Here is a 549,122-nt window from a genome sequence, read left to right on the forward strand (position 1 = left end):
GCGCTGCAACTCTCCAGTGTAGCCAAGCCCTTAGTTGCTGAAAAAAGTCAAGGGGTTTTTACAGTAAGCACAGCAGACACAACTGCTTTAGAGAAACAACATAATTTGCATTTCAGCCACTATAGGAGCATAGGATTAGCAAGCACTCCATTATGTGAAAGACAGCTTTTGAAAACAGGCACTTAGCAACTACTTCTACATGTCATACCTTGAAAAGCAGAATGTAAAGTTTGCTTGTTCAAATGAGATCACTTATTAACTGAATCTGGGTGCACAAACAAAAGCATATTCCACATAGTGATTGATTTCCACCCCCACTGCCCGCCCCTTCCAAAAGTTACAGGACAATTAGCTAAAAACATAGAATCATAGACTTTAAAGTCAGAAGGGACCATTATGATCATCTAGTCTGACCTCCTGCACAAAGCAGGCCACAGAATCTCACCCACCCACTCCTGTATTTGTTTTACATTAGGGGAATTCATTGCAAAGTGAAATACATATACTAATCACAACCATTCAAACAAATGTATATGGATATACATATATTAGTTATTATTTATATATTACCTGCATATCTTAAAACATCCCCAAGTGTTCATATACACTCATGAAGCCATCCGCACCACAAATTAGCATCTAGTCCATGGACATTTTTGGTACTGCATCATAATGTTTTCAGCTATATTAATATTATCTTTGCAAAACTGTCACAAAAATTCACCAGCTCATGCACAAAATTTACTTCCCACCCTTTGATCGTATTAATCGACAATACAGTACTTTCACAGCTCCTGGGGGCTCAAATATACATTATCAATTTAAAAAAGGCACCAGTGACCCAGTCCAAGGAATATGGAATTTAATAAAAGTTTTCTAGGTTTTTTTTTTTTTTTAAGTTTTTATCTATACTGATAAAGCTAAAGTAGTACAACTGCCCTAGTATGTACAAAATTATTCTCATATGGGAAAGGGAAATAAGCTGCGTGTGACCTTTGTGTAATTACAAGCACACTATGGCGTATACTGGTGTAACTCAGTATATTGGTAAAAACGAACAAAATACCGCACAGTCTAGCCTCATTTAAAAAAGGAAGTAGAAACGGAATTTCTCACAGATCATCATCCCAGGAGCTGAAACGTTACTGAGAGATACTGGCAACCAAACCTGACTGACAGGAGGCTACTTTAATAAGAAGGCTGGAGGCAAGACTATAGGTTAGAGATGGACTACCTGGGGGAAAAGAATCCAGTGATCCGCACTCCTCTGCAGTGCACAAGAAGAACTAAAGCACATAGGTTGAAGGCAAGGGAGGAAGCTATGACAAGAACAGACAAACCTGAAATATTTTCAGAGTTCCTGCTTTAATCAGCAAGCTAGAGTTTGGGACAGGACAGCAAGTCCTCCACCACAGGCAGCCAGCACTGGGCTAAGTACAAACCCCCCATTTTATTTTTATCCTGGCAGGATTTACTTTGTTGTGTCTTTCTTATTTTAAAATGGGACACACTGAAACAGTGTTGTTTAAAGATTAAGTACACACCAGGTACAGCTTTCCATTATGCACACTTCATATCCATTAGCTACTGTTATCCTAACCCATTCCATAATTAGGTAAACCTAATTAGAAACTGTTTAAAAGCCCTCTCTGTGTTCCCTCCAGTTTAATAGGAACGTGTGATAGTTGCATGTGTTTAAATCTCTTAGTAGACTAAGATACTGTATTTAAAGAATATCCCAAACTTTGTGGAATGGCCAAGGCCTGTGGCTGGTTTAAGATGCATCTCTGCCCTATTTCATATTCTAAGACTATTTCAGGGTGGTGACCTATTATTCACAGCCAAAGATTTCTACAACCCCCTTCCATTTCCTACGAGAGAGGGAGAAAAAAAAAAGATCAATATTACAACAAATAAACCTGTGTAATTTGTGTGTATCGAGAAGCTTAAAGAACAGTTGACGTTGAAGGGTAAAGGTGTACAGGGAGTGAGATTTTCTTTGCTTTAGATTGTATGGTAGTTTTACAATGCTTCACAGCCCCCAATTGCCATCCACCAGTTGAAAAATACTGTTCTAAGAGATTTAAAGTAAGATGTTAATCTCTGAAAAGCGATATTGGAAATTTGTTAAACAGTCCATCGTCAGCTTACTCTGGGGGAACTTAAGCATTGTTTGACTACTTACACTAAAAAAGTTTTTGTTCAGCCCTTGATTTAAATATTGTGGCAATTTTCAGTTGAAGTAGTTTTCATTTGCAACTAAAGAGAAATCCATTCATTACAATCCTTTTTATACACTCTACAGCAGCACAGTGCTTTCCTGCCAAAGATGCATCACTTTACAAGTGAAGTTTACAAACGCACATGTGATGTGCTAGCCCCATTTCAGTGCTAGGTAAAGCAAGGTGCAGGCATGTCACTTAATTTTTCCAAGTCAGTGAGAGGCAGGAACCCATAACTTCTGACTCCTATATCTTAACCACAAGACCATGTTTTCCTCCCACAACATGAAAAAAAGCTGCAGATTACAGGAAACTTGATAAACTTCCATGAATACTTTCCAAACCAGTGGGTGCAGAGTACATATTAACTGTAGTCCCAAAGTATACTCTGGATTGATGTTTTGCATTTATATACCATCTATGTGAAGTTTGATCCGTCAGGATTCCATTTCTGCTTCTGGACTTTTGCTGCTACTGCTGGCAAAGGAGCTGCTAGTTGCAGAGTTTGTATTGGCAGCTACCAACCTCTCTCTGCTTCCAAAAACTTCATTCACTGCAATGCAAGAGATTACATAAATGCTAGTATCCTGGAGAGAAGATCACTACAGTAGCTAGAACATGGTTTACAGTAATGAAATGCAGCAAAGAATCCTGTGGCACCTTATAGACTAACAGACGTTTTGCAGCATGAGCTTTCGTGGGTAAATCCAACATCACTACCATTTATTACAGATGATAAAACAATAAAATTGGGCATGCGGCCAATACCAGTTCACACTGTTGCAAACCACAGCCAAAAGTTTTTTTTGTATATTAAAAGCCGGTGGTTCTAGAGACAAAATATAAAAAGTAACTGTGAAGATCCTCAACCTCAGCCATGCAGCCAGCATTAAAAACAGTACATCAGACTGAAACGAAAAGAATAAGCTATACCAATGTCACCTTTGTATACACACTGAAAGAAAATACGTCATTTTTTAACAAACACCAGAGGCATCACTTCAAAAAAGTTCATTTTGGTTAAGAATTTGAAGATGCACCTTTTTTTGTTTTTTAAAGCAGGATTCCAACACTTTCATTGTGAGAGTGCAATGCCATATTTCAAAGCATGAGATCAAGGTATCTATTCCACTTAGACTGAAACCTCATCAGAGAAGGGACTAATCTACCCAAAGTACGTGGCACAGTGTTAGCAGCAGAACAACGTAACAGGATGCTGGACACACCTCATTACCCACCGGAAGCCTGCAGTTCTCTCACAAGTGCCTTGCTGCCTCATTTGATGTATTACTGAACATGCAGTATATTAGGGAGAAAAAATGGAATCCTGAAACTCTAAATCATGAGATGATGTTACCTGCAGAAATACTGCTTATATCCCAGACTCGAAGCCCTTCTCTCTCCCCTCCAAAGGCATAGACAAATGGCAAATCAGGGCAACAAGCTGCACAAAAGAGAACACCCTAGAGGAAAAAATATTGTTTTAATGTCAAAAAACAGTCACCTTAACACACCTTGACAGAACAAGTTAAACAAATGTAAGGCCCTCCTATGCCTCTTCAAAACTGATTGTGTAAAAATAATTGGCTATTCCGGTCCAAGGCTTTAAAGCAGAGCCTGCCAGTCGTGTGTTGAATAGTGTGATGTAAACAGCACCCAGGACAAGATGCCCAATTCATCTGACGTGTTAAGGAGAACAAGACAATGAAGCCTGGTTAAAATCGTGGTTTATATGTAAACTGTCTTAGAAGTGATGTGTAAGTTACTTACCATTTTCATATCCCTGGAATGGATCAGACTTGGTTTGCCTCCCAGTATATCCCAAATTTTCACATATTTGTCAGCAGATGATGTCACAAGGCACCCTTTGATCTGACTGCTTAATTGGAGTCCTGAAAAGTTAGAATAGACCAGTTTAAAAATCACCATTTAATTGTTACATATTTTTCTTCCCTGTGTAACATTTTAAAGGGACGTCGAAAGAACCTCATATTCTCCGTGTGCCTTAAAGGAAGCAGCGTGGAGACTAATAGAAACATTGTCCCCCCCACCCCCCGCACTTAATGGGAGAAGCAGGGATCCTTCTGGGTGTGAAAAACCTTCAGTGTTCCTTTCTCCTCTGGCAGTAACCAGGACCTCTCAGACTGCAATCATGGCTCAATCCTCTCCTTACAACTGCTAATTCCTTACTTCATGGCTTCTCTGACAACTGTCCAGCCTCATGGCCTCCTCTTTCAACTATCAGTGAGAGACTTCTTTTTGTTATCCCAGACTATGTGCTCATTTTTGAGGCAGTTGCAGAGTGTGTACGTATTAGTATTAATAATCACTGATCCAGAGTGTGAGAGAGAGAGATTATTAATCTAAAAAAACCTAAAATATAAAAAAGATCAATGGTGTTTTGGGTTTTTTTGTTTTTTGCAGAATCCTCTTCATGCAGGAATAATTTTGTGCAAACTACTTAATTCAAGAATGTGACTCAAACCAGTGAGATCTGCTTTGCCATTTTTATTGACGTAATTCTATGAGAAAAATGCATTATGGTCAAAACATACATCCCTTAAAATACAACTCGACCAAGAGGCCATTTAAATGGCCAGCTAACATGATTAGTACTAAAGGTTTTTGCTAAACAAAAGACTGCCTCTCTCAAACAAGTTCATATTTACATAATTATTTAAAAGACTTATTCCAACTACATATTAATGGCCATGTTTTACATATAAAAGGAAGATATAAAATTTACCAGATACTTCCTCATTATGAGCCTTCAGAGTAAAAAGTGGCTTATCGGAACGAGCATCTAGACAGTACACAAAGCCATCTTCTGTGCTAGCCTGGGGAAAACATTACATCGTCAAAAGAAATTGCCATATCAATTCACAAGAAACAGCCCAAGAATTAAGCATCCAATCTAAAGTTTGTAAAATCCAATAAAATTCAGATTTTATATTACAGTATCCTGAACAAGATGAACACACATTTCTTAAACAAGAAATTACGCTTGATTAAGCTTGCACTTAAATACCTTGCACATCTGACATGCCAGATGACTCAAACACTAGGTAATGGGGTATGTGATGGAAAACACCCGTGTTCACACCCTATGCACTATTGTAATAATCTTTGTATAAGGTATGCCTTGTGATGTATCATTTGAAAACTCAACTTGCTGAGCAGTAATATCAAGCAACATTATACGTAAAGTTATGAACATAAGCTAAAATCATGACTAAAGTACATTTCCCAGACAAGTCTTTGACAAGGAAGGGAACAAGGACCAAGAGATCTGCATCTCAACAAAGAAACAGCATTGAGTCTCCTCCTTTCAGCAGACTGCCTGTCTCCTGGTTCTCAGCTGGAAATGCTTTTCAAAGAGGAACTATAAAAAAGGAGGGCAAACACCCCAAGACTCCACTCTCTTTTTCCCTGCCCACCTTATCCTCTGCACCTGAGAAGACACAGGAGACAGCCATGGAACTGTGGGGGAGAGGTTCTGATTGGAAGAGTTTGGTCAGTAATGCTGCTAGAAGCATGTGGTGAGATATTTTACTTGAATCTAATATAGTCTGTGAAGTTAGTTACAAGAAAAATGAAACATTTTCTAGTGCCTATTTCTGACTTTTATTCCTCAGTACTTGTACTCACTTAAAACAATAAAACAAATTCATTAACTAAAAAGAAATAGATTTTATCTAATCCAGTGTGTTTAAGTTGAAGTGCCTGGGTAACTATTTAAGATAACAGGCTAGTGTATATTATCTGTTAAAGGAATAATGGACTTAATATAGTTGGGACTGCTCAGGAGAGGGCTGGGCAGTACAAGACATGCATTTCTGGGGGAAAATCTGGAAAAAGAAGTGCGTTGAAGTCACCCTGCAGTATAACCAAGGCTAGTGAGAGCCAGGGTGTGACTGGCAGGCTGCAGTTACACAAACACATCTAGGAGTGACCTTCATGCTGGAAGGCTGTTTGTGAGCAGTCTGGATTGGACACTACAGTGACAAGGCATTGTAAGGCAACACAAGTTACAGGGCAGGGGTGACACAGCCCCTCAATGGTCTGGACTGTTCCCCAGTATGTCAGAGGATATGGAGCCTTTCACTCTCTTGGCTACCAGTTCAAATCTATCCCTGGTCAATAGTATCTGATGTCTGGTCTATGTAAAATGAGTTGGTCTTAGCAAAAAGGTGATTACTTCACAAATGTAATGAAATGCAAGTCACTTTTGGTGATTGTAAGCAAAGAAGTGAACGGATGTGGAGACTGAATCCTGGTCTAACCCTGTTTTTTCATTAAAATTACAATATTTTTTGCCCAGCTACACTTGTGAGACAGTGCCTTCTACTGCTTAAGCAAGGAATTAAATTAAAGTTGTCTCATCTACACTTAAAATGTTGGAAATAAAAATTCTGAGGAAGTAACATATCAGTAGAGGGCAACAGTGAGATGTAACAGGGCTGCAGCAGAGGAAAATCTGCTTCAACCACCAGAAATTAATGAAACATGGCTAAGAAATAAGTCTCCAGGGTGATAAGGAAACAGAACAAATTGGCTTAGTGATGGTGTAACTGCATTCATGTGAAAAAGATACCAAATTCATAAGTAATCAGTATTCTTAATTGTTAGTGGGTTATCAATCAAGGTGGAAAATGCTGGTAGCTCAACTCAGTCCATGAAATAGCAGTGACAGCAGCTGAACAGATTAACAGGTAAAGTGCAACAATGATAGCCATAAGTGTATGGTGAAAGAATATACAATATATACTCACTAAGAAGTTACAAGGTGAAAAATGATTCCAAGTCACTCTCTCAACCTGTCCACTAAACCGCCAGATTCGATGGTTATCCTGTGGACTTCTACAATCATACAGGACAGCAGACCTAGTAGAAATCACATCAGAACATTTCATGAAATTTGTTTTATCATCATTTATCACCTAGCAATGTTCTCACTAATTTATTCATGAATTTTAATGGAAGCAGCTTCAAAACACAGGAAATATTTAGGTTTTCAGATTCACTTTTGAAAAAGCAAATAAAAGATGATGCTAAAGGCATAGAAAGGATTTACATTATGGACCAAGGTGTTTCTTGTGGCTACAAGAGCCGTTCTGTTGAGACTAAATGAGGCAGATGAATTCCAATACAATCACTACACTACACAGGAAATACTATCGCTTGGGGCCAGAATTATACACCAACATATCACTTCAATATGAACATACATCATTTCATTTTACTAGTTTCAAATAACCAGTTTGTTAGAAAATAAAATATTAGTTAGGAAATCAATTTATGAAAAATGCACCTTGTGTGTATTTTCAAATACGCTTTAAACAGGAAATTAAGCTTTAGAAGTGGCTGGGGAGAGCCTATATTTAAAATGAGCAAGAGCAGATGAGAATGAGTGGCTCATGCGGGATTGATAATTCTTGTGTTGAGCCCAATGGGGCAGAAACTCTTCAAGTGGCAGCAAGCATGCCAAAGTTGTCTGATGTTAATGAAAGGAGACAGGGATGAAAGTAAAGCCGAAGACTTACCAGTACGGGGGCTGGCTCCAGCCTCCAGAAGGGGCGGGGCTTGAGGTCAGCGTCCCCCAGCCAGCCCTTCCACGCTGCCTGGCCCGTGCCGCCCAGGGCTCCAGCGGCGATTTAAAGGGCCCAGGACTCCAGCTGCTGCCGCAGCACCCAGAGCCCCAGGCCCTTTTAAATCGGCGGCCCCGGGGCAGTTGCTCCCCCCTCCCGCCCCATTGGCAGCCAGAGGGGTGCAGCGGCAAAAGGGGCAGCGCTTTAAGCAGGGTCCTTTGCTGCGGCAGTGCTTTAAGGGACCTGGCAGGGCCACCGACGGGGGGCGCAAAAGGGCCAGCGACGTTAAAGCGCTGCCGCGGCAAAGAACCCTGCTTTAAAGTCAGCTGGGTAAGGGCCGGTATTGGCGAACATTTTTTACCGGCCCGTACCGGCTTACTTTCACCCCTGAAAGGAGGAAAGACACCATAGCTTTAGAAACCTCTTCAACTCAGTTAATACCTACAATATAACCGGTTCCTACACTATCTTGTAGTTTAAAAACAAAAACATAAAAAAGCCCAACAAACATTGATCTGAAAGCCTCACGTCTTCCGTCACACAGTAGAAAAGCACAATTTTGCTATAGCATAGCTTTTAATAGAATTCCTTGACGTTTATGTCATGAAAGCACATTTCAACAAACACCCTCCAGAAGCCTTCAACTACTTCTAGGTCACAAGATACTTTAAGGAAATCAGTAAATGCTTTACAGGTGCTTATGGCATTGGAGGACTGGCTGCAGATGACTTGGTGAAGTCTGCCCCAGTAAAAAAAGGGAGCCTGGGCATAGGAGTAGACTCAAAACCATCCCAGAGGCCAGCTAAATATTTTAAGAGAACGGACCCTAAATGCAGCAAATGAAAAGGAGTGACTGCCTTGGATACATTTTTAAGTGTGGTAATGTAAAGAGAAAGCATTAAAAACTAGAACAGAAATTTGACAGGAAATAGCAGTTACAGTGAACGAATGAAATTACAGTGGGTACCATAAATCAGATAAAATTACTCCCCTCTCAGACAAATATGAGGACAGGTAGTATATCCTTCTGAAGTAGTCAAATGCAAGCTTTGGAAATAAAGACCTGCTAAGAGAATACCTAAATACATTAATAACTGAAACAGGATGACTGGTATTTTAGCAGAGAACATACACCCAGGAAGTATAGCTAAGAAACAGCGAAGTGACTATACACCAAAGCGGGAACCTCTGTATTCCCCTATGAACACTTTCTGTCCCTTTATATATTACACACACACACAAAAAATACATTAAAAGAACATTAGTAAGGTCACAAAGTCAAGCACTCAAGAGTTAGGAAATTAGGAAATGTTAGGAAATGGCAGAATGCCTGTGCAACCTTAATTCAGCCCTCCTGTGAGCACACATCAGGAGAGAGTCTTTAATGACATGATCACATCCGATTTTTTCCCACAGGACCCCTGTGCCTTATGCAGTGCACAAAATGGATGAGCAGCTACTCAATATTTTGTCGTCTTACTGTGCAGCACACTATTCAACCCCTGCTCCAAAGAGAGAATCTCCTCATTGGCTTTTCTATAGTGCTCATCACTATAGTATTTGAGTACCTCACAAACATTAATTTATCTTCACATCATCTCTGAGAGGAACAGAGAAATGAATATCGAAAGTATCTAACTCTGGGTACTCTATTTGAGACATATAGAACCTGATTTTTTAGAGTAGTTAACATGATATAGCACTTAATATGTTCAAAGCACAGCTTTGACTGACTATAATTGCAGCTATGAGTGCTCAGCACTTCTGCAAATCAGACCCCAGGGTCTCTAGTCTGGCATCCAGGAAATGAGGAATATAGTTAGTGGCAATCTGTGAAAAATTGGGCTTAAGTTACTTGCCCAAGATCACACAGGAACTCACACAGGGATAGAATCCCTATCACACAGGGATAGAATCCCATTCTCCAGGGCACTATTCGACCTGAGACCATCTTTTCTCTTCATGCAGTTCCCTGCTTCATTTACTACACACCTCTCAATTTCTGCAAGAAATGAAACAGGCATCCTACAGACCAAAGTCTCTTTCACTACACAAAACCCCAATTAATTCCCAGATCAGGTCCATCCCATGTACCAAGTCAGGCAGGCATCCTGTGGAAAAAATAGTATGTGATCATATAATTGAAGACTGTACCATAATGCAAAACACACAGGGGAGCCAAACTCAGGCTGCACAGGCAACCTTCATTCTAGCATTTCTGAACTTCTGAGTGCTTTACTTTTCAACTTTAATAAAGGCCTTTTTATGCAGTTCTGTGTAATTTCCTATGTTTAAAAAAAAAAAAAGCAAACTAAACACACCCAATTTCCATCTTGTGGTACCGCACTGACAGACATGGCTCATCCATCGTCAGGGTTGGAACCCTTAGCTCCACTGCAGAGACATTTGCCACTTGAGCTAACAGTAACTGCTAATAGTAGGTTATCATCCTCTACATGGACCAACACTAGAGGGGGATGGGACACTTTGCCAGTGTATTTGCTGACAGATGAGGAATGTTGACACTCAGGAATCTTGGGTTCCATTCCAAGCTCTGGGAAAAAAAAGTCTGCTCTGGGGCACAGACTTCTGCCCATTCCCCCCCAACATGACCCCTTTTGCCCCATCCTCTCTAACTTGTCCCTATTCCAATTCTGTCTCTGTCCCAGTTACTATCTCTGCTTCTCATCCTAGTCCCAGTCACCTTGGCCAGCAAGTCCTATCCTCACTATTCCATATACCCCATCCCAGCCACTGTCCGCACCCATTCCCAATTCCACTCCTCCTGGCTCCTTAGTCAATCTGTCACTCTCATGCCTCCTGTCACCTCCCCCAACCCACATTCCTCATCCCCACGAGCCCCTATCTGTCTCTCCTGGCTACCTGTCCCAGTCCCTTTGTCCAGCCAGTCCCAGTTCTCCTTTTGCACCCCAGGTCCCCATCAGATCTGTTCTCCCCTCACCACACCTTCTTCCCTCCAACCCACTAGCTCCAAGTTTGCTTGTCCAGATAGTCCCCCGACTCAGTTCTCTCCCCCCAGCCTCCCATAGGTCTCATGAACCTAATCTACACCTCCCATAGGTCTGGTTTGTGTCCCTTCTTCATTCAAATCAGCCTACTTCCTCATCTGTGCTACCTACACCCAGTGGAGAGAGGAACAGTAAGAGCACAGAAGTCTCTACTGAGCATGTGTGAACTGCAATTGTTCAAAGGCTTATAAATTGTCCAAATTTAGGTTGTTTTTCATGGATATGAAGAAACTGTAGATTATTAGGGTTGGAAGGGACTTCAGGAGGTCATCTAGTCCAACCCCCTGCTCAAAGCAGGACCAATCCCCAAATGGCCCCCTCAAGGATTGAACTCACAACCCTGGGTTTAGCAGGCCAATGCTCAAACCACTGAGCTATCCCTCCCCCACCTTCCTGGGACAAAGGCCACCCCTTACTGCCAAACTTCAAGTACCTGATCCAAAGCATGGGATCGCTAGAGCTTTACAAAGAAAATGTAGCCAGGATTTTTACTTATTTATTTTACAGGGGAAAATTTTTTTGGAAGCAGCCAAATCATTCTGGCTGAATTAATTAAAAATTAGCAGGAGGCAGATAACTGGCACATCCCAAACAGTTAAAATTTGGCAAAGTTATAAGCTACAGAACATGAAGTTTTATAATAGGAAGTATCCAGCAACCTGAATAAAAAGTGGTGCTACCAGACCCACCTACAACAGTGCGAAAAGCAAATATTTCCCCACTTACTTATCATAAGATCCAGAAACAAGGGTCTGTGTTTCAAATGGATGAAACTGTAGTGTCTGGACCTAATAAGGACATTGAAAGTTTTAGAAACACACATTGGGATTTAAAATACATACAGGACATCTGTTTCAGTCAGTGTCATGCAGTATAAGGTGCAGCACTATTCCATACAACTCTGTTATACTTGTTGGTACTCAAGACCTTTTCATAAAGCAGAGTATGCATCTAGCAATACAGAAGATGTATATTTTAGACTTCCAAGAGGACCTCACCAGAGGTGAAACTAGAAATACAGGATTTGCCAAAAATCTTCAAAAAATAAGCCGGGGTGGGTAAAAAAAAAATCTGCTTCCAGTTGGACAAACACAACTGTATAACTATGCATGCAGTAGCGAAAAAAAGTACATGAGAAGTTTGCCAAGAGCAGTGATCTACGTTGACTAGATGATTGGGATTATATTAAAATTTTTCACATTTTAATTACAAAATGAGCTAAGTATTTCTAAAGCACCTGTCATCATAATATCTAGGTGCCATATATTAAAACTAGGGTTGCCAAGCGATTAAAAAGATTAATCACGCTGTTAAACAATAATAGAATACCACCTATTTAAATATTTTGGGATGTCTTCTACATTTTCAAATATATTGATTTCAATTACAACACAGAATACAAAGTGTACAGTGCTCACTTTGTATTTATTTTTATTACAAATATTTGCACTGTAAAAAAACAAAAGAAATTGTATTTTTCATACAAGTAGTGCAGTGGTTTTCAAACTTTTTTTCTGGCGACCCAGCTGAAGAAAATTGTTGATGCGCGTGACCCAACGGAGCTGGGGATGAGGGGTTTGGGGTGTGGGAGGGGCTCAGGGCTGGGGCAGAGGGTTGGGCTGCAGGGAGGGGGTCACGGCTCTGGGCTGGGGGATGAAGGGTTTGGGGTGCAGGAATGGGCTCTGGATTTGGGAGGGGGCTCAGGTCTAGGGCAGGGGATTGGGGCATGGGCTTACCTCAGGCAGCTCCCAGTCAGCAGCACAGGGGGGGTGCTAAGGCAGGCTTCCTGCCTGTCCTGGCACTGTGGACTGCGCTACACCCCGGAAGTGGCCAGCACTGCCCCACTCCCAGCTCCCATTGGCTGGGAGCTGGTGCTTGGGGTGCAGGCAGTGCACGGAGCTCTGTGGCTCCCCAGCCTAGGAACCGAACCTGCTGCTGACCGCTTCCGGGGTGCAGCGCGGTGTCAGAACAGGTAGGGACTAGCCTGCCTTAGCCGGGCAGCATTGCCGACGGGACTTTTAACGGCCCAATCGGCGGTGCTGACCAGAGCCGTTGCGACCCAGTGCCTGACATTCCACGACCCATAGTTTGAAAACCACTGCTGCAGTGCAATCTCTTTATCATGAAAGCTGAACTTACAAACAGAAATTTGTACAAAAAAAACTGCATTCAAAACAATTTAAATCTTTAGAGCCTAAATGTCCATTGTCACACTTCAGCCAATCGCTCAGACAAACAAGTTTGGTTAAAATTTTCAGGAGATAATGCTGCCGCTTCTTGTTTACAATGTCACCTGAACGTGAGAACAGGCGTTCACATGGCACAGTTGTAGCCGGTGTTGCAAGATATTTATGTTCCAGAGGCGCTAAAGACTCCTATCTCCCTTAATGCTTCAACCACCATTCCAGAGGACGTGTGTCCATGCTGATGACAGATTCTGCTCAATAACAATCCGAAGCAGAGTGGACCAACACATGTTCATTTTCATCATCTGAGGTCTTGGCTACACTTACAAATTTGCAGCGCTGCAGCAGGGTGTGAAAACACACCCTCTCCAGCGCTGCAAATTGCGGCGCTGCGAAGCGCCAGTGTAGTCAAAGCCCCAGCGCTGGGAGCGCGGCTCCCAGCGCTGTCCGTTATTCCCCACAGGGAGGTGGAGTACGGACAGCGCTGGGAGAGCTTTCTCCCAGCGCTGGTGCTTTGACTACACTTAGCGCTTTGAAGCGCTGCCGCGGCAGCGCTTTGAAGTGTAAGTGTAACCAAAGCCTGAGTCAGATGCCACAAGCAAAATGTTGATTTTCTTTTTTGGTGGTTTGAGTTCTGTAGTTTTTGCATCTGAATGTTGGTCTTTTAAGACTTCTGAAAGCATGCTGCACACTTCATTCCTCTCAGGATTTTGGAAGGCACTTTAGATTCTTAAACCTTGGGTTGAGTGCTGTAGCTATCTTTAGAAATCTCACATTGGTACCTTCTTTGCATTTTGTCAAATCTGCTATGAAAGTGTTCTTAAAATGAACAACATGTGCTGGGTCATCATCCGAGACTGTTATAATATGAAATATATGGCAGAATGCAGGCAAAATAGAACAGGAGACATACAATTCTCCCTCAAGGAGTTCTGGTCACAAATTTAATTAAAGCATTATTTTTTTTTAAAATGAGCATCATCAGCATAGAAGCATGTCCTCTGGAATGGTGGCCAAAGCATGAAGGGGCATACAAATGTTTAGCATATCTGGCACGTAAATACCTTGCGACACCAGCTACAACAGTGCCATGCGAACACCTGTTCTCACTTTCAGGTGTCACTGTAAACAAGAAGCAGGCAGCATTATCTCTCGTAAATGTAAACATTTGTTTGTCTTAGCGATTGGTTGAACAAGAAGTAGGACTGAGTGGACTTGTAAGCGCTAAAGTTTTACATTATTTTGTTTTTGAGTGCAGTTATCTAACCAAAAAAAAATCTACATTACACTCTCAATAACGAACTTGCACTACTGTACTTGTATGAGGTGAATTGAAAAATACTATTTCTTTTGTTTATCATTTTTACAGTGCAAATATTTGTATTAAAATATAAAGTGAGCACTGTATACTTTGTATTCTGTGTTGTACAAATCAATATATTAAAAATGTAGAAAAACATGCAAAATATTTAATAAATTTCAATTGATATTCTATTGTTTAACAGTGCGATTCATCGAGATTAATTTTTTTTGTAGTTAATCGCATGAGTTAACAGCGATTAATCGACAGCCCTAATTAAAACGTACCTGTGTTAGAAACATTGTTACCATTACTCATTGTCCTATAAAGGAACTACTGACAATCTAGCCCATTCTTGCGGGTCTAGTCTTCTGTCACTTATGCCAGCACTTTTAGGCTTCTCCTTGTCTTAAAACAGCCAGGGGGTTACATTTAGATGAAAAGCATTTTAAGATGCCCTAAAAATCTGAGTCAAATATTCCCTCCAACTTTCCAAAGGATAAAATAAATCTGATTTTGACAGAGACCAAATAGTGTAATCCACAAAAGTGATTCACTCAGAAAATTATGAACGTTTGACACGGTGGTTATAACCAAAGCAGTTTTGCAACATTAGTGTTTGCCACTAAGCTTTCAATGTAATAAGTTGCAGTTTGGTTATTATTATTATTTTTTTTTTAAACAGAAGAAATATAACAATATCCACATACCTTGTCCATATGTAAAGTAAGGTTTGCTGCCGGTTTACCCATGGACATATCCCACAGAATTACAGTGTTGTCAGCTGAAGCACTTGCTAACACATTTCTAACAACATACAAAAGCAAAAGCTTTAGACATTTACATACATGTGAACAGTGGCCCTAAATCATAAATACACAGCCTGATTCTGATTTCAAGTAAGCCCAGATCTACAGCCTACAATCTTCAAGCATAAAAGATAATCTGCCAGAAGAATATAACATTCAGTATTTAATAGCAGTATGTTACATATTTCTGAAGAGAAAATCCAGGTTTGTACTGAAGGGATATACTTTTAGTGACTGCTCATACAGTTCTGTCCCGTCCCCTCCCCCACCTAAAAATATTCTCCCGTCAATTATATGGTACCAGTGATATAACTAAGAAATTTGAGGACTTATTCCTTTCTGTACATTTAAAGATAATGGAGTTTTTGAATATGAGCTACACAGTATAGATTTGAATATTGTATTGACATAGCTAAGAGACAAACAAACCCATTTTTTGGCAAGTATTTTCCTCTTGGGACTCTCCACTAACTAACTAATTAACGGCCCGAACCTGCAGCTCTCCTCACGGAGTATCTTATTCTGACAAGTCACCCTACTGAAGTTGAAGGAGCTACTTGCATTTGGGCCCTCATTTCATATTTAAACATTAATGGTGGTAAGGGCTGTAAATACAGAGATAAGAACTTGAATCAGACAAAGCCCAAACAGCAACGTCAGAAACTAATTAAATGCACAACAAAAATCACCCTTATTTGTCTAAAGGTGTTAAATTATAAAATCTAAACACACTGTTTGAAGCCTTCCCCCCCATTTTCCATAGTAGAATGAAGTTCTTGAGTGAAAGACATCTGACATTCCTCCAAAACACTGTTCCCCCAAAGCCACGCCACAGAGGGGAAATTTACAAAAGGCACAGTGCAGATTACAAGGACATTTGACAAATAATGCCCGTGAGGCCCTTCAGCCAGAAAGCAATTTGTAGGCAGCTGTCATAGCTTGTCTTACTTTTTAAAATGCAATTAAAAATGCTGCACTAAGATTGCTCTTTGAGTTTTTGACTTGCACCCAACCTTTGCGTTTCAGGATTAGTTTTTCTTGCAACATCCACTGGTGTCAACAAGGTTATATTACACGGTACACTACAGAACCAGGAATGCCAATCACTTATTCAGCTTCGTACAGGGGTTTAATATTATACAAGGTCACTGAAATTACTCCTACAAAGATCAGCTGCTTTTAGTCATCATGAAAGTGACTTTCTAGTTACACGCTGCTGGTGTTAGCCATGATAAAGGCTGAACGATTGCAGACCAACTGAGTACCATTGACTGAGCCATCACTAAATCATTTCTTACATTCACCTTAGTCATCTGACTCATTCTTTTTGCAGTAGACAACACATGGCCAATTAACATCTAATAATTTCTTGTACGTTCAGGAGAATGTTTTCATCTGTAATATCTGGATAAAAAAGACGGTTACTCACCTGTAGTAACTGTTGTTCTTCGAGATGTGTTGCTCCAATCCATTCCAGTTAGGTGTGCGCGCCGCGCGTGCACGGCTCTTCGGAAGATTTTTACCCTAGCAACTCCGGCGGGCCGGCTGGGCGCCCCCTGGAGTGGCGCCGCTATAGCGCAGAATATATACCCCAGCCGGCCCGTCCGCTCCTCAGTTCCTTCTTGCCGGCTACTCCGACAGTGGGGAAGGAGGGCGGGTCTGGAATGGATTGGTGTGGACCGAAGACCATGTGGCCGCTCGACAGATGTCCTGGATGGGGACATGGCTCAGGAAGGCGGCAGACGAGGCTTGCGCCCTCGTGGAATGAGCGGTGAAGCGGCCCGGGGGCACGCGAGCCAGCTCGTAGCATGCTCTGATGCACTGAGTTACCCAGGAGGAGATGCGCTGGGAAGAGACCGGCTCGCCTTTCATGCGATCGGCGACTGCTATGAAGAGCTGTGTAGAACGCCGAAAAGGTTTCGTCCGCTCGATGTAAAAAGCGAGCGCTCTACGGACGTCGAGGGTGTGTAGCTGCTGTTCCCGAGGCGAGGCATGGGGCTTCGGGAAGAAGACCGGGAGAAAGATGTCCTGATTGAGGTGGAAAGCCGAGACCACTTTTGGCAGGAAGGCCAGATGCGGACGAAGCTGCACCTTGTCTGCGTGGAAGACGGTGTATGGCGGACCTACCGTCAGCGCCCGGAGCTCCGAGACTCGTCTGGCCGATGTTATGGCGACGAGGAAGGCCGTCTTCCAGGAGAGGTAAAGAAGAGAACATGTGGCCATAGGTTCGAATGGTGGACCCATGAGTTTGGACAGGACGAGGTTCAAATCCCAGGTTGGGGCCGGACGCCGCACCGGCGGGTACAATCGGTCTAGGCCTTTTAGGAAGCGGGAGACCATCGGATTGGAAAAGATGGAGCGACCTTCCAGAGAAGGACGAAAAGCGGACACCGCTGCCAGGTGTACCCGCAAGGAGGAGACCGCCAGACCTTGCTCCTTAAGGTACCAGAGGTAGTCCAGGATGGTAGGGACGGGGACGACGAAAGGGTTGAGTCCTCGTTGGTCACACCAGAGCGCGAACCTCTTCCATTTCGCCAGGTAGGTGGAGCGAGTGGAAGGCTTTCTGCTCTCAAGCAGGACTTGCTGCACGGCCGCCGAACAGTCCCTCTCTGCGTGGGTCAACCATGCAGGTACCAGGCTGTAAGATGGAGGGACTGCAGGTTCGGATGGTGGAGTCTGCCGAAGTCCTGCGTGATGAGGTCCGGCCATAGCGGGAGGGGGATGGGATCCCGAACGGAGAGCTCGAGCAGCAGGGTGTACCAATGCTGTCTCGGCCAGGCCGGAGCCACGAGTATGACGGTGGCTCGATCCCTCCGCAGCTTCTGGAGCACTCTGTGCACGAGCGGGAAAGGAGGGAAGGCATAGAGGAGGTGAGTCTGCCAGGGATACAGGAAGGCGTCCGACAGAGAGCCCGGCGAGTGACCCTGGAACGAGCAAAACTGGAGACACTTCCTGTTCGCCTTGGAGGCGAAGAGGTCGACCCGGGGAAACCCCCACCTCTGGAAAATCGTATGTGCAACGTCGGGACGAAGGGACCACTCGTGGGAGAGAAACGACCTGCTGAGATGGTCGGCCAGCGTGTTCTGCACTCCCGGAAGAAAAGACGCTTCTAGGTGAATGGAGTGGGTCACGCAGAAGTCCCACAGGAGGATCGCTTCCTCGCAGAGGGGGGAAGAGCGGGCTCCGCCCTGCTTGTTTACATAGTACATCGCAGCGGTGTTGTCCGTGAGTACTGTTACACAACGGCGTTGTAGGTGGGAGCAGAAGGTTCGGCAGGCGAGGCGGATGGCACGGAGCTCGCGGACATTGATGTGTAGCGCGAGCTCCTGGGGCGACCAAAGGCCTTGTGTGTGAAGCTCGCCCAGGTGGGCCCCCCCAACCGAGCGCTGAGGCATCTGTGGTCAGCGTGACGGATGGGCGAGGAGGATGGAACGGGACTCCCGCACACACGACCTCCGGGGTGAGCCACCAGCGGAGGGAGTCGAGGGCCGTCCTGTTGACCGTGACCACCATGTCGATGGGGTCTCGATGAGGCCGGTACACCGTCGCGAGCCAGGACTGGAAGGGGCGAAGATGGAGCCGCGCATATGCGGTGACATATGTGCAGGAGGCCATGTGACCCAGAAGGCGCAGGCAGGAGCGCACTGTTGTGGTCGGGAAGGCGACGAGATCCCGGATGATGGAAGCCATCGTCTGGTGCCGGGCGCGAGGAAGAGAGGCCCTGGCAACCGTGGAGTCGAGAACCGCTCCGATGAACTCCAGCCTCTGCGTTGGGAACAGGGTGGACTTCTCGGTGTTGATGAGAAGACCAAGGCGCTGAAAGAGAGACAGAATTTCCGCCATCTGTTCTATCACGAGCTGACGGGACTGAGCTCGGACCAGCCAGTCGTCGAGATACGGGTAGACGTGCATCTGACGACGGCGGAGAGCTGCTGCTATGACTGCCATGCATTTTGTAAATACCCTCGGTGCCGTGGAGAGTCCGAATGGCAACACGGCGAACTGGTAGTGGGCGTTGTTGACCACAAACCGAAGGTAACGCCGATGAGGAGGATAGATCACGACATGGAAGTAGGCGTCCTTCATGTCGAGGGCGGCAAACCAGTCTCCCGGATCCAGGGAGGGAATAATGGTCCCCAGGGTGACCATACGAAACTTGGGCTTGAGCAGGTATTTGTTCAGCTCGCGAAGGTCCAGGATAGGACGTAGCCCGCCTTTCGCCTTGGGGATGAGAAAATAACGGGAGTAGAATCCCCTGCCCCGCCTGTCTTGAGGCACAGCTTCTATGGCCCCCACGCTCAACAGAGTCTGAACCTCTTGCAAGAGGACTTGCTCGTGAGAGGGGTCCCTGAAGAGGGACAGGGAGGGTGGGTGGGAAGGCGGGGGTGAAACAAATTGAAGGCGGTATCCCGACTGGACTGTTTGAAGCACCCAGTTGTCCGATGTTAAGCGGGACCACGCCGAAAAGAAATGGGAAAGGCGGTTGTAAAATAAAGGGGAAGGATCCGGTAGGGAGAGTGATGGGCCGTCCTCGACCGCCCCATCAAAAGGCCTGCTTAGCCCCCTGAGGGGCCTTGGAAGCGGCCTGGCCCTGGTTGCGGCGGTTGCCGGACGGACGACGGCGATTTTGGGCCGGTCGTCGCCTGACATAGGGGCGATAGCGCTGTTGGTAGCGGGAGGGCTGCGGCCGGAAGGGCCTGCGCTGCGTCGCCGGCGTATGCATGCCTAGCGTGCGGATGGCAATGCGCCCGTCCTTCAGGGTCTGGATCCGAGAATCTGTCTTTTCGGAAAACAGACCCTGGGTGTCGAAGGGAAAGTCCTGGAGGGTATACTGCACCTCCGGCGGCAGGGTGGAGGACTGCAGCCAGGAGATGCGCCTCATTGTCACGCCGGATGCCAAGGTCCGCGCCCCGGAGTCCGCGGCGTCGAGGGCGGCCGTAATAGATGACCGGGAGGACTTCTTTCCCTCGTCCAGTAAGGCGGAGAACTCCTGGCGTGATGTGGAAGGCAGGATGTCAAAGACGTACCTGGCGAGGACCATGATGTTTGCGATCCTAAGCTGCAAACCCCCTGCGGAGTAGATCTTACGGCCGAGCAAGTCCATGCGCTTGGCGTCCTTGGACTTAGGCGCAGCGGCAGGCTGGCCGTGCCTCTCGCGGTCGTTAACAGATTGGACTACGAGGGAGTCCGGGGTTGGGTGGGAATAAAGGTACTCATAGCCTGATGGTGGGGCTGAGTACTTCCGCTCGACCCCGCGTGCTGTGGGTGGAATGGAAGCGGGGGTCTGCCAGAGCGTAGTGGCGTTTTTTTGAATGGTCCGGACAAAGGGTAACGCCACGCGGACGGGAGCGTCCGCACCCACCACGTTGGTGATTGGATCCTCGTCCTCTTGGACCTCCTCGACGGGAAGATTCATGGACGCCGCCACCCTGCGAAGCAGGTCTTGGAAGGCCCGGAGGTCAATGGGCGGGGGTTCGCTGGCCGCAGCACCTGCCACCGCCTCGTCCGGCGAGGATGACGAAGATGCACCCTGCAGAACCGGCTCAGGCTCTATGGCCGGTGGCTGAGCCTCCTCCGAATCGTGGGGCACGGGTGATTGGCGGGCCGGATGAGCAGAGGGCTCGTGCGGAGGCGAGGGAGGCGGCCGGCTAATAGTCGCTTCAGGGACCCTGGTGCCGGTGGTCACATCCCTCCTGGGAAACGGGATACCCTGCCCTTCATGCTGCCCCCATGGGACCCAGTAGCCCCACTGCTCGTGAGGGAGTCCTTGTGGGGTCGGCCACCGGTGGGTAGCATCATCGGCACCGGAGGCCACGGACGCTGTGCGGGATGGCCAAGGTGGTGCTGTGGTGCCGACGGACTGAACCGCTGAAGGTGGGAGGCCCTGCACCGACGGTACCGAGGGTCGATACGCAGAGCGCCGACGGGACGGTGACCAGGAGCGTGGGCTTCGGCGGTGCCGGGAGCTCGACCGGCGCCGGGAGCTCGACCGGGAGCGGGATCCGCGGTGCCGGGAGTGACTCCGAGAGTCGCGGTGCCGAGACGACCTCCGACGGTACCGACGGTACGGTGACCTGGATCGGTGCCGGGAGTGCGACCGGTACCGAGATCGAGAGCGGTACCGGGACTCAGACCGGCGTCGGGATGGCGCTCGGTGCCGTGAAGAGGAGCGGCGACGAGATCCCGAACGGCGGGACGGGGACCTGCGCCGGGACCGCGACCGTCTTCCATGCCGCTCGTCGATAGAGGGCGGTCTTGTCATCCTGGCTGGCTTGCCCAGAGAGACAACAGCCCGCACCGGCGGTGCCGGGGGCCGGAGGCTCGGAGCCTCTATGAGCCTGATGAGGTCTCTCGCGGAGGAGAAAGTCTCCGGCGTCGAAGGCAGCCTTGGCTCAACCTCGGTCGGTGCCGGGGAGCGGGGCGGTGCCAGACTCGACGGCGCTTGCGGAGCCGGAGTCGAGGGCTCAGGGCCCGCTTTACGCACTGCCTCAGCCACTCTCGTGGCGGTCTCTGTGCGTGCCTTCGCTACAGCCTTCGCCAGTCTCTGCTTGCGTGAAGGCGAGAGCGAGCGGTGCCGGGTCGTCTTAGGCGGCGGTTTGGGTACCGTGGCCACGGTGCCGGAGCCGGTCGGTGCCGCGGGTGCACTCTGCACCGAAGAAGCCCTCGGCGCCGGCGCTGACGGTGCCGCGGGCTGGAGGGACGCTTCCATAAGGAGCTGTTTGAGGCGACTGTCTCTGTCCTTACGGGTTCGCGGCTTAAAAGCCGAACAAATGGCACACTTGTCTGTGCGGTGTGCCTCGCCCAGGCAACGGAGGCAGGAGCCGTGAGGGTCACCCACTGGCATAGGCCTCTGGCATGCTGCATAGGGCTTAAAGCCCGGTGCCTTGGGCATAAGCCCGCACCGGGGAGGGGAAGGGAGGAAATACTCCCCCTATCCTTATCTAAAACGCTAACTAACTACTAAAACTAACTATACTAACAGTGAAGAACTATATACAACAACAAGTAGAGAGAGCTAGGGATGTGGAGGACTACTGAGCACTCCACAGTTCCGACTGCCGTCACGGGCGGGAAGAAGGAACTGAGGAGCGGACGGGCCGGCTGGGGTATATATTCTGCGCTATAGCGGCGCCACTCCAGGGGGCGCCCAGCCGGCCCGCCGGAGTTGCTAGGGTAAAAATCTTCCGAAGAGCCGTGCACGCGCGGCGCGCACACCTAACTGGAATGCATTGGAGCAATCACTCGAAGAAGAACCAGGAGTTTTCAGAGGAGATTGCTGACAGCTGCTGAAAATGATTATGCAGAACTGACAAGTGTATCCTCAGAGAGAGTTAGCAGCAGTAGGAAAAGATTATACTGTATCTAATTGGAAAAGCCATTTACATGAGCCTGGCTGAGGATCCTGTACTAATTGTGTTATTGAAAACCAACCCAGGTGACAGAAAGAAGGGGTTAATCACCTTGCGCAGTAACTGCGGTTCTTTGAGATGTGGGTGCCTATGGGTGCTCCACTTCACGTGCACATGTGCCTCTTGTGCCCTTGATTAGAGATTTTCAGCTAGCAGTGCCCGTTTGGCCTGTGCACATGCCCTATGTTCTCCTCATGCTGGATACCAAGGCTATATAGCATTGAATCTGACAGTTTGGACCAGGGCGTAATGTTTTGAAAACATATGCATTGAAGTCCATGTAGCAGCCCTACATACTTCAGATACTGGTACATTCTTTGGTAATGCCATAGATATTTATTGCCTGTGATCTGGTTGAATATACTATCACCCTCCCCACCCAAAAAAAGGGGGTGGGGGGGAGAAGGGGGGGTTGAGGATGAACGCTTGCAGCATCATAACAAGTGATAATACATCCAGATAGCCACCTCAACAGTCTGAGTAGAAATCGAGAACCCTGTGGATCTATTTGTGAAAGAAATGAAGAGCTTAGGTGACTTGCTATATTGCTGGGTCCTATCTAAGTAGAAGGCTAATGCCCTTCTAACATCCAGAATGTGTAAACAGGATTCCTGTAGCGAACCACATGGCTTCAGCAAAAATACTGGTAGAGGAATGGACTGATTAAGGCAGAGCTCTGATAGAATCTTAGGTAAGAATTTAGGGTATGGATGTAAAGAGACCTTGTCCTTAAAGAAGACCGTAAGGGGTGGGGATAGGGGGGTGATCTGCCATTAGGGCTCCAATATCCATGACACTACGGGCTGACAGGATAGCTACTAAAAAAATCCATCTTTATAGATAAATGCAACAGACAACAGGTTGTCATTGGTTCGAATGGAGGTCTCATGGAGGTAACTGAGTATCAGGTTGAGGTCCCAAGTTGGGATAGGGTTTCTAATCTGCGGATAGAGAGTCTCTAAACCCTTACTAAACCTAGACAATACTGGATGAGCAAATATGGAGCATCCTTCTTCCGGAGGATGAAAGGTTGATATTGCAGTCAAATGGAACTTAAATCGAACTAATTGGTAATCCCAATTTCTTTAGATCCAACATGTAAACCAGGATGACAAAGTGGCACCAAATCAGGCTGGAGGCAGCAATGCCAATGCCAATAGACGAATCTCTTCCATTTCTGCAGGTAAGTAATGTGGGTTGATCTCTTTCAGTAAGAGCTGCTGTACTTCTATAGTGCAGGAGAATTCTAATGCCGTAAACCATCCAGAAGCCACACCATCAGGTGGAGAACCAGTAGAGTGGGATGAAGCACACAACCCACATCCTGTGATAGGAAATGCAGAACAGTCAGGAGCTTCAATGACGGTTGGACACACAGGTGAAGCAGGTAACGGTACAAAGCTTGTCTCAGTCTGGTTGCCACTATAAGGATAAATCTGGCTCTGTCCTATCTTTTTCATCACTCTTAGTATCAGTAGTGCTAGAGGAAACACAAGATAGAAGAACGGCGTCTCCCAAGGAGTGGTTGCCCAAACCCTCTTGAGCAGAAACGAGGACACTTCCTGTTCCTGGAACTCTTGCAGCCCCCATCTTTGGAATGTACTATGCAGAACTTTGGTGTGATCTTGTGAGAAGTGTCTGCTGAAGATATCGGGTGTGGTGTTCTGAATACCTGTGAGGTAGACTGCTGAAATTTGCATCTGATGAGCTATGCACAAATCCCATAGTTTCATAGCTTCAGTATACAGAGAGGAGAATCTCGCTCCTCCCTACCTGTTGATAAAAAACATGCAGGCTACATTGTCCTTCGTGACCCTAGATTGATTTGCCCCAATAAGGGGTAAGAAATGAAGGCAACTGTTCCTGACAGCCCTGAGCTCCAACATATTGATGTGGAGACTGGTTTCTTGAGTTGTCCATCTGTCCTAAGTTGTGATGGTACTAAGCTGTGCTCCCCAACCTACAAGGATGCTGTTAAAGTCATTGCTGGGGCTGGGTGACAGAAAGGAACACCTGCACAGATGCTGAGTTGATCCTTCCACCAGTCTAAGGAGTTCCTCACTTGTAGCTTGTCTGTCCAAGGTGCATCTGACTGGAGAACAGGTTGTTCCGAGCAAACCCTGAAAGCAGCAGAAATGTAACCTTGTGTGATTGGTCACAAAGATGCAAACTGCCATGTATCCCAGGAGCTGAAGACAGTTCCTTATTGGGGTTCAAGGGCTCCCCCGAATTGCCCATACCAAACCTGACATGGTTACAAATCTGTCTAAAGGAAGATAGGCTCTGGTTGCCAACAAGTCCAAATAGGCCCCTATAAACTGTCTTCTGTACTGGGGTTAATGTGGATTTTTTTACATTCAGCTGCAGACCCAACTTCTGGAACAGAGCAAGGGCTGTCTGGGAGGAAGATAACACTGCTTCATAAGAACGGCCCTTGAGTAGCTAGTCATTAAGGTACAGGAAGACTAGGATTGCTTCTTGTCAGAGGTAAGCAGTGACTACTGCCAGGACTTTGGAGAACACTCTGGGGGACAAGGAAAGACTGAAGTGAAACACTTGGTATTGGAAATGATCCTGTCCAATAATGAAGCACAGATATTTCTTGTGCGATGAGTATATTGTTATATGGAAATAAGCATCTTGTAGTTTGAGGGCCAGAAACCAAACCCCTTTCTCTAATGAAGGAATTACAGCTGCCCGAGCCACCATCCTGAACTTCTTTAGAAGTTTTAGATCTAAGATTGGTCTCCACCCTCCATTCTCCTTTGGCACAAGGAAATACTTTGAGTAAAATCCCTTGTCTTGTGAGGAGGAGGAGGAACTAGCTCTACTCTGCCATTCGAAGGAGAAAGTTCACTTCTTGTCTCAATAAAAGCTCATGAGCGGGATCACTGAAGAGGGACAGGGAAGGGGCGTGGAAGGGAGGGAGTGACGTAAAATGGATGGTATAGCCCAATGTTATGACCTCTACAATTCAAATGTCTGTAGTGACCTGCCTCCAAGCATGTTGGAATTGGGCAAGGTGGTCTCCAGACAGGGAGGTGGCCTAACAGGCACAGCAATAAATTTAGTTGGAGGATCTGAACTCTTGACCAACCCAACAAAACTATTGATTTGAAACTGTCTGGGTGGTCATGGAGAGTGGCTGGGCAGCCCTCTCTCTCTGAAATCTGTGTCTTTCTGGGGGGTTTGGTGGATCTCTGGAACCCAAAAAACTAAGCGTGGACACAACCTCTGGGCAGTCTGTGACCTACTAAACCTTATCTTATACATGTATATATGTGCCCAGTGATCATAAAGTAGCCCTAGAGTCCTTTAGAGAGTGCAAAGACTCATGCGTGGTTTCAGAGAACAGTTTACAAGCATCAAAGGGGAAGCTCTCCACAGTGTTCTGGAGTCTCTCAGAAACCCAGAGAGATGGAACCATGATGCCTTGTGCATAACCATCACTATGGAGATGGACCTGGCAGCAGTGTCCACAGCATCAAAGGATACTTGAAGAACAGTTCTGGCCACCAACTGGCCCTCTGAGATGATGGACTGAAATTGCTCCCTATATTCTTGTGGCGGATGTTCAATAAAAGCCATGAATCTGTTATAGTTTGTAAAATTATATTTGGCCATGACAACCTGATAATTTGCAATCCTGAATTGCAGGGTTGCCAACGAATAGGCTTTTCATTCAAAGAGATCCAGTCTTTTCTGGTCCTTGTCATACATGGTAGACTTAGATAGGTACATCTTTATGGAAACCTTCCCTGAATCCTCCAAAGTCTTCCCTTTCTTAGAGAAAGCTTGTGCCGAGGTAGAAGGGGCACTGGATTGGTCCAGAGACCTGACTCAGAAGCTGGCCAAAGACAGTGTTCCATCATTAACAGTATGAGTTTTATCTCTCTGTTTTCCCTTGTCCTGGACTTGAGGGTCAAGCAGACATTGCACTTCTAGAAGATGTGGGACTCTCCCAAGCAATGGACACATTTATAGTGGCTGTGGCTCATAGCGACATATAGCCTCTCAGCATTTGAAACCTAGCAAGCCAGGCATGCCTACTAGGGTTGGGGGAAAAAAAAAAAGAAAAAAGTCTCTTAAGAAAAAGAAGAGTGTAAAAATCCTCTCACTACTTATCTAAATAACTCACTATAAAAACTCTCTCAATCACTAGAGAAATAGTGCAAAAGCAGAGGCATGCTCGATGTGGACATGCTAAGACTTCCTCTCAGGCCAAGGCAGTTGAGAAGGAATGGAGGGTCGTTTAACCATGCACCCTTAACATAGCCTCAGTATTGGGCACAAAGAGGCCGAATTGATACAGTTAACTGAAAATCTTCAATCAAGGGCTCACGAGGTGCATGTGCACCTGAAGTGGAGCCCCAAGAGGGACACTACTCAAAGAACTAATGAAGAAGCTGTTCTTAACTTTAGCATGAAGGTCTGACTGCTCCCCTTTTGACAGGGTAACTGCATGTTGCTCTGGCAGTGGGAAGCAAACCCTAAAGCTGGTGTAGCCAAGCAACAGAGGACTCCACCTGCCTATCACAGGGAGACAGAGACAATTCTATATCTGTGCTATAGAAGCTCCTTCAACACCTCTCCCTGCTTTCTGACTTCAGCACAGGGTGAAGAGCCAGGGAAAAAGAGGGCATGGCCTGGGCTTCCCTGCACATCAGCCACCCTGTCCATTGGAATTTGGCACAATTCAGAGCCACTTTTGGACAATTCTGATTTGCCCCATGGACCAAATCATGCCAGGACAACAGGCGCACCGAGATGGCTAAAAGCCACCTTTGTTTGACATTCAAATTTAAAAAATACAAGTCACAAAAAAAACAAAAACAACAAAAACCACTTTTAAAAAAAAACAACAACTGTGAGACGGTCTCAATTTTCACTAGTGTAGAATTCAAGTACTTTTCAGCTGGATTAACTTCTGCACTACATTAAGTTGATCTTTAAGCAATAAAGTTATAGGTATGTATACATACTTCATACAAAACCATGTACACTAATTTATAATTATCTGTATGTAAACATTCAATCATTTACCTGTTTTGCTTATTCCATGAAAGGTCAAGAACTGCATCAGTATGCCCATCCTGATTCCCTTCTGTAGATGAATTCTGTATACAGATACATTTTAAAGAGGTTTAAAAAAGTTACACCTTCCAGGAAAAATCAAGTATTTATTGTTCATTAATGTACTGTTATATGCACAGATTAGGAACCAGGGGCCGCTCCAGGCCCCAGCACGCCAAGCACATGCTTGGGGTGGCACGCTGCAGGGGGCACTCTGCCGGTCGCCGGGAGGGTGGCAGGCGGCTCCGGTGGATCTCCCGCAGTCCACCGGAGCCGCGGGACCGGCGACCGACAGAGCGCCCCCCGCTGCGTGCCGCTGTGCTTGGGGCGGCAAAATTGCTAGAGCCGCCCGTTAGGAACAGCCTGATAATTCAACATATTCCCACCTACTGAAATCCTCTCTGTACAGAGCTACCTCTGCAGCACCTCCGCTCAGCTTGCCTCTTCTCCCCTTATCTGGTCAGCATGCAGCAATAGCTACTCCCTTTCGCCAGCTGGCACAAATTCAAATATTCACCAGTTGTCCTGGAGCATCTTTGGGTCCCTACATTCTCCCTGCTTACTCCTATTGTTCTGGTTCCCACTCTGGCCCCCTTCTCCTCAAACATTGACTCACTACCTCCTAATGACTACCCTTTTTCTTTTTTAAATTAAAAAATGAAAGGGTTAAGCTACAAAGAACATTGTTCTGAGTAAATGGGAGTCCTCCAGGATCCTTCCTCCTCCTATTTTTCCCTCCCTAACTCACTAACCTGGAAGTGAGAGAGATCCTCTAGATTTTTAAATTAATGAAATGCTACTGCAAACATTAGTCGTATATGTCCAAACTTTGCAGCAACGAGTTACATAGAATCATTACCCTTCTCCATTGGGCCCTTCTACGACCTAAAGGACTGAGGGGGTAAAAAAGTAAATCCTTTTCTCAATTACTCAGAAGAGTGGGCTCTTGAGCTGGATGATGTAAAGATTAGCAGCTACTTGGATAGAGCCATGTTTATAGTTTCTGTGAATTGCCCAAATAGTATCTTTCAGATGCAGTGTCTCCGGCAGAGGTAACTAACCCAGACCTTATACTTTAATTAAAAAAAAAAAAAAGATGCGCGTATCTGTGTGCATTACTGGGCTCGTAACTTTACTAACCAAAGACAAAGACATGGTCCCTGCCTGCAGCTTTTGCAATCTAAACAGATCAGCAGACATGCATTATTTTACCTTCTTTCCCTTTTTCTTCTTCTTCTTTTCTTTTTTACTTCCAAGAGAAAAGACTGGCTCTAGAGAATCCACTATATCAAGGTCCCAGACCTCAATAACAGGGGTCATGTTACCCACTGCAGCATAATTTCCTGCAGAAAGAAAAGCAAATGCCAGCGATAGTGTTCATTTAGATTAACATACGCAAAGAGTGCAGGATGATACAACCATTTCATTACTTATTTTAAATTAATGCCTATGTGTCCAGAGTCTTTCAATGGCATATTTTTACCAGTTGTACATGGTTAGTGTCCATTTAAAGATACACCTGCAGAAATTGCCTGCAAAAAGGTATGTCAGAGTTCTAGAATTTAAGGCCAGAAGGGACCATTAGATTATCTTGTATGACCTCCTGTATAGCACACGCCGCTGCCACCACCCCACCCAGCACCCACACACCAAACCCAACATCCAAAACGAGGCCAAAGTATTACTGTCCAGGGAGAAAAGACTATTATGTGCCACAGGCACAGAATAGGATGGACCAAGGTGCACCAGTGCACAATGCCCTTGCAGTGGCAGGGAAATGATTAAGTGAGATATACCAGATAATCCTGAGAAGTGACCTGCATCCAGGCATTGCAAAGGAAGGTGAAAATCCCCCAACATTACTGCCAATCTGACTTGAGGGAAAATTCCTTCCTGACCCCATATATGGTGATCTATTAGATCCTGAGCTTGTCAGCAAGAACTAGCCAGCCAAACACCTTTGAGAGAGAGAGAGAGTGCTCAGAGCCACCTCAGAGCCCTAGCCCAGGCCATGCAATGTCTCTTCTCTAGCCATGGTCATTCGAGGCTTCAGAGGAAAAAAAGATTAAAAAAACCCCAAACCTTCCAGAACACGTTGGGGGCGAAAAATCCCTTCATGACCCTGCCATGAGCAGTGGCTGGCTGAAACCCTGAAGCATGAGCTTTAAGAACATAGAACATAAACCAGAAGTGAGCCCCAGGGCTGTTGAGCCCTGCCTCTTACCATCACAAGCAATCCTGTCATACAATTACACTCAGAGCCAACTTTATGTACGTATCCTCCCTTTAGTACAATTAATGATAAAAATGCAAAGAAAAATATGTACAGCCCCCAAAATTATAAAATATAATTTTTAGTGTGTTATTTTAAAATAAATTTGATTGACTATTGGTTTTGTTCAGAGAAGACATGGCCAAACACATCTGCAAACAAGAAGTCTAAAGAAAAGTTTTCCATTAGCCTGCCTAGTAGATTTGGTTTGCCATTGGTATTAGTATTGGTGTTTTAGTTTAGTCATTTGGTATAATGACATTACTAAAAGAACCCTCCAGATATATACGTAAGCATTTACAGCTCTAAAAAAAAATAAATTATTCACTGTGATGGGCTGTACCCGGCCCTTTGTGGCCCCCTGCTGGAGGCACTGAGGTCCTACTACACCCTGCTCCAGGAAGGAGCAGTGAAGGTGGGTCCTCCAGGCCGCCCTAGAAAAACCAAAAGAAAGCAGCCATCAAGAGCCCAGCAGGCTCAGATAAAAGGAGATGCAGGATCTTAGCAGGTCAGTTCCCGGCTGGGACCAGAGAGATGAGGAAGGGTGCTCCTCTTTGGAGAAAGGAGCTTGAAGGGCTCCATTTACTGGACTGGGAGAGAGAAAATACCTGAGAACTTTAACCCTAAGGTAAAAGGACCAGGTAGGAAGAGCCCCAGGGAATGCAGCAGCAACTAAGTGAAGGAAGCAATATGTGACTGCTGTTTATAGGACGCCTGGGCTGGAACCTGGAGTAGCGGGCTGGCCAAGGTTCCCCCATTGGCAAAGGGGCCTAAGCCCAAGAGGGGGACAAGGCTCCTTCAGAAGCCTGAGCCAAGGGCCACATTTAAAGGGCCCAGAAACAGGGCTGAAGACCCTGTTGAGAGGAGATAGTTTGGTGAACTATTTGCTACCCCAGAAGGGGTTCATTTTTCAACAGTGTGACTTGGCTGGAAGGCTGAGCCACTGAAGACCTGTCTTTCAAGGTCGGCCACCTACAGGGGGGGCCATGAGTGGGACAAAGATTGCAGTATCACACCCTACCACTAGGAGGCACTCCGGAGGTGAGCACCCCCAGTTACAGTTACATGTTTAATTTTTCCTCCCATGCCTTGGCTTTGCTTCTGTGTTAATATTGCTGCAGGAGACCATTATTTAGTCACAGCATTTTAAGTTAATTATGCAGTTCATATTCAAAAATTGCTATTGTTAGACAGCTATGATCTCTTTTGGCACCCTAAAGACATTTATTACCTGGAGATTCATCAGGATTAGGATCAAAATTAAGCCACTCCACACTTAGAGGGTATGCAGGTAAGAGGATATCATGGTGTACATAAAATGAGTCCTCTTCATGATTATAAACTGAAAGAGAGAATTTGAAAAACATTTATGTCAGTGGAGAGAAAAATAAGCCACTCTATGTAGTGCATCCCCACACAGCCAGATGGAGCAAATATTAATATTCTCAGTGTAGAGATAATGTCTGGAAGCTACATTTGTGATATTGTCAGTTTCTAGCAGAGAGCCACAGCCTCTCTATATGATGTTAGGCACCACAGAACATTTATTTTAGGTGACAAATTCAACAGCCCGCAGAATGACGTACTTATCTACATCAAGTACAGACTGATTCAGTTTATGCCTTGCACACGCTACATCATCTTCATTTGTGTTTGTGCGACTATTTTAAAACATCTGGTATATAAGAGACACTTGCTGCTTATGTGTATTTATAAAATAAGAATGATAAAGTATTACTGACAGGCTGATGTTTCACTGTACAGGTTCGCAGTATATTTATATAGGTCAGGGTTCATTAGCGTTTGTTAAGCAGTTATTTTACAGAGGTAAGAGCACAAGAAATGTAGTTGTGCCAGATGCCAACATCTATTCAAAAACCAGGATAAATGGAGAACAACAGAGGGAGCAGTCCTGCAAAGCCACAGGGATCAGACTGGATAAGCAGAGTATTTTCTAGGCCTGCTTTTATGACCAAATATTGTTTACTCACGGTGAACCTCTAGACTGCAGTGGTCCTTATCAACTCTTCCACAAATGATCAGATTGTCACTGGGCTTAATCAAAAAATCTTCCTGTTCATATTGCTCCTAAGGGCCAAGGAAAGAAGAAAACTTAAGGAGTTAAAAAAATAGAAATTTTCTGAAGCACAGAATATTAATTCATAGAATCATAGACTTTAAGGTCAGAAGGGACCATTATGATCATCTAGTGACCTCCTGCACAACGAAGGCCACAGAATCTCACCCACCCACCCACTCCTGTATCAAACCTGTGTCTGAGCCACTGAAGTCCTCAAATCATGGTTTAAAGACTTCAAGACGCAGAGAATCTTCCAGCAAATGACCCATGCCCCACGCTGCAGAGGAAGGCGAAAAACCTCCAGGGCCTCTGCCAATCTGCCCTGGAGGAAAATTCCTTCCCAACCCCAAATATGGCGATCAGCTAAACCCTGAGCATGTGGGCAATACTCACCAGCCAGACACCCAGGAAAGAATTCTCTGTAATAACTCAGATCCCACCCTATCTAACATCCCATCACAAGCCATTGGGCATATTTACCGGTAATAGTCAAAGACCAATTAATTGCCAAAATTAGGCTACCCCATTATACCATCCTCTCCACAGACTTATCAAGCTTGTCTTTAAGCCAGATATGTCTTTTGCCCCCACTACTCCCCTTGGAAGGCTGTTCCAGAACTTCACTCCTCTGATGGTTAGAAACCTGCATCTAATTTCAAGTCTAAACTTCCTGATGGTCAGTTTATATCCATTTGTTCTTGTGTACACATTGGTACTGAGCTTAAATAATTCCTCTCCCTCCCTGGTATTTATCCCTCTGATATATTTAGAGAGAGCAATCATATCTCCCCTTAGCCTTCTTTTGTTTAGGCTAAACAAGCCAAGCTCTCGAGTCTCCTTTCATAAGACAGGTTTTCCATTCCTCTGATCATCCTAGTAGCCCTTCTCTGTACTGTTCCAGTTTGAATTCATCCTTCTTAAACATGGGAGACCAGAACTGCACACAGTATTCCAGATGAGGTCTCACCAGTGCCTTGTACTAACACCTCTATCTCTTCTGGAAATACCTCGCCTGATGCATCCCAAGACCACATTAGCTTTTATCACAGCCATATCACATTGGCGGCTCATAGTCATCCTGTGATCAAACCAATACTCCAAGGTCCTTCTCCTCCCCTCTGTTACTTCCAACTGATGTGTCCCTAGCTTATAACAATAGTTCTTGTTATTAATTCCTAAATGCATAACCTTGCATTTTTCACTATTAAATTTCATCCTATTACTATTATTCCAGTTTACAAGATCATCCAGATCTTCCTGTAGGATATCCCAGTCCTTCTCTGTGTTAGCAATACCTCCCAGCTTTGTGTCATCTGCAAACTTTATTAGCACATTCCCATTTTTTGTGCCAAGGTCAGTAATAAAAAGATTAAGTAAGATTGGTCCCAAAACCGATCCCTGAGGAACTCCACTAGTAACCTCCCTCCAGCCTGACAGTTCACCTTTCAGTACAACCCGTTGTAGTCTCTCCTTTAACCAGTTCCTTATCCACCCTTCAAATTTTCATATTGATCCTCATCTTTTCCAATTTAGCTAATAATTCCCCATGTGGAACCATATCAAATGCCTTACTGAAATCGAGGTAAATTAGATCCACTGCGTTTCCTTTGTTAAAAAATCTGTTACCTTCTTTGAGAAGGAGATCAGGTTGGTTTGACACGATCTACCTTTTGTAAAACCAGGTTGTATTTTGTCCCAATTACCACTGACCTCAATGTTCCTAACTACTTTCTCTTTCAAATTTTTTTCCCCAAGACATTGCATACTACAGATGTCAAGCTAACAAGCTTGTAGTTGCCAGGATCACTTTTTTTCCCCTTTCCTAAAGATAGAAACTATGGGAAGGTCTATACTCACCGTCCGGGTCAACGCGGTGAGTTCGACTTCTCGGAGTTCGAACTATTGCGTCTAATCAAGACGCGATAGTTCGAACTCCCCGCGCGCTCTGGTCGACTCCGGAACTCCACCACCGCGAACGGCGGTGGCGGAGTCGACCTTGGAGCCGCGGAGTTCGACCCCGCCGCGTCTGGACGAGTAAGTCAGTCGAACTAGGGTACTTCGAGTTCAGCTACGCTATTCACGTAGCTGAACTTGCGTACCCTAGTTCGACCGCCCCCCCCTTAGTGTAGACCAGGCCTATGTTAGCAATTCTCCAGTCGTACAGTAGAACCCCAGAGTTTACAGATTCATTAAAAATTCTTGCTAATGGGCTTGCAATTTCATGTGCCAGTTCCTTTAATATTCTTGGATGAAGATGATCTGGGCCCCTCGATTTAGTCCCATTAAGCTGTTCTAGTTTGGCTTCTACCTCAGATGCTGTAATATCTACCTCCATATCCTCATTCCCATTTGTCATCCTACCATTAACCCTAAACTCCTCATTGGCCTCATTAAAGACTGAGGTAAAGTATTTGTTTAGATATTGGGCCATGCCTAGATTATCCTTAACCTCCACTTCATCCTCTGTGTTTAGCGGTCCCACTTCTTTCTTGGTTTTCTTCTTATTTATATGGCTATAGAACCTTTTACTATTGGTTTTAATTCCTCAAACTCTACATGGCTTTTGGCCTGCCTCACTTTATCCCTACATGTTCTGACCTCAATAAGGTAGCTTTCCTTGGTGATCACTCATCTTCCACTCCTCATAGGCTTTCTGCTTTTTCTTAATCCTCTCTCTGAGATGCTTGCTCATCCAGCTTGTCTACAACTCCTGCCTATAAATTTTTTCCCCTTTCTTGGGATGCAGGCTTCTGATACTTCCTGCAACTTTGACTTGAAGTAATTCCAGGCCTCCTCTGCCTTTAGATCCCCAAGTTCTTCAGTCCAATCCACTTCCCTAACTAATTTCCTTTATTTTTTAAAATTAGCCTTTTGAAATAAAAAACCCTAGTCACAGATCTATTTTTGTTTATCCTCCCATTTAGTTTAAACTGAATTAGCTCATGATCGCTCGAACCAAGGTTGTCCCCTACAACCATTTCTTCTATGAGGTCCTCACTACTCACCAAAACCAAATCTAAAATGGCATCCCCTCTTGTTGGTTCAGCAACTACTTGGAGAAGAAATCCATTAGCTGTTGCTTCTAGGAAAATGTGAGCCCTATTACTAGCACTTGTCCTCCAGTCTATATCTGGGAAGTTAAAGTCTCCCATGATCACACAATTCCCATTAGTATTTTCTTCATTAAAAACATTAAAAAGGTCTTTATCCATATTCAAATCGGATCCTGGCGGTCTGTAGCACACCCCAAGCATTATCTCAGGGGAGACTCTAGTAGCTTTCTTCCCCAATGTGATTTTTGCCCAGACTGTCTTATCCATTCCATCCCTTCTTATTTCTTTACCGTCTACCTCATCACTGATATACAATGCTACTCCACCATCTTTGCCTTTATTTCTGTCCTTCCTAAACAGCACATACCCTTCAATACCTGTACTCCAGTCATGACTACTATTCCACCATGTTTCTGCTATCCCTATAAAGTCTGGTTTCTGCACCAGTAGCTCTAGTTCCTCCATTTTGTTACCTAGGCTCCTCGCATTGATGTACAAACATCTTAATTCTTGCTGTTTGGCTTTGCTCACGCTCTTTACCCAATTAGGCCCAGACATTCTACCACCAGCATCACCTATTAGAATGGTATCTACACTACCCTTCCTCCGTATGCCTGTTCTCCTACCCACGGCTGTGTCCTCTCTTACTTCATTTTCTTCCCTCTCAATATTAAAATCCGGCGTGGAGATTACCTGGACATCTCCCAACCATCTCCCCCTCCCCCCCAATTCCTAGTTTAAAGCTCTCTTAATCAATTGTGCCAGCCTCCATCCTAGAAATTTATTTCCCTCCCTCTCAGGTGAAGTCCATCCCGAGAGAACAGTCCTCTGTCCATGAATGCCTCCCAGTGGCCATACATCCCAAAGCCCTCCTTATAGCACCACTGCCTGAGCCATCTGTTGATCATCATAATCTTGTCACACCTTTGTTGCCCTTCTCTAGGAACAGGCAAAATCCCACTGAAGATCACCTGAGCCTCGATTTCCTTAAGTGTCTTCCCCAGCCTGGCATAGTCTCCCTTGATACGTTCCAGTGAGAATCTAGCCGTATCATCTGTTCCCACATGAAAGACAATCAGTGGATTCTTTCCCGCTCCCGTTAGGATCCTCTTCAGCCTCAGGTCCACATCCTGTATCTTAGCACCCGGCAGACAGCACACCCTTCTGTTCTCTAGATCAGCTCTGGTTACAGGCCTGTCTATTCTTCCCAGTAAGGAGTCCCCAATCACATGGACTTGCCTTTTCCTGGTGACGGTGCAATTCTCCAGTCTATCCCCTGTTCCCTCTGGCTGCAAGTCCTCTCGATTCCTGTTCGCCCTTGCCATCCTCCTGGGGCTCATATTTGGTGTTATCTCCATTGACTCTTCCCCTCTTCCTATAGGACTAGCTGCTCTTCTCCTCTTCCTTGCCCTCACCTTCAGCGACCACCTGCTGTGCCCCTTCTTCATTTTCCAACTCCACAAACCTGTTCCTGAGCTCTATTTGTCCTTCACTAGCCCGTCTTTTCCTCTGCCTGGTTCTTAGTCACATGCTTCCACTGTCCACTTTCCTCATCCAGCAGTCTCCCCTCAGAGTTCTTTGGTCCTGCTTCCAGCTGCAAGTCTGAGCTTTTCCATTCAGACTCCTCATGTCTTTACTCCATCATCTGCTCGAACCCCCTTCTAAACTCAACCAGAGTTTCCACCTGCAACTCCAGTCCTCGGATCTTTTTTTTCCCCCATCAGCTCTATCAGGCGGCACTTCATGCAGATTAAACTTTTATCAGGTACCCCTCCAGGATCATGTACATGCTGCCGCTTCCACATCCAGTCATCCTCATTGTGTCTTCCACTGCTTGGGTCACTACAACTGCTGCCTCTGTGTCTGTATTAGGCTTCCCACCTAACTCCTGTAAATCTGGGAAACACAAACCAAAACGCCACCACTCACAGGAAAACAAACTCCCAACAAGCACCAAGACACCGCTAGAACACCGCACACTCCCTTCAGTAGTCTGTTCCTCTGCCTGCCTCTTAGTCTTCCCCCAAACTCCCCCTGTAAACTCCCACTCAAACTCCCCTGTTTACAGCTCTGTTTGCTGGCTCCTGTCATTACCACTAACTGAAAAAGGTCAGGTAACCAAGCCCTTGAGGCCATCCTACAAGGTAAAGGGGAGAGGGGAAGTACCACAGCAGTGAGACCAGACAATCAAATGAGTTGAGGGAATGTTTATGTGGGCCTAGATGGATTCAGTAGACTGTTGGTATTGAAAATGAAACCTTCTCCTGAGAAGTACCCCTAACACAATACAACCTGCTGCCCAAAATCTTTCCAGACCCTCCCCACCCCCATCACCAGCTCTTCAGTTCCTATTCCCTCAAACATCGTTATCATTCCCACATGGCTGACACACACTGAACTTCTATATAATTTAACAAGCCCTCTTTAAATTATTAGCCTGCTCTAGCTGCTTTTCCAGAATTTTTGTAACTACATGCCTACACAGAATACTCAGAAGAAAGTTAAGTTGAATTAATTAAAGGTGTGAAATGAAAGCACATTAGTTAAATCCTTTTAGGATTCAGCTACAGAAAACTATGGCCACTTTACTTCTGAATGAGAGTATACACAAAGGGGTTTAATGCCCTTTAATGTATTTTTACTTCATACCTTTAATTAATTCAACTTAACTTTCCTGAGTGTCTCTATGTAGAAAAGCCCTAAATCAGCCATGTTCCTTTCAGTGTTATGTTAAAAAAATACAGTCACGTGCATATTTTCAAACTGAATGACTTCCCAAAATTTTGCTGTTACAACTAGTAAACTACGGAGGAAACTAAATTAACAGGCCAGCAATAAGAGTGATCAAACTGATCACAGACACAACAACCTAAGTTCCTGCTGAGCTGTGTGGCCGCGCAGCTGCCTATTCCACGCAGGTGCTCAGGGCTGCGGCAGAAAGAGATGCTCCCCCAGCCCAGCTAGCCCTGCCCAGGTGCTGCTGCGGGAAGAGAGAGCTGGGGGAGGCAGGGGAAGTCCTCTCTCCCCACTGTAGCCTCGGGGAGCCCCACCACACCCCAAACCTCTCATCCCCAGCCCCAACCTAGAGTCTGCCCCTCCAGCATAGACCTCACCACCCTGCAACCCAACCCTCTGGCCCAGCCCTGAGCTCTTCATCCGCAGCCCCACCCCAGAGCCCGCACCCCCAGCCAGAGCCCTCCCCCCCCCACAACCCTTTGGCCCAGCCCTGAGCCCCCTCCCACACTCCAAACCCCTCAGCCCCACCCCACCACCTGAATTTTGTTGTGTCACACATCACCTCCATATTGGTGCACATAACAAAATTCATTCCACACATGGGTGGGAAAAATTAGAGGGAACACTGACAACAACTGGTAAAATTTTCAAAAATTCCTAAGTGACTTAGGCGTTTAAGTCCTATTTTCAAATGTAACTAAAGACCTGGTCTACACTACAAAGTTAGGTCAATGTAAGTCATCTTGTGTCAACCTATTTGTGTGTGCGTCTACACTTAAATTTGTCCCCAGGTGACGTAAGCGAACCATTAAGGTGATGCAGTAGAACCACTTCCCTGGATGGCGTTGAGCTGCAGAGGTCGACGCGGAGCAAATGCAAACGCTGTGTGACCTATGTCAATCCTAACAGATCTCCAGCAGCTGTCCCACAATGCCAGACAATGACTGCTCCAGGCACAATTGTTAACTCCACTCTACAGAGACCAGAAGCCAACTCCCTTCTTAAAAACACCACATTTTTAAAATGCCTTTTCCTGATTTCCGAGCTTACCAAGAACACGTAGCAGTATCCCTTGTCTGCAACTAACCAAGCCATCTGCATGCTCTAGACCAGAGGTGGGCAAACTACGGCCCTCGGGACCATTCTGCCCGGCCCTTGAGCAGGGGGGATTGGATGGGTTTGGGATTCTGAGGGGGCAGTCAGGGGGCGGAGGCCAGGTTGTTTGGGGAGGTACAGCCTTCCCTATCTAGCCCTCCATACAGTTTCACAACCCCGATGTGACCCTCGGGCCAAAAAGTTTGCCCACCCCTGCTCTAGACACATGCCTGTCTGGAGTAGACAGAAGTATTGGATCTCCTGGGCCTGTGAGAGAAGATGCTGTGCAAGCACAGCTATGGACCAGCGGTAGAAACATGGACACCCATGAAACGATTGCACAGGGTTTTAGGTGAAGGGGTGTGATGGGGATCAGCGGCAGTGCCACGTGAAAGCAAAGGAACTGCAGCAAGCACACCACAAGGACAGGGAGGCCAACAATCAATCTGGTGCTGAGCTACAGCCCTGCAGCTTTTACAAGCTGCATGCCACACTTTGCAGAGACCCCCACCGCCCCAGGCACTGTACAGACCAAGACAGAGAACCCTGCTGTGAACAGAGAGAAGGAGGGGAGTTCAGCTAGTCATGCCAACCAAGGACGGATGAGCCCGATGAAGGGGAAGGAACCTTGCTTAAGTGCATTCATGTATTTTCCTTTAGCGTTTAAATGTAAAGATGACACTCGTCCCATTCCCAAGTTAACAAGAAATAGGTTTAGACTTTTCATTGTTTTACTCATACAAGTAAAGGTAGTAGTAAAACAGAGGTAGAGTTGCTATCAGCTTTTCATTCCCTTGTAGGATTTGGTGAGGGGAAGGCATGTGGAGCAGGTTATTTGTCTACAGCAGGGGTCGGCAACCTTTCAGAAGTGGTGTGACGAGTCTTCATTTATTCACTCTAATTTAAGGTTTCGCATGCCAGTAATACATTTTAACGGTTTTAGACGGTCTCTTTCTATAAGTCTATAATATATAACTAAACTATTCTTGTATGTAAAGTAAATAAGGTTTTTAAAATGTTTAAGAAGCTTCATTTAAAATTAAATTAAAATGCAGAGACTCCCTCCCCCCCAGACCGGTGGCCAGGACTTGGGCAGTGAGAGTGCCGCTGAAAATCTGCTTGCGTGCCACCTTCGGCACATGTGCCATAGGTTGCCTACCCCGGTCTACAGGGATGTCACTTATATCTTCCTGAACAATCTCAATGAAACTTTTATGGAGGTCCTCTGCAATCCACTTCTGAAGGTTTCTAGAGCAGCAGCCTTATTTCTTCCTCTGCGATTGGACACTTTCCCATGCCATTCCGTGATGAGCTTGCCTGGCACCATTGCAGTTAACAAGCTAGTGGCATACGAGCCCAGGCAGCTTCAGGATGCCAGCAGCAGCTGTGCTCTCTGTGCCTTTGTTACCTTCAGGAGTGAGATATCAGCTAAAATCACCACTGCCTGGGGAAAACAGTGCCAATCTTCAGTGCCACTGATCTATATTCATGGAAATAAGGACCGAAATATTGTTTCATGCAACCAAAAAAATCTTAATGCCTTCCTCCATTCCCATCCTCGCCCTGGCAGGCCATACACACTATGGCTGGGGCTAAAGAGCAGTGCTGTGCAGAGGCTCTCCAAAGCTGAAGTGTCAATAAGCATGTCTTGTTAAAAAGATTTATGAAAATAAGGGAAGGAAGTTTTGAAACTTATCCTGCACTTTCCACTGTGGCTGTAAATCCAATGATACATCTGTCTGTTTTATTGGTAGTGGCTGCTGTTGCAGCCTTGAAGGGTGCCCCCTCTACATTCATGGAATGCCTGACCCTGATGAAGAGGAGAAAGAGTACTAGGGAAGATATCCAGGACACAGCAGGCAGCTACAACCATTGAGATGATTTTCTCACTAAGATCCAGTCTTGTGAGTAAACACTGAGAGCATCTCTTCAATCTACCACAAGCACAGTCAATTGTCATTCTGCGCCTGCTGAGGTGGTAGCTGAATCTTTCCTCGGTGCTGTTGAGTTAGCCGCCGTATGGCCTCATAAGTCAGAAAGAAAAGGGTAGGCTGGGTCCCTCAGGATCTCTACAGTATTTCAATATCACCAATGATAATCCACTGTTGGAAAAGAATATTCCTGCTTGCAGCTTTCTGAACAGTCCTGTGTTCTTAAAGATATGAGCCTCATGCACCTTCCCTGACCAGCCCACATTGATACTGGTGAAGCATCCTATTGCCCCATGGCAATTAAAGAACTCCATTACTGCAGAGATATCCACTATGTATTGCATATTGCCAAGAATCACAGTCCTGAATAGAAGCAGACGATTAATGGTCCGACACACTTGCATGACAATGGCCCCTACCATGGATTTTTCCGATTCCAAAATGATTTCCCACTGACTGGTAGCAATCTGGTATTGCAAGCTTCAAGAGTGTGATCACCACTTGTTTTTCAAGTATCAGTGCAGTTCTCATTTTGGTGTCCATGTGCTGGAGGGCTGGGCTGAGCATCGGATGCAGATCCGGAGCGTCACCTTTCATGTTTAAAAGTTCTGCAGACACCGCTCGTCATCCCAAACCTGCATTATGATGTGATCCCACCAGTCAGTGCTTGTTTCCCAGGCCCAGAAGCGGGGCTCTGGAGTCTGCAGCTGCTCTGTGAACACCATCAACAACCCTGAGTTGTTTTTTGCTGTCCTTAACAATATGTCCTCAAAGAAATAGTCATATCCCCCATCGCTGTGGTTCTTCCTATGGGTCTGTAAATACTGGAGAATAATGCATCCTGTATTTGCAATGTTCATGAGACCGGTGCAGAGCTGTGCAGGCTTATTGCTTCTGTCAGAGATGACAGACAGCAAAAAGTGCTATGCAGGTTTGTGGAATTTTTAAACAGATGCAAAAATTATGACATATGGATGAAGGAAGTTGCATACTGGCATAAGGCCATTCAGGTTATTATATTGCTTGTATGCATGACCCCTAGTTTCCAGAGATCTCTGGGCAAGTCATTTTATCTCACTACTGTACACACTGCAAAAACTTTCCAGAAGGCATTGCGCTGGACAGCAGCACGTTGGGATTGCAAAGTGTGATGCACCTCGCTTCGCATCGACACAAGCACTCCTGTTGAGTATGCATAGCGCTGATGCAAGCAGCCAAGTATACACGTACACAAGCATTATCATAATATGGGGGGGGTCTGTGAAAATGTAATTTGTGTCAACCAAAATCTGTAGTGTTGGCATGGCCTTAGGCATCTAGGAGCCTAAGACCCAGAGGCACTTTTGAAAATTGTATGTAATATTTAGTTTATGCTATTTAAGATGCCTAAACCTTGAAAGAGAGCACAAGATTTTAAAAAAAAATACTTACAGTATCTTTAATAGTAACATAAGGATCACATTCGTTATTCCCATACACCGTAAGACCGGCTAAGGTGTCTCCAAGGCTCACAGCATCTATATATTTCAGTATATCACAAAAAACAATAATTATGGGGCACTAAATATCAAACAAAAAAATCAAATAAAAAAAACTGCACAGTAGTGAACTTTTGGCAAGTGACTGGGGAGAAGGAGAATTTATATTACACATACACTTAAATATTTCTTCTTCTGTATTTTATATATAAAAAAAATAAAATGATGGCCCAGTTAGTGGAAGCCACTTTCCTTCTCAAGCCAATAAGGCAACAAAAATATTTGGACCAAACATACCATTGATTAGTTAAAACACAACAGTGGCTTTTTTCAGAGGAAGGGGAGAAAAGATTTTGTTTTTAAAAGGAATAAATCAGGGGTGGCCAACCTGTGGCTCCGGAGCCACATGCAGCTCTTCAGAAGTTAATATGCAGCTCCTTGTACAGCCACCGACTCTGGGGCTGGAGCTACAGGCGCCAGCTTTCCAATGTGCCGGGGGGTGCTCACTACACAACCGCCAGCTCTGCCCCAGGCCCTGCCCCCACTCTACCCCTTCCCAGCTCCTCCCCTGAGCCTGACATGCCCTCGCCCCCCCTTCCCCCTGCACCCCACGAAACAGCTGATTAAGAGGTGCAGGGAGGGAGGAAGAGGTGCTGATCGTCGGGGCTGCCAGCAGGTGGGAGGCGCTGGGAGCAGGGGGGTGAGATGAGATGACGTGGGGGTCTGCTGACATTACGGTGGCTCTTTGGCAATGTACATTGGTAAATTCTGACTCCTTCTCAGGCTCAGGTTGGCCACCCCTGGATAAATGGAGTTGTGATCACTGAATATATGAGACAATACAACTCTTTTTTCCATGCTTGTGATAGAGCTATCAGACTAGAAACTCCTGCACCTGTGGCTATAATGAAGCCTTCCTTTCAATATAAGAGCAGCACATTGTTTCAAAAACTTAAAAATGAACTAGATAGAAGTACAGGTTCCAAACCTAAACAGAAACTCCCTAGTAAACCTGCATTGTTGGAAGAAACACACTCAAAGACACTGCAGCAGCTCTGTACCAGAACTGCAGTAAGGGGAGCTGCTGTTCCAAATCAGGGTATGTCTACATAGCCTGCAGCAGCCAGCTTCTCAGCCTGGTCAACAGACTTGGGGGTAGCGGGGCTCACACTAGCACTCTAAAAATAGTTGTATAGAGAATGCTTTGAAGTTGTGGCTTGGGTTCTGAAACCCACCCCGCTCCCTAGGCATCAGAGCCTGAGCTCCAGCCAGAGCCACAATTTCAAAGCACGGTCTACACAGCTATTTTTAAAACAATAGCAAAAGCCTTTCCAGACTGAATCTGTTGACCCAGATTGAGAGGCTTGCTGCCATGGGCTGTGTAGACATATCTTAAGAGAGCTACAGTCTTACCAACACAGCTCTCTGCCTTGTTCCCTTCCCTCATGGAAAGGGCCAATAGCTCCAGCTACTCCATTCCTTGGCCCCTCAGTTCACTCTGAACTTGTATTTGAATCTGGGCAGGTGGGCCTTTCAAACCTTGAATTTAAAGGCACTTGTTGAGGAAACCTGTAAAGCTATATGACGGTTTCATGATCAGTGCATTAACCTAACCTAAAAGAGAAACACATGGTTCTTCATTTACACTGCACTTTTGACAGGAGAAAGACTGACATTACCTGTATTCTCCTCTTCATCATATTTATCCAAACCATACTCTGCCAGCTCATCATCATTCAGCTTTTCAGTGTCTTCTTCCTGGTCTCCATCTTCTTGAGGAGGCTCAACTGTCTCACCACTAGCAACATCCATGATGTCTTCTGCTGCCTGTCCATGTTCTTCTTCATCACTACCATCTGCTTCTTCTCTGTATAAGGAAAAAACACTCACTGAGTTATCGGTGTGAGTCGGTTAAGAGTTTGGGACATTTTCACTAAATTGCTCGGGGGACTGGTAATGAGGCATTGGAATATTAACTTCCCTGCTCACAGGATTTCAACTATTGCTTCTATGCTAATGACTCTGAAATCTATTTTTCCACTCCTTCCCTGTCTCTTTCTAGCCAGACCTGCATTTCAGCCTATCAAAGATATTTTCTCTAGAATGCCTTCCTGGCAGAATACAACACTACAGATTTTGGTTGACACAAATTACATTTAAATGGCTAAAACTGAGTGCCCCAACCCCTGTTCATTTACCCTTTCCAATACTGTGACACCACTATCATCCTCCCTCGTACACATAGGTGTGTTTGATCTTTGATTCCTCCTCTTTCTTCTCCACACAACCCTAGACCAGTGGTTCTCAAACTTCTTTTTTTTCCACGGACCACTTGAAAATTGCTCAGCGTCTTGGCGGACCATTTAATGATCTTTCCAAATGCTGTTTGTAATGTTACTTTGTAATGTGCTTTGGATAAAAGCACTATATAAAAAAACCCTTAATAAACTTTTTTTGTTCTAGAAATAAAAGCACACAACTCATATTTTAATATCAGTAGTCTTACCTTTCCAATGTGATGGATGTGACCTCTCTCCCCTACTGCAGCAGCCCTCGAGCTGGAGATGGGAAGGGGTGTGTGTATCTCTCCCTCTCTCCCCCATTATGGCAGCTCCCAAGCTGGGGCTGGGAAGGAGGGGATTCTCTCCTCCATCACAGCAGCCACAGGGCTGAGGCTGGGGAGGAGGGCCTGTGCGGCTCCACTAATTACGTGGGTGGCCCTCCATTCTCTCGTGTGCCACCCAGGCGTGCATCTTAGAGGGAACTATCCACGGACCACCTGAATGGAGCTCGCAGACCACTGGTGATCCACGGACCACAGTCTGAGAACCTCTGCCCTAGACTATATCCAAATCTTGCTCTTTCTTCCATCACATTTGAAGATCTGATTTTCCCTCTATATCCTGTAAGCTGAAATTCTCATTTATGCCTTCATTATCGCCTGTTTTCTTTACAGTAACCTCTCCGATATCCCCAACACCAAAATCACATCCCCTCATTCATCCACCCAAAATGCAGCTGCTAAAAATGTCTTCCTACCTGATGTGACCACTCCCACCCACTCTTTGAAAGACTCCAGTGGCTCCAACAATTCTTTTTGCTTCCTTCCAAAAGAAGCACATGCTTCATTAGCTAAGTATCTGTAGCAGATTTACCTGCTTCACAACACATTCGCTACAGGAAAAAAAAACTATCCCAAATACCCTAAACTTTCACAAAGCTTCCTTCCCTAAGGCAATGATTCAGATTCTGCCAACATATAAGATATAGAGGTCTGAACAGCAGCAGGTTGAGCAATGTAACAATTCTTGAAGGTTTATTTTTAATACATCACTTTGCAGGAGGACATCCAACTGCTAACACTGGAGAGAACTCCACAAGAAACTGCTCCCAAGTGGGCATATTTACTACGCCTGCATTCAAAACTCCCACTGACATCAATGCACAAAGATCAAGGGTAGAACACAATCTTGTGTCTATAAGAGAATAATATCTAATGCAAAGGTCTTTCAGTTTTGAAAGAGCTTGCTGAAGAGCTATTTTTGTCACTTGTTTTATAAAACAACACTTGCCCTCCATCTGACATTTAACCCATAAGAAGAGTAAAAATTGGTAGCAGGATCATTAAATAGTCTAAATTTAAACCTGACTTGTGATCTTTGTACAGAAATAAAATGACTGGAGTACTAATGAATGCTACAAAGTACAAGATGGTATGAAGAGGTCGTAACATTTTTAGTTGTTAGATGTGATTCTCTAAGCTTCCACACTGAATTTTAACAAAATGCATAATTACCAACAGACGGCTCCTCAAATCTTGCATTGCATATTGTTCAAATGGTAATGGGGGAAAGAATCCATAAGAAAAGGTTGCATGCAGTTTATAGTTATATGTGCAAAGCTACTGGTAACAGCAAAAGAATTATAAAGTCAATGAGAAAAAATAAAAAGGCAACCGTTAAAGGTTAAGTTTCTAAAAAACCAAAAATTCAGAAATAACATGTGCGATTTTTAGAGACAGCCATTAGAACTTACCATACCAAAATATTAAGTAATTGCTTAATATTTTGAAAGCTCTCTTTGTAAAGAAAAGAGTAGACTTTTAAAAAATGAAAGCTGAGATCAGGTGGAGGGGAGCTGACAATATTCACCAGAATGCACCATGGAATTCAGGGTACTCAGGCCCTGACACTGCAATCAGATCTGTCCTGGCCGACCACTGCACCAATGCAGAGCCCCAGTAGGATTGGGGACCAGAAGATCATTTCTAACAAATAAACACTGTTACCTTCCACCTAGGTAAAATGAGTCTTGTGACCCCCTAAATAAAGAATATCTTCACTGAGAAATAGCACATTTTCAAGCTTTGCTCCACAATCAGCAGGGCTAGAAACTCACTCTTTTTTAACATGAAAGTTGAGAGACTTGTGTAATTGCGAGAGCTGACAACACACCTTACCAGTGAGCAAGTACAGATGAGTAATCTCCTCATTTCCCAGTCTCATAACTCACACAACACACAGCCTGTTCAAGGCCATGCCTACACTACACAGTTAAACTGGGGGACTGACACCCAGATCTCACCCATGTATGTCGGGGGGGTGGGGGCAATACCCTGCTGCTGTTGTGCTGAGATGCTCTAGGATTCTTTCCCAATGAACTACGGGACAATGTGTTTGTTGCTCAAGGAGACTTATGGGCAGGTGCTGGAAGGCTGTCAGGACTCAATGGGTTTTGCCTGAGTCCTCACTGCCAGCGGGCAGGGTCGAGCCCCAACCACTTGGGGCAGCCCCTGGGCGCCAATCCCTTTTCCCCAACCAGCCCGCGGTTAAAGCACCTCTAGGCCAGGCGGGGTTCAGGGTGGACGGCGGCGGGGCTGGGCCCGTGCGGCTGCGCAGCGAAACGTATCCCGGGCACCCTGATCCGCCACTGCCCGGCAGGGCAGGCCCTGCCCCGGGGCACACGGAGGGATCTGCGTGCTCGGAGGCGGACACTCACCGCAGCGTCTCCGCGGCCTCCCCGATGAGCCGCTTCAGCTCCTCCGCGCTGAGCCGCACCTAGAAGGGGAAACGCGCTGAGATCGAGCGGCCGGGGAGCGGCCGGGGAGCCCCGGCCCCGCTCCCCCCTCCCGGCCGGCCCCCGGCCCCCCCTCCCGGCCGGCCCCCGGCCCCCCCTCCCGGCCGGCCCCGCTCCCCCCTCCCGGCCGGGCCCCGGCCCCGCTCCCCCCTCAGCCCCGGGCGGGTCCGCCCAGCCCGACGCATCGCGGTGACGGACCGTGGCCCTGCCCCAGGGGCGCCCCGCGGGCACCACCGAGGCGGCCGCCGGCCCGCGCGCTGGGGGGGGAGGGGGAGGAGGGAAGAGGCGCGTTCCCCGGCTCGGGGGGTTCTCACCTTGTCGGGCGTTTCCCTGGCGACCCCCCTGCGCACCCAGGCGGCGCAAGTCACGGGGCAGCTCATGGCTCCGGCTCCGGCTCCGGCTCCGGCCCCGGCACGTGCGGGCAGCTCTGACACGCGCCACGCTCCTACTAGCACCGCCCCACAAACTGTCGCGTTCCTGATGACGTAACCTCATGCTGACAACTCCTCGGCAGGAAGAGGGGGAGAAGGCCTGAGTGAGGTCATCACCAAGCGCCGGGGAGGGGCCAGAGACCCCGCCCCAATAGGAGGAGGAGCGAACTCAGCCACTGGCAGGGAGATACGTGGGCGGGGCCAGAGGGAAGGGAAGGGGCTGGGAGTAAGTAGGCGGGGCCAAGGGGTGAGCCGGGGACCGGGGTGGGGGCGGGACCAAGGGGCTGGGAAGTGCCGGGGGCGGGAGGGGGGAGGAGCCGGGACATGGGCTGGGGGAGGTGCCAGGGGCGGAGCGGGACTGTGGGAGCAGCGGGAGCTGCACTGCTGGGGGTGGGGGTCATGGTGCTAGTGGAGAGCCCCAGGCTGACAGCTGCGTGGGGCTGGCTCTTGGCGCTGGTGCCTTTTGGCCGGAGCAGTAGCCGTTGGCTAGTACACCCACTCCCCAGGTTACGCAAGACCCAACTTACGCAAATTTGCATTTATGGAAAAAGTTCCATAAGCCAGAAATAGGATTTTTTGAGTTGCAGAAATTTTTCCATAACGTGTGGGTATACATTTCCGACTTACACAAAATTAGAGTTATGCGAGACTTTCCGGAACAAAACAATTGGTGTAAGTCAGGGGGCATCTGTATTCAGGGTCTTGCCAGTTCGGTTCCGTGGGGAGGAGAAATGCATGATACAAGCACAATCCTATTTACAAAGCGTGTACACAAAGTCCTGTTTCTCTGAATGCAGTAGGAGCAAGCTGCAGCAGGCAGTTTCCTTGCTCGCAGTTTCCAAGACTGCCCCCTAGCCAGTCCTGTGCGCCTAGGAGTTCTGTCCCTCTGCTTCTTAAGGGCCACTCACAGAGCTGTGTTTCTCCCAGTCTGCTGCTCATAACACAGCTTGCCAAACTACCACCTAGCCTCAGGGTTTGTGATCAGGGAACCCACACGTGGCTTTGCTTCTGATCAAGCTTTGCCATATGGTCCTATTGCTTTTGGTAGTAGCTTCTATCATCTCCAGCTCTCTCACTCACTTAATTGCACCTTCCATTTACCCTGTAAGAAGGGTGCTTAAAATAGCTTTCAGCTCTAACCAGGTCTGCTATTGTCTATAGAGCAAAACCCCACTTGATGATATTAGCATCTTCCACCATAACAGGCTGCTGCTTCCAGCTCCTCCTGGCAGCTCAGCTCAGCCCATTCCAGGCTACTAGCAAAAAGGTAGTTTCTAAAATCATCTCCCTCACTAGTCACTGTGACCAGATCACTCACCTCATCAAATCCCTTACCTTCTGCACTGAACTACAGCTCCCCATCCATACCTGGCAGGGAAGTTCATCACTCTGGCCTCCTCATGCCTTTGGACTTCTCATACTTTTGTTCTGGAGCTTTTCAACACCAATCCACCAAAATTGGGGGATAAACAAATAAACATAAACAAAAACCACCACCTAGCACTGCTTCAAAATAAGAAGATCAGCTTATGTATCATTGTATGTGTCTGGACTATACTGCCTGTGTCTGATCTAGGTTATAAACTGCTTTGGAAGGTACCATGTTATCTTCTCTCTTTGAACATCACCGAGTACATTACACTATGCTCAGTAAGTAATAAAGGTGTCTTCAAGGTATGTCCTCTCTAAAAATCCTTCCACAGGAACAGAAATTAACACACTGGATCTGTACAGTGGCCTGTATCAGATGCTTCAGAGGACGGTGCAGGAAATAAAACTCCATAATTGTATAAATAGCTCAGAGGAATTTTTTTTCCTTTTCCCCTTTTGAATGCTGGTATCTTACACACCATATCTAACTAAATCGTCATAGGATGGGGAAATGTCCATTGTAACAAGTAGGATTATGGTCTTTTTAACAGGCAGAAATCATTGCTATTTGCATCACTTAAACTTTTGTTTCAGAGGTTAACTGGGAACTACAAGTATTGGAAAATGTTTAAATGAGGTTAAGGTAAGGAATAGTTCACATAATAAAACAAGTGTTTGACAGCAAAATTTAAAACTTGGCAGACAGCATGACTACAGTACTTTAGCCATATGTCAAGCAGACAGTGCTGTGGGGCATTTTCCATTTTTTATTGTGAGCCTTCTGTGGTGCTGGAGTGAGAAGGAAGTACATTAATATCTATCAAAATACAGTACTTTGTAATGAGCTTCTGGCATCTCCCATGCCTTGTTTGCTGCATCCATTTGTTGTGTCTCATCTTGTATTTGTAAAGTGCTAGCACAATGAGGCCCCAAGCCTAACTGGGGCCTCTGGGGTAATTGCAATGTAAGTAATTTCCATCCTGGTGTTCTGCTGTACTTTATATTACTAGTCACTTTACTGAACCTCCTCCCTCCCTACTGCAAAAAGTATTTCTCCCCTATACCACTTGGTCACATGATGCTCCTCTGCTGGGACACAGGAAAGTCTGTGTAAACACAGAGCCTCCAGGACATCATTTAATCCCCACATAATGGGGAGAGGGTAGTGGAATGTGGGACTGAGCCAGGAAGAAGAATGGTGTTGGGTGGTTGTCTGAGGGCTGCACAACTGCCTGAGGGGCGTCCTCTACTCATCAAAGCAATTGTAGGGCCTCACAACACTGGCTGCTCTTCACCATAGAAGCTGATAGGGTTAGGCTTTAGCTCAATAGCAGTTATTTCCATCTCTTTTGTGTATTGTTCAATACTAGTTCCTTTAAATGTTCAGTATTTCAGGAATAGACTCCAGTTCTTTGATGCATAGAACATTATCATTTATACAGTTACCCCTGGCACGTTACAGTAGGGTTCAGACGAAGCCAGTACAATGCATACTCATACACCACACCAGCACTTCTCAGAAGTTACTATCTTGTTCTCCAGAATCTTAGCTCTCATTAAAAAATAAAGTAAGCCCTGTCTACGTGGGAAAGTTTTACCAGTACTGTCATACCAGTATGATACCAGCATAAGTGAACACTGTTATCCTGGTCTATACTACAGAATTAGGTCAATATAAGGCAGCTGACATCAGCCTAACTCTGTAAGTGTCTATGCTAAAAGGAAGCTCCTACTGATGTAACTCACTCACTGTTGTGTATTTGGTTGTCATGGGTTTTGTTACTATGGCAACTGAGTTAGACTATTAAGGGATAGCTCAGCCAGTTTCAACCGGCTGAGTGAGCTCTCTGTTTCTGTAAATAAAATGGAGGTTTTGGTTAGCTGTCTGCTCTCTGGCCTCAAGTGATTGCTTCCTACACCGGCTGCCCCTAGGACATAACACTGGCGACGAGGGTGGGATCCTGGTGCTGCTCCAGTAACAGAAGGAAGTAGAAGTCAAGGTAAAGACCAAACAAAGAAAAAAAGCTGCTTGTTTGCACTGACTGTGAAAGTGAAACTAAAAATCATGGCTACTCTGACCAGGCCCCTGGAGCCTTTTGATGAGAATACAGAGCAGTGGCATGTGTATACTGAGCGTTTTGAGCTTTTTGGTATTGCAAATGACATTACAGAAGCGAAGAAGGTGCCAATATTCTTAACTGTTGTAGGGGCTAAAACCTACTCTCTGCTACGCAGCTTACTACACCCTGTTAAGCCTGAGACTAAATCTTACAGTGACATTGTGGAAATCCTGGGGTCTCATTTCTCCCCAAAACCACTGGTAATTGTTGAAAGATATAGGTTCCACAAAAGAGACCAAAAGGAAGATGAAACAGTTGTACAATTTGTAGCCATTTTAAAAAAGCTAGCAGAACACTGTGAATTTAAAGAGATGTTAAATGATGCCCTGCGTGACAGGTTAGTGTGTGCCCTCTGCAGTGAAGCTATACGGAAGCGCCTACTGACAGAGGCTCAGCTTACATTACACTCACTATGCCAGGCAACTTCATAACTTCTGCGAGAGGTGTAGTGCTTAAGTTGATGCAGTGTCAGTGTAAACACTGTGTTGCTTATATTGACTCTTGCTGCCTTTCAGAAGCTGTCCCACAATGCTCCCCACTGACAAATCGGTAGTGTGGACATGCAAAAGTAGTTTAATTACTGCAGTGGCTGTAAGTTGATGCAACTTAGGTCGATTTAATTTTGTAGTGTAGACTTGCCCTTATTCTGGTATATGGCTTTTTGCAGTTTAGCCTAAACCCTTTCTCCATAACCTAAACTGGAAAGGGCACTCACAATGGAATAAGAGTGACTACACTAGGGGCAAATCTACACTTAAAATGCTGCATTGGCATGCCGCTGTACAGCTTAATGAAGATGTTTTATGCTATCCTGGGGGGAGGGATAGCTCAGTGGTTCAAGCATTGGCCTGCTAAACCCAGGGTTGAGAGTTCAATCCTTGAGGGGGCCATTTAGGGAACTGGAGTTAAAAAAAAAAACTGTCTGGGGATTTGTCCTGCTTTGAGCAAGGGGTTGGACTAGGACCTCCTAAGGTCCCTTCCAACCCTGATATTCTATGTTGACAGAAGGCTCAAAGAGCTGAACAATTTGATGTCCCACTATGGCACCAGGCAGTGAGTGGGATGTGTGTGTGGGAAACGTGGTATCTCTCAGTCACAAAGGAGCCAATTCCAAGGTGCTTAGCAGAGCCCATAGGCACATTCAAGCACCTCTAAGGGGAAAATTAGCTCCTGGAGCCTAACAGCACACACACACACGCTCATCTTTTAAATATCTGCACAGTTTACTATGAGCAGATCTCATTGGGATGATTCACACATGCAGATCTTATTTTGCAGGTAGAGCATGAAAAAGTCCTACCACCTTTTTTCCTCCACTCAGCTCTACAATAAACAAAATGCAGATGAAGGGAACAGTCCTGCCATCACATATCCATATGGCTATTGTTGAAATCAAGGGAGTTTTAAGCAAGAATATAAGGGCAGTATTTGACTCTAAATCTCCCAAATTATACAAGATCTGAAACAGTTAAAAGTAGTATAAACTCAATAATAAAATCAACATGCTGATTCAAAAAACCTGAAATCAAAAGTTTAACACCTGCTTTAATTTCCATGGTGATGCTCTCATCCTTTTTAATATCTCTTCCCAAAGCATACTTCTTTTGTGACACCCATTAGTATTTAACTGCCACCTAGTTTATATACTTGCTGCAGCATTATATGATAACTCCAACTACTGATCACCCAGGTCTCTATGTATCCAAATTGTCTAGTTATGCCCAGATCCTACAAAGACATATTATGCACATGCTGAGTTTTAAGCACGAGTAGTCTCACTGAAGTCAAATTGAATGTGCAGAATAAGGGCTGTAGACGGAATGCTTCTTGGAGCAGGGGCCATGTCTTTTCCATGTTCTGTACAATGACAATTATAAGTGCTGAACTAAAAACCGTCAGCATTTCCAGCTGTAAAATCCATAGAATCATAAGATTCCTGGGACCCTGTTACTGGGCGAATCTCAACATTATTGGTGTTTGAATTATACAGAGAAATATCTGAACTGGAGAAGGAAAAACAAAAAACACTCACAGCACCATTTCCTAAGCTAGAAAAAATGAAATGTTTATTGAACAGGGATGGTTCATAAACACACTCAAAAGAGCTCCACCTGCTGTTCAGGAGTATTCATTGCAATCTGATAAACCTTCGGAGGGCACGGTATAAAATAGGATTAGAATATGAATCTGCTATATTTATTAATAACTTTGCCTCTCAAATACAGAACTGTCAGCTATTATTTAAAGTCTGAAAATATACTACAATTGTTATAATTTAAATCAAACCTTTGAAGTAACAAATGTACAAAAAAGGCAGTCAATGTATTAACTTTAAACATTTTAAATCAATAGAACACATTTCCCAGAAGTAAACATAGAGCAAACAGCTATTTATGGTGTTCACAAGCCACCTAAAAGTTATAAACGTCAAGTGCCAAATGACTAGTTGCTGCAGCTCTCATAAAGCCATATTAATATTTCACTTTCAACAGGTCCCTAAACTGAAAAATGTGCTGCATGAAAAGCTGAAAATAAAACATTTACTATCCAAAGGCAAGAGAAAACTGGATTTTTTTTAGAGCCTGATCCAGCAAAGCATTTAAGCAGATGCTTAACTTTAAGCATGTGAGTGGTCTCACTGAGGTTAAGGGGCCTACTCACGTGTTTTAAGCGAAGCACATGCTTTTCTGGATTGGGGCTTTAGTTCCATTTTTTAAAAAGGGGCTAACAGCATGATCTTTTCAAAGATGAAGTCAAGCATTGCTATAGCGAGCCTAAAAAAAATATAGGCCTGTCAATTGGAATGAATAAATAAGTTTGTAACTGGCATTAAAATGAATGTTATTTGCACGCCTGCTTGTTTAGTGAAAGTTGGTGATATTTTCACTGCATTGAAAATGGCCCATTCGGTAGTTGTGCTCACACCTGAATATGAAAGCCCATGTTACATACACCCAAAAATAATATGACAAATTTACTATCAATAAAAACATATTTTAATGCCAACAACTAATAAAAGTTCATATTCCAATATTGCTCACAACAGTAATATACAATTTGCACAAAACATGGCTGTCCAACAAGAATATTTTGCAGGCTATTTTATATATATATATATTTTTTTCCCCTTAAAGAATTATATGCCAGAGTTCATGCAAAGAAATTCAAAGCAGTAACACAACATGAGCAATCAGTTGGTCTTTTTACAAATTATCAAACCCATTCAAAGCAGAGATGTTAGGAAATAGGTATATACACAGTTTTGTTGTGGTCCTTTGTGTATTACATTAAATCATGGGTTCCTTCTTACCACACCAGCTCCCTATTAAAGACTGGTTCAAATAGGATTTTGAGTATTCTCCACCCACGTGGACCACCAAAAATTCAATAACTTCCCTTCTACTTTACATGACTATGAAGGAGGCACTTATTCACTGGCCAGGAGTGTGGGCAAGCAACTTTTTCCAAAGCCAACCTCTGTCCTGATCCATAGTCTTAACCACATTTGTAGTGGGTGGCGATCACTCCATCCCTCCTGTTTTTGACTGGCCCCAAGGATGATGTGCTTGGCCTCCAGCAACCTTTAGAGTTGGAAACCCAAGACTAGAGAACCTGGAGCTCCTAAACAGCAGTGCACAGCACTGCCACCTAAGTAACCAGATACCAGGGCCGCCCAGAGGGGGGGCAAGAGGGGCAATTTGCCCCAGGCGCCGAGCCCCACGGGGGCCCCCACCAGAGTTTTTCGGGGCCCCTGGAGCGGGGTCCCTCACTCGCTCCGGGGTGCCCGGCAAACTCTTGTGCGGCCGGGCGCAGGAGCTTCTGCCGCTCCTGGTCTTCGCCGGCGGGGGGTCCTTCCGCTCCGGGGCGGAAGGACCCCCCGCTGGCGAATTACCGCCAAAGACGGAGCGGGACCCGCCGCCGAAGTTCAGCCCGGTCTTCGGCGGTAATTCGGCGGCGGGGGGCCCTTCCGTTCCGGGACCCGCCGCCGAAGTGCCCCGAAGACCCGCGGCGGGGCCCCCCTCCGCCGAATTACCGCCGAAGACCGGGCTGCGCTTCGGCGGCGGGTCCCACTTCGGCGGTAATTCGGCGGCGGGGGGGGCCCCACCGCGGGTCTTCGGGGCACTTCGGCGGCGGGTCCAGGAACGGAAGGGCCCCCCGCTGCCGAAGACCCCGGGCCCCCGGAATCCTCTGGGCGGCCCTGCCAGATACGTACAGTGAACGACATGTATTCTGTGGTTTGACATTTACATATAATATACACTAATAAAACTATCCTATCAAGGTGCAAGTTTATTATTCTCTGGTGTGTTCCCATGAAGTTTGATTTTGTTTTGCTTTGTTTGGCCTTCACACAAAGTTACCAACAGCATTTACACAAGAATGGTCTGCCTGGCTGATAAATATAGTTCATTATGTGGCCCCAATTATGCAGTCCCTTCAAACGAAAAAACCTATTGACTTCACTGGGAGTTTTGCTTACATACTGGACTGCACCCAGCGAGCTAAATTCATTTCTGCTATAACTCCTTTGACTTCAGTTCATTTACAACCAGGGTGAACTGGCAGGATGTTTTTTTTCCCAGGAAGTCATCAGTCTTACTGAACTGAATTGGGACTTGTGTTCACACATCAGTAAATTTGTACAGTCCACGGGCTAAATCTTGCTCTCCATAATTTTGATGGGACTACTTCTGTTTGGGCAAGTTAGCAAGGTTTGGTGATATGGGCAAGTATTTGAAGTCCTTTGGCATTATTTCATACTTGCTGGACTCAGGTGCTACCTCAAAGAGAGTTTTAAAAAAAGGTGAAATGTAATTATAGTAAATATTACATATTAACCCTACCAGCTAAACGGATGTTCATGGAATGTCACTCTCCTGAAATTAAAATTGCCGTTGTTTTCTCAGGCAGGTCCAATTCATAAAAATGCTTCACACTCACACTTGAGCCTGATTCTGCAGCCTGTAAATGTGTGATGCTTCCAGCAAAATCACTGGAAGTTTGAAGGGCCTGAATCACCAGAACACTTAAGTACATGAGTAATCCCATCTCTGTTAAAAATGTTGCTGAAGTATGTGCTTAACTTTAATTTTAAACACATGCTTAAGTACCATTAAAACCAATAGATCTTAAGCACATGCTTAAGTATTTTGCTGGAAAGGGATGCTTAAAGTCACACACATTAAGCACATGCGTAATTAAGTGCCTTTGCTGAATTAGGGCCAATATGCACAAGGCCGATAGGATTGGGCCTTCAGGGCATATTCTCCCTTCAGTTCTTATGGGAGCCTCTCATTGATACCAACCACAGTTCTGCATATGGGGAGAGGGGAGAGTATACCCTTTAGTACAGTGTTTCTCAACGACAAGTCCATGGGCCAGTGCCAGTCCCTGGGATCTCCCTGACACAGTTTAGGAAGGCAGCAAGCTGGTCCTTGGTATCAAAAAGGCTAAGACACACTGCTTTAGCACACTTTTAAATATTATAGGCCTGATCCAACTCCCACTGAAGTCAATGGAAGATTCCCATTGCTGTGAGTGCGAGTGAGCTCAGGCCCTAAAGTAAGTGTACCTTTTGCACTACTGCAGTTAAATTTCTCTCTAAACCCAGTTTCCCCCATTTCTTAACTTGGTTATACCAATTCACTCAGAAGCTTTGCATACATAGTCTCAAACTAAAAGCAAATTATTTTACACTTGAAAAGAAGATCTGGCTAACCAGATTAAAGAAAAAAAATCCTTGCTGGTTTCAAATGCTGGTTTGTATTTGTACAATGTTAACACTGGATTTACAAAATGATATTTGGCAAGCCATGAATCCTAATCTCACTGGAGATTTTAAAAGACTTAACATCAGAGATTGGGGGTTAAAATATTCTAAGGTGCACTCAGTGAACATGTTTTCAGAAATTTTCCTAAGACATTTTAGCATTTATAATGTGCTAAGGATCTCATTATATGATTGAACATGTAAAGATCCAGCAGACTGAATACATTAGGCGGAAAGAAAACCTTTCTTTTTAAACTTAAAAAAAAAGAAAACAAGGAAATGAAATAAAAATGTGTTAAAGCAGAATTTAGGTTGTGACAGTTAGACAAAAGCTGCTACATTTAAAATTAAGGCTGGTATCTCATATTAAATACAGCATGAGTTAAAAGTAGATTATTCTCCTTAACTTTTAATTTCCTGAGTGTAGACAGCTTGCTCCATAACATTAACATCTGAACAGTTTTGATATTGGGGAAGATTTTTCAAAAGTGCTTAAGTCCTAATGACTTTCAATAAGATGTAGACTCCTAAGTCTCTTTTGAAAAAGGGCCTTCAGCTCCTAAATCACCCTTTCAAAAATTGTACCCATTGAGCTAAACTATTGCTTAATCTTTTAAATCATCCATAATTCCCCAATTTTCTGTGCAGTGGCTTTTACTATTGTGCAGTTTGTACAAGCTTAAATGGACAATGAGAAGGGCAAACAAATGTTCCAGATATATTGTTCATTTTAAAATAACTAGAACACTTATATAAACCCGAAAGCCAGTTCTTAAATGATGATTGCCTAAAGTAGGACATCACCTCCTTGTGCTCTGGATAGTATTATCTGGTTGTGTGATTTTTGTTTCCCAATAAAGAAACCTTTTCCATAGAAACCTCATTGAGAGATGGCATCTGAGAGCTTCCTGTGCTAGATACAGAAATAATACTAATACTGATAAAGCTCCAACAAGTAATCAAACCATCATTAGTTTTACAAGATGAAAGCGAAAAACTGTCTTTTTCTGCAGGAAGGGTTTGCTGCAGATTTTGTAATCTGAAGTCTTCATGCTACAGTTCTGTTTTATTCTCGGAAAGAATTTTTTCCATCATGGCTTTCTCTCTGGTTTTCATTTTTCCCTAATAACTTTATAAATATAACCTTTACTGAAATCTGAAAGAGGTAACTGATAGACTTGGACAAAGATGAAGGAAGCAAGCAAGCGTGTCTCATTTACAGTGTCAGCTCTTCTGTGTCACCAAAGCATTGGCGTTGGGATTCTTTCATCTGTTATTTTCTGAAGTAAACATAAGAACATGCCAGGTCTTCAGAGATGGAGAAGTATCTTTCCCTACTTAAGCACATAGACGCTGGTACCCCATTACATACATGCATTTTGCTTTTCTGCTTAAGTTCAACATGATCTACATTTCAGATTCACATGTAGCAGATTCATGGCAAATTGTTTAACGTCTGAATAAGAGCTAAAAAATGGGGCCCTATCTACTGGACTTCAACGGGTGTTGCACCAAGGCCTTTTGGTTTGTTTAATGAATGGCCCCACACTATACTTTGAATTGATTTTTTTTCTAGAATGCCCATTTCCCCCTCATCTAAATTACTTTCAATGATCTTATATCAAACATTAAAAAATGCTAACCTATGTGCAAAGGTAAGCCCTTTGGGGCAAGTGGCACTGGAGGTTTAGCTATTCAGTTCACTAATGCATATTGCTGAACCCTTAGCTTCAGGGAAGGTTGACTGACATTAACAAGAGATATCATTACAGACATGATTTCACATCTCATAAGATATACAGTAAATTTATTTACTGTCCATCTCTCTCTCTCTCACACACACACAAATAAAAAAACCAAAAACATTCCACATGTAAAAAACAGAAGACGCAGAACATGAACTGTTCAGATACAGAATATCTGATTTTATAAAGCATCTTTTGTCCCAGAGGGTCTTAAAATGCTTTACAGATTCAAAATCTTGCTCTGAGTAGACTCATTCTGTGCAGGTGGTATTACAAGGGGAAGACTTGCAGATGAGCTGGACTGAAGGATAGTCCAGTAGCCATCTCATTAGTGCAAAGAGGCTGAGGGAACTCTTTTCAGAACACCATAATGCTGCTCTAAAATGAGCAGGATCCAGCCCTCTCTATTGTGTGATGCAGGACACAGTATGGAGGGGTGCCTGGGTCCTGACCACATCACCTTGGGGCCGTAAAGTACTAGGAGACACATTAGCCAGGCCCTCCACATGGTGCTGAAAAGAGCACTAGAAAAGTATCATACTTCGTTGTGTAGTTGCACCCATGCAAGGTAGGGTGGGAGTTTGACTTATTTATTATATGCATAATTCTCTCTCACACACAAATTTCTTCATCTACCACTAACATACAAGCAAATGCTAGGGTGAAAGGCAGGTGCTTACAACAGCACACTGCAACGGTACACAGACATTTAGGACAGGAAGTGAATAACATACCTACTTGAAATACACAAGAGGAATTTTGGTAGGCACAATATAAATACTAAATTGGAGTTTGGCCAAGACCCTGAGGTTGACAGCTCTAACCTACTCTTGTGTAATGTGCCATCAGTTCTTTAATGACCACAAGGGGTCAGGACCTCAGCTTTATGACTCATCTGAAAGATGTCACCACCCATAGCACAGTGATCCCAAACACCAGGCTAGGGCATTGGTCCAGGGACTCAGAGGGGAAAAGCCACCTTCTGACCCACCAACACTGCCTTCTGAAGCATATGTTTTATTGGAGGTCTGGCCAGCCTTGACCCTACTTAGCTTGGGCTCTCTGATAAGATGAATGATTTTACTTTTATGTAGCACCGTTCATTCTGAAGACTCTCAGGTGCTTCATGATTTAGAGACCACAGCATCACTGAAATCCAGCCACCACGTGGGCACAGGGCAGCATCCAACTGGCAATTAAGGATAATGGGGCAAATTCCTACATGAAAGATGTACTAGAGATAGAGCAAGTGAAGTCCTCTGTTTAGCAGCAGAACAAATACTACAACGTCAGTGACACTTCATGCTTACCACAGCCCGTCCTATGCGTCTCAGTCCTAACCTAGAGAGCCAGTTCTCAGCGTGAGACAGGAGAGAAATCTCCCTTCCCCACCCAGTCTTTGATTATTTTTTTTGCTGACACTGCCAAAGAAAGTTACACCTACTGTGGTGGATTTCTGTGCTGGTGACATCAGTCTACATCAACATTCAATGAGTAACCCAGAGATATAGGGCTCTATATCCCATTACCAATGCCCTGGACCACTATTAATGTATGCCCTGAAGTCATTGCTACATAAGCAGTGGTTATCATCCTGTTAAGACACCAGATTGCCTAGCTGAATTTATACCTGTGCTTTTACTTCCCACAGAGAAAAATTCTGCTTGTGGATACATGTCTGCAATGCCTGATGGCTTTAGTGGGAGCTGTGTGTGTACCTGAGGGTAGAATTTGGCCTACTTGATAAAAATCTGGAGCATTATAATTTTATATTTAGAGAAGTTAACATTAAGCTGCTGGGTGAGATTTGTTTTTATTATGCAGATTGTTACCAATATGGAAAAATGGGTTTCAATGAGTGAGGAAGCACACCAAACTATAATATAAGCACCCCCAAGAGTTCCGATTGCATTTATCAGGTTCTTGCTTCTCTAGCATTGCAACATTCACAGAAAAGTAAGTCGCCAGTAGCTAAATGTTCTAGACAACATCTTATATGGCATATCATATGCAGAAACAAATAGTCTGATAAGTCATTGTTAGGCTGACATGCTGTGTCTCTGAGACATTAATGGTAGTTTAGACAATTTTGTAATTTGTTGCAGATACTGTATAGGCTTTAAAATGATCAAGCATACGGGAGGATTTACAGATCAGAACAATAAAACAGTTTCCTATCATGTTGATAACTAATGCAAAGACTGTGTTTTCTGAGCATTCCAAAAGCTATAAACAGGAAATAGCACTGGACATAAATACTCTAACAAAAGACCAAGAAGTTACCATGCACTGTCAAATTAAAGCTTCTAAAAATCTGTGAACCGGGCACAGTTTCAAAAAGCATGCTAGAAAAGAAATACATGTAATTTTGCCACTGAAAAGGTAGCGCCTTTCTCCTACTCTTTACTGAGGTCTTCCCTATGTTTTAAATCAACCGATTCATGAAAGGTATCATCAAGTACAAGATGTCCGGAAAATTGTGGCACTTAACAGATCTCTCTTGCTAACAGTATGCTGCAAAATAAATTGAGCCCTGACATTGAACATCTCCATTGTAGATAACCTATACATTCTGAGGATACAGTAAGAAATTATTCTATAGTACATATTTAATAACAATTTAAAAAAGTCTAACTTAGTCACAATCTCTGGCCAGTAGCGAAATATTGACATTTTACTAGACTAAAGGCTGATATTAACTCTTCCATGTAACAAACGGAAATCAGCATCTTCCAACAAGTCTCTGTGGGAATCATCTCACTACCATTTGCACCAAGAAAGAAAAGTAAATGTGCTAATTTCACAAATGGAGTTTGACAAGCAGTCTTGGCAAAACAAAGCACAAACATAACATTTCACAGGTACAGTTACCATGCAAATGCATGTTGAGTTTGTTATTGTTTTTAACCCAAATCACAATTAGCATGCAGATTTTTATTCCCCAACTACTGTGTTAGATATTGTCTTGGTAATGTACCTCTTTGGTGTAACCATAACCGTTTAGGCAAGATTATACCACCTTAGGAAAGAATACAAGCAAAACCTGCTCATATGTATACAGTATTTACACAGTGTGCCTTTAAAAAACAAAACATGTTACATAGATTCGCAAACACAACTCTGTCAAAAATGAATTTTTAAGCTTAAGAAATAGATTTTAAACTACAAGGCCACCCCATTTGTTATGAACAATTTTAAAAAGTTCCCACCCCTAAAAATTTGCCAGTATATTTCCTCATTTTTAACAGTCTTACCAACTCTCTAACACAGTTGACCCTTATGAAACAGCAACTAACAAATCTTACGTTTCTTAAATGCACAATAGAATGGACTCTGGGATAGGTACAGTACAGTTCTTAAATGTATAACTTGGTGGAGCAAAATAACCTTAAATAACCCATTTGTCAGTTTAAGTGGTCCATGGCATCTTTGTTCAGGCAGAGGCTTCTGCTGTTCATTGGTGAGTTCCGGTTTTTTGTTGGCATTAGCTCCAAGACCACACTTTTGCATTCAGAATCGAACATAACAGTAATTCACAGAATAATGCTATATCATTGTTTCTCAAAAATGGGTAGGAGCCATATGTACAGCATTCCCTCATCTAAGTGAGGCTGCAGCCTAAAAGCAGCACCTTTGGCCAACAAAAAAAATATATATATATTCCAATGTGAAGTAGAATTTTGTATGTTCATTTAAGCAACTGCAACAGGAGCCTGAACTCGCAGTGTCTTTTCTGAGCGCAATCTCCTTCCTGAACTTTATACAACGGAGCCCTTTGAAGACGACAAATGAATTGACTGAATCCGTGTCGCCAACGTCCTCTGTAAGTCTTGTAGTACATTCTGACCAGACGTGTCTCCATTCTTGTCATACAACAGCTGTTTGAAAGCTTCATTTTCAATGAGGACCATCATATTTTTTAGAAAGTAGCCTTCACAATAGGAGGATAGTTCTGTGACTCCGAGAAACTACAAAAAGTGGGGATTAAAGAAAGGTAACCACTCTGATAGGTATGGGTCAATAAATACTGTTCATGAGAAGTAAAGATTACAAACTGCACACAAACTATACAAGCTACGTTTTTCAGATGGGAACACTGACACCCACATATGTGTGTGTGACAAGTGATGTGTCACGTTGTTTGCTTCAAATGACAAATTCCAGACTTAAGACTACGTCAATAAATTAAGGTCACCCTGGAGGCAAAATTCCAAGGATGAAATTCAGGCCCCATACAAATCAATGGGATTTTTGTCATGGATCTCACTGGGGCCAGGATTTGGCCCCATAGTTTCCACCACCAAAACCAGTAGATTTGGGGAGATCTACTAGAGGCCAGGTCTATCAACACTGTCTCTCAACATTCCTGTCAAGCATGATACACCTGACCAGCACCACCATCAGAAATAACTACATAAAGACATGTACTCTTGGCTGGGGTGAAAGAGCTCCAGTTGGAAAATGGTGGCTATGTGTACAGCATGTGAAGTATGTTGGTTTTGGGACCACTACATTCCTTCACACTCAATGTATCCCATCTTGTTTGCGAGTAAGCAAGCGCTAAGTGATCCACTAGAGCACAGGAAGTAGCAGTTGTCTCATAAGAAGTAGGATCAGGCCATTTGCTCACTGAGTTCATGCAAGTAGTAGCCTTGAACATTCCAGTCAAGGACTAGGCCCTGAGTGTGTTCTGCAAAGTATACAGAAAAGTGCTCCATGGATCCACCAGCCTGGGCAAACTCCTGGTGTGCCTGAGCTCTGAGAACAAATGGAAAGCTTTGGACTTGCTAGTGGATGGAGGCCTATGCAACCCAGAACTGTAGCTGGCTTTTCCTATCTTTAGCCTTGGGATCTTTACTCTGTTTGCAGAGTCTAAAAAGTAGAGTCCATAGTACAGGCCCACCACTATATTAACATAATCTGTGGATGACACAAATGTTGACTACAAAAAATGGGACAATTCAGGGCAGGTTAGGAGCTTTCTAAAGGAGAGCGTTATTTTGGATTTGGAAGGTCTGATGCTCAGCTGGTGTAAACTGAAGTAGCTCCATTGAAGTCAGGGAGCTGTGTTAATTTACACCATCTGAGGATCTGGATCAGAGACTGGATTAATTTTCTTTGGTGGATTTATATTGTTCTCTTAAGATTTCACTCCATTCTTCTTTACTCCTCCTTCCATTCTCTTTACTCACTATTTCAATATGCAGTACATTGCAGTGAGGAAATAATATATTTTTCTTTTCTTTCTTATTGTTCATCTGATCCCCAGCCATATCTTGGGGAAGTGCTGAGTATTATTATGTGTACTCTCAAAACTCCTATTGACCTCACTAGAAGTTTGGGGTCTGCATGGAAAGCATGACTGGTACCTTGTAGAAACTAATCAACCAGTGTCACCAATGCAATTTGCCAAATCACATAGCTTTTCTCTGGAGAGAACACACAGTAAAGAGAACCTTGAGTAAAAATGAAAACTTTAAAGCTACGCTAATCAAATATCCATTTCTTCCTAGGGTCCTTTACAATTACAGGAATGGAAAGTCTTCAGCAACCATCTAAATGAACTGAATATCCAGAATATAATACTATCTCATGCCCAGGGGCGGCTCCAGGCACCAGCACACCAAGTGCATGCCTGGGGCGGCAAGCTGCGGGGGTTGGCCTGCCGGTCGCCATGAAGGCAGCAGTCAGGCTGCCTTCGGTGGCATGCCTGTGGGAGGTCCGCCAGTTCCGTGGCTTCGGAGGCAATTCAGCGGCGGGTACACCGAAGGCGCGGGACCGGCGGACCTCCCGCAGGCATGCCACTGAATCCGCGGGACCGGGGACCTCACACAGGCACGCCGCCGAAAGCTGCCTGACTGCTGTGCTTGGGGCGGCAAAATACATAGAGCCTCCCCTGCCCATGCCACAGAGTTAACTAATGCACTGTGATATGGGGACACTGTATGCCAGCAGAAGACAAGAAATGGAGGCTGCTTGTAAAACCTGCATTCTGAGTAGGGTGAGAAGAATTGAATAGAATGAAATGTGAACAATTTAACAATTTACAGATCATCAAGTCTGAAGAGAAGTTCCTTGGTCTCACAAGTCTGCCATGTAGATACACCTTCCACTACCAGAATTCAGTGACAGCTCCATGCATTGAGCACTTGCTGGATCTGGCCCACAGAAGTGAACTAGGGCCCAGATTCAGCATGTGCCTAACCTTGCCTTCAATGGGGTCACTCACATGCTTAAGAGCACTGCTGAATTGGGGCCTAGAAAGACAAAAAAAATCCAGTGTAGCTTATCTCACTTTAGAAGAAAAGGCCCAAGAGCTGAAATCAAAATTGAAATGATTCTTTTTATCTAGGATTAAAAACCCCTGCTAAATCCAGAAGTTGTCTCACAAGCTGGGAAATAAATCAGGTGCCTTTCAAAGTGGAGGATGCTTCTGTTCCTTCATTTGTTTCTATCATAAAAGAGAGGCCTCTAGATACACTTCATATATAACTCATTTTCAGGAATGAAATGTTTTCCTATTTCAAAAGCTGATGGCATACCTATGCACACCAGTGCATAGCAGTATATATAGGGAATACATGATTGTGAGAAATGAAGATTTGATCAGCAGGAGTTGGGAATGGCCTGTGGATCACCTCAAATGAGTGCTGATCAAATCCCCAGGTCATACCACACCATTAGATTTGTTGTACATGCCACATCGCAAGAAAAATAATTTTAGGAATGCTTGTTAACATATTTTTATTGGGACTATTTTTGTATCCCTCCACCTGCCAAGCCTTAGTTAATGTGAGTTCCACTATAAAATACACAAAAGGAGAGTAAAAAATAAATGGCCTAAGTTGTTTTTCTAAGTCTAAATGACCTAAAGTAGTTTTTCTAAGTCTAAAAATGTCATGCTTTAATGTCCTATAATTCAGGACCACTGGGAGGACTATGGAATACAGGATTCCATTGGGAAGCTGGGCATTTCCCCTCTCCAATGGTATAAAAGTCTCATTACTATCCCTGCAGGGTTGTAAGACATTAGACTTTGACAATGTGCCATTTTTAGATACAGAAAAACTGTCAGATACTAAGGCCGAGTATCACTCATCCTGAACCTCCAGTGAGGGTAATGTTAGTGGGAATATCCCCATTTGCCAGAGGAAGGAAGGCAAGTTTACTTTTTTTTAAAGGTAACTGTTTGAAATGGCTTAGGGCAGGGGTGGCCAACCTGTGGCTCCGGACCCACATGAGACTCCTCAGAAGTTAATATGCGGCTCCTTGCATAGGCACCGACTCCAGGGCTGGAGCTACAGGCGCCAACTTTCCAATGTGCTGGGAGGTGCTCACAGCTCAACCCTTGGCTCTGCCACAAGCCCTGCCCCCACTCCACCCCTTCCCAGCCCCTCCCCTGCTGTGCCCTCACTCCTTCCCCTCCCCCACCCAGAGCCTCCTGCACACCACAGAACAGCTTATTGGGAGGTGCGGGGGAGCTGCTGATCGGCGGGGCTGCCGTGGCCGGGAGGTGCTGGGAGCGGGGGAGCTGACATGGGGGCTGCTGACGTATCACTGTGGATCTTTGGCAATGTACATTGGTAAATTCTGGCTCCTTCTCAGGCTCAGGTTGGCCATTACTAGTTTAGGAGTATGGAATCTTACAGTAAGTCCCAAAGAGATGGCCTATTGGGACAGATGATGAGGTCACAGATTTGTGACAAATTGCACAAGCATGTGATACATATGAACTTCACACACTCGGGGTGTAGACAGACATGCATGCACACACATACAGTTGTTTTACCTTGGCATGATTATAAATATCCACACAATTTTCTGTGTTTATACTTTTTGCACAGATGATCTCACAGTGTCGTTGCAAAGCTTCAAGCTGGAAAAATTTAGCAGCAGAGAGAAGCTAAACAGAAGAGAAAAAAAAGTGTTAGAAGTGCTGAACAGAACAGTATTAAACAGTATCATTTCCTTGCTATTTTATTACATTTATACACAGACTTATAATTAAGTTTAATTTAATTTATCAGTCATTTAACTGCCATAATAAGAAAGTTCTTTTGCTGATTTTACCCTTTTCAGTGTTACAAAGGGAAATAACATAACTCAAACTATGATGAGCAGTTGTTGGTAAGTGATGAGTGGAAAACAGAACATTCAGATCCAGATGCTGCCATGTTTGGGGTGTGGGGACACAAGTGTATAAGTTCCCCTGATCTCTGGGCACTACCGAGGAAGCAGCATAACCATGAGAGCATACAGCCCTTCAAAAAATGTGACTCTGAATGGAAGAATCTGCACAGCTACACGTTAGAAACAAATAGCCAGGGTTCAACCCTGCTTTTTGCAATAGCACAAACAGAAGTTATGGGCTTGATGAAGGAATTAGAGGGTGAAAACCTATGGCAGGTGTTATGCAGGTGGTCAGTTTAGACAATTGGAATAGTCCCTTCTGGCTTTAAAATCTACAAAGCCAAGTAGGTTCAAACCTCTTATCTCAGCTGGTGGAAGAGGGTAGTGCAGGCGGAGCTCCACTCAATCCCTCTTCTGGCTGGTGGGAGACAACAAGCTCTGCTGGGTGAAATCCTGGTTCCACAGAAGTCCACAAGAGTTTTGCCACTGACTTTTATGGGGTCAGGATTTCACCTGTTGCCTCTTTTCCTTGCTGTCTGGCTGGTGAAAGAGCTCTGCTCCACTTTTTCTCCTTCCAAATGTGATCCCATTGGCTTTCCTCTCTTGCTTAGAAGGTAAGCAGGGGTTCTTCAGCACTACGCAGTTTGCTCTTATCAATACACATATATCAGGTTGAGCTGGGAGCTCTGTCTATCTTTAGGAATTTATTTACATAGCACTTATCACTGGGAATACCCAACGAAGTGCTGCTCAGTGGAACCCAACAGCGCCCTCACACTGCAAACCAGGGCCGTTGGGAAAGAAACTGTTAGAAAGTTGTTCTGGCCCTGTCCATCCACTCACCTCCAGCTGTATTCTAATCCCCTAAATAAATCCCAAATCTGGAAAATCTGCAATGCTGATGTGACAGCAGCCAGCTGGCCCCAATTATGAATTGCAGCAAAGATTTCAGTATTTCCTGTGCTTCTTGTTACCACATTTATAATAAAGCAAGTTGCTAAATATAATTTTAGAAAACTAGGGCCGTATCCGGGCTCCAGCTGCCACCGTGGCTCAAGGAGTCAGACCTGTGGTCTACAAGGGCTCTTAAACCACAGGAAACAAAGGGAATCCTGAGGGATTAGGAGCCTTCTCTTAGGCAGCTGCATAGTCTTTACAAGGCGGGTATGGGGTGTTACCTAGTTGATTATGTGTATAGATCTAGATCTGTAAAGCTGTTGTCCTATCTAGCTTGAGAAGACTTTTCGCAGGAAGGGTTAGGGTTTATAGGCCTCTTTGCAAAGTTGTGGGAATGAATTTGAAAAATAACAGCTGGTTTTAGTAAGAGAAAGGAAGTTAATTCAAGTGAGCTTAGTTAAAACTACACCACCGAACTGGAGAAGACTAATTCCAGTTTTGTCTACTTATACAAATACTCCCCCTCTAAAACTTCCTCAGCAGGATTATTATAAGGGTTACGATACCCACCAAAATAGACTCTCATTGGCCAATCATACCCAATTGCTGCCAGTTTCTGGTAGCGCTATCTCTGTCAAAAAACTCACCCTTGCTTGGGTGTCTCACACTGCACAATAACATATTGGCAGATTCTATATAATCTGTGCACTATGATTTTTACCAGCTGTATAAACATCAGTGATTTTAATATTTAGTGTCCCATATTAGTTTTACTGGATATAACCTGAATGCTGTGGATATGAACGCTTCCAGCTCAGACTGGCGAGGAAGTAGCCCAAACATGCCTTTACTTGTGTTTTATTGGGAGCCACTAGGTTGAACAATGGTTGATAATAACAATGCACAGGATATTGGAAGGAGACCACTTAAAATCCATACAGGTTATGCACATTTGGCTGGGGCGAGGATGAGGGGGAAGATGACAAAGTGTAACTGGACTCCTTGGACAGGAGGATAAGCTTTTCGGATAAAAAAGGATTCCCCTTCCCTCCATCTCAGGAGGCAGTTTAATGTCCAGTTCAGCAACACAGTTAAGCATATGGCTACTTGAAGCTGAACTTTTACTTCAGTGGAACTACTCACATGCTTCAAGTTAGGCATATGCTTTCATATCTTCCTGAATGAGGAACTACACATGAGATTATTCTAATTTTCTGGACATCTGACTCCTAGCTAACAACCCCAAAGACACATCTTGGAAAGGGGAATAGACTGATTTAGCGGCAAGAGACATCCTATTAAGACTAAGGGAATGAGGCTGTTGTACCATGGTGAGGGGAATATTTCCATATTTTGTAACACAAGCTTTTTGCTCTACTAGAAGAGTTTCTCAGAGTGTCTGGCCAGATGTTTAATTCAAATTATCTTTTGCTTTGGGATTTTTCTCTCTCTTTTCTGTCCTATGTCCAATAAAACCTACTTTTGTTTACAGTAACTGGAATTGGGGGTGGAGGCTGCAAGCTGGGTATTCACAGTGGTGGCACCTCAGTGAGGATCAACTATGAACTCAGGGAAGCAGGAAGAAGTGGTGGAGAGACAGTCTGTGACTGGAAGAAGAAATGAAAGCAGGTTTTCATTCCTTTCCTCAAAAAGTGCAGACAGATGCCACTGTAGACATGGGGAAAACTAAACGACCTGGTGAAGAGTTCTTTGCTGTTTGCCAACACTTGATGGAGACCATTTCCATGTGCAGCTATGTGAACACTGGAGAGATCACTTATAGTAACTCCCATTGGAATGAAGTAAAATACTTCTTACCTCCATTATTTCATTATTCTTAATCAGGAGTGATTCTGCACCGCCATAATAAAGATACTGCATAACCAGCTGAAACAAAACAAAGAGACTGTTTGCTTATGAAAAGTAATCCCAGACAACAAATGTTCACTACATACAGTAACTCCTCACTTACAGTCATCCCAGTTAATGTTGTTTTGTTGTTATGTTGCTGATCAATTAGAGACATGCTCGTTTAAATTGCGCAATGCTCCCTTATAACAGTGTTTGGCAGCCGCCTGTTTTGTCCACTGCTTGCAGAAAGTGCAGCCCGTTGCAGCTAGCTGGTGGGGGCTTGGAACCAGGGTGGACTGGCAGACCCCCTACCAGCTCCCCACTCCCCCATGTTCCCTGTGCCGCAAATGCCCAGCAGGCTTTCAGTTGCCAGCAGTTCAGCTGTCCCTCCCCCCACTGCCATGTGCTGTTCCTGCCCTCTGCCATGGAGCTGCTCCTGGGGGAGCCTCCTGCTTGCTGTGCGGGGGATGGGGGGAAGAGGGAGACTAATGTCAGCGTGTCTCCCTCCCCCCTGCTCCTGCCCCCCCACTTACCCCATCTCTATAGAGCGGGGGGGGGACACGACAGAGTTCAGGACGGAGGGAGCTTGTTGGCAGCAGCTGCTGTCTCAACTTGCTGATCTACTTAAAAAGGCAATGTACTTAGAATGGGGTCAGCTTACTTAAAGGGGCAATGCGCATCTCTCTCTCTCTGTCACACACATGGTGTGTCTCTGTCTGCCATGCTGTCTCCCCTCCCTCTATTTGTGCTGCCTTGTAGAGTGTGAGGCTACATTAACAATAATGTGTTAACTCTTGAGGGATCAGCTAGTTTATCATTTAGCAGTAAGGCATTCCCTGGGAAATATTCTTCCTTCTTCCATCCTCTGACTTCACCACCTCAACCAACCTTTACAATCATCATTGCTGTGTATAGTATTAAATTGTTTGTTTAAAACTTATACTGCGTGTGTGTGTGTGTGTGTCTCTGTATAAAATGTCTTTTGTCTGGTGAAAAAAATTTCCCTGCAACCTAACCCCGCCCATTTACATTAATTCTTATGGGGAAATAGGATTCACAACATCGTTTCGCTTAAAGTTGCATTTTTCAGGAACATAACTACAACGTTAAGTGAGGAGTTAGTCTATGTTACTGCCTTTCACTATCTTGCCTCCCTTTGCTTCAGTGGTCATTGTCATTAGTGTAACATGGTGAGGCTCACAGAACCATATCATTCCCGCTTGAGTAAAACACATGAAAGGGAAGGGGTTACTTTGAAAAATAAACCGCTTTGGAAAAGCCACTCATGAGCAGCATTTTTAACTTTGCATCATGAGAATGGTATGGTGGGAGAAGGCGTGAGGCTACCAAACAATGTGCAGGGCTACGGATTTGTCAGTCAAACCGGTCAAAAACCTGCAGGTGTCAGGCCATACATGGACATCTCCTCTGTCTCTGCACAGTTCTAGGCTTCTCTTCACGGGTAGCATGGCTTCTCTCCCAATCCCTATTAGCCACAGTGCTGTAACTGTCCAAAGAGGTAGCTCACAGGACAAGTTGATCCTGGTTCATTCATTTTCTGATACCATTTTTACACCATTTATTCAGGAGATCATGCCACATATAGTGTCTGTTCCCTGATTCCTTCCCTTTCTGGGAAACCACACCCCCTTCTTCACACACTTCTGTCGGCAAGCATGGTTGGTGAGAAGATTTGTGCTGGGGTTTTGCATTGTAACATGGGCCAAATAATATTTCTTCTCAGGAAACTGAGATTAAGTTTAAATGTTATTGCAGGCAGCTGTAAGTGACACTGAAAAATATCTGCAGCTCTAACAATCAGTAAATAGAACTTAATTGCTCTGGTTAAAATAAGCTTTTCTTAGGCATGCAAGTTCTTGAATACACTGCATCTAGCCCAATAGGCGAGACAGATAAGTTTGGCTCTACATTTTCACAGAAGGAATTACAAAATGTGAGTAAACAAATATTGCTAGGAAAAGAAAGGCCTCTACATCCTCCAAGCTTGTGTGTGCAAATGCAGGAATATCAAACATGAGGACACCCGCCCCCCCCCCCCCCGCAAAAAAAAAAAAAGTATATGCAAGTGTTCCACTGAAATGCCCTGCTCCGTCTTCAAAGACTATAGAAGTGAAATGTACATAGTTAAATCTAGTCATTCACGTTTTTTGACTATAAATCAGCACTATAATGCAGGTTACTATATAAAACGGAGTTGAGGGCTTTGCTTCTGAAACCACTACTCTAAGGTATAATATGACTCATTTACTAAATGTAATTGCATTGATTTGTGCAGGGTACATACAATTGTTGATGTCACACATTCCATTCGGATGCCATGTGTGCACAGACTTTACCTGAAATATGGGGTACTTCACATAGCTGATCTCAATACAAGTGTTCTCAGCTGAGGGTTTGCTAGATAGCAGCGCTTTAAACCTAAATAAAAACAAGCAAGATTGAAATACCACACTACAATGACCTTTCTGCTGAAATATAGCAAAGTGGACGGGAGGCGACCATCTATTACTGTGAAAATAGGATGTTAGAATGCAGAGAAACTTAGCGGGACTTATATCCTGAAATATCTGAAGGTTTATATAGCATAGAGGGTATGTCTACACCGTAATTGGAAGCATGATTGCAGCTCAGCATACAGCACTGCAGCACGACATACCCATGCTAGCTTTAATCGAGTTAGCACAACTCTCAAAATAGCAGTGAAGACATGGCAGCGTGGATCCCCGTGCAGGCTAGCAATGCGAGATCATACCCAGTTTGTGGGCAGGCTTGTACAGCCCAGGCTGAAGCCCATGCTGCTCCACCTGCATTGCTATTTTTAGCCAAGCTAGCTAAATGAAAGTGAGCAGGGGTATGCCGGCTTGAGCTACAATCACATCTTTGATTGCAGTGTAGACACCCCCTTAAAGGTATGTAATCAAATTCAAAGTGAAATTAGGAAACTTCTTTTATTAGGGCCATTTTTGAGTAAAACCTGCAACTTTTAAAAATTCAAAATTTCTTTTTGGATTGAGACCAGCTTGCATTTTAAATATTTGCAGCTTTCTTTCCCCTTTCACATCTCCATTGTGCTGGGTTGCAAGATGGCCAGGGCAAAATGTTGAAGATTCTACACAAAGAAGTGTAATACTTTAATGCAGGTTTAATATAATTGTTTGGGGATGGGGAGAGAAAGAATTGGATATACCACTGTTCTCAGAATGTTAAAATTCTCATTTCAACCATAGATTTGGACATAAAAGCAGAGTAGAATTCATTTAAGTTAATTGTAATTGTATGTGATATTATACAGATATCTAGGATTTTAGCTTTTAAAAATGTTTAAGTTACTAGATTGGGATTGACACCCTTAGAAACTGAAGACCTCTTTTTGGCCCTGATTCAGGAAAACATTTCTACTCAGGACAGCACATAAGCATTGGCCTACACAGGGGACAGACTTAAGCAAGGGTCTAAATGCGTTCCTGAATCAGGGCCTGAATGCACACCTTCATGCACAGGACAGCTAAGTAAGGACAGCAAATGTGCAATGTTCCCAATGTGTCATACTTTTGTTTTCAAAGGACTGCCTTTTCAACATACCTCTGCTAAATCTGGCAGCTTGTGCTGGTGCTTTTTGTTATCAGGGACATATCTCCACTTGAAACTAGTCTAAGACCACCACTCAAATCACAAGCAGCCAACAGATATTAAATGCTTTCATTCACAACCAGCACTGGCTGTATTCAAGCCAGTACCTTAAAGCTGAAAGGCCCTAGACTGCATTACCAGTTCTCTGTGTCACTAAGTCCTCTTGTTTGCTATGTTTTTTGCCTTTGCTGCATCTCACACTATTCAGGATCTCTGTTTAACTCTTGACATTTTATTTCATGACTCACAGCATTCTCTTATATGCCTATCTTCCTTCTCAATGCTAATCCATTGCAGACAATATAATTTCTTGATTGATTGCTGTATTAGGGCTGAAACAGCTTGTGTGTGTGTGTGTGTGTGTGTGTTGTGTGTGTGTGTGTGTGTGTGTGTGTGTATGTGAATGGAGTACACCACTACCCCAATATAACGCAACCTGATGTAACACAAATTCGGATATAACGCGGTAAAGCAGCGCTCCGGGGGAGCGGGGCTGCGCACTCTGGCAGATCAAAGCAAGTTCGATATAACACGGTTTCACCTATAACGCGGTAAGATTTTTTGGCTCCCGAGGACAGCTTTATATCGAGGTAGCGGTGTATTTTAATTAGGCGTTGACAGCCAAATAATTATCTTCGCCACATACAACAAAAGAAAGCTGAGAATCATGAAATGGCAGTCTACAAAATTTTGTCTGAGAAAGGTGATATACACAGATACCCTCTCAATTATATTTTCTTTGTAAATCCAGCTCCAGGTAAGTGTACCAGGTTCCTTATACTTGTTTTTAGGTATCTACATTTAAAGGTGCGTTTTCTAGATAGCAGGAAATTGTGTCCTAGGTTAATAATTCAATTTTTTTTTTTGGGAGGGGGAGAAGAGTGCCTTGCCCCAGCTCCTCCCTGCTCTCCAAGGGATACTTGCATATTTGGACTTCAAGTGCCACTATTTTTCTCTCAAGAGTTGGAAAGTATAATAGACAAGAAAAAAAAATTTCCCACTCTCTGAAGCTGTAACCCAAACCTTCCACCCAATGCGTGGTTAAGACAACGGGCTGGATTCATCATAGATACTAGCGATGAAATCCTGCCTCACTGAAGCCAATGGGAGTTTTACTATTGTCTTTAACAGGACTAGAATTTCATCCCCATTTCCCAAAAGTTAACCCATAGAATCTCCTTCCCTTTTCTCAAAAGAGACCTTCTCCCACTTAGCTCTTCCTTGTTCCCACAATTTCCATGCAAGAACCCAAACCCTCTGCAAGTGGGTGCTGAGTCTCCTGATACCCACATGACTTATACCCCTGCTGGACAGCTTTTCAGCATGGAACTGCTACAGGCTCCATGTCAGTTTTTCTCATGTGTGAAGCAAGGGGAGCAGGGGCGGCTCTAGGAATTTTGCCGCCCCAAGCACGGCAGCACGCCGTTGGGGGCGCTCTGGCGGTCGCCGGTCCCGCAGCTCTGGTGGACCTCCTGCAGACGTGCCTGCAGAGGGTCCGCTGGTCCCGCGGCTCTGGTGGAGCATCTGCAGGCATGCCTGTGGGAGGTCCACCGGAGCCGCCTGCCGCCCTCCCGGCGACAGGCAGAGCGCCCCCCGCGGCATGCCGCCCCAAGCACGCGGTTGGCACGCTGGGGTCTGGAGCCAGCCCTGAAGGGGAGGGATCTGGCAACGCAAGCCACCTATATAGACTGTGGAAGAAGGGGAGATTTCCAGAAGTGGGGCACATATGATGGGCATGGCTCCACCCAGGAATTCCAACCTGGAACTTCCTCTTCTTCCCAGAGATCCTCCCTCTACCCACAGGTTCCCCCAAGCCTTAAAAAAAATGGACATTCCTGAAAGTTTAACACATGTGTGTTTGTCTATGTATTTTGAATGTGTCCACCACCATACCGTCTACTGTAGGTGCCTCTGGAATGCCCAGCATCCTAAGGGTTAATGAACAAATGGCATTCCTAGTTGTTACATCCTTAACATCGATCAACAGCAATCAGTTCTGGGGGTAATTACAGAATTTCCATGTTCACAGAAAAGACTGAAGCCCATTACCTGAATCATTAGTGCCAACAAATCTCAACAGAAAACATCAAATTATCTGCATTTATTAAAAAAATACACCTGTACATTTACCTTGGGGATGCAGTAAATAGTAACACTCTATGTGCATAAAATGGTCTTCCTTCCACCAGAAATGTAACATCTGACATCTCTTTATTGTTAAGAAAATGGGGATCTGGAATCACAAAAGGAAAAGAAAAACTTTAGTCGGGAACAGGTGAAATGTATAGAAAGCATTTTCCTGTTTTTGTGAGAAAAGACAATGGCTTAAGGGGATATGTTTTTAAATGAGATAAGCCTGTGAAGCTGGTTTGAATAGTCCCAGGTGGAAGTTATGTACGTATTCTAGCAGAATCTATACAAAGTCAATTCAAAATCTCTGACAGTCATTTTTATCTCCTATAAGATAACAGCCATCCATCACATGCTGTTCATTCTAGACTTTGGGTGAACTTTGAAAAGCTCCCCAGTCCTGTTCTCCCTCTGCACCTAGTCACATCTGTACCTCAGCAGGCACAAGGGGCCCCGATTTTCATGTACATTAAGGCCTTTGACACCACTCTGGCTGTGTGGCCTGAGTGTAAAGGAATCAGACCCAAAAGTAACTTGCAAAACTACAGGCCCAATCCTGGGCATCCAAGACACCTGTCGATTTCAATGGAAATTTTAGATGAGTAAGAAATGCAGGATTGGGCCCCTAGACTAGTTTTTCCAATTCTGCATTTTACAGGTAGGTGTGCTCTGTCTTCTGGCCATAGCGACTGCCTGGTATATAGAAGAATGCAGTGGCTCCAGAGCATTCAAACTGAAATCACATTTCTAATGCCAGAGTTCTTGCAGCAATGCTTAGAAACCCAAAGACTGACTTTATTTCAATCATTTTAATTAACATTTGCCCTCTTTCCTTTCTTTTGCTCTCTCCAAATCCTAGGACAGCACGCTGTGAACATTGTGATCTGCACCTCACCTCAGACTTACCTAAACGAGAGGTCTGCTTTCGTTTGATTTCAACAAGCTTTGGAATAGGATACGGTCCATAGCAATGAGTGAAAATGACAGACAGTTGCTGGCTTATCACTTCATTCTAAACAAAAGAAATACAAGTATAAATTTGTGGATTAACAGGTACAAGCTCAAATAATTCCCGAGAGTTCCCTCAATAGTGCACAATTCTAAGGCAGACAAATTGTGGTCACCAAAAGCTCTATCAAAAGTTTTGATTTACAATTATTAATTCTTCTTAGCTAATCCCCCATTATCCACTTTTTTATTGTTTCTTCCTCCCAATATGCATCACTTAAATGAAAAACTCCGCTACCAGAAGCCTTTTTTTTATCCAGATAAATTCCATATCAACTGCTCCCTTCAGATAAACAGAGTTCTACTGAAATATGGATTTAATTTCATTATTAAAATTCATTCTTACTGTAAAATGAATATGTTTGCTTTTAAAAATGGTTTTTCTTTTTTTTTTTTTAGGAGAACAAAAAGTTACTAAATAAACATATTTGCAATGTGAAAATGCTCCTGAAAACGAACCCTGCTTTGTATGTTGATAGCTATTTTATAGCTTGTAATATATTCTCTTAATTTAATTCTAGTTATGTCTTTGATGTAATTTTGTATCCTTTACACTGGTATTTACCCTATTGGTGTTACTCTAGCTTCTGTAAACAAGGAAGGATTCTCTAATGCAGTGGTCCCCAACCTTTTTGTGGCCAGTAGCACATTCATGTTTTCAGAAGAGTGTGGGGGAGGGGGGCGCCAACAATTTTTCAAGGCTTATTTTGTATTTGTACATTAAATAATACGAAAAACATCATATTTAATATAACATCATATATCAATCCAGAGAGAAGAGAGAAGCCGGAGAGAAGCTGCAAGGACAGAGAACACTGGCGCCTGCAGCCCCGGAGTTCTCTGTCCCCGGAAGGCGTGGGGCTGCAGCTTCTCTCTGGCTTATGCCACGGCCCCACACCTGCCAGGGACCGAGAACACCGGCGCCCACAGCCTGCAGCCCCGGAGTTCTCTGTCTCTAGCAGGCGTGGGGCTGCGGCTTCTCTCTGGTTACGCCACGGCCCCGCACCTGCCAAGGACTGAGAACACTGGCGCCCACAGCCCCGGAGTTCTCTGTCCCCGGAAGGCGTGGGGGCTGCGGCTTCTCTCTGGTTACGCCACGGCCCCACACCTGCCAGGGACCGAGAACACCGGCGCCCACAGCCTGCAGTCCCGGAGTTCTCTGTCCCTGGCAGGTGCGGGGCAGCGGCTTGTCTCCCCTGCTGGGCACTAGGCGGGCCCCGCGCCTGCTGGGACAGAACACCATGCTCGCAGCCTGAGTTCTCTGTCCCCGTCAGGTGCTGGGCTGCAGCTTCTCTCCCCTGCTGGGCACTAGGCGGGAGCACATAAATGCCCCGCGGGCACCACATTGGGGACCACTGCTCTAATGATTCAGCCATTAACCTGAGTCTTGCAGCTCGGTTCAGTTCTTGGCTCTGCCACAAATTTCCTGCAATATCTGGCAAGTAATTTACAGGTAAATTTTCAAAAATGTCTAAGTGCCTTAGGAGTTTAAGTCCTATTTTCAAAGGTTTTTAGGTGCTTAAAGATGCAAATAGGCACCTAGTGGAATTTTCAAAAGTGCCTAGGTGACTAACAACCACCGGTTTCAATGGGAGTTAAGTACTTTGGAAAATCCCACTAGGCATCTTTAGGCACTTAAATACCTTTAAAGATCTGGTCCTTCGGCCTTTAGAAGCCTAAATCTCACTGAAAGTCAATGGGACTTTGGCTCCTAAGTGCATAAATTGCTTCTGAAAATGTCAGTTTCTGCTGGTGAAAACAGAGGCAGCTTCACTGAAGTTAATGGGCTACTAGGCCAATTAACATAAACAGAGACTATGGCTCTTAATCCCTCTGGGTCTCAGTTCCTACCTGTAAAATGGGGATAACTGTACTTCCTTGCCTCACAGGGATGTTGCAAGAATAAACGCATTAAAGATTGTGAGGAGCTCAGATACTACCGTGATGGAGGCCACAGAAATAGCCAGGTAGATATAAAATAAACATAACATTAAAAATGTGAGTTGTTTAAATTCTATATTTAAAATATCCGCATGGTGCATAGAACAGAAAGTGAAGCTTTAATTCCTAAGCACATTTTATTGAGCTCTGGAAATAGTCACTCGTTCCTTAACTTACATAAAATATTAGGTGATGTGGCAAAGATATTGGAACAACTGTTCTAAAGTATCAATTAGTATAAGAAAAATACATAGGGTCAAATTGTGCCCTCAGATGTGCGCATGCACCTCCCCATGACTTCAAAGGTAACTGCACACAAGCACCCAAGGACAGAACGTGTCTCCTGTTACTTCAGACTTAATGCTAAGAGAAACACCCAGAAGTAGATTGCAGTGGTACCAAGCAACTCAGATTGTCAAAAAGGGTGAAATGTGTTTTTCACTGAAAACCTGAGCAGGGAGTCTGGCAATACAGCTCAAGAGACAGGAAAAACACTGCTGTTTTGCTTAAAAAAATTGGTGACAAGGACATCCTTATACACTAGCAGCGTATCTGTATTTAGTGTTTTTCATACAGAGTTTAGTAAAGCACTTTACAAAGAGTGTGAATCAGACGCCTAAGAGAAAAGGAAGATTTAAGGCCAGATTTAAAGAGGAAAGCAACTGGGTGCCCTGCCTACGTTACTGGTACAACCATTGTTCTGAAATTGGTTCATGACACTCATCTGACCCAATTACAACACACAAGACTGAGCTGCATCCACAGAGCAGGGTTTTTTTTTTTGCAGCACTCTCATGTGTCAACCAAGATTAAGAATCCACATCTACCATGCTGTCGAAGGTTGTTTGTATCAGTGCCACATGGGGAAATCTGGGCAGCTATCCCCATGTCCCTCACCAGGGGATAGAGTGTTTGGAGGACATGCACAGCAGCGGCACCAGCAGCATGTGGAGCATTGCACTCTGGGATGTCCTACCACACAGAGAACCGAGAAGGAGGCAGGATGGCCAAGCTGGTTACACAGGCATTTAGGGGGTCCCATTTATACTGCAAAACATGGTGTGATAAATTGGTTACAGGAAGACTGTAACCAGCTTAGGACACTAACCCAGGCAAAGCACTGTCAGCTGCCACAGGTTATTAACCATATGGCCTACAGACACAAACCACATCATGATGCTGTCGTGTCACTGACTACAAACTCGGTTAAAAGCTGTAGTGTAGACTGGGCCTAAGTTACACTACCTGGCTGTGCAATAGATTGACACATTGTATACCAATTAAGAAAAGTGGAGCGGGGCCGGGGGCGTAAAGGGATAGGGAACAGAGGTAGGAGCAAAAGAGTTCTGACTCGTGGAGTTGTGTAGGCCAGGCTGGTGTGATGAAGAACGGCTTGTAGGTGATATAGATCACACAAGTAAGCCACACAGCTCCTCAAATAAATGACATGGGATGTACATATGAAAACAAATCACAGAGGTGCTTATGTGCCTGGTTTTGGAGTTTCTGATCTTTTCTGGGAACGCAGAGTTGTAGGAAAGAGATCTTATAGTTGGAAACTCCATCCCATCCTGACAGACGAAGACCTGATCTCAGTTATTCCTGCCTTCACCACCTCTCGGCTGGACTGCAGCAATGTGATATACCTGGGCATGAAGCAGTCAGCACTTAGGAAACTCCAACCAGTTCAGAATGCTGCAGAGCACCTCCTCAGCAACACCGGCTACCGTGAGCACATCAAACCTGGCTTCTGCTCTCTATACTGGCCTCCCATAGAATACTGAATTAAGTTCAAGGTCTCGGTCCTTAACTTCAAAGCTCTCCATGTCTTCCTGGGCCCAAGGTCTCCAAAAGATGGTCTAAGCTCTGGGATGAAGACCATGGTCAACAACTTCATTCCTTTGGCACAATGGAGCTTGCAACAATAAGAGTAAAGCTTGTCTGTGTAGGAGACACAGATTTCTCTGGGGGGGTGTTCCAAGACTATGGAATGAACTCCCCAGGGAAATAAGGACCTCCGCAAACCTCACCACTTTCCACGCCAAGTGCCAGGGTGCATTTTTTTGACCTTGCCTTCTCTTACATAAACACAGAGTAACAGGTGTGTGTGTGCGTGTATGTGTGTGTATATATATATATATAAACCCATACGCTACCAAAACAAGACACTCCATTGCACCCATTTCTCCCTCTGGGAGAGGCTGAGAGAACAAACAACACATGACAGATGCATAGTCACATGGCTGAATGCATTGCTGGAAGGCATTCAGATACTACACTGATGAATGCACCATAAAATTCTATATAAAGAGTAGAATACAAGAGAAAGCAAAAACCAAACGAATCATTCTATTTTACACAGTGTGGAACTTCATATTTGTAGTACTGTCAGTAGTTTTCATTTTGGGGGCAGTCCAGACGTATGGTTGGTGTTGACAAAGTCAGTAGTTCACAAGATCAACAGACACAGTTGAAAGGCCAAAACATTGCTAAGCTGAAAAGACGACAGGATGGTAAGTCACTGCTAGTTCAGATTCATGGTTCCCAAACAATAAGTTTTCACCAAGGATGTGGAGGGGAAAGGGGAAAGTCATAAGGTAATAATTGGAGATATACCAATCTCCTAGAACTGGAAGGGACCTTGAAAGGTCATCAAGTCCAGCCCCCTGCCTTCACTAGCAGGACCAATTTTTTGCCCCAGATCCCTAAGTGGCTCCCCCTCAAGGATTGAACTCACAACCCTGGGTTTAGCAGGCCAGTGCTCAAACCACTGAGCTATCCCTCCCCCTCCCCTGGGTAGCTCAGTGGTTTGAGGGATAGCTCAGACTCCTACACACATGCTGGCCTTTGAGGGATGTGGATACTGCATATGATCTCTGAAGCCTGCAGATTTTAACAATAAACTAGGCAGGAAGAAGCAGCAGAGAGGGTAGATAAAAGGGAGCCATTGTCAGAGATGGAAGTCTATGATCCTGGGCTGTTGAGTAATAAATAGCTTTCACAGAAGAACTTAAGGCCAAATTCTGCTCTTGGATGTGTGTGTGTGGGGCTCCCATTGAACTAATTGGGAGCCAAGCACAAGCAACGAAGAACGGAGCTTGGCCCATTAAAATTGCCATGCTGGAAGAGAGAAACAATCCAGTAAATCCAACATTCCTTCAGACCGTCATCTTAACTGGATAGTTCAGTGTCTGCCATGGTTACTAGGCCCACCCTGTGAAACACCTGCACAGTCATGCAACACTATGGGAGGAAATTCTTCTTTACACCATCGGATCAGCTTATCTCCTTCACCCCACCACTTGATAAGAAAGTAAAGGCTGCAGGAGCTTCTTTTGTCTAGGATGACATTGAAAGTGAAGGATGAAACAATTTGTTCTTTTTTTCTGCAGTCTGATGTTGGAAAGATTTTGCTGCCAGCATGTGTGATGCTGAGAACTGGACCGAGGCCAACCTCCTTTCATACATGGGTATTCAGTCGCTGGCGCGGAGAGTTGGATGTGTTTCTATATGGTATGAGAGGGAATACAATTTGACAGTGGATATAATGAGGATATTACCCAACCGAGAGGTACTTTACACAAAGGCAAGAGGGAACAACAGCTCATCCACTTAATGGAGATGGTATTTCTAGTAGGGAGGCAGTAAGAAACTTTGCTTTGTCGGGACTGTCATAAACAGATAGTTAAGGGTTAAGGTCTCTTTTACCTGTAAAGGGTTAACAAGCTCAGTGGACCTGGCAAACACCTGACCAGAGGACCAATCAGGGGACAAGATACTTTCAAATCTCTGTGGAGGGAAGCCTTTGTGTTCTTTGTTTTGGGGGGGTGTTCTCTCTTTGGATCTAAGAGGGGCCAGACGATATCCAGGCTCTCCAAGCTTCCTGAAATATTCTCTTCTATGCAGTATAGTGAGTATTAGAAAGGTGAATTAGTCTTTTGATTAATTTCTGTATTTGCAAATGTGTGTTTGCTGGACCAATAGTTTACCTCTTTGCTGTGCTTGTATTTATGCTAGAGTCCCTCTAGTTTTTATAAGCTGTACCCTGTAAACTTTCATCCTGATTTTACAGAGATAGTTTTTTACTTTTTCTTTCTTTAATTAAAAGCTTTTCTTTTTAAGAACCTGATTTATTTCCCCCCCCTTGTTTGAAACCTCAGGGGATTAGTTTGACTCACCAGGGACAGGTGGGGGAAAGAAAGGAGGGGGGGAGGTGAATCCCTCTTCGTTTTAGATTCAATGAGTTTGAATCAAGGTAGTCTTCCCTAACAACCAAGGGAGGGGAAGTCTGGGAGGGGGAATGGTTTATTTCCCTTTATGTTAAGATCCAAGGAGTTTGGATCTGTGTTCCCCAGGGAAAGGTTTGGGGGGACAAGGAGTGTGCCAAAACACTATAATTTTTGGCTGGTGGCAGCAGTACCAGATCTAAGCTAGGATTTAAGCGTAGAAGGATCCATGCAGGTCCCCATCTTTTGGACACTAAAGTTCAAAGTGGGGAATAAACCTATGACAGGGACAGAGGCAGTTTTCTGCCTTAACAGCATTCTTCAGAGGAGATCAAAAGCAATTTGCAAGATTTTGTGAATATGTTGCATTGAATTGGTTGGAGGGAAGAATGAGTTTCTCTGCCTAGGCACAGCTGAAACCTTTCAAGCTGCCTGAGCAGAGACCCTTTGCTCACTGTTCTGGAGCAGAAGAGGGAAGATAGAACCAGCCAGTGGGCTGTATGTATCAATGGTCTTTCAAAACCCCCTTTGCTAAAGGTCCGTGGCAGTGCTTAGCAAAGGCTACTCCAAATAATTTGCTCCTTAGAGTTCCCTGCCTCGACCCATCCCATTTTATGGCCCGATCGTGCAAGGTGCTGAACTCCCTTCACTCACATTTACTTCTGAGAGCTATTGAGGGCACTTAGCCCTTCTTAGGATCACAAACCCAAGAGAGAGAGAATCATAATAGGGGAAAAATTGGTTTATTGTGTCCAGTTTGGTTAAAATTAAACTTCTCTTTCTTTCTGACTTCTAAGACACTTGTCCATGCCCTGATCTTCTCCTACAGCTTCTTCCATTCCCATGTTCCTTTTCTCCAGTCTGTCCAAAACGCAGCCGCTAAGATGGTCGATTAGACCACATCACTCCTATAACTGCCTCCAGTGGCTTTGTAACAAATTATGCTTCTTGTCCTTTCCTTTGAAGCCCTGCACATCTCTGCCCCAGACTATGTTTTGGATCTAGTTTCTAATCACATCCCCTTCCCCCAAGCCCCATCTATGCCAGTCTCCCCATCACGTTGGCTCCTCCTCCTGCTATTGTTTCCTGCTAAACTCAATGTGCTAGGCCCTCAAATCCCTCCCAAAGACTCACTTTGACACCCGGCCCCCAAACACTAACTTACAGTCGTCACATACCTTCTAAACAGAAAAGTAATGTTCTAAGGTAACAATTATTCAGGGTCTCTCAGTCTCTGCCTTTTAGCAGAGACATGGCGCAGCTCAGGGGAATATGGCTGTATGCAAAGGTGCCTTTAAGCCACTTTTGCTTTCCTGGATCCTGGGACTGCTGGGAGCCTGACTATACCTGGCAAAACATACAGCAGCCTGAAGGCTGCTCTACACTATGCTGTTTCTCCATAGCCCCAGTGGATAATTCCAGCAGTGGGAGCTCACCAGGGTGTACCAATCCATTGAAAAACCAGTCCATGGCAGGCAGAAGGGCCCCTGAATAATTACTCTACCCAACACCCCTCACCACCATAAAAGGACAATATGGAGTTAAGTGGTGTAGAGGCTGTTGTGTGAGCCTCCCATGTCTGAATGAACATGCCCACTTTAGGAAAAGATTTTCTTTGCCATATCTCTATGAACCTTTTCATCTTTCCCTAGGTATTTTTGGTCAGGTTCTGCAGTAGAGTTCACTTTTATTAGCTGCATCAAAACTGGTTAAATGTCACTTCAGAGGGCTCCTCCTAGATGATTAAGTAGCATACACATTATTACAGTTAATCAACATCTGTAATGTAGCAAAGCCCTAGAAGTTGGATGTACAGTTAGAGGCAACAAACTGCATAACAAAATAGGTTTTATTAGCACTGGATGCAGGCCCTTGCATGTCAAAATGGAATTAATCACAGGTGATGCTCAGAAAACTGCCAAGATTCTGTTTCAAAGGTTCTTTATATCACAGCCATGCATTGTGTACAGACACCTCAGATCCAGGAGCTGAGTCTAATCCCTGGGTGATAAACCAGAAGAGGGCAGTCATATCATAGAAACAGTGCAACCAGACTCTGACAACACAGGTGTCACATACACAGCATTTTTTTAAAACTGTGAAACTTCTGCTCAAATATCCTGTGGGTGAAGTACAGGTAAGAATGTGAATAGAAGGCAGTAAAATCAAATCCAGCTTAGTATGAATATGAATCTATGCTACAAAAACATGACGACACTGAGTTAATAATCTATTATTAACATGTCACTTTGTACCTGATGTTCATGTCTCACATGGAGAATGCAAGATGTACATGTGTGGAGGACTTGGGTCCTGGTTATTCTGAACTGTTTAGACACAGAAGTACTGAAAATAATGACAGGCAACACTGCAATTACCAGAGTCTGGTGAAACCTGTTTTAAGAGACCATCCAAGGGCCCAGAAAAAAGATCCATCACCTACTTATCTGAAGTTCAGACAAAATTGCACTAGTCATCTTGGGGATTCTCTAAAATGGTCACTGTTGATGGCCATGGATCACTTAGAGGTGGTCCTTAGAGCAGGTTACACTGTATTTTTCTTCTTGCTAAACATTACATACTTTTACAATACAAAAAATAAAATGAAAATTGCGATCTCCTCCAGTCCCTACCTCCTGCCAGAAAGAGTTTGTCATTCTGCATGTGACTGATCCTAGAATACAACAGCATCCAGGCACTGCTAAGAGATTAAGGACCCTTGGGTGGATGCACAGGGAAACTGGGGATGAAAAGAGTATTCCTGCCCCACCCCATTATTTAGGATCAACCAAGCTGCAATCCTTGGACATCCTAGCACAAAGACAGCTTCGGGCTAGTGCCCCCACTGGAGCTAACCTCTACAAAGAAGGGAAAGGAGGGGCAGTGAGAAGATGGGGACCATGGCTTAGAGCTGGTTAGAAAATGTTGGCTTTTTTCCCCCCTCCCACAGAAAACTTTCATTTTTCAGAGTAAATTTGAAAACCAAAATATTTTGACTTGGAACTCCTTCTGCGGTGCCTCATGTTCCCATTCTCCTCTACAGGGTGGGCTCCTGTGGTTGGACTACAACTCCCATGATGCACCATGATCTCCTCTCTTGGACATGGGAGGTAGTGCATCATGGGAGTCTGTGACCATAAGGAATGTACCTCCAGCCAGGGAGCCCAACCCATAGAGGAGAATGGGCACATGAAGCAACCAAACTACAACTCCTACAAGACACAGTGGCAGCATTTCCAAATCAGAATATTATGGTTATCAGTCAAAATTCATCCATTTTCAAGAGCTTGGTTTTTTGAAAGAATTTCAAAATATTCTGTGGAAAGCAGAAACTTTTTGTGAAAAATTTTGTTTTTGTCAAAAAACCAAAGTTTCTGTTGAAACAGTTTCAATGGGAAAATTTCAACCAGCCTTGTAAGGCATGGTGCCTAGAACCTCAGGGAGATACACTGCCTCCTGGATCTTCCCCTAGGGCACTGGGGTTAACTCATCTTCACAAGCTGTGTTCTTCGGTTAGTCAATTTCAGCCCCTCACGCTGCTAGGGAAATTTTCTAAAGGAGACCCACTTGATTATACTCTGTTCAGTACAACATACAGTACATTCAGCTTTCTCATCCTCCAACCCAAAATCGTGGATTGTCCATGGCCTACTGGGGAACCTTAAGATTTCCAGAAGCTGTGACTGGCCCTTCACTTTAACTGAAATGGGAAGGGGAGAGAGGAGTGGAAGAAAAGAGATCAACAGCACCTGCTGAATTGGCCAAAACATTGGAATACTCTGAGCAACCTCCCCCAGAAATTTGTTTTAAAATACACTAAACTTGGCAGCACAGTAATAGGACACCCATCTCCTCCTCTTCCTCTCTTTGTTAAGTTTAAATTTATAATTATTCTCCTTCTTGATGTCAGATATTTCAGGCCTTTCCTATTGCTCCTGTTGCTTCCAGACATATGAAAATTGTTTTCCCAATAGTTAATGCTTCTTGCCAGAAGCTCATAAGTGCTGTTATTTCTGAAGGGATTATAGATATTATAGAAATGTAGAGCTGGAAGGGACCTCCAAAATTCAAGTCCAGCTCCCTGTGCTGAGGCAGGACTAACTAAATCTAGACCATCTTTGGGCAAAAATTTTAAAAGCACATAAGTGACTGAACAGCCTAAGTTCCATTGACTCTCAGTGAGATATAAGCTCCTGAGTCACTATTGAAAATGGGATTTAGGCACCTAAACCACTTAGACATTTTTGAAAATGTTGTCCTTCATCTCCCATTTCTGTTTGTTGCCTGTTTTCTCTTTTCTCCTCCACTCCTTCATCTTTGATCTCAACTTCTATTCTTTTTTTTTTACATGTTTCTACACCTACACCTCTCTTTGTCTTATCTTCTATTTTATCCACTGTCCTTGACATCTCCCTCCTCCTGTTATCTTGTTCATCAACCTAGCTGTAACTGTTCAGGCTTCAGTGTCCAGATTCTGATCCAGGGATGGATGGAATTAACTGTGATTCCTAGAAATACATTTATGTGCTTAAAATAAAGCTGATTATTGTTCAAAAATTGATTGTTACCCACTGTGTACAGAACAGAGCTGGTCAAACGTTTTTCAAATTTTCAACAAAATTCATTGCAAATTTGTACAAACCTTTTTTTGCTATTTTTTGACCAGCTTAGAAAGTTGTTGACATTTTTTGGAAAACTGAAATTCTGAGGAAATGGTTTTGTAAAACAAATCTGCATTTTTTAGCCAGCTCTCCTATAAAGCCTGGTTAATAACCTACTTAATGGACTATGCCCTGGATAGACCTTGAACATCACCAGTAGGAACAACAGGGAAGTTACCGAATGCTACTGGATTAGGTGAATGGGTGAAGGCCCTCCCAGAATATTTCAAATAGTTTTTGTCTGGTCAATGCACCACCAGGAAACTGGACATATGGAGAGTTCTCTAGTGTCAGGCCCTGATTCAGTAAAGCGTCTCTGTTCATGACAGTTATTAAGTACAGGCAATGGTGTGTAAACATGTGCTTAGGTGCTTTTCTGAATTTGGGCTTCAGATAGGATCCAATAGAGTGGTATATACCAGCCCCATGCCCACATTATGGAAGAGGCTAGGTGTAGGGGGCAGTGAGAAGGTGGCAGGGGACAATATTTGAAATTTTTAAAGATTCATATCTGAAAACTATCCCAAGACATCTAAAGACAATATGATATTAACATCCATGGACAAAGTATGCACTAGATGATGTCAGTTCTTTCTTTGATACTGCTGACAACTTCTCTTGCTGTACTGCATGGAACTCTGGTGATTTTAATTTGAATCTTAGTACAGAGCAAGCAGTATATTTGAGATCTGAGACCAAACATACTCAAAAGTTTGGGGGATGTTTAGATCTGGGGTTTTAGTTCAGGCTCATCTTTAGTTTAGGTTCTAGGCCAGGGGTAGGCAACTATGGCACGTGTGCCGAAGGCAGCACGCGAGCTGATTTTCAGTGGCACTCACACTGCCCAGGTCCTGGCCACCAGTCCCGGGGGCTCTGCATTTTAATTTAATTTTAAATGAAGCTTCTTAAACATTTTAAAAACCTTATTTACTTTACATACAACAATAGTTTAGTTATATATTATAGACTTATAGAAAGAGGTCTTCTAAAAATGGTAAAATGTATTACTGGCACGTGAAACCTTAAATTAGAGTAAATAAATGAAGACTCTGCACACCACTCTGAAAGGTTGCTGACCCCTGCTCAAGGCTGTAGCTTTCTTCTCTGCTCATTACCAGAAGCCATATTACAGTCAAACTCTGCTGGAACATCTCAGAGAGTTCACTTTTGTAAACAAGAAACAAAGAAAAGTCTCTTCATGGTGACATTTTTAGCACAGACTGGAGGAATGCACATACTCTGTAACAGGGCAGAATAATAATCCAAAGCCAGTTTTGCATTACATAAACACACATTTCTATTGGACAACAGAGGTTTCAATGAGAAGTTTTGTGAATTTTCTTTGGGTCTTGAACCACACAGCACAGATGTCGACATACAATAATTCAGTGGCATCTCTTTCTCTCTTCTTCTACTTTTGCAATAACAAGATCTGCAATATCTTGAGAGGGGTCAAAACGCTGCTTTCTGCTCTATATAGCATCTAAAGCTCATCTCAGGGCTGATAGCTCCTTACTGGAGTTATCTCCTTACTGTCTCCTACTTCTGTCTGTAAACTACTCTAGTGGCTGGACATGAGTTTGCATGGTTAGCAGCCTCATTTTTCCCAAAAATTGCAACATTTTTCCTCATCCAAAGGACCAAGTCCTCTGGCAGACCACTACTTTACTGATAGGTTTAGTGTTGCAAGCTTTGCTGGATCTCTCTTACAAATAATCCTTCAAACCGTGGTTGTTCTCTTTGAGTTCTCCTCATCCTTTTTAGTGATACTGCCTTCTCTAGTACATCTTGTTCCTGGCCTGGTGAAGGGTTCATGCTGACTACCAGCATTCCCCCTCAGGGCTGGACACATGAATGATCTGTGCATTCTGATATTTCTGTCTCAGAAGCATGGAAATATCACTGGATTATGCATTTGCTAAAAAGGGAGAGATACTTAGAACCATAAAGGGAAATTAGGAGATCAACTCCCATTGAAAGTCAACGGGAGCTGGGTGCCTAACTTCCATTTGTGCCATGGAAATCTTCCCCCAATTGTCTCAGTACATTTGCTAAAAATTTACTGACTGTTCTTCCCATGCTTTCACTTTCTGAGAGGTAATGTTATCTAGGACTTCCGCTCATCCACACACACCCATCTTGCCTGATTTACTAGTTTTTGTTTCCATACTTTGTTCCAAAGTTGGAGTTTCCAAAAATATGTTTTTCTTTCTGTGTTCAGCAGCAGCATTTCAGCATTTAAAGGGGAGCAGAGAATGCCAACTGCAACCAGTCAGCTAGCAAAACCCTGACAGCAGTTCTGCCTTGCTGCAAACTTTCCATAGGAATGTTTGCATCTGGATCCTAAAATCTGGATCCTGCTAGGGAGATGGGCCAGAGTCCCAGAGGGACGCAGGTCCAAGTTCTGACATTTTGCACTGTGGATGCAAGTCAAGCCGTAGACCCGAGTCTGCCTAGTGCAGTATGGATGTGTTAGCACAGCTGTGAGACCTAGGTCCAGCAATTGCAAATCCAGATTTACAATGCAGTGTGGGCACTTAAGGACAGGCTTTAAACACCAAGTTCACAAGCCCAGTTCCCACTGTCCCGGGCTTAGTGTGCAGTGTAGACAAACTCTAGGCAGCTTGGGAACTTCTAGGACTGTTTCCTCATGCAGAAGCTCAATTTGTGTGAGGGCAAGGAAGGTCTTGTGGCTAAAGTACAAGAATGGGAGTAACCAAACCCATTTCTTTTCATGGCTCTGTCCCCGTGATTCTGGGAAAGTCACTTAGGCCTCATTTTTAATAAGTGGCCACTGATCTTGGGTGCTTCAACTTCTAGGTGCCCAATTTTAGACAGCCTGGGCCTGACTTTCAGAGCTGTAGAGCACCCTGCAGCTCCCCAGGATGAAAATTTGGCTGCATGCCTCTCTGTGCCTCAGTTTCCCCATTTGTAAAACAAGGATAAGATTGACCTATTTCACAGGGGGATAATGAGGCTCAATTCATTGATGACTGAAATTACTGGATGGATGGAACTATTTATAGAAGTGCAAAGTGTGGCTACTCTTAAATATAAATTGTCACTCAAGAACAATACACCAAGAATCATATGCATCATATGGGACGTAATATTTTATATCAACCAAGAAATTTTTAGTGACTTCTGTCTCCTAGTTACTTATTTTACCTTTATTTTCCCCCACCACACTTGTTAAGGAAATGTTTGGGGCCAGCCTGTGGTATTTAGCAAAAGAGGCATAATCCCACTCTGAGCTCACAGCACACAAGGGAGGGCACATCCCTTTGGATAAATCATACTCCCCTCTCTGCAGCTGCCTGACTCTACAAATTGGGGGGCAGGATCTGAACCATAGGCCTGCTCCTTCCCCACCCCTCTATGTATGGATTTCCATCCCTGGGTGTGCACGGAGGGAACAGTCTCTGCTCTGGCCCTTGTATGGAGTATGCAAGTGGGGTGGGAGGCGCCTTGAACCAATACTTTCCCCACAGCTCTCCCACGCCATGACCAGGGACAACTTCGCTCTTTGTAGGATCTTTCTCCTGGAAAGCTTCTAAAGGTTCATTGTTTCCTTCCAATATTCTTATGTCCCTTTATTTTCTGTTTTACCGAAACAAAAGCCATTATTCAGTCTTTGCTGATTTTCACCCACATTTTGGAAATGCCAGAACTCTCCAGACCCAGCTCCCTTCTCCAGAAGGAGAGATGGTGGCTCGCCAGCCTGGACCACCCATCTCTCCTTCTGGAGTGGGAAGCCAGGGCAGAACTGCTGGAATGAGCTGCTGGTGTACATTCCGTTGTCCGTTCCATGCCCACCACATACACATTACTAGCTTTACAGACAGCACAGAGAGTTGTCAGCAATCAAAGCAAATGAAAGTTAGAGAACTACTTTTCTTGCTAAAATGGATTGAAAACGAAAAGCTGTATCTGAATACATTTCAGAACAAAAGGGGCTTTCCTGAAAGTTTAAAAAGACACAAAACAGAAGAGTGTGATATCTACCCTACCTGATATTTACTCTGAAAAACTCCAAAGATTTTGTTTTTGCACCGATTTTCACTGATTTTTTTAAACTTTTGTTACAAACACTAATAAATTCCCAAGAAATGTTAAACAAAATGAACACTGAAAACAAAGGGCCTTAGACATACTGTACATGTTCTAGCCTTCTTTCTGCAAAGGAGCTGTTCACAAGAGACCATTTGGACAAGGCCATGGCAATAATTCTTGCCATTGGCAGACATCTTGCAAGTCTTTGCAGTGCCACGCAATGATTCACTGTACAGTTAAGAATATGAAATGATATGTGTGTATATATCACAGAATCATAGAATATCAGGGTCGGAAGGGACCTCAGGAGGTCATCTAGTCCAACCCCCTGCTCAAAGCAGGACCAATCCCCAACATATAGTGTGAAGGCAAGTTGGATAGCATGGAATTTCTATCTTACTGCTTTTTTCTGCTATTTCAGTTTTTTCCCCTCTCCCCCGCAGCAGTTTGGCTTTAAAGTGAACCCAAAGCAGAACAAGCTGGCTCTGCTTTGCTACAATGCCTCCTACAAGACAGAGACTCCTGAAGACCTATTCTGATATGTCAGAGGGGTATAATTCTGTCTAAATAAATTATTTTAAAGCTGCCACGTGAAAACCACAGGCTTCGGCTGTAGTCACCCAAGAAAACAACAATTTATCGTATCCTTCATCCCAGATTAAAGTTCCTAAATAATCCCTGTAAAGGTTGCAGTCCAATTAGTTTTATTTCATCTTTCAAACAGAATAGCAATTTGCTGTCCGGTGTTGGATAAATATGCATTAGGCCCGTTGAGAGGTCCACACGTTCCAGGATTTAAAATAATTTCCTCAAAGCTATGTCCAGAATCCTCCACAGATACCTATCCAGCATAAACTAATTCTGAAGTTGAAATTCATAGGAGCTAGGGGCAGGATGATCTCAATAACAGGCCCTCGCCCTGGAATTCATTCCTACAGGAATATAAATTTGAGCCCAAGCCCTGGCCACTTTTGGAGTGGAATGTAAGAAACATCTGTGTCTAGGTCTCAGACTAACTGCTAGTTCCACAATCTTTTCGTATTCAGTGAGTAGGTCAAAACCTCAGCCTTTTAACATTAACTAAACTGCTGCTGCAGATTATATGCTGCCTACATTGGTGTTCAGGAGGTAGGTGGGAAATGTTATTCATTGTCATGCTAAACAAGCAACGGAGGCCTTATTAATGTGTATCCTAATACATCATTAAAATAATAAGCAAATAGTTTTGATATCAGACTCCTGCTGCTTCTCAATTTGGCCACTAAAATACTTGCTTCTTGTCAGTAATAGATTACGCTTGATTGGGGCTTTTTGGGAGAGGACTTGGTTGTGTTTTGAAGTCAATGGGAGCGGCAGGGGAGCTAATTTTGGCTGAATCAAGTTGGAAAAGAAAATATCCAGCCTTCATTGGGGGAAGATATTTCCACTTTCCCTGGACACCTGCCCCAGCTCTATTTTAGCTGAATACTTGTGTGTACCTCACTAAAAGCTCAGGTGTCTGGTCAGAAAAGGTCAGATTGAAGGAATGATATTGGAGGGGATGTGTGGCACTGGACATTAGGCCACCAAGATAGTGGAAGGTTTTTTTCCATTGGTTTTCAAAGGTAAAGAAATAGATATTCTCTGACCTAAATAGGTTGTGGGGTTGTGTAAGTCCCCACAAAGCTCTCACATGGGGGGCAAAAAAGCTTGTGAAAGGATAATATTTAGATCTGAAAACTAGCTCAAGAAATCCAAAGCAAATATGAATATTAGCCTTGCTGTATGGCCCTAGAAAGCAAACTAGAGAGAGAGATACTAACTGTGGTTGACTCAGCTATCAACATCTCTTGCTGTACTACAGTGGCCCTTGTGACTTTAATTTTACCACTAGGCTTTAGCTTCTGTTGTCTCTCCAGCTCACTGTTAGTGTCAGTATTAAGCTGTCCTAGCAATAGATGTATATAGCTGTCTTTTTTTTTTTAAACTCACACATCTGCACTTGCAAACCAGGAAACAAATAAAGAAAATCTCACACAGTGTAATGAGTTTCAGGAGAGCTGTGTAATATTGTAGAGATTTTGGGGGGTGTGTGGCGGTTGTGTTAATTTCTTCAAAATCCACAATTTCTCATACCTTACTTGCTTTCAGTATCTCAAACATCAAAGGCAACCCATGTGTGATGAGCTCCTCAGTGTACTCTTCCTCCTGAATGGATTTAAATTCCTTTAACAAGCATTGGATGAGAGGCCTTCTGTGCTGCTGAAAGGAAGTTCGCAACGACTCCAACCATGTATGTAGCGTCCATGGAACTCCTGTACAAAAAGATGAATTTTAAAGGTGTGTGTATATTCCAGACCATCACAGAATGAGGTGTAGTTAATTTATTCTTTAATTGTGTGACTTTAGGGCTTGTGAACGATGCCAAATTGAAAGCCCTAGAAATTGATCTCCTATTTACCCTACAAGTGCTGCCCATCAATATGCCTCAATCCTAATCTGCAGGGACACACCTCTGAGTATAAGAAGATAGTCCAGTCCCAGGTTCAATTCCCTGCTCTGCCACAGATTTCCTGTGTGACCTCAGGCAAGTCACTTAGTCTGTTTCTGTGCCTCAGTTCCCCATCTATAAAATGGGGATAAGAGCACTTCCCCACCTCACAGTGGGTGTTGGAAGGATAAATTTATTACAGAGTGTGAAGTACTTTGAGACCTACTAATCACAGGTGCTGACTTTTGGTTTTGCCAATGGGTGCTTTGTACCTTCTGGTTTCACTGTGCACCATGTAAGTACTCCTGCCACCGACTGGTGGCTCATGGGTGCTGAACACTCCCTATTTTTTTTTCCAGTGGGTGCTTGAACCCCAGAGCACCCTCGGAGTCAGCACCTATGCTACTGATGAAAAGTGCTATATAACAGCTAAGTAATGTTATTTAGCCTCGCTGCTGAGCCAATTAGTGTACACTGCCGTGGTGATTTGTGATGTGGACCTCATCTGGGAACTAGATTTATGCCACCACACTCATTTGCAGTGGGCTACCAAAGAGCCATGAGATAGTAAAAACATTTTGTCACTGCCAACTTTGGCTGGATTTGAACCAGTGACCTGGAAAGGAAAATGTTTATATCCCCCTCATCACTCCTCCAAGCTATGCATCCTCGCTTATGTGGATACAACATCAGGTGGGTAAGAAGGTCCCGTTTTTACAGTTACTTGTCAGAGCAGAAGTGCACTTTAAGAATGTAAAAGAAATTGCTACCACACAGTAAATAGTAAAACATGCAGTAGCAGAAGTCAGATAAATTAGTCCAAATCATAGTCATCAAGGAATGGATTGTAGACCAGCCTACGTGCTTGCGTGAGGGCCATTATCCTGGTTGACACGAGGGATTAAACTGGTGACTTCCAGAATTAAAAGAATAAACTGCTACAGCTTGAACTAAACAGTCAAGCCTCTTTAACAACTCGTACCCTCGGGGATCGGCACAGTGTGGGGCCTGTAACACACACTCACCAATGGGTTACATTTGCAGAAGAGTCCGAGAGGAAATGTACCCCCCATCCTCTCTCCTGTCCACACCCCGGACCTTGGGTCCTCATAGGTGCTGCATACCTACTACTCCCCTCCACCCCAACAAGAGGGCAGGCTCTCGAGTCCAACCCTCCCCTCTCCCACTGCCATGAGATCCTTTCACTTTCACTTAGTAGGAGGTGCTTTGCTAGACCAATTGCACAACCATTCCATCCCTTTGCATTTATGCAAACCTGTTATAGGTTGTAACTCAGAGTGGAAATCATGATCCATGTGACAGGATTCCAAGACTCAGTGTTCTTGGATATGGTGCTCAGAAGCATGTTTGGAAGCAGATGTCTTTTGGTCTCTCACTAAGCACTGATTAACACATGTGGTAAAACAGTCAACAACCAGAACAAAATGGTTTCCTTGAGCACTGACTGACTGGCCCTGGAGAGGGTGTTTGAAAGGGCCGTAGAGCTATGCAATTAGTGTGCTGAGCAAATTCACTGCCTTTCTCTCCTCGCAGGGTTGCAAGCAGTAAAAGGGGGAAGGTTCTGTGACAGTTGGGAGGTTGGTGCTGGGAGGAGCGTGGTGTTTGGAAGCAGATGGGTGGTTGTGAGAGCTGGCGCATGAAGAGCTGGAACAGCTGCCCCAGAGCTGATGTTTTAGATGGACACCTAACGAAGCAGAGGTGAAGAAGCCTGCTGGTGGGAGCCGGCCCTAGCAAATCATCCTTCCTTTTGAGCAAGTCATCAGAGTGCTTATTGGGAACCAACACGTGCCAGAGCCTACAAAGCTGAGCAACTGAAGCATTTTTAACGAATGAGTCAGTGTGCCTGGCATTCTACCAAGAACTGGGGCTGAAAAGGCCTGGTGTATCAGCTCTCCAGCACCTCCATGTGAGGGGGTGACTACAGCTGCAAGTAGGTCATGCTCTGTGACTTAGGGCTGGTCTATAGTGGGGGGGATCGATCTAAGATACGCAACTTCAGCTATGTGAATAGCGTAGCCCAAGTCAAAGTACCTTAGATCGAATTACCTACCGTCCTCACGGCGCGGTATCGACGTCCGCAGCTCCCCTTGTCGACTCCGCTACTGCCGTTCGCGTTGGTGGAGTTCCGGAGTCGACAGGAGCGCGTTCGGGGATCGATATATCGCGTCTAGATGAGACGCGATATATCGATCCCCGAGAAATAGATTGCTACCCGCCGATACAGCCGGTAGTGAAGACGTACCCTTACACCCAACTGCCTGATGTGCATCTGAAAAATGTTGTTTGAGTTTGTCAAATTGGAGTAGGTGGCTGACGCGCCGATTCCATTCATGACGGAACATAACAAAAAGAAACCTGTCTACATGTATATGAGATTTACCACATTTTGTGATGTGTGGCATACATGATTGTGAAGAAAAAAGCAACGCACGTGCCATGCAGGGAAGATTATCTTAGTCAGTCGTGGCTCCTTGGCATTAAAACAAAACGGACTCAATGGACCCTTCAAGAGTCACAGCTTTACACCCAGTTTGCACTGACTTACTCACCTCCCTCATTCTTCATTCCCACACATGTGAAAGTCCCCCAATTATTGCTTTCATAAAAACTCAGGAACATTCAAACGTGGTCAGTGTGAGTGACAGGCATCGCTCCCACCAAAACATACATGACAGTTGTCTCTCATGGGAGGTAAAGTGCAGACGACATCAAGACTGACCTATGCTCCTTATGTCAATAGTGACATCCACATATCCATGCTCGGCGCTGTGGTACATGGCTTCTTTAAGTGCTTTCAGTTTGGCCTTGCTGTTGCGGCTGGCGCACAAAGGAGCTGGTGCAGCATCTGCCAAGTCAGTTCCCTCAGCCAGTATTTCCTCCAGGGACAGAATATCACTTTTCTCTTTCTCTGGCTGAGCAAGCAGCTTACGAAACACATTCCTGTCAGCCACAAAGCAATAGAGAGAGAAAATCAGAGTTAGCTACTGTGTTTTCCTTCTGCCTGGGATATTTTCTGTAACATAGCAGGTTTGGAAACCTATTCAGAAGGCCAATCAGGAATTATTTTAAGAAATGTTAATTCACATAGTGCTCAGTTCCTGCAGCCCTCATGCAGGCAATACTCCTATCAGTTCAGGAGTTATGCCTGTATCACAGCTGCAGGACTGGTTCCATTGTTCTAACGAATGGCAGGAGCATCATACAAATGTCATGTGTACAGCAGAAACTTAAAACAGAAACTTATGATCAAGCAGTGACTGTTAAATGATTAAAAGCCTGTGTGGAAAACCTTGGCAGACTCTATCCCATACTACGGGGAAATGGAGTTGTCTTTAGAAACACTTTAGTGCCTTTCACAAAGGATGCATTTAGTAGCAAATAATTGATAGAGATGAAACTTGAAAAGGGAGCTGTCTAAAACCACTGAAAACACCATCACTCTCAATTAACAGTCAAAGCAGTCTCGGTAAAGCTGGAGCTACTAATCATTCAACTACATCAGGCAGGGCAGGTTCAAGCAAAGCTGGGACCCCAGCTGCAAAGCCATTTATTTGGGCCCTGAGCTGCAAGGCCCCAAACTCAGCAGTAGGCATGATACTCCATCCCACCGGGTTTGGAGCAGTGTAACTCCATTGACTTCAGCGGAGCTACTCCTGGTTTACGGTGTTGTGAGAGGAGAATCGAGCCCAGCATGCAATTTCTCCCCAACCTCCCACCTGCCTCATGCACTTATGATAGGGTAGCGGCATACATTCAGTTCCAGGGGTAGGGGTAGCGCTTAATTTGTAATGACAGAGGTGCCGAGGCTCAAACCATTTTTTTTTTTTTTACTTTTGTAACTGATGTGGCAAGTCCAGAGGTGCCAGGGTGGTGAACTGCAAGTCCTGGCACAAATTAAGCACTAAGTAGGGGTAGGTGGCAATGTGTGTGCGTGAGAGAGAATAAACAGGGTGTCCTGAATAACAGGGATGTCTAGCATGGACTGCAGGTATCGAAGGCCAGGGGAGGCTAAGCCTCCCCTAACCTAGGCTATGGCCCCGCCCATGCTCCGCCCTGAGGCCCCGCCCTTATTCCCCCTCTCCCCTGAAGCCGGCAAGGACTCAGCTCCATCTGGCAGCCTGGAGCTCGGGTCGGGGCTCGGGTCAGTGGCCAGGGGCAGCTTAGGCTGGTGCTTGGGCCAGCTGGCGGCCTGGGGCAGCTTGGGACAGCTTGGGGATCTGGCCAGCAAGCGCAGCTGGGGCAGCTCAGGTTAGCTGGCGTGGTTGGGGCGGGCCAGCCAAGGCTCTTCTGGCCAGAGTGGGAGGGCGCTCGGGGCTCCGTCGGGCGGGGGGCTAGCCTCCCTGAATGGGGGGGTTCACCTGCCGCCCATGATGTCTAGAGGTGTGTGTGGGTAGAGGAATAGTGGAGGGAGCTTTCCTGTAAAACTAGTTCGAGGAGTGGGGAGAGTATGAATCTGTGATGTGCCTCAGCTGGTGCATAATAAAGGGGAAAAAGCCTTGATTTCCACAGGGGACGCTGCTCTGCAGCGCTCTCTGACAGCACGACATATCTCCCACTCCACACCATTAGGCACTGCATGAACATTTTAACAAACTCCTCCCCTCTCACCCCGCCCCTGCAGGGGGCCGCTCTTTGGCTGCAGATGGGCAGCATTGTCTGAACCAGCCCTGACAGCTACATAGCATACCATTAGGCTGTTAGCTCTTTTCTCTAAGCAAACATAATGTAGATACTGTCTCTAACCTGCATCTACGTTCCTCTGGAAGGCTACAAGTAGAAAAGTATGAATGTGAAGGTCCTAATACTAATCCATAATATTGTAATTAGTACCTGGATTTTGTACAAATAACTATTCATACATATCAGTTTTTCATTTAATTTATTTTTTAATCTATAACATGCCCCCAACACGCTATCTCTGGACACATACATAACATTAACACAAACAAAAATATCAGCACTTACAAAAAAACCCACCTTTGTTTAATGACAGTTATGGCTGCTGCAGAAAACACACACCACATCCAAAACCTTTAGAAATATGTAAATACATTCAGGGAAGTCTCCAGCACTCACTGGCACTTCAGCATTGATGAAAACTTTGTAAACAACAAACTGCAACACTTCAGAAGGCATTCACTTCCATTTCCACATACCGAAAAAGCAATGTGCACCTCAAACTGATCAAACTCATACGCTAACAGAAATCCCTAAATCCAATCTCAAATCTCCTATACCAAAAGAGTGGCACATCTGACTGTCACACAGTCCACACGTGTGCAGCAGGATTCTACTTTAACACTGAGGATCATACATCGGTCCACCCACATCAGCCTCCCAGGCAAACCATAATCACTTGACCCATGCAACTAGACCCATTCCCACTCTACCTGTGTCCATGTGCAGCAGCCTGACTGAAAGAGTTCATGTCACCTTGTGGAGTCATGGAAATTCCATTTCTGTACATTGTTCCTATCATCGGGTCAGCCCCTCGCTCCAACAGCAAAGTCACCAGTTCAAAATTTCCTGTACGCCAAGAGAGATTTTAATTTTTTTAAAGTCCAATATTTTTGCAACTAAGTCACATTTCCCAATTGAAGAGTTTATTCCAGCAGGAGGAGAGTCCTTACCAGCAGCTGCTGCCAGTTGCAAAGGAGTTTCCGAGTAATTTTCCTCTCCATGCTCTAAAGAACCTTCTACCTTTGCTCCAGCATCCAGCAATAGCTATAAAGAAAATTGACCATTTATAGTTGTTGGTGACATTGCAGAATTCAGAGTTTATGAATAGTGAGGAACTGGAGTCTAATATTTCTCATTATTCACACATCAGATGCAGTGAAGACAAGTGACATGCACATTTTTCTTCTATTATTCAATTAGTTCTTCTTCACTCATTATACACTATCAGACTCCTAGAGTGTTAGTGAATATTCCAAAGCCAAACAAGTATTATCCAATGTTCCCAATCTGGGCATAAGATCAGCGGTGTGAAGTAATGAACTAGATTGAGGCACTCGAACTTGGCCCAGCCAACAGCCTCACTGACAACTTGCCTGGAGCCCCACAGAGACACGCACTTTTAATAAAATGGATGAGATTTCAGTTGTCTCCATCTTTAATAGAGAGATGTTTCCACAAGAGACAAGAGGGTTTCAGGAACACGTTGTAGCAATGCATGCTGGAACCTGCATTCTCCTGGGGTAAATTTCTATTTCACTATTATTATTAAAGATGACGGTGGCCATCGACAGCACTACAGAATCTGAGGGGACACATTCAACCTGCCTTTGGCCATCCCTACCCTAGATCTCCTTTGTCTGGTGATTCATGAATTGTGCCATGTCGACACAATTACTTTGAAAAATAATCTCTCTCAACTCTTGATATGCCATACCACAGAGCCAACATAGTCACGTTATTTCATGCCTGGATAAAGTGATTGAGCACTCCGACTATGGAACAGATCAGAGGTGGGGTTTTTTTACCCCCGAAAAAACAATATTTGCATTTATTAGAGTATTATAATACATGTGATAAGAAAGTGTAATGAATGAATAAACAAACAAACACATACAACAAATGGTCAGAAAGGAGTACGAGGAGTTGACAGACTTTCTTTGATGCAACTGTACTTTAAAACTGTCCTATTTAAACCTCATATTGGTTAAGATTTGGGTGCAGCGATCACTATACCGTATCAGTAAATGATAGAAGTAACCAATATGAATATGAGAGGGGTACCAGTCTTGAGATGGATGCAGATTATAACCCAACTGGATAAATAAAAAGTGAGATGCAGGTAGGGAAATACAGTAATACCTGAACTACAGGAATATGTCCATGCAACACAGCAAATGTCAGAGCTGTCCAATGGCGGGTCTCGGGGTGGACGGATGGATATTTATGAGCAGTACTGACAACCTATAAACAAATTAAAGTTATTTTCTTTTAAAATGGCCTTCAAAGAGCTTTAAATAATAAAACTCAACCTGCCTGAAAGATGGGCACATGGGTGTAAGTGATAGAAAAAAAATCAGAAAGAGCACTTTATAAAATGGCTGGTTCTATATATTTTTTCCAGCAGAGTTTTTACTAATGAAGAATTTACTTCCACTAGAATTTTTCATGCTGTTTACTGAGAGATTGATTAAAGCTCATAGCAAATAAAGTCCTTTTTCCAACTGCTGTTGCTCCCTCTAAATCACTGCCCCCAGCAACTTTTACAGAGTCAAAATTTGCATGAGTGCTTATACCAACGCTCACTGAGGAGGTGGAGATGGGAGGGGGGCTCTGTCAGGATGGCTACATTTAGGGACATTTCCTATTGACTTCAGTGGGCTTTGTATTATGCCCATTCATTCTTCCCTGCTACTGGGATTGCTTCACAGCATTCTGAGTTTCTCAAAAATCCTGGTGTGAAAACCTGAAATCAATGGGAGTTTTGCCACTGACTTCAGTGGGGCCAGGATTTCACCCCTGGTCTCAAGTTTAAAGACATGTAACCCATGGTGCTGCTCCTTGGCTGGAAGCAGACTGTTTAAAATGGATGGAGCATAGCACCAATTAGAAGATATTTAAAAAAAAATCTGTTTACTACTTTCTCCCCTTCTAGTTAAATCTAAAGGTGTGCTGGGCCCAAAATAACTAAAAACTGTTTTCTTTAAACAAAAAACCTTTAATTTTCACACCAGTCCTTCCTCCCACTAAGCATCAATATCTAAAGCCTCTAATCTTGACCTCGGGCAACTGATGTAATTGCTTTGTGCCTCAGTTTCCCCATCTTTAATATGATGTAACTCCCAGGGATAGTAACATTTAATGAAAGGTTAATGGAGCATGATACCGAAGTGCAAAGAATTAATTAATTAATATTATTAGTAGATAGCACTGGTAGAAGAACTGAAGCTGGACTGAACGAAGCATTGGCCAGCCACCCGGTGAAAGGCAGGGAGTTTTACGTTCACCATCTTACGTCCATAGGGTAGCAGGGCTCATTAGCGCAGCGTCAGATGCTTGGCTGCATTAGCAGCCAACACGGCCAAGCTTCTGACATAACATCCTGCTAGCCATCCCCAGGGTTAACATCAGGGGCGAGGGCAGAGAGGGAGTAGCTGATGTGGCAATCCTGGTTTGCCAGTTGAGAAGAGCTGCATGAGACAGTTGGCTGTGTCATCCACCCCTGCCAAAGAGAAACCTTGAGTTCCTGAAATCACTTTGCTCTGCTCTGCACACACAGAGCTCTAAGCCCAGAAGAAATGTGCTGAAGTCTAAACTTAGCCCTGTGACTTCTTGGAACCTGGGAGCATTGAATAATGAATGGGGTTCCAGCAGTAGAGGGAGTGAATGAATAGGCTTGGTTCAGGATAAACTAGTCCCCAAATGTAACCATGTATCAGCTAATTACGTCCCATCTCATGTGGATTGGTATTGGCACAGGAAAGCTCAGGGAACTCCCAGTGGCATACACTGAGGAAGCGCAAGTATTAACATTTTATTTTATTTCATTTTTCACATTTGAATTCTTTTTAGTTAATTTAGTGCTTGTGAATAGAGTGAGATTGACAACCCTGGAGACTGAAGTCCTCTAATTTTCTACAAAACAAGTACATCACAGGCAAGCACCCCTCTAGGGATTAGAGCAGGGGAGTCAAATTCATTCTGTGGACAGAGCCAAATTAAATCTTCAATTATGATCTGTTTGCTGTAGAATGAGGGTAGCACATGAGTCTAAATTTGTAGACAGAGCTGAGTTCTCACTGAAAAATAAGAGTAAAATATGCCCTTATGTAGACACTAAGGCCGAGATTTTCTAGAACATCCTCTACATTTGGGTACCTTTATTTATTTATTTATTTAAGATACCTAGGTTGGGCTTTTCAAAAGCACTTACCATTGGGTTAACTCTGCTCCCATTGACTTCAGTGAGAGTTTTACCACTGGGGGTTGAGTTAGGTCAACAATGAGTGCCCCTCTAAGGCCTGACATTGACATTTGGTAAATACAGCCACGCCTCTTACTGACTTCAATGTGAGTTTTAGGCACTCAGCATATCAGGAATCGGTCCCTGGAGTCTAAACTTGGGGGGGCATTCGAGAGCGGAAACATCCTGAATTAGAGGTCACTTTTGAAAATTTGGCCCAAAACTTCTATTTAGCAAAGCAAAGCGGGGAAAAAAATATACAGGGCAATTTCAAGAACACTTATTTCACCCTTTGTTTATTGGGCCTATCTTCATGTAATCACCCAATTTACACACACTACTGTGGAAATTGTATATACAAATTAGCTGTATAACTGCACAACTTAATTATTTGAATATCCTGCTACAGAAGTGTCATGATTTGATTTTAGGGAGAACTCTCCTTTGAGATCAACCAGGGAGGTTCACATCCCTCTGAAAGCTCTTGGTTCAGGTTGTCTTCAGACTCAGGAACACAATACTGCTTACATTTACATCTAGTCCAAGTTTAGAAGGTTAGTTACACAGCCACAAGGACTGAACTCCCTTTTTATTTGTAATGAAAGATTGCATTCTGCAGAATCTGAATTTGTTAACAGGGGCCAGAAAATAAGAGATCAACTCAGAAGGCCAGGTGTTTGACACCCTGGGTTGCAGGACAGGTGAGTCTCCATGCCTGTCAAATCTTTGGCCTCTTTACTGTGACTGCTATGAAGAGGGATAATTTTTGCCAACCGATGGTTGATTTTTTTGTTTTGTTTTTTTGTTCCACTAGGAACTGAACTGAGCTGAAATCAACAATTGATTTAACATAAGCCACCGAACAGCAATCAGATAGTAACGACTGTCAGTCACTATTGACCTGAGTGGATTCAAAGTGGTGACTTACAGCTGAAAAATTGTGTCCTGCCCCTAAGTCCCCAAACCATCCATTGTCCTTCCAATTACATTACAACAAACAAAGAAACAAACAAAAAGTAAAATGTCTCACTGAAAGTAGCAATTACACTTTAATGACAGCTTTCCTAAATCCAAACAGAACGGATGGAACACAGATAAGTGAATCAGGCAGTTTAATTTATTCATGACCTCAACAAACTGAAATGATAAGTATTTGAAAACAAACAATAATTCATGTATTTTAAATGGCTCTTTAAAAACTTACATACCCGTGTTGCATGGAGTGGCATAACAATCTATTTGGTGGACAGACTCTATGTTTGTTACATACATTCACCAAGAGATATTTACATGTTGGAAGCCCCCTTCGTCCACCAGCTTTCATCAAAGCCATCTTATAAAACACAACAATGTACCTTATACTACTTGTGTGCTGTTGGGCAGTAGATGGACATCTCAATGTATAAAAGTTCTCAAACTTGGGCAGAGGCATTTGAACAGTGTGCCGTCTCGACCTCTCCATTTTAACTCATCTGCGATTCAGGAAGTCCCATCCTTTTCATTAGAATTGTGACTCCTGAACCAGCAGCTTACAGTTAAAGTTCGGGGGCTACATTTTATGCTAATTTACACTGTGCAATTCCAGTGAAATCAATACTATTACATTGGGTTTAAATCACTGACAAACTGGCCCTTTAAGTGCAATGGATCCCAATACTGAGCTGCCCTGATAAGTACTGTGATCATTTAAATATTTATTTCAAATCTTAATGCCTTTGGTAACAGAATTTTATTTTTAAATGCCTTTGGGTTTTCCTCCTCTGCTATAATTGTAATGGGCTGTCTGAGATATAAACAAATAAATCAAAGTTGTAATCATAATAAAATGTCCTCACCTCAACATTCAAATCTGCTCCAGCATCTAGTAGCATCTGCACCATAGCCTCATCACCCCTGACACAAGCATACATCAGTGGAGTCATGCCCTATTCATTGTTTGGAATTAAAAAAAAAGAACAAACCAAAGGAATTGACAAATTTACAATAGAATCTTTTTAAAAAAAGAGTTAGTGCTTTAAATGTATATTGTCAAGATAAACACTAAATATTTAACAAAATCTTACCTCTGTTACAAACTCTTTAATATTATTAACAGCTAAACATTTTAAAAATCTATGTTACTGTCATCATGTATGTTGTTTCCTTTCTGCGTTTTACTCAGAACAATGAAATCAGATGTGTCAGTTTCATTTCCTAGTTCTGGTTTACTAAATAAAGAACAATGTTGTCTTTGAGTTCCCAATAGTATGGGAATGTTTAAATCCAAAGCAATAAGATTTCCAATGCAGTTAAAAAATAACAAATGAAAACATTTCCATTCATATTAAGGTTTTTGTAACTCTTGTTTTATAAAAAGTTGAGTCTATACTTCTTGACAATATCCCTTTAACAACATAATGAACTCCCTTTAGATAAGTTAGACTAGAGCTCTGTCTATTGACTGTCAGCATTGTTAGCAGTTGGAAACCTAGAAGCTTTGTACACAGTCCTAAACAATGACTTAATTTTAAATGAAATGCCAGACAGCATTGTTTAAAGTTGCTAGCTCTAGGGATATGCTGCCCTATGTTGATGAAAACTAGGTTAGCTGACCCTTCACTACAGAAACTCTAGACTGAATTTGTATTAGTCTGGAATACCCACTGCAGCTGATCAACATTTCCCTTAAGGTTAGTGTTATTTTGGCAATGGAAATAAGTCTAGATGAAATCACAATGGTATAATTAAATCTACCAAAATTACAACACAAAAAGCTATTTATTAAATAAAAGCAGGGAGGGTCAATCAAGAGTGTGTTTGTTCCATGGGAAGTTTACCATTGGACCATGGTACCTCTACTACATGTCTATTGTCTGTCTTATGGTCCCATGTCAATTTCCTGTCACATGATCAAACACTTTCTCCTTAACCTGTCCCTTGCTGTAGAGTGAAATTATTAACAGAGACAAATGAGGTGGACAGAATGAGCAGAAACTGAGCCACTGCACTGTTCTCTCTAGCAAGAGCCGAGCACCAGCATTTTTGCTGAATTAAATGTTATTCACATTTTCCTTGAGGGCAAAAAGCCTCTTTTTCCAGGCTAAGGTTTGGTGGGTTTTGGGGGCAGGTGTCTTTTAGTAAAAATAAAAATAAAATGTCGGGCCTGATGTGATGAGCATCTTCAGTGCCCACCGTAATCAGTGGGTATTAGCAGGATCAAGTCCCTGATTTGTTGTTGAGAAACATGTGCTTTTAAAAATATATAAAGTAGAAATGGGGGTCCTGACCCCATTACTCATGTGAATAACCCTGATTCTGTCTGGCAGCTGCACTAAAGTCAATGAGAGTACCTGGGTGAGTACAGATCACACTCAAATAGGACTTGATCTTGCTCCTATTGCAGACAATAGTAAAAGTCCCCTTGGACATCAGGGGTCTATGGTCAGGCCAATAGTAAGCTGTATAGGATCAGGCTCTATGTCTCACAAAAACTGTATGCAAGCGTTGAATTTTGGTAACTTGAGGATAATTTTTAGAACATAAGTTAAAAAAACAATTTAAGAAAATAAATACTTAACACAAGGAGCAAATCAAATTTAAAGTTAAAATTTTACAGAAAAAGGATTAACAAAACAAATGTGGACCAGATCCTGCAAGACATAGCGCGCACACAGACTGCTGCACCACTCTGCGGACTTGAATCAGGCTCTGTCTGAGCACAGCAGTCTGCCAGCACACTACAAGTGAAATCTGGACCCATTGATGCCAACTGGAGTTTTGCCACTGTTTAAAATGGGACCAACGTTTCACCCTACACATTGCAGGATGGGAGCCTAAAAGTTAATTTGAGATTCTGCTCAGCCCCGTTCTGCGGTTCTTCTCACTGCTGTTTTTACATATGCCCATCCTGGAGGTTTGCTCTGTGGCTCAAGCTTGATCTGCATCATTGCATGAGATCTCTCACTTCGTATGTGGGAGGAATGGATTTTTAATGAGCACATAATTAGTGCTCAACAAATAATGAACAACACATGCAATTAGCACACAGGGAATTTGTTTTTTGACAACATGAAAAAGTTGTTCTTTCAATATTCAAATCACTGGCGGCTCAGTCCTGCAAGATGCAGACTCATTTGGCCTGATCTGGCAAAGCACTGAAGCATATGTTTAAGTCAAATGGGACATAAGCATCACTTTAAAGTTAAGCACGTGATTCAGTGCTTTGATGGATCAGGCCATATGGAGCAGCACTTTGCAGGACTGACTCCTTGGAGCACAGCAATTTTTCTAGGAAAAGTTTCAAGGTGTAGAATTATTTATTTAAAACTACTATAACATACTAACCACGGAATGAACTCCATGATATCAAAATAACAGTAATACTTAGTACTTACAGAGTACTTCACACTTACAAAGCACTTTATTAACATTAACTAATTATTTTATAGGTCAGTATTCTATCAAACTAAAGCTATTAGAACTGTCACCCATCAGGGATCTTCTAGGTGTACCTAATCCTGCCTCAGGGTGAGGCAGTGGGCTAGATCATCTCTTGAGGTCCCTTCTAGCCTTACATGTCTCTGATTCTAATATTTTACATTCCTATAGCACCACTCATCCCAAAGCACGTTACAACTATATTCATACAGCACTGGTCAAGTGCAGCCATCTGTGGGGTGGAAGCTGGCTGCCCCCTGCCAAACAGTGTACTGCAGAAATGGAAGCAAAATGGGAACTTTTGGCTAAGGACACCAGGATCTTTAATATTTTTGCAGAGCAGATGAGAACCTCAATTTTTAAGGTCTTATAATAAAGATCCACCCACAGTAAACTACATGGAACTCTACTTCAAAAGGATGAAGCACTGTCCATGGCTGCTAAAGTGTCAACATTTCCTGCTTGGGAATTGGGAACAACCTCATGAGCTTCACAATCCAAAGTTTCCACTGGTGGGCAGTCATGGAGGCAAATTCACTTCTGGATAAAGCTGTACACTTTACAGACACTTCCCTTTTGTTGTAGTAATCCTCAGTACCCCTTTACCCTGATATAACGCGACCCGATATAACACGAATTTGGATATAACACTGTAAAGCAGTGCTCCAAGGGGGGCGGGGCTGCGCACTCCAGTGGATCAAAGCAAGTTCGATATAACGCGGTTTCACCTATAACACAGTAAGATTTTTTTGGCTCCCAGGGACAGTGTTATATCGGGGTAGAGGTATATTTCCCATGTTATGTGTAAGTCACCACCCAAAAGATAAGATGACTAAACAGTAATTAAATATGGAGATTTCTGTCTCCAGATCACCAGTTCAAACTGGGGCCTATTTCAGTATGCACATGAACATTATGAACACTCACTTGACAGAGGTTTGGTGGTCTATGTGAAATGCGTTGCGAACCTCAGACCAGTTTGTATTGGAAAGATGTCCACATCACAAAAACCAGCATCCTAATGCCCAAGCCAGGGTCAACTCTGTATTCAGATCAACTCCAGGCACTCCTATGACCTTTTGATAATTGCTACTGAATCACTATAACTTAAAAAGTTTAAGATAACTCATGTGCTATATCTACCTCAACACTAAAGAAAATAATCCATAATTCCTAAGGGCCCAGGCTTAGCCTGAATGTACACCTGATGGAGTCTCAGTTCAATATCAAGTAACAGAGAAAAAGGATTAAGTTAAGAGCCATCTGTTTATGAAGTTACAGTGTTGGAAGGTTGTTTTCTTTAATAAACAGTCACAACTCCTGGCTTTTAAAGTTAAATTTTGTACCTGTTCACTCATGCTGTTAATTCCATCTGGCCCCAGCAAAGAGATGGCCTGTTTAACTAGATCTGTTCGGCCGCAGTTCAGCATTCGGAATCCCAGATCCTGCTTGAATTTAGCTTCTGTGGCTACCGCGTCCAGTTTTCGAGAAGCACAGAAGCAGTCGTCGATTCTGTGAATTGTGAGAAATAGCTACATCAGAGGACAATCAGAGGACAGACATCATCATTTATGGCATCACTGTTTCACTTTACCGTTGAATGGCGCTGGTCCCCTCCCCCCCTCCCCCCGCACCACCACTCTCACACTGTCACCCTCTTGCCCTCTTGATATTCCTTTGAACCAGCTGCAGCACTGAAGTGCTGGATGTGAAATGCTAATGCAAGTTAATGCCTTTTATTGTTCATGTTATTTACAGGTACTTTAAGTTAATCATGGTGAAAAGTAGCTTTTAGTCCATCTTTTCTATTTTCTCCTACTTATGTTTGTTAGGAGAAACCAGGTATATTGTTCTCATTGCACATTAGTTCTCCTCAGAGAACTGGGGGGACAGTCCAAACCTTGTGATCCCTGCACAATTCCCATCGACTTCAGTGGGCTTTGGGTCTGGCCCCAATAGATGCTTAAACAAAAGGAATAAAATATCATTCCAAAGGCATCACAAATGATATGAATTCAGCTCTTCTAAAAGATAACCCCTTCCAGGGCAGAAGGTGGCAGCTCGAGGACAACCAGTGCTCAGCACACCACAAGAGGAGGACATAGTGTGACCAGATGTCCCGATTGTATAGGGACAATCCTGATTTTTGGGTCTTTTTCTTATATAGGCTCCTATTACCCTCCACCCCCGTCCCGATTTTTCACACTTGCTATCTGGTCACCCTAGGAGGACAGCAATTTTGGCCAGGTAACCAGGACAAACTTCCCACCCTTACAAGCAGTGCCATGGAATCTTCAGTGTTCACACTGAGTAGTTAAGACATCAGTTTCTACGGTCTTATTCAAAAGATCCTCAAGCAGCAAACTGTGGGGAGATCAATGTATCTACTACAGAAGGATGAAGGGCTGAGTCTATCCAGTCAGGATTTGAAGCTGCACATCCAGAGAGGACAGGCATTTCAAATCAGATTCTTACACAACTCAGCCTCATCTTGTTAAGGAACAGATGTATTTTTCTTTCACGCTGACACATGTTTGAGAAGGGGTGTGGTGTGGAGTCCAATTTCTCAGCACTCTGGCCTGTATTCTGCTGTATAGTTGTAAGGGACAGCACCACTTGAGCTCTAAAGCCTTCCACTAACAGCAAGTCAGTAAGGAATGGAGTAATTGGGAACAGAGAGTCTAAATAAGGATCAAAAGGGAAAATGCCAAATGTAGGTCTAGGAGTATTTTTATTCTAATAAATATCAAATAAAAGTGATAATAAATCTTTGGCATCTACATAACAATTTTCATCATACAGAATAATATAATAGAGAATGTATGCCTCTACATAATAAACACCAACACTCATCCTCCTTCCCCCCCAAAAAAATTAAATCAGTTTTTACAAAAAAAACCCCACCAACAACAACAGAAATGGTTGTATTTAAGGGCTCATCTACACAGAGCAGTAATGCTGACTATGGGGATGTGATTTCTAAAGCACACTAACGTGTTGCTCATTAATTGGTCTGTGTAGACCCTGCTGGTGCACAGTAAAGGTTCCCTAATGTGTTTTAACGTAGTGCTGTTTGAAACTGTACAACAGTAGAACACCCTAGAGAACATTACAAAGAGATTACTTGTTACAGTATGTACAAAGAGAAAGCCCCATAAAACCTCCGATTTTAGGACATCTACATAGAACTAAAAAAATGGATGCAGACAAAATAAGCACTGGACAGTTCCATCATTACTCAATGGCACAAGGATGAAACTTTGTCACAACAATGAATTTGTAAGATTACTTAAGATTACTGCACAGCACACAATCACAGAAAATATCAAGTAATGGCAATAACAGATTCTCCTGGAATAATGTGCCTACAACACAGGTTAAAAAGCAAATCCATAATAATACTGTCTTTGCACAATAGTTTGAGCCAATTTTAAAATGCACAAACATGCAGGACTCCGGTCAATGACACTGAGAGACCTGGGAGCAATCACTGCTTTACTAGTTCACACAGTATGCCACATGTTTGGCACCTAAACTACAGCTGCATTTGTTACTCCTAACAAAGGCCCTACCAAAATCACGATCCATTTTGGTCAATTTCACAGTCATAGGATTTTAAAAATTGCAAATTTCATGATTTCAGCTACACCGCTACCTCGATATAACGCCACCTGATATAACACGAATTTGGATATAACGCGGTAAAGCAGTGCTCCGGAGGGGCGGGGCTGCGCACTCCGGTGGATCAAAGCAAGTTCAATATAACACGTTTTCACGTATAACGCGATAAGATTTTTTTGGCTCCCAAGGACAGCGTTATATTGAGGTAGAGGTGTATTTAAATCTGAAATTTCAGGATGTTGTAATTGTAGGGGTCCTGACCCAAAAAGGAGTTGTAGGGTGGTCATGAGGTTATTGTAGGGGGGGGTGTCAGTACTGCTACCCTTACTTCTGTGCTGCTGCAGGTGGTGGCGCTGCCTTCAGAGCTGGAGAGCGGTGGCTGCTGGCTGGGAGCCCAGTTCTGAAGGCAGAGCCGCCACCAGCAGCAACGCAGAAGTAAGGATGGCGTGATATGGTATTGCCACCCTTACTTCTGCACTGCTGCCTTCAGAGCTGGGCCCTCAATCAGCAGCCGCCACTCTCCGGCCACCCAGCTCCGAAGGCAGCAGTAAGAGTTGCATGGTATGGTATTGCCACCCTTACTTCTGTGCTGCTGATGATGGGGTGTTATCTTCAAATCTAGGCACCTGGCCAACAGCCACTGCTCTCTGACTGTCCAGCTCTGAAGGCAGTGCAGAAGTAAGGGTGGAAATACTGCTCCCCTAAAATAACCTTGCAGCCCCCCTGCAACTCCCTTTTGGATCAGGACCCCAGTTTGAGAAATGCTGGTCTCCCCCATGAAATCTGGTCTTTCATGTGCTTTTACCCTATAGTATAGAGATTTCACAGGGGGAGATCACATTTCACGGTCTGTGATGCGTTTTTCATGGCCGTGAATTTAATAGGGCCCTACACATAATATCATAGCATAAAATGCTAGAGATTGCATGTGTAATAAATATAAACATAATATAATATTTATTATTAAGATACTGTGGGAGTTTGGGTGTTCAACATATTTGTAGGAGATTCTGAACTTCTGAATTTTAGTTGAACATTTCCAGATTTCTCAGGCCTAACAGAATATGGTCCAAATGACTGATAGACAGCCACAGAAAGAATTAGAAAATATCTGAAAACTGCAAAAGCATATGCCACCAGGAATTACTGTTTACATTAACTGTTTCTTCACCATTTACACATATAATAAGCAAACTAAATATACAACAGGCCAAATTCAAGGTGCTGGTATATGCAGGCACAGCACCACTGAAGTCAATTTAGTTTGGTGCATGCAAAGTACACCTCTACCTCAATATAACGCTGTCCTCGGGAGCCAAAAAAATCTTACCGCGTTATAGGTGAAACTGCATTATAATGATCCGCCAGAGTGTGCAGCCCCGCCCCTCCGGAGCGCTGTTTTACCATGTTATATCCGAATTTGTGTTTTATCAGGTCGCGTTATATTGAGGTAGAGGTGTATTACTAAATGGGCTTCTTCATAAAAGGCTTAGGTCTGAATTGCACAATACACTCACACAAGGCAATAAGGAGGACTACAAACTTCTCTTACATCCCTATGTGGGTTACAAGACCTGGAGTCTGGGGGAGTAGGAGTTAGTTATTCCTCCCTAGAATAGAAGATTGGAACCTGGGGTCCATCTCCCTAACAGCTGCCCAGTGCACTCGAGCCAGCACAAAGGTGGAGGTCAAAATTTACTCTTGATGTAGGTGATCAGCAAATTCTCACTGCTCTATAACAAGGAGGCAGACAGGAAAGAATAGGGTGTCTGTCCATGACTAGGGCTCTTTGGTACTACAGTAATATAAATAAAATAAAAAAATAAACAACAACAACAACAACAGTGACTGAGGTGTGTCTCTGAGCCATATTGACTCCTGGGTGGTGCATGTTATACACCATTCTTTGCTTGGGGCTGTCGCCTAAATCTAAAGGTCTATTGTTTCCCGTGACACAGTGACAAAACATTCCTGAAGGAAAACTGGAGAAATGTGAAATGTGAACTGCCAGAACTACCATAAGGTGAGTACAAAACTGATTAGAAAAAAAACAAGCTCAGTGTGATTATTGATGGTTCAATGCCTTGTGGTATCCTACAGAGGATCCATCACTGGTGCATTGCAGCATCCATGGCTAGTGGGGATTCTGGTTCCAGCTGCTGTAGCAGAGAGAAATATCTGCTAGAATCCCACAGACAGTATTTAATATTTTGACTCATGGCCTGGAGGAAAGAGTAGATAAATGGTCAAATTGGGGAGTGATTTTTAAAAAAGCAGGATGCGGGGAAGGGTAAATGCTTCTGAGGAGAAAATGTAACAAGATCTTGAAAAGTGAGAGTGATGAGTAGGTTGGAGAAAAATGAAATTCAATGAGGATAAACACAAAGTAGTCTTAGAGACAGAGCAAAAATTAGGAAACACAAGTACAGAATAGGAGAACATTGGTTCATAGGTAATACTGCAGAAAAATGACATATGGATGGTATAGTAGATGAAAATGGAAAGGGAAGTGTAATATTTTACAAAAAAACCCAACCCAAACCAAAACAAAACCAAAACCCCACAGGAACAAAAGCAAACAAAACAAACCCCAAGCAAACACAGTATTGAACCCAATCTTGCAGTTCTCACTCATACAAGTAGCTGTATAGTCCCATTGAAATCAGTGTGACTATTCACATGAATAAATGCAGCAGGACTGAGGTCAATATTATGTTATATAAACAGAAGTTTAACAGAGAAAGACACTATAGTAATGGACACAGCATAGGGACCAAAGAGAAGAGAATGTAAAATTAAGGCGGTAAGTGAGTCTGTACATGGCATACTACACAAGGTTTGCACACTGCTACAGGAAATATAGCGATGATTCAGAGAGGTGAGGAAAGGATGGCTAACATACTAAAAATCTTGAAAAATACAACTTACAAGGAATGGTTAAGAGAGCTAAACATATAGGGCTATATTTTCAAGAGTGCTTTTAAGGGTAATGACATGTGAAATTGTGTGTTCATAGAAATAGAAGTCTTTCCCTAAGTGTGATTGAAATGCCAATGCAAATAGAACAAAACAGCCCAACTGCATGGCCAATTTATGGCTCTTTCCCCCCAAGAAGTATTTATAGTCTTCCAAACTGCACAGGACACAGATGTTAGCTGCATGGCAGGACATCCTACTGAAAGGCAAGGTCAGTCTGTTGCAATGAACCAGCTGCCTCCAAATAAATCTACAGCTGCTTACACATAAAGGAGTTGCAAAACCCTAGCCACTTCTCTATCTTTCATCTGCCTCTTGTTCCTGCCCATCTCCTTCTGGGACTGTGGAGACCATGGGAGCAGGCGCCAGGGACGGAGTAACCTCCCTGTGTTGTTCAAGCCCTGATAAGTGACAAGTTCCTATGATTTTTCTTTTAATTAAAAGAAAATCCTTTCATTTGTTTGAATCATAGAATATCAGGGTTGGAAGGGACTTCAGGAGGTCATCTAGTCCAACCCCCTGCTCAAAGCAGCACCAGTCCCCAGACAGATTTTTGCCCCAGATCCCTAAATGGCCCCATCAAGGATTGAACTCTCAACCCTGGGTTTAGCAGGCCAATGCTCAAACCACTGAAATATCCATGAGGATTAGTGGACCGCTCATGCCACCACTCGTGAATGAAAACAAGGGTGTGGGGGAACTCCTGCCTTAAGTCACCACCCAGGATATAAAATCCCCATTGCTGTTTTACAGTGGCACTATGGATTTGGGAGGAGGTGGGAATCTTTGGCTGACCAGCAGATTCCTTCTCGTTTCTCTTGCAGATAGCTCTGTAATGGCTGCAATTCTGCAGCCCACCTGACATCTTTAGAATTTCTTCCTGGGCTGGCTGATTACTTACTAGTCAGGGAAGAACTTAACACAGGTGTTAGGATGTCACTCTTTGTACAACAACTATGTCATACAGATTCTAAGAGTCTATTCCTCGGAAGGAAGCAGGCTCAGAAGGTTGCCCAATGACAAAGTTAGCATTACGGAGAACCTTCCCAGTGGAGAGTACTCCCTCTGAATAAAATGCCACCTTCATATCTATAATGTAAGTGGTGGTGATCACCAATTTCCTATGGGTCAGCAGCCTCAAAGGATGTCCAGGCTGCTTGGAGCCCCCAATCTACATTCAAACCTAGCACCAGATTTTCTACAAATTTACACATTTGTGCTCTAAATTGCACTGACTTGACACTACAATGTTGTCACTCCAATTAACAATGTTGTGGCTCTGTATTGCAGGTACCATGGTAACAATTACTTGCAAGTAGCCACGGTCAAGGGTTTTTTTTTTGGTCAACATGGTAGTTTGTCATCCTCTGGAATATTCAAACTTCTGAAAGGGTTCAAAAGCTAACAGCCTGTCCTTATTTGCAGGGTAATGTGTCCTTATTTGCAGGGTAAATTCTTTCTCTTGTCCTGTTTTTTCCCGAATTCAGATATAAGCAGGGTCTGAAGAGCTCTCCCCTGACAGCTAGCTGGGATGGGGAGAGACTTCAGGAGCAAATTGTATTTATATGAACACACCTACTCTGCATAGGTATCCAGCAGACAGGAGCTGTGTTGCTCAAAAGTGATAAACTTTGGCTGATTTTGGGTTACAAAACACAAAAATGAGCTGGAGTGCCGATGAGAAGCAAAATTGGAAAGTACCGTATTTTCCGCACTATAAGGCGCACCTAAGAGCCTTAAATTTTCTCAAAAATTGGCTGTGCGTCTTATAATCCGGTGCGCCTTATGTGTGCACTGAGTTCCAAAATCTGTAAAAATGTTGTTGTGCGACTTTGGTAAGCGCTTTGCTTGATTGACTGTCGGACCATTTTTCGCTGACACAGGGACGTAATACGTAAACTACGTATGCTGGCAGCGATAAACCAATCAGAGAACATTACGTAATACGTACAGTACGTACGTTTACCTTCTCCACTCCTCCGGTAGGTATACTACCGGTATGCTGCAAAACAACATTTGTTTGTCTAAGGACCCCCGAAAATGGCACCAGTGAAGAGACATGCTTACGAGGCACAATTCAAACAACAGGCTATCAGTTACGCGGTTGTAAATGGGAATAGAGCAGCTGCGAAAGAATTCAACATCAATGACTTTGATGGATTTGTGGGAGAAGATTGATTAAAAAATAATGTGAGTGTATTGTTAAATAGTAGAATAAAGTTCAACTAAACTCACTGTTTTGCTTCCGTTACCTTTTTACTACACTATGAACACCGTTACCTTTTTTTGTAGACCGTATGTTTTAGCATGCGCCTTATAATACGGTGCGCCTTATGTATGGGTTAAGTACAGAAATAGATCCCGTAATTGAAACTGCGCCTTATAATCCGGTGCGCCTTATAGTGCGGAAAATACGGGTAACTGAAATACTTCTCTGATGGATTATATCCACTAAGGAACAACCTATCCCAAATGCTCAATTACTGAGGGACAATCTACACTCATTCCTATATTTACTTTCTACAACCAACTTTCTGTATAACTTTTCATGCGTGATGTACTGGAGTACTGGGATTCTAATATCTAAACTGTATCATTGAATTTATTCACCTAAATTTGGGTTATTGCAGGTTATGTACTATATATATATTATGATGTTTAAACCAGATTTTGTACTTTTGAATAATCTAAGCACTACATCCAGATGTACAGACACTATTTCATTAACCTGTGTGTTATATAATTTTAACATTAGCTTTAATAAAATTTTTAAATCTGAATGCAGGGGTAGTGAAATGTTATCTTTATTGCATGAGTAAAGGGGAGCAGAACTGTGCTGAACCTGTCCTGATTGAGGGGTCACTCAGTTGAAAGGAACTTGCTAACCATTGTGAAAGTAATGCTTTGGAAATGTAAAAAACCCATTGAAAACATATTCTAAATCTGTTCTCACTTTATGTATATTATATAATATAATATAAAATATATATGTGTGTGTGTATATATATGTAATTTTTTTCGAAGCAACAACTGATTTGTAAGAAATGGCGAGCAGAATATTATGCCGTGGTCAACTGAAGTCAATAATGTTGCATCGGTGTAACTAAGGCCAGAAACTTCTATCTAGGCTTTTTCTTTTCCCCCAGTGATCATCATGGTATCTGAGCACCTAAAACCCTTACTGCTCAAACTGAGAGGTAAGCCGCAAACCCTTCTCTGTCAATTAAGTTATCTGGGTGTTCTGGCTCTTTGAGACTGCTCACCGTGCCCTTTGTCTAAAGTACAAAACGAGGGTAACGAGTCAGTAGATGTTGTTTGCTTGATTATAACTTTGTAAAGTTGTGGTAGATTCCACAATGATTTGCATCCTAATATTTTAATTCATTATAATGATTCGTTTGGAATGTTTATGCTCTTTGGGGCAAAAACCATCTGTCTTGTTCTGTGTTTGTACAACACCTAGTGCATTGGGGTCCTGGTCCATGACTGGGGTTCATAGATGCTATCACAAAACAAATACTACTACTAATTAACTTGATTCAACTTTGTCACCACTCCTTTTCTCCGGTGTTTCCTGAATGGAAATATTATATTGATAACAGTAAGGAGAGAACAATGTAAATGCTATCCAGAAACTATTGTGTTTTCACTAACAGGGATGACAAAATTAGTCCAGTCACAACCACTTCACAAAGACTGAGATTAATTATTGCCAAAGGTGAAGGGGAGGGGGTCTCTTTTTAAAATTTTAAAATAAAAATATTTTAAATCAGGATCCATATTAAACAGTGAAATAAAAACATTCTGGATATATATCAATATACATGTCATTCTTGTCAAGGAGACAATGAGGATAATGGGTTACAGATACTGACAAACCTATTAAAGATGTGCTGAAACTACAAAATTTGGATCCAGATTCAAATTTCAAATTACTTTTAATATACTAGCCTCTTTATAAAGGCAGCAGTCATTTGTAAAATTTGGATAAGGCTTCTGATTTTGAATAATCCCAAAGTTTATGGGCAGGAGTTTGTTTCTGGCTCATCTCTAACAAGAATAATTAATTCAAACCTCTCATAACCACTATAATACTGTACTATATGTTGTCTGTATTGTAACAACTATTTCATTACAGAACTCGAGCATATGGAATATCACATCAAGTAAAATCAAAGTGTGTTCTGGCCCCGACACTGAAAAGGGCCTAGACTTAAATAATTCCTTATTATTATTGGCCTCAGATATCAAGTTGGCAAAATAGGTTGAGATTCACATCAGGAAACCTGCATGCTGCCTTTTAAGTATTCACATTCCCTTCATCTTCTGGCATAATCTGCACCAAGGGACTGCTGGATTTTGTCAAGGAGTTTGTTTGCAGCCACATACTGGGTTGGCATTTTTGTGCCTAATTATTGCAGCAGCCACCGCTGGTGTTAAAGGATTAGTCAAAATTTGTGGGAAGAACAAGGACACTCAAGGAGAGAGACATATAAACCAACTACCCCTATTTAAGGGGGACTGTTCCTAATTAGATAGAAAAATACCTTATTTTTCCACTCTGTCCCTCCAAAGAGCTCCCCCCTGTCCAATGTATATTAAGAGAGTTAAAACCAGTGGCAAATATTTTTCTCCCCCACAATCTCTATTTATTCCAATCTATTCAGATTCTTATGCTTCACCATCACCATGGGATCTGAGTGGCTTCCAGAATTAGAAAATTAAATAAGGAGACTAATGACTATCAAATGTAGTTGCTCTTCAATCGCCTCCAGGGGGAAATTGTTGTGTGTGCGCATGTGGGGTGTGGAGTAAATTAACATGCTACACTATATTAGAGAGACAAGGCGGGGGAGGTAATATCTTTTACTGGACTAACTTCTGTTGGTGAGAGAGCCAAGCTACACTATATGTTGGTTTTAAGGAAAGCAAGATCACAGCAGCACCCCTTGCGTTTGGACTGGCATATAGGTTTATGCTGGTACTTATTTCCCACAAGAGAGAGTTACACAGGGTGGGACTAGCCCCAAAGAAGGTCCTCATGTCTTCTGTCCTGATGAGCTTGAACCCTGAGGTAGACAATCCTATTGCTCCTGAGGAATAGAGCCATCAATGACAGCGATGGTCCCAGAGGGCAAGACAGTCTCTTAGGTATTCTGGGCCTAGGCCACTTTGAAAATAAGGACTGAGATCTTTAAACTTAATTCATTATTGTGGGCGGGACAGTGTAGTCAGCAGAGCACAGAGGTGAGGTGCTCTTGGTAATCTGTGGGGCTGATGAGGTATGCGGCTGCCTTCTGCACCAGTTGCAGTCTTCTCAGGGTTGATGCTTTGACCCGCAAATTGAGTTCATTGCTGTAATCCAGATAGAAGGGGATACACCATTTTCATGGCCAATTCATCATCAGCAAAGTTGGGACCTGATCTCTCAGCTGGTCATAGATTGTAGATGTTTTGTGTGGCTGTTGCTATAAGTGAGCATAGCATCAGCAAGAAATCCAGACAAACTCCCAATGACTGACTGTCTCGATGATCTGTGGGTATGCACCCTCAATTGGCAGGGGCTGTACCGTGGTGGCCAACTCTCTGAATCATTTCCCTCTGCTCACAGGTATAATAATTTCCGTCTTGCTAGGATTCAGCTTTTGCCAACTCTATCGTGTGTGCATGCTGATCTCAGTCCTGTGTTGGGATGACTGAATCATCCTGGAGTTATCATCCATGGCAAAAGTAGATTAAAACAGGAGGGAGAACTCTCACCACACCTATGCAGGAAAAGAAGCAGTTATTGGGAAGTACTGCTCCCTCAAGCCAGGGAGAGGGGAGATAGTTGAGCTATTGAGCACTCCCCGCTGCTTTAACCCTTAGGGCATGGCTACACGTGCAGATGTAGAGCCCTGTGAGTTAAACCTGCCTTCGTAGAGCGCAGTAGGGAAAGCGCTGCAGTCTGTCCACACTGACAGCTTCAAGTGCACTGCCATGCCCACATTTGCAGCACTTGCAGTGGCATTGGAAGCGGTGCAGTATGGGCAGCTATCCCAGCATGCAAGTGACTGCAACGTGCTTTTCAAATGGGGGTGGGTGGAGTGGAGTGACAGGGAGTGTGCTGTGTGTATGTATGGGGAGAGAGAGTGTTTTTTTCGGGTGCTGAGAGTGTGTCAGCATGCTGTCTTGTAAGTTCAGACCCCCCTCTGCCTCTCTCTCACTCATTCAAAGCAAACAGTAAATGTTTGCTTTTTCTTGGAGCTGATAAGCAGCTGGAGCTCTGAAAGGGCATTTCCGCATTCCTGCAGCAGATTTCACAACAATGACAAGAGTGGCCACTTGACATCAGGGGATTATGGGACGTTTCCGGAGGCTGATCACGGCGCAGTAATGCAACACCTCGTTCACACTGGCACCACAGCGCTCCAGCGGGGGCACAGCAAACCTTATTCCACTTGCCGAGGTGGAGTACCAGCAGCGCTGTAGCTGCAGAGTCAGAGCGCTCTACGTGCCTTGCCAGTGTGGACGGAGAGTGAGTAGGGTGCCCAGGGTTGCTTTATTGTGCTGTAACTTGCAAGTGTAGCCAAGGCCTTAGTTATGACAAACTGCAAATAGCAGAGATGTGTGTTATCTGTATATGGTTGACACTTTAGCTCAAGAAGTTTCATCATTTCTCCCAGTGGCTGCACATAAATATTTAATAGGACCAAGGAGAGACCTGAGCTCAAAACTCCACATGTGAAGGGTCTGAAGGCAGAAGTGTCATTTCCCATCACTACACTTAAGAAAAGATTTCAACTACTTCAGATTTCAGAGTGGTAGCCGTGTTAGTCTGTATCAGCAAAAACTACGAGGAGTCCTTGTGGCACCTTAGGGCTTGGCTACACTTGCAAGTTGCAGCGCTGGTAGAGGCTTTCCAGCGCTGCAATTAGTAACTGTCCACACCTGCAAGGCACATCCAGCGCTGCAACTCCCTGGCTGCAGCGCTGGCTGTACACCTGGCCAGGTTGGGGTGTAGCGATTGCAGCGCTGGTGATCCAGCGCTGCTCATCAAGTGTGGACACACACCAGCGCTTTTATTGGCCTCCAGGGAATAAGGAGATATCCCAGAATGCTTTTAACTAAATTACTCCCTTTGTTTTGTTATGCAGCCTGTCTTTGTTTTGTTGTGAACCTCCGGAGCTCCGAGCTCCGTTTCTACCGGAACTGCTTATCAGCTCCTGTTTGCTGTGATCAATCTGTGAACAATCAAATGAGATCCTCCTCCCTGTTGTGAACAGCTCTGTGGAGCTCCTCCCTTGCCGCTGCTGCTATCTAAAAAACAAACAGCTCCTGTTTGCTGTGATCATCTGTACCTGGCTGTAAACAATCAAATGAGAGGCAGGCAGGGAAACAGCGGGGAGTCGTGTTGCCTGCAGGCTGTTTGCAATTAAGAGTTAAGACTAAGGGGTCGGAAAAATGTTCTGATTTTTCAAGTCAGGAAGCTAACACACAGTGTTGGCTCCAAAAATCCACTCTCTCTCTCTCCCCCTGCTCCCTGTCACACTAGACCCCACTCCACCCCCCTCTTTTGAAAAGCACGTTGTGGCCACTTGAATGCTGGGATAGCTGCCCATAATGCATCACTCCCAACAGCGCTGGAAATGCTGCAAATATGGCCACACACCAGCGCTGGTAGCTGTGAGTGTGGCCACACACCAGCGCTGCTCCTACACAGCTGGATGACCAGCACTGCAAACTACCAGCGCTGCAAACCGTAAGTGTAGCCAAGCCCTCAGAGACTAATGTAGCGCAAGTAGAGTTAGAACAACGCTTCCTCAGCTCTCATCCCCTTACGCCCCTACTCTACTTGCGCTACACTGATGATATCTTCATCATCTGGACCCATGGGAAGGAGGCTCTTGAGGAATTCCACCAAGATTTCAATGATTTCCACCCTACTATCAACCTCAGCCTGGACCGGTCCGCACAAGATGTCCACTTCCTAATAAGTGCTAGTGCTAATAAGCCATGGTCACATAACCACCACCCTATACCGGAAACCTACTAACTGCTATACTTACCTACATGCCTCCAGCTTTCATCCAGACCACATCACACAATCCATTGTCTACAGCCAAGCCCTAAGATACAACAACATTTGCTCCGATCACTCAGACAGAGACAAACACCTACAGAATCTCTATCAAGCATTCTTAAAACTGCAATACCCACCTGGTGAAGTGAAGAAACAAATTGACAGAGCCAGAAGGGTACTGACAAGTCACCTATTACAAGACAGACCCAACAAAGAAAGTAACAGAATGCCACTAGCCGTCATCTTCAGCCCCCAACTAAAACCTCTCCAGTGCATCATCAAGGATCTACAACCTATCCTGAAGGACGGATCCATCTCTCTCACAGATCTTGGGAGACAGGGCAGTCCTTGCTTACAGACAACCCCCCAACCTGAAGCAAATACTCACCAGCAACCACAGACCACACAACAAAAAACACTAACCCAGGAACCTATCCTTGCAACAAAGCCCGTTGCCAACTCTGTCCACATATCTATTCAGGGGACACCATCATAGGACCTAATCACATCAGCCATGCCATCAGGGGCTCATTCACCTGCACATCTAACAATGTGATATATGCCATCATGTGCCAGCAATGCCCCTCTGCCATGTACATTGGCCAAACCGGACAGTCTCTACGTAAAAGAATAAATGGACACAAATCAGACATCAAGAATTATAACATTCAAAAACCAGTCAGAGAACACTTCAATCTCCCTGGCCACTCGATTACAGACCTAAAAGTTGCAATATTACAACAAAAAAACTTCAAAAACAGACTCCAACAAGAGACTGCTGAATTGGAATTAATTTGCAAATTGGGCACCATCAAACTAGGCTTGAATAAAGACTGGGAGTGGATGGACCATTACACAAAGTAAAACTATTTCCCCATGCTTATTTCCCCCCCCACCCCCCACTACAGTTCCTTACATCTCCTTGTCAATTGCTGGAAATAGGCCATTTTCATTACCACTACAAACAGTTCTTTTTCTCTCCTGCTGATAATAGCTCACCTTAACTGATCACTCTCCTTATACTGTGTATGGTAACACCCATTGTTTCATGTTCTCTGTGTATATATATTATATATATATCTCTTCCTACTGTATTTTCCACTACATGCATCCGATGAAGTGAGCTGTAGCCCACGAAAGCTTATGCTCAAAGGTTAGTCTCCAAGGTGCCACAAGTACTCCTGTTCTTTTTGCAGATAGACTAACACGGCTGCTACTCTGAAACAGGACTCTTTGTTGCTTTTAGCCTGTATGCAATTACTGCATACTATTTAGTACGTACCAGTGAGTGTGCCAAAAAACTCAGTGCAAATTAATCAACTCCACTCCACCCCACCCTGTGTGTACACAAGGTCAAAGAGTGTAATATGGCCCCATTCTGTGTCTGGGCTGTCATTTTAGGAGGTGCATCACTTTAGCCACTGCCATATAAAGAAAGATATGATGTGCTTGCAATGTAAGTGCTATCATATTAATTACCACTAGAGGTCTTCCCCCCACTTAAAACTGGAAATGGCATCATCTGTTATTAAAATAAATGAAATCTGTCAAGGAACATAAAAGTAAAAAGAAAACAAAATGTCTTGAGCTTTGCCTAGCATGACAAAGATGTGCTCTTGAAAGGAAAAGAGCATTCTAGAGTCAGCGTCACCAACCCACACATTCAACAATCATGAGTCAGCTCCCCAAAATCAAGAGATTGGCTTGAAAATGAGATTTTAAAATAAATTAATTGGATTCTTTGTATTTCCTTTCTGGTTTTTGAGCTTTTAGGAGTCACTTTTTCCAGCTTTACTCCAGAACCATGATGGTTAGAAACTTAACACTTCTCAAAAATGAAAACTGAGATTTTCACATAATCACATGACTCCTGGAACTGGGGTTTACCAAAAAAACCCACCCACTAAATATTGCAAGCCTGGTGATAAAATCACAGGAGTTAGCAGGACTGCAGAGCTATGGGCCCTTGAGATGGTGGGCCCCCTCTCTCATCTTCTTGAGATTACACCATGAGACAGCCAGTAACGTCCATGATAGGGCCCATTGGCTCTCATCTCGCACAAGGAGCTGCACAATCTTGGCAGCAATGCTTGTTGGATAGGAGGCAGACAGTGAAGGTAGGTTCTCATCTGCCCTTGGGCACAAAAACAATCCCTGAGCAGTTACACTGGAGCAGTCTGCCCTAGCTGCAATGTGTGAGCTGTTTCCAAAGGCAGCTATAAATAAAGCACATTACAATAATCCTAACTAAGGAATGGATCACTGCGGCGAGGTCTGCCTCCAGGAGAAAAAGTCACCAATATTGAATATTTCAGAGGTGAGAGAAACCACTCCGGACCATTGTCAAACCATGTTCAGCTCCTGCTCAGAAATGACTCCTACTTTCAGAACTTTGTTGACCTGGCTGGAGCCTGTCCCACCACTAAACACTACTTAATTCCAGTTAGTATTTAAGGAACCATCTCTTGAGGCAACTGATTTAGCTAATTACTGCCTCCTTTCTAATCTCCCTTTGCTGAGCAAGCTAACTGGGAAGTTCACAAAGATTTGTCTCCAATTCCATCTAGTGTCCTAAACCCCTCTCAGTCAGGATTCATACCAGGACATGGAACAGAGGGAGCACTGGCGGCAATGATGGACAAGGCCATATATCTGTACTGGTATCGCTCGGCCACTGCGCAGCATTTGATATGGCTGAACATGGAATCCTGCATGGGGGCCCCACCTCAGAAATATGGAAGGGACTAGTTGGACTGCACCAAAATACGGAACAAATGAAGCCAAGACCTCACTGTGGTGGTTGAGGCATTAACCCACAGAGGAAGAAAGGCAGAGATACCACAGCTTATCTTTCCCTTGTAGGGGGAAGCAGCTTTATTTTATAACTGCAGCTCTAGAGCAATCCTGCTAGTAGAGGGTCAACAGACTTCTGAATTAGTGCATCTGCTAGCCAGCCCCGCTCAGTGTGGGCTACGGCGGCCTGCTCTGGGATCCCCATTGGAACTGGGTTGCAGAAGGCTTGTGCTACCATGCTCCAGCGCCATGTGAACATATTACTACCAGGAGCCTGAAACCTGAGATCAGCTAGCACAGTGGTTCTCAACTCCCTGGGAGTACGCAGAGGTTTTCCAGGGGATACACAAACTCATCTAGATATTTGCCAAGTTTTACAACAGGCTACATAAAAAGCACTAGCGAAGCCAGTACAAATTAAATTTCATCCACACAATGACTTATTTATACTGCTCTATATACTATACAGTACACTGAAGTGTAAGTACAAAATTTATATTCCAATCAATTTATTTTATAGTTATATGGTAAAAATTAGAAAATGAGCCATTTTTCAGTAATAGTGGCTGTGACACTTTTGTATTTTTATGTCTGATTTTGTAAGCAAGTAGTTTTTAAGTGAGGTGAAACTTGGGAGTAAGCAAGACAAATCAGACTCTTGAAAGGGGTACAGTAGTCTGCAAAGGTTGAGAGCCACTGAGCTAGAAGAACCAAAAGAGTGAAGCTGGCCCCAAAATAGTGAGAAAATATCAAGATAGAATTGCCTTAGTAGGAAAGGACAGGGATATAGATCTTGATATCACCAGAATATTGATTCTTCAGACCATGTTATCATATTAATGCTCTGACTGGCTTCACGTACGCATTGGAAAATGACAAAACTGACCCCTTCAGGTCTCCATATGGGAAGCTGCAGATGATACTTGATGCAGATATGACACTTGCCATCATTGTGTACGAGATGAATAAACCAGTATATCACATTATCCTTTAACTCTCAGCGGAGTAGGTCCTCAGGCTGCTCACGACTCTCTGACTCAGATCACCTGCCCTGATCTTTTCCCAAATGGGAGAGCAGGTCAGGAGAATTGCTCCCCTCAATATGTCCTGACTGGTTTTCCATCCACTTTTTTCTACTGCTCTTGTGGGGGCAGGAGAAATAATGGTCTTGAACCCCATATTAAAGATTGGGAGTATGATTTGTTGAGTGGCAACTGGACAGGCCAGGGGGTGAGGATGTAAAACAGATCTGCAGGGGACATCTGAAAATGCTGAAGAAAGGAATCGGATGTTGCTGGAGATACTGGAATTTGGGTTGGTGAGGGATGAGATAATACTTACCAGCAATTCTTATTTGCTGAAGCAGACCCTAACTTTTTCCCTATGTCCCATAGAGCAGCAGGATTTTCCTTGACCATCAAGATTACAGTTTTGGCTGCAGATGCATCTCCTAGCTACAGGGCTGGCTCCAGCTTTTTTGCCTTCCCAAGCGGCTAAAAAACCCCAACCAATTGAGCTCCCCCCGAAGTGCCACCGAAGAGACCTGCTGCCGAATTGCCGCCTACTTCTAAAGCAGAGCGCTGAAACAGCCGCCGAAGTTCTGCCGAAGACCCAGACGTGCTGCCCCTTCCTACTGGCCGCCCCATGCACCTGCTTCCTTCACTGGTGCCTGGAGCTGGCCCTGCCTAGCTACCAGGCAGGCAATCATCTTACTCACTCCTTGACAGATTTCATTGCCTCCTTGTTGGTTCCCCTGCTCTGTGCAGAAGAGCACAGTAGACCAAGAAGGGGTGCTAGAAGGGAGATAGTGGGAGGAGGAAGGAAGGGAAATCTTGGGAGGAAGGAGAGAAATAAGGCTGAGATGATTTACAAACCCACATACTAGGTGCCTGACTATAGGTGTGTGTGATTGAGCTGGGCAGTGTCACAAAAATATGGTAGGAGATCTCTTCGCTGGAGGTTCAGATAGGACACTGAACAGTCGATTTTTTATCTGAACTCCAAGTCTTTTGAGATTCTTCCAAACTTCTTTTCTAGAATATGTATTGCAGTGTGGAAGCAGATTTTGTCTTACATTTTTTAACAATAGGCCATGAATCAACCTAGAGGAATAATGCAATGTCACAATGGTAGACACATGACAGAGAATGTAGCATATGGTGTATTATTTAGTTTTGGTTCTTTTTGTTTTGTTGGGGGGGGGTGGTGGTGGTGGTGTCTTTTTGGTTTTTGCCATCTGGACCAGTAAAGAGAAAAGATCCCTAAGAAAAAACTGATAACATTTCCAGGCTTAAGGCTCCCAGTAGTTAGGATATTTTTTTATAAAAAATAATCTAAAATGTCTCAGACTACATACAAAATCCTCCAGCTGTCCTCAGTCCCTCAGTTTATTTGAAAAATCGCCTCGTGAAAAAATTTCAAAGCCTTGGCAACTATAGAATTGATGCTTGATGAGGACTGGGGAGATGCAAGGCTGTTGCTGCTCATTGGGGAGAAATGAGAGGCTGGTACATCGAATGGGTGGAAATGAGGAGTGCTGAGGGTCTGTACTGAGCACAAATAAAACATTACAAGTAGCAAGATTTCAAATTAATGTCATGATGCTTTCCAACAAGTAGCAGCCTTTCCTTTGATCTCAATATTACAGACACACAGCGCCTGATTCTCAGTTACAGCAAGCACACTCTCCACCACTGTGACAGTGTAAAAGGCCTTTAAATGTCACATTAACACCCACTTGAAGGGCCCTTTACACTGGCAGAGCAGTATACAGTGACCTTAGTTTTGGGAAATGGGAATGGAAATCAAACCCTCATTAATTCTAGATCGTACTTTCCATTCTCATTCCAGAGTGTAAGACAGCTGAAAAGTGGCCATAGTTTATTTTTCTTTATAAACTGAATTCTGGATGGCTGCTTTAGTTGAGCACTGATTTCTTCTCAATAATCAGTCGATTATCTGGGACATAACTACAATTCACTCTAACATAACCTGGTTTTGAAACTTTAACTTCTGTTAAAATGGCAGAATGGGTAAAAACAGTCAATGTTTTTCTATACACATGCTAACTACAGAAAAACTGTATATTCTTATCATATCAAAACATGATTTTTGTTCTTTCAAGGGGCTAGAAGAAATAGTATTGACTTTTCTACAATTGTATCAACTAGTTCAATTGGAAAGATTTTTTTAGTTGTGCCTTTTTTAAATTAAGAGCTTCATTATCAAAGAAGCTGAGCACTGGCAGACCTCATAGACTTCAGCTGAAACAGTGAAATGTTAAGTCCTACTGACAATCAGGCCCAGGATATTTAGCTTCATATGAAACAGTTACAGTCAGTATTTGAAATATGAACCTCATGACTTAGCTTTAAATTCAACATATTTAATAAAATATTCGACCAAGAAAGCCTTATTCCAGTTGCAAAATAAAATATAATATTTAGTGAAAGAGCACTGGAAAACCAGAGTCAAAAAAATACATCTGTTATGATGCAGATTGTCATACCTACTCATGTATATAATTTCCATGCTTCTGTGTTGCAGGAAAGCATATATATATCACCTGAGTATGAGTGACAGGGTTCTGAAAAATATGAGCTTGGGTTTGAATTCACTAGACTCTAAGGCAGTGTCTGACGACTTGCAGCTATATTGTGTGCTGCAGCTATTAAGCAACTTTGATGAATAGTTCCGCTTTTGACACATTCATAAGAGCTTTTCATATAAACATCTAAAACAAATATAACCCAGAATCAAGTATGCACTAGGAAGCTGTTTTATACATGCATATATGAGTAAGAAAAGGCAGCGCATTAAAAACATATACTGAAAACATATACTTTAGGGCCTCATTAGAAGGTCACAGCTCACATATTTAAAAATAAATTATTGAATAATTCAGACCTGCAACATCTTTCAATTAAAATTTATTTCAGGATCAAAAATGTAATTTTATTACAAGAACTGGTTTTATCTGTAAATGTGCTGTATAAACCACTATTGCAGAAAACAATATAATATATTCAGTCCTATACATTACATCTCAGTATTTTGTAACAGCAACACAATGAAACAGACATAATTAGCTGAAGACTTCAGTCTCTCATTATAAAGCAGAATGTAATGGTAAAAGACAAACCAAGATTTAATGAACAGATTCAGAGCTTGATCCAGTTGTTGGGTATGCAGGCACATTACCATGCAGCCTGTGAAGCTGGCTCGTGCAGGCATGTGAACAAATACAGTAGCTGATTTTACAAGGTATACAGTGATGAGAATGAGCGTTCTGCACATCTAAGGACATAACAAAGCCCTTACTCTGCCTGTTAAATCACTGTTACTATGAAAGAGCTACAGGTTTTTCAAATCATTATTTCTTTGCATGGACTTACTTTAACTGTCGAGGTTCACAGTCAACTCCAGGTAGTAAGAGCCTTGCTGCTTGCCGTACATCATCACTGTCCACAGAGAAACTGCGACGGTGCCCTGCATGAGCCAAAGCAACCCTTATCCATTCCATCAGGGGTGGCAGCACTATGAATGGCCTAGAAAGAGCAAAACAGGACAGCTAGTGCTATTAATCTTTAAACATCAAAATTAGAGAGTGATCAAACTAGCTTAGCAAACTGCAGGCAGGTCTAACCCATGCAGCTGACTTGTACCGTTTCCAGGAAAGGGTGGGCTGCGTTTTTTGCCCATGAAATGCAAATCATAGCTCATGAACTTCTTATCTTTATGGCTCTGTAAGTGGTTGCTTTGAGGTCCACACATTTGCCTGGGAATCCACATGCTTCAAACTGGGTCTCAGGAAAAGCAAGCAGAACCCCACTCACAGGAACACACCACTGACCCTACCGTATTTTTGAGGTATCTGAGGGTTGCTTCACAGATCATATTTTTAAAAGTCTACTACTGTTCAAATTAAAACTATTATAAATACAGGGCATGAAAATTGGGGGAAATTACCTGCTACTGTGTCATTTGTCCCCCCACCCCACGCAGATTTTTCATAGGTCTATATGTTCCTATAGTGAGGCTGAGTGGCCTCCCTCTGAACTGGAGCGTGAGGGACCACTATGTTCCCCTGGCGGAGCCAAATTCACCCTGCCCCGCCCCCCTCACTGGAAGTATCAGGGTGGGACAGGATGTAGAAAAGGAGACAGAGCCCTGGAACTCAGTTGCTGCTGAGCCACAGGAGAGACACAAAGTCTCTTCTGGGGAGCAGATGCTAGGGTTGCCAACTGTATAATCGCACAAACCTAAACACCCTTGCCTGCCCTGCCCCTTCCCTCCATCACTCGCTCTCCCCCACCCTCACTCACTTTCACCGGGCTGGGGCAGGTGTGTGGGAGGGGATGCGGGGTGCAGGCTCTGGGAAGGAGTTTGGGTGTGGGAGGGTGCTCAGGGCTGAGGCAGGTGGTTAGGGTACGGGCACTGCCCCCGCAGCTTCCATTGGCCATGGATCCCTGTTCCCAGCCAATGGGACCTGCGGAGTTGGTGCTCGAGGCGGGGGCCGCACGCGGAGATCCCCTGGCCGTGCCTCCACCGAGGAGTCACTGCTGGACATGCTGGCTGCTTCTGGGAGCAGCGCAGAGCCAAGGCGAGTAGGGAGCCTGCCTTAGCCCTGTGCCGCTGGACTTTTAGCAGCCTAAAATCTCCCAGATTGCTTTCAATAGCCTCTGGGAGATCGAGCCTGAACCCAGGAGACTCCCGGCCAAACTGGGCGGGTTGGCAACCTAGCAGATGCCTCTGCAAGAGCCCAGCCCAGCCCCAGAGTGGACCGATGCCTTGCTGTCAGGGAGGAAGATGAGGACCCTGAAGAATTGCTGGAGCTATCCGCGGCCAAGTACCCCAAGGAGACAGGGGATCTTTGGACCACGGACCCTACACCCAGACTGTGGTAGGAAGTAGCCCAGGGGGACCAGACTCTAGTCCGGTCCTGCTGTCGGAGTGTGAGTTAGCATGTTGCGGCTGGAATCCCCGCTGACCCAGTGGCAGATCATCCTGCCACTGTTAGGGCCCTGGGCTGGGACGCTGTAGAGTTGAGTGGGCCTGCGTCCCCCTGATGCCCAACCTCTGGGATGGCAGCCTCCCCACCATAGGCCAGGAGGTGCTCATCCCCCTCCCCCTAGGCTGCTCTGGTGCTCACCCCTGCAAGAGTCCTAACTGTTTGCCACCTCGCCATGCTTTAGGGCCCGGGCTTATAGACTGCTACAGCTCTGCCTTGAATACAGGCCAGAGCCCTAACTGTGACTCTGCCCCACCCAGAGGGAGCCAAAGCCCCTCTACAGACTGTTTATAGCTGTCTGCCCCAGCCAGGTGACTATGGGCTAAAGACTGGTGTGCTTCACCCTGCCCGGGGGGCTGGAGCTCTCTCCTATGAGACTGTTACTTGCAGTCTGCCTGTAGTGAGGCAGAGTGGCCTCCCTCCCCCACTTGAGAGCGAGGGACCACTACAGCTCTTCCACGTCCCCACAGACTTTGCAGCATATAATATAATCACATATCATATTCTATATAGGTGACACACTTTTGCTCACAGCCCCCAACCCCCTGTCTTTTTTCTAAAGTGAAACCCTTAAGAACATAAGAACGGCCATACCGGGTCAGACCAAAGGTCCATCTAGCCCAGTATCTGTCTACCGACAGTGGCCAATGCCAGGTGCCCCAGAGGGAGTGAACCTAACAGCAATGATCAAGTGATCTCTCTCCTGCCATCCATCTCCATCCTCTGACGAACAGAGGCTAGGGACACCATTCTTACCCATCCATAGCCATTTATGGACTTAGCCACCATGAATTTATCCAGTTCTCTTTTAAATGCTGTTATAGTCCTAGCCTTCACAACCTCCTCAGGTAAGGAGTTCCACAAGTTGACTGCGCTGCGTGAAGAAGAACTTCCTTTTATTTGTTTTAAACCTGCTGCCTATTAATTTCATTTGGTGACCCCTAGTTCTTGTATTATGGGAATAAGTAAATAACTTTTCCTTATCCACTTTCTCAACATCACTCATGATTTTATATACCTCTATCATATCCCCCCTTAGTTTTCTTTTTTCCAAGCTGAAGAGTCCTAGCCTCTTTAATCTTTCCTCGTATGGGACCCTCTCTAAACCCCTAATCATTTTAGTTGCCCTTTTCTGAACCTTTTCTAGTGCTAGAAAATCTAGTTGAAGACCAACTTTCCAGAATAGGCAGGGAAGAATGACTACTCCTTGTTCCTCAAACCTTTGGGCCTAAGGAATTCTCTCCAGGAGAAGAGGACCTGGTAATGTTAAATAGTTGAGAACAGACAGATGGTAGGGGATTCCATCACTAACCAAACAGCAGAATGTGCAAAGATCAAGAGACTTTAACAGTCTGTGGCCTACTAGTTATAAGGGACTTTATCTACCTGCAATGTAAAATTGGCTTATTGGGGAGGAATTTATAGTTATGGGGCATACTGGAATCAATGGCAGAGAACTGCAAGAAAGATGTCCCTGAGGCTACATATCAAAGAATATTTAGAAAACTCATGTTGAGTGCCACAAAAGCTGCCTTTTCTGAAACACTACTAGCCTCTCATGCAATAACAGCAAGGCAAGGGGAGATTGGAACACTCCATGTGTGCTGGAGAAGATGAGACACGAGCAGGACTGAAGCTAATCAAGCACTTGGGAACTACTGAAGGAAATGAGAACCTAGAGTGAAGGGATGGTCATCACTTTCTCAGTGGGAACTAGACTGCTGCCTTTGAAAATGAGAATGTTTTGGGCAGATTGTTTAAACAAAGCTGGAAGTCGCTGAGGTCTTCTCCAATCAGTAGTGCCAATCATGCTAATAGTAACAACCAGGTAAATTTGAACACCCAGCTGAAAATAGAAAACTCACTGTAAGCTACTGGCAGTAATCCTGAGGAAACCAAGCAGGTTCAGCACCGTTATGAACAAAAATATTGTGTCAAAGAAAAGGAATAAAGGAGGGCCAGTTTATCAGAAAGCAGAGCTACATAAGTCAGTGGACAGTATCAGAAGCTTGTAAATTGCAATGGGTGCGTAATAACGCTCAGCATGGGTTGCAATCGCCAACATAATTACATCCAAAACATTCTGCAAAAATAAAATAATTAATAGGAAACTTAATTTTAGGCTACAACCCAGATGGGAAAAAATAGGCTGGGTCATAGAAGTAGGTATTTGCATTTAGCTAACCTTCCAATACAAATCACAAGACACAAAGAGGGCAGGGCAGTGCTTTCTAAAATGCATCATAAGCTTACTCTAAACTACAGCAGGATTGTTCATGCAATCAGGGAGATGTAACTGGCTTCCTTACTGCCCCACTCTGCTGCAACTAGAAAACATGGCAGCCAGCAGAAAACCTAGCCCATTATATTTATAAACAGACAACACTGTTTACAGGAGTGTTAACCATAATACTATAATATTTTACATTCTTTCTTGTACTTACATTTTGCAAATTTTATTAACAAATAAAATTAAAATGAGCATTGGCTATTTCATATAGTAAAACCCTACAGATGGCAGCATCAGTATTTTATAGAAGTTGGCAGAAGATTTTGTTTAAAGGGTGGTTCCACTACATGAACAGAGGCAAGAAATTTACTCATTATTTTTCATGAAGGGCACACATAACATGGCATACAGAAAGAGTCACCAGGATTTGGTTTTTTTAGGAGAAAATCTTATACAGTCCATTGAAATAGGCTAAAAATACCCTATTGGGGTTTATGCAGCATGTGAAGTTTTCTTTTAAAATTGTTTATGTACTGAGGGACAATGAGGAACACAAAGTTATAGGGAAGCTGTAGTCTACAAGGTAACATGACAATACTTCCTAATCACATCATGAGAAAAATACAATTATGCTCAGGTATTGCATTATTAATTGTACCTAACTGGTTTATCTTCACTATGCAAGGGAAGACTATAACGAAGAGAGTTTGATTGCTGCATTATTTTGCCTTTGTATTCAACAGTAGGCCTGTATCACATTAGTCACCTGGTTATTCTTTTGAAGTGTATATTTTAATTAAGTTATTATTATACCTAAAGCATACATATTCTGGGGCCTTAGTGATGAAAAGTAGATTGTGCCTTCAGATCTGCATGCGGAGGGGGCTCTCCAGGTGCAGATGCCTCCTCTCGTGTGCATGGAGGAGGGAGGGGGAGGTGCACAGGAGTCTCTGGTTCACTGCCCTCATCCCTTTACAAAGTGTACAGAGTGCTCAGCCTTGCATTGGGTGAGGGTGGGACTAATGGGGACAAACATCATCCCCCTCTAGTTTAGCTAAGATTGCCTAATACAGCCTGGGTTGTTCTACAGATGTCTGGCAACCCATCTCCCCAACAGAACAACTGGGGAGAAACTTTGTGGGAGGTGGTGATCCGGTGCCCTCCCCACACTGATTTACACCCTGTGCTATCCCACTGAAATGAAGTGAGTTGGCCAAGTCAGGTTCTACTACAGGTCATCATTTTATATGTTCATGAGGGCTCTGCAAACCTTCCAGAGCCAAGATTCATCCTTGCATTGGGGCCAGCACCAGGCCAATCTTGGACGTTCCTTTCCACACATGTAACTCCCCTTGTCCTCCTGAAGAGGCCTGATGCTAGACCTGGGCAAAAAAAAAAATGTTCACCAAAAAATGTGCAGATTCAGGTTGACAGAAACATTTCATGAATTCATGTCAAATTCGCCGTATTGTTACGGATAGAAAAACCCCAAAGACTAAACAAAGCATTTTGTTTTGGGTTGAACACAACAAGATTTTGTTCAAACCAAAACGGATGTTACTTTCTCTGTTTGCAGACAATTTTTCAAAATTTTTGTTTTGTATTGCTGCCAAATGATTTTTTTTTAATTCCATTTTTTCAGTTGGGCCACCAAACCAAAACACTGGTTATTTACACAGCTCTACTCAGTGCTCTCCATTTCATATATATATCCTCTGGGAGAGCTCAGTGACCTGCTAACTCTCTCCTTTCTGGACACCTGCAGGGACTAGTTAGTTGGCAATTCCCTCCTCCTCATGTGGCAACTGTCTGGCCTGCTCTCCTATTCTGTGTCACACCACTCCCCAAATCTCCCACAGATTTGGCAACACTGCACCACCACCACCCCTGTTTCTCTCCCCTGACACACTTTCTTCAGAGCAGAGACAGAGCAGGGACTCTACTCCTCTGCAGTGCTCCCACATATCAAGTCTCTTTCTTATTTCTGGGGGCTGAGACATTCCAGAATGGTAATATGGAATGGATAGAATTATAAAACAGTAAATCCCTAAAATAAATGTTAAAATGGGTCCTGGATATTACACAGGATCTCTTAATTATTCATAATAATGTTACTTTAGCTATATAAGGTGTTGTAGCAAATCCCTTTTCCTTGCAATATGCAATTTGCCTTGAAGATGCTCCTAAATAACTAACAGGCTATCAAGATGCACAGCGTTCTTGCCTCGTTGTTTCCTGGCATACTCAGAGATTTAAAACTCCCTTCTTACTTATATGTCGTCTCAAGCTTTCTTCTTTGTTTACTTTTAGCTGTGGCAGTATAAATGACATAAAAACAGGCGAAATGGATAGCTAGAGGAGAATGAAAAATGCGCATTCTAAAGTCTAATATGATACTTCATTATTTTTATGTGGGTCTAAAACTCAGTTTTTAAAGAAAAATTGAAGATACAAGTATCTTTCAGTCTTTGTATTTACAGGACTGTATTTAAAAGCTACTGTCCTTCAAATACCCAGCTACAGCATTACTGCATATATGTACTGATTATTATTAGACAAATTATTAGAGAAAGGGTAGAACTAGAGGTTTAAGTACAAGGCTGGGAATGAGAAATTCACAAATTCTAATCTCAGCTCAGATATGACTCCCATTGTGACCTTGGGCTAATTACATACCTGCCTTACTTTCGTAAGCTGTAAAATGGGGACATTAATATGTATTTACTTACTTTCCAGGGCTATCATGAGGTTTAATTAGATGATGGTCTACATTCAGCAGAGATGTGATGGGTTTTTGCAAAGGGGAACACTCATGGCGTATGCTATTGCTCAATGGGAGTACGGATGGCAGAATCTAAGTACAGGTCTGTCACATCTTACGTGCATTTAACATGCGCGATTTCAGCTTTATGCAGTCAGCAGAAACAAAAAGAAAAAAGAGAAAAATAACAATTTTAATACTATACCTGTAGTGCGGGCGATTGCGCCAGCCATTACACACAATGTAATTTTGCCTATATGCGATTTTCGCTTTACGCGCTGATTGTGGAACGTAAGATGCGACAGACCTGTACTGTTATTTAGTTACAACAGCAAAGCAATCAAAATAGTTATCAAGAGAATTGAAAAGAGAAAGATCATCATTAAGAAAGAAATTTTCTACCTATGCCATTAAAAGAAAAGTTATTTTTCATTACAGTCTTGTGCCAATAACTCTAAAGTTATGAATGAGAAGCCACTTTCATTTTAAGCCTTGATTCTTTGGGGGATAATGTTTCTTTCTTTCTTTTCAAAGGGTCCTTTTAATTGAAATCTTTCACATTTGTTCTCAACTCAAAAGGTTCATTTTAATTTAGAAAATTTGATAATATGCCAGTGGGCCACTGTTAGAGTTACCAGAGCATGGAAAAATGTTCTTCCAATTATTAATACATTTTCAGATGCCTTTTTGTGCTCAAAATGTTTCATATTTATATCTTCAGTTACAATGGTCCTAGTCTTCAGTGAGCACAGTACTTTTGACATGTGGGTCCTGATTCCGGACTGGGATCCAATAGTATGGATCCTTGTACCAATGAAGTTAATGGCATATGGCTCCACACTGGCACATAGGTCCATGCTAGTGGTGGATTCCAGTTATCAGAGCCGTAGTTAAGTTTAAATGTTTGAATATCGCATACTATCTACACACAACCTGGTATTTTTTATTTAAATTAAAGGATAAATCCTCCTGTCACTTATGCAGGCCAGTATAACTGATTTGACTAGAGTTGGAACTGTCTGAGGGGAGACTTTAGATTACATTTTTAACATATCAAGATTTCAATGCTCCAGTCTACACAGGTGAATGGGGAAAATATCAATATTTGAATGTGCAATCCCTCTTTTACCTTTTTGTTTTAAAAATACTGAAATTTTTTTAAAAGCCTACATTAATGCAATTAATGATTGATATTTTAAAAGCAAAGATCCAGAGTAATGGTTCTTATAGGAACTCTAACTCTGATACACTGCACAGATATTTTGGCATAACAATTGACACTATACAGTGATATGAATACACTGAAAGAAACCAGAGTTACAATTGCTTTGGGGAGTACAACTTTGAATGTTCTGCATTATGTGTTATGTCTGTTAATGTTGCATTAACAGAGTTTTCTGCATTTTAAAAAAATAGAGCAATCACAAGGACAGCTTAAGTCTAGCTTGATAAATTAGAGTTAGCGTACAGCACAAGCTCAGCAAGGATATACTATCTGACAGCTGAGCTACAAATACTGCCTAAGATATTTTCCATAACATGTGCAATCTAGCATATTGCTGGCAGCTGCCAATATCATTATTTTTGAAGAGATTAAAAAATTGGAAAGCTTGGTGTTTAGGATGGAAGGATAAAAAGAGATATAAAAGCTGAACTTAGGACTTTCTTTTTCCAGGCCCTGGGTGAAATCACTGAAGTTAACTGAGGTTTTACCACTGACTTCAACAGGGTCAGGATTTCACCATCAGCTAAACTATGAGGTAATTTAGTTGTTATTCATCTACATGTCTGATCATTTGCAATTGCTCCACTATTCTTGGCCTTTTCCCAGGCTTGGTCTACCAAAAAGATTTTGGACTGGTATCAGAACTTCAGTAAGGTGCATGACTTTTTTACCAAAATAGCTATATCTGTACAACCCCTACTGTGGATTCAATTAAACCAGTATAAAGGTGTCTAATACCTGTTCATTTCATTCCTACTCCACACTAGCCAAGGGGTTGTATTGCTTTAACTATACTGGTATAGCTTAAAGCCATACAACTTCTGTGTGTAGACAAAGCTTGGGATATTATTCAGATTGAGAATGGTTTGGGGACCATTCATCAAAATTAATGCACCACACACTACAATTCCAGTATGCATGGAAGGAAGGTGGAAATGCAATAAACCAAAGTGACCCAGAGGGCTTCGTAAGGGATTTCTCAATGTTTAAGGATTTAAAAAAAAAATCTGTATTGAAAAGAGGACAGGAACCAAACAAGTACCTGGCAAGTCAATTAAGGCTGGCAAGGAAGAGACAAAGGCAACCAAGCAGTACAACGAGTTAATGCTTGCCCACGGAAGAAGGAGAGAAGAAATACTAGAGAGGAAGCACTGTAAGTTGGTGAATAAAATTAATGACTGGTTCTAAAATGGCTGAGCTTCTGATCTGCCTTTTTCAATGAGTTGTTAATGAGGAAACAAATTCTATAGAGAGAGTTAGGGAGTAATGAGGACCTTGTCAATACAGCTGTGGATAAAAAGTGGGTAAGGGACTACTTAGGAAAAAGAAACATCGCACAATCTGCAAACACAGATACTGTGCCCCTCAGGTTCTTAAAGAACTACTAGCAATAATTTAGGAAGCATTAGAGACTTGAATAGGGATCACAGAAGCAAAACACAAATGAACAGATCTTTTTATTTAAAAAAAAAGAGAGAGAGAGAGAAAGAAAGATTTCCCCCCCCAATAATTATGTTCTGAGCCATCTTTCGCTCATCTATATTTAATCCCTGGTAAAATAATGGAACAAATTGACCAAAATAATCAGCAAGCATCTACAGGAGGAACAATAAAACACCAGCTTTAATAGAGGACAACTCATACCAAGACAAATGTGATTAAAATTACAAAGGGACTGATTCTACCATCCTTACTCCACAAGTATTGTCTGTGCTTTCAATGGGACTACTTGTAAAGTACTACTCAGTTCACCCTTGTGCAGAGGGTCAGCAAACGAGGTTTGATTCTCCACTCCATCCAAGCTCTGATTGGACAGAGTGGAGTGCGAGCCGCAGGCAGATGGCTGTGGCTCCCTGATTCAGAGACATCCAGTATCAGCACAAGTTGGGGCTGCAGAGAAACAGCCCTAATCTATACCAGTGTAGGATTGGGTTTAGTGGAGTGCCATTCCAGCAGGCCTCTTCCCCTCCCCTTCCCATCCCACCCCTGTCTCACCATGGAATACCCCAACACACCTCCTTCTCTCCCGTACATCAAGGGTGCAGGAAGAGCAGTGCCACTTTCAATAGATATCTGCCAGCAGCAAGCTCCCCTCATTCACTGACCTTCTCTGGGCTCCTATGCAGCACAAAGTGGCCTTAGTGGGCCAGAGAATCTGGCCCAAATCCTTTGCACCACTTAAATCCTACTTAACAATCAAGACTACAACCCAGATTCTCTGCTACATGCAGCTTCTGCAGCAGAGGGAGCAGGAAGAGCCATGAGGGAGCAGAGCTGCAGCTCCCTGAGTCCCTAGATCAGGGGTCGGAAACCTTTCAGAAGTGCTGTGCCAAGTCTTCATTTATTCACTCTAATTTAAGGTTTCACGTGCCAGTCATACAGTTTAACGTTTTTAAAAGGTCTCTTTCTAGAAGTCTATAATATATAACTAAACTATTGTTGTATATAAAGGAAATAAGGTTTTTAAAATGTTTAAGAAGCTTCATTTAAAATTAAATTAAAATGCAGAGCCCCCCGGACCAGTGGCCAGGACCCGGGCAATGTGAGTGCCACTGAAAATCAGCTCGCGTGCTGCCTTCGGCACGTGTGCCATAGGTTGCCTACCCCTGCCCTAGATTGTTCAATGCCAATACCTGTGTATTTTAGAGAAGCCTAGGAGCTTCTCTAAACTGAGCAGCCAGTAATAGCTTCCAAGAGGCTACCCATAAGATGAGCATGGCTAGAGCACAATGCACTCTGGCCGCATCTTCTTCCTATTCCTCTCTGCACTCAGCATGACCCTTATGTTGGGATGGGAAGAGAGTGGCATTGGCTTTGTGACACCTGAGGACTCCACCATGCCAGGGAAATTTTCCTATGTCCAGATCCACTCAGTTTCTGGCTCCTTTGCCCCACCAGAGTGACAACAAAGGGGCCAGAGAAGAGGCAGAAAATCTAGCCCTAAATTTTCTTCTTTTTATTGTTTGCCAACATAAAAGCAATTGAACAGCATTAGAAGAAGAGAGAATCTGGAACCTAGATAAATTAAAGCACAAGAATTAGGACTGTTAAATACAAAAATCTCATGTTTTAACAATCCTATTCCCTCCGAAGTCATAAAAACACATAATGAAAACTGAACATGCTAGAGATAAGTCACCAGCCATAAAGAGTGACTGCACAATAAGGAATACCACTGGTATTCTTCAGTGGCAAATTAAAAGGGAAGCTTTTCAAAGCACTAAATAGACGTCAGCTTAACCAATCTCTTCTGTGGGGCAGCACAAGATGGTTATATACAGCTGACACAGTATGTTATAGAACACACTTCAGTGCAAAATACTTGGGCATATGTTTTACTCTGTCTCACTTCCACTTGTGTTTTCTGGTACTAACTACTAAAGCATGTTTGATTAGGCAATAGAAGGAATCTCTGCTCTTTCCAAAATTAACCACGAGCTTCTGGCAACAACACAGAGTACTTACTCGGGCTCTAACCACAGTTGCTAAATGGGCCTTGCAAAGAAAGATAGTTTGACCAGAGTATTAAAAATACAAAATTGCCTTGGGTTTTATGTAATATTTATTTGAATTGCTAAAAAATATTATATCAGATCATTTTAGAAAAGGGAAAAAAACATGAAAACAAATGTTAAAAGAGAATTGTTCAAACATTCTGTCCTTTTGCATTTAACACTGAGAAGTCTTTAGAAATCTTACAAAACTGGGGCCTGATCCTGCAGTTCTTATTCACATGGGTACTCCCACTGAAATCAATGGTATTACTCATCTCAGTAAGGTCTGTCGAATCAGGCCCTTTTATAGTGGTAGGGAGATTCTTTAACTCTGTTCACTATAATACCTTTCCATGCAGTATCGCTAACCCCAAGCATTCAAAATGCATGTTAGCCCCCCTCTTCCAACCTCCCAAAAAATCATAAGACTGGCTGAAAAATCCTGAGATTTTAAAAAAATAAGTGTGGGGTTCTTTTTATTTCACTTCTGATTTTTTAGCATCTGGGGTCACATCTTCCAGCTCTTCTCTACAACCACGAGTGTTGGAATTTTACTTTCTCTTTATCCTGTAAATGAAAGTTGAAATTCTCATGACTTCAAGAGCTGGGGATGTAAGAAAAACTCCAAATATCTCAGCGCTTATAACAGGTCAAGAGTTGGCAACACTGAAAGTGGTCCCTGTTTAAATTTCTTGCATAGTCAAGAAAAATGTCCTAAGATTCCTCACTCCGCCCCACAGTTTAACCAAGGTACTATGGGTGAAATGCTGGTTCCGCTAAAGTCAGTGGCCTAAGTCCCATTGACTTCAGTAGGCCCAGAATTTCCACCTTATGCTGTTTTCTATAAATGAATACAAAATAGTTTCAGTCAGGACAGCATCACACACATCCTTTGCCTTTTTTGGCCACATTTTCAAAATTTGTTCTACGGTACGCAAACTCTACATTTTAATGTCCAATCAAGTAATTAGATGTGCAATTGTCCATTTGTGCGTGCAAATGAGTTTTCCCAAATACGTATTTTGAAATGCAATTGTGGAGGCCAGCCTGAAACTTTGGCTTAGCTGGCATGGTGACAAGCCCTACAGAAGTTAAGAAAATGTTAATAATTTACACCTTCAGGCACTTTACAAACATTAATTAATCCTCAAGTGACCCTTATGAGGTAGGCATAGATGAGGAAACTAAAGCAAGGAAGTTTCATGATTTGCCTAAGGCCACAAAAGGAGACAGAACTGGGACTTACAACTCAGGCGTTCCTGGTTCCTCAACAATAGATAATATTCCTTTCTTAATTGCATAATTGTTTCATTTCAATTTTGCAGTGGAATGATCTAGAGTTTACAGCAGTGTTTCTGTCTCCCCAACTTCTTAGGACACCAAGTTGACAACTAGCCTGTCATTCTCTTTCTACCTTTGTTTTCTCTAGTTTTCATCAAAAGCTGTATTAAAAGCAATATGGGCAGCGTCTCCATCCTCCCAAAAATCATGCGTCACCTACCAGCCTGGAGAATGGAAGCCTCCAGGTTACTCCTGAATGCAAGTATGAGTCATGCCTGTGCAATCAGTATAGCTGTTGCACAATATGTTTAACAGCCTGTCCTTTATACACAACATTCTATTCATTCTCCACTTTCCAAATTACCGTTGTCGAATCCCATTAATTTGTAGAAAAACACATTTAAACCCAAACCTGTTAGGTTAGAAATAGAACCTCTAATTTTCCTTTCCAAAATACAGAACAGCCAAGAGACAAAGAAAGAAAAAGGAAATCTCTACAAAATACACATCTGGAACCAATCTGCTGTATGTTGCCACTGGGTGTCACTTTTGATATATACTGGGTCAGCAGTGGAGCACTTCATTGCAGGAGAAATTTATTTCAAGGTGATCCTAACCAAAACGGATTGCAATGAAACATATTTGGCATAGCCTGTAATTATCAATTAGCCAGCAATGCTGATTAATGAGACATCTTTATAAATATATTAAATATTGCAAATAAGATCTTACCTTTCAATCTGCAGTGTGACTTTTGAAGGCTCAACATTAGGGTTTTCCCATTCCATCTGTGGACAATGCATAAAGTAACAGAGAGTGTACAAAGCCTCGGGTTCCCAGTATAGCGATCCCTGCTTGTGGTGCAGTGGAGTGCCGTTGCCGTGCTGCTTTGAGTTGAGTGGCTGGAGGTGATGCATTGCTCGAGACACCAGATCACCTGAGAAGGAAAAATCTGATGACTACTAAAACTGTAATTTTTATTTCTCCTCCTCTGATCCACTTTACTTCTCCCCCAGTAGTTTTCAAACAAAAGGATATGGCAAACTCTTTTTGCTTTCCAGTTAAAATATCATGAACAGAAAAGTGACAGAACGGGCTTGTGTTCATTATTCATTTTCAACATCAAGTTAGTTTGGCTGTTACAGTAGTTCATCTGCTGTGGAAGTTTATATGCTGTGGTGATGTATATGGGTTGCAGACAAGACCACAAGGGCCTAGGGGAGAATTCTTCTGGGGAAGGCACTTCAACTACCATAAACAATCCTATACTGGCCCCCTCACAGGTCCTGGTGCAGAGGGCATGGTCATAGTCAATGGCAGCCCCGAAAACCTGCCATAATCCCAGGGCTGTATAAATTTATGGTGGAGGCTATTTAGGTCCCCAGAGCAGTGCAAAATCTCAAGGGCAAAAACCTACCTTTGTCCCTTCTCCAAGGGCTGTTCCTTCATTAGCTACCCACACAAAGTAACACTGAAATCCAATTATTGATGGAGTACAAGATGACAACCAAAAGGCACAGAGAACAACATGAGTGCGTGTTGAGGGAAATTTTGGACACAGACATTGTGACAAAGGCCTGCTTTTACAAAACAATCCATATCATCTTTAAACGAGGTAAAGGGCTTTACACCACCGCTGGAAAAGCAAAACAAAAACAGAAAAACACCCTTCCAGGCCATCCCACAATTCTAGAATCACACATTTTAAATCCAGCATTTGGCCACATCATTCTGTGTATATCACTCTCCCTGACCACAAGCGTGGACTTCATTGCTGTACGGTATGTAGAGCATCAAAAACGTTTTTAAATATTCACTCTCTTACAGGAAACGTGGAACCCCATTCAGTGTATATTAAAAGTTCAGGGACAGGTGTGTCCTCATCAGTTTGAAAGCCGTCATTGCTAGCTTTCAACTGGTACTAAAAATGATAATATTAGACACAGAGCTTATGTCACACCCTAATAGGAAAACACAGATTCAGAATCAGATGGCTTATTTTGGTATTGTGAAAAGGAATCAGATGTATTCCGATGTGTTGCTTCTGGCAAACAATACATTCCAGTGCACAGTATTTGTTTTTCTTTTTACTGAACACATATGGCCAAATTCCACCCTCAGCTCCAGAGGCGTAACTCCCATTAACTTCACTGGGAATTGTGTCTGTGTAACAGAGCAGAGTAGGGCCCCAAGGCTCTGACAGACAATCGTTAAAATCCTATCAGAAATGTTTAACAGAAATATAACATATGCATCTGGACTAGGCCTTAAAAGATGTTAGCAAAAGAGAATACTGTGCAGTAGAATCACTCAAGCAATTTAGGTATCTAGAGAACAGAATATGGCCCATTAGAAGGCTTTCACTGTTTCTCTATGACTGTGTGGCTCTCCAAGTTTCTTCTGACAAGATATGGAAAGTAAATTATGATATGCAGAAAGTGATCTGATCTGCTTGCTTCATTGATTAGCAGATAGACAAGCAGGCTCACAGGAAACCTAGAAATGAAGTCTCTCTCCAAACATTGTACTGATATTAATTAAGTCTCACAACTCCTCTGTGAGGTAGGTAAATTTTATAGCATTTTTTTGGGTAGTGACCCCTGACTTGAAGGCAAAAAATCAGCTTTGGCTGTAACTCTGTTTTCACATGCTCAGATCATTCTGGAAAGTCTTCTTTTGGAATGAAACATTTTCAAAATTGATCTCTGTTCAAAAGGGCTTTTTTTTAAAATGAAAGTCTGAGCAAAATCCCTTCAGTTGTTTTTGAGTTCTACAGCAGAGAGAAAAAATGGTTTAAAAAGTATTGCCACACTTTGTCCCCCATGCAGGGGACTCAATTGCTGAACATTGAAACTTGGAAAGAAATACTCACTGATGTGTGAGTATATGACCAAGTTTGGGATGGGGTGTGGGGAGGGGAAAGGTTGGCTAAAAAATTTACAAGCAAACTAAAAAGATCAGTGGGGATCTATTAAGATTTTTTGCCCACTGAAGTTCCACCCCTTTTATGACATTAGAATGCACCACCTCTGAACAGCCTAGACTGGTACAGACTGCTGCTGCGGCTGAGATAATTTGCACAAGGGAGGATATAAATGTTTCACTGAAAAATGCACAGCACAATCCTCCAAAAAACACAGTCGTAAAACCAGGAACAGAAGAAAACTGCTGGCACGAAAAAATTGCAGAGTCCATGATTTTAGGGTTTTGACAATTTTTGCTGCACTCTGCAATATTCTTCTGATTCAAAGCTTTCATTTAAAAATAGTTTCTGTTTTTTCCCACTGCTACAACATTGTCATGACTGGGAATAAGCCTGGAGCTCTTACATAATTCCCCCTGAAGTCAAGAAATATTGTGTGTGAAAGGGCTGCAGGATCAGGCCCACAAGGAAAAAGACGTGCTTCTGAATAGATTATCCAGCCTTACATAAAATTTATCTGCAAACAAATAGCAACAGCAGTAAATTTTGGAATTCACCCTGCCCTCATTCCCTTCACCTACAGGAGATGTAAGTTTCAAAGTCTGAGACCAATTTAAATGGTACCAATATTACCGGGTGTCAAATTATTTTTCCTCCTCTTAAAAAAAAAAAATCCTGTTGAAGGCAACATTCAGGTTTAAGAATTAAAATCAGATCATCATCAGAAAAAGAAAGCGCTTAAGCCAAATTCTGTCCTCAGGTCCCAAATCAGCAAAGCACTTAAGTATGTGCTTAATTTAAGGACTTGATTAGTCCTATTAAAGTGGATCAGGGCCTTATATATCATACAACTCCACTGACTTCAATTGGGCTGAATGATAAATAAAGCAGGACAGAATTTAGCAGAAGGTTCAGAGAGCAACATTAATTCATCCGGGTGGCACATCCTGCACTTTAAAGGCTATATATTTTCTGACATATTCAGCACCAGATACTGAATGAAGGGAAAAAAAAACAAATTATAAGATACAACATTACAACACAGCCAGTTAATGTTGCTGAAGTAACTTAAGGTGAAATCCTGGCTCCATTGAAGTCAATGGCAAAACTCCTATTGATTTCAATGGGGCTAGGATTTCACCCTTTGGCGTCAGCATTTCCTATCTTCCATTTTATAAAATATATAAAATCACAACTTTAATGCTGAATTAATCTAGTTTTGTGTATTTAATTATGATTCAGTTATATTATACCAAGTACATATTGGACTAGAACTTGTTCTTCCCTTTCCTACCTGGTAAATATTTGGGCATATTAATAATAATTAAAATATTGATTCATCTATTGTGAAATTTAATTGATTGTTGCTTGTAAAGAACTGAGATCTTCAGGTGGAAGGCAATATGTAAATGCAAAATATTTTAATGAGATGCAGTGTTGCCCAATGGATAGAGCACCAGCCCAAGAGTCTGGAGCCCTGGGTTCTGTTCCTGGCTCTGCCACTGCCCTGTTGTATGACCTGGGGCAAGTCACTTTACTTCCCTGTGCCGCTGCTTCCCTGCCCAACCACATCTACTTAGGTTGTAAATTCTTCAGGGTGGAGACTGTTGCTTACTATGTGCATGTTTAGAGCCCAGAGGCGCCGACTTTCCACTTTCTCTGGGGGTGCTTGACCCCCACCCTGCCTCTTCCTACCCCCTCCCCTGAGTGCCCTGCCGTCGCTCTGCCCCTCCTCCCCAGCGCCTCGTGGATGCCGCTGAACAGCTGATCGCAGCAGGCAGGAGGCGCTGGGAGGGAGGGGAAGGCGCTGATTGGCGGGGCCACTGGCGGGTGGGAGGCGCTGATCGGCGGGGCTGCTGGTGGGTGCTGAGAACCCACTTATTTTTTTCCTGTGGGTGCTCCAGCCCGAGAGCACCCATGGGAGTCAGCACCTATGCTAGAGCCTAGCACAGTGGGGCCCCAGTCTTGGCTGGAGCATCTGTATGCTATTGTAATACAAATAATGAACACTACTACTAATAAATTATTAATGCTTCATTATAAAAGCAATAAATAGAAAATAATAATTTGTCAGTATTGTACATACCCCGTAGAGTACTGCTTTGGGTGCTACGTTTTCTTCTTCTTCTTCTATGTTTTCTTCCAGCAATAGATACACACATAAAAATAGAGTAGTGATTTTAGGCCCTGATCCTGGCCACTTCCTCTGCATGAACAGGCCCACTAGCCTTCCCCTGAAGTCCCTGGCAGTCCGTGCAGGCACATATGTCAGCCCATACAAAGCCAGTTGCAGGATGGGACTTGTCATCCTGTTCCCAATGGACAAGTTTGCATGTCACTATCACAACAGGCTTACTTGGCCTGAGTCTCAGCTGAGCTGTCAAGGATTCAGTCAGCCACAGAGTGAGAAATATTCTCCACTCCCCGAAGTGCTCCTTTTAGGGGGTGGTCTACAGTACAAATTGTATTGTGGCTGACCACGGTTGTGCAGAGCTGAGTTAGCGAACATGATGGCTACCCTGACTTTGCAGTCAAGGGTAGACCAGGATGAATCACGTGCATCATTGTGTCAGCTATCTCCATTCTTCACAACTGCGTTCAGTGGCGGTAACGATTTGGAACGGAGAGTAGCTCTATCGCAGTGGCACCAGCTCTTGCAATTTTATCCTTCTCGTGATAACTGGTGTTTCATGGAGAGCTCCAGCTCTTGCAGACAATGATTATGTGAATATCTCAGATTTCATTTAACAAAAAAGTAAGTTTCCACTCCTCATAATTGCAGAGAAAAGCTGGAAAACGTGACCCAAGTGCACCCAAGAAATCTCAATTTTTTAAGCCAATCTCATGATTTTTAGGGGCCTGACTCATGATTTTTGAACATTTTGGCATCTGTGCCAGGGAAAAGTATACTGCAGTGGGATGGAGTCTGTACTGCAGCTATCAGTGCTCTGCCCTTCCTGGGTATGTCTGCCCTGCAGCTGGCAGCATGCCTCCCAGCCCGGGTAGATGGATTCATCATGCTAGATGGCCTTGAGCTAGTGCACTACAAATAGCAGTGTAGATGTCCCGGCTCCAGTGTAAACTCAGGCTAGCCACCCAATCTCAGACCCGGGGTCAGGTGGGCTTGAAAGCCCAAGCTGCCACCCAAGCCACTATGTTCACACTGCTATTTTTAGTGTATTAGCTCAAGCCCATCTAGCTTGAGTCTGTCTACCCGGGCTGGGAGGCTCACTCCCAGCTGCAGTGTAGTCAAACTCTCTGTGGCTAAACAGAGGGCTTCAGTCTCTGAGGCTGTCCATCTGGCCCCTTTCATGAGCTCTAGAGTCACACACACACCATTTAAAAATTAAAATAGATTATGTAATGTCACAGGATGGGGGACAGTCCTGGTTTATGGCAATGCTGAATATTTAAAGGACATCATCACTGACTTTAGTCCAGAGATCTGATGTGACAGGGAATGTGAAGCAGCTCCCATGTATATGCTGGTGATGTTGCAGACTAGTGAACACAGCTGGAGCATGTGAGCTTTCTTTCCCCCGCCCCCATTACTTGTTTAGCAAAGGTTATTTTATATCTCAAATAAAAATATTTTAAACCAAAAAGAGGAAAGAAAAGAAGGCACTTGCCTGATCTCCCTAACCCCCTCAAGCTCCATGCAGGATTCTATGATGGTTATGACTAGTCCTGATCCTGAAAAGCATCAGTGCGACTAGTCACATGAGTGAAGTTGTTCAACTGTGTAAGTGTTTGCATGAGCAGCCCCCCTCAGTGCATATGATGTGCCGGATCCTGCCAAGGCAGCGTGTAGTGCTCTGCGATAGGGGGCGTGGAGGGCCACATGGCCCAGTGGTTAGCGCACCCAACTCTCACCCCCTTACCTCTCTGTCAGTGCAGCTGAAGTGACTGTTCCTGACCTTAAGCCAGGAATCTTCAGCTTTTCACCCACATCTGGACTTTGGCCCTTAAGGGGGTGCGGTAAAGGGACCCGGGCTTCCCTCCCCACGAGTCCCAGCCCAGGGCCCTGTGCGAAGCAACACAAGCAGGGTCCTCCCTGTAGAAAGTCCAAGTTTGCTTCCCTGGACTACTTCCTACCAATAGGTCCCTTCAGTTTGGGGTATGGGCTTTATAGTCCAGTCAGTCGCTCAATGAAAAAAAGTGCAAAGGAGCTGGGCCCTGCAGGTTCTCGAAGGGGGAGGGGGTGGGGGTGGTTGGAGAAGGCTCTGCCTGGGGGCCTTATCTGCTCTATGGTCCGTCCCCCCCACAGGCTCAACCTTCTGTCTGGCTTCCCAGAGAAGGATTCCTCTGTCCTGCAGCCCATTACCACCCTTTGCCTGGGCTTCTGAGCTCCTTTTATCCCGCTCCTCCAGTCAGCGCATGCTCAGAAGGCCCGGAAGGACAGGGCTACTTGAGTCCAGTATTGCCTTTTAACCTCTTTGGGCCCATTGTGGGGTTTGTATACCCCATCACATGCTCACTACTGTGAGCAGTTCTCAATATTGCCAGAACCAGGCATTACAAAATCATGAGCCAGACGCCAAAAATATCAGGAGATTGTTAAAAAGGTTATTGTTTTTAAGCCAATTAATTATAAACCACACGGGGTTTTTTTGTTTGTTTGTTTTGTCTGCCGTCTTATTTTCAAGCCTTTGGAAGCCGCCCAGCCCAGACTTGTGTGTGATCATTTCAGGGTCAGAATTTCACCATACATGTACACCCAGAAATGCCAGCCTGCCCCTTAACGCTTGGAGAGCGGACTCCATTTACTCCCTTTCCTAACCCGTGGGGTGTAGGAACTATCTCTCTCCCCTATTATTATCATGCCTCCCTCCCCATTCTTCCGGCCCCTCTTCTCTCCCTCTTCCGACCTCCCCCACCCAGTCTCCTGCCCCACTGTGGCCAGCTTGAACTCAAACCTGCTGGAAGTATTGGGAGAGACTATCCATTTTGAGGAAGAGCAAAACATGGGGCTATGGATAGGGGTGTCATTTCTCATGCACAGAAACCCCACCAGATTGGTAGGGGAAAACGTTTATACTAAGTGTTCAGCTAATATTTCAAACAATGAAAAGTAAAATGGAATTTTAAACTATACAAATGCTTTAAAATGAAACAACAACAACAACCACCATCCTATGGCAGGCAGAAACCAGGCAAGTACTTTGGAGGAGGAAGTAGATTCCTGTTTATAACTGAGAATGTTCTTACATGTAAATACCCAAAGATGTAAGAGAAGCTGTTAGAGGAAGTACTTGGATTTTGCACATCCTAGTCATATAATAAATTCCACTTCTGCCTTGAATCCCAGGTGTATTTTTCTTGCTCCACCTGCCTGTTGGAACCCTCATCCTATCAACACTAAACATTACTTTTGTAAGAACCATCAGTTTCTCAGTGGACCCATTCCAACTTCAGCTGTTAGCTCCTGCTTCCGTCATGCTCTTTATAATCACTGCCATCACTAGCTATTCTTGCCACTAGACCTATCTTTAGGGTAACCAATTATACAAATTATGGGGACCAAAGTCAACATGATCCCTACATTACCAGATAAAACGGTGGATGCAAATCAGGCCATGAGATACCCCTTACCTCTTCTTGGGTTCTTGCTGCCAGGAGGGTGAAGGTATTGCAGTGAGTTATTTCCTGTCTCCTGATCCCACTGATAAGGCTGGCCTGGGAACTGCAGAGCTCCCAGAAAAATAAGCCCCCACCACTCCCCCCAAGTTGCTTTGCTTGTGGCTTACCCTGCAACCCTACAATGCACAGTCCAAATCTCAGTCCTATATCACTGTATACTCTTGAGGGGTAGGGAAGGCAGGAGAGTTCCTTGTGCTGCTCCATCTATAAGGTACCATCCCATTCTCAGCATGAGTTAATTCTTTAAATCCTGCTTAAGCCTTTCTTTTTTTAAGTTGATGATGCACACTTTCTGGAAGGCTTTTTGTAGTAGTCCACATGGGGGATGAAACAGAGAAACACACTGAAATGTATTATATATATTTGCATATAAAATAAACAAAGAGCAAGTATGAATTACAAAAGGTACAAATAACCCCAGGGGTCTGGGTGACATCTTAATAAAACTGTGAAAGAGAAGCTCCAGTGGTTTAATTAAACCACCAGAACCACCAGAACTCTAGCAAGGGCGTGAGCCAAAGAAAGTGCTTCTCTAACTCACTCCCCGACCTGATGATCAGGGATCATGGCCCCGGGACACACTGCAGTCTTACCATGAAGATTTCTAGATCTCATGAGAACATGACTGTTTTTGAATGAGAGAAGAGACCCAGTTACCAGATGCTTTTCCATTGTTGTGGGTTCAACTACAGCTGTGCAAATAATAGATTTTTTTCAGTTGGTGGTCAAAATGAAACCTAAAAAATCCCCAAACAGTTTTCAAACTGAAAAAGTTATTCTTTTTTTTTAAAATTGCAGTCACATTCAAAACAAAGAGGACTTTTAATTGAAACTTTTCATTTAAAAAATGTCAAAATGAAATGCTTTGATCTTATTTCTTTTTTCTTCAACTGAAACAATTCAGTAAATTCAACCCGAATTCACACAAGGTTTCTGTTGCAGTGTGAGATGAGAGAAGTCCTAACCCTGCCATCATAACTGAGTGGGGGCCCGGTGCCAGATTCTGTGTTTTGCCTCTTGGGAGGCTTGGCACAAGGAGGGAGGACTTTGTACTTTTGGGATTCTGCGCTGGTGTGGGCCAGGTGTACAACAGAAGAAACCCCATGGACCAAGAGTGGTGGAAACTCCCTACAAGTGTGTGTGTGGGGGGGCACTGGCACCTAACCATGGCCCCACCCCCTGTGCTGTCCCTTCCCCCTGAGACTGCCCCCCGCCCTTACACTGCTCCTTCCCCTGTCCCCTGCTCGCACCTCTCCATCTCCTCCCCCCATTGCTCACCCTTATGGCCAGTAAAAAGTGGGAGGGCATAGCCCCCTAGCCCAGCCCTGTTCTGGTACCCCTGCCATGGGCTTACTGTAGCTTATGGTGCCTCCATACGGCTCAGAGTAGCTGAAGTGTAAAGTGCTCTGGCCATGCTCTCCCCTCTAGATCTTAAAGCATGAGCCTCTACTGCCTAAGCCTGTTAAAGCTCCAGCTCTGCTTGCCACAGCTCATGTTTTAAGATTCAAAGATTCCAGGTTTGATTCCCACTGCCAATGAGCCACCCGAGCTCCCCTACAATTCCAGAGTAGCTGCATGTTTCTAGGAAAATGATGAGCCATGAAGCATGCATGCAGTGTTGTTGAAGCTGTGTCGCTCCCAGGAGGCTAGAGAGACAAGGTGGGTGAGGTAATATCTGTTGTTTGACCAACTTCTGTTCGTGAGAGAAACAATGTTTTGGGCTACACAGAGCTCTTCTTCAGGTCTGGGAAAGGCACCCAGAGAGTCACAGCTAAATACAAGGTGGAACAGATTGTTTAGCATAAGGAGTTAACACATTTTGCAAGGGACCATGAAACAGTTAAGAGTTACTCAGCCCTGCATGGGGTCACTTTAGGAAGGTTTTCTTCACAACCCTGTCTGGACCCTGGTAGCAGAAGACATTTTCCAGGAAGAGCTGAGCCATCTGCCGTGCAGTAGAAACAGTATAGCATAGGATGAAGTGTGCCATCTTTGTAAGGAGGTCTATGGCAGCCAGGATTACTAAGCATCCGTAAGAGTGTGGCAATTCTACAGTGAAGTTTATTGATAGACAAAGGCTGTGGAGGCATGGGCAGATGCTGGAGGAGACCTAGGGGTTTTGATCATGGGTTTTTGGTACTTGCGCAGAGGTCACAAGATGTTATATAATCCTTGATGTAAGCTCATAGATCTAGCCACCAGAAATGCCTCAATACCAGATTCCAGGTCTTGAACTGGTTAAAATAGCCTGCAACAGGCAAATTGTGGCATAGTTTTAATACCTGAAGGTTAGGTTGTCCCTCTAGAAAATAAATGCAACCCCTGTGATACAGGAGGCCAATCTGAAATTGGAACACTGAGTTGGGTCACATTCCCCAATTGTTCAAGGTCTGGTGATTTGGGTTTTGAACGAGTCATCAGGGATCAAGGAGTAGATGGAGGACATCAGACTGCTGTCGATTGTTCTTTTGACAAAGTTGGACACCTTGAGTATGGTGGTAATGGGTTTTTTACCAGGTTTCAGATATTCATCTTTGGGATAGGGCACCCATCTTCCTGTTTCTTGTGCCTGGGTGATAGTTCACAAAGTTGAATCAAGTGAAGAACAAAAACCAGTGGAGTGGCATTGGTTAAGGTGTCTAGCAGTCCATAGGTACTCCAGGTTCTTGTGGTCCATCAGAGCTTGGACTAGGAATCTGGCTACTTCTAGGGGGTGGTGCCACTCCACAAAATCTGCCTTGATAGACAGTAGCTCCTTGTTCTACATGTTGTAATTTTCTTCCACCGGGGGTAGCTTCTGAGACTACAAGGCACAGGGGTGGAGTTGGTTATGGGGGACCACATGTTGAGATAATACTGCACCTATGGCAAAATTTGAGCTGCCAGTCTCGATCATACATAGTTTAGTGGGATCTGGCTAAATCATGATGGGTGCTTAAATGAATGCCCTCTTCTGTCATGCAAGAGCTGACTAAGCCTCCGTGCCCAGGTGGACCGGGCCCTCTTTTGCAGGAGTGCCACTATGGGTGCAATCAAGCTAAAGAATCCTTTAATAAATCACCTGTAGAAACTGGCAAATCCCAAGAATCCCTGAATCCCATGTATGTCCTTCAGTGCAGCCCAGTTGGATATTGCCACCACCTTGCGTGGCTCCATGGTACGTCCCTCAGGTTAGATGACATATCCCAAGAATTCCACTGTGTCTTTAATGGAACCTCGAGCTTTGTGAAGAGTTTGTTTTGGTGGAGTCTCTCCAAGACAATACACACATAATGATTGTGGAGGGCTTGACTTTCAGAGACAACAAGGATGTTGTCCAGGTAAATTATGACAAATTGGCCCAGCATGTTCCTAAAGATGTCATTTATGAAGTACTGGAAGGTCGCTGGGATGTTGCACAACCCAAACAGCATGACCAAATGGCCATACATGGTCCGAAAGGCAGTCCTTCCTTGTCTCCTTCCTGAAACCACACCAGGTTATAAGCTCCATGGAGGTCCAACTCTCTGAAGACCTTGACAGAGTGTGGCCTTTCAAACAGCTCATTAATAATTGGTAAAGGATACTGGTTTCAGATTGTTATCTTGTTCATGGCGCCGTAATCCAGACAAGGCCAGAGGAAGCTGTTTTTCTTTGCCACAAAGATGATTGGGGGGCCCACTGAGGACATGGAGGGGCAAATGAAACCCTTCTGCAGGTTTTCCTTGAGATCTCTCTAGAAGGCCTGAAGTTCAAATACAGAGAAGGAGTAAATGCACCCAAAGGGAACCTCTGTTCCTGACTGGAGGTCGATGGGACAGTCATAGCTGTGATGGGGCAGTAGGTTGTCAGGTTGTTTTTTGTCAAACATGTTCACATAGTGTTGATATTTAACAGGAACCCCTGGAGCTGTTGGGGAGGTCATGGGGGTTGCGGGGTCACCTTTGGATCATCTTTAATGGTTGCCGGTCTCAGGTCAGCTCTCAGGAAACAGGACTGTTGGTAAAACAGGGAGTCAAAGTGTACCATGCCTGACTGCCAGTGGAGGCGTGGGACATGGGTGATGAGTAAGGTGATGCCAAAGACAACTGATGAATGCAATGCATGAATTAGCCCAAACTGAAGGATTTCTTGGTGGCCTAGAAGGGTAGTTACCTCTAAGGGAGCCATCTGGTGGGTGACTGGTCTCAGTGAACAGCATGACCTGTCTATGGGCTGCACTAACTCGGCGGAGTCCTTGCGCCAGGTGGGGATTTGTTTGCTCAGGCAAACTTCAGATCCATGACATTTCCTGAGGCACCCGAGTTCGCCAGCACCAGTAGGTTGGTGTTGGGGATGGTACTGGAGAGGGAGTTGAAGATAAGTTAGACACAGATTGCCCATCACCAAGATATCAACAGACAAGCATTGGTCTGGGCTGCTGAGGGAAGAGGGGGGCTGGGGCCAGCAGGACTGGCTGGAGTCAGGAGGACCATCTTTTTGCTTAGCAGTGCTTGGTCAGGAAGTCATCCATCTTGATGCACAGGTCAACGAAAACACTCAGGTCGGATGGGGATTCCACCTGTGCCAGTTAATCTTTAATATCTTCGTTTAGGCCGAGCCAGAAATGATAACACTGCGCGTCCTCATTCCATTCAGTGTCTACTACCAAGCATCTGAACTCCACTGTAGATTTAGCAATGGGCCGGCATCCCTGCCTCACAACCTGAGTAATAGAATATCACCACCATAGCTTCAAAAAAGTCCTCAGATTGTCCCAGAAGTGGGCTTGACATTTTCCAGGAGCAGAGACACCTAAGCCAGGGCCTCCCAGGTAAGATGGCTGATAATCAATCCAACTTGGGCTTGGTCAGTGGGGTATGACAGGTAAGGGCATGAGACCTAACACCTTTCTGGTCTTTCTGAGTGGCCCCCTCAGGGCACAGCAGTGCATTTAACTCTGTAATCATGGCTCTACTCTTCTTAATTTTTTCCATCAATATCTGGAGAAGAATAGACACCCCATGAAAGTAACCAGCTGCTTTGATTTCTTTTTAAACAGAGAGGATAAAATGTGAACACCATGAAAAGAACCCCCCCAAACTCCAAGTTGGGAAAGAAATGGAAACGTGGAAGAAACGCTGTGATATGTGGGGTTTTAAAGTTTGATTAAAATACCTAACAAATGTTGCCTTCATGCTGACACTAAATAAACAACATTTACAACTACTCACTGTCAAGGAGAACACTGGAGAATCAGTCACCCCAAGGCAAACACTTTTCCCCTAGCTTTTGTTTCCATGTTTGGGTTTAACCTCTTGTTTACAGACTTGAGTCAATTTGTTGCACTGCTTCTACACTGCTCACTCCTCTTGACTGCAAAGGATTGAGACTAACTTAAAAGGCATGGGCGAGGATGCGGACTTTCATCATTTGCTTGGCTGTCACTGTGAGAAGAAATGAAACAGCATTGGCATATACAGCAACGTTCTTATTTACACTTGAGTGGTAACCTTTCCTTTCATCCTTAACAGTGTGGCAGATTCTCCTGGGGATTTGTTATTTCAGAAATATGTAGGTTCAGGATTGAAAAAGTAAAAACAAACAAACAAAAGGGGTGGGGTGGAGAACCTTCACAGGGTAAAAAGAAAAGCTTTTACTGAATGGGGAGGGGTGGAATGCTGTTCTGTATATAAATATGTCTGACACAGAAAATCAAATATTATTCAAGGCTAAAAAAGCTCCATCTTAGCTCTCTTGAGCTCCTATTAATTCCCAGCCATATTTTCATAATATCCCAGACTGAAATAAAAGTTTCAATTACTTGTGGTTAACACCCTGAATAATAATAATAATAATAATAATAATAATAAACTCCACGTACACAGCTTGGTGTGCCAAATGGCCCTGCATGGAACAATTTCCCCTCCTAGAAAATGAATGTAAACTGGCCAACTCTTGACTCAAAATAAGCCAGAAGTAGCTTTCTGCTCTAAATTTGAAGGGATGTAAACATCTAGGGCTAGATCTTGGCCCATACTTAGCCTCTTTGTGCTGCTTTGGTATTATCCAAGGGCCAGAAACCTGCCTTAGTATAGCAGTCACGAATTTCCCCAACATGGGATGGATTCTCCTAGCCTGGTTCTACCCCACCACTTCCCAATCCTCCCATCAAGAATTAGGGAACATGAGGGGGGCATTCCATAGTGCAACGAGACATAGCAGGAACACCCTGTGCTCCACTAATCCCAGTGATGCAACAGCCCCTATGGGGCAGTTAAAAGCTAGTGTTATTTAGATCAGCCCTGAGGCCCAGCTGTCCCAGGGACAGGGGAAGCACAAAGGTAGCGTACACGTTTGCCAGCCCCCTTGGGTTCGACAGCAAGTGCAGTCTGATGGATCTGAGATCACAGGGCCCCAGTCAGGGACACACAGATCTTTCCGTGTTTTGAGAGAGCCCTTGTGGGGCATTTTGTCTGCTTGGTCTAGCAACACCCTAGGGTGCAAGTCTCTAGTAAGCTTTTGTACTTCTAGCCATTAAATACACACCAGAAATTTGGGAGTGGAGTTTTTCAGTTATGTTATTCTATTATGCAGCAAAAATGTCGGTTCATTTATTGCAATTAAATATGTCTATTCCCATCCCTCTGGGACCATATACAAATAATATTAAAAACACAGCCATCCAGGGACCAATGTCCTAAACAGTAATAAACTCTCCCACACCCCAATGAGAAAGCTCATCTTAGTGAGCCACCCACCTACTCATTCCTTCCCACCCAAAAATCCCGGGGAGAACACACAGGTTTTATAACAGGACCTGAAGGTCAACAGAGAAAGGCTCGGACAATTGAGGGGGAAACAAACTGCACATCTGAAAGAGCCCCCAGTGAGAATGCTCTGTCTCCAGCCCCGAATGATTAAACCAGGGGGTGATGGTTCCAGCCCTTCTGTTAATTACTATTGCATAGGAAGTGAGGCTCTCTCTGGGTGTGTTTTCACTGCAGCTTTACCTTGAGTGATTGGCACCTGGGAGCCTAGCCCAGGTATGGGCAGTCATAGTGCAAAGCCCTACCTGATCTACTGTGTCTTCACCACTGCACTCCCCCGTGTGTGTTGCTACCATGGTTGCTGCCCCAGGACTGAGGAGCACATCCTATGGTTCTTTGGGCAGCACTAAGATGAGCCAACTCTTTGATTCTTTCCCAGTGAATTGTAGGAAAACTTTTTTGTCTTTCTGAGCACGTGCTGGGACTTATGGGAAGGCACTGAAGGACTACTGGCACTCGAGTGATTTAGCCTGCATTCTATAAGCATTGCCAAATTTGCTTAAAACAAGTGTTTTTGGCCAACTGGGCTGGCATTTTTAGGCAGTCAGGCCTGTGGGTTTTTCCCACTTGTCTTGTGGGATGCTTTTTTTTTGAACAATGCCCGGCATGTGTATTTTGACAGAAATCCCACCTAGCCTCATGACGCATATCCCCACCCAGCATCGTGATCTAATCCATGCCTGGCATCATAATAAGAAATTCAAACCCTGTCCTCTGCTTATATTTTTCTGGTTTTCGTGGGTTTTTCCTACTATTTAGGCTTGTTTTGGAGTGGTTTTCTGGCAAGGTACAGCCCAAGGGTATTGGATCATTCCAGCAACCTGAGCTCTAGCCCAGTGGTTCTCAAAGCTGCTTGTTCAGAGAAAGCCCCTGGAGGGCTGGGCCAGTTTATCTGCTGCGTCCACCGGTTCAGCCGATCGCAGCTCCCACTGGCCACGGTTCGCTGCTCCAGGCCAATGGGGGCTGCAGGAAGCGGCACAGGCTGAGGGATGTACTGGCCGCCCTTCCCACAGCCCCCATTGGCCTGGTGCGGTGAACCGCGGCCAGCAGGAGCCGTGATCAGCCGAACGTGCAGATGCAGCAAGTAAACAAACTGTCCTGGCCCGCCAGGGGCTTTCCCTGAGCAAGCGGCAGACTGGATTTGAGAACCACTGCTCTAACCTACACCTCAGCTAGTCCAGATGGAAAGAACCACAACAATCAGGGGAAAGATTTTTATACGTGGACAGGAGTCAAGTTTGAGACCACACTGAAGTAAGGGTCTGAGTTAGCTCTGCAGTAAAGATGTACCCTCTGAGGTAAATACAACCATGAGCTTAATCCATTTATGGTTTAAGACAACGCCTTACACTGCTGAATCAGCAGCAGCTGAAGAGTGGTTCTGATTTCAAGCCCAGGAGTACTTTACAAACAGATCCATCTGCAAAAGAAAACGAAGATCATGTGATCTTCATCAATTCCCCTCTCCAGCCATTTCCACCTCAAAAGCTCGCCTGTTTGAGCCAGGCGCTGAATCTGCTTGCACAAGCTACCGAGTGGTAGTCCTTTGTCACAGGAAAACCTGTTCATCATGCAAATTAACAAACAGGGAGCATGATGGGAACAGATGGTAGGTGGAAAGCCATCTATGCATAGTGTGATGGGGCAAGGCCAGATGGCTACTGTAAGTACTGGGGAACAGGTATGTTAGCCCCAGGCTAAACAAATCCCTAGTACCGTGGTAACCAAATGGCAGTTGCTCCAGGTTAATCAAGGCACCTGGGGCCAATTATGATCTTTCTAGAAGGCAGTGGAGATAGCTACATTGATTAGAACACCTGCAGCCAATCAAGGCAGGCTAATCAGGGCACTTGATTTAAAAAGGAGCTCACTCCAGTCAGGAGAGGAGGAGCCAGAGGAGAGAAGTGCATGTGAAGAGCTGGGAGCAAGAGGCACAAGGAGCTGAGACTGAGAGGGTGCGCTGCTGGAGGATTGAGGAATTATCATACAATCAAGCATTATCAGACACCAACAGGAAGGTCCTGTGGTGAGGATAAAGAAGGTGTTTGGAGGAGGCCATGGGGAAGTAGCCCAGGGAGTTGTAGCTGTCATGCAGCTGTTACAAGAGGCACTATAGACAGCTGCGAACCACAGGGCCCTGGGCTGGAACCCGGAGTAGAGGGTGGGCCCGGGTTCCCCCCAAACCTCCCAACTCCTGATCAGACACAGGAGGAGTTGACCCAGACTGTGGGGAAGATCACTGAGGTGAACAAATCTGGCAATAAGCGCAGGACCCACCAAAGTAGAGGAGGAACTTTGTCACAACAGGTACTCAGATACTACAGCGATGAGCACGGTAGAAATATCAAGCTAAAGATAACATTTGGGGAAACAGGTCAATGAACTTAATCTATTAATGGTGTAACCCATTAAAGTCAAAGAAGTTACATTTGGAATGAAGTTGGCCCATTGTCTCTACCTTTTTAAATATCAGTTTTTTCTCTTCTCCGTCCCTCGTGTTCTCCAATCCATCTTCCCCATTCCCTTCTTGCTCCCAACATCTACCTCCCCCATCCCTCTTGCTCTCTCCCATCCAGTGTTCTGCTACTCAGTTCATCCCTCCCTCCCCTCCTGCTGCCTGGTTCAGTGTCTCCTCCAAGCTCTCTCCCTGTCACCATGAGTGGTGCTGCACCACCTCTGCTCAATACTGCTTCTTGCTCTATCCTAAAGCACATGGACAAAGTGGAGAGATTGGAACGCTGGTCACAGGAGAGCTCCTCACTGACATGAGAGCTCTTTATCTGTTACCCACATATCACACAGAGTAGAGAGCGCACTTCTAATTCCTGCAACCGCCAGAGGAAGAAAAGCAGGAAGGCAAAATGGCAGGTGGAGACAGATTACCAAGCAGGATGTGGCAGCATTTTGGGGTGGGATTTTCAAAGAAAACTACAGCAGCAGGATCCTGACACAAGGAAGAAAGGAAAGCAGCAGAATATGGACCCTGGACTTCAGAAAAGCAGACTCTGACTCCCTCAGGGAACTGATGGGCAGGATCCCCTGGGAGAATAGCATGAGGGAGAAAGGAGTCCAGGAGAGCTGGCTGTATTTTAAAGAATCCTTATTGAGGTTGCAGGAAGAAAACATCCCAATGTGTAGAAAGAATAGCAAATACAGCAGGAGACCAGCTTAGCTTAACAGTGAAATCCTTGCTGGTCTTAAACGCAAAAAAGAAGCTTACAAGAAGTGGAAGATTGGACAAATGACCAGGGAGGAGTATAAAAATATTGCTCAGGCATGCAGGAGTGAAATCAGGAAGGCCAAATCACACTTGGAGTTGCCCCTAGCAAGAGATGTTAAGAGTAACAAGAAGGGTTTCTTCAGGTATGTTAGCAACAAGAAGAAAGTCAAGGAAAGTGTGGGCCCATTACTGAATGAGGGAGGCAACCTAGTGACAGAGGATGTGGAAAAAGCTAATGTACTCAATGCTTTTTTTTGCCTCTGTCTTCATGAACACGGTCAGCTCCCAGACTGCTGCACTGGGCAGCACAGTATGGGGAGGTGGTGATCAGCCCGCTGTGGAGAAAGAAATGGTTCGGGACTATTTAGAAAAACTGGATGAGCACAAGTCCATGGGGCTGGATGCACTGCATCCGAGGGTGTTAAAGGAGTTGGTGGATGTGATTGCAGAGCCATTGGCCATTATCTTCGAAAAATCATGGCGATTGGGGGAGGTCCCGGATGACTGGAAAAAGGCTAATGTAGTGCCCATCTTTAAAAAAGGGAAGGAGGAGGATCTGGGGAACTACAGGCCAGTCAGCCTCACCTCAGTCCCTGGAAAAATCATGGAGCAGGTCCTCAAGGAATTAATTCTGAAGCATTTAGAGGAGAGGAAAGTGATCAGGAACAGTCAGCATGGATTCACCAAGGGCAAGTCATGCCTGACTAACCTAATTGTCTTCTATGAGGAGATAACTGGCTCTGTGGATGAGGGGAAAGCAGTGGATGTGTTATTCCTTGACTTTAGCAAAGCTTTTGATACGGTCTCCCACAGTTTTGTTTTTTCTCCCACTGGAAGTGAGGGGAGAGAAAGTGGGGATGAAGGATCTTCTGAAATTCTAATGGAGTCATTTGTATGTTTGTGAGTATCATCTACACACTCACCCTCTTCTCTTCCAAGGCCTTGTACCACCCTTCAGCTTCCAAACTGACCAGTGGGATCGCTGTGGAGCAAACAAGGCCCTCCTTCTTCCCACTATTAAAGAAATCTCCCTTGACAGTACTCCTAGGCTCCAGCCTGTCTTTTATAGAAACATATAATACATTGGGTTTTTTGTTTTACTTTAAGAGGAAAAAAGAACATAATTTATGTTGCACTTACTGAGTTCGGCAATGCTTCCCACCCGGGTAGCGAGCAAGGATTGCTCTATGGTCCTTAACTCTGATTGGCTAAACATCTGTACTTCGCCTGGCTTATTTGATCTTTGCTGGTCTTTGTGAAGGTTCAGACTGTCTGGCAGGCAGAGAACACCTAGAGGTAATAAAAAGAGAGAGAAAAGAAAAGATCATGGTCATTTTAGTCACTATGGACAGTTGCTGTCACAGTCAGACCTTGCTGTGTATGTTTCAAGACCATGTGTTTGGAGCTCAAAAGATATCTATTTTTTTTATAAAACAAACACATATAATATAAATATAACACAATATTGCAGCTGAGTCAGATACTCAAAAATGTCCCTCATTAACTTTTCAGAATACCCTTAAGTCTCTCATGCTGTCATTGTCCATTCTGGGGATAACTTTTATAGGAAAGTCCAGTAGAATTTTATAGAGATGAAGTCAAGAGTGTTCCAGAAATATTAAGCAGAGCTCTATAGAAATTACTTTTAAAACAACTAAATTCAGTAGAAAATTCTATCTATAGACGTCTGTAGGTTAGTATAAAAATATTCACCCACGAAAGCTCATGCTCCAAAACGTCTGTTAGTCTATAAGGTGCCACAGGACTCTTTGCTGCTTCTATATAGAAAGGTTATTTTCTATAAAATATTATAGGACCTTTCTATAAGGAAAATTCCATTTCTAGCTGTCAAAACAATGGACAGTATCAAGATGTATGCAACGACATCTAGAAACTTATTGCATTTGTTCTGCAAATGTAACTCCTGGCTGTTGAACTGTTTTAAGTTTTGAACCTCTGCCTATAATGCAGAAGAAGCACAAGACTAGTTTAACTGTAATGCACTTTCTGTGGGGCGAATAAAGCCCCTGTACTGTCCTACCAAATGGACTAACTCACATATACATTCATTCAGACACAACAGTAACATTCTAAAAGCATATCTAATCACTCAAACACATATAAGAAACAAATGTTTATAATTTGAAAATCATTTTCATACTACAGAACAGAACTTATTAAATGCCTGAACACCCAATCTCAAACCATAGATATTAGTGACATCGAAGTGTAGTTAAGGCAGAAACAATTCTCCCTTTTTTGAGGTATGTGAACAGTGCACCATGTGCCTTGATGTCAACAGTCTTACATTCCATGAGGCAAATTCACCCTTGGCATAAGCAGACGCAGCTCCATTGAAGTCACCTCAACTAAAGTCAATGGAGTTGCACTTGCTTATGCCAAGGATAAATGTGGCCCTATATCTGCCTGTGCAATTTGCAAAGCTTTGATGCCTCTGTGGTAAAAAAGGCAGATGTTGAAAAATATGAACAAAAAATGGTGCTTGTGAAAGGTGAGGGACCGATAACCCTGCAGACCAACCAGACATTATAAAACAAGTACAGCAACAGGCACAGCCCCCCACCGGCCCACTAATGTACCCCAAGACTTTTCTTGAGGAAGAGGGAATAATGCAGTTTCCCTGTCCCATTAGATACTTGGCCTCTCTCTGATGCGAATGCTACTAATCTAGCCAATGAACATCAACTGAGGAGCTATTTGTAAAGTGGTTACCTCTGGGACTCTTAAACAACAAACTAATTTCACGAAGGCCACCAACCAGCCATCCGAGGGTAGTGATTTTTGGCCATTGCTGACCTGAGTGGGAGTCAAGCCAGTGACCTAGAACTGAAAGACGCCATGAAAAATATCCGTACAAACAAACAAACAAAATAAATATCTTTCTACCTCTCTAGACTCTCCCTTTTTCCCTGAGCAGAGCTAGAAGGACCTGCTGCAGAGATGTCTCATACAGACCATCATTCTAGCCACACCCCTGCACAATACTGCGATATTAATAAGCACCTAATTAAGCTCACACACACAAGATACCCAGGCACTTCAAGCTCAGTAAAAGTTAACTGAAAATGTCACCATTTCACTTTTTGACAAGTTGGTAATAATAAAAATGTCTAACATTTATATAGCACCTTTCCTCCCAAGCGGTCTGGAAAGTACTTCAGAAACAATATTTAGCTCTCTTGAAATGCAGCCGCCTGCATGGTGGAGAGTGGCCACAGATCAACACACAGCATGCTGCTGAGCTGTTTGGAGAGGGGTCATTTCGGAACAAAGTCCATACTTTTATGAAAAGTGCCCTGGGTTGTTAATGGCCATGCAAACCAGAACCTCTGTTTTTAAGTCTAGTCTGAAAATAAAAGGATGCCACACAATAAAAAAAAAAAAGAGGAGGGGGGCAGTTTCCGCTAAATTGGTATGCCACAAAATCATGAAATGAAGGGATGAAAAAGACTCTCTGAGTCAAGTATTCAGACATTACACATCATGCGAAACTTTTCTCTACTTCATTCCCACATGAGTTTTATCTAACCTCTTTCTGAATGCCTGCTCCAGTGACAGTGCCTCAGTTCCCTCCATTGGTCTATTCTAGTATTAATTGTTTTAGTGGCGACTCCAGAATGGTGCAGTCTCTGCCAAAATGTGGTTGCATCAATGCTATGTATAGCAGTTATTACTTTCCTAGCTTTACAAGAGAATCCTCTGTACAAGACGTATAGCCAGAGAATGTCTCTGGCTATTTTTGCAACAACATCTCATAGTACGCTTAGGACTTATTTAATATTCACTGTACCCTCTAAGTCTTTTCCCCACCTTCCCATTGCGATCTGTATTCTTTATGATAGTGGATTGTGATGATGATTTAAATATTTCAGCAGTGCACTAGATGCTTTACAGAGAAAATGAGAAAACGGACAGTCCCTGCACCAAAGAGCTTACCATCCAAGGAGACCACAAGAAAGGGGATAGGAAGCAAGAAATGCAGTGCAACTGAACAGTGAAGTTTTGCAAGTGTCTTGTTAGTTCCAAATTGTCTTGGATTTTTCACACCCCTCACCCCCAGCTTAGAATAGGTGAGGTTTGTTAAAAAAACCTATTGTAGAGTGGCCCTAAAATCCTGAATCAGGGAAGGGACAGACCTGACTGAAGGGGTTCAGGTTCATATCACATGGGTCTTCTTTTGTGGAAGGAAAGATGAGAGCATAGAATCTCCTTGATCAGCTGGGAACCAGTGTACTGGATTCTCAGCAAGAGGAACCTATGCAAGAAGGTTTTAAATGAGCCCAGAGTGGAACACAGTCCCAAGTAAGGAGGTAGGATGAAATCCTGGCTCCACTGAAGTCAATGCCAAAACTTCCACTGATTTGAATGGGGGCAGAATTTCACTCATAGTGCCCAGAAAGACAAATAAGGCATATTATGAGGGAAGGACACAGGAAAGAGATACGACATAATACCAAATTGGGATCTAGGAAGTACAGTCAGAACTGATAGCAAAAGTAAAGCAATTGAATGAGAGCAGGAGAAACCAAAAGAGGAGGGCAAAAGATTGGGGATACAATATTGGGATTGAAGGCTTTAAAACAGAGTTTAAATACATTTCAAACTCAGTTCCAGAGAAACCGTGTTCAAACAACATCAACCCACAACTGACACACACAAAAATATATGCTATGGTAGTCTGTTTAAAGATGATGATATCAAGTATGGCTCTCATTCTGGTTTTGTCCGTGCCATAATGAGACCATACTCAGGAGCAGACTGTCACTACAAAAGAGTATGACTTGTTTAGAAGAGCAAAGTGAAAGAGTGAGACATCTGGAGCGATAGTGGGGGAAACAGAGAGAATTAAAGAGTAATAAAGAAAGGAGACAAAGAAAAGAAACAACAAGATAAAATCAGGTTTAAAAATCCTTTTGTGACTGGCTTATTTAAATACTTGATGTACTACAGTACTCAATATTTATATTCTGTAGATGCAGAAGGCACTGAGAAGTACAGCTTTGCTTTTTAAAATGCAGAACTGCCTGCACATTTTAATAGGTATTCTCTCTAGTGAATCCTTTCCATTTATTGAGAATATACTCTGCAGTCTTAATGAAGATGTGTATAATTATAAAAGCAAATTTTGGAGAAAAATATCCTGCCTAAAAGAGATGTATAATTGGTCTGTTATTACAGGATAATATAGTCTATTAGCTTTTGAAAACACTAACTAGAGTGTAAACAATTCTTGTGGCATCATCAAAAAATCTTGTTACATTAAATAATGTATCATAACACTGTAGTCCTGCAAATAATCTTAAAGTGAAAATAATATCATACACTAATTCTTTTTCCTCAGTGAAAACATTCCTCAATTAAATTGGGTAGGAGAAGAAATTTAGGTAGAAGAAATGTTGGTTTAAATTAGCTATACAAAGAAGATTGAAATAGTTTTTAAAATATTATACATACAAGGGAGTATTGTTGAGCAATTAAACGCAAGAATTAGGAAACAGGGATTTTATTCTCAACTCTGTGTCTGGCTTGCTTTGTGACTTTAGTTAACCCATTTAACCTCTGGCTGTCATAATTTCCTTGTAAAATCCTATTCATTAATCAGTCTGATTCATTAATGCCTGGAAAACATTTTGAGATGCTTGGATGGAAGGTGCAATAGAAAAGCAAAATGTATTGTTGTTGAAAGATTTAGCAAACTGTAAGACATCTAGTGCCAGAAGGCTCTACTTCGGTTTGAGATTAGTCAAGATATGCAACAGCCAAATAGCTGATATTTGCACTGCCAGTTTAGAAACTGAAACTGACCACAGTGGGGAACATATGGAGTGGATGGTAGCTCACTGCACCTGGGGACCCACCAAACAGGCAGTAGAGAGAGAGCAGTGGAGGTAGAAAGGAGCAAGGCAACTTCCATACACTGCTATATGCTCTCCAGGGGTCCAAGCAGAAACAGGCCTTTGATGATGCACCACAAACACCCTTAGGGGAATTTTTATGCAGCCATTATGCACATCTGTGTACAGATGTGGTCTACTGTGTACAGATGTGGTCTCCTCACCTCAAAAAAGATATTCTAGCACTAGAAAAGGTTCAGAAAAGAGCAACTAAAATGATTAGGGGTTTAGAGAGGGTCCCATATGAGGAAAGATTAAAGAGGCTAGGACTCTTCAGTTTGGAAAAGAGGAGACTAAGGGGGGACATGATAGAGGTATATAAAATCATGAGTGATGTTGAGAAAGTGGATAAGGAAAAGTTATTTACTTATTCCCATAATACAAGAACTAGGGGTCATCAAATGAAATTAATAGGCAGCAGGTTTAAAACAAATAAAAGGAAGTTCTTCTTCACGCAGCACACAGTCAACTTGTGGAACTCCTTACCTGAGGAGGTTGTGAAGGCTAGGACTATAACAATGTTTAAAAGGGGACTGGATAAATTCATGGTGGCTAAGTCCATAAATGGCTATTAGCCAGGATGGGTAAGAATGGTGTCCCTAGCCTCTGTTCGTCAGAGGATGGAGATGGATGGCAGGAGAGAGATCACTTGATCATTGCCTGTTAGGTTCACTCCCTCAGGGGCACCTGGCATTGGCCACTGTCGGTAGACAGATACTGGACTAGATGGACCTTTGGTCTGACCCAGTACGGCCTTTCTTATGTTCTTATGTTCATTGCTGAGAGTGGAAACAATGTATATCTCCTGAGCTGTGATGTCTTGGAGAATGGGGGCGCCATACCCACGTCCTTCAGACAGATGCTTCTGCCTTTTCTGTGGGTATCCCAAGATAAATGTCAATGTCAGGACACCTGTGGAATATGGGGGCTAAATCCCCTGCTCTTTACTTAGGGAAGGGGGCTTCATTCCACATGTACCTTTCTACATTAATATCATAAAAGATCATATTTCCACAATCCCCTACCTATGAAAACTGAAGTTTCACTCCATTTTGTTAAGCATGTATCAGGAATTCAGAGACATCTTCAACAAAATTTCCACTCATCTCCTATACCCATGCAAGCATATCACAAGTGGAGCATTGGCAGATTGTATGCAGTGTAGTTGTAGCTGTGTCGGTCCCAGGATATTAGAGAGACGTGGTGGGTGAGGTCATATCTGTTATTGTACCAACTTCTGTTGGTGAGAGAGACAAGCTCTAAAGCTACACAGAGCCCTTCTGGGAGACTGTTCGTTTTATTGTTTAACATAATCCAGTACATATGCACAAAATGCATTTTGTAAACACTTATAATTTTACAAGATCAAATCTGTTTTTCACCAGATTATCGAAAGGCAAATCTATGACCTACACACTATGAATACACCAGCTTTCAAGTTTCAGTCATCTTCCCTAGGAGCTGTTTAAAAAAATGTGACATTATTTGACAGGAGGTGTCTGGTGCAGTGAAGCAAAGATTGGTATAATTTTCACTCTCTGTTAAATGGCACTAGACTAGGGAGACTGTGAATAGAAACTGCATGCAGTTCTTGGTATCACAGTACCAGAAAAACATTGATGAACTGAAGGGAATTTTGAGAAGGGGAACAAAGTGGTTAATAGGCTGTAGGCATTGGCTTATGCAGAAAGATTACAAGAACTAAGGCCTTCCAATATATAGTTTGGCTATGTGATGACTAAAGACAATCTGGTAACCTATCTACAAGTATTGGAAGAGCATAAACACCAAAGAGGGAAAGGAATATTTAGAATGGTCCTCATCAATATAACTATGAATAATAATATGAAACCACACAAGGACAATTTAAGTTAAACATCAGGAAATATTTCCTAACAATAAGGCCTAAGATACAGTGAGTTAGTAGAATTTCTGTTGCTTGAGTCATTCAAAATTACAAAGAACATGATGATTTGTTATTGTAGGGAACAGCCCTGTCAGCTGCTGTTCGGAGGACTAGATGATTTAATAGGTTTTTAAAAAATGTGTAATTTCATTCATTCATTACCATCAATCCCCTAGATCAGGGCGGGCAAACTTTTTGGCCTGAGGGCCACATCGGGTTTCGGAAATTGTATGGAGGGCCGGTTGGGGGGAGGGTCGTGGGCCGGCCCCCATCCCTACCTCTGCCCCATCCACACCCCCTGCTCCCTGTTCCCTGACCGCCCCAGGAACCCCCACCCCTGACTGGCCCCCGTTGTCCCATCCAACCCCTCCTCTCATTTCTGACTGCCCTCCCCCCGGGACCCGTGCTCCATCCACCCCCCCACTCCCTGTTCCCTGACTGCCCCCCTGCCACCTCATCCAACCCCCCCTCCTTCCTGACTACCCCCCCGGGACCCCTGCCCCCATTCAACCCCCCTGTTCCACGTTCTCTGACCGCCCTGACCCCTATCCACACCCACACCTCCTGACCACCACCCCAAATTCCCCCACCCTCTATCCAACCCCCTGCTCCCTGCCCCCTTACCGCACTGCCTGGAACACTGGTGGCGCTACAGCTGTGCCACCTGCTTGGAGCCAGCCACGCCACCGCGCAGCTCAGAGCACCGGGTCAGGCCAGGCTCTGCAGCTGCACTGCCCCAGGAGCTCGCAGCCCCGCCACCCAGAGCATAGCGCTGGCAGCAAAGCAAGCTGAGGCTGCGGGGGAGGGGGGACAGTGGGGGAGGGAGAAAGAGGGATAGCCTCCCGGGCCAGGAACTCAGGGGCTGGGCAGGAGAGTCCCGCGGGTTGGATGTGGCCCGCAGGCAGTAGTTTGCCCACCTCTGCACTAGAATGACCAACCATGACAGATGATTTCCTGTTTAGTGACTGTGATGTGTGTGAAGCAGAAAAACAACTATGCTGATAAGGCATATTTCCTAAACAAGTAAATATAAAATAAAGTCTGGTCTGTTTAACTAGCAACAGACTAAGCATGAGTTGGAAGGGACATGCTACACTCCCTTCCTTGTGAACTACTTAACCTCTGCTGCCAACATCGTTTTGGACTTTTTGAAACAAGCAGAGACTGAGTATTTTATTTACAAATGTATGACAGTGAAATAAACCCTGTATGTTGCAACCATCCCCCTTCTGTACATGCATACATAATGCATTTTTATTGGACTTTTAAAATATCTGCCAAGTACCTAGTGTCTGAAATGATCCTTTTAACAAGGTGCTGTAAATATATTTCCATACCTGTGAAATGCTCATCATAACAACATGATTTTTTCCATTATTTTCTGTGTTCCTTTATTCATCTGGGTGTATTTGGCTTTTTGGCATAGGCATTGTTCATGGGATCCCTCAACTCAACATGACCATAGTTTCAGTACTGCTGGGGTCTACTCAGCCTTTCTTTATCCCAAAGTAGCTACAAGGAATACCATGCTGTTTGCCAGGTGAAAGCGTTTCACCCTTTAAAAAAATTAAGGGTCTTTCTGCTCTGCATTATCATGAAAAGACTCTATAGCACTTTTCAAAAACAGGAGAAGTGGAGTCTTTGGCCAATTATTTTCCTTTGACTTTTGGGCATCTTCAACTGTTGTATGTCTGTGAGAAATACATAACAGAAGAAATACATGAGGCTCAGTTGAAATGTTGGCTACTTCCAAACTGCAACCAAATGCAGTCCGTACATTCCAAAGGTGTCCATCATGTGAGCAGATGAAATAGGATTGTGAAGAGTGTGATGGTAATTCTGTGGTCCACAGAACAGTCATGCCAGAAAAATAGATAATGCTCAGGTCAATCAATCTATCTATATATCTATATCTATATCTATATCTATCTATCTATATATATATGACACACTTATAGGTATTCAACACAACACATAAAATGTTTAAACTTACAAAGACAGGTGTAAATGATAGACTGGGAGGTGACAAGACAGTTGTGGAAAAGTAGATTCTTATTGTATGATTTATAAAGCACCTTTTATCTACACCAAGGTGCTGTACAAAGTACTGTAGGCACCACACAATGCAACAATAAATGTAAAAGAATTAAAGAAAACAAAATGCTTCCTTCATACTTTTAAAATACTGAATCATTGATACTGAAATTTTGTGGAAGGGACTTCCACACCAGCTTGAAGTCAGATGTGCAAGAGCCTTGTACCTGAACAATGCACAGTGCACTGACAGAAAAGCAATTTATAGATCCCAATGTAGGAAAACGTAGGGATTCAAGGAGGGCCCTTAAGCATGTGCTTAGCTTTAAGCATTGAAATCAATGGGAATTAAATACGTTTAATGTAAAGCATGTGCCTATGTGCTTTCCTGAATTGGGCAATAAATAGCATCCAGAACCTAAAAGACATGGAGACTTAAATATGAACAAAAAAAGTACAGCTGTTAAATAACATAATGCTTCAGAGGTAAAATGTTAGCCCTGCTGAAGTCAATGACAAAAATCTCATTTACTTCAATAGGGCCAGAATTTTACCCCCAATGCTGAGAATTCTAGGTGATGCTGAGTGTGCTGAGACCCCCGGATAAAAGGTAGGCTATTAATCAACAAAACGAACCAGAAGTTTCACCCAACTGTCTGAAAAGGTGAATATCAGCTGTTGCTTTGGTTAACTACTCCACCCTTTCCAAATGAGTCTGTAAAATTACGAAGGCCTGACTGTTAAGGCCCAGACTTACTGAAATTCAAGAAATATAACATTTGTAGAAACATACAGGGATATTTATTTGCCTTAGAGTGGTATTCCATTACCTCAGTTGTCTAGTATGCATTCACTTACCATCATGATGAGGTCACTATAAATATCTAGATAGGACAGATCTGGTTAATTCAACTGTTATAATCTATCTCTGGAAAGATTTCTGTAAAATTCTGGGATTCTCAAATCCCAGATCAACCCATTAGCAGCATGTCTACCAATAACTGCTGGTAGGTTGTGCATTACAAGTCCCTGCTTCAAGTTCAATGACGTTTCTCACTTGAAGAGGGGTGTTTTTAAATCCAATGGCAGTTTTCACTTGCAAATGATTTAGCTCAGGTCTGGATGGTTGCACTGACTACTGATATGCTGTCCTTGGGCCCCAATCCAGCCAACTAGTTAAGCATATAGTCATCTTAGTAAAGAGCATAGCCTGCCTAAAAAGTACTTAAAGAGCTAAATACTGTTAAAAAATTCTGATTGGCTTGAGCAGAAATCACTTGTTAATATCATGGATTTGTTGGTCCAAGCCTCTGATAGGGATAGCTAAAATTAATCAGTTCTGTCCCTACCAGTAAGTGTCAGAACATATCTGGTAGAATTCTTACAACTGAGAGTCATAGAGTTTAAGGCCAGAAGGGACCACCAGATCACCTAGTCTGACCTCCTGTATAACACAGGCCACCAACACCAGCCAGAATCCATACACTAACCTCAGCAACCAAAATTAGAACAAAATATTATAGTCCAGAGGAGACTAAACTACTGTGCCACAGGCAGAGAATAGCAGGGACCAAGGCACACTAATGCCAGAGGCCTCTGCAATGGCAGTGAATTGATTAAATTAGAGATATCCATATTCTCCTGGTGGGTGACACCCTCACCATCTGACTTGTGGGAAAATTTCTTCCCAGGCCCAGTTCCACATACAGTGATCAGTTACACGCCCTCAGCATGTGAGCAAGAACCAGACAGCCAAGCACCTTACATAACCACTGAATAAAAATGTATAAAGAGAGAGGTTTCATATCTCTAGGAGTATTGCAGACTTAGTGGTCAAAAAATGGTTAACCATAACCTCATTTTTACAGAATAATTTAAATGCAATGGAGCTGATTAAAAAAAATTTTGTAACAGTACAACAAAACATTACTGTACTATATATTTGCTAACTTAATGGCTACCAATGTAATTTATCAACTTTTTTTTTTTAAAAGAAGACATTTAACTTGTTCTCTTTGATCCTTGCAGCTTTCTTTGCAAAGTTCTCATTTCTAAGCTCTGGATTTTATAACATACAGAGCTGCAATTTTATTCTTCAAAAAAGCTAATTTATTTTCTGAAAATTATACTAGCAATTTTTTCCAGACAGTAAAAGTTGCACTTACCTATTTACTTTTGCAAAGGTAAAAGGTTAAATCTGGTTATATACAAAGTCAAATATATAACCAGATTTGACCTTCTACCTATATTGATAAAGCTAGATTGACCTTTTTATACTCCCCTCTCTCTCTCTCTCTATATATATATATATTACACTCAAAAAATGATGTCCAACGAACATTACAGTTGCAAAATCAAAAGTTAGGAAATGCCAGAATTAAGGCTGCCTGTGCACCCTTAATTCAACCCCCTTCTATGTACGTATCATGTTACAGTCTTTAATTACATGATAACACACTATTTTTTACATAGGACCCCTGTCTCATTCAGCGCACAGATGGCGCTCAAATAATGAACAGCTATTCAATATTATGTTTTCTCCTCACTCTTCAACGTGTGGTCCTGGGCCTTATTTACTGTACACTGTTCAAGCCTTGCTCTGAAGTCAGAATTACTAATTTCCTCCTGGGCTTTTCTATGGTTCTCATCACTATAGTATCTGAGTGCTTCACAAACATTAGTTAATTTTTTTTTCCACATCATCTCTGTGAGATGAGGTGTGGCATTATCCTCATTTTACAGATGGGGAACTGAGGCACAAAGTAATTAAGGTAAAAAGTTTCCACTAATTTTGAGTGCACCATTTCAGACCCCTAAGACTGATTTTTCAGAGTATTAAGCACTGCATAGCTCTGTGTGTTCATAGCACAGCCCCCACTATCTTCAGCTGCGAGCGCTCAGCACTTCTGCACATCAGACCTCAAGGTCTCAAGTTGGATGCCCAGGAAATGAGAAAACACACAATTGTGATCACTTGTGAAAAGTCTGGTTTGAGTGACTTGACTAGCATCACATAGGAGCTCTGTGGCAGATGCAGTGATAGAATCCAATTCCCAGAGCAGCATTCAACTACCTTACTGAATCACCTGCCTCAGTCACTACTAGGCAGGCCATGTGTCTGGTTTTAAGAGGGACAGTCCTGTTTTTGTTTAGTTTGTCCCCTGTCTGGTATTGATACAAAATCAGACATAGTTTTGTCCAGAATCACATGCAGCGGATGCCATGATTCACAGCATGCTGCTTTGCCCCCACTGGCATGAACTCACACACAGCGTGTGCGCAAGATCACTCTGGCAAGGGCAGGATGGCACGCTCTGCAAAATGGCACATGGTAAACGGACAGGGGCAGGGTCATACAGGTGGGGAGAGAGACAACCAATCAGATGTGTCCTGCATTCTGGGGATGCGTCAGTGGCCGACCTGTTCACTATACACCTTCTAACTTCTGCAACAAATGAAGCAGGGGTCGCACAGACAACAGTCTCCTTCACTATGCAACCACGATTCACCCCCAGAGTAGGTCCATCCTATGCACTGTATGAGGTAAGGGTTCTGTGGGGAAAAATTAGTATGTGATCATGCTGCTAAGGACTGCATCAGAATGCACACTCACAAAGGGGCCAAATTAAGATTGCACAGACACCTTAATTCTGGCATTTCCTAACTTTTCACTGCTTTACAGTAAAAAAACATAACGTGTGCAAAGTCAGGGGGTTTGTGTTTGTGTAATTCCCTAGGTTTTTAAAAAGGCAAACTGAAAAAGCCCAGAAATTCTATCATGTAGCATCACACTGACACCCACATGGTTCATCAGCAGGGTTGGAACCTTTAAATCCACTGCACACACCTCTGCCACTTGAGCTAACAGAGTAACTGATAGCCATTGAAGGTTGTTGTCCTCCATGTGAAACAGCAATAATGGGGGTAGAGACACTCACTTTGCCAGAGGGTTTCATAGACATTTGCTGACAGAAGAGGAATGGTGAAGATTCAGGAATCTTGGGTTCCATTCCAGGCTCTGGGCAGGAATGTGCTCTAGCTGACACAGATCCTTCTGCCCCCTCCCTGCCAACCTCTCTTCCCCCGGCTCCTCCCTGTCTCTTCCCCCAGTCCAATTCTCCGCACCTGCCTGTCCCAGTCTCCACTCCTAAGGCTTTTCTTCCCAGTCTCCTTGCCCAGTCAGTCCTACTCTCCCGCTCTGGGCTCTTAATCTGACCTGTCTCTTCTCTTCCTCCCAGCATCCAGTCATCCCCACTGCCTGTTTCCCTTCCTCATCCTCAGTCCCAGTCTCCCTCACTAGGATCCTCATCCAACCTCTGTCTTCACTGTCTCCCATCCCCCTCCCTGGCTCCTTGTCCTACTCTCTTTGTTGAGCCAATCCTAGATCCCCCCATATCCTGGCTTCTCATCAGCTCTATCTTCCCTTTGCCACAGCTTTTGCTCCCCTCCACTTGTTCCAAATCCCAGTCTCCAGCCTCTCCTTTCTCAAATCTCAGTCACAGTTTCTCACTCTCCTATTTCAGTCCCAATCTACTCTTTTTTCTCCCTGTCTGGCTCTTGTCTCCTCTGCATTCAAATTAGATGGCTTCCTCCTCTAGGCTGCCTGGATCCAGGAGGGAGGATTAGTGAAAGCACAGGAGAGACAAGCTCCCTGTCCTCAGCTCCAGGACCTGACCCACAGCATGGCCTAGAGTAGCCATTGCAGAGAAAGTCCAGCTTTGTCTCTATAGCCCTGGGCTGGAACATGCTCAGTTGCTCTTTAGGGATGCCCTATGCACATTCAAATCATATGCAGGAGTTGTGAGGGGATGGAGCATGTTCAGTTAGGGTGACCAGATGTCCCGATTTTATAGGGACAGTCCCAAGTTTTGGGTCTTTTTCTTATATAGGCTCCTACTACCCCCTCACCCCCACCCCTGTCCCGATTTTCCACATTTGCGGTCTGGTCACCCTATGTTCAGGATGCACAAAACCTTCAGGTATTTTAGTTACTGAGCTCTAAGAAGTCTCTACTGAGCATGTGCAAAGCCGAAGACTTATACTGAGGACAAACTTGGGCAGATTTTCACAGGAACAGCAAAAGGCACATCAGGGACACAAAGGCCACCCTCCTGCCCAAGCTCCAAACCATAGGGGGGGAGGGAGATGTGCTAGAATGTCTCAAAGAAAAGGTTGCCAGAATTTTTTTAATATTGCAAAACATATTTGTTCCCTAGCCTTGCTCTTGGAAATGGCTGCATCATGGAGGCAGACACCCAGTATGGAAAATGCCAGCCAAATTTTAACCATTTGGGATAAGTTATAAGAACTGCAAACAGGGTTTTATAATGGGAAGTGTCAGGCAACCTGAATAATAGATAGGGCTACCAGATCTGCCTACAGTACATATAGAAAAGATGTCACTGTATTTCACGTTGTTTTGTTAAGAATGGGAAAGGGTTGGTGAACCGCACTCTCTGAATCCAGTTCAAATGTAAGTTTATACTGTAATTCTAAAACGCTACTTCTATGAGGTAGTAATAAGAAATGGGCAAGTTGATTATTGAAATGAATACAGATTGATAAAGATTAGTTGTCATATTGAATAGAGATATTAGAGATGGACTAAAACAAAAACCGCAAATACAAAGATCTCCCAACTTTGGAAAGGTTTAAACAATAAGGGTCACCGCACAAGGTAAATTCACAGGAGATACATATCATCTGCTTCCTCCTTCTTGAGGGTCAAAACAGATCTTCAGGTTAGGGTCACCAGGCTCTTAGAGCCTTGTCAATGGTGGTATTCAATCTGTGATTCCTTTGCTGATTCATTCATGAGGGATACTTGGTCTCAGGAACTTGAGAAGCTCTAACTCATTGTTCAATGGCACGTCCACTGCCGTGATGGATAAACATCCAAACTTTTTGGTCTGAAAAATATCTTATGCCTCGAGCTAACCAAGCCTAAGACTTGGCCTGGAACTCTCTCCCTGATGTAGGCTATTAAAGTGGTTTCTATAATTAAAGCTGTACTTGTTCCAATTATATACTCTGCAATGGGCATAAGAAATTGGTATCTATTCTACATTTCTTAGTGGCAATAACTCTAAAGTATAGGGAACTATAAAAACTAGAAGAGTATGAAGGTTAGAGTATTTGAAAAGGACAAGGGTTCAAAGAGGATTAATTTTCTGTCAGTGTAAAACATCCAGTTGAAACCCTGCAGAAATCTTAATTGCAATGCATAACACTACAGGAGTGACAGGAATTCTGAGCAAGTTTTAATTGTGTCAGCTGAATGTCATGGGGAAAATGAATCAATTATGGGGTTCATTTTGACTTCTAAAATAAAACTAAGGCCTAAGTAATTATTATGAATTTCTTTCAGTGAAAATCCAGACTTCCCCAATCTAAATCAAGCTCACAAATTCATGGGCTCCAGTACTGGTAGTACACTTCTTTTGACCTTGGAGAAAAGCAGGCTAGCAACTATCTTTGAGCTTAATTAAGAAATTAACCCTTTAAAATTGTTCCAACAATACACTTTATTTTATTTGGAATTTAGTTTGAAATCAAACTAGTTTTTCTTCTGTTCAGCATTCCCCAGAATGTGCCTATTTTGGGGAGAGGTAACTTTCCTTTAATTTTTAAAATTTGCCCAGAAATACTGAATCTGGATTGTGTTACGTAACCTGCAATCCTATTGGGTTCACACAATTTGTGGCTGATGGTGTCACAGACTTATGGCTGCAGCATCACAGTGCACATAACATTGCATCCTGCAGAATGCTATGGTATGATGGTGATATACAGTATACAAATAATAAAACATAATGGTTGTCCCTCAGAATCACCAAAAGAACAGACTGTGGCTGTATTATGTGAACCCCTCCCCTTTTTATTTATTTTACACTTCAAGACTCCCCCAGTAACAGACGTAAATTCATCTCTGACTAACAGAGCTCTGTTTATGTGCCTTTCATTCAGCCGTTCATTTACAGTGAACTAAACTGTGCCACAGTGCTCCGGGAACATCCTTGATTGACATCCTTGATAGACAGGTCTCAAAGCTCCACCATGTGACCAATCGTACAGTACCAGATACACTGGTGATTAACTATCAAGTACATCAATACAATCCCCTTGGTTTTGTTCTTTTTAGACTTCATTTTATCATACTGAGGGACAGAAATATACTGCCACTCTGACTGAGGTATAATTAGTGAGAAGAAAAACTGTTCATTAGGCACAAGAACTGATACAATCTTCTCCTATATCATTATAAAAGTAATACAGAGATAATAAAATTCCACTTTGTATCTAGACCAGCCTCTTTGCCATAAGGTTTGCATAAGGTAGCAAAATATGTTTCTTCTGAGCCAAATTCGTAAAGTTAACTATGTACTTAGCTGAATAGGTATGAACTCAAACATGTGCTTAAAATGGTTTGCTTAAATGGTGGCTTGGAAAGCTCCTAACTTTTAAAGCACTAGAAATACTTTCCCCTACTTCCCACAGTTCTGCAATGGCATTACATCACACTACCATGGACACTATAATCCAGATTGAAATGCATCTCTCCCCGCTCCAATGTGACAACTAGGAGTCTGTACTTAATGGAGTGAACTGATCTTAGCTTGGACCTGGGAATTGATATTTCAGCTATCACTGAAACATAGCTATGGGCTGAATCTCTCAAACTTCTTACTGTACCTGGCTAGTAGCTTCCCCAGGTTATTTTCATCCTTGTCCAAAAATTACTGGCAAAGGTGGTGGTATTCATTGTTATTTTTAGATGCACCCTGAGCACATCTGGGGACTGACATATATCAGCAGGCTATTTTTACTTACTTGCTTTATATTTTCTTGACCTACTGTAGCATTTCAGAGAAAGCTAATATAGGTCCTGGACTTAAGCTTCCTTCCTAATAATCTATACTTAGTTTATGGAGACTGTCTCCTACAATTACTGCCCTAGGGCTTCAGTGCTGACATAAAGATGTGACCCTATACTGCTCTTTCCACCTCTGCATAAGGGATGACTACCTCAAACTGAGACTGAGGTTAGCATCAGCTGGATAATGTATATCACTTTCATCTCAAAATGATTCAAAGGGATATTGTATAAGAATCCTGGGGGCTAGGAGGACTATTTAATCTGGAGTTAGACATACTTCTGCCAAAAAAAACCCTGAGAACATTGTCGTTTTCTCACAAACACAAAAAATGGAAATTAAGGTTTTAACCTTATTTATATTCCCCATAGAAAATTAAAAGTTACACAAATCTACATGTAAGGTCCCTCCAGATCATCTAAACTCTGCTCCCATGGTGCTACCGTAAGGACAACTAGAAAATATGAAAGAACCTTATCCTTCAATTTGAGGCTAAGGAGGTGATTGAATACTGGGCTTTTCTGCTTTGCCTACAGGGGGATAATACTGCATCTCACAGAGTTCAAGGGGTAGGGAGAATGGAGTAAAAAAAAGTGTCGTGGGATGATCAGTTTTATGGTTTATATGAGAGATGGCAGCTCAAGCAGCACGGTGAGGGATTTAGTCCGCACCGACTCAGAAAAGAGGGCACTACCTACTGAACCTGCAAAACCACCTTCCTGCAGCACCTTGGAGAAAAAACTAATTTTTCAAGGTCCACACCAGTTATAACCATAAGCATGTACTTCACATGCATTAAAATATTTGATCTTCCAAGTCAGTTGCAAAGGAACAAGATTCTGGACTGAGTAAATCATGGGAAAAAGTAAAGGGAAAAATGTGACTAATAGAGGTAATGCTGAAGAATGAAGGAAAAATGCGGATAAAACATTTTGGGATGTTTTTAGAACATGGTAAATATACAGTATGAACTAGAGGTTTTCATGCATGAGTGCAGTTATGACTGAAATGGTATTATAGAGGCATATAACTGAAGTGCCAGCAGAGCAATATGATTTAGAAAGGAAAGATAAGGAGAGGGGTACTGCTTTCTATTAAAAGTAGATACACAATTAGCGTAAGCAGATGTGCACAGTGGAAATAGTGAAAACACATGGGGTAAGATGAAGGAGGAGAAATATTCCTTTCACACACCCATTCTCTGCACATTTAAGGAAAAAATGGGTTGGTGGGTGAGGATGCAATGGGGGCTAATGTGGTCTTCTTGTCGTCATTAGTGTTTGGTGGGTTTGTGTAGCAGTGTTGCATATGGGCACTTCTGTAAGATGAATGTTACAGTTTGATATAGAAATAATTCTGGTTTTAATTATGTACAGAGCCTTGAATTAAGCTAGGCACTACTCAAGATAAATAAATATGGAACCCGAGAGGGTGGGGGAGTTTTAGAGCACCCAATGCTGGAGCAGTGAAAGATGAGCTACTTATGGGACAGCTATTAAGAATGTCACAATATAAATAATTTACAAAAGAAAACTTTATGAAAATATTGTGCAAAAATCCATAAAGTAAGAAACGTGGTCAGAGAAGCATTTAGACTAAGTGGAGTTATGGACACTTTTGTCACCACTCAGTGGGACTACAGCACTGCAATATACCTGGGGCATGAAGCCTTCAGCGTCTAGGAAATTCCAGATGGTACAGAACCCTGCAGTGCATCTCCTCAGCAACAGAGGCTACTGCAAACTCATTACATCTGTCCTCCACTCTTCACACTGGCTTCCCATAGAATATCAAATCAAGTCCAAATTCTCTGCCTTTATATTTAAAGGACTGGGTCCAGGAGATCTAAAAGATTGCCTGTGGTTTTGGGATGAAGAGTGTGGTTGACAACTACCCTTCTTTGGCATAATGGAACTCTCTACAACAAGGGCAAAGCTTGTCTGTGAGAGATGGAACTTTCTCAGGGGCCAGTCTGTGACTGTGGAATGAATTTCCCCCGAAACTATGGACCACCACTTTCCACTCCATGTGCAAGGCACATTTCTTTGACCTTTCCTTCACTAACATAAATATACGGCAACAGGTTTATATTTAAAAAAAAAATCCCTCCCAAAACAAGACACTCCACTGCAAACTTCTCTCTCCTTGTGTTTCTTCTCTCATCCTTTCCCATGACAGATGTTAGTCATGTTGCTTAATGCACTGCCGGAAGGTGCCCAGATACCATGGTGATGAGAGTAGTATAAGAACCTATAGAGGATAATTCCTTTTTTTCCTATAGGACGGAGGAATTGACAAGAGGTTCTGCAAATGCAGATCAGAATACCAGGTGGAAATAAAGGTTACAGAGATACATAGCCACACCTGAGTCAGATCTTCAGATCTGGGGAACATGTGTGGTTCTTTAGCGGTGTGATGTGTTGGGGTTTGTAGTTTGTGGTAGCCAAGGTCCATTGTACCAACTGAGCCTGTTCACTTAGGTTCTTTTGTACATTGTGCTGGTGAGAGCAGCTGTGTATTTTGGTGATAGTACTTTGTTTTTGTTAGCCTGTTAATTTTAAATGGGTGCATTATTTGTGGTGGTTTGTTAAGTGCATTGGTGGTTCTGTTTTATTGCAAAGGGACTAAAATGTTATTGCGGATAACTGCCATATAATGAGATGTATTATTATAATAAAGGAAACCACTTACATAGCACTATACATCTTCAAAGCAATTAACAAATATTAAGTAATTAATCTCCACAATACCCCTGTGATGTAGGTAAGTAGTATGAGCCCCACACTTGGAGCCTGGGGATCTAAAACAGAGAGCTAATCATCTGTGGCCTTGAACAAGAGAGGGAATCAGTGTCAACACTGGGATCAGACCTCAGGATTTCCTTATTCCTAGTCCTGGTTTTTAACCACTAGACCCAACCTCCTCCCTCTATAACGGGAAGGAAATAATTGGCAATACAAACTGGGATCCTGCACTCCTTGGAAAATCAACAGAGAGGCAGCAGAGGAAATTAAAAAACACAATGCTGAGAGCCCAAAAGTTAATAGCAAAAAGATGCAGCCAATACACATTTAAAAACATAGATTAAGTGAGGGCTAGTGAAAACGTTGAGGCTTGATTCTGATCCCACACCTAGTGGTTTTACAACAGTGTAACTGAATTGACATCAGTGGAGTTACTCATGATTTTCACTGCATGAAATTAGAATCAGGCCTCAACACAACAATAGGGAATTGAGAGGAATAAGAAGTGTGGCAATAACTGATTTTTTTTTCTGATCCCCTTTAGAAATATGCTCCTTGTCTAGGTGTGGGCATTTTCTTTTCTACGTAATTATAGTCTTTTTCTAAAGCAGGAGGAAATGCAGCCTAGTAGTTAGAGCAGGGGACTGGAGACAGGACTGCCAACTTCTGTTCCCAGTTCTGTCAATACATTCCTCAAGCAAGTCATTTGACCTCTGAGAACTTCAGTTTATTCATATGTAAGATAGGGATGTCATGTGACTTACTTCATTAACATTAGGAAAATACCTTGAGAACCTCCCATGAAAAGTGCTATATGGTATGAACAGCACCCAAAGTAGTAGTAGTAGTAATAATAATAATAAACTAACTCTCAGAAGAATTATTGAAGGTGAAAGGTCTCAGCATGAGGTTGGCCTACTTAAACACAAGCAGGTGACCTGGACCGGGCAACAGAACGGCATACCCCCCTACTGGGTACTTTTCAAAGGCAGCTCTACTGAACAGAGGTGAAAATGAAGGACTCTTACAAAATATTTTCCCCAACAACAATAAAGACCTTAGTAAGTCCACATGTGTAATATTTCAATTCTTCCAACTGTGCCTTGTGTAAAAAAAGTTTTTAAAAATAAAATATTCATCAAAGCAAACATATAAAATGAAAATACATTTTTAGATCAATGTACAAGTTACTTATTGAAGAACTCAGAACAGACTGGGCTACCTGAAAAAAGCCAATAAAAAGCAAAGAGAAAAAAATTATAAAAGCAGAGTTGAGGCAGTATAGTGCAAATATTCAAACAGAGTGAAAAGTTATAAAGACACTTTAGTGGAACTGTTTAATAGAGTTAAGGGTACCTTAAAAACAAGAAGCAATTTCTTTAAGTTCTCCTTATTTCTTATTAGTTTCTTTTAAGTTTTCAATCATTCCAGACATTTGGGTTTCCTAGTGTTGAAAGAGAAGTACCTGCACCATCTGGTGACTCAAACACACCAAAGTATCAGCCAAACTGGAGGTAGTTTTAATTAGCATATGTTCACTGAAGTCAATTGAGCTATGCTGATTTCCATCAGCTGAGTATCTGGCCCTATGAGTGCAACACAGAGCATGTGAGGTACTGGCTGGCATAGAGGTGTGCTACTGCCTGCTCTTGGATAAAATATCAGACAGCTGTATGTGATCATGCTCCTCTCCAACTGCTGTAGAATACATACATTATGAATAGGGCTGTCGGTTAATCGCAGTTAACTCGCACTGTTAAACTATAAGAAACCAATTTAAATTTATTAAATATTTTGGATGTTTCTCTACATTTTAAAATATTGATTTTTATTACTACACAGAATACAAAATGTACAGTGCTCACTTTATATTATTATTACAAATATTTACACTTTAAAAATGATAAAAGAAACAGTATTTTTCAATTCACCTCATACAAGTACTGTAGTGTAATCTCTTTATAGTGAAAGTGTAACTTACAAATGTAGATTTTTTTTGTTATATAACTGCACTCAAAAACAAAATAATGTAAAACTTTAGAGCCTACAAGTCCACTCAGTCCTGCTCCTTGTTCAGCCAATCTCTAAGGTAAACAAGTTTGTTTACACTTACAGGAGATAATGCTGCCTGCTTCTTATTTACAATGTCACCTGAAAGTGAGAACAGGCGTTTGCATGGCACTTTTGTAGCTGGTGTAAGCGGGTGAATGGTCCCACTATTGTGGGGAACTTTCCTGGCTTCTGCACTACCCCGGTGAAATGGGCTAGCGGAAGGATCTGAGTCCTCGCTCCCACTTCCTTTACCCAGAGGCCTGCCTGACCTTGAAGACTCCCCTTGCACTCTCCTGTCTGGCAAGGGGAGTGTTTGTAACCCCAACAAAGCTGGGCCCAGGATTCCTGGGGGGCTCGACCCCCAACTTTGCTGTGGTCACCTAGGAGAGGAGCTAGGACCTTCACTGGGACCACTGCCCAGGGTCCCCCTCGCTCTCCCCAGCTGCACACCGCACCCGGCTTCGGACTGCTCCAGCCCCAGCCCCACTCTGCCTCAGAACAGCTGCTGCTGCTGCTGCTCTGCCTTAGCTCCCTGGGCTGCTTTTCTGGCCCCTCTGGCTGGCACAGCTCTGCTCCCCAGCTCAGTTTGGGCCCCTGCTTTCTCCTTACCTCAGCCCCACTCTGTCTGACCCAGGCAATTCCAGCTCACATGGAGGACGGGACCAGCTCTCCCAGCCTCCTGACTCCCTGTTTAGCCTGCCCGCCATCAATCAGGCTGACCTTGACCATTGGCCTCTCCCCATTATTCCTGGGGACTGAGTCTCAGGGTCCTAATTTCCCATTGATCCTTCTTCTTTCTTTTGGCACTGGGAGTTAGCCAACCAAAACACTCCCACTGAATGTTAGTAAGGGGACAAAAGTCCCCTTACATTGGCACTGCAAGGTATTTATGTGCGAGATATGCTAAGCATTCATATGCCCCTTCATGCTTTGGCCACCATTCCAGAGGACATGCTTCTGTGCTGATGGTGCTTGTTAAAAAAAAAAAAAGCGTTAATTAAATTTGTGACTGAACGCCTTCTGGGAGAATTGTATGTCTCCTGCTCTGTTTTACCCATATTCTGCCATATATTTCATGTTATAGCAGTCTCGGATTATGAACCAGCACATGTTCATTTCAAGAACACTTTCACAGCAGATTTCACAAAACGCAAAGACGCCAATGTGAGATTTCTAAAGATAGCTACAGCACTCAACCCAACGTTTAAGAATCTGATGTGCCGTCCAAAATCTGAGAGGGACGAGATGTGGAGCATGCTTTCAGAAGTCTTAAAAACAGCAGCGCTCCGATGAGGAAACTACAGAACCCTAAACCCAAAAGAAAATCAACCTTCTGCTGGTGGCATCTGACTCAAATGAAAATGAACATGCAGCAGTCTGCTGTGTTCTGGATCGTTATCGAGCAGAACCCATCATCGACATGGACGCATATCGTCTGGAATGGTGGTTGAAGCATGAAGAGACATATGAATCTTTAGCACATCTGGCACGTAAATATCTTGCGACACTGGCTACAAGAGTGTCATGTGAATGCCTGTTCTCACTTTCAGGTGATATTCTAAACAAGAAGCGGCAGCATTATCTCCTGCAAATTGTAACCAAACTTGTTTGTCTGAGTGATTGGCTGAAGTAGGACTGAGTGGACTTGTAGGCGCTAAAGTTTTGCACTGTTTTATTTGTGAATTCAGGTTTTTTTGTATATAATTCTACATTTGTAAATTCAACATTCATGATAAAGAGATTGCAGTACAGTACTTGTATTAGGTAAATTGAAAAAATACTAATAAAAAATAAATATGAAGTAAGCACTGTACACTTTTCCACGTTTTCAAATATATTGATTTCAATTACAACACAGAATGCAAACATCCAAAATATTTAAATAAATGGTATTCTACAGTGTGATTAATTTTTTTAATTGCAATTATTTTTAATTGTTTGACAGCCCTACAGCTAAGGGAATTTCCTTCAGGTTGAGAGATAGGAGCCTGATTTTATGAAACAGAAGGTCCTGCAGAAAGGCAAAACTCTGAAGTCCGTGTATGCAGAAGAATGAGGGGGGATTTGATAGCTGCTTTCAGCTACTTGAAAGGGGGCTCCAAAGAAGATCAATCTACACTGTTCTCAGTGGTACCAGATGACAGAACAAGGAGTAATAGTCTCAAGTTGCAGTGGGGGAGGTTTAGGCTGGATATTAGGAAAAGCTTTTTCACTAGGAGGGTGGTGAAGCACTGGAATGGGTTACCTAGGGAGCTGGTGGAATCTCCTTCCTTAGAGGTTTTTAAAGTCAGGCTTGACAAAGCCCTGGCTGGGATGATTTAGTTGGAGATTGGTCCTGCTTTGAGCAGGGGGTTGGACTAGATGACCTCCTGAGGTCCCTTCCAACCTTGATATTCTATGATTCTATCTGCAGAATTATGTGATTGCCAATGAAGTCTATGGGTATGTCTACACTGCAATTAGAAACTCGTGGCTGGCCTGTGCCAGCTGACTCAGACGCATGGGGCTTGGGCTAAGGGGCTGTTTAATTGCAGTGTAGATGTTCCGGCTTGGGCTGCAGCCCCAACTCTGGGACCCTCCCACCTCACAGGGTCCTAGAGCCCCGGCACCATCCCGATCCCAAATGACTACATCACAATTAAACAGCCCCTTAGCCCAAGCCCCACGTGCCCGAGTCAGCTGGCACAGGCCAGTTGTGGGTTTGTAACTGCAGTGCAGACACACTCTGAATAGCTATGGATTAATTACAGTGCCAAATGGATACTTTTCTCTCTTACCTTCTGAAAGATGGATTTTTGGATTCTGAAAAAGTCTTTAGAAGCCCAAGGGCCAGGGTGTAGAAACTTACACACTCTTCGTTCACACTGCTCTCTCTCTTATAAACATGACTGGAGCCAGTTGAAAAATCTTCCGATGAAACGTCTTTCCATCAGAAAATGGTGATTCATCGAAATTGAAATATTCCATAAGAATGTGTCTATTCTGACAGATATTCATTTCGATAAATATTTAAACAAAGCGTATGAAATGGTTAAAACAAAGCATTTTGGGGGCAGGTTTGAAATCACTTCATTTTGAAGTTTTCTTTTTTATTTTCTTTATATTTTTATATTTAAAATATGTTTTATTTTATATTAATTACAACACCTACAAATTACACTACTTACCAATTAGAATACTAGTTACAAGTGACTGGTTAGAATTTCAATTACCAATGAGCAAACCAAGTGACAATGAAACCAATTAGAATACCATTTACCAATTTCAGCAATTACCAATGAGTTAGAATTAAGCTGACCAGACAGCAAGTGTGAAAAAATTGGGACGGGAGTGGGGGATAATAGGCGCCTATAGATGAAAAAGCCCCAAATATTGGGACTGTCCTTATAAAATAGGGACATCTGGTCACCCTAATTAGAATATAAATACCAATGACCAGTTAGAACAATTTCAATTACTATGTAAAATACCAAGTACCAATTACAATAACTATTACAGTAGCAATTACTAAATTACCAATTACAATAGATTTACCAATACTCATAACCAATTATTTTATATTGTTCTAAATTTAAAATAAATATTAAACTGTAATTTAAAGTTCTAAAAATAAAATTAAACCCAATATTAAAAAAGTGAAAATCAAAACATTTTGATTTCCAAAAAAATTTTTTGGTCAATTTCATTTTGTAGGATATTTCAAAATTTTGATTTTTTGTTCTTTTTGGGAACTTTTTTTCCAAAATGACTTAATTTCCCTTTGATGAGAAACTCCAAGCTTGACCAGCTCTTAACTTGACAGTAAAAAGTAAAACTCATTAGTATTTCCATTAAACTTCCACTTCACAATACTGAATGATTTTAAATCAGCAATTAGTTTAATAGAATGCTCTTAACAGACCTAGAGAGACAAAGTGAGAGATGTAATATCTTTTACTGGATCATCATCTGTTGGTGAAAGAGAAACTTTCAAGCTACTCAGTGCTCTTCTTCAGATCTGGGCAGATCAAAAGCTTATCTTTTTTGCCAGCAAAGGCTGGTTCAATAAAAGATTACTTCATCCACCTGAACAGATCTAGGCAGTAAGAGTATGTCTACATTGCAAAAAAATATCCGTGGCAATGAATCTCAAACCATGGGTCTACAGACTTGGCCTCGTGGTATGACGCGAAAAAATACCTAGGTAGATGTTTCCATATAGGTCACTTCTGAGAGCCGCCCGAGGTAAGCGCCACCCTCCTTCCCCCACCCCAACCTCCTATCCCAGCCCAGAGCCCACACCCAAACTTCCTCCCAGAGCCCACATCCCCTCTTGCACCCCAATCCCCTCCCCCAGGCTCAGCCCGGAGCCACGTCTTACACTCTGAACCCCTCAGCCCCACCCCCAGCCCAGAGTTCACACCCCCTCCTGCACCTGAACCTCCCTTCTAGCCCAGTGAAAGTGAATGAGGGTGGGCCACAGCAAGAAACGGAGGGGGGGGCTGGAGTGAGCAGGGGCAGGGCCTCAGAATGGGTGGGGCCTTGGGAAAGGGACGGGGAAGAGGGCAGGGCAAGGGTGTTTGGGTTTGTGTGATTAGACATTTGGCAACCCTAGCTGAAGCCCAAGGGTGGAGATGAGTTCAGAGACAAAGGCATAAAACTCTCATTGACTTCACTGTGAGGAGAGTTACAAAGCTTCTTTTTTTTTTTTTAAATACCACCCTGGAGATATAGGGCCCAGACTCCTCTATCAGTTACACTGGTGTAAATCCAGAATAATTCACAGAGAGTCCAGCTGTGTAAAACTAGTGAGAAAAGAGAATGAGCATTTTTTGGGCATATTTACAGTAAAACGCAGCTGTTTATTAAGCGATTACCTCGCAAATCAAAAGGGAGACTCCAAGACCCAGATTCAGTTGAAAGGCATAAAACTCAAAGAAAATATAATCTCTTGCTCTCCAAAAAGAACATGCTTATCTCTGCAACACTTATCTAACCATCCCACCTCAAAACACAGGTGAATGACAAACATTAACCAATGGCTAGGTTTTATCGGTCCTTGCATGAAACAACATTTGGAACCCCCCATCTGGTTTACTCCCAGCCTCACATACCAGAATGCATAAGAATTCAAAATGGGTATTGACATTTTTCATGACAAATTTCATGCATTTTTAAATATTTTTCTGGGCATTTTTAAAATAAAAAACTTTATTGAAATTTTTCATTTACCAAAATCCCAGTTTAATAATTGCAATTAGGGCTGTCAAGTGATTTAACTGCAATTACTTTTTAAAATTGCGATTACTTTTTAAAGAAAGTTAATCGCGATTATTCATGCTGTTAAACATAGAATACCATTTATTTAAATATTTTTGGATGTGTACTACATTTTCAAATATATTGATTTCAATTACAACACAGAATACAAAGTGTACAGTGCTCACTTTATATTTATTTTTATTACAAATATTTGCACTGTAAAAACAAAATTGTATTTTTCAATTCACCTAATACAAATACTGTACTGCAATCTCTCTATCATGAAAGTTGAACTTACCAATGTAGAATTATGTACAAAAAAACCTGCATTCAAAAATAAAACAATGTAAAACTTTAGAGCCTGCAAGTCCAATCAGTCCTACTTCTTGTTCAGCCAATTGCTCAGACACACAAGTTTGTTTTCATTTGCAGAAGATAATGCTGCCTGCTTCTTGTTTACAATGTTACTTGAAAGTGAGAACAGGTATACACATGGCACTGTTGTAGCCAGTGTCACAAGATATTTACATGTCAGATGCACTAAAGATTCATACATCTCGTGATGTTTCAACCACCATTCTGGAGGACATGCGTCCATGCTGATGAAGAGTTCCTCTCGATAACGATCCAAAGTACTGCGGATCGACACATGTTCATTTTCATCATCTGAGTCAGATGCCACCAGCAGAAAAGATTGGTTTTCTTTTTTGGTGGTTCAGGTTCTGTAGTTTCCGCATCAGAGTGTTGCTCTTAAGATTTCTGAAAGCATGTTCCCCACCTCATCCTTGTCAGTTTCCGCATCAGAGTATTGCTCATTTAAGACTTACTCAGACTCATAGACTTTAAGGTCAGAGGGGACCATTATGATCATCTCCTGCACAATGCAGGCCACAGAATCTCACCCATCCACTTCTATAACTTCTGAAAGTATGCTCCACACCTCATTCCTGTCAGATTTTAGAAGGCACTTCAGATATTTAAATCATGGGTTGAGTGCTGTTGCTATCTTTAGAAATCTCACAATACCTTCTTTGCATTTTGTCAATTTTGCAGTGAAAATATTCTTAAAACAAACATGTGCTGAGTCATCATCCAAGACTGCTATAACATGAAATATATGGCAGAATGTGGATAAAACAGAGCAGGAGACATACAATTCTCCCCCAAGGAGTTCAGTCACAAATTTAATTAATGCATTATTTTTTTAACGAGTGCCATCAACATGGAAGCATGTCCCCTGGAATGATAGCTGAAGCATGAAGAGGCATATGAGTCTTTAGTGCATTTGGCATGTAAATCTCTTGCAACGCCAGCTATAACAGTGCCATGTGAATGCTTGTTCTTAATTACAATGTCACCCGAAAGTGAGAAGTGGGCAGTATTATCTCCCGTAAACAATCTTGTTTGTCTGAGCGACTGGCTAAACAAGAAGTAGGACTGAATGGACTTGGAGGCTCTGAAGTTTTACATTGTTTTGTTTTTGAGTGCAGTTATGTAACAGAGAAAATACATTTGTAAATTGCACTTTTATGATGAAGAGATTGCACTACAGGACTTGTATGAGGTGAATTGAAAAATACTATTTCTTTTGTTTATCATTTTTACAGTGCAAATATTTGTAATAAAAATATAAAATGAGCAATGTACACTTTGTATTCTGTGTAACTGAAATAGATATTTGAAAATGTAGAAAACATCCAAAAATATTTAATAAATATCAGTTGGTATTCTATTGTTGAACAGTGCGATTAATCACAATTAATTTTTAATCACAATTTTTTAAAATTAATCACGTGAGTTAACTGTGATTAATCGACAGCCCTAATTTCAATAATATTTTCATTAATGCTTTTTGGGATTAAAAACCCCCATGAAACTTTTTTAATGTGTGGCTAATTTGAATACATCAGAACTCAAATAACTTCAACATTTATAATTTTTTTTTTCAAAAATAGTTTGTTTTTTAAACCAGCTCTGCTTCCCGTTGTGCCATACACAGTCTAATAGCACACATTTACACTTTCAACAGGTGATGCTTAAGATCATAAAAGTAATGAATGCCTAACTATGATCACAGAAATAAGTGGGAGATCTGTAAGCAGGGCCATCTATGTAAATTGACATATATATTTAATTTAATTAGACATTTCATATCTTAGATAATATGGACTCAGTCCTGCACCACTTGAAATTGATGAGAGTCTTGCTATTGACTTCCACAGACACAAGTCTAGGCTATGTATTTGCACATGTAAGTAATTACGATTTACACTGAAACTTGTCTTAAAGTGAGCACGCAAGGGAGCAGCAAAAAATCAGTTGCTTTGTACAGTCTGATCTTCATTGAACCAAACGTATAAAACTGTACTGGAAACCTTGGGGATATTTTAAAATAATTGCCTAAGAAAAGGGTTGCCCATTGGAAGTGTCACTTAATAAAGGTTTCATTTATTTAAAACATTCTTTGCTTTGTTGTCTAATTCAAATAAATTAAAATAAAAATGTCAGAGAACTTGAAAGATTTTGAAAGCATTGAACGGGGGGAGGGGGAGTATTTTATCTTCCTTTGTAACAAGCTTGTATGAAGTTTAAGAAAATAAAATCCTCCCACAAAAAAGACAGCTATAAAATAAGAAAATTAAAAACAAAATAAATATAAAAATTACAAAACAATCAGCATCACCACAATGTAAATCCTATCAAATCTAATAATATACCTTATTATAAGCCTTATCCATGGCTGATTCACTAACATTTTAATTCCTGGTGAGAGTACACCCTGGATTAAGATTAAACACAATCCAATAGGCAAATTTGGCAGCCATTTAATATCTAAATCCCTATCGTATATTTTCATCACACGTACTGAAGGAAAAAAAAAGCATACAAACACACAAGAAGGTGATTTTACCCATCTAAGAGGAGATACAGATACATGGTTTGGATAACTTGGTGTAACAATTCTCTTGAGCTACAACATATTCACACATGACACAAATAAGACAAGATGCCAAAATTTCTCTTTAACACCTTACATATTAATTACATCCACAAAGCTATATTAAAAGAACATTAAGGTTGCAAAGCCAAGTAATCAATTTAGGAAATACCAGATTAAGTTTACCAGTGTAACCTCAATTTTGCACTCCTGGGCAGATTCATTATGATAATCTTTAATTACATGATTACCTACTATTTTCCATAGGATCACTGCTACATTCTAAATAGACAAGTTAGATGAAAGGTGGGAGGGAAAATGGAAACACAGATCCCAAGTAGATGCATCTCAAGTTACACCTTCGGTTTTATTTTGTGGCTAACCATCTCTTTATCAGATTTATCTGTCTGGACCTCTAGGAAGCAGTGAACTTCCTCCGACAAATATATTCCTCGAACTCCAGGAGTGGTATTGCAGGAGATATGAAATCAGAACACAAACCTGCTTTTTTGTGAACTGCTGTTTCTCATAGGCAAAAAAGTTTTCCTTCCCTTAAGTAGGGCATAGGAATAATCTAGCAAAAATGAAACAGGAATATTCTGAAACTGGATTTCACCCTTCACTCTCCTGGCTTTTAAAATTATATTCCTCTAATGAAAGGTTATCTCATTAAGTAACAGTGCTGGGGCAGTGGTTCCCTGCTTTAACAGGCAGCACAAAATCTCAGAGAACTCAGGGAATGTTGATGTCCAAAAGGTTTTTTGTAGCATTGAGCAGAGATTTGCTTAAGGACCCTGGCAGTTTGAAGGTTATAAGCCTTAAGTTTGTTCTCCATATCGTTAATACTCAAATGGGAGGACTTAGTCTTTCATTATCACAATCATTAATGCTTCCTGGCTACTAGAAATTCTGTCTCCAGATCAATTCCCCAACTCTACTACTGAAAGTCTCCAGGACATTTCTTCAATCTCCTTTCAAGTCAGGTAAAATGTCTTCTATTAGGTCCAGTTATCTATCAGAGGTTTTGTATGTCACACAGAGCATATGTTTCAGGGACCAGATTCTCAGCCGAAGTAAACAGGTGGCGCTCCATTGACTTTACTGGAGCTACACTGAGTTACACCAGCTGAGAATTTGGCCCCAATTCTCTACATCCTCAGAACTCCTGCCCCTTGAGAAAGGCAGAAACAGGTAAGCCACCACAGAACCTAGTCCTGCACTTGATTGGAAAATACTAAATAGCAGTTCTTTGGAACTGTCTTTATTCTGTTTAAGGCCTTTTAATGGAATCAGTACAACAAGCTTCACCTCAAGGGATTAACAAACCAATGAAGTCAAAGTATATGCAAAATGAGAAACAAAAGCCACCCATTCAGATCTGCTCTTGAATGTCATGCACGTGAGCCTCCAGTTAATGTAGATAACATCTGAGCACCCAAGCTCCAACAGACTAACATTGCATTTATGAAAATCTGTTTCTTTGTACATATAATTACAAGCTTAACTACACACCTTAATGAATGCTTAAGATATATTGGTTGAAAATTTAGACAAACAGTTTGAGTAATGTATCAGAGGGGTAGCCATGTTAGTCTGGATCTGTAAAAGCAGCAAAGAGTCCTGTGGCATCTTATAGACTAACAGACATATTGGAGCATGAGCTTTCGTGGGTGAATACTCACTTTGTCGGATGACATGCATCCGATGAAGTGGGTATTCACCCACGAAAGCTCATGCTCCAATACGTCTGTTAGTCTATAAGGTGCCACAGGACTCTTTGCAGTTTGAGTAACATTAAGACTGCAATCTCTTTATGACAGGTACTGTATACATTTGCATAGTTCTTAGCACAACGGACCCATTCTGGGTGCTACTGTAGCACAAGGAAAATGTCAGAAATACTGTTAATTTAAGGCATGGGATGCAAAAAGTGCACACGGTTTTCCAAACTTGTGCATAAGCAGGATGCTGCCACATGCAGGTGTACTTGAATCAGGATATATAGAAAATTAAAACATCTAATGCTCTGAAACTAGCAACAAAACATGCTGCCTAAATAGAAAAATAAATTTGATTTTCAAAAACTTATGACTCAAGTTTCAAAAGGATCTTAGCAAAGCTAAGTAAAATTAAAAAAGAATTCAAAATAATTTAAACTTTGGTAGTGTCCCATTGAAATATGAGTTATTTCAAGATGTACTTTTATCTTTGTATTTTATCTCTTACCTTATATTCATTTCCTATTTCAAAACGCAGTGACATGCTGAATGAATAGAAGGAATACAAATAACACAGAGCTAGAAAGAGATGCATATTTTACAGGTCTTTTTGCACCATACAGGCAATAATTTCTTTGACAGTGGGCAAAAGACAATGCTCCGGATGGCCTTCCATTCCCTTTCACTGACTATATTATTAGACTTCAAGCTTTTATATAATAAATCATCATGTGAATAATCCCTGAGTCCTGGACAACATGTCTTGCCTCAGTCAAATAGGTTCAAATGTCCAAGGCTTTGTGTGAATTTTTGTGGAGTGCATAGCAGCTATATCTGCCTATATACTCAATGTGCTAAGATCATCTAACGCATTTATACTGTATAGTACTTTGGAATAATTAAAATATCTGTTACATCTCTATTATGCCACATATGAAACCAAATCCTAATTGGTTAGGATAAGCAGGCATCACAGGTCAAATTTCACCCTCGTTACACCAATCCTAACTAGGGCTGTCAAGCGATTAAAAAAATTAATCTTAATTAATCACACTATTAAAAAAATTAATTGTGGTTAATCAGGCTATTAATAATAGAATACCATTTATTTAAATATTTTTGGATGTGTACTACATTTTCAAATATATTGATTTCAATTACAACACAGAATACAAAGTGTACAGTGCTCACTTTATATTTATTTTTATTACAAATATTTGCACTGTAAAAACAAAATTGTATTTTTCAATTCACCTAATACAAATACTGTACTGCAATCTCTCTATCATGAAAGTTGAACTTACCAATGTAGAATTATGTACAAAAAAACCTGCATTCAAAAATAAAACAATGTAAAACTTTAGAGCCTGCAAGTCCAATCAGTCCTACTTCTTGTTCAGCCAATTGCTCAGACACACAAGTTTGTTTTCATTTGCAGAAGATAATGCTGCCTGCTTCTTGTTTACAATGTTACTTGAAAGTGAGAACAGGTATACACATGGCACTGTTGTAGCCAGTGTCACAAGATATTTACATGTCAGATGCACTAAAGATTCATACATCTCGTGATGTTTCAACCACCATTCCGGAGGACATGCGTCCATGCTGATGAAGAGTTCCTCTCGATAACGATCCAAAGTACTGCGGATCGACACATGTTCATTTTCATCATCTGAGTCAGATGCCACCAGCAGAAAAGATTGGTTTTCTTTTTTGGTGGTTCAGGTTCTGTAGTTTCCGCATCAGAGTGTTGCTCTTAAGATTTCTGAAAGCATGTTCCCCACCTCATCCTTGTCAGATTTTGGAAAGCACTCCAGATTCTTAAATCGTGGGTCGAATGCTGTAGCTATCTTTAGAAATTTCACATTGGTTTCTTCTTTGCATTTTGTCAAATTTGCAGTGAAAGTGCTCTTTGTCAAATTTGCAGTGCTCTAAAGTGTTCTTAAAACGAACATGTACTGGGTCATCATCCGAGACTGCTAGAACATGTAATATATGGCAGAAAGTGGGTAAAACAGAGCAGGAGACATACAATTCTCCCCCAAGGAGTTCATTCACAAATTTAATTAATGCATTATTTTTTTAAACAAGCATCATCAGCATGGAAGCATGTCCTCTGGAACGATGGCTGAAGCATGAAGAGGTATACGAGTCTTTAGCACATCTGGCATGTAAATATCTTGCAATGCCAGATGTTTTGTTTTGGTTTTGAGTGCAGTTATGTAACAAAAAGAATACATTTGTAAGTTGCACTTTTATGATGAAGAGATTGCACTACAGAACTTGTATGAGGTGAACTGAAAAATATTATTTCTTTTATCATTTTTACAGTGCAAATATTTGTAATAAAAATATAAAGTGAGCACTGTATACTTTGTATTCTGTATAACTGAAATAGATATTTGAAAATGTAGAAAAACATCCAGAAATGTAATAAATTTCAGTTGGTATTCTATTGTTTAAGAGTGCGATTAATCGCAATTAATTTTTTTTAAGTTAACCCTGTGAGTTAACTGTGATTAATCGACAGCCCTAATCCTAGCCCTTTCACTCCCGTAGGACGGGTGGGAGGTGATTGGAGAAATAATCTGACCTAATGAGCCCAGCAGAAACAACATTGCCACCCAGGTAGGATGCTGCTGATGTTTACTTTTTAAATTTAAAAAATACCACATAAAGTTTAGCTGCCTAGGAAACGCTCCTTATCTGCAATGAACAAGTGATCTGATCTCCAATATTGAGGTAAAACAGCATTCTGGTCAATGGCCAAGTAAACAGAAACTAGCTTAAAGCTTCAGTATCCCCCAACCCCAACCCTTCTGAGTTTCACATCTACTTCAGAGATCTTCCATCTGTCCTTGATGCTGTGTGCCATGCTGCTACTAGCAATGGCACTCCCCCACCTCCCGCCTCTCCGAGGTGTCCCCGTGAACAAACCTTTCCTTGTAAGCGCTGCATTTTGCTTTTCAAGGTACACTATAGTCTCTGCAAGGTCACTAACCTGGAAGCCCCAGTGTAAGAATACACTTAATCCACAGAGAAGAGGCCTGACACCACTGGTGCATCAGCTACACCCTCCCAAGCCCAGGCGAAAACCTAATAGAAGAGGCAGGAGCCTAGCAAGCGATGAGCAAAGGGAGAGAAGGGAGATGCACAGGGAAACAACAACCAGGAGCCAGTCCATGAAGGTCTTTAAAAACAAGGAAGTGCACCCCCTTAATACTTACTCCTTCCAAAGACATTCACAGATGGGAACCAGAATCTGTGGCCTATACATTTCAGAGTATATGCTTTTCCCATGTTTCATACCTGCACACTACCAGTTAGCTATAGCCTTAAAACCCGGCCCTTTACACTGTGCCACCACAAACACCCCGATACCCTTCCTCTAAAAGAAAGAGTCTAGGGAGAGATTTTCAAAAGGCACACATGGCAATGGAGCACCCAAGTCACACTGATTTTCAAAAGGAGTTAGGCGCCTAAGGCCCGGGCTTTTGACAATCTTCCCCTCGTGCCTGGGCAAGGGCATAAAGTATTCCAGCAAGGAAAATCTCACTAAAAGAAGCGGTGTGATTCATTTGCCCACAAGGAAATAAAAGCCTCCCAAATTCATCGCGGGTGTATACCTGTATTAGCATCAGTGGCGTTACACCAGGGACCAATTTGGCCTACTGAGTGTATGCTTCATTAACATCCACAACAAGAACTACCCAAAAGCATGGAATGTTGCTTGTAGAGACCAAGTCATTAGAAGAGTTAAGTGGTGTTTTTCTCCATTAGCAGAAGATTAAGGATACGTTCATTAGTTCTACTCTTTACTCATTAGCCTTCTAATCTCCAAAGAGGCAAAAATACATCTTAATACTTACATTAGCAGTTTGTCTTAATGAGAGCAAATGTAGAGAGTCTGTATCTGTGAAACCAATTTCCTCACTTAATTTGGGCAAGGTGATCCCAACAACATTGGATGCACTGAAGAGATACTTACTTTCCAGGGGCAGATTAAGGCTGGATCCTCTGGAATCTGAGTCTGGCTTTCTTAAGGAGCCCCAATATAGCAGTGAGTAACCAGAGGTCCAATCCTGGAATCTTTAACTAAGGAATAAGGGCTTCAGGACTGGGCCCTAAAAGTCTATCAAGGAGCTCACAGAAAGGGAAGGAAGGAAGGAGGAAGAGCCTGCTAAACTGGGATAATACTTACTCACCTTTGTGAAATGCTTTGAAAATTGCAGTAAGAACCAAGTATTCCCATTATTATTCTGTCCAGGGAAAGAGATGGAGAGGGAAGAAGTGCTACAGACAGATGTATTCCCTTATCAAACTAACTCTTAGAGGCACAGCATTCGATTGTCAGTTCACCCAATAGGTGCTAGGACCCCTACTGGAGGTGATGCAACAGAGCTGTTCACAGCTTCCCCTTCCCAAGCCTGGGGCCAGTTCTACACCAGCAGGCTGCCTAGCTTAGTTTAGAGCAGCCCAAGAGCTGCTCTGAAGTATGCCAGCTGGCTACAGCTCCAACAGCATTGTTCAAATGCAGATGCATTCTGGTCACATCCCCTCTGGGGGAGGGCAGGAGAGGTAATATACAAGCTGGCTATGTGGCATCCTGGGGCTTCCCCACAGTGAGGGAATCCCCAAGATAGCTGGATCTGCCACATTTATGGCTCCTTTTTATTGGCACACTGGGTTCTCCTATATTTATCTTAGGCACTGTGACCAGGGTCCTAGTGGGGAGCCAGCTGTGGTCACTCGATTAGGGTGAACTGCAAAGAATGAGGCAGCCAAACCCCAAAAAGCTGGTGGATATTCCAATACTTAAATTCACCAAGCCAGCATAAAACAGCTTCTTTCTTTATTATCTTACTGGTTACTTAGAAGTCTAAACAACACAGTTCCCTTAAAGTGATCCAGCCTCAGGCCTCCATCCAGGTACCCACATCAAATATGATGATTTCTGAAAATCTTATTTCATCATATAAAAGAAAAGGTTCTACCAGGCCATACCAGCATAACTAGGACCTCAGTCTTGCAACTCAAACTTCCCCTGATGAAGCCTAAGCAGATCTAAGATGACAGAATCAGGACCCAAAGATCTTTTGTCCAATTTCATGTTCTCTTTGACATGAGTTGGGATTTCCTCAGGGAACAAAAGGTAATTAGGATGACTTTGAAGGGGGTCCATCACCGGTACTTAGCTATACGAATTAACATAAGGCCATTTACTTTTTCCTCCACCATTCACAGTACATTTCAAAGAGAGATGAATACAGAGATATCCCGTGTTTATTTGATATCAGAATACAGCAAACAGGGACTGTTGATTACATTGTCGACCCTACTCATACATACGTAAATACACAAAAAAAACCCAAAAACATTGTCTCCCTACATGTCTTTTGAGGGTTATTTATTTTGCAGGCTGTTTAACCCTTTCTAGCCATGCGCCACAAGCACTATTAAGATTCTCAAGGGATGGTGCTTCAGAGCATAAAAACTACTGACTGCCTAAAAAAGTACATGAGCAAGCCTGGGATCGTAAGCATCTAACGGAACAGGCGAGAGAGAGAGAGAGAGAGAGAGAGAGAGTGTGTATATAGACACCTTGTCTCTTCGGCAACATATCTGTACATAGAAGCAATTCTGATTTATAGTGAAACTTGTTTTTCGGAGCAGACACGGTAGGGTAGCTAGTCTCAAAGAGTGGCTTTGCCAACAAGATGGTAGTCAGGAGACCTGGATTCTATTCCCAACTTGACTCGGCTCTTGACTTGGGGCTTGTCTAGATGGCGTGGCAAAGCACATCATGGGGGGAGGGGAGGTAATCCATGAAGTGCTCTACCATGCTGTGCTCTAGCTGCCCTGTGTAGATACAGCTGGCACGCTCTACATGCATTCATATTAATGTAGTTTGGTTTCAAACAGGACTATGTTCATGCAAACTAGGTACCTTTTAGAGCATGCCAGCAGGGTCTCCACAGGGCAGTTAGAGCACAACACTTTACAGCACATCCCAAAGCACACCCCTTTACCGTGCTTTGCGGGCATAATGTAGCCAAACCCTTGTTAAGTGACCAAGAGCAATTCACAAAGGCCCCGATCCTGCACACACTTATGTGAGTTACTTCACCATTGTAAGCAACATAAAGTTATGTGTGTGTAAATGTTTACAGGGTCAGGACTTTAGTTTCTCTGTACCTGAGTTGTTCCATTAGTAAAATGCAGATAATGATGCTTATTCACCTCTGTAATATGCTTTGACTTTCTCTGAAGAATGCTGTAAATGCAAAGTATGTTTTATTATTAAATAAACAATTAGCATCGATATTTTAAGAGAAGAAGAAGAATTCTTGAGGCATTTATATAGGGAAGCGAATGAGGAAATACATAGAGAGAGATGGATACTGAAGAGCATACTGGTCAAATTTTGAGCCTATCTTAAAAATGTGTCTTTAAACAGGTCTTTATTATCCCTTATTGCCCCTTCAAAACAAGGCATCTTGTCTCTTGGTTGCCAACTTCAAAATCAAACAGATGCTGAATCAGACCTGAATGAAACAACTAAGACGCTACTCTGCCTATCAAGTTTTTGTTTTGTTTTATTTTAATTTAAAAATTCCCATAGAAGGCTCTGAGAGAGGAGATCTAGACAAGGGGAAGGCGAGGAAATACAGATTATCGTTCTGAAAAGTTCTATTGTGTTCAGCCACATATTTTTCTCATTTGTTTAGTCTGAAATTCCTCCTTCAGTGACTCTGGATTTGTTACCTTTCGGAAGGCACATGAAACATCTGGACTCCATATGACTCTCACCTACTCTGTGCCAAATAAACTGTATGCTCTTTTCGAAGCCCTCGTTCTCAAAGCACTGCCACTGATTTGGTTTTAAATCTCTTAAGACTTGATAAAACACAACACTGGAATCATTTAATTTGTTGACACAAAATTCTGTGGCAGCATATTAGCCGTGGTTGGATTAGTCACTGTAATATCTATATCAGTGGTAGGCAACCTGTGGTACGTGAGCTGATTTTCAGTGGCACTCACACTGCCTAGCTTCTGGCCACCGGTCCGGGGGGCTCTGCATTTTATTTTAATTTTAAATGAAGCCTTCTTAAACATGTTAAAAACCTTATTTACTTTACAGACAACAATAGTTTAGTTATATATTATAGACTTATAGAAAGAGACCTTCTAAAAACATTAAAATGTATTACTGGCATACGAAACCTTACATTAGAGGCGAATAAATTAAGACTCGGCACACCACTTCTGAAAGGTTGCCGAACCCTGATCTATATGTTAGGTTCATATAACATGAAAGGATGGGAACATAGCCTTGACCTAGAAAATGACCCAGCAGCAACACATTGTATCTCATGGGGGGAGAGTCAGGCTGAGAATGACCTCTAGAACGTCAACCCTGTGGGACAGTAGAGACCAGGAAGAAGATTTTACCATAACCACCAGCCTATTAGTGGAGCAGCAGTAATGTCAGTCTTAAAAGGACCATGCATTTTCACCTTACTGGACAGGGAACAAACAGAAAATGTTACCTGTGCTTAGATGACTGGGGACCTACCATCAGGGGGGGAAAAAAGGCAGGAAATGAGTAAGCTTGATGCTCCACATGCAGTGAATTAAACTTCTAGGTGGGAGAATCACAGTTTCAGATCTGAGCTCAATATTTCTCTTCCCAGAATGGCAAGTGGGTGAGTGCTGCAGAAATAGCATGCTCAAGCCCTGGAAAGATGGAAGCAGGTTTTGCTGTCTGCTGCTTAGACAAGGCTGTTGACCTCATGAAGGATCTAAGTCCAGCCCTCCTCAGCCAGAGAGAGAGAGAGAGTGTTTACAAGTGAAGCCCCAAGGGTGGTGGGAAAACACGCCTCACCACACCCCTTCTCCCAGATTTCCCCCCACCTTCAGTCACTTCTCTGATACAAACGCCTCACCGTTAGCATCACTGATACTGCAAAGACTGACATGCTGCACTGAGATGTGATTCCTGCCAACCAAACCCACTGATATAAGGGCTTGTGCCATCTTAACAGAATATCATTTCACTATTTCTCTCTCGCCAGGAAGGATGCAGAGATCCAGAAACACATTACTAATTACTGCAGTTATGGTTCCAAACTCAAATGGGATTTGATAGGTTGTCTCCATTCTAGAATGATTTACAAACTACAATCTGTACATTTTTTTGCCTGTTAACAGAGTGATTCTACAATATTAATCTTATTAAGGAACATTCTGAGGTTCTTTATGCTAGAGAAAGTATACTTTATACTGACAGGTATTACATACTGAGAACCACTATGTTACATCTGCTGATGTTATGGATATAATATTTTTACTGAGTCATAATTCCTCAGTTCTAATGAGAAGATTATAGTATTCATTATGTATTAAAATCAAGGACGGTCAGTCTTGTTGCTAAGGCACTGGACGGGGACTCAGGAGATCTGGATTCAATTCCCAGATCTACCACAGACTTCCTGTCTGATCTTGAGCAAGTCACCTAGTCTCTTTGAGCCTCAGTTTTCTGGCTATAAAATAGGAACAACACCACTTCCTTCTATTGTCCTACCCTTTGTCTGCTTTTCAGACTGCAAGCTTTCTGGGGAAAGGTCTGTTTCTTACTAGCTGGGTGGAAAGTGCCTAGCACAATGGACCCCCAATCTTGACTGGGGCCTCTAGGTACTATTAAAATACCAATTATAGTAGTAATAGCACCCTGATTCTGTAAGATAAGAGAGCCATTTTCAATGTTACTAGATAGATATGAGTGAAAACCAGAACAGTTTATCCAAATTCCCCCAAGCTTTGGGGATTCAGATAAAATGAGGCCTGGATTCAAACTATCTGTGGTGGTCATTTGATTTTGCCAAACCAAAACCATTCCTGGATTAACTCATCTCTGCCACTTAAGAAATATTTTAATTTTGTAATAGTTTGGCAGGAATTAACAAAAAGATGATCAAAAATGCCTCTCTTGTTCTGAAGACCCAACACCTTCCATGCCATTAATCAGCAGTTAAAGGGTAAAATTGCTAAAAGAAGTTCAAGGATAGTGTACAGAGATATTTGCATATATTAACTGTGTTACATTATGCAGCACGGCATGAGTGTTGGTGTGCTACAGTGCATCACAGAGACCTCCATTAACCACGTGAAGGAGTGGTAACTAAGAAGTGCTTAACTTTCACAGTGTCGCAAAGAATTCATCTCCATTCTCTCTTGAGAGTTTGGAGGTTAATGCATGTCATCACTAAATTACAGCAGAGCTTGCTAGTGCCACCAGAGCTAAGGTTCTCTCCACCTGAACGGTTATGTCACCAGAATCCCAAGGACAAACAGCAGCCCTGTAACAGACTCAGTTTGTATCAATGATATTTGTTGGCCTCTGTTTGTAAGGAATTCTAAGTGCAAATGGCAACATTTATAACCAACAATTAAAGTTACTTTTGCTCTCAACATGCAGAAATGGTAATAAGCTTGATACTGCAAACGTTTACTACTGAGCATTTGTGCTTCCTTATCATGAGCAGCCCCATCGACTCTAATGGATCTCCACATGGTAGCAAATGTTTGCAAGACAGGCCTTTAGTTATGACACTTGATTCAACAATTTTCCCCATACATCTTCAACCCTTAATTCTGTTTTCAAATGGCTAGAAGCAAAAAGACTATGGCTCAGATTCTGCTGTCAGTTTTGTTGGTGCAAATCCAGAGTAACTCAGTTAGTTTCAGTGGCCACAAATTCCACCCCCTTCAGTTCCAAGGACTCAATCCTGCACATTAATGAGCACTCTGGCCCTGATCCAGTAAACCTAGGGTTGCCAACTTTGTAATATTTAAAAACCAGACACCCCAGCAGGAGTGCTGAAACCTCTCCCGCCCCGCCCCTTCCCCTGAGATCCCGCCCCTGCCCCACCTCTTTCCCCAAGCCCTTGCCCCTGTTTGTGCTTCTTCCCTCCTCCCACCATAACGCTCTGCTTTTCCCCTCTTCCCCCCAGCAGGACCGTCCTTAGGCATACGCAGAATAAGCAGCTGCGTAGGGCACCACGAAATTTGAAGCACCAAATCGCCCAAAATTTCATGGTGCCCTATGCAGCTACGTGCTTTATATGTGGCAGCGCCGGCGGCCAGCCTCATTCCCCAGCTGGCCCACCTGTGGGGTGCACCCACTGCAAGGGGCAGGGACGTTCCTAGGTGGGTGCGGGGCCCGGGACAACTCCCTCTGCCCCTGCCCCACCTCTTCCTGCCCCCATTTTCTACCCTTTCTCCCAACCCACCTGCCCCAGTGACGGACGCGGCCCAGGGGATTAGCGGGGGGGGGGAGAGGGGCTGGCACTGGCAGCAAGGGTCAGGCCTACCCCAGCACTCACCGGCGGTGGTGGGAAGCAGAGCAACCTAGCCCCAGCCTGTTCCACTCTGCTGGCTCCCCGCTGTGTTGCTTTGCTTCTCGCCGCTGGTGAGTGCGGGGTGGGGGGCGTGGACCCCTTCCCCCAAGCAACCAGCTGGGGTGAGGGGAGTGGAATGGGCTGGGGCCGGGTCATTCCGCTTCCTGCTGCCGGCGCCAGGCTCCCCACTAATCCACCAGGCTGGTTTGGACCTGTGGGGGCCCCCCAAAGCGGCCCCCCACAGGTCCTGCCTCTGCAGATTTGCAGGCATTGAGCGCAGCCCAGACCTCCCATAAGGGGGGGGGGGTGAAAGCAAGTGCCCGGGCTGCGTATGGTACCATAACTGGTAGGGACGGGGCTGCCCCCCAGCATGGGTTGGGAGGGGGTCTCACCTGCGGAGCCGGTGCTTGGAACTGCAGCTGCCCAACACAGGCAGGAGGCGACCCTGGCTGAGTAGGGGCTGGTGTGGGTGATGACCCGGCACCTCCCCACCCACAGTAACCGAACTTCGAGTGTCCAGTCAGGTCCCCTTTTCGACAGGACTTTCTGGTAAAAACCCACACACCTGGCTGCTGTAAGCAAAGTGCTTAAACACATGAGTAATCACATAGACTTCAATGGGACTGCTAATATGCTTAAGCACTTTGCTAGATCAGGGCCACGGTGCAGCAACTTGCAGGACTGAAACCCAAGTGCAAAGCACACTTCTTCACCGTGGCTTTCATAAATAAAAACACTGTCACACACACAAAAAAGCATAAAACAAAAGAAAACCCCCACCCATGCAAATATTCCCCCCAAGGAGAGGGCTGGAGGAGGAACTATATGTGACACATGCTACCCGCACTGCTTAATGCAGGGGTCGGCAACCTTTCAGAAGTGGTGTGCCGAGTCTTAATTTATTCACTTTAATTTAAGGTTTTGCGTGCCAGTAATACATTTTAATGTTTTTTAGAAGGTCTCTCTCTCTCTAAGTCTATATATTATATAACTAAACTGGTGCTGTATTGTAAAATAAACAAGGTTTTCAAAATGTTTAAGAAGCTTCATTTAAAATTAAATTAAAATGTTGATCTTACGCCACTGGCCCACTCAGCTCGCTGCTGGTCTGGGGTTCTGTTCACCTAGGCCGGCAGCGGGCTGAGGGGGGCCTGCGGCCGGGACCCCGGCTGGCAAGGGTCCGGCAGCCAGAACCCCAGACCAGCATGGGCTGTGTGGGACCGGTGGCCAGGACCCCAGACTGGCAGCGGGCTGAGCGGCTCAGTCCACTGCCGCTCAGGGGTTCCATCCGCCGGCTCCTGCCAGCTGGGATCCCGGCTGCCAGACCCGCTCAGCCCGCTGCCGGTCTAGGGTCCCGGCCCCGCCCACATACTGTGGGTACCTACCTTCCCCCTGGTTCTGGCCCATTCTCTTCCTCTCTCTGCACAGGGCTGGGGGTGAAGGGTCTGGCCAGGAGCTAGAATGAGGGAGGGGGCTCAGGGTTGGGGCAGGAGGTTTGGGTGTGGGGCACTTACCTGGGCAGCTCCCATATGATGCGAGGGGTGCAGGTGGGAATGTGGAGAGGCTGTGTGCAGGAGCTCCCGTTTGGTGCTCAGGGTGGGGGTGCAAAGGGTGTGGGGGGGCTCGGTATGTAGGGGGTGCAAGAGTCAGGGCAGAGGGCTGGGGGCATGTGAGGGGGGTGCAGGTGTAAGGGCGGGGGGTGCCAGTCAGGGCTGGGGTCATGGTGTGTGTGTGTGTGTGTGTGTGTGTGTGTGTGTGTGTGTGTCAGTCAAGCAGAGGGCTGGGAGGTACAGGGCTCAGGGCAGGGGCCTGGGGGATGTGCGGGGCACAGGGCTGGGGTGTGGGGGGGGGGGTTGGGTCAGGTCAGGGCAGGGGGCTGGAGGGGATTTGCCCCATTCCACCCACCCCCCCCTTCCCTAAGGCCCCCCTGCCCCCGCTTCTTCTCTGCCTCCGCCGGGAGCAGCGAGCATGCTGACTCTGCTCCTTCCCAACCCCCTCCCTCCCAAGGGCCATCAGCTGATCGGCTGGCAGGGAGGGAGGGATGGACAGAGAGGCGGAGGAGGGGCAGGAACCCAGCACACTACAGGAAGAGGAGGGGAGCCGGCAGAACCAAGCACTGCCCCACGGGAGCACGCAGCCCCGGCCCCTAGAGCCATGCTGCCACATGCACAGCACTCCAAGGAAGGGGAGAAGGCAGGGGAGGGGCTGACGGCTTGCTGTGCTCGGCCAGATGCTCCAGCCTGGGAGCGTGGACCCCACGGCTTGCTGCACTGGGAGAGTGGGGCCATTTGCCCACCCCTGCATTAGTGTGTGCCTGGGCACACCCAGCATACACCCTGTGCGCACTCCTATGCTTCTGCCCCCTACCCCTGCGGGGGGGAGTGGAGGGCGGAGAAGAGCAGGCCGGGCCAGATTTTTAATGGCATGCTGCTGCCTGCCGGGACTCTGGCAGGCAGCAGCATGCCATTAAAAATCAGCTCGCATGCCGTCTTTGGCACACATAGGTTGCCGACCCCTGGCTTAATGCATCATTTGAAAGTATTCAGGTTCCATGGTGATGGGCATGGCATATCAACTTGAACAAAATAGCGTAGAATAAAATATGGCCTAATGACATTGCTACATAGTTATACCCGTTTAGGGGTTCCTAGCTGGGTCACAGACCAGAACACTTTGCTACAAGCCCAAGTCACAGTGGACATGCATCCTGCTATATAAATGAGAGCAGAATGTGGCTCTGCGTTTCTCAAAATTTTGTTTATTTTATTTCTGAACTTCCACCTACATAGCCAGTGAGTGAAACAGGCAGCAAGTCTGACCAAAGGGCAAGGCTCCCAACAGAAGATAGCCTACACTGACCAATGTCTGCAAGGCCTACAAGACCCTGACTTGTGCAGTTCTGCTGTTGAATCAACGTTTTTTATCCATGGACAAATTCAGAGTTAAGTATATTAACCATCATGAGCAAACACTCCACTCAAACAACTTTAACTCTGCCCCCTGGCAATGCAAACATATCATTTGAAAAAAATAAAACAAAAAAACAACACAAACACGAGCCCTTATCCATCTATAACAAAGAGTTTGTAATCACCCGTGACCACACACACTAGAATACTTTACTCTTGGTTATACTGTTGTGCAAATTCTGGCCACCTCTAAGTCCACAGAAAGGCATGCTAGACAAGTATAGGAATGGGCAAGTAGTATGTGCTGAAAGCCACCATTCACTAGTATTCATTATCAAACCTTGTGCCAACAGTTAACCATTCCATGCGCCACCAATTCACACCGTTAGCACTTACACAAAGCTTATAAAAACAGAATTACATTAAAAGAGCAAAGTCTGATGAAAAAGTGTCATCTTATATTTTAATATTAGCGCTTCCACAGACTACAGAATACATAAAGGGCTTTGAATAAAGATGACAAAGGGAAGATGGGGGAGTATGCCACTGGTATGCTCACTATACCAGTACATCGATTTAAAAATATTATGGTGACTTCAGATATGGTCTGAAAGCTTTTTATATCCCCCCTCCCCCCGAATAATTACCAGATCCAAATATAATAAATATTTAAAAAACAGAGACATGATCATGAAGCCCCAGATTTCCACAGGTATTCAGGCATGGCTTCACTCAGCATTGCAATGCCTAACTGATTTAGGAGGCTAAATCTCATTCTCAAAATTGATTTAAGCTCTTAAAAGCCTAAATCCCTTTGATAGCTGAGATTTAGGCTCTTAAGAGCTTAAATCACTTTTGAGAATAAGATTTAGTCTCCTAAATCAGTGAGGCATTGCAATGCTGAGTGAAGCCATGCCCGAATACCATTAAAAATCAGAGCCAAAGTTCTTAATTAGGGATTTTTTTAAAAAAACAAGGCTTTAGGTCAAAATGGAACAAAAAATTTAAAATTGCAGGCTGGGCATCTGTAAAGGGGCAGAGTTAAGGTTGTTTTAATGGGATGTTTGCTTATCAGCATGCTTTCTACAAGTTGATGCTGACAGGTTGCTGACATTTGATGCAACTGGATTTCCTAATTTTTTAATGTTTGGATTAGCAATAGTTAAAGTTGCTCAAGTACAACTATTACCCAATGTAGTGCTTTTGTGTTGGACAGTATGTCTGATATATGCAGACCCATATATACATACTATACATACACAGTAAGGATTATTTGTATTCTAGTTTATATAGGAAAACTAAGTATTTCCTGAAATCATGTTTTAGGTACGCCGTATCAAAAAAAAAAAAGGAAACTTATGGTAATTAAAGAAAACCACACATCTAAAAATACTTCTTTAAGCTTAAAGAAAAGAATCCCATACCTTCCAGATATTAGACAGGATTATACCATACACACAAGGTGAATGCAGTTCTTGTTCTAAATGACTGTATAGTTATTGCTGCTAACAGTTCCATGTAAAGCTTTTCAAGAAAATGTAGCCATTCATGTTTTTGGAGAGGTTTGCTCTGGTTCTGAGAAAAAACGCCCTTAACACGTATTAGCCTGTATGTAGCTGCAGGGGAAAATGGTTAAAGAATGAAGCCAACAGTCATCCTGAAAGACAAGGTGTTTCATTGTAACCTTTTTTCACCTTGAAAAATCATGCCATTTTCTGAAGCACAGAATGTCCCTTGTGGGGCTCAGTGTATCACCTCAGTGATGTGCTTGATCTCCACTGCCTAATGCAGTCTTTTGAAACCACACCTGACCTTCAGTCCCATATCACCTGACAGTGCAACGAGTTGCTATCAGGTGGGGCTCGGTTCTCCTCTCAGTTACACTGGTGTAAATCAGAAGTAACTCCACTGATGTCAATGCAGTGAGAAGAGAATCAGGCCCAAACATTTTAACAGCACTAAAAAGAACCACAACGCAACAACATAAATCTTTCTCTCTGCTATTTACTCCCAAGCCAGATTTGGGGTTGAAAACCCTCCAGGATTGCCCTGGAGTCTCCAGGAATTAAAGATTACTCTTTAATTAAATATCATGTGATAAAAACTTCAGGAATACGTCCAACCAAAATTGGCAACCCTAGAGCTAGTATTCCTTCCTCACGCTAATCTATGTTTGCTCATTCAGACACTGATTCAGCAAAACACTTAAATACATATTTAACTTTAAGAAGGTGAATTGTCCGGTTAACGTCAATGGGATTATTCACCTGCTTAAAGTTAAGTACATGCTTAAGTGCTTTGATGAAGCAGTGTCTTGATCTCTTTACATTTGTCTGACTGGATATCTGAGCCAGACATAGGTATCAAAAGAGAAAAAAAAATCTCTTCGGCCATATGAAGATGCGATATGCATAAAAACAGATGTTAGAGAAAGATAACTATTTATGTAGAGTGGTTACACTCTAGTTTCACTTTTAAAGTGAGGCTCAATTTAACTAAAATACCAATTTGTCATGTGTTTTTTGACCTTAAGCATGCTGCTGGGATTCAAAATAAACATTTGCCTCAAAAGTCTCTGGGAGCAGCTTTAGTGATGGCAATATGTCCTTGTAAGGTACTTAAGGAAATTTTGGGTCATTGCTGGGGGATTAGTGCATTTGCATGCTGGTTGGCTTTGCAAGATGGTGCAAACAATATTTCAAAGGTCTTGATTGGGGGTTGACCAGATCAAAGTATTCCAGTGAAGCTTGGATCCGCCACAAAAATCTCCATATCCCGGCACCGTACCCAACACTCAGAGCCAGCCTAGAAAAGGGCATAGTGACTGCTCACCAGTCACACCACTGCTGGTGAATGAAATCCTATTCATTAGCCTCTGGCCCTTTAACCCTACCTCCCTCTTCAAGACCTTTATAACGCAATTTGTGCCTTTTTGCATTAGTTTACATTTTTAACCATAGTTTATGCACTACAAATCAAAGACGTTGATTTTATATGACAGTATGTCAAAGGGTTTTCATTACCTTCAGAATGTTGACTTATGTGCTTTGTACAGACACTAATGCTTGCAAAAGTTCAGTCAACCCATCCTGTGTCACAGCACTGATTGCCGGAGGAGCAGCTACAGAATAAAGGTCTTTGAAAATCTTACCTTAGAGGGTGGGGGAATTTTGTTGACTGTTTCAACGGTTAAACCACATGAGTCCAAAACCACAACAAAGAGAAAGGAACAGTGAGAAAGCCACAAACCCCTTGCAATACAAGGAACATTTCCATTTAGTTGGCACTGGGCATCACGCTTTGCCTTGCAGATAATGAGTGAATTTTGAGTAAAATATATCAGGCCTGATTCTCCTCTCACTTACACCAGTTTAAATTGGAAATAATTCTTCCACTTCAAATCAATGGAGTTACCAATATAAAATGGTGCAAGTCAGAAAAACCAGGTTGACGGTCTTTGTCTTAAAATGCAGTATTCTATATTTATTCATTTATTTCCTAATAATTATGCCTACAACAGTACATTTAATCATTCCAGTGCTCCTGGTTTGCCACGAATCATCAGGTAAGATGATTTGCTCTCACTAATCAATTAAGGTCCAATTACAAAGCAATCTTCTGCTCCACTAAAATATACAAGATATAAAATCCTTCTTGCACCAGTTCCAATGTGCTATCAATACTTCTGATTTAGAACATCCTGATCAATATAATTGTGGATTATAACAGAACTCTGATAACTGTGTTTCAAAATAAATCCTCACCTCTCTTCCTCCTCTCCCCTCCCCCCTTTTATTTATGCTTCTAGTCCAAGGTGAGTGGAAAGGTTTCTCTTACTTGCCTCTAGAGGTAGATACCAGATGACAAGGAGGAGTCTTTTTGCACAGGAGGGTGAACTTCTTTCTAATTAGAGCACAGCCTAATAAATAATAAAGCAGTGAATGATAAGCAAGTGGACCAGACAGTGTGGAAGTGAGTCACCTCTGCAGGAACATAAGAGAAGCAGCTGGTGAAATATCCTCCTCCTTTCAACTTGTGAGGGACAGAGAGCAACTAGGAATATGGACTTCCACCCAACCTTCATCAAGGAGACCAGGGCGAGTGGCAAGAGAACATGTAGCTTCCTCCCACCCATCAACCAGAAGGGGAAGGTTTTGACACAGACTACACTGAGGTCAATTTTTTGGACATAGGTACCTAAAGTCAGGTTTTGTTTAGGCACCTAAACAAAAGTGGCCTTATTTTCAAAGGTGCTGAGCATCTTGGTGACAAAGCACTGACTACAACAATAAAAAGACTGGTCCCTTCAGGTTACATCCTGCCCCTAGTCCGCAGCAGAACTTGGACTGATACTGATGGGAGTTGAGTGTGTACACATTGAGGTCAATATATTGCTCAGTGGTTTTACAGTTGCATTCAGATACCTAACGGTTCTGCTCGCAGGGAAAAAAAATCCTACAGGGAACATATGGGAGTAATTTGTATCCATGTGTAAAGTACAGTAAAGACGTATATAGTTTCTCTCTCCCTTTCCCACCCCTCTTCTGCCTGGGAAAGGTAACCTTCCAACGAAGCAAACGGCTGCTTCAGTCTACACGTTACTATTATCTTGGGCCTCTGTCTAGAAGACTGCCAGCTACACCACATTAGTTGTGATTTTTTCCTGAGGCAACTTGGAACAAAATCAAGGGAAAAAAATAAAAATAAAAAAAACTCAGCTCATGCTGGGTCTTTGAAACTGACACATCAGATTCTCACTGATAGCATTGAGAATAGTCCCGGTATTTCCTCTTCTTGATGCACACCAGGGCTGTGTTTTCAAAGCAAGGGGCTGTGTTTTGTATAAGCAGCTCCCTATTTTGCATAGCTCAGCCGCATCTTTGTGAAAATTTATCCTGTGGTTTTGACATGGAAAGTTATCATTTGACCACAAGTTTGCCACAGAAAAAAGAGTGTTTTAGACCTCTTTGAAGAACAAGAATCTAGTACTTTTTGTAAGATTAGGAGAGTTTTGTTTTTTTTAAGAAGACCTATCCACCAATACCAGCTCTGAAGACGTTTCACACTGCCTTTGATTTTTATATATAGGTCAAGTTTGTCTCAATTTTAATACAGTATGTAAAAGCATAACAATGCTATCAAATGCAGATATGCAGCTTAGCAAAACATTAGATTCTCATACCAATTAATGTTGCACAGTAAGCCAACATCTATGGGATCGCACTTGGGCCTTTTAATTTAGCATGTCTTCTAATTAAAGAAAGATTAAATGTACTTTAAATAATTGCTCCTCCTCCCTGTGCCAGACTCTGAAGTATTCTGTCTGTACGACTTGGGAGGGCATGCTAAAAGAAAACATCTACAGACCCCATCCAGCCTAAGGAGCGCATCCCAGGCTATTGGCCCACAGATATTCTGTAGGTCTCCTCGGCGATGCAGCAGCCACAGAAAATACTCCCAGCTCTGAGGGGGAAAAGAACCATTTAAAGCAGCTCTCTTCAGAATTCCATCACCACCTGCAACTGTCTCCTCCCCATAAAGGGCAATCTAGCTCACAGGACCAGTGTCATGGATGGGAGGGGGACTCACTTCTGTGCTCAATCAGTCTTTCCCTCCACACCCTGCTGTCCGAGAGCCTAATACAAAGGCAGGTCTGTGTTCTATCTATTTATAAGGCTCTCCTCACTGCAGTAACTGCGTGCCCAAGGTCACACAGGAAGCCTGAGGCTGAGCCAGAAATTAACCCAAGTTTCTTGAGTCCTAATCCAGCCCTTATCCAACTAGACCTCCCTTCCTACCTTACTAGTCAGAGAATTTTAATGGGCCCTGGATACAGCTCTCGAGAGCTCCTTGGCTGGCAGCTCCATATCTGAGGTCATATAAGAAGACAATGACTGAAAGATCTGTCACTAGAACAAGCCATGACAATTGATGTAGTGGAGGCAGTGGCGTCTACACACAAGGTTAGTCAACAATAATCAGATCCCTACCCTCAGTAAATGGGCACAGGAAGGAAAGCCCCACCTCATGCATCTCGATGATGGACAGAGCAAGCTCTCAAGCTAGTAGAGAGAAGGAAAGAGGAAAACCTTGGCCCCACAGGCCTGGTTGGAGGCCATACTCACACCTTTTTGGACTAGAGTATCTCAAGGATGGCTGCATAGCCCCAGTGGAAGACGAGATGAACTGGCTGTGAATTAGAGGCTGTGGTACATGGAAGGCAAGGATAAAATTTACATACATTCTTTTCTCCTAGGACAATCCCACAGCTCACCATGGTGGTGCTTTTTATTCAGTTATTTGTGAGGCTTCCACAGCAGGCTGGATAGATCAGTCAGAAGCACAGCCACAACCCACAGCCTTTCCAAGCTTGCGTGGCTCAGAAGGCTATGGCTACACCCTACTGAATCGCACACTATACAACAACAGGGCTTCCATACCCTTGTGGAAGTCCCTGTCCTGCTAGGTTTCAGAACACACCAATGGCTCCACTGATTTACCATATCCTGGGGCTCATCCACATGAAAGTAAATGAGGCAAGCAAAAACCAGTAAAGACCAGCTGAAACACTATTAAAGTCTACTGGAATTTCCACTAGTGGAAATTTTATATTTAATAGAATAAGCCATTTGAAGTACGCATAAAAATCCTCCTCAAACTATAAATATTCACAACTTATCTAATTGCCAGTATGATCTCTTCTGGATGGTGTGTATAATGAAAGAAGGAACTGCTACACTTTATGACTTACAATATATTGTCAATCTGCCTGTAGCATGAAGATGAAAGATGAACACACTGCATAAAAACGACTGTATTATCCCTGTCTGCAGCTCTGCCGTAGAATGCCTGCTTTTCAGATATTTGCTGTGCTGATACCAACCTTATTTCTTTATCTCATGTTTATGAGGAGTTTTACTGTACATCACTCTGGCATCAGCTGGTTCTGGGATTTACTCATTTGGCATGTTTATGGTGTTTTAGATAAAACACCACAGTAGGATTACTTAAGGAGCCAGTGAAGCACAGCTTTGGATTCCCCCATTCCTACCCCCACATATGCGCTCCTCAGGAACTGCAAGATGATATCTGCTTGGATGTTTACTGTGGTGGAGGAGCATTTTTCTCTCATGCTGTGAAAAGGCTGAGAGCACATCTGTTGGACTCAGACTGTGCCCTGTGCATCTTGTTGGCAGGACTCAGTGCCATTTGACTTCAGTATGATATTGCTCCCTGTTTATCTGGAGACTGACTTCCTGTTTGGGAAATACAAGAGATGTGGGAAGGATTCACAAGAAAAGTGAGGGAAAGGGATTCAGGAAACCTCTTAATTAAAAATAAGCAGGAGGAACCCAATTAATATAAAACAGATGCTTTCATTGGCCAAGTGTTCATTACAGTGTAAACACAGCAGCTGGAAAGGCTGGTGCACTGTAAGTGTGTTCTTTTAATGTGTTTATTTTTATCAAATGCACAAAGCTGTGGATTTTAATCTTCAGGCTAATAGGCTGCTTTCAGATTTAAGCCACTGCTGTTGAGGTGCACTGCCCCAGGGGAGCATCATTAGGGCAAGTGCAACGCACCAGCCTCCAGGAGCACCAATGGGAGCTGAGACACTTCTACACCCTGTGGAATCTTTCCATCTATCTAGGTACTTATTCAGCCCTCCCTTACCATAGTAAGGTGCCTCACAACCAGATCCTGCAGATGCTGGGAGGAATGGCCTGGGGGCACCATGGGAGCTGGAGAGGGGGGCGTGGCCTTGGGGGGAGTTGCGGCCTGGGGGGGGGCAAAGATGCTCGCGTAGGGGGAGGGAGTCGTGGTCCAAGGAGCACCATGGGTGCTTGGGGGTGGGAATGTGATGGGCCAGGGGCGCTGCAGGTGCTTGGAAGGGAGAGTTGCAGCCTGAGGGTGCTCGGGGGGAGTCATGGCCCAGGGGTGCCGCGGGTGCTTGGGGGGAGGGAGCAGGGAGTCGTGGCCTGGGGGGTGCCGTGGATGCTTGGGAAAGGAGTTGGCAGGACTGGGACATGTTCCCTACCCCGCTCCTGGGAAGCAGCAACCTCCAGCTCCTGTGGAAGTGGAAGATGTAACCAGGGGGTGTCACGGAGTGTGGGGGAGTCCGGCCCTGCACCCCTTTTCCTGAACTCACAGTGACTCTCAGCCAGCCAGTAAAACAGAAGGTTTATTGAACAACAGGAACACAGGATACAGCCCAGCTTGTGTTCAGAGCCAGGACCCCTCGATCTGGCCTTTCTGGGGGGTTCAGGGTGCTTGGATCCCAGCCTAGGATCCCCTGAAAACCCACCACCCAGCTCCCAAAACCGAAGACTGACTCAACCCTCCCCCTCAGCCCCTTTCCTTTGTCTAGCCCCTGGGCAGAGGTGTCACCTCCCCTCCCCCAGGCCTAGCTCATGTTACAGGCTGAATACCTGCATCTCACCTAAAATCCTCCCTTGCTCTCCCATCCCCCACACAGACAGCCCCTACTCCATCACAGGGGGACAGCCGTTTTATATTTGATTCTGACCAAAAGGAAGGCATTGGTAGTGAATCTGAAGGTGGAAGGCAATTTGGGTGAAAGTGATCATGAAATAATACATTTCATGATTCTAAGGAAAGGAAGGAGTAAGAGGAGCAGAATGAAGCCAGTGGCCTTCCAAAAAGCCAATGTTAAATTCAAAACTGGTAGGTGAGTTCCAATGACTGCAGGAAGAAAATCTAAAGGGAAAGGGAATTCAGGAAAGCTGGCAGTTTCTCGGGGAGACAATATTAAAGGTACAACTGCAAATTATCCCGATCTGAAGGAAAGCTAAGAGGACTAGTTAGAGGCCAATATAGCTCCATCAGGAGATCTTTAATAACCTAAAAATCAAAAAGGAATCCTCTAGTGGAAACATGGACAAAGAACAGTACAAGCATGCAGGAAAAAAATCAGAAAAGCTAAGGCACAAAATGAGTTACACCTAGTAAAGGACACAAACAGCAATAAGAAAAGGCTCTTTAAATATATTAGGAGCAAGACAAAAGAACATGTAGGTCCTCTACTTAGTGGGGAAGGAGAGCTAATAACTGATGACATCAAGAAAGCTGAAGTGTTTAATGCCTATTTTGCTTCAGTCTTTACTAAAAAGGTTAATGGTGACCAGATACTCAACACAATTAACAACAACAAGGGGGAAGGGAACACAAGCCAAAATAGGGAAAGAACAGGTTAAAGACTATTTAGGTAAGTTAGATGTATTTAAGTTGGCAGGGCCTGAGGAAATTCATCCTAGAGTACTTAGGGAACTAACTGAAGCAATCTCGGAACAGTTAGCAATTATCTTTGAGAACTCCTGGAGGATGGGTGAGATCCCAGAAGACTGGAGAAGGTCAAATGTAGTACCAATCTTTAAAAAGGGGAACAAAGAGGACCCAGGGAATTATAGAGCAGAAAGCCTAACTTTAAATACCTGGAAAGATATTGGAACAAATTATTAAGCAATCAATTTGTAAACCCCTAGGATGATAATAGGGTTATAAGGAATAGCCAGCATAGATTTCTCAAGAACAAAGCATGCCAAATCAAACTAATTTCCTTCTTTGACAGGATTACCGGCATAGTGGATTGGGGGCAAGCAGTAGATGTGATATATCTTGATTTTAGTAAGGATTTTGACACAGTTCCACATGACATTCTCATAAGGCAAATTACGGAATGCAGGCTAGATTAAATTACAATCAGGTGGGTGCACAACTGGGTGAAAGACCATATTCAAAGAGTAGTTATCAATGGTTCACTTCAAACTGGGAGGGCGTACCTAGTGGAATCCTGCAGGGGTCTGCCATGGGTCCAGTACTATTCAATATTTTCATTAATGATTTGGATAATGGAGAGTAGAATATGCTTGCAAAATCCTCAGATGACACAAAGCAGGAGGGGCTGCAAACACTTTGGAAGACAGGAATAGAATTCAAAATGACCTTGACAAATAGGAGAATTGGTTTGAATTTAATAAAATGAAATTGCCCAACTACAAAATGAGGAATAACTGGATAGGTGGTAATACTGCTGAAAAGGATCTAAGGGTTATAGTGGATCATAAATTGAATGAGAGTCAATAATGTGATGCAGCTGTGAACAAGGATATCATCATTTTGGGGTGTATTAACAGGAGAGTTATATGTAAGACATGGAGGTAACTGTCCACTCTACTTGGCACTGGTGAGGCCTCAGCTGGAGTACTGTGTCCAATTCTGGGCACCAAACTTTCAAAGATGGACAAACTGGAGAGAGTTCAGAGGAGAGAAACACAAATGGTAAAAGGTTTAGAAAACCTGATCTATGAGGAAAGGTTAAAAACACTGGGCATGTTTAGTCTTGAGAAAAAAAGACTGATGAGGGACTTAATAAAAGTCTTCATATATGTTTAAGGCTGTTATAAAGAGGATGGTAATCAATTGTTGCTCCATATCCACTAGAGGTACGACAAGTAGTAATGGCTTATTAATCTCCCTAGGTTAGATATTAGGAAAATCTTTTTAACTTTAAGCGTAGTTAAGGTCTGGAATAGGCTTCCAAGGGAAGATGTGGAATTTTCATCATTGCAGGTTTCTAAACACAGACTGGACAAACACCTGTCAGGAGTGGTCTAGGTTTACTTGGCCTGCCACAGCACGGGGGCTGGACTTCATGGCTTTTTGAGTTCCCTTCCAGCTCTGCATTTCTATGCTATGATTCTAGGATCTCAAACCCATTGCACATACAGTATACATTTTGGTATACATAATAAAGCCAACTAGTCCAAGAGTAAAGTCCTTCTCCAAAAGCCACCATCGTGTTCTTGATATGAGGAAGACCTTCAAAATGAGCGATATAGAATGATCTACTCTAAGCATTAAAAGAATTTGATATTGGACAGTAGTTTTTTTGCCCCTCAACAAAACACTCTCTCTCTTAAAAAAAGAAACTAAATCAAGCAGCTCTCTCCTCTTAAATAGGACAGGTCTTGTTGTTAAGGCACTGGAGGAGGACTCCAGGGAACTAGGTTCGATTCTCATATCTGTGACAGACTTCCTCTGTGACCTTGGGCAAGTCACTTACTGTTTTACAGATGTGGTATACTGAGAGTAATAATAAAACTTCCTCTCTCTCCCCCACTCATTTTTTACTGTCTTGACCAGTTAGACTGTAAGCTCTTTGGGACAGTAATGCCACTTGATATGTGCATGTACAGCACCTAACACAGAGCCCTGGTCTCTGCTGGGTTCTCCAGACTCCACTGTAATTCAAATGATAAATAGTAATAAGGAGGCCCTCTGAATGGTTTTGAACACAGTGTGGAACAAGACAAGACTGTCTTTCATCTTTTCTATTTCCCATCTCTACAGAACCATTAACTACCACCACATGCAAGACATTTAGCACCCGTGGCATCAAACGTAACCACCACAAACACAAAATAACACAGACCACAGATGATACTCTGCAATAGTTAAGCAAAGCAGAAGTTTCTCTAAAACAGTTTGAAATCCCTCCTCCTGAGCAGCCTCACTGCAGAACCGAAGTGCAGGCCCTTCACACCTAAGTGAATTTCACCTTATGTGTTTATGTAGCTCTAATATAAAGGCATCCTCTTTAAGAGTTAACTCACAGCCCAGCTTGCGTGGCTTGTGGGTTTACCCATCAAGTGGATAGCAGCATAGGAGAAGTAGCCTCTGCAGAGCCGTCACATTCCTTCTTCCCTCCCTCCACCAATACATTTTGTTGGGACGGGTCAGATAATGGAACCGGGGCATGTGCAGGCCAGCATAACTGCAGCAGCATGCTCAGGGACACAGCCTCCATTCTGTAACATAAATTGGAAAAGAAACTATCAATGCCTTAAAGAGTCAGGGTTTTAACAGGAACCGGAATATGAAATGTTAGAATTTATATGTAAATGCTGTTCTGTTTAAAAAACTATAGTTCAGGAGGCCCTTTTGAGCACTGAGAAGCTAGAGTAAGATGCAACTCACATGCAGTCCAGTTCAGCTTTTGGTTTCCTTTTTTTAGTGTTTGCTGCTGCAGCACATTTTTTATTACAATCATTTTGCTGAATTACTACATAAGGGGAAGTATCTGACTGCATCATGTCATGCTGGCTGTATGGACTCTTTTCCCTTCCAGTCTCAAGAGTTAAGGGCATAATTTCTGTGTTCTGGCCCAGGGCTTATCACCTGAAGATAGCGGTCAAATAACACTGCATCTGACATGACAGCTCAAAGCAATCAGTCGCTTACTCAGAGGCTAGAGGGGAAGTTGGAGGGGACAGAACGTGAATGGAGGAAGGAGTATGAGAGAACAAAGGTGAAAGAAGAAATGCCAGAGAAGAGAAAAATCTAACAGGAGAGAACAGTGTCTTATTACATGCAAGAGTTGTTGGGACACACATCAGGTTCTTCCACCTTCTACAAAGAGCTGGCAGTAGCCTTCTCTGGGCTTAAGCTGCCTCAGACATCTTTGGCCACTTGCTCCCCAGCCCTGCAGCCTCAGTCACTTTCAATGGGCCACTCTCCTTTGCTACTGCTACCCCATGCTACGGGGAGGTCGCAGAGGTCAACCTGCTCTTTCACATCTTCCATATGTCTCAGCTCTCAGAGACAGCCCCTCCCCTGCTCCCACTATGAATGCAGGTGGTAAATGGGACATGCTGCCTTTGAGGCTGGTGTACAGAAGTTATCTACCCTCTGAGGACAGAAGGGAGGTTGACTGCCTTGGACTAGGATGCCTCCATATGCAATGTTGGCCTCAGATATGGAGCATACACCACTCCTGATAAAGTCAATGGAATTTGTGAGTAGAACCAGCACCTACATTTTTGATAATATATCCACCACAGAACCCTACTCTGAGGGGACAAAAAATGCCTCTTTTTTAAATCAATATGGCAGACTTTAACACAAGGTTTGTTCATATATTTATATAAGGGCATTTAATATTTCAGAAACCCAGGGTGGTTCAAACAAGAGGCACTATCTTACCCTACTGGCCAGTTTCAGTCATAGCCTATGCTAGACGGGGTGTCACAGGAAGTGGGAGCCAACTAGTCTGAAAAATGAATGAGCCTCTGAATGGTTTTGAACACAGTGTGGAACAAGGACAAGACTGTCTTTCATCTTTTCTATTTCCCATCTCTACAGAACCATTAACTACCACCACATGCAAGACATTTAGCACCCGTGGCATCAAACGTAACCACCACAAGCACAAAATAACACAGACCTTAAAAAAAAGAGGCTTGTCTTAACATATTACTGTATGTGGTGATACCTCACTTAGCAATAGCACCTGGGGCATAACAGCACATAAATATTTGAGGTTAGTGCTTTAGTACTTGCGGGCGACCCCTAATGTAATTACTGCAATCGTGTCTGGCATGGAATGATCCCTTTATTCCTTAATAATAGTTATTTCCTAAGACTCAAGTCAACACTCTAGTTTGATTCTTTTGAAAATACAGTTTTGGAAGTGTGGAGTAAAAGATTAAAGGAAACAGCTGATGGCAGAACTAATAATGGAAATGAGGATTGTTCATCAGCATACAGAGCTATTAGACATGAGGAAACAATCCTGACAAGGGAACTCTCACAAAACTCATTTGAAGCGTCACACTTTCTATACATGTTCTACTCTGGAATGCATAGTGGGATATGCACATTGCATACTTAACATTTCTGCCCTATCCAGAGCATTTGAACTCAAATGTAGCACGTTCTGCCCTGCATCTTAGTCCTGTCCTGCTTCTCCTGCTGTCCCAGGGCTTCAGTCTATTCTCTCTCTGACAGAGATCATGAGGCACAATACATTGGACTCACTAAATAGTGACTTTGTGCAGCTGACCACTAAGAAGTAGCTAGAAGCCAGGTACATGCATGGCACTCCTGCTTTATCTTGCATATTTGAACTTGGGTTTGCAGAGGTGAAAGCTTAATTTTGTAGCTGCCGAATGGAACTCTGCCCTTAAAGTCATGGGAAAAAAGTCTCTCTACCCTGCACTTGTGCACCTTAGCTGTAGCCAGACCAAACCAACCCCAAAATGAAACCCACATGGACATCAAGCACCATCGGGCAGAGGGTAAGTATTTCAAGAAGTTGGTCCAAATGCAACCTTTTATTCTAGATTATGTTGCTTTATCACTCATCAACCCAGAATGACTTTGTTGCGTTGGTCCAGAACTTATGCCGTTCTGAGTTAGCAAAATCCTTTCTGCTGAAACAAGATTGAATGCCATAAGTTTTACAGAGAGATTCAATCCATTAGCTGATTAAAAGCTATAGATCACACTGCTTTGGACATATTCAGGCCATTATGAATAAGAAGTGTCAAAAAAGCTTCCAGTGTAACCAATGTCTTTGAAACTGCTATGGCTACAGTTAATAAAACTTCTCGGTCAATCTTTCAAGTCTGCAATGCCAACAGGCAGAGAATTTATAGTAGCCTTTGAAACTGTCTCTTTAGAAATGAGTTATTGGTACAGTATCTTTAATCTTTAAAACAAAAAAGTTATATAGAAGACATTCTCACAAGCCAAGAAAGTGTACAGATGAAAAAGAGCAACAAAAATGTCACAGATATTTCAGCTTCAACTTACAGATGAACGTCCTACAGACAACCCACACCTCCAAAAATACATTGAAATCTCTCTAAAGGTATCTTTCTGCATGCTCCTCTGCTTATTCCTATTATATTAAAATGTTAATAAATCTGAATAGGCTTATTAAAAGACAATTCCATAACATTTATATAGGCAACTATTGCTAGTTGCCATTAAAAGCCAGCATTTGCCCACTGTTGTACCTGAAGTACCACAGGTTCCGTCCTACACTTAGGAAAAGAAATAGCACTGGTAATTCTGGTGTGGTTTTGCAGGGACTGTAACTTGCAATTCCCATTTTCTGATATCCAGGCGGGGGTGGGAGGGAGAGGAGACAACCATCCAATGTGAAAGGTGCCTGCTGGGGGAATCTCTCAGGCAGCAGGTGGGAGAGCTACAGGAGGAAGTGGCTAGGTTGAGGAGCATCAAATCCACGAGTAATTCCTGGACAGTGTCCATGTGGAGACAGCTGAGGTAGCTGTCCCAGTACACAGGACTGCTGACACGCCACGGTGGAGGAGGAGATGGCTCAGGGTAGACACTGGCAGCTGGTTACTTCTGGCAGTGGGCAGTGCTCCACCCCTGCTTCAAACCCTCCCACTGTGGTAATAGGAAACCTTTATGCTCTTCTTGATACAGGAGAGAAGGAATCACCCTCTACAGCAGAGAAGGAGAAGCCTCATACCCTTAAGGCTGGGAGGTCTGCTGCTACCACTGTGAATAGGAAACGTAGGGTAGTGGTGGTTGGAGACTCTCTGCTGAGGGGGACGGAGGCGCCCATCTGTCGCCCTGACATTTAATCTCAGGAGGTATGCTGCCTGTCAGGGGCCCATATCCGAGATGTTACGGAGGCACTGTCGAGGATTATCCAGCCCTCAGACTACTACCCCATGCTACTCATCCACGTGGGCACAAATGATACTGTGAGGTGTGACACTGAGCAGACCAAGAGTGACTACAGGGCTCCGGGAGTATGGGTGAAGGAGTTTGGAGCACAGGTGGTATTCTCTTTGATCCCTCCTGTCAAAAGGTAGGGGCCCGGGCAGAGACAGGTGCATAGTGGAGGTGAATGGCTGGCTGTGAAGATGGTGTCGCCAGGAGGGCTTTGGCTTCCTCGACCAAGGGATGCTATTCCAGGAAGGACTGCTAGGCAGAGATGGTGTTCACCTTTTGAGGAGGGGAAAGATCCTATTTGGACACAGACTGGCTAACCTAGTGAGAAGGGCTTTAAACTAGGTTTGACGGGGACAGGTGAGCAAAGCCCACGGGTAAGTGAAGAACATGGAGACCTAGGAGATGGGTCGGAAACAAGAGGGAGCGTGGGCTATAATGGCAGAGAGAAAGGAGCGTCAGGGCAAAACTGGGAGACAAGATCAAATCAGTATCTTAGATGCCTATATACAAATGCGAGAAGTATGGGTAATAAGCAGGAAGAACTGGAAGTGCTAATAAATAAATACAACTATGACATTGTTGGCATCACCGAAACTTGGTGGGATAATACATGATTGGAATGTTGGTATGGATGGGTACAGCTTGCTCAGGAAGGACAGACAGGGGGAAAAGGGTGGAGGTGTTGCCTTTTATATTATTAATTGTCATAAACAGATAGTTAAGGGTTAAGGTCTCTTTTACCTCTAAAGGGTTAACATGCAGTACCTGATGACCACCTGACCAGAGGACCAATCAGAGACAAGATAATTTCAAATCTCTGTGGAGGGAAGCCTTTGTCTGTGTTCTTTGTTAGAGAGTTCTCTTTTTGGATCTAAGAGAGGCCAGTCATGTCTCCAAGTTCTCCTGGAGTAGTTCCTACTATTCAATAGTGAGTATTAATTAGAAAGGCGGATTAGTCTTATAATTTGATTTCTACATTTGCAATTGTGTGTTGGCTGAAGGAAATTCTTTACTCCTGTTTGCTGTTACTTTGCTTTTACTGAGAAAGACAGGGGGAGGGGGAATGCTCTCCAGGTTTATAGGTTAGACTCTGTGTATTGTTCCATCTTGGATTACAGAGACAAGTTACTTTCTTTTTATTCTTTAATAAATCTTTTCTGCTAAGAACTTGGTTGATCTTTCCTTGGGTGGATTCTCAGGGAAAGGGGAGGAGGGAAGTATCCCTCTGTAGTGGATTCCGGTATCTCTCCTAGGAAAAGGGAGGGGGGAGGAAGCAGGGGGGAATGGTTTATTTCTCCTGGGTGTAAGAACTCCATGGATTTGGGGCTCTTGGGATCCCCAAGGATTTTGGAGAAGGACTGTGTCCCAATCCACGTACCTGATTGGGTGGTGGCAGCTTTTACCAGATCTAAACTAGGATTTTTAGTTTAGAGGGAAACCAGTGCAGGTCCCCATTTTGGAACCCAACAGCTCTAAGTGGGGGTGAGACCTATGACAATAATGTACACACTTTGACCGAGGTGGAGATGGACATAGGAGACGGAAGTGTTGAGAGTCTCTGGGTTAGGCTAAAAGGGGTAAAAAAACAAGGGTGATGTCATGCTAGGAATCTACTACAGGCCACCTAACCAGGTGGAAGAGGTGGATGAGGCTTTTTTTAAACTACTAACAAAATCATCCAAAGCCCAAGATTTGGTGGTGATGGGGGACTTCAACTATCCAGATATATGTTGGGAAAACAACACAGCGGGGCACAGACTATCCAATAAGTTCTTGGACTGCATTGCAGACAACTTTTTATTTCAGAAGGTTGAAAAAGCTACTAGGGGGGAAGCTGTTCTAGTTTGATTTTAATGAATAGGGAGGATCTTGCTGAGAATTTGAAAGTGGAAGGCAGCTTGGGTGAAAGTGATCATGAAATCATAGAGTTCACAATTCTAAGGAAGGGTAGAAGGGAGTACAGCAAAATAGAGACAATGGATTTCAGGAAGGTGGATTTTGGTAAGCTCAGAGAGCTGATAGGTAAGGTCCCATGGGAATCAAGACTGAGGGGAAAAACAACTGAGGAGAGTTGGCAGTATTTCAAAGGGACATTATTAAGGGCCCAAAAGCAAGCTATTCCGCTGGGTAGGAAAGATAGAAAAAGTGGCAAAAGACCAGGTTGGCTTAACCATGAGATCTTGCATGATCTAAAAAAAAATAAAAGGGAGTCATAAAAAATGGAAACTAGGATAAATTAGAAAGGATGAATATAGACAAACAACACAGGAATGCACTGGCAAGATTAGAAAGGCAAAGGCACAAAATGAGCTCAAACTAGCTACAGGAATAAAGGGAAACAAGATGACTTTTTATCAATACATTAGAAGCATGAGGAAGACCAAGGACAGGGTAGGTCCACTGCTCAGTGAGGAGGGAGAAACAGTAACAGGAAACTTGGAAATGGCAGAGATGCTCAATGACAACTTTGTTTCAGTCTTCACCGAGAAGTCTGAAGGAATGCCTAATATAGTGAATACTAACGGGAAGGGGGTAGGTTTGGAAGATAAAATAAAAAAAAAGAACAAGTTAAAAATCAGTTAGAAAAGTTAGATGCCTGCAAGTCACCAGGGCCTGATGAAATGCATCCTAGAATATTCAAGGAGCTAACAGAGGAGATATCTGAGCCTCTAGCTATTATCTTTGGAAAATAATGGGAGACAGGAGAGATTCCAGAAGACTGGAAAAGGGCAAATATAGTGCCCATCTATAAAAAGGGAAATAAAAACAACCCAGGAAACTACAGACCAGTTAGTTTAACTTCTGTGCCAGGGAAGATAATGGAGCAAGTAATTCAGGAAATCTGCAAACACTTGGAAGGTGGTAAGGTGATAGGGAATAGCCAGCATGGATTTGTAAAGAACAAATCATGTCAAACTAACCTGATAGCTTTCTTTGATAGGATAACGAGTCTTGTGGATAAGGGAGAAGCGAAGCGGTGGATGTGGTATACCTAGACTTTAGTAAGGCATTTGATATTGTCCCGCATGATATTCTTATCATTAAACTAGGCAAATACAACTTAGATGGGGCTACTATAAGGTGGATGCATAACTGGCTCAATAACCATACTCAGAGAGTAGTTATTAATGGTTCCCAATTCTGCTGGAAGGGTATAACAAGTGGGGTTCCACGGGGTCTGTTTTGGGACTGGCTCTGTTCAATATTTTCATCAACGACTTAGATATTGGCATAGAAAGTACGCTTATTAAGTTCGCAGATACCACCAAACTAGGAGGGACTGCAACTGCTCTGGAGGATAGGGTCATAATTCAAAATGATCTGGACAAATTGGAGAAATGATCTGAGGTAAACAGGATGAAGTTTAACAAAGACAAATGCAAAGTGCTCCACTTAGGAAGGAACAATCAGTTTCACACATACAGAATGGGACAAGACTGTCTAGGAAGGAGTAAGGCAGAAAGGGATCTAGGGGTTATAGTGGACCACAAGCTAAATATGAGTCAGTGTGATGCTGTTGCCAAATAAATAAATAAATAAAACATGATTCTGGGATGCATAAATAGGTGTATTGTGAGCAAGACACAAGAAGTCATTCTTCCGCTCTACTCTGCACTGGTTAGGCCTCAACTGGAGTATTGTGTCCAGTTCTGGGCACCGCATTTCAGGAAAGATGTGGAGAAATTGGAGAGGGTCCAGAGAAGAGTAACAAGAATGATTAAAAGTCTAGAGAACATGACCTATGAAGAAAGGCTGAAAGAATTGGGTTTGTTTAGTTTGGAAAAGAGAAGACTGAGAGGGGACATGATAGCAGTTTGCAGGTATCTAAAAGGGTGTCATAAGGAGGAGGGAGAAAACTTGTTCATCTTAGCCTCTAAGGATAGAACAAGAAGCAATGGGCTTAAACTGCAGCAAGGGAGGTTTAGGCTGAACATTAGGAAAAAAGTTCCTGTCAGGGTGGTTAAACATTGGAATAAACTGCCTAGGGAGGTTGTGGAATCTCCATCTCTGGAGATATTTAAGAGCAGGTTAGATAAATGTCTATCGGGGATGGTCTAGACAGTATTTGGTCCTGCCATGAGGGCAGGGGACTGGACTCAATGACCTCTTGAGGTCCCTTCCAGCCCTACAATCTATGAATTCTATATGATCTGTTAACAAATGTTATTACTTAATGACAATCACTCTATTTAAAGGTTTCCATAATGGCCCACAGTCAAGTGACCTATGGAATATATCTATCTATACCAAATATGCTAAGATTGACAGAACTACATAAAGATACTGATTCAGAGAGGAACTTACATCTGTGCTTAAGACCCAGGAGTTGAGCATGTGCATAAGTGTCTTGTTGAACTGGAACCTGAGAAGTGAGAGAACTATAGGAAGGGCTAAATGCTTACACTGTAACCCCTTTGGGGTAGGGACTGTCTTTTTATTCTGTGCTTGTACAGTGCCTAGCACAATGAAGTCCTAGTCTATGACTAGGGTTCTGAGGCACTACAATCATTTATTTAAAAAACGATATTTGATATTTGTTGCCTATGCGAGAAAAAAAATACTGGTCTTGCAGAAAACACATTTTATGAACAAGAGAACAGTTTTTTATGAACAAGAGAACTATTATGTCTAGCAGACTAACTTCCAGTAATATAACTGCAACACTTTGGGGAAGTCAGCCAAAGAATCTTTAGTTGGGCGTGACTCTTGAAAGTGAAATTTAACTACTTGTTGTTGGACATCCCTAAGTTGTTTTGCACAATAAACTTTCACCTTTTTCTATCTTGACAGAGAAGTAAGAAAAAAATGGTACCCTTCCTTCTGTCCAAATAGATTTTCCTTTATGATTTTTTGCCACCTGTTGTTGGCCAATGCAATCAGTCAGTACAAAGGTACTCTATAAAACTCATAGGCTATCCCAGGGTTATTGTATTAGAGTCACAACAGGCCCCTATTATAGGAGATTTACAACACTTCATAGAGACACAGAAAACCGCATCAATATCAGTCTGTTACACTTAAGCTTTAAAAAGTGAGGCCAACTTTTTCAATTGTACACAATAAAGTTTTTAAGCAAAAAAAAATTGTTAGAACCATAATAATTACAACTGGTTGAATTGTTAGTTGCAAATAATTTACCTCACAAATTTAACCCATTTTTGTTTGCAAGTTGTCTTCAGAGTTTCTAATGTGTTCAGTGTTCTCAACTGTGTCACAGCTTATGCAAATAATTGTTACTTTATACCTTGTTTGCAAACTAAATATTATGGGCTTGATCCAAAACCCACTGAAATCAACAGAAATACGCCAGGTTTTTAATGGATATTTGTTATTATTCCCTAGTCTTGTTGTATGACTTGTCTCCTAAATCACATGGTATTGTTCTGTTACCTGATAGGGGGACCAAAGCTTTATAAGCAGAAGAGATTTCTTCTTCTGTTTTCAAATTACCTGTGGGCATTCACAACTATTTGGTGCCCTGTGAATTGTTTTAATGTGTGGATAAGAAAGACTTTCAAAGTGACATTCATTTATTAGGTGGATAGTCTAGCAACTGTTATGTGTGTATATACACAAGCATGTCTGATATTCACAGTTTTATTGGCAAAATATTCTATTTGTTAAAAAAGCATTCTTACGATGGCTGGGGAAGTACAGCAAAAGATGTATTACTATCACAACTAAAACATTTGCTACCAAAGTTTTTGTGAATTCTTCGTCTACGGACATCTGTTTTCTTATTGTGATATCTATAAAGAAATACATTGCAATTTACTAATAGTTTGGGCTTTCTGAATCTCAGAAGACCTAATTACTATTTTTTCTCCTCTTGACGGACTAGGATCAGGCAGGGCCGCCCAGAGGATTCCGGGGACTTGGGGCAGGGCTGGGTCTTCAGCGGCAATTCAGCAGTGGGTCCCTCTCGGAGGGAAGGACCCGCCGCCGAAGAATGAAGCGGCGGCGGTAGAGCAGCCTAAGTGCCGCCGATCGCGGCTTCCCCTACCCTACCCCACTGCTTGCGGCGCTTGTACTCACCGGGCGGCGCTCCGAGGCTTCGGCAGCACTTCAGTGGCAGGTCCTTCACTCGCTCTGAGTCTTCCGCTGCACTGAAGGACCCGCCTCCGAAGACCCAGAGCGAGTGAAAGCAGTGATTTCCCTACACCCCCCCCAGGGGGGGTGTACACCCCCCCTGAATTTTCCCAACACCCCCCCCTAGTTTTGTGAGCTAGTTACATACCAATTTAGTGACTGTTTGGAAATCTGAATTTAAACTGAAACATTAATACACACTTTAAAAGCTTATATAGTGTATGATAAAATATGTGTATCTGAAAAAGTATAATAGATTTGAAAAGTATGAACATAGACTAGCTTCCTTGCTTCCTTATACAGCTGTTTTTTATGATGTCAGTGCATTCATTTTGGTGATGTTGGCCAACCTAATAATTTCAAATGCTGATTTGTAAGCAAAGTCTAAGGCTATGGCTACACTTGCACTTCAAAGCGCTGCCGCGGCAGCGCTTTGAAGCGCTAAGTGTAGTCAAAGCGCCAGCGCTGGGAGAGAGCTCTCCCAGCGCTGTCCGTACTCCACCTCCCTGTGGGGAATAACGTACGGCGCTGGGAGCCGCGCTCCCAGCGCTGGGGCTTTGACCACACTGGCGCTTTGCAGCGCCGCAATTTGCAGCGCTGGAGAGGGTGTGTTTTCACATCCTGCTGCAGCGCTGCAAATTTGCAAGTGTAGCCATGGCCTAAATGAGCTCTCCCTGACAGCTAGTGATGAGCTGGGGGCTAAGGCTTCAGGGTCAGATTATATTTACATTCACACCTAATCTACCTAGGTATCCAGCAAACAGAGCTGTGTTGTCCAAGTGATAGATTTTGGCTGGGGTTGGATTACAAACCACTTGAATGTGGGGGGAAAGGGATGAAATGTTGTTCTTATTGTATGAGTAAAGGGCAGTAGAACTGTGCTTAGCCTGTGATGATTTGAAGGCATCAAGAGAGAGGGTGAGGACCTGTCCCTCTCCACTGTTTAAAGACAGAGCTGATTAGGCTCCACAGATAGTCTTTTGTTCTGTTAAGTGACCACTGCAGTTGAAATCACTGACAATCAGGTCTAAGTGCTTAGTCCTGTTGTGGGGACAGTGTTCCTGTGGGTACAGTGTTTTTGTGTAAGAGACAGCCCAGACTGCACTAGCAGCGAGGTTCCCGCACTGAGAGCTCAGCTGAAATCACTGAGAGCTGGTGGAACCTCAAGAGACCAACTCGCAGCGGTCACAGTGGTAGGTGACAGCAGAAGGTGACTGTGCAGGGCCATTGGCAACAGAGGGGTGGAGTGAACGGTGGCACAACGAACAGCTGTGGCCAGAGCAAACTGTGCCTTTTTGTCCCCCACCTGGAAGGTGTACTCACGTGAAAGCACCTCTGAACTCTGAGTCTCCACTGACCAAGGACAAAACCCGGGAGTGGAGTGGTGGAGGGAAAAGTGAGGGGCATGTTAAATAAACATTTGTTTGTTGGACTATATTTTAGTCACTTTGCTCCAGAATGCTGGATTTGTGACTGGGAATGGAAACTTATATAAATATGTTTCCCAGTAGGCCAAGATTTTTAAAATGCAGTATTTTCCAAGGTTGTTATCTCATATTGTTGCTATCTTGGGAGGTCATTATGTTGGGGAGTTTCTGTACTAAACATTTTTATTATAATTAATTTTTACATAAGAATGGTCATACTGGGTCAGACCCATGGTCCATCTAGCCCAGTACCCTGTCTTACAACAGTGGTCAAGGCCAGGTGCTTCAGAGGGAATGAATAGAACAGGGAATCATCAAGTGATCCATCCCCTGTTGCCCATTCCCAGCCTCTGGCAAACAGGCTAGGGACACTCAGAGCATGGCGTTGCATCCCTCTCATCCTGGCTAATAGCCACAGATGGACCTGTTCTCCAGGAATTTATCTAGTTCTTTTTAAAATCCTGTTATAGTTTTGGTCTTCACAGCATCCCCTGGCAAAGAGTTCCCTGGGTTGACTTTATATTGTGTGAAGAAATACTTTCTTTTGTTTTTTTAAAATCTGCTGCCTATTAATTTCATTGGGTGACTGCTAGTTCTTGTGTTATGTGAAGAATTAAATAAAATTTCCTTATTCACTTTCTTCGCACCAGTCAAGATTTTGTAGACCTCTATCATATCCCCAATAGTCATCTCTTTTCTAAGCTGAAAATTCCCAGTCACTTTAATCTCTCCTCCTGTTTCATACCCCTCATCATTTTAGATACCCATCTCTGTACCTTTTCCAATTCCAATATATATTTTTTAGGATGAGTGACCAGATCTACACTATTCAAGGTGTGCACATACCATGGATTTATATAGAGGCAATATGATATTTTCTGTCTTATTATCTATCCCTTTCTTAATGATTCCCAACATTGTTTGCTTTTGTGACTGTTGCTGCACATGGAGTGGATGTTTTCAGAGAACTATCCACAATGACTCCAAGATCTCTTCCTTGAGTGTTAACAGCTAATTCAGATGCCATCATTTTGTATGTATAGTTGAGATTGCTTTCCAATGTGCATTACTTTGCATTTATCAACACTGAATTTAATTTGCCATTTTGTTGCCCAGTCACCCAGTTGTGTGAGATCCCTTGGTAGCTCTTCGCAGTCTGCCTGGGACTTAATTATCTTGAATAGTTTTGTATCATCTGCAAATTTTGCCACCTCACTGTTTACCCATTTTTCCAGATGAATATGTTGAATAGGACTGGTCCCAGTACTGACCCCTCAAGGATACCACTATTTATCTCTCTCCATTCTGAAAACTGATAATTTATTCCTACCCTCTGTTTCCCATCTTTTAACCAGTTACTGATCCATGAGAGGATCTTCCCTCTTACCCCATGATGGCTTACTTTTCAAAAGTCAATTTAAATTAAATACATTTTTTTAAAATTATATATTTTTTTAGAAATCTAGATCTGTTATGTGTTTTGGTGTAACTTGCATTTTCCTTATGTTAAATTTGCATTATCCTAACAAAACATTTACTTTGTTCACTTTCTTCACATCAGTCAAGATTTTATAGACCTTTAGCATATCCCCTCTTAGTCATCTCTTTTCTAAGCTGAATATTCCCAGTCATTTTAGTTTCTTCTCCTATTTCATACCCCTAATCATTTTAGTTGCCCATCTCTGTACTTTGTGCATTTCCAGTATGTCTTTTTTGGGATGGGGTAACCAGATCTGCACACAGTATTCAAGGTGTACATGTGCCATGGATTTATATAGAGGCAATATGATATTTTCTGTCTTATTATCTATCACTTTCTTTAAAAAGCAAAGGTTTCAGAGTAGCAGCCATGTTAGTCTGTACTGCAAAAAGAACATAAGCTTTCGTGGGCTACATCCGATGAAGTGGACTGTAGCCCACGAAAGCTTATGCTCAAATAAATTTGTTAGTCTCTAAGGTGCCACAAGTGCTCTGTTCTTTTTAAAAAAGCAAACAGAATGTTGGGAATTACTGACTGCCGCTGCACGCTGAGTGGATGTTTTCAGAGAACTATCCACAATGACTGCAAGATCTTTCTTGAGTGTTAACAGCTAATTCAGACTCCTTCATTTTGTATGTATAATTGAGATTGTTTTCCAATGTACATTACTTTGCATTTATCAACATTAAATTTCATCTGCCATTTTTGTTGCCCAGTCACCCAGTTTCATGAGATCCCTTTGTAATTCTTCGCAGTCTGCCTGGGACTTACCTATCTTGAATAGTTTTGTATCAGCTGCAAATTTTGCCACCTCACTGTTTACCCATTTTTCCAGATCATTTATGAATATGTTGAACAGCACTGGTCCCAGTACCGACCCCTCAGGGATACCACTATTTATCTCTCTGCATTCTGAAAACTGATAATTTATTCCTACCCTTTGTTTCCCATCTTTTAACCAGTTACTGATCCATGAGAGGACTTTCCTCTTACCCTATGATGGCTTACTTTTCAAAAGTCAATTTAAATTAAATACTTTTTTTTAAAATATATGTTTTTTTAGAAATCTAGACCTGTTATGTGTTTTGGTGTAACTTGCATTATTCTTATGTTAAATTTGCATAATCCTAACAAAACATTTACTTTATTCATATCTTTTTTATATATCTCATTGGTCCTGACACCCCCCCTGTAAATTCGAACACCCCCCCTAATTTCAATTCCTGGGGAAACCACTGAGTGAAAGGCCGGCTGCGGAAGTGCTGCCGAAAACCCAGAGCGGCTCGCAGGGCCCGGGGCAAATTGTCCCACTTGTCCCCCTCCCCCTCCCCCCCCGCTTCCCCCTAGGCAGCCCTGGGATCAGGGTATTCAAGACTTTATTCTTTACTGTTGCCACTCTGAAGGAGGAAAGGGATGCGTCTGAAGGTAGGGAGATTAGGACAGAGTTATAGAATATGGGGAATTAGTTGGATAGAGGTAGTTATGTTAGACAAAAGGATGGTCTCTTTGGATTCTAGATATAAGTATTGTGGCCAGGGCTAGCAAGAAAAAAAGGTCTGACAGTCACTGAACAAATTAAAAATGGGGAGTTTAAGATGCAAATCAGAGCCTGTTGATCTATATTATTGTTTGAGACAGTTTTTGTAACTATGATTTTTGTTTAGGTCTGTTCTTGCTGACCATCTGTTGTCTTTATAATTAGAAAGAAAACAATATTTCTCATAGGAAAATAGGAATACGGATGACAGATGGGGTTTGTTTGTTTTTTAAAGGGTGTGGTCTTTCAGTATAAACATTTTTTTTGAATGGTCTGTGTTTAGTGGTCACATGAGAAAATAAGGAGTCAATAAGATGACTATTTGGCATGAAACTAATTATACCATGTCTACAAAGGAAAGTTTTCCAAGACACATGAACAAGCTAGGCCATTCAGTTACGCTGCTTGTTTAATAGGGCTCCTGGGCTTCAAGTGAACTAGTGTTATCTAAAAAGAGGTTTCTAAGTGGTATAGTCTTTTTATGTGTCCCTTACCACCACTGCTGATTATTATTAGTTGAAAAACAAACCTTCTCAGCTGGAATTTCAACTCTGCATCTTTTGGAATAGAGGAAATAAAACTAAAGGATGGTACAGACTAGTTTTATTTGTACAAAATTAAGTGTGTGTGTGTTGTGAAATACAAGTCACTTTAATACAGAAAAAGACAGGGACTAAATTTTCAAAAGTGACAAATGATTTTGGGTGCCCAGTTTGAGGTGCTTTTCAGAGGGTGAGGCATCCAAAACCACTAGTCATTGAAAATGCAGGCCATAGCTGCCAGCTATTTGATGAACTCTGTCCCCCCACACATTCTTAATTTCACCAGCACCTACTGAACAGAGAGAAAAAGGATTCCTCCAATATGGCAGCTTCCTAGCACAGTATAATTTAAACACCATCAATAATTACCCAGAGAGTACAGATTTCCCAATATTTGTGGGTAAGACCATGTGGAGCAATGTCAATGGGCTTGACTGAACAAACTAGTGAAGAGATGACAGCATTCATTTTAAATATTCTTCATTTTGTTAATACTGACCAGCTTCAATATGGCACTAAAATAAATAAATAATAAAGTACTAAACACACTAATGGGTATGTCTACACAAGAGCTGGAGGTGTAATTTTCACCTTGGGTAGTTATACCTATGCTCGCTCTGAGCAAGCTAGTGTGCTAAAAATAGCAGAGGAGCCATGGTGGCACAAGCAGCAGGATGGGATAGGTGCCTGAGTATGTTCCTAAGGTTTCAGACAGGATCATACTTCGGTGGGAGAGACTGACTTCCCTCTTATGCCACCACAGCTATTTGATCAGAGCTAGCACAGGTATGTCTACCTCCAGCTAAAACATACCCTTCGTTATATTAGCTTAGCTATGATGTTCTGTATGACCTGTCCATTATTTAGTAAACATATGGGCAAAGGTCTAGGCATATATTTTTTAGAATGACACACAGCACCTTCCAGCTTAGGATCTCAAAGCACTTTAGAAACATTAATCAAATCTTGCAATATCACTATGAAGGTTGGTATTAAAATCCCCATTTTCCATAAGGAACAAGTGAGGCACAGAGAGGTTAAATTATCTGTGCACACAGCAAGTTTGTGGCAGTCAGGGTTTAGATAGCACATAAGAACATAAGAAAGGCCATACCAGGTCAGACCAAAGGTCCATCTAGCCCAGTATCTGTCTACCAACAGTGGCCAATGCCAGGTGCCCCTGAGGGAGTGAACTAACAGGCAATGATCAAGTGATCTCTCTCCTGCCATCCATCTCCATCCTCTGACGAACAGAGGCTAGGGACACCATTCTTACCCATCCTGGCTAATAGCCATTTATGGACTTAGCCACCATGAATTTATCCAGTCCCCTTTTAAACATTGTTATAGTCCTAGCCTTCACAACCTCCTCAGGTAAGGAGTTCCACAAGTTGACTGTGCGCTGCGTGAAGAAGAACTTCCTTTTATTTGTTTTAAACCTGCTGCCTATTAATTTCATTTGGTGACCCCTAGTTCTTGTATTATGGGAATAAGTAAATAACTTTTCCTTATCCACTTTCTCAACATCACTCATGATTTTATATACCTCTATCATGTCCCCCCTTAGTCTTCTCTTTTCCAAACTGAAGAGTCCTAGCCTCTTTAATCTTTCCTCGTATGGGACCCTCTCTAAACCCCTAATCATTTTAGTTGCTCTTTTCTGAACCTTTTCTAGTGCTAGAATATCTTTTTTGAGGTGAGGAGACCACATCTGTACACAGTATTCGAGATGTGGGCGTACCATGGATTTATATAAGGGCAATAATATATTCTCGGTCTTATTCTCTATCCCCTTTTTAATGATTCCTAACATCCTGTTTGCTTTTTTGACCGCCTCTGCACACTGGACATCTTCAGAGAACTATCCACGATAACTCCAAGATCTTTTTCCTGACTTGTTGTAGCTAAATTAGCCCCCATCATGTTGTATGTATAGTTGGGGTTATTTTTTCTAATGTGCATTACTTTACATTTATCCACATTAAATTTCATTTGCCATTTTGTTGCCCAATCACTTAGTTTTGTGAGATCTTTTTGAAGTTCTTCACAATCTGCTTTGGTCTTAACTATCTTGAGTAGTTTAGTATCATCTGCAAACTTTGCCACCTCACTGTTTACCCCTTTCTCCAGATCATTTATGAATAAATTGAATAGGATTGGTCCTAGGACTGACCCTTGGGGAACACCACTAGTTACCCCTCTCCATTCTGAGAATTTACCATTAATTCCTACCCTTTGTTCCCTGTCCTTTAACCAGTTCTCAATCCATGAAAGGACCTTTCCTTTTATCCCATGACAGCTTAATTTACGTAAGAGCCTTTGGTGAGGGACCTTGTCAAAGGCTTTCTGGAAATCTAAGTACACGATGTCCACCGGATCCCCCTTGTCCACATGTTTGTTGACCCCTTCAAAGAACTCTAATAGATTAGTAAGACACGATTTCCCTTTACAGAAACCATGTTGACTATTACTCAAGAGTTTATGTTTTTCTATGTGTCTGACAATTTTATTCTTTACTATTGTTTCAACTAATTTGCCCAGTACCGACGTTAGACTTACCGGTCTGTAATTGCCGGGATCACCCCTACAGCCCTTTTTAAATATTGGCGTTACATTAGCTAACTTCCAGTCATTGGGTACCGAAGCCGATTTAAAGGACAGGTTACAAACCTTAGTTAATAGTTCCGCAACTTCACATTTGAGTTCTTTCAGAACTCTTGGGTGAATGCCATCTGGTCCCGGTGACTTGTTAATGTTGAGTTTATCAATTAATTCCAAAACCTCCTCTAGTGACACTTCAATCTGTGACAGTTCCTCAGATTTGTCACCTACAAAAGCCAGCTCAGGTTTGGGAATCTCCCTAACATCCTCAGCCGTGAAGACTGAAGCAAAGAATCCATTTAGTTTCTCCGCAATGACTTTATCATCTTTAAGCGCTCCTTTTGAATTTTGATCACCAAGGGGCCCCACTAGTTGTTCAGCAGGCTTCCTGCTTCTGATGTACTTAAAAAACATTTTGTTATTACCTTTGGAGTTTTTGGCTAGCCGTTCTTCAAACTCCTCTTTGGCTTTTCTTATTACACTCTTGCACTTAAGTTGGCAGTGTTTGTGCTCCTTTCTATTTGCCTCACTAGGATTTGACTTCCACTTTTTAAAGGAAGTCTTTTTATCTCTCACTGCTTCTTTTACATGGTTGTTAAGCCACGGTGGCTCTTTTTTAGTTCTTTTACTGTTTTTCTTAATTTGGGGTATACATTGAAGTTGGGCCTCTATTATAGTGTCTTTAAAAAGGGCCCACGCAACTTGCAGGGATTTCACTTTAGTCACTGTACCTTTTAACTTTTGTCTAACTAACCCCCTCATTTTTGTATAGTTCCCCCTTTTGAAATTAAAGGCCACAGAGTTGGGCAGTTGAGATGTTCTTCCCACCACAGGGATGTTGAACGCTATTGTATTATGGTCACTATTTCTAAGCGGTCCTGCTATAGTTACCTCTTGGACCAGCTCCTGCGCTCCACTCAGGATTAAATCTAGAGTCGCCTCTCCCCTTGTGGGTTCCCGTACCAGCTGCTCCATGAAGCAGTCATTTAAAGTATCGAGAAATTTTATCTCTGCATTTCGTCCTGAAGTGAAATGTTCCCAGTCAATATGGGGATAATTGAAATCCCCCACTATTATTGGGTTCTTAATTTTGATAGCCTCTCTAATTTCCCTTAGCATTTCATCATCACTATTACTGTCCTGGTCAGGTGGTCGATAATAGATCCCTACTGTTATATTTTTACTAGAGCATGAAATTTCTATCCATAGAGACTCTATGGAACCTGTGGATTCGCTTAAGATTTTTACTTCATTTGAATCTACACTTTCTTTAACATATAGTGCCACTCCTCCCCCTGCACGGCCTGTTCTGTCCTTCCGATATATTTTGTACCCCGGAATGATCGTGTCCCATTGATTGCTCTCAGTCCACCAGGTTTCTGTGATGCCTATTATATCTATATCCTCCTTTATCACAAGGCACTCTAGTTCACCCATCTTATTATTTAGACTTCTGGCATTTGTGTACAAGCACTTTAAAAACTTGTCCCTGTTTATTAGCCTGCCTTTTTCTGATGTGCCAGATTCTTTTTTATATGACTGTTTATCATCTGATCCGGCCCTTACATTATACTTCTCATTCCTCTGCTCCTGACTATAACCTGGAGATTCTCTATCATCAGACTCTCCCCTAAGAGAAGTCTGTGTCCGATCCACACGCTCCTCTGCAGCAGTCGGCTTTCCCCCATCTCCTAGTTTAAAAACTGCTCTACAACCTTTTTAATGTTTAGTGCCAGCAGTCTGGTTCCACTTTGGTTTAGGTGGAGCCCATCTCTCCTGTATAGGCTCCTCCCATCCCAGAAGTTTCCCCAGTTCCTAATGAACGTGAACCCCTCCTCTCTACACCATCGTCTCATCCACGCATTGAGACTCTGAAGCTCTGCCTGCCTACCTGGCCCTGCGCGTGGAACTGGGAGCATTTCTGAAAATGCCACCATAGAGGTCCTGGATTTCAGTCTCTTCCCTAGCAGCCTAAATTTGGCTTCCAGGACATCTCTCCTACCCTTCCCTATGTCATTGGTACCTACATGTACCACGACCACCGGCTCCTCCCCAGCACTACACATAAGTCTATCTAGATGCCTCGAGAGATCCGCAACCTTCGCACCAGGCAGGCAAGTCACCATACGATTCTCCCAGTCATCACAGACCCAGCTATCTACATTTCTAATAATCGAATCTCCCATTACTAACACCTGCCTTTTCCTAGAAACTGGAGTTCCCTCCCCCGGAGAGGCAACCTCAGTGCGAGAGGCAACCCCAGCACCATCTGGAAGGACAGGCAAAGCAGACTTGGGTTTCCAGTTGTCCTAATATCCAGTCCTGTGTTTAACCACCGAACCATGCCTGCCATCTGGTATTTTCACAACTAGCCTGATTCTCATAGGGTGTAAATCCTTTATTTATTAAATTAATGTACACCATGTGAGAATCTGGCCAATTGTTAACACACCATTGGATGGGGAAGATAAAGTTATGCTATGCCACTGTGATACCCATTTTATTGTATGCTTCTAAAACTTGGCAAATACTAGAAACCCACAACAGGAAGCATAATGCATTCCATCAGAGATGTTTGCAAAGAATACCTGGTATCTAGTGGTGGAATAAAGTAACCGACATTGATATGTTACAAAAGGACTAGCCAGCAGACTGTGAAGACAATGATTTGAGAAAGAAGGCTGAAATGATTTGGATATGTTGTATAGATATTAAAAAAAAAAAAACCCCTGTATTCCTAGACAATCCCTTGACTGGATACCAGCTGGTGGAAGATGGAAAAGAGGACAACAGATGATATATAAGAAAACCATTCGGGATGCCACTGTCATGGAAACAGACTATAACAGAGCAAGAAACATGGTATTAGATGGACTGGGTTGCCTCATGTGTCACAAGGCATGAGAGATTCTAATTAAGAAAAATAAATCCCTTGACTTTGAGGAGCTGCACTGATTGACACCAGCTGAGGAATGACAAAGAACTGACTGGTGTAAAAATAAAAATGAGAGCATTTGAGAAAGAACCGAGCCAGCTGCCTGGAGTTCAGCAGAATCCTACACTAGGATAACATCTCAGATCCTTAAGCCTAGATATTTGAAATGCTGCCCAGGATTTAAGCACCAGAAAATGAGGGGTTTAGAAACCTAGATGTTTGTGCTAAGGGACATGGCATGTAAGGCAAGTGAAGAATATTTAAACTATATTTCTTTGCACTCCATTTTGTATCAGAGACTAACATATGCATAAGTAGTAGTCAGGGAGTAGGCATGTTAATAAACTGGCCACACAAGTCAAATACCACCACCACCACCCCCAATCTCTGCAGCTAATCCTAAAATTATGAGTGCACTTTCAGCTGAAAGGAATGACTAAGCAGCTATCTTGCCTGTAGAAATCCACTCACAGGCAGTGACCCATATGTTTGCTGATCCCTGAAAGAAGCACAATGCTATTCTGGCTTTGATGGAAGCAACAGAGGGCTTGGAGAAGGAGATAATACCCCAAGATCATAATTTCGCAAGCTCAGTGAAGAACTGCTACAGATTTGATAAACAGGCTATTGATATCTGTCAGCTGTTACAAGGGAAATTAATTTCATTTCTTAGTTTATAAACTATATCCCATTACAAAGACTTGTGGCACATTAACAACATTTAACAAAATACTCTTTCATAGTCAGTCAGAGGTGGGGGGAGCCACGCCTTGCATGTAGTAGATGCAACAACAGTAGTCTTTGGCTTCCTGTGCATTGGGGCTTTTCACACCCCTGCAGGCATTGGCCACTCAGCCACTAACCTGGTCATCATAAACTTTAGATTTCGTCAGGACAGTATAAATAACCAGTATGTTAGATTTCTCATACAAACACTGAATCAGCTGCAAACACCACATGACTTCTGTAACAATGCTCAGTTCCCAGCTGTCCTGGGAGATACCAGTTACACACACACACACCCCTCACTCTAAGCACCTGCACAGGATGTCATTTGCTATAGCTTTTCAATATACAGGTGCACAATACCAAACGCCAGACCTTGGATGTGGTATCCAAGTTCCCAGAGACATGTCATGATGCATACACACTCAGGCAATCTGCCACATTCCCTTGTATCATCTTTCAGTTGCAGATGTAGGATCTCACATGAGGACACTTAGCAGCCCTGTTTTTATTCTCAGTGCATGGCCTCTGAAGTCTTGCCTTATAAACACGCATTCTAAATCTTCAGACACCTGCAAATTTAAAAGACTTGCAGTACTTTAAGATCACTGTATCAACCATGGAGATGATGTTTGTTATTTTAACTATGTGTTGTAGATATTTATATAGATCTGGCAATACATCGATCTAAAGCCGCCTCAAAGTCCATACGATTTTTTTGTTGTAAGCTGCATTCTACATAATAGATTTCTCTTAGATGGACAGGGGGATATTAGCATGTCAGGTCTTCCTATTTTAGGAACCAATCTGCAAATACAGGAAAAGGCATTCAGGTACCTTGGCGCAAAGTGAAAATTCTCATTGACTTCCTGGATATGCAGGTGACCACGTTTATCTGCAGGACAAGATACTAATTTCAAAAGAAGGGATAACAATTGCTGACCAGTGGAGACTTTTTCCAGGCCATATCTTTGAAATTTGAGAATTAAATTAAATCTACCTTCTCAGGATTTTTGTACGCACCTAGAGTTAAGTTTCTTTGTTAAAAATTGTGTCTAGGAAACTTCTGACAATTGTCAAAGAACTGATGAATCAAAGAGGTCAGCTGTTTGATTCCAGTTTCTCTGTCTTGGGAAGTGACCAAAGAGCCCAACCTGGATCTCAGACTCCTCAAAAATTTCATCTAAAATCAATACATCTCCATGAAATGTTTTGGATTTGATGAAACAGCATATATATATATATATATATATATATATATATGTTGATAAAAAAAATTAATCAGAAATGTTCCGACAAGCTCTACTCCTATCTCTACTGTACAATTTCATTGCTGAGAAACCCTTGCAAGAGTCCAAAGCTGTATATCCTGGACTTGAGATCTTAAAATCCCTCTTAAGGATAATTAATAGCAGAAAGTACTTGAATGCTCCTTTGAAACCTCTATTTGCAACACTTACAAGGAAATGCAGTATGTTTTGCTGCCTAACCTTTATTATTGCCACTTAATTTTGAACACAATCCAGATTTCATTTATGATGCTCCTAAACACCTCACTCATATGTTGTCTCTAGAGTTGCCTCTACAAAGGCTGATTTTGGACATCAGATCCCCATTTCAAATATGCCAAGTTGACAACTGACCCAGTTTGACCTTTTATTATGCATTAGGGTAATCAACCTATGAGACCAACTCTCTGACACTCACTTAAGAGTACAGAACACATCATCTACATGAGGGGAAAAAAGCTTCTCCTAAATCTACTGACTGTATCTCCACAAAGCCCTCATTACAAATGTTGTAACATGAAGTCTGAACCTACTTTACTATACTAAAACACCACATCTGAGAACACTTTTATAAACTATGGGGCATACAAATATCCTGGTATTTTTCTAAATAATATATCAATTGACTGCCACTTTAGAGACACCTAAGTTTTCTTCAAGGCAATCAATCTGTTGCCCAAAATATTATTAGCAATTGCTATTTAGATTTCTAAAGATGACCAATAAATGTGAGTATATGTTTTCAGTTAGACTTGAGTTGCACTCACTCCAGACTTCTGTTCTACAGAGCCTGGGCCTGTCAGCCTCCTATCATAAGGAGATATTTTTCTAGAACCCCTCCCACTGATGCAATGACTTTTGGACTGATGGATTCTTTGGCTATGAATTGCACAAGCCTCCAGCTGCCCTATGGTACCTCATCCCTTCCCAGGTGGCTCCAGGAAAGATGTCTCAATGGGCTCTTTAGAAAGAACACACACTATCTCATTAATTTAATCACCCTCAGTCCTAGTGGCTACAGTTAGCACTGTTTCCACGGAGATCTAGTATTGTCCTAGCTCTTACTCAGTCTTGCAAGCAGGGCTGGCTCCAGTGTTTCTGCCACCCCAGGTGGTGGAAAAAACCAAACAAACCCACCCCTCACAACCCTCCAGGGTCAATGCACCCATGCACCATCCCACATGATAGGCTGATCTTAAAGCCCTAAATAATTAAGATGTGCATCCAAACTCAGGAATCAAAAGTGTCACTGAGTGGACAGCAGAGAAATGATGTTGTTTAACTTAGTCACACCACAGATTATCCTTTATCTATTTTCTCATGGGTCTCTTCTGTGCTGCTGAGCTCCTTTCTTCTTCTGGGCAAATTCTGCCTTCTCTTCATTAACCCATGATCCCTGTATGGTTGTTGCCCTGTAAATTTCTTTACCCAATAGTGTGTTTTGCAAAGTAGCCTCCTTTAGAACTATTATCCTTTTTAGCTAACTAAGTGGTTGCAAGAAGCATAGCAATAAGTTGCTCCGAAAAAACGACTTCGGCCCACCAGCAGCTCTGCAATAGCTGGCTTGTTGCACATATCCATTTAAGCTGACATTTTCCCTAGCAGTTTCATTATCCCAGCCACCAAGCAAGTCAGTGTCCTCCTGGGAAAACTTTGGCTTCTTGATTGGCTTGTTCCTTTGACCCATAGCAGGTCTGCCCTGTTTGCTTTCAGCCTCCCTGAAGTCATGTAATACTAAAAAACCTACAAGAGGTGGGGACTTTATATGCTAATAAGTCCCACATTAAAGCTTGACAGCTAATGGGCTGAGTGCTGCACACAGAATTGCTGCGGGGAATTTCTGTTGACTCAGGCTGGAGCAGATGTGCAGGAATGGAGAATGCATTTGTTCACCTTGCTATTAGCCTTAAACAGGACATTCCAGCACTTTTAAATGACAATCACTGGATTTAGTTAGTAAACTATGGGGGTTCTTTTTCAGGGCCAGATTCTGGTGCACCTTATGCCACCAGAGCTTCTATCAATGTGAAATCAATGGGACTACTCATGGGGTAAGATACTACTCAGTGTGAGCAAGGGTTTCAGAATTTTCCCCTGAATTTTAACCTTAACTTGCGCTCTGTTACAATAGTGATGAGGGCTATATAGGTACCTAGACAGAATTTTATTCACCTCGTTCAGAAATAAAATAAAACCGGTAGAACAAAGAAAACATGGAAAAGTTATTACAATGCAACAAAAATGACATATTTATTCCCAGATATAGCAAAGTCAATAACCTAGGAGATACCAGATACGTGTGTCAGAGGAAGATTGTACCCATATCACACTAAGGAAAAGGAGATAAAATTATATGACGTCTTAATTATTTTTAAAGGATTCTTTTGTTCAAGCTCTGTAACAAAAAGGAGAGGGAACCAAAGTGTGCTAAAATCACCAAAATCCATTTATATAGTGCCTGTAAGCTTTCCCATTAGGAATGTATCCCAGGCTGATTTAAACCAAGTGATTGGTCCTGAAGGGTCTTCTCTCTTGACTCTCAAAATGTATCTAAGGAGCATCTCGCTGCTACCAAGAGATGAGAAACAAGTACAGAATTGTTCACTGGATAATCTGCTTCACCAGAAAGACCCAGAAGTATCACTCACTAAAGGCTCCAAAAGTTGTTAAATTATGTTAAAAGTCACCATTAAATATTCTTCTGAGCTTGGTTTTGCTTTGTCCCTCTTTAAACAAGTATTTGGAGCAGCAATTCCCAGCATAAGGATCATACCCCACAATAAAGTGAGGATTATTACTGTACTCTGAACTGGTGCTTCTCTGGCTAGTCCCTTCTCTGGATTGTTCTTTAAATCTCTCTTCCTGTGCCTGAGACCTTGTCTACATGAAAAATTTGCATCAGTTTATAAATCGTTTTAAGTAACCTGGAACAAACTTTGTGTGAACATACTTATATCAGTTTAAGAATGGCTTACTTGATTAATATTGGTTTAAACTGAGCCAAACAACTGAACTGAAATAAGCCTGAAATACAAGTGTCCACATTAGGGTTTGTACCTTTTCAGTAAATCCATTTAAAAAGACACATGTAGTTAAATCGGTGCTGCTATCCCATGTAGATATGGCTGCAGGTTTACATTTTCTAACCTGTTTCACTAGTGCATGGATCAGAGTTCACTTTGCACACCCCATCGGTACCTGGCCCAGGCCAAGGAAGCTAATGATCCAACCAGTGAACCAAATTCCATGATGAATCCTGGTCATGTGCTACCTGAGACATGTTACATATACACAAAGACTAACAATTTGACAACCATCAACAACATTTGCCTATTTGTCCTTCCCCTATTTTCTTGGTAAGGATAAAAACCAAACCAAATCCCTGCACCAATTAACATAAAGAAAGAAAACAAAAAGAAAACAAAAAGAAGAGTGTCCTACCTTTCACACCTCATTGCTATCCCATTCACTCACACTGCATAAGACAAGAAACCTAAAACAGGAAAAGTAACTGGATCTCTGGGGGTCACAGGACCAAAGCAGAACCAAAATGTCTCTAAAGAGATAGACAACTTTGTCACAGGCACCTACCATATATTGCTGTGATAACGAAGCATTCTAGTTCTGATGAGAGATGTACGTGCAATACTCACATGCACAGTGTGTACCAGTTGTATTCTGGAATTGTGTTTACAGTCAACGGGGTAAATCTGTTAAGCAAGCTACAAAGCAAAGGGAAAAAATGTGCTTGTGCCTTTTATTGGCCCTTTTAATGGCTCTTCTGTGGTGTATGAAATGGCATTGATTTGTTTTAATAAATTGTAAAATGTTAATATTAGCTTTTTTGTATTAATTTATAAGCTTGTCAAGGTGACAGTGCTTTTATAACTGTCAAAATGTAATGTCAATATTTATGTAATGTCAAGCAGAGGTCCCTAATCTGGGGGGCATGGAGGACCATTGGGGGGCGGGGGTGGCTAAGACCTGGGCTAAACCCAGGGAGGCCAGGAGGGAGCACCACCTAGCTTACTCCTGGCCCTGGCCCCGACTACTGGTCCTGGTTGCCGGCCCTGAACCCGGGGCTCTGCTTCCGGCCCCCTTACTCCTGTCCATGTCACCCCCTCCCGGAGCCATGGCCCTGCTCCTGGCCCCAGCCCGGGGGAGGGAGAAGGGTGCAAGGTAAAAAGTTTGGGGACCATGTCTTACATCAATGTAGAAATCACTTATTTTCTCTTTTCTTTGTTTACCTTAATAAAAAAAGTCTGAATTTTAAAATTTTTTTACTTAAAACAAAAACAACAACAACAGAAGAACATGTAAAAATATCAGCCTTTCACTGTGCAAGAGTGAACATTCCCTTCACCACTCCATTGAGGACTGGAGGTGAACCTCACTTCAGCTCTCTGCCTTCTGTCATGTCCTATCCCACTTTGGTTCTTCAGGCCTCCAAAGACTCCTCCAGGAAAAAAAAAAACAGGGAAGCCTGATATTTCTGAGGTAAAAAAAATAAGCCACAACTCAATAAATAAATGAGACTCTTTGAATATCACAATGGAGCAGAAAATAGCACAAAACTTCCCTCCCACAACCCTTCCTTTGCCATTATCTTTGATCATTTGTGTGTTCTGAACAGGCCAGGAGCAGATTCTTTCTATGTGGGGATTAAGAGTGTTATAATTAATACTTTACACATCTATAGCACCTTTCAGATGAGGATCTCACATCTCAAAAGAACTCACAACACCCCTGTATTGTTGAATATTACTATCCCCATTTTACAGAAAATTGAGGCTCAGAGAAGTTAGGTGACTTGCCCAAAGTCACACGGTGTTTCAGTGGCAAAATGATTATAGATCCTAGGCCTCCTGACTCAGCTGTCTTCTTTAAACCCTGGACAAAGCTCTTGTTAGAGGCTCCACGTAGACCTAAGTGTCCATTGCTCAGTGAGCTAGTTCTGAAACCATATACTTGCTATGAGTTAGCAAGTAGGCCACCATATAAAAGAGCAGACATTGTTCTTTAGTGGTCTGTGGCTCCTGTAAGTGTCACTGCTGGAGAAATGTCTGAGGCCTCGTCTAAACTAGAAAATTAAGTTGGCTTAACTACACTGCTCAGGAGTGTGAAAAATCTCATTGGTGTGAATTCTTCCATCGACCTAGCTACTGCCTCTTGTGGAGGTGGATTTCCTACGCCACGGGAGAACCCTTCCCGTGAGCGTAGAATCTACACTGATGTGCTGCAGGAGTGCTGCTGTAGCATTTCAAGTGTAGACAAGCTGACACATGGTGAGTTCAGGTATTCTGTATAGACCTCCATCCATTTCTTTTTTTTCACACCTCAGATCTCTGGGATGACAGTCTCTGCTCAGGATCTTTCCTCAGATTTTATTTCTCTGGAGGGCAGACAGGCTTAGCTTCCTTGCCCCAAACAGGCCTCTCCTTTAACAGGGCCAACTGAAGAAATACCTGAGTCTCCCAGGGGAGGAAATTAAATGTGTGTCTCACTGCAGACATCCTTCTAGGTGATTCTGACAGCACTGTCTGCTGCTAATGTGGCTACACCAGCTTATATATCAGATGGGAATCCAGCTAGAAACATGGATTTCAGACTTCCCAAAAGCATATCCTAAAAACTATGTACCCAGATTGCCTGTTTTTCCATCAGTGCCCATACTGCCTGAATGGGATAAGAACATATGCCACGGTTTCCCTGCCATCTACACTTTTCTCCATTAAACCGGTTCATTTTGGGGCAGCGGGATCTGTGCGCCAAATTTTCAGTGTCTATTTCTCACAGTATGTCTATAAATTACGTGGAGAAACCAGCTGTAAAATTGTTAAATTGCTGATGACACAAAACTGAAGGGAGTAGTAAATATAAAGCAACCACAGGAGAGATGCAGAGGGATTCAGATCACTTATGTAACTAGGCCAGTACACTGCAAACTAAATTTACTTTGGAAGAAATGTAAACTATTGCTTAGCTGTTGAAAGACTACAGATTCAAAAAACATGCACTGCAGAACTACAGCACCAGAGACAAGGACCATGGAATAGCAGCAGACACCTATCAAAAACCAATCCTGAACGTAATATGGCCTCAGCTTTGCTAAATCATTTATTGGGATCTAGAGCAGGCTGGAATGTTACACCTCTAATAGTGGAAGTATGGTATTCACGAGTCAGAATCCACTTAAATACTTTTCATCACCACCAGCCCCACCACATAAAACCATATCAAAATAAACCATTTTTCCCACGAGTTGAAATCATCTAATATGCCACCACAAAGGACCAGGCTATTGGTGCTATGTACTGTACTGTGCAAGCTGTGGAAAAAAAGCCCAAAACATCTTATTGACAGCACACTGCAATTTAGTCAGTAGAAAACCTATTAAGATAAAAATCTACCCCATGTCCCCTCCACCCCCATTTCTGCTATCCACCCTGCTCCTGCCTGTCCCCTCCTCCTGCTCCTACTTTCCTGCTCTCCCTGGCTCCTGCCTCTCTCCTCCCATCCCAGCTCCTGCTCCCATCCCTCCCCAGCTTCTGCCCCTATCCTACTTGCTCCCTGGGGCTCCTGCGATCTTCCTGTCCCCACTCCCAGCTTCTGATCCTACCTCCTTACCCCAGGTTCCTGATTCTGCCCCCTACCCCACCCTGGCTTCTCACTCCTGTGCATTTCACTAAGGTGAGGCAGTTTCCTCCTCTATTTCACTGCTGGGATGCCAGCACAGGGAGCATTGAGCACAGCGGCAGCTCCAGGCACCAGCGTTCCAAGCGCGTGCCTGGGGCGGCAAGCCACGGGGGGCACCCTGCCGGTCGCTGTGAGGGCAGCAGACAGGCTGCCTTCAGCGGCGTGCCTGCGGGAGGTCTGCTGGTCCCGCGGCTTCGGCGGCAATTCGGCGACAGGTACGCCGAATCCATGGGGCCGGGGACCTCCCACAGGCGCGCTGCCAAAGGCAGCCTGCCTGCCATGCTTGGGGCAGCAAAAAAGCTAGAGCCGCCGCTGATTGAGCACACAGGAAAGAAAGTCTCCCAGCTCTCAGTTGTAGTGCCCAGAACCACAGCAGGCCCTAGGAGAGGCAGCTGCAAGGAAAGTCCTATTCAGCCTTTACAACCCAGGGCTGGAAATATTCAGTCACTCTATGCGGATGGTGCATGCCGGCACATGGGAGCTTTGAGGGGATGGAGCATGCTCAGTGCAGATGGACCCTTGAAAGAATTTAGCTGCCAAATTCTAATAAGCCTCTACTGGGCATGTGTAAATTTGACCAAACATGGGCAGATTGTCACAGGAATGGCAAAGAGCACACCCCTGACACCAGGGCACCCCCTCTGCAAAATTTCTAGTTCTTGCTCCAAAACACAGGGGCACTCAGAGCATCTCAACAAAATGATTGTAAGAATTTAATATGGGCAAAACATCTTTCTCCCTAATATTTCTGAGAAACGCACACATGCATACACATCCACACACCAATTTTCTCCCTCCACCCACCAAAAAAATAATTATTTGAAGCAGACACCCTGCCTGAGCAATTTCAGCATCAATGGTTAAAATTTGGCAAAAATAAGCAACTGACAACAGGGTCTTATAATAGAAAGTATCAGGAAACTTTAACTATAGGCCTTGCTATGTGCACCACATTTTTTTTTAACTGTATAGGCAATTGTAACAGCTTACGATATCCAGTTTAAAACATGCACAGTACCATACATTAGGAACATATTAGGCCTGGTCTACACTAGGAGCTTATGTCGAATTTAGCAGCGTTAATTCGACATAACCGTGCACCCGTCCACATCAGGAAGCTAATTAGTTCGACCTAGAGGGCTCTTTAGTTCGAATTCTGTACTCCTCCCCGACGAGGGGAGTAGCGCTAAATTCGACATGGCTATGTCGAATTACGCTGTGTGTGGACGGAAATCGACCTTAGTAGCTCCGGGAGCTATCCCACAGTGCACCACTCTGTTGACGCTCTGGACAGCAATCCGAGCTTGGATGTTCTGACCAGCCACACAGGAAATGCCCAGGGAAAATTTGACATGCTCCAGCGCCTTGTGGATGTTCTGCAGGACCGCAGGCAGGAGGACAGAGCCCCCCTGCACTGTATCTGCAACCGCCCTCCCCCGCCACAAAGTCCCAAACCCCCCTCACCCAAAGTAACAAGAAGGAGGGGCGACAGGGGCCGTGAAAACTGTCACTGCACCCCTGCAGAGTGCACAAATACAAGAAGGCTCTCATTCCCTAAATGTTGAGAAGTCCTTCCCTTCCTGGCTCACCGAAGCCCCAATCCCAGTTTCATCCCCTAACTGTGTAGTTGATTATTAAAAGTAGTTTGCTGTTAATTACTATTTCCGTCAAGTTTTTCTACAGAAGACTGTCTGTGAAGGGCGGGGGGAAGGGAGTTGTTAATTGCATAGGACAGTCACCTTTACCAGGATACAGACACGGGGGCAGGATCAACAGCAGGTCACACACACAGTGCAGTCAGTAGGCACCCTGGTCGGTCTGGGAGGTGTTTTCCATGTTCTGTGTGGGTGGGGGGTATGTCACTTTGTGGCATGGGAGGGCGGTTACAGAACTTATGCAGCGGTCCTTGTCCCGGACCACAGAGCCACGCAGCAGGGGAATCTGTAACCGTCCTCCCCCGCCACAAGGTCACGTAGCCCCCGCACACAGAGTCCTGAAAAGGAGGGATGGCAGGCTCCGTTGAAACAACCAGTCCGGCACTGCAGACTGCTCTAGGAGCAGGAGCCTATCATTCCTCGAGTGTAGAAGCGGTGTTAACATCACTGCACACCCTACCCACCACAGTCTGCGTCCCTGTTTCAACCCTTTAACGCGAATTCATTAATAAAGAAAATGTTGTTAATTAACCCTGTTCCATTAACTTTATTTTTAAACGTGTGTTGGAAGGGGGGAAACGTGGTGAACGGGGTATGTAACCGCAGAAGAAAGTCAACAGTAACTGAAGCAGGGGCAGGTTCAGCTTCTCTGTAAAGAAACTGAACAGTCACAGGTTACCCTGCTCCCTGAGGAACCTAGCTTTCAAAGCCTCCCGGATGCACAGCGCTTCCCGCTGGGCTCTTCTAATTGCACGGCTGTCTGGCTGAGCGTAATCAGCAGCCAGGCGATTTGCCTCAACCTTTCATCCCGCCATAAAGGTCTCCCCCTTGCTCTCACAGAGATTGTGGAGCACACAGCAAGCTGCAATAACAATGGGGATATTGGTTTCACTGAGATCCGAGAGAGTCAGTAAGCTCCTCCATCTCCCCTTGAGACGTCCGAAAGCACGTTGAATGATGACAGTTACCCAAGACCACCTTCGACACATTTTCCCCCCCAGCATGCATTGTGGGGAAATCCCAGAATTCAAATGGGCAGCAGGGACTGCGGGAACTGTGGGATAGCTTCCCACAGTGCACCGCTTCCAATGTCGACGCTTGCCCCGTTAGTGTGGACACACAAATTCGACTTTGTAAGGTCGATTCCACAAATTCGAATTAAGTTAAATCGAACTAATCTGGTAGTGTAGACATACCCTTAGGGTATGATTCGCTTTGCCAGATCAAACCATTGGTTTATTAAGTCTGATATCCCTACCTCTAGCAATGGGCAATACCTGATGTTTCACTGGAAGGTTTAAAAAAAAAACACCAGTGAAAACAGTACCTCATAGGATCAGTCCCGTGAGGCGCTGAATGTCCTAAGTTCCCACTGACTTCAGTGGGAGTTGAAAGTGTTCGGCACTTGCTCAGCAGCTTGCAGAATCAATGCAATTAGTCAACTGTGCAATGCAAGGCATATTCCCTCCCAATCTCTGGAGCAATCAGCTTATATCCAGAAGCATAAGATTTGCTTAGCTTTATTTTCATATGCATACCTGAGTATCTGACAAAATTATATAAGGTTTTTGTTTTCAAAATCCAGCTATGATACTTGACTTGATAGCATCCAACAGACAGGAAGGAAAGAAAACAAAATTGCAAATTTAAGGAAAAGATTTTTGAACATTTCTTCTTTTAAGTGGAAGGCACAGACTGCGCCCCAAAAAAGTAAGATTGTTGGGACAAAAAAATTAATTAAGTATTACATGTCAGTTCAAGGAAGCAGTGAATGAAAAGTAATTGGCCTTGATAAGTGAAATAATTCATTTTATATGTTCTCTAAAATGTAATAAAGATATTGTCTACAAATCTGTACTCTGTTTTTCTATACCAGTGGTGCCCAAACTTTTCCTGTCATGCCCCCACTTACCAGTAATGGAATCTGTCAGCACTCCTCCACCCCTCCATTCCTGCAGCTGGCTCAGCAGAGGAGCTTGGGCTGAAGGCAGAGCAGGAGCAGAACTGGGTATGTGGGAGTAGCTGTGACTAGAGGTGGAGCTGGCCTGGGGGTAGAGAGGGACTGAGGACAGAGCAGGGCTGGGGGCAGAGTGGAGATGCAGCTGAGACTAGAGCTGGGCTGGAGGCAGAGCAAGGCTGTGTGGCGCTCTCTCCCCACCTCCCATGAGGCTGGGCCAGGACCCGCTACATGCGCTAGAGTGACCAGGTGTTCAGTTTTCGACCAGACACCCGGTCGAAAAGGGACTCTGGCAGCTCTGGTCAGCATCGCCAACCAGGCCGTTAAAAGTCCAGTTAGTAGTGCTGCGGAGCTAAGGCAGGCTAGTCCCTACCTGTCCTGCCTCTGCGCTGCACCCCAGAAGTGGCCAGCAGGTCCAGCTCCTAGGCAGAGGGGCCACGGGGCTCCGCGCACTGCTTCTGCCCCAAGCACCAGCTCCACACTCTCATTGGCCAGAAACCACGGCCAATGGGAGCTGCAGGGGTGGTGCCTGTGGGCAAGAGCAGCGTGCAGAGCTGCCTGCGTACCTCTGCCTAGCGCGTAGTCAGGAAGCCTGCCTTAGCCCCCACGCTGCACTGCTGACCAGGAGCCGCTGGAGGTAAGCCCAGGCTCCACCCCCCCACAAACCCGGAGCCCCCTCCTGCACCCCAAACCCCTCATCCCTGGTCCCAGCCCAGAGCCTGCACCCGCACACAGTGCCCTCACCCCTCTGCCCCAGCCCAAAGCCCCCTCCTGTACCCTGAACCCCTCTGCCCCACCCCCCAGTCTGGAGCCCCCTCCTGCACCCCAACCCCCTGCCCCAGCCCAGTGAAAGCAAGTGAGGGTGGGGGAGGGCAAGCCACTGAGGGAGGGGGAATATAGTGAGCAGAGGGCAGGGCCTTGGGGAAGGGGCAGGGCTAGGGTGTTCAGTTTTGTGCAATAAGAAAGTTGGCAACCCTAGCGTGCGCCCCTGAATATTCCTCTGTGCCCCCTAGGGGTGTGCCCTATAGTTTGGGGACCACTGTTCTCTACAGATCAGAACCTCCCCATTTTTTGTTTTGATCTCAAATTTAATAATGTCATTTCATTTTCAATTTTCTTTTTAGAAATGTAATATAATTATTGGTTGTTTTAATTTAATCAGCACTTCCAAATCCAAACAGTCCCTTTTTAGATATCTTCTATACATTAACTCCTCGCTTAATGTTGTAGTTATATTTCTGAAAAATGCTACTTTAAGCTAAACGATGTTAAGCAAATCCAATTTCCCCATAAGAATTAATGTAAATGGGGGGCGGTTAGGTTCCAGGGAAAAATTTTTCACCAGACAAAAGACTAATTTTTTACACACACACACACACACACACACACACACACACACACACACACACACACACACACACACACACAGTTTGTTTAAAACTTATACTAACATTGTACACAGCAATGATTGTGAAGCTTGGTTGAGGTGGTGAAGTCAGAGGATGGAAGAGGGTGAGATATTTCCCAGGGAATGCCTTACTGCTAAATGATGAACCAGCACTCAGCTGAGTCCTCAAGGGTTAACACATTGTTGTTAATGCAGCCTCACACTCTACAAGGCAGCAGGAATGGAGGGAGGGGAGACAGCATGGCGGAGAGAGAGGCAGAGACAGAAGTGTGTGTGTGTGTGTGTGTGTGTGTGTGTGTGTGTGTGTGAGAGAGAGACTCGCATTGCCCCTTTAAGTACGCTAACCCCACTCTAAGTATATTGCCTTTTTAATTAGATCAGCAAGGTGAGACAGCATCTGCTGCCAGCAAGCTCGCTCTGGCCTGAGCCCCGTCATGTCCTCCACTGCTCTGTGGAGAGGGGGGCCAGGAGCGGATTAGTACTGCTCTTCCCTCCCCCCTGCACAGCAAGCAGGAGGCTCCCGGGAGCAGCTCCAAGGCAGAGGGCAGAAGCAGCACACAGCAGTGGGGGGAAGGACAGCTGAACTGCCTGGCAATTGATAGCCTGCTGGGTGGCTGCCACACTGGGAACTTAGGGGAGCTGATAGGGGGGCTGCCAGTCCATCCTGGATCCAAGCCCCCACCAGCTAGCTGCAATGGGCTGCTCTTTCTGCAAGAGGTGGACAAAGCAGGCAGCTGCCAAACAATGTTATAAGGGAGCACTGCGCAACTTTAAACGCACATGTTCCCTAATTGATCAGCAACATAACAATGAAACAATATTAACCAGGACAACGTTAAGTTAGGAGTTAGTACGTGCTTTTCTCAGTAGTATGTTTTTACATTAGTCAACTATGAAGATACTTTTGGCTTTTGATATCTGAGCTTCTGCTGCTTTCCTCCTCACTCTTTATTTTAGGCCTCACTTCAGCATAGCAAGTAGCCTGTGCTTTAGTATTTTGCTAAATTGGGGTCTTAAATCAAGATGTCTCCTGAAACATTTTTACCTTCCTGAAAACCATTCTATTTCTGATTGGGGAGCCAGAACTGCTGAGCTGGAAAAAAACAACAACCAAAAAAACAAAACAAAAAAACACATCAATAAAGAGATACCTATTTTCTCTTGATGGGATTTCAAAATTGACATCAGTTCATAAAGAGAGAAAATTAAAAGTATATTTAATAGGCTTCAGTTTTGCATATTTTTGCAGTACAAATTGACTACAATTAGAACAAAAGAGCATAATTTAGTCTGAATTTTAAAATTTATGTTTTCTCAGGCTTTAAATTTTTGGGCCAGGGACTATGTCTTCCTATGCACGTGTGTGCACAGACACCAGAGTGGATCAAAATCAATATTTTAAAAAAATATTTGTAATGGATTTTTAATTTAAATTAAATACTTTTTAAATAAACTTATTTAAAATTAAATTTGAAATTGACAATTTATGGTACGGCCTACACTTACTTTAATCGATTAAAGTATTTTAAATTAAATATAAATAATAAAATTAAGTAGTATATATTTGCTGTCAAGTTGTAAAGAAAGTCAAACTATAGCATTCACTGGTTAAGCATCTGAAACTAGACAGTCTGTTAAAGTGCTAAACCGGCTTTGGACAGCAATAGCCTCTTCTGCCGATGCAAAGAGAATCTTTTCTTCATTTCAATTTATTCACCTAGTTCAGTTCAATGACTAGCTCATTTCAACTTAAGAAACCAATTGGGAGTTGAAATTGCAGGAACACTTGTTTTTATCATAGATTAGAAGAGGAAAACTAGATGTTAAGAGGATGAGATCTATTAGTTCTAAAATCTTGAAGCACACAGTGAACAGAAGTACTCAGTTCAATTCACTAACTACAGATAATACTTCCTTTGTTTAATAAATCAGTTTTAAATGCAAAACATGTTTTGATAAGCTTTTTTATTTTTCTTACATTTCCAGCACAGTTAAGGTAGTTTTATTTAATAATTAAAAAATTAAATGCTGATTTTGTAGATATTTGAATTTGAATTTCCATCTAAATAGAGCTTGACACAAATCACAAATAAAAAAAATTAATCATCCAGTAAATGAGAGCTACATTTCACTATTTTCTAAAATACAAAAATGTAAAAATTAAGAAACTCAATAAATGTAAGTTAAGTTATATACTTGCTTAAATAAATGTTTATATAGTATATCCTCCTGGTTAACAAAAAGAAGCACCAACTTTAGTGTAAAGACTATATTAACCATTCAAATATGTTGATTTGCAACTATGGGATCAACCTTTGTTTAGGAAAATAATTTAAAAGTACAAATCCATAACATGATCAAAATACAATTATTTAAATAAAGGTTTCCTGTTTGCTGATGTAAATTATTAAAAAATTTTCAACCAGAACCAGATAGTATTCATCCAAGCATTCTAAAGGAACTCAGCTATAAAATTGCAGAAATACTAACTCTGCTATGTAACCTTATCACTTAAGCCAGCCTCTGTACAATATGACTGGATGATAGCTAATTATTTAAAAAAAAAAAAAGGCTCCAGAGGCTATCCCGGCAAGTTACAGACCAGTTAGCCTAACTTCAATACCAGGCAAATTGGTTGAAATTATAGTAAACAACCACCTTATCAGACACATAGATGAACACAATATGTTGAGGAAGAGTCACAGCTTTTGTAAAGGGAAATTTTGCTTCGCCAATCTATTAGAATTCATTGAGGGTGTCAACAAGCATGTTTACAAGGATGATCCAGCTGATACAGTGTATTTGGACTTTCAGAAAGCCTTTGACAAGATATCATACTAAAGGCTCTTAAGCAAAGTAAACAGATCTGGGATAAGAGGGAAAATCCTCTCATGGATCAGTAATTGGCTCAAAGATAGAAAACATAGGGTAGGAATAAATGGTCAGTTTTCAGAATGGAGTGAGATAAATAGCAGGGTCCCCAAACATCTGTATTGGGACCAGTGCTGTTAAACATATTCATAAATGATCTGGAAAAGGGGATAAACAGTGAGGTGGCAAAATTTGAAGCTGATAACTATCTTGAGTAATTTTGTAAGTCCAAAGCTGACTGTGAAGATTTGTAAAGGGATCTCACAAAACTGGGTGACTGAGCAACAAAATGGCAGATGAAATTCAGTGTTGATAAGTGCAAAGTAATGTGCTTATGAAAACAATCTCAACTATACATATAAAATGATGGGGTCTAAATTAACTGTTACCACTGAAGAAAGATCTTGGAGTCATCAGGGATAGTTCTCTGAAAACATCTGCTCAATGTGCAGCGGCACTCAAAGAAGTTAACTGAATGTAAGAAACCATCAGGAAAGGGATAGATAATAAAAGAAAATATAATACCACTACAGAACTCCATGGTACGCCCACACCTTGAATATTGCATGCTGTTCTGGTCACCCCCTCTCAAAAAAAAAATATTAAAATTGGAAAAGGTACAGAGGAGGGCAACAAAAATTATTAGCAGCATAGAACAGCTTCTGTATGAGGAGAGATTTAAAAGACTGGAACCGCTTTTCTTAGGAAAGAGACAACTAAGCAGACAAACTACAGAGGTGTATAAAATCATGAATGGCATACAGAAAGTGAATAGGGAAGTCTTATTTGCCCCTTTACAGAATACAAGAACCCAGGGTCACTGAATGACATTAATAGGTAGCAGGTTTAAAACAAACATAAGAAAATACATCTTCACATAATGAGTTCCACAGGTGACTGAGTTGCCAGGGGATGTTGTGAAGGCCAAAGGAATAACTGGGTTCAAAAACAAGATTAGTAAGTCATGGAGGATAGGTCCCTCGATGGCTATTAGCCAAGATGGTCAGGGACACAACCCCACGCTCTGGTGTCCCTAAATCTTTGACTGCCAGAAGCTGGGACTGGACAAGAGGGTATGGAGCACTCGCTAATTGCCCTGTTCTGTTCATTCCCTCTGAAGCATCTGGCACTGTCCACTGTCGGAAAACAGGGCACGGAGCTAAATGGATCATTGGTCTGACCTAGCATAGCAATTCTTATGATAAATCAATCCACTCCAGTGTTTATCTTTAAGCTGCATTGAAGTAAATGGGACTTCTGTACTTAAGTGCTTTTCTGAATTGGGAGAGGATTATTTACGTCTGCTGAATCAGAGCCTTATTGCTAACTGCCTCAACTTTTTATGAGGGTATCAAATATTCCTGCATAGATTGTCATAATTTGATGTGTTTGGCACAGCGATGACCTCATGCATGCCCAAGCTTTAATTCTGATGAAGCAGCAGCAGACATGGGAAGCAAAAATCAGCTGTGCAATAAGCAGAAGTGGAGAAGGGCAAATGATTTCTATACAAAGAGTCATAGCAGTTAGGTAGGACTTACATGATTTACAGAGGAAAAACAATAGAAGCTTGGAAGATCTCATAGGAGGAAAGTGAAGTAACTACATTTGGACAATGTGTGCTGGGGACTAGAGAGTCGAACTTCTAAACTAGAATTTGTGTTGTGCCTCTGGATTCCTTACAGGGTAAATAAAGTGGAATTAGAAGTTGAGATATGTGGAAATTGCTGTGAGTAAGATTTATAATACCTGTGTGGAAATGTGAATGCATTCGGTCAATGTTAATCAGGATAAACATCTGTACAACTTGAACGATTACTTTTTTCCCCCCAGTTCATGCATGTTAATAATGACAAAATAAAAAGTTAAATAAAAAGCATGGGCTGTCCTGTCCTTACAGATAGCACTCTCAAGGTCAGGCTGAGTGTTTGCAGCTCCCCAGGAAGTCAATGTCCCCCCCAGAGTCCCAGACCCAGGGACAGCCCAAACCTGGCAGCAAAAGTGCCTGTGTTTCGCCACTGAGGAGAACAGAGCCCTATGGGGAGGACTGTTTCTGAGGGAGAAATACTAGTTCTATAAGTAGATTACAAGTCTGGTTTTTAAAACTGTCTGTTTCTTGCACTCATCACATTTCCCACATATGCTTCAAAGTCAGGAGGCACCGAGGACCTTTTGGCTCTCCCAGCTACTGCAGTGTATATGTGAACTGTGCTCAGATAAGAAAATATGGAGGCTATTAAAAATATTAATACAGAGACTATCTTTCCAGCGCTGGTGTTTTCCTCACTGCCAGACAAAGGAACGCCTAGGAGGCTGTTGATTTACATCCTTACTGCCCAAAGGGTTAAGTCTACCTGTAGACTCTAGATTTAAGAGCTATTTATAAAAACAGCCAGTTTTCCCCAGCTGAGTGTTGGTCCAGATCCCACTATGGGGTCTCCAAAGGCACACACGCTGGGGCTGAAACCGAAACCTAAAGTACTGGCTTTTGATGACACTACAGCCCTAGAATCCCAGGGGATCCTCCAGTGCTTTGGATTCGCTTTATTTTATTTTAAAAATAACAGAACCTTGAAAAACCTGCACAATTATGCTCTTTAAAAAAAAATAGTCACGTGGACACTGATTCAGGAAGACACGTGCTTCAGTCCCATTGAAGTCAACGGGACTGAAGCACAGATTTAAAGCTAAGCATGTGCTTAGAATGTTTTCCTGAATCAGGGTCTTGGGCTGGAAATGATTCTGGGTGGGTCATGCAGTCCCTTCCCAAGAATCTCCATAGAATCAAAGCCATTACTGTTCTAAACCATTCTGGAGAGAAAGGTGTCTTGTGTAGTCCTGCATATTATTATTTATTCTTGTATTATGGGAGTGCATGGAGCCCCCAGTCAGGATCAGTGCCTTGCTGTGCTAGGCACTGTACAGTGAGGCAAAGACAGTCTTTGCCCCAAAGAGCTTACAATCAATTCAATAAGGTCATGCTAAGACGTCTTTTGGCAGCTTGTTCATTTCCGGAAATGGTCTTCATTCTCCCCTCCCTTTTCCTTAATAGCTCCTAGATTAATAGCGATGGTATTAAACTGCAGCAGGAATAATGTCCTGACTGCAAATAAAGAGAAATGATAGAGGGCAGAGATCAATTATGTCTTTATGTCCCTTTACGTCTCCCCTTTCTGCTTTCTCTAAATATGGCTACTACTTAACCTTTTCCCATAAGTCTTATTTTTCCAAACCTTTTCTCACTCGTGTTGAGCATTTCTACCCACTCCCTGATATGCCCATCTTTATAAACACTGGTACCCAGCAAGGAACACAGTGCTTCAAAGAGTAACACTGGGAATGCATAAGAAGTTACATGTTTTACATGTGATATTCCTATTACTAGAGCCAAGATATTCAAAGTGACTAGTGATCTTGGGTGACAAACCAGAGACATCTTCCAAGGACTCTGTTTTCAAAAATTTCTAAGCACCAGCCCTCTGAAAATTAGCTCCCTTTCAGGTGAGGTACCCAAAATCAATAGCTGCTTTTTAAAAAAATCTTAGCCTGTAACTGCAAATGGACTACTCACAGGAGTTAGTTTTTGCAGGATCAGATCCCAATACAGTGTTTGCCTTTTTTGAGGATCCCATCATTGAATCATTCGTTTTATTAATTCTAAGCCTCAGATCCTTCCCCGTGCTACTCACTTTCTACCTAATATTCCCTTAGTCTATATTTTTGCACTTGATTATTCTTTCCTGCATGAATCACACATTTGTCTTTACTAATTTTCACTGTCTCAGTTTTGAGACATTTCTCCAATTTATCAAGATCACACTCAATTAAAGAAAGTCAATTGTTTTTTTAATGTCTAAACCCATGTTGGAAGTGTAACCCCCCCCATGTCTGTCTGCGCAACTGTAAGGTACTGATATTTCAGTGTGCACGCCCAGCCTGTCAGGGTATTCCTGACTCGCTATAAAGGCACTGTACACAGCACTTTGATCTATCCCAAAGAAAAATCAAGAATGGGATTCTACTCTTCTAGTATTGGATCAGACACACATTCCAGGTTACCATATGTTTATTTTCATACTGGTAAATCCACTCACTTTGTTAAAAATAGAAAATAAAATCCAGCATCCTTGAATTAAATGGCATAACCTTTCACTGAAGAAAATTACCTCCAGAAAAAAAAATTAGGCCACAATTCAGTAAAGCATTTAAATAGGTACTTAAGTCCATCCCTATTTCAGTGATGCACTTACACACATGCCAAGTCCAAGCACGTGCATAAGTTCTATTGAAGTCAATGGCTGCAAGCCAGTGTGCAGACTCATAGGCTGGAGAAGGAAAAACAGAAGTCCCATCTATCAGTCATGTCAAATCTCTTTCCTCAGAGCTTGCTTTATTTCCAAAGCCCAAAGTCAAATCCAGAACAAAACCAACCACAACTACTGCATCAAAACAACCACAGGCCCTTCCCACATCAGCCAGCTGGGAGGAGATAGGATACACCCTTCCCCTATGGTACCTTCAGTTGCACTTGCTTTCCCTTCCCTTTTATAAACCTACCCAGATCACACAGGTGATAGATATGAGCCTGGTAACTCCTTAAATGCTGAAACGCCTTTACACCTTGTCACAATGGGACATATATGCCTAAAGTTTAGCATTTGCTTAAGTTTGCTGCTCTGCTGAACAGGGATGGGGTTCTGAAGCAGGGCCTTGAAAACCATTTTCAAACCTAGCCCTCTACCTTTATGTTCAGACTCTGATTTTAGGTCATATAACTTGTACAGCGATGCCAGACTTGTTTAACATATTCTTAATTCTAATGGAGTGGGGGAGGTGTTCTTGATTTTCCACTATATTTTCTAGTTTCTAAACTAAATTATCCGAATTGAGACAAGCTTTTATACTTATTACTGATGAATTTTTAAAGCATCCCATGGATTCATCTGAGACACAGCAAGTAAAGTCCATCAGGTCAGGTCCAAAGTCATCAGTTAAAATACATTCAATACTGATACTTTCAAACTTCCTAATAAAGCCCCAAATGTCATCCAAAAGCTATTAAAACCCCATTTACATTCAGGAAATTTATACCAGTGTGATTACATCCATAGGTGCTGGAACTAGTGGTGCTGGGGTTGCTGCCACACCCCTTGGCTTGTAGTAGCTTCCATTATATCCAGGGTTTACAGTTTGGTTCAATGGTTCTCAGCACCCCCACTATAAAAATTGTTCCAGCACCCGACATCAATGTAATATAGCTTATTTTGGTATGTTCCTGGATTGAACTGTGCTGGTGTGAGACCCACTTTGTGCCAGTTCAGGGCATCTATGTTAAGGGTTTACACCAGGGTAATTGCATTGATAGCAGTTACACTGGCGCAAAGTTAGTATTCACACTAGTGCAAATTTCCTTAGTATAGACAAAGGCCTAACATAGTAACACTAATAAATAAAATGTCTAATGAGGAGACAAAGCGATGAATTTAGCTGGTCTTGTTCTTTCAGTCAAATAGCCTCAAAGGAAAAAGATAAGAATCACAAATAGGTTTCCAAAATGACAGATCAACCTCTGGAGAAAGTTTATTTTACTTTGTTAGGAAAGCAAAAACGCATGTAAGCATGTTGAAGATTATTCTGTCAAATGTGATTTTATAGAAGCTGTGTATTACACAGAACACTACTGGGATCGTATCAGTTATAAGATGGAAATGAACCACCAGTATCAGAAGCCATCTTCATACCAAAGTGAGACACAGACCCCCTTGTTCCCTGATACTACATGCAAGGCTTGTCTACATTTACAGTGGTGCAGCGGCATAGCTGCAGAATTTAGTGAAGACATGATCTACGCTGACAGGACAGCTTCTCCCTTTGGCTTAGGGACTCCACTTCCCTGAGAGGCAGTAGCCCTCCGGTGAACAGGAGAAGCCCTCCAGTGAACATAGCACTGTTTACATAGGGGGTTAGGTCAATATAACTACATTGCTGAGTCGGGTGGAAAACTTTCCTCTGAGCAACATAGTTATACCGACGTAAGTCCAAGCATTAGTCTTACCCAAAAAGTCATGTTAAACAACTAAAAAAGTGTTTTTCCTTCCCCAAACCAATGTCCTTATAGCTATGTGGGATGATTATGGACCAAGTTCTGAAACATTCAATTAAGTAATAACACCCAACAAGTGGTGCTTTTACTGGACAACCCTGTCATGCTTCAGGTGGAGTTCTAAGGCACTGGTATTTAGTGCCAGTAGCACCATAATGCCATTATGAAATTACATTTAGACTTAAAAATAAGGAGAACAGTCTGATCTGGGCATGGCAGACATGGGGGGTGACATCACTAACACAATCAGAAAGCTCCAGTTGTGCCTAGAATGTTAAAGCCGTTTCATAATGATCCTTAAATCTGCAAACTGAAAATGTCAACATTTGCCCTCAATAAGCAAGATAGTTAAAAGGAATTGCAGTCCAAAAGGTTCCAAGTATTTTTATAGGTGTACATTTTCCAAATTACTACTCTCTGAATTGTCTCCATTTAACGTGCACTGCAGTTAAACTACAATTTTCTGGAAAAATCTTTATTACATAGATACTTGTCTTCTATAAAGCTGCTCATATATTTTTAGCATTCACTAAAGGTTTTATTGTTGAAAGCACGACATAGGAGACATTTTACTACATTGGGTAAACTTGTCCCCATCATTTTTACTAATGACAGTTTCATTAGTTCTAAGAAAGGACAGTCCTGATATTAAAATATTCCATTATAGCACTGTACAGTATTTCTAGCTTCATATATATGATTCCTATATAAACATTGCCAGGAAATTTGTTTATATGGCAGGCCACTGTCTTTACAGAATACAGATATTTTTTAGTCTTTGGCTTCTAGTTATTACGGCTTTCATATTTCTAAGTATTTAGGAATAAAGATCTCCTGTGGTGAAATTCAGCCCATGCACAAGCCTAAAGTCCCACTTAAGCCCTATTTTGATGATTTAAGTGGGACTTAAATGGTGCATAAGATTTGTGCTAGCCCTATGAACAAAGGTGAATTCATTTTCACCCCTAGTACATTTAGTGCTTACGGAAAATATGATATCTTCAGGTGCCCTGGAAATAGAAACCCTCTTGTATGGAACTAATCCTGCACCCATTTAAGTCAATAGAAAAGGTCCCATTTATTTCAATAGGATGGGAGAATGCCTTTAAAAAAAAAAATCTAATGAACAAGTACAGCACAGCTAGTGGAACATTGGTATTTCCTTCAATTTACCTCAACCTTGAAGGACCGCTTGGATGAAGAAGGATTTTCTGTATCCATGCTCATTCAGTCCTTGACCTAGGTTGCCAGTTAATGACAATTGCAGTGATAGTGTGGTGATGTGCAACCTTAAGGCTGACTATGACCACCTAACATGTTTTAAAAGGTTAAACTGTCTCTACACAAGCTGCAACATTGTGTTTAAAAACACGTTAGCTAATGTTTTCAAACATGGTGTATTTTCCTTGTCTAGACAGGGGCCATTGACTGCAAAGGGACATACTTGTAGAGATGATGCTCAATATTGCCAACTCCAAATAAATCACATCAGGCCCCCCAGAAAAAACTTTGAATTCTTTTTATTTGTCTTTCAGTTTCTAGGTCTTTAGGATATACTTGCTTCAGGGTTCTGAGCTCCCCTTTGCAACCATGAGGGCTAGAAACTCTCTTTAAAAAGGCAAGCTCAAATTCTCTTGAAATCTTATTCCAGAAGCTGGGACTTTAAAAAAAAATACACCAAATATTGCAAAACCTGGAATGAAATTCAGAGAGCTGGCAATGCTGATTGCTATTCAGAATGAGTAAGGGTATCCAAATCTGGGCCTTAATAAACTAGAGGAGGGATCGGCAACCTTTGGCATGCGGCTCGCCAGGGTAAGCACCCTGGCGGGCTGGGCCGGTTTGTTTACCTGCCGTGTCTGCAGGTTTGGCCGATCGCGGCTCCCACTGGCCACGGGGTTTGCTGCTCCACACCAAAGGGGGCTGCGGGAAGCGGCATGGACCGAGGGATGTGCTGGCCACCACTTCCCATCATCCCCATTGGCCTGGAGCAGCAAACCACAGCCAGTGGGAGCCACAATCGGCCAAACCTGTGGACGTGGCAGGTAAACAAACCGGCCCAGCCCGCCAGGGAGCCACGTGCCAAAGGTTGCTGATCCCTGAACTAGAGATACACCTAAATCAAAACCCCACATCCAACTCCCCCTTAAATTTTGGAAGTTTGGAGCTGAACTTTTCAGCTGGGATCTGTCTGCATTAATTATTTATACAGTATCATAAGCAGATGCTGTGCTGTACAAGATGCAAACCATACAAGGTCCCTTCATCACAGAGCTTCTGTGTGTGTGTTACAGTACGTGACCAGCAAAGCAGCATGTGGCCTTCATAGCTGGAATGCTTCACAGAGCAGGGGAATTTTCAAAAGTTTTTAGAAGGAAAGGGGCTGACATCAAGCAGAACGGATGACCCAAAGTAACATATTCAAACTACACAAATCCAATACACTGTGCTACTCTATGTACTGCATACAATGGCTACGCAGCATACAATTCCTACACTGGTTAGGAGCACAATGAACCAGCAGTATTCTCTTAGCAACTGGCTGAACCACATTTGGGACATCACAGAAAGGGACAGATTTGTGTGGTAGATAGGGAAATTGGTGCTAACTACAGATGCTCCTAGCCATAAAGTTTAGATCTGGAACTGAACTATTGCAGTTTCAGGGTGTTCAAACCCAACCTATGATTTGATCCTTCATAGAGAAAGGGGCTAGTTACAAATTTAGACCTGACCCAAACTTCTCCAGATTTCTTGGCAATTTGGATCTGGGGCTTTATTTGAGGTCCATTTCTAGAGTTATTTCATTTCATTTAAAATGTGTTCTTAAGGAACAGCTATAAAACCCTATTCACATCCAGTAAGTCACTTGCTTATCATTCAAATCTATAACCCCGGCTCAAGTTTGATCTCCACCGCTCCTAGGCACACATCCAAAAAGGAGAATAATATCTACATGTTAGATGCTAATAATAGCAACCCCTTAACATTATATTTGTCTCCATCAAGAAAGGATGCAGAATTCAATTCTCCTATCTGCAGTCTCTTAGCTGGACTTTTAATTTACATTATATAGCAGACAGGTTCTATCCCAAGCATTGCTTTAGTTGACTCAAACCTGAACAGGTTTGTATTCATCCACCCACCTCATCATCTCTCAAAGTCTCCTTCTCAAGGGAGAAGGGATAATTAGCTAATCAAAAACACCCTTTGGCTTTGGAGGCAAATGGCACTAAGCAGTCAAGGTTTTCTAAATCAAAAACACTTAGACTCTATCCACAATAATACAGACTTACTGCTTTAGTTAAGTGATAAAAATCACCCTGCTCTGGGTGGACGAAGGGCTAATATTTGTTTATTTTTATTATGGTACCAAGCTGATTTTCTAGCAACACCAAAATGGGTTGCTGCATGGGAGTCCCTTCTACTCAATTATTTTAAGATGCCTCTAAATTAGAAGCTACATTACTAATTAAAATAAGTCCCGTGTGCCAATCTGATGAATGCTCCCCACTGGAAACTGTACTCCTTTTTAGGCATGCACTTAAACATTTTAGCTACCTGGCTACCCTGTTTTGAGTAATCAAATTCATAGATCCACAGCCTCTTGGCTTAAAATTAAGTGGGAAATAGATTTGTATACTTCCTTTGCTGAAGATTCCTGGAAGAAATGCGATTCAGAAGATGTCATTCCTTTTAGTGCTGCTGTATATGTACAGCTGTATATAAACGGTTTACAGGATTCTCTCTCTATTCATGTTTATGCAAATTCTAATACTAATGTACCTTTGCCTCAAACGTAATAACCCATTCCCCACCACATACATTCATTCTGTTTTGGTATACCCCTCTATAAAGAATTTTTAACCTTCAATAATTAATTTCCTTAGTAACACACAAATGTTGCGAAAAAAGGTACTATTCAGATCCTCTGTGTTACTAGCTAAATGCTGTATAATGTCTCTTTGGTTAACTCCTTGCCCTCCTTTGGGCACTTAATTTCAACAACTTGTCCCATTTCTCACGTACACAAGTTATGAGAATCTCTCTAGGAACAAGAAAAAGGAGTTTTATGCAATAATGAACTTACTTTTAGATGCTCTATCCATTCAATGCCATGAGAAGCTCATTACTTAAAAGACAACCCCTCCTTTAATAAAGGACCTTTCGCACACATGGTGGGAATGCCCTAGTTTTTTGGGGGGAAAATAGCTAACAGAACGCTCAGGATAAAGTCAGGCTAGTCACAAACCCCACAGCAATTCTACTAGGTTACAGTCAAAGAGAGGTTATCAATGGGTTGTTCTCCAGCTCAGTAACACAGGGTACGTCTACACAGCATTTAAACACCCACAGCTGGCCCATGTCAGTTGACTCAGGCTGCGGACTCAGGCTGTATAACCGAGGAGGGCTGCAGAGCTTGGGCTCCAGTTGGAGCCCAAACACCTACACTGCAATTTTACAGCCCCACAGCCCAAATCAGCTGACATAAGCCAGCCATGGGTGCTTAATTACCATGTAAACATACACATAATTACAACTAGTAGGCAAATGTGTGATAGCTCATTTTTGGAAAAGGATGCAGAAGGTTTTAAAATACATGGTTACCCTTTTCTGAATTTGAACTATGTCAATACCCAGATAATGATAAGAGATTGACCAAACACAAATAGGTCTTTTAAAGATAACAAATACAGGTTATGAATAAGATTTTTTTTAAATGTGTATAGAAAGTTCATATAGGTTAATGAGAAAGAAATTTTTTTAAAAGTCCTCCTTTCCGTAGCATACTTACTAATCCTCCTCATCTTTCTTCTAGTCAGGCCATGGTTTCACCTCTGCCTGCCCACCTCAGATATAACTTCCAGTGACTAAAACCACTAAGCCTGGAATTTAATGTTCTCCCACTTGGGTTTATATTGAACATTCTTTCCATAAGCTTGCAGTACTGTATTTGTGTCTTGATTCTTAAATTCCACTTGCTTTCCTTCTTCCCTATGCCTTCCCTTTCCACTCGGACCATTTTCCCTTTTCTTTTTATCTGCTCTCACTATGTTATAAATCAGTTTCTGGCAAAGATGGTTTATTTTTTTCCCATAATGCTAATCACAGTTGCTGTGCTAATAGCAATGACAATACTTGGAACTTTTCATCTTCAAAGCACTTCACAATCATTCACTAATTAATCTTCACAACACTTCTGAGAGCTAAGCACCAGTTATCCTTGTTTTACCAATGGGGAAGGTGAGGTTAAGGCTTGGATTCTTAAAGAGGCAGCAGGGAGTTAAATGCTGAGTCCCATTTACCTTTCAATGCAATCTGAGTATTTAACTCCCATAGACTCCTTTGAAGGAAAAAAAAACAGCCTTAGTGCGTTACTTCTGGATACAAAAAGGAATCAATGTCATAGAGGATTATAATGCCAGAATTCCTGGCTCCCAGTCCTGCATTCAGACTATTTCTCCATTCATCTCTCAATTATTACAGCAGGGGAAAATAGCTAGTAAATCTGATCTGGACTGGACAGAAACAATAAAGCACATGACATATAAAACTATATAAGCCGAACTTTGGATGTACTCATACCAGTAGATGTAGGTTACAAACTGCCCATATTTTAGCCAAAAGAAAGAGTACAGAAACTCCAGCCACAGCCAGATCAGTACACTCAGACTGGCCAAAATGCTGCCCATTGTAAACTATGGTTCCTTTATCCTGAGCAGAGATAACTAGAAAAAATGCAGGTATCTGCTGTTTAACACAGAGCTCAGAATCAAGCCCAGGAACATCTTACGAGAGGTCCAGTTAGTTTTGCTGACAGAGGAAGTGCTGGAGCTGTTGAGACCAACTTTAGTGTACTCTGTTTCCAGAGTTCTAGCAATGGGTCTTGAATACAAAATAGAAATAAATATTCTGAAACCTTACTTTTTGGTAGATGTTTAACAATAAGCAGATTATTACACCTCGCTACCATGGTGATTGGTGCACTGAGTCAGACAGGCTGACAGCACGTGTTACGGTAGGGTATTGCTATGCCATGGGCATATTGTGAGGCTCAAGACCAAATGTGAAATGCTATACACCATAAACCACCTATGAATCCATTTCCTCATCCACATTCCTTTGGCCAGTCTTCACTTGCAGCCCCACCGTATCTGCTATTCCCTTTAGAGCTAGGTGGTAGTGAGGCCAGTAATTTAACTAATTCTGCATCAGGTGAACTACGTTTGAAGTTATCCAATATATCTGATTAATTCTCCTAAATAATCACTATATTTTGAAAATCCATTTAAAATGTGTATAAATTACATGTGTTGAGCATGCATGGGCAGATATACGCACACTCTTTCTGTGAATCTGATTTTTAAAAGAGTGTAACACCCACATTTGGGACAAAATTTTCAGAAGAGCTCAACTCCCATTTAGGCTCATAAGTAAGTGATCAGATTTTCAAAGGTGCTCAGCAAGTTGGATCCTGAACTTCTTTGAAAATCTGCCCTTAAGCGTCACCATGAAAGCTGCTAGACGCTGAAGACTTATGAAAAACTGGGCCTTATTCAGGTGCCTAAATAGAAGCTAAGCTCTTGAAAATTTGGGCCCAACTGTGAGTGCTGAGCCCTTATAAACGTGGCTCTAAATCCATGTGTGGGGGGACAGGGCCTGCTTTAGCAAGTGCGGGGCCTGGTTCGTACTCACCTGGCAGCGGTCCGGGTCTTCGGCAGCACTTTGGCAGTGGGTCCTTCACTCGCTCCGGGTCTTCGGCAGCACTCAAGGACCGCCGCTGAAATGCCGCCGAAGACACGGAGAACGCCGCCGGGTGAGTAAAAATTAAAAAGGCACCGGTGCGGGGCCCTCTTAGGCACAGGGCCTGATTCGGGGGAAATCGGGAGAATCGGCCTAAAGCCGGCACTGTGTGGGGAGGATGTGTATATGCAAAGACACACTGAGCTACAGAATCATGCACCAAATAGGAAAACAGTATCAGCATTGTGAGTGCTGAACAAGCACTCCAGACTGCTCTCCAAATCACAGTTGGGGCCTGCTATACAGCTCAATATTTATTTTTTAAAAAGTTCAATCAGAAATACAGTATAACTTCGGACACAGCTTTTTTAAGTTGATCTGGAATGGTTGAGATTCCCTCACCCTTACCCTTTGAGTTAATCCTAGTTACGTGCTGAATGTCCCAAACACCAAGAGGCAAAATGGCATTCAGCACAAAAAATTATAGCTTTGGAATAATTTATTACATATCCCAGGCACTGACCAGTACCAGCTCCATTGCTATGCATCATCCTACAAAGTCATACCCACCACTAGGTCCTGCAGTAGAGGAGAAGTGGCCCATAGGAGCTTGGGTAAATTGGGGGGTTTAATCACAGAGTGCTGGGAAAGTGTGCATTTTATATACTCTTGCTGGTATGAAATAATAGAACAAACTTTCAGAACTGCATTATGGGAATATCAACATAATCAGCTGCCTTGAACCATGAGGGTCCCATCTACAGAGCTTGCAGCTCTTTGTGGTATTCATTTCATCACTATTGGGTTGACACTTTTTTTTTTTTTTTTTAAACAAACACACACACCCCCACCCACCCACTGCTGCCAGTCACTTTTAAAGCAAAGCAAACCAATGTAACCACAAGCCGTGAGGGAAGCACCAGACTGGGGAGGGGGCGGAGTGCAGCAGGAAGGAGGAAGGAACCAAAAGAGGGAGCAGGGGAAAGATAAGGAAGCAAAGGAGAAGCAGGAGAAATCTGACTGGTCAACAAACACTATGGACCAGAGCCTCAGCTGGGGTCAACAGGCATCACACACACACACCCCCGCCCCCAATGGCTAAGGATCTGGCCATAGATGAGGTAAAGCACAGATATTTGTGGTTCTATAAATGAAAGTAGTTCCACTGACTGGTATAATGCCTGGATATATGCACTGCTTCTGACAACTCAGGCCGCAGCATAGCCGAGTATTTATTTTATTTCTGTTTACAGTGCTTCTAGAAACACTTAACCTTCTGCCCTCAACGTTGAGAAACCATCGTGCTGAGTATTAAATAAATGTCCAGTCCCAGATAGGGAAAAAAAGACTAGATTAAACAGATAAATGCTCTTGTCCAGTCTAACCTCTCCATCCTACAACACCCATCGGTGCTGCAATCACATAGGCATTCAACTCATGTGATATTGGGAAATGAAACGCAAAAAGTTCTTTCTCATATTATCATAGGTTAATGTTTTCACAGTCTCTTTACCCACTGACATTTTAAATCATTTACAATATCTGCCTGCTCATGCAGCAAATAGTAAAGGAAGCCACCCCTTAAAACAACATAGTTAAATTTAGATGATGTGGAACAATTATTAGCCTGTAAAATGTGAACATGTAGAATTACGCCAAAAGTAATTCCTATAAGTGATAGCACTGTTGCTTCCTTCACACACTAATTATCCTGAAATGGCATCCAGTGAGCCCATGCATATTTAATAATGACTGCGGCTTTTGAACACATTGCTATTGTATGTGATATCATCAGCTACAACTGTAAATTATTAACTTTGCCAACTAAACTTCTGTGGAATAATTTCAGGGTAGCGGTGCACAGTTTTATTGAAGTACAGCTCAGTTTATGTATCTCTCTGTCATTAGTATGCTGCCCGGGTCTCCTACGGCGCTGTAGCACTGGAGAGGATCACTGCTCGGTTTGAGATAAGGCCTCAGGGGAGAATTTGGTTGCTTTGCGTCATTCAGCAAGTGCCTCAGACAAACTGTATTATATGCTATTGCTGGCTGGCTCCCCCAACAAAATAGTCTCTCTTGGGTCACATTTAGTTTCATAGCTAATTATACTTTTTGGTCAAGGACAGAGCAACTATCTGGAAGGTACTGAATATCCTTTTCATTAAGCAATGGTTAATAGATAAAAACAACGAGGAGTCCTTGTGGCATAGAGACTAACAAATTTATTTGGGGATAAGCTTTCGTGGGCTAAAACCCACTTCATCAGATGTATGGAGTGAAAAATACAGTAAGCAGTATATATCTGAAAAGATGGAAGTTGCCTTACCAAGTGGGGGGTCAGTGCTAATGAGGCCAATTCAATTAAGGTGGAAGTGGCCTATTCTCAACAGTTGATTACTTTTGACTCCTTGTTGTTTTTGCTGATACAGACTAACACGGCTACCACTCTGAAACAGGTTAATGATAAGTACTGTCCTCTTACGTGGCATTTCAATTAATGTCTAAAGCAGTTAGCTGCATCTTTTTTTTTTCCCACTTTTTACAAAAAGGCAGAAAATGTTTTGAATCTCAGCTCTTCTGCCCAGTCAGTGAATCCAACTATTCATTAGTGCTCAGTTCATGAAATAAAACACTGAGACAGCCACTCTGCTCCAGGTGCACTACCCACAAGTTACCAACTGACAACTTGTCACCACTACTAGCGTAAGTGTAAAGCACCTGACTTTAAACAAATATCACACCGAGCCTAGAAAGGAATCTTGGCCTTGTGCTTAAGGCAATGGGCTGGAGATACAGGCTCAATTCCCAGCTCTGACACAGGATTCCTGAGTGATCGGAGCAAATCACTTACTCCCCCTACCTCAGTTCCCCACCTTGGTCTGTCTTGTCTGTTGAGACCTTAATCCAGCAAACACTTAAGGCACAAGCTTAATTTTACACCAGGAAATACTGCCATTAAACTCAATGGGACTTCTTATGTTCACATAGTTAAACACGTGTCTAAGCGTTTGTGGGACTACGGCCTTAGATTAGAAATAATTCGGGGCTGGGACCATTTTCTACAATGGGTATGTATAGTGTCTAGCCTAATGGAACTCTGATCTTGGTTGGCACTTCTAAATGATGAGGTGGGTTCTAGCCCACGAAAGCTTATGCCCAAATAAATTTGTTAGTCTCTAAGGCCTGGTCTACACTAAGGGGGAGGGGGGTTGAACTAAGGTACGCAACTTCAGCTACGCGAATAGCATAGCTGAAGTCGAAGTACCTTAGTTCGAGCTACTCACCCGTCCAGACACCGCGGGATCGAAGTCCGCGGCTCCCCCGTCGACTCCGCCACCGCCGTTTGCGGTGGTGGAGTTCCGGAGTTGATGGGAGCGCGTTCGGAGTTCGAACTATCGCGTCTAGATTAGACGCGATAGTTCGAACTCCGAGAAGTCGAACTCTACGCGTCGACCCGACGGGTAAGTATAGACCTACCCTAAGATGCCACAAGGACTCCTCGTTGTTGTTTTTTTGTTGTTTTTTTTCCTGATACAGACTAACACAGCTACCACTAAAACCTAAATGCTATTGTGATACAAATAAATAAAACTGAATAAATAATAAGTGGGCATGTGTGCATAGCACGAGTGGTAGCCAGCACTGACAGCAGACAAGTACTGGGTGTCAGGATTTCAAAGTTCTATTTCCAACTTTGCCACTGGCTCACTTCCGGGACCTTGGGCTTGTCACAACCTCACCAAGTCTCATTTTACCCATCTGTGACCAAGTGTAAGCGTTCAGACTCACCCAAGGGGGGAGGGATAGCTCAATGGTTTGAGCATTGGCCTGCTAAACCCAGGGTTGTGAGTTCAATCCTTGAGGGGGCCACTTAGGGATCTGGGGCAAAAATTGGTCCTGCTAGTGAAGGTAGGGGGCTGGACTCAATGACCTTTTGAGGTCCCTTCCAGTTCTAGGAGATTGGTATATCTCCAATTATTACCTTTTTTTTTTTAAATTACCTTTTACCCAGCAGCACCTCCTGCTGGTTATCCTTGGGAATTAGCTTGCAGTGTCCACAGCGCCCTCTGCTGGCCAGTGATCCGCCTTACCGCTGGCTCCTGTGTCCCTCCCAGGACCCCAGTGCCCCTCTTACCAGGTGCTGCCCCCTGGCAGTACCCCCACAGTTCTGGGTCTCCCCCTCCCAGGGGAACCCCCACCCACTATCCCCACTTCACCTCAGTTTTGGCTACTGCCCAGTCTCCATCTAGCCCCCGTTCACTGGAGCAGACTACAGTATATGCCACTCATCACGGACAAAGGGGTTCGGACCTACTGCCTCTGCCTCCCCATGGGCTGCCCCATTGCAATCCTGCACCTATTCGGCCTATAGTCAGGCCTGCAGCCTGGGGCTTTCCAGGCCAGAGCTCCCAGCTCCTATGGCCCTTCCCCAGCCCTGCTCCCAATCTAGGTGTCTTGCTTAAGTCCCTGCAGCCAGACCTCTCTCTCTCTGAAGGCAGAGAGAGACTGCCTGGGGGTCTGGCTCACAGCCTCTTATAGGGGCCAGCTGGGCCTGATTGGGGCATGGCCACAGCTGAGCCTACTTTCCCCAATCAGCCCAGGCTTCTTGCCCCAGCCACAGCCCTCTCCTGGGCTGTTTCAAGCCCCACAGGACAGGAGTGGGTAACCACCCCGCTACACAAGGCAATAATTATATGCACTTACTTGCTTGTAAAAGCACCTTGAAATCCTCGGATTCAATTATTTCACCCTCATTAATTATTAACATAATCAATTGTTTATTAAAAGTGAAATTCTCCCTGTGGAAGATGCAAAACAAGAATCTCCAACTGTCAATTTGTACAACAGCTTGTGTAGCCAAGAATGGCAGGCTTCTGCTTACCAGTGATTTTCCCTGACCATCAGGCAGTATTACAACAAGGATCTGGCATGCACCCCAGTATGTATCTAGCATATATTTCTGTATAGTTAAATAGCATTCCAAAGTCCAATGCAATAATCACTTTAGTATGATGCAAGTTATTCATTACTCTTCTAAAGATGCTTTCAAACCACAATGATACCCAAAAGCATAGTAAAAAGTCAACAGACTTGGAAATGATCCAAACTTTGTGTGAAGCATCAAATGGAAGATGCAGAAAGTATGTTGTTAAATGCTTCTAAATGTAGCATCTAGAGCACAAGGCTGTGGATATTATCCACAAACAGTTACTGTATACCTAACAACATTGCTGTGACAAGATGGGACAGCCAGGAAATGGTTAAGCGCTGCCTGCCTGTCACATGATTTAGCTGAGCTTTAAAGGAAGGGGTGTGTCCCTTTTCCAAGGGCAGGGGGAGAGAGACGAATGGGCAAAGGGAAAAACATTTGGGTCCCTATAGGCTGTTTTACTCTGGGGAATAGTTTTACTTTGTATTTGTGAGTGTGTGTATTTGAATTAATAAACAGTTCCCTAAGGGAAGGGCCTGAATGAGACATGGGGGTGGCACTGAATTCTTCCTGGCCTGGCAAGCAAGCCCACCAGCGTACAGTTGCCCTGTAGACCAGTCCAGGGAAGGGCAACTAGTGCAGTGTTAGGCACTGTAAATACCACACTAAGGGCCTGATCCAATGCTGTCAATAGAAACCTTAGTGGAATTTTAGAGCCTCAGACCTCTGACCTGCCTTCCAATCACAGGGCTTGCCTCCACACAGAGTGTGCAACAATTTAACTATATTGATGTAGTTAAATTAGTGGAAGTCCCCAATATGGTGATTTAAGAATGGTGCAACTTTGTGTGTGAACAATTTAACTAAAGTGCTTTGAAATCACACATTTTAAGCCTGGTCTACACTACGCGTTTAAACCGGTTTTAGGAGCGTAAAACCGATTTAACGCCACACCCGTCCACACTAAGAGGCCCTTTATATCGGTATAAAGGGCTCTTTAAACCGGTTTCTGTACTCCTCCCTAACGAGAGGAGTAGCGCTAATATCGGTATTACCATATCGGATTGGGGTTAGTGTGGCCGCAGATCGACGGTATTGGCCTCCGGGCGGTATCCCACAGTGCACCACTGACCGCTCTGGACAGCAATCTGAACTCGGATGCAGTGGCCAGGTAGAAAGGAAAAGCCCCGCGAACTTTTGAATATTTCCTGTTTGCCCAGCGTGGAGCTCCGATCTGTTTTGTTAAACCGGTTTATGTAAATTCGGAATAATCCCGTAGTGTAGACGTACCCTTAGTTAAACCAGTGCAATTTTGTGCATAGGACCAGGCCATATGCACACTCCACCTATTGACCTCAATGGACTTTCCACACACACCATCTGTTGCACACAGTGAAAGTCACATGCCCACGCACATATATACACAAACCCCTATTGACCTCAATGGAAGTTCTACATACGCATGTACCATCTACTGTCCTCAATGGAAATTACACATATACACACGTTACCTATTGACCTCAACGGAAGACTGTTTGTAGGGCCTTGTTATGTTCATAGCATACACACAGAGAAGTCAGATAAAAATCATAAACACTCTTGTTCGAAGGTTGCAGCATAACACTACTTTAGCTCTTAGCATTCAGAACAAAACCACACAAGAACCCCAAAACAGAGAAACACAAAGCAGGCAGCCCCTTAGAACAGAGGCATAACTCTTTCCACATTACTCTAGGCTGGCTAGCTACTGACTGACTGCATTTGCTGTTAGACCCAGATCGCATGCTTCCCTACAAGCCCCCTGAAATTAAAGTGACAGCTTGTAATTTCTACAGTTTTCAAATGAACCACAGACCTCATCTGAAGGATCTCAATCTGCAGAGAGAAATAATTTAATTAGAACCATATGACCATCATGTAACAGAGGCCCCAACTAATTTCTTTCCACTTGTCAATGGCAGGAGCAAGCCATTGTCAGTTTTATCAACATTGGTAAACAACTTGTCTTATCCTCTGCTGACAATCTTGGAGATCCCACTGCAACTGAATAAACACAAACTCGTTATCTGTATACCTGAGACTACTAAAGTACATTCAGAATCTCACAGGTTGTTTGAAAGAAGCTCCTGTGGAATTAGGTATTTATACACCTCTACCTCGATATAACGCGACCCTATATAACACGAATTTGGATATAACGCGGTACAGCAGTGCTCCAGGGGGCGGGGCTGCGCACTCCAGTGGAGCAAACCAAGTTTGATATAACGCGGTTTCACCGATAACGCGGTAAGATTTTTTGGCTCCCGAGGACAGCGTTACATCGAGGTAGAGGTGTAATTAGAAAGAAATCAGGCCCACCTACATATAGCCCCACACAAAGGCAAAAGATAGGCAGAAAATTATTCTTCTATACTGAGGTTCATGGCTCACAAATTCACAGATGTCCTATGGTCTGAGGGAAATTATGCAACTGTATATTTACACACTACTCCCTAAGGCCTGGTCAACACACAGATTTTGTACCTGTACATTTCAGTTATAAGGTGGAATTTTTTTGACCAGTATAGTTATACCACTACAAACCCTACTGAAGATGCAGTTATATCAGTATAAAGGTGCCTTAGAAAGGTATAGCTCATTCCTCTTCGTATATGGGGCTATGTCTAGTCTACAAAACCAATGCCAGCACAGCCCCCTAGTGTAGCTTCAGCATACACTGACAGGAGCTTTTCTGCCAGTGTAAAAATACTCCCTCCAGGAACAACGTTAGCTATGCTGACAGAAACACTCTTCTGTCTGGATAGCTGTGTCTACATGGGGGGCTTTGCTGGCACAGCTATGAAAATCAGAGGTATGGGGTTTTTCACACCTCTCATCCACATAGCTACACCAGTAAAAGTTTTAAGTGTAGATCAAACCTGGGGACAGCTATATGGTTATAAGCACTTTTATACCGGGGGTGGGGGAAGTAACTTAAGGGACGCAGGGCGTCTGGGGTCCTGAGCAAGGTGAGGGGGGCGTGTCAACCAGAAGGGGCGGGCCCTCAGGCAGAGAGGGTAGGGCAGGGGCCAGACTCCCCCAGCCAAACCTTCAGCGTGGCCCAGCAGTGATTTATAGGTCCCAGGGCTCCTGGCCGCTGCCACTACCCCAGGGCTCTGGCAGCGATTTAAAGGGCCTGGGGCTCTGGCTGCGGTAGCGGCGGCCAGGAGCCCCGGGTCCTTTAAATCACTGCCGGAGCCCCATAGTAGTGACGGCCAGGAGCCCCAGAGCTCTGGCTGCAATTTAAAGGGCTAGGGGCTCCGGTCACTGCCAGAGCTTAATTTGGCATGAGAGTCTGATCTCAGTGTCAACCCAGAGTAAATCCTTTCAAGTCAACCAAATTGCTCTGGGTTTACACCAGGGTAACTGATATCCAAATCTGGCCTTTAGGTTGTATGGTCCTTGAGACTTTCATTTTAAAAAGTGAGTGTATAGTGCTGTGCACATTGTGGTTAGATGTTAATAGGTGTTTGGCTGTGTGCGTGTTCCACCTGTGTGCTGCCCCAGCTCTGTGCAGACAGCTGGCACGGCAGACCTTGAGCAAACCACCCAATGACCATAAGATTAGTTAAAAGACGAAGGCACCCAGCCAGGTTTATTGTTGACAAAGCACAATACAAGTATTTCACAGACTTTACCAGACCACTAAAACATGTATGCCCGTAACAATGAACTAGCTCCGTGAACGGTGGGACTTTCCGTTCCTCCCTAGGCTAGACAAAGATTCTTTCTTTGTAGACCAGCTCCGTGAACGGTGGGACTTTCCATTCCTCCCTAGGCTAGACAAAGATTCTTTCTCTGAGATACACTTTTATACATCAGTACAAACAAGTTAGTACTGCCCCTCTGACATAGCTAGTTACTGTCCCCTAACGTGGCTAGTTATTACCCATTACCTTGTACATGTTGGTTTAATTAAAACATTTTTATTACATACTGTCATCCTAACCTTATCTTTTAAAAGGTGTATTTTTAAAAAATGTTTTTGTACCATCCTTAATATCAAAATGTTCTGGTACCACTTAATATCAAAATGTGTTTGCGTAAGTACTTTGTAACAAGCACTTCTTAAAAATGTGTATTTTTGCAATATTAGCTCTGTTCTTGCCAAATTCTGTAAGCAGGTCCTGCCTTATATCAAGCCTCTAATACAAGGGCTTATGTTTTAAGCTCTCTTTCTATTACACACATATGCAACACTATGGAAATAATCAATCATTTTCTGGGGCAAGCGTGACTTCACACTTGAGCTTTACCTTGACTCCTCCCACCTTCTTTAGGGCCAGATTCTTCTGTGCCCCATATACACATCCATGGTCTAGGGAAAGACATAAGCTGGTTTCTCCTGTTTGCACAGCTCACATAACAGGGCTCAGGACAGAGCAGGGGCTACTCTGTTCCTACTCTCCTAGAAGTGCCCGGCTCCCCAAACTGGGCTGCGTGGAGATGGGATACCTGGAATTAATTGATAAACTTAACAAGTCACCGGGACCAGATGGCATTCACCCAAGAATTCTGAAAGAACTCAAATGTGAAGTTGCAGAACTATTAACTAGGGTTTGTAACCTGTCCTTTAAATCAGCCTCTGCACCCAACGACTGGAAGATAGCTAATATAACACCAATATTTAAAAAGGGCTCTAGAGGTGACCCCGGCAATTACAGACCGGTGGGTCTAACGTCAGTACCGGGCAAATTAGTCAAAACAATAGTAAAGAATAAAATTGTCAGACACATAGAAGAACATAAATTGTTAGGCAAAAGTCAACATGGTTTCTGTAAAGGGAAATCGTGTCTTACTAATCTATTAGAGTTCTTTGAAGGGGTCAACAAAAATGTGGACAAGGGGGATCCAGTGGACATAGTGTACTTAGATTTGCAGAAAGCCTTTGACAAGGTCCCTCACCAAAGGCTCTTATGTAAATTAAGTTGTCATGGGATAAGAGGGAAGGTCCTTTCATGAATTGAAAACTGGTTAAAAGACAGGGAACAAAGGGTAGGAATTAATGGTAAATTCTCAGAATAGAGAGGGGGTAATTAGTGGTGTTCCCCAAGGGTCAGTCCTAGGACCAATCCTATTCAATTTATTCATAAATGATCTGGAGAATGGGGTAGAAAGTGAGGTGGCAAAGTTTGCAGATGATACTAAACTGCTCAAGATAGTTAAGACCAAAGCAGACTGTGAAGAACTTCAAAAAGATCTCAGAAAACTAAGTGATTGGGCAACAAAATGGCAAATGAAATTTAATTTGGATAAATGTAAAGTAATGCACATTGGAAAAAAATAACCCCAACTATACATACAATATGATGGGGACTAATTTAGCTACAACAAATCAGGAAAAAGATCTCGGAGTCATAATGGATAGTTCTCTGAAGATGTCCACGCAGTGTGCAGAGGCGGTCAAAAAAGCAAACAGGATGTTAGGAATCATTAAAAAGGGGATAGAGAATAAGAAGGAGAACATATTGTTGCCCTTATATAAATCGATGGTATGCCCACACCTCGAATACTGCATACAGATGTGGTCTCCTCATCTCAAAAAAGATATACTGGCACTAGAAAAGGTTCAGAGAAGGGCAACTAAAATGATTAGGGGCTTGGAAGGGGTCCCATATGAGGAGAGATTAAAGAGGCTAGGACTTTTCAGCTTGGAAAAGAGAAGACTAAGGGGGGATATGATAGAGGTATATAAAATCATGAGTGAAGTGGAGAAAGTAGATAAGGAAAAGTTATTTACTTATTCCCATAATACAAGAACTAAGGGTCACCAAATGAAATTAATAGGCAACAGGTTTAAAACAAATAAAAGGAAGTTGTTCTTCACACAGCACACAGTCAACTCTGTTTGTCAGAGGGTGGAGATGGATGCCAGGAGAGAGATCAGTTGACGTTACCTGTTAGGTTCACTCCCTCTGGGGCACCTGGCATTGGCCACTGTCGATAGACAGGATACTGGGCTAGATGGACCTTTGGTCTGACCCAGTATGGCTGTTCTTATGTTCTTGCTTCCTTTTGCCCACACCCTGGTCAGAAGAGCTAGTTGGTCACATCTCGGGGAACAAGCTGCACCCCACAAAGGAGTGTAGTAGGGGACATGCAACCTCTGGGTGCTTGGGAGCTAGAGGTCACAATTAGCTTTAGTTGGGCAGAATGCGTTCCAGTATTCCCTTTGGGGCAGGGAAGCTCCATATCACCACTTACTAAGGGCTGGGCCCATATGGCAAAATCCTGCTCTTGCGAATCCTCCTGTGTGGGTCCATATTTGTGTGGTAGGCTGACATATACAGCAGCTTACCAAGCACAAGGCTCTAGCCTGTGCCCACAGGGCTGTATCTTATCTCCTGTGAGGAAAAACTGATACAGTGTAGAAGGACCAAAAAATTGTGCAAGGAGTATAGTGATCTGAGAGGAGCCAGCAAGTGGTTGGAGGAACGTGAAATTTGGGGGAGCAGAGGACTGTGGACGTTGAGTAGAGTAGCCGGACCTTGGTGATACTTTGAGAACTGATGCCAGAGGCTGGGAGTTATGGGGGGGCTGCAGTGTGGGTTTGTGTGAGCTGAGGCTGGAGACGGTGGAGGGCTGAAGAACTAGGAGCTGGACCCTGGGCTTTTTTAGGGTGGTGGAGGAGCTGTGTCCTGGGGCCACTGGGAGCCTGGGGTTGGGTGAGTTATATCATACAGGAAAGGTTGCTACGGGGATCCTAGACCTAGGAGTGTTAAATTAGGGGAGGGAGTACATCTAATAAAGGGGTGGGGTCAAGCTCTCAGTGCTGTGCAAGGGGACCGTTCCTTCTCCTTGCCCCACCTAAGCAATGAGTTAGGGTACAGAGGATAGCTGTGCGTGGGGGGGGGGAAGGGCGCCGCACAGGAGGGGGACTAGTCAGAACCACACAAGGAAGTAAAGTGCTAACAAGGACCTAGTGCAGATCTGGGGTCTTAAGCAGCCTTCCATCCCAACATTTGGAGAGATGCAGCTCCGAGTTTCTGACTTCAATTTATCTCTAATGTTTTACCCTATCGGGCAGGACACCATCCTACTTGAGCAAATTCCTGACAGTAACCCCAAATAAGCTGCAGTGAAATGTGGGAGCCTATTTGGGGAATCTAGCAACCACTTATTAGGGAACTGTCCCAACTCCTCCTCTCTCACTGCAGCTCACTCTTTATTCTCTACAGAAGAGAATCTGAACATTCCCATCAGAGAGCAATCAGCAGTCACAACGCGAACTGCTCCAACATCATGTCAATGGTATCACAAGCATCAGTAGTAAGCACAGTCTTGCTCCTACCTGAAGGCATGTATTTGGCACCCTTAACTAACACAGTGCTTTGCACAGAGACAAATTAAGAGTGTTAAATGCTAATCAAAACAACGAGCAACATTTCGGGGGTGGGGTTGGGGGTGGGAGGAGACTGTTTCTAATGAAAACAAGGGAGGAGAGGTTTGAAGAGGCTAGCTTTGAGAAGGGATTTAACAAAGGTGATGGGGGGCACTAGGAGAATTAGGACAGGGACACTGTCCCAGGAGTAGGAGCCAGCAGGATAGAAGATATGTAGCCAAGGGAATGCAACAACGAGGGGTCCAAGCCCTACAAATTTGGATCCTGATTCTGAATGCATCATATTTTGGAGGTGTTCATAGAGACGTGGGTGGGGAGAGGGAAGGGTTTGAGACAATCTCTAGTAACAACATGACTTCTTTGAATGTGAAAAGTGAACTGGAAGTGCTGTAATTACAACTGGTTTAGCTTTTAATATACAGTAAAAGCTGTTTTATCCAGCACTTTACCAACAGGAAAGCTCTATAAACCGGCATTTCTAATCTTCATTGAAATTCTGGTTTATAGTCCGGTTGGCACAGGGCCGGCAGGAGGTGTGGAGCGTGAGCTCAGAGAGGGAGTTTGGGTGCAGGAGGGGGTGTGGAGCGCAGGCTCTGGGAGGGAGTTTGGGTGGGGAGAGGGCTCAGGGCAGGGGGTGGGGTGCAGGAGGTGGTGCTGGGTACCGGATCTGGGGGCTACTCACTTTGGGCGGATCCCCACGAGCGGTGATCTGTCCGGGCTGCTTGTAGGCGAAGGTGCAGTTTCTGAGGCAATCAAGTGTGGGGTTTAGCCCAAAGTGACAGAAGCCATTGATGGGACTCATGTGCCCATAGTTTACCCTCCCTCAAGGAGCACAAACTGCAAATGGCACTACTCCATTGTTATGCAGGCCCTCGTGGACCACAGAGGGCGATTTATGAACGTCAGCGTGGGTTTCACTGGAAAAGTTCATGATGCCAGGGTTTTCCACCAAGCAGGAGTCTACATTCATGGGCAGGCTGGGACACTACTCCGACCAAATAACATTGTCCTAAATGGAGTTACTGTCCCCACTGTTATTCTGGGGGACCCTACATACCTCCTTTTGCCTGGGCTTATGAAACCATACCCTGATTTATGAGGCCCTGGCAAAAGACGGTTTAATTACCCTCTCAGCAGGTGCAGAATGGTTGCTAAATGTGCTTTTGGCATATTGAAATCTCACTGGAGATGTTTACAGACCCATTTGGATGCCAGTGTCATCAGTTCTGTCCACCTTACTGTGGCTTGCTCTGGTAGTAATAAACTTTCTTGATGAAATAAAAGCAGTTTCACACCATACAATGGATAGTCAAAATAATAAAGGTGTGTTTGTGAAGCCAGAGATGAGCCATTTCCCCCGAATGGAACTATGACAGCAAGGGTTCGCTGAATCGGTACATTCGGCCAGAGAGTGCACCTACCATTGCTGGTGCTGGATGCACCTGGGCCATGGACTTACATGGACCAATGGAAGAGGGGGAATAGTACCTATAAGAATGTGCTTGTGGGAGGGGTGGTGGTATGGGGGGCTCACTGATTGTGGGGAGGGCTGTGGAATTTTGTGCCATACGATGTACTTATGAATTACATGACCACTTATGAAATGGGGGGGGGAGTGGTTATTCACAGTACAGATTGATGTAAGGAAGTGACTGAAGAACGAATTGCTATAGATAACCATACCGAGGGACAGTCTTTGCATACTAAATCCTAATTGTCCCTGATCATGTGTTTACCGCTATTATTTTGAATATACATTGTATATGGTGTGAAGCAGTGATAGAAATAAACTTTCTTGATGAAATAAAAACCTTTATTTGTAAGCATATATTAGAAAAGTACAACATTCACACACTGCTAGGCAGGCCAACTGCCATTACCACATCAAAACACCAGTAAAACCAGTAACTTACAGAAAATCAAACACCTTGTGCATGAACAAGTGCGACCAGGGAAACCATGTCAAAGACGAAAACCTTCTACCATGGCACTTGATTCCCTTTCCCTTCTTTCCCCATTTGCCATACACATGGTGCTGTAGGAGGGAGGTGGAAGCAACCACAGGGGAGGTACTCAATATGGAGGCCTGCATGGGGCAAGGTTGCCATGCTCAGCCACTCATGGGGCCCAGTTGCATGTGCCACCCAGCCATGGAGTCTTCCAAGCTGCTTTGCAACTGCAGCACAGGGTAGCACACAGGGGATGCAGGCTGTGGGATGGGTGATGCAGCAGGAGCCACTACTCTTGTGGTCACTGGTGACATGAGCCACTCAAACAGCTCTTTCTGCTGAGCTCTGTCCTCCTCCCTTAGCCAACATTCCTGTTTCAGGAACTGCAAAGCAAGTGCCTGCTTCCGCACTGAAACCCCTGCCCTTAAGCTGTGCAGCCAGCCTGGGCCTTCCCTCTAGCCATAAGTCCCTCTGTCTTTGGTACAGGATCCCAAGTATACGTATAAAAATGATGGGGTCTAAATTAGCTGTTACTACTCGAGAAAGGGATCTTGGAGTCATTGTGGATAGTTCTCTGAAAACATCCACTCAATGTGAAGCGAGTCAAAAAAGCTAACAGAATATTGGGAATCATTAAGAAAGGGATAGATAATAAGACAAAAATATCATATTGCCTCTATATAAATCCATGGTACACCCACATCTTGAATACTGCATGCAGATATGGTCACCCCATCTCAAAAAAGATATACTGGAATTGGAAAAGGTTCAGAAAAGGGCAACAAAAATGATTAGGGGTATGGAATGGCTTCCATATGAGGAGAGATTAATAAGACTGGGACTTGTCAGCTTGGAAAAGAGACGAGTAAGGGCGGATATGATAGAGGAATGTAAAATCACGACTGGTGTGGAGAAAGTAAATAAGGAAGTGTTTTTTACTCCTTCTTATAACACAAATGACATTAATAGGCAGCAGATTTAAAACAAATGAAAGGAAGTATTTCTTCACATAACACACAGTCAATCTGTGGAACTCCTTGCCAGAGGATGTTGTGAAAAAAAGAACTAGATAAGTTCATGGAGGATAGGTCCATCAATGGCTATTAGCCAGAATGGGCAGGGATGGTGTCCCTAGCCTTTGTTTGCCAGAAGCTGGCAATGGGTGACAGGGGATGGATCACTTGATGATAACCTGTTCTGTTCATTCCCTCTGGGGCACCTGGCATTGGCTACTGTTAGAAGACAGGATATTGGGCTAGATGGACCTTTGATCTAACCCAGTATGGCTGTTCTTATGTTCTTAAGTGTTTGTTGGCCCTGTCCAGAACTTCAGCCATAAGTTCAACTCAGAAACACTTCCTCTTGGAGTGGTCTGTGCTTTGTAAAAAGGCTTCTTCGGTTCAGTTTCCATTGCAAAGACAGAAGGCTCTCTGATGGTGTGTTTGGAGCTCAGTGGTCAGAAGACAATGGAAGGGTTAACAATGACACATTGAGCTGCTGCAGTACACCAAGGGTGATTGCTTCCATTTTCAAGAGTAGATTGAAGATGCTTGGGATAGAAACGACAAAGGAAATTGGCCCATGAGATTGTGGGATATTTTTGGAGGACTCCCAGGACCTGAGTCAAGCAGGGCTGCGTTTACGCTGCAAAGCAATAGGGCTCAAACCCTGCTAAGGCTTGACCTGTACTCAGACATTGCAGCCCTGCAAGGTCTTAGGACCCTGGATCAGGGCAATTTGTGTGTGGATGGAAGGGGAGTTAGGCTTGAGTCTGAGTCTGAGTCCAGGCTTACATTGCAGTGTAGACATATCCATAATCAAAGAATTTAGTGAATAGCCATTCTGCTCATGTGGTTAATGAGGTCACCAGAATCCCCGACAGAATTACAGCTTTGTATTGCACAGTTGCTTATTATTTTAAACACACCACAATTTTGTGTTGTTGTTTATAAATGCCAACATTTTAAAAGACACAGAACCATGCTGCTGCTGCTGCTGCAGCAGCTATCGCAGAGCTAAATGGGAAGGGAGAATGGTTTTCCTAATAGACTGTGCTGTAGAAAATGAATGCTACAAAGAAAACCTAACACAGTGTCAAACTCTGCACTCAGTCACATCTGTGCTTTTCCAGACTTCACTAAGATAACCTGAGTAACAGAGGGCAGGATTTATCCCACAGCATTAAACTTTATGAGCAGACTCCCTCAATTTTATTTAGAAAAAGCAAAATCTGCTGCTTTTTTTAGCCAAAGGCTATGCCAAATAAATATAATTTAAGTTTTAAATTAAAGTAATTGGACAGACATGACTTTACATGCCTCGAGAGGCACCAAGAAAGACATTCATGATCAAGTATGGTGGTGGAGCAGGCTGACATAACTAAAAGCCTTCAAGATGGAAAAATCAGAAGCACTAAGGTCTCAGGGCACATCCAAGTATAGAAAGCTAAAACTGCCACTCAAATGTGAAGGATTAAACCTAGGCATAGTGGGAGTCAAATCCTGAGGTTTTCATTGAGTCTTGATTCAAGCAAATTCCCATTGAAATCAATGGGAGTCTGACTTGGGGGTGGGGAACAGAGTGTGAACCCAAGATCTGGCCTAAAGATAGTTTATTAGGAGATCTCGAGATTTAATTACAGGGCATGCCAACAACTATATGAATTAAAGTAGTTTACTTTAAGAAAATGGGGGCAATTTCATCACCAGTAAATCAAAATAGTGGCAAGCTTGAAACACAAAAGCTACATAGGACAATTTGCTTTAGAGGTGCCTGGCTGGAGGAGAGTGGGGGAGAACAGAGAATCTTTTATGGTTAATTCAGAGAGGTGTAACTATTTCCCATCGACACTGAGTGATAGTGAACTAACTGAAGGAGAAAGCCAGCTCTATAGGTGGGGACATGACGTTTTTGGAAGAAAGATCATCTGAATAAATCTTCCAAGCTTCAGAACGATAATATTGTTTCTAAAAAGGCCCCAAACATTTAATCATGGCACTTATTTTTTGTTAATGTGATACAGTAGCATTCAGGCACAACAGACAGTGATGTGGGGTGGGAGAGGTGGTTTCCTTACTATGCCTGAGAATATGGACTCAAGAAAGCTGTGGATTGGTCATGACAACATAAAATGCTGCACAAATATACATAAATAGCTACATTTTTTTTAAATTGATGTGCTCTGCTCAGGGCCACAAAAAGCACTGCACTCAGTATATTTATGGTCTGTGCGTAAGCTTTCCACATTAAGATGACTGCCAGTGCCTTCCAGGGCTCTACAAAACTTTAAATCTCACTGGAACCCAACTTTTGCTGATTTGTGTTTGCATGGTCTAATCTCTGTGGACCTGGACTGATAGCGATGACTACATTGCTTTGAAATAGGATTAAATCATTGTGTGTGTAAATATTGGACTTGGGTTTCAAGAGTGCGCAGCATAGTCTGCTAAACTAACCCTGTGTTTTCAAACAATTGGAAGTGGGAAAATGTGCAGTTATTCTTTAAGGAGGCTTTTTGTTTTAAGTCACAATTGTTGTCTCACTTTTAGAGGATAGCTTAAATATATTCATATCTTTTAAAAGTCACACAGTTCTGCCCCTTCCTGATAGTAACATGAAAACCCATGTTACTATGGGTAAGATGGGGGCAAAAGTGGGGGGAAATCAGATAATTATATACTCACCTTCCAGGACCAAGAATTCCACACAATTATATTTCAAGCATAGTATATGAATATAAATACCTGCAGAAAGGCCTTTTAGAAATAGAGTATTCTAGATGCTCCAGTAACTTCTAATTTACCAGCTGGGCTTAGTTATGTAGAAAGGAAGTATCCTCCAGTGGTTAGACCACCACCTGGGAGACAGAATTCCTGGGTTCGATATGGATGGCTCACTGTACAGTTAATCGGCAAGTCACTTACTCTATGTGCCTCAGATTACCCATCTACCACCCTCAGTAACCCACAGGAGTGTTGGGAATAGGGTAGTTGGTGGAGAAATGTGAACCCATCCAGAATCATGGTGCATTTGGGTTCTAGCTGGACTCAACTACCACCAGCTCAGGTCTACAAATGGTTGCACAGCTTGGCATGCACAGCTTTAAAATGTTAAGACCTTGATCCTGGCTCCACCTGCCTCCCCACTGACCTCCTTCACCTGGTCACTGGGCTGTCCTCTCTTGCAGAGCTACCACATTTAGCATAGGGGAGGGGGCAAAGGGGTGTGGGCTCTTTGCTCTTGCGCCATTCTGAGTCTGGGCTGTCCCCTCTCTGGGACCTCGAGGGGACATCAATTAGTTATCTCATAACTCAGGAGGGTACCATTTAAGGCACTGTCTCCCACTGCAATAAGGTCCTGCAGTACACAGGAAGCACTTTGACCCTCACACGAGAGCAGCACTGGAAAGTAAATGACCCCACTCCTGCTACAGTAGAGGTAATAGCACACCACAAGCCTTAGTATGGGAGCCAGGAAATGAGACACACGTCAGGCGCTCGCTGTCCCTTGCTTTCATGTATCAGTTGCTGCAGCAGAAGGAATGTTTCCATGCTCCTAGTCATCTGCTGGGGAGAGAGTCCTCCCTGCCACCAAGAGGCCTGTATGGGCAGCATGGCTCTAGATATCAGGTTGAATTAATTAACGTAGATAAAGCACTTCAGGCACTATTTTCCTCCATGTGTAAATGACACTCCAGCATCTTGCAGTGCTGGACCCAATCCAGCCCCACTGATGTCAACGGGAGCCTTTCCAGTTGACTTCCACAGGAATTGGACTGGCCCTTTAGCAATCATGGTCCGATCCTGAGAGTTGCTTGAAGATCAGAATGGACACTTGTTCAACAGGAGTTGTGGGAACGCAGTGCCTCTCAGGGTCAGACCCCAGCTCAACACACATGTAAGGAAGGTCTGAATGAGTGCTCCCCTGACATCTAATGATGCATTTGGGGAAAAGACTTGAGGAGCAGACCATGTTTGTATAGACACGCCTACTCTGCCTAGGTGTGCAGCATGATGGAGCTGCTTTGCCAAAATGATCAATTTTGGCTGGTTTTGGGTTACAAATCACTCTGGTATTCATATGCAGGTGCAATGAAATGTTGTTATCCTGACTGCACAAGTAAAGGGCAGCAGAACTGTGCTTAGCGTGCCCTGATTGAGAAGATCACCCTAAACTCATGAGTGACGGATGAACAAGCTGTTGGGGGAGGCTAGTCCCTGGCCCTTCCTCCTCTGCCCAAGGCCCCGCCCCTTCCATCCCCCTCCCCCCCAGAGCACACACAGCCTCGTAGCAGTGGAGTGCCCCTAGCCACAGAACACCAGGTGGGTGGTGTGGCCAGAGTGCCCCCAACCTCAGCACGGGGCAGGCGGCATGGCCCAAGCCCCAAGCCTTATAAGCACCATCCACAGCCTGCCCCAGCCTCTCAGCCAAGGAAGAGCGGGAAGGGAATTGGAAGCAGGCAGGAGGGAGGTGGGCAGGGCCACACCAGGCTGTCTGGGGAGGCACAGCCTTCCCTGACCTATGCTACCCACCCACCCCTTGCCTAAACTGAACCTCACTTGCTAAGCAGGTGCAGCGATGCCAAACGCCAGTGAAGAGGAGCGTGGGTGGGTAATTATGTTCTACCTGGTGGCATGGATTCTGCCCAAAGAGTCCCTGACACCATTTGACCTGCCCCTCTCCTGTGTTTAATGACAGAGGTGATTAGACTCAATTGAGAGTTGGTGATTCCTAGCACTGACATCACTGCCGATCAGGTCTAGGTGCTAAACCTTAGACCTTCTGTGGGGACAGTGAAAGACAACACAGAGACTGCACTGGCAGTCAGGTTTCCCACTACCTGCTGAAATCACTGAGAGCTGACACCACAGGGTTAAGTAGCGGAACCTCAGAATGTGGTATCATGGAAGCAGCAGCAGAGAAGAGTGCCAGCAGTGGCAGAAAAGCATAAGTAGCAGAGGACAGTGGCCAGTGATGGCAGCAGAGAAACAGTGGCAGGTGTGAGCTAGTTGCAGAGGCAGCAGCAGCATTGTTCAACACCCCCGGTGCCAAGTGTGGGATGAAAACCTTGTGAACTCATCTCTGAACTCAGGGTCTTTGCAAAAGGAGGACAGCCAACTGTGAGTGGGGTGCTGCTGAGTGAGAAGGGAGTGATGTGTTAGAGGGACATTAATTCATTGAGACTTTCCCAGATATCAAACCCCTAAATACTGAACCTGGCCCTTGTTGCTGCCGACTCCATCTAGCAGAAGAGTTACACACACGATAACAAAGCAAGGACACTGCATTGTAAAAATATGCTTTATTTATTGTGGCATCAGCAGTTTAGTTTCAATTATTTATGATAATGTGCTGATAAATGTAATGTAGCATATTTAGTAAAAATAAAGAATTCTTACTCTCACTACAGCTCTCTTCTAGTAAATCTTTGCTGAGAAGTAGAGAGAGAGAGAGAGACACTAGGTTTTTTTCTGTATGGGAATTATAAAGGTATGCAGATTAATGAAGTTCTCTCTATTGTCTTGCAAGAGTTGGCATTAGTCATACATTGCATCAAGCTCCATCCAATAGCATCGTCAAATGGTGCTGTGTAATATTACAAAAAAAAGACAGTTACCTTTTCCGTAACTGGTGTTCTTCGAGATGTGTTACTCATGTCTATTCCACAATAGGTGTGCGTGCTCGCCACGTGCACCAGTGCCGGAAGTTTTTCCCCTTGCAGTACCTGTAGGGGAGTGCCCCAGCCCCTGGAGTGGCGCCTCCATGGCGTGGTATAAGGGGCGCTGCGCGCTCCCCCCACCCTCAGTTCCTTCTTGCCAGACAATTCCGACAGAGGGGAAGGAGGGCAGGATGTAGAATATCCATGAGCAACACATCTCGAAGAACACCAGTTACGGAAAAGGTAACTGTCTTTTCTTCTTTGAGTGATTGCTCCTGTGTACTCCACAGTAGGTGATTCCAAGGTATATCTGAAGTGGGTAGGAGTTGACAAGTTCTCAGGACGGAGCACAGTCCTGCCGAACCCGGCGTCATCCCTGGTTTGCGAGACAATCACATAGTGCAAGGTGAACGTGTGAGCTGAAGACCACGTGGCAGCCCCACAAATGTCCTGAATTGGGACATGGGCCAAAAAGGCAACCAACAAGGCCTGCACCCGAGTCAAGTGTGCCCTCACAATTGGTGGCGGAGGGATTCCTGCCAGGTCATAACAGGTACAGATGCACGAGGTGATCCAGTTGGAGAGGCGCTGAGTGGAGATCAGCTGACCTTTCATGCGCTCGGCCAAGGCAATGAACAGTTGCAAGGACTTTCTAAACGGCTTAGTCCACTCCAGGTAGAAAGCCAGAGCCCATCTCACATCCAGCATGTGTAGGCGGCGCTCCTCACTGGACTCATGGGGCTTGGGGCAGAGGACTAGCAGAAAAATGTCCTGACTATTGTGATAGGTGGAGACCACCTTCGGGAGGAACGACAGGTGTGGGCAGAGCTGGACCTTATCTTTATGAAACACCGTGTACGGGGGCTCAGAGGTCAGGGCCCTGAGCTCCGAGACCCACCTAGTTGACGTGATCACAACCCGGAAGGCCACCTTCCATGAGAGGTGTGACCAGGAGCACGTGGCTAGTGGCTCAAACAGGGCCCCATGAGATGGGCCAACACCAGGTTTCAGGTCCCACTGCGGGACAGCGGGCCTAACATACAGGAAGAGGAGATCTAACCCCTTAAGGAATCGGCCAGTCATAGCATGGGAGAATACCATGTGGCCCTGCACCAGCAAATGGAAGACCGATATGGCCGCCAGCTGCCCCTTGACTGATGAGGGCGCCAGGCCCTGGGCACTAAGGTGAAGGGGATGTAGTCCAGAATAAGTTGGATCGGGGCGGCCTTGGAAACGCCCCACTCGTCCGCCCATCTGGAAAACCGAGACCACTTTGCCAAGTAGGCTCGGCACATGGAGGGCTGCCTGTTTTCTAGGAGGACGCGCTGAACCCCTTCCGAGCACGTCCTTTCCTCCTGACCTAACCACTGAGCAGCCATGCCGTGAGGTGGAGTGCCGCTAGGTTGAGGTGGAGGCGGCGGCCCTGGTTCTGGGAGAGCAGGTCCGTGTGGGACGGCAATAGCCACGGCAGGGCGACTGCCAGGCCTGTGAGGGTCCCGTACCAATGCTGCCAGGGCCATGCTGGGGCAATCAGAAAGACCCGGGCCTTGTCCGCCTATCTTTTCCAGGATCTTGCCAATAAGCGGGTACGGGGGAAAGGCATAGAGAAACTGGCTTGACCAGGACAGGAGGAAGGCATCGGAGATAGTGCCCCATCCCAGGCCTCCCTGGAGCCGCACTGGGGGCAGTGACGGTTCTGCCGAGTAGCGAACAGGTCCACCTGGGGAGTTCCCCACACTTGGAAAAGTCTGTGCACTACCTCTGCGTGGAGAGACCACTCACGGTGAGAGGAGAAGTCTCTGCTCAAACGATCCGCCTGTGTGTTCAGGGCGCCTGGCAGATGGATGGCCTGTAGGCAGATGTCGTGGGCTATACAAAAGTCCCACAGCCTAAGGGCTTTGCAGCAGAGGATCGGTCCCCGCCTTGCCTGTTGATGTAGAACATCGAGGCCGTGTTGTCCATGAGGACCCTGACCACCCAGCCCTCCAGGTGCGAACGGAAGGCCATGCATGACAGCCATACTGCCCTCAGCTCCTTGACATTTATGTGGAAGGTCAAAACCTGAGCCAACCACAGACCTTGGGTCTGAACGGCCCCCACATGGGCTCCCCATCCCAGGTCTGACACGTCGGACACCAGCTCCAGCGATGGGGCCCTGCCCCTGAACGGGACCCCTTGGAACATGTTTCTCAGAGACGACCACCACCATAGGGAGGTGATCACTGGCTCGGGTACCGGGAGGACTTTGTCCGCCCTGTCCCTGGCCTGGGAGAACTCGGAGGTCAACCAGAGCTGGAGGGGCCTCATCTGGAGTCTGGCATGACGGACCACATATGTCACACCAACATGTGACCCAAGAGCTGGAGGCATGCTCTGACTGTTGTCACCATAAACCTTGTGATGGTGTACCCTCTCCCACCAGCACTTTGAACTCCTTCCTGTCATGCTCCTGGAGGGAGTCCTCGAACTTGGGCAGGAAGCTCCACAGATTTACAGACCCACAGCCTGGTGTTTGCCACCCATAACTGGAAGCTCAAGGACGAATACATTTTCCTTCCAAAAAAGTCCAGCCTCCTTGAATCTTTATTTTTCGGGGTAGGGGCTGGCTGGCTGGCCCTGCCGTTCCCTGTGGCTGACCGACTTGACCACCAGGGAGTTAGGAGCAGGGCAGGTGTGTAAGTATTCATGCCCCTTGGCAGGTACAAAATACTTGCATTCTGCTCTCTTAGAGATGGGGGCCAATGAGGCCAGGGTTTGCCACAGGGCATTTGAAATTTTCACCACCCCTTCATGGAGAGGCAAGGCAACCTGCTCAGTGCTGAGAAGGGCAGCACGTTAAACAAGGAGTCCGAGGGCTCCTCCATCTCCTCTGCTTGGAGGTGGAGGCTTGATGCCGCCCTTTTTAAGAGTTCTTGGTGGGCCCTAAAGCCCTCCTGCGGGACGGAGGGGCCATAATCGCCTCATCTGGGGAGGGTGAGAAGGCTGGTGCGGTACTTTGGGTGTCCGCCGGCACTGGAGGGTCCACGACCTGGTCGATCTCTGGGCACAGTGCTGAGGATGCATGTCCCACTGAACTCCTTCCTCGGAGGTCTGGAGAGGGAGGCCGATGGCCCTTCTGAGGCTCCAGACACCGAGTGAGCCACCACCGGGGGCTGCGTCAGGGGCCACGGTGCCTACTGGTACCATTGGGCTGGCCATGGGGCCTGGTGCCACTGCACCTGCTGTGGCACTGGTGGAGCCGACTGTTCAGCCTGTTCCATCAATGGACAGCTACGAAGGGAGGCCAGGCTGACATACGACCTGCCACTGTCCCTGCACCGGGAGGACCGGCGGCGGCACCAGGAGCGATGCCGACCACGGGACTGCGATCCTGACATGGAGGACCACGACTGTCGGTAACAGCTGCTCCGCGATCGGCTCCAGTGGGCGGACCCACAACAGCAAGACGCTGGCAATCGACGCCTGGGGCTGCGGAGGCTGTGCCGTGGCGGGGTCCTGGAGTGGGACGCAGAACGGGAACGATGTTGACATTCATGCCGTGACCAGCTGCGATAGCTCCTCCAAGATGAGGACCTTTGGCGATATCTGCCTTGGTCCTGTCAGTGTTTGCTACTCGAGGTAGAGTGGTGCCGAGAGTCTCGGTCAGACAGAACCCAACCAGACAGCCTGGTGGGTGTCAAGGGCGATCCATGTGGACTTTGCCCTGAACAGTCGCTGGGCGGTGAACGGCGCCCGGAACATTCCCTCGACCGTGAGTCTAGCATCTATCCTCGGTTTACTCCAGTGCCGTGGCGAAGGAGGCCTCTTCCTAGCCTTCTTGGCATGCCCCATGGACGGGGAGCGGTGCCAACTAGTCGATGGCACCTGAGGGTCGCCATGCACCGACACCATGGTGCCAACTCAGAGTGGTGTGTGCCAGAGCCGGGGTCAGCGCCGACTCCATCAGGATAGCTTGGAGCCTAATGTCCCTTTCTCTCTTGGTCTGAGGCTTAAACGACTTGCAAATCTTGCGGCAATCGCTGAGATGGGTTTTCCCCAAACAGTGCCATAGACAAGTCTGCATGCGGATCACTCAATGGCACAGATCGTCTACAAGTGTCACACAACTTAAAACCCAGGGCATGCCCTGGCCCAGGCGCTCTAGCTAAACTAAATTAACTAAAAAACTAACTACAGGCACCATACACTGAACGAACAAGCAGTTTCGGGGATGAGCTACAGCAAAGCTGGAGCAGAGCAGTTCCGAAGCACCTTCACTGGTGGCAAGAAGGAACTGAGGGTGGGAGGAGCGCACAGCGCCCCTTATACCGCACCATGGAGGCACCACTCCAAAGGTCGCTGGGGCGCTCCCCTATGGATACTGCTAGGGGAAAAACTTTCAGCACCAGTGCACATGGTGAGCACGCACACCTATTATGGAATACACATGAGCAATCACTCGAAGAAGAATAAGCTGTGTGCCTGAGACACATCTGCCACACTGCTGGGACTAAGTACATTATAACCCTGACTCCTCTTAGGAGGAATACACTAACTGCAGAGAATATGATTCTTTCAGATGAAAATATAAAGTGATGCAGTAGAGTTCTTTAACGTCATTCCTTGAAAATAGATTTCCTTCTGGGATACAGTCTGATCTGTGCATCATAGCTCCATGATGTGCATGGAGCTATCCTAACTCTGCACATCAAAATATAGCCAACATGTTCTGAGGCACGACACTGAATAGCCTGCAAATGGCATTACACAATATATATCCTTTTAAAAGGGACACAATCAACTTCCTTGGGACTGTCCTCATCCTCTCCACAGAAGGCAAATGCTATTCTACATCCCATAAGGACTCCTGTAATTATTTATTCATTCACTATAACATTTTGATGGCTTCTGTCACTGTAGCATCTGAGTACACAGCTTAAGTCAATGGGAGGAAAAACAGCTCCCCATGTATATATATATATACACTAATGTCATTTTGTTTCAAGTAAACCCAAACAATGTAGTTGCATTTTTAGGGGCATGTTTACTAGAAAAATTACCTCCCCATGTCCCATGACATGCAGCCAAGATACATGCCACCCACTGTCTCAGAGTCACTGACAGTGTTCCCACAAAGAGAATCCTGTTCCAGAGGGAGATGACCCCACCTGCTATTTCCCAGAAGGTTGATATGACCATGGGGCAACTGTAACCTCCAACATGGAGTAAGCCTGGGGTGTGTGAGGTAGCACTAGGAACCAATAACAGTGAGGACTAGTAGAAATATGCAGGGCAACGGGAGGAAATGACTGAGAGTTTACATACTGTGGGATGGGAGGATGCAGGAACAGGGATGGAAAATTTGGCTTTGAGAAGTACAGACACAGCTATCAGTCTAGCTTCCTGGTGTTTTGAGGGCTAGGACTAAAGCATTGCTTGGCAGGAAAGTCTGTGACAGAGTTTGTATTAAAAAAAAGATAGCATAAAAGATAAGACTTTTTAAAAAAAAAGGCTACCAAGAAAACACTGGTACATTCCACATACCTCGCTAGGTACCAGAAAAAGAGGGGGGAGGAGAGTTAACTTTCAGGACAGTTATGCCAGAGCTTCTCAGACTTTTCCCTATTGTGGACATCTTAAAAGAAAGATTGTCCTCCCATTCCATTCACAATCACACAGAGCACTTCCCCTTCCATTCATGATTGCACAGACTCCCTGTGGTGATCAAACATCCCCCTCCCGCCTTTGGCCAGTACGCAACACAATTCTGTAATAGGAAAGTATTTAGGATAATATATTCAAAGACATCTTGGATGTGAATGCCCCATTCCCATTAATTCTAATGGGGTATCCAAATCTCTTAGGCAGCTTTAAAAATATCAGGTGAACATATTTTTTAACTATTTTTAATGTGGTGTAGCAGCTGGAAACAAGGAAAAAACAGCACCATATGCCAGCCAGCATTCCAAAGACAGACAGCAAGTGTTCCATGGACCACAGCTCAGGAATCACTGATCAAATCATTAATCCACTGTTTGTATAAACACACCCCAGGCAAGTGGAGATGACTCTCTTTTAAAAGGTTCCTGGAATGCAAGGAGTAGCGCAAGGTTAAAAGCTGCTTTTTCTTATCCTTCATTTCTTTTTTTGAAGGAGTATGTAGGGCCAATGGGAAGTGACTGTTTTTTGAATCCATGTGATTATGGCATTTGTTTCTTTAATTAGTAACAGGAGTGCTAAATCTTGGGAGGGGGGTGTCTCTCGCTCTCAGGTAGCCACCTTTTCTTTTTTTCTCTCTTGTCTCTTCATTCCATGAAAGAAACATCTTCCTATATGGAGGAGCAAAGGGCTTAGGGCAGGAATTCAGTTCTGCCTTTAAGCTAGGCATCATGGGATATCTAATTCAGCTATAAAGTCTGTTCTCCCCTCACCACTGGCTCAGTCTGATGAGAGCTGCTGACATGTGCAGACCAAAAGGTAGTCACAGAAGGGGATTTTTAATGGATTTGGTGACATCAAAGAAGAATGTGAGGAGGGGGGGAAAAGGCACTGGTCATTTCTAGCTTGCTACTTTATTTTTGTCTCCAAGGATAAAGTTTTTGCTGTGTGTTAAACAAATGGTTGAATCAAGAATTTTATCTCCCTTTCTGGGCCCTTTCTCACAAAAGCATAAGGAGAACTGCCAAACAGTTGTAGCAACAACAAAAGACTGGCGCAGAAACTTTAATACTGTTATTGGTATTCGCATAAAACATTTAACAACATCACAGGAAAAACAAGAAGTCAGACTGTGTTAACGATCACTTCTCAGAAGCAGGGCCAGGTTCTGATAAACATTTTCTGTAGAAGACAGGGACCAGCACCCTGTATAACTGAGTGACAAGGGTTAATTATTTAACTAGGACTAGAATGACTCACTAGTTAATTACCCTTCATCCACCCTCCATTAAGGACACAAAGGGCAGGATTTGGCCCTTAAGGGATGTGGCCACACAGGGATGAGTGAAGGAGTAATGCTGACTTTACATTTGGCACTAGATGCACCATATCAGTACCCATGGGCTGGGGGGGGGAACCTGCTGCCTGATGCACCTTACTGCTGGTTTGAGAAAGAACAGCAAATATACGTTGCTGGGGGGCACAGCCACATCCCTTCGCTGGCCAGGTTTTTTTTTCCTATTTAGGAGGATGGGCTCTTCTAGCACTCTTGATTGGTAGGTATAAATCCTTCCCTGCTGCTCTGTGGGCCCATACTGAGGAAAGGGGAAGAAAAGCTGCCTAGGCAGTCTTCCTTAGTGCACTCACGGAACACAGGGTGACATTTAGCCCACAGTCACACTTCTAGTGTATCAAACAAATGTTAAGGCTTGGAAGGAAGAGCAAGTCCTCCGAGTACCTACATGCAGTGCATTGGCATGAATACATCCCCATGAATAGGAAGCAGGAGGTCAAAATATGGCTTCCTTTTTCAGAGTTTCAGTCATAATGGTAAAATTGTATTTTTTTCCTCCATTTTATGCAATTTCCAGAGTTCAGTGTTAAGCTTCTTAGGTGACAGTGGAATGTACAATAATTTCATGTATGATTTCCAGCCTGAGAGCGTATCCTTTGGAACACCATAAAAAATGTAAGTGAATCTAGTCACTCTCTTTTGTGCATCTCTGTATAAACCAGCTTATTTTACCCCAATTCATAGGAATACTCAACATGCCCATTTTAGAACACATTTAGTGACCCTACTGCTCTTAGGCATATTTTCTTACAGGGTCTTGAAAGGAAAATAGCATTTGTTTGTTTTGCAATACATCAAACTGCACACCCATGTTTGATTTGTTATGTGCTGACATCCTTGGGCTCTCTCTGCATTCCTGCTTGTTCTCATTGTATATTTCTGATTGATATTATCTTCACCCCGAACACATTAGTATTTACATGCATCTGTGTTAATTCCAACCTTGCCTTTCTACACTTTTCTAACCTTTCACAGTCCTCTTGCATTTCAATCCTGCTGCCACTCTACAGATCTCTCTCCTGGTTTCATATCAGCAGACAACTGAATTAATATACAACTTACTACTACTTCTTCCAAATCATTTATTAATTCATAGACAGCTTCACAGAGGCATCTTCAATATTATTTCATGCTATAGGACCATGTCTGAAGATTTATCAGAGCTTGAGCACAGATCTGCTCAAACTATGTAACCAATCCATTTAGTGCTATATGAGAATATTTTTTTAATCTTGGAATGAAAAAAAATCATCATTTGTGTTTGTGGGATTGTTTCCCCAGATTATAATTTAAGGCTCTATCAGTCTGTGCCACTCCTTGAAACATTTTTATACTATACTATATAAAAATAAATTGTATTTACTACTTGCCAACTCAGTCTGTGTACCAATAAACGCCACAAACCTGTCACTCTGTAGTCTCATAGGGCCAAGTTCTGCCCTCAGATGTGACTGCAAGGCAGCCACGGACTTTGATGGTGCCCTAAGAGCAAAACTGAGGGCAGATTTTGGTCCATAATATTGCTTTCCTGAACATTTCAGATAATCACTCCATCACACTTCCTTAAAACCCAACGCCCAGATTTTTAAAGGTGTTTAGGCAGTGGTGGGCAACCTGTGGCCCATCAGGGTAATCCGCTGGCGGGCCGTGAGACAGTTTGTTTACATTGACCGTCCGCAGGCATGGCCCCCGCAGCTCCCAGTGGCCACAGTTCGCCATTCCTGGCCAATGGGAGCTGTGGGAAGCGGACGGTCAATGCGGCCCGTGGGCTGCAGGTTGCCCACCACTGTGTTTAGGTGTTGCCTAACTGACTTAGTAGTCATCTAAATCTCATTTTCAAAAGGGATTTAGGCACTTCAGACCCTAAAACTCATTGACTGTCAATGGGATTTAGGCTCTTAGGTACCTAAACCCCTTTTGATTATTTAGGCTCCTAAATCAGGTAGGCATTGCCACACTGAGAGCAGCAACATCTAAATACCTTTAAAAGTCTGAGCCCAAATGACTAGGCACTTTTACCAACACTTTCTTAGGTGAGTCATACCTCTGAATAACCCCTTTTTTCTTCTTATCCTCGAGTTCAGCTCTTAGGATCCTTATTTCATAACTGGCCAGAAACAGAAGCCTGAGAAGACATTTCTAATATCATGCAGTTTTTCTGACACAACTAACATTACCGTTTCAGAGATTTTTCTCATACATTTCTTCTAATGTGCTGTAAATTACCATCACTTGGGTTTTGGGCTCAAGCAGGGTCAATCACACTGGAAAGATTTGGCGCATGCAAGTGCTAAAGTAAAAGGGAAAACAGGGATTTAAGGACCCAGCACACGATACTCTGCTCCTAAAACAAGAATTAGAGCATCAGCTAAGGTAAAGAGGAAGGCATGCCACACATCCAGCAAAGCCAGTTTACCAGATGGAGCCTCAGCTAATTGGGTAACACCATTTTAGTATCTGGCCACCAGCTGGCAAACATTCATTAGTTTATTTCTAGTATCTGGATGTAGCAGTGCTCTACTGATTCACAAATCCTCGATTTTATAGAGCTGCAGAAGACAGAGAGAAGTGTGCTACGCCCTCATCAACCGAAGTCACTTTCCTTTAACAATCCACTCAAGAGGCTGTGTAGTTGCACTTATAACATAGCTTCTTTAAAAAGGAAATCCGTATTAAATGTTACTTATTGTATTATTGGAGAGTTACTGACTAAATGACCTACTAAACATTTTAAATCTGAGCATTAGTTGGCTGGTTATGGGATATGTACTCTTACCTCTAGATCCCAGATTTAAACCTAGCCCAGTATAAGCCACAACCGAAAGTCACTCCCCCAGGATGGCTGTTCAGTGGCTTTTTCAAAGTGGATGTGTGGTTCCAGAGGTCTATGTTACAAAAGCCAACACAGCTGACAGTCCCTGCTGAAAGGTCTGTGATGGGGTGTGCTCCCCACACTGGCCCTGCAAGAGCTGAGTTAGGCCAGGTGGGCCCAATCAGCTAATTAGGCTGCAGATAGGGGAGCTTTAGGCTGGAGGCAGCTAATCAGAGAGAGGTTCACCTGTGCAGTAACAGGTGGGGCGTACATAAAAGACTGGAAAATGGAAATTGGGGAGGGCTGCTGGAAAAGTCTGTAGTTGCTCCCTGGGAAGAGGGAGGAGTGTTTGGAGGCTGCAGAGACGAGTTGCCTACTCCCTGGGAGGAGGGAGTGATGAGACAGGCAAAGCCAGAGTGGGGAGGGTCAGGAGATAATGGAAGTGGCTCAGGGAAAGGCAGCACAGTACAGAAAATGGACCTTGGCTGCTGTGTAGAGGATCCCTGAGCAGGAACCTGGAGTAGAGGGTGGGCTTGGGTTCCCCTGCCATCCACTGTGGGCATGGCACTGTGAGGCAGTGAAGCTGAAGACTGCCTGAGACTGCTGGAAAAGAGGAAACTTGACACACTCTCCCCAGGAGGGGAAAGCACAATAGTGACCTGGGCAAAGGGCTGAGTCACCAGGAGACAGCTGTGGTTCCTGAGAGAAAGAGAAGGGCTGCAGAGGAGAAACTGACAGGGTGTAAACCAGGGGTAGGCAACCTATGGCACACATGCCGGAGGCGGCACGCGAGCTGATTTTCAGTGGCACTCTCACTGCCCAGGTCCTGGCCACCGGTCCGGGGGGCTCTGCATTTTAATTTAATTTTAAATGAAGCTTCTTAAACACTTAAAAAACCTTATTTACTTTACATACAACAATAGTTTAGTTATTATAGACTTATAGAAAGAGACCTTCTAAAAACGTTAAAATGTATTACCGACACGCGAAACCTTCAATTAGAGTGAATAAATGAAGACTCAAACACACCACTTCTGAAAGGTTGCTGATCCCTGGTGTAAACGCTGGAAGGGGGGGTCTGCCTGACCGAGCTAATCCCCAGAATCACCAGCAGGCAGCGCCATCCAGCAGTGAGGAGAGCAAACCCATCACAAGGTCTCAGATTGTGCATGGAAACTGAACCATCAGAGAGGCCAAGGGCTGGATGGGCCTAGAGACTGAACTATTCTCACCTCCTACAGCCCAGAGGTGTTCCCTCCAGACTGAGTTTGAGGCACTCTGATGGGCCAGTCTGGTGAGGGAATGCTTACCTAGCTGCTGCTTGTACTGGGCAAAGAGTGGGTTTGAGGCTCATAATCAGTTGATCTAACACTTTTCAGTTAAGTTCTTACATGCTCAAAACATGGAGGGGGGGGTGGAAACAGATCATGACAGATGAAAAAAGTACTTGTAATGATCTTGGGGCTCATTAAATAACAAACCACTGAATGAGAAAGGAATGAAACTTCAATGAAACAAACTGCAGAGCTTCTGTAGTGAGTGACTGCACACAACCATGTGGTGTTCCCAACCCCTGCTGTCTCTAGGGCACATCTCCAAATTCCCACACTCACAACACTGTCCCTGATGAGGGAGTGTCTCCAAATCACCATCTTTCATAAACATATCTACAGTACGAACATAGGTTTTTAATCTCCAGCTCTAACCATCAGCTACAGATTTCTACTGTTGCACAAGGTTATATTACTGTTTTTCGTTTACATTTTTAACAGAGAGTAGAACCATAAGATTTAATTCAGAGGAAGAATTTAAAAAGTTAGAGTTCAAACTCTACAGAGTAAATTAGTTCTCCAAGGTTCTCATACCACATGGACATTCCTAGGTGCACTCCCAGACAGCGCACAGAGCCCACTATCCACATTAGATACATACATTTTCCGGGATGCTATACACGTTCTCTTTTGACACGGTCAGAAACCAGCGAGGATTGTGTAAGTGGATGTGGTTCCCCCTGGGGGAAGAGGAAGTTCTGGTAAAACCTGCCCACAGGAGCAGAAGTGTTGTTTAAGACAAAACAGAATATACAGCAGCAAAGGGGAGGGCGGGGCAGGAGTGAGGCATGTTGGAGGCAAGTTGGCGGGAATCACAGCATGTTCTGAAATTCAAGCAGAGATGGGGATGCCCGCTTCACTACAGGAATTGTTGCAGTTCTGAGCTCATATGTCAGGCTCACTAACAACCAGTAGTAACACTGCTCCCCAGCTTACCCACCCTCCTCTCCCTGCTTACTAGCCAGAGCAGAGGTACCCTGCTTCCTGCAACTCCAGCCCCCAGGAAACTGACCAGACATTCACCTGATGATAACAGGGTCTGGGACAAAGGCAAGATTTAGGTGCAGGATCTAGCAAAACTCCTTAGGGGGCAGAGATATTCTCCAGTGTCCTTATGTTGTCTTATTTTCCCAAATAGCAGGAAAGGATGGTCATGTGGCAAAGCACTGGACTGAGACTCAACAGATCCAACTTGAATTCCCAGCTCTCCGACTAAAGTGACCCACAGTCACACAGCAAATCTCTGTGCTTCAATTCCCCCATCAGTAAAATGGGGATTAAAACACATCCCTAGCTCACAGGGGCATTGTGAGGAGACCTCCATATTTGGAAAATTCTCAGATCCTGTAGTAGTGACAAGGTCAATGTAAATATTGAAACAGACGGCACACCCCAGAGCCACCAGTCACACACAGATTCTGTTCCCAGTTGCAGCAGCCTCTACTATCACCTACAGATGTAGACAGAGCCATTCTTCGATCTGGGAGGGCTGTCAGGCTTTTCTTTGGGAAAGTACTTCAGCCAGGGAGAAGTTGTATGTGGAGCTAGGGAATGCAGTGAGAACTCTGCACCAGCACAGGTTTTAGCTATCACTGTAGTAAGCATCTGGTTTCTGGGTTGAGGAGTAACTAGCCTTAAAATAGGACTCTCACAGATCTTACCTTGGGTAGTTATAAATGATAGTGGTGTTACAGAATGAGGGAAATGGTTCATTTCTGAAAATCCACATACAATATTTCACGAGTCACAGTAAATTGCTCTAACCATTGAACCATCTTCAAGTGAAATCCCTTTGTTCAACCCCTCAGAACAATTCCCTTTAAGCAGAAGTTTTACTGTAAATTGCTGTTCCTATTACAGCAAAGGAACTAAGCATCATAGTGCTTGAGGACATCATGCAACACTTTTGTAAGAGGCAAGCATGCTATGAGAACCTCGATAGATTAGATAGAAGCAATGGAATCAGTTTGGGCTTTTCCATTCTATTTCTATTATTATAAAGACCAAAACAAAAGCCTAGATTCAAAACAGTCTCATACTTGAGGAAGAATCCAAACACTCTACTTCATGGCTGATTCAAAGCATTACACACTCTCATACCCCCAACATCTCCTCAAAAGCCACTGAATACAATAGGACTGACTTAAAAGCCATGACACTCAAAGGGTTATTAGTCTGTAACAAATAGATAAATATATTGATACAGCTGGTAAATGGTGTGTAGGTGTCAAGTGAGATGAGCACAATCTAGACCAGTGGTTCTCAATCAGGGTACATGTACGCCTGAGGGTATGCAGAGGTCCTCCAGTGGGTACATCAACTCATCTAGATAGTTGCATAGTTTTACAAACAGGCTACATAAAAAGCCCCAGTGAAGTCAGTACAAACTAAAAAGTTTCATACAATGACTTTATACTGCTCTATATAATATACACTCAAATGTAAGTACAATATTTATATCCCAATTGATTTATTTCATAATTATATGGTAAAAATGAGAAAGTGAGCAATTTTTCAGTAATAGTGGCTGTGACCCTTGTCTTTTGTCTGATTTTGTAAGCAAGAAGTTTTTAAGTGAGTTGAAACCTGGGGGTATGCAAGACAAATCAGACTCCTTTAAGGGGTACAGTAGTCTGGAAAGGTTGAGAGCCACTGGTCTTTGAGAGCCACTGGTCTAGACTTCCAACAGATCTTCATAACATTCCTTTGTTACTAGGCTGAGAACAAGCCCACAGACAGAGTTGATTGTATTGCTACAAGGTAGCCAAGTGCAGCTTCAAGCATAATTTCCATTCATAAACTCTTTTTTAAAAAAGGTTACAAAGGAAGAGAGCCATTCAGACTAAAAATCACAACTAACTACACATCTGTTCCTCATCACATTGAGGCAAAGCATAATGCAATAGCTCCAATAATACCTTTTAAACTTCTATAGTCTTCAGCAATGTAAAGAAAACGGTGGGCAAATCACAGTCATTCATAAATACCATGTGAATTACCTTGGTGTCCCTACAAAGCAGATTTGTTTGCTCTTATTTTTTTGGAGCGAGCTGTATAATTTGCTATGTATAGCTAGCCATAGCATACATAGCTGCCAAGTCTGAGCACATCTTGTTTAAGGGCAGAGACACAAAAATAAGACAAAAAGAAGAGAGCACTAAAACAATGACCCAGCTCATGCTTATTAAAAAAAAAAAAAGCCACCCCACTTCCCTATATATGTTGTGCAACCTGCACTAAAACATAATTTAGCAAGATTTCAAAAGAGGTCTTGTGTCAGATGGCAGCCTCCTGGAACAAGCGGAGCAGGTCACAGTGGATAACACTTAGATGCCAAGACCTAATACTTCCCCCAGCCTCCCACTGACACCAACTTGCTGGGTGGCCCTGAGCTAATTATTTAGTCTCTTCCTTAGCTTTTCCAGCTGTAAAATAGGAATAATACTTTCTTTACAAAGGTGTTGTGAGGGTAATTTTACACTGTTCTGAAAAATGTCAGATCTATATTTATATCTCCTATCACCACCATTTGGCACCAGTGGGAAATTTTAATTACCAAGATTGCTGTTGGGAAACACATTCCACCCAGAAAAATATAGGTAATCAAAGAACTTTTTGATATGTGCAGATAATTATTTGTTTCAAAGAACAAGGAAGGCAACAAGAGGTGAGGCAATATGGAAGTTGGTACCAACCAACAGAGGAGTGTTTATTATGGACTTGGAAGGAAAGAGGAATCTTGGACCCAGTTTCACATGAACTAAACACTAAGGAAGACATTCACAATCAGTAATCAGAAAAACAAATTCTTCACTAAAACAAAATTTGGGGAACTAGTGGGCTGTATTTCAAAAGAAAGAATCGATTGTCCCAAAGATGCAACATAAAGGTGACACATGAAAAAGCAATGCCATTGCTAAAGAGAAACAGGAGGGTCAAGGAAAGGCTGAGCTGGTTCTTGGCAGGAACCCATTTTAGGGTTGAAGTGAGAAGAGAAATTATACAGGAAATGGAGAAGGCATAAAATAACAAAATCTGAGCATAAAGTGGAGGGAAAACATTATAAGACATAAATTCAAGGCAGCAAAAGGTAGTTAAGTCTTTTTAGCTCCAAAGGGTAAAAGGAAACAAGAAAAAGGTTTTATAAATACTTCCAGGAAAAGAAATGCTGAAGAGAGAATGGGTCCATTGTCATACAAGGCAGGGGACCAAATAAGACTTCTGGATAGCTGAAGTATTCCACAGCTATTTCTCTATATGTTAACATAAAGGATAAGAAGAAGCTGCAATTCATGATTTGGATGAACCAGGACAAAGTGATCAATAAGGGAAAGAGAAGAAATAGCTGTTTAAAATCAATTAGCCAAATTCTTCCTTGGTGAAACTATATTGATGCCAATGGAGTTACACGAAGGATAAATTTAGCCCCAGTTTTATAAATCACAAGACCAAATTACATGCATAGAAAGAATCTAAAGAAACCACAGAACCAAGGAAGAGTGTTCGTGAAATTCATGGAAAGCTGATGAAGTACCAGGGGTTTGGTAAAAGCAACATGTAGAACAAAGGAATTACATTAGAAAAGGTCAAAGCAAAGAGCCAGGAAATTGTTGATCAGCTGTTATATTAGAAAAAAACAGAGGATGCAACATGAAAACATTTGAGAAGAGCACAATGAGTAGCAGAAGTCCAGAAAGAACACCTCAGAGCAAAACAAACCTGCAGCCTGAGAAAACTGCATGTTTGGTAGAAAAAAGGGCACTTAATTTATCTAGCCTTTAATATTACTTATTTATATAGCATCCACAGAAAAATATTGCTTTTGATGACATCCCACAAAAGAAGAGAGACACTGGAAAGAAGCTGGGACAAATTCTGTATAAATCTGAAATAAATTCTCTGGCTGCAGTGGATTTACACCAGCAGAAGTGAAAGCAGAATTCGGGTCACTGTCTGATTCTTCTTCTTCTTCTTTCTTAGTGGACTGCAGTGCTTGGGAAGGGGGCTGGGCTTGACAGGAACAGAAAATGGAATCCTCAACTTGTCCACAGAACAGGAAGCTGCAGTGCAATCTTCTCTACTCTGCCCCAGAGAGACCACAACTAGGAGTGAGAAAGTAGATTACTCTCTAAGCACATTCAGCCCTCAGTTTTTCTGCCTTCCAAGAGTTTACACCATATATTACGTTCTGGACAGGGCCGCCCAGAGGGTGGGGCAAGTGGGGCAATTTGCCCCAGGCCGCGGGCCCCACAGAGGCCCCCACGAGAATACAGTATTCTATAGTATTGCAACTTTTTTTTAATGGAAGAGGCCCCCGAAATTGCTTTGCCCCAGGCCCCTTGAATCTTCTGGGCGGCCCTGGTTCTAGATACCACTACCATGTCAGGATAGCAGCAAGCTGTTTATCATGGATGATAACAGAAATATTGATTGCACATCCAAAGCATGGCATTTGAAATACTTCTGCAGGGCTCACTCTATAGCTCCTAGAATTTACAGGATATGTTCACATCATATAAAAGCCAGGCAGGGCTTGTTACAATAGCTGTAAATCAAAAGACCAACCAATGTGGTAATTTGTGTTCCTTGGAATAGTATCTTCATTTCTATTGTGTTAAAAAACAACACCACACACACACACACACACATCCCTTGTCAAGGCAGGGATGGGAACATAGGTCCCACCTCCTCTTTAGATTTGCCAATCCTCTTTGGAGTTATTGGCTCTGATCAAAATATGCATTTGCATCTTGCTGGTCAGAGATAGCCATCTCTCAAGGGAATTGCCTATGAGGGTTCATTTCAAGGATTTTTCTCTCTCTCTCTGTATATAATCTTTCTAGCTGTCTTGATCCACAAGCAGCAGGGCAGTCCTTTTGGGTCCTAAAATATTCAGTACAGCCTGGAGCAACTTTTTCCAGAGCAACCCTCTCTGTAGCCCATAAAGGATGAGATACAGCTTTCTTCATGTTTTGCTTCTCACAGGCATTCTTGGGAGGGGGAGGGGAGAGGAGGATTAATCTAACCTTTGAGTTGCATGAAAAGCTCTGAATGGCCTAAAAGTTGTTCTCCCTACTGCACAGAGCCTCAGAGTACCTGTTTCTGCCATGCAGCAGGTGAGAGGGGTGCTGAAGAGAAGTCTTGATCAGCACCCAGCCAAGGACAACTGGTGAAGCCCCCAGGAGGCGAGTGAAAGAGAACCCTTTGTTAAGCCATTACTACAGTGGTCAATTGGGCTCCTCAGGGATTGCCCTCCGAACTGGGGGATGACTTGCCTGCACAATATTAACAGAGGGATCCATAGACTTGGAGCCACAGAGAGAGAAGCATGCTTTTGGCTGCTCCTGACCCACTGTCCTTAGGAGTGGGATAAGCAGAGCTCCCTGTTATGGGACAGTGAAACATTCACAGAAAGTCTCGTCCCTCTAACACTGAACAGGGAACTTTATTACAGGAAGGAAGAAGAGTCTTATCCTTAAAGCTACTCAGTCTCTGTTTCACTGCAAAGTTTCTGCCTAGAACCTTCCCCAGCTCCTTCCTATCTGATGGCTTTGTGCAGATTTAAAGACACAGCAGGGAATCCTAAGCACAGGGTTCTTCAAGGCTGACCTGCAGAGCAGTATTGCAAGCTATTCACCATCTGCTCCTTGATTTTAAGGGGCTTAGGCTTATCTGCCACCACCTTGGCTTCACTGGCAGAGTCTGCTGCAGGGAAAGGGGGCTCTGCTGTAGTGCCTCCCTCAGGAAAGCAAAACTATTTGCCAATTGCTAATTTAAATGCTACATAAAAAGAGTAAGTCTCCAGAAATTCAAATACAGAAATTTAGAGGAGAACCAGTTACTATGAACTGGTATGACCATAGCACCTAGGAGCCCTAGTCATGGGCCAGGACCCCATTGTACTAGATGCTGTACAAACCCAGAACAGTCCCTGCCCCAACAGGCTTAGAACCTCAAAAAGCGCCTGTAATTCTATTACAGGGGAAGAGCTGAACCACCCTTTGCAGCTGTGGAGGAAAAAATAATCAGGGAGGCTCTTCACTGTGTTGCCAGCACAGAATGCTCGAGGACAGCAACAGCAGGGTTCGTTGCCCGGTGTGCTTCGCTCCAATAAACACACCAAGGTGGAGAAGCAGACAAAGTTTATTTGAGATCTCAAATCTTGTGCAAGGAGACACACACGTCTCAAATCAAGCACACAGCTGCAAGCAACTTCTTCTTTCTTTATACATGATTTCAGCTAGGCATTCTCATTACCCCCCACTACTCCCCTCCCATATAGTAGATACATTGTATGGCTAGCAATTACACTAAGCAAGTTAAATCATTCTTGGCAGCAAACAATTCATCTTGTTAGTGACTTTTCAAGGCTATTAGCTTGTTTTACTCCCTTTGATTTGTTTATCCTGCCCCCCTTAGCCAGACACAGGCAGGCCTCTTTATTATCTCCTGGTACCCGTGTTGCACTGATAAGGAGCTGTTACACATTCCATTCTCGATTCTGGCCTGTAAGGTCGATTAGGGTTTAAACATGGAAGCGGTTTGGGCAAACATAGCATTAACTTTGATTCATTCAGGCCTGGTACAGAAAGGCTTCATTAACACTGTGGTTTTCCACCCTCCTGAGTTACCTAGGGTTATGCCTAATGACACCAACAACTGGGCAGGGAGTAGCTCTGCATCAGAGATGCCCCTGGGAGAATGGAGCTGACTGTGAAGAAATCTGTTGTGTGTTGGTTTTGTCCTTTTTAAATGCCCAGTGACAGTAAAGCACTGAGTTTGATCCCTCAGATTTGCTTGCTCAGGTACAAAATGATCTTCTGGGGTTACATTTCAGATCTGTTCCTCTTCAAGGTCAGAAATGGACTAGCCAATGGGAAAATTTTCCCAATGAGCTACTGCTTCCCAAACCTTGTGAAGAATCAGATCTTCTTTTATTAGCCCTATTGTCTAGAAACATTTCAGCAACTAATCCAATGATCGGCTCACTAATGGATTTTATTAATTCATGGCCAATCTAATATTCCTCAGAAGTTTCACTGGTTCTCAGTTTGTCCAAACTGAACTGTCCTTGTGTGCACAAAGTTTCCTTCAACTGCAACTTGATTTGCACATGAGGTTGACAGAGCCAAACCTAAAAGAAGCCAGTCATCTGATTCTACCTGCTACAGCACACACCTCTCCATTTCCCTTAGATACTTTAATTTGTAACAGAACATTTAATCTGATTATATGTTTTTAAATATATTCGGGTACTTAGATTCTGTGATGATAGGCTCTGTAGGAAAACCCATAACTAGATCAGATAGATATAGCTCCTTCTATCTATGGTGTACTGTAATGTTTTAATTTATTGTCTCATTGTTTCCTTATGCTCCCTGTGTCCATCTGTTGTCTCGTCTTACGTGGGTGTTTATACAGCACCTATAAACAGTGGGATCCTGGACCATGACTAAGGCTCCTAGGCACTACTGCTATGCAAATAATAAATAATTATTTATTATTCTAATATACAGATTGGGAAACAATTGTGACATCATGACGACAAACCAAATTTTAAATCCTTTTCTGCACTTCATTTCCTCTACGTAGTTTTTAAAAAATGAAAAACTCCAGTGTATTTTTGCAAGTACTGGATTCAAACCTACTGCTAGAAACACTGATACAAATTAATTACTGACCATGTTTCCGTATTGTATATTATTCCACCCTATCATCCTCAAAATAAGGAAATGATAGAGACATGGCGAGATTTGCATTCCACTACAGATCAATTTGCTACAACTGATTTTGTATTTAAGAATTATGTCTTTAAATTTAATGCTATGAGCTATAAATATTTGTAGGACTTTACTTTTTTAAAAATAAAACTACTGAGAACAGGTAGCACAAAAATATACCTCTTATATCTATGTTCACTGGAGAGAGTTAGCAAACCACATTTACATATATTATTATAGGGAATATTACTATAATGGAAGTTGGTCATAGTGATAAATGCACGCATCTGTAGTACATGTGAGCGTGGCTGAACAAATCATATCATTTGTTCCATTCTGAGCAATGGATTCACCTCTGAAAGGAAACAGCAGTTACAGAGACACTACAGCCACAATCCTGCACTGCTCAGATGCAGGGTCCACAGCAATAGCACTGATTTGCCAAGATTGTATTTTGTTGTTGCAATATGTATGTGCCCTAACAGCAATTTCCAATTGACCGGCCAACGTTTCCAGAAATAGCCACTCAGTTTTTGGGTATGCCCAATGCCCTTGGAAACACTCAGTGTCCAATGTTCCAGGTGACAAGTTTAGAGAGGCCCAGGCTTCACTGAAGTGATTTTATTTAATTAGTACATGAACAACTTAATGGATAAGTCTGGCTTCAAATATGTTTAACCTACATATTTAGCTGAAAGAAACATCAGATACACCTGCTACTTTACCATGGGGTTTGTTTTCTAGGAGTTATCAAATGCATCATTCATCTCTCAGCATCTTCCACAATGAATGCGAGGGTCTTACTAATGTCTCTTTTTCAGACAGTTAAAAGGACAGCAGCAAAACTCCAGCCTGGCAGATGCTTGTTGCAATAAATTATTCCAAATGAAGATGTTCTATACAAGTGAAATCCACAAAGGAACTTTTAGGTGCCTAGGAAAAAAAAGTCACAGGAACAACACTGCGATTCACAAAGCCAAGTCAGGTGCCTGGCTTCCTATGCAATGAATGGTTAGAGACAGACGCCTTAGAATGGGATCCGCAAAAGCCAGCACGCTAGGTGGTGAGCTGCCTAAGCTAGCCAATGGGAGATGCCAAAACCAGTGGAGGGTGCTAAGCCCCACCTCTCTCTTAGAAAGGCACCCAAGTCCAGGCTGCAGGGAAGCACCCATGTTAGCTTTGCAATCCACCAATAGGTACCTGCTGCCTAGAGTCAGGCAAATTAGGCATCTAAGGTATTTTGTGGTAGTGCCATTGTCTACCTTCAAACTTTTAGCCCAGTGGTTAGAGCACACAGCTGGGATGTGGGAGACCCAGGTTCAATTCTCCCCTCTCTGCCAGAGGGGGAGAGAGAATTTGAACAGGGGTCTCCCACTCTCAGGAGAGTCTCTAACCACTGAGCGAGCTGTAGGATATTCTAATGGGAGGGCTCACTCAATCTCTTCTGTTGAAGCTGTTCCACTGTGGAAAGATGATAAAAAAGTGATTGGAGCAAAGCGACTGGCCCCTGGATCACCCACCTCCCAGGTGGGCATATTAACTACCAGGCTACAGAGTCACTCACTCTCTCTGTCCGAATGACTGTTTATTTCTCCACTGTGAAACAGTAAAGTTTGAAGTTGGGCAGCGGAGGTGGCACCGGCAGCTCCTCCCACACAGATTTTGAATAGGATCCAATCCAAAAGGCAACTTCTTAGCATTCCTACCAGATTGGGTTCCACACATAACTTAGGCGGCCAAATGTCTGTCTTCCCCAGTTTGTGAATCTCTCCAGGGCATAGGTGGGAGATAGACATTCACATGCTTAGAGTGAAGCACCAGTCCGCATGCCCAGAGGCAGAAACATAGGCACCTAAGGAACTTTTTATTCTGAAAAACTTAAGTGGCAAGTTAGTTTAGCACCTATAGGATTTGACTGGAGTTTTGTGGATTGCAGTGGAGCCATAACTGGGACTCAGAAGCTAAGAGTACCTCCGTGGATCCCACCCTTCCTGTGCAGCCTTTGTTAGCTGGCTGTTCTTTTTTCCTATGACGGTTACTGCTACTTTTCCTTTGTCCATTGTAATAATCTCTAGTAATATGATGTTAGTAATTTTAACCTCATGGTTGTGTGGTCCTGTCTTTAGCAGTATCATTAGGCATCCACATGGATTACTATTTGTTTTGACAGTGTGTGGTAATTGTGTTTATACACACTCACGCAAACACACAAGGTGGTAATCATGTGTGTGTTTATACACACACCACACTGTGTGTGTATATATAAACACAATTACCAAGCAATGTCCAAAACAAATACACAGTAATCCATATATAGCTCCACATATAAGTAGGATATTATATGGTACACTTCAGGTGCCTGGATATGAAGCACAAAATTCAATTCAAGGCAAGAAAGTCTACTCTAGATAGTTTGTAGCTTCATCATTAGTGAAGTTTTATAGTTGTTTGGGGCTTGTAACTCCCCAAGCAAACAGAGCATTGTATACCTTAAATAGTTAAAGCCAGCCCAGCCTGTAAAACCAACCCTGCTCACCAGATCCACTTATCTTAAGATTCAGGGCACTAGTAAGAATGATTTCAGCTCTTTTCATCATCCCTGCAAAACTAAAGTTTCATTCAACACAATTGAAATTTAAGGAAGGAAAGCAGGGGAAGGAAACTGAGGCAATGAACTGAGTGATCAAAACCTGAATCACAAAAGCTAAAAGTTCCAGTGAACTATAGATAGAGCTAATGACTTCAGAGGCCAGGCAGCAGAGCCAGTGGCATTTAAAAAGCAAACCATTTCCAGCATTGCTGATAGGGACACAGGAATTGCAATGCCAGAACATTGGTGCATCATTCAGGTATCCTACCAACATGGCCAGCAGGGCCAGATCCAGGCACCAGCAAAGGAAGCAGGTGCTTGCGGCAGCCAATAGAAAGGGGCGGCACGTTCAGGTCTTCAGCAGCGGGTCCCTCAGCCCCTCTCTTCCTCTTTGAGCTGCCACCAAAGTGCCGCTGATCAGCTGTGTGTTTTTGTTTTTCTTTTCCTTCATTGCTTGGGGTGGCAAAAAAGCCAGAGCAGGCCCTGATGGCCAGGACCATTATCCCCACTCACTAAGTTTGTCTGTTCATGGAAGGAAGGGAGTGGAATTGCAAGAAGAGAGAAGATGACGCTGCATCCAAAAGAATCGTAGTTTTACAGTCTTTCATTAATACATCTATTAAAAAGGATAAAAAATGTGATCAGGCTCTTTTAAAAACTCTGCCAAATAATATAAAAATCCCCATTCTACTGATACCCTAGGGCAGATCAATAGCCCAGTGGGATTTCCTGGTATCAGAGACATCACACAATGAAGCATTCTAGGGCATCACAATACAGCAGGAACCTGCTGATGCAATTTTGGGAAACTTCAAAAGGAAGAAAATAGTATATTTTAAAAAAAAGTATGTGCTAAATACTTATGTTCTATCTGGGGTAATCACCCCATTGCCATAGGGTAACAATTTTCAAATGACTTTGCAGGTCACCTTTAAGAATTTGCGATTTATTTCCACACTTGCTTTCTATTTCTGAGCCATCCTTTAATCTATGATAGGACTGTGCCTTGCACCCTGGGGTTCCCAAGTTTCCTTGGTATCAGGTTATGAAACACAGTGAGAGCAGCTATCAGTATTTTTCCACATCTCTGTGTGTGAATTTTTCAAATTGTTCAAAGTGGCAGAAGTCTGAAGCATTTTTGGTTTTGGTTGGTTTTTGTTTTTTTTGAGGCTGGGGAGAGGGGAAATATGCTACCTAGATTTAATTCAAAGCAAATGACTTTTTCTGTCAGGCGCCTGTCCTGTGGATGATATGCAGAGAACGCCAGAGTCGACCAGCAGCATGACTCCTAATTCATAACAAATGGAAAACTAGAATGTATGGAATGGGGTTGCTTGTGTCTATGTGCAATAATTAGTAACATGCTGCATAATGTGTGGTATGTGACACTAAGTTTGGCAAACTCCAGCTCAGTAAAACTGGGAGTAGGGTTAGACTTGCTGAAGCAATATCGGGTTTTCATTTAAACAGTTTATTAAAAAGATGTATCAGGGAAATGGTCAAACAACTAAAGACAGGCTGATCTGGATAGTATATTAGGCCAAATAACTAAACCCAGATGCTATATTTTAAGTCAAACCTCATGATCCAAATTTAAGATAAAAACCTCACCTGGAAAGAAGACTTAGGAAAAATATCTCACTGACAGTCTGGGAGAATATACGATGGAGTTTAAAACACTGTTCCATGGTGTAAGGAAATTCAATTTAAATGCATGTGATAGGCTATATTCTGGAGAAGAATACAAATTGTTTCTCAGAGAAATGATATCAGGAAAAAAGAAGGACTTTGACAAAGCCATGGTTCCTCGGGAGAGACACCACGTCTTATTTGATTCAGAAACTTTATGACTTTTACCCATTATGATATATTGAGCCTGAGCATTGTGTGTTAATTTCATCTACCCTCTATCAGATGTCACCTTCACATGTCAGTTTCACCTCCGTTATTTTGATGTCATGGAAAGTGAAGAATATTGGCTTCTTTGAAAACAGTGTTTCAAATGCAGCTATTTCTAACAATTGTTTATTTTTGTATTGTAGATGCATGGGAAACAGACAAAACTGGATGGATTTGTTAACCTTTCTGAGCTCCTTATAAAAGTGACCTTCCTCCATGTATTTATGAAAGGAGTTGGTTGAGCATTGTAAAATGGAGTGGTTTCTATTGCTGTGGGCAAGTATACTATTGTTCAGGCAGTTCATTAAATATATGGTGTGAGTTTTATCTTTTGTAGTCTATATTTTAAGCTTGTAAAAGCAACTAGCAGCAGAAACAAGCACTCAACAGAAATCAAGATCAAAAAACCCCAATCACACAGGTATATGTTTAATACAGAGATAAACTATTAACACTTTACTTAGTAGAATACTAGAAAATATTTTTTCTTCACAGCATTCAAGGCCATTAGATCATCTAGTCTGATCTAATGGCCTGTGATATATAAATTTCACTCAGTTACCCTTGCATTTGAACTCAATACCTTATGTGTGACTAAAGCATAACTTGTGCCTGGGTAAATCAGATCTTCCCGAAAGACATCCAGTCTGGATCTGGAGAAACTACCTCACCCCCTCCCGTTGGCAATTTGTTCTCGTGGTTAATCACTCTCACTGTTAAAAATCTGTGTTTATATTTCCATTTGAATTTGTCTAGCCTCAGCTTCTAGCCATTGGTTCTTGTTATGCCAGTCTCTGCTAGACTAAAAAGCTCTTTAGAACCCAGTATTTTCTGCCTGTGAAGGTACTTATACCCTGTAATCAAACAGATAAACTAAACAGATTGAGCTCTTTAAGCCTCTCACTGTGACATTTTCACCAGCTCGCAAAACATTTTTGTGACTCCTCTGTACTGTCTCCAATTTCTTCAACATTCTTATTAAAATGTTAATGCCAGACTTGTACACAGTATTCCAATACAGCAACAGTCTCATCAGTGCAGTATAGACAGGTAAAAAATCACTCCTACTCACTACTCCCGTTTATACATCCAAGAATCACCTTAGCCCTTTTAGTCACAGCATCGCACTGGGAGATCATGTCCAGTTGCTTGTCTTCTATGACTCCTAAACCTTTTCACAGTCACTGCTGTCCAGGATACCATTCCCCATTCTATAGGTATGGCCTCCATTCCTTATACCAAATGTGTAACTTTGAATTTGATTGTATTAAAACAAATTTTGTCTGAATGAGCCCAGTTTAACCAAACAATCCAAATCACTCTGTATGACTGCCCTGTCTTCATCATTATTTACCATTCCAAATTTTGCTGATAAAATTTACAGAGGACATTTTCTATTTACTTTCAGATCACTGGTGAAAATGCTGAGCCTCTGACCTAGTAGCAATCCCTGCAGAACCCCACTAGAAACACTCCCATTCAATTATAAGTCTCCACTGATGACTATTTCTGAGATGTCAGTTAGCCAGTTCTTAATCCATTTAATATGTACTCTATTGATACTGTATAGTGCTAGTTTTTTAATCAGAATGTCATGCAGTACTAAATCAAGTATTACAGAAGTCTAAGTATACCATATCTATGCCACTCTCTTTATCAACCAAATTTGTAATCTCAAAGAATTGTTTGTTCAAAGAGACCTATTTTCTATAAAACCATGTTGACTAGCATTAATTATATTCCTATCCTTGAATTCTTTATCAACTGGATCCCATATCAGCTTTTCCATTATTTTGCCCTGGATTGATAACCAGCATATATTTATCCAAATCATCCTGCTTGCTTTTTTGAATACTGGCACAATATTAGCACTCATCCAGTCTTCTGGAATTTCTCCAGCATTCCAAGATTTATAAAAGATGACTATCAGATGGCCAGTGAGCTCCTCAGCCAACTCTTTTAGGACTCTTGGATGCAAGTTATCCGGACCTGCTGATCTGAAAATGTTTATCCCCTAGTAGCTATTTAATACCCTCCTTAGTTATTAGTGGACTGGAAAGTACTTCATCATCCTCATGTGATACAAGTACATCACCCTTTTTCTTTCCAAATATGGAACAGAAATCTTTATGAACACTTGGATTTAATTTTAAATCAGTGATGTATCATGTACACATTCAAGCTGTGTATTGTCATGGTAATATGCTTTGTTCCCACCCATGCCCATATTTCTGAAAGGATGCACTTTAAAAATTGATGGGGAACAAGATTCTTATGGACCACACATCTGACAACCATTTCAGATTTATGATTACTAATAGAACAATTAACCACATACCCCATGTGATACTGTAACTATACAGTTATATTGGATTAATTATGTGCACTGCCCATTTACAACTAAGTCAGCTTCAATTATACTCAGCATAGGCCTGATCAAAAGCAAAACTCAACCTGATTTCCACATTGCAAGATTGGGCCTCAAAGATCATTGACACCTTCCAAATTGCAGAAGCCAACATAAGGCCAGGTTTTCAAATATGGGTGGTTCAATTGCACCTGCCAAACTTGTGCACTTAAACAATGCACAAATTTCAGAGCTGCATTTCAGCTACACACATTGAAAATTTACTCTACATTTGTAATACACTCCCCCCCCTTTTTTTTTGTTTCACTGAGCAATCAAAAAAAAATTTAATTAAAAGATCAACCTGTCCTCCTACTCTCCAAATTACCCCAAGCTTGACACTCATTTTCTGTTTTTCTTTCACACACACTTTTCCAGTTCTTTTGCCTCCATAAAAAAATCAAGCAAAAAGAGACTGAAATGTGGGCATTCAAATTTCAGCCAATATGCATGTAAATGTGATGCAGAAAGCTCACACATACGGACATACTTTCTCCAGCAGCTCTGTAATGGGCTCTTTGTAAGGGAAAAGAATCTCACCCTTTCCTGGAGCAAGAAAAAAAAAGGGAAAAAAAAATAAAAAAAGATTTTAGACCCAGAGGACTCTGACCAGGATAGTAGCCCCTCCCTCCCACCCCCCCATACACACACCCCACCCGCCCCATACACACACCCCACCCGCCCCATCTCCAATTTGTGTGTCCATTAAGGAAGCTCTGATCTAAACCTCTTTGTTGTCAGCCAGGATGTTGTATGCATTCTGAAAGTCTTTAGAGTTCTTGGGCACTTGCCTGGATGTCATCTTCTTTGACAGTTTTCTTAACCCTTGCATTGTCTCCAGGAATAATGCAGATGGGTTATGGCTGGCAGAACATGCACAAATGCATCTTTTGGATTTCCACCAAGTTTAGATATTTACTTTATTCAGGTCAGAAAATATTGTGCGTTTAATTGCCTGTGGCATCAAGACAAGTGTTCCTTCTCTGGGACTAGACAGTGTTTTTGGCTAGGATTCCTGGTTTCCTCTGTTGTCAGAAGGTGCAGAACTTCTGGATGTGATCAGCTGCCTTACTAAGATTATTATTAAATTATTTGTATTATCATAGCACCTAGGAAGCCTAGGCACAGACCAGGACCCCGGTGCTGACCAAAACAGAACAAAATGAATCCTGGAGCAGTCACTGAAGGAAGTATGGGTTCACTGATTTTTTTGTCTGAGCTGGCTTCTTAGGTCCTTCTGCCTCCGATCAAATCACTGAACAAGGGTGGGAGCCAGCACTACAGGGGAGGACTATCCCTGAGCAGAAGAGCTTCCGGTGATCCTCTGCTCTGGCTTTAGCCCCTAATGCCTGGCCAAATGGAGGATGGTTCACAGACTGGGCATGACTGAGGCTCCTTGCCTCAGCGATTTTCATTTGAGGTAGGCTTAAGCAGCTGAAGCACCCACAGCTAGATTTCTGCTTGGCTTCCATGATCCACTCTCTAAGGCATTGAAATCTGGCCTCCCTCTGACTAAATCAGAGAAGTAAGACATGATTGCTTCATCTTCACCCAGTAAACAATAATTACACTCAAGTGGAACGTCTGGAAGGTAGAACTTGTTTGCCTCAGCTTTTTTTACCCCTCTAGGTTCACAACTGGAGGGAGATCAGGGACTTCTCCTCCTAAGACGGATATAAGACTGGATCAAACAGGCATCATTCATACTTTATTTTTGTATCTGTCTCCACCTTGCAGGGAACCCACGACTGGAGCCGAGCACCTAGCACAATGCCAGTCTGGGTGACTTGACTGAAAGACAAAGAATAATTGATTATGCATACCTTACCAGCCTATGGAGAGGTTATGATCACAGAAGCATTTACATATGCAAAGGCAATATAAAGGCAAGAAGTTCTAGCATCTCACTTCTGGACTCTGTATTTGATTCCAGTCTAGGATACCCTTGTGACACTAGTTCCATTGATCTCAGATTAGTAAGCAGACTTCCAACCCCATCCACTTTACACCAAGTGACAAACAGGAAAATCAAATTACATCAGATGCTAAGCTAAACTGTAGGGGCCAAATTCACTGTTGGTGTACATGTGTGCTACTCCATTTAAGTCAATGTGCCCTCTTACGCTACTGGAGAATTTGGTCCAACAGGTGGCTGGGCTTTGAGATCCCAAAGGTGCGAGATCATACAGAAGTGCGAGATTCATTCATTTATGTTCATGGGAAGTTGATTTTTCCCAACACAGCTACGCATGTAAAATATACACTTGACTGGCTGACAGTCAGCATGGTACCCTAAGGCACTGAGACTATCTATAGTGACTACTTGGCGAGGTAGCATGCCAGCAATCAATTGACAGCAGGCATCAGGCAATCTGATAGCAACAAGCTATTACTTCTCACAATGGGAATGGCATATTTGCTAGGTTTGGATAGCATCCATTTGATTGTCATTACAAATGAGTGACATACCAAAGTTTTGACATAACAAGCACTTATGTCTGATGTCAGTCATTCACTTTGTGGTAGTTCAAGTGCGCATGTTCCAAGGATGCTTCCATCCATAGTGGCACTCAAAATATACAGAATGTCACTAAAGATAGGTTTGAAAGTGTAGCACAAAACGAGAGTTCAGACACAGGACACGTTTTTCAAAATATCACGTAGAAGTAACAGAATCCAGCAGTAAATCGCTGTGATTAACAGAAGGATGTGTATAAGATTTTTAGGTCAACCCTTAATAATATGAGAAGATACAGCATCAGACACTCAGACACAGCATACTGGCATACCACCACTGACTTCAAATGGAGTTCTGCCAACCTACACCAGCAGAGGATCTGGCCCATAAGTATATGTCCTAAATGTAACTGAATGGGCCTACTACAATGAAGATCATTGAATTCAAGACCTAATACAAGACTAGTAAGCAGAACTGTGTGAAATGTTCATAACAAAACTTGAAGGCATGAAACCAGGTTTGGATTTCTTTATAATCCTTGTGTTTAATTTGGAGTTTTTTGCATCCAAGCCCAGAAAAAAAAAAACTGCCAAGGAGAGTTTAGGTAGAGAAACCAGCAAATATTTTCATGTACTCCTGAAAACTGAGACCACTGAGCATCACCTTGCTCTACAAATAAACTACATTGTGATTATAAATTCTTTAGAAGAAAGTTGGCAGCTAATTCACTTAGCAAATTTAAGAAAGAATAAGTAAGGTTCCATGTTCTAATAAAATGACAAGAGGCTATCCTGGTCCCAGGAGAGGAAAGGCAGCTAACAATATTAGTTATCTGTGTACTTCTGGGGCTTCCAGCTAATGGTGATCTATGGTATATAGAATGTGTTAATATAGAGCATCTTCAGGTAATGAGGAAAATATTAGGCTACAAGAAAGTGCAATAGCAAAATTCCAAAGAATACCATTACTAAGTAAGGGACGGATCCTGTTCCCATTAAAATGAATGGAAAATCTCCTAATGACTTCCTTGGGAGTGGGATCTGGTCGTAAGTTCATACCACTCAGGCACCTGTGTGTGCTCCTGTCTATCACATGGAAAAAAAAGCAGATGACCCATTTTTAAATGCATACTGTACATTTTGTAAAATGACATATACCCATTATCTGACTCAGCCACTTTTTAAACAATGTAACTATAAGTAGAAAAAAAAAGCAATCGTCCCTAAGAAAATGTATGTTTTTATAAACTGAATACCCATCATTGCAAAAAACAGATAAATATAATACTGGAAAATGTCTGTCTCATTATGAAATGGCTAAATGTGTCACCCAATTCTTTTAAAACAAAGTAAGAGATAAAACCAAGCTGTCCTTTCATTTTTTAAAAGAAAAAAAGTTACCCCTTTAGCAGATGTCTGCCACTTAAATCCTGTTCAGAAACTGACTGATCAGTTTCAAAGAGGAGACAAAGGTCTATTATAAAGTATCTTTTAAAAATATATATTCCCTCCTATTCTATCTGTATCCCCACTCTTGATCATAACAAAGGATGAGAGACACATCTTAGGGCCCATTGATATAAAATCAGAGGGAGCTTTGCCTGCCAAAGGAGTATAGGATTGGATCCTTGGGGGTAAATTTTAACCATAATGCTTAGGGACTTAGGTGTGAGACTCCTACTGAGTCTATCTACTGCACTCAAAATATGGACAAAGCAAAACAAATATTTCTTGTGAGCTACTTCAGTTAAGTAAATAGCATGTATTCCAAAATCCCAGGGAAAATGGTCATATTTGTTATAAGTTGTGCTAATTCATAAATTCCTTTGCAACTCAACAGAAGTACCTAACCATTCCTTTCTCCCATCCATGTTGAGTTCTCTCAGAGGTAAGGGACCTATGTTCCCCCCACAGCATGCTGTGGGGCAGATGCCCCACTCTGGCGTGGAAGGGGTTAAAGCAAGCCAGAGAGGCTGCACAGAGCCCCAGCCAATCCTGGAAGGGTTTACTGGGAGCCAGTCAAGTGGAGGCTTGAAAGCAGTCAATCAGGGCCAAGCTGGGCCCTATAAGAAGGCTGCAGGGCAGAGAACAGTATAGTCTCTCCCTGGAGGGCAAAGGGGGTAGAACTGGCTCTTAGAGACGCACCTAAGACAGAGCAGGGCAGAGCAGGGCAGGGTCAGCAGAGGCTGTGAGAGCTCTAGGCTGACGACTGCCAGACCGGGGCCCTGACACAAAGCGGCAGAGAAGGTGCTGGGGCTATGGGGAAGTGGTCCAGGGAAGTAGGCAGTAGAGGAGAGTTGGAGGAGGGCAGTAAGTGGCTGCGACTAGAGGGTTCCTGGGTCGGGGCCCAGTGTAGCGGGCGGGCCTGGGCCCCCCCACCTTCCCCACTTGCCAGTGATGAGAGTGGCTAAGCCAGACCGCAGTTTGCCCTTGAAGGAAGGAGCTAGACTGAGGACTGCAGTGAGCCACTGAGGCGAGTGATAGAACAAGAAGCTGCCGGTCCTCCAGAAGGGGGCGGGGGGAGGGGAGAAGAGTCAGCAGAGTGGGCACAGCCAGAGGGCAGCGACCAGAAGCGACGTGGTTCTGACTGAGCATGATGAAGACCGAGAGAGTAATGATGGGCGAGACACCAGTAGCAAAGGTGCACTGCTGAAGTGCTAATTCCTAAACCAACCAGCAGGAGGCACTGCTGTGGTGAGTCTGCACCCTATGACAGGCACAAAACCATATATGGTTACAAGGTGCCTTAAACACATGGTATTGGGGAGCAAAACTTACTCTATGCTGCATTCCCTGCCTGAGCCAAGGGATGCAAATCTACCTGGAATGCTCCCCTCCAGACTAGACTCAGTGGATTTCCAAGAAGAAGTCCATGATGAAGTTAATGCTGCTACAAGCAAGATTAGCTCTCCTCGTAATGCTTCTCACCCCCTCAGAAAGAGGCATAGCCATAGGGGGAAAAACAGCCAGTGGAGCTCCTCCCTGAGCCATGCTATGAAGTAGAGGGCCCTAAGCAACAGCAAGGAGGGGTTGCCTGTCCATACAGCAGCTCCAGAATCAGTGGAGATAGATTGTTTCACCACAGATCCTCTGGTTCCATGCTACTTGAAGGTCATGCTGCCTGGCCCCTCTGGTGTGGGCACAATTCCCTCCCCTATCCCAGACAAACATGAGGAAGAACATGCTGTGATGGTGGCAGATCAGATGCCAGCTCATGCCAAAGCCCCAGGCCTCACTGGACACTTACAGGTGCATAGCTGGAAGCCAGGCCAATTCACTTGTGTACTTGTATAGATCAGAGTGCTTGTTAAATGTATAAGAATGTCTTTGGTGTTTAAACTTCATGAAAACTAATGGGATGTTACAAGCATTGTTTTCATTTATCTGTTCCCTGGTATAATGTAATAGCAAACATTCACATTGTATATACCCCTGTAACTAAATAACTCAGTGGTTGTCAAACTTTTGTACTGGTGACCCCTTTCACATAGCAAGCCTCTGAGTGCGACCCCCTTATAAATCAAAAACACTTTTTTATATATTTAACATTATAAATGCTGGATGCAAAGCGGGGTTTGGGGTGGAGGCTGACAGCTCGCGACCCCCCCATATAATAACCATGTGACCCCCTGAGGGGTCGCAACCCCCAGTTTGAGAACCCCTGAAATAACCTATCCAACAAGAAAGAAGCCCTGTGTAATGCAAATGAAGAACAAACACGAAAGTACAAATTCTTGTACATTTTAAGGCAATTGGTCATTGTGTGTGATGATCAGAGATCAAAGACTTTAGATGTGCTCCTCTTTCTCTCTGCCAATCAAAGAAAAAGCCCATGTGGGTGGTGACCCTGTCCACCTGTTTTCTGTGAGAAGAAGCTAAAAGTATGGACTCAGGGAAAGAACCTTTATCTCTGGACTGTTTGGATTCTAACAGGGCTGAATAACTGAACAAGACGACAGAGATCCCCAGAGTAATTATAATAATAATAATAATAACAGGAGATATACCTATCTCCTAGAACTGGAAGGGACCTTGAAAGTAGCCCTGAGAGACCACTGGGAAACTGGCAGATTATTACATCTCTGCTCCCATTTGGAATTCTAGACTAACTCACCTATACATATATTTTACCTGGTTTAACCTCTCAATAACTCATTTCTTTTTCTTAGCTAAGAAACCTTTAATTAGTTTGCTATAGAACTGGCTACCAGCGTTGTCTTTGGCATAAGATCTAGGATGCAATACGACCTAGGTGAGTGACTGATTTCTTGGGACTGGGAGTAACCTGGAATATTTGTAGTGTCTGACCATTTATCACATAGTCAAGCTTGCCGAGGTGGCCAGATAGGCTGTGGTGTCTACAGGGACGGTCTGTAACTCCATTGTAAGGCTACTGTAGTATTTTGGGAGTTCGCATTTGGTACTGGGTTGATGAAATCTAATTATAGAACATATCACCAGTTTGGGGTGTCTGCCCTGCTTTTGACAGTCTGCCCTGAGGTATGCACTCCTGGTCACGAGCCACTCCCGACAGCGTGACAGGTGCCTTTTCCAGTCTACTCTAAAACAAAAGTCCACAGGCTGTAGAGAGTCCAAACTCACCCCTCCCTGGGATTTAGCCTTTGTGTTTTATTGTTCGCATTTGTTAACAAAGCTCAGCTACTGCCTTCTCCCCAGGCTTGCTGCCCCCAAGGTTCCTGCCTCGGGATTGGTAGGCACACGCACACACTCCAGCTATTCCTGTCTCCTCTACCTTGGGGTGGGGTGTAACAAGCCACCTGCCTCAGTGAGTCAGCTGCTACCATTGAGCATTTCCCAGCAAGATCAAAACCTCCTTGCAGGGTGGAGTGTTCCAGGCAATGGGCCAAAGTCTCTGCCACTGTAAACTGCTGCAGCTTCATAGGCTTCAGTGGCATTTTTCACATTTACACCAGCAGATAATTTGGTCCAACAAGTTTTAACTTGTAACATTTCCAGGGCATTTCCAACTCCAATCCCCACCTCCCAACATCATCATGGGGATAGACAACACATTCTAAATGATTACATGACCTAAAGAGCAATCTGCTACCCATCATTCTCACTTAACGGGGCACACACTTGAGGTCTTTGAGAGATGATCAGCTAAAGCTACTGAAGTCCTTGCATTAGGGAGGTTAAGTTTAAGTTTTAATAGAAGTTGTCCAATAGCACTTAATTCCAAGAAAGCCACAATTAATTGTAATGCGGTACCAGTAAACACACTTGTTACACCACTAGAACTCATTATTCCTCCCATTACATTACTACATTATTGATGTAACGATCCACAGTAATGAAGTGGTATCTCACGTTCTTCTCCCTTGTGAACATCAAGTTTACAATGCTACAGCAAGGATGCCAGATTTAGTGAGGTTTTTATTCTAGTAGGTCAAAAATTCCAGCAATGATACAAAAACCAGCTGTGTGAAAGTTAAACACCTGTCCCTAATCAAATGCAAATGGTTGGAGATTCTTTTTCAAATATCTTGTAATTTTAACATTACTTCTAGATATGTTACTTCTGGCTAAAGTCAATATTTTTGTTTAAAGAAGAATCAGTCCAGATGATGATTTAAAAAACATTTTAGAAAGACTAAGTAAGAATGCAGTAAACTTACTCGAGACTTCCTTTAGCAAATACTGAACCTCTGATTTATAGCAAAAACACCTACATCTTGATGATTTGCTGAAAACACAGGGTCCCCAACTAGCATTCCTAACACAGGCAAAGCTTCCACTGGCTTCAGTAGAATCAGGATTGCAGAATCAACCCTATTGCAATGGTCATAACTGAGCAGTTCAGATCATTAGACCATGCAATCTTTACTCATTCACACAAGCAGGTCTATTGAAGTTAATTGGATTAATGAACATCAGTAAGGGTTCCAGGAATGGATCTCTATTCCCATACTACTCACTGAGCAATGCCTTAGGGGAAAGTCAAAAGCCATGGTGCAGTGCTTAGAGGAGGTCTGGGGAGGATGACGCTTGCACCCTGAAACAGGAGATGAACGGTTTTGCATAACAGCAAATATTAATACTGTAGTCATACTTATCCTGCCCACTTATAATCCTGCTAAGCTTTTTGCCAGTGACTTCTTGCAGCACTGTACTCCACAGGTTGCCAATATGCAACATAAAGAAGAGGTTCCTGTTATTTGTTTTAGATGTCCTGCCTTTCGATTTAAATTTAATGATCTCACAGTATGGCTCTGGGTGAAAAAAAAAAAGGGTGTCTCCGATCAGTTTCCACTTTGCCCTTCATTACTTTGTATGCCTCAACCAAATCCTTCTTACACTTCTTTCCAGACCATACAACTCAGTCTTTGTTGTTTATCATCACATATAAATAATCCCCATCACGCCTCTAAACGTTTTCACTGCCCTATTCAGTGTCTGCCAGGGAATATCTTCCTAAAGGTGAGGCAACCAAAACTTAACACATACCTCAAGTTGCAGGGGTTCCTTTTATGAAGGGGCTAAATCATGCTTACCTTTCTCATGCCAGAACAGTATTTCGCTATTTGAGGTCTTATGACAATCTCAATACTCTGGAACCATAACTAAATTTAAAACCAAACAATACTCAAGGAGCTGACTGAGGAGACATCTGAGCCATTAGCGATTATCTTTGAAAAGTCATGGAAGATGGGAGAGATTCCAGAAGACTGGAAAAGGGCAAATATAGTGCCAATCTATAAAAAGGGAAATAAGGACAACACAGGGAATTACAGACCAGTCAGCTTAACTTCTGGAAAGATCACAGAGCAAACAATTAAGCAATCAATTTGCAAACACCTAGAAGATAATAAGTAACAGCATGGATTTGCCAAGAACAAATCATATCAAACCAATCTGATAGCTTTATTTGACAGGGTAACAACCCTTGTGGATAGGGGGAAAGCGGTAGACGTGGTATATCTTGACTTTAGTAAAGCTTTTGATACTGTCTTGCATGACCTTCTCATAAACAAACTAGGGAAATACAACCTAGATGGAGCTACAATAAGGTGGGTCCAAAACTGGTTGGAAAACCAACCCCAGAGAGTAGTTAGCAGTGGTTCACAGTCATGCTGAAAGGGCATAACAAGTCGGGTCCCACAGGGATCCGTTCTGGGTCCGGTTCTGTTCAATATATTCATCAATGATTTACATAATGGCATAGAGAGTAGACTTATAAAGTTTGTGGACGATACCAAGCTGGAAGGGTTGCAAGTGCTTTCGAGAATAAGATTAAAATTCAAAATGATCTGGACAAACTGGAAAAATGGTCTGAAGTAAATAGAATGAAATTCAATAAAGACAAATGCAAAGTACTCTATTTAGGAAGGACCAATCAGTTGCAGACATACAAAATGGGAAATGACTGCCTAGGAAGGAGTACTGCGGAAAAGGATCTGGGGGTCATAGTGTATCACAAGCTAAATATGAGTCAACAGTGTAACACTGTTGCAAAAAAAAAAACGAACATCATTCTGGGATGTATTAGCAGGAGTGTTCTAAGCAAGACACGAGAAGTAATTCTTCCACTCTACTCCGCGCTGATTAGGCCTCAACTGGAGTATTGTGTCCAGTTCTGGGCGCCACATTTCAGGAAAGATGTGGACAAACTGGAGAAAATCCAGAGAAGAGCAACAAAAATGATTAAAGGTCTAGAAAACATGACCTATGATGAAAGATCGGAAAAACTGGATGTGTCTGGAAAAGAGAAGACTGAGGGGGGACATAACAGTTTTCAAGTACATAAAAGGTTGTGACAAGGAAGAGGGAGAAAAATTGTTCTCTTAACCTCTGAGGATAGGACAAGAAACAATGGGCTTAAATTGCAGCAAAGGAGGTTTAGGTTGGACATTAGGAAAAACTTCCTAACTGTCAGGGTGGTTAAGTACCGGAATAAATTGCCTAGGGAGGTTGTGGAATCTCCATCATTGGAGATTTTTAAGAGCAGGTTAGACAAACACCTGTCAGGGATGATCTAGATAATACTTAGTCCTGCCATGAGTGCAGGGGACTGGATTAGATGACCTCTAAAGGTCCCTTCCAGTTCTATGAATATTCATATACCTTTCAGGTCAACATCATCAGATCATTCCATGAGATTTCCCTTGTCAGATCACCCACCCAGCAGCAATAACAAACCCATCACATCCTCAACCAATCAAGTCCCCTCTCCCCACATATGGATAGCTTTACAGTATTCCCAGAGGCTTCACAAATCCAGACTCTAGTGGACCAAAGGAGGGAGCAAAAGGCAAAGTCCCCTCTCATTCAAACTGAGGGAGCCCTAGCTCAAACCCCTTCCTTAATCACATCTATAGCAGTTTTTTTGGATTGTAAAGGTTAAAACACCTTGAACTCCACCGGACACTAGTTTGTAGCCAGTGCAGATTGTGGAGCACTGGCGTAAACTGCTGCCTGCATGACACACACAGCTAATAAGTAGGCAGACACATTCTGATTCAATTCCCAAATGGTCTCGATACATAGCCCGAGGTAGAGTGCATTACAGTAACCTAATCTCAAGATAACAAAAGGCATGGATAATTGTAGCAAGGTCTGTACCCAAACGAAAAAGCTGCACTCTTTGTGCCTACCGTAGATGAAAGAAAAGTGCTCTGGGATTCAGCCACTTTCCGTGCATCCAGGAGCAACCCAGCATGTGAAGCAATGATTAATGTAGTAAATGGATACCTCTAATAAAGGTGACAATAAAAGCTAACCCAAGTAATCTGGTCTCTTTCTCCAATCCATTAATATCAACTAAATCTCTTCTGGACACAGCTTTGACCAGCTAGTCCTTTAGTCTCAAATAGATACGCATTCCACTACACCAGCCTAGCTGGAAGTGACAGGCATAGAGCTGAAAGTCCTCAGGAAATTGACTAAATCACAGCCCATGTCTCCTTAGAAACCCCACAAATGGCTTCATATGTGCATTCAACAAGGGTGAGAGCCTATCCTTGCTAGACATCAATTAAGCTATTTGTATGATTAAGAGGGACATGATTTGGCCCACAATGTTGCTATAGTATTTTCCATTTTATAGTTAATCTCTTTTAATAAAACAATTCAAGCATCCTGCTTTAACTGCTAGCATGCATTAGGCAGATGGCTTCACTGAACTATCTACAGTGATTTCCAGCTTTTGGATGGAAGAATCCTGCTAAGGAAGTTCACAATTTTTTATCTTATGAAAAGTTTATTTCTTCCCAAGCTCAAAGACTAAACATTTTAAGGCTTCTGGTTACCTTAACTCTAGTTAACTTCCACCATAGAGGGTGTTTGTGAACAATCAACGTGGATTTGTCAAAAACAAGTCAAACCAACCTAATATCCTCCTATGAAAGGGTAACAAGTCTTTGTGGAGGGGGGAGTAGATGTGGTATATCTCAACTTTATTAAGACCTTTGATACCATATCACATGACCCTCTCATAAGCAAACTAGGGAAATATATTCTAGACAAACCTACTATAAAGTGGGTGCACAACTGGTTGTAAAACCATACTCAGAGAGAAGTTATCAGTGGTTCACAGTCAATCTGGAAGAGCACATTGAGTGGGATCCTGCAGGGATCTGTCCTGGGTCCAGTTCTGTTCAATATTTTCATAAATGACTTGAATGATGGCACAGAGAGTACACTTATAAGGTCTGCAGACGATACCAAGCAGAGAGCAGTTTAAAGTGCTTTGGAAGACAGGACTGATCTTGACAGACTGGACAAATGACCTGAAGTAAATAGGATAAGATTCAATAAGGACAACTGCAAAGTACTACACTTTGCACAAACACAAAATGGGAATGACTGCTTAGGAAGTAGTACTGCAGAAAAGGATCTGGGGGTTATAGTGGATCAGAAACTACATATGAGTCAGCAACATAATACTGTTGCAAAAAGAGCAAATATTCTGGGATGTATTAGCCGGAGCGTTGTAAGCAAGACATAAAAATTCATTCTTCTACTCTGCTCAGCACAGATAAGACCTCAAGTAGAGTACTGTGTCCAGTTCTGGACATTACACTTTGGGATAGATGCAGACAAACTGAAGAAAGTCCAGAGGAGAGCAATAAAAATTATTAAAGGTCTAGAAAATATTACTGGTGAGGAAAGATTGACAAAGTTAGGTTTGTTTAGTTTGGAGAAGACTGAGAGGGGACGTAACAGTTTTCAAGTATAGAAGAGTTTGTTATAAATAGGAGAGTGATAAATTGTTCTGCTTATCCACTGAGGACAGGACAAGAAGTAATGCCTTAAACTGCAGCATGAGAGATTTAGGTTAGACGTTAGGAAAAACTTCCTAACTGTCTGTGTAGTTAAGCATTCAAGGTTTTAAAGAATAGGATGGACATACAGGGATGATCTAAATAATACTTAGTCCTGCCTCATTGCAGGAGACTAGACTAGATGACCTACTGAGTCCCTTCCAGTCCTACATTTCTATGATACTATTATTATCTAGATTAAGTACCGCAAGCAATAAAAATATTTTGCACATTATTGGTCTGTTTCGATATTTATCAGCTTGCAGGATTGTTTTCACTAGCCAAACCTAACCAAATGCAAAGGGGAACATTTTGTGAGTATAGTAATATACAGGAATTCTAGATTATAGGTTGATAGCAACATAAAATTATAGCAGGTCCCTAACTAGGGTTTTGTTTTTGTTTGTGTTTTTTGTAATTACTTATAGGTTAAGAGAATCAGATTTTTTTTAAAAGCCATTGTTCTTACTAAGAACAGGCCAGATCACAAAAACGGAATTTTTATTTTTAAAATATAATTTACTCCCCTAAATGTATGCGGCTTGATTATCTTTAATGTTTCCTATATTGGCCAATGAAAATAGGTGAGGCAGTTTCAGTATGGTTTGCATTCCATTTCTAGTCAATTTCACGTCTCAGTTTTTAGCAGAATGTTGCAATCACAACACTGAAAAGAATCCTTTTAATTGGAATTAAAAACAATTTTCATGTCAACATTGTTGTTATTGACCTTGAGTTTTATAAAAGTTTATTTTTACAAAATCTAAGTGTGGGACTAAAATTTGACTAACTGTCCTTTTAATTTATTATTAAATACTGGAGCTAAATCCTGCAGTCCTTGCACAGACAACATTCCCATTGAAGTCAAGGGAAATTTTGCCCAAGTGAGGACTACAGGATAGGGTTCATATACAGTACATTTGGAACATACTGTATGTGAAACTTTAAAGAAAATCTGCTTTAGAGAAGTGAAAAAACAAATAGCCCTAGGAAAATTTTAACAAATATTAACATTTATAACAGTTAATTTATAGACATCAACTGAAATAATAGCTTTTCTTAGAACAAAAATCTAGCTCTTACTACACCTCTACCCCAATATAACATGAATTCAGATATAATGGGGTAAAGCAGTGCTCCGGGGGCAGGGGGCAGGGCTGCGTGCTCCGGCAGATCAAAGCATGTTCGATATAACATGGTTTCACCTATAACACGGTAAGATTTTTTAGCTCCCGAGGACAGTGTTATATCGGGGTAGAGGTGTATTTTCATTCATTCTTTTGAGGCTTGTTGCAAAATAATTCATATGCATGGATGTACAATCTATGCTTCATTAAAGTTATTCATTTCTGTGATATGTTGGAAACTATTGTATGTAATGTTGTAAAAGCTTCCCAGCTTTCTCTGCACTGCTTATTGCAGTCACCCATCTGAGATGAATCTCACTTCTAATGTTCCTCCTTCCTTCCGTTGGAGAACAATTCAGTACCTTCCAGCTGAAGAATTTGTAAGTCTTGCACAGTCTCTCAGATACTTGAAAATACCCCCTCAGTCCCAGAGAAGCAGGAGCATTTAGTCCCTGCTTCCTTCCACACAGATGACTCCATTATCTCTCCCCTTCATTCCTGTGCTTGGTTCCTATTTGCAAGCCTTTGCGTAGTTAAGATCACGGTGCTTGGTTCCATGGCCTAAATACACTCCAACATATCCAAATACAATAACTAAAAGGCACTATACCCAGAACTCCCTACTATCTGGTAAAGGATCGATTAAATTGATAATGGGAGGATTCTCCAGGACCGTTCAAGTTTATTCACTGTAGCTGTTGCTGGGATGTTACCCCACCCTACCCTCCTAGTTACATCTGGGTAAGCAAGGTTTTACAGTAATGGGATTTAAAAGCATAGTAACTTTAAATACCCAAACTCTCTCCCAGTAGGGTGATCAGACAGCAAGTGTGAAAAATCAGGATGAGGGCGAGGAGTAATAGGAGCCTATATAAGAAAAAAAGACCCAAAAATCAGGACTGTCCCTATAAAATTGGGATATGTGGTCACCCTATCTCAAAGGGTTATTTACCTCTCCCCTCTGTTCATGGACAATTTATTCAGATTCTCTGTTCCCTTGAAAGGGTCCTGTGGCCTCCTTCTTTAATTTCCTCTAGAATTCCCTTTTCTCTGCTCATTTAGAGCCCAGTCCTGCTACTATTATGGAAATAAATCCAGTAAAACCAATGGGAATGCTCACACGAGTAAAGTCTTTAGGATCAGACCCTGAATTTGCCAGCCAGTATTCCATCTCCTTCCTGGCTCAGTTACACTAAGAATTACACTAACTCCTAACTGACACTCTCACTTAAAACTTGCAGTACAAATCCTTCATCAGAACTTGTTTTCATACACCAACCACTCGAAGAATAAAGCGTTTGTCTCTTCTGCTTCCATATTTTAGGGTTTTTTTTTAAAAAGTTTAATAGATATTTTCAGTAATTCTTTGACTCAACTGTAAGTACAGAAAAGGTCCAAATTCTGAATTCAGTTATATCCATGGAAGTCTGGACTAATGCCAATGAAGTCAGGGTCAAATTATATAGTCCTTAATCGAACAATACTCCCACTGAGGTCAATTAAGGATGACAGAATTTGGCCCAATGGATTTAATGCAGATTTACTCAGTGTTACCAAAATGGCCCAGGATGTTTAACAAACAGATAGTCTTGACTGAATGAGATTAACACAGTATACTTAACTGGCCCTTTATAGCCCAGAACCTACTTGTCTGAAAGATTCTATTTGCCATTCTGTCACAGAGAGAGAGGAGGTAGATGCTCTCTCTCTGAGTCGCCTCAGCCTTGAAATTTGCTCTGATCCTTATTCCCATCTGAAATTGTCCCCATTTTACAAAAATCAGCTTTTAAATGATATTACAAAGGCTCATTTCTTTTCCCAAGCTGCCAGGTGCTGGGAGAACTCTGGTGGGAGTTTGTAAAGATCTTAAACATGTTTACAACTGCTACGTTATAATATATGCTTGTTATCAGTTGAACAGGGTGTTACTGGAGTAGTCTATTATTATAACTTTTCAAAATGTGTCCAGGAGCGAAGCACAGGTGCAACTTAGTATGGAATGAGTGCATGAATCAAAATAAACTCAAAAGAATAGCAACAGCAGCATGATTGACACCACTCTAATGACAGTGACAAGAAGTCCCACCTCTCTGATTTGTTAAAAGTTAAATTCTGGCCTTGGACATGCATATGTAGCTGCCTCAGAAACCAATGGGAGCCACATGTACATGTCTGAGGATATTTGCCCGGATGATCTTTAAATCAGTGTTGCTAGAATTAGGAAGCCTCTTTAAACACAGGTTTCAGAGTAGCAGCTGTGTTAGTCTGTATCCACAAAAGGAACAGGAATACTTGTGGCACCTTAGAGACTAACAAATTTATTTGAGCATAAGCTTTTGTGGGCTACAGCCCACTTCATCGGATAAATAGAATGGAACATATAGCGAGGAGAGATAGATAGATAGATAGATATACACACACACACACACAGAACATGAAAAGGTGGGAGTTGTCCTACCAACTCTAAGAGACTAATTAATTAAGAGAAAAAAACTTTAGTGATCATCAAGATAGCCCATTACAGACAGTTTGACAGAAGGTGTGAAAATACTTAACATGGGGAAACAGATTTAATGTGTGTAATGGCTCAGCCATTCCCAGTTTCTATTCAAGCCTAAATTGATGGTGTCTAATTTGCATGTTAATTCAAGTTCGGCAGTTTTAAACACACTACCAACAAAACCAAATGTGGACCATGTTACACGCCTTGTTCATAACCCAGAAGCCATTGTGGAAAGGAAATCTAGACCCACCATTTAAGAATTCAAGGATTCCACTCCAAGTGTGTACACACTTCAAAAAACACAATTAAACACCAAGTTAATTCAAAGTGAAATGTTTATTAAAATAAAACTAAAACAAGTCTCCAGCACCTCAGCAAGCTACTACAGTAGGTGTTTGTTATACATCCATTCTACTAAACTGACAAACATACATAATGGCTCCTTGTTTCCAAGCTGCTGTAACGTATACCTCACCTCATTCTACCCATGTGAAAATAAACCAAACCTCTAACTGATTCATTAAATTTCTTCAATAACCTCCTACCCCTAATTTCACAGAAAACTAGTTTTACTTTATAGAAATAATGAGTGACCACACTCCAAATTATGTTTTTCTGAGCCCACAACACAGATTTCTTCATTCTTGGGGGGCGGGGCGGGGTGAGGCAGGGGCGGGAGGGAGGGAAATCATGGCAAATTTAAAGAAATGTAACTATCAAACAAAAATCAAGCAAGCTTGTCCCACTGCTAAAGAATATTTCTTCTAAAGGAATCCATGAAAGACCAGCATAGAAGCAGTTTTCAGATTTGATGCTTCAGCTGATGTACTTCTGTGGAAAATATGCCTTTTCAGATGGTTCAATTGAACACCTCTGTTGAAGTAATAGTACATTTAACCAATTATGCAGACTATATTGAGTTTACTTTTGACTGCATCTATACATTTTAAAAATATCTTGAAATATTTATTGGCTGCATGGTAATTATATTTATAGATTACACATGATAGGCTAAATTAATATCTTTTGGCCGGAAACAGAAAGCAGAAAAAAACAAGGGGAAAAAATATTCTGCACGTGACCGTCTTCCTAATATTCTTTACTCTGTTGAAACCTTCCACATGCAGAGGTGTGCTGTAAAGTGATGTATGGAGAAATGCACTGGTGGTGAGATTGTCAGTTCATTGTGGTGCTGGGACTGGATGTGAGACTATGACCTGGTACTGGTGATGGTGTAAGTGGAAGGAATTTGAAAGGTGCTGAAGCTGGGAAGAGATGAGGAGTGCAAGTAGGTGCTGATGCAAGGTGTGGAGAGCAAGAATGGAGGAAAACAGCACTGGTACTTTCTTTAAGATCAGCCTGCAATCCAAAATGGCTGGATGTTTATTAAAAAATCAGCAGTGATCGAGTTAATGTTGACCTTTACATTGCCATTATTAGAATACGGAGTTACTGCCCTACTGAGATCAATGGGAGCACAGCAGTGGAATTTTTCATACACAGCTGTTAATAAGAAGACATAAGAAAAGTGGGGGTCATACATGATCCCAGTACATATTTCAGCTTCTGAATAGGGAACTCAAGTAGAAGGAAATGTATGGGGGGGAAAGGTAACAGGAGATTATCTGAAACAAGTATAAATAAGTCCAAAAGATGCTGAGTTTTTTTCCTAGCAAATAAGGAGGAGACTACAGCATGGGGGAAAAAAAACTATGATGGTGGAATTGGAATTACAAGAAAAGAGAAAAGAAAAAGGTCTGTTAGTCAAGACTGGTCTTTATCTGTCCCTAAATATTCTGATGTCACATCAGATGGCAGCTCAAATGAAGTTTCGGATTTATTTTTACAATGCACTTACAACCTTAACATCTTAATAGCAATACCAGAAACAATACAACAGAGACAACAAAGTGTTCACAATTAATCCAGATAATAGCTTATTTATATAATATTTAACAAGTTTAGTTAAACTATACAAGTTTACTATTGTCTGTGATCTGCTTTTCAGCCTCCAGAGTTTGCCTAGATTGGGAAAACAGGACAACCTTAGATCAGGGTTGTTAACACACATTAGCCAATCCCATCCTAACCCCAGTTTTTCTTCAATTTGCTGTGTCTTTGCTCTGTATGCAACATTTGGAATATAAAGAAGCCACATAAATGACTGACTTTAATAACTATAAGGAAACAAGGCTTAGCTACATACATACATACATACATGTATTATATATGCACACGATACCTACCCACATTCTACCAGAGCCACAGTGTGCACATGCAGTATCTAGCGACTTCTGCAATAGAAGACAGGGAGACCCACTAGAGGGCTTCTAAACTACTACCCATACCCTATATACACTATACTATACTATAGCCTAAAGCTAATACCAATCCCCAGTTTAGTTCAGATAGAGCCTAGATAATACTGGCCTATTTTTACTCCTCCCTTGAGTTTTCCTATGAAAATGGAAAATAAAAGCCTTGGTTCCTAGGTTGCACAGTAAATGCCTGATCCAAGGCCCATCAAAGTCAGTGACACCCTTTCCCCTGACATCAGAGTCTTTTGGATCTGGCCATAACAGTAGTTCCTTAGTGAAAAAAAAGAAAAAGATTTAACACGTGTGTGCATACTATGACATACAAAATGTGTAATGTTTGATGGAGCTTTTAAATTTGTGTATCAACAGAATCCCAGAGCCCAGATGTAAACTATTTAATTTTCATTCAGCCATTAATTTGAAAGCTCTAGTTGTCCAGAAAAAATACTGAGTAATTCTGAGGTAACTGGGTTGCAATACAGAACTTGAAATGAACTCAGCTGCAGTTGCAACGGGCAGCACATATCTTCCCCAATGGTTCTGTTGTGGGAACCACAGGGTTCCATTTTGTCACCCCTTCTGTAAAATATATGTATTTGAGGCCTGTGGGAGGGTTAGTGAGGAGGCTACAATGTAGTCTACCTCTCCATTCACTCACAAAAGCTCATGCTCCAATACGTCTGTTAGTCTATAAGGTGCCACAGGACTCTCTGCTGCTTTTACAGATCCAGACTAACACGGCTTCCCCTCTGATACCTCTCCATTATTTCTCACCCAGCAATGCACTGCAATGAATGAGCCAGTGTATAAGATCAGGGCTTGTTTGGGTTACGGTAGCTGGCTGAACTCAATCCCGACAAGGCTAGTGGGTTGGAGGAAACAACTGGCAGAAGCAAGTAGAAGAACTGGCAAGGACTATATCAGCCACACTGACTCAAGGGCGAGACCAACATTGGTAGAAGGTTATTTTGTAACACAGATCATGTTAGGACATCTAGGAGCTGCTGAGGATCTAACTATGGTTAAAAATACTGGGCTGGATCCTCAGATGTGGTGAGTAAACACTGGGCACAACTGATTGGGGAATGCCATGAAAGAGTCATTTGTGTGTCTCCAATCCTGAGGGCTCTTTTCCACCACCTCCACCCCTCCTTACAGTTTAAAACAGCCTCATAGCTTGCAACCATTTCATATTCAGTTGCAGACTGATATACAAGCAAGCCTCTTGCAAGAAGAAACATTGGTGTTCTGTGATCTTCACTGGTTGCCTGTCTTGTTTCCAGGTAGAATTTAAGGTGTGGATTTGAACCTATAAAACCCTAAATGATTTGAGACCTGCCTGCCACGGAGACTTCCTCCCTCCTTGAGTGGTACTGCCACAGTTGCAATCAGCAAAGGCACAAAGTCTGGAGTCCCCCAATTCACATGGCTTGGGTCTACTAGTAAGGTGTTCCCCATAAGGGGTCCTTGACTCTGGAATTGGCTTCCATCAGGGTCTGGTGGGCCATTCTATGCATTTGTTACTCCCACCCAGATCAATGCATGTGTAACTGTTGTTCACATGCTACTGACAGTATTACTGGGGCCCCGATTTATGAACCATCCACACACAATATACCCTACATTATCCCCTGGGCATTTGTAGAGGGTAGATTGGAAGAGTGGGGAAAGCATTGTTAGATACCCAACTGTTGTTATGGTTGTAACTCAAGTGGTGAGTACAGAGGAAGGATGGTCTTGTGGTTATGCCATTGAACAGGGACCAAAGGATGTGGCTTCAGAAGTTCTTGGCTCCTACCACAGGCTTGTTGTACAACTTTGGACAAGTCAGTGTGAATCTCTCTGTGCCTCAGTTCCACATCTGTGAAACAGAGATCATATTTCCCTCCCTTACAGAACTACTGTGTGGATTATTTCCTGAAAGATTATGAGACACTTGGATATCAATAAATAAACTAAACAAACCTTTCAGAGGTGGGGGAGGAGAACGTAATAATTTTAGCATTTATAACTAATTGTTATGAAAATGCTCAGAGCTCATAGTGAGCACTTGAAATAAATCAGAAAGAGTATAAAAGAATAGCATAAGCATATAGGGACAAAATCAGAAAGGCTAAGGCACAAAATGAGTTATACCTAGCAAGGGGCATACAAGACGATAGGAAGAGTTTTTTTAAAATAAATTAGGAGCAAAAGAAAAATGAAGGGAAGTGTAGGTCCTCTATTTAGCAGGGAATGAGAGCTAATAACTGGTTTAATACCTATGACATTACAATTTTTATTTTAGGAAGGTATTTGACACAGTTCCACAGGACAATCTCATAACCAAACTAGGGAAATGTGGTCTGAATGAAATTACTATAAAGTGGGTGAAAAACTGGTTGAAAGACTGTACTCAACAAGTATTTATCAGTGGTTTACAGTTAAACTGAGAGAGTATATCTAGTGGGGTCCCAAATGGGCCAGTCCTGAGTCCAGTATTATTCAATGTTTTAATTAATGACTTGGATAAGGGAGTGGAGGGTATGCTTACAAAATCTGCCCATCATCACAAACTCAGAGGGTTTGCAAGCACTTGGAGGACAGCATTAGAATTCAAAATGACAGAGAATTAGTCTCAAATCAACAAGATGAAATTTAATAAAGATAAAAGTGCAAAGTACTTAACTTAGGTAGGAAAAATTAAAACGCATAGCTACAAAATGGAGAATAACTACTTAGGTGGTAGTACAGCTGCAAAGGATCTGGGGGTTACAGCAGATCACAAATTAAATATGAGTGAAAAATGTGGTGCAGTTGTAGAAAAGGCTAATATTCTGAGGTGTCTTAACAGGAGTGTTGTATGTAATACACAGGAGGTAATTGTCCCACTATTCGGCACTGATGAGGCCTTAGCTGCAGTACTGTGTCCAATTCTGGGCACTACACTTTAGGGAAAATGTGGATAAATTGGATTGAGTCCAGAGGAGAGCAACAAAAATAATAAAAGATTTAGAAAGCCTGATCTATGAGGAAAGGTTAAGACTAAACATGCCCAGTTTTTTTGAGAAAAAGACGACCAAGCAGGGACCTAATAACAATCTTCAAATATGTTAAGAGCTGTTATAGAGGCCAGTGATCAGTTTTTCTCCATGTCCACTAAAGATAAAACAAGTAATGGGCCTAATCTGCATCAACGGGGATGTAGGTTAGATATTAGGAAAAACTTGGTAACTATAAAGGTAGTTAAGTTCTGAAACAGGCTTCCAAGGGAGGTTGTGGAATCCCCATTATTGGAGGTTTTTAAGAACAGGTTGGACAAACACCTGCCAGGGATGGTCTAGGTTTACTTGGTCCTGCCTCAGCACAGGGGGCTGGACTTGGTCTCCCAAGGTCTCTTTGAGTCCTACATTTCTATGATTCTATGAAAATAAAAGATATCCTATATCACCATGGGGCCTGATTCTGCATACCTTGCACAAAATCTCCACTAAATATAAGCTAGTATACCAAACTGTAAACTATAAAACTATAAAGAACTCAGTCATTTACATGTAGAGGACGAAGATGCGAGGGATGGAGCCTAGAGGAAGAGGCAAAGTTATGATGAACTAGCTAGGATCAGACCATAACATCTTTACTCAGGCAAAGTTCCAACTGATGGCAGAGAGTTTTGCTTGACTCAGGTATTGCTAGGTAAAGCAACAAACAAAATGGAGAGGGAAAAACTCAAGAAGTCTCTGAAAATGAGATGAATGAGGGTCATGAATTAAGTTAATTTAAATCCACAGAGGTGCTACAATGGGAGTTACAAAATGAAAGACTCAACACAGGTCTGTAGGAACAGCACTGCAATGTCAGAAATGAAAAATGGTGCCATCTGAAATGTACAGGCACAATAATGTGACTAAAGGAAAAAACATGGCACTAACACCATTAAAGAGAACACATGCATGCACACACAAACTGTTAAAATAAAGCATAAGGATCATGAGAGACAACCCATTAACAGCAAAGAAATTCTGATTTAAGGCTAAATAAAGCTCTTGGGGCAGATCAGTTTGCGGAGGTGGTCATAGCTCCATAATGGAAAGCTGACACAGATGCAGATATGACAATTTACACCCGCTGGGGATCTACCCCCTTGTTTTGCCTCTGTATTGCATCCCTCTAGATCCTTTCTGGGAGAAAGGATGTCTCAAAACAGGTAATCATGCATAAAGCAATGGTTGGGCTACAGTATCTTAGAGTTAAATTATATACATGACAGAAGCTGAACTCAGTTTCTTGTTTTCAAAACAGTATTTTACATCTCAGCTGTATACATATTTTCCTTTAGGTTGAGAGAGAGAGAGAGAGTAAAAGAGAAAAACAATTTCAGTTTGAGTCCACTAAACATATCATAGGTTTGTTGCATTTTCCCTAAACCTATGAATGTAGGTTAGCTGGCAATAGAAGAAATTTCAATTCCGGGGACCGGGGTTTTATTAAATGAGAGATAAACCATTAAAACGTTGGACACCTCTTAAAAAAAATCCCCAGGAAGTTGATGCATCATTGTGTTGCATCTATGTCAAGCTTTCGGTAAACAAGCAGCAACATGAATGAAATCTGCCCAGAAAGACTGCATCTGAGCTCCAACCACGCAGTCTCTGGCCAAACCACCGCATATGAAATAAAGTTTTATTTCATTTTCGAGTGTTCAGTTACGCTTGTACCATTTCCTGTGGAAAATTGAAGCTTTCAAGTGTGTGTCTATAACTCAAGCGTTGCTGAAACCCAACCATTTTGAGAAGCCCCTAAAAAAAAACAAAAAAACAGACCCACCCCCCCAAACACACGATCCGTTCAATCAACCCATCAGTCGTGATGCCAGAAAGTTCATTAGGGATGTGACTGTAAATAATGCCCCAAATGCCACTAAGACCCTCTTCCCACCCCCTCCCCCGACTCCATTGTGCTGGCGACAGGCTGCTGCAGAATCACATACATCCATACAGTACCGTAGCGCTGAACCCCCAAGAAAGCAACACGAGGTGTCTGACAGCTTCCCCCCACACCCCTTAATGAGATCGGCCGCGCATTTTTTGTGATGCAGAAGGACCTGTTCCTCTTCCACCCCCACACCTCTCTCCCCCCCCAGCTCTGTAGGACTGAAGCCTTAGCCCGCCGCAGACACTTGCGGCATGGTACTCCATACAGATGGCCGGGGGAGGGGGAGGAATTGATGCACGACGAAGGGTCTTTCTAGCCCTGATTTACAGTCTCCTCGTGTCCCGCTAAAATTCTGTGTTCAAGGTGAAAACGGTTTGACACCAAATGTACATGGGGTAAACGCCGATCCGACACAATAGGGTGGAAAACGCCTCCAGCTCGATCTGCACAAGGCGCAGCAAGCGGGAGGGCAGCAGCCGGTGCGGGTTAATTACCAACAGCCTCACCCCGAGTGCGCAATCCTCCGGCGGGCGCACTTTGCCGACGCGAGTTGAGCCCCTCAGGGCTGCAGGATGGGGCTCAGCTACCCTGCAAAGCGCAGCCATCTGCGCTTCCTAGATGGGGGGGGGTCGGCTCTCTACGCCCCCCCAAGGGCCAGATCCTGGGAGATGCTGAGCATCTGCAGCTCCCATTCACTACAGGTGCTCAGCCCTTCCCGAGAGGGAGTCCTGGCTTCCCGGATCAGCCTTCCCACTCCGGATGCGCAAAACTGCGGCTCCCAAAGCCTGAGCGCAAAGTGTGGGGGTCTGGGCGCAGGGAGGGATTTTTGGCTGGCTGGCTACAACTGATACTTCATCCAAATTAAAAAAAAAGAAAAGTGTCAAAATGCACAACATTCACGCGCATTTGGGTCTGGGTTTCCCTGCAATAATCTCCACATACTCTGCTCCCAGCGCAAAGTTTGAGGGGCACAAGAACGACCTAAGTGGCCAGGCCCCCCCCCCCCTGCTGGTATCCCAGGTGGTCACAGACTATAACCCTCCTTCCCCCTCCCGCTGCACTGACACCGAGCGGGCTGCATACCGTACCCGCCACCCACCTGCCCCTGGCCCCACAGGTGGGCACACGGGGAAGGCTGCACACCATGACCCCCTCACCCCTGGCCTCTCAGAGGAGCTCACGGGGAGGGCTGCAGCCCCTACCCCCCCTCCCCCGCCCCCGAGAGGGCACGTGGGGAGGGGGCAGCCCCCAACGCCCCCCCCACCCCCGGCCCCGGCCCCACAGGAGGGGGCAGCCCCCACCCCCGGCCCCACAGGAGGGGGCAGCCCCCAACGCCCCCCCCACCCCCGGCCCCACAGGAGGGGGCAGCCCCCAACGCCCCCCCCCACCCCCGGCCCCACAGGAGGGGGCAGCCCCCAACGCCCCCCCCACCCCCGGCCCCACAGGAGGGGGCAGCCCCCAACGCCCCCCCCCACCCCCGGCCCCACAGGTGGGCCCGGCCCGCGCACTCACCGCTGGCGTTCTTCCCGCAGATGAGGTGCTGGTAGGGCTGCAGCAAGCCCCACAGCTCCGCGTCGTTGTTGACCGTCTGCTCCAGAGACTCCACCGTAAACTTGGGCGCTTCGCCGCCGCTGCTCTCCTTGTCCTTCTCCGCGCCAGCGGCGGCGACCGAGCCCGAGCCCGAGCCCCGGTTGGGGTGCGGGTGGGCCGAGGCGCTGCCCCCCGCCATCACCCGCCCGTAGATGTCTCGGAAGAGGTTCTCCAGGCAGGCGGTCAGGTAGATGGCGGCGTGCTCGTGGATGCGCACGGCCACCCGGCTGTCCACCATCCAGCGGTAGAACTTGCCCACCGAGAAGGTGAGCCCGCAGCGGGTGGATTTGCCCCGGCTGAAGCGGTCCCCGCCGCTGCTGCTCATGTTGTAGAGGGAGAGGGCGCCCAGGGCGGCCGCCGTGCAGCTGGAGGCCAGCGTCCAGTCCAGGACGATCTCCATGGCGCTCTGGATCTCGTACTTGGTGCATTTGGCAAACCGCAGGCTCAGCCGCTGAGCCTCCTTGGCGATCCGGATCAGCGCCCGGCTGACCAAGGTGGAGAGCTTGGCCAGGGCATCTCTGGCGGGGGTGGCCGCCGGGCCGCGGGGCTCCCTGTGCCGCAGCAGGAGCAGCGCCTCCACCTCCTCCAGAGTCCAGGGAACCTCCTCAAGGTCAGGCAGCAGCCTGGAGCACTGCTGCCCCGAGCAGTCCAGCACCTCGGAGTCTTCCACTAGGACCGTGTTGACAGTGTCAAAGCTGTTGTGCCTACTGTGCATGGAGTCAGCTAGATGCTGCCAGCAGTTTCCTCCATAGGGGTAAGCCGGGTGGGAATCCGAACAGCACAGGGACAAGTTGGAGGACCGGACTGAGTCCGCAGCACCACCATAACCAGAATCCAGGGTCAAATCTTCCAGCGTCCTCACCACTGTCTTACCTCGCCTTGCCATAGCTGCACTTCATGCTGCACCCGCAGGAAACCAGAGGGGGAATGGAAAGACAAGACAGAGCCCACTCGCCACTTGGCTGCGCCTCCCAAAGCCTCTTCCCGGCCCACGCGCCGGCTCAGCTCCGCGGAGGGGCTCGGCAGCCCCGCTCCCAGCCGGGCGGCGGAAGAACACCGGAAAAATAAAAGTGTTTAAATGTTCCCGTCTCCCCGCCGCCGCCGCCAGCCTCCCGCGCCGATCCCTGCACTGCACTAGCGGGCAGCCCTACACCGCAAAACCCAGCCAGCCGGAGAAGGGAGTGGGGAAGAGGCGGGCCTATGTAAAACAGCTCGGGAACGAGCCAATAGCATTGGAATATGCTAATTATATCGCCACTTCCCCCTTCTCTTCCCCCCCGCCCCCCCGCAGAAGTGGGGGAGTGGAGCGTCACTCTTTGGAATTCAGGGAGAGTCAAGCCCCAGACCCCAGACAGCCCCGGGCCTGTTACCAGGACCCGGGGGGTGGGGTTGGGTTTTTGGGTTTTGTTTTTGTCTCGCTCTCTCTGCTCATTTGTTTTTGTTGAACTTTGCTGTTGAAGCAGAACTCTCAGGAGCCATGTAGCGTCTCCAAAACAGAGGCGGCTGAAAGCTCCAGGGCTGGGTAGTGATTTGTGTGGTTAAGAATAACCTAAATCTCAGGCTTGTGTCCTTAGCAGGTAGCAGAAATTAGAAGCCAGCCTAGAGCAGATCCAGCAGCTGCAAATTCTTGTAAGAGGATAGTCTGCTCCAGTGGTTCCCCGCCCCTGCTGCCCTACGCAGCCCCACCCCCCGGGCTGGGCTGTGTGGGACCCAGGCCTCCGCGGGTTGGGCTGGGTCGCTCCACTTCCTGCCGCCCGGTGAGTGCAGGGCAGCCCGGCCCACCCCGCACTCAGGGGGCGGCGGGAAGTGGAGTGACCCGGCCCCAGCCCGCTCCGCTCTGCTCCCCTGGCTCCTAGCCTTAGGGAACAGGGGGGAACCGCCCCCCAGCACTCACCCGGCGGCGCGGCTGGGGCCAGGTCGCTCCACTTACCGCCGCCGGTGAGTGCAGACCCGCCCCCTGCTGCAGTCCTCGGGGGAGCAGGGCGGGGGCTTTGGGGAAGGGGTGGAGTGGGGGCGGAGCAGGGGCTGGAGCAGCAGGCAGCTGGGCAGGGTAAGGAGGGCCCTGACTGGGCGCATACCCACAGATACTTCAGGGGTTTGTGACTGCACCTATGCCAGTGAACTGCCTGCCTCCCTCCCATTTAATTACCTGCGCAACAAGCACTATTACAGGTTAGAGCATGCACAGCTGATTGTGGGTGGTGTGAGAGACACATACCTGACTACAGTGGGAAATTGTAAAGCCTGATATTTTCCTCTCAGCTCATCACAGAACCCCCGTGTAAGTTCCTCTCCCCCATCATTACAAAAATCATTTTTTCTTTAAGATTAAGGAACAAATCATTTACATGAGTATAGACAACTGCTGAGCTCAGGAACTATTCTGTTTGGCTCCTGCCAAGGCAAGATACACCTCTCTATTCTTCCTTTGTTAGGCCTTGTCTACACTACAGGACTATTTCGAATCTACTTAATTCGAATTTGTGGATTCGACCTTATGAAGTCGAATTTGTGTATCCATACTAAATACACTAATTCGAACTTCTGAGTCCACATTCACGGGGCCCGCGTTGACTTTCGAAGCGGTGCACTGTGGGAAGCTATCCCACAGTTCCCGCAGTCCCCGCTGCCCATTTGAATTCTGGGATTTCCCCCCAATGCATGCTGGGGGAAAAAATGTGTCGAGGGTGGTTTTGGGTAACTGTCGTCATTGAACCGTCTATCACGCCCTCACTCCCTCCCTCCCTGAAAGCGCCTGCGGGCAATCTGTTCGTGCACTTTTCTGGTCAGTGACAGCGTGGACGCCACAGCACTGCAAGCATGGAGCCCGCTGCAATCCTCGCCGTTTTCTCCTCCTCGCACTTTATCGTCCACCTCTTCCACATTCAGCTGCTGAGAAATTGGGCTACTTTTCAATGGTTCTGCAAGCACTGGGGGACCATAGGGGCCTTTTTACCAACATGAACGTCGTATGGCCGGGCAAGGTTCCTGATGCGTGTGTTCTCAGGAACTGTGGGCTGCTCAGACGCCTGCTGGAAGGTAGTTTCTTCCCATACCACGAAATAACTGTTGTGGATGTGCATTTGCCTATAGTGATCCTCGGTGACCCAGCCTGCCCGCTAATGCACTTGCTCATGAAGCCCTATACAGGCGCCTGGGACAGCGACAAGGAACTCTTTAAATACCAGCGAGCAGCGTGACCTGTGACTGTTCAGTTTCTTTACAGAGAAGCTGAACCTGCCCCTGTTTCTTTACCCAGTTACTGTTGACTCTCCTCTTCGGTTAAATACCCCGTTCTCCCCGTTTCCTCCACTTCCAAGACACGTGTAAAAATAAAATACATGTCACACTGTTACTGAGGAGAGGTTTCTTTATTCATGACTTTTCGTTAAAGGGTCGAAACTGGAACACAGACTGCGGTGGGTAGGGTGTGCGCTGATGTAAAGACCGCCTCTAAACTCAAGGAATGACAGGCTCCTGCTCCTACAGCGGTCCGCATTGCCGGACTGCTTGTTTCAACGGAGCCTGCCATCCCTCCTTTTTGGGATTCTGTGTGCGGGGGGCTATGTGGCCTTGTGGCGGAGGAGGACGGATACAGATTCCTCTGCTGCACGACAAGGACCGCTGTATAAGATCTGTACCCGCCCTCCCCCGCTAAAAAGTCACATCCCCACCGCCCACACAGAACCTGGAAATCACCTCCCATACCGACCACGGTGCCTGCTGACTGCACTGTGTGTGTTACCCGCTGCTGATCCGGCCCCCGTGTCTGTACCCTGCGAAAGGTGCCTGTCCTATGCAATTAGCAACGCACTTCCCCACGCACCCCATTCAAACAGTCTTCAGTGAGGAAACATGACGGAAACAGTACTTAACAGCAAAGTATTTTTATTACTTAAGTACACAGTTATGGGATGGGACTGGGATTGGGACTTGTTTGAGTCTGGAAGGGAAGGACTTATGCAAACGTAGGGTATGAGAGCTTTTGGTTACTTGAGCACTCTGCTGGGGTGCAGTGACAGTATTCACAGCCCAGGGCGGGCATCCTCCTGGTTATTTAGGGTGAGGGGGGTATGTGACTTTGTGGCGGGGGAGGGCGGTTGCAGAGATACTGCCGGGGGCTCTGTCCTGCAGCGGTCCTGCAGAACATACACAAGTCGCCGGAGCGTGTCCGTTTGCTCCCTCAGTAGTACAAGCATTGCTTGACTCGCCTGCTTGTGTTCCTCACGCCACCTCTCCTCCCATTCGCTGTGTGAGCGCTGGTACAGAGAGACTTTCTCCCTCCACTGCCTCTGCTGGTCCGCCTCGGCTAGGTAGCAGCCCACACATTCATCGAAAATCGTGTCCCTTGTCTTTTTCTTTCGCCGCCTAATCTTCGCCACCCTCTGCGAGGGGGATGCTGTGGAAGGTCTGGAGACAGTGGAAGCTGTGAGATGGGAAACAGTTAGTTAATTCCTTGCAATGATACTTTTTTGCGAACAATTAACTGAGTCTAGGCTGTCTCTGTGAATTTTTTGTTGAGACCCCTGTGCCTGCTGTTGCACAAATCATTTGCGCGGTGGATTCTGGGTAAATGTCGCCAGTCATTCCTTCCTCCGGGAAAGCAAGGCAGACAATCTTTTCGATCACGTTTTCCATGAAATGCCCTGGCACACGCCATAGCGTGGCAACAATGGACCCTATTTTGCCTTTTGTGTATGTCACCGTATGTGTACTGTATGCCGCTGACAGAGGCGGACCAGCAGCGCTACACAGCAGCATGCTTATGCTTTTGCATGACAGCAGCGATGGTTACCAGGCATACTGCACCGTCTACCATACCATGAACTGGTAAGAAGACGGTAATAAGATGGTCATGGTTACCTGTCCTTTTGCACTGCGCCATTTGGTGCTGTCATAAGTGCCCCTGGTCGATCAGCCAGGGGCGCAAAAGCAAAATTTGGGAATGACTCCCCGAGTCAATCCCTCCTTTTTGGGTATCTAAAAATAGAATCAGTCCTGCCTAGATTATGTGCAAGTGTACTAGAGAACCACTGTATCATACAACCAGAGACCACAGCTGCTCTCTGTCCAATCCTGCATAAATTTTGAGCTGAACGCTATTCACAGGGTGTGCTCCTGAAACAACCCCAGCTGTTCATTCCGTTCTTCCCCCAGCCTTCCTGGGTTCCAATACCATTGTCCCCCCACTTGTGTGATGATGAAGTAATATAGAATGCATGAATAAGACACAGGTAGTCGTTTGTGAGAAATGAGTGGAAGGAAGCCTCCAGCTGCAATGATAGTCCAGAGATGACATTAAGGGGTGTGGAGGAGGGAGCCACTCATCCCTCTGCTAGTCCAGGGGCAATTGAATCTTTTCTTTACAATGAAGGGTGGGGGCTGATGGATCTCAGCCCCCTGTTGCAATGATGAGGACGGTTACCAGCCATACTGCACCATCTACCATGAAAAATTAGCAACAGGCGGCCTTGACCGACCGGTCCCAAGCAAGTTGGTACGGTTGTCATGGTTACCAGCCCTTTTGCACTGCCCCATGTGCCAATAGGCTGATGAGGATGGATTTCCATCGTTTTGTACCATCAGCCATCCATAGCGTGGGGGGAGCAAGGATGTTGGTGTTGAGTGCTGCACCATCGCGTCTATCTGCAGCATTCAGTACAGATACGGTGACATGTAAAAGAGTCAACAGAGGATTGTTTTCCCTTTAACTTCTGGGGGTCGGGGGGGTGCGTAAATTGCCGAGCTATGCCCCGACCCACCGCGGACACTGTGTTTGACCCTAGAAGCATTTGGAGATCAGCCAAGAATGCAAATGCTTTTCGGAGACAGCAGGAACTGTGGGATACCTTGCGTCCTCGTTCCCCCCTCCCTCCATGAGCGTCCATTTGATTCTTTGGCTTTCCGTTACGCTCGTCACGCAGCTGCGTGCTGAGTCTGTGCTATGCCGTCTGTCCGTTTATTTATTAAAAATACTTTGGACCAGGCGTAACGTAACATTTCTTCCCCTACTTAGATGCAGGAGTCTCCGAGCGAGATCACCGTGAGGACAGGCACTGAAGGAGATAGAGAGCGCATGCTGCGTGAAATCTAGCACGAACCATGGACCTATGCAGCCGTGCTCTGGGAGGCAGTGCTCCCTGAATACCGCATGAAAGCCTCGCGCGCAAAAGTGTGCTATCACGGAGCACCCAATAAGGCAGCTCTCCCCAGGAACCTCCTGCTGATGCTTATCGATTAACGGCAGGAGAGCTTCGTGGCGTTCTCCCAGGAGGATTTCTGTTCTATCACCATATATACAGAGACCTCCTTTTCACACACTTCAGGTTCCTGTTATATTAAGAATAAAAGTTAACATGGTTAAAGCACTTACCGACTGCTCCTACCCCTGATTCAGGATCCGGGTTCCTGGCCGGGGAGGGTTGGTAGGGGATCTCCGTGACGGTGATGAAGAGATCCTGGCTGTCGCGGAAACCAGCGTTGTAAGTGCTATCGCCTGCCTCGTCCTCCACAAACCCTTCCTCATCTTCCCCGTCCGTGAACATCGTCGAGGAACTGTCCGTCGACACTGTCCCATCATCAGAGTCCATGGTCACTGGTGGGGCAGTGGTGGCAGGCTCTGTAGCGTCCGTTGGCCACTTTGATTTTTTGGTAGCCTTGTCTGGGGTCCTTGATTTTCACGCGGCGCTGCGTTGCATGACGGCTGTATCCTCTGTCTGTATCATGGCTTTGGAGACCTTCTCGTAGGTCTTTGCATTCCGTTCGTTGGAGCGCAGCTCCGAAAGCACAGACTCCTCGCCCCACACACCGATCAGATCGAAGAGTTCCCGGTCAGTCTATGCCAGGTCCCTCTTTCTATTCAGAGATTACATGAACTCCTCTGCTGGAGAGCTCTGCATTGCTGCCGGTGCTGCGGAGCTCGCCCCGATGTGCAACCAGAACGTCAGATTCAAACTGCCCAGACAGGAAAATGAATTCAAATTTTCGCGGGTCATTTCCTGTGTGGCTGGGCAGAGAATCCAAGCTCGGGCTGCTGTCCAGAGCGTCAACAGAGTGGTGCAGTGTGGGATAGCTCCCGGAGCTACTAAGTTCGATTTCCATCCACACCTAGCCTAATTCGAACTAGCCATGTCGAATTTAGCGTTACTCCACCTGCCGGGGTGGAGTACCAAATTCGAACTAAAGAGCCCTCTAGTTCGAATTAAATGGCTTCCTGGTGTGGACGGTTGAGCGGTTAGTTCGAATTAACGCTGCTAAATTCGAATTAAAGTCCTAGTGTAGACCAGGCCTTAGTCAATGTCACTCAGTCTTATGCTTGTGCATTGCCGGCATGGCAGTTGCAGCACCCATGGTGGAGGCAATACTAAGAGACCTAAGATTTTAGAGACAGTTCTGAGAAGTTCCCTAAAGCCCAAGAGACCTAAGATTGGGCACGAGTAGTTCTGTTAACAGGGTTATCTGCATGCTTTAAGTTAAGCATGAGTTCAAACCCTTTCGATCAGGACTTCAGTATGTGTGTCTTTTGAAGAGAAAAAAAGTAGCAAGGGGGAAGTATAAAACAGTTTTTTATTGAACCTGTTAGCATTATCTCCCAAACAGATTAAATGGATTCTCTCTCCTTCATTTTTCTCACATTCTTTTTATGCCAATGGTTTGCTAAATTTTCCAAAAACAAAATAAAGCCACGGGGCAAAAAAAAGTAGAGAAACTTGATTTAGAACTAAGCAAACTGCCATGTAGTAGTAGCAGGCATAGTTTTAATTTGGAAAGACAATCTCCAAATAATTAAAAAGTATTCTGAAACCCCTAGAAACTCTTAAAATTAACCCCCAAAGAATGAGGCAGAATTTGAAAAGTGAGACTCTTATTAACGTTGGTGAGAGTTTCACATGCACAGCTAAAAATTCCCGGACAGTTCATGAACAACTTATGCCTAGTGGAGTATATATTAATCTTTATGTGCTGAGTGTTATTGCTAATGGGAGTTGCATGGCAAAGGGCTCATGCAACAAACAGAATATACTCCTAAGTGTACACTTCTGTTCTGCAGAAATGTTATATTGCTTTAATCGTAAAACACCAGCAAACATCTATCCCTTTAAGTATAAAAGGCTAGCAAACATTTCTTCACCCTGACTTCAGTGTAGTCAGTCAAAATTCTTCAGCAGACAAGGCCAGTCAAGTAAGAGATTTACCCTCTCAAGGGAGCAAAAACTGGTAGGCCTTCAACATAAACTTCCTAAAGAAAAGGCATGAACACAACTACAAGGAGAAGGTAGACTAGTTGGGGTAAGTATGACATCCCTGAAAACACCTAGAGGGATTTAGACTATGACTTAAGGGAGGTACAGTAAGAAAACCAAAAGATATCTTGACAGCATTTTCAACTTTGAAACAGGAAATGTCAGGCAGAATAGATCTGCAAAAGACATCCTAAAAGCCACAGAACTCACACAGTAGCCATAATGAATAAGCAGAGGATGGGGGAGCTCTGGATTAGAGTGAAAACCACGCTGAAGAGAGAAAGGGCTAACGTGGTGCCCATCTTTAAAAAGCTGAAAAAGGAGGAGCTGGAGAACTATAGACCAGTCAGCCTGACCTTGATACCTGGGAAGCTACTAGAGCAATAGATAAAACATTCAATTTGCTAATACCTGGAGGATAATGGGTGATCACTAGCAACCGGAATGGATTTACTAAGAACAAATCATGCCAAACCTTCTTTGACAAGGTAACTGGTTTGGTGGATAGGGGTAATGTGGTGGACATAATATACCTGCACTTTAGCAAGGCTTTTGACACAGTCCCACATGCCAGTCTCATAAGTAAGCTGGAGAAATGCAGGCTTGGTGGAACTACCATTAAGTGGATATATAATTAATTAAACAACCGCAAACAAAGAGTAACTATAAATGGAATGATGTCAAATTGGAAGGAGGTCTCAAGTGGGGTTCCACAGGGATCTGTTTTGCGTCTCGTGTTATTTAACATCTTTATTAATAATGTAGATGTAGGAATAGAGAGCCTATTGATCAAATTTGCTGATAACACAAAGCTGTGGGAAGCGGGGGATGTGTTTACAAACACTTCAGAGGATGGTGCTAAAATTCAGAGGAATCTTGATAAATTGGAGAACTAGGCTAAAGATAACAAAATGAAATTCAACAAAGACAAGTGTAAGGGGTTACACTTAGGGAAGAAAAACCAAATACAGAATGGGGGAAAACTGGCTTGGCAGCAGCACTGCTGAGAAGGATCTGGGAGTTGTGGTGGATCACAACCTCAACATGAGTCAGCAATGCAATGCTGTTGCAAAAAAGCAAATGAAATTTTGAGTTGCATTAATAGCGACATAGCATGCAAGTCATGGGAGGTGATAGTACCGCTTTACTCAGTGCTGGTTAGGCCTCAGCTGGAGTACTGTGTACAGTTTTCGTCACCAATGTATATAAAGGATGTAGAGAAACTGGAAAGGATCCAGAGGTGAGCAACAAAGATGATCAAAAGGGTGGAATGCAAGCCACATAAGCAAAGGCTGAAGGAACTGGGTATGTTTAGTTTGGAAAAGAGGAGATTAAGGGAGGACATTATAGCAGTCTTCAAATATTAGAAAGGCTGCCATAAAAAAGATGGAGAAAAGTTTCTCTCTCTTGCCACAGAGGGCAGGACAAGAAGCAATGGGTTCACACTATAGCATAGCAGATTTAGATTAAATCTCAGGAAAAACTTCCTAACTGTAAGAACAGTAGGACAATGGAGCAAACTGCCTGGAGGTTTTCAAAAAGAGCCTGGATACCTATCTTTCTTGGATGGTTTAGACACAAGAAATCCTGTATCTTGGCAGGGGGTTAGACTAGATGACACTTATGGTCCCTTCTCACCCTATGGTTCTATGGTAAGGTTAGAACCATTCTGTAGTAGTTGGGTCAGTCCTCAGAATGTGGTATGCAAGAAGGAAGGGGCATTAACATTAAGGTCCTGCATACTATGTGGTAAGCTGAATTGTAAGTCTTCACTGCACAGTTAACCCAAGTGATTGGCACCCAGATCTGAGCCCTGGGTTACCCTAGCCTGGGTGTGAGTGTCCCCACAGCAAAGTCCTATCTACATCACTTTCTGCACTTGCCCGTGTGTGTCTGGGGGCTTAACCCATGGTTCTTTGTGCTGAGAGGCTCTAGGATTCATTCCCTGTCAACTGCGTTAACTGTGGGAGAACGTCATCTGACTTTTGTGGGGGATTGGGGAATGGGTACTGGGGGATGATCAGCACTTGAGTGGTTTTGCCAGCATCCTCACTGCAAAGTGAGTGGGTTCCAGCATGAGTTAAAGCAGAGCCTGCAATCTAAACTATGTCCTCAGTTGGGTCAGCTAGCTTGGTCTTAAAGCATCTCCAAACTTGGGTCAGAGGTTTTTCTGGGTGGATAATAGGGAGTTTGGGCCAAAATCCAGTTAAGAGCCCAGATAAATTGTACAGTAAACATATGATTCTGTAGTAGGGTCCCCCCTGGTGTCTACAGTACTCCAGTGCAGCAGATTAGAAATTTTCTATCCAGCTTCACCTTAACTCAGTAAAAATCTCCATGTTAGAATTTAATGAGAATGAACACAAACATACAGAATATCTTGGGAGATTTTTCTAAACAGATTCAATTTGTTTTACTCTGCCCCTAAATTTTCAGAGAGTTGCAACTTTTTGCATTGACAACACATGACTGCACTCAGGCACTATTGGGGGAAACTGTATGTTATGAAAACTGGGTAGCTAGGGTGACCAGATAGCAAGTGTGAAAAATCAGGACAGAGGTTGGGACCGGGGGGGTAATAGGCACCTATGTAAGAAAAAAACCCAAATATCTGGACTGTCCCTATAAAATCGGGACATCTGGTCACCCTATGGGTAGCAAACAGCTCTTGATGACTGGAAAGGCATGGGAGATAGCTTGGGAGTGTGGACTAAGCACATCAGTTGGATGTTTATGCTGCAGTGATGAGAAGTAAAATAGTTAACGGTGACATTAAAACAATTGTCTTTAGGCTATAAAGTTAACCACACATGGGGCAGTTCACATCTCAGAGCTATTGTTTCAGGCTCTGGGCAGACTAAGACAGATGTCATGCTATTGCTTTAGAATCAGTTCATATCTGAAGAGTTTTCTTTTCAAAATTACAATTCTGGCTTTACATTTGCCACGAAAGCCAGATTCCGGGGCCCTATGGAATCTGTGGCCACATAAAATTTCCATATCAAATTATAGAGGGCAGAAAATGTCCCAATTTGATTAATTCAAAGCAATGCAACGTGGCCTTCATGGAGCTTTGGTGACCTTTCATTGCCTGTGGGATGCTGCCGCATACTTGAATGAGCTAGCGCATGGACTGGAGAGAACAGCAGGAACAACTAAAAGGGCTACAAGTTTATCTGAGGAAATGTGACTAGACAAAGGTACAGACAGATTTCCTTGGAACAGGAGGGGAGACTAGATCAGTTTGGAAAAATAAAACCTGTCCCAATACTTAATGCCTAGATGCCACAACTGGGAGCTTCAGAAACAATCCTCAGTCCCAAGCCAAAAAGCATATTGCAACATTCCTTGGGTGACCACAAAATTTATACCCTACTTTGCAAGCTGCAGTCTTTAATGGTACCATTAACTGACTTAGCAAAAACAAATAAAAGAAAACAGTCCAGTGGATGCCAGACAATGAAAACCCTTCACTGACTTGGAGACACTTATGTCAGAATCAGTCTTACAGAGCTTAGAATTCAGATAGGTATTTCTTGAGCAGGTATCCTCAGATGATAGTACCTCAAGTACCTCAAGGAGATGCTGACTTAGTGAAGACTGATGATATCTGAAAGAGGGTCAGTGAAACTGACACGCACAAAGGTTTATCAGTGCCAATTTACATCAGTGGGCAAAAGATCATACTCTGATTCAAAACAGGGTAGGCAATATGTTCCCTGACTTTCCTCCCACCACTGAACTGTCTGCAAACAGATCACTTTGCACCTGAACCAGAACTGTTCTTACTAGGAACTGAATAATCCACAGTAGAAAAGTAGTATTTGGCTAGCAAATGGCTTGAGAGTTGCACCAGTACTTTCTGGGGAAAGAATTTAGGCTGGAAACTGACCATTGTGCACTCTTAATGCAAGGGTGCCCGTCCTCTGGCCTGAGGGTCAAATGTAGCCCTGAAAAGTCCTAAAATGCCATCTTGTTCTGGTAGTTGCAGAGGAGAACTTAGCTGATTAGTATCCATTCTTATTGCTGGTGAAGCCGAACAGATAACGTATCTAAATCACCACTCATGAAAGATATATGTACAAGCAAATACTGTCATTTTCCACCTGTAAAGTTATGTGCAAAACAGCCCTAGTATTCCTGGCAGAGGAGCCTTGATTTGCGGCATCTTTTGAAATCTCTGCTGTAGTGACTCAAGCAAGGAAGGAAATCAATGCTCACATCCCAGGTAACACTTTACCCTGCAGGGCTATTACCTGTCAATCACTATTCAGGGTAGCAGAACCAGGTAGCTGACTGACTGCTCCCTAGCACATCTACATCAGCAGGAGTAGGAGACAAATACTGTTATGAAATTGCTTGTTAGGCGAGGGAGAAGGACCCTCCAAACCAAGGCAGAATACTGCACTTGGGTCTCAACTCAAAGCTCAGTGCAGTCTATCGACTTCAGCGGGTGTTGGGATCAGGATCCTAATTTGTAGCCAGCCATCAGATTGGATATGATTTTTATGTTGGCTCATTGATTTTGTAATTTAAAAAAAAAAGGAGGAGTGGGGTATAGAAGCAAAACAGAAGCACAGCAGGCAGGGTCACACTCCAGGCCAGCTCCTCCATTACAAGACACCTCTTGTTTACCCCTTTTTTAAATAGCAACATTAATAAAGGCTTTTGAGCAACTGAGCATCCCCTCCTCTCCCATGCTCTGCTAGCAGGAGGTGGACTGGGCTAACCTCAACATTTGGTTTCTTAAGAGTACTTTGGCCGGTACCAGAATGGGCTAGAGTCAAGGAGGATATAAAGCTTGCTCTCCTCTAACCAGCAGCTGGCAATAGCTTATGTGTAGAGCACAGCACAGGAATTTTTTTTTAATCCCACTCCTGCTACTATGGCAGCAGGTCCTGCAGGACCCGTGGGATCCCAGTATCACACAGGGTTAGGGTGACCAGATGTCCCAATTTTATAGGGACAGTCCCAATATTTGGGGCTTTTTTTATATGGGCTCCTATTACCCCCCACCCTGTGTCCTGATTTTTCACACTTGCTATCTGGTCACCCTACACAGGGTTCTACTTTTTCTGTGAACCCCCCTGCCTGAAAAGCATGACATTGCTAATTTGTCTTGAAAGTATGTTACATGTGCCATGTTTTGGTCAGGATGCAGGGAAACAGAACAGCAGCCCATGCTGAGGGACACTGGGGAGGCAAGAGAGTTCACCCAGTGGAAACTCCCCTCCCCAGCCCAAAACATAGCCAAACCTCAATAGGGGTCTGCTCATTCAAAGACAATTTAAAGGTGAAATACAAAGTGAAATATAAACTCGAGTACAGCACAAACTGATGTGCTGGATGTCTCCCTTCCCTTTGTTAGGAGGGACAGTAAGCACAGAAATTTGAACATGCTCTACCATTTTCAGAATAATCACTTCTCTCCATCCATCCTTGTGAAATCCTCTTGGTACTTTGTAATTCAGTGAAGGTATCCTAGAATGCATCATGCGGCATCCTCACCCCTACTGTGAATTGTTATAAGACTTCTGGCTGTTTTTTCCATGTGCTGTATGGAGCCTTGTGTTTTACTGAAACTTTAGAGCTTTAAGTACTCCCCATGTGTTGAGTTCAGCAGCTGTTTTGTTCTCAGAGCTCAATGGAGATGGTCAGAGAGACAACCACTGTACGCCGTCTTCATGGGAGAGATTTTACTTTTGTTCCTTATCTAAAATAGATTTCATTCTGGGTAAAAGTGTTTTCTGTTTTTTAGAGACTCACACTTTTATGGTACAATTATAAGTTTGTACAAGGAGAGTTACATCAGATTTTAGAACTATAAAGAATGACTGGAAATGTAGCTTGTCTGGCAATGGGTATCCCCCTCTGTGAAGAATGAAGGAATTATGGGTGGTTTTTTAATAAAACAAACATCACCACCACACATTCCCCATAGGTTACCTTTTTGATAGCAACCTTCCTGAGAGCTTGAAGTTGAATCACAGGGAGTTGTTACACAGGAACCCCACAGGCAAGGTAAAACAATGATCCAGATAAGAGTCCTGGAGGAAACAATGGAAAATCTGTTAACTGGAGAAAAGCTCATAAGGCTCCATTCAGGCTAGAACAGTTTACTCTTCCCAAAGCCGAGCCTAGGATCAAGGGGAATTCTCCATGTAAAGAATGCTGGCCTCAGGAAGCAGCAGTGGGGGGAGTGGGTTGTCAGCAGCAGACAGAAGCTGACACCTAGGCTGGCAGATACACAGAGGGAGCATGCTGCAAGCAGGACAAGCTGGCTCTCGCAATTTAGAGATGGGAATAAGCTGGATCTCTCTGAGCTATGGACAGAGCATTTTAGAGAAAAAGAATTTCAAAAGGAAGAGGCGCTCAAAATCCATTTCTTTCCCCCTACAGGTGTTGAATATTCAGCTCTTGCTTGTCCCCCTACGGTTAAGATAGGCTCTGCATGTGAAGCTGATTTCCAAAAGATTTTAGAAAATCTCCCTCATGAATGCTTTTTAAAGATACTGGGGGGGGGGGGGGAATTGTCATCTAAATAGAAGATTTCTTTTTCATTATTCTTCCCCTTCTTGCCCCCACCTCTGAAACACTCCCAATGTGCCTGTGTCATTTGGTTCTGACCCCAGTTATCTGTAATTCTACTCCCTTTGTCTCCTGTGCATCTCCTTGCTCAAGCACATAGTACTTGGCACTTCACCAAATTGTGTTTGGGTCAGCAATCGAAATAGGGTCTTGGCCTGTAGGGTCACTGACCTCTGGCACAGCTATAAGACCCTGCTATTGGGATAGCAGTATTCTCACAGGACAATGTGGAGGGGAGGGAATGTGCTTTGGACAAATGTCCTTAATTTCATTAACTTTTTATTTAAACAGTAAAGATTTTTTCCATGCTAATTTTGCTTTTATTACCGGGTATAGGGTGCTGCACATTTATAAACAAGAGTTCAGATAAAGGACTTGACATATGCAAGCTTTTTTTGCAGCAAACATTAGAAAAGCACTCCAAATAATTTGTTTCAATATGAAAGGTCTTTCCATTGTTTTATTTGATCTAACTATTCTTCAGGTGTTTAAAAAAATGCAGCCTACATGTTTCAAAAGGCAAGCTTTAAAGAATAAAGCAAGATTATTCATTTTTTTCCTCCTTCTCCCTCTGCCAGCCCCACCAAGGATGATGCTCTTAACTAACTACTGATTAAAGTTCAAGTCTGAGCATTATCACATTTTGTTCATTCTATTCTATTACCCAAAGTGTCAGGCTGAAACTATTACAAATAAAGATAAAACAGACTGAAAAATATTTAAAAGTATCCCCTGGAAACTTAACTATACACTCAGTACTTTTCGTCACAGAGCTAGCTATGTTAGGAAGGTACATAGGGCCAGACCTAGGCCATTTGAAATGCTAACTGCATCTCTCTCCCCACCAGTAATAGACAAACTATTTACAGTGCAGGAAGGGATTATGGTTTATCCACTTTATTCAGCTGGTGACCCGAAAGAATTTCATGTACTTTAAGAAATATGATCTACCAAGCTGCCTCTTTCAATTTTTGTAACTTAAATATTTCTTATCAGTGCCATAACGAGGGCAAGGCGAGTGAGACACTTGCCTCGGGCACGGAAGGTGAGGGGCGCAAAACGTCTCTCATTCGGCGGCAATTCAGCAGCAAGTCCTTCCCTCCAAGAGGAACTGAGGGACCTGCCGTCGAATTGCCGCCAGTTGTCGGCAAGGGAGAGGGGTGGCACGTCTGGCTCTTTGGCACTTTGTCAGAAATTCGGCGGCGGGTCCCTCAGTCCCTCTCGGAGGGAAGGACCTGCCACCGAATTGCCGCCGCGCAGCTGAAGAGCCGGATGTGCCGCCCCTCTCCCTTGCCTCGGGCACAAAAATCCCTAGTTACGGCTCTGTTTCTTATGTTTGCTGATGCTAGAAGCTCAGCACCGAGTCCCAGGAAAGAAGCAGATATAAGTCTGCAGAAGGACATGTGTGGTTTCTGCTGTGCATCACTGTGGTTCTCAAAAGGACCTGTATTTGAAGGGGGAGGGGGAGAGAGAGCCCACAAGACCCCCTTCCCTGGAAGCATTTTTAGTGTCGCTTTTAAAAACTCTTTGCTAGGGGCACCTTGAGCTTTCTGTTGCCTTATTGTGTATCCCCTTCCAGATCTACCAGCAGCCCTACCCTTCTCAGCACTGATACAGTACTTTGTGTGTTCTTCTTAACACTATCTGTCTTTAGCCAATTGTTGGTGACTTGCCCAATGTCACACAAAGTCTGTGGCAAAGTAGGGAATTGAACCTGAGTCTTCTGGGTACCAAGCAAGTGCCCTAACCACTAGCCCATCCTTCCATTCAAAATGATCAAACTCTCTTTAAAGTGATTTTAGTAACTTGAGTGGATTAAAAGCTTGTGCCAAATTCATCTTTAATGTAATTCCACTGCAAACACTGATTTCTGATGCAACTCCCATCTTTGAGCTTGCTTTCCTGCTAACATTCTTCTGCCTCTGGCAATTAACACTAGTTTTAGCGTACAGCTTTAAATAAGTCACTGAGCTTCTGTATTTAAAGAAGAGTTCTGTTCTTTAAAATAAGTGAAATTCCTAAGAATAGATTAGTGTCCCACTTACGGTAGACAATGCAAAATTAAATTGGGACACTGACTGATAGTCGCAATGGCTAGTCTCAAAGTTCACTGATGAGAGTAACTTTATAAGACTTAGTGTGAATGGGAAAGTTTAGACACTGAAATCTTGAACCCTTTGTGCAACTACATTAAAATATAAAGTTTAACAAACAGATTTCACAATATTTTGAAAAAACAATATGCGCAAGTATTACTGATGTAACTATTCCCCGCTATGATAGAAACTCAGAAACCCCAGCATTATTCTGAGTGAAAGGCAAGAGGTATAGCTGACAGTCCAGCAATCCTGGGAATTACAGGTTGGTAAAGTCTAATTTTAGTACAAGGCACATTGATTGACTACTACAGTAAAGAAACATAGATGAACACAATATGTTTGGGAAGAGTCAACACAGCTTTTGTTAAAAGGGAAATCATGCCTCAATGTATTCAGATTCTTTGAGGGAGTCAACAAGCATGTGGACAGGGGGGATCCAGTTGATATAGTGTACTGGGACTTTCAGAAAGCTTTTGACAAGGTCCCACATCAAAGACTCTTAAGCAAAGTAAACAGTCATGGGATAAGAGGGAAGGTCCCCTCATGGATCGGTAACTGGTTAAAAGATAGAATACAAAGGATAGGAATAAGTGGTCAGTTTTCAGAAAGTGGTCAGTTCAACATATTCGTAAATGAACTGGAAGAGAGGGTGAACAGTAAGATGGCAAAATTTTCAGGTGACAAAGTTACTTAAGATACTTAAGTCCAACACTGATTGAAAGAGTTACAAAGGGATCTCACAAAACTGGGTGACAAAATGGCAGATGAAATTCAATGTTGATAAATGTAAAACAATGCACATTGGAAAATATAATCCCAACTATACATACAAAATGATGGGGTCTAAATTAGCTGTTACCACTCAAAAGAGATCTTGGAGTCATTTTGGATAGTTCTCTAAAAACATCTGCTCAATGTGCAGCAGCAGTCAAAAAAGCTAACAGACCATTAGGAACCATTAGGAAAGGGATAGATAATAAGATGGAAAATATCATAATGCCGCTATATAAATCCATGGTACACTCTCACCTTGAATATTGTCTGTAGTTCTGGTCACCCCTGTGATGGGTCCCCATTGGGGTGCTCCCTGGGACTGAGGTACAGCAGAGCCCTCTATCTGGGTTCCCTCTCGCATTGTGACAAGCTGCCAAGCCCTCCAAGCTTGCACTCACACCAACATCAACAGGCAGGGGCCACACCCAGCTGTGTTCATGAGTGCTCTGCTAGCCACTGCATGAACCAACAATAAAGCAGCTCCAGCCAAAATACCCCAGCGCTGTACTGTCCTGCCCTGGTGAAAAGCCCCAAAGGTCCAACCAGTATGAATTTATTACCCAGTCTGCCACTTCTATAAAGGAAAGCGGACATGCACCAACTCTTGTTCCTGAGCTGAGATTTTTCCCTTTGCACTTCAAACAACACACACTGTTGTAGGCACAATATAAAATAGATTTATTAACTACAGAAAGATACATTTTAAGTGATTATAAGTGATAGCAAGCAGATAAAACAAAACCACAATCTAAGCCTAATGTACTAGTTAGGATTTTACATACACAGGCAGGCTTCTTTCTTTCCTGCCTGGGACCAACCCTTCCCACCCAGTTCAGTCGTTTTCCTCTGGTTCTTTTAGGTGTGTTGTAGGGAGAGTGAGGTCCAGTCATGACGTCATTTTCTCCTTTTATATCTTCTTCCAACTTGCTGGAGAGCTCCTTTGCTGTGCCCTGGGTCAAACAGTTCCCATTGTGTAGTGCTATCTCCGAGAGGTTTCTATTGTACCTAGTTCCTGGGGTAATCCTAGTGCTTGTGTGTATTTCCTCAATAAGCCACTAACATTGTTTGGCCTTTATATTGTTGTACCTGAAAGGCTGCTTGTGGGTGTTCTCAATCTCACAACATATTTCAGTAGCGCATACATAGCCAAACTTCATTACTTCACATACAATGATAGCACATAAACATTTAATACCCTGTTGGATTGTAACAGAACAAGACTTTTAGAATGATACCTCACAAGGCATACTTTGTACAAAACCAACAAGGAGTCTGGTGGCACCTTAAAGACTAACAGATTTATTTGGGCATAAGCTTTTGTGGGTAAAAAACTTCTTCAGAAGTGAGGGTTTTTAACCCACGAAAGCTTATGCCCAAATAAATCTGTTAGTCTTTAAGGTGCCACCGGACTCCTTGTTGTTTTTGTGGATACAGACTAACATGGCTACCCCCTGATGCTTTGTATAAAACATATCCTAATTATATGACAGTGGTGAATATGGGGATGCCAGGGTGTTGCTTTGGGGCACAGAGTGTCACAACCCCATCTCAAAAGATATTAGAATAGGAAGAGATACAGAGAAGGGCAACAAAAATGATTAGGGGGATGGAACAGCTTCCATATGAGGAGAGATTAAAGAGACTGACTCTTCAACTTGTAAAAGATGACTATGGGGGGATATCATAGAGGTCTATAAAGTCATAAATGATGTAGATAAAGTGACTAGGGAAGTGTTATTTACCCCTTCACCGAACACAAGAACCAGGGGTCACTGAATGACATTAATAGGCAGCAAGTTTAAAAAAGAAACGTAAGGAAATACTTTATACAACACACAGTCACCCTGTGGAACTCATTGCCAGGGGATATTGTGAAGGCCAAAATTGTAACTGGGTTCAAAAAAGAATTAGCTAAGTTCATGGAGGATAGGTCCCTCAATGGCTATTAGCCAAGATGGTTAGGGATACAACCCCATGCTCTGGGTGTCCCTAAACCTTTGACTGCCAGAAACTGGGACTGGACGATAGAGGATGGATCATTTGGTAATTCCCTTGTTCTGTTCATTCCCTCTGCTGTCAGGAGACAGGATACTGGGCTAAATGGACCATTAGTCTGAGCCAGTGTAGCCGTTCTGATTGCTCAAGTTAGTGAAATAAAAACAATTTAAAAACAAACCATTAAATATAGTATTAGATTCTAAATTATTGAAACTATTAGTCATAACTAAAATATTTTGACCCTAAAACCAGGCCACAATTCCAAACTTTACTGCCTGAAGCGAGGCACCTAATTCCACAGTTAGGCTTTGATCCTGCATGCTGATGCTAGCTGGTGAACCTCTGTGCCCACATGGAACTCCACATGGGTGTCAAGATCCACCCTGCCCCGCCTCCCAAATCAGATTATAGACACTGAAGTAAGTGGTTTGCTCTTCAAAGGTGTTTAGCATCCACAACTCCCACTTGTGTTAATAGGTAGAGCTGCTCAGCACAGCAGAAAGCCAGGCACCTGAACAAATAGCCTAACATAAAAACCTCACTTTTGAAATTCTGGCTGTGAAGCTCCTTCCTTGATTGTATTAACAGATTTGTGCATCTCTTCCGCATTGATTTCAATGCAACCTGCAGGATGATCAAGCTCCAATTTGTCTGGACAATGTCCCTTTAAACAATCTAATGTCTCTAGTTAGCATATGTCCTTCAAAATGATTTACAACCAATTTTTATGCACAGTTCTATTTATACTTCATGCTTATATAGTGCTCTTTATCTTCAATGTGCTTTCCAGACTTAAGTCATTTTGAAGGGGAACCAGCTTAACCCTACCTTGCAGTAAGGCCACAGGTAGCTTGCCCAAAGCCACCTGTTGCATTTAGTAATAGCCTCAAGGAGCTCAATCTATTTGTCTGAAAGAGAAGGGTAGGGGGTGACTTGATTCATCTCTAAGTACCAACATAGGGAACAACTGTTTAACAATGGGCTCTTCAGTCAAGCAGAGAAAGGTATAATATGCTCCTATGCCTGGAAGTTGAAGCTAAACAAATTCAGATTGGAAATAAGGTGTACATTTTTAACAGAGAGCATAATTAGCTGTTGAAATGACTTACCACAGGTCATGGAGCATTCTCCATCACTGACAGTTTTTAAGTCAAGATTGGATATTTTTCTAGGGAAAAAATAAAAGATATGAAGTAGAAGTTGGGGGAAGTTCTATGGCCTGTGTTATACAGGAGATCAGACTAGATGATCATAATGGTCCCTTCCAAACCTTGGAATTTATTAATCTATTCTGTGCTTCCAAAATTGCCTATTCCTGCTTTTCTCATGTGTGCCTCTTCCCATAATCTACCCTCAATTAATAAAAAAAACCCCAACCAATACAAAACCCCATAAAACTACAAAATGTCATTAATAAACCCAACACCAATACAAAATCCACTTTCTAGAGACTAAATAAAGAGGTTTATATAAGACATCCACAGTTTAGCGACACTATAAAATTTAATACACTATGAGAAGGGAACAGTTCACACATTATACTAAGAGCACATAATTCATAAAAGGTTTAATAAGTGGTTAATAGATGTTTTAATAAATGGTTAATCATTTATTAGAGATTGCTATAGAGTCCCACCGGTTGCTGGTAACCATCTATAACATACTATTTGTGCTGTAACATGTATTAATCCTTTATAGATGTATCCTTAATATACGATAAAGTGTGGGTCCAAAAGAATTAAGATCACAATTCTTAGGAAATGTAAAAAGTTGTTACACTGAAAGATGTTTCTGTATTAAGTGTAGTCATAGCTTAGATGAATGATGAAGTCATTAGTTGACTGAGTGCTGCTTTTAAGCACTTTAAAGTTAAGATCTGTTGTTAGAAAAAGTCACAGGTCTTAGAACAGGAACGTTATGCTAGCATACTGAAGTTTTGAGATAAAGAGGGTCTGTTACAAGCAAAGTAGGAACACGGGGCTCTCTGGAACATTAAAGGGCTAATGTAGGACATTATGACAAGTGTGTTTCTCTGCTTAATGTTAGTAGAAGAGTTTAGGATTCTCCATTTTTCTTCATTGTGGAGCATGGCTCTGGGGTGAAATCATGGCCCTGCTGCAGTCATTGGTAACACTCCTATTGGAATCAATGGGAACAAGAGTCCACTCCAGTCGTCCAGAGCAGAGTAGAGTTCTGACAAGCCAGGTAGACTTCTGTGAGAAAAGCTTCATTTAATTTTCCAATAAAGACAGATATAATACCCTATTCAGAAACTGTCTATGTAGTTTTGTAAATGGGCCAAGGAGAAGCAAGGGAACATCCTAAGCCCCAATCATATCATAAGCTCAGCATAGCCAGACCCTTTGCCTACACAGAGAGACACATGGTAAAGTCAGGTGCACAGTGCAGGAACTCAGGTTCAAAGTTTGTTCTCAGCTCTTAAACCAGCTGCTCCAAAGAAGGGAACAGACAATCTACCACATCCAAATAACTGAACTGGTATGATACCCTCTAAATAGGCTTAGTCACAGCTGCTTCTCTTCACAGCTGTGCTGTGCAGCCCACTCATTAGGAGTGATTTCAGCGCAGCTGGTGCAGAGCTATAGGCTATCAGTGTCAGCTCCACACCATCCCGTCTGTGTCTGCAGCACACGTGAGTGGTTAAGATTCCCTCAATCTGTTACCTTTTAGTTGATTTGATGTGCCCTTTGAACCATAGAGTTCAGGGTATTTTTTTAAATTGTATTTTTACATTGGAAGCCTCTGTCCTGGTTGGGCACCCCCTTCCTTCTTCCAGCCCAGCTGCTATATTCACATGTGCTGTGCAGCTAGATGAGCTGCTTTAAAGTGCAGTTCTGCTCACTGGCACCACTTTCTGTAAGTGGGAGGGGTAAGGTGAGTCTATGGGCCACTCTTGATTTTTTCTTTTAAATTAAGAAGAGGGGTTAATGCACATTTAGGGACCATAGCTACCTAAGCCTCTTTTTTCCTTCCTTTTCCCTGACAACAGCCCCTCCCCTGCTCATGTAGGTTTGTATGGCATCGTCGTTATTATTTATTATGTGAATTACTAAAATGCCTAGAGGCCCTTTCCTTATTGCGCTAGGCAACATACAAGCCCACAGAGACAGTCCCTGCCCCAAAGAGTTTATGGTCTAAATAGACAAGACAAAGGGTGCAAAGGGGATGCATGGAGAGGTGAAGAGACTCACCCAAGGTTGCAGAGCAGTGCAATGTCAGAGCTAAGAAGAGCATACAGACCTTTTTGTGCCAGTGTAATGCCCTATTCACTATACTACACAACACTACCTCCCCTGCTTTATCAGCAGGGCTCAGTATACACCAGTGAGACCGAATTTTGCTAGATTAGTTGCATCACTGAACCCAAAATATTGAATGTAAGATGTTTTGGGAGGACATAAAGCCCAGTTAAATGTATACTTCAATAAAACAAGTAATAATTTCCATTTAAAATGTCATCAGCATTAATTACCCACGCTCCAAATATGTACAGCTGCTAAATAGCTAGCAACAACATCTACTCTCAGCTCTTCTGGGATGAAGCAGGCTCCTTTGATAAGAAGATAAGAGTAGGAATAGGGTCAATATGCAAAAGGCCCTTGACCCTCCCTAGTTCACAATAGCTGGGGAGGGATGGGCAGGGTTTAACTCACCCAACCCAACACTGAAGTGCAGTTCCACTCCAAAAAGTGTTAAAACAGTACCTTCTCACCCTGGCTGGTACCCAGCGGGAGAAGAGGTTTTTAAGGTCAGACTTGACGAAGCCCTGGCTGGGATGATTTAGTTGGGGATTGGTCCTGCTTTGAGCAGGGGGTTGGACTAGATGACCTCCTGAGGTCCCTTCCAACCCTGATATTCTATGATTCTAAGATGTGCCAACAATAAAAGTTTGTGACATGCTACTTTTGTTATCACAGCAGAGCCAACGCAGCTAAGAGATAATTAATAGAAGATGTGTGGCTAAGGCGCCTGCACTGCTCTGCAAATCTCTGCCATAATTTTTTCCTTTTATCCCATAAAATGCATTCCTGGTACAGATCAGAAATCAAAACACAGTTCTGTTTGAAAGGAATGTTTCACTTTAGAAAATGCCATTCTGATCACATGAACTTAAAAAAGAAGATATTGTTCTAAAAAAGTTTCTGGCTTCAAATACTGTTATTCTATTCATTTCTGTGCCATACACTCTGATTTCCCTGCCATGGCTCAGTATTTTGTGTAGCTGGTGACTTGTGATGACGCATTTAGCATAACCACATGCTCACATGAACCAGAGATCACCATATTTTTGGCTGCATAGCTAGAGTAAACATGGATCTATGCCCAAACAATGTTGAGAGTATAACAAGAGATTCATCGGGGGAAAAAATCTGTTCCACTGAGAACATAGAGCTACAGCAATTTTGTCATCACAAGAGTATACTCTATGCCAAAGGAGTGAGCTGGCTTAGAATTCAAGGAGACCATTTCCAACACCAGGAGGTATAGTACCCTATCCCTGGCTGCTTCCTAATAGAATTAGACACTTTCCCAGCTTCTTCCCAGAATGTAAGCACTGACTAGCCCTATTATGGAAAGGAAGGATGGTCCAATGGTTAGGGCACTAAGCTGGGTCTTGGGGGATCCCATTTCAATTCCCTACTCTGTCACAGACTTCCTGTGTGGTCTTGGGCACGTCACTTAAGTACCTTTGACAATCTGGGCCTAGGTGCCTAAGTACATCGTTGAGGCTCCCCTGGCATTTGTACAACTGCCACTCAGCGGCTGACTCAGTCCCCATGGTTCCTAAGCTTCTCCCAGCGGGCATGTGCAAAGCCACCTAAGCCCTGATGCTGCCCCACAGCTACTGAACAGCTTGAAGGCCTAGTTCAAGCCGAGCCCCCAAAGCAGGATTCTCCAACGAGGCAGAGAAATGCCTGACTCACCAACGGGGCCTCGGGTGACCAGATAGGAGGTGGGGGGTAATAGGCACCTATATAAGAAAAAGCCTCAAATATTGGGACTGTCCCTATAAAATCAGGACATCTGGTCACCCTAATGGGGTCTGATCTTGTGGGTGTCCTCAGAGAACGCCTAAGACCCAACAGATGTCACCCAATAGATGTTAGACAGGAGGGCCTGCTGCAGACTAAATGGGGGCAGCACAGCACCTGCACAAGAGACAGCCAGGGGCACAGGGCCCATGTGAGAGAGGCATTGAGCGTGAGGAGGAGATAGAGGATATGTCTACATTGTAAAACACACACATGTCTCAGAACTTGCATCTACAGACTTGGGCTCATGCTACAATGCTAACAATAGCTGTGTAGAGGTTCCCATCTTGGCTGGAGCTTGGGCTCTGAAACCCACCCCCTTCCCTGAGCTCCAGGTGAGAGCCAAGTGAAAGCATCTTCTTGGCTATTTTTAGTACCACAGCGTGAGGCGTACGAGCCTGTGTCTGTAGACCCGGTCTCTGAGACTCACTGCTGCCGGCAACCACAGAGGGAGTTCCACACGAGAGGAGCTTTGAGTGAGAGAGCCCTCTGTCCAAGACCAGGCAGTGAGTGGGGCCCAGCCAGCCGTAACTGCTAGGCAAAGGGAATAACATTATGCCTATTACTTTCTTATCTACATCATGTTTATTTACTTAGCGACAGGCATACTGTGTATGTATGATTTACAGAAAGAGGTCTGTAGCTAGTCATAACAATATGCGTCTTCACAACCAGCTGGCACCCCAGACTGCACTGCTTTGCCAGCTGAAAAGAAAATAGCACACTTCCGTAGTGCTGAGGAAGGAGCTGTTGAAAACAGGCATCTAGATTTTGGAGATGCTAGCTCTAATGAATAGCAGCTCTGGGGCAGTTGGAGTCTCAGTTCCTTCCTGGCTCATTTGCACAGCTCTGGTGGCACAAAGAAGCTGGTTTAACACATTCCCTAGGATATGGGGGATGCCCAGCTGGTATAAAGCTGGCATCATTGCTCTATATACCAACCCCTCTCAGCCCTGAGGTAGGAAGTCTGGCTGGGAAAAGGGGGCCCGACTAGACAGTTGCTGTGCTCTGGCTATTCCTAGCGCCCAGAACTGCTCCCTAGGGCTGTTGGTGGCCAAGTGTTAAGTTATGGCAGCCTGAAGGTCCTAGCTAGCCCCAGAATCCATAACTGCCTTTGCCCCGCTCCTGAGCAATGCTGAGGCAGCACAGGATCAGGACCTCTGTCTTCATTGACAAAATTGAACAAGACAGCCACTGGAGCCAAGTGGGCTCATCATTTGTTCCACCTGCCTCTCAGTCGTGCAGGAATGAACCATTTTGTTGGGCTAGGTCACCTACCCTGGCTCCTTCCCCAACTCTTCCACCCTAGTTTTACATGGACAAGATATGTTCAGTTTCACTTGTTCTGCATATGCTTGGGCTTACGGGGATGAGTGTGTGTGACCAGCTGCATATCATTATCTTAGATGTATGCTTATGAATGATTCATTAAGGGCTGTATCAACTGGTTATTTAATCTGTCCTGCTAATTAGAACCACGTGACAAAGGGAGCTAGAGCTTTCTGTAATTATGCCCCTGGACAATGCAATGCGCTTCCAACTACCATTTGCAATCCTGAGTTGATGTCAACATTTGAAAGTAGGCTAAAGAAATATAGGTTAGCTGCTACTTTTAATTGCTCTTCATTACCAATATTGTTATGGAGTTTCATTGTACCATGCTCTGGGATTCTTCTGCACAGTCCACTTTATAAGCACAGTTTGATGATGAATGTGCATGTGTTACCCCTTGTATAAATAAAAGCATAAAACCAAAACTATTTCATCTAGACAAAATGCATCAAGGCTTGGCTTTCGGTACAGCTGATTGGACAGAACGAGATGGTGGGTCACATACTGCTCTCAGTTGCACTGGTGCAATGCCAGAGTAACTTCACTGGGTCAAGTTCTGCAGTTCTGACGCAAGCTAAATTCCCCCTTGATTTTGCTGAGCGTTTTGCTTGAGAGAAAAAAAGAAAGGCAGAATTCAGTTCGTTGTGGGCTGGATCCAGCTCCCACAGAAGTCAAGGGAAAGAACCCCACTGACTCCAGCAAGGCTTGGATCAGGCCCTATATTCTGTGCGATCAAAGGAGTTACATGGATATAAATTCACACTAACAGAGCACTGAATACTGAGGTCTTAACTCAGTTTGTTCTCAATATTTATTCTCTCCAACTCCCTTTGAAGTCAAAGGGAGTTTGCCTGTGTATTGAATGAGTAAGTACTACAGGATGCTGTCTGGTGCCTGTCGCTTCAGTAAGACAGGTACAGATCATAAGCACAAGGAAATAGGAGCTTTTCCTGAGCAGCCTGTACTAGAGCCATATTCTCTGTGCAGTCTCTCAGAAGTTATCTACATTAGATTAGCAGGGGCGCTCCCAGTCAGTAGATCCCCACATCAAAGCTAAGATAAACACTTCTTTATGATTCTCCAGCTGCAAATATCTTCTCAGTTAATCACAGTAGGAGTCTGTTCCCCGTTTGTCAATGTTTATATTCTTCCAGAATGCTCAGAGTTGGCTCTTGACATCATTGGGCGATAGGGCATGTTTCATTGATGGGAATGACGAAGGCACAACTTGCTGGTTCTTGTTAGCCAGGGAGTGTTGTCTAAACCCAGAGTCTGAATTCCATGAGAACGCAGGACTAAATTACTTCAAATTTTGATTAGTTTCCACAGATGTTAAACTCTGTGTGTGAGGAAGGCAGGGAGACAGAAGCCCGAGGGCAAAATCTACAACGGATACATTTGCATGAGAATGGAGCCCTCCAAGGTGACCCAGACATAACTTCATAACAACATGCTCAGTGCCCGCAAACATACAGGGGCAGGAGGGACATGCAGCACATACTGTAACTGTCTGCCTCCTTCCCACCCTTTTACAGCTCCTGATAGCCAGACTCACTCATGTGACACCACACCCGTCATGGAGACATCCTGCAGAATGGTGCGGAGATGCAGCGTGTAAGGAAAGTTCTGTCTATTTGGTCTTGGGGGAAAATATGAGATGGGATTTTTCTATTTTGATGATTTTGTACTCCCAATGAGCTAATCCAATTGTAAGATGCACACCGTATACGAATCCTTGGCTGGAAGTTTAAAAAAATCCTCACAAAACTGCTTAACTTTGTAACTGCCAGCTGAGGTCTGGCATGGGGGTTCTATGCTGGGGTGCCACTTTCCCTCTTTGCAAGTTGATTTCCCCAAAGACCAGGGCAAGGGAGGATATTCAACAAGAAATCCAGACATCATACTACAATTGCGGGACTTTTAAATGAATTATTCCTGCTTTAACGCCATTAAAAATCAATAGCGTTATAAAAGGGGTGAATTTGGCCTGTTCTCTGCAGGGTCAGCTTTATACATCCCTCTTTGCTCTTCTTAGAGGAGCTGCAGTCATTGGCACGGAACACACTGATCTCCAGCTCAGTAAGGAGTGCACTCAGGCATCGCATGTTTTCCCCTCTACACAAAAAGGATGCGTCTATACTTGGGATTAGCCCCAGTTTTGCAACTGGCAATTGGTATAGTTGTGCCAGGGCAAACCCCAATGGTGAACAAAGAAAAAAAATCACAATTTGCACCAGTTGGGCTTACTTTGGTTTCAAACAGGAGTGAGATCAACCAGGGCAAAACACAGCTTGCTTTGTCTACACTCGGGATTTGCACAAGCACCACTTCACAAGTTGTTGGACACTGATTTCTGAATGCCATGAATAGACAAAGCCTCAGACCTTGTCTACAGTGTGGATTTCAGCTGTCGGTGTAGCTCAGTGGGGGGCAGCCTGCGGCCTGTCAGGGCAAGCCACTGGTGGACCGCCAGACCGTTTGTTTACATTTGCATGGCTGCCCACAGCTCACAGTGGCTGCGGTTCGCTGTTCCTGGCCAATGGGAGCTGCGGGAAGCGGCAGCCACCACTGGTGTAGTGTAGCTGCCCCAGTACAGACATGTAGTATACAGGGAACGCTGCTATTTGCACTTGTGCAGCTTTCCCCTGCTCAAAATTGGGATAAACGGCACTGGTACACATCATGGCTTATAAGGTACGTCCACACAGCCTGCAGCAGCCAGCCTCCAAGCCTGGGTCAGGCTTGGGTTTGCTCTAAAAGAAGCTATGTAGACAGTGCTTTGAAGTTGTGAGCCAGGCTAGAACTTGGGTTCTGAAGCCTTGGGAGAGGAGGCTTCAGATCCCAATCCGCAATGTCTGCACAACCATTTTTAGGATGGAAGCACAAGCCAGAGTCTGTCACTGTGGGTTAGGAAGATACAGAGAGACTTTGTGCCTACCTGTACTAGCATTTTGCACCACTCCAACTACGCTAGTTAAGGCCATTGATGGGTATGACTGGGGTAAGTCCCAAGGGTAGAAAAGACTTGAAGGAAAGGCAATGGAGCCTTCCAGGAACCACCTGTGTGCCTAAAGATCACTGATAATCATCATTTTCATCTTCAGAGCAAGCGTTACAGACACTAATTTAGTGAGAAGTAAGTACTGGCTCCATTGGAAAAAACAGGGAAACATACAGAGAAGCTAACTTGACGTGGCCTTGGCCACACTGGGAATCAGTGTCATACCCAGAATTAGCCCTCAGGAGTTACTAAAGGCATGTACAGTGCCTAGCACAACGGGGCCCTGACTGGTTGAGGCTTATAGGCTCTACTGCAATATAGATATTAAACAATGAGTGTCTGGTTCCCAGTCATATGCTCAGCCCGCTAGGCCCCACCTCTCACTGAAAAGATTAACTAGATTACACCCCTGCAGGAGTTATCTGCCTCCAGACAACTACTGTCTTATGCTGAGTGTACAAAAATACATAGGTGCACTTGGGAATTTTGCTAGGAACATAAACATTGGAGTTGTTGAACATACATAATGGAAATTCTCATTTTTGTAACCCTAGGAATAAGGTATCATCTTTGCATGTTACTTCTATCCCCATTCTCAACTGACTTTGGCTGGGAGTGGTATTTATAGACAACCCAGTGGCAGTTGTCAAAGTTAGACTCAGGACTCACAGTTTGTCAGACCACTCTGTTTTATTAGCACAGCGCTCTGCTAATAACACCCAGATAATGTGAGCACCATGCAAGACACAAACTATCTTATTTATACAGATAAAAGGGTGAGAACTTAACAAGATAACAAAGGAAGCAGAATCAGATAAGTTTACCTGGGCTAGGCATGCATATCTTATTTCCTTACTAACTATTACCCATCTTCTGTTAATGTTTCGCCATTAGCACCATTGTTTATGCCTAATGTTTCTTTTCCTGGCACCTGTATTTCAACATTTCTTATTTCTGCTTAAAGGTACATACAACATTTCTTTAATCCATTCTTATTTTTACAATATAATTCATTCTACTTTCACACAGTGAAGATGAGATACTGAGAGGGTGATCCTGAGTTGGTCTGCAAGTCGTTCTACAGTTTATGTTTAATTAGACAGATGGTAGTGGGACAAGTCCATGTTTGCCAGGCAGAAGAGAAATTCTATTTTCTAGATCCTACAAGAAGGGCATAAAAGATAGTTGGAGACAGAAACATTTTATATTAAAAAACTGCTACTAGTCTAGAATTTAAGTCGACTAGCCATAGCCAAGATTCAATGTATGTGGCTATGTCTTCACTGGAAAGTTAGCTTGGGTTAGCTACACTCAAGTTAACACGGCCACACTGCAGCATGATTGTAATACCAGCACAGAGTGGCTGCCTCCCTACTGCATTAGTAGCTTGAGCATCATCAACACTCGAGCTTCAGCTCACACCCCCTGAACAGCCAGCTAGTTGGAGTTTAAAGCACCTAACAAACTCGAGACTTGTCCATGGACAGGAGTCAGGTTGGGGGAGGGGGGAGCAACACTTGAGTTATACTTTGAGCTAACACAAAAGTGAAGATAAACCCTCAGCTAACCTAGTTAATACCTAACATTGGTTACACTTGATTCTTTCAGATCCTTTATTCTTAATTCCTTCCCCTAATAAAAAGTTTAGAAAACAACAACAGAAAAGATTTGGAGACGGTAACAAATTGGACCTGAATTCAGCCAATCAGAACTTGTCAGGATGGCGGAAAAGCAGCACAAAAATTAAAGAAATATTGTTATTGCTGCATTTATGAAGGAAGTTTTCAAAGACATCTAGGGGACTTAGGAGCTTAATTTTAATGGGACTTGTGCACCTAAGTTCCTTTGGCACTTTGGAGTTTCCCCTTGTTTTTAAAGTTTTAAATAATAGTATTGTAATTATCAGAGGGGTAGCCGTGTTAGTCTGGATCTGTAAAAGCAGCAAAGAATCCTGTGGCACCTTATAGACTAACAGACATTTTGCAGCATGAGCTTTCGTGGGTGAATACCCACTTCTTCAGATGCAAGAAGTATTGTAATTGTTTCCCTCTAGTCAAAAAGGTTAAAAGCAGGAGTTTTGAAAGTATGAACTACTGCGCCCCTCCCCCTGTATAACTTGCTGTTGCAGTCCGGGATTGTATTCATTTGTTCTCCTTGGAAAGCAGCTGTTATTATTATTGTCATGTGTTATTATTAAGTAAGGGCCCAGATTCCTGCCCCACGGGACTTTTGCTATTGACTTCATTGGGAGCAGGATGAGGGCAAAAATGTAGCTAAGGGTTAGTCTACACTGGAAAGGTTTTGCTAGTACAGCTATGCCAGCAAAGCTCCCTAGGAGAGATGCAGGTTATACTAGCAAAAGAGTCAGTATAACTGCATCTATAAAGGGATTAGTTTATTTATTTATTTATTTTTGGCCAGTGTAACTATGTTGGTTAGTGATTTAAACAAACAAAACAAAGCCATTCCTACCAACCCAGATATGCACACAAAACTTTGTAGTTTAGACATGGACTAAATGGAACAGAACTCAATTCTGATTTGGTACCTTTCAAAGAATCATTTTAACTTTATACGAGATCCCTAAGGGGAAGCAATATAGCTGAATCTCACTAATGAGCATCTCAGTGAGCTGCATACCTGCAGTCTGATCCTGCTTGCCATACTGCTATTCGTCATACCAATGATTTCAGTGCAATCCCTTGTATGAGCGAGGCTAAAAAGAATTGGCCCATAAATTATGAAAAAAAATTAAAAAAAACAAACAAGGGCCTTAAGAAAGCAATAGGACAAGGAGAAAAAGTAGTGGTACTCTAGGAGAACTCTGCCCAGTGATCAGCTGTGAAATAGTTAAGCGTACACCATAGTAGTTATTAGATATCAGAGTTAACATCCCCTTTTAGAGAACAGGGACATTCACAGTTCTCTTAAACTTATTGTTCCAGCTTGTCAGCAGATTCATAGAAACACTCCTTCTTAGGTTCCAAATCTCCATCTTTATAGCAATATGGCAGGGTTGGCTGCTGCAGTGCCCCTTTGAGGGCCACAACTCACTCTGCCTCAGTTTCCCCTGGGTCTTCAGCGGTCAGCAGCCATGTCCATCATGGTCCTGTGCTGTGGTGACTTAAGTTCCACCCATTCCAGGGTATAACTAACTCCAAACTCTACTCCTGGCAACTCTCCCAGGGATCTTCAATAGCCTTGTATCAGCGCGTCCTGAACCTGGTGGCTCCTAGCCAGGAGTGGTAAAGTTTGAGATCTTGGTCAATTTCTGGTCCCACTCCTCGGCTGGAGCCAGCTGTTCAGCTTCAACAGGAGAGATTGAGGGAGACATCCCCCCCAAACAAACTACCCCCATAGCTCAGTGGTTACAACACTCAGAGGTGGGAGACTCCCTGTTCAAATCTTCTCCCCCTCCATCAGGTAGAAAGGTGGGGGGGAAATAAACCTGGTTTCCTATCCCTCAGGTGAGTGTTTTACTCACAGGGATAAAAGTTAGATGGGGGGCAATGGCTCTTCTCCAATCATTTTGTGTGGAGAGATATAAACACCTAACTCTTCCTGCAAGAAACACCTTAGGCACCTGACTCCAGGCGGCAGGTTCCCATTCATGGATCATTAGCAGAGAGATAGGTGCCTCCCTGCAACCTGGACTTAGCACACCCTGTTGTCAGCTTCTCCTCTTGGCTAGCTTGGGTGGCTTCCCGCCTAGTGCTCCGGCTTTAGTGGATCACATTCTGAGGCACCTCTCTCTCCCCCCATTCATTGTATAGGGAGCCTGGGTGCCTAACATAGGCTTTGAGGATCGCAGTGGTGCTCATGATTATCAGGCTCCTAGATGTTAGGCACCGTGATGCTCAGCATTGCAACATCTAAATCTCTTCATCAATCCTACCCTCGGTCAAGAAGGCAAATCAGCAAAGTTTTGCTCTACCTTCTGCCCTTCCGCCATGTGCGCTCTAAATATGCTTCTCTTGCTCGTTTGAGATCCTTCAAATTCTCCATTGTCTGTTTACTTTCTAGCGAGCACAGAACATGAATTTTAATCAGGTCAGCAGCACATTCCTTCCCCCCCCCTTTCATAACTCCAGGTATTAAGATTTTAAAGGCATATTGACTTGTCTTTGCAAGGCAGTGAGTTAACCAGCTCATTCCTTGCATACGAAAGACTAGAGAGCCTGTAGGCAAAGGAGATGGGAAAGACCAACTTCCATGAATAACCAGTTCCCTGCTAAAGCAGAAAATCAAATCATGTGACATAAGCCCATCTGAGTAAAAAAAAAAAAAAATTATCCCTGCTCAAGGCTCTAGAGCAAGACAAGCTCTCCACGGTTCCTGCCAGTATGCCATGGGAGGCAATGCCTTCCAACCCCAAACATGGCCATTAGTTCAACTGTATGCATGGCAGTAAGAATCTTTATGGTTAGTTTATCTCACATATCTGGAGACACGGTTGGTATCCAAGTAAATGCTCATATTTCCGCCCTTTTGTTCTGCCAGGACTTCCTAGGACAGGGAATTCCAAATCTTGATTACCTTTAAGGGGGGTGGAGGGGAAGCCCCCTCTTCCTCCCTCCCTTTGCATTTTATCTAAATTTCATTAATTTTTAATTTCCAGGAATGGCCCTTTGTTTTTCCGTTGCTGCTTATTCTCCTAGATTTCTACCCAGGTGTAAGCTGTTGGTCGGGGCTCAACTCTCCGGCTGGCGGGAGGGGAGTGTAAGCTGTTGGTCGGGGCTCAACTCTCCGGCTGGCGGGAGGGGAGCCACACCGACTCGCTTCTTTTCTTCTGCTGGTCCTTTAGGAGTCACAGGGAACAACGTTAGACCGCCAGGCCCTCTGGTGCAGGGGCTGGCCAACAGCAGTTCAAATAGGCCCAGGCCCTCAGGAGCAGGGGCTGGGCAACAGTAGCACAGATAAGCCCTGGCCCCCTGGAGCAGGGCAGGGCAACAGCAGTTCGAATAAGCCCTGGCCCTCTGGAGCAGGGCAGGGCAACAACAGTTCAGCTAAGCCCTGGCCCTCTGGAGCAGGGCAGGGCAACAACAGTTCAGCTAAGCCCTGGCCCTCTGGAGCAGGGCAGGGCAACAACAGTTCAGCTAAGCCCTGGCCCTCTGGAGCAGGGCCGGGCACCAGCAGTTCAGAGAAGCCCTGGCCCTCTGGAGCAGGGCAGGGCAACAACAGTTCAGCTAAGCCCTGGCCCTCTGGAGCAGGGCAGGGCACCAGCAGTTCAGAGAAGCCCTGGCCCTCTGGAGCAGGGCAGGGCAACAACAGTTCAGCTAAGCCCTGGCCCTCTGGAGCAGGGCAGGGCACCAGCAGTTCAGAGAAGCCCTGGCCCTCTGGAGCAGGGCAGGGCAACAGCAGTTCAGATAAGCCCTAGCCCTCTGGGGCAGGGGCTTGGGTAACAGCAATCAGTCCTAATAAACCCAGGCCCTCTGGAACAGGGGCTTGGGTAACAGCAACCAATCTCAATAGACCCAGGCCCTCTGGAGCAGGGGCTTGGGTAACAGCAACCAGTCTCAATAGACCCAGGCCCTCTGGAGCAGGGGCTTGGGTAACAGCAATCAGTCCCAATATCTGAAGGTTCAGACCCTCTGGCAGGGGCTGAACACAAGGCACCCAGTCAGTTAGTGGAAGCCCAGGCCCTCAGTCAGGGCGGGGCAGCAACACCCAGAGGGCTCAGACCCTTAGGCAGGGCTGAGCAGTAGTTCAGTTTATAAGCCCAGGCCCTAGCTCAGGGCGGGCAACAACACACAGAGGGCTCAGTCCCTTAGGCAGGGCTGAGCAGTAGTTCAGTTAAGCCTAAGTCTGAGCGCTGGGGAGAGGGGGAGACTGCCACCCGTGAGTGGGGTGGCAGGGGGGACACAGGCCCACCCACTCCACTGTGTCCCAGCCCGGGGCCCTATTAGCGGCTAGCACGGCCGCTGGTCAGTGGGGTCCTGACCGAAACACACCGACATGGGCACCTCGGTGCCTATAGCCTGACAGGGGTCGGCTATCCCCGGGCTACAGTCCATCTCCCCCTCCGTGGGTACCTGCTCCTCGGTCGCCGGGAGATCGGGCCAGTCCATCTGCATGGGCTCCTCGGGACCAGGGCTTGGGGGCAGGTCCGGCAACTCCTGCGGGAAGTCCGGCCCGGCTGCCTCCGACGGCTCCTCTGGGTAACAGCAGGGCGGAAACGGCGGCGGCGGCTCCTCCTCGTACCGGGCGGGAGGAAGTCCTGGCGGCTGCTCCGGGTTCCAATCCCGGGGAAGTTCCGCAGGTTCCTCTTCGTACCGGGCGCGGGGCAGTGGAGGCCAGTCCGGATCGCCGCCTCGGGTCCTGGAGGGTTCCCAGTCCGGAGCTCCCGCCGGCACGTCTGCTCGCGGCGGTGGCTGGCTCCTGACTGAGCTCTGGCGTTCTCCTTTTCTACTTCCTGTCCCGCCCCTTGACTTCCGGGGGGCGGGGACAGGAAGTGGTGGCTCAGCCCAGCTTGGCTTCTGGGAGGGAGCGCCCTCTGCTGGGCAGGAGGGGAGCCACACCGACTCGCTACACACACCCCCCCTTAAGTCTGGCGCCCGGCGGTCGGGGCCAGGCTCTTCCATTCCCCCAATACGGGACATGAAGTCCGCGTTAGTATGGTCCTTGCCAGCTCGATGCAAGATAGTAAAAGCATACGGCTGCAGGGCCAAGTACCACCGCATGATGCGGGCATTCTTGTCCTTCATCCGCGTCAGCCAGGTGAGGGGGGCATGGTCCGTAACCAGGATGAAGGGCGCCCCCAAAAGGTAGAACCGGAGGGCTTCGCAGGCCCATTTTATGGCCAGCGCCTCCTTCTCTACCACCGCATAGTTTCTCTCACGGGGGAACAGCTTGCGGCTCAGGTACAGTACGGGGTGGTCCTGCCCATCTATTTCCTGGGACAGGACGGCCCCCAGACCTACCTCGGAGGCGTCGGTCTGCAGGATGAATCCTCTATTGAAGTCCGGGCTGTATAGTACAGGTTCTCGGCAGAGGCATCCCTGGAGGCGCCGGAAAGCTGTCTCGCACTCCTGGGTCCATCTTACCTGCCGAGGGCTGTCCTTCGTAAGTAGGCCGGTGAGGGGTGCCGCTATGGAGGCGAACTGTGGGATAAACCTTCTGTAATATCCAACCAGGCCTAGGAACTGCCGGACATGTCGTTTGGTGGTTGGGGTCGGGCAGTCCATTAGGGCTTGGACTTTTCCCACCAGGGGTTTTACTTGCCCCCTGCCAACGGTGTAACCTAGGTAGGTAGTCTCTTGCCATGCGATTCGGCACTTCTTGGGGTTAGCCGTCAACCCTGCCTGCCTTAGGGACCTCAGGACGGCCGCGACCCGGAGCAGATGGTCTTCCCACCGACGACTATAGATGACTACGTCATCCAGGTACGCGGCAGCATAGTCGTGGTGGGTTTGGAGTAGGCGGTCCATCAGCCTCTGGAAGGTCGTGGGGGCCCCATGAAGACCGAAGGGCATCCTGGTAAACTGATACAGCCCCGTTGGGGTGGCAAAAGCGGTCTTCTCCTTCGAGGTCTCTTCCAGGGGGATCTGCCAGTACCCCTTGCTGAGGTCCAAGGTGGTGATAAACCGGGCCTCTCCCAACCGGTCCAACAGCTCGTCCACTCGGGGCATCGGGTACGCGTCAAAGCGCGAGACGGCGTTTACCCGCCGGAAATCGATGCAGAACCGACGGGTGCCGTCCGGCTTGGGCACCAGGACCACGGGGCTACGCCATTCACTTCGGGAGGGCTCGATAACGCCTAGGGCCAGCATCGCTTGTACCTCTTCTTCAACGGCCTCCCGCATTCTGTAGGGCAGCGGCCGAGTTGTTTCCCGGATCACCTTTCCGGGCTCCGTCTGAATGGAGTGGCAGACCAGTGAGGTGTACCCCGGGACGGCGGTGAAAGTCTTCCGGAAGGCCCTCAGGAGACAATTCGCTTGCTTGCGCTGGTCTTCGGAGAGCGACTCCCCAAGCATGGGGGTCGGGGGGTCCTCTGCCTGGGGTACTTGGGGACCCAGTTCCGGCTCGGGCGGGTATGGGTTGATCAGGAGGCCCTCTCGGTCCCGCCAGGGTTTTAACAGATTTACGTGGTAACGCTGCGTTTCTTTACGTCTACCAGGTTGACGCACTTCATAGTTAACCGCTCCCACCTTTCGGACGACCTCATACGGTCCCTGCCAGCGAGCCAACAATTTGGACTCGCTGGAGGGTAAAAGGAGTAGGACCTGGTCCCCTGGCTTAAACTCCCGAACTTGGGCCCCTCGGTTATAGGTCTGTTCCTGTCGCTCCTGGGCCTTCTTCAAATTTTCCCGTGCTAGGGTCCCCGCCTGAGATAGGTACCCCTGCAGCTGTAGGACATACTCCAGGAGGCCCTGGGCTGGGGAGGCCGCCTGTTCCCAGGTCTCCCGCACGAGGTCGAGGAGCCCACGCGGCCGGCGGCCGTATAGCAGCTCGAAGGGGGAGAACCTTGTCGAGGACTGAGGGACTTCCCGGACCGCCAGCAGCAAGGCAGGTAAAAACTGGTCCCAGCGGCGGAGCTCCCCTGGTGGGAACTTCCGCATCATCCCCTTGAGGGTTCGATTAAAACGCTCCACCAGCCCGTCAGTCTGGGGATGGTACACGGAGGTGCGGAGTTGTTTTATCCCCAGAAGAGTACATACTTGTTTCAATAGCCGGGACGTAAAATTGGTTCCCTGGTCCGTTAAAATCTCCCGCGGGAGTCCGACTCTTGCGAAGATTTTTACTAGTTCTCCGGCAATCGTCCGGGCGGTCGTGCTACGTAGGGGAACGGCCTCCGGAAACCGGGTGGCATAATCGACGAGGACCAGAACATACTGGAATCCCGTTGTGCTCTTCGGGAGGGGCCCCACCAGGTCCAGGGCAACCCTCTCGAAGGGTATCTCCATTAACGGCATAGGGATCAGTGGTGCTCGAGGGACCCCTGCGGGTGCGGCGAGTTGGCACGCCGGGCACGAGGCACAATACTTCTGGACGTCCTGGTGGATCCCTGGCCAGAAGAATCGTCCCAAGATCCGGGCCAGTGTCTTTTCCTGCCCCAGATGCCCGGCGGCCGGTACATCATGTGCCAACTTTAGGACGGCCCGCCTATGACACTGCGGGACTACCAGCTGGGTTTGCGGCTCGCGGGTGCGGGGATCCCGGTCGATCCGATACAGCATCGATCCGATGCAGCTCGAAGTGCGGCCATCGGGCGGCTTGTTGGGGGTCCTGGACTACCCCATCCACCGCCGCGAGCTGCTCATAATAGCGGCCGAGCGTGGGGTCCGCTCGTTGGTCCCTGCAGAAATCGGTGTAGAGGCGGGGGTCCCAGGGGGGTTCCGAGGGCTTTTCTGTGTCGGTTGTAACTTCGGGTTCCGCCTCAGTGGCGTCCCCAGTGGGCTCGGGTAGGGGCTCCCGGGGTTCCGCTTCGAGGGTCGGCGTAGCGCGTAGCACCTCTTCGAAGGCAGGCCAGTCCCGCCCCAGGACAACGGGATATGCCAAATGAGGAGCGAGGCCGACGATCAAACGCCGGGTGACCCCTGCGACCGTCAGGGAGACGCGAGCACTGGGATAAGGCCGGATATCCCCATGAATACATTGCAGGCGTATTGGCTGCAACCCGGGGTCCGGCGAGGGTCCCAAGCTCTGGCGGATTAGTGTCTGGCCACAGCCAGAGTCGATCAGGGCCTCGACCTCCTGGCCCCCGACGACGGCAGCGACAGTGAGTTTGGGACTCAGGGCGGGCCGAGCTCGGTTGTGTCCTGCCCAGACCTGCCCATAACTGCAGTCCATCTCTGGACAGTCTCTCTGGAGGTGTCCTAGCTTCCCGCAACCAAAGCAGGGGCCGAGCTCCGGCCGTTTACTTCGGGTGGCCCCTCGGGTTGGACTTCGGGGTGGACTCCGTCGGACCCCCGGGGTTCCGGGATTGGGACCGGCAGGTCCGGATCGGGTGGCGGCGTCCCGCCAACGGGCTTGAGGTTCCGGCTGGGAATTAAGTCCGCGGCCGGGATTTCGCACCGCCTTCGCGGGGCTCCCCTTTTTCTCCAGGCGAGCAGTCTCAGGCCTGGGGTTGGGTCGCGGGAGCGTCGGCCCCATCGCCGTCTCAGCGGCGAGGAAATCCTCCATGAGTGTCACGGCTGCCGCGAGCGTCACCGGTCGATGGCGGAGCACCCACGCTCGTCCGCGTGAGGGCAGGATGCTAATAAACTGCTCTAAGACGACCTGCTCTGTCACCTGCTCTGCAGTCCGGAGATCAGGGAGGAGCCAGCGTCGGCCGGCCTCCTTTAGCATCTGGGCCACCCCCCGCGGCCGGGCGCCCTGCGGGTATGTCTGGCTCCGAAATCTCTGCCTGAACGTCTCAGGGCTGACATCCAGCGCGTCTAGTATAGCGGCTTTGACCCGGTCATAATCGCGTGCGTCCTCAGTCGCGAGGTCTCGATAAGCCGTCTGGGCCGCCCCGGTCAAGTACGGGGCTAACAGCGTAGCCCAATGTTCTCGGGCCCATCCAGCGACTAGGGCTACGCGCTCGAAAGTAACCAGGAAAGCCTCAGGGTCATCATTCGGGCCCATCTTGGTCAAGCGGAGGGGAGCCGCCATCCGGGGGGCTCCGGCCCCCTCACCCTCCGGTCCTTCTGCGGGGCGAGGGCGGGTAACCAGGAGCTGCTGAAGCTGGGTCCCCAGCTGCTGTAACAGTTGCTGCTGCTGCTCCAGCTGGGCTGCGTGTAGCTCCTGGGTGAGCCGGAGGTGGGCAGCATCCCGTTGCTGCTGCTGCTCGTGCTGAACAGCCTGCTGCTGTTGTTGCTGTTGCATTTGAGCAGCCTGCTGCCGCTCTTGGCTCTCCACGAGGCGTTGGATTAAGTGCTCCATATCCATGGTGGTCCGGGGGGGGGGGTAGATAAACCCCGCCCCTCTCGTTACCCTTTCTCACAGGGTAGAGGTTCGGCAGGTCCTCAGAGAAGGCACCAGTGTAAGCTGTTGGTCGGGGCTCAACTCTCCGGCTGGCGGGAGGGGAGTGTAAGCTGTTGGTCGGGGCTCAACTCTCCGGCTGGCGGGAGGGGAGCCACACCGACTCGCTTCTTTTCTTCTGCTGGTCCTTTAGGAGTCACAGGGAACAACGTTAGACCGCCAGGCCCTCTGGTGCAGGGGCTGGCCAACAGCAGTTCAAATAGGCCCAGGCCCTCAGGAGCAGGGGCTGGGCAACAGTAGCACAGATAAGCCCTGGCCCCCTGGAGCAGGGCAGGGCAACAGCAACCAATCTCAATAGACCCAGGCCCTCTGGAGCAGGGGCTTGGGTAACAGCAACCAGTCTCAATAGACCCAGGCCCTCTGGAGCAGGGGCTTGGGTAACAGCAATCAGTCCCAATATCTGAAGGTTCAGACCCTCTGGCAGGGGCTGAACACAAGGCACCCAGTCAGTTAGTGGAAGCCCAGGCCCTCAGTCAGGGCGGGGCAGCAACACCCAGAGGGCTCAGACCCTTAGGCAGGGCTGAGCAGTAGTTCAGTTTATAAGCCCAGGCCCTAGCTCAGGGCGGGCAACAACACACAGAGGGCTCAGTCCCTTAGGCAGGGCTGAGCAGTAGTTCAGTTAAGCCTAAGTCTGAGCGCTGGGGAGAGGGGGAGACTGCCACCCGTGAGTGGGGTGGCAGGGGGGACACAGGCCCACCCACTCCACTGTGTCCCAGCCCGGGGCCCTATTAGCGGCTAGCACGGCCGCTGGTCAGTGGGGTCCTGACCGAAACACACCGACATGGGCACCTCGGTGCCTATAGCCTGACAGGGGTCGGCTATCCCCGGGCTACAGTCCATCTCCCCCTCCGTGGGTACCTGCTCCTCGGTCGCCGGGAGATCGGGCCAGTCCATCTGCATGGGCTCCTCGGGACCAGGGCTTGGGGGCAGGTCCGGCAACTCCTGCGGGAAGTCCGGCCCGGCTGCCTCCGACGGCTCCTCTGGGTAACAGCAGGGCGGAAACGGCGGCGGCGGCTCCTCCTCGTACCGGGCGGGAGGAAGTCCTGGCGGCTGCTCCGGGTTCCAATCCCGGGGAAGTTCCGCAGGTTCCTCTTCGTACCGGGCGCGGGGCAGTGGAGGCCAGTCCGGATCGCCGCCTCGGGTCCTGGAGGGTTCCCAGTCCGGAGCTCCCGCCGGCACGTCTGCTCGCGGCGGTGGCTGGCTCCTGACTGAGCTCTGGCGTTCTCCTTTTCTACTTCCTGTCCCGCCCCTTGACTTCCGGGGGGCGGGGACAGGAAGTGGTGGCTCAGCCCAGCTTGGCTTCTGGGAGGGAGCGCCCTCTGCTGGGCAGGAGGGGAGCCACACCGACTCGCTACACCAGGCCTTTATGATCCCCTGAAGGTACTTCAAACGTTGCAGGAATATCTAAGCTCTGTTAGGGGTTAATACAATTTAGCTGTGAAAACATGTTTTTTGTAAATGGCAACATAGCCGTGAAAAAGTCAAGGAAGATGAAGTAATTTCACTGTACAGAATCTTTTGTTGTGTTGGATAGAGACGGGTCAGAGCTTCCTTTTAATGTCCTTCCTCTTGGGGCAATGGCTGCCCGCTGTGAGAGGGAGCAGAATGGGAAGCTATTTCCAGATGTGCTGAGCCCCCTCCGTTCCGACAGTCTGCAGTAAGAGGCGATGGTGTTCAGCACATTGCATGATCAGTTCCTGAATGCTTTTCAAAATACCAGTTTCAGGCAAAGAATATATTCCAAAACAGGAACTCATTTATTTGTGTTCTGATTTCTCATGTGCCCGTCATACAGCATGTATAATGGCCATATAACCAAACTGCTCCCCACCTTCAACTCAATCATCCAACCACCACCACTACCAAATAATCCTCTTCTGGTTAAAAATCTGCCCATTGTTCACACGTTTACAATACATCCCCTTGCCCGCTAAGCAGTCAGACTGAACAGACATGTCTTGAGCAGGGATCCTAGTTTTCTATGATTAAAAAGAAACAAAATTCTCTGCTAAAAAAAGAATCTGTATTTTTCCATGAGTAAAATGAAATGCTGAACTTTAGTTTCCTTAGGGTATGTCTACTCTACAAGACTATTTCGAATCAACTTAATTCGGATTTGTGGAATCGACCTTATGAAGTCGAAGTTGTGTATCCACACTAAATACACTAGTTCGACTGTGTGAGTCCACAGTAACGGGGCCAGTGTCGATTTTGGAAGCGGTGCACTGTGGGAAGCTATCCCACAGTTCCCGCACTCCCCGCTGCCCATTGGAATTCTGGGATTTCCCCCCAATGCATGCTGGGGGGAAAAATGTGTCGAGGGTGGTTTTGGGTAACTGTCATCATTGAACCGTCAATCATGCCCTCCCTCCCTCCCTGAAAGCGCCTGCGGGCAATCTGTTCATGCACTTTTCTGCTCAGTGACAGCACGGGCGCCACAGCACTTTGAGCACGGATCCCGCTGCAGTTATGGCCGTTGTCAACTCCTCGCACCTTATCGTCCACCTCTTCCACAGTCAGCTGCTGAGAAATAGGGCTACTTTTCAATGGTGCTGCGAGCACTGGTGGACCATGGGGGACGTTTTACCAACATCAACGTCGGGTGGCCAGGCAAAGTTCATGACGTGCGTGTTTTCAGGAACTCTGGTCTGTTTAGACGCCTACAGGAAGGTAGTTTCTTCCCGGACCACAAAATAAGTCTTGGGGATGTGCAGATGCCTATAGTGATCGTCGGGGACCCAGCCTACCCGCTAATGCCCTGGCTCGTGAAGCTCTGTGCAGGTGCCTTGCACAGCGACAAGGAACTCTTCAAGTACCAGCGAGCAGCGTGACCTGTGACTGTTCAGTTTCTTTACAGAGAAGCTGAACCTGCCCCTGTTTCTTTACCAAGTTACTGTTGACTAGCATCTGCAGTTACATACCCCGCCCACCCCGCTTCCCCAACTTCCAACACACGTTTAAAAATAAAATACATGTTCCACTGTAACTTTACAAAGGTTTCTTTATTGATGACTTTGCGTTACAGGGTTGAAACCGGGACACGGACTGTGCTGGGTAGGGTGTGCGGTGATGTAAAGACTGCCTGTATACTCGAGGAATGACAGGCTCCTGCTCCCAGAGCGGTCTGCAGTGCCGGACTGGATGTTTCAACGGAGCCTGCCATCCCTCCTTTTTGGGACTCTGTGTGCGGGGGCTATGTGGCCTTTTGGCGGGGGAGGACGGATACAGATTCCTCTGCTCCGTGGCTCTGTGGTCCAGGACAGGGACCGTTGCATGAGATCTGTAACCCCCCTCCCCCGCTACAAAGTCACGTACCCCCCCACCCACACAGAACCTGCAAACCACCTCCCATACCGACCAGGGTGCCTACTGACTGCAGTGTGTGTGTGACTTGCTGCTGATCCTGCCCCCATGTCTGTACCCTGGTAAAGGTGATTGTCCTGTCCAATTACCAACCCCCTTCCCCCCCTTCAAACACAGTCTCCTCTAAAAGAACATGACGGAAACAGTAATTAACAGAAAAGTATTTTTTATCATCAACTAGACAGTTAGGGGATGAAACTGGGATGGGGGCTTGGGTGAGGCGGGAAGGAAAGGACTTCTCAAAATTTAGGGTATGAGAGCTTTTGGGTACTTGAGCACTCTGCTGGGGTGCAGTGACAGTTTTCACGGCCTCTGGTGCCCCTCCTTCTGGTTATTTTGGGTGAGGGGGGTATGGGACTTTGTGGCGGGGGAGGGCGGTTGCAGATACACTGCAGGGGGGCTCTGTCCTCCTGCCTGAGGTCCTGCAGAATATGCACAAGGCGCCGGAGCATGTCCGTTTGCTCCCTCATTAGTCCAAGCAGCGTTTGAGTCGCCTGGTTGTCTTCCTCACGCCACCTCTCCTCCCGTTCGCTGTGTGAGCGCTGGTACAGAGAGAGGGTCTCCCTCCACTGGCTCTGCTGGTCCGTCTCGTCTCGGGAGCACCCCATAAGTTCAGCGAACATCTCGTCCCGTGTCTTTTTATTTCGCCACCTAATCTTTGCCAGCCTCTGTGAGGGGGATGCTGTGGCAGGTCTGGAGACAGTCGAAGCTGTGTGATGGGAAAAAGGGAGTGAATTCCTTGCAAAGATACATTTTTGCGAACAATGAACACAGTCTAGTCTGTCTCTGTGAATTCTGGGTTGAGATCCCAGTGCCTGATGGGGCAAAAACCATTTTCGCGGGTGGTTCTGGGTAAATGTCGTCAGTCATCCCTTCCTCCGGGAAAGCTACAGCAGACAATCATTTCAAGCCCGTTTTCCCTGGATTGCCCTGGCAGACGCCACAGCGTGGAAACCATGGAGCCTGTTTTGCCTTTTGTGCCTGTCACCGTATGTGTACTAGATGCCGCTGACAGAGGCGGTCCAGCAGCGCTACACAGCAGCATGCTTTTGCTTTTGCATGACAGCAGAGATGGTTACCAGCCATACTGTACCATCTACCATACCATAAATTGGTAATAAGATGGTCATGGTTACCAGTCCTTTTGCACTGCACCATTTGCTGCTGTCATAAGTGCCCCTGGCTGCTCTTAGCCAGGGGCGTAAAAGCCAAAATTGGGAATGACTCCCTGAGTCAATCCCTCCTTTTTGGTATCTAAAAATAGAATCAGTCCTGCCTAGAATATGGGCAAGTGTACTAGAGAACCACTGTATCAGAGAACCAGAGAGCACAGCTGCTCTGTGTCAGATCCTGCAGAAATTATGAGCTGTATGCTATTCACAGGGGGTGCTCCTGCAACAACCCCACCTGTTGATTCCGTTCTTCCCCCAGCCTTCCTGGGCTACCGTAGCATTGTCCCCCCACTTGTGTGATGAAGTAATAAAGAATGCAGGAATAAGACACAGTGACTTGTTAGTGAGAAATGAGTGGAAGGCAGCCTCCAGTTGCTATGATAGTCCAGATAGGACATTAAGGAGTGTGGAGGAGAGGAGCCCAGCATCCTGCTGCTAGTCCAGGGGCAATTGAATCTTTTCTTTACACATGAAGGGTGGGGGCTGATGAAGCTCAGCCCCCTTTTGCTATGATGAAGACGGTTATCAACCATACTGCACCATCTACCATGAAAAATTAGGTGCACCTGACATTGGGGGACCTGACAGATGCTAGTCGGCATGGTTACCAGTCCTTTTGCACTGCCCCATGTGCCAATAGGCTGATGATGACGATGGATATCAGTCATATTGTACCGTCAGCCACCCATGGCGGGGTGGGGGGGAAGCAAGGATATTGGTGTTGAGTGCTGCAGCATCGCATCTATCTGCAGCATTCAGTAAAGATACGGTGACATGTAAAAGAGTCAGAGGATTGTTTTCCCTTTCACTTCTGGGGGTGGGGGGGTGCGTAAATTGCCGAGCTATGCCCTGACCCACCGCGGACACTGTGTTTGACCCTAGAAGCATTTGGAGCTCAGCCAAGAATGCAAATGCTTTTCGGAGACAGCAGGAACTGTGGGATACCTTGCGTCCTCAGTCTCCCCTCCCTCCATGAGTGTCCATTTGATTCTTTGGCTTTCCGTTACGCTCGTCACGCAGCAGCGTGCTGAGTCTCTGCTATGCCGTCTGTCCGGAGATTTTTTAAAAATACTTTGGACCAGGCGTAACATTACAGTAATTCCCTTAATTAGATGCAGGAGTCTCCGAGCAAGATCACCCTGAGGACGGTCACTGAAGGAGATAGAGAGCGCATGCTGCGTGAAAGCCAGCACAAACCAGGGCCCTATGCAGCCGTGCTCGGGGAGGCAATGCTCCCTGAGTACCTCATGAAAGCCTCACGCGGAAAAGTGTGCTACCACGGAGCACCCAATAAGGCAGCTCTCCCCAGGAACCTCCTGCGGAGGCTTTTCGATTACCTCCAGGAGAGCTTCGTGGAGATCTCCCAGGAGGATTTCTGTTCTATCCCCATATATAGAGAGACCTTTTCACATACTTCAGATTCCTGTTATATTAAGAATAAAAGTTTACATGGTTAAAGCACTTACCGACTGCTCCTTCCCCTGATTCAGGATCCGGGTTAATGGCCGGGGAGGGTTGGTAGGGGGATCTCCGTGACGGTGATGAAGAGATCCTGGCTGTCGGGGAAACCAGCGTTGTAAGCGCTGTCGCCTGCCTCGTCCTCCACAAACCCTTCCTCATCTTCCCCGTCCGCGAACATCGCCGAGGAACTGTCCGTCGACACTGTCCCATCGTCAGAGTCCATGGTCACTGGTGGGGCAGTGGTGGCAGGCTCCGTAGCGTCCGTTTGCCGCTTTGATTTTTGGTAGCCTTGTCTGGGGTCCTTGATTTTCACACGGCGCTGCGTTGCATGACGGCTGTATCCTCTGTCTGTCATGGCTTTGGAGACCTTCTCGTAGGTCTTTGCATTCCGTTTTTTGGAGCGCAGCTCCGAAAGCACAGACTCCTCGCCCCACACACCGATCAGATCCAAGACTTCCCGGTCAGTCTATGCTGGGTCCCTCTTTCTATTCAGAGATTACATGAACTCCTCTGCTGGAGAGCTCTGCATTGCTGCCGGTGCTGCTGAGCTTGCCCCGATGTCCAACCACGAAATGAGATTCTAACTGTCCAGACAGGAAAAGGAATTCAAATTTTCCCGGGACTTTTCCTGTGTGGCTGGTCAGAGCATCCAAGCTCGGACTGCTGTCCAGAGCATCAACAGAGTGGTGCAGTGTGGGATAGCTCCCGGAGCTACTAAGTTCGATTTGCATCCACACCTAGCCTAATTCGACATAGCCATGTCGAATTTAGCGCTACTCCCCTCGTCAGGGTGGAGTACCGAATTCGAACTAAAGAGCCCTCTAGGTCGAATTAAATGGCTTCCTGGTGTGGATGGGTGCGCGGTTAATTTGAATTAACGCTGCTAAATTCGAATTAAAGTCCTAGTGTAGACCAGGCCTTAGCCACACACTATATAGCTATCAGTTGAACACAATGTTTTATTGATATATTTACAATTTGTAAGCAAGTTCAAAGCCTAACAGTGCCTGCAATTCTCATAATAAAATTTATAGAATTGCAATGTGTATTTCTGACATATACCAAATACTTCTATGTCTGTACTCTATATTTTCAGAAAATTATTTTTTTTAAATGCACAAAAAATAAAGCTCCTGCTGTCAGCTCTGGGCAGCTGGGATTGGGCTGATGGCCCTGGGCAGCGGGACTTGGGCTGTCAGTAAAAATCTTATTAAAATATATAGAATTTGTTTGGCCCACACAAGGCTGTGCTTAGGTTTATGCAGCCCTCCTGTGTAATAAGGCTGGGTACCACTGGAATAAGTGACACTGGTACTTTCAGTAAAAATTTAGTTAATCTAGGTTTTCATTTTTTCCCTCAATGTAAAAAAGACGAAAGAGATTCTCTCTAAAAATGAAAATTCTGTGTTTTCCTGCAGCAACTAGATTTCTAGGATCCCTAGTCTTGAGCCATGTCATAAATACAGGTCACTAAAGTGGGCATTATGTGGACTATGACCCCAGAGTCTAGTGTCTTCTGCTGAGAGTGACCAACTGCCTGCTACCAGGAGTTCAACTTTGGGGACAGTCAGGAATAGCATTCCCGCCAACAACAGCTATCACTGTGGGATAAAGGGTAGAAAACCGGTCTCAGAGACATCACCACTTAGCCATGGTTTTGTTAAATGACACCACAGAGATGACCCAAAGAGAAAGCACCTGAAGAGAAATAACACAGGAGATCTACATTCCCCTGGAAATTTCCACTACATGCATCCGACGAAGTGGGTATTCACCCACAAAAGCTCATGCTCCAAAACTTCTGTTAGTCTATAAGGTGCCACAGGACTCTTTTGCTGCTTTTGAAGAGAAATGAAGTAGCATTGTTTTAGGGTACATATTAAACTGCAACAGAAGATGTTTTATAGTGTATATATATTGCCAGAAAAAAATAAATTAAGATGGAGTTACTGTGGAGAATCTATAAATAATTTACAGCAAAATACATTGCAGAGATATTGCAATTATCCCAAAACCAAGCATTATAAACCCAGGAAATTCAGAGTGAAAGTTACACTGAAAAGAAATTCAAACACGTTCAGGTATGGCAAGACATACGTAGGGCACCTAAACAACCTTACCTCTGCCCCGTAGTGACCCCACACAGTACCCATAGAATTTTGATTAAGGTATTTTATGGTAGTGGTCCAAGATTAGATTAAACTAGTATTTAAAGACATTAGATTCCCTCCCCCACCTCCCAATCCAAACTCTATGGGACCCATGAATCCCCTACTCCCTTTCCACCAAACCCTCCAGGCTAACTTCCTAGACATACTCAAAGCATCTACTTTTTCTGGTGCAATCCCTTTTTTCTTAAGTCCCCTATATTTGCCCCCTGAACCAGGACAAACAGAACACTTGTATGTTTTCTTTACAATCCTTATTGTTTTTCTGGCCTCCCATTGCCATTAGAAAAAATCCCACATTCCCAGCATCAGAAAAATTCCAGGATCCATGGAGCTCCCAGCACCATGTTCTCAGCTCTCACCCATGGGACAAACCTACTTCGCACCCTTGATTTAGGGATATCCCTGACCTGTATACACACATGCACAGAAGTTACCTGTTCCCAGGCATTTCTCTGGGCTCCTCTAATTTTCTTCCCTTGATGCCTGTTAAATTTATTGATATTTTATTTTTCTTTTCCCTCTTTCCCATGTGTCTCTCTGACCATGAGACTGCACACTCAGGATACTTTTACACTGCAATGTAAGCCCAGGTCTGAGGGGACAAAAAAGTCTGCAGGCTCAGTGTTTCTAAGCCCAAGCTTGAGTGTCAATGATGAATGTTGACCTAGGGTTTAGAATTCCTGGGTCTCACACCCAAGCTCACATTATCCACACTGCATACATAGACCCAGATCAACTCAGCCTATCCCAGGCTTCCTAGCACCCTCCCTAGCTGCAGCTGCTCTAGGGCTTTGTTCACGATGCACTGTGGGAAAACTTGACTTTCCATCCCCTGCTATTTTACCAGAAGTTGTCTCAACCCATCAAGACGTCCTGATGAGCCATCTTTTGGGTCTGCATGATCACAGCAACTAGAGCCAGCAACATGGAGTAACCATTGGAAGAACTTGTCCTGCTTGTGCCTTCTCTCCAGTCTCAGGAAACAGGCAGAGCATCCATGAGATTTCAGTTGACATGTCAGCAGCATTTTCTGACTAACAAAGGCACCTGCCAGAGGAGGAGGATGCAGACACCAACTGTCTGATGCTGCTCATGACTTTCTGTATAGCCACTGATGCCCTCTCTGTACAGCACCATTTCTGCTGGGATCACATTGTCATGCAAGACCTGGAATGACCAGCAGTGGCTCCAGAATTTTTGCATAAAGAAAGTGACATTTGTGGAGCTCTGTGAGCAGCGTGACCCAACCTTGCAGTGTCAGGCCACAAGCCATGCTGGTCCAGAAGCAGGTTGCTGTACCAGTCTAGAAGCTGCCACTCCTGACTGCTACAGGTCTGTTGCTAACCAGTTTGGTGTTGGCAAGTCAATTGTGGTGGTGGAGGTTTCTAAGGCAATCAGGAGAGTGATTTACCCAAAGGTGGTGGGCATAAACAAAATGTCCCTGAAGTAATTGCTGGTTTTTGGAGAATGGGGTTTTCAAACTACACCAGGGCCATTGATGAGACATGTGCCCATAGTTTGCCCTCCTCAAGGAGCACATAAACCACAAAGGGCACTACTCCATTGTTCTGCAGGCCCTTGTCGACCACAGAGGCTGATTTATGGATGCTAGCATGCAGGAGCGGCGCCAGAGTTTCTGGCGCCGCAGGCAGAATTCGGGGGGCGGCATTTTGTGCACTTCCCATGCAGGTCCGGCTTTAGGCCTATTCCACCAATTCCACCGAATCGGGCCCCGCGCCTAAGAGAGCCCCGCATCCAGTGAGAATCCCTTCCCTGGCTAGAGGGGCCTTTTTAATTTTTACTCACCTGGCGGCGCTTTGGGTCTTCAGCGGCGGGTCCTTCGCTTACTCTGGGTCTTGGGTGACACTTCGGCAGTCGGTCGTTCAGTGCCGCTGAAGACCCGGAGCGAGTGAAGGACACGGAGCGAGTGAAGGACCCACGGCCGAAGTGCCGACAAAGACTCAAAGCACCGCCCAGTGAATACAAGCCCCACGTGTTTTTTTACATGAGTTTTTTTTTTTTAAGTCATTCCTGCCAGGGCCCCATCGAAACTGTTTGAATTGGGACCAGACTTCCTAAAACCGGCCATGCCCTTAGGAACCCTAACCCTAGGGAGGGAAGCCCTACCCACAGGAACCCTAACCCTAGATCAAAGTGCCCTACCCATAGGAACCCTAACCCTAGCTCCACGTGTCCTACGCATAGGAAACCTAACCCTTCGGGCAGAAGCCCTACCCATACGAACCCTAACCCTAGCTCCAATTGCCCTACCCTTAGAAACCCGAACCCTAGGGTGGGAAGCCCTACCCACAGGAACCCTAACCCTAGCTGCAAGGGCCCTACCCATAGGAACCCTAACCGTAGAGCGGGAAGCCCTACGCATAGGAACCCTATCCCTAGGGCGGGGCACCCTACACTTAGGAACCCTAACACTAGCTCCAAGTGCCGCGCCCATAGGAAACCTAACCCTAGATCCAAGTGCCCTACTCATAGGAACCCTAATCTCAGCTCCAAGTGCCCTACCCTTAGGAACCCTAACCCTAGTGTGGGGTTGCCCTACCCATAGGAACCCTACACCTTGCTCCAAGTGCGGTACCCATAGGAACCCTAACCCTAACACCATGTGCCCTACCCATAGGAACCCTAACTCTACAGCGGGAAGCCCTACCCACAGGAACCCTAACCGCAAGTGCCGCACCAATAGGAAACCTAACTCTAGAGCAGGGCACCCTACCCATAGGAACCGTAACCCTAGATCGGAGTGCCCTACCCTTAGGAACCCTAACCCTAGCTCAAAGTACCCTGACCATAGGAACCCTAACCCTAGCTCCAGGTGCCCTACCCATAGGAACCGTAACCCTAGCACCAAGTGCCCTACAGGAACCCTAATTCCCAGCTGCAAGTGCCCTATCCTTAGAAACCCTAACCCTAGTGCGGGGTGCCCTACCCATAGGAACCCTAAACCTTGTTCCAAGTGCCGCACCAATAGGAAACCTAACTCTAGAGCAGGGCGCCCTACCCATAGGAACCGTATCCCTAGATCGGAGTGCCCTACCCATAGGATCCCTAACCCTAGGGTGGGAAGCCCTACCCATAGGATCCCTAACCCTAGGGCGGGAAGCCCTACCCATAGGATCCCTAACCCTAGCTCCAAGTCCTCTACCCATGGGAACCCTAACCCTAGCTCCAAGTCCCTTCGCTTAGGAACCCTAACCCTAGGGAGGGAAGCCCTACCCACAGGAACCCTAACCCTAGCTCCAAGTTCACTACCCATAGGAACCCTAACCCTAGCTCCAAGTGCCCTACCCATAGGAACCCTAACCTTAGCTCCAAGTGCCTTACCCTTAGGAACCCTAACACTATGGCGGGAAGCCCTACCCATAGGAACCCTAACCCTAGCTCCAAGTGCCCTACAGGAACCCTAATTCCCAGCTGCAAGTGCCCGACCCTTAGGAACCCTAACTCTAGTGCGGGGTCCACTACTCATAGGAACCATAAACCTTGCTTCAAGTGCCGTACCCACAGGAACTCTAACCCTAGGGAGGGAAGCCCTACCCACAGGAACCCTAACCCTGGTACCAAGTGCCGTCCCCATAGGAACCCTACACCCAGCTCCAAGTGCCCTACCCATAGGAACGCTATACCTAGCTCCAAGTGCCCTTCGCTTAGGAACCCTAACCATAGTGAGGGAAGCGCTACCCACAGGACACCTAACCCTAGCCCCCAGTGCCCTACCCTTAGGAACCCTAACCCTAGGGCAGGAAGCCCTACCCACAGGAACCCTAACCCTAGCTCCAAGTGCCCTACCCTTAGGAACCCTAACCCTAGCTCCAAGTGCCCTACCCTTAGGTTCCGTAACTGTAGCTCCAAGTGCCCTACTGGAACCCTAATCCCAGCTGCAAGTGCCCTACCCTTAGGAACCCTAACTCTAGTGCAGGGTCCACTACCCATAGGAACCCTACACCCAGCTCCAAGTGCCCTACCCATAGGAACCCTAACCCTAGCTCCAAGTGCCCTATCCTTAGGAACCCTAACCCTAGGGCGGAAAGAACCCAATAGACTCACTCCAGGGAGTCTATTGGGTTCTGGTCAGTGTCTCCAGCCCCTACTCCTCCAGCTCACTTTCCTGGTTCTGGCACTGGTCTGCCCCTCTGGTGTAGAGAGCATCTCTTTAAAATCCACCTGGGACACCTTTTCCTGCTCCTCTTCTTCAGTGGAGATCTTCCATGCACCAGCCATCGAGTGGGATGCTGACGGAGGGTTGTTAGGAGTCAGTGGCTCTACTAGTAGCCTCCATTGCTCCTGCTGGGATAGGGCTATTCAAGGTTGATGTCAGTGTTTCAAGTTCTCAGACACAGTCTGTTTCCTGCCGCACTAGAGAAGTTCTAATCCACGCTGACTGGTCACAATCAGCAGTGATATTCCACCAAACAACAAGGAATTCATGGTTTGACAGACATATTCCCACAACTCTTACAGCTCAGAGGCCTCTTCTCCTTTCTCTCATATGTGGGCAATAGTGAATACAGTATGGGATTGAATTAGGGTCCTTTCCCTGTAGAGTGACCAGATAGCAAGTGTGAAAAATTGGGACAGGAAGTGGGGAGTAATAGGCACCTGTATAAGAAAAATCCCCAAATATCAGGACATCTGTTCACCCTATTTCCCTGCCAGGTTTGAGGGGGTATTCCCTATACATGAAAAAGGAATACAGCTTGTACTGTTAATATCTTACTGGTATAAAGGTTTAAATACCTCAACTTCTAAACTGAACCCACTGTGTAGTTCCTCAGGTACATTGGATTAGTTCACTTCTGTGATCAAAGAGGTAGTTCATACTACTGGCTTATCAGCATCTTGCTGTGGGTAGACAGGCTGGAGTTCATTCTTCTTTCCTTTATATGGCTGTGTATTATAAGTAACTATGGATGTACACTCAGTGCTCGGTTTGTAATGAAAGAGGTGCCGGGGCTCAAGCAATACTGATAATACCATTCCTCATAGGCACCGGCTATTTCCTTTGCCCAGGGCTGCTCAACCCCCACTCCACACACACACACACACACACACACACACACACACTCTTCCCTCAAGTTCCCACCCCCACTACACCTCTTCTCCACTTCTTTCTGCCCACTTCCCATCTCCTCCCCATGCCTCCTGCACGCCATGGAACAGCTGCTTGTGGTGGGCGAGAGGCACTGGAAGGGAGTAGGAGGAGTTGAGCGGAGGGCCTGCCGGCAGATGAGAGGCGCTGGGGGCGGGTGGGAGTTGGCTGCCAGTGGGTGCTAAGCACCCACTAATTTTTTTCCAGCCCTGGAGCACCCACAGAGTTGGTGCCTATACCATTCCTAGAACAAAATGGCATCCTTCACACAGCATGACCTTGCACACCACAAGGTCATGCTTTGCATGGAAGCGTACCCCAGCATGAAGACGGATGACAGGGCTGTGCCCCAGCAAGTCCCGGCACAAATTAAGGTCAGATTAAACATGTGTAAAACTCATGTGGAATGAAGAGTCAGGCTCATGATGTTTATATTTAAATCTAGCATGTTGTACAAACTGCACTGCTACAAAATCAGATGTATCTATTATAAGGACATTTTGTCTTGCCCCTTTAAATGAAGTTTAACAAGCAAGATCAACATCTGCCAGGGATGTTGATGAGATGAGCTATAGGACTACAGAGCTGAAATATTTGCAAAGGGCATGAAACAGAGTGATAACTATTGCCTTAGTCAAAGGGGGAGCTTTAATTTCAAAACCATCCCCATGTGGGCATGAACAACGAAAACTCTGCCCTGTGGTGACACCACACAATAACCATGCCCTTATAATTAAGGCATTTTAGTGTGTGGTCTCAGATTAGATGAATGGATTTTTAAAGACATTCCCTGATGGTGTCACTACAGGACAGAGTTAAGGCTATGTGTGTGCCTTTATTGTGCATTTCTTACTTTAACATATTTGAATTGCTTTTCAGTGTAACCTTAACTTTTACTATCCTGGATTCATAATGTTTGTTTTTTTGGGAATATCCCAGTAATTCCCCCCCCCCCAATCTTTAAGTTATTGATACGTACTCTCAACCTTAAAGAAAATCCAATTCAAAGGGGGTTATTTAGGAATTTTTAAAGCCACTATGTATCTTATGTACTAAATTACATCTGCCTTTTGTTTTTAAGCATAAGAAGTATTTTAGTGACCTTTCCCAAATTTCTGACTGATTTAGAATGCATGCTTGTGCTGTTTTCAAACAGAAAACACTCGGAGTGCACATAAGGTGCCAGAGTTGTGTAATTTACACAGAAAAATGTGTCCTGTAAGAGATGACAGAACATGGCTCTACTTTTTTTTAACAGCCCTTGCATAAGGCCTGATAATGTGTGGTGCTGAGAATCTACAGCTCCCACTGAAGGCAAGTGGGAGATGTAAGGACTACCAACGATGATAGGATTAGTCCCATAGATATGACTCAAATCAAAGCATAACCGTTCTTCCTCAGTAAGTCCACTGAAAATTCTAGCTGTGGGGGCACATTTTATATACTGCAGAAGGCAGAACGTTCAGCTCCTTCTGCCTCGGTCTCTGGGTAACTCTCTCATGATGAACTCCTGCCCACGTGCAGTCTCTGTCACATGGCTAGATGCCCACAGCTTCTCACACTCCCAATTGTTTTTCAGGTATGTAATGGGAAACCTGGTAGCAAAAATCTTTCATGGCTTCTTTTCCCATCTCTCTCTGATACACACACCACTTACAACAAAAATCTGCTAGCTCCGGACTTAGGGCCAAACGCTATGGCCCCCCCCACTGTGCCCCACTGCTCCCCCCAGCTCCTCCCTGCCCACTCACACAGGCTTGGATTGCACTGGTGTGTTTCAGGGTGGGGGAGTGAGGGGGGAGTCCAGAATGTGAAGACACTTCATAGGAGGGCACTGCATACTCCTCCACACCACAGAACTAAGATACACCCTGACCCCTCATTCAGAAGCATGTGGGTGGGTGTGTGTGTGTATGTGTTTAAGGGGGCAGGCAGGCAGTACATGTGAAATACAGAGGTCCTGGCCACAAAATCCTATGCAAGGAGTAGCAACAGGAAGAGTAGTGGCCTGCCTCAACTCCCTCTCCCCACAGCCTGCTGTGCCAGATGAGGAGCATCTCTGTGCCAGTTACTGCGGGCCAGGGCTGAGAAGTCTGTTTCTCAACCCCATGTACATTCCTCTAAACACAAAGCCCATTTAGCTGGGCTGTGCATTCTGTTTAAGGACATGGTGAATGATATTGAAGCTGAAACATGACTCCCAGGGATACCTCCCTTCCTTCCATCACTCATGTTCTTTTAGAACCACCACGCCTATTTTGTATTTTCCTAATTTAATTAGATGTGCTCCAGATGGTATACACCTGTACCTAGCCTCTCTAATGAGCATGTACAAATAGAAGCCTCCTCCAGAGAGGACAAAAAGCAAGAGATTAACTAGTAATTCTTTCCTCTTTATTAACAAAATGCTTTGGTAATATGCAATCGGCTTTGCAGGACAGAAGCATACATTTACAGCTGCATTTTTCTTTTCTCTCTCTGCATCTATCCAGCCACACACAAACCTGTCTTTTGTGACCACCAAACTGCCCATGTAGAGATGGTATTCTTGGTCATCACTAGCATTTGAACCTGGGCCCTCCAGTGCAGAGGGCATAAGTCTCTGTAACAACTATCATGGGGGATTGGTCTGAGCTCTGCAAGTTTGTGGTCCATAAGCTGCTGCAGTGTGAGCTAAAGGACTAGCTCCATTCATGGGAGCAGAAGTAGGCTCTTATCCTTTGTAGATCAGGCTGAGGGGGACACACAACACTGAACAGTGGGATACACTCAGCCAGTGTCAGAATTATGAGGTGATTCTTTTGTAACAGTCCTCACTCAGGATCTAGCTGGGAAGCATGGCCTAGTGGTCATGCCACAATCCCAGACTGCCAAGGGGGTTGTGAGGAGGGGAGCCCAGGCCCCACCCCCACTCCACTGGGCTCCAACCCAGGGCCCTTCAAGCTACCACTAATCTGGCAACCAAGCTACCACTAATCTGGCTACCACTAATCTGGCAACCAAGACTGTCCTACCTGGGCCTCTTCCTCTTGTCTCCCCCCAGGGTCAGCTCAGTCCAAGGCCTTCACCTGATGGGGAAAGCCAAACCAAAAGAAATAAGAGGACATTTCCAAGGTCAGAGGATACTTCCCTCTCCAGTTGTCTCTGCAGTGTCAGAGCCTTTAGGTTACCCTCTGCTCTTCTGGAGTTGTGGGCTACAGGTCTACTCAGCTCCAGCTCTGTCACCCAAATGAGCTAATTCCCTGCCTTTTAATTCCTCCAACAGATGGAGCATTTGCTGCAGGTGTGGTGGGGCGGGGCTGGCTGAGCCCAAAATGATCCCTTAACTCCTTGTGGCCTAGTGTGAGGATGGTACACCCCATCACAGGTGCCCACAACCCTTTTGCGTCCCTCCAAATTAAAAGATTCCTTTTAAATAACACCGTGGAGACTCCTTAGGCTACTCCCAGCCTCCTCTTTGGTAGGAGAAGTGCATTGCACTTGCTGGCACTAGAAGCAGCGCATACAGCTGACAACATTTGAAAAGGATTTTCAGACACAACTCCCCAGTGATCCATGGGTCTGAATAGCTGCTAGGCCCCCAGCATGTTTTGAGTACAATCTGGTGCAATTTAGCTTATTTTCCCTGACTTTTTCTCCAGCTACTTAATTATAGAATTCAGCATAGGCAGCAATATTAATATCACAAGCACTCAGAATACCGGTTCCCCTCTAAGCTTACCCTGACAAAGACCACCTGAGAATGAAATGCAGTAAAATATAGACACATAAATACATTAAATCAAACTTAGTAATGTTTCCTAGATTTTTTCCAGCTTTCATTTCTTTAACCTGTTTTTTCTCTCCTCCCATCTCTGATTTATTCTATCATCTCCATTTCATGTATTTTTTCATGTGCACATTCTGTTTTCTCTCTCATTCCCTCTCCCTACAGCTCCTCTTGTTGAGTCTTCTCCTTGAAAGCAGCCTCTCCTTTCCCTTCATCCTTGACCCCTTGATAATGATAATCCGTGTCATTATTTATTAAGCGCTGACAGTGTGCTTGACACTGCACAGGGAAGACATGGCCACTCCCTCAAGTTGCTTACAATCATCTTTGCTCTCCCTCATATTCTGTTGTCCTTGACCTCTCTTCCCCTCACTTCCTTTGGCTCTTCTCTAATTTCCAAGGAGTCTCCCTCACCTTCCTCTTATCCTTCACCCTCCTCTCAGCAATCCCACTTCCTACTTTGCTCCCCACTGTGGCCACCCCACTGAGTTTTCTCTCCCAACTGAGATCCACCCTGCTTCCTCCCCATATCTGAGGTGAATTCCCTTATTGTGCCTTCTCACTCCCTCTCCCTTAATGCAAGTTCCCCTCTTAGGGTGACCAGATAGCAAGTGTGAAAAATTGGGACAGGGATGGGGGGTAATAGGAAACTATATAAGAAAAAGACCCAAAAATCAGGACTGTCCCTATAAAATTGGGACATCTGGTCACCCTAAGGGACCTTTCCCTTCCCTCCTTAACCCATGGAGGAGGCTGCTGCTGAAGGTGGATACGAGGCCTAGTTCCTCTCCCTCTGCCGTATATTCCTCTCATTTCCCCTGAGTAGCTGCTGCTATTGCGGGGTAGAAGATGTACTGGCAGATAAGCAGGGGCGCCAGCTCAGCTGCAGAAAACTGGCACAAAGTGGGTGGAAAAATGAGAAGACACAGACTGCCACATGCTCACTTAACAGCAGCTCCCCCAGAGTCACCCATGATTCCCCCATCCACAGCCACTGCCACAGATCGGTTCAGGGGCCTCCCTATAACAAGAGGATCCATCAAGCACGAGTTTGACTGAGTAAGGGTTTGGTCCATGCCAGTTAAAATATTTGCTACTTAAACATTTGTGCACAAGAAATAATAGAGGGAGATAAGGGTGGGTGATGGGGGGAACAAATAAGGAAATAAAATTTAAGAAAGTGTTTGCAAAAATGGGGCACCCAATAAGAGCTACAAGTGATTAGAAAACATAGAACATCTGTGTTTACCTGCCCACCCCAGCCAAATGTTGGGGAACCTCAAAAGCATTGTGATCAAGGAGTTCAGCTGATTGTCGGAACAAAGGAGAGAACACAAGCATAGCTTGAGTAAGTTCTTTCAGATATTCAGAATACATGGGAGTCACCTGAATATTTGCTGGGGGTTTTTTCTATCAAAGCAAAGACAAACTAGGAGTGGCCACATCAGCTAAAGAGAAGGATGACTGGAAACAAAATCCAAGGCAGCACCAGCCAATGTAACAGAGTAGCAGATCTGAGATGTTCACCTACTTGGGTAAGGCATATGCTCTGCACTCCCCTCAGCAGAAACTCTCTCTTGCAGAGGAAACTTGGGAGTAAGGTTGGCCTTAGTTCTGCTGTTTCTCCTTTCCACAGTGTGGTCCAGTAGACAGAGTACTGAACTGAGAATCAAGAGATCTAAGTTGTGTTGCCAGATCTGCTATTGACTCTCTGTGACCATGGGCAAGTCATTTAACCTCCCTATGCCTTGGTTTCCCCATCAGGAAATGTGAATAATAAATGTTTCCCCTTCTGTGTGAAGCACTTTGAGATCTACAGATGAGGAGCACTGTATGGATGCAAAATGTTATTATTAAAATGTTTTCCTCTCTTGCTACTAACATCACCCCCCATTTTATGTGGATTAAGCTTGAGAGAGAGCTGCTTTTCATCCACATCTGCACCGCTTGCAGGCACTGAGATCACTGTGTGAAGGGGTTGCTCACTTGTGATGAAAAGGACTTTCAGAGCCAATTAAAGTTCACAGACCCAACATTTATTCTCTGGCACAGTTGGTGCAATTCTTTTAGTAAGGAAGGTTTTTTCATTGTCGTTGAGCAACTGTAGCGGCAGAGAAGCCTTCCACCATCAGAGCTAGTAATCGTCCTGGCTCAAAACTAATTCCTGGAGGGGGACAGAGGGAGTTAGCCTTTATATAAACAGTAGATTTAATTTTCTAATGTAAACAACTCTCTGGGATAATCAAAGCATCAATATTCAATGAAACATTAAACAACACAAGTTTACATGTAGTAGTATATTCAGATACACTGGCTGCATTGCTGGTATTACTGACAGTGGATTTTTTTTAAGGCTTTATTTTTTTAGTGCTCTTTCTTGCCGTTAGCATCTTCACCCTGGTGAAATTGTATATAGGTAACGGACACTTCACTTGCTCACACAAGGATGTGCAATTTTTCTTCTTTCTGAAGAACAGTTTGTTCTCTTTTATGAGGTATTAATATATGTGAGCCTATTCGTGATGGTTTGCTACTGCTACTCAGGTTTCTCAACATGGGGTGAGATCCTCAGCTAATGTAAATCAGCATATTTATACCAGCTGAGGGTCTGACCCATGATTTGTTGTGATATTGAAATGTAGGTCATTTCTTTAATTTTTGTGTTAAAAATTAACATTCTTGAGAAGGATAAATTTCTGGCCCAGATCCTGTACCCACTGATGTCAGGGGAAGAATGAGCAGACCCTAAAAACTGGGTGTTTTACCTCTCAGGATTAGGCTCTAATATAAATCATATGCAAAAACTAAATGAATGTTACCATTGTGAACTGAAACACAAAAAGGTCAGAGATGCAAAATGTAAAGGGACACAGGTCAAATTTGTCCAAAAATGTTAAAATAAACTTTTGTAAATCTTAACATTGATGGAAAACTTTCTCTTTTTTAAAAAAATCTAAAGGTAAAGATTTTTAAAATAAATAAACATTCCCATACTATGCATGCAACTCAGATATTGCAGCATTGCACTATTGCATGATAACATGAAAATGAAACTAACTAGAAACTGACTGCAAAACAAAGTGAAGATGGTTTCATCTATTCTCATTGTCCCAGCTGAGACAAAGGTATACAAATTAAACAAATAGTATAATCAGTGAAAAGCAAATTAGATCTTTAAAATTCTTTCAGTTTTAATAATTAAGGCCCTGATCCTGCACAAGGATTCATGCAGGCATTAAGGTTTGCCCAAGCAGTTCCTACAGCAGGATTAGGGACTAAAGATACTAGTAATTTAGGTCCCATTTTAGCAAAGCCCTTGAGCATATGTTTAATTTTAAGCCTGTACTTAACTCCCATTGAAACCATGTGCATAAATGCTTTGCTGAATCAGAGCAACAGCACCTGAACCTGCTCCAATATTGCCAACCCTAAGGCTTTCAAAAATCATGAGTCAGATCCACCATAACAAATCATGAGATTTTGAAAAAATAGTATCGCTTGGGTTCTGTTTATTTGCCTTCACAGGTTTTTTTTTAACTTTTAGGGTTCCCATTTTCAAGCTTTTCTCTGCTACCATTAAGACTAGAAATTTACTTCTTTCAAAAATGAAAGCTGAAATTTCTCACATAATCCCATGACTCAGAGCTGGAGTTATAGGAAAAACACCAAATGCCATGAGACTCTTGATAAAATTGTGAGAGCTGAGACCACTGCTATTCTCATTTAAGTTAATTGGCATTTTGCCATTGACTGCAATGGAAACAACATTGGGCCCTGGCTGGGACCTGATGCCCAGAACATTTGGCTTCAGAAGGGCCAACTTTTGATTGAATTCAAGGAAAACAATTTTCTAGAAACAGATATTTTTTCCTAAAAAAACAGAGGCTAAATTTTCCTAAAAAGAAACACACAAATCACAAAAGGTAGAAACCTAACACAAGGAAGCTAAACTACAGCTTTCCTCTCCTGGAACAAAATGGGAATCCATTTAATCTTGTGTTTTAAAATGGTTTCAGAGTGGCAGCCGTGTTAGTCTGTATCAGCAAAAAGAATGAGGAGTCCTTGTGGCACCTTAGAGACTAACAAATGTATTTGGGCATAAGCTTTCGTGGGCTAAAACCAACTTCATCATATGCATGCAGTGGAAAATACAGTAGGAAGAGATATATACACAGAGAGCATGAAAAAATAGGTGTTGCCATACCAACTATAACTAGAGTAATTAATTAAGGTGGGATATTAGCAGGAGAAAAAAAATGTTTGTAGTGATAATCAGGATGGCCCATTTCCAACAGCTGACAAGAAGGTGTGAGTAACGAAAGGGGAAAAAATAGCAGGGGAAATAGTTTTTATTTTGTGTAATGACCCATTCACTCCCAGTCTTTATTCAAGCCTAATTTAATGGTGTCCAGTTTGCAAATTAATTCCAATTCTGCAAGTTTCTCGTTGGAGTCTGTTTTTGAAGTTTTTTTGTTGAAGAATTGCAACTTTTAAGTCTGTAATCAAGTGACCAGGGAGGTTGAAGTGTTCTCTGACTGGTTTTTGAATGTTATAATTCTTGACGTCTGATGTGTGTCCATTTATTCTTTTGCGTAGAGACTGTCCGGTTTGGCCAATGTACATGGCAGAGGGGCATTGCTGGCACATGATGGCATATATCACATTGTTAGATGTGCAGGTGAACGAGCCTCTGATAGTGTGGCTGATGTGATTAGGTCCTATGATGGTGTCCCTTGAATAGATATGTGGACAGAGTTGGCAACGGGCTTTGTTGCAAGGATAGGTTCCTGGGTTAGTGTTTTTGTTGTGTGGTGTGTGGTGTGTGGTTGCTGGTGAATATTTGCTTCAGGTTGGGGGACTGTCTGTAAGTGAGGACTGGCCTCTCTCCCAAATCTGTGAGAGTGAGGGATCGTCCTTCAGGATAGGTTGTAGATCCTTGATGATGCGCTGGAGAGGTTTTAGTTGGGGTCTGAAGGTGACGGCTAGTGGCGTTCTGTTACTTTCTTTGTTGGGTCTGTCCTGGACTAGGTGATTTCTGGGTATTCTTCTGGCTCTGTCAATCTGTTTCTTCACTTCAGCAGATGGTATTGTAGTTTTAAGAATGCTTGATAGAGATCTTGTAGGTGTTTGTCTCTGTCTGAGGGATTGGCGCAAATGCGGTTGTATCTTAGAGCTTAGCTGTAGACAATGAATTGTGTGATGTGGTCTGGATGAAAGCTGGAGGCATGTAGGTAAGTATAGCAGTCAGTAGGTTTCCGGTATAGGGTGGTGTTTATGTGACCATCGCTTATTAGCACTGTAGTGTCCAGGAAGTGGATCTCTTATGTGAACTGGTCCAGGCTGAGGTTGATGGTGGGATGGAAATTGTTGAAATCATGGTTCAATTCCTCAGGGGCTTCTTTTCCATGGGTCCAGATGATGAAGATGCCATGGACATTGGCCAAACCGGACTGTCTCTACACAAATCAGACATCAAGAATTATAACATTCAAAAAACAGACGGAGAACACTTCAACCTCCTTGGTCACTCAGTTACAGATCTCAAAGTCGCAATACTCCAACAAAAAAACTTCAAAAACAGACTCCAACGAGAAACTGCAGAATTGGAATTAATTTGCAAACTGGACACCTTTAAATTAGGCTTGAATAAAGACTGGGAGTGAATGGGTCATTACACAAAGTAAAAATTATTTCCCCATGCTAATTTTTCCCCTACTGTTACTCACACCTTCTTGCAAACTGTTGGAAATGAGCCATCCTATCACTACAATTTTTTTCTCCTGCTGATAATATCCCACCTTAATTGATTAGTCTCGTTATAGTTGGTATGACAACAACCATCTTTTCATGTTCTCTGTGTATATATCTCTTCCTACTGTATTTTCCACTGCATACATCTGATGAAGTGGGTTTTAGCCCACAAAAGTTTATGCCCAAATAAATTTGTTAGTCTCTAAGGTGCCACAAGTACTCCTCGTTCTTTGTGTTTTAAAATGTCACTCTCATTAGATTATGATACACTATATTGTTTTGCATGTATCAGTCATTGTATGTGGATTTTTATTTCCCCACAAATGCCTTCCATCCTCTTACGGTGTATAGCAAATGCAAAAAAAGGATCATTTTGACTTGTTTCCCTTATGATGATTTATTTAATGACTTTCCACTATGTGTTGGGCTACCGATATATAATTTAAATAGGTCATAATTGTCTAGCACTTCGTTTCCTATTCATTCTCTATACACTTTTGAAAAGTAAAGCTGAAGAAAATAATAAAGAGTGTGGCATAGTGATCATTTCTGACAGGAATCACACAGTCCCTCTAAATTGATCTCTAAGCTAAGTTAGCTGGTTGTATTGCATCAAAATGTATTTGAGGGATGACGTTTATGATGGAACAGTACAAGAGGCAACATACTGTATGGTTTTACATGCATTTAAACCAAGTGAATGGAGCTGTCGGATAACTGTTAAAAGATGTTTATTGTAAATATAGGGCCTAGTCCTGGTTCAAGCAAAACTCCCCATTGATTCTGTGTCCCTGTGGGACGGGCAGTGGCACCCACCTAGAATCCTGAAGATTCCCAGCTGATCCATGCACATCATGGGGGATCCACAACAAGCCAGGGCTATCTGCTTAGAAGAAACCTCATGTCTCTTTTATAATGTTGGCCCAGTGGGGGTCCCCCACTCCCTAGTGGTCTGGTTCCAAATATGATTTATGTTGGATTTCAGTGGTGCTGGCCTTTTGCACAGTGGTGAATTCCACAAGTACTCCTCATTTTTTAAAAAGTCTCTAGAGCAGATAAAACTAGATAGGATTTGCTGCACTCTACTGAGGTCCCTGCACAACATTTCTGTAGTAGATTGTTCTGCACTCTTACCGTGCACAATTAATTATATTTCTGTAAAATACTTGCACCCCCAATTTTTCCAATTAAATTTATTTCAATTTTACAATTCAATTTCAATCTGCTAATAAGAGCTATTTTTTTTAACATGCAGCTTTTTAAGAAAGGATGCACTTTTAAACTAACATTTAAGGAGATGGTATCTTGCTGCAGGAAGTCATATCTTCAATGAAATCTAGTCTACTTTGATTAATAATTGATGACAATTTTGCATAGGCAAGTCAAAACGAGAGACGGCTCTTTCTATTGATCTGAGTGTCTCAAGTAAATGAAACAGATGAACATTTTCGCCTCCAGTTGTTAACTATTGATATGGCTGCAACACTGAGTTCAGCCTGTTTCATGAAAAGTGTGAATTCAAGATCAGAACAAGACAAAGAGTCTAACATTGTATTGTTTCCCATGTCTCTTTAACACTAAATGGATGACAAACAGCCAGAGAACCTGTGTAACTGGACAGCTTGAAGTATGGCATTGTACTCAACATACTAGAAGCAGAGATATCACGTGGACATTTAAATAACAGAGAGTTGTAAGGACCTTGGGACAAGTAAATTGTCATTGTTCCAGTTTACACCAGTGGGGGATTTGCCCCCTTGTTTCATCAGTTTCCTTGCTCAGACCCAGATCCTGGAATTCACTGTGTGAGAACACGGTGGTGCACCCAAGCACAGCCCCATTGACTGACATGAGGCTCCATGCAGATGCAACAGAGGGCCTGCACACAGTGAATTGCAGGATCGCAGCCCAGTCTTGCATTCCCCAAAGTCAATGAAGTCACTGGGAGTTTTGCCTGAGTAAGGAGCAGCAGGATCAGTATTTGTTGTGTTTGCTCTTCAGGAGATATTTGCTACCTAACGGGAAGGCAGATATAATTAAGCAATAAGGACACATTGGTGGTGGTGGGGGCAGGGTTTCAGCCAATTCATATTTGATTACAGGATTCAAGGGACAGGCAGATCCATAAACTAAGGCCCAATTAATCATTAACTGTGAGGATATGCCCTTCCAACATATCATTATTTCTGTTATAAACCATGTAAAATTAAAGAGACAGACAGGTCTAATTTGGTCCACAATGCAAGGTTTTTTTAAAAATAAGCTTTTACTAAGCCTAAGACCAATAGAAATATTGTCTTTTTTTAACTTCCCAAATTCCAGTGGAAACAATTTTTAAACAATATTAATTTCCCTTTAATGTTTGCAACATTGTAACATTCTACTAGGGTATGGAATTTATATACATTTTTAAAAATTACTCAAAACAAATCCCTATCAAAACAAAATGTGACACTGCATGCACAATTCTCCTCTTGGGGCGAGAATAAAAGAAAGAGCAAGACTCATGTGACAAATGTTAGTTACATTGCACAATACGCTACTGGAAGGTGCTCAGATCCTATAGTGATAAGGGCAATATGAGAAGCTGAATTGAACAGAATATAGGAAATAAAAATCTAATTGACTGGAGGATGACTAGAAACATGAGTAGAAGAGACTAGTTAGATCATCTTTGAAGAGGATCATCTTTTTCTTACGTGTTTATACAGGATATATTAAAATATAGGGCTGTAGCCTCTAGGCACCTCTGCAATACATATAAATAATGTCTCTTTTCCCTGTCCAAGCTGAGAGAACAGCAGAAAGAGCACAAATATCACAAACAGTAAAAAAGCAAGTTAGATATCTAACATTCATAATATTTTGACACCATGTAATGTTTCCTTTATTTTGGATGTTTTTAGCCCATAGCTCTGCACCTATGAGGTTATTCTAGTCAAAGACACTAAGGTGAGAGAATCATGTTTATTGGTGATATGCTTAACTTCTAGAAAGAAATGCATCACACCTAACAACAAGCATTTCTCCAAGATCTAAAGACCTATATATTCCGTTAAACAAAATTGTAAGACTACTTCTAAAGTGCCATCTGGTGACTTCCAATAATATTGGAGCAAGAATTGGCCGAATGAGGCCAAGCAAAATCCATCAATGTTTTGCCACTGATTTTAATGGGAACAGGATCAGACTCAAAGTCATCGTATTGTACATAAACAACAAGTTGTCTGGTGGCACCTTAAAGACTAACAGATTTATTTGGGAATAAGCTTTGGTGGGTAAAAAAACCTACTTCTTCAGATGCAGAAGTGGATTTTTCTATCCATGAAAGCTTATGCCCAATAAATCTGTTAATCTTTAAGGTGCCACAGGACTCCTTGTTGTTTTTATGGATACAGACTAACACGGCTACCGCCTGATATTGTACATAATAACTGGTCCCATAATAACTTGGGAGAATAAGGGTAAATGGCCCAAGTCTACCACATTGAAGCCAGTGGCAAACCTGCTATCCACTATAATAATGTGAAGGATGGTGAAGAAGGATTGGCCAGTGTGTGAACAGACTGACGGTTATGCTTATTCAATGGAAAAACAAGCCTTAATGTTATTGTTAGACACTACAACAAACTAATCACTTTGACTGCTGTCTGCTAACTGCTCATATAATTAAATAAATATGTATATGTATTATATTTTAAGATGTGTAACAAAAAATTCTCTATCCTGTGACACCCTGTACCCCATGTTCACCACTTTCATACGGTTATGATATGTTTGGTACAAAGCATGCCTTGTGTGGTATCGTTTGATAACTCATAAGCTGCTAAACATTATTGTCCTATTAATATGTGTTTAATATCAATGCATGTAAAATTATGAGATTTTGCTATATGACTGTTATAGAAATATGTTGTTGTTCTGGGTAATGTCCATAAACTAGTTTTTCAGAGAGAAAGGCACATTGGCAACACCAGACAGGTTTCAACAAAGCCAAGTGGGCTATCACTTACTTAAACAGCCATTCTTCAGCAACAGAGCAATATAAACAAGAAATTTACATTTCCTCCCAGATAAGGTGTGAATCTCATATACACAGGATACTGTTTATCTACATCCTGGTGAGGAGGTAATCCTCAAAGAGAGGAGGTGGGTATAAAAATAAAACACAGTGACCTCCACAGGACCTTCTCCTCTCCACTTTATATCTCCCTGCTTATAACATCAGTGTATACCTGAAGAGCACTGAACTAAGCGGTGTGGTGGTTCCAGAGTGTGAACTAAGAACTGTGAACTGAGAATTGCTTGCAGCATCTGGTGTGGTGAGAATGATGTTTGCTTCAAATCTTGTTTAGCTTGGTAAAGTTTAGGAATTAGCTTGTGGTTTTCTCTTTTTATTTCTATTGTAACCAATTCTGACTTTTATGCCTTGTCACTTATAATCACTTAAGATCTATCTTTCTCTAGTTAATAAACTTGCTTTATTGTTTAATCTAAACCGGTTTGTTTGATTGAAGTGTTTGGGAAATCTCTACTCAGGACAACAGGGCTGGTGCGTATTCATTATCCATTGTTGGAATTCCAGACTACTTATAAGATTGTACAGTCCAGTGGGCTACTGAATGATACAAGATGCACTTTCTGGGGGTCAAGGCTGGGACTGAGGGATATGTGGGTGTCATTCTGTATATAATTCATGGATGGCTGGGCATAGCATTCATGTACTTAGCTGAGAGTGGCTTTGCATGCTGGTGGTTGTGAGTAAGCAGAGCCTGGAGGGGTTTGCTGTTCACCAGCAAAGCAGTGTAAAAGGTATCCCAGGCTGGAGAGCTAAGGGAACACAGCAGTTCAGATTACACCCTGTCACATATCCTCATCCAGAGTAAGTAGTGGTTCACATTTTAGATTAAAACACTCACAATAAAAGGCCATTAAAACAAAATATTGAGAAAAGGCTTGTATAAAATGCTATTATACATTGCTATAGACAGTTTAATATTTAGTGTAAAATTAGTTGTCATTTGGGTCTGTAAGGGATGTTTATAACAATCTCAATGTGCATGAAACATCCTCTCAAAATGATGTTAATGAGAATTTATTGACACAACCACCTGCTGGTTATACTCCTTTAGATCAAATATCTTTGGCTGAAGTATGTGTGCGTGTAGGAAGGAACTTTTATGGGATTTAAATCAGTATTCTTATAAACAGAACCAGGACAAGAAACTAAAATCTAACATAAAACAATGAGAAAAACACTTGCCTTATATACAAAAATAACTGTGCTTGGGAACTGACACAAACATATAGCAGTAGGGCTCAACCTTGCCAGGTGTTGAACATTTTGCCCCAGATCCAGCACATGTTTACATTTAAGCACGTGCCAGTGAACCACTGTAGTCGATGTTTAAGTGCTTTGCTAGATCAGGGCAAGAATGGTCTGCACCAGGCAGGCTCAGGTCCTTGCTGAGCAGGGATTAAAAGGACAACTGGGCTTCTTAACTATAAGGTATTAAAATGGGTTAAACACTTCATTTCCAGATCAAAGACAAGATGGATGTGGACAATACCGGAACATGACATACCTTGACAGATAAACTATGTGAGAGAGTAGCTGGAAAACTGAGCTGACAGACAGCATGGTGCTGCGAGTCAGAACAAGGACATTCTAATCTGAAAGGTTTTAATTTTGTTTATACAATAGTTTATCCACTTAAGGCTGGAGCTGGTTTAGCTGGACTTATTTTAGGGATTTATCTAGATGTTTATGGCACTGATTCAGCAAAGCATTTGCTTAAATCCATCCCTATTCAGCATGTGCTTGGAGCTTTGCTGAATCAGGGCCTAAATTCTGCTTCACATGCCTTTCAATGCTCTCTTTATTTTCTGCCCTCTGCCAAATAAACATTGCTTTTGTTTACGATTCCTGGATTTAGATGTGGTGGTTTATACTGGATTTGCCAACTATTGGGTTCCCGGAGAGAAGGAAAGTGAACTCTCACCTTGGAGGAGGCTAAGGACCAGGCAGTAACTGTTTGAATTCTTGCTCAAGAGCAACAGGGACTGCAATCCTTCCCCAAATGGTGCTATGAAGAAGCAGCTGTCTACCTAAGGGAGTTAGGCTCCTTAGTCAGGTAGGCGCTTTTGAAAATTTGACTTTAAGTGACTTGCCCAAGATCATACAGGAAGTCTGTAGAAGCAGAGAATTGAATCCAGATCTCCTGAGTCACAGGCTAATGCTCTAACCATTGGGCCATCCTTCCCAAAGCCAGTGTGGGGACCGGGAGCCTGATGGAATGATTTCATGAGGTACCAGATCCAGCGCAGAGAGCACCATATAACCTCAGGGGTGCCAGGCTTAGTTACAATACCCAACATTTGCAATTCTTGTGGTGCTGAAAATTGTTTGCAGAAGGGATAGCGAACCCAAGAGTTCTTCCACAGTAGCTGGGAGTTCCTCCCTGAGAACCAGGGACTTCAAAGGGAGCAACACTGGATATAATCACAGGGAAACTATTTTTAAAAACACCAACTAAATATAGATTTGTTACTCCTATAAAAGAGTCACAATTTGCAAAAAAAATTTGCCCCAACGTTAGAAAAAAAAACCAAGTGCCACAAACAGGAAACCTTAAAAATGCCATCACAGAACAAAGAGGAATGGACATAAACTATTATGATGGTATCTGCTGGCTGTATTTCCCAATGCGCGTAGAAGATGCTCATGTAGTTATGCACATACCTTGTACTTTCTTTGTTGCACTACACAATATGGCCACATCTCATGTGAGAAGCAAAAACAGTCATTTGTATGTAGTGGATAATCACATTCTTCAGTAAAATAAATACAGAGCAACAGTAAGAGAAATCTGAAGAATTTTTAATAGCATCCCTGTAGATATTTTTCTCCCCAAATGGGCTGTTTCTGAAGAGTCAGATCAGCAGGTCCATATTCCATGTAGTTTATTTAATTAATTAGGTATATGAGTTCAACAGGATTTGTAAGAAGGTGAGTTGTAGGACAGATCCCATGGTAGCAAACAAGGGGAGCGGAGAAGACGTGCATGAGGGAAAGATATACAACTGAGCAAGAGGCAGCCCTCCTCCTGGGCCAAGTACCTATTGTTATGCCTTCAGTATGCAGGAGTAACAAGATGGCTCCTGTGTGTCTGAGTTTGGGGTCCTGTGCTGGACATAGGGACAGTCATCCACCATCCTACACTCTCCCAGCACATTGTATCCTGTCTCTTACCAGGCCTAGACTAGACCAATGGGAAACTGGACATTTGTGCAATGGCCATTCTCAGGAAAGGGACAAGGGGCAGATGTGTTTACTGTGGCTTTGTCTCCAAAAGGGCCTTTTGTCTTAGCAGCAACTGAAGCAAACACAGGTGGCTCACTCAGGAGAGAAACAGCTCCCTCTACTGGCTACTGAGAGACCCCCAGTGGCAAAGCAGGCAACCTCAGCGCCAGTTGTTCTCTGCTGCTCCTCCCCTGACTCCCGGAAGGTTCACAGTTCTGAGGCCTTCTGTCTCCACATGACTCTGCATGAGTCAGGGAACATCTCAAGGAGGCTTGAAAGTGTGTGTGTGTGTCTGTCAAAGGTGATTTGTGGAGGCAGTGGGGGGGAAAGAATGAATTTCTGAGCGTAGCCAGGGAGGAGGAAAGCAAGGGAAATCTGTGAGAGAGTTGGGGAAGGAATGGATATAAGAGAAATTAGCATGTCCCCCCATAACTCCCCGGATAGAGGCTAGGCGCATTTGCAGTCCATGTGTTCTGCAGCACTAGCCACCCCCATGGGGACGGGTAGAAATCAGAATCTTTGTTTATTACATGGTGGGACAAGACTCAGAGTTTCCAAAGGATCCATCCCTCATGGAGAGGGGTATTTGTTCCCCAACGGCATGAACAGGGAGTTTGCTCTTCAAAAGCTGTGGCTCCCTTAAGGTGAATGCAGCTTTCAGGGGACCAAGCCCATAAGAGTTAGGTATTCATCTTATTGTCTTCACAATGGCCCTGTGCACCCACACTGCCTCCTGGACCTCGGGTCCAGTGAAGCCATCTTACCAAGGGATCTCTCTCCAGGTGGTGCCCCCCAAATTCCTCTTCATGTAAGGCAAAGTTACCTGAACATCCACGTTACTGCTTAGTAATAACAAATACAAGTTATTGTCACTATTTTGGCATCCAGGAAGCCTCCAACTAGCTCTTCATATGGGACCAAAAGGGTTAAATTCACTCACTGGTGCATACAGAGCTCAATCACGCCTACTGGAGCAAAAATTACTCTGCTTCTGAGCCTCATTGTTAACTCTGCTGAAGTTCAGATAAATGCCACAGCTAGTGTTCCACCACACCAGCGAGCCTGAAGAAGCCCCATGTTAAAATATCCCATAGCTCAGTGGTTAGAGCACTCTCTGTGACATGTGGGTGACCCCTGTTCAAATCCTTTCTTCCCCCTCTGGCTGACCCAGGGGAATTGAATGTGGGTCTCCCACATCCCAGGTGAGTGCTCCAACCACTAGACTAAAAGCTATAGTCACCACCTCCTCCTCGGGCACCAAATTCATTCTCTCAAGTGGCTGCGAGGCCTAAGGTGCCTGGATCCAGACAGCTGGTTCCCATTCATGGATCACTAGCTGAACGAGGCACCTCCCTGCAGCCTGGATTTAGGTGCCTTTCTCTGTGAGAAGGGAGGGGCCTAACACACACCCCTGTTGTCGGCATCTCTCATTGGCTACCTTAGGCAGTTCCCAACTTAGTGTGCTGGCTTTTGTGGCTTGCATTCTTAGGCGCCTATCTCTCCCCATTCATCGTATAGGGAGCCTAGGTGCCTGACTTAGCTTTGTCGATTACAGTGTTGTTCCTGTGATTTTTCTAGGTACCTAAAAGTAGTTGCTACGATGCTCACTATGCTTTCACACCAGCATGCCAGTGGAGAGACGTGACATGCTGTGTGTGAAAGCCACAGACGATTATAACACTTGGAATGTATCACAGGTGAAGGTGGGAGGAAGGGTAAGAGGGGTGGCAGGATGGCTAGAGAGGGACAGGATGCAGTAATCGAGATGGTGAAGGACCAGACCAGACTTTGAATGTCATGACCAGGAGAAAAGGCTGAACTTTAGAGCTGTTGTGGAGGAAGAAATGGTAAGATCTGGCAACAAACTGGATGTGCTGTAGGAAGCACTGGCTTGTCCCTGGCCCATGAAGGACACACTGGGTTTATGGGATTTTTAAAGAAGATGTGAAAATTATGGGATATGGATGACATTGTGGGTTGGAGACAGGGGCACTCTGATCCCTTGTTCCCAGTCACCTTTGTGTGACTTGTTTCTGCCCCACCTTGCATTGCCAATACTTCCCACATGACAGTGAGCTGGATGGTGGAGGGTTTTGCACTGGGAGACCAACCCATTGTGCACTGCACTGGGCATCAACACAAGCACTCCTGGTGAGTATGTGCAGCGCTGACACAAGGAGCCAAGTGTACACATTCACAAGTGAGGTACTAACTGCAGTAGCTTTATGCTGATGTAACATGCGTTGACAAAACTTTGTAGTGTAGGCTTGGCCTCAGGGATAAAGAGGTAAGACACAAGATGGTGACTTGCTTTCATGAATACTGATATTAACCTAGAGGCCAAGGTTTAGACATGTGATAGGCTGATTAGGGGATTCTCAAAGAGAGATCAAACTGAGTTTATTGCTGGACTCTGAGCAGCAGATCGTTGTAAAGAGTTAGCAACATCATCCATCAGTCCAGTTAGATGCCAAACAACTGCTGCTTCTCTCTGTAGATGCAGGAAGAAAGCCTTTGAATGAAGAGTTAGTTATAGGGATTGTGTTCATTTCCTACAATTAAGGGAATCCAGCTGTAGAGATTTTAATTAATGGAGATCTTACAGGGAGTTTCATTTTAGCTGGAGGGTCCTATCAGGATTACTCTATTTCTTTGGCTATTTTCTCTGGTTGTGCAATCATTAGCACTTGCTATTAAAGGTTATGTTGGAATTGGGGGTGACAGTATATGAGGGATGGTCAATTAAATGACATATATACAGCTGACAATATATTTACCTCTTTTCTCTGAATTCTGTCCTCCCTTATCCTACAGAAATGAATATAGTGGCTGGCTACATAATTAATCCACCCAAATAAATAAATAAATCAGTTAAAATAATTGGTGGTTCCTGCAATAGATGTGCTATTTTTTAAATTGAACTAAAACATCTCACCCCTTTTCAGTGTATTAAATATAAAATAATATAGGTGGGTATTAATAATAATGATCTAAATAAGCTGTTTTTAACCCTGCTATCAAAAGGAAAGGAGGCTGCATTTTCATTCCTCTCATTATTTTCTACTTGTTTTCGTTAAATAGTATAAACCACTTATATGTCAATGCTCTTGTTTTTCCAGGTCTCTCTAGATATAGCCTCTCTCCTCTTTTGATATTGATCATCCCTCTCATTTAGGTCTGGTTCTGCAAGATACTTAAGTGCTTGTCTAATTAAAAACCCAGTCGTCAACTGAAGTCAATGAGATTACTTACATTAAATGCTTAAAGTTAGGCTTGTGCTTAAGAACCTTGCTACACTGGGGTCGTGGTGTCATCGGAATGATTGCATATCCAGGCCCTGATCCAAACCCCATTAAAGTCAATGGGAGTCTTTCCCTTGACTTCAGTGGGCTTTGGATCAGGCCTGACGGTTTTGCCTTCTCTGTCACTGATATGTAGAGTGAGCAAGCGTGTGTCCATTGCTAATCCCTGCAGTAGACCACCTACCTCCTGCTTGTTCTGTAACCATTTAGTACCCACAGCCAGCGTCTCTTACATAGTCAGCTATTTATCTAAATGAGTGAAGGTATTTGCTAAGCTTATGCATTAACCTTTTATATGGTATTGTATCAAAAGTCAACTGGAAACCCAGATAAACTGCTTCATTCCTATTCATTCTCATTGACTGAACAGGAATGAAGCTGTTTACTTGGGCCTCAGATTGGCTCAGATAGCTCAATCCAGCTGATTACCTATGACTACTGTCTACTTAAATTCATATGGACTTTTTCCATCTGAGACTGACCAACTGCTGTCCTCCTTTTTCCTTGACCAACAACTCTTGACCACAGGATGGGGACCAGAAGTGAAACTGCAGTATGGAAATTAGAGGTATAGATCAATAGTTTCCAAATTCTTCCTGTTAAATATGAGTGTTGCATATTTGCTTCCCTCCAGTCTAGTTCTGTTTCACGGGCCAGATTGTCAGCTGGCATAAATCAGTGTCTTCAGTGAAGCTACTCTGATTTACACCAGCTGAGGATCTTGCCCCCATGTTCCTAGGACAGAGTTAAAGTTCTACACTACAGAGTTCTATATTTCATCCACCAGAACTTTCATATTTCCGGTTGAAGGTCGTGATTTTAGATGCTCTGAATTTCTCTTTACCTTTTCCAGCTTCACCGTTAGTTTCAATGAGTTTTGCTTTTTCTAGTCTCAAGAAACTTATCTTTTCATTCACTCTCCTTAAATTAATCCTTTAGTTCTCCAGCAACATCCGCCTCATCAATCTGTCATCAAATCCCCCTCAAGGGCACTACAGTCTCGTACTCACCTTCTGCTCCTTTTATATTTATGTAAAATCCTTCGTTGTTTGTCCTTTGCTATGTTCTTCTTCAGCTTCTTACGCTGTTGTAATTATATCACTCCTCTTGATTACCCTATTGATTTATACAGATCTCGTCCGCTCTCTTTTTCTCTTTTGTAGCCCCTTGTATTTTCCTGGTCGCCCACACTAATTCTTTTTCTCTTCTAATACGTTTATCCTAGGAAGAATATTTGCCAGCTCCCCTGTCATTTTCCTTTCTGTGTCCTTCCCACCCATTTCGATTTGCCAGTGTGATTAGTTCAGCCCTGCATAATTTTTGACAAAATATGCTTTGCAACAATGTAACATTGTCTTGCCTTTTTTGGGACTTGGCCTGATTCTAATTTGAAATTCAATTAACCTCAAATCACTGTTCAAGATGTTTAGTGACATTCATCCTTCCACCTAGAACTTCCACGTTACTTAGCATAAGGCTGAGCTCCTGCAGGCTCTTCTCCATCCTCTTTTCTTATTCAAGCTCCATGCAACTCCCCATGCCTCTATCCGCTGGTAAATTCTCAAAGTCAAAGGCTTAGGATACTTCAGATACCTGCTGCTCCCCTTTCTAATACATGGAACAAAGCACAGCCTCCTTCATTACTCAGTCAAGTATTGTTAGAAATGTGGCATATACACAATAAAACGATGCAAAACAGCAAAGCCTGTTGGGGTTTGAGGCACTGAGTAATGCCTCCCATCCTGCGGGAGCTCTGCAGAAAAACAAACCAGCTGTCTGGATTGAAATGAGCAATTAACAGCAGTTTCAATTACCAAGAACAGAATTTTATAAATATTTGCAAATTATACACTACCTATTTTCGCACAAACAGTTGCAACCCTTGAGACAGCTCCCGCTAGATCTGCAGAATGTTTACTAAGGGTACAAAAAGGTCAAGAATCCAAGAGATATCCCAAAGCTGTCTTCTTAATTAGAAGAAGCAAAGCATACTCTATATTATGCATACATTGGTACAAGGATGACAAATAGAAATTAAAACAGATGATTGGAGGGAAATTTTGCCACAATGTTCTCATCACAACACGCATTCCAATATGGAAAGAATTCCTATGGAAAAATAGATATCCACTATTTTCCAACATTCAGTAACTAATAAAGACACCACAAATTGCCAGACTTCTGGCACAATCATAGCGAAAAAGGGACCCACTCGCATATCCTCTGGTCATGTATTAAGAGCGCATTTTGGAAAAGAGTGCTATTGCATACAAATAAGATTTTTATTTAATTTTTTTTTAAATCCCTTTGGTTTTATTGTTGGTATGCTGTACAATGAAAGAAACCTAAGGATTATATTTATAAAGATTATCGCAATTGTTAGGATTAAATTAAAGATCATGTGGTTATGAATCATACCTGTTGCCAGATGGAAAAGCATCACGGCATGATGGCTGCAGTGGCACAAACCTACCATAGATAAAAATATGCTACAATCACTCAATCAATAAATAATGGATGGAATGCATCACCACCTCCCTGAGCCTTCAGGAGACTGCTTTCAATTTTAAATGGACTTTATGGGATAATGCCATTCTTTACAGGAGCGATAATCAAACATAAAGAATGCTAACTAGAAATAGGATCCGCTGAACAATGTAATAAGCTTGTAAATTAGGGATTGGTCCTGCACTTGTAAAACTCAATGGTAAAAGCCCATTGACTTTAGTGGTGTAAAATCAGGTCCTTTGACCCCTGACCCCAATCCTGAATACACTTATGAATGTGCCTAACTTTATGCACGTGGGCAGTCCCACTGAAATTACTCATGTGTATAAAGTTAAGCGTGTGTGAAAGTGTTTGGAGAAATGGGATCTTAGTGAGTCAAAGGCCATTTAAGCCAGTGGAAAGATTCCCATTGGCTTCTTTGGGCTTTGGATCAGGCCATTCCATTGTAAAGTTACTTGAAGTTCCTGTATCTTTCCTTATGATCTGTACAGCACTGAGTCCAATGATTACTACGACCATAATAATTTGAATTAATATTGATTTCATTAGTTCTGTGGCCTTTGGGTCCAGGTTACTGCACCAGTTCTGGGTGATCATGCTTTCCCCCTTTATGTTTACTAAGCAGATGTTTGAATTAATAAACATATGTCTTACACACTGAAACTATCTGTAGCTAGGAGATAGGAATATTTTTGCAACACACATCCCTGTCAGATGTTTCATTCACACACACAATATCCAAACAATCTACTGCATCATGATATGTGCCTGCTCCATAAGTTAAATTGCTTCCTTCAGAAAAAAAAGCATTGACATTATTTATTATTAGTTTAATTTTCAAAGGCGTTGAGCAACCCTGACTTCAACTGGAGTTGTGGGTGCTCAGCATCTTTGAAGATAAGGCCATATATTTTTATTATATTACAGTACACAAAAGTCTGAGAGATGCTGTGATGCTTCTCGGGGCACACAGGGCTGTGACCCACCTGTCACTGTGACTCCAGTGTGAAGGAGTCTTGCCTATGCCAGGTGGGTGTAGCTCCCTAACACAACTAGCCTGTCAGCCACTCAAGAACTCTCCTTGGGGCTATGCCAGCTCTGCTTTTGCCCTGCAGGTTAACAATAGCTGCACCCCAGTCACCAAGTGCCTTTAAAGTGTCCCCCTGTGGTACCCAGCTCCCCTCTGCCCCCCGATCACTGGATGCCCAAAGAAATCCCAGATCCTCCATTCCCAAAGGAAGAGTGTACCCCACTTTAGCAGTTTTACCTTAGACCACCACTCCTGTATCACACACAGCACTTGCGTTCTGTTGTCATAAAACAGGAGGAAATTTACTTAAGAACGAATAGAGATTCAAATAAAAACAAGCGTGAGTGATGGAAACAAATGGTTACATATAAAACAAAATCATAAAATGCAAACTAGGGCCTACACTTATTAATAGTTACTTTTTCCATCTAGTAAAGTAGAGTCTCACCCCAAAGTTCAGTCTTTTGCAGTGCTTGCTGGCCCCAAGGACCTAGGACCCAGTCTTTCATGAAGCTCTCCCACTCATCATGGTACCTCCTCAGTGAATGGATCCAGAGTGTCTTTCTCCACATTGTGATATCCTAAATCTTTATTCACATGCAGGGGGATCACTTAGCTGTCCTATCATCCTTTTCACTTCCAAGTGGTATTGATGTTTATAGTTTGACAGGTTTTCCATAGACTTTTCTGGGTTAATGCAAAGATGGACAATTGAGCAATACATTATGGGTTTGGCTAGCCAGGGAGGAGTGACAACTCCCTCCTGCTTGAATGGAACATCACAGAGACATGATTCCCTAGTGCAGGGGTAGGCAACCTATGGCACGCCTGCCAAAGGCAGCACACGAGTTGATTTTCAGTGGCACTCTCACTGCCCTGGTCCTGGCCACCAGTCCTGGGGGCTCTGCATTTTAAGTTAATTTTAAATGAAGCTTCTTAAACATTTTAAAAACCTTGTTTGCTTTATATACAACAATAATTCAGTTATATATTATAGACTTATAGAAAGAGACCTTCTAAAAACATTTAAATGTATTACTGGCATGCGAAACCTTAAATTAGAGTGAATAAATGAAGACTCGGCACACCACTTCTGAAAGGTTGCCGACCCCTGCACTAGTGACTCACTTTTACTCCAAGACCATGAGGGCACGATTTTCAATATAGTTACATTATTCCCTAAATATTACCCATAAACACAATCTTGCAGTGATTATTAGTATTGGTAAATTACAAGCTTTCAGTAGAGACCTCACATGCTACCCGTTATGGATAAATGGTGTATTAGCTGTAATGAAAATGAAAATGAGTTTGTCAGGTCTGAGACAGGAGTTTGTAAAGAATGAACCCTTAGCCAGTTGACACCAATGGCTCTGTCACAGATGTATCAGAGTACAAATAAAGCGTACATAGTCACTGACCCAAAGATCTTGCAATCTAATCTAGAGGGTATTAGTACTTCACAAAAGTAAAAAACAAAATATGTTACGGAAACAGCAATGGAGAAATTGACTATTACTGTGTGTGTGATGGCCTTCAGGAGTCAATGACCTGTAGGACTGCCAGTTTTGAAAGCCAAAAGGAGGCCATTGGCATGAAGACTGAAGTGCTTAATATCAAGACAAAAACAAAACTTGGTTTTTGGAACATACAGACAATGTATGACACAAGGAAGCTAGCTCAGGTCACAGCAGAGATGAGATGCTACAGCTTACACATCCTGGGTGTCAGCAAGAGCAGATGGACGGGATTGGGAAGATTAACAACACCATGAGGATGTTGCCATCCTTTTGAAGAAGAGAGTGGAGCATTCCCTGCTTGAATGAAAATCCATCAGCAGCAGACTTATGAGAGCCAGACTGAAAGGGAAACATAATAATATCACACTGATTCAGTGCTATGCTCCGACAAATGTCATTGATGAAGAAGTAAAGGACAAATTCTACCTTACACTACAGGCAGAGTTAGAGAGAATACCACACCACAACCTAATTATCGTCATGGGCGATCTGAATTCCAAGATCGGTAAGGACAACACAAACGACAGAGCAATGGGAAGACATGGATGTGGCACCATGAATGAAAATGGAGAAAGGCTTGTTGATTTCTGTAATATGAATGACCTAGTCATGGACAGAACCCTATTTGAACATCATGAAATTCACAAGATGACATGGTGTTCTCCAAATGGCAGAGATAAGAACCAGATTGACCATATCATGATCAATGGCAAATGGTGACGCTCACTGACAGATGTGAAAGTGAGAAAGGGTGCAGATGTTGGCAGCAACCACCACCTTGTGACAGCCTCCATCAAGCTAAAACTGAGAAGTGTGGGTCCACCAAACAAGGGACATAGACGTTATGATACTTACAAGCTAAATATCAGAGGGGAAGCCGTGTTAGTCTGGATCTGTAAAAGCAGCAAAGAGTCCTGTGGCACCTTATAGACTAACACACGTTTTGGAGCATGAGCTTTCGTGGGTGAATACCCACTTCGTCGGATGCACGCATGCATGCATCTGACGAAGTGGGTATTCACCCACGAAAGCTCATGCTCCAAAACGTGTGTTAGTCTATAAGGTGCCACAGGACTCTTTGCTGCTTTTACAAGCTAAACTCCCCTGAAATGCAGAAAGCCTTCGTTCTGCAGTTAAAGAACAGGTCTCAAGCACTTGCAGACCTTGATGAAGAGGAGGGAAATGCAGATGAGGAGATCAACAAGAAGTGGGACAAAGTAACAGCAATTTATAAACAGAGCAGTGAAGCTCTCTAGGCTACAGGCAGAAAAGGAGGAAGGAGTGGATTACATCCAGCACATGGAATGCCATAGAAACCAGATGAGCCCTGAAGAAAAAAGTTGTAGACAAAAAAATCCCAGAAGCTAAAGGACAAATACCATGAGCAGTATAGCAAGGCATACTGGGAGGTCAAACGCCTTGTGAGAGCAGACAAACGGCATTATATTGATAATGTGGCAACACAAGCAGGGGATGCAGCTGCTCGTGGTGAACAAGGAACGGCCTACTAAATGACATGGCTTATTAGTGGTAAACGGCAGACACCAACAAACACTCTCATCGGGAACAAACAAGGACACCTACTAACAACCGAAAAAGGACAAGAAATGCGCTGATCAGAGCATTTCAAAGAATTGCTGAACAGGGAGCCACCTAAAGAGGAAGAAAACATCCAGGAGGCAGAAGAAGATCTTGATATCAACACAGACACTCCAACTAAGGAAGAGATCATTCAAGCCATCAAATCCTTTAAAAATGGGAAAGCTCCTTGCAAGGATAACTTCAATGCAGAATTGTTCAAGGTAAATCTTGAGTTAGCAGCATCTATCCTGGCCCCTCTATTTACATCAGTCTGGGAAAGGGGAAAAGTGCCAGATGAGTGGACCAATGGAGTTATAGTGAAGATACCAAAGAAAGGAACTATCAGTGATTGTAATAACTGATGTGGTATCACACTTTTATCTGTGCCAAGCAAAGTATTGTGTAAGATTATGATATCAGCATTTATCAGATGCAGTTGATAGCGTTCTCAGAAAAGAGCGAGCTGGTTTTCGGAAAGGGCGTGGATGCACAGACCAGATTTTCACTCTACAAAACGTAATAGAATAGTGCTTAGAATGGCACCGGCAACTCTACATAAATTTCATAGACTTTGAGAAGGCTTTTGATAGCATTCACAGGACCAGCCTATGGCGCATTCTGTGGGCATATGGAATTCCTTTCCGTACAATCAACGTCATCAAAAACTTCTATTTCAACTTTACATGCAGTGTTGATCACAGGGAGCTCAGTTCTGAAGTCAAAACAGTAGTACATCAGGAGTGTGTCATGTCTGCAATTCTCTTCAACATTGCCATCAACTGGGTAATGTGGCATACAACTGAAGACATGCCAAGAGGCATTAAAAGGATACTATTCTCATCCCTTGAAGACCTGGACTTCGCAGATGATGTCGCTCTCTTATCATATACCCAACACCATATACAAGAAAAAAAAACTCAACACATTCAGCCAGCAAATTGGACTGAAAAATCAACTGCAATAAGACAAATATCATGACCTTTAATATTGCCTCACCTTCACCAGTACAGATAGAGGATTATGTTCTCACCAATGTACATTCACATACTTGGACAGCACCATCAGCCAGGACGGTGGAACAAGCCAGGACATCCGGAACAAAATAAATAAAGCTGGGAACACCTTCAGGAGCTTAAATACAGTCTGGAAATAATCAAAATACAGCACCAAAACCAAACTCAAGTTTTATCAGAGGTGCGTACTTTGAACACTACTTTACAGTGCAGAATGCTGAGGAATGAAAAAGTATGACATGTCCAAACTGTCTTCATTTCATACCACCTGCCTCAGAAAAATCCTCTGTATCCTTGGCCCAATCTCACACCAAGATCTATTGACACAATGCAGCCAAAAGGATCTCAGCACCATCATTGCCCAGGGCCGCCCAGAGGATTCAGGGGGCCTGGGGTCTTTGGCGGCGGGGGCCCCCCGTTTTGGCGGTAATTCGGTGGCGGAGGGGCCCTTCTGCTCCGGGACCTGCCGCAGAAGTGCCCTGAAGGCCCGCGGCAGGGGCCCCCCGCCACCGAAGTGGGACCCACCACCAAAGTGCCGGGTCTTTGGCAGTAATTCGGCGGTGGGGGTCCTTCCACCCTGCAGCGGAAGGACCCCCTGCCACCGAATTGCCGCCGATGACCCGGAGCGGAAGAAGCTCCGGGGGCCCGGGCCCCACGAGAGTTTTCCGGGGCCCCCGGAGCGCGTGAAGGATCCCGCTCCAGGGGCCCCGCAAAACTCTTGTGGGGGCCCCTGCGGGGCCTGGGGCAAATTGCCCCACTTCCTCCCCCCCGCCCCCCGGGCGGCCCTGTCATTGCCAGGAGGCGTTGGAGATGGATCGGTCATGTGCTTTGGATGGAAACTGATTCCATCACCAGAGTAGCAATAAGATGGACACCGGAAGGCAAGCGAAAACGAGGGCGCCTGAAAACAATGAAGAGCTGTGGAAGCCGAGCTGCAAAACTTGGCATAGAGCTGGGGAACCATTGAAAGACTTGCCAGAAACAGACAGGAGTAGAGGCGCTTCATCGCTGCCCTAAACACCAGAGGTGTAATCGGAACATGATGATGATGAGTCACTGACCCAAAGATCTTTCAATCTAATCTAAAGGGTATTAGTACTTCACAATACTCTGTAGGTAAATACTCCATGTAGGAATGTACCCCTCTCCATACAATCCACGCTGTCACTTTCTCTCCTTTTGTAATGTACTCTCCTGATCTGGAAATACTACTAAATAAGCAATTTCATAAAAGCAGAAAGATACACTTGCCTCCAATAATTTGACAGTAGGTTCTATTCAACTTTTGGTTCTAGCCAAATCTTTCCAAAGAACAAGCTCCCAAACTCAAAATGGGCTAGGTTCTTAATTTCAAATAAGGTATCGCTCAATGTGTGTAAAGATGGCAAACTCAGGTGAAATTGGAGAAAACCTGAAATCTATAATCAGGGCCGGATTGTACCTCCGCTGAAGTCAGAGAGAGTTTTGCCATTGTCTTCAAAAACAGCCCCTCAAGTCCTCAGTCAGGCAAAATTCTTGTTGAAGTTAGTTGGAGTTTTAGCTAAGGAATGTCTTGGTAAAATCTGAGGCTCAATATCTTGGGTTTTAAGTGGAACTCCCCTTTGTGTTCAAAGTCTATGACACAATGTGGCCCTAAGGCCTGGTCTACACTAGGACTTTAATTCGAATTTAGCAGCGTTAAATCGAATTAACCGTGCACCCGTCCACACCAGGAAGCCATTTAATTCGATATAGAGGGCTCTTTAGTTCGAATTCTGTACTCCTCCCTGATGAGGGGAGTAGCGCTAAATTCGACATTGCTATGTCGAATTAGGCTAGGTGTGGATGCAAATCGAACTTAGTAGCTCCGGGAGCTATCCCACAGTGCACCACTCTGTTGACGCTCTGGACAGTAGTCCGAGCTTCGATGTTCTGACCAGCCACACAGGAAAAGCCCCGGGAAAATTTGAATTCCTTTTCCTGTCTGGACAGTTAGAATCTCATTTCGTGGTTGGACATCGGGGCGAGCTCAGCAGCACCGGCAGCAATGCAGAGCTCTCCAGCAGAGGAGTTCATGTAATCTCTGAATAGAAAGAGGGACCCAGCATAGACTGACCGGGAAGTCTTGGATCTGATCGGTGTGTGGGGTGAGGAGTCTGTGCTTTCGGAGCTGCGCTCCAAATAACGGAATGCAAAGACCTACGAGAAGGTCTCCAAAGCCATGGCAGACAGAGGATACAGGCAGGATGCAACGCAGCGCTGTGTGAAAATCAAGGACCCCAGATAAGGCTACCAAAAAATCAAAGCGGCAAACGGACGCTATGGAGCCTGCCACCACTGCCCCACCAGTGACCATGGACTCTGACGATGGGACAGTGTCGACGGACAGTTCCTCGGCGATGTTCGCGGACGGGGAAGATGAGGAAGGGTTTGTGGAGGACGAGGCAGGCGACAGCGCTTACAACGCTGGTTTCCCCGACAGCCAGGATCTCTTCATCACCGTCACAGAGATCCCCTACCAACCCTCCCCGGCCATTAACCCGGACCCTGAATCAGGGGAAGGAGCAGTCGGTAAGTGCTTTAAACATGTAAATTTTTATTCTTAATATAACAGGAAGCTGAAGTATGTGAAAAGGAGGTCTCTACGTATATGGGGATAGAATAGAAATCCTCCTGGGAGATCTCCACGAAGCTCTCCTGGAGGTAATCGAAAAGCCTCCGCAGGAGGTTCCTGGGGAGAGCTGCCTTATTGGGTGCTCTGTGGTAGCACACTTTTCCGCGTGAGGCTTTCATGAGGTACTCAGGGAGCATTGCCTCCCCGAGCATGGCTGCATAGGGCCCTGGTTTGTGCTGGCTTTCACGCAGCATGCGCTCTCTATCTCCTTCAGTGACCCGCCTCAGTGCGATCTCGCTCGGCGACTCCTGCATCTAATTAGGGGAATTACTGTAATGTTATGCCTGGTCCAAAGTATGTTTAAAAAATCTCCGGACAGACGGCGTAGCAGAGACTCAGCACGCTGCTGTGTGACAAGTGTAACGGAAAGCCAAAGAATCAAATGGACGCTCATGGAGGGAGGGTGGACTGAGGACGCAAGGTATCCCACAGTTCCTGCAGTCTCCGAAAAGCATTTGCATTCTTGGCTGATCTCCCAATACCTGTACGGTCAAACACATTGTCCGCGGTGGTTCAGGGCATAGCTCGTCAATGTACCCCCCCCCCACACCCCCAGAAGGAAAAGGAAAAAAAATCGTCTCTTGACTCTTTTAAATGTCACCCTATGTGTACTGAATGCTGCTGGTAGACGCGATGCTGCGGCACTGTACTGTAGCATCCTTTCCCCCCTCCGCCTCATGGGTGGCTGACGGTGCAGTATGACTGATATCCGTCGTCATCATCATCAGCCTTGCAGTAGATGGTGTAGTGCAATACGACTGGTACCCGTCCTCATCATCAGCCCATAAGTAGACGGCCTGCTAACCGTCTTCATCATAGCAACAGGGGGCTGAGCTCCATCAGCCCCCGCCCTTCATGTGTAAAGAAAAGATTCTGTACTGCCTGGACTGTCATAGCAGCAGGATGCTGTTTTCCTCTCCCACCACACTGCTTAATGTCCTGTCTGGACAATCATAGCAGCTGGAGGCTGCCTTCCCCTCATTTCATTTCAGTAACAAGTCACTGTTTCTTATTCCTGCATTCTTTATTACTTTAGCACACAAATCAGGGGACACTGCAACGGTAGCCCGGGAAGGCAGGGGGAGGAGGGAAGCAACAGGTGGGGTTGTTGCAGGAGCACCCCCTGTGAATGGCATGCAGCTCATCATTCCTGCATAATCTGACACGGAGCAGCTGTGCTCTCTGGTTCTCTGAAACACTGTATCTCTACTACACTAGCCCCATCTTCTATGCAGGAATTATTCTATTTTTAGATACCATAAAGGAGGGATTGACTCGGGGAGTCATTCCCAGTTTTGTCTTTTGCGCCCCCGGCTGATCTCGGCCAGGGGCACCTATGACAGCAGCAGAAGGTATAATGCAATACGGCTGGTAACCATCATCACCTTGCCAATTTACAATGGCATGGTAGATGGTACAATATGGCTGATAACCATCTGTGCTGTCATGCAAAAGCAAATGAATGCTGCTGTGTAGCACTGCTGAATCGGCTCAGTCCGCGGCATCTAGTACACATACGGTGACAGTGACAAGAGGCAAAACAGGCTCCATGGTTGCCACGCTATGGCGTCTGCCAGGGCAATCCAGGGAAAACGGGCTCGAAATGATTGTCTGGCGTTGCTTTCCTGGAGGAAGGAATGAGTGACTACATGTACCCAGAACCACCCGCGACAATGAAATTTGCACCATCAGGCACTGGGATCTCAACCCGGAATTCCAAGGGTCGGGGGACACTGCGATGGGGTGGAACAGGGGCAGAGTTTATGCTTTCCGGATTGCCTGCTGCAGGAGTGCGGACGAGATAGGTGCTGTGCATGGTGTTGTTCACAGACACAGACTAGACTGTGTTCATTGTTCGCAGAAATGTATCTTTGCAAGGAATTCACTCCCTCTTTCCCATCACACAGCTTCGACTGTCTCCAGACCTGCCACAGCATCCCCCTCACAGAGGCTGGCAAAGATTAGGCGGCGAAAGAGAAAGACATGGGACGAGATGATCGCTGAAGTTATGGGGTGCTCCCGAGGCGAGGCGGACCAGCAGAGCCACTGGAGGGAGACCCTCTCTCTGTACCAGCGCTCACACAGCGAACGGGAGGAGAGGTGGCGTGAGGAAGACAAGCAGGTGACTCAAACGCTGCTTGGACTAATGAGGGAGCAAACGGACACGCTCCGGCGCCTTGTGGATGTTCTGCAGGACCACAGCCAGGAGGACAGAGCCCCCCCCGCAGTGAATCTGCAACCGCCCTCCCCCGCCACAAAGTCCCATACCTCCCGTCACCCAAAGTAACCAGAAGGAGTGGCGCCAGGGGCCGTGAAAACTGTCACTGCACCCCAGCAGAGTGCTCAAGTAGACAAAAGCTCTCATACCCTAATTTTTGAGAATTCCTTCCCTTCCTGACTCACCCTAGCCCCAATCCCAGTTTCATCCCCTGACTGTCTGGTTAATTATTAAAAATACTTTGCTGTTAATTACTGTTTCCATCATGCTTTTTTACACAACGCTGCGTTTGAAGGGGTGGGTGGGGAAGGGGGTAGGGTATTGCATAGGACAGTCACCTTTAGCAGGGTACAGAGACGGGGGCAGGATCAGCAGCAGGTCACACACACAGTGCAGTCAGTAGGCACCCTGGTCGGTATGGGAGGTGGTTTGCAGGTTCTGTGTGGGTGGGGGGGTACGTGACTTTGTAGCGGGGGAGGGGGGTTACAGATCTCATGCAACGGTCCCTGTCCTGGACCACAGAGCCACGCAGCAGAGGAATCTGTATCCGTCCTCCCCCGCCACAAGGCGACATAGCCCCCGCACACAGAGTCCCAAAAAGGAGGGATGGCAGGCTCCGTTGAAACAACCAGTCCGGCACTGCAGACTGCTCTGGGAGCAGGAGCCTGTCATTCCTCGAGTTTAGAGGTGGTCTTTACATCACCGCACACCCTACCCAGCACAGTCTGCGTCCCAGTTTCAACCCTTTAATGCAAAGTCATCAATAAAGAAACCTTTGTAAAGTTACAGTGGAACATGTATTTTATTTTTAAACGTGTGTTGGAAGTGGGGGAAGCGGGGTGGAAGTGTGTTGGAAGTATGTAACTGCAGATGCTGGCCAACAGTAACTTGGTAAAGAAACAGGGGCAGGTTCAGCTTCTCTGTAAAGAAACTGAACAGTCACAGGTCACGCTGCTCGCTGCTCGCTGGTACTTGAAGAGTTCCTTGTCGCTGTCCCAGGCGCCTGTATAGGGCTTCATGAGGCAGGGCATTAGCGGGTAGGCTGGGTCCCCGAGGATCACTATAGGCATCTGCACATCCCCAAGAGTTATTTTGTGGTCCGGGAAGAAACTACCTTCCTGCAGGCATCTAAACAGAGCAGAGTTCCTGAAAACACACGCGTCATGAACTTTGCCTGGCCACCCGACGTTGATGTTGGTAAAACGTCCCCCATGGTCCACCAGTGCTCGCAGCACCATTGAAAAGTAGCCCGATTTCTCAGCAGCTGACTGTGGAAGAGGTGGACGATAAGGTGCGAGGAGTTTACAACGGCCATAAGTGCAGCGATGATCGCAGCGGGCTCCATGCTCGCAGTGCTGTGGCGTCCGCGCTGTCACTGACCAGAAAAGTGCGCTAACAGATTTCCCGCCAGCGCTTTCAGGGAGGGAGGGCGTGATTGACGGTTCAATGATGACAGTTACCCAAAACCACCCTCGACACATTTTTTTCCCCCAGCAGGCATTGGGGGGAAATCCCAGAATTCCAATGGGCAGCGGGGAGTGCGGGAACTGTGGGATAGCTTCCCACAGTGCACCGCTTCCAAATTCGACGCTGGCCCCGTTACTGTGGACTCACACAGTCGAATTAGTGTTTTTAGTGTGGATACACAAATTCGACTTCGTAAGGTCGATTCCACAAATTCGACTTAAGTTGATTCGAAATAGTCTTGTAGTGTAGACATACCCTAAGTAATGACTTCATGATTTGACCCAATCTGTATTAACTAATTCTGTCTAAATCTCTAGGGTCTCCCCATTTCACACCAAAGTATTTAACAGCAATTTTAAGAAGTTCTCATACAGGCCTTATCTAAAAGCCATTCAAGTAAACGGAAAGATGCCTAGTCCTATTGTCTTGGAGATGGAGTTGATTTAGGCCATATAAATTATTGCCTGGGAGGAGGATGGCTGGGACCCGCGTAGGGGAAAGCTGTACAGGGGAGGGAGCCCAGATGATGGTCTGGAAAGAGAGTTTGTGTCTGTGTATAAAGTCTTCACTACTGGTGAGGAGATCTGGTTACTATGGCCTGCCATTGTAGCATACCTCCAGCAGTTCCCACTCATACCACTGAGAGCTTTTGAATTCTCAGCACTTTTGAAAATCAGTCCACTTGTTTAGATGCCTAAATATGGATTTAGAGCAGTGGTCACCAACCAGTCGATCCTAGAGACTCTCCCAGTCGATCGCAATCTCCGGCGGTGCAGCAGGACTAAGGCAGGCTCCCTGCTTGCCCTGGTCCCACGCCACTCCCAGAAGCAGCCAGCATGCCCCTGCAGCCCCGGGGCGGGGGCAGGGTGCACTGCTCCTGCCTGCAAGCGCCACCCCCCACAGTTCCCATTGGCCAGAAACGGGGAACTGTGACTGTGGGAGCTGCGGGGGCAGTGCTGCAGAGAGGGGCAGCATGCAGAGCCACATGCCCCTCGCATCCCCCAGGAGCCACAGGAGTGTGTTGGCCCCTTCTGAGAGCAGCATGGGGCTGGGGCAGGCAGGGAGTCTGCCTAAGCTTCGCTGCACTGCCAACCGGGAGCCGCCCAAGGTAAGTGCCGCCTGACGGGAGGCTGCACCCCAACCTCCAGCTCTGAGCCCCCTCCGGGAGCCAGCACCCCATACCCTCTCCTGCACCCCAACCCCCTGCCCGAGACCTGACTCCCCTCTCAGAGCCAGCACCCTGTAGCCCAAACTGGGCGGCGGGATGCCTCAGGGGGTCACAAGGGGGTCACATGGGGGGTCACGAGCTGTCAGCCTCCACCCCAAACCCCGCTTTGCCTCCAGAATTTATAATGGTGTTAAATATATTTAGAAGTGTTTTTAATTTATAAGGGGGGGGGGGAGTCGCACTCAAAGGCTTGCTGTGTGAAAGGGGTCACCAGTACAAAAGTTTGAGAACCACTGCTGTAGCCCGTCCTGTACCCCAACCCCCTGCCCCAGCCCTGATCCCCCTCCCAGAGGCAGCACCCCAACACTCTGCCCCAGGCCAGAGCCTCCTCCTGCACCCAAACTCCCTCCAAGAGCCCACACCCTGTACCCCCTCCTACACCCCAACACTATGCCCCAGCCCAGAGTCCCCTCCTGCACCCAAACTCCCTCCCAGAGCTTGCACCCCTCACCCCCTCCTTCATTCCAACCCCCTGCCCCAGGCTCAGCCTGGAGCTCCCTCCCACATGGCAAACCCCTTGGCCCCAACCCAGAGCCTGCACCCCCTCCTGAACCCCAACCCCCTACCCCAGCCCAGTGAAAGTGAGTGAGGTTGGGGGAGAGCGAGCGACGGAGAAAGGGGGGGGGAATGGAGTGAGTGGAGCAGGCCGGGGCTTCGGGGAAGGGATGGGGCAGATCCTGGGTTGTCCTTAAATTCAAAAAGTGATCTTGAGCGTAAAAAGGTTGGAGACCACTGGTTGAGAGACTGTGGTTAGGCACCCAGTTTTGAAAATCTTGGCCAGTATGTCCATCCCATATTCTTTAGCACAGTGGCACTCAACCTTTCCTGACTACTGTACCTCTTTCAGGAGTCTGATTTGCCTTGCGTACCCCCAAGTTTCACCTCACTTAAACTACTTGCTTACAAAAATCAGACATAAAAATACAAGAGTCATAGCACATTATTACTGAAAAATTGTTTGCTTTCTCATTTTTACCATATAATTATAAAATAAATCACTTGGAATATAAATATTGTACTTACATTTCAGCATATAGAGCAGTATAAACAAGTCATTGTATGAAATTATAGTTTGTACTGATTTCGCTGGTGCTTTTTATGTAGCCTGTTGTAAAACTAGGCAACTATCTAGATGAGTTGATGTACTCCCTGGAAGATCTCTGCGTACCCTCAGAGGTACATGTATGCCCGGTTGAGAACTACTGCTTTAGCATATGTAACATTTTCTGTTACTTCATTCTCATGCTTTTTCATGTACATTAATAAGAGAGGGTTAAAAACAGGGTAGGCTTCTAACCTTAAACACTATGACCTGATACATGTTCTTAACATCTATTGATATCAAAAGGGAGTTACATATGTGTATCCAGGAGCAAATGAACACAGAGAGATACTGCTGCATTATTTAAGAAATATATATTTTCTTATCTGGATATAAAAATACATATTTGCCTAGGATTGATAGCACACAACAAAGCACCTCATAATGTAAATGCTATACGGCAATAAAGATAACGTTTCAATAAAAAAAATTCTAGCTACAGATTTAATTACTTCAGATAGTGCTTTACAGCATGGAAACAAAGCTGTAATAAATCTTTGAGATGGTATCTTTGTAAAGAAATATTACCTTTGTATTTTTTTAAACTGTGAGAGGTTTTCCTACATATTTAATCAAAACTCTAGCCTGTAAAACAAAGGCCAACACTTAATTTTTAACTTGGTACATAAAAATTGGTAAATATTTGGTTAGTATCTAAAATTAAGTGTTATTATTATACATTTAGCACCAAAGTGTTTGGCACCATATGCAACACAAAACAAATGGCATTCCCTGGTCCTGAAGAGCTTTCCAGTCTGCGGCCAGGATTCTGCAGTAGGATCCATGCCAGAGGAAGGTCCGCACATGTCGTTATTAATTACTTGTAGTAAAGTAGTACTAGAAGCAACAACCAAAATCAGGGTGCATTGAGCTAGGCACAAACATATACACATGTACAAACATATAGTGAGAGACAGTTCCTGCCTCAAACAGCTTACAGCCTAAATAGACAAGACAGACAAAGGGTCAGAAAGCATTAAGGCCCTGGAGAGTGAAGCACTTTTACATGTTCTCTTTTCTTTTCCCATCTTTTTTCTTAAAAAAAGAAAAAAAAGAAAAAAAATTTCATACAAAAATATATTGAGAATGACTATATTTAGATAATTTTAAAATAAAATATAATAACCTTACACTTATGTAGCTCCTTCCATCTGAGGAGTTCAAAGCACTTCACAAACATTAACTAATTTATAGAGCGGGTCAACATTTTTCTAACGGACAATACCTTTTTGACTAAGATGAAAACTTTCTCTAAAAACGTTCACTTGGGTACTTTTTAAAAATATATATATTTATTTTGCAAAAAACAGTTGAAGTTAAAAATTTAGACATTTCTAAAAAAATGTATTTAGTTTCAGTGAGAATAAAAATATTGTGTCTCACTTTAAACACTTTTAAACCAACAACCTTGCTCAATGCACTGAATCAAAGGCCTGATTGAAGTCTATAAAAAGTGATGAGCAGGTCTTATTAAATTGAGCCATCTTCTTGAAATGCTATTGAAAGGTAATGATCTGGTCAATAGTGGAACAACCGGCTCTGAAGCCACACTGAGTATCCTGGCCTTTGTCATGAAGTGCTTTGTTTATAAGAGATGTTAACATGGAAGCAAGGACTTTCCCTGGGACTGACAATAGCATAATACTTCTATAGTTGATATATTCAACCTTATTGCCCTTTTTGAACAGAGGCCGAATAACATTCTTCCAGTCATTGAGGATGGTATTAATATGCCAGATGGTCTGGAATATCCTGTGCAACCAGGATACAATACTCTCACTTGTCTGCAGCAACTCAGGAGTGATGTTACAAACTTCTGGTGCCTTCCCAGACTTCAACCGGGAAGAAATCCAGATTGCAGTCCTTAAGCTGAAGGAAGGTGGCTCTACCAGAACTTCCTGTCCCTTTTCAAATGGAAGAGGAACTGTGGGCAAGCGACAATTGAGAAGTGTCTTGAAATGATCTTCCTGTTGATGCAACCACCTGTCCCTACAAACACCACAAAGTTGAATAAAAGGTATGGAGACTGTGCCGGTGGTAGCCAAGTCTAAACTGGCTGCCTGTGTCGGCCACCAGAATTTCTTATCTTTCTTATGCAATGGCTTGATGATGTTATGAAGTCAAACTCTTCCAGCCTTTGCTTTTGCTCTTTCAAACATGTCTTTGGAGACTAATTGTAGCCTGGCTTTTTTGTTATCTGTGAGCACCTCTTCACTGAATCATGGATGACATTTGAAGGGCTAAGGCCTCAGCACTGAGCTGGCAGTGGTCAGCACTGATCACTTGAAATACCACCATTCCTCAGCAGATGATAGAGCAGGGGTTGGCAACCTTTCAGAAGTGGTGTGCCAAGTCTTCATTTATTCTCTGTAATTTAAGGTTTTGCATGCCAGTAATACATTTTACATTTACAGGGGCTGGCAGATGGAACCCCAGACTGGTAGCAGGCTGAGCAGGGCTGGAGGACGGAACCCCAGGCCGGCAGCAGAGTGCCACTGAAAATTAGCTTGTGTGCCGCCTTTGGCACACATGCCATAGGTTGCTGACCCCTGCAATAGAGGAAGTGACTTCTGGACTGCTTACAACCATCGAAGCATTAGTGACTGAACAGCAAGCACCTGATAGCTTGGTTGTAATAAGAGCCTTTGGTTGGATCACTGTAATTTTGGCCCATTAACTATCTGCCTTCAAAGTCAGAGGTACACTTTTGTCAGCAGAAGCCGATGGTCAGTGGCAAGTTCAGCATCTCTACAAACTCTTACTTCCCTGATCATTGATCGCCAATGATTGTTAACAAGGGCATGATCAGTAACAGTACTGGTGAAACCATCTGGGGTGTACCAGGTCTGCTTGTGAATCTTTGGATGACAGAAGAGTGAATCAGTGATCACCATGTCATTGTCAGCTGCGAATTCCAGCAACTGCTGCCTATTCCTGTACTTCTGCCCAAGACCAAACTTCCTGAGAGTACTTGCGCTGTTGTCATTATCCTTTCCTACCTGCACATTGAAGTCACCCAGGATCATGACATCTCTTCTCAGAACATCATTAAAGACTTGACTACGGTTGCTGGCAAAAATTATCTGCAGCTGCCCAATTAGCTTTGGTGATGGTGGGACCATACACTGCAAAGGTGATAAGATGCTCACAGCAGGTATGGACTCAGATGCTAAGTCACTCATTAATCATCCACCAACCTTGCAATGCCCATTGGGAATTGGGTGAAAGTACAAAGGCTACCCCTTGCTGGAGTAACTCACTGGGATGGCCTGAGAACAAAAATGTATGGTCCTTGTAACGAGGTCAAGACTCACCGGCGCAGTGGGTCCTGCTGGTCGTCTGGGAATTAGCTCTTTTCCAGCATACAGAGTGCCCTCTGCAGGCCGGTGTCTCGCCTGCCGCTGGCCCCGTGTCCCTCCCAGACCCTATTCCCTTTACCTCAGGGTTCCGCTCCAGTAGTACCCCCATGCTCTGGGTCTCCTCTCCACAGGGGAATCCCCAACCCTCTAAACCCACCTTGCCAGTCATCATCTAGCCCCTGCTCACTGGGGCAAACTGCAGTCTGTAATGGCCACTCATCATTGGCAAGGGAGTCAGACCAGCTGCCTCTGCCTAAGCCCGGGCTGCACCTCTGCAACCCCTGTATCAGCTTTGGCCTTTAGCAAGGCCTGCAGCCTGGGGATTTGCCAGACTGGAGCTCCCCCGCTCCTCCTGCCTTTCCCCAGCTCTGCTCTGTTCCCTGTACCCTGAGCTCCCAGGCAGCCAAGTCCTTCCCTCTCCAGAACAAGAGAGAGACTGACTCAGCTCCTGGGTCACAGCCCTTGTATAGGGCCAACTGTGGCCTAATTGGGGTGTGGCCCCAGCTATGGTTGCTTCCCCAATCAGCCTAGTCTGGCTGCTTTTCCTATTGGCTCCCCAGGGCTGCCCTTTCCCAGGGCTGTTTTAACCCCTTCAGGGCCAGAGTGGGGTGACTACCCCACTACAGTCCTCAATTTTCTTTTCACCACTTCCTGGCCAGCATACTTATCAGTGTTCAGGCTTTTCAACTGCTTGATGAGGAGGACAGCGTTAGCTGTTTTGCACAATGTTTGAATGTTCTAGGTACCAATTTTACACTTGCCATCAACATGAGGCATACTGGAATGGCCCTTTTGCGGGGTTTCTTTGGTCATTTTTGCCTCAGTGACAGAGAACCTCTTGCCTGTTTCAGCTACAAGGACAATGGATCAGATTGTCACAGGTGGTTGGCTTCAGTATAAACACCCTCACGATATGAATGGACCAACAATGGAGGACAGATTTTTTAAAATGCACAGTATCTATTTTTGCTATTATAGTATATAATAATTTTAATTTTTTTTCATGCCCATTCTTTCTCCCCGCTGTGAGCAAGGTATCCCGATGGCCTGTGAGTCATTGTTCTCATAAATAAAGGTTTCACTCAGTGGCAATCTTATACTTAATTTCCATTACAGATAGAGGTAGCATTTTGCATGCTCTTTTCAGTGAATGCTATCTCTCCCCACAGAGAGGATGGAATTGTATATCAGTCTCTCAGTGTGATGGCACATAAGAACGTAGGGGTGCATTCGTTAAGATGATGCACTTGGTGAACCTTTTTTCCATATTTTGCTTGCAAACGCTTTTAGCCATTATGTGGCAGCTATACTCAGGAAAATACAATAATTCAACTCTTAGAGCACCATCTATAGGGCAAGTGCATAAAAGCAATGGGAAAAGCATTCGTGTTTGAAACAAACAAAATTTAGCCTGAGGCGGAGATCTGGCATGGAACATTTTAGCTCAAATGGTTGAAGTGTGGCAAAATTATAAGCAACAGAAAACAGGGTCTTATAATGGTAAATGTTGGACAACTTTAATAAGCAGCACTGCCAGTACCACCTATAATACACATAAAGATATATATATATATATATATATATATATATTGAAAACTGCAGTTACAGGCAAGTAATCTTTTTGCCCTAGATAACTGCCTCTGTATATCCACACACTCAGGAGGTAGCAGTAACAATCCCCTGCAAAAGGGTGAAACAGGTACTAATTATAGCCTGTCCTCCCAAACTGGGCATCTACCCTGGCTCCTAAATACAGTAGTTCTGAGTGAAAACATGACTGGAGTTCCATGTGGCAGCAATACAAAGCTCAGCGACAGGTATTCCTCAAGTATGCCATGAATTCTGCCTTAGAACTGGCACATATATCCCCTGGTACTTTGACTCCTGTAATATCATAACAACAGTGACTAATTTATCTAATTTACTTTGGGATTGTCTACATGGGAACGGCCAGGAAATTTAATCCAAATTAACTAAAGATATTAATTTAAAGTTGATTAGTTAAACTGCATTAAACCCCTGTGTGGACACTCGCATTCAGAATTACAGTGGCCTTAATTTGGTTTAGCTTAATTCACTTTGGAAGTGAAACTATCCACACAAACCGCCACACAACTGTGCTTCCTTTGATAACTAGGGAGGCTACCATTTGTGCAACCACCCCACAACCATGATGGGGCAAAGTCTGACAGCTGCCAGAGCTCACAGCCAGCAGACTAAAATTGACTTTCTGCAGAGACTGTTCACCTGAATATAATGCTATTGGTTGTCTGTTCATGGCTCTGAGACAGGATTGTGCTGCAGAGGGATGCCTTCGTCATTCACAGGAGGCACTTGTAAGCTTTTCCAGCAATCCCAGTGGTAGAAGATCCTGGGCAAAGCTTAAGAGAGACAAAGATTTGATGATCCTAGTTGTCCTATACTGGCTTATAGAGGTCTGATTCTCAGTTCCATTGCAGATAGCCAAAGCTGAGCCCAGAAGGCTGGAAATCTGGCCTCAGACTATCAGTCAGAATGAGGGTACCTCACTTCAACCCAGGGTAGAGATCTGTGGACACAACACGTCCAAGCAAATGGCTTACGTCTCCCAGCAAGCAGAAAGGGTTCAGGATACATTGCAAACAGGTCCGTGTGGATCTCTTTACTGAGACTGTACAAAAATTGCTTGCTTGAATGCCCTATTCACTTATTTGGGTCTAACAATAACTAACCCCCTACTTACAACTGGCAACTACTTCATCTAATCCTGAATTAGTCAAAGGTAGAGCAGTACATCAACTTCATTCTGGATTTGACTCTTAAGCTACCTCCCCATTTAAAACCTCCTGTGTCATGGGATAGTAACAAGGTCCTGACAAAGCCAACGAAAGCTTGTGGTACTTGTATGGAAATTTGTTTCCAAATGAGTTTAACTTGCCATGTGAACCTCAGGCCTTTGTGATGGATCCACTTTATTGATAAAAGATTTTACAAGGAGGGCCACATTTGGGTATGGAAATTGTATGGCGGGCCATGAATGCTGACAAAATTGGGGGTTGGGGTACAGGAGAGGGTGAGGGCTCCGTCTGGGGGGTGTGGGCTCTGGGGTGGAGCCAGAAATGAGGAGTTCAGGATGTGTGTGGGGGCTCCGGTCTGGGGCAGGGGGATATGGTGTGGAGGGAGAGGGGAGTGTCAGGGCTCCAGCTGGGGGTGCGGGCTCTGGGGTGGGGCTGAGAATGAGAGGTTGGGGGTGCAGGAGGTTGCTCCGGGCTGGGACCGAGGGGTCCGGAGGGTGAGAAGGGGATCGGGGTGGTGCAGGGGTTTGGGGCATGGCGGGTGGTCAGGGGCATAGGCTCAGGGAGGAAGTGCTTGCCTCAAGAAGCTCCCAGAAGCAGCTGCATGTCCCCCCTCTGGCCCCTACGTGGAGGCACAGACAGGTGGTGCTGCGCGCTGCCCCATCCGCAGGCGTCGCCCCATTGGCCATGGTTCCCGTGGCATGATTGGATCAGAATGTGGAGATATGCATCCACCAGATCCACTGAAGTCAGAAAATCCCCCTGGAACAGGGATGTCACCATAGAAGTTAGGGTCTCCATCCAGCACTTTCATTTTCTTCATCCACTTATTGAGCCTTTTGAGATCTAGAATGGCTCAAATTTCCCCTGTACACTTCTGAACGATAAAGAAGATGGAGCAGAATCCTGAGACTCTTTCTTCTGAGTGAATGCTCTCTATTATCCCACTTCCAGATGGTGAAAATCTTGTTCTGGTTTAGACGGCACTTTACGGGTTCATTGGAGAGGGGAGACTGGATAAAAAATGGATGGGGTGGAGCCGGAAACTCGAGGGAGTATCACTGCCTCACGACCTTCCTGACCCACTGGTCCATGGTTGAAGCAACTCATTCCTCCAGGGAATGGGAAATCCTGCCCCATGCTTCAGCTCCAGGCAAAGACCTATGCAATCTTTGTCACAAAGGGTATGTTTACACTGCAACAAAACACGCACAGCTGGCCTGGGTCAGCTGACTTGGACTCACAGGGCTTGGGCTGCAGGATTATAAAATTCCAGTGCAGACATTCAGGCTCAGGCTGAAGCCTGGTTTCTGGGACCCTCTCCCTGGTGCAATTTTATAGCCCTACAGCCTGAGCCCCATGAGCTCAAGTCTGACCCAGACCAGACATATTGCAGTGTAGACATACCCAAAGAGACTTTGGGAGTTCTCTCGATCCTCCCCAGGCACAGTTCCACAGCTTTCCTCTGGAGAACCTGCTGTTTCTTTGCTCATATTTCTGTGAGGATGAAGATAGAAAGGAATGCCTTTGTCTGAACATTGGTCTGTACTCTCTCAGTGTCAGGAGGGACTGTTTAGCCCTGGTCTATACTATGAGTTTAGGTCGAATTTAGCAGCATTACATCGATTTAACTCTGCACCCATCCACACGACGAAGCTGTTTTTTTTTTTACTTAAAGGGCTCTTAAAATCTATTTCTGTACTCCTCCCCCGACAAGGGGATTAGCACTGAAATCGACCTTGCTGGGTCGAATTTGGGGTAGTGTGATCGCAAACGGTATTGGCCTCCGGGAGCTATCGCAGAGTGCTCCATTCTAACCGCTCTAGACAGCGCTCTCAACTCAGATGCACTGGCCAGGTAGACAGGAAAAGGCCCACGAACTTTTGAATCTCATTTCCTGTTTGGCCAGCATGGCAATCTGCAGGTGAGGGCAGATCTCATCAGCAAAGGTGACCATGATGGAGTCCCAGAATCACAAAAGAGCCCCAGCATGGACCGAATGGGAGGTACGGGATCTGATTGCTGTATGGGGAGACGAATTTATGCTATCAGAACTATGTTCCAAAAGCCGAAATGCCCAAACATTTGAAAAAGATCTCCAAGGGCATGAAGGACAGAGGCTATAACAGGGACCCGCAGCAGTGCAACATGAAACTTAAGGAGCTGAGGCAAGCCTACCAAAAAACCAGAGAGGCAAATGGCCACTCCGGGTCAGACCCCCAGACATGCCATTCTAGGAGGTGTCCCTACAACTATCCCACCCTTGTGCTTTGACTCCATCAATGGAGTAGCACGCAACAGGGATGCGGGTTTTGGGGACAAGGAAAATGATGATGACGTTGAAGATAGCTCACAGCAAGCAAGCAGAGAAACCGTTTTCCCCGACAGCCAGGAACTGTTTCTCACCCTGGACCTGGAGTCAGTACCCCGAACCCACCCAAGGCTGCCTCCCAGACCCGCCAGGTGGAGAAGGGATCTTTGGTGAGTGTACCTTTGTAAATATTATACATGGTTTAAAAGCAAGTGTGTTTAATGATTAATTTGTCCTGGCATTCATGGCCATTCAGAGGTGCCCGTTCATGCTGGGCTGTTTGCCTGTGGCTGAACAGAAATGTTCCCTGCTGTTAGCCAAGTGCTGTGGGGGAGGAGTGAAGCGATCATCCCAGAGAATTGGGTGTGTGTGTGGGGTAGTTGGGTTTGTGCTGCATGTTAACTTGAAAACTGCACTCTCCTTTTAAATTCCCAACCCATTTTAAATAGTCTACCCCTTGTTCTCTAAAATGTGTCTTTAACTACCACTCTCCCTTTTCTTTCTCTCCACCCGCTGCAAATGTTTCAACGCTCATGCTATTTTCTCCTTCCCACAGGCTAAAGAAGATTAGAAGGCAAAAAAAACAAAAACAAAAAACCGCACTCACGATGAAATGTTCTCTGAGCTCATGCAGTCCTCCCACACTGGAAGAGCCCAGCAGAATGTGTGGAGGCAGACAATGTCAGAGTCCAGGAAAGCACAATATGAATGCGAGGACAGGTGGTGGGCTGAAGATAATAAGTGGCAGGCTGAAGATTATAGGTGGTGTCAGCTTGGTGACAGAAGGCAAGAGGCAATGCTGAGGCTACTGGAGGAACAAACTGATATGCTCCGGCGTATGGCTGAGGTTCAGGAAAGGCAGCATGAGCACAGACCGCCACTACAGCCCCTGTGTAACCAACCATCCTCCTCCCCAAGTTCCATAGGCTCCTCACCCAGACACCCAAGAACGCAGGGGGGGCCCGTCCGGGCAACCAACCACTCCATCCCAGAGGGCTGCCCAAGCAACAAAGTTGGCATTCAATAAGTTTTAAAGTGCAGTGTGGCCTTGTCCTTCCCTCCTCCCCCACCCTTCCTGGGCTACCTTGGCAGTTATCCCTCTATTTGTGTGATTAATTAATAAAGAATGCATGAATGTGAAGCAATAATGACTTGATTGCCTCTGCAAGCAGTGATCGAAGGGGCCAGGGGGGAGGGTGGTTAGCTTACAGGGAAGTAGAGTGAACCAAGGGGGGTGCGGGGTTCATCAAGGACAAACAAACAGAACTTTCACATCGTAGCCTGGCCAGTCAAGAAACTGGTTTTCAAAGCTTCTCTGATGTGCACCGTGTCCTCCTGTACTCTGCTAACCACCCTGGTGTCTGGCTACGTGTAATCAGTGGTCACGCGATTTGCCTCAACCTCCCACCCCGCCATAAACATCTCCCCCTTACTCTCACAGATACTGTGGTGCGCACAGCAAGCAGTAATAACAATGGGAATATTGGTTTCGCTGAGGTCTATCCAAGTCAGTAAACTGCGCCAGCGCGCTTTTAAACATCCAAATGCACATTCTACCACCATTCTGCACTTGCTCAGCCTATAGTTGAACAGCTCCTGACTACTGTCCAGGCTGCCTGTGTACAGCTTCATGAGCCATAGCATTAAGGGGTAGGCTGAGTCCCCCAAGGATAACTATAGGCATTTCAACATCCCCAAAAGTTATTTTCTGGTCTTGGAAGAAAGTCCCTTGCTGCAGCTTTTGAAACAGACCAGAGTTCCTGAAGATGCGAGCATTATGTACCTTTCCCGGCCATCCCACATTGATGTTGGTGAAACATCCCTTGTGATCCACCAGTGCTTGCAGCGCCATTGAAAAGTACCCCTTGCGGTTTATGTACTTGCTGCCTTGGTGCTCCAGTGCCAAGATAAGGATATGGGTTCCGTCTATTGCCCCACCACAGTTAGGGAATCCCATTGCAGCAAAGCCATCCCTATGACCTGCACATTTCCCAGAACCACTATCCTTGATATCAGCAGCTCTTTGATTGCGTTGGCTACTTGGATCACAGCAGCCCCCACAGTAGATTTGCCCACTCCAAATTGATGCCCGACTGACCGGTAGCTGTCTGGGGTTGCAAGCTTCCACAGGGCTATGGCCACTCGCTTGTGAACTGTGAGGGCTGCTCTCACCTTGGTATTCTTGCGCTTCAGGGCAGGGGAAAGCAAGTCACAAAGTTCCATGAAAGTGCTCTTACGCATGCGAAAGTTTCGCAGCCACTGGGAATCATCCCAGACCTGCAACACTATGCGGTCCCACCAGTCTGTGCTTGTTTCCCAGGCCCAGAATCAGCGTTCCACAGCATGAACCTACCCCATTAACACCAAGATGTCCACACTGCCGGGCCCCGTACTTTGAGAGAAGTCTGTGTCCATGTCCTCATCACTCTCGTCAACGCGCTGCCGTTGCCTCCTCACCTGGTTTTGCTTTTGTAGGTTCTGGTTCTGCATATACTGCAGGATAATGCGCGTGGTGCTTACAGTGCTCATAATTGCAGCGGTGATCTGAGCGGGCTCCATGCTTGCCATGCTATGGCGCCTGCACTGAAAAAATGCGCGAAATGATTGTTTGCCATTGCTCTGATGGAGGGAGGGGGAACTTGGCTCACAGGGAATTAAAATCAACAAAGGGGGTGGGTTTGCATCAAGGAGAAACACACACAACGGCCCCCTCAAGGATTGAACTCAAAACCCTGAGTTTAGCAGGCCAATGCTCAAACCACTGAGCTATCCCTCCCCCCATTATTCAGGGAGGGAGGAAGGGGGGAGCAAATGAATACAAAACAAATCTGGTCTCTTTCTTGTTTTGATCCACTCCATCTCTCTTATACATCTTAGGCTGGCAGCAGATGGTGCAGTACGACTGCTAGCCATCATTGTCTCCTGGCTGCTCACCAGAAGATGATGCAGTACGACTGCAGGCAGGACTGAATCTCCATGAGACGAAACTTAAAAAGAGAAAGACCTGGAGTCACTCCCATTTATATCCAGGTGCCCCTGACAGACCTCACGAGGTCAGCTAAAAGAGCACCCAGGAGACGACGGTGATGGCTACCAGTCGTAATGCACCATCTGCTACCAAAAGGCAATCAGCTGCTGCTGTGTAGCAATGCAGTGCCATGTTTGCCAGCATCCAGGAGACGTACGGTGACGGTGAGCTGAGCGGGCTCCATGTTTGCCGTCGTATGGCGTCTTCATGGGTAACCCAGCAATAAGGCTTGAAACGATTGTCTGCTGTTGCTTTCACAAAGGGAGGGGATTGGTCCTGCTTTGAGCAGGGGGTTGGACTAGATGACCTCCTGAGGTCCCTTCCAACCTTGATATTCTATGATTCTATGAGGGGGGGGCTGATGACATGTACCCAGAACCACCTGCGACAATGTTTTTGCCCCATCAGGCATTGGGAGCTCAACCCAGAATTCCAATGGGCGGCGGACACTGCGGGAACTGTGGGATAACTACCACAGTGCAACACTCCAGAAGTCGATGCTAGCCTTGGTACTGTGGACGCACTCTGCCGAGTTAATGGTCTTAATGGTCTTGAGTGGGGACACGCACAATCAACTGTATACAATTGATTTCTAAAAAATAGACTTCTATAAATTTGACCTAATTTTGTAGTGTAGACATACCCTTAGATTTTGCAGCATTGTCCGCCACTGCCTTGTCTAGCTTATCTCCGAAAAGCAGGGCTCTTGTGATTTTTGTGGAGCACAGCACCTGCTTAGAGTGGCTAGCCACCTTCCAGAGATGGAGCCATAGGTGGCACCTGTCAGTGAGTTGGAGATCTTGGCTTTGGCTGAGGAGAGAAGGTTACTCACTTTGTGCAGTAACTGAGGCTCTTCGGGATGGTCATCCCTGTGAGTGCTCTACTTTAGGCATCTTGGCGCCCTGCGCTTCTAATCAGAGATTTGTAGTAGCAGTGCCCCGGTTGGCTGTGCACATGCAGCAGCCATCTCACACCACTCTGAGCAGCTACCCTGCATGTGCAGCCAACCTTCTCCCAGTTCCTTTTCTACCCCAGAGGATTGAGGTGAAACTCCAAAGCGGGGGGGGGGGGGTAGTGGAGCACCCACAGGGACAACCATCTCGAAGAACCTTGGCTCAGGGTGGTTCCAACACCTGGCTAAAAAAAACTGACCCGAGGGGCGTGGGGAGAGGGACTGGGAGGAACTCACTGCTCACCCCACCCCAAATTTTTGACAAAAAAGCCCACTTTAGGTCAGTATGAAGACAGGAACTGTAAAAACTGCAGTCCACATGCTGGCACGGAGGCAGAGAACCTAGAAGCAAACAGGATCTGAGGGAGCATGGCTAGACAATGCTGCTTTGAAACCTTGATCCACTTCAGTGAGCTGCAGCGAGAGGAGAGCAGTCCAGATGTAAAGAACTGGGGGAGACGCTAGGCCGCCGAATGGCTCCATCTTTCCATCTATGGGTTCCTTTGGTTAGAACTCCCGCCCTCTGAGGAAGTAACATATCCCTAACATACCACACTACAGCAGTGTCAACCTTCGGTATCTCAGCAACAGAGCCCTTGGATTTTTAAATGTTATTGAGCCTTGCCCTTACCTGGCTCTCTCTCCATTCATCCCTAATCACTGCCTCAAAGAAGGAATGAATGAGGAATTGCAATCTCAGGAGAGGATTTTGAAGGGAAAAATTTACTTTGAAGCTTACTCACAGGAATCTGCTCAGGTGTCGGTGCCAGACTGCTCACCTTCCTGACTGGAGGAGTCGGAGAACTCAAATCTCCTGGATTTGTGTTTTTTTTCTTCCCTTTAGATTTTTTTAAAACTCTTAGCACATCTTGGGAGCGTAGCAGCTCTACTATGGCTTTGGTGAGGCCTTTTGCAGCTTGCCTTCCCTTCAAGAGATCAGTCTCAGAACTCTCCCCCACTGGGTCCCATTCCCCTGGGAGGGAGAAGGGAGGAACTTGTTGGAGTTCTCCAGGTCAGCTTGGGAGGCTGACTAGAACCTCTGCTTCCTTCACTCAGGGCGCTCAGGACAAACTTTAAGACTTGGAGTGGAGGGAGTCTTGTGGCCCCACAGGCCCCTATGTTCTGAAGGGGTCCCCTGGAACTTATCCCAAGTCAAATGGTCAGGGTCCTTCTTGCTTTTGGAGCATCTCCTTTCTCTGAGTTCCTGGTCCAATTTCCCCACGTTGGGAGTCATGGCTTAGTAGGTAGGCAGGGGGACCCCATCTGTCTGTCTGACTCCTAGTTCCAGGATCTAAGGGATTTAGGGATAGAAGGCTGCGTGCAGGCTGGGCACAACTCACATTTACCAACCCTGGGAAGGCTGACTTACATATAGAGCACAGCCTGGATTTAACCCAGTGCTTTCTTAGCTGCTCTGCCATACCTGTAAGGGTGCCGTGCAGGCTTAGGGAAGGTTAAATGACCTGAGGAGGAGGAATGCTGAAGAAGGAAAACACTGCTCCCCACTGCCCATGGACAAAAAACTGAAGGAGTAAGGGCAGGAGCAACAGAAACCATCACTGTCTGCTGCTGCTGTGGAGGAGAAGAAACTGGGAGCAACCAGGAGAAAAGGGGGAAGGGCCACACCAGACAGTACCAAAATGCTGATCCACCTCCATGAGCTGCAGAGATAGGAGAGCAGACCAGATGTCCAGAATTATGGGAGACAGTGGCGCTGGGCTGCAGAATGCTTGGATGGTAGCATTTGTTCTTAACTGGGACTGGTACATAACTTCCAATAAGACTTTGTTTCAACAACAAAAGGTATTTTCAAAAACATTTCACACTTTTATTCTTTGTTCTTCAAGTTTTTAGAACCCTAAAATGAGCAAAATGGGCATAAGGTTCCTTTAAAAGCAGCAAAGAATCCTGTGGCACCTTATAGACTAACAGACGTTTTGTATTTTGGTGGTTTTGTCCATATTCTGCTTGAACTAATTTAGGAAAAATGCCTCACATCTGGTTCTCTGTTTTAGTGCTCAGTAATTTGCTTGAAGAACACTCAAACACTCTGCACTTCAAACAATAGGGAATTCCACAGACAAAGAACATAATGTGAAAAACAAGTTGTATTTATTTAGTAGTACTTTTAATTACATTTTCTCTCTCTGCCTAAAACAGGTTGCTTATATTAATGTCATTGTATAGAAGAGGGTCTAAAACTATCTCACACTATAGGGGCATTGCACTATCTTGTGCAGTATGGCACTTGGTCCTAGACAAGTTGCCAACATAACATGCTATATAGGTTTGGTTTGAATTTGTAACTTCAAGTCAACACGTAATGCTAGAGAGAAAATGCCTATGACTAAATGTCATCTGAAAAGATGTTGCTATGAACAGATCTTAGCAACTCAAATGAGAATTTATTTGTGTATCCACCAAAACAGCTAACTGGCCTTGCTGTATATTAAAATGTAACAATTCAGGTTGTTCCTTCTAGGATCCTTATGTTGTTGGAAGATTTCTAATCTTTGCAATTCCCCCCAGAAAAGTTCAGATTGAGGCAAACTATTGAGTGGATTTGCAGAAATCACCACTGCCACAGAAGAGCAAACTAGTTGCAGTAAGGAAAAGGCTGTCCACTAAGCTGCTGAATTACTCTTGTAGTTGTAGCACAGAACAAGCATAACAAAGCATCTAAGCCTATATAAAGCATCCAGTGAATGACATAGGAGTCCCGTGGAAAAAAATTGTATGCAATGTGCACAATGGATCTGAATTAAGATTGCACAGGAAACTTCATTCTAGCATTTCCTAACTTTTGAGTCCTAGACTTTGTAACCTTGCATTCTTGTCACATGTGTTTTTCATAATTAGATTTTAAATATCTAGTTCAACAGATGAGCAACTTGTACACGGACAATTTTTAGCTCTGCTACTATAAAAAGTTGTGGAAATAATTAAAGAGGAAGCCATGCAGTCAATCATTCTAAAATCTGAAGATCATCTCTTTCCCTCTCCCCCAAAGAAGTTTTTCTGGGTAATAATCACCAGAGCAACAATAGTGTACATGTGTACACACACACTTAAAATCAATACATATGTATATACATTTTTATTAAACAAGGTCATTTTAGCTTAACTGAACAAGGCAATGGGAAATACAAGGACTGGACATATACATGACAACTTTACAATTTCTTGACAGAAATAAATGGCTTGTGACTTATATACAGCTGCATTTAATAGAGGTTACAAGTCTACTGTATTTTAATTAAACACAGTCCTAAGCTCTTACATTATGAAAATATGCTGAAGTTGGATCATAGAGGTTAAAATCCTGTCCACTCTAAAAATATTAAGTCTAAAAACCTCCATACCTTCCAATTTCTGCCCACAAAGTTTCTATTTTACAGAACCACTATTACCTTACTGTCTTTACTGTTACCATACATGAAATATCAAAAATATATTGATGAGTCTATCACTAATCATGAATGTTTGTATTTACATTCAAGTTAACAAATTCCTCACCAAATACTTTATATACAAATCTCAATTTGCCCTTTATGAAAGACATTAAAAAGTTAAAATCCATAAAAATGCCAATTAGAAATAAAGCATTCCAAAAACTGAACTTGTTTACAACAATTCAGAACATTTGAAACAAATTTATGAAAAATGTGTTATCTTAATACAAGTATTATCACAATACTTTAGCTCCGATACAGCGCAACAAAATTTTGCCTTCAACACATTCTGTGCGGCATCTTCTCTTCCAACAATGCTGTAGGAAAAAAGAAATTAAGTAATCAATTGAGGAATAATATTTTTGCAGATCCCGGTACACTATCATATAAAATGTATGTTTTGATGATGATCTTTACAGTAAACTGGCCAATAAACATAGCCCTCTTACTAGATTACCATGATGTGTACATTACATTTGACTACAATTTTACAATGACAACATTTCAGTAGAGTCCAGGAAGAGCATATAATATATCTTAAACAAAATGAAAACTGACATTTTAGACAAGTGGGGTCTCCCAAAAGTGTAATTGTGCTCACAAGAAAAATTCACCACAAAAGACTGAAAGATGGGGAATTTCTTCAGGAGTTGCGGAAGAAATCCAAAGGTGCATAGGGTGTGGAGAAAGGTGTATAGATTGGTGAAAGCAACATATTTGGAGAACTCCAATAATAAGTAAACAAACAAACAAACACATCCTGATGTGTAGTCCATTAATTTTGACAGGGGAAAAAGATTTTCTCTTTCTTTCAACACATGTTCATCCAAACTAGACTACAACGTTCGCATAAAAAATAAAACACAATTTTTTCAAAATTTCTTGTCACCGAGTGGCTAAGAGTCCAATCGGCAGCTACAGAAAGACACAATGTAGAAGAGAGGCATGCAGACCTCCTTCCATCAGTGTTTCATAGCATATATAGTGTCTTGTCCATTGGGACAACACCTCATTCATTGGGACATATAATGACTAGACTAGTCTACTGCTTTCAATAGGTTCTCATTTAGGTCCATGTGAATTCATGTATCTCCTCCAAATTCCTGTACAACAAGAGTCACATTCCTAAAAAAGACTTTTTTTCTTTGCAATACACTTGTGATTTACAGCATTATAGATCAAGCAATAATAGGAGGTCAAGTGGAGCTCAGCAGCCATTTACTGATTTCAGATTACAAAACAATAGAGATTATACTTTCAAACCAGTAATGCCTAACTTAGGAGTTTAGAATCAGAGGGGTAGCCATGTTAGTCTGGTTCTGTAGAAGCAACAAAGAATCCTGTGGCACCTTATAGACTAACAGACGTTTTGCAGCATGAGCTTTCGTGGGTGAATTCCCACTTCTTCGGATGCAAGGCTTGCATCCGAAGAAGTGGGTATTCACCCACGAAAGCTCATGCTGCAAAACGTCTGTTAGTCTATAAGGTGCCACAGGATTCTTTGTTGCTTCTTAGGAGTTTAGAGACACTCATCAAGCCCTAGAGTAGGAGGGTACAAAGTTGTTCTTCAGAGTTTACATAGTTTCATGAAGAGTAAACTTAGAAGGAAGAGAGTTACTCACCTTGTGCGAAAACGAGGATTCCTTGTGGCACCTTAGACACTAAAATTTATTTGGGCATAAGCTTTGATGGGCTAAAACCGACTTCATCAGATGCATCAGAAAGCTTATACCCAAATAAATTTGTTAGTCTCTAAGGCAGAGGTGGGCAAACTATGGCCCGCAGGCCAGCCGTCCTGTCCAGCCCTTGAGCTCCTGGCCGGGGAGGCTAGCCCCCAGCCTCTCCCCTCCAGCCTCAGCTCACCATGCCACCAGCGCTCTGGGCCGTGGGGCTGTGAGGTCCTGCCAGGCAGTGCAGCTGTGTGAACTGCCAGGTGTAGCGTATTAAATTGCTCCCTGTAGAAATGTGCCACTTACTGTGCACCAAGCAGTTCTGTTAGTAGCACATTCCTACGGGGAGCAATTTAATACACTACACCAGCCCTCCATACAGTTTTGAAACCCCCGATGTGGCCCTCAGCCCAAAAAGTTTGCCCACCCCTGCTCTAAGGGGCCACAAGGACTCCTCGTTGTTTTCGCTGATACAGACTAACATGGCTACCACTCTGAAACCTGTCACCTTGTGCAATAACTGAGGTTCTTCAAGATGTGTGTCCCCATGGGTGCTACACTGTAGGTGTGGCAGCACCTTTGCGTCTGGAGTTGGAGATTTTCAATAGCACTGCCTGTTGGACCGCACATGAGTACCTCTCCTCCCCTGCACTATGCGCGGGTAGCATAAATAGTGCTGTGTGGGCCGACCCCAAACGCTATGCTCCGAAGCAGAGGGAAGGAGGGCTGTAGTGGAGCACCTATGGGGACACACATCTCAAAGAAAAAACGGTTACTTACCTTTGTAACTGTTGTTCTTCGAGATGTGTTGCTCATATCCATTCCAGTTAGGTGTGTGCATGCCGCGTGCACTTTCGTCAGAAGACTTTTACCCTAGCAACCCCAGTGGGTCGGCTGAGCGCCCCCTGGAGTGGCGCCATAACGGCACCGCATATATACCTCAGCCGACCCACCCGACCCTCAGTTCCTTCTTGCCGGCTACTCCAACAGTGGGGAAGGAGGGTGGGTGTGGAATGGATATGAGCAACACATCTCGAAGAACAACAGTTACAAAGGTAAGTAACCGTTTTTTCTTCTTCGAGTGATTGCTCATATCCATTCCAGTTAGGTGAATCCCAAGCCTTACCTAGGCGGTGGGGTCGGAGTGAGACGTGGCGGTATGCAGGACCGCAGAGCCAAAGGCTGCGTCACCTCTCGACTGTTGGACCAGGGCGTAGTGTGAGGCGAAAGTATGGACGGACGACCAGGTCGCCGCTCTGCATATCTCTTGTATGGGTACTTGCGCCAGAAAGGCAGCGGAGGACGCCTGGGCCCTGGTAGAGTGGGCGGTGAGATGGCCCAAGGGGACATTAGCCAAGTTATAGCAGGTGCGAATGCACTCTGTGAGCCACGAGGAGATTCGCTGCGATGAGACAGGAAGACCTTGCATCCGGTCAGCAATTGCCACAAACAGTTGCGGAGATCTGCGGAACGGTCTTGTCCAATCAACATAGAAAGCCAACGCCCTGCGAACATCGAGGGAGTGAAGTCGTTGCTCTCTCGGAGATGCGTGAGGTTTCGGAAAGAAAACTGGCAGGAAGATATCCTGGTTATTGTGGAAGGCGGACACTACCTTCGGGAGAAACGCCGGATGTGGATGTAGCTGTACCTTGTCCTTATGGAAAAAGGTGTATGGCGGGTCCGCCATGAGCGCCTTGAGCTCAGAGACTCGTCTGGCGGATGTGATAGCCACGAGAAAAAACGTCTTCCATGAGAAGTACAGCAAGGAGCAGGTGGCCAGCGGCTCGAAGGGCGGAGACATGAGCCTGTTGAGGACCAGATTGAGGTCCCAGGTGGGAGTCGGATGACGCACCTGGGGGTAGAGACGATCAAGGCCCTTTCTGAAGCGAGTAGTCAGCGGGTGAGAGAACAGCGTATATCCCGCCTCACCGGGGTGGAAAGCGGAGATGGCCGCTAAGTGCACTTTGATGGAGGACAGAGCAAGACCTTGTTGTTTTAGCGACCAGAGATAGTCCAGGACCATCGGAAGCGGGAGTTCCGAAGGAATAGCGTCACGCGCTTGAGCCCAGCAAGCGAAGCGCTTCCACTTGGCCAGGTAGGTAGATCGAGTGGAAGGCTTTCTGCTGCTCAATAAAACGTGCTGCACGGGAGCAGAGCAGCGCAACTCCGTCTGGTCTAGCCACTGAGGAGCCACGCCGTGAGGTGGAGGGCTGGCAGGTCCGGGTGACGGAGAGGGCCGTGATCTCGCGTTATAAGATCTGGGTGAAGCGGTAGAGGAATTGGGCTGGCTACCGATAGACGGAGCAGCGTGGTGAACCAGTGTTGCCTGGGCCACGCTGGCGCAATTAAGATGAGACGTGCCTTGTCCCGTCGGAGCTTCAGTAGGACCTTGTGTATGAGGGGAAACGGAGGAAAGGCGTAGAACAGGTGACGAGTCCATGGAAGGAGAAATGCGTCCGACAGAGACCCCGGTGCCAGGCCTCGAAAGGAGCAAAACTCCTGGCATTTGCGGTTCAATCGGGACGCAAACAAGTCTACATGGGGAAATCCCCACTGTCGGAAAATGGCATGAGCGATGTCTGCTCTCGGCGACCACTCGTGGCAGAGAAAGGACCTGCTCAGGCGATCCGCGATGGTGTTCTTGACGCCAGGAAGGAACGACACCACCAGATGTATCGAGTGGGCTATGCAGAATTCCCACAGTAGCATCGCCTCGTCGCAGAGGGGGGATGAGCGGGTCCCGCCTTGCTTGTTGATATAGTACATGGCCGTTGTGTTGTCCGTAAAGACCGAGACACAACGGCCGCGGAGGCGAGTCTGGAACGCTTGGCAGGCCAGGCGTACTGCCCGGAGCTCCCTGACGTTGATGTGCATGTTCAATTCCTGCAGCGACCAAAGACCTTGAGTCTGAAGATCGCTGAGATGGGCTCCCCATCCAAGGGACGAGGCGTCCGTTGTCAGAGACAGGGAAGGTTGAGGAGCCTGGAATGGGACGCCCGCACATACGTGGGACGGGGACAGCCACCAATCCAGGGATTGAAGGACACCCGCTGGGATGGTGAGTATGGTATCCAGGGGGTCCCTGTGTGGGCGGTACCTGGAATGGAGCCACAGCTGAAGCGGGCAGAGGCGGAGCCTGGCAAACGGAGTGACGTGTGTGCAAGCCGCCATATGACCGAGGAGGCGGAGGCAAGCACGGGCCGAGGTCATCCGAGAGGCCTGTAGGTCGCGGATTAGCTGCGTAAGGGCCTGGAACCGGACCTGCGGAAGGAAGGCTCTGGCTAGAGAGGAGTCCAGGGTCGCGCCAATAAAATCCAACCTCTGAGTTGGAACTAAGGTGGACTTCTCTATGTTGAGAAGTAGGCCTAGGTGCGTGAATAAGTCCTTGATCTCTGCGACATGTTGCTGGACCGTGGCCTGCGAGTCCCCCCTGATGAGCCAGTCGTCCAGGTAGGGAAAAACGGAGATGCCGCGCCGACGGAGGTGGGCGGTGACCACGGCCATGCACTTTGTGAACACCCTTGGGGCCATGGAGAGGCCGAAGGGGAGTACCGCAAACTGGAAGTGTAGGTGAGCGATTGTGAAACGGAGAAAGCGTCTGTGCGGTGGGAAGATGGCGATATGAAAATAAGCGTCCTTCATATCGAGGGCGGCATACCAGTCTCCCGGATCCAAAGTAGGGATAATGACCCCGAGGGATACCATGCGGAACTTCAACTTCAGCATGTATGCGTTGAGGCCTCGCAGGTCGAGAATGGGTCGAAGGCCTCCTTTGGACTTGGGGATCAAAAAATAACGGGAATAAAACCCCTTGCCCCGTTCCGCGTCCGGAACCTTCTCGACCGCTCCGATGGCTAGGAGCGAGTGCACCTCTTGTAAGAGGAGTTGCTCGTGAGAGGGGTCCCAGAAGAGGGACCGGGAAGGAGGGTGGGAAGGTGGAGGTGAAACGAATTGGAGTTGGTAACCACGTTCCACAGTGCGCAGGACCCAGGCATCGGTGGTCAGCCGGGCCCACGCCGGGAGGAAATAGGAAAGGCGGTTGGAAAAAAGCAGGGAGGAATTTGGAGGAAGAGCTGGTATGTCGTCCCCGGGCGCATCTTCAAAAAGATGGTTTAGGCCCCGGTGGTTTAGAGGGGGCTCGCCCTTGGGACGGTGGTTGCCAGGCCGTCGCCCACGGCCGCCACGACCCCGCCGCCGACCACAGTCTTGCCTGTAGCGAGGCATATAGTAAGGCCGGTTAAACTGGGGGCGGAACGGACGCCTCTGGGTAGCCGGGGTATGCATCCCCAAAGTGCGGATGATAACCCTGTTGTCCTTTAGATTTTGAAGCTTGGAGTCCGTCTTTTCTGAGAAGAGCTCCTTCGAATCAAAAGGAAGGTCCTGAATGGTATATTGAACCTCAGGAGGAAGCGTCGAACTCTGGAGCCAAGAGATCCGGCGCATGGTAACACCCGAGGCTACAGTACGTGCCGCCGAGTCAGCCGCGTCTAAAGAGGCCTGTAAGGAGGTGTGTGTTACCTTTTTGCCTTCTTCTACAAAGGCTGCAAACTCCTGTCGGGAATCCTGAGGCAGGAGCTCTTTATATTTTTCTACCTCAGCCCAAGTGTCATGGCCGTAGCGGCTGAGCAAGGCCTGCTGGTTAGCCACACGGATCTGTAGGGCACCGGCAGATTAGACCTTGTGACCAAGCAAGTCCATGCGCTTGGCCTCCTTTGACTTAGGAGCCGGGCCCTGCTGGCCGTTGCGCTCTTTGTCGTTGACCGACTGCACCACTAAGGACGAGGGGGCAGGGTGCACATACAAATGCTCGTATCCCCTGGAAGGGACCATGTATCTGCATTCCACCCCTCGGGCTGTGGGCGCAATAGACGACGGAGTCTGCCACAAGGTATCAGCGTTCGCCTGGATAGTCCTTATGAAGGGGAGAGCTATGCGAGTTGGAGCGTCCGCGGACAAAATGGTCACTATCGGATCACTGACTTCCGATACCTCCTCAGCCTGCAGATCCATTCGCAGTGCCACCCTGCGAAGGAGCTCTTGGTGCGCTCTTAAGTCAATTGGCGGGGGACCCGCTGATGACGAGCCTGCCACCGCCTCATCCGGGGGAGAGGAGGAGGAGGAAGAAGTGCCGGGCAGAATGGCGTCTTGGTCAGCATCTGGCCCCTGTAAAGGTTCCTGCCCCAGAGGTTCCTGGGCAGGCTGAGCCCCTTCGTCTGCACCGGATGGTACCTCAGTGTCAACTGGGGGGTGGCTTACGGTAGCCTCTGGGACGCGTGGCTCATGTGATACGGTGCGCATAGGAGGCACAGGAGGGCCTTGGCTTTGGTGGTAGGCCCAAGGGGTCCAATAACCCCACTGATTTGGGTCCTGGTCCGCAGGATGGGATTGCCGGAAAACTCCCGAAGGGACCTGAGAGTCGTGGTCATCGACATAGTAGCTGTCGGCGTATGAGGAGGCCGAAGCGTGTCGAGAGGGCCAAGGAGGAGCAGATAAGCCTTGCGCCGAAGTGCCCACAGATCTCATTTCCCGCTTTTGTGGTGAACGGTGCCGGGAGGCATCTCGGTATCGAGAGCAGGAGCGAGAATGGGACCTGCGACCAGCGCGGTGCCGGGAGGTCGACCGGGATCTCCATGATCGGTGCCGGGAGCAACTCCGCGAGTAGCGGCGGCCATATCGGTACCAAGAGCTTGATCGGTGCCGGGAGTGACGGGTCAGAGATCGAGAGAACGACCGGTGCCGCGAGTCCGACTGGTGCCGCGTGGTTGAGCAGTGCCGGGACTGCGAGTGGCGGTGCGATCGACGGCCTGATCGGGATCGGCGCCGAGAGCGGGAGCGGCGTCGAGAATGGGAACGGGTTCGGTGCCGGTCAGAGTCGGTGCCAGCAGGTGGCCTAAACATGGACGGCTTGCCCATGGAGCGGGGCGCCCGCGGCGCCGGAGGCGGTGGCACAACCGGTTCTGTCAGCGCAATGAGGTCCCGTGCTGCCTCGAAGGTCTCAGGAGTCGATGGCAGTGGCATCTCAACCTTGGCCGGAGCCAGGGAGGTTACAGGTGCCGGGCTCGACGGCCTCTCAGGGGCCGGAGTCGCCGGTGCCGGCAGAAGCGTCTGCGGCAGAGGAACCGGTGCTGCGGCAGGTTTTGGTGCTGGGAGGTCCGGACGGGGCGCACTCTGGGGCTTCGGAGCCGGCGGTGCCGTGGAGGCAGCGGCCTTTCCTTTCTTCGCCCTCGGCGAGAGAGAGCGTCTTTGGGCCGGTTTCGGTGCCGATGGCGGTTTCGGTGGCACCGCAGAGTGGCCCAGCGCCGTGGCGGTGCTGCGAGAGTCCGTCGGGGCAGCGGGCGGTGCCGCGGCCGGAGGGGTTAAGACTGCCTCCATTAGGAGCTGTTTCAGCCTAATGTCTCTTTCCCTCTTAGTGCGAGGCTTGAAAGCCTTGCAAATTGGGCACTTAGTAGATAAGTGCGACTCTCCTAAGCACTTCAAACAAGAGCTATGAGGATCTCTTGTAGGCATAGGCCTGCGGCAGGCCGAGCACGGCTTGAAACCCGGGGAGCCGGGCATACGCTCCGGTCCCGGGTGCGGGTGGGGCTAATCCCCGAACCCGCTAACTATCTAACACTAAACTGATTTTAAACTATCAAAACAAGAAAACCTAAGCTAAGCTAAGAACTATGTACAAATTTTTACAGAGAAAAACTATGAGGAAGCTAGGGAAGCGGAGGTCAGACAAGCTGCACTCCGCTGTTCCAACGACCGACACGGGCGGTAAGAAGGAACTGAGGGTCGGCTGAGGTATATATGCGGTGCCGTTATGGCGCCACTCCAGGGGGCGCTCAGCCGACCCACTGGGGTTGCTAGGGTAAAAGTCTTCCGACGAAAGTGCACGCGGCGCGCACACACCTAACTGGAATGGATATGAGCAATCACTCGAAGAAGAACCTCAGCTACTGCACAAGGTGAGTAATCCTCTCTTCTTCTTCGAGTGATGTCCCCATCACTGTAAGTAACTATAAAGCAGTGTCCCTAGCTGGAAGGTTGGAGCTTCGGAGTGGCTGGTATCGCCGAGGACAGGACCGTATGTCCAAGAATGGTGTCCACTGAGGAATCCTGCAAGATGGCGTAATGTTGGGTGAATGTATCAGAGGATGCCCATGCCCTGCATATATCTATTATAGGAACATTATTGAGGAATGCAATGGAGATTGAGAGCGCTCGTGTGGCGTATATCCTGTTAGAGCCAGGTGGTTGCTTATTGTCAAGTTCATAAGACAGGCGTATGCACTGTGAAATTCATTTAGAGAGGCATTGTTTAGCTATAGCAGAACCTTTAGCGTGTTCGGCAATGGATATGAACAAGCAAGGCGAGTTACTGAACAATTTGGTTCTATCCAAACAGAATGACAATGTGCATTTAATGTGTGGAGAGCTGCTTCTTGGTAATTGTGTGGTTTGGGAAAGAAGGAGTAATATAGGCTTGTTTAGATAGAAGGACGTTAACTTCAGCAGGAATTTTGGGAGGGGATGGAGGGTCACTTTGTCCCTATAACACATTGTATATGATGGGTATGCCATAAGAGCTGATATTTCTCCCACACGTGGTGCCGATGAGGAAGGCCATTTTCATTGCTAGATGAAGGAGTGAGCGGGTTGCCATTGGCTCAAATGAAAGTCTAGTCAGAGAGCATAGGACTAGGCTGGGGCCCCAGGGTGGGATGGGGGGGACATACGTCAGAGTATAGGTTTCAAACACCCTTAAGAAAATGTATGACAAGGGTGTGTGCAAACACTGAATATCCCTTGACAGGGCAGTGGAATGTGCTAACTGCAGCCAGGTGCTGTTTGAGTTGAAGGGCATAGTCCAGTATGAAAGGGAATGGAATGTGATCCCCCTTAAATATTGATATAAAAAAGTGGTTTTGATTTATAACACAATTATAAATGCTGGAGGCAAAGCAGGGTTTGGGGTGGAGGCTGACAGTTCACAGCCCCCCATGTAATAACCTCGCAACTCCCTGAGGGGTCCTGATCCCCAATTTGAGAACCCCTGCCCCAGTGAATCGCGTCCCAGGCCTGCTCTGGAACAAAACTGAGGTCAATGGGCATTCTTCTGAGTGGTGAAAAGGTCTATGGTGGGGTGACCCCCATCGGTGGAAGATGGATCAGAGTGCTCTCATGTCGAGCTGCCATTCGTGCTCGTGAGAAGGTTCTGCTCAGTGTATCTGCTCTCGTGTTCTGAAGTCCAGGGAGATACGCAGCAGAGATGGAGATGTTGTCGTGGATACACCCATTCCATAGCTTGATCAATTCTGAGCGTAGGGAATGGGACCTGGCACCTCCTTGCCTGTTGATGTAATGACAGACAACCTTATTTGCATGTCATTACTCGAACAGGCTGGTTTCTGAGGAGTGGTAGGAAACATTGGCAGACATTGCAGACTGCCCTCAGTTCCAGGAAGTTGATGTGTAAGGTGGACTCAGTGGGCATCCATCTGCCCTGTATAGTGTGCTTGCATAGATGTGTTCCCCAGCGGAGGAGGGAGGCCTTGGTGGTAAGCATCATGGTAGGTGGAGGTTGAAGAAAAGGGACCCCGGCACAGACATTGTTGGGACACGTCTACTACTACTACTCCTTGACCTGGGTTGGCATGGACAGAAGTTTCTGCATGCCGTGTTTGTGAGAAAGTTATACTGTATGGAGCCAGCCCTGAAAACACTGCATGTGCAGCCTCGCGTGTTTGACCAGAAACACAGCTGCAGCCATATGTCTCAGAAATTGGAGGCATGTATGTGCTGGGATTTGGGGGCATGCTTGGGTAGTTGAGACTAGTTGTGTTATCGCTGGGAACCTGTGAGGTAGTGAACACACTTGCGTGGTTGGCATCGAGTAGAGCATCAATGAATTCCAGTGTTTGCACTGGGGTTAGTGTGGACTTTTCAAAATTGATAAGGAGGCCCAGTTTTGTAAAGAGGGTCCTTGTAGTGTGGACTGCTCAGAGCGCTTCAGTCTTGGATGGCATTTTGAGAAGGTAGTCATCTAGATACGGGGAAATGGTGATACCTTGTTTGTGGAAGAAGGCCACGACCACTGCAAGTACTTTGGGAAAAACTCACAGAGCTGTGGATAGCCCAAAGGGTAGAATCCTGTACTGGTAGTGACTGTGGCCTACAATGAATTGTAGGAAATGTCTGTGAGCAGGACGTGTACTGCAATATGAAAATGTATGTCCTATAGGTTGAGGGCCGAGAACCAATCCCCCTGTTCCAGTGCTGGGATGATGGTGAATAGGGTGACCATCATCAAAAAAGTTTGTAGTTTGACAAACTTTGTTGAGATTGCGAAGGACTAGGATGGGGCACCAACCACCAGACTTCTTTTGTACCAGGAAGTAGTGAGTAAAAACTGCATCCTTTGTGTTGTGGAGGGACTCGTTCTATGGTTCCCAGTTGAAGTTGTCATCTCACCTTCCCCTCCAGGATGGGCTCCCCTGAGAGGGATCCCTGAAAAGGATGTGGAGGGGGGGTGGAGGGATGGCATAACTAGGAAAGGAATGGAGTAACCTTCCTTTACTATTTCCAGGACCCATCTGTCCGAGATAATGAGCATCCAAGATGGTAAAAATGGAGCTAAGCGGTTGCCAAACTGTCGGTATGTAGATGGCATTACAGATGGTAGGGGCAACTGGAGCAGGCAGGAGGTTTTCTGGACCTTGATCACATCTTCAAATTTGCTGCTTAGAGTGTTTGGGCCAGCGTCCCTCATGCAGGCGATTGTCTGCGCCTGTCGGGAAGTCAGTGACAACGGTGTTGGTTGTCAAACTGCTGCTGTGGGTAGTATAGCTAAGGGTGAGATGGTGGAGACAGCTGATATTTTCCCAATCTTCTTTTTGGCTGCTGTGTGTAATACCGAGGGATTTTAGAGTGAATCAGGAGTCTTTCAGTGAATGTAAGGAGTTGTCCGTGCGCTCAGAAATTAATTTTTGTCCCTCGACCGGGAGATCCCTCGACCGTATTTTGCATCTCCTCAGGGAATTCTGAAAGGTTCAACTATGATACATGTCGCATTACTACTGCAGTAGCAATGGATTGGGCAACTGTGTCATTTGAGTCCAGGAAGGGCCTACAGGGCCGTGCAGGCTATTAAGTGACCTTCCGAAATGAAGGGTAGCAGATTAATAGGATTTTATACCCAGGAGATCTAAACATTTCCAGTTCGGTCAGGATGATTGGATTGGGATTGGCAGCCCTTCTCTTGCACTGCACTTGCCACAAGAGAATTCGGGGCAGGACGTGAAAATAAAAACTCCACATTTTTTGCAGGCACATAATATTTCCTATGTACCCGTTTACATATAGGAGGGAGAGGCTGGAATCTGCCAAACAAGGTTTGCAGGTTCAAGTAGTGAACCATTAATAGGTAGGGCAATTTTTGTTGTTGAGATGGTATGGAGAATGTTAAATCAATTTATGTTGTTCCTTGACCTCCTCAAGTGGGATATTTGTTTCATAGAGTGGCTGACTCCCTAACTTCTGAAAGTGATGAAAATCATCAGCCACTGTGGGAAGTGGTGGCATGATAGCTCCATTAGGTGAAGTTGAAGAAAACGGGAGGACCAGAGGTACTTCCCCATCCTGCTCTATTTCCAGTTCTTCCTCCAGTGGTGATATTTGCAGGGGCTGTGGTTCTGGAGGTTGACAGATTGTTGAGCAGGGGATGGATGGAGGTTGGCATGTTTGCAGTGGTGGGGGATTACTGAATTGTGCCCAGGGGTCCCAATATGGCCAATTAGGTGAAAGGGAATATATGGTTGCATCCATGGGGGCCCCTGAAAAGGCTAGGTGCCCTGAACTGCAGCAGAGTAAGGCTAGTAAGCCCTGATGTTGATGGTGCAAGAGAGTCTTTTCATCCTCCTAAACATCACCAAGAAAAGGAGGTCCTGTCCCTGTTGGAGAGTGCAAAGAGTGTGTTGACTGAGAGCAGTTTGTGCCTCAGGAACTGAAGGAGGGACTGCTCTCTTCTTAGTGTCAGCCTGGTTAAAGGATGATCTTCCCTTACTTGGGCAAGGGGAGTGAGGGTTGACAGACGACCTTGCTGAGCGCGAGGGTCTCTCCAGTGAGGAATAAGAACCAGGGTTCGATGCTGGTCACAGGGACTTTTCCATGAGGAATAGTTGGAGTTTAAGGTCCCTTTCTTTCCTTGCTCTTGGGCTTTAAGCCCAGACAGTGGGAACACTTCTGGGAAACCTGTCCCTCTCCCAGGCAACGGATACACTGTGCGTGGCTGTCCATTATAGAGAAGGCGATCCCACATGACACATACCGCTTAAACCCAGAGGAACCATGCATAAGGGTCAGGGAATAGCTTCGCTGACGGGAATTAGAGAAAACAAAACAAAACAAAAAATTAAGGATGAAGGAGCTAACTACCTACAAGAGGGAAAAACAGGTAAGAGACTATCTAAATAATGAAGTGGGCTCTGCTAACTGTTCCATTCCAGAATGCAGGCAGTAGAGAAGGAACTGAGGGCAGTTGGACTGCACAGTTCTATTTATACTACCCACACACAGCACGCGGGGAGGTGGGGGGAAGGGGAGGTGCACATGTGCAGTCCGATGGGCACTGCTATTGAAGATGTCTGACTCCAGATGCAAAGGTGCTGTTGCAACTATAGTGGAGCACCCATGGGGACATCCCTCGAAGAACCACCAGTGCAGCATATCCACATTGCTTAACATATGTAAGATAGCAGGGGATGGAAGTGTAGTGCAGAGCAAATGGAGCACAGTCTCTAGATTCCATTCCCAATGCTTCAAGAAGCTAGTAGGGTGATGGAGATAAAGAATCAGAGGACACTGACTTATTTGAGACCGAGCCACAGAAATCACAGTACAGTGTCAATAACATACTGCAATGTCTTTATGAAGATGATGTGTAGATGATCATAATGGTCCCTTCTGACCTTAAAAGTCTATGAGTCAACATGCAGTAACACTGGGTGCAAGATGCATTAGATCTTACCATGAGAAAATTGACTAATAGTCCTGTCAAAGAATTAAACTTGCAGTTATGGTCCATTATGCTGAGCTAAATCCTCCCTATCACAAGAAGAACCCAAGGAATGGAAAGTGTAAAAAACATATGGCTATGACAGCATGAAAACATACTACATGCTACTCTTTCACATTAAGAGAAATTAACAGTGGTATGGATCACACAGAGGTCTTGGCCTTGAAACCATGCAGAGCCTGAGACTCTAAGAGGAGCCAAGCCCTAAATGTACATCTTAGGACATCCATAAGGAGTGCTTTTCTTTCTGAAGCCCTGTCCCACTACCACAAGGCCATTCACTGCCCAATCCCATACAAAGGGAAATTACTTACCTTGTTGTAACTGGAGTTCTTCAAGATGTGTGGTCCCTATCTATTCCACTGTGAGTACGCATGCGTTCCATGCGCCTGAGACCAGAGAAGTTTTGCAAGTAGTGTCTATTGGTTCATGCCTGCACCACTACTCTTCCTGTGCTCTATTGTGAGGGAATAAGGAGTGGGGCAGACCAACTGCCTCTTCAGTTTCTTCTCTACTGTGAATCTTGCCAAACTCTGAAGAAGAGGTGAAGGAGGTTGGGAAGTGGAAGACAAATAGGGACCACACATCTTGAAGAACTTCAGTTACAACAAGGTAAGCAATTTCCCTTTCTTCTTTGACTGCTGGTCCCTATGGATAACTGACAAGCAGTACTCAGAGAGGAGGTGGGTGCAAGAACACAGGTGGTATAGCTGCTTGTAGAATCACTGCCCCAAAGGATAAGTCAACGGCAGTCTTGGACCCAGGAATAATGCATCATGAATGTGTGGATGAAACTCCATGTAGGCTGTCCTGCAAATACTAAGCAGGGATGTTTCTTGAAGTGATGCTTCTGAGACTGCTTGTTCCCTTGCAAAGTAAATCTTTACCTCATCTGAGGGAGGAAGCTGTGCCATCTGATAACAGAATAGGATATACCCATAGATCCACTGAGAAGATATAGCTTGACCTTAAACTCACTCTGGAATAGAAATGAACAGTCTAGATAGCTTTTCTGATTGGTTTTGTTCTCTGCAGGTAAAATCACCATGCTTATAATTAGTCAAGAGAATTAAGTCTCCTCTCCTCACTAAAGGCATAAGGCTTTGAAAAGGCACAGGTAAATGAAGTGACTGGTTTATATGAAATGATAGAACAATTTTATGAGTAAATTTTGGTTGTTGGATATAGAGACTCTGTCCTTATGGGATATTGTGTATGGCCATTAGGACCCCAAGTTCACCTACCTTTCTGGCCAAGGTGATAGCAATGAGGAAGGCAACATTTATCTACAGGTGAGATGTGAAACACATAGCTATTAGTTCAAAAAGAGTGGGTTAGTAAGACATAAAAGTACTAAATTAAGGTCCCAGCAAGGGGTTGGTTTTCTTACCAGCAGAAAGATTCTGATCAGAACCTTCTGGAAACTGGCTGTTGGTGGGTGAGTAAAGATTGAATAAATCCCTGATGGTGGGGGACACGCACTGATTGTGCCAGGTGAACCTGTGGCAAACTACAGGAAAGATCCATCGTCTTGAGAGTAAGAGAAGAATCTAAACTAGCAAGAAAAAATGGTTACTTATCTGTATGGTAACGGTTGTTCTTTAAGACGTGTTGTGAACACATACATTCCACTGTAGATGTTTGTGTGCTCAGTGCAGCAGCACCACTAGGCAGTGCATGCTTCCCTGATCTCCTGATGCCTTCAGGTGAGATTATACAAGCGGAGTATCTGCTACCTTCTGCTCCGTTCCTTCACATCGCTGTACGTAATGTCCGAAGTAGTTTGGAAGGTTGGAGGGTCATGAAATGTATGTGTGCACAACACATCTTGAAGAACAAGAGTTACTATACAGGTAAATAACTTTTTTCTCCTTCGAGTGCGCATATACATTCCACTGTAGGTGACTCAACAGCAGTTCCCTTACAGGTGGAGGGACTTTGGATCATCTGAAGAGAGATTGGCAAGTCTTTGTTACTAAACTGGTATCATTACAGGAGACTTGAGTGATGGCATAATGAGTGGAAAAGCTATGCACAGACAACCATGTTGCTCTCTTGCATACAACAGCTATTGGAACATTGCTGAGAAAAGCTGATGAAGTGGACTGAGCTATTACTCTTGGTGGAGGAGAGATTTTAGCAAGATTGTAGCAGAGCTTAATGCAGTCAGAAATCCAGTGAGATTCACCAAGACAACGTGGATTGACCCTTAATGCGCTCAGCAAAGGCTACAAAAAGCCTGAGGGAAGTCCTGAAGATCTAGAGTGGTCCAAGTAGGATGCTGGGCTCTACGAACATCCCACATATAATTTGTTTCCTTAGTTTTAGACAAATGAGGTTTTGGGAAAAAACACACACTGGAAGATTGATCGTTTGGTTTAAATAAAAAGCTGACATTGCCCTAAGCATAAACTTATGGCGTACCCTAAGGGAAACCTTGTCCATATGAAAGGCCATGAAAAGAGGATCAGCCAGAATAGCCTGAAATTCTGAAACTCTCCTGACAGAAGTGATTACCACCAAAAAGGTCATCTTCATAGACAAAGATAATGAAGTTGTAAGCCATAGGCTCAAAAGGGGGTCCCATGTGTTTGGAGAGGACTAGTTTAAATCCCATACAGGTACAGGAGCAGACACAGAAGGGAAATGTTAATCAGGCCTTTCAAAAAAAATAATAAAATAAATAAATAATCAAGAAATGAGAGGATGAACTGAATGCTGTTAGGCAGGCAGGATGACATTTGTAGGAGGCTTCGAAACCAGAACTGTCTGAGCCATTTGGGGGTGACAAGGGTGACTCCATGTCCTGTGCTGCTGAATCTTCCATAGAACCTGAGGTAGTAGTGGGAAAGGAGTGACAGATACTGCATCTGGAAGAGACAGGCACTTCCCCAAAGCAGTACAGGCAGCGCTGGTGGTTGTCTCTGACCAGAAAGGTGCAAGGACAAGAGATAAAGCTTTTAAAGCCAGATAATCTAGACATAATCTAATTCACATTCTGGGATGCACACAAGTCCCCGAGGGGATTTTAACTGTCCATTGAACTATCCATTGCTATACTAACAGAACTATTAAAAACACTAACTATACTAAAGATAAAACAGGTAAGCTTTTAAATATTTACAGGTTTTAAGGATCAGGCTGAAGGGAAACAAACAGCACTGCACTGGTGACTCAGATTTAGGCCATGGCGCAGTAAGAAGAACTGAAGAGGCCATCAGTCCTCCCCATCCCTTATATACTTGGTGCAGAGCATGAAGAGAGTAGAGGCACAGGCCCTGACCTATGGATACTGCGTTCAAAATTTCTCTAGTCTATGGCGCATGCACACCCACAATGGAATACACATAGGGACCAGCACTCAAAGAAGAACTTGCTTTTCGGCCTTCTACTCCCACCACAATTTCTGCATGAGAAAGCAGAGCACAGCTGCTGTACCTTTTCAGCCACACTCGGTCAGAAGTTATGTATATTTGTTCCCCTTTATACCATGCAATGGCACACATGTTGTACATTAATGGGTGTAAACAGTATATAGTAATTTAGCTCACTAACAAGATGTTTTAGAGTTCTCCTTTCTTACCAATCTAATTAGTGCTCTGTCGCTGGACTTTCGGCCCAATGCTCTGAGTTTCCTTTTCCGGATTTGGGCGTTTCCCAGTGCTGATACCAGTGCTTCCTGTTCTTCCTGAAAAATGAAATCAACACCTAACGTGAGAAACTATTTTGCTTTTTATGTATCCAAATGACATCTTTTAAAACATAAAGTCACCTTGTTGCAGTAAATGTGATTGCTGATGGTCTCCCTGGGCATAATGTAAAATACTGCTGCCTTGAGAATAACCTGTTAAAACACAGTACACATTTACTTAAATCATTCCTATGTTTTCCTTTTATTTATCAGAGTTATAGGCTTGTATCCATTAAACTTTTGTATGAACAAGGGGAGCCAAACCTTGAACTCCCAAACACAGAGAAGTCTGGCCGGACGCCATTCTTGTTTGCAGACACCATCTGATACTGAAAGGTTGGACGGACGGACGGACGGACACACACACACACACCCTTTTCTAACTGCTACAAACTTCAGTTTTGACACTGCCCAATCATCCTTTTCACTATTCTCTTAAGATAACAGGAGTCAACAGCACAACTAAAAACTGGGATGAACCAGAATTTTCTGTTTCATGTAAATTACCCAACAGCCCTCGATACATCAAGAGAACATGTACTGCAGAAGCAAGAGCAAGTTTTCCTATTCTGCCCAAACATTTGCTTCAGCCATGTTCTGGAGGCCTGTAAGGAGTGAGAGTAAAGTCCTGTCTCCACATCTGTTCTGTCAACCCTCAACCCCTACTCAGATTACAATGCGAAGCCAACTTGGGTAATGATTTTGTGATGTGGATACCTATTTGACAGCAACTGTATTTCTAACTCTTTAAAAAAAAATATTTCTCCAGCCTGTACACTCATACAAACAGTGGACTCTGTCAAATGCACAAAGTAAACAAATGGAAATTTTACTTCCTTCAAGCTTTCAGCTGTAGTGATCTTAGGTGTTATTTGTAAAAGGAGACAAAGAGAGACCTCTGGTTTCTATGCTGGTATCCCACCAAAGACCATTGTAAAATATCCTTAACCCAACCCTGAAAACAAACAGAGTCCATGACTTGATTCTGGAGACAGCTCTTTGTATTTGAGGCCACAAATTAATATCATGCTAAATGATATTCATTACACATTTATGTTTCAACAAAGAAAAGTGAGCCAAGCTCAACTTTAGAATTCTGCTGTCACCAGTAAAAAAAAAAATCAGAGATATTTTTAGGATTTTAACAATTTCAAGAATCGTGAGAATGTCATTGAACACATTTTATTTGCTAAATAATACCGTGCTGCTGAAATCCACTTGAACCTGCATGTGAGTCTTCTAGGGAAGATGTCTGAATGCCCACTGTATGACCATCATTGCTTCCCATTTGAGCTCCTGAAAAAAAGGACATTTTAAAAAAATATTTTCAGCATAGAATACAGCACAGTTTGAACATTTAATAAATAATTAAGCGTAATGTTTGAAATATGTACTTATTGTCTTGTACAAAATGGGAATGATTGAACAGTGCATTCTAAAGCAATAAAGGGTTCCGTAAGGTCAAATTTTTGAAGATTTTTTTTAATGTAACCTCTAAAGTTATGGGGAAAATTTTGTATGTCCAAGGTATTGCTCAAACAAATTCAGTTCTCTGTGCACCAACCAGGTAGGTGAGACTCAAATTCCGGATATGAAAAATACAAATGCAGTTTATGTACACAAGAATTTGATAATGCAAGATCGTCCCTTCATTTCGTATGCTGGACTGAAGCCCCTTTACAAGTTTTGCCTTTGATGTTTAAGTTTCAAAGCATGTTTTTTATTATTCCCTATATTCTGTATATAAAATACTAGCATCTGTACATCACCTAAAAAAAAATGTCTGTAGGCTAAAAATATTTTTCATTAAAACCCAATTGAAAGTTATACATTATGTATTGTCAGGGCCGGCTCCAGACACCAGCCGACCAAGCATGTGCTTGGGGCGGCAACTTGGGGCAGGGCGGTGCTCAGGGTTTGTTGTTTTTTTTGGTTCGGCCGGGCGGCGCTGGAGGGTATTTTTTTGGGGTTCGGCCCGGCAGCGCTGTGTGTGTGTGTGTGGGGGGGGGGGGCCCTGGGCGGCGCTCGTGGGGGGGTAGGGGCTTGGGCGGGGGGGACGCTCGGGGGGGGGGTTGGCAGCGCAGCACTCGGGGGAGTGTTGCAGCAGGGCGGCTCTTTTTTTTTTTTTGCTTGGGGCAGCAAAAATGTTAGAGCTGGCCCTGTGTATTGTAGGTATGTTGGGGATATTTTATCATCATTATTTATATTGTGGCGGTGCCTAGAGTATCCAATCCCCAAAAGTACTAGGCATGGTACAAATATAGCAAAAATGGGCCTTGCCTCAAAGAATTTACAGTCTGATTTAATCTATGATGTTACCACTGTCACAAGGTATTAATGATTCCTAGGAGGGAAATAGATGTACAAATGTTTTGGAGAATTGCTTGAAATGTATTAATACTTTTACAAGGGTTATAACATTCCTCTCTAAAGGTTTACTTACTTACGTTGAATATACCGATTCTTCAGATGAGCGGCTTATCTGCATTTATATAACCATGCAAAAATTAACTATGGTGGAAGAGTGGATCTGAAAACATTCTTAAGAGCAGTTTTCAGAAAACTGTTTTCGTGAGGGTAGCTGTTTCTACATAATAGCATGTTAGGGGGCTCACTTAAGGAATTTGTGCAACTTGTCAGTTCCAATACTTTTGTCAGAAAAGGAGATTTTACTTACCACTTGCACTACTACAACCAGAGATGTTTTCTCCTGGTGAATATCCCATTAGGCCACCATTTCCATTTCCATTTCCATTTCCATTTGGGTTAGAAGGCACTGTTGCAAGAAGACCTAATCAAGGAAACAAAATTAATTGCCAACAATATTGAGGCAAGCAAATATATTTTGATTTAGTATATATCTTCCCTTGTCTCCCAACAGTATTTTCTTTAATAGTTTAACTTCATCAGTGGAGAGAATTATTTTTTCCCCCTCTACTGTAAATTGGAATATCTGCCCAAGAAATTTTAGATTATATTATTTTACTTATCAAAAAGTCAGTATTATTTTTGCAAGAAACTTTAATTGCGTATGTTAAATATGCTACATTTTAGTGCAAAAGACATCATAAGTTACTTCATATCTATGCATACCCTGTATCCCTGGATTACAGCCATTATTTGGACAGGCAGGTGTCAACAAATGCACATGTTGCACAACAGTGGGAGAAGTGGACTTTTTTAAATAGATGGAAGAATGTAAACAAAGGGTTAAAATTAATTTCTCAAGATAAACCACCATGTTTGCAAATAGCAGATGTACAGTTAAGGTTGCAAGACCTTTTCCACTGTAACTTTTTCATGCAGTAGTTCTATCTGGTAGTAAAATTAATCTATACAAGACTAATTTGATGCCCTGGAGATGACATGACCATAAAAGAAGCTTCAGTTCTAACTCCCTAGGCAGATGCAGATGAGATACATTGCAAAGAGCTGGGAACAGGTGAGTGAGCGAGAAAAAATAAGTGTTAGCAGTACATTGTTCTTATAATCCACTCTAGTCAGTTAACTAGGCTACCCCTGACACTGGGCTCATATCTGGCCACCATGGCTACAGAATGGGTTGTCACAACTTGAAGGCGAGACAAAACCTCAGATAAATACATGAAGGAGACTACAATCATACCCAATCCTCTGTATCGTGAAAGCTGCTGGTAGATTTGTTTCATCCTCTCAATATTCAGGCGGCTTGCCTCTGCATGATTTACCATTGGTTTAGGATAATGAACTCCTATTACACATTTTGCAGCCTTCTGGATGCTCTCTGGGGCATTCCAAGGATCGTATATGTATTTTGCAGGGAAACCTCTAAGTACAGGCAAATAACGTCTTTAAAGAAAAAAAAAAAGTATAGTTTAAAACACATAGCTGTTTGAAACTGAGGCAACTTTAATGATGGTTTTATATTTATGGGGAGGATTGTATGTGAGATTACCTGATGTAGTCCCCATTAGGATCAGTTCTTCTGCCAAAACCCACAGGACAGTAGCAGTGAAAAAACTGCTGAAAAAACGAACTACAGGAAAGCCACATCCAGCTTCCAGCATTTACACTCCAATCCGCATCAAGCAGCAATTCTTCAAACACCTTGAGAAATAACAGTATCAAGTTATTCTAAATGTGTTAAATTTTTCCACAAACACTCCTAAGCATTGCTCAGCTATCAAGATGTCAGTAAGGAAACTATGCTCTTAAATGTTGAAATCCTGTATTTTCTGACATTTGCCCAGACTTGGTAACATCCAAAAAGTGCTCAATACTTACACAAGTACTTCTTTATAGGTCCATTCAAGTGGGACAGTGGAAAAGAGGCATGTCTGGCTTCTACAGCACAGAAGTTGGACATATTTTGCACAAATCCATTTTACAGATGGAAAACTGAGGCAAGGAACGGTGAAATAACTTGCTTAAAGTCACCTAAGTAGGCTAGTGGCAGAGTTAGGAATAGAACCTAGGTCTCCTGAATCCCTGTGCTGTGCTCTATCCACTAGGTCACACTGTCTCTGGTCAGGAGTGGAATTTTCTTTCCCAGTTAGCGCCGTACATACTCTACTAGAAAGCTACATTAATTTCCTAATGCTTTCTAGTGGGAAAGTTAATTTGCATAGTTTTTTGGAAGATGTTTCAATTAACTTAACAGTTAATAATTAGAGAGACAAAGTGCGTGAGGTAATATCTTTTATTGGATCACTTCTCTTAGTGAAAGACAGAAGCTTCTGAGCTTACACAGAGCTCTTCAGGTCTGGGAAAGGTACTCAGTGTCACAGCTAAATGGAACAGACTGTTATACATGAGGTAGCATATGTTGCAAGAGACCATTCAAGGTGAAGTTAACATTTAATAATTACTTATTCTAAAAAATTCTAGAACTTAATAGCTTTGACATATGAAGGTTACTTACTTACAACTAGAGTTCTTAGAGATCAACACTGCATAATCACATCCTTGGGACTCATGCCGACCAATGCAGGATGGTAGAACCATGTGTTAGCAGTGCTCATTAGGCACCCGTGTTCCCCTGCTCACCCTGTCTAGCACTTGAGCACTGTAGCGGGGTGACCACCCGCTCCAGCCTGGAAGGGGTTGGAAAAGTCCTGCAAAGGGCAAGGTAAAACCCTGGCTGATTGGGGGAAGTGGCTGCAGCTGGGGCCATGCCCCAAACTGAGCAACAGGGCCTTATAAGGTGGCCAGGGAAGCCAGGAGCAAACAGTCTCCCTCTAGCTATAGAGGGAGATGGGTCTGGCTGCAGGGAGCTGGACATAAGGTACCTGAGTGAAGCAGGGCTGGGGAAAGGCAGAGGAGCTGAGGAGCTCTAGCCTGGAAAGCCCCAGGCTGCGGCCTAGCATTGGGCTAATAGGTACTGGGGGTTGCAAAAGGCAGCCCAAGGGTAGGCCAAGGCAGCAGGTCCAAACCCTCCTTGCCAGTGTAGGCTGATACTGCAGTCTGCCCCAGGGCGTGGGGCTAGATGATGACTGGCAGTAGCCTTATACTGAGGCAAGGTGGGGATAGTGGGTTGAGGTTCCTCAGGGAGGGGAGACCCTAAGACTGAGTGGGTACTAGTACCCCATGTAAAAGGGCACCGGGTCCAGGGAGGGACACGGGGGCCAGAGGACAGGCGGATCATCGGCCTGCAGAAGGCGCTCCAGAGCTGGAACGAGCTAATTCCCAGGAGTCACCACCAGGAGGCGCCGCAGGGGTGAGTCTGCTCGTCTACAAGCGCATTCTGATGGTGAGAGTTTAAAGGGGGCATGGCAACATTGCCCCCTCAGTTCCTTCCACTGCTAGAGCAGAAAACCCAAGATATTTTAATTTGGACTCTTCAGGAGTGGGGAAGGTGGTCAGGGAGCATGAATATGCAAAGCCCATTTCAAAGAACTCCAGTTACAAGTAAGTAACCTTCATTTCTTCTTTGAGTGTCCTCAGCATATCTCCACTCTTGGGATAGTCTTGCAAGCAGTACAGCAAATTGAATAGAGGGATGCGGAGTTCTAACTAAACAAGGACTGGAGTACCACTCTACCAAACTGGGTGTGCAACTGGGATGCCATATCCAATGCATAATGCTTTGTGCAAATGCGAAACAACCTCCACGTAGCAGCTTTGCATATCTCAATAAGGGCAATGTTTATAAAAAGCCACAGATGTAAATTACTGCTCTAGTAGAATGAGCTCTGGCCAGGCTAGGAATGCTGAAAGAAGCCCTTCTGTAACATTCTTAAATGCACTAACCTATCTAGACGGGGGAATGAGAGAAATGACTTTACCTTTAGAGTTACCAGCATATGAAATAAATAAATAACTTGGAAGACTTAAAACTCTGTAGAAAAACTCACGCCACAGGAGTTTGGGACGCAAGATGTTGAGCCTATAAAAATTATGCAACTATGTAGTCTTTTGCAGTTTGCTAAGTGGAAGCAGCACAGCAGAAAAAAGCAAAAGCAACTCACTGACTTTTTAAAGAAAAAGTAAAAAAGTTTATTGTAATGTCTACTTTAAATCTCTAATAAAGCAACACTTTTTTTCCTCATTTACTGTTTCCTTCAAGTAGGAGTTTATTTTCTAAGGTTTTCTATACTTTATGGATATGAAGGTAATTAGTGCTACAAAAATTTCTATATACATTTTATATTATATATATATATACACATACATACACATACACACACACACACACACACACACACAGTATTTAATTTCTCCATGGCATTCCTTGAAAGCGGACAATCAAAACAAAGCACACAAAGCATTTAACCAAGTTCATTAAAATCACTTCATTTCAAAACGCAATTTCCACTGACGCCCGTGGTGAGTACTGTATCATGTAGACTTGTTTTTTGCGACAGTTCCAAGTTTTGATGCTATCGTTAGCCTGCTATAAACCTGCAAATACACAACTACATATACCTGTACTGAAATTTCGGTCACAAAAATATAATTTCATTTTAATGCAGTCCCCGCTATAACACGGTACTTGGCATGGATCCCAAATCCCGCATTCTAGCAAGAGTCCGGTGTATTGTTTCTGAAATTTGATAAATGCAGATGTCCTTCTACAATAAGGAGGTAGTAACCCCCAGAGCCTGCTCTACTGTTTTTGCTGCCCCAAGCAGCGCGCTGAATTGCCACCACTAATGGCGGGGCAATCTGTGCACCGTTAGGGCGGCATGTGCGTTTCCGCGGTGGTGGCAATTTGTCAGCAACTTCTGTCTTCAGCCGGAAGACTGAAGCTGTGCCGTCACACACAGCTGAACATACAAGCTGCTGCCGAATTGCTGCCGCCACGGAAACATGTGCCCTGCCCTAACAGCCCCCGGACTGCCCCGCTGTCCGCGGTGGCAATTCGGCGCGCTGCTTGGGGGCAAACACACCCCGACTGCTGCCCCTTGCAGATTGCCGCCCCAAGCACCTGCTTGGAATGCTGGTGCCTGGAGCCGGCCCTGGTAACCCCATAGATCTCGAAGTGGAGAGTGTGTCCATTTTCTCCAGCACTTCAGCAGTTTTTTAACTGAACAGCCCGTTTCCTTCAAAAGGTAAATCCTTAATTTTTGTCTTTGTTTCCACAGGCAAAGATGAAGATCATGTATATCTGTGGAGAGCTACTGCTGATGCCATAGCTCTTGAAGCGGTGTCAGAAACATCAAACAATGCCCTAAGGGCATGTTTTGCCACATTCTGGCTCTTCTTAATGAGAGCGGTTGTTAAGCTTCTCTGATCCTCTGAGAGGTTCTTGGTTAACATTGAGATCTTCTCCCAGACGTTAAATTAATATTTGGCCATTACTGCTTGATAATTGGCCATATGCATGTTTAAAGAAGCTGGCAAAAATAATTTTCTCCCTAGAGTGTCCAACTTTTTTCCCATCTCTGTCTTAAGGAGTTGAAGAAGTCAAACATAGACCTGATCTGGATCACTGAACTTACTGCTACCACTAGAGAATTAGGCTGAGGGTGCACATGAAAATAGGAGAACCCTTCATTGGGACCTGACATAAATTATCTGCCTTTTTTAAAGCTGAGTGACAAAGACGTATTGGACCAGAGATATTTTTATAGCTGCCAGAGATCTTCCAAAATGGGCAATGAGATCTTACTCTTTACAACAGAGCCCAAAATATCAAAAACTGGATGCCTGGTTTCTTCCTAAGCTACTGATGGTAATTTTAAACTTGATGCCACCCTATCCATTAGCTCATGAAATTAAAATATCATCCTCAGGAGACAATGCTGCAATTACACCCACATTTTCATCAGGAGATGAGCCACTGTCCAGGCTACATATCTTATTGTTGAAATTTCTGTAGAGGAGATGTTCTCTGATGCTCTTCATCAAATAGTGTCTCCTGTAGCAAGGATGGAGAAAATTCTCTAGGTGTCAGACCCAGGCCCCTCAGTTCCGCTGAAAGATGTACCAGGACTGAAGATTCATGCTTCATAAAGTGACAGTAGTAAGCTCAGGTTGACCAATATGGCTAAGGACTCCAAGGCCATATAGGGCAATCCTTTGTTCAGAATATAAGGTGCCAAGAATGGACATTCTGATCTGAAAATAATCAGATCCCAGGCATGCTTGTGGGATCTGGCTCTACATCTGTGGATCCAATATTGAAGCAGCAAGTGAAGTGACCATGGTAGGGATCTGGGTCATGTAAAGTGGTGACAAGCCCCTTCTTAACGATCCAGTTGAGGGTCTTAGATTGTGGAACAAATACTGGAGATTCTCTGCATTTAGTATCCCATCTTAGTCTCTTATCAGGAGAGCCATGAGAAACAGTTGGAAACCAGTTCCACAAAATAACGCATTAATTTGAGTCATATCAGAGGGTTTAGAATTGGTCAAATCCACCAATCTGGAACTGGAACTTAGTGCCAGGACCAATCCCTTTCCTCTTTCTTTGCCAGCCCAAGATGTGAACATGCTATAGATGGGTAATGGCTCCCTCCAAAACATTTTAAAACACTGAACCTGCAGGTCAGATACCAGGAAGACCTCTGGGCAAAACACGCACTGCTTGAACCTGTGTTTCTTCATACTGGGATCAACCATACTGAAAAATAAAGCTTTTCCTTAAATCCACGATCTAATCTAAATCTAACCTAATTTATAGGTTACAGTAAAATCTAACTATAGACTATTAACTATAAAACTATTAACTAACACCACTACACTAAGATACAGGCAATAAGTATCAGTGGGTCATGAGATCTGTTGGTTCACATTCTTTTAGTGCTGCAGCTGGAAGGAAATGAGGTGCCTATAGTGCCACAACCTCTTTAAATCTCACCCGCAGAACATACTTGAGCACTAGATGCGGTGTGCGGGAGAGTGTGGGTGCCTAATTGGCACTTCTACTAGAAGGATTCTACTGTCCTGCTGCACCAGTCCCAAGAGAGGGACTATATAGTCGTAGAGGACACTCAAAGAAGAATTTCAAATTTCCAGTGCTTTCTATAGAGAGAGCCCATCTGATCAATCCTAACTTGCATAAAACAAGCTCCCCTGCTTAGATGCATCATTAAGATTGTTGTCTGAAAGAGAGAGAATCTTATTCCTTGAAGGAAAATACTAAAATAGTGAAAAGGTTTTCTAAAGTTGCTTTGAAAGTTTCTTATTTAGCACACATTTTAAAAGTATTCAGTGAGTAGTTACTTTTCCTTTTAAAAAAAACCAAAACAACAACTTTCCTAATCACAAGATGTTCTATATAACAAACAATCTAATTCCCTTCCCAGGACAATACTGAACCACAGATATTAATGTGACCCATGACTAGAATTAATATGTTCTGCTAGAAATCAGAAATAAAATAGTAAAGTTTAATAAACAGCAAAAAAGTATGTGTGGGAGGGTAGGGGTTATTAGGTCTCTTCTTGCTAAACTTGCATTTAATACTTCATTCCAAATTCACTATTAGAACACTTCATAAAGCTAAAAAGTAGAGTTCAATCAGTATCAGTTAACAAGGGCTATTTAAAGAAGATATTAAAAAAACCCTATAAACTGTTACCTGAATACCTGCAACTATGCCTTTTTATTAAAACAATTAAGTTATGTATTTTCTCAAAAATATTTAGTGGCAATGCTTTTTAAGCATTTTTAAATTAAAGTGGCTACCAATCTAATAAGTTTAGAGATACAGGGTGGATGAGGTAATATCTTTTACTGGAAAAGCTTCTGCTGGTGAGAGACAAAATGTAAGTACACAACTGGTCCACTAGATGCTCCCCTTCAAGTACACTTGCTAAGATTGTATAAACACACTACCTAGAATTAGCAGGAGAGATTCACTCTCACTGGTACAGAGAGGTATCATTTATTTCTTCTTGTACTACATAAATATGTTCCTCTCTACCTTGGGTTATTTACTCCAAGGGTAGGCTAAGTAATAATTGTAATACACACAAACAAATGCACAAAGCTGTATGTTACAGGCTTAGGACATATAATTTACACAGGTATAAATTGCATAAGACAAGCTGCCTTAGGATTTTTCATGCAATTACTTGCATAACCAAGAGCACTGTTTACATGTGAAACAGGAAGAAGGATGTGAACACAACTCAATAGTTAAAAAAAGAATTAGAAGAGATATAAGTGAATTTACAACACCGCCAGTAAATGTATTAATCTTCAAGTTTCAAACGGTAAAAACTTTGTTTACAACTGTAATTAGTTAAAAAAATTGTGACCATATTTAGAAATTAGTTTTATTATCTGAAACACAAACAAAAGCAAGGACTGAACAAAGAATGATGGAAATAATAACAATGAGACTGACACAACTTTGTACTCTGAATGGCCATGTCTCCAGTTTTAGGAAGATTTGGTACTACACCTCTACCTCGATATAACGCTGTCCTCAAGAGCCAAAAAATCTTACCGCGTTATAGATGAAACCGCGTTATATCGAACCTGCTTTGATCCACCGGAGTATGCAACTCCGCCCCCCCAGAGCACTGCTTTACCGTGTTATATCTGAATTCGTGTTATATCAGGTCGCGTTATATCGAGGTAGAGGTGTAGTTAGTTGGACTAATTAATTGTGATTACTCACAAATCATGTTGTCCAACATGTATGGGTCTGATACGGCCAGGTGCCGAGTGTCCTCAACACTTACTTTTCCGCCCCCACCTCAATTCCCATCTTATTTTCTCTACTAATCTGAAAAGAAAAGGTGGGTCACTTCTTTTTTGGAAGGGGGGCAGAGAGTATGTTTGGGAAAGAATTTCTATTAGCTGATGAATAATCTGTATTTATTCTTATCATAGAAATGTAGGGATGAAAGGGACCTCAAGAGGTCATATATTCAATTCCCCCATATTCTATTTAGATTTTAAAAGAACCCATCGATTTAATAATTGCTGGCCTCAATTTTCAAACTGGGTTACCTAAAGTTAAGCACCAAAGGTCATTTCTAGACATCTACAAAAGGGCATGCTATGCACCTGAAAGTTAGGCCTCAACACTCCTACCAGAACTACATGGTTTAAATTTTTTGGCCACAGTTTAAAAACTTTAAAACCTACTTTGATGCATTTACCAATGGGTATAGTTTGTATTTAATTCTTATTATCTGCATCAGAAATTCATTAATGAAAAATTGTACCTTCATTCCTTCTTCCCAACTAATCCACAGGTCACCTCGAGTCAAGAAGCATGCCACAGCATGTCTGGCTAAATGGTGAATCCAACCTTCCTGACGGAGTTGTGTCATAATTGCATCAATCCAAGGAAATCCTGTCCTGCCTTCTGCCCACTTGGCCAAAGCCTCAGGATTCCTATCCCATGGAATCTGAACACAGATGGGATTTCCCTCCATTTTATCAAAGCGTGGATTATTAGTAGCTGCTGTGTAGAAAAACTCACGCCACAGGAGTTGGCCATAAAGGGAGAGGGGAGGGGAGCTGTTTTTCTTTACCTGAAAGGCATCACAAAAAGAAAACAAATTTTATTAGAATTTTTTTCACTATATATAAACATGATTATCTGACCAAGTTGAGTTCATACCTTTTTGTATAGGTCTGTTAACTTGAAATAAAAAAGGCGACATGACAGACAGCCAAACCGCAGATAGGGACTAAGCCCTGTGGGACTTGCAAGAAGGGAATTTGCATTCATTCGTGGTCTTTCAAAGTTTGCTACCCAAGCCTTAGAAAAAGAAAAACAAATTGGTAGAATACAGACTAGATGATCCACAGGCAGAGAGGAAGATTATAAAGTTGAATATACAATTGAAACATAACTGATGATTAAGAAGTTATCTTTATAGTCACTTTTTGTGACTTTATTGAAGGTATCTCCACTGGAAAAGGGGTTCATATATTTTTCAAAACTACATGAGATGTTATCTAATTTTCTTCAAGTTGTTCAATTTTTATAAAAGTTGAAAGTCTAAATTTTTATCGACTTTTAAAAATCATTACAAAAAATAAATCAGCTATTCAATCTGTATCAGGATATAGGTCTTTGTTGTAGTTTCCTGGAAATTCTGTTCTTCTTTTCCCCACACTTATTTGTAACAGTAATTAACTATGGTTTTCAAGATGCCAATTTTTGCTTACATCAATGATCTGCAACATACCTTTCGTTCTAAGTGCCTTTCCAGTCGTGTGAGAGCTTCTGTTTCTCCACCTGGCCACACTGCTGAAGGCAAACCATCTGTATCAAAACCTGATGAGTGAATTAAGAGAAGAAGAAAAAAAGATACATTTTTTAATACTGTAGCACAAAGAACCAGTAGTTATCCCTATTCTTGGAGAATAACTGTATCATGGTTTGAGAACATCACTGGATAGCAGAATACAGCTTTTAAAACAATGTTTGCCAAAGTGACAAGTCCTAGCAAACTACTTTAGAACACCATTTACCTGCAACCAGCTTAAATATGATTTTTATGCTCTATTATAAAAGGCAAGGGTGGAAAGATCTTACTTCAATTCCTTTTTACATTTCCCTCGGCATGGACAGTTTAAAAAAAAAAACTATTTCCATTGTTTTTACAGTTTCGTTTTTGAGTTCTCAGCTCCGTAACATTTGGGATGGAAGAACTACCGAGGTTTTTATTTTTCAAAGAGACAACCTTTTCCATTAGATTTTGAAGAATGCATAACAAAAAAACCCAGCCAAAATGGAAACAGCTTGTTTTGAAAAATTTTAAATTTGGAACTAAAATTTACAGAGACAAGTCTTTATATTCTCCATGTCCACTGAAGGTAATCTGCTGCAAGGGATATTTAGGTCAGATATTCAATATTAGGAAAAACGTTCCAACTGTCAAGATAGTTAAGCACTGGAATAGGCTTCTCAGGGAAGTTGTGGAATCCTTGTCATTGGAGGTTTTTAAGAACAGGTTTACTTGGTCCTGCCTCAGCACAGGGGGCTGGACTAGATGGCCTCTTGAGGTCCCTTCCAACTCTATAGTTCTATTATTCTATTCCAGGGGTAGGCAACCTACGGCATGTGTGCCAAAGGCGGCACACAAGCTGATTTTCAGTGGCACTCACACTGCCCAGGTCCTGGTCACTGGTCCAGGAGACTCTGCATTTTAAATTTAATTTAAAAAATGAAGCTTCTTAAAACATTTTAAAAACCTTATTTACTTTACATACAATAGTTTAGTTATTTTATTATAGACTTTTAGAAAGAGGCCTTCTAAAAACGTTAAAATGTATTACTGGCACGCGAAACCTTAAATTACAGTGAATAAATGAAGACATGGCACACTACTTCTGAAAGGTTGCTTATCCCTGTTCTATTCTATTGAAAAACTGAGTGCCTGGGAGCAGAGCAGAGAACCAGGAACTAACTCAGGGCTTGGCTACACTTGAAACTTCAAAGCGCTGCCGTGGGAGCGCTGCCGTGGCAGCGCTTTGAAGTATGAGTGTGGCCGCAGCGCCAGCGCTGGGAAAGAGCTCTCCCAGCGCTCCCGGTACTCCACCTCCCCGTGGGGATTAGCTTGCAGCGCTGGGAGCCGTGCTCCCAGCGCTGCGGCACTGTTTACACTGGCGCTTTACAGCGCTGTATCTTGCAGCGCTCAGGGGTATGTTTTTTTCACACCCGAGCGAGAAACTTGCAGCGCTGTAAAGCGCCAGTGTAGCCAAGGCCTCAGTAACCAATGAGAAGGGTATGCTGCATAACACAGGGGCGCAGTAATCAGTGCAGTAGTGTCACTGAAGTAAATGCTTAAGAGTTTTGTTAGATTGGGCCTTTAATCTGCAATTTTTGAAAGGGACGAGATCAACTTGAAAATTTGTATGACAATTCTATACCTGCTCTAGTGACAAATTACACTCAAGAATACTGTAACAAGAAGCTAGTAATTCCTCTCCCAGAGACTGAAAAGACATTTGTTAGAGGAGCAGAAAAATCCTTGTAAAAATGTTTTTAAATGATTTGTAAGGGTCCGGACATATTTAAAAGGTGTTCCAGGAGAAACTTATGGTGAATGTCAAAAAGTTCAATTTGTCAGTATCTCTTTGATTCATCATGCTATGTTTAGTCTGACATGTTTTCATATGTGCACTTGTGTTTGCCAGATTCAAATAACAATGGTAATTAAACAGATCATTACTGTAAACAATATTATGTAAAAAGTGATCTGCATAGTTGTTACTAAGTGTTTAATTATATACTAAATTGATCAAATACATGTTTTACTTTTTGTTTTATTAGACCCAAGTTGTGTGATTTGAATTGAACTGGACTAGACAGAGCAGTGGAGGTGTGACAAGATTTTTTCAGACACCTATGGTGACAACATGGAGGCAAAGTCATATTTGCTTGTGTTTAATGGAAGTGACTGAAGATTAAATACACTACAAACAGAGTGAGGATAAAGGAGTCTTTTTATTATTTTACTTCATTTACTTTATCATAATGTCTTTGTGACTTTGCAGAAATAGGTTTTTAGCACAGTTTTGTATGAACACTAGATACTATCCTGAAGCACAAAGATAGGGAAGGTGTTCAATGCAAAAGAGGAGCTGTAAGTATATAAGCAGGAGTGTTGTAAGAAAGACATGCTCTACTCTGCGCTGATTAGACCTCAACTGGAGTATTGTGTCCAGTTCTGAGCACCACATTTCAGGAAAGGTGTGCACAAATTGGAGAAAGTCCAGAGAAGTGCAACAAAAAATGATTAAGGGTCTAGAAAACCATGACCTACGAGAGAAGATTGAAAAAACTGGGTTTGTTTAGTCTGGAAAAGAGAAGACTGAGAGGGGACATGATAGCAGTTTTCAGGTATCTAAAAGGGTGTCATCGGGAGGAGGGAGAAAACTTGTTCACCTTAGCCTCTAATGATAGAACAAGAAGCAATGGGCTTAAACTGCTGCAAGGGAGATTTAGGTTGGACATTAGGAAAAAGTTCCTAACTGTCAGGGTAGTTAAATACTGGAATAAATTGCCTAGGGAGGTTGTGGAATCTCCATCTCTGGAGATATTTAAGAGTAGGTTAGATAAATGTCTATCGGGGATGGTCTAGACAGTATTTGGTCCTGCTATGAGGACTGGACTCGATGACCTCTCAAGGTCCCTTCCAGTCCTAGAGTCTATGAATCTATAAGTAAATAAAAGGTTGTTACACGGAGGAGGGAGAAAAATTGTTCTTCTTAACCTCTAAGGATAGGTTAAGAAGCAATGAGCTTAAATTACAGCAAGGGAGGTTTAGGTTGGACATTAGGAAAAACTTCCCATCAGAGTGGTTGAGCTCTGGAATAAATTGCTTAGGGAGGTTGTAGAATCACCATCACTGAAGGTTTTTAAAAGCAGGTTAGACAAACCTGTCAGGAATGGTTTAGATAATACTTAGTCCTGCCATGAATGCAGGAGACTGATCTAGATGACCTGTCGAGGTCCCTTCCAGTCCTATGATTCTAAGCATATTAGCCAGTACAGTGTTTTCAAACAAGTGTACTCTGATATCATGGGAAGATGGTTATGCTGCAGGAGGCCCAAAAATATAGGGTTTTACCTATCCATCTAGCCTCGTAAAAATAAAAAAATAAAAAATAAGTCTTGAAGTCACTTGTTCAGGCTTTCCACCTTTGCTTTAGGTTGATCTGACGTCAGCAGTTTTAGTTTAATTATGAAGCTTAAGCGTAAAAGTCACCTGAACAAGACTGAAATAACCACGTAGGACATTTTATAAGTAAAACTGAAAATGTGTCTAACAGTGCAATGAATGAATACAAGTCTTATAACATACCTAGCTCTTCTAGTGACGGAACACCATATTTCTCATCATGGTCATCAGAAACTGGAGTAGTGCACTTTTCCATTACTTCTGCAGTGATGGTTTCCACGGGCATCTCCAGTGGCTCCATTCTACTGATTAAAGTCTGAAATCTTTTATAGGTAAGAGGTGGCTGGCCCCCATTTAATTCTATAATCCTGTGTTCAAAAAACATAAATGCCTGCATTTAATACAAGTGCATATTACAAACTGTATATATTATACACACAAACACACTTTATTCTTACCTGCAGTTTGAATTCTGTTGTTTATACACACACACACACACACACACACACACACACACACCCCTAGACAGTTTAAACCTTAATTATACCACTCCAATCTAGGGTGACCAGATCACCCAGGTCAAATATCGGGATGCCGGGGCAGAGGGGGAAAAAATGGCGGCAGAGCAAAAAAAAAAAAAAAAAAATCCCCCACCCCCGATTCCTCCTCCCTCCGCAAGCGCTGGAGGGAGGCCCGGGAGACTCAGGGGAGCACGGGGCCGGGGTGAGTGTGAGTCCAGCCTGGCCCCGAGCAGGCAGGACTCAGGCGCGGTATCTGGAGGGAGAGTACGGGGTGGCCTGCGGGGCCAGGCAGCGGCTGTTCTCCCCACCTGGGCAGCAGGACTCGGGAGCAGCCGCTGCTGCAGCTCCCACTGCCGCGGGGGGAGGAAGCGGCCGCTGGCCAAGCTCGGCAGCTGCGGCTCTGGCGCCCACGAACCCACCGAGCCCAGGACTGCTGCGGGGACCCAGCGCGCACGCTGCGCATACCCAGCCCCTGGCCACTCGCGTCTGGGCTGGCTGCCCAGCTGGTGCAATCCTGCGGGCAGCCTCGGAGTGGGGGCAGCAGGCCCCAGCCCCCCACATCCCGCTCGGGTCCTGCAGGGGAACGAATGGGACTGGGCTGCCGATGCCTCCGCCACGGGATTGCACCAGCTGGGCAGCCAGCCCAGACGCGACTGGCCAGGGGCTGAGCGCAGTGTGCGCGCTACCCCGCAGCAGGCCCGGGCTCGGGGGGTTTGGGCCCGGGCACCAAAGCCGCAGCCGCCGAGCGCCACGTGCTTGGCCACTTCCTTCCCCCGCAGCAGTGGGAGCTGCAGCAGCGGCTGCTCCCGAGTCCCCTGCACAGGTGGGGAGAACAGCCGCCACCTAGCCCCACGGGCCGCCCCCCTACTCTCCCTCCAGGTACCGCGCCCGAGTCCTGCCTGCTCGGGGCCAGGCCAGACTCACACTCACCCCGGCCCCGCGTTCCCCTGCGTCTCCTGGGCATGGCATGCTTGGAAAGAGGCGGGGATTTGGGGAGGGAGACAATGGGGGCGAGGATTTGGGGAAAGATCCAATGGGTGAAGGAGGGGGCGGAGTTGGGACAGGGGAGGGCGCGAGCCCTTCGGGCTCCGGAGCCTTTGCTTGTTTGTCCAGTGTCCCGACCTAACATTGGTCGGGACGCGGAACAAACAAGCAAATATCGGGACAGTCCCGATAAAATCGGGACGTCTGGTCACCCTACTCCAATCCCACTAGGGAGGCAGAAGAACTTAATTGCATAAACAAAGTGATTACAATTCTTGCTTTCTGGGTTTGAAAAAAACAAAACAAAAAACCCTCTCTGCAGTAGACAAATAACGAATAAACAAACAAATATATACACATCCTCAAACAGATTACAGACATCAGTAAAAATAAAGTTATTGCAAAGACATACATACAAGCCACCAATTAAAAGCTTTACAACTGCAATTTGGAAGAAAAAAGATTACTGTGGTATTCCGATGCAATAATATGGTAACTTTACTTAGGCAAAAAATGAAGGTCTAATGCTTTTAATGGCAGCCACTGTACATGCATGCACATACCAAACCCCGCTTCTATACTCCACTTTTTCCTCAAAAGAATAATTTGCTTCAGATATACCCAAAACTCCAGAGAACACTGAAACAGAATTTAAACAAACCAACCCTAATATTGTGGCATAGAATGGTAAAACCATGTTGTGCAGAGGGAGCAGCAATTTTTTTTTTAAACTACTTCATTAATTTGTTCTCCCCACCTACTGATGAAAGGTCAACCCCTGGGTTCTAAACGGTGGGGAAAAAATATAAATGTGAGAGATTTTAAATAAATTACTTTAAAATTAAGCTATAATAGTATAAAACTGGAAACTACAACATAGTTAATAAATTTATCAAAATCTCAATGGTACCAATACTTTACATTTTGTGGATTATGTATGTATGTATGTATGTATGTATAATAGGGATCTAGTACTAATCCATTAAAAACAATGGTCTGTAGAAAAATATAAACGACATCGTGCAAGGCAAGATGATGATATCAAGCAATCCCCACTAAAAGACGGTTACTCACCGTTGTAACTGTTGTTCTTCGAGATGTGTTGCTCCTATCCATTCCATGTAGGTGTGCGCGCCGCGCGTGCACGGCTCTTCGGAACATTTTTAGCCTAGCAACACCGGCGGGCCGGCTGGGCGCCCCCTGGAGTGGCGCCGCTATAGCGCTAGTTATATACCCCAGCCGGCCCGTCCGCTCCTCAGTTCCTTCTTGCTGGCTACTCCGACAGTGGGGAAGGAGGGCGGGTCTGGAATGGATAGGAGCAACACATCTCGAAGAACAACAGTTACAACGGTGAGTAACCGTCTTTTCTTCTTCGAGTGATTGCTCCTATGCATTCCATGTAGGTGACTCCCAAGCCTTACCTAGGCGGTGGGGTCGGAGTGAGACGTGGCAGAGTGCAAGACTGCGGAGCCGAAGGCTGCATCGTCTCTGGATTGCTGCACCAACGCGTAGTGGGAGGCGAAGGTGTGGACAGAGGACCAGGTGGCCGCTCTACAGCTGTCCTGAATGGGGACATGGGCCAGGAAGGCGGCAGACGAGGCGTGCGCTCTCGTAGAGTGAGCGGTAAGACGGTCAGCTGGCACCCCAGCCAGCTCATAGCAAGTTCTGATGCATGCGGTGACCCATGAGGAAATCCTCTGAGAGGAGACCGGCTTGCCTTTCATACGTTCTGCAACCGCTATGAACAGTTGTGGCGAATGCCGGAAGGATTTTGTCCGGTGTATGTAGAACGCAAGGGCCCTGCGGACATCCAGGGTGTGCAGCTGTTGATCCCGACTCGAGGCATGAGGCTTTGGGAAAAAAACGGGAAGGAAAATGTCCTGATTTACATGGAAGGCTGACACCACCTTAGGGAGGAAGGCCGGGTGAGGCCGAAGCTGGACCTTGCCCGCATGAAAGATGGTGTACGGAGGACCGGCCGTCAGGGCCTGGAGCTCGGAAACTCGCCTCGCTGAGGTTATTGCGATGAGAAAAGCTGTTTTCCACGACAGGTGGAGCAGTGAACACGCAGCCATGGGCTCAAAGGGAGGTCCCATGAGCCTGCCCAAGACCAGATTCAGGTCCCAGGGCGGAGTCGGGGCCCGCACTGGCGAGAACAAACGCTCAAGACCCTTGAGGAAGCGGGAAACCGTAGGATCGGAGAAGATGGATCGGTGACCGACGGGTGGCCTGAAGGCCGATATCGCTGCCAGGTGCACCTTTAACGATGAGACCACCAGGCCCTGTTCTTTAAGCGACCAGAGGTAGTCCAGTATCGTTGGGATAGGGACGACGAATGGATTCAGATCTTTCTGGTCGCACCATATGGCGAAGCGCTTCCATTTGGAGAGGTAGGTCGAGCGAGTGGAGGGCTTTCTGCTCTCCAGCAGGACCCGCTGGACCGCTGCCGAACAGGTCCGCTCCGCGCGGGTCAACCACACAGGTACCAGGCTGTCAGATGGAGGGACTGCAGGTCCGGGTGGCGGAGCCTGCCGAAGTCCTGCGTTATCAGGTCCGGCCATAAGGGTAGAGGGATGGGATCTCGTACCGATAGCTCGAGCAGCAGAGTGTACCAGTGCTGTCTCGGCCAGGCCGGAGCGACGAGTATGAGGCGGGCTCTGTCCCTCCGAAGCTTGAGAAGCACCCGATGTACGAGTGGGAACGGAGGGAAGGCATACAGTAGGTGACCCGTCCAGGGGTAGAGGAATGCGTCCGACAGGGAGCCCGGGGTGCGACCCTGGAGCGAGCAGAACTGGTGGCACTTCCTGTTCTCTCTGGAGGCGAACAGGTCTATCCGGGGAAACCCCCACCTCCGGAAAATCATGTGAACCACATCTGGGCGGAGGGACCACTCGTGGGACAGGAACGACCTGCTCAGACGGTCGGCCAGCGTGTTCTGCACCCCTGGAAGATAGGACGCCACTAGGTGAATGGAGTGGGCTATGCAGAAGTCCCACAGTAGCATCGCCTCCGTGCACAGCGGAGAAGATCGGGCTCCACCCTGCTTGTTGACATAAAACATCACCGTTGTGTTGTCCGTCAACACCGCGATGCAACGTCTGGAGACTGGGGCAAAAGGCTTGACAGGCGAGGCGAATCGCTCGGAGCTCTCTGACATTGATATGGAGGGAGAGCTCCAGAGGCCTTGGGTGTGCAGGTCGGCTAGGTGCGCTCCCCACCCCAGCTCTGACGCATCCGTGGTCAGAGTGGCGGATGGTTGAAGAGGGCGGAAAGAGACTCCGGCACACACGACTGCTGGGTCCAGCCACCAAGTGAGCGAAGCGAGTGCTGGCTTCGTGGGCGTGACCACCATATCGATGGAGTCGCGGTGGGGCCGGTACACTGACGCGAGCCAACTTTGAAATAGGCGAAGGTGCAACCTCGCGTACTGAGTGACGAACGTACACGACGCCATGTGGCCTAGAAGGCGGAGGCAGGAACGCACTGTTGTCCGTGGGAAAGCTTGTAGGTCTCGAACTAGAGAGACCAGAGACTGATGCCGAGGTTGGGGCAGGCAGGCCCTGGCCAAGTTGGAATCTAGGACCGCACCAATGAACTCCACTCTTTGCGAGGGGGTCAACATCGACTTCTCGGCATTTATCATGAGCCCTAGACGCTGAAACAGGGCTAGGACCGTGGCCATGTGGGACGCCACCAGTTGGCGGGATGGTCCTCGGACTAGCCAGTCGTCGAGATAGGGGTAGACATGTATCCGACGACGGCGGATGGCCGCGGCCATCACTGCCATACACTTGGTGAATACCCTCGGCGCTGTAGAGAGGCCGAAAGGCAGCACTGTGAATTGGTAGTGCGTATTGTTGACAACGAAGCGCAGGTATCTCCGATGAGGAGGGTAAATGGCGACATGAAAATACGCGTCCTTCATGTCGAGGGCAGCAAACCAGTCTCCCGGATCCAGGGAGGGAATGATAGTTCCCAGGGTTACCATGCGAAACTTGAGCTTGACAAGGTATTTGTTGAGCTCTCGGAGGTCGAGTATGGGTCGTAGGCCTCCCTTCGCCTTGGGGATTAAGAAATATCGGGAGTAAAATCCCCTGCCTCGCATATCGCTCGGCACCTCCTCTATAGCACCCAATCTCAGCAGAGACTCGACCTCTTGTAGGAGGACTTGCTCGTGAGAGGGGTCCCTGAAGAGGGACGGGGTGGGTGGGTGGGGGCGAAACAAACTGGAGATGGTAACCAGACTCTACCGTGCGTAGCACCCAGTTGTCCGATGTAATCTGGGACCACGCCGGGAGGAAGTGGGAAAGACGATTGAAAAATAATGGGGAAGGATCCGGGGAAGAGACTGCTGGGCCGTCCTCGTGCGTCCCGTCAAAACGCCTGCTTTGGCCCGTGGGGGGCCTTGGAAGGCGCCTGGGACTGCGTACGCCGATTGCCCGATGGCCTACGGCGGTTTAGTCTGTCCCGGCGTGTATTGTCCGGCCGAGACCTGGACTGATTGAACGGCCGAAAGGGCTGTTGCCTGAAAGGCCTCCGTTGAGTCGCAGGCGTATGCATGCCTAGCGTACGGATGGCAATGCGCCCATCCTTAAGGGTCTGTATCCTGGAGTCCGTTTTCTCCGAGAATAAGCCCTTAGTATCGAAGGGCAAGTCTTGCAGAGTATACTGAACCTCTGGCGGCAAGGTGGATGATTGCAGCCAGGAGATCCGTCTCATTGTCACTCCCGATGCCAAGGTCCTGGCTCCGGAGTCTGCAGAGTCCAGTGAACCCTGAATGGAGGACCTGGTAGCTTTCTTGCCCTCTTCCAGCAAAGCTGAGAACTCCTGCCTGGAGGATGTTGGAACCAACTCCGTAAATTTAGAGAGGGCTACGAAGTTATCATAAGCATAGCGGGCCAGGAGAACCAACTGATTTGCTATGCGTAATTGGAGGCCGCCAGCCGAATATATTTTTCGGCCCAAGAGGTCCATCCTGCGCGCGTCCTTAGACTTAGGAGCCGGCGCAGGTTGCCCATTTCGCTCCCTGTCATTCACGGACTGTACCACTAGGGAGTCCGGGGTCGGGTGGGTGTACAGGTACTCGTACCCAGTCGGGGGTACCGAGTACTTCCTCTCCACTCCACGGGCAGTGGGAGGGATAGACGCCGGGGACTGCCAAAGTGTGGTGGCATTTCTCCGGATCGTCCGAACAAACGGTAGGGCCACTCGCATGGGGGCCTCCGTTCCGACCACATTAGTGATCGGGTCCTCGTCCTCGACGACCTCCGCTACCGGAAGGTTAACTGCTTGTGCCACCCGACGAAGGAGGTCCTGATGGGCACGTAAGTCAATCGGCGGGGGATCGGATGACGAGGATCCCGCCACCGCCTCGTCGGGCGAGGAAGACGAGGAGTGGGCCTGACCGATAGGCAGAGGCTGAGGCTCGTCCATGGGGTGTGAGGTCGCCGTCTCTACGGGATGTTCCGTCTGCACAGGCGGCGGTGGAACCTCAGCCGGAGGCGATGGAGGGGGCCTGCTGACGGTGGCTTCCGGCACCCCATAGTCAGAAGGCCCCTGTCGCGGGAGGAAGGGGGCGCCTTGAGCCTCGTGACCCACCCAGGGGGTCCAGAAACCCCATTGCTGGGGACCCAGGTCTTGTCCTTGTGGGTCCGCGCGGTAATCTGCACCGCTGCCGTCGTGTGAAGCGACCGACGGTTGGCGGGAAGGCCACGGGGGGGCAGAGGCGCTCAGAGATTGCGCCGTCGATGCCACCAGTCTGTCCGTGGACGGTGCCGTGTACCGGTGCCGATCGTCTCGGTGCCGGGAGCGGGAGCGGGACCTCTGACCGCGAGAGTAGCGGGAGGTCGACCGCGATCTCGATCGTCGTCGACGGGAGCGGCTTCGAGAATGGCGTCGGGAGCGGTGCCGGGATCCGGATCTCCCTCGGTGCCGACGGTCCGGAGGACCTGGAATGTCCCGGGACCTGGAACGCCTCCGGGAGTACGACCGGTACCGCGATGAGGAGCGGTACCGGGACTGCGACCGGCGCCGAGAAGGAGAGCGGTACCGTGATGGAGACCGGTGCCGTGACCTTGAACGGCGGGAAGGTGACCGTCTCCGGGATCGAGACCGGGAGCGGGACCTGGATTGCCTCCTATCCCGTCTGTCAGGGGTGGCCGGTCGTACCATGGCCGGTTTACCCGCTGACGGAACAGCTCGCACCGGCGGTGCCGGGGGCCGGAGGCTCGGTGCCTCTGTTAGCTCTATGAGCTCCCTCGCCGTCGAGAACGTCTCGGGCGTGGACGGGAGAGGCAGCTCGACCACGGCTTGCACTGGGGAGCGCGGGAGTACCGGACTCGACGGCCCAGCCGGTGCCGGAGTCGACGGTACCGTGCACGGTCCGTGCGCTGTCACGGACGGTGCCGAAGGCGCCGCTGCTGGCTGCTGGACCGATGGTCTCGGCGTAGCAGAGTCTACAGCCTTGGGCTTAGGCTTCCGTTTCCCAGCTGGTGAATGGGAACGGTGCCGGGGCTTCGGTGCCGGCTGCTTCTTAACAGTCTCGGTACCGGACCGGCCGGGGACCGCTGGAGCACTCCGCACCGAGGACGACGCCGGAGCCGGAGGAGTCGGCACCGCAGGGGTAAGCGCCGACTCCATAAGGAGCTCCCGCAACCTAATGTCCCGCTCCTTTTTAGTTCGCGGCTTGAATGACCTGCAAATGAGGCACTTGTCTGGTCGATGTCCCTCGCCGAGACAACGAAGGCAGGAGTCGTGGGGGTCCCCAACGGGCATATGCCGCTGGCAAGCCGCACAGGGCTTGAATCCCGGTGTCTTGGGCATACACCCGCACCGGACGGGAAAAGAGGGGCTAAGCCCCCCTAATTCCCCCTAATCTAACTACTAACTAATCAACTAACTCAGTTTAACAACTAACTATATACACTAAATACAAACTAGAACCAAGGTGAGCTAGGTAAGTGGAGGACGACAAGCACTCCACAGTTCCAACTGCCGTCACGGGCGGGAAGAAGGAACTGAGGAGCGGACGGGCCGGCTGGGGTATATAACTAGCGCTATAGCGGCGCCACTCCAGGGGGCGCCCAGCCGGCCCGCCGGTGTTGCTAGGCTAAAAATGTTCCGAAGAGCCGTGCACGCGCGGCGCGCACACCTACATGGAATGCATAGGAGCAATCACTCGAAGAAGAACTTTCTAGATACATAAATGAAAGAAAGGGAGTGTTTGAAAAATGTTCGATTCAGAACTAGCTCACTAGAAACAGTTCAGGACTTTAAACTTCTTGACATATTTGCATACTGAAGACTGCAATAATTTGAAGCAAGGGTACTGATCTTGACCATTAGTATTCTTAGCAGGTTCTTTATCACCCTGATGGTATGGAATGATAGAACTGTTAAAAATTGGTATTTATTTAACTATATCCAAAATCTAAATAAAACGATAAATCCTATGTAAAGTGAATTATAGGCACTAACGCACCATATCCACACAAAAAATATGCAGCCATTTTTATAGACCGATTATGGCATATTTTATTAAAGGACTGATATGTTGGCTTCCTTGACCCGTTTTGCAGTTCAAAACTCTACTTTGTATTGAAATAAGATTTCACTAGGGGGTGGAAGGAGGAGGAATGAAACCTGACTAAGCTTACAGTAAAGAAGATTGCAAACTGTGCATTGCAGTTTCTGTGCAAAACAATGACTGAATGCTGCATAAAAAACACAGATTACTACTCTGTGAATTTAGGACAGTGGTAACTTACTTGTCTAAGTCATATAATGTATGTGAAATTCGTACAATGACCTCCACTCCGGCTTCACTAGCCAGCTTCTTAATTGCTGCATCCCTCTCCTTCCCAAATGGCTCAGAATCATATTCAATAGAAAGTTTTGCAATGTTCCATTCCTGAAATTCAGGAAAAAAAAGTGTTAGTTAGAAACACCAGTTGCCGGGGGGTGGAGGGGAAGAGACACTTATTCCTCCACACCTAATTAGATGATAATCCAGTATTGCACATCAGAAAAAGTCAAAAATCTTAAGAGAAGCAGTAGAAAAGATAAACTAAAAGCCAGGCCTCCCTCTAGCCATTATTCAACACCACCTCCTCAGAGAATAAATGCTGCCCTTTAAGCATTCCTGTCCGTTTTAACTGCATGGGAAGCTAAATTCTCATAGAGAATTAATCCAAAAAATGATCAAAGTGACTTTTAAAAAATTATCTCAAAAGGAAAGAGAAAACCAAGATGCAGTTTTATAGCCTCACAGCCTGAATCACCTGACATGGGCCAGTCACAGTTGTTTTATTGCACAGCAGACATACTTTTGGTGGACTCTCATGGTAACCCACAATCCCACAGGCTACTATTTTTGTTCCCTGGACAGTTTTCCCACACTGCACCAAACAAAGGACTAGAGTGAACACATTTTGGAAAGGCGCTAGGAAGTCTGGGATATGAGTCGTTGGATGCGGGCCCGCATGATGCAATGTAGAGACTGGACCCAGGGTTCAACAATTCCTAACCTGGGGTTACAAATGAGTATAGAGGCTCAAGCCCTAGGTTAACAAACCCAGGGTCTGCTAACTTGAGTTCTATTAAGCCTGCGCTTACATGGCAGCACAGACATAGTCTTAGTAGTCTTTCTGAGAGGCCTGTACAGGAATCTTCCTCTAGAGAGTGCTTGTGCTGAGATGGCAGGGGCACTTCTGTTGATTGGAGACCAGTGTACAGCAGGACGAAGGGTGGCAGGGAATGTTCTATCGCAGGAGTGGCCAATCTGTGGCTCTGGAGCCACATGTGGCTCTTCAGAAGTTAATATGGTGCCTATACAATGACCGCGTCTCCAGGGCTGGAGCTACAGGCGCCACCTTTCCGATGTGCTGGGGCATGCTCACTGCTCAACCCCTGGCTCTGCCACAAGCCCTGCTCCACTCTACCCCTTCCTGTGCCCTCCCCTGAGCCTGCCATGCCCTCACTCCTCCCCCTCCCCCCTAGAGCCTCCTGCACGCCACAAAACAGCTGATCAGCAGGCATGGGGAGTGGGGGGGGAGGCACTGGGAGCGGGGGAGCTGATGTGGGGCTACTGACATATTACTGTGGCTCTTTGGCAATGTACATTGGTAAATTATGGCTCCTTCTCAGGCTCAGGTTGGCCACCCCTGTTCTATCATGAGGAGCCCCCATTTAATTTTCCAGTTCTTCCTAACTCTGAATTGAAGTGCAAAGCAGAAGTTACACTTTTAAGGGATGTGTGTTTCCCCGAGGCAATGGATACAGTGGGAATGCCCATTACTCACCAGGATGGCATCCTGGAGAGTGTGGAAGCGTCTGAACCCCAATTAACCAGGAATACCCTCCTGTTGAGGTAAAAACCTTCCCAGAGGGAGAATATAATAAAAAAGACAAAACGGATCTCATATAAACCAACTACACTAACTAAACTAACAACTAGGATAAGAAACATCTATAAGGCAAGCTCAAAGTGGACACTGCTGAAACTCCATCTCAGGCCAAGGTGAGCAAAAAAACACTTTAAAAAATTCTCCTATTGAAGGCACATGTGCAGCTGAAGTGGAGAACTCATAAGGACAATACTCAAAGGAGGAGAACAAGCTTTCGAGCTTCAAAGAGCTCTTCCTCAGGTCTGGAGAAGTTAACCAGAGGGTATGTCTACACTGCAATTTAACATCCGCAGCTGGCCAGTGTCAGCTGACAGGGTCTCAGACCCTGGGCTCCAGCCCGAGCCCGAATAGCTACATTGCAATTAAACAGCATCATAGCCTAAGCCCAATTCAGCTGACGTGGGCCAGCCAGGAGTGTTTAATTGCAGCGTAGACATACCCAGATGTGCAAGCTACATACAAGGCAGGACAGATTGTTAAGCATAAGGGATTCACACACAATCCCTGGCAGGTTTGAATTGTTTAGTAATAAACTCCCCACACAAACTTTAAACATCTTCAACATAAATCCTTTTAGAGGCTAGGTGTCTAACTTCATCAAAATAAGTCAAGCAGTATCTAGCAGAGTTAGCCTGACAGCTAGCAATTATAGCTTGATTCTATACAATTAGAAAAGTTATGATCCCCCAATTTCCAAGTTTAAAGTTTATAAATTTAAGAGGAACAGTTTGAAGTGTTGGATTCTTTCCCCCTCTTCCCCCCCCCCAAAAAGATTCCAGACTCAATAAGATGAGACAGTGAAACACAATGGATAATGGAGGGGGGAGGGTAGGTAGGAGTAGCCCTCCCAGCCTACCCTGAACCCACCCAAAAACCAACCAAAGAATTTAACCTCTATACAGGAATCTCATTATAGATTAGGGATGAATATAACATTTCTGTCCATGAACCCTGAACAATTTTCCCAGAATAAAAACTTCCTCTCTACTTCAGGGGGAATTGTCAAACCAGGAGGAAAGTTAGCAACAGCATAAAATTTTTATATACTTTGCAGGCTATTATGAGCTATATTTTATTTTACACAAAAAAGAGCAAAGTCAAAATCATTTCAATCAATTCATGGGAACATCAGTCAACAATGAAGCTAAGCAAAAAACCCACACATTCTTTAAATCCTTCTCTCTCAGAATAGGAGCCCAACCAAAACTCTCTAACCTTAAAAAGTAGTGAGGGATTCGAAGGTATTTAGGTAAGTAGTGATTTAAGTTAAAGGGCAACAGGACGCACGTCTTCCCAGACAAAACTAGTTTGATGATTGAAAGCTAAAACTTCTGAGTGGAGGCAAAACAGTGTATGAAAAGAAAAATGAAGCATTTGAATTAAAACACACTTCTGCCTAGAGCTTACCTTAAAGAGCCTGGGAAACACATCTGCTGGCTGTCCACGAATCACAAACAAACGAGAATTTAATTTTCGTAGATTGGCATCAAGATCTTCAAGACATTGAAGCAGAAATCTGTGGAGAAGAAAGTTCTCATTACAAAGCAACATTTATCCTCCTGAAATAGTTCAAACAAACATTTTCAGTTAGGAAAGGGGAAATAGGAAGGCGACTACAAGTGGATAGTCAAATAGAAATTACCAAGTTTCCAGGATTTTACAGAAGACCTGCATTCATACATGCATATTCTTATCAAGGTTCAAATTATACATACTTATTTTGACTACAGTTGTTTATATTCACAAGATGTATTGTTCTATACTGAACTGAAAAAAAAATCTATCTGCAATGCAATTTCACTTTTCTGCATCATACATTTTAACTTCGGAATGTGCCAAAATGAATGCTAGTTATAATTTGGAGTGCAGTTATTCAATAATGGAGGGGCAGCAGGGGAGTGAAGAATAGGAGTCAATTAGTTGTTAGGAGTATAAACACTTTGTGTAGTAAGGCCTCATACAATACAGTAACCTAAAATGTGACTGAGTACTAGTATAGCTAAGGTCACACTAGATCAGGGATGGCAACCTTTGGCATCCAGCCCACCAGGGTAAGCACCCTGGCAAGCTGGGCCAGTTTGTTTGCCGGTTCGCTGTCCCAGGCTAATGGGGGTGGGGTTGGGGGCGCGACGTGGACCGAGGGATGTGCTGGCCGCCACTTCCTGCCGCCCCCATTGGCCTGGAGCGGCGAACCACGGTCAGTGGGAGCTGCGATCGGCCAAACCTGCGGACGTGGTGGGTAAACAAACCAGCCCGGCCTACCAGGGTGCTTACCCTGGCGGGCCACATGCCAAAGGTTGCCAATCCCTGCACTAAATGATCATAATAGTCCCTTTTGAACTTAAAAAAACCCAAAAAAACCCAAACACAAAACAAATAAAAATAGGACTTCTATGTACTAATTAAGATTTGAGGTTTCCTCTAGAAGCCACAAAATTTCATTGCCTTAGTTATCCACTCAGTAGGATTATTTAAACAGGACAAATGAAATAGCCAAACCATGAACCCTATAAACCAACCAAAAATCATCTCTAGTATGGCCAGTCTACAAGTTTTCCAAATGTAAATTATTTTAGCAAGTCTCTCCAAGTCCATAAAGCTTAAAATGTGACATTCTTTACTAGTACAATTAGTTACTATGAATTGGCAGTATAATTTTTTGGCATACAGCAGTTAATCTATGCAAATTAGGATATAACTGTTTTTAGATATTTAACAAGGAGTGTGGAGGATTAGTTAATGCTTATAAATTACTTTGTGAAATGTTATGCAAGTCTAAAGTATTCAAATGTTGCAAGCATTACATACATCACTACCTCCCCACCACACACACACACAAAACTTCCCATGGATAAGATGTAGCAAGAATAATCCATAATAGGTTGAGAAGAAAATACGTTTGGTGGGTAAGATATACACTAATACGGTAAATTCTGAGGCATTTAGCTGCACGAAAAAGGAACTCATAAATACAGTCATCTCCCCCTTGTACAAAAATGAAAATTTAAGGAAGACGTTTAAATTAACTGTCAGCTGAAGTTAGTCAACAGAAATAGATCCTGATGTCTATGACATCATAAAACAATCACAATTTAGCTAAACATTGCAGAATCATTAATAGCTTTAAACTAACAATACAGTTTTTTGCCTGCTGCTAGCCTCCATACACACAGAAATTCTACTGCTAATTCTGATACGTGATATGATTCAACAAATGCAGAGTGATGGGTATCCCTTCCCATCAACCAAGCACACTGACAACAGATAATTTCTAATCCCCATATTTCATCTCTGCCAGCATCTCTCTGCTCCTAACACGAGGACTTTCAGTGCTGTAATTTGTTTTGGATTAGTACCAACAATAACTACTTTTAAGGAGAGGAGGACCAATTTTTTGACCAAAGGACAAGTGTCAATAGTGATTAAGCCTGTTCACAGAAAAGAACGAATAATCAAGAAATTCTGTTTTCTGTGGTCCTCTTGCCATCAGTGTAAAGTGATGGGTTCCAAGTAGCTGTTCCAAGCAGAATGAACAGAAAGAAGGAAAAACAAAGGTTTCAGCTATACTCACCTATCTAGGTATAGCTTCCCAGTTTCTCCATCGAGACATGGAAGAACTAGACCCCAACTAAACACTAAAATAGATGCAACAGTGAGCCTGGAAAAAGAGGTACATGTAGGTGAAGATGGGAGGAGGATAATGTGCCACAGTTGGAGGACTAGCTGGCTGAATGCTATGCTTTTTTCAGTTAGCACTTAAAAGGTTTGATTATTGTAATGGGATGACCAATTCTCCTACCCACTGGGCCAAAATTACTGCTATGTGAAAAGCTGTTTTCCAGGACCAAGAGACAAAGAGGCTTCCATATGAGGTACACAGGTGGATAAGTTTAGTTCCAGAAGTCCTTTGACTCCAGGAAAGAATAAGGGGACCATCAAATAAACAAAGAATTAGCTACTGCAGCCTGACACAGCTTATGTAACAAGAATTAGATCCTATAGGAGACCTTTAAATACTACCCCAAAAGAAAATGAAGGCAGAGACTTGAACTACAAGGAACTAGGGAGCAGAGCCGTCCCTAGGTAACAGTGAATTGGGGTGACTGCTCCAGGCCCTGCGCTTTGGGGCCCCCACAGGCCAGCGCAATTGGCTGGAGGGTGAACTGCTGGCTGGGGGAGGTTACCCCCAGCCCCACCCCTTTCACTTGAGGGAGAGCACACTGGGAGGAGAGCATGCGGCGGCGCCGCTGCAGCCTTCCCAGCCCCAGGAAGCCAGGAGGCATGGGGGGCTGGAGTGTGCGCGGGGCCACACCTGGCTATTTGGGGAGCAGGGGCGGCTCTAGCAATTGCACCGCCCCAAGCAGGGCGGTATGCTGCGGGGGGCGCTCTGCCGGTCGCCGGTCCCGCGGCTCCGGTGGACCTCCCGCAGACGTGCCTGCGGAGGGTCCGCTGGTCCCGCGGTTCTGGTGAAGCATCCACAGGGACGCCTGCGGGAGGTCCACCTGAGCCGCCGGACGACTGGACCCTCTGCAGGCATGCCTGCGGCAGGTCCACTGGAGCCGCCGGACGACCGGACCCTCCGCAGGCATGCCTGCGGGAGGTCCACCGGAGCCCCCTGCCGCCCCCCCGGCGGCATGCCGCCCCAAGCGCGCGCTTGGCGCGCTGGGGTCTAGAGCCGGCCCTGTTGGGGAGGCACTACCTCCCTCAGCCTCCCCTACCTTCTCCCGGTGCATTCCGCCCCTGAAGTGACGTCACTTCCAACCCAGGCCCCGCTCTTCCAAAGGGACGGCCCTGCTAGGGAGTAATCTTTTGTAAAATCCTGCTTGAAGAAAATATAGTGAGAATATTTTCTTGCTTAATAGTCAGCACACAAATGAGTGACGGCAACATAAATTATACCACATTCCTTTTAAAGCTCTTTCTAGATCCCAGAGGAGCTAAGGTGTTAAATGAGTAGTCAAGCAAGACAGGCCACTGCAGAGAAGCTAAACAAATTATTTGCATCAGTCTTCACTGTAGAGGATGTTGCAAGATACTCACATCAGAGCTATTCTTTTTGGGTTACAAAACTGAAGTACTGTCCAAAACTGATGTCTCAGTTGGAGAGGTTTTAGAATAAACCGATAAACTAAAACAGTAAAAGTCACTAGGACCAGACAGTATTCTGAAGGAACTTGGATCTGAAACTGCAAAAACTACTAACTGTGACATGTAACCTATCACTGAAATCGGTCTCTGTACCAGATGACTGGAAGGTAACTAATGTAACACCAATTTTTAAAAAGGACAGCTGAGATCCTGGCACTTACAGGCTGGTGAACTTAACTTTAATATCAGGAAAATTCATAGAAAGTATAGTAATGAACAAAATTATCAGACACATGGATAAATATGGATTTTATAAAAGGAAGTCATGCCTCACCAATCTGTTAGAATTCTTTGAGGGAGTCAACATGCATGCAAATAAGGGTGATCCAGTCAATACAGTGTACTTGATTTTCAGAAAGCCTCTGACAAGGTCCCTTATCAAAGGCTCTTAATGAAACTAAGTAGCCAGGGGATAAGAGGGAAGGTCCTCCCATGGATCAGTAACTGGTTAAAAGATGGGAAACAAAGGGTTGGAATAAATGGTCAGTTTTCACAATGGAGAGAGGTAAATAGCAAGGTCCTCAAGGATCTGTACTGGACACCTGCGCTGTTCAACATATTCACCAGTGATTTGGAAAAGGGGTTGACCGGCTAAGTGGCAACATCTGATGATGATACAACTTAATTCAAGAGTTAAGTCTAAAACAGACTGCAAAGAGTTACAGAACGATCTCACAAAACTGGGTGACTGGGAAACAAAAAGGCAGACGAAATTCAATGTTGATAAGTGCAAAGTAATGCATAATGGAAAACATAATCTCAACTATATATACACAATGATGGGATCTAAATTAGTTGTTACCACCCAAGAAAGATTATGGAGTCAGTGTGGATACTCTGTAAACTTCTGCTCAATGTACAGCAGCAGTCAAAAAAGCTAACTGTATCTTATGAACTATTGGGAAAGGGACAGAAAATACTATAATGCCACTATATAAATCCATGGTACACCTGCAGTTTGAATACTGTGTCCAGTTCTGGCCATCTCCAAAAGGATATAGTGGAACTGGAAAAGCTTTCAGAGAAGGACAAAAAAAGATGATCAAAAGTATGGAACAATTTCCATATGAGGAAAGACTACACAGATTAAGACTGATGAAATACATCCTAGAATACTCAAGGAGCTAACTGAGGAGATATCTGAGCCATGAGCAATTAGCTTCAAAAACTCTGAGAAAATGGGAGAGATTAAATACAGTGTCAATGTATAAAAAGGGGAATAAGAACAACCCAGTCATCTTAACCTCAGTACTCGGAAAGATAATGGAGCAAATAATCAGGCAATCAATTTGCAAACACCTAGAAGATAAGAAGGTGATAAATAACACTCAGCATGGATTTGTCAAGAATAAATTGTGTCAAACCAACCTAATACCTTTCTTTCACAGGACAACAAGCCTTGTGAACAGAGGGAAGTGGTAGATGTGGTATATCTTAACTTTAGCAAGGCTTTTGATACCGTCTCACAAACTAGGGAAATACAGCCTAGATAGAGCTACAATATGATGGGTACGGCTAAGATTGGTCATGGTTATTTTTAGTAAAAGTCATGGACAGGTCACGGGCAATAAACAAAAATTCATAGAAGCCGTGACCTGTCTGTGACTGTTGCTGCTGGAGCTCCACCGTTTCCCCTGCCACCGTGGTGGCTGGGAGCTGCAGGGTTCTTCCCCCCTACCTCCCCCCTGCAAGGCTGTCCCCGGTAGCTGGAAGCCTGAGGAGGGTCCCCTGAGGCGGCTGTGTCACCTGTCACTGGAAACCTGCAGGGGGACCCTGAGGAGGCTGTCGTCTGTCGCTGGAACCCTGCCATGGCCCCACTGGCTGCCAGCTCCAGTCCCACAGACCCAGGGGCTGAAGCAGAAAATTTCATGGAGGTCTCCAAAAGTCACACCTTCCGTGACATAAACATAGCCTTAATGATGGGTGCATAACTGGTTGGAAACCTGTTCCCAGAGAGTAATCATCAGTAGTTCACAGTCAAGCTGGAATGCCATATCGAGTGCAGTCCTGCAGGGATTGGTCCTGGGTCCAGTTCAGTTCAATATCTTCATCAATTATTTAGATAACTGCATAGAGAGTACACTTATAAAGTTTGCAGACAATACCAAGCTGGGAGAGGTTGCAAGTGCTTTGGAGAATAGGATTAAAATTAAAAATCATCTGGACAAACTGGGAGAAATGGTCTGAATTAAATAGGATGAAATTCAAGAAGGACAAATGCAAAGTACTCCACTCAGGAAGGCACAATCATTTGCACACATACAAAATGGGAAATGATTGCCTAGAAAGAAGTACTGTGGAAAGGGATCTGGGGGCCATAGTGGACCACAAGCTAAATATGAGCCAACAATGTAACATTCTTGCAAGAAAAGCAAACATCATTCTGGGATGTATTAGCAGGAGTGTTGTTAGTAAGACATGAGTAACTCAGTGCTAAGGCCTCAATTGGAGTACTGTGTCCAGTTCTGGGTGCCACATTTTAGGAAAGACATGGACAAACTGCAGAAAGTCCAGAGGAGAGTAACAAAAATTATTTAAAAAAAAAAAATCTAGAAAACATGACCTATCAGGAAAGATTGAAAAAAATGGGTTTGTTTAGTTTAGAGAAGAGAAGACGGAAGGGGGACATAACAGTTTTCAAGTACATAAAAAGGTTGTTACAAGGAAGAGGGAGAAAAATTCTCTCATTAACCTCTCAGGATAGGACAAGGAAGCAATGGGCTTAAATTGCAGCGAGTGTGATTTAGGTTAGACATTAGGAAAAACTTCCTGTCAGGGTAATTAAGCACTGGAACAAACTGCCTAGGGAGGTTTGTGGAATCTCCATCATTGGAGGTTTTTAAGAACAGGTTAGACAGACACCTGTCAGGAATGGTCTAGTTATTACATAGTCCTGCCTTGAGTGAGGAAAAATTAGGTCACTTTTCAGCAAATGGCTTCCACAAGCAATAGGCTTAGATTTGCTAGTTATATATAGCAAAGGATTCTACTGGTCCCAGGCAAGATTTTTAGTAGAATTTACACATTCCTGCATATTCATCTTATTTGTTCATAAAGTCATCTGTGCACACCAGCCTTATTTTGATGTGTTCTGATTTTACATGTGAACTTTTGAAAGTGAGACGATGAATTTCATATACAATTTGACCATTATAATCACAAAAATGTTATTTCTGACAATTCCAAGCATACTGCCTGTGATCCGAAATCTAAGTTGTGTTTTCTGGTTTTTACTTCCTAACTATCACCAGTAGCTCTGACACACCTAATATGTACTATAACTGTAAGATGAAACTGAGACACACTGATGTCTACTCAAGATTAAGATTCTACAGTTTGAATCTTAGTTTATAATTGCATGGACAGCAAGAAAGCCAGAATAAAATCCAGTATATCGCAGCAGTACTGGCTCCTGTAGTATTAACAGGAGTAAATCTTTGTCCATTGGAAAAAGTGAATATAAGCAGGCCTGGAAGAATAAGTTTATTATTGGTAAGCGCCCATAAATGTTGATTTCACCACACACAAAACCAGGACAAAAAAATATTTCCATCAACATGAATCGAAATTTACAGATAGGCAAAGAAAGAAAAATACTGCTTGATAACTTTCATTTAACTTTGTATATTTTGACATGTGATATTGACCATTTGTGTTTTAATAGTTATAAAGCTTTTGAACTCAACATTTACTCTAATTATTCTGATAGCCCCATAATTTCCCATAACTGTAAGAATTTAAAAATTGATAAAAAAAATAAAAAGCTTAAAAATAAACATTGATAATCATCTGTCAAAATTATAATAAAATAAATACAAAATTCTGTCAAGCCTAAATATAAGACTAACAAATAAGGTGATGACATTTTTATTTAGGCTGTAGTTTTCAAAAAACTGTGTGACTACAGCGAGACTCTTAAGGCTCTAGGTAAGTGGCCTGATTTTTAGGAGCAATGATCACCCAGAAAGTCCCACAGAATTTATGTAGCTCCAACTGTGGGAATCTCAAGTGCAGACAGATATTCACTAAGAACTGGTAGGTGCTCAGAACTTTTGAAAGTTAGGCTACTTATTTAAGGACCTAAATAGGGAAATAGGAGCTTAACTTTGGTCACCCATTTTTGAGTCACTTTTCTCAACATAATTTACAAATGTTAATTTAAAATGTATTTCAAGTTTTATTCAGGGTAAATTCTTTTGAATATCGAATTGCCAGGCAGAGCAAAACATTTTAGATTAAATTATCATTTCAACACACATGCAGAACTTGTATTGTACCTTTTAAAATAAGCTCCCATACTATAAATTCTCTTTTTTTAAGGAGACCAGAAGAGTTATGTTTAAGATTATTTTGTTCCTAGCTTTTAAACAAGAAACTTAAAATTACAATGTAGTTTTATCCTAGGAATAATCATTAGGATTCTGTGGGAGGTATCTGTATAATCATAAAAAAAAATTGTTGCAACTGGGAAGGCAAACAAGTATACAAATAAGTTTCTGTACAGGCAACAGGTACATAAGGGGAACAGATTAAATATGTTAATTTAATATTTTATTCATGATACCTCATGCATTTTGCCTCCAGGACATATTGAAAAGAACTGACACCACTGTTAAGTACTTTCTACTGCAGTAAAATTTGAATCTATAAACTCAAACTGAAATTGCCTATATTAATAAGAAACTAAACAGACATGCTGTGATTAAATTAAAAAACTGATTGCCAATCCATGCAAACTCCCTTTTATTTAGCTGGACAATTATCTGCACCTTGTTTTTGACTACGCAACTTCACTCCCATTTTTATATTTGAACTTCCACACAAAAAACTGTAAGGCTGTCAAGTGCAAGACATGTTAGGACACTAGCTCTCACACACAGGCTTGCTCTCCCAAAACCCTATTAAGCAGCTTCTCATATTTCCTATGTCTATTTTATCTTCACCTTCCTACATTTTCATTGATACTATCAGTCAGACCCTTCTGCTTCATCCTTTCACAAAACTTAGTGCCATGCAAGACGTACCAGAGAGAAAGAAGGTTATGTGTTATTACGCAAAGTCAGCTTTAAATTGTTAGATATGAATGAGGAATTTTAATTTATACTAAAGCTTTAAAACTGTTAAACATATTAATGCCTTCCCCCTCCCCTCCTTGTTAAAAAACAAACAAACCCCAGACTACTGCACTTATTACTAAGGTCTGCTAGCCTGTCATTTATCAAGTTAGATCATATATGAAAGTGTGTGGTTTTTTTTTTTAATTCAACTACACATGTTCACTGCATTAACATCTATATGAGGCAGATGATGTATGATTGTTTTAGTTAGATAAACTGTCACTTAGACTGCTGAGATACAGTACAGCACTACCAGAGATTTCAGCAAATCACATGCCAGCATATTTTCTTTTTACCTTGGTTTGTAGCAATCAGTCATTACATAGTAGGGCCAGTATGTTCAAGTAAACAGATTAAGCTCAGACAGGATTTAAATGTTATGTACACTCCACAGCATCACTTGACACCGGGATGGACTGCTACCTTCCTATCACCAAATCAAACTCCTTCTGTTTAGAAAGATGCTTGTTTTATTGATTCATTTAATTCCATGTCAATTTTATATTGTTACAATACAATATGAAAGTTACTGTGACTTTCAAAGGCTGAAAAAGTATTCAGTAAGGAAGCTGGTATTTTGTATTGCTCTCCATGCTTTACGCTAACAGACAACATGGTTTTCACATGTTAGTATAAGTTAAAATTTATGCAAAAAAGAAAAGTGAATGAGGCAACAAGAGGATTTTTTGGCTATTTAAACAATTCTTATTCTCTTCACTGCCATCATGTCAAAGTAGTGATGGAGGGAGGAAAAGAATACTACAAGATATAGCTTTGGATAATCCAGTGTAATTGCAGAGTTCCATTACCAAATTCTATAAGTATCACACTGTCTAATAATATATGAAAAGGCCAAGTTAAAGGGTTGAGCTATTTTGGAAAACAATGAGAGGAAATGGAAAGAAAGCAGTGAGTTATACTAAGTAGTGAGCCATCTGGCATAGGTCTTCAAACTAGACCCAACTGGGTTACCTGTCATGCAGCAACGGGAACTCTGTCCATTCAGGCCCTTGTCTACTGCCTGAACTGTGAGGTTCCCCCTAACTAGCACACTACAAGATCAGTTACAGTGGTAGATATTAGCAAGAAGCAAATAAGTATCTGAATTGGTCCCAACTTGTTTGGTGAACTAAAGAAAGTTGCTTCCTTCTGCTCTACTCCCTACTATGACCTTCTTCAACCACATTACTGTACACACACACACACAACCACATCTCTCTCCTTTTAGAGATTTTTTTTTTCTACATAAGAGTAATGATATGTCTGATCCAGTTACGGATAGTTGATATTTGGGCCAGCATGAGACCTCCTCATTCTATGCTCAGGAAGGTCCCAACATCTGCTATCTTCCTGTTAGACAGGATATTGATGTATAAGAGTTCACTCTGGCCACATGACAATTTGCTTTTGAAAAAAAATATTTCTAGACCAGTTATGTGGTCTTGTAAACAGTCACCTGATATGATAGGCTGGAGCTTTCAAGAGAATCATATTGGCATTTTTTGTTTTGGTCATCAACTGTTCTCCAAAGTCTATCTGGGCTGCTGCTCCTCTCAATTTGAGTACATTTCTTTAAGTTCAGGTGGTCTCTGGCACAGCTGAGGACACATTTCAGCTTCTCTTTGGTGTACCTGAGACACAGATTGTACGGGACCAGGGCATAGGCAGTCTGACCTACTGGTCACAAGTCAAGGATGGTTATGAGGTGGTAGTCAACGAGCAGGGATTGGAGTAATCACTAGTGCCAGGATTAATAGGCAAGAGTCAGGGTCAGAGTCAGGGACCGGAGATCAGAGTTACCATGCTGGAATCAGGAGGCAAGAGTCACTGTCAGAGGCTGAAAATCAGAAAGTGAGAAGTCACAGCAGGCCAGAAGTCTGTGTGGTTGCACAGACAACTTCTTAGGGCACCTTTTTAGTGAGCAATGGCCAATCAGAAGGCCCCAGAGTGCTGTCACTTTGGACCTTTTGGGCGGTAATTCTTGCAGCGCCTAATCTCCACAGTGCTCCTTGGATGTGGCTCCACGTAGGTTCCTGGTGGCGATATGGGAATGTCAGCTGTCCCAGTTTCTGCATATCTGGGTTCTAGTCCCACAGATTCTTATACAGAAGGAGGACCTTGCAATAAGTCTTGGCTATGTACTGGTGTCATACAAATTTGAAAATTTTGGAATATGAATCATACCAGACGCTGGGGTGGCTCCAGGCCCCAGCATGCCAAGCGCGTGCTTGGGGCGGCAAGCCGCAGGGGGCGCTCTGCCGGCGCCGCAAGAGCGGCAGGCAGGCTGCCTCTGGCAGTTTGCCTGCGGAGGGTCCGCTGGTCCCACGGCTTCGGTGGACCTCCCGCAGGCACGCCTGCAGCAGATCCGCCGAAGCCGCGGGACCAGCGGACCCTCCGCAGGCAAACCACTGGAGGCAGCCTGCCTGCCGTGCTGGGGGCGGCAAAATCCCTAGAGCCGCCCCTGACCAGACGGTTTAGGATGTGCATCAGCAGTTTTATGCAACATTTTAGGCCTCTAAAACTGTGGTGTACAATCTCCACCCATGTTTGGCTTGTGAGTTTTGGGGGGATTTTTAAAGTTCTTTATGATGATCTGCTGGAGGCCCCAATCGGCTTTGACAGAACTTAAGCTTTCATTTAAAAATAATTATTAGTGATTATGGTTGCAAAAAAACTATTTTACTGCTACTCATTTTCACAGAAATATCTAGCTAGTGTACTTATCCCACCCATCTAGCTGGATATCACAGAAATTAAAGGTGGAAAGATCTATTACGACTGGAGAGAAATCTCAGGCACTGGACTGCCCCAGGCTCCAATTCCTCTCTAGAGAAAGAAGCCAGTCAGAGCTCCTCCGTGTGTTAGATAGGTCAGAGCAAAAATTAAGGGTCTGATCATCAACTGGTCATTGAAACTTGTGGAAGGCAACTACTACTGCAAAACTCACTCTACGAGACTAAAATCATTTACTGACTCATCACAGCAAAATATTCTCAGGTACTTAAAACCTCACAGGTGAGTGGGACTTTTGTTTTCTGCTAGTATGGAAGACTGGCCCTTTACATTCAGCACCAAACTTTCACATAGACAACTTCAGACAAATGACCTTTTCCCACTTTCTGTCCAGTCAAATGTTCAAGAAACATGTGGCAATTGTGTGCTTGCTGAAAAGATCAAGAAGCTTCAAGATTCATTTGAGCAATGACAAAGATTTTCAAGAGGAACAAAAAAAATTCACCTAAATTCAAAAATAGTGTAGATTAGTTGAAATTAAATTACTCCAGACTACTTCAATTTAAATTTCATGAAGGAAACAACTGATTTTTTAAATACAGAAAATACCAGCCAAGCAACAGCTATCCAAAGTTATGTCACAGGGCTATTTGTACAAAACCTCTTTGAAAGTACTTATTTGTGAACTGACCTTTCTATTATGAATTTAATCATCAGTTAGAGGAAGAAAAACAGTAAAGGCCAAGCAGCAAGTAAGGCCTTTGTATGCGGGCAATAAAGTTTTCTTGTCTCCTTCTGCTGGAAGGCAGGCTACATTCACACTGCCTGAGCTCGCCCAGAAGTACTAACAAAGTACTGATATTTCTACAGGAATCTGAAATAAAAATAATAAAAAAAAAAACCACAAAAAACCACTCCAAACCTTACTGTGTGTTCCACAATATGTTCTGCCCCTTCGGAGGAGAAAAAAAAAAAAAAAGCTTGTCATCAAGAAGTTTCCAAGAAGCAGTACCAATCTTCCCAGAGATATTCGTTCCCCTGCAGCCTTGAAAATCAGATTTTATATGCATTTTGTAAGCTACTACGTTCACTGACAGTACTCAACATCATATTGAGTAAACATGTTTTCTCTTTAAGCTTTTTCAGTACAAATACACACACTATGGATAGGCTTGCTCCCTGCAACAAGGTCCAGAACCTTCTGGAAAATTCTGCTAGTTAGGGACTGTGAGGACTTTCCTTCAAGTAATGGAAATGTCCAGGTGAAGCTACGTAAGGAAATATGGCATCCATAAATGCTGTTCCTGACAAATGCCAGAAGAGCACGTCAAAATCACTCTGGTTCCTTCAACTTGCTAGCTGAGCCATTTCTTTGTTTTTCTCCACAGTTATGGACAGTATAGGTTTTTGTTTTTATCTTTTGTCTCAACAAAAACTTTGGAGACCTTTGGTTCCTGGAATTGCCTTAAACATGTGGATGGCAGACTCAACAAAAAAACCTGGGTTTAAGGAAGGCCTTTCTTGTGAACATGAATTTTCTGGTCTCAGACCCTTATAACTGATATCTTGGATAATAAGTATTTACCAATCAGTTCTCCAGCTGCCTTAAGTACACTAGAAAGGCCTATAAGGATGAAAATACTTTTCATATTCATACTTAGCTTAGCTTTTAGGACAGATTCAAACTGAGAACTGGCTCCATCCAGACCCTTCTCTTTAATTCTGATCAGAGGATGCCTTAAAGTTTAGTTCCGAGAGATCCTCATTGCTAGGATAGACTTGATAGTCTGCTATGCCAGTGGTTCTCAAAGCTGGTCCGCTGTTTGTTCAGGGAAAGTCCCTGGTGGGCTGTGCTGGTTTGTTTACCTGCTGCGTCTGCAGGTTTGGCCGATAATGGCTCCCACTGGCCACGGTTCGCTGCTCCAGGCCAATGGATAATAACAGTTCGTTATATTCCTTTCAGATCTAGTTAGCTGCAGACCCCTGCTGCATCCACTGTATAACCGCCTACCCTCCTCCCTATGTTCCATAGCCTCCTCACCCAGATGCCCAAGAACACGGGGGTGGGGGAGAGGAGGCGGCGGCTCTGGGCACCCAGCCACTCCACTGCTGAGGATGGCCCAAGCAACAGAGGGCTGTCATTCAAACAGTGTGATTTTTAGTGTGGCTACAATAAGCAATGTGACCTTGTCCTTCCCTCCTCCTCCACCCCACCTGGGCTACCTTGTCCGTTATCTCTTCTTTTTTTAAAAATTAATAAAGAATGCATGGTTTCAAAACAATAGTTACTTTATTTCGAAGGAGAGAGGGTGGTTGGCTTACAGATAATTAAAATCAACAAAAGGGGTGGGTTTGCATCAAGGAGAGAAACATACAACTGTCACACCGAAGCCTGGCCAGTCATGAAACTGGTTTTCAAAGCCTCTCTGATGCACAGCGCACCTTAGTGTGCTCTTCTAATCGCCCTGGGGTCTGGCGTGAAATGATTGTCTGCCGTTGCTTTCACGGCGGGAGGGGCGACTGACGACATGTACCCAAAACCACCCGCAACAATGTTTTTGCCTCATCAGGCATTGGGAGCTTAACCCAGAATTCCAATGGGCGGCAGAGACTGCGGGAACTGTGGGATAGCTACCCACAAGGCACTGCTCCGTAAGTCGATGCTAGCCACGGTAGCGAGAACGCACGCCACCGACTTAATGCACTTAGTGTGGGCATACACAATTGATTGTATAAAATCAATTTCTAAATATCGACTTCTATAAAATCGACCTTATTTCGTAGTGTAGACATACCCAAAGTTATGCAGGAATAGCTACTGCACTACAGACAAGACCTAACCAACTCAGATTGAAATAAATGTACTGCACTTATTAATGTGCAATTACATACTGCACTTCATATTCAAAGTTACTTCCCTTTTTTCAAAAGTACTTATATCTAGAAGTTTGCATAGCATTTTGTATCAGTTGTTCAGAGAGACAAGTTATTTAGAAACAAGGTCAAACTTTATTTTTGGAATGGATGTGCCTTTCATATTTCCATCATTCTACCTGCCCACCCATTCTTTTCTTGTAAGCAGGCACGTAACTGAAATTTACTTTTTGAGAAGGATTCCTGTAAGCTTCCAACCCCTACTATAGTTTTAAGAATAAAGGCAAGCAAACAGAGCTGAGAAACAGCATGTTGTATACATACACTTCATTACATTCATGAAGATGGTCACACAGCTAGCGCTTCCAATTTGCCAGTGCTGGTAATCCAGCATTGAGGATATTTTAGTGTTGCAGATTTGTTTGATGGGGGGTGAGGGGGGAGGGGAGGGAGCTAATTATAAAGAAACATCCTGTTTTTAAAAGGTTATATTTTTTAAATCCATTTTGTCATCAACTTCCATGAATTTTTATCCCTTTAGTAAAAACCGGCTTCTGGACAGCTTCCCAGTAAGAACCCCACAGAGACACTTTGGGTTGGTTGCTGGGCAGACAAACTGTGAGCATTCTTCTCTAGAATTCAGCTACTGAGGAAAAGGGGCATCTCATATACAGTAGAACCCAAGGGGGTCTGAGCCTTCCCAAGATTGGCCCACCCCTCCTCCTGCCCTGGAGGCATTTGCCCCCCCGGCCAGGCCAGAAGCTGGAGCAGGGCAGGGGAACCTGCCCCTCTACCCATGCCCATGGTGGAGTGGGGCCAAAAGCAGTCCCCTGCCAGTGTCCCCGGCCCACAGATCTCCCACCCAGAGCAGGTGGAAGGACCCGGGCTCTCCACAGCTGCCTGTGCAGCTCTCCCCAACCCAGCTCCGGCCTGGGGGTGGGGCCTCAAAGCCACAGCCCAGCCATGATCAGAGCCGCGCGGGCAGCTGGCATGGAGTCATGGACCCTTCATCTGCCTGGGCCAGGTGGGGAGCTGGGGCGGGTGGGCACCCAGCCCAGCAGCTGCTCTCAGCCCCCCTGCATTGCAGTCAGGTGGAGTGTCCATGTGGCTCCCACAACTACCCAGGCTCCCCGCTGGCCTCGCCAGGGCATGGGGCCTAAGGGAGAAAGAAGAGGGGAAGGGTGTGGGGTCTGCCCTGGCGAAATGTGGATGGGCCAGGCCCATCCACCTTCAAAAAGTGGGAGGACTATGGCCTCCCTTGCTCCGGCACCACTGGTAGAACCTCAAGAGTACCAAAACAACAGAGTTAATAACTGACCAGTCAACCACACACCTCATTTGGAACCAGAAGTACACAATCAGGTGGGGGGAGGAGAGCAAATACTATACAGTACTGTGTTAAATGTAAACAACTTAGAAAAAAAAAAGAAAAGAAAGGAAAAGGGAAAGTTTAAGAAAAAAGATTTGACAAGGTAAGGAAACCATTTCTGTGCTTGTTTCATGTAAATTAAGATGGTTAAAAGCAGTGTTTTTTTCTGCATAGTAAAGTTTCAAAGCTGTATTAAGTTAATGTTCAGTTGTAAACTTTTGAAAGACCCATTCAGTTACAAACATTTTAGAGAGTTACAAACTACCTCCATTCCTGAGATGTTTATAACTCTGAGGTTTTACTGTAACCCTGTAGCCATTTCTATACCCAAAGAAAGAAATGCCCCTTCCTTCATGGGCTCTGGATTGAAATCTAAATCTACACCTCATTGCTCAGGGATCACAGCTGTTATGTGTGGCCTCTAGGGAGGAAGAGAAGTTCTCCACTGATGGAAGAGAGGAAATAAAACCTCTGAAGACTAAAAATGAGGCCTTGATTTAAACCCCATACCCCCAAAGAGCATGGGAAGGGAGGAGGTGGGGAAAGAGAGAAGACACATTTTTAATACAGAGGAAAAGGGTTAGCTACAAACCTGTGCAATTCACATTCATATGCTGATACAAACCTGCCTATTTCCTTTTATGATTTCTAAAAGATCCTTTCAACATGAATCAACTGAATTAGCCTCTTAAAGTAGGTCGTTGCTGTAGCAACCAGTAGGCTGTTTGGACAACTCCCTGCAACAATGACCTACTTTTCAGCTCCTCCTAGGACGGCCTCATATAACCAGAATTTCACGTTCCCATCTGAAACATTCTAAAGAGAGAAGGCTAATCTTTAACTTATAAAGCCCATCTTTCCTGGAAACAAAAATAGACTTCCAGAATGTTCAGAACCCAGATCAATGAGTTCCTCTACACTAACTAGAAACATATTCAGTATAGAAACAAAACTATTCAGTACACATTCAGACTTCAAAAAGCATTTAAGAAAGTCAATTATTAAAACTCAAAAATGCTAACAGAAAATAGCATGAGAAGCTGCCACAATGAACATGGCCAAATGTAGTGTTGATTTCTGACAGCAATCTTCATTGTAAACAGGCTGCTTCACTACATCACTGAGAGAGGAGCTGGGAGAGATATTCCTGGATTACAGACTTGAATAATATTAAGGTTGTGACAAAACTCAGCAATGACAAAGTTAAAATTGATACTTTGCATTTAACCCTGTATAAAGGTAAGATGGTGGTAGAGGAAACATACAACATAAATCCAGGAAACAGCATTGACAGTTACTTGGTAACTTTTTATCTATCGTTTGTAACAAGCTTTGTGTTACCATTTTCCAAAAGAAAGAAATAAGTTTACCAGTACATCTTTACTTAGAAGTTTATGAAAACAAATCTGAATTTTAATAAAATTTTGGAGACAGCTACCTCTTAGATAAAACTGAAAAGTCAACAATGTTTTAGAATACATGGCTACTCGACCATCCAACTTCCCAACCATTTACATTAAGCCCACATACTTAATATGTGCAATAAAATGTTATAAGTGGGGGGAAAAAAATCACATTCCAAGAACAAGAGAGGTGCTACAGATGCAAATCCATTATTATACAGTATACCTGGGGTTTCTGATTTTTGGTTTTAACCAATAAACACCAGTAGAGCACCCCCAACATAAAAAAGAAACAGGTATTTATCCAATAAACACCAGAAATGGTTACTTGTATCTAAGGGCTTGTCTACACAGAGCAATAATATGGACTAAGAGAATGTGATTTCTAAAGTGTGCTATGCTGCACATTAATTGGTTACCTGAGACAATTCTGTGCCAAAAAATTTTAAAAAAATTAAAATTCTGCAAAAATTTGCTCATTGGCAGGTGCAGGGGCAATGGGACTCTCTTGGGGGGGGGTGTCGAGGTGAAGGTGGTTGTGGATCAGTGTGTGTGGGGGAGGTTTGGATGCTGGGAGAGTGGGGGTGCACGGGGCTCATCAAGGTAGTCCAGGTGGGGGAGGGCCCACTGGGGTGGAGGTCCAGGAGGGGCTGTGCATGGGGGCTCTGAATGCAGGGGGTGAGAATTGGCAGAGTGGAGGTTCAGGGTGTGTGTGTCTGGATATGGGGAGTTGGGCAGATGGGGGAGCAGCTCCCTGTACAATGATCCTTTCCTCTGCAGCTGAGGAGCAAGGGGGGCAGGAAGTGGGGATGTGCATGTGTGTAGCTTCCTGCAGTCAAGGGAGCTTTCTGGGGGTGGGTCTGACCCAGCCCTGGCCACTCCTTGCAGGGGAAGAGGAAGTCCCCTCCTTCCCAGCCCAGCCAAGACTAGCAGCTGAGTCCAGCGCAGGATAGGAGCCACTGGTCAGGGCATCCCCAGCTCCCGCCACCCACGGTCCGCCAAAATGCCCAAAATGGCATGCGTGTGTTCGGTTTTGCAGCTTCCCTTTGCTTCCCCGTCAAAAGTCATTTTTCTGCGGGGAAACAAAGAAATCTGCAGGGGACATGAAAGCTGCACTTGCGCAGTGATGCAGAATTCCCTCAGGAGTAATTGGTGCGTGTAGACCCTGCTAGCATATACCAAAGGTTCCCTAGTATGCTTTAACAGAGAGCTCTTTGAAGCTGTACTACATTAAACTGCACTAGAGAATATTACAAAAAAATGACAGTAGTATATACAATAATGAGTAATGTATATAATATACATTCAGGGTGGATAAAAATCAATTTAAAAAAAATCCAATTTTTTTTGATAAAATGTTTTGAGAAAACTATCTTTAGGATTTTTCAATTACGATACATTACAGCTCAAAGATATCTCATCATGGAATAGAGATTATAAATTCTAATTCTATAGTATGAGACAATATATTCATGCAACGTTTAAGAAAAGTTTTGTAAACAAATTCGAATAGTTCATGGATTCGGGACCCAATCTCATGGGGTTCCAGGGGCTTCTGTACAGATTATTTAGGTAAATCTTTCTACCTACCCAATGGGGCTCAGTCTAGTGTCTCACTCATCAGAGATGCTTAGTTTTGCAGTTCTCAAACTGAGGATTTGTGTCTTCAGAGATAACATGCTTGCTAACAGCAAAAATGTTTTAAATAAATAAATATATAGAGAGGTGAGAAATAACAGACCTCAACCCTATTGTCCCTCTGCAAATTTGTGTACAGAGAGTCAATCCCTTATCTCTATATAAAAGTTTCAAAAAGTTCAATGAATAGAAGATTGTTGGGGCAGAATAGATCTAGACAAGGAGAAGAAGTCTGGAAATAAATGTGAGAAGGGAGAGCCAGGCTGTAGAAACAAAAGTGAAACTGTTTGAGCAGCATATTATTCCTTTGGACTAATTCATTCCAAATTGAGAAATCGTTTGGGATCTGAAAAAGCAGGAAAGCTGTTTTTTCTTTCCAGATTATGAAGAGGAAAATGAAGGTGAAGATGACTAAATTAGCTGCAGAAGCCAATATTTTAAGTTTCTCATGTTGACCTGGCTGACAGTCTATTTGATTTTTTTTTTTAAATATTTCATTTAACTATTTTAGTTAAAAACAATTTCAACAAAAATAAACCTGATTTTAAAAAACTTGAAAGTTTAAATTAAAAAATTCATATGCTTGTTTTGTTAAAATATTATATGTTTGCTGTTGAAGAAAAAATATCCATACTACATAATGTTGTTGCTTTAGTTAAAAAAAACAATTTAAATGTCTGTCTAGTGATGTTCTTCTCCTAATACAGTCTGGCAAGAAAATCCTCCAAATGTTAATGATTAACCTGTTGAATTGGAGATAGTTCACCTCCTAATGACTTCATAAATATCTGCTTCAATTACCTAACAATCATTCATTTTCTGATATAGCTGTAAAACTAATCTGAAAAGTGTTCAAAATAAATCACTTAAAAAATGTAATGTGTACCTTCTAAAAATGAAACCTACATCTCTCTCTGAGTTGTGAAGTATATGTATTAAGGTTATAATAACCCATGCACTTTTATGTAGAAATCCATGATTAAATCGAGTCTTCCTGACTAGTGATTTAAATCAAATCCACCCTGTATACATTACAGTACAAAGAGAAAGCCCCCTCCCCCCAAAAAATTGATTGACATCCTCGTAAAACTCAAAAATTGCTAAAAACAAACTCTGAAAAATGAAATTAATAAACCCTGAAGAATAGAAGCCCCACATATGCCCTAATGAAGACAACATTAATAGAGAGGTTTGAACAGTTGTCTATGGGGAAAGAAGTAACTTATTTGTATCTTAAGTCTTGACAAAAACTGTAAGTTAATAAGAAAACTATTTGAATCCATGACAAATGATAACATGGATGTAAAACTTTGGATGATGTTCTAGCACCCAAGTCTTGGGTAAATCCTGTAAACATTATGAACCTCTACTACTCCTGCAAATAGCACTTCCCTAAACACAGCAACACAATAAATTAAGACCATTGCAGTTTTACTTTGCCACGGCTAGCCAAGTGCAGTATGTGGAATCCTGAAAAGGTAAAAAAAGGGAGAGCAGAGAATACTTGAGGGAAACTCAAGAGTAAGATGAGTGTTGCATCTGTTCGGTGGCAGAGAATCTGAGTTCTAGACGGGAATAGGCCTATTCTGCCGTCACACTTCTGAAGACAGGACAGGAGTACTTGTGGCACCTTAGAGACTAACAAATTTATTCGAGCACAAGCTTTTGTGGGCTACAGCTCACTTCATCAGATGCATGTAGTGGAAAATACAGTAGGCAGATTTTATATATATAAAATCATACACACACACACACACACACACACACACACACACACACACACACACAGAACATGAAACAATGGGTGTTACCATACACACTATAAGGAGAGTGATCAGTTAAGGTGAGCTATTATCAGCAGGAGAGAAAAAGAACGGTTTGTAGTGGTAATGAAAATGGCCCATTTCCAGCAATTGACAAGGAGATGTAAGGAACTGGGGGGGGGGAGGAGGAATAAGCATGGGGAAATAGTTTTACTTTGTGTAATGGCTCATCCACTCCTAGTCTTTATTCAAGCCTAGTTTGATGGTGTCCAATTTGCAAATTAATTCCAATTCAGCAGTCTCTCGTTGGAGTCTGTTTTTGAAGTTTTTGTTGTTGTAATATTCCGACTTTTAGATCTGAAATCAAGTGGTGAGGGAGGTTGAAGTGTTCCCCAACTGGTTTTTGAATGTTATAATTCTTGACCTCTGATTTGTGTCCATTTATTCTTTTACGTAGAGACTGTCTGATTTGGCCAATGTACATGGCAGAGGGGCATTGCTGGCACATGATGGCATATATCACATTGGTAGATGTGCAGGTGAATGAGCCCCTGATGGCGTGGCTGATGTGATTAGGTCCTATGATGGTATCCCCTGAATAGATATGTGGGCAGAGTTGGCGAGGGGCTTTGTTGCAAGCATAAGTTCCTGGGTTAGTGTTTTTGTTGTGTGGTACGTGGTTGCTAGGGAGTATTTGCTTCAGGCTGGGGGGCTGTCTGTAAGCAAGGACTGGCCTGTCTCCCAAGATCTGAGAGAGTGATGGATCGTCCTTCAGGATAGGTTGTAGATTCTTGATGATACTCTGGAGAGGTTTTAGTTGGGGGCTGAAGGTGATGGCTAGTGGCGTTCTGTTACTTTCTTTGTTGGGCCTGTCTTGTAGTAGGTGACTTCTGTCAATCTGTTTCTTCACTTCATCAGGTGGGTATTGTAGTTGTAAGAACCATTGATAGAGATCTTGTAGGTGTTTGTCTCTGTCTGAGGGGTTGGAGCAAATGCGACTGTATCATAGAGATTGGCTGTAGACAATGGATCGAGTGGTGTGGTTTGGATGAAAGCTGGAGGCATGTAGGTAAGTATAGCGGTCAGGAGGTTTAGTAAAGAGTGGTGTTTATGTGGCCATCATTTATTAGTACTGTAGTGTCCAGGACGTGGATCTCTTGTGTGGACTGGTCCAGGCTGAGGTTGATGGTGGGGTGGCATTGTTGAAATCATGATGGAATTCCCCAAGGGCTTCTTTTCCATGGGTCCAGATTATGAAGATATCATCAATGTAGCGCGAGTAGGAGTGTTAGGGGACGAGAGCTGAGGAAGCGTTGTTCTAAGTCAGCCTGAAGATAGACTCTGGAAGAAGAAATGATCAGCCTCCTGAAGATGATTTACAAGTGGGCCCATAGGATTTTCCAAAGACACGCCAACCTCTTGCCTGTCCCCAATACAAAAAGAATTACAAAAAGCGGGGGGGGGGGAAGATATCTACACTAACCCCACTACAATTTTCATTCCAACAAATTCCTACATACATGCAGCACTGCAGAAATATAAATACCTCTGAGCTGGACAGTGGTAGCCAACTGCTTTATTGGAAAGGAAAATTTTGGTCAAAGAAACTGGGAAAACTCTACTCAGCTGAAGAACATCATGTCCAGAAAAAGCAAGCAAGACCTGCATTTCAAGAGACCCATCTTAAAACTTTTGGGGTTTGAGGGAAGATATAGCATACTGATAGGGAGATAGCAAAATTCAGGGAATTTTTTTTAATTACCCCATTTTTTTTGCACACAATATCCTTGCTTGGGCAAGTAACTGGTGATTTGCCAGAAAATTTGAAGGAATAACTAAGCAAAAAAAATCAGTTTCCTTAATTTGAAGATTTTTCTCTTCTCTCCAATGAAGAAAATGTCTTGAGTCAGGAAATTTTGTTTAACCTGATGATAAAAACTGTTTTTCCTGTAATATCCATATGGTACTACTCTTCAAGAGTCACTGGTCACTTCACAGAATTAAGATACTTCCATGACCTGACTGTCCATATTCCTTATTACATGAAAGGAAAGAGAAGACAGCAATCAGTAAATCAACTGTATGTGGAGAATTGGTTAAAAAACAAAGATTCACTGATAATGTCACATATAAACGGTGTACTTGACTAAAGGAAAACATTTTATATATCTGGATTGCATGAAGGAAGCAGCCTTCATGTCCACTGAGTAATAAGTAGTCCCCAGCTGGGATTTCTTGGGAGTTATTTCCCAAAAGTCTTGATTTGACCATTCCATTCAGTTTTAGATTTTTCATCTTGGAAAGAGAGTCTTCCATTTTCTTGGCACCAACACAGACATCAAGAACAGAGTAAGTCAGACTGCCATTATTTAATTAAAATAAATACTGGGCAAAAGAAGGAAGTTATGTCAGATTCTTGGTGGGGAATACAGGAAGAGAGAAGAGCTCAAATGCATATAATTCTATGGCATAACCATTAATAATTCCTTTCAGAACTCATTTCTCCTCTGATACTTAGTCCAGTCAGAGGTCCACAGTCAACTTTTCACTCATGAAATGCTGGATATTCCTCTGTTAGAGTTGGAGGGTATAAAATGAAGAAGAGATCTTGAAATCACTGATGAGCTCTCCCCTAAAACCACAGACCATCTTAATCTGAGGAATGAAAAGGCAGTTTATCCATTACCCACGGGATTGGTCTCTAAACAGTGTAAACCCGGACTAGAACTATTTCTCTTTCCTATAATAACTGAAACTTATGAAAATCAATTACTCAATTGCTTTTCTGAGAATTTCCTTAACGTACCTCCTTCAAAAGGTGTTTGGATGATGATGAATGTGGATACAGGGATCTGCATTTCAAACCAAGCCTAATTTCAGGAGTATCTATTTATGTTGTATAATAAATAAAAAAAGATCATACTATTATTAAAATGTAGCATAAAAATCAATGACAACTCTCATATTGTGCTTTTAACAGAAGTACATTATTTTCATCCACAGATCTCACAGTGCTTTAAAAAGCAAGTATCATTATCCCCATTTTACAACTGGGGAAACAGACACAGAAAAATGACATGACTTGCCGATGGTCACCCAGAAGAGCAGGGAACAGGCTGTTAGATGCCTAGATCAGAAGAACAACACTTCTCAAAGTAAAAACTGAACCCAGGACAGCTGCTGCATTTTAGTTCTTTTTTTTTAAAAAGAGTGTTAATTTCTCACATCCTGAGAGAGAGCTCTCCCTTTCTATTTACTTGCCTCTCCAATCTTCTCCCTTTTCCCTTCATATCTAAGGACACTGTGCTGTTTACAATTGCTGTCTGGAGTTCCTCTCCTCCAACTCCATCCTAGACCCCCTACCATCCAGCTTCTGCCTTTACCGCAACTGAAATCACTCTCACCATCTCTCATGACATCTTAATCAAATCTCAGAACCATCATTTTCCTTAACCTACCGGTTACCTGTGACACAGCTGACCATGGCTCCTCTTCTTGAAACTCTTGTCCTCCCTCGGCTTTCATGACTATCCTATCCTAGCTCTCTTCCTACTTTTCTAATCACTCTGTCATCTTGTCCTTTGGAGGATCCCTCTCCAGCTTTCTGCAGGAGTTCCACAGCGCTCTGCCATTGGTCCCTATCTCTTCTCCTTTTATCTCTGGGTAATCTCATCTGCAAACACAAATTCAACAAGCAGGTCCCAGCACAGCGAAGTCCTTACCAAATAAAATGCACTGAAGTTATTATGTGCCTTCACAGTGAGAGACTTTCAGAATTGCTGGGGTAACCTAAGAGACACCTAAGATGGAAATTCAAGCACCAGATGTATGAATATTTCACACTTAATAATTCTTACAAACCATGAAGGTGAGTTTGTTTAAAAAATTACAGAGGAATTAGATTCGAAAAGTTGAGAGCATGAAGGAACATAGGGTGCTGGAACTGGGGGTGCTGCAGCACCACCTGGCTTAAGATGGTTCCATCATATACAGGGTTTACAGTTTGGTTGAATGGCTCTTAGCACCTCCACTATACAAATTGTTCCAGTGCCCCTGGAAAAGAGAAATAAATGATTGTACCTCTACTTCTCTGATTGGGTAGAGCAACAGACTATATTAATAAGACTGGCAGTGCCTCAAGCCAGGAAGTTATGAAGCAAAGGTTATGGAGAAACTCCACATAACGCCTCCCTCCCTCTCCCAAATGAAACCTTCTGCCATAAAAAAAACCAAAAAAAAAAAACCCCAGCACCTAACATTATAAGCTACTGAACACGCCAAAATATTCCCACAGCAAAAGAACAATTCAGTTCAAAATAAAAATACATTAACTGTATGCAGAGTTAATATTTTCTCATTTCAAAAAAAACAAACAAGTATTTTAAAGAAAACAGAAAGAAGAAACCAAAAAAATTCTACCACACGAAATTAACAGGATGCCTAAGGTTTTCTAAAACTACTCCTTCATACCAGCATCCTTCCCAACCAACAGGAATCAAGGAAAACAAAAGAAATGTAAATGATCAGCCAAACTGAATCCTTACATGGCAAGACAATGAAGGAAAGAAAAAAAAAATACGTGGAAATCTCTCTATTAATCAAATGCCAAAACAAGAGTAAAAGCATTTTCTTTCATCCTGAAGCCAAACGTGATCAGAGTGATTTGTACTCTTTGCTCGTAACAGGCAAACATATTCAAAAACAGTCAATCTGAGACAAAGTCATGCTCAAACCCTTTATAACCTATCTTGAAAAAAAAGTTATACCTTTAACTTTTGTATTTTGAGAAGAAGAGTTCACAAGTCATTCAGTTTCTTCTTAAAATCTATGGTTCCACTGTGAAATGAGAGCTACATCATTTTTTTTGAGGGCAGAATTTAAACCATGTAAAGTAAAGTAAGAGTAACTAAACAGCCAGTTAGATTTCTTAATATATGTCAGGGGTGGCCAAACAGTGGCTCATGAGCTCTTTTACAGTTAATGTGCAGCTTGCAGAGCCCCCACACCTCCCCATTCTCCACCTACCAGACTGGGGGGGGGAGGGGGGGAGGGCCGAAAGAGAGATTGGGATCTCTGCCTTGCAGCAGTATGGTAGGGTAGGGGCTTCTGCCCAGCGGGGAAGGGGGTCTCAGGGCTTCAGCCCCATGTGGCGCACGTACCGGGGCTTGGGTCTTCAGCAGGAGCAGGACTGATGCCCAGAGTCCTGGCAGCTGTGCCCCAGCTCTCAAACTTGTGAAGACTGTCATATGCAGCTTGGAGGGTCAATAAGTTTGGCCACCCCTGGTATATGTCAATGTCAGAAATGAGACACATAACTCTGATATCAAGGAGCTAAGGACAAAACTTCCATTTTGCATCTTCCTGCCCCATGTCCTATCACTTTTTACATTAATTTAATCAATCTTCTGTTAGGACAGAATCCTACATTTGAGAATGGAAATGAAAAATTTGTTATCTAGAACCAGTACCTCTGGAATGATCAACAGGGAGATATACTTAGGTGCCAATTCAACAACTTGAGAGGCAGAATAATAATCAAAAGCATGGGGGTATTAAGTTTTAGAGGGCGTAGGAAAGAAGCCAAGAGAAAAAGAGGTCAGTAAGGCCATGTCACTGGTTAGTAATTATACTTGCTCAATATGACAACTATACAAAAATACTAATTCACACAAGAGTTACCTGCATGGTTAAGAGGAGAATTTCCCATACAACATCAATATATTGAAGTATGCTCTCAATATGCCAGGTTAAAAAACCCTGAAAACCAGAAATACTGCAAATGTCTCTTTATTTTGCACAACTTATAACATGAATGGAGGAATGATGACTGATGTAAAGACAGCTATCACAATGTAATGTTATTTCTAAGAAGAAACAAAACTTAGTCTCCTCTCATTTCTTTTCTAGTTTTATTCTAGCATCTTTTTCTCTGCCCATTCTGTTAACCATGCTTTAACTTCAAAGATAGATGAAAACCTGACAATGGTAGTCACTCCGGATGCACTGATTTTGAACAAAAGGTGACAGGGACTGGAAGAGAATCTGGGTCACTGGTCCAGCCCTTTGCAAGACAAATATTTTTGTCTACATAAAATTTCCTCAGTTTAAAACCCTCCCTCAACCCAATGCTAAACTCATGTTGATGAAAAAATGGCACTGTAAATTAGCAGCAGAAAAAGGAAACTGACAAGAAAGTTTAAGATTTTCAGTTGCTGAGTGACCATCTGTTCCTACTCACACAGAGTTGTTGTGTTATTGTTTTGCCAGTGCAATGCCCTGTTCTGTAAAAATACATGAGCAAATAACCAATATCTGAGAAGATAAGCGCTTGACTGTCAATTTCAGCTGCTGAATGATAGCTCCAAACTGAAAGAGCCATTTTACAGGTCTTGCGCACACACTACAGCTGTTAAAAAAAATGAAAACAAAATTATGAAAAAAATGTAAATTGTTTCCATTTAGTTCAAAACAAACTTATTTGTTTGTTTATAAACTTATTGAAATCATTTTGGTAAATAGTTTTTGAGACTAGTTTTGTTGGTATCTTAATGGTGGCTGTAAATTTTACTTGAAAAAGCTTTAATAAAACACATAATAAAGAACTATGAAGCAGAAGGCTGAGTCTCTGGTACATAAACTGTGTTTATAGCAAGAGCCATATAGGCACTGAAATCTGAAGCAATTCAAATGGTCTCTTGGGAGAGGGTGCTGCAGTATCTGAAACTAGTTCTGGGAGATCTCTGATCTTGTTGGAGAGGTGAAGGATTAGTACAGAGCAGGCATTCTTCCTTTAAAAAAAAAAAAAAAGTCTCCGAAGTCCTATGTTTTTCTTTTAGACTATAAATTCTTCAGAGCAGGGATTGACTTTGTCTTCTGTACAGCACTAAGAATATTTTTAGACTAAGCAAACACATGTACTAAATATGAGTAATATATATTATACACATATAATTGTATACTGAATGGTTGCCAGAAACCCAGAGGATGTTAGTATTAATATTAATGAGGCTCTTCTTCTTTAGTAGGTCCCATGAAGTTCACACCTGCTCACAGATCATAAGCTTCCATGCTGCATGCTGACCTTTTACAGACTAGAGACTACAGGAGTAGAAGCATATCTTGATTTGTTTCTCCATAATATTACATATTTCAGGATACTTAACATTCTTAATTCCTACTCCACTAACAAACAAATTTAGGAACCTGCAAACTATTTTAAAAACATGAGACTTGCCTTATTCCTTTAGGCTGGCTCCAGCAGATAGAATGATTAGGAAATATAATTTCACAGCTTGTAATGGCATGTACGTATTCTACCATAAAAGCAGAAATCTCTGAATTGTTTATAAAGAAAAAATGTTTTTCAGTAGAAAGTATCTGCTGAAAACAACTTGTAAAGACAATTGTTGATCATCCCATTTGGAACGAGTGTCCAGCAACAACTGTACATAAATACCACCCTATACCGGAAACCTACTGACCGCTATACTTACTTACATGCCTCCAGCTTCCATCCCGGACACACCACACAATCCATTGTCTACAGCCAAGCTCTAAGATACAACCGTATTTGCTCCAATCCCTCGGACAGAGATAAACACCTACAAGATCTCTATCAAGCATTCTTAAACCTACAATACCCACCTGCTGAAGTGAAAAAACAGATTGACAGAGCCAGAAGAGTACCCAGAAGCCACCTACTACAGGACAGGCCTAAAAAAGAAAATAACAGAACACCACTAGCCATCACCTACAGCCCCCAACTAAAACCTCTCCAGCGCATCATCAAAGATTTACAACCTATCCTTAAAGATGATCCCTCACTCTCACAGATCTTGGGAGACAGGCCAGTCCTTGCTTATAGACAGCCTCCCAACCTGAAGCAAATACTCACCAGCAACCGCACACCATACAACATAAACACTAACCCAGGAACCTATCCTTGCAATAAAGCCCGATGCCAGCTCTGTCCACATATCCATTCAAGTGACACCATCACAGGACCTAATCACATCAGACACACCATCAGGGGCTCGTACACCTGCACATCTACCAACGTGATATATGCCATCATGTGCCAGCAATGCCCCTCTGCCATGTACATTGGCCAAACCGGACAGTCTCTACGCAAAAGAATAAATGGACACAAATCTGACATCAGGAATCATAACATTCAAAAACCAGTGGGAGAACACTTCAACCTTCCTAACCACTCAGTGACAGACTTGAAGGTGGCAATTTTGCAACAAAAAAACTTCAAAAACAGACTCCAAAGAGAGACTGCTGAACTTGAATTAATATGCAAACTAGATACCATTAACTGTGGTCTAAATAAAGACTGGGAATGGTTGGGTCATTACACCAATTGAATCTATTTCCCTATGTTAAGTTCTCCTCACACCTTCTATGGGCCATCTTAATTATCACTTCAAAAAGTTTTTTTTCCTCCTGCTAACGATAGCTCATCTCAATTGATTAGACTCTGCCTGTTGGTATGCATACTTCCACCTTTTCATGTTCTCTGTATGTATAAATATCTCCTGTCTATGTGTTCCATTCTATGCATCCGAAGAAGTGAGCTTTAGCTCACGAAAGCTCATGCTACAATAAATTTGTTAGTCTTTAAGGTGCCACAAGTACTCCTGTTTTTTTTGCGGATACAGACTAACACGGCTGCTACTCTGAATCCTGGCATAATTCTAAGTTGATAGTTAATGCATGTTTGTCAACAAAAATGAAATATCATAGGAAGGGTACTCTAGTACTTCTATCTTCTCAAGACTATAAATAGGACTACCATGAGCAGAAGTTGGCAACTTCCAAACATTTAAAGAAGTTAGCTTGTCCATGAAGTACTCTGATGTCCTTGAATAGAGAAAATTATATAAACTAAAAGGAAGTTCTTGTAGAGAAGGCTCTAAACTGGTAGCCTAGTAAGTCAAAGTTCTCCTCTTAACTCTGCCATACATTCCTTGTATAACTTTGGGTAAGTAACTTCATCTTTCTGTACCTCAGTTTCATCATTTGTAAAATGAAGTTAACACTTCTCAGCGCTACAGTTCTGTGGAGGCTAAATTAGCATTCATCCATCCAAGGACTACAGGCTCTTTGCTGATTCTACATGAATTCCAAGATAGTATCAGTTTATTAGAAAAGAAAAACCTTTCAGACAAATACTGAAGTTTCAAGTAAGCTCATCATTTTGTATGTATAACCTAGCCCCACTACCCTCTCCCTTATTTCTTCTTTTCTTGCGATGTCATCTCTTTATTATACAGGTAACTTTAACTACGGAGCTATGACAGATAAGTGCAAAACTCAAAGCAGGATTCAACCTCTGGCTACAAGTTAGGTGTGATTCCCAGCTCAAATACCCATATTCACACTAACTTGCATCTGAATGTGCTACACTACTCTTTTTAGCATGCTAGCTCAGATGAGAGCTTCCACAAATGTGAAGATGTAGCTACTGTTTGGTATGAATGTTCGTTAAACTTGCATCTTCCTGAAAATGACATCACTTATACTTTTCAGGGTTGAATGGATTTTCTGAGAATTTACATATAAATCTGTTAAGCAATGTGTCAAAAATATTAAAAAGTCCTTTCGTGAATTCAATACCTGGTGTCAGTGCATTTTTTGTCTCAAAATAATCTCAGCTCAGGTATTTACAGGAAATAACTGACCCACTCTACTCAGCACCAGTGAGGCCTTAGCTGAAGCACTGCATCCGGGTCTGGGAGTCAAATTTATGAACAAATTGGAAAAAGTCCAGAACAAAAGTGATGTTCTTTTTTCTAAACTTTTCTTTTCTCATAGCTATAAAAAATTGTTCATGTTTAGTCTTGAGAAAAAAAAAAGTGATGGGGACCTGACAGTCCTCAAATAGGTTAAGAGCTGTTAGAGATCAGTTGATCACCATCCTTTTTATATGTCCACTGAAGGTAGGACAAGCAATAATCAGCTTTATCTTCAGCAAGGGAGATTTAGGTTACATATTAAGAAAAACTTTGTAAGTGTAAGGATAGTTATGATCTGGAATAAGTTGCAAGGGAGGTTGTGGAATCCCCCTTATTGGAGGTTTTAAAGAACAGGTTGGACAAACACCTGCTGCCAGGGATGGTCTAGGTTTTCTTGGTCCTGCCACAGCACAGTGGGCTGGATTAGATGACCTCTTGAGGTCCCTTCCAGCCCTGCATTTCTATGATTTAGAAGGTAAGCTCTTCGGACTTGCATACACTAGTTTCTTTCCCTACAGTTTCCAGCCACTGCTACCAGCAATACCCCTCTACTGGAAGTCACGGCGGCTGCAATCACTAGTATTTAACCTAAATCATCTAGATCTCCTTGAATCATGATTACACAACACAGTGGGTTAAACGCCAGGGACTAGCAGGAGCGCTGCCAGGGAGGCGGGGACTCCCTTATTTGGCGCTGGGGCAGATTTTCTTTTGAAGGGGGGAAGCGCCTGGCACTCTGGGCGCTGACGGTTCCGCTCCGGGCCCTTCAGCCCGGTGCCAGCCCAGCTGGGAGCACTCAGGAGGCGGGGGGCGGTGCTGCTGTGGCTGGCAGAGCAGGCCCGCAGCGCAGGCTGGGGATGGATCACCGCTGCCTGAGCCGCGGGCAGGCAGGCAGGCAGGCAGGGGCCGCGGCGCTGAGGCTGCAGCAGGGCCAACTGGAGCGATGGGGGGAGGGCAGCGTGACCGCATGTGTAACCCGGCCGGGCCCGCTCACTCACCGCCACCTGTTGATGCCCACGTTGGAGGAGCCCGCGAACCAGGGGTCGAGGATGTAGACGCAGCGGACGCTGTCGGCGCCCTGGATGCACTCCCGCAGCGCCGGGTTGTCGTGGAGCCGCAGCCCCTTGCGGAACCAGTGCACGGCGTTCACCCCCATGGCCGGGGGCGCGATCCCTCGCGGAGCGCCGGGTTCAGGAAGAGCCGCCGCGGCTCATGCCGGACTCGGCTTCGTCTCTCCCGTGCGGCCCTAACGCGGTGCGAAGCCCGGCCCCGCCGCGCCGGAGCAGGGGGCGTGACACTGAGAGGCGAAGCGGCTGCCGGGTCGCCCCCGCTGCTTGGCGATCGTCCGTTGGCGCTAGGACCCCGCGGAGGCGGCAGCGGCGCTGGCCGTCTGAGGGGGGCACATCACCCCTAACCCTTCGCGCCAGGGGTCTCGCGTCCACGCCGAGAGGCCGCGCGCAGCCACAGGTGACGGTTAGCGGCGCGCGGGGTGTCTCGCTCCAAGCGGCGGTGGCTTCCTCGCCGCTCGCCCTGTGACTGCGCCGGACCCCGGAGCTGACGGGATCGTTAAGCCCCGCCCCGCCTTCCTATTGGCTGCCACCGCCCCACCTGTCTAGCCGCCCTCACGTTCCTAAAGTGTGTTTACTGCCCTGAGGGGATGGGACGGGGGGTGCGCGGGCCGAGGGGCTGGATGAGGGAACCGACAGGCGCTGTCGAGCTAAAGGCGAACAACCGATCCCGTTCCCGTGAACAAATCCGCCCGCCTGCCGGCCCGGTAACCGAAGTGAGGGGGGTGAAGGGGCGGCACCTTCGTGACTGCGAGTCCCACCCTCTTCGCCTCGAGGGCGGCGAAGCCCGGATGAGCACGGGGCTGCGAGGCTGCTCCTGGCGCGTCCGTGCGCGTGCCTGCGCTTGGCAGCAGAAACGTCTGTTTGTGCGCATGCTCCCCTGCGGGAGATGGGGGGGCGGGGCGCATTCCAGTGAGGGGCGGAAGGGCGCGCGGGCGGTAAATAGTCTGTTATACAAGACTCCTGTGTACGTCAGAGGGACGCTCGGTAGGGGCGGTCACGAGCGCGCCTGGGCCCGGCTCCCACCGCGCTGCTCCCTGGTGCGCACGTCGCTGCGCAGAGAACGGGGCGAGCCCGGGGTGACTCGCAGCAGCAGCAGCAGCAGGCGCGAGCCCGCAGGGACACGGGCTGGCGCTTACATAAGTGAGCTGCCCGAGGCGCAGTTATAGGGATCGCGCCCGGCCCGCTGTTCCAAGCGCCTACCCCTGCGTCATCCCGACCGCTCCTAGCCCCCTTACCCGAGAGGTGCTAGAGCGAGGGGCAGGCCGCTCTGCCCTGGCTTGAAGTGGTTTCCATTATATTCAGCGTTTACAGTTTGGCTAAATGGCTCTCAGCCATCCCCCTATACACATTGTTCCAGCCTCCCCCCTGCACTTTCTTGGGGGCCGGAGTGTGTGACTTATACTAAGTACTGTTTTGTATGATAATATTTAAAAGGATTTTATTTTTCTTTAATCCCAAAGACTCCCCCATCCTTAGGGCGCCTATTTCCCAAATGAAAAATGGGACACCACATGAAGCTAGCCCCAACTGCTTGCCTAAGGTGCATTTCCCCCCTTCCCCAATTGTCACTGGTCACTCAAATCCTGCTGGCCCCCCACTTGAAATTGTCACTGGAATCCTGTCTGCCCCCTACCCACAGTAGAACCCTTCCTCCCCCACCACCCTCCAGCCCAGGCTGGCATCTCCACTTTTCCCCTGCCTGTTTCTCTGCACCACACCCACACCCCACTTTTTTGAAAAAGTTGGCAAGAACAAAAGGGATAAATGCCCACTTTTGCCAAAGAAGTTAAGATGGCTGGGACTGGGCTTAATAAAGGGACTGTCACAGCCAAAACAGAACATGTGATCACCCTATAAAACACCATCTTTCCTTTGCACAGTTTGTAATCCACCCACTGCTACACTGGGTCGGCTAGCACATAACCCAGGAAGTGAAAGGATTAGAAATGAAGGCAAAACTATGGGCATGGCTACGCTACAGCTGACTAACTTCCTTCAACCTAGCCAGATCTAGGTCAGCTTTACTACAGCACTCAGTGTGAATAGTTCATACTGCTGAGTAACATAGCTATGTCAATTATAGGCATAGTCTAGACCTAACTCAAGGTGGCTCCTGGTGAATCATCTGCTGAAAGAAAAAGAAAGAAAACCACAAACAACAGTAAAGATACCAAGAAGTACATTTTTATAATGAACTTTAATAAAAAACTTGTGTTCCTTTAAATACACCTTTCATTACCAAGGAAAGAGATTTACCCTACTCCATCTGAGACACTTGTCAGATTTGCCTTTATATATTTTTTTATTTGTACTTTTGTATTTACTTTCCATACTTTAGCTGTTTCTTGCTCAAAAGAGCTTTCATGTTTAAGAGCAGCATAAGCCCAGACAGTACATTTTCCTGTCAAACCTCAGCCATTATTGTTACGAAGAGAGAGCAGGAACACATAAAGGAGACCTTAAGCAGAATAATATTCTAAGCAAAGATGATGATAATTCATGAATTGAAATAGGTCATTTTTTAAAAAAAGTATCCTCTACAATCAGAGCTTTGTAAGTTACCATTTAAGGCAGTTGAATGCAGTATCACTGTATTGACCCACTTGTCTCACAAAAGGAAGTCCTTTTTTATGGAACAGGTTACAATGATTCTCTTTTGTTTAAACTAGAGATACAGGCATAACTAGTATAAACCCAAGGTAATCCTGAGTGACAGCTAAGTATGTTTTTGAAAAGAATGATTAATATTTTTTTAAAGATGCAGTTAAGATATGCAGACTTTGCGCAGCTGTTGAGAACTGTGCATGGGATACAATGTGGCTCAAGATTTTCAAACACAACTAAGAAGGGACATGATAATATACAAAATAATGGTAGAGAAAGGTATATCGGGAATTTTTTGTTCACCATGGCTCATTATAAGAACAAGGGGACATTCAGTGAATCATAAAAATGTAGGGCTGAAAGGGACCTTGAGAGGTCATTCAGTCCAGCTATCCACACTGGGGCAGGACCAAGTATATCTAGATCATCCCCGGCTGTGTTTGTCTACCCTGTTCTTAAAAATCTCCAAGGATGGGGATTCCACAATCTCCCGTAACCTATTCCAGGGCTTACTTACCCTTAGAGTTTTCTTACTATTAACCTAAATCTCCCTTTCTGCATATTAAGCAGATCATTTCTTGTCCTGTTTTCAGTGGACATGGAGAACATTGCTCACGGTCTTTCCTGTAACAGCCCTTACCATATTTGAAGACTTACTAGGCCCTCTCCTCAATCTTTTCCTCATGACTAATCATGACTTTAAAAAAAAACAAAAAAACTTTTCCTCCTAGCTCAGGTTTTCTAATCTTACCATTTTTATTGTTCTCCTCTAGATTCCATACATTTTGTCCACATCTTTCTTGAAGTGTCTCACCAAAACTGGACACAGTACTCCAGCTGAGGCCTCATCAGTGAGGAGTAGAACTGAACAGTTAGCTCCCATGTCTTTCATATGATGCTCCTGTTAATGCATCCCAGAAACTAGAAGATGGCAAATTGAAAACTGATAAAAGGAAGTATTTTCATACAATGCAGGTTAGTCTGTGGAACAGTCAGAGACCAGGATATAGGCATTCACGCCTAGTGGTTGGAAGGGCAGTCAGGAACAGAAACTCAGGTCAGAGCCAAAAAATGAGAAATTGGAACCAAGGCTCAGAGCTGGGTTACCTGAAGAGAAGCAAGGGAAAGGCTGGGTACAAGTAAGTGCTATTACAGCTGTGGGCAAATGCTTTGAGCAGGCACCAAACTGCTGGTGCTGGGCTAGAGAGCTATTCTGCTGACTCTTCCTACTCATCAGGTGGAGTAGCCAATCAAGCAATCTGCTACGGGCCAGTGGCACTCTTTAGGTTGCCCAGTGACTGACTCTGCTGCATACCCTGATTCCAGATGGGAACTGAAAGCTAAATGGTATAATTGAGCCCAAAAGTTTAGCAGACTTAAAACAGCAATTAGACATTTACACAAACATAATATACAGCAGTAAGTACCAAATAAAAAGCCATGAATTTTGGAAGAGAGATAAACCCTCATGCTTCAGGACTAAAGGCAACCAATAATTATAGGCTGCCTAAGAGGAAACTTACCCTGACTCTTACAGGTCTTTTAGCACCTTCCTCTGAAGCATCTGGTGTTGGCCATTGTCCATAACAAACTATTGGATTAGCTGCACCACTGGTCTGATTTAGTATAGCAATTCATGTGTTCCTCACACTGCTGCTGTTGGTGGAGTACTGAAAACAGTTTCACATGGTAATTTTAACTTTTTCTGTTGCTTTTGCAGTTTTGCCTTAAAGGATGGACAACAACAGGAAGTGTGTGCTGATTACAAATAAAAATAATTACGCAAGAGTATCCTGCCTCCATTTACCTGTTTCTCTCCCAATAAGGAATGAACCCAGACCAGAAATCCCTACTTAGAAGCAAAACACTATTTAAAAAAAACAACTAATTATTCGTTCTCTACTGAAGTAGATTTTTTGTAAATAGAGTAATAGTGTACTGTAGAAAGGTGGACTCACCACCTTTGCAGCTGTGTGTGGCATAGCAGCTATCCTTTCTAGCAGCCTCTGTCTACAGTCACTTCAGTGGTCTCTTCTCATGACATAGCTCTCCAGTCAGGTCACATCACATTTAAGTCCATCCCTTCTGGAGTAACAGAAAGTCCAACAAACAGAAGTTGAAACACATAATCTCAAGACCATATCTCTCCAGCCCTCTAACTTGGGGCCCACTGGTCACCACACTCTTCTCTCCTTCCTAGTGGGGAACCCATGCCCACCATCTACATTGTGTTCCAATCCAGATACCCTATGTCTGCTGTCAGATACTTCATCATTGCCTCCCTGGACTCTTTCCTATCATTAGCCTTTCTTCAGGCATTTTCCCCAGCCCCTTCCTGGGGCCTTTGTAACAAGCAACATCTCCCAGAGCTTATCCCCAAAGGTCCAGTTTTTACCCTTATGTCAGGGTCAGCCACAGGAGTTTACTCCAGTTCTGTGGATACCAGCTATCATCCCTCTCTGGACTTCCTCCTCACTCTCAAGACCTTCCTGTTCCCCACAGGTCTTTCCACTCTCTACTTCCCTACTCCCCAGAAGACCATTTTCCTCTCTCCCCATGCAGCCCTTCAAACTTCAGACCCAAACATATTTTAAGATTTGCCTTCACAGCCTCTTGGGATTTACTGACTCAAGTTCACTTTTAGCTCAGGAGGTCTTGCCTCTGGCCCTAGACTTCACTACCTCTGGCTGAAGACCTTCTGATTCTAGAACAAGCATCTCACAGCCTTTAACCCAAAAGAGGAAACTACCTTTCTCCTAGCTTTCTTCCTTGGGCTTCTCTCCATTAGCCTGTGCTCTTTCCTCTATGAAAACCAACTGGCATTGGAACCACAGTCATAGCACCACTCAGATTTGGCCCATCTATGGAGGGGTGGAGAGGCCAAATCTAAAGGGAGCTGTGTCCAACTTTACCCACTTGAAATGTTGGGAGGTATGGGCTCCTATTAACCGTTTCATTGCCTGTTTGGAGATACAGACACCTTACATTTTTCCATGCTGTCCGTCCTCAGGCAAAAGCAAAATAGGAGGCTGCTTAGGGCACCTGAAAATTTGGGGCACCACTGGGTCTTAGTGTCCACCCTTCCACTTTCCTATACCTGTTCTGACCCTGCCTGCAGGCTCCCACAGCTGGCTGCTGCAGCCTGGTGACTCTTACTCCGCAGGGGATCTAGTAACTTAAAGTGAAAAAGCCTTCCAGCCATCCAGATCTATTAGCACAACATTGAAGCTGTTAAAGAGCCATTCAAGTGGTAATGAATGCATCTGCCAAATCCCAGGTATATACTGTCAGTTTCTGAATTTACTGACAAAAACAGTTGTGCATTACTATTACAGATTATGTATTCCTTATGCCACCCGATTTTAAACCAAACTTTGCACCCTCGATAATCTGTATGTTATTCCCTGATAACCAGAAACTTCTATGCCTAAACTCTGTACCATTCACTTTTTTTTTAACATCTTAATAAAATTTTTACTCAGAACATACAGGACCTTAGTTTAAAATTTGCTTTAAAAATATTTTACTAGTGAGTTGGTGAAGATTATAAAATCACATCTCTAAAAAATCCTTGCATAGATTTTTAGATGCACAATCATCTTTAGCCTTAAATGCTTGGATCTTCAGACATATAGTTTTTAAAATAAATCCTTCAAAAGACCATCCTTATCTAAAATATACATTTTAATTTAAATTACTATAGTAAAAAAAACTTGCTTCCAGTCTTCCTGTCCTTTCTGTCCATCCCTTTCTGCCTTACCTCCCCCAACCCCTTGAAGAAAGCCCTTAAAGGGACAACACCCCTTTCCTTCCTGATAGCTGGACAAAGGGTACGTCTACACTACGGGACTATTCCGAATTTGCATAAACCGGTTTTGTAAAACAGATTTTATAAAATCGAGTGCGCGCGGCCACACTAAACACATTAAATCGGTGGTGTGTGTCCATGGTCCGAGGCTAGCGTCGATTTCTGAAGCGTTGCACTGTGGGTAGCTATCCCGTAGCTATCCCATAGTTCCCGCAGCCTCCCCCACCCCTTGGCATTTCCGGGTTGAGATCCCAGTGCCTGATGGGGCAAAAATCATTGTCGCGGGTGGTTCTGGGTAAATGTCGTCAGTCACTCCTTCCTCTGGGAAAGCAACGGCAGACAAGCATTTCGCGCCTTTTTTCCCTGGATTGCCCTGGCAGATGCCATAGCATGGCAATCATGGAGCCTGTTTTGCCTTTTGTGACTGTCACCGTATGTGTACTAGATGCCGCTGACAGAGGCGATTCAGCAGCGCTACACAGCAGCATGCTTTTGCTTTTGCATGACAGCAGAGATGGTTATCAGCCATACTGCACCATCTACCAATCCATAAATTGGTAATAAGATGATCATGGCTACCAGTCCTTTTGCACTGTTCCATTTGCTGCTGTCATAAGTGCCCCTGGCTGCTCTTAGCCAGGGGCGCAAAAGCCAAAATTGGGAATGACTCCCTGAGTCAATCCCTCCTTTTTGGTATCTAAAAATAGAATCAGTCCTGCCTAGAATATGGGCAAGTGTACTAGAGAACCACTGTATCAGAGAACCAGAGAGCACAGCTGCTCTGTGTCAGATCCTGCAGAAATTATGAGCTGTATGCTATTCACAGGGGGTGCTCCTGCAACAACCCCTCCTGTTCATTTCATTCTTCCCCCAGCCTTCATGGGCTACCGTAGCATTGTCCCCCCACTTGTGTGATAAAGTAATAAAGAATGCAGGAATAAGACACAGTGACTTGTTAGTGAAGGCAGCCTCCAGCTGCTATGATAGTCCAGACAGGACAGTAAGGAGTGCATCCCTCTGCTAGTTCAGGGGCACTTGAATCTTTTCTTTACACATGAAGGGTGGGGGCTGATGGAGCTCAGCCCCCTGTTGCTATGATGATGATGGATATCAGCCATACTGCACCATCTACCAGGAAAAATTAGGACCAGGCGACCTTGATCGACCTGTCCCAAGCAAGTTGGTATGGTTACCAGTCCTTTTGCACTGCCCCATGTGCCAATAGGCTGATGATGAGGACGGGTAACAGTCCTATTGTACCATCAGCCACCCATGGCAGGGTGGGAGGAAGGATGTTGTTGTTGAGTGCTGCACCATCCCGTCTATCTGCAGCATTCAGTAAAGATAGGGTGACATGTAAAAGAGTCAAGACAGGATTGTTTTCCCTTTCACTTCTGGGGGTGGGTAGGGGGGGGTGCGTAAATTGCCTAGCTATACCCTGACCCACCGCGGACACTGTTTTTGACCCTAGAAGCATTTGGAGCTCAGCCAAGAATGCAAATGCTTTTCAGAGACTGCAGGAACTGTGGGATAGCTTGAGTCCTCCAGTCCATGAGCGTCCATTTGATTCTTTGGCTTTCCGTTACGCTTGCCACGCAGCAGTGCGCTGAGTCCCTGCTATGGCGTCTGTCTGGAGATATTTAAAAAATGATTTTGAATTTCGTCTTCTGTAACGGAGCGCTGATAGAACAGTTTTGCCTGCCCTTACAGCGATCACGTCCGCATCGTCCATGCTGGAGCTCTTTCTTTATTTTGATTTTTAACTGCATCACCACCCGTGGTGATCGGAGCTCCACGCTGGGCAAACAGGAAATATTCAAAAGTTCGCGGGGCTTTTCCTGTCTACCTGGCCACTGCATCCGAGTTCAGATTGCTGTCCAGAGCGGTCAGTGGTGCACTGTGGGATACCGCCCGGAGGCCAATACCGTCGATCAGCAGCCACACTAACCCTAATCCGATATGGTAATACCGATACTAGCGCTACTCCTCTCGTTAGGGAGGAGTACAGAAACCGGTTTAAAGAGCCATTAAAATCGATATAAGGTGCCTCCTAGTGTGGACGGTTGTGGCGTTAAATCGGTTTTACGCTCCTAAAACTGGTTTAAACGCGTAGTGTAGACCAGGCTAAAGTTTCCCTTTCTTTACTTCTGACTATCTGATGAACTAGTTTTAAAAGAACCCTCCAGCAAAATCAGTATCTCAAAGATATAAAATCCTTTGTTATGCCTAAAATCTTTGGAAACATATTTTTTAAAGTTGGTGAAATTTCATAAACATGTCTATTGTTAAGGCGATCACACAAAGTAAATTAAGTGTTCCCTTTTTCTAAAAGCAATGAACATTGTTATGAACACACTAAATGTCTGAGACAGATTAATTTAAAAGAATGTCTTTGTTTCAGTGAGTTAAATATGTAGTAATCTGGAATGATTACTTTATAAAAGCTCAAGAGTACATTTAAAATATAAAATCAGCTTTAAAATACTGATTAAGAAAATGTAAAACAGAAGAGCTGCATCATGTATTCCATAATATTTAATGTTGTATTCAGTAAGACAGCTGACTCGCCCTTACTACAAAGTCTTTGCAAATAAATGTCTGACAAACTTCAGGGCATATCAAAAAACCTGTGACTGACATTTTTTATTCCCAAGTTTAGTGCTTTTAATTAGGTACCTTCTGCATGTCCATTCTGCATGAGAGAGAGGGTACAGGGGTCTCTTCAGGGAACTGTGATTCTCCGCCACAGTGAGGCGGGCCAGGCATCTAGCTATCCTTTGCTGCCTCGTCCCGCACCCGCACCCCAGGCAGTGAGCACGGGCTGCTATTGGGCATAGGGGCACCAGTTTAATAATACTGCGTAGGGCCCCATAAATCCTAAGGATGGCCCTGATTGTCCCTGTCCAACTCCTGAACTTTATGAAATATTATTAATATTTAAGGTACAGCAGCAGCCAGAGGCCCCGGTCATGATTAGAGAGCCCTATGGTGTTTGTTGCTAGACAAGCTACCACTGATCCACACAGCTTAAATAGACTTTGTGGGGCCAGTTTAGCTCCCATTGAAGTCTATGGAAGTTTTGCCATTGACTTCAATAGGCGCATGAATGACTTTAAGGCTTTCAAATACTGTTTCCTTATAGGCTTAACTTCAGGTCCTCAAAGAAGAGGAAAAAGATAAAAATGAGGAACAGAGGCCCCAAATCACCTCTCTTCTCCCTTTCTCTCTATCCATAACATCCACAATGCCTGAAGGACAGGGTAAGGAGTCCAAACCTTAAATAAGATAACACTGGTATTTCAAAGGGTAACAAGAAGTTTAACAAAACAACTTTTTCTCATGATCTCATTCTTTTTGGTCACATGCTTAGGACCTATGCAAATATTCCAACTCAGTTTAAAACTAGAGTCCACCCACATCTAATCTGGGCCTACATTCCGACATAAAATGTGATATATTGGGGTCTTTTGACCATAGAGGGAAACTGGGATGTGAGTCTCTGTTCTCTTTGGGAGACTATGAGAGAGATATTGGCCTTAATAAGCTATTATAGTAGGTGAAATGGAGTATGAACTGTAAACTATATTTAGGGCTGTGCTGGTTGGAGATATGCATGTAGAGGTTTTTATTTTATAGAGCTTTACTTTGAAATAGCCTAAATTTCAAATGTTTGTTTCTTTAATAACCACATTCTAATATTTTGAAATAAAGGCTATTGCTTTATTTAAAACCTTAATTCCATTTTCATGTCTGGGAATTGTATTAAATCCAGACATGCTTCAGTGTCCTAAATTGGAACATTTCTATTTAAAACTGCAACAAAAACAGTTGTATCAAATGGAAAAAATATGAACATAAGTGATTCTCAGTTAGAAAGATGCTGTAGTCTGCTTATCCTCACTCTAATTAAGGAAGAAGATACAGTAGCATGAGTTATAGCATACCAAAAGCTTGGTAAATTACCACAATGAAATGAAAGCACTGAGACTTAATTTATTAACAACTGTACTTCACTACCAACTGCGAGCTTGACTGACTCAAAGTATTCTCTTCCTCCTTGCACTGATTGAAAACATCAGAAGTACTGGATTTACATCAACATAGAAGCGGTGAGAGAAATCAGACCCATCCCTGCACTGCCAGGGTATTCACAGATTTAAAGTTTATTAGAGAATATTTAAAAATAAACGATACAAAGTGTTTGAAGCGTCAGTTATTGTGTCATTGGGGGTAACATACAGGTTGTAGGGGGATGTTAGCGTTTTGGTATTGGACGGCATATACATATACACAGTCTGTCATGTCCCCAATGCGGGGTATACGGTGGGTGAGTTCAAGGTACAGCCAGCAAGCAGTGAGGGTACATCACTCATACAAACAGGTTATGGATAGTCGTGGGCATGAATAAATGAGCGGACTGGGTAATGATGATAGGATGACCCTCACAGGGCAGAGTTCAGTTTGGTTGTTTCAGGGCTCAGGGGATAAAGTCCAACAGGGGAAGTTTACAGGTCTCTTCCCCCTTGTGGGTGCACGAAGTCACGCCGGCTTACTCTTGATATTGACGGTGGCCAGTGACGTGCTCTGCCTAAATTCCCCCAACCCATCCCAGCATGCACAAGGCCCAGTCAAACCTAGGATGGATTCTCAGGGGATAATCTTTTTGAGTGTCCCACAGTCTTGGTCAACACTCTGGTGCAGCTGTTGCCAGGATATTATATGGGGATAACCAGCAAAGCTGGAATCATAAGGGCAGATTCAGCTCTGGTTTATCCTACAGAAGTAAAGATAGCTTCTCCCTTGAATTTGGCCCTTAGCCGCCAACTGCTCCTAGGACAGCCCATAGTAAAACATCGGCTATTTTACGGTGATCTGTGAAATGCACTTCTGTGGAGTCTAAAGGGCCCCTCCCTATTGCCCTCCTCACTCAGACACACCCTAGTCTCCGTCCCCCAGTTATCCTTAAATTACCCAGTCGCAGGCCACCGTGCTGGGGCCTGGGTTCGTTGCATTCATTTCATGCAAACATCCCATTGGCGATTTACAAGTTTAACTCTAAATTTTGAAAGGGCCAGACCCTGGGGGCCCCTGGGAAAGGCCCCACCTTTGCCGCTCAGCAGGGCAGGGGAGTCCCCAGCAGGGGACGCTGCGCTGCTCCCAGGGCCCGCAGCCTCCTCGCTCTTCCCACCGGGCACCAGGGACGGGACAGGCCGCTCGAGCTCAGCCAGCGCCGTCCCCACCCGGTACAAAGGCGGGGGGGGAGGGGGCGTCGCTCTGTTCCCTCTTCCCACGGGCGGCACCGGCGCCGGAGCCCAGGTCGGGAGCCCGGGGTTGGGCCGTCGCGGCCGAAGGGGACAGCGGTGCCGAGGGGCTGAGCACCGGCGACCGCTCCCGCAGCAGCCCGGCGGCCTGGGGCAACCCGGCCACTGGGGGCTCCGGCAGGGCCGGGTCCCTCCCCCCACGGCTGGCAGCACAGCGGGGCCCTGCCGCCCTCCCCTCCAGACTCGGGTTCCCGGGGGGGGGGGTCCGCAAGCCCCTCAGCCCCCCTCGCCAACGCGGAGCTGCGGCCTGCGCGCCCCCACCCGGACGGCGCTGTGTTGGGGCGGCGCCACAGCCTCTTCCTCACGCCTGTATCCGCGCGAGTGGGTGGTGGTGGTGGGGGCGTCCAGTTATTAGCACATCCTCAGCTCTTCGGGGTCGCCCATCTCTGAATCAATCCCTCTCTCGAGCTGCCCCTGAGAATTGAGGCTAGAGAGAGTCCCCCCCCCCGTTTCCTGTACACAGTGCTGGGGGGTAGGGAGCTGTAAATGGCGTTTGTTTTCCTAATTAGGTGAAGATATTTGAGCATATTGAAGGGGACATTTAAAAAAGCAAAAGTGCAGGTGTCTGAGCTGAGCGTTAGCTGGTTACAGTTGCTCAGACTGTATAAATCCTGACAGGTGTGAAATCCTCCCTTCTCAGACTGTAGGTTTTCTATAATCTTGGTTTTATTCTTTACATCGTGGAAGTGTAAAGAGGAGAGATGTAAGTGGAGAGATGTCTTTTCCAGGCTGATGCAGGAGGTCTGTGTCTTAAAGGAGTTAATTTATAATCTTTCAGCAGTTTAGCCTTATAATTGTTGCATTTTCATAGACCCATGGTGTTACCACCACTTTTAAAAATGTAAGAGGACTTCGATGTATGTAGTATTACAGAAATACCATTGACGGAATGATTATGGAGGAATCTACACCCTCGGCTCAGAACTTTTTAATTCTATTTTACAATACAACATTGTAAACTGCTGCACTATTGTATATTATATTTCACTACTGGAATTTCAAACTTAAAAAATATCAAGAGTATCACACCTTGGTACACTGCTTGAAAGTTAGCAAATAGTCATTGGTGCAGGTGAAATGAGTTTAATTGGTGCAGGTGAAATGAGTAGTGGACAGCTGTATACTTCACCAATATTACTACCCCATCTGGATGTAATGGGCACCCTTGTTGACCATGGGATCAAAGGCCTCATCTAGTCTGGCCTTTTTCTTAACATCTCCCAAAACTGCACTACTGCCACCACAACATATGAAATATCTAAAAGTCTTAATGGAGCTATACATATTAGTAGCTACATATCTTGGAACTATAAATTTTAAGGATAGTATGAACAGTCTAGCATCTGTTAGAAAAATCTCCAGAGATTTTGTGGACTACGGTGAACAAAGACTATTCCATAATATTATTCCAGAACTTGGTTATTTTGAAGACAATGTTTTCCTACAAAGCTACTTGTAAATAATGATATTCTCATCTACAGACTTTATAATATTATTTCAATATCAAATCATAGCTTTTAGACACTTTTAGCAGGACACTATCAATTTAAAAATCTATTCAATTTTTTTTAAAGTTCTAATTAATTTCATGTATTACAAATGCCCTGCGTACTCATACCAAGTATTGGATGTTAACAAATCACATTTTTCTACTTTTTAAAAATGTTTTTATATCTTTCCTGTTTCTCTGTGACCCTCACTAAACAACAGAGAAACTGACTACACACAAAGTAGTGTCTACAGTATAAAACAAAAAGATTTTTCCCCATCTAGTTTGTTTCACTTTAGTAATCTGTGGCATTTTTTATAGGTAAAATCATTGAAACAGAAGTGCAAATTTTAAGTTGGCTGGGTCCCTTTGACAGAACCTGTGCTGTGACTTATGCCTGACCTCAGATAAGCATGGATAGCATTTACTAGGCCAAATTTCACTCTTTAAAATTTTGCTTAAGAAAATTATTAGATATTATTGGAAAAGTGTTCATGAGTAGTGTATTTATAAGTGAATATGGTACTGAAGTCTATTCTAGTCTTTTAAGTCCTTTATTTGACAATTTGTAAATTGAAAATAAAAGTTGGGCTTGGCTATTTTACTAGTAAGTACTTTTATGGATCCCATTACCAAAGTCTCCAACCACTTTTAATAATACTTCATTTCCATGAGAACCATGGATTGAAGGTGCTGAAGTGCCACACACAGTTTAACTAAGGTCCTAGTCCTGCAAATACATACATACATGCTTAAGTTTACCCACTGAGTAGCTCCAATGAATTCAGTAGGACTACTCACAGTATGAAAAGTAAAGCGCTTGCATAAGACTTTGCAAGATCAAGGCCTTAGGCCTTAAATCCCATTAATTATTATTCCAGTTTTTCAACATTGGGAAACTAAAGCACAGAAAGTTGTGTGACTTGCCAACAGTTACACAGCAAGGCTTTGACAGACCAAGAAACAGACCAAGATTGCCTGAGTCCCAGTTCTGCGATTCAGCTTGCTAGACAAGACTTCCTTAAATTATGAAACTCTTGAGATCACATCAGAAACCTTAGATTGTGACTTTAGTATGTTCACATAGTAGCTGGATTATGGGCAGAAATCTTATTCAGCTTCAAAAATTTTAAATCTCAAAGAAAAATACTAGTAAAATGTTTTACATCAGTGTCCTCTTGTATGTAAGATAAATATGCCTACAATTATTTAAGAATTAGAACTAAATTTCTAAAGTATTAAAGGCTTTTTAATCTAGCAGAAAAAAGGTATAACAAGCTAATGGTTAGACATTTAAGATAGACAAATTCAGACAAGAACTAAGGGGCAGATTTTTAAGTGAGAATAACTAACCATTGGAATAACTTATCTAGGACTTGATGGATTCTCCATCATTTGTGGGCTTTAAAGAAATACTGGATATCTTTCTAAAAAAGGTATCAAACAAAAGTTGGATGCAGAAATTACTGGAGAGGGTTCTTTGTCCTGGGTGGATGTGGGAGATTAGTCTACTCGAATATCATAATGGTCCCTTCTGTCCTTAAAGCAGTGGTCCCCAAAATTTTCACAGTTACGCCCCCCGGCAGCTGGGGCTGGGAGTGAGGCTGCAGCTCGGGGGTGGGGGTGGGGCATGGACAGGAGTAGTGGGGGGGGGCGGAGCTGGGGACAGGAGTGGCACCAAGGCTGGGTCTGGGAGCCATGGTCAGGAGCCACGGCTGGGGGCGGAGCAGAGCTGGTCTGTGCTTCTTCCCCACCCCCAAGAGAGCTGTCCCAGGCCCTGCTGCACCCCCCTCAAAAACATTCCTCTGTGCCCCCCAATGGGGGCATGCCCCACAGTTTGGGGACCACTTCCTTAAAGTCTATGAAAAAATGACATTTGGCCTGCTCTCTTTTTTATCTTTATAAAGGATATTTTTAGCTGAGGAGAAACTGCTATACGGTAAAACTGACGGTACACAAAGTTGTCAAGTGCACAAACTGAATTCAGGTTTCTTTTGCTGACTTTCAATTATAGTAATCAGTCGTGTGTTACTTATAGCAATAATTGGTACAAAATGTTCAAACAAATATGATTTTTCAAGTTTTTACTCTCCCCTTTAGCTTCTAAAAAGTTTAAAAACATACCTGATAGTGTCCTTTTGTATTTAAACACTGTTGTTCTTCCTGTCATTTCAGAATATGTGCAGCTGCATTAATGATAACCTAAATTCAGTTAGACTGTGGGTGGGAACACTAATTATCCAAAATCACATTCTGATTAACTGGTTGGGTCTGTCACATCTGTGCACCAAATCCAAAGGGGATGCACAGATGGGAGCTCATTTACACATAAATCCGTTTGCTCATTTTGTTCAACAGGTGACAGTGGAAGTTAAGTACAGAAAAAGATAAGGCATCTGTGGGGATGGAAGATGAAGAAAAGTAGTTGTTTGAAGGCCTAAAGGAGAAAGCGATAACAATAATTCCCTCCCCAAAATGCCAAGCTGCAAGTTCAGCCACTTTTAACCTACCTGACTAGTCAGAAGAAAGCTGTCCAATAGTCCAAATTATCATTTATTATAAAAAGTCAATTCAGTGGCTTTTAGACTATATACTGCCATTGAAAGAAAGAGGATGTCTGGAAAAAATTGAATATATTCAAAGTATTTGAGAAAGGCATTTAGCTTTTCCCTCTCATTGATCCTTTTAATTGGAACTTTTGTTTAAAAAAAAAAAAAGCTAAAAATTGCATAGAATCCCATACTTTAAATGTGCAACTGGAGAGCTACACTGTAATAGCAATAAAACACTTCTGAGTGCCCATGAGTTGGCTAACAATGCATTTTTGGCCGGATTCCTCCAACCATGCATTGTATCTTGCAGTACATCAGAGGCATCCACCAGTAGCCTATTAATGAACACCCTTTTGGGGACTATTGATATAACAACCATGTGGGTATAGTTAAACTTGTGTGGTATTTGGGGCAGAACACTCACATTCTGCCCCATGTTCCATATATGGCATTATTGTTCTAATGAAGCATCCTTTGAGATGTTAGCAGAAAATTCCATGTTCATTCTGAAGTAGAATGAAAGCTAGGTATGTGAAAATGTTCCTTTTAGAAGTAATTGTCTCCTATAGCAGCTCAGGTTTGAGCATGAATGTCTTTTGAAAATACCATACAAGACAGAATGTTTTCTAATTTTTGTTTTTACATTCATTTTGTATATAGTGCAGCACTCCAGAATGTTGAGAGGAATTGCTAATAGTGCAACACACGTATTTACATTTTTGTTGGCTAGATCTCAGCACTGCAAACCATTGTTGACTCTCTCATCCCTGTGGAAAAACATAAAGGATGCAAGCTTTTTACAGCATTACAGTTATACAACTGATATAAAATCGAAAGTGGAGAACAAAAGAACTGTGGAGAATCTCTACAGATTAGCCGTTGATATTAAAAAAATTCGGAGACTAAAGGAGTGGGTCCTCTTTCAGGATGCAGCCTATGTTAAAGAAACTGCTAACACTTTACGTGAAATGGGAGCTGATAAGACTGCCATAGCAAATATTTTGGAACGTTGCCCAGAGGCAATCCTCCGTACCCCAGCAGAGATAAACTCTCAAAGAGATCTGTGGCAATCAGTATGCCAAAATGAAAAACAACTGGTCAAATTAATAGAACAATTTCCAGAGTCTTTTTTTACTGTTGAACATCATGAGAACCAGAAATCTAATGTTCAATTCTTTCAAGAGTTGGGACTGAAGAATAATATAATCAGCAGGTTCTTCACAAGTGCACCCGATATTTTTTACAAGCCTGTTGAGAAAAACAAACATATAGTAGAGACATTACAGAGAATGTATCTAAATTTAGGTGGTTCCAATGCCAATATGAAGATCTGGCTTCTGAAATTATTGAGTCAAAACCCATTTATTTTGTTAAATAGCTCCACAGCAGTTCAAGAGAACTTGGAGTTTCTCCAGAAGAAAGATTTCGCTGATTCTGAAGTTCTGCAGCTGCTATCTAGGCTTAAAGGTTTTATTTTTAATCTTAGCCCTAACACTATGCAGAGGAGCATGTTTTTTTCCAAAGATGTTTTTAAGTGCAGTGATCAAGAATTAAAAGAGCTAGTGTTGAAATGCCCTGCTCTCCTCTACAATTCTGTTCCAGTTCTGGAAGAAAGACTCAAGGGACTGTTGAAGGAAGGAATTTCTGTAGATCAGATTAAAGAGACGCCAATGGTGCTGGAACTGACAACCCAAATTGTGCAGTACAGAATTAAAAAGTTAGCTGCTTTAGGATACAATATAAAAAATGGAAATCTAGAAAATTTGAATGGAACAAAGAGAGATTTTGAAGCCACTTATTGTAGGATACAAGCAAAGAGAGAGAGACCAATGTTTAATCCTGTTGCTCCTTTAGATTAATTTGAATACCTTTAATTTATTCAGAAAGGGGACTTTATCCTTTAAGGATGGAAATAAAAATATCCTTAGCCAAATTGTATTCTGTTGCATGAAGTTGTGCAGTAGCTGGCTTTAATTCATAGCTCACTGGTACTTTTAAAAGTTGTATTACAAAAAGTGACCATAATAAAAGGTTAGCAATATCATTGCTATCATTTACATAAGGACTAGGTTTTTAGATTGTATCCCAAGCACACAATTTTTAAAGAAATTTCCCCATCAAACTGGCCACCAACTTACTTAGGTCTTTAGCAATTGGTGTTGTACTGGCCAGTCTATGATAATACCGAGAACGATTATACTAACCAACAAGAAAAGTTAGCAGCATGAATTTTCAAAACTGTTCATCAGGCAGCTGGTAAGTAAAAGACTTTCAAAAAGTCCTTTAGGTAACTGCTACTGCAGCAAAGAGGCCACTGGAGGTTGAGCCCAAATTGAAGCTGGTAGTCTGATGGGATGGAAGGAGATTACATAGCTAGAGTCTCCACTGAGAGGATGTGCAAAGACTATTTACCATATTTATGTACAATCATTACTATAAGAGGGCCTTGTGACTGTCTTAGTGTGGTCTCTCATGGGGTCTCATCTTCTCCTGACTGACCTTCCTTGTTTTCTCTCAGTCAGTTGCTAGACCTTTGCCTCCAATTAAGTCCATCAGCTCTTCACATTTTGGGTTTGCAGTCTCTCAGCTGGTTTTGTGGAGACAGCCTGATACTATTCCATACCTTTCTGCCTCTCGTTCCTTCTCTGTTCTCCCCATTTTTTTCTTGTTTTCTCTATTGGTCGCAGCTGTGGATGCCTGCTTCCATGATTGGCAGTTCTAGCAGCTGCCTGGGGTTGTGATCAAGCTGCTTGCTTATAAACAGGAAAGACTCTCCTCCCTCCTCTGTCTATGCCCAGTCTGGGGTTTGTAGACCCCATTACAGGTCCTGATTTGGTTGGGGACTAATATAAAGCGAATAAATAACAAAATGGTTTTAGAGGGTCTCTTTCAAGGGTATGAAACGTCAAGCTGGCTCCTCTTTCAGGAACTCTTTCTCTCTCTTTTTTTTTTTTTTTTGTCTGTTATTCCTCCTCCTCTTCCTGGGTTTAGAAGGAGAACAGGATCAGAAAGGGAATTAGCTGAGGTAAAGACTGCTTCCAGAAGGAAGGAAGCAAAGAAGTCTGAGGGGAAGAGTGTGGTCTTGTGCCTTTTAAAGTAGCTGTGGCTCAGGCACAAGTCTTTGCTTTTAAACTGGTGAATATTAAAAGTGGACAAGATATGCAAACAGCCACTGCAGTTATTTCTTAAGCATATGGAAAAACAGATATCTTAAATACCATGATGTGGTAACTGCTGAGAAATGCTGACCTTTTAATAGCAGTTACTGTAGGTAGTCATTAGTCTTTGTGGGTGTGAAAGAAGTGATACATGACAAAAACAATCATTAGATGTCATCTGACTGAAATTAAAATTGTCAGGGGTTTCTGCATAAGCTTTCATGAGCAAGTCGTCTGTATATATTCCTCCTTGGCAGGCAGGAGATAAAAATGCATGAAAGAGTAGTGAGGTGAGCAACTGCTAAGGGACATGTTCCATATTTAAAATGTCTGGAAATTCAAACAAGTGTGATCAAAAATATCAAACTGTAAATTGATTTTGTATCAGTTTTTCATAAGAAAAACCTACTAAATTCTTGGGGCTCAACGATGAACCAAAACTGTTGACTACAATGGGAATTTTTGTTGTGCATGAAATATAAGATCAGGTCTGTTCTCTTTGAAGTAACCCTGCTGTATACTTGAACTGTTATTTTGCTTGTCATGAGTATACATTTCACATACATACATACATACATAAAGTACAATTGACTGTAACACTTGCTACATTTGCTGTATAATTAAGGACATGTTGGCAATAAATCTGTTTTTTCTTTATTTCCTCTTATTTTCTTAGAGGTTTACAACTGCTGAAGAAACTTAGTAAATAATCCAATACCAAGATAAATACGTTTTTTCCTTGCAAACAACACCCTCAATACATACACCCTTCCTTTTCTGATCTGTCAATGAGGTTTGAGAACATTGGGAACTAATCAGTGTTATGATATAGTCCTCTCTTTCAGTACTCAAGGGACTGGAGGATATTTGCATCCTCTATGCTAAGTAAACTGTAATTTGTGATTCAGTAGTGCATTTTCCCCCAGGTACAAGCAGACACTTCAGATATCCAAAAGGGTGGGTATTTAGTGGCAATATAATAGGTAACCCTGAACCATTGCAGCACTAAATAGACAGACTGCCTGTTAGTTATGCCTTTTGATGAAAATGGCAGCTCAGAGACAGAGAAAGAAGGGAATTTCCTGCTGGAAGTTAAATCAAGATGTAGTTGATTCTTATTCATATACTGATTTAAGAGTGTTTGCCAGTTGCCTTGAGCGCATTAAGCTCAGCTTGCTATACTGGGTTCATTTAATTCTCCAGAAACATAGTGCAGCTAACTTGAGATGACTTTTTGAGGTAACCAAATATGACTGAAGTCTCTTGCTGTTGAAAAAGCATTTGATGGTGCCTCTAGGGATTGTACTTTCAAAAAAAAAATTAAGAAATTTGGGTAAGTTAGTAACTTACTTGAGTTTCTGTCCTTCAGATTGGTTAATTTAATGCTGTGTATGTTCTTCAATCAGCATGAAACTGGTCTGTTGTTACTGCAGCCAGTCAAACTTTTTCATTGTATGTCATCAACATTTTTACAATAGCTTACTCTTGAAAGTCAGGCTGAAGCCTGCTTTTTAGCAAGGTTAGGACAGCCACCACTATGTAGACCGTCAGTTTGGTTTTTAAAAATAGATGCTTTCATGGAATCTCAGTTCCTTTCCCATAGCTGGATGGATCAACATAATACATTTCTATTAACTTGATCAGGGGACCCCAACGTGGTGCCCGCAGGCACCATGGCGCCCGTGGGGGCATCTAAATGTGCCCGTGTCCTGGCCGGCGGTCGAGCATGTGCCAAAATGCCGCTGAAATTCGGCAGCATTTCGGTGGTGACACCTCTGGATGATGCCGCTTGCCACCAACAAGCGATGTCATCCAGAGGCGTCACCGCCAAAATGCCGCCGAATTTTGGCAGCATTTCGGCGAATGCTCGACTGCTGCCATGGTCCTTCATCTGGCACCCGCCAGACAAAAAGGTTAGGGACCACTGAACTAGATCAACCTAGCACAACAAACCTCCAACCCCAGAAGCTAAAGTAGTGAACTGTGAGCTCAAGTCTGACAAAAAGAGTATTAATCCAGTTTTACTACTGTATTTCAGGATATGGTAAATCTTACCTAGCTGTATAATTTATATATTTATTTATAATTAAAGTTTTCCCCCGAGTGGAAGCAGTAGCCTATGGAGTTCATTTTTAATTAAAAAGCATGGCACTGAAGACCAAGAGAAATGAGGGCAAGTTCCATTTTTTATGCTCCTAGATAAGTGCTTCTATTTGTAGTCTGCTGTGAGAGAATGTTTTTGCATAGCAACAAGTACATTCATAACTGTTGTTCCCCATTGTCTAGCATGTCACAACCCAACCATGGGACCATACTAATATATTTTATTCAAGACTGTATACATCAAGTGAAGAGTGTTAATTTCTTAACTTAAAACTCTTAATATGACAAGATTAAAGAGGGTGGTTTTTTGCTGTTGTTTCTACAGTTGTGTTAAACACCAACTGGAAAACAACTTACCAAACAGGTAGGAATTCTATCACCATTCATGTGGCTGAGTATTGTGATGCATACCCAGAACAATGGTGTTGATTCAGCCTTAATTTTGGAATTTCCCTGCTTGAGGACTTAACTGTGCAATTCTGATTTCTTTAAAACATTGTCATATTAAATAGATGTATTCTGTATAGGGGGAAAAAGAGACGGATTCCACTCTTATTCTTTCATATTAAAAAAGGAAAAAAATAGAGGGTAGTTTTATTTACAGAACAAACTATGCACAGTTCAGTATTAGGAATATGTATCTGTGCTAACCTGAAAATTTCCTTTCTTTCAGATCCACTATGGTAGGTACTTCAGCTTGCTAGCAGTTTGGGGCAGAACCAGATCTGTCAGTCACTGGAAGCAAGGGAATGCCCCACTTCCTGAAGTTCCCTTCGTTGAGAACTTCCACAGCCAAGATAATTCAAATATACTTTTCTAAATTATAGATTGTTCTATACTTCGAGGAAAAAGCACAATGATTTTTCCTACTACTGCACATGATAAATTCAACCTAACAACAACAAATCAAATTGGATATAAATTCCTCTCTCTATTCTGAATAATCCATTTGTCCCCAAAGTGGGCTGGATCGGTGGACCTTATTACTCAAAGAAAGGAAATTTTCAGGGAAGCATGGATAATTTTTCTTTATGCTAAGGTCCACAGATCCACTACAGTGGGATTTTCATAGCCTCCAGGATATGAAGTGAGATCTTCCTTTAAATGTGGACATTCAAAATTAGGTAGATTATAATCTGCAGCTATATATCCTCCATCTTCCCCTGGGCACTAAGGCACGGAGAAGACATCTGCCAAAAGAAAGGGAATGTCATTGGCTAAGACTGGATGACTAGTATCCAGGATTTTATTAACTGGTATTGATGGCTATGGGGGTGTCTAGCGGATATCAATACAGGAGACATGACTACTCTGCTCTGAGATTGTCATTGCTCCTAAGGACTGGACTTTGATGCTTACCCAAAGGAGAAATATTTCTTGAATTTACTTAGGGAATGAATGCCATGACAGTTATGTGGACTGTCTGTCTGAATTCAAAGTACAATAGTGGCTCTCACTAGAGAAAGCTTCCACCTTCCAGGAACTCATCTGATTGGAGATATTAGCCATCTTCTGTTGGATAGGAAGTATAAAGCAGGGGTTCCATCTGCACAGTGCTGTAAGGAGCAGAATGAGGTTCCAAGGTCATGCTCTGTGATCCTGCAGGGTTGGAATAAGGGTTGTTGTCCTAAGGAAATATTTAATGTTGGGACGTGTACAAAACATCCTTTTCTTGAACATGCCCAGAACATCATATTGGTTCACCTTTTTGCTTGGACACTACTATGCACCTATAATGAAGCCCTCCTGTTGGAGCTCAAGGCTGTACTCTATTTCACTTGTTTAACATGATAGTTAAACTATGGACTTTGCATCAGCCAATAGAATAAATTCTACTTGACTTCTTTTTTGGGGTCCATGAGAGTAATAATCACTTCTTCCAAATGTTCCCTTTAAATCTGTCTGATCCCTGATGATGGATTGGGTTTGCAGTAGCAGACTTCCTCTGGGAGACAAACAGCTGAAGAGCCAGTGCTAAGAATTAAATTTGAGATCCGTAGTCATTTCAGCCAGAAAGGCATAAATCGTTTCACTGCTATTCTCTCGTTGCTATCTTTTTGTATTGTCAGTGGAAAAGATGGGAAGACATAGCAGGGACCACACCAAGCTTTGCTAGTGGTCATTCACCACCTCACATACCATATGGCACATAGACATATTTATTGTTTTCAGATGCAAAAGGCTGATCAGTAGCCCACCACATTGATTTACTATACATGAGATATTTCTGGGTGTAGGAGCCACTCTGCTAATCTTAGTGTTCTACTCCCTGCTGGTGGGGAGTGTATATAGAGATAGGAAACTGCTTTTCCCAGGACAGAAGAATCTGTCTAGGGTAGGACTGATCATATTCTTCCTAGTTGCGAAGACCCCATCAGACTGTCACAAGTAGAACAGTATGTAGTGTAGCTGTGTCAGTCCCAGGATATTAGAGAGACAAGGTGAGTGAGGTCATATCTTTTATTGTACCAAATTCTGTTGGTGAGAGAGACAAGCTTTAGAACCAGTTTGTTATCCATGGAAGGATCAGTGCACAGAGATCTCCAGGAATCAGTGTTCCAGTGGGTAAATGCTGTGCTCTCTCTCTCTCTCTCTCTCTCTCTCTCTCTCTTTTTAGTACCCATTCCCTGAACTGACTCAGGAAGATCCCTTTAAAAAATAAATCTGATTCTCTGCATTCACTAGTTGTGAAAGCAGAGAATATACAGTTGGAAATAGTTCTCTGTAAATGGATGAGATGAGGATGTGGATACCCAACATTATTGAATATCAGATGTACTTTGGATCACTGAAGCATGCCTGTATGGGGAAATCAGAATTCTCAGTAGGCTCCACTAATAATTGAATTTTGCTTATGTGAAATCGCTTGTTTTCAATTATGGTCATCTTGTTAACATTCATCTGAGATGATGAGCCTTTGTACAGTATTTGATAGTACACCTCTACCTCAATATAATGCGGTCCTCGGGAGCCAAAAAAAATCTTACCGCGTTATAGGTGAAACCGCGTTATATCAAACTTGCTTTGATCCACCGGAGTGCACAGCCCCGCCTCCCCGGAGCACTGCTTTACTGCGTTCTACCCGAATTCGTGTTATATCAAGTTGCGTTATATCAGGGTAGAGGTGTATTTGTCCTCACTCCAGGCCTGATTTCCCTGGCCCCATTGTTTGTCCTGAATCCAGGATACTCCAGAAACTGTATTACTGTGTGTTTCCTTCAGCTTTCTCTCTGTACAGAACCCCGATCAGAAAGATTGTTCAGGAAGAGAGATGAATTTTCTTCTTCCCTAACGCCAGTCCTATTGCTACCATGATCCTGGAGATCGACCCTGAGAGCACATGTAAGATCAGATTGGGAAAAGAAAAAAAAACAAACACAAAAAAAAATACTGCCATTCATCTGCAAAACATACTAGTCTGAGGATGGTAAGATGGACATACTTTGAAGACAAGCCTCCTTTAGGAACTTCCAGTGTTTCAGACTGGGCCCTGCTCTACTTGTCCCTGATTTTCTGAGGCTGGAAATAGTATGGAGAGTGAGTTGCTCGGATATGAAGTAGATGACAGATTTCATTCATACCATGGCCTTTCCATAGATTGCTGAGACTGGGAATGAGGCAAAGTTGTTCCTGTAATTCTTGCAGAGCTCCATAGGGTACCCCCTCTTAATAGTGTCCACTGACCTCATTTGCTCCTTAATTGAGAGAACTGGCACCAGTTGAGGGTCTAACTCCAGATGAGGCTGGCTGAGAATCCCATGTATAGCTTTGAGGCAATAGAGGGCAGTTACTACTTTTTATAGCTGCTGCTTGTAAAGCAGTATCTTCTCCTGTTGTACTTCAGGAACTGCTTCAACTTGTCATAGAGCAGGGGTCGGCAACCGGTGGCTCGCGGCTCGCCAGGGTAAGCACCCTGGCGGGCCGGCCCGGTTTGTTTATCTGCCGCGTCGGCAAGTTCGGCCGATCGCGGCTCCCACTGGCCGTGGTTCGCGGTCCCAGGCCAATGCGGGAGGCAGGAAGCCGCGGCCAGAACATCCCTCGGCTCGCGCCGCTTCCTGCCTCCCGCATTAGCCTGGGACCGCGAACCGCGGCCAGTGGGAGCCGCGATTGGCCGAACTTGCCGACACGGCAGATAAACAAAACGGGCCGGCCCGCCAGGGTGCTTACCCTGGCGAGCCGCGAGCCACCGGTTGCCGACCCCTGCCATAGAGACTATATTCCTTTCTATTTTATCTGGCAGGAACCAGGATTGTAAGTAAATTTTTGTGATGACTCTGAATAGCCTCAGCTTTTCATAAAGTTTGGTTGTATCACTAGGATAGATGAGCATCTGATCTCAAGGACCAAAGCCCCCAAATTGTTAGTCTAAATATTTGAAATAATAAGTACTTTAGCTCTTATAGCACTTTTCATCAGTAGAGCTCAAAGCACTTTGTAAAAGGGGTATAAGGATAATGACTTTGTAGATTGGGTAAAATGAAGCACAGAGAAATGAAGTGACTTGCCCAAGGACACCCAGTAGTCTATTAGCAGATCTGAGTTTGGAATTTCTCAGAAAAATCTTTGCAGTAGGGAGGGTTGATAAAGCTACCTGCCACTGTGGAGACAGGAAAAAACTGGAGAAGACTTCAGGGGTGGGGCATTCCCCAGCTGTCAGGTCTCATTCTGCCCCCAAACTGCAAGCATGTTGAAGTAGCCAGTATAACAGATCTCTGGACCTTAGCATGAAGAAACTATAGTTTAATACAAATCTGGGTTCTTTAAAAAAAAAAAAATCCTTCAGCGAGAGCATGAAATAATCCAGCAATTGGACTGTTCATTGCTCTGTACATTGGCATCTGCAACAACCAGCCTGTTTCTTTCACCACTAATATGCAAGATTCAGGAGAAAGGATTCCCCC

The 549,122-nt window shown here is 44.2% G+C and overlaps 4 protein-coding genes and 2 long non-coding RNA genes across 10 annotated transcripts; 3 read left to right on the forward strand and 3 right to left on the reverse strand.

The window, feature by feature from the left end:
- Window positions 1-530: 530 nt before the first annotated feature.
- On the reverse strand, window positions 531-47,840 carry PWP1 (PWP1 homolog, endonuclein). 2 transcript variants are annotated; one of them, XM_044993160.1, is made up of 16 exons: window positions 47,652-47,840; window positions 47,260-47,318; window positions 45,301-45,365; window positions 43,941-44,128; window positions 42,215-42,300; window positions 31,880-31,976; window positions 31,120-31,230; window positions 28,829-28,959; window positions 27,587-27,660; window positions 15,036-15,132; window positions 11,566-11,627; window positions 6,995-7,106; window positions 4,969-5,059; window positions 3,993-4,114; window positions 3,580-3,685; window positions 531-2,775 (listed from the first exon to the last, which is right to left on the reverse strand). In XM_044993160.1, the coding sequence occupies exons 1-16, from the start codon at window positions 47,830-47,832 to the stop codon at window positions 2,660-2,662; spliced, it is 1,698 nt and encodes a 565-aa protein (XP_044849095.1). In that variant the 5' UTR covers window positions 47,833-47,840; the 3' UTR covers window positions 531-2,659. The 2 variants fall into 2 exon arrangements, with proteins under 2 accessions (XP_044849095.1, XP_044849104.1); XM_044993169.1 differs by lacking the exon at window positions 45,301-45,365 and having other exon boundaries at window positions 47,652-47,814.
- A 7,603-nt stretch (window positions 47,841-55,443) lies between these two features.
- BTBD11 (BTB domain containing 11) lies at window positions 55,444-341,525 on the reverse strand. 2 transcript variants are annotated; one of them, XM_044991926.1, is made up of 17 exons: window positions 340,261-341,525; window positions 161,314-161,463; window positions 142,335-142,539; window positions 128,996-129,148; window positions 108,496-108,661; window positions 104,569-104,658; window positions 100,633-100,734; window positions 99,444-99,537; window positions 99,204-99,339; window positions 96,533-96,753; window positions 93,438-93,616; window positions 76,340-76,445; window positions 75,434-75,536; window positions 72,010-72,091; window positions 69,620-69,688; window positions 66,564-66,677; window positions 55,444-62,742 (listed from the first exon to the last, which is right to left on the reverse strand). In XM_044991926.1, exons 1-17 carry the CDS (start codon window positions 341,222-341,224, stop codon window positions 62,533-62,535), a joined length of 3,144 nt encoding a protein of 1,047 aa, XP_044847861.1. In that variant the 5' UTR covers window positions 341,225-341,525; the 3' UTR covers window positions 55,444-62,532. The 2 variants fall into 2 exon arrangements, with proteins under 2 accessions (XP_044847861.1, XP_044847869.1); XM_044991934.1 differs by lacking the exon at window positions 340,261-341,525 and adding an exon at window positions 182,003-182,129.
- A 104,089-nt stretch (window positions 341,526-445,614) lies between these two features.
- Window positions 445,615-523,272, reverse strand: CRY1 (cryptochrome circadian regulator 1). The gene is made up of 14 exons (XM_044987259.1): window positions 523,115-523,272; window positions 491,739-491,847; window positions 488,694-488,836; window positions 479,606-479,790; window positions 475,982-476,070; window positions 475,408-475,548; window positions 475,007-475,318; window positions 467,338-467,489; window positions 467,029-467,231; window positions 466,081-466,194; window positions 464,604-464,699; window positions 463,485-463,556; window positions 463,296-463,400; window positions 445,615-446,301 (listed from the first exon to the last, which is right to left on the reverse strand). Exons 1-13 carry the CDS (start codon window positions 523,270-523,272, stop codon window positions 463,300-463,302), a joined length of 1,875 nt encoding a protein of 624 aa, XP_044843194.1. The 3' UTR covers window positions 445,615-446,301; window positions 463,296-463,299.
- On the forward strand, window positions 460,269-463,487 carry LOC123349311. The gene is made up of 3 exons (XR_006573457.1): window positions 460,269-460,324; window positions 460,748-460,829; window positions 462,839-463,487. It is a non-coding gene; the product is annotated as an uncharacterized LOC123349311 (long non-coding RNA).
- A 472-nt stretch (window positions 523,273-523,744) lies between the features above and the next one.
- LOC123349305 lies at window positions 523,745-527,563 on the forward strand. Its single transcript, XR_006573454.1, has 3 exons — window positions 523,745-523,890; window positions 526,564-526,765; window positions 527,511-527,563. It is a non-coding gene; the product is annotated as an uncharacterized LOC123349305 (long non-coding RNA).
- Window positions 527,564-534,749: 7,186 nt separating this feature from the next.
- Window positions 534,750-545,977, forward strand: MTERF2 (mitochondrial transcription termination factor 2). Of its 3 annotated transcripts, none has more exons than XR_006576371.1 (2): window positions 534,750-534,841; window positions 544,895-545,977. XR_006576371.1 is itself a non-coding variant. In XM_045002619.1 (2 exons), the coding sequence occupies exon 2, from the start codon at window positions 539,635-539,637 to the stop codon at window positions 540,817-540,819; it is 1,185 nt and encodes a 394-aa protein (XP_044858554.1). In that variant the 5' UTR covers window positions 534,868-534,914; window positions 539,621-539,634; the 3' UTR covers window positions 540,820-542,775. The 3 variants fall into 3 exon arrangements, 1 of the variants encoding a protein (XP_044858554.1); XR_006576372.1 differs by having other exon boundaries at window positions 534,794-534,914; XM_045002619.1 differs by lacking the exons at window positions 534,750-534,841; window positions 544,895-545,977 and adding exons at window positions 534,868-534,914; window positions 539,621-542,775.
- Window positions 545,978-549,122: the final 3,145 nt, after the last annotated feature.

Source organism: Mauremys mutica, chromosome 1 (genome assembly GCF_020497125.1).
Source record: "Mauremys mutica isolate MM-2020 ecotype Southern chromosome 1, ASM2049712v1, whole genome shotgun sequence".
NCBI lineage: Eukaryota > Metazoa > Chordata > Testudines > Geoemydidae > Mauremys > Mauremys mutica.

Bases quoted from the DNA above. Each gene is read 5' to 3' on its own strand.
- PWP1 (XM_044993160.1), bottom strand. From the start codon at position 47,832: ATGAGGTTACGTCATCAGGAACGCGACAGTTTGTGGGGCGGTGCTAGT. The intron at 45,366-47,259 runs GTGAGTGTCCGC...TTCTTTTGGAAG, and splicing joins GAGGCCGCGGAGACGCTGCG to GAAGCAAAAAGAATTGTTGG. The intron at 11,628-15,035 runs GTATGTGGATAT...TGTCCTTATTAG, and splicing joins TTACTTTACATATGGACAAG to GTCCAGACACTACAGTTTCA.
- BTBD11 (XM_044991926.1), bottom strand. From the start codon at position 341,224: ATGGCAAGGCGAGGTAAGACAGTGGTGAGGACGCTGGAAGATTTGACC. The intron at 161,464-340,260 runs GTGAGTGCGCGG...TATTACCTCTAG, and splicing joins CTGCGGGAAGAACGCCAGCG to GTGTTCTCTGCCTGCCAGAC. The intron at 129,149-142,334 runs GTAAGATCTTAT...TGCTCTTTCTAG, and splicing joins GTCACACTGCAGATTGAAAG to GCCATTCATAGTGCTGCCAC.
- CRY1 (XM_044987259.1), bottom strand. From the start codon at position 523,272: ATGGGGGTGAACGCCGTGCACTGGTTCCGCAAGGGGCTGCGGCTCCAC. The intron at 464,700-466,080 runs GTAAGTAAAATC...CCTTTTTTTCAG, and splicing joins TGGTTGTAGTAGTGCAAGTG to GAGCTCAAATGGGAAGCAAT. The intron at 463,401-463,484 runs GTGACTTTATGT...TTCATTTTTCAG, and splicing joins ATCACATTTACTGCAACAAG to GAAGAACAGGAAGCACTGGT.
- MTERF2 (XM_045002619.1), top strand. From the start codon at position 539,635: ATGTTGAGAGGAATTGCTAATAGTGCAACACACGTATTTACATTTTTG.